This window comes from Panthera onca, chromosome F1, assembly GCF_046562875.1.
Source record: "Panthera onca isolate mPanOnc1 chromosome F1, mPanOnc1 haplotype 2, whole genome shotgun sequence".
In the NCBI taxonomy this organism is placed as follows: domain Eukaryota; kingdom Metazoa; phylum Chordata; class Mammalia; order Carnivora; family Felidae; genus Panthera; species Panthera onca.
The window spans coordinates 61,315,905-61,749,565 of NC_138355.1; the positions used below are offsets into that span (position 1 = coordinate 61,315,905).

The 433,661-nt window shown below is 44.1% G+C and overlaps 2 long non-coding RNA genes, 1 other non-coding gene and 1 pseudogene across 4 annotated transcripts; 3 read left to right on the forward strand and 1 right to left on the reverse strand.

Annotated features, from left to right (window-relative positions):
- Positions 1 to 77,654: 77,654 nt before the first annotated feature.
- On the forward strand, positions 77,655 to 78,472 carry LOC132685843 (small ribosomal subunit protein eS6 pseudogene; annotated as a pseudogene).
- A 44,958-nt stretch (positions 78,473 to 123,430) lies between these two features.
- LOC132686561 (uncharacterized) lies at positions 123,431 to 408,636 on the reverse strand. Of its 2 annotated transcripts, none has more exons than XR_009613761.3 (7): positions 408,565 to 408,636; positions 380,919 to 381,059; positions 355,171 to 355,258; positions 286,577 to 286,696; positions 165,130 to 165,243; positions 160,372 to 160,456; positions 123,431 to 123,707 (listed from the first exon to the last, which is right to left on the reverse strand). It is a non-coding gene; the product is annotated as an uncharacterized LOC132686561 (long non-coding RNA). The 2 variants fall into 2 exon arrangements; XR_009613760.3 differs by having other exon boundaries at positions 355,171 to 355,261.
- Positions 184,005 to 189,855, forward strand: LOC144614909 (uncharacterized). Its single transcript, XR_013553213.1, has 3 exons — positions 184,005 to 184,128; positions 187,394 to 187,421; positions 189,057 to 189,855. It is a non-coding gene; the product is annotated as an uncharacterized LOC144614909 (long non-coding RNA).
- Positions 408,637 to 431,756: 23,120 nt separating the features above from the next.
- TRNAT-UGU (transfer RNA threonine (anticodon UGU)) lies at positions 431,757 to 431,829 on the forward strand. The gene has a single exon. It is a non-coding gene; the product is annotated as a tRNA-Thr (tRNA).
- Positions 431,830 to 433,661: the final 1,832 nt, after the last annotated feature.

Consider the following 433,661-nt stretch of genomic DNA (forward strand, 5'->3'; position numbering starts at 1 on the left):
CTCAGCTACTCAGACATGTGTCTTCAGAGAAAACCCACTTTTGTACTAGGAATGAAAGTGTGCATTGCACCCGCGATTCCAGCTAATTCTGGAAAGAACCTTTGATGAAACGATCTTGAGTCTGACCCACACAATCCCCTGAAAACACAAAACAAATAGGGGCTTGAGGCCCAGGCCCCAAAATTGGCCACTGCCGTCCTGCAGGCCACCAGGGAAGGTTAAGTCCTCAGCAAGGACTCGGTCCACGCGCCGAAGCAACAGAAAGCCGAAGGCGACAGCCATGGGAACGGAGAATGGGGTCTTCTCCCCCTCTTCTGGATGCAGAGTCCCCTTCCTGTGAACTCCCTGAGCACTAGAACTGGCCCTCACCTGCAGCCTTGTCATTTCTAGCTTGAGTGACAGCTTGCTAACTGGGTGACCGAACAAGTTGATACAAAGATGGGAATCAAAGTGTCAGCTTCTTGCGTTACTATAAGAAATAAATCCTTCGTGTCTTGTAGAAATGTCTAGTTAAGTCAATACCTGGCAAGTGGCAGGGTTTAATAAATGCTATTTTTCCTTCCTTTCTTGACAAGTGTGTAGCACTGTGGTTAGGAGCGTGGACCCTGGAGCCTGACAACTGAGGTTAACATCAGGCCCTACCAAACTAACTGTATGGCCTCAGGCGTATTTCTTACCTTCTTTCCCACCTCAGCTTTTTCACCTCTAGAGTGGGGGTGAGAATCATGTAGCTATTCCAATAGGATATCGCAAGGATTTAAATAAATTACTATATGCAACATGCTTAAAACCGTATTGACCACATGCATAATAAGTGTTACCAAGTTTAGCCCTTATCATTATTATCCCCCTTCTGTAGGAATGACTCATTTATGTCGCCTCAGGGAGCCAGTAGAACGTTACTACGGTAAAACCTTGGATTGCGAGTAGCTTATTCCACGAATGTTCTGCAAGACAAGCAAACCTTTGTAATAAATTTTAAGTTGATAAACGAGCAATGTCTTACAACATGAGTAGTGTGTGATGCCAGACGTCACAGTCACAACTGAGCCCATGGTTCTTGAGATTTGCTTTCATATACGAATGCTTTGGATGACAAGCATGTTTCTGGAACAAATTGTACTCGTAAACCAAGGTTTTACTGTACATCCATGGCAGATGCCCAATGCCTCTCTGTAAATTGAATGAATGAATGGATGGATGGATGGAGTAACCTTCCTTTTAGACATTGTAAGTACTTCACAATGCATTTTTGAAGATTTTCATTCAGACGAGAAAAGTTTGTTAAGGGTCTTCTTATATGCCACGCCCTACGCTGGATTGCTGGGACACCATAGCTCACAAAGCAGACAGAGGTCCTGCTCCATGCCTTGCAGTCCAGATCTGGTGGAGGTCTCCACTGTCCTCTAGTTCTGGTGCCTTGCTAAACAAATGGGGACATCGAGACCCAGAGAGGACAAGGAGTTTCTGGGCTGTGGTAACTTGTAGACCTGTTGCCTTCTTTTAGGATCCACGCGTCAACACCCCATTTTGTTTGTCGACACTGGTTTGTTGCAACGTCCTTATTGGTGGGGGAGGCAATACAGCCTCGTGGAAAGAGCTTGGCTCTCGAGTTAGACGAAATCTGGCTCGGCCACGTGCGGATTGCGCCACAGGACGATATACTTCCACCATCTTGGCTTTCGCCCTTCTGTGCAATGGGATACTAGCTTCTGCCTCATCTGTAAGAGCCTTTGTATTGCAACAGAGTCACAGAACGAGAACTGGGAGACACGCATGTCCCACATGGTGTCTTCATGTCTTTTGTTTTGTTTTTAACTGCATCTGTTGCCGACGTTTAGCAATTTCTATAAACCCTGATGGGGGGCTCCTTTTGACAAGTCAGAAGTTCTGGCAGCAATATCCAGCTGGAGTGAACAGCTGCCCCCTTGGATGGGACACGAGCCTTCCAAGGTGGCACAGTCCCACCTTTCTCCATTCATTTCTTCCACCTGGCCTGCTCCACGCGTTGGCCCACCTGCCTGACCTCTGTCGGCACGGATGTTTTCAATGCCGGCTGCGGGGCTGAGGTCTATATAGAGGAACATTATTGTACATGAGCAAGATGCTTCCCTTACTTTTTAGTTTTCGCTGGACTACCTGCTTGCTTTGTAGAGCCACAGGATGTGTTTTGTTCAAACAGATGACTTCTTCCATTTAGCTTCATGTGAGATTTAGGAGGCACAGAGATAGTAAGATGAAAATAAGGCGATATTGGTACAGCAACACAGATACCGCAAATTCCCCAGTCCCTCCCCTCCAGCGCGATGCAGGAAGAAGAGGGAGAGGTGAGTGCCTGTACCAGCCTGACAAACCAGGGGCTGTCAAGGAGTGGGCTGGTTGGGGCCTTGTGAAAAATGGCAGTTTGGCAGAACATTTGATTTCCTTCCTTCCTGGGGCCAACATGAATCCTATTTATAACTTAACTCCTAGAGCCCCTTCATGTTAAATTAGTAACTGAGAGGCCTGTGGGGTTCAAAGCAGGAAGTGGCCTTCTAGACATCTGGACTAGAAAGCTGTGTGGTGTAAGAAAAGCAGCCTTGGCCTGGGGGTGGGGGTGGAAATCTGGATCCTCACTCTGGCTCCTGTCACTGATGGGCTGTGTTGCCTTTGAAAGTCAGATAGCCCCAGTTCAACCCACTTGGAAGCAGTTATTATGAGCATCCAGTGATAAAACTGATGTGTGTGTGTGTGTGTGTGTGTGTGTGTACAGTAAAACCTTGACTTGTGAGCATAATTCATTCCAGAAACATGCTTATAATCCAAATCATTTATACATCCAAGTGAATTTCAAGAACCACTGGCTCAGTTGTGATCTTATGTTCGCCATCACATATGACTCGTATTACACGACATCATTCCTTTGTGAAGTTAAAATGTATTAGAAATGTTTGCTCATCTTGTAGAACACTTACAGACCAAGTTACTCACAATCCAAGGTTTTACTGTATCAGTTTTATACATAATGCACCTTGGATAGCATAAAAGAGAATTTAGACGTGTCACTCATATTGCACATGGGATCTTCTATGAGGTTCCATGCTGATGAGACAGCACTCTGGGTCCAAGGCCTTGAGGTGAGGGAGAGCGCCTCAGGGCTCATCTCTGCAGCATCTGTAGAAAAGGGAAGTGTCTATAAGAGGGGATGTAATTGGGAAGAGTCTTATCACCTAATATGTCCAGGTGGTACAACAAGACACAGGGGTTAGTAAGTAGTCAGTGAGCAGATGGAGATTGGCTCTGCCATGCAAGCACGACTCCACCCTACTAAGGGCATTCCTTGAAAGAAGCTTGGCCCACCAAAAAGCCCATCAGGAAGGGGCCCAAAAAATAAGAAGAAGGGCAATCGTTTCAAAATTTGACCAGGTAAAAGGTCCGATATTAATAGCCAAGATAATTTAAAGGAAATTCTCTCGTTGAGACCGTATAAGATCTTTGGAGGATGAAGGTCTTTGGAACCATTCCTATGAGGAATATACAAAAAAAAGGTGTGCAGTCAAACAAGGGAAGAAGAGGCAAAGACAACGTGAGGCTCGTTTTAAGTACAGCTCATGTCATCTGAAGAGGGATTCGACCAGACACAAACGGAGATTTAAGATTAATGGTAGAAGTTACAGGTCTACTGATTTTTCCCTCGTTTATTTATTTATTTTCATTTATTTAAACTAGCAATTAAGGGTTCAAGCTCAGACCTGCACACTTACATTAAATTCCCACTTTATCATTAACTGGCTACATGACCTTAGGCAATTTACTTAGTCTCTCTGAATCTCATGTTTTTATATTCTGCAAAAACAGGGATAAAAAGGATACTTATCACGAAGGGCTGTTTTGAAGATCAAATGAGTCATTGCAGAGAAGGTGATTAGTGTAAGGTCTGGGATACACTAAGCACTCAATAACAGTTAGATATTTTTGTTATAATTCAACTAGCACTTACTAAGTGCTAGATTATGTCCTAGGTGTGGTGGTTACAACAGTGAATAGCACACAGTCAGTTCTCAAGGACTATCCAATCTGGAAGTGGTTTGATACTTGCAAGAATAGTCCTGGGAGAGACATCCACATCTGTATAGGAATCAAGTCCCCACCAGCAGCTGTTCTTATGCAATAGCTAATCAGCTACTTGGGAAGATAGAGAAAAGACTCAAGTTTCATGGAGGTCCTTGGATGGGAAGGACCATTAAGATCACTCCAACCCCAAGAGTCTCTGGTTCTAAATTTCTTCCTGGAGACAATGTTGAATGTTTATGTCCTAATGCAGAGCCAGATAATAGGTTCGGGAACGAGGGGGGGATGGAAGGCAGCTTCAGCCCTTGATGAAAAGTCAATGTCAAAGCCCAAAAGAGGGCAGAGCTCATACGCCAACCACGCAGCAATCACTGTGTCTTGTCCTGCACTTTGGTCCTATGCCTCCAGGCAGTGACCTCCCTGTCAAACTCCTCTTACCCCAGTGAGTACATGAGGTTCTTCAAGGACCTCTTAATGGTCCTGACCTTGTCTACAGTATTTTATGCCTGTCACTTACTCAGGTCTGTTTACTCTTGAAATTATGGGGAGGGTGACACTGTGCTTGGAACAGCATTTAAGGAATGGGTTTCCTGAACCCTCACCCAACAAAAACTCAGAAGAGAGAGTCTGAATTTAGGAATATGTGCTCACTTAAGTGCCTTGTTTTCAGTTTTTCCCTTTGTGACCCATTCTTGGGAGCTGTGACCAACAGCATAATAATAATTTCAGGCCCACAAGGAAACTGTACAGAGGAGCTACGTTTAGCTCATCAACCTGAAGTACCCTTCACACGTGTCCTTAAATTATGCAGAAAAGAATAGTCCTTTTTGCTTAGATCTCCAAATATGTGGAAATAATCTGACTTGAAATGAAAAATACAGTATTTTTCTTTTTAATTTGTAATCTGTCACACATTAACAAATTTAACTGAATTTTTAATAAATGCAATTAGTTTAATTTTGTATTTAATATCCACAAAAGACACACTGCCACTCGGCATTGGTATCATAGATACACAAATCCCATTGACAATTCCCCTAATCTGTACAATCGAATAACTCAACATTTGTTTCAGTACCAACCTTCAGCATTCACTGTGTTTGTGAATGTTGGTTTTGACTCCTGAACTAAATGAAAGGCGTCTTAAAAGGGGAAACCACATTCTATCATTCCTTGAACCTCATTCCATCCTTCTCATCATAGCTAACAATTATTGACCAATTATGTGCCAGGCATTAAGCTCAGAACTTCACATACACTCGCTTATTTCAGTGAATCCTTACCTCAGGTAAGAGTTATCAAGAAATCCATTTCACAAAGGAAGACACTTAAGCTCAGAGGAGCTAAGCACATTGGCCAATATAAGACTTCTAGTAAATTGTACAGCAATTAATTGTATTCAAACCCAGGCCCGTGGGATTCAAAAGCTCAACCACCTCTGCTGTTATGTTGTCTTTAGCCCAGGCTAGACACAAAATAAATCTTCTGTAGATAATTGAATAATGATTATCCAGGCGGTCTCATTTCAAGAGAGCCTACTATGGTGTGCTCCACTGAATAGCAGATTATCAAGCAGGTTACAATGGGCAAGAGGAACTTTTGTGATCTTATTTCTTGGAAGCCCAGAATTTCAATTTTTTTTTAAATATGTTTTGTTATCATTACATATAAGGAAACTTCATTTAGGAAAGATTATGGGTTGATCTAAGGAGGAAATATGTTTACTCAAGTAAAAATGTTCCATGTGGTTTTGGTTTAGAAAGGTTAACATTCAAATGCAACGCGTTGGAATATGTTTTGGGGTGGAGTGAGGTGGTGGTGGTAGGGAGATGTATTCACAGATTATCCTCCTTAAGTTACTATATATTCTATTATCTCTTCACCTTCCTCTTTTGTCCCCCCACAAAAACAAACTAAAATCGGACCATAGATTGTTCTATTCTGCCTTGAACTTTAAGGGCAAATCATAAGCATTCTTTGAATATATTTTAGTTGGGACCTATGAATGAGGGCCAAGTTCATGACACTGATTATCTAAGGACATTGCCTTATCTCTCCCTCATACCGACTGAACAGAAAAAAAAAAAACAAAAAAACCTTTGTTTTGTTTTATTTTTTTTAAGCTTTATATTTTGGATTCATTTAATTGACTAGATTTCAAAGCTTGCAAGCACTACTTTTGAAATTAATTTTGAAGCTTCCCTTTAAGAGATCTCACCATTACAAATGAATTTGGGGGAGGAAGCAGGAAAATTCTCAAATATTAGTCTTGGCTCTTAGGTTTTCAGTCACTGGTCATACTCGCTGGGCCAATCTCAAGGATCACGGAATCCCCTAGATTTCATCCCCTTTGCAGGCAGTAAGTAGCCACATCTAGCACAATGCTGTGAACCCCTAGAGTGAGAGGCAACCATGGGCTTCCCATTAAAAAAAAAAAAAGATAATTATGGAGGAAACAGGAGAAAGAAACTTTAGAAAAAAGTCAAAATTTTTAAAAGCCAAAATCACAGGAAACAAGAAAGGGACCAGGAAAAAGACAAAAAAAAAAAAAAAAAAAAAAAAACCACTGGTGTCACATGTCCTCTGAAATGAGGACAGAATGTAGAAGAAGTAGGGCGTCTGGGGAATTGAGCTTGAACTGGGGGACTTCTGAGTCCCTGGGTCAACTGAGCCCATGTGGACTCTTTGTGATCTGGGCCTATGAGAGGTGTATGAGACTGAAACTTCTGGCACTAATGTTAGAGGAGGCTCCAGAATTTTTCCTACCAACTACAAAATGTTGGGAAGAAAGCCTCCACATAATGAGCCTGGAGAGTCTATATGCAAAATCACAGTTTGGACCATTGAATTGTAAGGATCCATAATAGGCAGAAGATGTTTTGATCAGGAAAGAATCATAACTGAGGGTTTAGACCTGGCAGACAAGAAAAATTCATTCACACACTCATGTATTAATTCTTTGAAAAATATTTATTTATTTATTTATTTAGAGAGTGTGTGTAAGTGGGGGATGAGCAGAGAAAGAAAGAGAGAGACTCCCAAGCAGGATCTGTGCTGTCAGCATAGAGCTGGACATGGGGCTCAATCCCACAAACTGTGAGATCATGACCTGAGCCAAAACCAAGAGTCAGATGCTTAACGGACCGAGCCACTCAGGCACCCCTGAAAAACATTTAGTGACCACCTACCAGGTCCCAGGTCCTATGTCAGGTGCTGAGCTTTTACCTATGAACAAGACAGTCTAGATAGTCAAGATGCTCACCCTCTGGAGAGGGAGAACCATCAATAAATGAGCCTTAATTATGCAAACTGGGGGGATGGGAGATAGGAAAGGTATCAAGTTCTGAGAAAACACTTGGAAGGAGCAGCATCCTGGCCACGAGAGCTCCCTGGTGAGCGAGGTTGCTTGTTTTATGCTGGCAACACACTTCAATTAACTTGTGTTGTTCTCATTGGTTCACACGCATATAAGGAAGCGATGAAAAAGATCTGTGTGTGTCTTTCTGCATCTGTCTATGCATGTAAAAAATGATCTAGAACAGAAAGAGAGCTAACAATATGGTGGTATTTAAATACTTAAGGATTCTAGTACTCTTTTTATATCTTTATAGATGTCATGCATTTGATTAGCAACTATGGAATTGACACAGCACGTCTGGTTGCTCAGTCATTACATGTCTCTAGGGAAGCCTGAAACCATGATTGACCCTTGGGCAACTCCTTGTATTCTCTGTGTTACTGATGGATGACGTTGTGTACGCCTAGACAAAAGGGGCATGCTGTACCAGCTAGAAGACTTCGCAGGATTATTTAGCAAATCCGTGATGTAGCTGGTTTTGTCGTTGGGGGAGTTTGGTTACCATGGCTAGTTGCATAGAAGTATGTGCCTCTATGGTCATCTCTCCTTAAAAGCTTCAGATCCTGAGATTTAATGGACTTCCCTGGGCAGAGACATACTACACATTCCACTGTAGTTTATTTCTAGAGGAAAAGTATATACCGCGTGGCCCCAGATGGGGCAGGACTCAGAAGTCTATATCTCATAGCTCTGGACTCCATCCGATGTGTATCCTTTTGCTTCTGCTTTTGCTATGAATCTTTTTTATAATAAACTTTAACTGTAAGAATAAGTGAGTCTCAAAAGCAAGTAAAGTCATGGGATGAGTGGGTCATGGGATGCTGAGATAATAACCCAAAAGATCTACTGAGTAGCATTATGAACCAGAGAAACAGTATGATAGTTAAGGTGGGGTGAAGAAAGATGAGGTATTAGGTATTGCTTTTTATTTTATTATTTTCAACTAGGAAAAATGTAAAGTTCTCATTTTAAATCAAATTCAATCTCCTCGAAACCCTTACTTGCCAAGGCAAATGCAAATTCTAATCTTTGTCATGACAGGCTTTAAAGAGGCTGCTTTTTATCTTAGGGCCACATAAGAGTCTTGAGGTCTAAACCAATCCAGAGTTCTTGGAAAGACCTTTGCCCTTTAGCCAACACTAGCAATTAAGGACCTGCTTGTTGTCCATGAAAGTAGACAGTTCTGCTGTCCTTTGCCAAACCAGGAAACAGAAATGTCTGCTCAAATACTGTCTAATATGTATAAGTAACCAAGAAGCCACCCTTTTCTAAGGGCCTGTCTTCTCCTTAGAGTCTTTCAACTTGGGCCAAGAGAAGCCATTACTGTCACTGCCTAAACCCACCCAAGAGACCACAGTTCAAATCACAGCACTAAAAACAATTACTATCAATTAAAGTCAAACATTTATATCCTCAAAACCAGGACTCAGAGGGATATCTTTATAAAGGGGAGGCATACAAAGAAGCTAATCAGTTGGACTTTATCTTCAATGAGGACATAATGAAAAGATGAAGACTTGTACTGGATATAGAGAAGCCTTCTATCCAATGCAAGGACCTCCCTTGATATCCATATTATTGGCTAACTGTAGAATAAATGGAAAATGTTACTAAGCTCTCCTCCTGGGAGGTCTGTGAGATTGGCGCTAACAGGCCTTATGGTAGAGTGGAGAAGACATCAACCATTGGATTAAAGAAATTCGAGCCCCACTAGGTAGCTTTGGCAAAATTATTCCCCTGAGTCTCAGGATCTCACGTAGATCATCATATTTATTTTTCAGGGTTGTTGTGAGGTTTAGAAATAATATCTGGCACATTGTACACACTAAATAAAGGGTAGATAATATGATTCACTCTTCTAGATGACACAGGTAATTTCTTGTCTGGAACCAGGTTACTGGGCTAAGTAATCTCCAGGCATCTCCTCCAGGCCCAAGACTTCAGCCACTGCTAATGCTATTCCTCTTTCTCTCTGATATAAGCTGAACTCCTGCAGCCATCCTGGCACATTGATCAAGTTTATTATCATCAATACCTTGTTTACTCCCTACTAGCCTCCACTCTAGCAGTGGGGTAGTGTCCCACTACCACTAGAATCTCCCTAGACACTGCCTCCAGCCTTCTTTCTCTCTGCCCCATCGTTTTAGTCCCGTGTTCTCTGGGTAATTATTCACTTAAGTAGGTGGCATAGCTAATTTGACCAATTCATCTATGCCAATGTCTTAATAAGAGCTAATGGGTGACGTGCCCAGATATGTGGACATGATGTAGTAAAACACTGGTAACTGAACATCCCAGATAGTTTTAAAAAAAATGCCAAAAGATATCTTCACTCTAGGAGATCTCCCTATTGTGGGCTATTTGGGAGCCCTTGGCCGTACTCAAGAAGGACACTCTAGGTTGCTTTCTGGTATACCTATACGGAGAGATCAACTGGGAAAATGCCCCTGTTGCTTTACCAGGGGCAGCCAATCCATAGGTTGTGCAGGGTAAATGCTGTAAGTCAAGCCCTAGCTAAGCCAGATGGAAAGACCAAGAGTCTTCTTCATTCAGGACCATTTCCTTAGTTCTGGGGAGTCATATTTTTGGAATGATGGGGTTTGTAGCCAATGCGGAAATCATCTGAGATCATCACTTCATTTTTTCTGACGCTGAGGGTCAGAGAAGTGATGTGATTTGTCAGGTACCAGAACCAGTTAAGGCTGGGCTGGATCTGGAAGCCGAGTTTCCTAGTTCCTGAACCAGAACTGTTTATCTGCCTCAATCATATCCTTACATATACAAACTTTTGTATACCTTACCTGTTCTAGAAGGGCCCCTTGTGAAGGAGAATCAGAAGACCTACTCTGTAGACCATATTTTCCCACCAGGAATCTGGTGACCCACAATTAACTGTTTAGGACTCAGTTTTCCCATATACAAAATGAGCAGAGTGTTCTCCATATTTTCCTGTGCCCCTGGGCTATTATTCTGAATATGAGGGAATGCTTTGCTAATAAAATAATGCTGGAAAAACATCAGTTGAACAAAGAAAAGGAGAGAATTTAGAAAGTCAAAGCTCACACACACACGTTATTCTAATTTACCACAATCTTCAGAGATAGAAGCCAATGATGTTCTCCTTACTCTGAGACTGGAAGAGCGTTGGCCTTTATAGCTGATTGCAGAAAAAAAAATGGCTTCTCGTTGGAAATGAAGCTTTTGGGGCAGGGTATCTATGCACCTTCTGCCACCTGCTTAAGGGCTGCCACTTCTCGTACCCAGGCTCTGGCTGTGAGCCCCAGAAAAGATGCTGAAGGGGGTGCAGATAGAGGAAAAACCAGTTGGCCACCCCAAGTCGATAGCCGTCATGAAAAGAGTTCCTAAAGGGGACAGATGTCAATCTGGGAATGGAGAGGGAGGAAGAAGGAGAGGAAGAAGGAGAGACAGATGGGAGAAGGAGGCAATGGAGAGGGAGAGAGGGAGGAAGAGAGAGAATTGTGAATTCTTGAGAATTGAAGGGATTCAAGTACACACAGGAGACCCAAATTAATGACATGGAAGATTAACCCGAAGGACACGCATGCTAAAACCCAGAGCAAATGTCCAAACTTCAACATTAGCAATACAAGGGACCTGGGATGAAAGTCCCTTGGAATGAGCTGCACAAAACTTGGGGCTAGAGCTGCTGTGCAACCCCTCAAAACTCTGGCCACTGTGGTCAACTCCCAGGGGGAAGCATTCTGGTCACCTGACTTCCTCACTCAGATTCTGACACTGGCTTTTAGCTTTCACATCATCCTACGTCTTGGAGATTGTCGTTTCTTTCCAAACTCTCTGCCCAGGGTGAACAAGCTGCTGCCTTGTCTGTGTCAGCCACAGGCGCTGTGTTGAGGAGAGCAAGGAAATGCATGGAAGAGGGCAGGTGATTCCCACATATCTCCACTGGGGATTCGCAGTCAGCATTTTCCCAGGAAATGCTTCTCTAGGAATCCTACCACGTGAGCATGGGTTGCCTGTCCGCTGGGTCATACGCCTTCCATCTGCAGGCTCAGTTATGTCTACAGGACCCTCAGACAGACGTCCAGTCCCGTCAAGGGAACTGTCAGGGTTCGTGTGTGCTGTGAGCAATCTCGTTCATTGCATGGACCTGGCACGGGCACAAGCCAGTTCCATTCCAGGACCATGTGACACTGGCAGGGTTACTCACTTGGTCGCCCTCCAGCAGGGGCATCTGGGGACACCTCCCTAGAGTGACTACAACGTTTATCACTGGGATGACTCAGCCCAAGCCTCCGCTCCCTGAAAAGGGAATCTGAGGCCAGGGCTGGGGGGTAGGAATGTCGATTAGACCCATCTATGGTTGGGAGAGCACAGAAACTGCCCCTCACCTGGAAAGCATGAAGGACAGGGTGAGTAAAGGTCAGGTCAGTGGCTCAGAAACTCAGAGTGAAACATGAGTGTATCCCAGAAGCTTGGGTGACAGGTGGGGCTTTGTGTCCAGAACCCCAAGAAAGATCCTACTCAGTCACCTAATGACAATATTTCATTTCAGATTCCCATTCATTCCATCTCACTGATTCCACTCGCATCTTTTGCTTGGTTTTCATCATGTCTAAAGCCTGTCAGTTACTTAACCTTGATTAGAGGAGTGATATGGCCCAGTCTTAGGGTGGGTCCCACCTGGTTTCCCAGTCCTTGACAAGCCTCTGCCTCCTGTGTCTAAGCAGGTTGTATTTTGTGTGTCCAGATGATAAAGGTGTACCTATGTAGTTCGTCACGTTTCTGCCATTTATGAGTTCAGATCTCATCTGGCCAATGTGTTCCTCCCAAGAACTAGCCTCCTCTTAGGGTCCTAATCCCCTGTGGCATTCAGCACAGGGATAAGCACATGGCAGAAACTTACTCAACACTTGTTGCTTGGTTGTTCTCTATCTTAAATGCCCAAGGGAAAAGGAGTTTCACAGCCTCGCCAGTTGCCAGATCCAAAGTCTAAATTTATTTAGAAAGAGGTTTCGATAGCACAACTAAAGCCTGCATTTCGCATACCATCTCTTATTCAATTTCAAAACATCTGTAGTTTAACTGGTTAATTTCCATCTGCTGGCCCCTTGTTAGCTCCGAGGTGCTCGCCTGCTCTTGCCATTAAACCCGTCCGTAGAGCTTTACAATAAAAGCAACTGTTCTTTGTGTAGCACTTAATCACGTATAAAGTGATTTCACAGGTACTCAGTGCATCACCCTCCGGGGCCGGGTGTACAGGCACTTCTCAGATCTTCAGTTGCGGGGAGCATACTTGGCTCAGGGACCGGATGCTGCTGTGGAATCCACGGCGTGTTTGCGGTGTGGTCTGATGGCCTCTTCAGCCTCTCTAGCTCTGGCCCTATTGTATCTCACAGGCATTTCCCCTGGTAAGTGTTGAGGGGGGCAAGTGACATGTTATCCTGTCTTCACATCTGCTTCTCAGAGGACCCACGCTCTCCAGCCTGGCTCTGGCGGGCCCTTGTCTGGGGTTCCAGAGCAATGCAGATCTCTCTCCACCAAGGCACTGATCGTACCGCCCTGTGCTGTCTGTCTCCACGGGTCTCCTCTTTAGACCCAGATCACTAACCAGAATGTAAGGAGATAAATGCCTAGTGCTGGAAAGGCTAGCAGGGCATGGGTGGCCGTCCCCGGGGAGCCGGGGAGTGAGCGGTATGAAGGTCAAAGAGCTTCCCCGTCCAGGTCCAGGTCCATTCATTTACCTGTGTCTTAAAGGAAGGGTGGAATCCAGGTAAAGAGAATGGTGGCCAGCATTTGACGCAGCGGGAACAGCATGGAAAAAATGGTGCTCTTCAGGAGCCTAATGAATATCGGTATGGCTGGAATGTGACGGGCGGAGATACAGCAACTGTCTAGTTTTGACTTTATGCCGTACATAATGGCTCTCGAGCAATGTTTTTAAAAATCCGCCTTCACCCTACCTATAAGCACGGTGTCATCAAATACATCTTTCCTGCTCTGTAATCATTTCAGCGTGTGTGGGCTGTCCTCTAAAACCACTCTGAATAGCACTGTCCAAAACTGTCCTGCTTCACCATGTGTGGCTATACACATTTTAATCTCAAGTAATTTAAACTGAAAACAAACTAAACATTCAGTACCTCAGTCATACTAGGCACCTTTGAAGCGCTCCCTAGCTACCTGTGGCCTGTGGCTGCCCCAGAGACCAGCACAGAGGGGGAGTCTGGGCAGGTAGGGATAAGGAAGGTGAGGCAAGCCAGGAGACCAGAGATGTAAGGAGATGATCATACAGCTGATAGTGAAAAAGCGGAACCTAAAGGCTGAGTTTTGCCACTTTTCAGCGGAGTGATCTCCTCTAGACTTTTCTCTTTTCCCAACTTCCTGGAGCTGGTTGACCAGATCCTAGCCCAATGGTGCTGGCAGTGAGATCAAGTCCGAACAGCCCAGCGCTATCCTGAGACGACATGGGTAAGAATCCAGTTCTTGACCTGGTCACTGCAGAACTTGGTGAATTCAATCACCTTTTCTGTGACTCAGTTTCCTCACTGGTAAGTGGAGAGGAAGCATTAGTTGATATCTATCACACATATATATATCCGAACTTGTCAAGATCAATTGGCAATATGATTTTTTTTTTTTTGCATAGAGAATATTTTTCTTTATTTCTTTTCTGTAATTTTGAAATAATATATAATTGCCATAAATAATTTGGGGAAAGAAGTGCTGGAAAGAAGATGCAGAGACAAAGCATTTAGAGAATAACAGTCATTTACTTGCGTAAGTGAGTCTAAATTTTAGAACAATAGTGGTCCTCAACCTTGGTGACGTATTGGAATTTCTGGGGCAGTTTTTAAAATCTTGATGCCCTGACACCCCAGACTAATTAAAGCGGGACCTCTGGGGGGGGGTACCTACACATGACACATTTTTAAAACTCCTCATGTGATTCCAATGTGTGACTATGATTGAGAACGAACGACGGTTCTAAGATAGCTCGCCAGGCTAAAGAATATGTATGCCACGGGTAGGTAAAGAAAAGACACAGATAACAGGTTGTCCATTCACACTGGAGAAAGAGCCACTTCCACAAAATGACAGGCACATGTGCAAAGTCACACACAGATATCATCCACTGGGAAGGTCAAGAGGGAGGAGGACTCTGGCTGCCTCCATTTTGACTTCAAATGTTTTAGTTGGGTTCTTTCCACCTTGTCTCTTGGCTCAGGCAGAAGACCCTGCAGGCAAAGCATCCCCCGATGGTGACCAAAACTCTCCCCTCAGGCAACAAGGACTGACCTGAGCCAGCAAGAGTCCGCCCATGATTGACTCCACGACAATGACTGATCTCACCTTCACTGCCTACCTGCCTATCTCCACCCACTTTCGTTCCACATTTGCCTTATATGCTAGGAAGTATTTTCGGCATTTTGGAGACAGTCTTTGATATGTGAGTCCACTGTTTTCCCAGTGTTGACCTCACTGAACAAAATTCCTTTCTTGTTTAACCACTACTTGTTTCTCTGCCTCTGGATTTTGTCGGTGGTAAATTGTTGAACTGAGTCTGTCTGCGTCCCCAGAGCCCGGTTCTTACACCCCTTGATCATCTGCACACCGGCTACAAAGATGATGCTCTTTGGTTAGGAATTTGGAACTTAGAGCAACTGCCTTAAGATCTCACTTACTTGGGGGGACTCCCTGGGGACAAGGTGAGCCTCACAGTGGTTTTTGTTGTTTGATTTCCTGCCACCTGTCCTGTTAAGGGTGACATACACGCTTATAAAGCAGGGCAAGAGGTCAGTTTTGTGTTCGCATTAGGAATTATGTAAAGTCCATAAAGTCCGTACTTAATGTCCTTCTCAAACTCAAACCCACTCCCAAGAGGTAACCCCTGAATGTTGTAGATGTGCTTATACAAGTTACACACACAACACACACACACACACACACACACACACACACAATGCGAACCCTTGGGACTTTTACTAAGTATTTGGTGATGGATGCTCTTCCATAGCAAGACCTCAAATTTTTCTCGTTTTCTAGTAGATACATAGTATTTCCTAGTTCCAGTATATAATGAATTTTTTGGATATTTCCCAGTTGGTAGTAAGGTCTCCCCTCACCTTTTATTCTATTTCACATTATACTGCAATAAACTCACTGGTATGTTTATCTTTAGCTTTTGCACATAGAGAATAAATTCCTAAAAGCATGATTGCTAGGTTTGCCAAATTGCCCTCTGAAAAGGCTGAAGCAATTTACATTTTCTCCCAATAATGCAAAGAAATGACCGGTTCCCCACATCCTTCTCAATACCGGTCTTTATTTTTTTTTTTAAGGCTTACCTAATGGATACTTAAAAGTGCTTTGCAAATGATTAAATGCTATGCAAATGCACGGTATTATGACTAGTAACCTTTTCTGAAAGGCCCTACATCAAAAGTCACTGTCCAAGCCCCTGAGGAGATAGTACCTTCCAGAGGGTTCTATTATGTACCCTGTCATTTTCTGGAAATAATGTTTTTGGGTTTGGATCCTAATTTCTTAGTCCAAAATGTCAATCTTCCAGGGTGATGGGGTTGTAAATAATGAGAGAGAGAGAGGGACCCTCAGGCAAAGGCAGCTATCATTACTCTGTGAGCTTTTCTGCCAAATAATTGAATACCACAGCAGACAGGCCACTGATGCCAACCAACATTTTATGGAGTCACCCTAGCAGGGAGTAATTTGTGAGGGCCTCTCCTCTGCTCCACGTTCAAAGCGTTTATTCCATCTAGTTTCTGTCTTCTCACTTTTACCATTTATCTGGGATGCTGTGAAATGGAGTTCTTCACATTTACAAACTCACTGTTTTTGAAGAAGCTTAACCCGGTGGACTGAAGGAGTGTCTCCTGTTGACTTCGGCTCAAAAAGAAAGGATGTCTGACCCTAAGCTTCTTTTTCTCTACTATGGGATTGACTCTACCCAACAACACCACCTGGTGAACTCCTAATTCTCCTGAGAACCTAAGAACCATCTTTCAAGTCCATTCCTTTGTAGAGTTGTACCTGACTATTACAGGGTTCATCACTCCTGCCTCTGCCTTCTGCCTACTTCGTTTACACCTCCAAGCAATAATGTATAACCCAATCATTTCCTCGTGGGTATCTTTCCTCCTCCCCATCTCCCAATTAAGAATTTTTCAGCTGGACCTGGGTCTTATTTATCGGTGTAAATCTAGTTGGTACTACCTGGCAAGTTTTCTGAATGGACTTTGCTTCATTTTTGAATCCCTGCCTGAGTTGGACAGAACAAAACGAATAATAATACTCATAGGACATGGGACATAAACACTAGTTCTCCCCCAATATTCCCCCAAAGGCTCTCCCATATTTCCCAACTTCCCTTGAATTTATGTGGGGGTCATGTGACTGATTTTGGCTCATGGGACCGAGTGTGAGTGAAGTGATGCATGGAGTCTGCCATCTGGGGCAGTAAAAAGGGGACGCGAGCTCCACGCGTGCTCTCTCTCCTGCCACTATGGCTGGACGCAAAGAACCCAGACAGCATAATTGTATGCCGGAAGCAACTCAAATCTGACCACTGTTGAAAGGTGGCCACCAAGCAAAGCAGACTGACCTCTATCAGACTGTAATGAAACTGAGTATAAACCTTTGGGATCTGCAGGTGTGTTGCTTCAGCAAAACTTAGCTTACCCTGACTAATACGGCATGTGAGTTTCACAAGTAGAAAATGTAGGTAAGAGAGAAGCCCTTGGGATGTGATGCTACCATTTGATAGCGAAACCTCTTCATAACCTAGGACAAGTCAGGATTTGTGCCATGAACTGGATCATTTCAAATACAAGTTATTTTCTAAGAGAACACAACCACCCCCGTTACATTGATGGAGAATCCGAGGCACAGAAAAGTGAAGGGATCGGTCTCTGGAATTATGAGTGAAATTAGCATGAGAACACAGACCCAAATTTCATCTAAGCTATTTCTGATCACTCTTCCTGGATGGAATTTCCCCTCCCCCAACAATTTGTGTCCTGTGGGGTCAGTATTCTAGGAATAAGATTGGCCCATTTAGAAATGGGGTAGACTTTGTAGCTCTAGAGCCAATTTCACCGAAGAATATCTCTTTTGAAGCAACATGGTGGTAAAAAGGTTAACACGAAATTTGAATTGTATTTCCAGGCAGACATCCTGAGCCCTGGGGAAAAGATTGCAGCTGCCCTGTGGCCCAGATAATGCAATATCAGGGTGAGCGAGGACATCTTAGAACATTCTGATCTCCTCCCCTGAGACCAATTAAAATCTGTAGGCATCTTTCTTGTTGACCAGACTGACTTGCTAATTGAAACAGAATTGTGGTATTTTCATCAGCTTTCTCTTATCCCTCTCGGCCTGGCCAGCAGAGAGGAAGTTTGATGATCGTGGCTCTTCAGGCATATGAGGCTCAGGGAACAGATCTAGTCTCACCTTAAACCACAATACCACCATTATACATTGAACAAGATCCTAAAAAGGATGGCATAAGATTGGGAGCACGGTAAGATCCCCAAATCCGGTATAAGGAGAAAGTGAACACCAAGATGTCACCTTCGGGATGCCTGACGAACCACAAATCTGTCGTTTAGCAGCTACTGTTCCAACAAACCAGCTCCTGACCTCACCCTTCCTAACTATGCTTCTGCCTGACTGGGAAAGCTTCTGGTAACAAAGGACAAAATGCCTGCTAAAATCCAACAATATCCCTTTCCTAAGGAGCAAGAAGATATCTCTTCTGGATGTGCAAATGGCCTAGTTAACCTCACAGATTGTTCCACACAGCGTCCAAGTCTCTGAAAATGGGCTACACATTTTAGATTGTGTGAGACTTCTCTGCTTCAGTATGAAGACCTCCATGTTAGCAACCTCTGTGGGATCATTTCTTTATTATCCGACCAGCCTCAGAAGTTAATCATTTGGGGCAGCACTTGTCCAGCCATGAGGAAGGTTTGTTTGTTTGACAAGTATCAAGAGAGGTAAAAAAACAAAACCAAAAACAAACAAAAAAAACCAAATAACAAAAAACAAAACAAAACAAAACCGAAAGCCTCTGTGACAAAGATTTCAGCCTTAAGACCTGTTTCTGAGTTTTCTAAATGGAAATCTGAGGCAGGGGCACAGTTGGGAAAAACTATTTTAGCCTTGATTCTGCCTCCCACTACATTGGAAGGAGAAGTAACTATCAAAATAAAGATTATCGGGGAGGAAAACATATTCTTGTATCCTCCAAGTTTCTTCCAGCTGGTTTAGGAATCAAACTGACACGAGTCAGCTTAACAGAAGAAAAAAAGATTATTGCACGTGCATGGAGGCCACATAGTGAAACTGAGACCCAAAGAAGTGACCAAAGCAGGCAGGTTTTACGTACATTTTGGAGAGAAAGACAATAAATGTATGGGGCACTGGCAAATTTAGGGGAGCTTGTTTTTAATTTATTTATTTTGAGAGAGAGAGAGTGTGCTAGGGGAGGAGAGGGACAGAGAGAGAGGGAGAGAGAATCATAAGCAAACTCCATGCTCAGCATGTGGCCTGATGCGGGGCTCGATCCCACGACTGTGAGATCGTGACCTGAGTCGAGATCAAGAGCCGAACACTTAACTGACTGAACCACCCAGGTGACCCTTGGGAGAGTCAGGAATTCTAAAGAGAATCTGGGCTGAGGTAGTAGATCAGTAAAAAGTATCAAGGTTTGTTTCTACAGATTTGTCACCTTTGAGTTTCCTCTCTGGTGATAAGGATGTTTTTTTGTTGTTTTTTTTTTTTTACTTCTTAGTACAGGGCGGGTATCTTTCTTTTTTTTTTTTTTTAATTTTTTTTTAACGTTTATTTATTTTTGAGACAGAGAGAGACACAGCATGAACAGGGGAGGGGCAGAGAGAGAGGGAGACACAGAATCGGAAGCAAGCTCCAGGCTCTGAGCCATCAGACCAGAGCCCGACACAGGGCTCGAACTCGCGGACCGCGAGATCGTGACCTGAGCTGAAGTCGGAAGCTCAACCGACTGAGCCACCCAGGTGCCCCCAGGGCAGGTATCTTTCATATGGGAGATTTGTTTCCTGTTTTCAGGGCCCTTGCATCAGCCATTTCCCAAGTAGTTTCAATTCAAAATAATCAATATGCCATTGTGGCACATTTTGGGGCAGTCAGTCTCAGGCCCTGTATAGGGCCTTGGAGGAAGGGCAGAGGTGAAGGGTAAGGTACCTAAAGTTCTCATAGGGAGCACAGTTGGAACTTCCTAGAGAGGAGATCTCCCACACAGGTTCATAGGCTGTCATGATGATCCAGCCCAGCCTCAAAGCTCAAGAGCCTCAAATTTTGTGTCTGGAATCTGTGCCTCAATTCACCACTGGATTACCAGCTGACCTTAGGATACTAAACTAGCTACTCTGGGTGTCAGCTTAGGAAAGGAATAAGGTCAAGGTTGTCATAAATCTGGAGGCAAGAGGGGCCATGAAAGAATGTCAGAGAATTTCTTCTTATGGATGACTGAATGACAAAAGAGACTTTGGTCCTATGTCCTCTCTCGGTATAGGCTTGTTTGCGCTTCCCCACAAACATCTTGCCCTAACTATCTTTCATGTCCTTCTGTGGCAACAAATCCCTCTTGGTGATGAGGAACTGAGTGTTTCCCTTTAAATCAGAAAAGAAGCCAAAAATGTCTGTTCTCATCACTTCTATTCAACTTTGTCCTGGAGATCCCAGCAATAAGGGGAAAAAATTAATAAAAACATACAGTGAAAATAAAGAAGAAAAAACTCACTTGTATTACAGATAACCCGGTATCTATATAGATAATCACAAAGAATCCAACATATATGATCATTGATTTTCAACAAAGGTGCAAATGAAAAATTTTTAATACAAATGATGCTGGAACTGTTGAATATCTATATATGAAAGTAATAAACCTTGACCTTTACCTCAATAATATACAAAAATTAACTCAAAATGGATCACAGACCTCAATATAGTGGTGGAACTATAAAAATTCTAGAGGAAATGGAAGAGAAAAACTTTGTGTACTTGGATTAGTCAAAGATTTCTTACATAGGATATATAGAGCATAGACTATAAAACATTGATAAATTGAACTTTGTCAACATCAGACACTTTTGTTTTTAAAAAAAAACCACTGTCAATAAAATGAAAAGGCAAGGGGCGCCCGGGTGGTTCAGTCAGTTGGGTGTCCAACTTTGACTCAGGTCCTATCTCACTGTTAATGAGTTCGAGCTCCGCATCGGGCTCTGTGCAGACAGCTCAGAGCCTGGAGCCTGCTTCGGATTCTGTGTCTCCCTCTCTCTGTGACCCTCCCCCACTCACACTCTGTATCTCTCTCTCTCAAAAATAAATAAACATTAAAAAAAATTTTTAATAAAATGAAAGGGCAAGCTACAGACTGAGAAAAATATTTGCAAAACATGCATCTAATTTAAATCTGGTGTCCAGACCATATAAAGAGCTCTTAAAATGACAACCCAATTGAAAAATTGGCCAAATAGTTGAACAGAAACTTCACCAAAGAAGGTATACTAATCGCAAAGCGCATGAAAGATGGGGAAATGTGAATTAAATCCACAATGAGATGCCACTTAACTCTCATTAGAATAGCTAAACGTAAGTGTTAACGAGGTCCTGGGAGAACTGGAACTCTCTTTGCTGTGGGAATGCAAAATGACACAGCCATTTTGGGAAATCGCTTGTTTTTTTATAAAATTGAATATACATATATCTTATGACCACAGTTCTACTTCTAGACGTTTGCCCAAAAGAAATGAAAACATATGCTCACAAAGAGATTTTTATATGCATGTACATGGTCGCATTATTTAAAATACCCACAACTATGAAGAACCAAATGCCCATCAACTGGTGAATGTTTATACAAACTGGTATATCCACACGATGGAATACAGCTTGGCATTAGAATGTAACAAAGTACTGATGGATACAACAACATGAAAGAATTTTTAAAGAATTGGTGAAAGAAGGCAGTCACCAAGATTACATAGAACACTATTTCATTTACATGGAATTCTAAGAAGGCAAAAGTGTAATGATAAGAAAGAGGTATTTTTGTGGTTGCCAGGAATGTAGGTAATGGTATTGACTGAGAAGGAGCACAGCAGTTCTCTTTGGGATGATGGAAATGGATGCTCATGATACTCCCACAATTGTAGACATTTGTTAAATCTCACTGAATTGTGCACTGAAAATTGTTAAATTGTGTGTAGATTATGACTCGAAGCTGGTTTTATATATAAACACATATACATACACATATATATTAAATAATAATATATAATGCTGTATCATTTTAAATGACCGTATTTAGTGTTAAAAAGGTTAGAGACCATCACTGACAGGAGATAAAAATTCTTAGCAAGAGACTTGGGACTGTAGTTTCTCCTTTGTCTATGGTGTTCTCCCTCTGGGATGGTAAGGGGCTGAAAAGACATCGTCTGTGTAAGGAATACCAGACTCTTCCAAAAGAAGTCCTGTATGATACAAGCTCTGATTATCATTGCACAGATCTACAGATGGACCTAAACCCTGTACCCTTGAGCAAGGAATCTGGAAGCAATGATGCCAACTCAAACAGTTTATCGAAATATTTTTCTGTTGAGAAATCAAGCAGCCATTCCTCAAGATTCTTGGCTGGTAAGGGCATCATCTTGGCTAAAACACTCCAGTGCTTCTGCTGAAGCAAAAGCCCATGGGCTTGCTGACAACTATGATGCAACAAAAGTTGTGTTGCAGGGTAGAAGGGCAAGAAAGGGGGGGCACTTTCTTCGGCCATGGATCTGTTGACTTTGCATGTGTGGAATCAAATAATTATTGAGAACATAGTATGTGGAAGACACCAAGGAGAGAGAGCAGGGAACAGACACTTGGGGGTCTGTGTGACATGTTATGACTTCAAAGTCTGTACATCTGTTCCCTTTCATTCTTTTTTTTAAATTTATTTGTTTATTTTAAGAGAGAGAGAGAACACAGGAGCAGAGAAGGGGAAGAGAGGGAGAGAGAGAGAATACCAAGCAGGCTCCACACTGCAAGCACAGAGGCCAATGTGGGGCTTAAACACACAAACCGTGAAATCATGATCTGAGCCGAAGCCAAGAGACAGATGCTTAAATGACTCAGCCACCCAGGCGCCCCCCACCCTTTAATTCTTATAAATTGATAACTTCAAATTCATGTATCAGAAAATAAGAAAGAATGAAAATAAATGAGTTAAGTATGCAACTCAAGAAGTTGGAAAAAGAATAAACAAAATACTCTGAAGGAAACAGCAGTGGGGAAGTGTTTACACAGATAAAAGCAGAAATTAATGAGTTAGAAAAAAACAAGAACAACAGAAAAATAGTAGGACCAACAAATAGATTCAAAAGTTGGATCTTAGAAAAAATCAACAAACAAGAAACCAAAAAGCAAAAGCAAAAACTAGATAAATTACTGGATTGCCTAATCAAGAAAAAAATTGGAAAGTTTGTAAAAAACAGTAAAAAACGAGTTTGCGGGAAATAATTACAGGAACTGAAGAAAACACAATAGTCACAAAAGACTTTTTGGCTCAGTTCCATGTAAATAAATTTAAATTTGAAACCTTCTGAATTCATTAGAAAAATTGAACATAGGGGGCGCCTGGGTGGCTTGGTCAGTTAAGCATCCAGCTCTTGATTTCAGCTCAGGTCATGATCTCATGGTCATGAAACTGAGCCCCAGGTAGAGCTCCAAGCTGGTCATGGAGCCTGCTTGGGATTCTCTCTGCCCCTCCCCTGGTTGTGTGTGTGCATGCAGATGTTCCCTCTCTCTCTCTCTGTCTCTATCTCTCTCTCTATCTCTATCTCTCTCAAAATAGATAAACATTAAAAAAATTGAACACAACATTGGTAGCAAAAACCAACAGTACACACGCAAAAATAACCACATACCTGAGACATCTACTAATTTAGATGCAAAAATCACAAATGAAATATTAGCAACAACAAAAACAAATTGGCAGAACATTAAGAATCACATACCATACGCAAGTGGGATTTACTCCAGGAAGTAAAACTGTTCCAGGACAGTTTAATATTAGGAAACATATTTTAAAAATTTATGGTAATCATACATTAAAAGAGAAAAGTCAGATGTTGAAAAGATACTGAACATTACTCAAATAATTGAATTGATAAAAGGCACTCGAGATGAGAACAGAAAAAGACACATACTGTGCATATACATGTGCACACATATCCAAAAGATGCATATATGTGGGCTGGGATTTATGTCCTTGACTCCCCTAGTTCTCAAGTTTTGAGATGCGGACTGAATTTCACCACTGGCTTTCCTTGGTCTCCAGCTTACAGATGGCAGACTGTGCGACTTAGTCTCCAAAACTGCATAAAACAATTCCTCATAATAAATCATGTTTTAGAAACAGCACTTTCCTACCGGTTCTGTTTCTACGAGAATACTAGCCAATACAGATTTATAAAGTAAGCCCAATAGCCAGCATGATACTTAATGGGAAAACACCACAAGTATTACCCCCGATGCCAAGGATAAAAGAGATACCACGTCACTGCTACTGTTTGACATTGTAATCGGTTACTACCCAGTGGAAGCAGGCAAGAGAAGAGTAAAAAATGGAAAGACAAAGCAAAAATCATCTGTATCTGCAGCTATGATTGTATACCTAGAAAATCCAAGGGAATCAACTGAAAAAGGATTGTATACACGAGGGAATTCAGTGAGGCTATGGAGGACAAAATTAATATGCAGAATCACTGACTTACACATACACAAACGCCAACAAATTAGGAAGAGAATGGAAGATCCCATTTATACTTGCAACAAAATGTGATAAAATATCTAGAAAAAAGTATCATAAGAAATGTGCAAGGAAAAAAAAAAGAAAGGTGCAAGGGCCATATTGTATATAAAGCACTTTAAAACAGCCTCTAATGACCAAAGACTAAAACAAAGGACTGTGGGGACGCCTAGGTGGCTCAGTCGGTTAAGCATCTGACTTCGGCTCAGGTCATGATCTCATGGTTTGTGGGTTTGAGCCCCACATCGGGCTCTGTACTGACAGATCCAAGCCTGGAGCCTGCTTCAGATTCTGTGTCTCCCTCTCTCTCTGCCCCTCCCCTGCTCATGCTCTGTCTCTCTCTCTCTCTCAAAAATGAATACATATTTTAAATTTTTTTTAAAAAACAAGGGACTCTACACACCATGTTTTTTAAGAAAATGCATCATCAAAAATATATCAATTTCCCTACATCAATTTATAAAGTTGTGGTGTAATTGTCCCCGTGTTGGTGAAGCTACGGGAAAGCACTCACTCACATACTCTCACACACTGCTGGCAGGAGTTTCAATCAGTATAATCTTATAGAAGACAATTTGGTACCAATTGGAAGTAAACGTACTCTTTGGATGCTGACCTGTCCAATTCATCTTACGCAGATACTCATGCAAAATAAGACACATGCAAAGCCATTCATTTCATCCCTGTATGTACGTAATAAGAGCAAAAGATGGGAAACAGCCTACCTGTCCATCCGGGGGATCCATTCACACAATGGAGCAGAGTGCAGTTATAAAATTCAATAAAAAGAAAAGGCAAATGTAAGAAAACTCTAAATACATGGGATGGAAACAACCTCACGGCTAACACTTTTTTAATGTTTATTTATTTATTTATTTTAAGAGAGAGGGAGTGGGGGAGGGGCAGGGAGCGAGGGAGAGAGAAAATCCCAAGCAGGCTCTGTGCTGTCAGCGCCGAGCCCTTACGTGGGGCTCGTCCTCACAGTTTGTGAGATCATGACCTGAGACAAAATCAAGAGTCAAATGCTTAACCAACTGAGTCACGCAGGTGCCCCAAGGCTACTATTAAGGAAGAAAATAAGCACACAAAACAACGTGCAGAGTCGGTTACTGTTCGTGTAAAATTTTGTGGGTCTGGGGAATAAATATTCGCATTTCCCTGGATATGCAAAGAAAATCCCTGGGCAGATACACAAAAAGAAATTAGGAACAGTTGCTGCTGTTTTGAGGACAGGGGTTGACACTGGGAAGGCCAGTAAATTGTAAAGAACGTACATTTTGTGAATCCATATTATCACCCAGATGAGACCATTAAAACTCAAAATGCCCAGATCAAATTTTTAATAAGGAGATGAAATAAAATATAAAGAAATAAAAGTTAAATTCTTAAAATACATTCAGATAGGAGAAAGCCTGATTAATAAGACATTAAAATATTAACAATTAGTTACTAAGCCCTTGATATGTGCTGTGCCCTGTATGAGGCCCTCCACATGTAAGTATGGGACGGGTCCTCTTATTATCCTCATTCATAGAAGTGACATTATTGTCCTCACTTACAGATGAGGAAGGTGATGCAGACAGATATGCTACGCGTCCAAAGTCACAACCAGGTAATCTCCAGAAGCGTGCAGTTTTAGCTACTTGGCTTGGCCACTTCCTGATATATACCGTGATGGCATGTGGTACAAATACCTGCACCCCACCATCCCCTCTGTCACCACCACACTAGGACACCTGAGATCGAATACCTCACTGCTTACTAGCTGATAACTTTGAGAAAGTCACTCAGTATCTAAAGATTTGATCCTCATCTTTGTGAAATGCTGACGATTATACCCCTGTCATGTCTCTAAAGCTTGCCACGAGCGCATACCTGTTTACACGTGATGGGAAAACCGGTGGAAAGATCCAGAATTTAAATACATGCTACAGGACATGGATCAGAAAAGCTGCAAGAGTCCATCTTTCAGACAGGAGGAGGAAAAAAAAAACAAAACAATTGAGAAGCAATCCTGTTTTTCCACTGATTTCCTGCATAACCGTTGGGGAGAAGAGTACTGGGAAACATTCCGGACCCTGGTGGTAATGAAATGACATTTAAGGAAAGAAATAATGTATACTGCCAAGAAAAAAAATGGTAACTTTCTAAGAAAATATCAACAGTCACATCCAAAATAGTAACAACTTTAAAAATAGTGTGACACGGGAGGAGACGCCAGAACTCAGCTCGCAGGGACCGCAGAACAGCTGAGAGCAGAGAGCAGCCCGAGCCGGTGGGGGTGACGAGTGCCATTTCTGGTGATCCTTCTAAAATGGATCGTCTTGGGCTTCCATTAAGTGGGTTTCTATTAAGTGGGAGCTCTGTGGCTCGCTGGGAGGCGGGTGACACAGTAACGAGAAAGCTCTCCTTGGGGATCTAGCACAGTGATTTCACCCTGAAGTTTAGCTTTAAGACACAAAGAGTCTCTGACACCCTGTGCGGGTGCCAGTGTGGCACCCTACTCACGCTGGAAGTCGGGGAGGGGGATGGCTGGGGGTGAGGAGACCTCAGATTTACCGACCACCACCTGCTCTGTCACCTTTACAGTAAGCTCAGTGGTGGTTATTCTATCAAGAGGTCACCAGGACAACTCCCTCGGGATCCGTGACCCCCCCCCCCACGCCTCAGGATACTCACGCTCAGGCTCCCATCCACGGAACCCCCTCTCCCACTCCCTCCCAAGTAATAATGCTAATAACGCAAGTTGGCATCCATTACTCTAATGCTTTGGGTGAAAGTGTTGGGGGTTTACTTCATCTACATCACACGCACACATAGTCCCAACACTAAAGCCAGACAAGTATGGATTTAAATGTATTTGCCAGTCATTAGTTAGATTTGGTACGTGTAAGTATTGATATTCCTTGACCATCATATAAGTCTTCCGGAATTTTCCCCTCTGATCCTCACAACAATGCTATGAGGGAAACCAGTAATGTCCATCCTGAAGATGAGAAAACAGAAGCCTAGCAAGGTCCAAGATGGCCCCCTGGACATCTAAGGAATTAGAGACAGAGCCCAGTGTCTAGGTTAGGGCTCCTGCCATCACCCTTTTCTCATGTCCACCCAGGTCTTTCAGTTCTCAAGGTTCTGAAACCTGGGAGGTTTGTTAACTTAGACTCCACGTTGTCCCCGTGGTGTGACAGCCCTATGGTGCCAGGGTACCCTGCTTGGAGGGTGTTCTCTTCGGGATGGACAGACACACAACCAGGAATGGGCACCTGCTTTCCATCTCCTGATCTGTTAAAGTGGAAGAAGATTACCCAGTTTGGAAATTCACTGGGCTGTAGTTCTGGGTCTCCCTCTTCCTGATTATTGATGCCATGTCACTCCCTGATAGAAAACTGGATGCAAACTAAAATGGAAACCACTCTTCTGCCCCCAATTCCTCCTTTGTACTCTGTTCTGAACGCTGGCTACTTTTATTTAATAGTCACTAATTCAAAAGCCCGACTATGGGCCACAGGGACCGTGTATCAAATCAAACTGGCCAATGAAATCAATGGAGAGAATGGCAACCCCATGGCAGAAAAGGTTGCCTGTCTTCCCCCACCTGGCTCGCCAGCCACAGAAGGACCCGGCTCCTCAAGGGAACCATGTTTCATCACGAAGATGCAGACGCGCCCCCCATCACCCGCACCACACACGAAAGCACACCCACCAGCTTATGAACGATATTAACAAAAATTTGCAGAGGACTTTCTAGATGCTAGGCACTATTCTAAATATTGGGAATACAGCAAGTAACAACAGAAACAAAACCCCTGCCTTCTTGGTGCTGACATCCTAATGAGGAGAGTTAGACAATAAACAAAATTTAAAAACTAAAATACTTCAATAGTGCCATCACTCTTTCAAATTACATCTTCTAATCCCTCTGGGTCTCCAGTTTCCAGGACTACATTTCTACCTTGGTCTTGGTTTCCAGCATTTAGCTCTATTAAATCACCTTGTATGTCACTCTTCTCCAAACACTGAGTTGGCCCCATTTTGGTCATCATCCTCCTTGCCTACTCCTGAGAGCTGGCATCCTCCTCTGAATCCCATAATGTGAGAACCCCTCCCCACTCAGGTGCACTCAAAGAGACATCTTGGGAACTGTACTCAGATGTCCCATCACCCTCCCCCATCAGCTGGATTGTGAGGGAAGACTGCTCTGTTGCGTCCACGGTGCCTGACTGGGTGTGTAGTTGGATGTTCCACTCCATCTTTGGTCAGACCCTAGGTCTTATCAGGCCTTAGGTCTTTGTTAAGAGAGCATCTCTCATACCAGAGTTGTTCAGGAATCGATAAACCAGGTGAAGGAACTAGGGATTCTGCAGCGGGAGCTACGATTCCATTCTGAAATCTACTACCCATGTTGGCTGGTTTTGGTAACTTAGCATCACCTGAGGCTTGGGTTTCCTTCCAGGTCAGAGCTCACCTTCTGTTCTTCTCATCACCTGTCTCTCTGGAACACTACTCTGCAGTCACTCGTGTTCTCTCTCTCACTTTCCAGGCTTTCAGCATCCCTGCTCAGGGCCCTCTGAGGTTATTCTTTCTCCTCAATCCAGCCCATTCCAGCCACTCAGCAGCAAATCCATGCATGGCAACAGGCATGTGCCCCAGGTATTCCCACGCACAGGGAAGAAAATAGAGGCTTTAAGAAGCAGAGACAATCCTGCTGGTTATAGAATGGATTGGAGACAGGAAAGAATCCAAACTCCTATCTCCAACCCTAACTCTTTCCTTTGTTCTGGTCCACATTCCTGAGGACCTGTAGGAACTTACTAGTGATCTAACCTTATTTGGAACAAAAGTGTCAAAGCTTCTTCTTTCCTTAGTCTTTCCCTCTTTATACCCTGTGACTAGAGCCTTTTCTCTCTCTCTCTGTCTCTCTAGGCCACACACACACACACACACACACACATACACACACACACACACACACACACACACACACACACACAGAACAAGGGGGAGGTAGGGCTGGGATATGGAAATTAATGCATTGCAGACTTCCATCTCCTGATGAGGCTGCTAGAGGGAGAGCTACGGAGGCACTTTTGCTGGCTAGAAAGATGTTTGACTTTTGGGGCTCCTCTCCAAGACCTGGGTGTGAACACTCATTTAGATAATGTCTACAAGGACTGCTGAGCTATTCAAAGGTCGGCATCCCACCGCACTGCATGACTCTAACAAGGGGGCTAGCAACAGCTTACACCTTTACAGCCAGGAAATGTTTCATCTTGGCCCGTAGCCAGAACAGGAGGGAGTGGAAATCGAAAATCGTCCTGATGTCCGCCTCGCTCTGAGCATGCGTACTGATGTTAAATGAGTGAATTGGTTTCAACAGCAGCCGATGTGTTAAATTTGTGAAAGCCACCGCATCCGTGGATATTTGCAGGCATCAAAGAGCAGGCTGCAGTAAGCTGTCCCGAACCCAACTAAATTATTGATTGCTGAATTTTCAAGAACAATTCACCTTTGGAGCACAAGGCTGGTATGCAACAGCTGGAGGAAATAAACCAAGCAAGTGAACAAAACCTACCTAAGGGGGAGAAAAAAAATGTCCTGCAAAAGGACAGCTTAATAAAATGCATGTGTTCAATTGATCCTGGGGAGAAATTATTTTGCTCTGGCAAATTGCATTTATATCTAAACATCATATTTTCAAACAGAATTGTGTTCTCAGCCGAGCATCACGGGGGAAGGCAGACAGTGTCCTGAATGTTCAACAATATACCATACAGATTTCTTTTATTAAAATCTCATTTCACTGGGATAGCTCCTTTGAGAGAGGTGTGCAGAATAATGCTAGGAAATCAGTGAACCAACACCACATAATTATACCACGCATATTAAATATTCCTGCTTACGCATTCACTACGCACTTGGCCTGTACTTACTGCATTGGGAGAGCAAGGACGTCAGTAACTCAGCAGCTTGAGAGTTTGGGATTTTTTTTTCTTTTTCCTGCTTCCTGCTTTTTAAATCAAATAAGAGAGGGAGCAAATCAAAGTCCGTCCGTCTTCACCCTCTGTCTGCAATGCTGCCATTTCAGGAGTACATTATTTGGTTCCTTTCCTCGACAGAGCCCTGAGTGATCAATGGGAAATAACGGCTAAGTCACCAAGCCCAGATTTTGCTCATGAACTTGTTTCCTCTTCATGACAATCCCAGCACCAGAAGTGCCTTAAGCGTGTGCTGGGCTCCTTTGGGACCTGCTCGATTACTCTGGAGACAGGAAGATAGTGCCAGCTCAAAAATCAGTGTTAGGATTTCGTATCACAAGGTTAAAGGGGAAACGGTTACTAATTACGGTTGGACAATTTTAAAGATGGCGGCTATGGAGAAGAGGAGCATGTCTGAGCACATGATTTTGTACAATTGTGGTGAGATTTAGAATAAACCAAAAATGCTGATCCCGAGTTCTTGCAGCCGATGAGACGTTCATGCTTTCATTCATGTAAATACAGTAAAACCTTGGACTTCGAGTAACTTGATCTGTGAGCATCTCAGGTCATGGTTTTGACAGGAATCAGTGGTTTTTCAGAATGTTGGAAGGTGCCCACAACTGGCTCTAGTGTATTTTTTGTCACTTCAGTGGACAGTCCTTTGCTTTGCTGTACAAGAGTAAACTTAGGGATGTTTCGCTTCATTCTAGGTCAGGCCGCCTGTAGACATAGACCCTTTCCTCTGCTGCCTTTTGCCAGTTACATTCAATCCAGTATTTGACAAGTATATGACAATATTAATACTGTACTGTGGCCAACACCCGTGTGAGCATACACAACGGCGCCCATGCAGAAAAAGATTCCATTCCCCAATAGAGAGCGGTGATTCCATTAGTGTTAGTGAAAGTCGTCCTACACAATAACCTTCCTCTCTCTCGTCTCCCTTACGCCAGCGACAAAGGTTTTCAAAAAAGGTTCAGGTCAATTTGTTTACTTTTCTTTATATTTTGTATTTCCTTTATTATTTTGTATTACATTACAGTATTGTAATCATTTTCATATGCATATTCTGGGGCTGTGGAATGAATCACCCGAGTTTCCGTTATTTCTTATGGGGAAATTCCCTTTGATGTACAAGTGCTTTGGATTACAAACATGTTTTTGGAACGAATTACGCTCGCGAGCCCAGGTTTTACTGGATATTTAATGAACAGCTACTTCATACTGTGTTCTGTGCCATGTACATGGGAGATTTGACAGAGGAAGAGATCCCACCCATAAGAGGCTGGTAGTTGATTACCAGACCGAAGAAACACGAATGGATGACTGATAGCAGACAGTCACCAGCAGGGACACAAAGCACTATGGGAGGAAGGGAGAGGTGCCCTTGGCTCAGTGATCCAAGGAAGCCTTGAAGAACATGTCATCTGATCTGGGTCTTGAAGCATTAGTAGAATTGCACACATGGAAGAGGCAAGGAGGAAGGAAAGAAAATTCGGGCAGAAGGAGTCACACATGGAAAGACCAAGCCGGGGAACATGGCGTCTGGAGCAGCTGGCATGATTCAGGGGAGGGAGAGGTGCCTGAAGTGAGGGGGCAGTTGAATACTGGATATCAGGAGGCTTCGAAGTCCCTGACAATTTCAAAAACAAAAAACCCCGCAAAACCTACGGGCCATCCTTACCCAGACTTTGTTCCCGTTGTGTCACGTGACCCTGTTACCCTGCCCAGAGGAGCCCCCTTTGTTTGGGCCCCAATTCCTGTCTGCATACCCAGGACCACTCTCTTTTCCCTGGGGCTTCAGCTTCCCTGTGGCAATGTCTGACCCAGGGAGGACGCCATCCCCGACAGAGTTAACCCACCCCTCAGCTGGCCTCTCTTCACCTGTCTGTGTCGGGGTCTTTGTGCCCCAAACCTAAATTCTCCCAGTGCGGATCTGCGGGAGTAGACTGAGTCACGTGTACATTCCTGGTTTCGTTGTTTGTGATCGGCGAGGATAGGGACCCTCGAAGAGACACGACAGCCTGGGTCCACCCCTTCAGCTACTGCTAAGGGTACAGATGATTCCCAGAGAAAAGTGACACCAACGGCTATTGAGCTCAAATAAGTATACTGTTTCTTACATGGCACAAATGTTTACGAACATTTAAGGCCGTAAGGAAATGAGAACGCACTTTAGAAATTATGCCAGAGATGGTGAAAAATGTGAAAGTTTTCGCATCTACAGAGACCCCTCGCAGTTATATGGAAGATTCCTGGAAGACAAGAGCTCAAAAGGCAGCACCGCTAATGAATGAGATGCTTCACCCTGTTGGTATTGACATGCCCTGTCTGAGATTCATCGAGCAATAATTTACCTCATTTCTCTCCACCCCAGAGCTCCAGCAGTATGTTAACTAGGGAAACACCATCTTATGTGCATTCAAATCGGTTGTAGTATGTAGCCCATATTTTATGCACCCACTTGCATAAATGCATCAGGATTTGCTATCAGAAGACATTCACTGGCCGAGGGCAGAGTTTTATTTTTATAGGGCACATGGTCTGATAAACAGTATCAGCAGAGGTGGGAATTTTACCAAGGAATGGTTTTTAAAAGACCTGTAAGTATATATTTTGAAAACCTTTTCCTAGAACACTACCACAAAGGCATCTATTCATACACACAGTGTCTGATTATTTTAATGTATTAGTGTTGGCTGTAAGTTCCTTTCCCTGGGCAAGGACACACGGATCCAGATCACTGCTGCTTTCAGCTTGTTACCCTTGTAATAGGAAGAGCTTGCCTCAGTGGTTAATTGATAAAGAAGACATACTGAGGGGGTGCCTGGGTGGCTCAGTCAGTTAAAGGTCTGACTTTGGGTCAGGTCATGATCTCGCGGTTCATGAGTTCCAGCCCTGCATGGGGCTCTGTACAGACAGCTCAGAGCCTGGAGCTTGCTTCAGATTCTGTGTCCTCTCTCTCTCTGCCCCACCCCTGCTCATTCTCTCTCTCTCTCTCTCTCTCTCTCTGTGTGTGTGTCCCTCTCTCTCAAAACTAAATACACATTAAAAAATTTAAAAAGACATACTGAGTATTGAATGTGTGTTTAGACACTTATCACACACACACATACATACACATGCACCCCCAATGGCCAAGATTCAAGTTTTTCACCCCCAGTGAAGTACATGTCCAATTTTTACAGGTGTAGCTTCATCACTGCATTTGACTCCTCTAATAGCCCCAAACTTAAATATGATCCACACTTACTCATCAATAATTTGATGTGCTATTAACCTGGCCTTTGTGATTCTTGAGATACTTTAGAAATTCCCTCTCCTTTGTGTATACTCTTTCACATACCAATTCTACTAAAAGGGCTCAGATTTTCCACTTCTACTCAAAGGGAGGAATAAAACAAGAGAATAAATCTAGAAAAGGATGCTGTGTGTACATTGTGCACTGGCTCGCCCAACCTTGTCAATCTCGAACATAAAACAAGCACGCCTTCCCAGGGCTACCCAGGTCATTCCGAGAGTCCTTCAGTGTCCCAGGTGCTCCTGTGACATCAGGAGCTGTTATCAAACTGCCACTCTGTTCCTTGACCACTGAAGTCCTGGGTGGAGCTGCCATTTTCCTGGTCATCACCTCTGCTCCCACAGAGGGTGTCCTCTCCTCTGCCACTCCATTTCCACCATCGAACGAGACTCTCCCTTAATGTTCTCCACAGTAGAACTTTCCAAATGGATTTTACTAAATATCCAGAAATAAAGAAATGAACGTAGTCCAGCAAACTGATGTTCACAAGTATTTGCGTATCTTACTCTCCCTAGAGCCAACAGGTCCAGATCCCAGGAAATCTTAACCTCCTTCCGGACCTTTCGATCAATCCACACATGAGATTCTTCAAGTGCCCCACATTGGGCTGCCTTGAGCCTCTGGCTTGCTCCAGTAGCCACCTGGAATGTTCTCCCAACCATCCCCTCCTTTGGTTACCTCTGGGCTAATCTTTGTCTCGTCGTAAGTGACATTTTCTTCAGAAAACTGCCATAATGAGCATTTCACTACACAGACAACAGTGGACTTTCACATTCACCGTTCAGTGTATCCTTTTGTTTCATATTTCATAGGTCTGTTTTGTTTTCCATATTTAAAAAAAACTACTTGTTATCTAAAAGAATTGAAAGCAGGATCTCAAATAAATACACGCTAACGTTCATAGCAGCATTATTCCCAACAGCCAAAACGCAGAAACAACCTTGGTGTTCACCAGTAGGTTGAACAGAGAAACAAAAATGTGGTCTGTACATATAATGGAGGATCATTCAGCCTTCAAAAGGAAGGAGATTCTGACACATGGTCAGAACGCAATATGTTTGAACCTTGAGGACATTAACTGACGTGAATCAAGCCAGACGAAAAGACAAATGCTGGGACCATACTCATCTGAGATTTCCACGATAGTCAAATTTAGAGAGACAGAAAGTAGAATGGTGGTTTCCAGGGCCTAGAGGGGAGGGAGGGACGAGAAGTAATCGCTCACTGGGTATAGAGTGTCAGTCTGGGAAGATGAAGAGTTCTGAGCTAGATGGTGGTGACGATGGCCCAATGGGAATGGAGCTGACGCCACTGCAGAATATACTTAAAAATGAGTAAGACAGGAACCTTGATGTTATGTGTATTTCACCACAATTGGCTAATTAATTAATTTAAAAGACTATTTGTTTAATATTTATCTCCCCCTCTAGACTATAAGCTCTCTGACAACAGGGACAAGGTCTGCTTGGCCCAGAGTAATCCATATGTATTTTTTGGAAGTTAGATAAATGACTGAATGGTTGGGTAGATCATCCCACCTTTGCAGGGGTTCCCAATGTATCTGTGTTTCAAAGTTCATAACCCCAAGGTCGCCTGGGTGGCTTAGTCGGTTAAGCGTGCAACTTCGATTCAGGTCGCGATCTCACGGTTTGTGGGTTTGGGCCCTGAATCGGGCTCTGTGCTGACAGCTCAGAACCTGGAGCCTGCTTCAGATTTGGGTCTCCCTCTCTCTCTGCCCCTCCCCTGCTCGTGGTCTGCCTCTCTCTGTCTCTCAAAAATAAATAAACATTAAAAAAATAATAATTTTTTAAAAGTTTTTTAAAAAACAACAAAGTTCATACCCCCAATTGAGAACCCCCCCCCAACCCCTGATGGAAAAAATAGCCACTTCACTGTGTGATCTCCATCGCTCAAACTCCCATTTCTTGCCTCATTATCTGTCACCATTCAGATGCATCCACTCAGGATACATAATGATGAACATACCCTCCTTCCCTGACCCATCCAGGGAATCCCCAGGAAGTGTGGCCTCATTTTCTGGACCCAAAAGGACAAACTTATCAGAATACGATATTAAAACATTGGTATATTTCCCCAAATCTTAGTCATTTTGTCTGAAATAACCCTACGGTCAGGGCAAAAATTCTCCCAGGGATAGCTATGATGAACTTCCCTACACTATCAAGTGGTGAACCATGCATTGGCAAGTCATTTCTGCAATTTATCAACATGTATCTATCAGTAATTGCTCTAGCCAAAACCTGTAACTCCCTGAGAACAAGCCACAGAGTTCAGCAGAATGTTGTAAACTCACACAAAGCCAAAGATATTTATGTTTCTCATTTCCTCCCCTAAAAAAATTATGGAACGTGAAAAAAGAAAGTGCATTCAGCTCTGACCCAAACATATATTATGATTTACATCACCAAGAAAGAGACAATTTTTTTTACACATTTTTATGCAGGTTAATGACACTTTTGAACTTTGGCTCAAAACTTGCTTAAAAACTGGTAAGCAAATGGCATATCCTAACTGATCCTTCTAGAACAAAGGGATAGTCTCTCTTAAAGAAATAGTGATATTTCCAATTTTAGTTAGGTATAACACAGGTAGCAAGGTTTTACAGCTCTTACCCACCATGGTTACAAAGATTGTTGGGTCGATATTTAATCAGGACACTCCTTATGCATACACCAGGTAAGGGAAGATACTCACTTTCTATCATCTCTCTCCTCTTTTAAATATCCATTCAGTTCTTCTAGAAAGTATCAGCTTTGTATCAGTTTCTTTTTTTTTTTAAGTTTTTATTTATTTTTGAGACAGAGAGAGACAGAGCATGAGCAGGAGAGGGGCAGAGAGAGAGGGAGACACAGAATCTGAAGCAGGCTCCAGGTTCTGAGCTGTCAGCACAGAGCTCGATGCGGGACTCAAACTCATGGAATGTGAGATCATGACCTGAGCTGAAGTCGGACGCTCAAACCAACTGAGCCACCCAGGCGCCCCTGTCTCAGTTTCTTTATTAAAGAGATTATATATTTATTAAAGATGCTTCTTTAATATGCCTCTCCAATATTTAGTAAGAGCCCTTTCAAACCTGAATTTTTATAGTGAAAGGAACCAGCAACAGAGAACTGGAAATTATCAACCTCATGTTAGAGCTTACGATGTAATGTTGAAAACCCATATCTTGAATCTCTAAACTTGGAAGTTTTCTTGTTTTATTTCCTTTTCCAAAGGAAGTACACTCATTGTCTTATTGTAGACATAAAACCAGAGGAGACAAATCTATCTCTTACTCCCACAATCCTCCCAGACTCTGAGTCCCCTCTGAATCATACTCTGAGACCACCTCCCATAGGAGTGACCTAAGCAAACCCTGCCTGTCTGTTATCGTCACATATCCCGTAATGAGACCGAGCCTGAGACATGTAGAAATGTTATCTTGTGCATGACACCTCTACAATCAAAACTGAGCCATCAAGAGTGGTTCTTTTACGGCAAGCATCCCCAAAACTCAGACTGCCATTCAGTGAGGTGCCACTGCCTGGAGGTTAAGCGCTCGTTCTGGAACCAGCCAGGGACCTTCCCAACTACTCCACTTACTAAGCAGATGGCGTTGAACAAGTTTACAGTAGTGCCCCCTTATCCATGGTTTCACTTTCTGTGGTTTATTAGCTACAGTCTGGAAGCAGATGATCTTCCTGACATATCCTCAGAAGGTCAATACTAGCCTACCATTACGTCACCATGCCTCGTCATTCCCCTCGCTTATCTTATCAGGAGGCATTTGATCTCACATCGTAAGAGGAAGGGTGAGTACTTTACAGCAAGATATTTTGAGAAAGAGAGGTAGGGGAGAGAGAGGGAGGGAGAGATCACATGAAACTTTTATTACAGTATATTGTTATAATTGTTCTATTTTATTATAGCTGTAGTTAATCTCTTACTGTGCCTAATTTATAAATTAAACTTTATCATAGGTATGTACATATAGGAAAGAAACAGTGTATCTAGGGTTCAGTGCCATCAGTAGTTTCAGGAACCCACTGGGGGGCTGGGACATAACCTCTGTGGGCCAGAGGGGGACTACTAATATTTAATACCTTTCTGCCTCAGTTTCCTTATCTATAAACTGTGGATGATCTTTGTCTCCACCTCAGACAATTGTGAGAACAAAACAAACAGTATTTGTGAAATGCTCACCATGTTATTTACACACACTAAGCAATGAATGATGGTTCATTATTATGATAGTTCAACAAATGCATTAACAATAAATGTTAGCTCATATCATTATTTACTTCTTCCTGTAATTGATTTCTAGCTCCCAAGCTTTTCAAGGACCTTGCCTCAGATCCAATCCTTTAAATTACACCTCCCTGCCTCCTCCAGTCCTCAGCTACTACTGACAAAAAAAAAAAAAAAAAAAAGTCCCCTCCCTATATTCAGCTGGTCCATTTTGGATGTATGAAAATGCAAGAGGAAAAAGCCAGGTGAGGGCTCCCTCCCGAATGGGATGGCCATTCTCTCCCTGGGGAAAAGGGAAAAAAAAAAAAAACCACTCACCTGAAATGTTTGCTCTGAAAAATGAAGGGGACAAAAGGGATCGCCTTCAATGTTTTCAATATTTGGGTTTTCAATAGTGAGGATTAAGTTTCCTTAAACCGGCTTCTCTTCAACACAGGTAAGTCTCCTAGGCATGTGTGCGACCCCAAGCCCACTAGTGGCTAATAAATTGGTAAACTAATAGTTTACCCAAAGAGTCCCTTCAATGAACAAGAGACTCTGGGAAGTTTCTTCCTAACCCAACTCTGTCTTACTTAGCTTTATTTGGGGCTCCTGGCGTGGGGGGCACCAAGGCAGGGAAGCGGAAGTGGGACCTCTCAGAGCTTACCTCTTTGTCACCGAGCTACCCGGGCACAGGAAGGTAAATACACCCATTGGCTTCACCACATTACAGGCTATGCTCAAGTCACCACCTACTTTATAAATTGCAGCGAAGCTCCAAATAAGGCAAAACCTGGTGAGAGGAAGTTCCGTTTTACTTTATCCTCCTTTTCCCAACAGAGCCTTAGGAATGGGACGTTGGACTGAGAAGAAGTAGGTCTAAGGGCACACAGGTCACAGAGGGATTTTCTCGGCATACCAACCTGCCCAGGTGGAGCAATCCCAGGAGGGGCTGAGGTGACAGATGGCCCAGCCATAGCCCTTTGCCCCACGAAGCGTGTTTCTACAGTCTTCTGTGTCAACGCTTGTCTCCTCTCAATGACTACTGCAGCATGCTGCACGTGGGGCAGGGACAGCACTCACACACAGAGACCGTTCTGCTGTGACACACCTCCTTCCACTGTCCCGGAAGCTGTGCCTTGGGGTTAGGGTGCAGCTGGCCACTAGCCACTCTCCTCTGGGCTCAAGACCCGGAAAACGGGTTTGGAGTGGAGTTGCCAGTGATGGCGAGTGGGGAGCACACCCCATTGTCTTCTCTGTCATCCTGAGAGCTTTCCTGAGAAATGGATACAAGCTGGTGATAACAGACCAACAAGGGAGAAACTTGTGGAATGGGTTGTGGGGAGTGGATTCATTATCTCGGAGCATCTGGCAGGCAGATTTCCAAATAGTGCTCATTTCCTTCAGGTCTCCACTCATCATCCACTCAGAGGCCATACGGTCACTCTTGTCACCACCTGACAGAGCCTGCATTCACTTGCTTTCCTGGTTCCTCCGGCCACATCATAGCCCCTTGAGAACCAAGGCTGCTCTGTTCACTGCTTTATCTCAGCACCTGAGACGATGCCTGGATCACAGCAGGTGTTCAACAGATCCCTACTGAGTGAGTCAGTCTGTTGTAGCTATTCCCTGGTTGGCATGGGAGACTCCCAGAAACAGAAAAGGATGCCAGATATCAACTCTGGAATAGTCTAATCTTATCTCAAGAATGAGGAAACTGAGGCTCAGAGAGGTCGTGGTTTGCTCCAAATGTCGCTGAGCTCAGAAGATCAAACTGAGGCTCAGTGGACAGCTGACCAGCTTGTCCTTTGTGGGCAGAGAGCAGTTGTGCTGAAAACAGTGAGACATGACAGAGTGATGGAGAGAAACTGGAAAGGACTTTCCTGGACAATCCTGGGGCACTGTCCATATATAAAGGGGAGCACTGATCTCAGAGAAACAAAATGAAGGAGGATGATCGGAAGCCACCATGCCCATGTCAGACAGGCTGCACGCCTGGGGACGGCAAGGCAGGACAGCAGACGGCCGCACTGAGACGTAACAGCTGGCTGTAGCAGCACAAGGTGAGCGCCCTGGTGGGAACCATCACGGCGAACGGAGTGCCAGAAGGCAAGACGGAGGAACAAGTAAGCACAACAGATGCACAGGCATTTTTAAATTTTTACTTTATTCCAAGACAGAGAGAGAGACAAACCAAGAAACAGATTTAACTAGAAAGAACACACTCGTGGCTACTAGAGGGAAGGTGGGTTCCGGGATGGGGGAGAAAGGTGATGGGGAGGAAGGAGTGCATTTGCTGTGACGAGCACAGGATGGATGATGTCTGGAAGCGTTGAATCACTATCCTGTGCATCTGAAACTAACATAACACTGCATGTTAACTATATTAGAATTAATTTTTTTAATAAAATAAATGTTTACTTTCTTCTTTTAATTTCCCCCCCACTGGAAGGTAGGCTCCATGAGGATAGGGGTGTTTCCTGTCTTACTGAATCACTATTTATAAAGTACATGAAAAGATAAATGACCTAATTATGAAGCATCTCTCATGTGAGAGGCCTAGTGCTAAGCACAGAGGATGGTTCCTGTCCCAGGAGCTCAACATCCAGGAAGGGCAAGAAAGTGAGCCCCAAACTACCACACACTATGTTTCATGTTAGAACAAAACGTGACAGGATCCCAGAGGCAGCTGGGCTCAGTTAGGAAATTTCAAGAAATGCGTTAGGTAGAGGATGATAATCGGTGCAGGTATTGTTGAGAAAAATAGAAATGAGTCGAGGATGGAAGATGGGGACTGAGGGAACAGTATATGCTAATGCCCAGAAGCAACAGGAATTAGGAGAAACTCCAAGAAGCTCCCTATCACTTAGAAATGACGTAGGCTTTTGAATTAAACCGACCTAAATTCACACCCCAACTCTGCTGCTTCTTGGACGAAGGACTCAAGCCGTCTGATCTTTGGTTGTCAACATCTGGTATGTAAAGAAGGTATTGCCAGGATTCCATGAGATCAGGCTTTCTGTAAAGGGTCTGGTACAGGGTCACTCTCAGGAATTGCTCTCTGCCATGGTGGTGCAGGGAATGGCTGAGAGGTGACTTGAAACAGCAAACCAAGGTCAACTCCTTGTGGCCTGAGGGTGCCACTCACTGTTTGTACCTTGAGCCGGAGGCATGGGAAGGAGTTGCAGGGTTTTAAGGGGGAGAGAGAAATAATTAAGGTTTCATTTCACATGGCTCGCTCCGAGAGTGATTACAAACACAGACGGGCTTGAGGATATACGAGGGACGGAGAGAGGCCCGCTCAGGTCATAGTCACCTGCGATAGTCCAGGCAGGAAATAAAGGTCTGCGCTAAGGAAGAGGTGATGGAGAGAGAGAGGAGAGGAGGTACATGGGATGTGTAGGAGCAAGACTGATACAACTTAGTTATTCATGGGCCCGTAGAAGGAAGAGAAGTCCAGAAGGTGCTTGCGAGTGTGGTCTTCAGACCGGGACCAGACTTGAACTGTTTATTTCAAGTTGGCCATGAAATAAATACAGAATCAAGGGTAAGGGCTGAAGAAGTTTCACAGCAAGATATTTCTATTCAATTTTGTGAAAGTAGCGATCGGCGACAGACTCTTCATCTTGGATAGAGAACCATTGGTCTACAAACAGTGCTATTCAATGGACATGTAACAAAGCCATGTATGTAACAAGTGGAATTCATGTTAATAATATATTTTATTTAACTTACTATATGTAACGAATCAATATGTAATCAATATAATAATGTTAATGAGGAATTTTTTTTTCAAAATCTGTTGTGTATTTTACAATCATAGCTATATTTCAAGCTCTCAATAACCCATAAGCCCAGTGACTACCATATTGAACAATGCAGATGTAGGATATCTACCAGTTGCTGGTTTGAGCGATTGAGTAGATGGTCATCATTAGCCACATCTCAGAGGAGGAACAGTGCTAGAGGAAAATGCCTCCTCCCCACTCCCCTAATTTAAGTGCAGAGTGATTTCTCCAAAACATAACTGCTCTCTCACCTTACCTCCACTCCTGCCTTGGAGAAGTGGAATGAGTTTCCTTTGGGCAACTTTGGGGGAATAAACTGGGCATGTTCAGCTCAGCAACCCCATTCTTCTCCTTTAAATTTTTTTAAGATTTATTTATTTTTAAGAGACAGAGCATGAGTGGGGGAGGGACGGAGAGGGAGGGAGACACAGAATCCGAAGCGGGCTCCAGGCTCTGAGCTGTCAGCACAGAGCCCGACGCGGGGCTCGAACTCACGGACTGTGAGATCATGACCTGAGCCGAAGTCGGAGGCTTAACCGACTGAGCCACTCAGGCGCCCCTCCATTCTTCCCGTTTAGAAACCAGCCTGACCAGAGAGAGCAGGGAGCTTTGTTTCTTCTCACAGGGGCCTCCTCTGTCTGGGGAGACCTGTCTTGGCCTAGCACTGACTGAGAGGATTAATCCCCCTGGTTCTACGATTGTGTCCGTAAGCAACTCTGACACTCACAATAACTCCTTAACATTAACACAGCCTCCAGCTCTGACTGCAGCAACAAAGCCTGGTTCTAGGAACAGGCGTGGGTGGAGAGGCTCTCAGCAAAGGGATGGACCTTGGAGGAAGGGATCGAGGGGTGCTGGTGGCTATAGCTGACCCTGAATTAGACAGCAGCTGGCCCAAGTGCACATGGGCAGCCCTTGCAGGGGCTCAGCAGATGTTGGCAGGCGACAGAGCCCTTAGTAAGTGAACACAGCTGAGGCAAAGACTCGGTCATAGGAAAAAGAGAGTCTTTCCTTCTGTGATTGTTTTAGACTTCAGGAACTCAATATACGTAAATATGTAAAGAGCCCATATGTACAATATGTGCTGCTTTTAAAGTCCACAAGAATTGAGTTCCACGTGTACGTCAGAGAACTGGGGAGTTCTAGGTTTAGAGTGTTAATGCCAGGCCTAGCCGACGGTGTGCTAACAACCCAGACTCCATTTTTTTGTCCTTAAGAAGGCGACTACGAAATGACTAAACTTGGACTCAGGTGGTATGCTTCCCAACTCAGAAATGAGCCACCACCAAACGGTCTCAAGTCGGTTCTTGATTGCCTGAGGACAGATGATGGAGATGAGCCTTAGCCTTCAGCAACTGCACAACCATATTGCCAAGGACCGCATTACACCCGCACATAAGAGAATGTGGTTGCCGTGGAAATCGGTATATCCCACACCGAATCCGCTCAGTTCAGAACTAAGTATGATGACACAATTCTGGGGCTCAGTCAGGAGGACCATTTACCACACAATAGTGCCCTCCAAGTTAGCACTTGCAAGCAATTATTTTGGCTCCCAACTAATCACTTTTCTTTTTAGTTTACATTTTCAGCATAAGGATCTGAAAAAACTAATAAACTTCATTTTGGAAATATTTTTTTTTTAATGTCAGGGAGATATCAAGGCATTCTGCAGACAATTGGCTAAATTGTCTAAAGATATTCATATTAATTTGGGTAGAGACGAAAACGTGGAAGTCACCAGTATGTGTAGATGGTGTTTGAACACATAGGTATATGAGGTCCTGCAGAAAGCTTTTAACAGAACGGGGAGCCAAGAACTGATTTGTGAAGAAAACCAACATATGAGAGATGGACAAAGAACAGAGAGAAACCAAGGAATCACCAGAAGAAAACAAGACTGTGATGTTTCTATGGATGAAGATGGAAAAAATGTTTTTGGAAAACAGGAATGGTCAACAGTGTGACTGCTATGTGCAAATGTATTCATTCAGCAAATATTTATTGAGTATCTACGATCTGCAGAGACTGTTCTAAGCACCAGGAATTCAATAGAGAATAAGATAGATAAAGTTCTTCCTCTCGTGGAGTATGTGACCCAGTGCAAATTCATACAGATCAAGTAAGATAAGGAAGGAATGAAAATTGTTTCCATCAAGTGTGGCCATCAGGAGGTCACTGGAGAACTCAGCGAAGGCATGGAGGGATGGAAACAGACAGAGGGGTTTGGGAATGTACCAGAATGGGGGCAGCAATAAGACAGGGCTGTTCCTGCTGGTTATTAAGAGTATTTGGGGGCTGGAGGAGAAAGAGCCAGCAGAGAGAGGAACCAAAGACCCAGGGAAGGAGACAAAAACACACAGAAAAAATTTATAAACACATGCATGGGTAAATATAGTTTGTTGTAGTGCAGATTCTACTCAGAGAATAACATGGAGATTGAATTTGGCAAACACTCCTTGGATGCCTTATTACATGTTGGGTACTCTGCCGGGGTCAGGAGGAGACTCTTTGATGTTAAGGATCTCTCAGTTCTGAAAAACATCAGAACAAGAATAAGTAAAATGATCATTACTATGTACTGAGTGAGGCACTGTTCTAAGCACTAACAGGGACTATCACATGTAATCTTCTTAGCAAACCATGCAGGAAGGATGATTTTTGTCTCTGCTTTGACAGATGATGTCACTGAGAGACAGAAAGGCCCAGAGATACCTGGCCCAAGAGACAGCCAAGCAAATAACGGAGTTAGGAATCAAACAAGACGGTCCAAGTCCAGAGCCCAAGCTCTTACCAGCAGAAGTTCATCTTACGTACCTTTGTTTATCCCCACGCAACACTTCCCCCGGAAATAATGTCTCCTTTCAGGTTACGTGACTACCTGTCAACACCTAGCCCTCAGAGTCAAGCCTCTGGTGCGCCTGGAAGGTGAGTTCACAGTGAATACTTGTCTTACTTTAGCAAACTCAGGGTGAGAAACAATTTTCTGCTTCGAGAAGATGAGCACAAAGCCTGCTAGGGATTACTGTTTGACCTGAAGGGCTGGGGCCTGGCAAGCTCATCTCTTCTTTCTGAAACCTTGACATTGGTGGAAGGCTACAGTCATTCTTTCAAACAGGAAGTCTCTCCAGACCTTCTAGGACATAGCAACTCTCACTTCACCTGCCTCAGGTGAGCAAACCACAGGAAACCTACAGAAATGGGATAAGTGAGGTAGAAGACTGTAAGGGTGTTTCGCTCCCCAGAGACCACCAAATTTAAGAAGAAAATGAAAATAAAGCTCTGGAGGACATAAAACATGACAGCCAATCAAGAAACATCCCAAATGCTTAGATGAGCAAGCTTAAAAATGATAATATATTCTATTCAAGCAACCCCAATAAATCCCACTAGGAATTTTTTTAAAAATTGACAAAATAATTCTAAAGTTAATTTGAGGAAAAAGAAAACCTTTAAGAAGAAAATAACGGTGGGGGTTAGAGAAAGAGACACTTGTCCTACCAGATTAGAAGCTGTGCCACGATCAAGCTACAATAATGGAAATGTTGGGGTTCTGGGGCAGAAGTAGGCCGACAGATCGAGGGGACAGACAACAGCCCCGAGAAAGACACAGGCATACAGAGGAATTTAGCATAGTACTAAGCTGTCATTTCACATCAGTAGAGAAATGAAAAATCTTCCAATAAATGGTGTGGGGACAACCAGCTAGCAATTTGAATACAACTTAATTTAGATTCCTACCATGGGTCTTATTCCAAAATAAATTCAGGATAGATTAAATATTTAAATGTAAATCAAATGCATAAAAAACACTAGAAGAAAACTTAGGGGGATATTTTTATAATTCTGATGTGAAGAATTTTCCAATCATGTCATCAAAATGAGAAACCATGAAGGATAAATTTGAACACATAAGAATTCAAACCATTTCTGTGGCAAAACCCATTGTCACCAACATGAAAGGAGGAAAAAAATTAATAAAACATGTGGCACAGCCTCTTTGACGGGATACTGAGAAAAATAAGATGTTCATCCCTCCCTGGAATAAAGGGCCGTTTCAAGAAATGCTTCCTGAGGACACTCTCGGTCAGGAGCTCTTAGGTGCCAAGGACACAGCTGAGCAGGGAGAGAGTTTCCTGCTCGCACTGAGCTTATGATCCAGTGATGAGTGAGGCAGATAGGAAAAAAACGTCTTTAATGTCACGCAGAGATGATTACCGTGATTAAAATGAAGCAAGGTGCTGCCTGAGAGATTAGTTGGGGCTGGTGAGGCGCAGGGGGTCAGGGAAGGTCATTGCGAGGAGGCGATAGTTGACTGATGTCTAAAGGACAACAAGGAGAGGCAGAAAATTGGGGCCAAGGTTTTCTGAGTGGGGAAGGAGCCAGTGCAAAGCATGAGGCGGGAGGAAATGGGCCTGTGAGAGGGAGTGAGGGAAAGCCAGTTGGCGACAGGGCACGATGGGGCAGAAGGGAGCAGAGCAAGAGTAGAGACTGAGGACCCGGTGCAGGTTCCAGGTGACAGCTTTGTAAGCGGTGCTACGTTTCATCTTGTACGTGAGGGAAGCCATTGGACCTTTGAGTAGGGAACTGACTTCCAGCTTCCTGAAGGAAGAGTCTGCGGCTTCGAACTGCTCTGAGATTGCCAACGGAACCCACCTTTGCCATGGTACGTGGTGAGGTTCTGGGTATGTTCCGCCCCAAATCAAATCACAACAGAAGAAGAATCCATTCAAAACAGCAGAGTGGAAATGCCAGCATCCAGAAGTTTCCAGAAGATATATACACACATATATATGTATGTACATATATACATATGACATATGATATCATATATAAAGAATTGCACGTCTCATAACCAAATCCGATGTACATCTACTATTTCTACCCCTGTTTGCTCTTTTTTCCGCTCCTTTTTTTTTAATGCTTTGCCAGCCAAGCCGACTTGAAAGGCAATTTTATATATACTCTCTGTTTCAGAATCTCAGCTCTTTTTGAAAGCTCAACGTTTTATAAGCAGGTACCTGGGCCTTTTTTTTTTTTTTTTTTTAATTTAAGTTGTCGTAAACACGTGAAAAATCACCAGAAGCCGAGCTCTTTTCTTTCTTGGATTAACCAGGTATAATCATGTGCCTCTCAGGAAAAGCTCACATGTGAATAGGGAGGAGACTTGTATAGAAATGAACATAAGTGTGTGTGTTTGCATCGGGGTGTGTAAAGATTTACAGAGGACCATGACATACAGCATATGTGACAGACGTCAACAGGTACCCCAAACTCAAACCTGGTTCCTCATAAGCCAGCTGTGACTCCGTCCTCCTCTCTCCCACTCAATAAAGCAGTTCTGTGAATTGAGGGAGATCAAAAGGGCAGATGAGGGGGGAGCCTGGGTGGCTCAGTCGGTTAAGTGACCAACACTTGGTTTCAGCTCAGGTCATGATCTCATGGTTTGTGAGTTTGAGCCCCGTGTCAGGCTCCGCAGCTGGCAGCCCAGAGCCTGCTTGGGATTTTCTCTCCCTCTCCCTCTCTCTCTGCCCCTCCCCAGCTATCTCTGTTTCTCTCAAGTGAAACAAATACACGAAAATAAAATAAAATAAAATAAAATAGGCAGATGAGTATATTGAAAACTCAGCAGAAGAAATGAACTCACTCTGCCATTTGCCCTGAATCATATCATGATAGAATTCAATTCAAAATGCAAAAGGGACATGAAATTGTTATTTTCATCAAGCAGAGACCAAAGAACAGAAAAACCTGAAATATACCGTATAATAGTAAAACAAAACTTACTATACACTGGAAGTAATAGAAATAACAGGTGAATAATCGGTAACAAGGAATGATAATTTGGTAAACCGATCGTTCAGTGAATTGATTTTTGGCAAATGGGTCTGGTCCCCTCAGGCGTGCTTTGTTCTTGTTTCAAATCCCTTCCTGAGCCTGACCCCGTGTACTGAGAGTTGAGAGAATATAAGGCCATGTGAGATCCAATCCCACAACTGAAGGAGACAGGTACATCTCTTCCTTTTTTAAAAAAAAATTTTTTAAATGTTTGTTTATTTTTTGAGAGACAGAGCATGAGCAGGGGAGAGGCAGAGAAAGAGGGAGACACAGAATCTGAAGCAGCTCCAGGCTCCGAGCTGTCAGCACAGAGCCCGATGTGGGGCTCGAACTCACAAGCCATGAGATCATGACCTGAGCCGAAGTCAGATGCTTAACCGATTGAGCCGCCCAGGCACCTAGAGACATGTGTCTCCCAAAGTTTCTGGAGCCCACAGAGGGAACACGGCTGCCAGAGCCCAGACCTGGAGCAGCCGCCCCGTCCATGGGAGCTCACACATTTGTTTTGCTTAAAGTGTGGAAAAAAATACCATTTTGCTAAATCATGGTTTCACTTCTACCAGATGATGATATCACAGCAAAGCTATCTGATTTTTATAGAAGCTTGGAATGCATAGAAAAAGTATAATTTTCGGAAAAAAATAACAAAGAAACCATATTTTGATTTTAACGATTTCATTTTCGTGAAGTGAAACACAGGTGCTGGAAGCAGGTTTTCTTCTCTATTATTTCTAAAACTTCTTTTTGAAGGAACCTTCTCTGTGTCACTGTACCGCCTTCATTCAACAAACCCTGAGTATGTGCGGTGTGCCAGCACAGTCTGACCCAGGCAAGGGCACAGAATTCCTGGTTCCTCCGGGCCTGTCGGCAGGGAGATCACAAGTACAATGGCAGGTGTTATTACTGCCCTGACGGATGTTCTCCAGCACTCGGGCAGGGCACAGAGGGTCAGGAGATCCCACCCTCTCCCGCCTGGGATCTTTGGCCCTTTTCCTCTCAAAGTATAAAGTGAAACAAATCTTCAATTCAACTTGATGGCCGTGATTTTGCTGATTCCAGGTAAGTGAGCTAAATTGTAGGAAATGACACTAAAAACTAGAACACCCAAATCCATGGGGGCTGCTGCATAATCCAATGAACTCACAAGCATCAAAGTCAAATAATCAAGGGGTGCCTGGGTGGCTCAGTTGATTAAGCGGCCGACTTCTCAGGTCAGGATCTCATGGTTCGTGGGTTCGAGCCCCGCCTCAGGCCCTGTGCTGACAGCTCACACTTTGTCTCTGTCTCTCTCAAAAATAAATACACGTTGAAAAAAAATTTTTTTTCAAAGTAAAATAATCACACCTATTAAATAACCCATCAGGCACGAGGCAAGTGAGAAAAGGGGAAAAGAGCAGAGGGCTTTGGCCCAAGGCCTCATCATCTGACTAAACACACACACACACACACACACACACACATATACACAATATGACAATTGTGCACATTTCCATACACAGGCACGCTCACATTGCCAACCACACACACAAACATCTACAACACATGCTCAGATACACTCGTTTGTGTAACGAAGGGGAGCAGAAAACGCCAACCCAAAACCTGCCCCTTTGGCCTAAGGATTATTTGGGGCTGGTTATTTTTAAGGAAGAGCAGACACAGGAGAAGCTCTGAAAAAGCAATACCCCCACCCTTGATTTTACATTTCTAAGAATAGTATTTTATTTTATTTTATTTTATTTTATTTTATTTTAATCCAAGTTAGCAAACATAAAGTGTAGTATTGGCTTCAGGAATAGAATTTAGTGAATCATCACTTACATAGAACACCCAGTGCTCATCCCAACAGGTGTCCTCCTTAACGCCCCTCCCCCATTTAGCCCATCCCCCCACCCAGTACCCCTCCAGCAACCCTCAGTTTGTTCTCTATATTTAAGAGTCTCTTAGGGTTTGCCTCCCTGTCTCTTTTTATCTTATTTTTCCTAAAAATGAATATCCTTGTGTGAGACATTGACCTTTATGAGGGAAATCTCCATTTGTTGTTTTTTTTTTAATGAACATTTTTTTTAAATTTAAACCTTAGTTAGTGAACATACAGTGCAACATTAGTTTCAGGAGTAGAATTCAGTGCTTCATCACGTACAGACAACACCCAGTGCTCATCACAAGTGCCTTCCTTAATACCCATCCCCCATCTAGCCCATCCCCCACCCACCTCCCCTCCATCAACCCTTGGTTTGTCCTCCGTCCTTAAGAATCTCTCGTGGTTTGGGGCACCTGGGTGGCTCAGTCGGTCCGACTTCGGCTCAGGTCATGATCTCATGGTCCATGGGTTCGAGCCCCGCGTCGGGCTCTGTGCTGACAGCTCGGAGCCTGCTTCAGATTCTGTATCTCCCTTTCTCTCTGCCCCTCCCCTGCTCATGCTCTGTCTCTGTCTCAAAAATAAAAACATTAAAAAAAATTTTAAAAAAAATCTCTCGTGGTTTGTTTCCCTCTCTTCTCTTCCCCCCTCCCATGTGTTCATCCGTTTGTTTCTCAAATTCCACATACGAGTGAAATCATATGGTATTTGTCTTTTGTAAGGGCATCTCCTCTTGGTAACAGGAAAGGGAGGATAACTAAATCTCTAGAAACTGTCACCAATGAAGAAGGTGAGGACTTAAATCTTCAAAACAGACTTACCCTAGCTTCCTGTGCCTTTCCTGCCCACCTCCCCCACCTGGCGGCCCGCACATCTTCTCTGGTCTTTAGCTGGGTATATAAGGGGATGGCGTGGGTTGTTTCAGGGAGTTACTCCGTTTTCCTGGGGTTCTCCCATGCACATGGGAGTTGTCCATGTTATTAAACTTCTGTTCATTTTTCTCCTGTTATTCTGTCTTTTCGTTACCAGGGGGGTCTCTGCAAAGAATCTAGAAGGACAGAGGCAAAATTCATTTTTCTTCTCTTACGGTACACACCAACACACACACGTACACAGTCAGGCCACACACATTCATACACCAACTCACGTATATACACCGATATACACAACCTCACCGACTCCCCACCTGACAAAGGAAGACCAAATACATCCAGATGTGGGGAGAGAGCCTCTCATCACTGGAACTGCAAATACATCCTTTTCTTTCTACTGCTAATCTCCTCTTTCACCCTCAAGATTCTCAGAAGCACAGAATGGGACAGACTCCCAAAGGCAGTCTGCAAGGCCGGGTGGGGGGCAGGGCTGATGTGCTCACTCCAGGCAGATCAAGTCTGTGAGAGGATTTCAGTATGAAACGGAGACGCTCACCCCCGTAGCCTCAGAAAATCAGAACTTTCAGAACCAAGAGATTGGTTTCCACTAAATGCGTGGTTTGCGGAAGACCGAGACGTGCCTGCTGACAGATGAGCATCTGTCTAAAATCTCTCCCCCTCCTCAAGCCAACAAGTTTACTGCTTGAAGTCTGGCTGGACTTCCCCTCTTTGCGTTCTCGCCCTTAAAGATAGCCCACCCAAACCCCTCAATGGACTCGCCTACAGCTTCCTGCAGCACCTGTGTCCTGAACTGCGGTTCCTCTGCTACTCCCAAACAGCCCCCATTTCTGGTAATTTGAGCTTGCCTCAGTTTACCTCTGTATTTAGGTTGCTATTTTCTTTGCAAGTAAATCTCAGCCTCACAGACCTACTCAAGTCGTCTTCGATTTCTGTAACGCTTGCCTTTTGAAAGATCAAAGCTTTCACACTGACCAGCTCCCTTGGTCACTACATTACCGTATCATTGCTGGACTTTTCTAGGTGGAAATGCTAAGATGGCGAACACTAAAATGGTTTCCCCAATGTCACGTGTGGGTGGTGGAGACGTGAAGTGAATTCTGGTTTCCTAGCTGCTAGTGCTCTTTCTGGAGAGTCTACTGGGACCGTAGAGGCCAAGGGCCTCTGGACAAAAAGAGAGAAAAGGGAGTAAAGACAATGATGATCTAAGCAAGAGTCCCTACCACAATCAGATGCTGTTGAGTCTTTGCTTGGAAGAAAAATTGGTGAAATGCCTGCCATCCCAATGGCTCGTCCAGGGATCTTAACAATTTTCCAAGTATGAAAACCTCCACAGTACCAAATGTGAACACTATTTGCTCTAAATATGTAAAAGAAATAACTGGAACCCACGCCTCAGTTGCAGGGGAACATAGGGATGTGGACGCTGTTAGGATAGGGAAAATCCCAAGTAATAGTATTTGGAAGGACCAGGGGCAAATCCAGTGTTGGGCTCCAACATGTCCACAATTATTATTGCCCTTCCCAACCACACTACACCCTGCCTCTTCTCCTACCGTCAGTCCACGTCATGCTTTATGGCCAGACATTCAGGAAGACCCTGCCCTATGCCTAGATATAATTTAATTCAGAAGTATTTAGTGAGCACCTACTATGTACTTCACTATCCCAGGTGTCAAGGGAGGGTGTCAAGGATAAAAGGAGATGATCCCTAATCCCAAGGAATGCCTAAACTTGCGGAAAAGACGACATCACACAATTAGTCGATCTAAGCTGTATATTCAGGAAGAGAAGGGGGAAACACAAAAGCACCAGAGAAGTCATGAAATGCTTCGTGAAAGAATAGGACTGAGCTGGACCGCAATACCTCATTCTTACTCCTAAAACTATAAAGCTTTAAGCCTGGGCCCCCCATCTGCAGGGGAAGCACACCATGGTGGAGTGGGTGGTTGTGGGCACACTCTTTTGTGCCTGGTGCGATTCTGCGTATAGCTATGCTTGTGGCTTCAGGAAAGTAATTTAATCTCCCTGAGTCCTAGTTAACTCCTCCATAAAATGAGACTCGAGGGCTAATATGTGTAAAGGCTGCATTAGTGCCCACCACATAACAGGTGCTCAATCTATGGTAATTATCATCATCCAGAGTCACTTCACGATGATGAAAGACAGAGCTTTTCCTGTATTTTGCCTGAAATCATCAAAATTTACCAAATACCTCCAAATTCTATTTTTAAGGCAGTAATTCCCATGGTTTGCTACACACTGAAATCACCCAGGGGTCTTTAAACTATACTGATACCTGGGTCCCCTCCCATACACTCTGATTAAATGGACCTGGGGTGTATTTTGGGCATTGAGGTTTTTAAGAGCTCCCCAAGTCCGGTGATGCTAATGTGCAGCAAAGTTTGGGAACCACCATTTCATGGTGAAATTCCACCTCCTATCCCACAGAAGGCTACCAGCACAGCAGACCTAGAGTCAGGCATGGGAAGCACTCCTTGATACAGGTAACTTATTCATCCCATTAGTCAAGGCTCTTCAGAGAAACAGAACCAATAGGAAAGAAAGGTAGATAGATAGATGATAGATAGATAGATAGACAGATAGACAGATAGATAGATAGATAGATAGATAGATAGATAGATAATAGATACAGATGGAAAGATAGATACAGCAAGAAAGAGGGAGATACTGAGAGAGAGACTCTTATAAGGACTTGGTGATTACGGAGGCTGACAAGTCCCAAAATCTACAGTCAGCAAGTTAGAGACCCGGGAGAGCTGATGGTGTAGTGTCAGTGTAAAAGCCAGAAAAAAAACAGTGTCCCAGCTTGAGGGCTGTGAGACAGCATGAGTTCTCTCTTATTCATGGGAGAGTCTGACTTTTTGTTGTATTCGGGCCTCCTACTGATTGGATGAAGCCCACTCACACTGGGAAAGGTAATGTGCTTTATTAACCTATAGATAGGAAAGTTAGTCTCATCTGGAAACACCCTCGGAGACATACATAGAATAGCGTTTGACCAAATGTCTAGGCACGTGGCTCAGTCAAGCTGACATGTGAGATGAGCTGTCACATTCACAGTGGATCCGAGGCATGGAGCACATTCCTGGGTATCTGATTTTTGCCTGGCACATTCTTATTAAAAGAAGTCTGTGAAAGTGGACATTTCTCTCTCCTTAGCTCTTGCCCATACTTCAGTGTCCAGAGGAAGGGAGGAAAATGAAGGAGAGCCAAGGACCTGAAGATAAACTATGAGCCAATGAGAGTCGATAGTCATTAGTTCTGATTCCTCAGAGAGAACACACACACACACACACACACACACACACACACACACACCCCGAAACCAAATCAAACCAGAGAGAAAGCATTTCTAGCTTAACGACAACGAAACTGAGGTCCATAGAGATAGTGGCCAAAGTCACACAGCAAATGACAGTTTTACGACTAGCTCACAGGACCCCAAGATTTGACCGTAATACCCATATGATGTGGTTTGCTGGTTGCATTACCCTGCCTGTGGTCCTGGGTGACCCGGACATTCTAGAACCCCTTCTTGCTCTTGCTGAAAACCCTGTGGGATGAGCTGCTGAGGGCAGAGGGTACGACTCTTGATGTCCTTCCAAATAGCAGAGCTGGCTCTCTGGGGAGCAATGGTTCATCATGGTCCTGAATATACACATTTTGAAAAGGGAGGCAAAATGAATGGGAGGCAGACCCATGAGCTAATTGCTTTGAGATCATTATGATCAATATCAGTTGCCCCAGGCCAAGGCTGTCTTTGCTTTGTCAGGCTGCTGACATTTTGTGCTCGGTCAGCCGTCTCCTTGCTTCTAAGTGATAACATTATTGATTTTCCTCCTGTCCCATTAAGGCCACCCTCTCACCTCCCAAGGGACAGATGACACCCGTACTCATGGTTTGCTCAGCCCCAGACTCCTTAGTGGGAAAGGCTAGAAGATGAGATGCTTACCTTTGCGATTTCACACCCTGAGTTTCTGTCCACAGCCTAAAAAAGCCCTCTCACACAAATCACCCTGCCTGATTTCCCTAAATGCCCTTTTCTTCTCCATATATATCAGCCTTTCAAACGGGCTGACACATTCCCCACCTCTTTCCTGTGCTCTGATGATGCTGGGCATCAAACATGCACAGAAAGTGAATGGTGTGTGTGTCAATTGCTCTCTCCCCTCAGCCAGGGGGGATATTGGGAAGATCATGGGTTTTGGGGTCAGACAGAATTGGGTTCAAATCATTGCTTCACCACTTACCAATGTTGTGATCTTGGACAGATTACCTTAACCCTGTTCTGGACCTTCATCGCCTCATCTTCGAGAAGGAGATCAGTAACACCCGCCCCCATCACATTGCTGAGCTTTTGATGAGATCGTGGGTAGGGAGCAAGCACGGAGCTCGGTGCCCCGTAAGCATGTCTTACCCTTTCCTTGTTCTCCTGTTCCTTCCTGATAGACTGTGACCTCTCCCAAGCAGAGCCCCTCTTTCCTCATTTCTGTGTTTCCCTAGCACCATACATGGCACGGGGGAGCCACAGCAAATGTTTGTGGAACTGAGGACACCAAAGCAGAAAAACTTTTCCGGATGGCGAAATTGCGTCTCCCAGATTAAGTGGCCTCTCCCAGCCCATGCTGGTGACGGAAATGAGTCTACTATGTTCCAGCACGTTGACACTATGCCTCATCTCTCTCTCCATCGTGGTGCCCTGTGTTAGTTCCAAAACAATCTGAACACAACAGCCATGCCAGCCAACTGATTCCGGTCTCCGATTAATAGGTAACACAGACTTCCCCATCGTCTATACCAGCCCTCCCTCGCGTCCCACAGCTGCGCCCAGCCTTCCAACAACACCACTGCTCCTAGAGCCAAGCAGACGCTGCTCGAAGCAGGAGGTCCTGAACCAACCCCAGCCCAGGTAACCTCCAAGTTCCTGGACCTGGGACCTGGCGCGCTGCCTCCGGCTGCACTTCAGCTTCTTGAGCCAAATAACACGCTTTCAAGCACTCCAATTTCGGAGGTTAATTCTCTCTTCTGAATTCTTGTGCTGAATCTCAGCCCAGGGGTCACGCCCTGCTACCCAGGGGCAGATCCAGATGCTACCAGCCTGTTGGTCTGAATTTCTAAGTGTCTCCCACCTGAGTTCTCATTATTAGCTCCACTCACCTGCTGGGGACCCCGGTTTGAGGCCATCTGGCACCACGTGCTGTGCACATTATTGGCAGAAGTGCTCCGAGGGGCTGGTTGTGCCCGCAGACGCTTCACCTCGGCCATCAGGAGGTCTGCCCTTCACCTGTGTGGTCTGCCTGCCCACACACTGTGATGACGTTCTTTCCCGGATACCACTTTCATTTGTCAACTTACCTTGATTTTATACCTCCCCCTTACCATGTCACCGGCTACAAAATACACACTTGCCCCTTTGTGTTAATTTAGCAACAGTGACATTTCTTCGTATCATCTGATATTTAGGTAATAAATAAGGACCCTGTAACAAAAGTAAAAATACAGAAGCAAAAAGAATAAAAAGCAAAAGTCCTCCTTTAAGCCCTGCAAAATCCCGCTAACCTTCTTACAGAAAATGGATGTCAGTAACGCCACGTCAATGTAACGGCTGAATAATATTTCCTTTTTTTTTTTTTTTTTTTTTTTAGAGAGAGAGAGAGAGAGCACAAGCAGGGGAGAGGGGCAGAGGGAGAGAGAGAACCTAAAGCACCCTCCATGCTCAGCAAGGAGCCCTGCATGGGGCTCGATTCCATGACCCTGGGATCATGACCTGAGCCAAAATCAAGAGTCGGACACTCAACCAACTGAGTCATCCAGACGCCCCCAACATTTTCTATTTTTCATCCAGACTTCCGACGCTGTTTCCCCTCGGCCACTGCCAGGTCAGGTGCACAAACATGGGCATTAACACACGTTTAATTGCTTACTATGGGAAAGGCCACAGCGCAGGCCCTGAAGCCTGGCCTCGAATGTACTTCAGCAGGCAGGGCCATCCCGAGCAGCATCCTTAATGTCAACACTGTAACTTACCACCCTCCTCCATAAACCAGGAACGGTCTGATTAGGAAGAAAGAAGGATTCTTGCTCTCTCCCACCAGGGAAGAAAACACCAACCAGGAGCAAGTCAGGGCCTCTGCTCTGAGCACTGTGGCAACTACCCCCGCCTGCAACAGAACAGATTTTGATAGCTCACGCCCGCCACGGCTTCAGTCATTTCTGTCTAAGAGGTCCCAAGCCTCCCTGTCCACCACATGCTCTTTAAACCCAGGGATTCTGTGCCAGAGGCTGCAGTCAGCAGCTAAAGCACCGTAGGCAGGGGAAACAAAAAGGCCTTTGAAAGCCTCACATCCTTATCGAGTCTAAGGGTCTCGGGTCCCTTGACCAGCCAGGCGGGCTCCTCTGGACATTTTGCTCAGGCTCACCAGGCATTTGCATTGTCTGGGTTCCTTATTTGCAACAACAGGCAGTTACCCTGGGCCGGGCAGGCACCGTGCTAAGCACCTTTCACTCCATGATTCGCTTAATCCATACGAGACCCTGTGACCTAAGGGCTAGGATCTGTACCTGGAAGGGGAAGCCTCCGGGCAAGTGTGATGGGACAGCGCACCCAAGCCCGCACGGCTAGCAGAATCCCCTTTGAACTCGGGCAGTCTGAGGCCAGCACCCTTGGTGCTTGACCAGCTATGCCAGAGTGGCTGTAAGAGCCCAAGCTCTAGAAGGCCATCTTTATTCTCCGGGCCAAATGTCTCCCTGCCCCTGGCGAGGAGCAAAGGAAGCCGCTGAATACATACCTTTTCTGACGTGCAGCCACATGTCAGGCCACCCTCTGACAAAAAACAAAACAAAACAGAGAATGAGTGCCTCTGGCCTCAAGTTTTAAGCCATTTGAGACACCTAATAATGGAGAAAGTAGCTCATCCAAGTTTAAATGAAGGAATGTCTCCGCTTTGTATTGGCTTGAGATGACTTCAACCCACTTGTTTGCGACAAAGAAAAATATAAACTTGTCTTAAATTTTTTTTAACGTTTATTTGTTAGAGAGACAGCGGAGGAGGGGCAGAGAGAGAGGGAGACACAGAATCTGAAACAGGCTCCAGGCTCTGAGCTGTCAGCACAGAGCCTGACGTGGGGCTCAAACTCACGAACGGGGAGATCATGACCCAAACCGAAATTGGGACGCTTAACTGACTGAGCCACCCAGGCACCCCTATAAAGTTGTTTTTAGAAGCAAAGTTGTTTGTTTGGGGGTGCCTGGGTGGCTCAGTGGGTTAAGCATCCGACTTCGGCTCAGGTCTTGATCTCATGACTCGTGAGTTCGAGCCCCGCGTGGGGCTCTGTGCTGACAGCTCAGAGCCTGGAGCCTGTTTCAATTCTATGTCTCCGCCCTTCTCTCGGCCCCTACCCTGCTCATGCTCTCTGTCTCTCATAAATAAATAAAGGTTTTAAAAAAAATTTTTTTTTAAAAGAAGCAAAGTTGTTTTGGTGTGAGAATGAAGGAAGTTGTCAGGATGACTTCATCATCTGTTCTCACCAATAAGAATTCAGCAGCTCAGCCACTCATTGAGGCGCCCCACTGGGGGCTTATCGATAAAAACATAAAGAGAATACAACAAGGGGACATTTATGTTGCAAAAGCTTATTAGAATATAAGATTAGAAAGGAAAAATAGTAGGAAAGCTCTCCTTACCAAGAGGGGACATCTGCAAGTGAGCGCCTGAGGACTAGAGGCAAGGGTCCCTGTCTTATAAGGTTCTGCTCAGCCCTTCCTTCCCTTCCCTCTGTTCCTTCTCAGGTTCTACCCCTATTGGTTTGATAGCTCTAGGTGCTGGGCTGTCCATTCCTGATTGTCTCCTTTCCAAAGTCTACGGCCACACTTAGGTCTTTTGTCAAATTCCAGAGAGGAAACCCCAGGGGGAGTAGGTGGGGTTTGTTACATTCTTAAGAGAAACCTTTGGCCCAAGGGGGTTTGCTGTGGTCAGACACTCCCAGCATTGTTCCCAAATAGGTGTTTTTCCCCACCCAGGGACCTCAGGCCCTAATCTTTCCCTCTCTGCCTACTGAATCCTATCTTCTCCTATCATATTTAGACTATAACTACTGAGAGTTTGTGAGGACCAACAGTGTTCCCTCTGGGCAAGCCTATGCTGCATTGATCTAAAATAGCTCTTTGAAAACCTTAGGGCAATTAGTTCTTGCAGTGCTAAAGGAAACTTTTTTTTTTTCTTTAGGTTTATTTTTATTCATTTTGAGATACACATAGAGCATGAGTGGGGGAGAGGCAGAGAGAGAGAGAATCCTAAGCAGGCTCTGCACTGTCAGCACAGAGCCGGATGCAGGGCCTGAACTCGCAAACCACCCTGAGATCACGGTCTGACCCAAAACCAAGGGTCAGACGCTTAATCTACTGAGTCACCCAGGCTCCCCTAGAGACAACTCTTTTATGAATATCATCTTGCCTGGTGACACCAGCACCCTTGTTCCATCACAACGTCTTCTAGCAACATGGGACTTTTACTTTGTTACCGGCAGCTAGACATCAACTCTCCGTTGACTAAGTCATCTCTCCTGAGTGCCAATTCCTATAAAGGTACACCTCAACTAATTTGGACTTAATTCCTTTCACTCCCTTGCCTGAACAGTACTGTGATCAATCTATCACCGGTTTGGAGGATTTTAATCCTTTACTTGCTTACTCAGAGATATTATCCTGTATGCTACTGGCTTGCGAAATTCCCACAGCGAACCTGTGTTAAATAAACTACTGGCAAAGACAATCTCAGTCTCTAAGCATTAATTTGCCCCCAAACGTAGTAGTCTCCAACCAAATCAGAGACCGCCTTGTGAACCTCATTAAGAAGCCAGAGTGCAGACCTCTTCCTAGAGGGACACATCACGATGTAGAAATGAAATCACCATGATTTGAACAGACAGCTCAAAGGGTAAAACCAGCAAGGAAATAAGAATAAAACAGTTTGCTTTGACTACGTCCTATGTGTTGGGCTCTGTGCCTACATTATTTTTTTTAATCCACATGACACAGAGAGAGATCAACGACATTCCCATTGCACAGGTAAGGAAAACTAGGACAAAGACCTTCCAAGTAACAGGGCAAGCACTGGCAGAACAAGCATTCTTATTAAGGTTTGTTTATATCCAAACAATTTTAAATCTAAACATTGGAGAATTATGTAAATGGTATAAGGCAGACTGGGGCAATCCAAAAAGAATGAGCTACACCTTAGTCCCACCCCCATCCCATTCTGCTTCTGCAGAAGTTGGAAGGAAGGCAGACTTCCACACACACTCTATGGGGGGCGGGGATATGGGGGGGGACACGGGAAAGTGCCCAACCAGGAAGCAGGATCTGGGAGGGTCCCGGCTACGAAAGGAAGTTGGGATTGGCAGCCCTTTAGTTGCTTATTTGTGTTGATTATCAAAGGCTTCTGTGACACGGCTCTGTTTCCTTTATTGGGTCCCCACTATATCTAACAGAATGTTTCACGTAATAGCCAGCGATATTGGAAATGATGTTATGAATGTGACAAAGATATACGCTATGAAAAATAGCTAATGTATCTCCCACCTCTTAGCTCAGCACCTGGCAAGTATTTCTCATTTGATCCTCTACAAGTGGATGAGGTTGATAATATAATTACACTGATCTTAAATATGAGGGAACTGAGGTAGAGAATATAAGTAATTCCTCCCCAAATGGACCACTATTATGTTGCACAGTAGGAATTTTGAAACTAGACCTGCCCAATGTCAAAATCCACTCCCAACCAATATGTGCACTGCCATCCATCACTGTAGTCGTTTAAAAAGGCATCTATCGGGGGGAGGGCTCCTGGTGGCTCAGTCGGTAAAGCATCCAACCTGGGCTCAGGTCATGATCTTGTAGTTAGTGGTTTAAGTCCCGCATTGGCCTCCACGTTGACAGTGCGGAGCCTGCTTAGAATTCTCTCTCACCCTCTCTCTCTGCCCCTCCACACCCCTCCCAAATAAATAGATAAGCTTAAAAAATAAATGAAAAATAAATGAATAGACAAACAAAGGAAAAGGCATCTATTAAGATGAATATTTAATGTAGTCTTATTTCAGCCTGAGGAGTTGTGGACTTTAAGTCCTCATATTTAAGTAATAACATGAATCTGGAATGTTTAGCATTTTCTACCTTCTACAGCACTCTTATAGTCAATGTCTTTTAAAGTGATAGCTCCACTGATCTTTAGGGTATGTCTTTCTCTCCTTCTGTGCTGAATCTATTTATTATATAGCCACGAGTTTGTTATTCATCATTCCTTTCCATGTATCAGTGTCTTCACCTTTTGTTCTGTTTCATTATTTAACCTTTCTCTCTTTGTATTCCTTATTTCCCATATCATTTAGAACAGTACCTGGCACATGGTAGGTGTTCAATAAATATTTCATATGTGACTTGCACACTGTAGACACTCAACAAATTTTCAGTGAATTAAATATATTCTACCTCACTCAATACTCTCCTGTTTGCACACAGGAGAATACATGCCAAATGAACCTATGTTTTAAATGAGAAACACAAAACGCAGCCAGGGGAAACATTTGACCTTGGACCATACAACTACTTAGCGACCTCATAAGAACCTAAACCTAGCATCCTGACTCCTAGTCCAGTGCTCTTTCTTTTCCTTATTCCACTAGGTCACATGGTATAAATAGTAGCAGGTGATATAACTAGAGTTGACATCTTTAATCTGTCTTGGAGTTGACTCATCAAGCCTGGGAACAAAAACACAGCACAAGAATCCAAGAAAGCTTTCAGTAACACCCTCAGCCGAGGAGCCAAGGAGCAGAAGCTGAGGACCAGGGCTGGGAAAACTCTGAGAGTCTTTCAAACAATTCTGTGCTTTTGGGTTTTCTTTTTACGGTGATTTGCAGAACAGCTTTTAGAATGAAAAAGACCTGAGCACTTGTCTCTGAAGTCCAAAGGGAAAGAGGGCTGGAGTGCCCACTTTGCAGCCTGAGTTAGGACTCTGGGAGCCGTTGACAGGGGCCAGAGTGGGCAAAGGAACCACAAAAATGGGTGGAAAATAAACTGAATTACAATGGCTCAGAACAAGTAAGGCCACATGGATTAGAAGTTGTCCTAGAAACTTAACAGCAGAGACCTGTGGGATTTCCTGAAAGGGAGCTCATCTTCTGTAAGGAAGCATGGTGGGCCAGGCAAACTGCTTCTGCCATAGCCATTTAAAAAATGTCTAATAGTCCATAAACACAGAGAAAAGTTTTTTGTATTTTAGAGAGGTCAAGAAGATACAGCAAGGGTTTAAAAGTGCAGGGGAGGAAAAAATAATTTTCCATCTACCCTTCAGAATTCTTGTCTGAGACCTCCTGCAATAGAAGATAGGTTAACCAGAGAAAACGAACAAAAGTTTATTAACGTTTTTTAAAAAAAGAAACAGAGGCCCAACATGGGAGTTATTTGTCCCCAGGACAGCAGCCAAGACTTGATTTAAGTTCCAACCTCTCCCAGAAATGTGACCTTTAAACAGTCAATCTAAAATTCCTAATCAGCACTAATGAGGTGATTTACATAAGAAGGCTTGGCTTGAAACAATCTTTTCTTTTCACTTCCTTGCCCACCTTCTTCCTGCCTATAAAAAGCTTGCATTTTGTACAATTCTTTGGAGGGCATGCCTGTTTACTAGAATGCTGCTCAATCCATGAATCCTTGAGTAAAGCCAATGAGATCTTCCAACTTACTCAGTTGAATTTTTGTTTTTAAACAACACGTACACCTCAGTAACTCCCTGATATGGCCAAAGCTACCACCTTACATCCCTCTTAAGCTAAAGACAAAAGAAAAATGTTTGAGGTAAGGACAGGTTAGTTTTAAGATGGCACCAGGAAAAACACAGTAAACAGGGATAAGGTTTCTTATGCAGGTTTAATTCTGGCTTCTCCATTGATGAGAATTTCTTGTGATTCAGATTTAGAGTCATTTTCTCTTCCTAAAGAGAGAGGGAGACACCCTTACAAATGGAGATTTCCTTTATAAATGTAAATTTCTCTTACAAAAGGGTAACTTTCACTCTATTTTCAGAGCTTCCCTTGGGTCTGCAGTTTCTCAAAATAATCCTTATACCAAAAAGACATATTTGGGGTGATGTATTTTGTTACCCTTAAAGAGCATTCCTGTTCTTTAGTTCTAAGGAATAATGGGACCACCCAGAGACATCTGGTTCATCCCAGTGTAGGGGCAGGAGTGGGGGTGAGTGTTGGGAGAAGAGGGTCACAGGGAAGAGAGGCATGGAACCCAATTTAGGTAAATATGTTTTTTTCTAGGGGAATGCATCAGATAATTAAGTGAAAAAGTATTTTAAGTGACACCTCTGGTGAGTATTTTTAGTGGGATCAAACACTATATTAAAAAATTAAATAGCAGCACAGTGACTTCCTAAAATGGGACTTCAAAAGAGTAAACATAATAGAAGCAGAATTAAAGCAAATGAGGCTCATCTAGTCTTCTTCGCTGAACAAAATTAGAGTAATTAAGTACAAAGGTACTATGATAAGCAATTATACAAAAATAGACAGAGGCGTTTATGGACCATTCATTGCCTCCCTGGAATTCCTTTGGACTCACTGGTTCAGGCAGGCTGGTCCAGGGACCTAGAGACCGTCCTTCAGGACTAGCCAAAAGGGTCCTTGGCTTCAGAAAGGATAGGAGTCAGATGCGAGGTAGCAGGAGATGAAAGCAGAATTTATTGAAGATATATATATATATATATATAGAGAGAGAGAGAGAGAGAGAGAGAGAGAGAGAGAGAGAGAGAGACAAATGGAGTGTCTGGGAGACTGGGAAAGGAAAAGAGCATGAGTCTCCTCTTTGCTTGGGGTCTGGAGTTTTTAATAGTGATTGTGGTCTGGTGCACGGGTCCTCTTAGGTATCCAGGAACTGGTCAGAGCAAGGACAGCGGCCAGGTGTCCTTCATAAGTCATTCATTCCCTAAAGTCGGGGTATTGGCAAAAAGATGTTTGGAGCCAGTGGTCTTGGAGAAAGTTTATGACAACCTCATCCTGTCATTCTTTAGACGTTATCTCGCTGGAAGATATCACTATCTCTTTATCACTTACCGAGAGGACATATGCTATTTGTACTACAACACATGTGTGATGTAGGGGGGGCAGGTCCTAACAAGAATAGAAACTGGAGCAAAGGGGGAAACTGGCTCTCTTTAAGGGAGTCCCTTCAGTTTCCCTGTCTCACCATGACACTGCACTTTTCTGAGCCCAAGTGTCTCTCCTCCTCTAACCATCCTTCTGCTGAATTCTTTCTTACTTCTCTCTTTCCTCCTGTGAGAAGGAAAGCCGGTAAGAGCAGATAAAGGAGGCCAGCCAGATGTCTGAGGCCAGATACCTCACTTGTGTTCTTTTGGCTTCTGTAATCTTGCTTGCCTCTTGCATCAGCCAACTGCCTGCATAACACAACTTATAGTGCCCACCCTGTGCAGCCAATAGAATGTCTCCAAGTACCCAGAAGCTAGTCAGGCTTTAAATAAAAGGCCACCACCAAGGCCAGGGCTTGGGGCTCAGCCTTTGGAGATGGGCCAGCACCGGTGTGAAATAAACAGTCTTCAGATTCCCCAAGTGCATGTCACTTGTCTCTTCCTGAGCACTGAGTATTTGCTGTAACACCTGGACATAGCTATGGCTCTCCCTGAGCTAAAGCCTCAGCTCTTTTTCTTCTGTGACAGAGATGACAGGGCATCTTGAAACACCGTGTCTTGTAGAGCCCAAAGCCTGGCATTACTACTGGCCAGCTGGCAAGCCTAGCCAAGTTATTTAATCTCTCTGAATTTCATTTGTCTCATCTTTGAAAATAAGTCAAACAATATCTGCCTTACAAGGCTTTCAAAATGATTGAGTGGGGAGATGGCTTCTAAAATTCCTGAAACTACGTGTGTGTTCCACAAAATAGAGCCAGAGGTATCAGAATTCTATTACTTCATCTAAAACTCTGCTAACTTCAGGGGCACCTGGCTGACTCAGTCAGTAGAGCATGTGACTCTTGATCTAAGGGTCGTGAGCTCAAGCTCCATGTGGGGCATGGAGCTTACTTAAAGAACAATAATAAAAAAATAAATAAACCTCCACTAACTTCAAATATCTTTTCTGTCCACAACTTCTTACTACAGCACAGTGTATTTTTATTTTCATTGTGCTAGAATCCACGTAGCCTAAGACTTCCTATCTTCACCATTTTTAAGTATACCATTCAGGACTGTAAACTATACTCGCATTGTTGAGCAATGTCCAGAACTCTTTTCATTTGCAAAGCTGAAACCACACTCATTAAATAACTCCCCGTGTTGTCCTCTCCCAGCCCCTGGTAACCACCATTCCACTCCCTGTCCGTATGAATCTGACTATGCTCTGTACCTCATATAAATGAAATTATACAGTATTTGTCTTTTTGTGACTGGCTTATTTCACTCGACATAATATCCTCAAGGTTCATCAATGTGCAGAGGTGTCAGATTCTCATTCCTTTTGAGGGATGAATCATATTTCATTTTATGTATATACCACATTTATTTATCCATTTATACACTGATGGATATTTGAGCTGCTTCTACATCCTGGCTGGTGGGGATAATGCTGCTGTGAAAACGGGCATACAAAAATCTCTTCAGTTCGGGGGGTGGGGGGGGGCGGGGGGACGTGCCCAAACATGATATTGTTGAATCATATGGAAATTCTATTTTTAAGTTTTAAAAAATGTTTATTTATTTATTTTGAGAGAGAGTGGGAGCAGGGAGGGGCATAGAGAGAAGGGGGGAAAGAGAATCCTAAGCAGACTCCACGCTGTCAGCGAAGAGCCCAATGTGGGGCTCGATCCCATGGACCGTAACATCGTGACCTGAGCCAAAATGGAAAGTCAGATGCTTAACTGACTGAGTCATCCAGGAACTCCTTTATTTTTCATTTTTTGAGGAACTGCCATCCTGTTTTCCACAGTGGCTGTATCATTTTACTTTCTCACCAACAATTCACAAGGGTCCCAATTTTTCTATATCCTTGTCAGCACCTGTTATCTTCTTTTTTTCTTTTTTTTTAAAGTTTATTTACGTTGAGAGAGAGAGAGAGAGAGAGAGAGCATGAGTGGGGGAGGGGCAGAGAAAGAGGGAAAGAGAATCCCAAGTAGGCTCCACACTGTCAGCACAGAGCCTGACATGAGGCTCGAACTCATGAACCACGAGGTCATGACCTGAGCTGAAATCAAGAGTCAGACGCTTAACTGACTGAGCCACCCAGGTGCCCCAGCATTTGTTATTTTCTGGCTTTTGATAGTACCTAGCCATCCTAATTGGCGTGGGGTGATATATCCTTGTGGCTTTGATTGGCATTTCACTAATGATTAATGATATTGAATATCATTTCTTACGGTTCTCTTATCTTTATTAAGTATTATCCCACCACTTCAATAAAGTGTATTTAAAAATACACTCCCTTTCATTCCTCTCCCAGATTTCCTGTTCTCCATAAATTTCTCATTTATCCAGACTAGAAACATCATCTTAATCATTTACTATCCTTAATGACTCTGCAGGCCCTCACAATCTTTTCTTTGTAATGATTCTCATGATAACACAATTCTCTCCACTTCTGCCATGACTTTTGTCATCAGGAACCTACTACACTTTGGCAGTATGACATCTTCTTGCACACTGTGACTCCTTTTACTTCATTAGCTTTGATCCGTCATGAGCACTGTTGACAGATTCACGTTTATAACATCACGTTGGGAGCGCCTGGATGGCTCAGCCAGTTGAACATCCAAGTCTTGACTCAATTCATGATCTCATGGTTCATGGGATTGAGCCCTGAGTCTGACTCCATGCTGGGCATGGAGACTGCTTGGTACTGTCTCTCTCTCTGTCTCTCTCTCTCTCTCTCCCTCTGTCCCTCCCCTGCTTGCACACATGTGCTATCTCTCTCAAAACAAATAAAGGTGTTTTATAATTACTTTGACCAAGAGTTGGTAAGAACTGTCTACTGCCCACTCTGGATGATCTTGGAATTTGTCTCCTGTGGAATGCTTTCTCCTTGTTTGGCAGAAGTGTTTTGTTGAGAAAATTTAAAAAGGCAGTCATTTCCCAAATCACACAAAAAAATTAAGTTGGTGATTAAGATTGTTTTGGTCCAATTTTAGACTTTTCTCTTATTTTTGTTTCTTTAGTTTTTCCCACTTGCCACTGTTTGACCAGTGGCAGTTCCTGGCAGATGATAAAACATTGAAAAAAATAATACATGATTACAATTCATAGAAAAGCTCAGAGATGATGAACCATATCTATTTGGGAAATGTAAGCTTTTCCTCATTGTCATTGTAGTTACTTGTTTTATTAATCAATATATATATGTTTCCTACTAATCAATAACTGGTGTCAGAAAAATTTGACAGCCACATGCAAAAGAATGAAACTGGGCACTATCTTACACCATACACAAAAATTAACTGAAAATGGATTAAACGCTTGAACGTAAGACCTGAAATCAAAAACCTTCTAAAAGAAAACATAGGTTGTATACTCCTCAACATCAGTCTTGGCGATGGTTTTTTGTTTTTTGTTTTTTGTTTTTTGGATTTTGTACCAAAAGCAAAGGCAACAAAACAAAAATAAACAAGTGGCACTACATCAAACTGAAAATCTTCTGCACAGCCAAAGAAACCCATCAACAAAATAAAAGGGCTCAGGGCATCTGGATGGCTGAGTTAGTTAAGCATGTGAATTTTGATTTTGGCTCAGGTCATGATCTCACAGGTTATGAGTTTGAGCCATGCATTGGGCTCTGTGCTATTAGTGTGGAGCCTGCTTGGGGGTCTCTCTCTCCCTCTCTCTCAGCCCCTCCCCTGCTTACTCGCTCTCTCTCTCTCTCTCTCAAAATAAAGAAACATTTAAAAATGCGTTAAGAATTGTCATTATCAAAAAGACAAGAAATAACAAGTGTTGGGGAATATGTGGAGGAAAGGAAACCCTCATGCACTGTTAGTGGGAATGCGAACTGGTGTAGCCATTGTGGAAAACAGTATGGAGGTTCCTCAAAAATTAAAAAAAGAACTACCGTATGATCCAGCTATTCCACCTCTCAATATTTGTCAAAAGAATATGAGGACACTAACTTGAAAAGATATATGCACCCCCATGTCCACTGCAACATTATTTATAATAGCCAAGATATGGAAAAAACCCAAGTGTCCATTGATGGATACATGGACAAAGACAATGTGTGATAGATAGATAGATAGATAGATAGATAGATAGATGATCGATCTAGATAGATAGGTAGGTAAACAGAGTCATCCATCTCTTGGTTTCAACCCAGGTCATGATCTCAGGGTCCTGAGATTGAGCCCTGAGTCAGACTCTGTGCTGAGCATGGAATCTGCTTGAGATTCTCTCTCTCTCCCTCTCCCTCGGCGCCCCCCCTTGCTTGTTCTCTCAAAAAAAAAAAAAAAAAAATAGAGAGAGAGAGAGAGAGAGAGGTACTGGACTCTGTTTTGGATGGTTTTACACACATTGTTTGCATAGAGAACTCCACCAATCTATTGTTTTAACTTTTTTCCATGAATAGAGACCTTTATAAGAGGACCCAGGGCATTTAGACTGTCCAGCTAAAGCCAAAACCTTCATCCATATCTATCCATTAAAAAAAAAAAAGGATTGTCTATTTTATGAGATTTTCCTACCTTGTAACAGAGATGAAAGAATGGAAGGTAAAGTAGTGATAGCCCTTTCTTCTTTTTCTCTTTCTTTCTTTTTCTTTCTTTCTTTCTTTCTTTCTTTCTTTCTTTCTTTCTTCCTTTCTTTCATCTGTGAATGGTATAAAGAATGAATCATTTAGGTAAAATATGTGAGCCTAGAAGTAAGCACAATCAAGTCATATTTGACAAGGGAATTAAGAATATTCAATAGGGGAAAGGTAATCTCTTCAATGAGTGGTGTTGGGAAAACTGGATAATCACGTGCACAATGGTGAAGTTGGACCTCTATCTTACACCGCTCACAATGGTTAACTCAAAACTTATTTGAATACTTAAACATAATACCTGAAACCATAAAGCTCCTACAAGAAAATGCAGGGAAAGAAAGCTCCTTGAGATTGACGTTGGCAATGATTTTTTTTTTAATATAATACCAAAGCATAAGCAACAAAAGCAGTCGGTGTTACCTAAAGTTAGAATTGTCAGGTTAACTTCAAACAACTTGTATATTAAACAGAAAAGAAAAGAAAATGATTAGCTTATACAAATACACACATTGTAGGAGAACTCTGTGAAGTTACCAGAGTCCTCATGTAGAATTGGTCACAATACCATCCATAATTGACCTCTGTGGCTTTCTTCTTCCACTATCCATTCCAAATTTCCATGCCCTTCAGTCAGAACTTCTCTGGGTCATGGCAACTTTTAGTGTATGGCCGTGGTTTGCGCATCTGGCTTAAGTGGAGCTAAAGGACTTTGGAGCTAAGGGTATTAAATAACTGCGAAGGCAGTCTCGGATGGGTTACACACATGGACACTGATGTTGCCCAGGGAAGGACAGGCATTAAAGAGGGAAAAGCATTGAGCCCAGCAAAGTAAGACAAGTTCTCAGCGTGGACTGAGGGCTGAGTAGGAGGGCCACGCTCTACCATGAAGGGAACTACAATGCACAATTTAACTACAGCCAAAATACACACGGGACACTGTTTCTCCCCCCCCCCCCCCCATTATCAGGATGGAACATGTAGGGAACAAAACAGCTGCTCAGAATTTTAGGGATTTACCAAAAAGAACAAATGTGTCCTATAGTGTGGGCTGTGTCACGCCATTCCTCAATGAGCTGAGATAAGTGATTCATGGATATGAATCACCCATGACATCTGTCATGCTGGGACTCTAAAGCTGATGTGGATTTGCAGCGAGGCATGCTCTGCTCCGTACAGGTCCCTGTTTGTGAGGGTGTGTGTATGTGTGTGTGTGTGTGTGTGTGTGTGTCGGGGGGGGTCATATCAGTATACGTTAAGGAGTTTGATACTTTTTAATTTTAAATAGTTGGAAATGGGAAGAAAAAAACATGCCCAATGAAGCTGAATACTCAGTCTTAGCTTTCCTTTCTATCTTTCTAGAAGAGAGATTAATAAAATCTGACTCCTGAGCCATCCTCCAGACTTTTTACTGAGGCCCAGGGCAGTGCTTCAAGTAGACATGGGGCGGAATTTTCACAATTTAAAGCCAGAATAAAATATACTTCATTCACTTAGCCTAGGGCATGTATTTCAGTTCCCCATGCCTTGGAATTCATGTCATAGAGAATCCCATAGAAACGGCTGGGATCATCTGAGACCACAGGAGATGTCACATCAAAGCCATTAATGACCATGTCAGGTGTTACATAAAAATCACTTACACAGAAAACTAAACAGAGGCAGGATGGAGTGCCGATCAAGGTTTCAGAGCCAACTCAGTCATGGATCTGCCTGGAAAACATGGGCTAAGCCTTCTCCTTCCCTGAGTTTCTATATCATCTTTTATAAAAATAGAGATAATACAACCCAATTTAGAGGGTCGTTACGATAAGTGAATGAACGGAAATCCGTGAAATCCTCTGACACCAGCCTCAGTGAGTACCGGCTTCTTTCCCTCATTTAATCTTCTTTATCAGTAGGAGCAAAGCTTACCCTTTTTGCCACAAAACCCCAAAGGCAATGCATTAGGAAATCCTCCAAAAATTAGAAGCCATGTGCTCATATCATCCTATTCAAAAGCATCTACGCTGTTCCCCAGCCCAGGTTGGGTTCAAGTGTCAGCTCCACACTTACCGGCTGTGTGACTTTTGGCAAAATCAATGTGCAGAGCCTCAGTCTCCTCCTCTGTAGAATGCGATAATAATAATGCCCCCCACCCCCCGCACCTCAGATGGTTGTCAAAGTTTCAAAGAAAGAATACATATAAGGTGCTCAGTACAGTGCCTGGCATGTAGTAACATACAAAAGCTGTTAGCTAGAAGGTCTGCCTTTTACTCACTTCACTATCATCCCCATCCCACTCATCAGCACAAAAGTAAGCAAGAGAGAGGGAGAAACTAAACCAGTTTGGGGATACCTTGCTCTTATCTTGGTAACAGAAGAGCTGGTCCGAGTCCTTAATCCCATTCTAAGTACCCCTGGTGTCTCTGATTCCCACCGCCTGCCCCAACCTCACCTGGAGAGTTTTTATACTCTGCAGTCTGCACCACCCTAGAGAGTACAAATATCACCATCACATGACAGTGAACGGGTAGGTGTGGGGACGGAGCTCCCTGAGAGACGTTCTTCATACACTCGTGTGTGTGCACACACACACTCGACCTTAGGAAGCCAGGGCAGAAGGTCCAGAAGCCCTTTAAAGATACAAATTTTGGGGCACCTGGGTGGGTCAGTCGGTTAAGCCTCCGGCTTCTGCTCTGGTCATGATGTCACGGTCTATGAGTTTGAGCCCCGAATGGGGCTCTGTGCTGACAGCTCAGAGCCTGGAACCTGCTTCAGATTCTGTGTCTCCCTCTCTCTCTCTGGCCCTGCCCAGCTCACACTCTGTTTCTCTCTCTCAAAATAAATTTTAAAAAACGTATATAAATTTAAAAAAAATAAATAAAGGTACACATTTTTTTTCCAAGTTTGGCCCAGCTAATTCTTTTTCTTTAATATATATTTTTTAATGTGTACTTATTCTTGAGAGAGAGAGAGAGACAGAGCATGAACAGGGGAGGGGCAGAGAGAGAGAACGAGACACAGAATCCGAAGCAGGCTCCAGGCTCTGAGCTGTCAGCACAGAGCCCAGTCCGGGGCTTGAACTCACAAACTGTGAGATCATGACCTGAGCCGAAAGTTGGACACTCAACCGACTGAGCCACCCAGGTGCCCCCGGCCCAGCCAATTCTAATGAAAAGTTCTGAGTGCCACCGTGATAGTATGAAGAAGGCTGCAAAGGTGCACTGCACCACACAGCATCTTCAGACCAACTGGGAGTGTTGAGCCTTGTGGATGGATACATGGAGAACCAGTTCTGGAGGCGTGAACACCAGGGTGATGGTATTACCTCCCACATGTCCTCTACAGAAGTATCATTTGAAGGCTGACCTGTCTTCTTGGGTTTTTTTTTTTTGGGGGGGGGGAGGCACTTCCACTTATATTTTGTTTAATGTTTGAAATAAAGTAGTTCTTATGTATGCGTCTATGTTTTATGTATGTATTCGTGTGGAGTGGTAGTGAAAGATGGGGTCAGAACCACTTTGAGGACTTTGTCATGATAAATGGCTAAACTCTCCACTACCTGTTCCTAAAATGGCAAGATTCTGATTCACCCGTTGTTATGATGTCCGGACATGAGTCTTTTCATGAATCCCAGGTAATTCCAACATCCGCACACCCCAGCTGAGAGAATCAGTAATAAAGGAGCAGTGAGGCCATATTTATCAACTACCAAACAGTTTGTTTAGAAGTAGAAAGTTAGGGGTGCCTGGGTGGCTCAGTCAGTTAAGCGACTGCCTCTCGATTCCAGTTCAGGTCGTGATCTCACGGTTCGTGAGATCAAGCCCTGCATTGGGCTCCGTGTTGGTAGCACAGAGCCTGCTTGGGATTCTCTCTCTCCCTCTCTCTCTCTGCTCCCCCCCCACAAAAAAAAATAAATAAATATCAAAAAAAAGAAGCAGAAATTTAAAGCAATCCAGAAGGCTTCCATGCAGGGCAAGGCATTCAGTTCACAAAGGGCATCCATGTTTCCTGTCCATATTTTTCTATCAGAGCCTACTCTATGTTTCCCTTTCCTTTCTTTCCCTGTTCTGCTTTTCCCTGTTCTTCTCTGTATTAAGTGTCCATTTCCTTTCTGCATCTGTCTCCTTCCTATTAGCCCCTGTGGACGCATGAGGACCTGTAGCATCACAGAAGACTGCATTTGCCACTGGCTTATTTTAATGCCCTCCCACCACGTGCCTCTCTGGAACCTCACGTAGCATCTTCACTGTGATGCTGTTCACCTGCCCATGTTTCCCACAGTGGGGCAGGGAGACGGCTCCTCTGAGACTGCCCTGTCCTCTTTGGGGACACATTGTCCTGTCCGGGCTGTTCTCTGCCACCTTCAGGCTTCCTTCACCCACTACTCCTCTCCTTTTTGGGAGTTTCTGCTTCTCCAGGCAGCACCGTGGAGAGACCGTGGTTCTCAAACTTCATCAGAATCCCCTCGAGTGCTTGTTAGAACAGCCTGTCAGATCCCTTCCCCCGGACTTTCTGATTTGTAAAACTGGGTTGGGGCCCAAGTATTTACTTTTCTGACAATTCCCCAGTTGCTGTTGGTTCAGAGACCACACTCTTGGAAGCACTGATGAAGAGAAAAGAACACACACAAGGACCAAACTCATTGGACTTCTATCATGAATTTAGCCACTGACAGCTGAGTCAACCGGGCAACTTACTTCTTGTCTTAGAGGCTCAGTATCCTCAGCTGTAAAAATATGATAATAACCTCACAGAGCTATTTTAAGGAGTAAACAAGGTATTGTCTTTCTGGCTTTCTCCGTGAGAAGTAAACTTTATTAAATGGGATCTGGAACACTGAGCTCCCCTTGCTTCCCATCACTAGCCAGGCAAATAGAATTGACCACCAGCACCAATGCCATGGCGGGGGTTAGGGAGACGGGTAACCATTTAAATGCACGAAGTCTCAGGAGTGGCTCACCTTCCGCCGACACTCTGGCTCCCTGCCAATCTGTAGTCCAAACAGAGAAGGAAAGAAAGCCACTTCCAACTTCCTGGTCCTCCTTCTCCCCCCTCCCTCACTCACCACGCTCAATCTGGAATCCTGCAGCTAATTCCAAGGGGCACATTTTGTCCTTAGAAGGAATGTACAGGGCTTACATTCCTGTGCTCAGAAGAGAGTGTGGTCTAATGGGTAGGAGGTGGAAGTGGTAGGGTGGGGGTGGGGTGGGGGTTCTATTTAAAGCCTCCCCACTGACTCACTGAGGCATCCTAGGGAAATGGTTTCACTTCGGGCCTTAGGTTTTCTCATTAGATGGAGGCGCAATATCCCCTCCTTAGCAGGATGCTTCGGACGGCAGAGAAGTTAGTGTTTGGGAAGCACTTGGAGGTGGGGAGTTGCGTGGTCCTATCAGATGAGGAGTCTCAGAGAGGCACATAATTCCTCCACCTTCTCAGAAACATTGCAAAACACTTATGTCCAGCCAGTCAGGCGGGTCAAGGCTCTATCCTGGGCCATCTGAAGGTGTGCAGTTTGGAAATATTCGGGATAATGAGAATTTTGTAAGCACTCCTGCCGAGTCAGCATCCCTCTCTCTTCCCTGAGGTTTGGGGCAAGCAAAAAGCAGGGAGCAGGGAGAGCCCTGGCCCAGAACCCTGAATGTAAGATGTCTGGGCCCAGCTTCGTCTGTCACGCCTTTGGGACCTGGGACCAGAGCCTGCACCACTCCGAGTTTCAAACTCTGGTGATCTCCGACACCCCTTCCAGCTCTCTGACACCCCAAGATTCTCTGAGTCATGACGTTTTTTCCACTGTGGCCAAGGATTCGAGGAAGTCGATGGAGAATAGCTCTTGGTTTCCACTAACACACAACTAAGACACAACACAAGGCCTGCACTCAGTCTTTGCCTTCCCCTCGAGAGGTCGTCTGTACCTCCCATTCTCACTAGTTCATTCAGGGTTTTTGAGTCCTTCCTTGCCTTGGGCTAAAGCCAGAGCCAGAGCTGGGAATAGGGAAAAGACACGGTCCCGCCTTCAAAGGGCTCCCTCACCGCCCCACCCCCACCCCCCCCCAGCAAGAGCAGCACGTTCTGGAGAACAGGGCGGGGGGCACAAGAGCACAGTTAACCCCTCCAAGGCTTTGGAAAGGCCTTCGAAGAACAGAAACTATGGCTAATAAGCCATAGGAAAGGCAAAAAGGTGGTAAAAGGCTATTGTCTCCTCTTGAGAGGTACCAGACTGGTTGCTTTACATACATGAATTTATTGATCCTTTCATCCATCTTATGAGGTAGATTTTTTTTTTTGCACAATTTAAAGTTAAGTAAAGATAAACAAAACACATTTCCTAATGTTCCCAGAGCTAGTGCACCTTGGACTCTACAATGCTCCCTCCCAAAAGCCATGGCACTTGATCTGGCCTTAAACAGTCACTAAGATTTCACCCAGTCGAGAATAACCATGCTTATCCGGGCAGAGGGAGTGAAAGGAACAAAATAACGGATATCAGAGTGGATCAGAGGCCACAACTTAAGGGCAGATGCAGGCAGGATCAGGAGCTGAGATGGGAAGTTGGGGACAGCCCCAAGTGTCCTGTATGCAGCTCCAGGCAGTGACGAGCCCTGGAAATGGGGAACAATGTGATCCGTTGCCCTTTCCAGCTGCTGCTTTGATAGCACTGTGAAGGGTGATGCGTTGGGAAAAATAAGATTTCCAGGCACTGATGCAATGCTATGGAGGAGGGTGCCAGTAAGGAGACGATGGCAGGAAGCGAGCAGAGGGCTGAGGAAGACCGGAGCCACTCTTGCCCCCCACATCTGCGACTTTTCAGTAACTAACGGAGACACACGGGCTGTCTACTGGGAATTCTCAGAGTTGTCAGGAGGCCTTCCTGAGGTCCTGGCCAGGATCCTCGGGACCACATAATAGGTATGCGTTTAAACTAGATCAAGCCCCAAAGGTTTGCCAATTCCTAGGAGGATGATTCAGACATAGACCTGGTCCTCGCAGCTTCAAGGCCCATGGGGATTGTGATCTCCTTTGGGAAGGACGGAGGGAAAGTGGATCCGAATTTCTCTGGACTCTGCCAAACATACACCCTCTAAATAAAAAGAGCTGCTCCTGTCCAAGGAGGGCCTTTGCTGATGCACTGTCAAGAAAAAGATCAGGGTTCTCAGACACCCACTACGCTTGCCTGACCCGGGAAGAGAGCTAGGCACCCCAGACACTGGTCCTTTTAGACTGTATCGTCTGAGGCATGGGGCTCAAGAGAGTTCAGCCACAGTGGCCCTCGGACAAGACAGGACTTAAGTCCACTGGCCAGCCCAGTGGAGCCAGAGGGGAGCTGCAAGGTGACAGCGAAATGCACGGTGACAGAGCATGGCAGCAGAGAAGTGATTTCCCGAGCCATCACATCAGAGATAAACACGGGCCACACCGAGGCCTCGAGGGGCCCCAACAGAGGCCAAGAGGATGTGGCAAAAGCAAGACGTGTACACCCACTTGTGAGCAGCTGTACTGACTGTAAAAGGGGTCAGAAAATGGAAGCGATGACATTTCCTGTTCATTTGGAAAACCAGGGCCCGGTTTCAGCTTCACGTCCATCAAAAATTCACTTGTCTCCTTCAACTCTCACCCAGTCTGTCTCTTCTTCCCACGACTCTCAGGGCAACATGGACCATGCACAGCTTGCTAAGGGCTGGAGGCCCTGAATGAGCTCTAGTCCCATCTCTGACCTGATACCTCTTGCTTTGCCCTTGATTAGCAAGACAAGGAAACCAGGAGATGATGGGGCTGGAACTGAGGACTGCCCTTTACAATCCCTTCCGGTTAAAAATCTCTAATTTGTTTCTTTCTCTCAGCCCCCACCCCTCTCTCCATTTATTTTCATCTTTCTTTCCCCCCTTTCGCTGTTTTTTCTTGCTTATAAAATCCGGCCTGTGTGAGTAACGTTCATATGGTTATGAATACAGTTGGTTCTTTGTCATCTGTGATAATGAGAGGCGGGTCATGTGGATAACCCCAAACTGCAAACACTATTCATATACATGACTGAGGAACATTCCAGTCTGACTAACAGTCTAATATTTGGTTTGGGCTGCACTCGCTGAGTATCCATTAGTTTGTTAGCAGGAAGGGCATAGAGAGGTTAACCCTGGAAGCCTTGGGAAGGACTAGAGCCGAGGCAAGAATACAAAGACTGGCCAGGTCTCCTCCACTGATCCATGGCCTGTGTGTGCATTAGACTTTGTTGGCTTGTGTCATTAATACTGCAATGGCCTGAGTGTATAACATGGCTTGGGGACAGGATGCAGGCGTTGTAAGAGAAGGTAATTGTTTGCCGGAGCTTTTAAGAGACTGGGAGCCTCCAGACCAAGTAAGGTCAGTATCTCAGTTCCAGATTGGCTCGAGCTATAGGAAGAGTCCAAGGCTTCCTCGCCAGCTTCTGCTGTCTTTACAATTCCCTGTGGGTGGGGGCGCCTGGGTGGCTCAGTCGGTTGAGTGTCTGACTTCAGCTCAGGTCATGATCTCACACTCTGTGAGTTCGAGCCCCGCATCGGGCTCTGTGCTGATGGCTCAGAGCCTGGAGCCCGCTTCAGATTCAGTGTCTCTCCCTCTCTCTGCCTCTCCCCTGCTCATGCTCTGTCTCTCTCTGTCTCAAAAATAAATAAAAACATTTAAAAAAATTTTTTTTAAAATTCCCTGTGGGTTGTACTGCACTAAGGAAGTCCTCTTTGACATTTACAGCCCAAGACGGGGCCCTATAGGAAATGTAAATTAGCTATTCTCCAACACTCAGAGCTAAGCACTATTAACTTATTTTTTATTCTCTTTTCTAAGGTGGCAGAAGACAGGTGATGAATAGATGGATAGATGGATAGATAGATCGATAGATAGATGATAGATAGATAGACAGTAGATAGATGTTCCTTGTATAGTTTTCTATCTTACATTTTCTTTACACAATCTTGTAAACATTTTTATATCATTTAGTTTTTCTAATGTCTCTAGAACATTTGATTTTATGCATACATAGTCATTTATTAAGCATTTCTATATTATTGAGATATCGTTTCCAATTCTTTGCTTATTTTATATAATATGGCAGTGAAAATCCTCCTACACAAATATTTCTTTGAATTGCTGAGTTTTTCCTTAGGAGAGGTTCCTTTAAAGATAAATTTCAGGGGCGCCTGGGTGGCTCAGTTTGCTTTCGACTCAGGTCATGGTCTCACGTTTCATGAAATCAAGTCCTGAGTCAGGCTCTAAGCTAAGAGCTCAGAGTCTGCTTGGGAGTCTCTCTCTCCCTCTCTCTCTCTGCCCCTCTCCAGCTCGTGCACTCTCTTTCAAAATAAATAAACATTTTAAAAAATGAATTTCTGAGGCACCTGGGTGGCTCAGTCAGTTAAGCATCCAACTTTGGCTCAGGTCATGATCTCATGACTTGTGGGTTCCAGTCCCATGTCAGGCTCTGTGCTGACAGCTCAGAGCCTAGAGCCTGTTTCGGATTCTGTGCCCCCCCCCCCCCCCCGCTCTCCCCTGCTAGTGCTCGCTCTCTCTCTCTCTCTCTCTCAAAAATAAATAAACATTAAAAAAATTTAATAAATAAATTATTTAAATAAAAAAATGTCTTTCAGAGAAAAAAAAGAACTTCAGGGTAAAGGGGTACAAAGTTTTTAAGGGTCTTGAATCAATTATCCAAAAATTTTCCAGCTCTTTTTCATGGGTCCTCAGAGGCAGTGGGCTCTTTGGGATGAAGCTGAACCTCTGTTTCCCAGCCACTGGCTGCCAGAAACTCATTGATGTGGATGATGTTTGCAAACTCCTTACCTTTTCTGAGAAGCGTGTGGCCACAGAAGTTGCTGCTAATGCTCTGGGTGAAGAATGGAAGGGTTCCGTGGTCCGAATTACTGGCGGGAATGACAAGCAAGGTTTCCCCACGAAGCAGGGTGTCTCCACCCATGGCTGTGTCCACCTGCTACTGAGAAAGGGGCCTTCCTGTTCCCGGGCAAGGAGGACCCGAGAAAGGAAACACACATCTGGGTCAAGTGGCACCGTGGATGCCAATCTGAGGGTTCTCAACCTGGTCATTGTGAAAAAAGCGGGGGAAGGATATTCCTGGAGTCAATGGTGCTACTTATCTCGTCATCTGGGACCCTAAAGAGCTGGCGGAATCCACAAACCTTTCAGTCTCTCTAAAGAAGATGCTGCCACCAGTATGTTGTGAGACAGCCCCTTAACAAGGACGGTAAGAAACCTCGTTTGGACCAAAGTGCCCTGGATTCAGTGTCTTGTCACTCCCCGTGTCCTGCAACACAACCATGGCTGTATTGCTCTGAAGAAAAGCGTATGAAGAAAAATAAGGAAGAGGCTGCAGAATATGTTAAACTTTTGACCAAGAAAATGAAAAGGGCCAAAAAAAAAAAAAAAAAAAAAAAAAAAAAAAAAAAAAAGCCCTGCCAGGAACAGATTGCCAAGAGACGGAGGCTGTCCTCCCTGAAGGTTTCCACCTCTGAGTCTGAGTCCAGTCCAAAAGGAGATGTTCTGAGAGTGGGTGTAACAAATAAATGAGATCAGCCATTAGAACAGAGAGAAAAATCTTCCAGGTAAGTGGCAACGATTTAAACTTCTCCTGGCAATTTGAGTAGCAGACACTGGCCAACATTAAAAGTTATGTTTTATAGGGGCGCCTGGGTGGCTCGGTCAGTTGAGCATCAGACTTTGGCTCAGGTCGGGATCTCATAGCTTGTGAGTTCGAGCCCTGTGCCAGGCTCTGTGCTGACAGCTCAGAGCCTGGAGTTTGCTTCAGATTCTGTGTCTCCCTCTTTCTGTCCCTCCTCTGCTCGAGCTCTGTGTCTCTTTCTCTCTCAAAAAAAATAAGCATTAAAAAAATTATATTTTATAAAGATTAGAACTTTACAGAGGTAAAAATGTGATAATCCAATGTTTTCATTAAGATTTCTTTGAATTTATTTTGTGAACATTTTTCATGTGCTTATAGAACTAAATTTATAATTCTGCCCATTTTTCTACTAGAGATTCTTATTTATATGAGCTATTCTTAGGAACTTTAGGTGAGCTATATATTTATACACATGTACATACATTTGTATATTAATTCTTTGCTATCTGTGTTGCAAATGTTTTTCTCCATTTGTTTTTGATCTTTTAATTTTGTTGATGATTTTAATATTTAAAATTTTTAGTATAATTGTCCTCAAATCTTTGCTTTTACTTTGTCATTTCCCCCATGCTCTTATGTTTCTAATTCCTTCTCCACTTTAAAGAACAGAGAATATGTATTCATATTTCTTAGCTGCCTTGCTTTATTCTTTTTAATTTAACTTTATAATTCATGCTGTGTTTATTTTACACATAGTATGAAATGACGATTTTACTGGACATCCTTCTCCCAACTATCTATTGACGAATGCATTTGTTTGTGATGTTTCTTTGTCACATGTTACTTTCCCATACATGCAGTAGACACTTTGAGGGGTCACCCAGACTCCCCTTCCTCCTCCAGCTGCAGGGAAACAGCCCTTAGCTGCCAAGCCTCTCTGGAAATTGCTTCAGCAGGAGAAAACTGCCCGGCCCTGGGTCCCAACTCCTTCCAGGGGCAGCCCTCACCCAGTGTTTGGTTGATAGGGGACTACAAAGGTCCCTTCCCTTCAACTAAGGAGAATTCTGACCACTCACCGCCCCACAGCCCTCTATGTGGCTGAAGTTTGGTTGAGACTGAATCATAGCTCAATTTCTCCCTTTGCCTGATTTCACTCCCATCCCATACTCCCACCATGCTGATCCTAAGAGCACTCCCTACCAATTGCGACCTAATTACCATCTCAGAGTCCCAGGAACACAGCCTGTGACATACATACATACCGGCCCACAATCTATAACCCACGAAGCCCAAAGTTCTGAAAAACAAAAGCTTCTTATCACGAGTTTGGTGCCGACATTCATTTGGGAAAAAAATACGACCCATGTCAGTAGGAGGCCATTTACAGTTTTGACATACCCTGCTCAGTTTCATTGCAGAAATATCAGTGTATTTGGCTATGGGGTACTGGCCCAGACTCCAGTGGATGTATTCAATATTATTTAGGATACAATGAAATCACCTTTCTAAAATACAAATTTTAAATTCCAAAACACATCTGGCCCCACGAGTTTCAGATAAGGCACCGTGCTGAGTGTACTTTGAAACTTGCCTCGATACAAGTGTTGTTTAATTGCAATTATCATCATTAAGCATATTGAAATCTAATAAATTAAAGTCTCCCTCAGCACTGCTCTTCTTCTAGAAGATAATGTGTGTTATTCCCACGCCCTTTACTCTTTGAAAGTAACATCAGAATCATTTACCAAATTACCCTCCAAAATTGAGATTTTTCACCGAAATAATATTAAGCATAAAAATTAGGGGCGCCTGGGTGGCTCAGTCGGCTAAGCGTCCGGCTTCGGCTCAGGTCACGATCTCACTGTCCGAGGGTTCGAGCCCCGCGTCGGGCTCTGTGCTGACGGCTCAGAGCCTGGAGCCTGCTTCCGATTCTGTGTCTCCTCTCTCTGACCCTCCCCCGTTCATGCTCTGTCTCTCTCTGTCTCAAAAATAAACGTTAAAAAAAAAATTTTTTTTAAATTAATCTGAGAATTAATACCTATAAAGTCTTTAACCATCCCATATAAGAGCATGAGAAATCTATCCCTTTAAGTTTACTTTTACATCTTTAGCTGGATTTCACTGGATTTTGAAATTTCTTCACATAAACTCCACACATATTTTGTTCAGGTTATTGCAATGATTTAGCATTTGCTTATTATTATTCTGAAAGAAACTAAAAACTTTTTCTCGATTAATTCTCCTAATTGGTTATTATTTGTCTACAGAAAAAAAGTTTCTTCCTAGCTTTACTTCCTGTAGCCTCCCTGAATAGACTGAATATTTGTGTCCCACCCCCCAAATTCATAAGGTAATGAAACCTAACCCCCAATGTGATGGTATTTGGAAGTGGGGCTTTGGGAGGTAATTAGGTCTCAAAAGCAGAGCCCTCGTGATTAGTGGGACTATTGCCCTTAGAAAAGAAATCGAGAGAATTCTCTTGCCCATTTTTACCATGTGAGGTCATAGGGAGAAGACAGCTGTTTATGAACCAGGAAATAGGCTCTTTCCAGACACTGAATCTGCCGGCACCTTGATCTTAGACTTCCCAGCCTCCAGAACTTCGAGAAATAAATGTGCATTGTTTAAACCTTAGTTTATGCTATTTTCTTATAACAGCCTGAGGGACTCAAACATTTCTTTTCTGGGGCACCTGGGTGGCTCAGTCGGTTGAGTGTCAGACTCTTGATCTTGACTCAGGTCATGATCTCATGGTTCAGTTCACGGGTTTGAGCCCCACATTGGGCTCATTGCTATCAGTGTGAGGCCCGCTTTGGATCCTGTTCCCCGCTCTCTGCCTCTCCCCTGCTTGTGCTCACTCTCTCTGTCTCTCAAAATGAATAAACATTAAAAAAAAAATTTTCCTTTCTGAAATACCATTAATTCTAAGAAATTTTCAATTGAATTTTCTTGAATTTTCTCTATATTTACTTATGTCCTGTGCAAATTGTAATAATTTCGTTCTCTCATCGAATATTCATGCACCCTTTTTCCATTTTCTAGCACGTTGTGCTGGACGTTATGTTCATAACAATGTGAAATAATGATGTCAGTGGCAAGAGTTCTGTTCAGCTTTCCAACTTTAATTGGAATTGTCCTTAGTGCTTCACCATTAAACATTATGCTGGCTGATATTTCATGACATTTATTCTTAATCATCTACAGAAATGTTTTTAGTTTTCTAAGAGTTTCCTTTTCTTTCTGTAAGAAATCAGTTACATTGTATCATATATTTTCACATAAGCTGAAATTACTATATTTGTCTCTTTGGAAATACTGCTATAAAATAATATTAATATCTTAATAAAATGTTAATATATTAATATAAAATATTGCTATGAAATCCATATTAAAGCATTCTTGAATTTCAAGATAGACTATTGCATTATAGTGGGTGAGCTCACCAATTCTTTACAGAAATAGGGATTTTCACATACATTTTTATAATGGAGGTCAGTCTATTGGTAGAGGCTCTCAGATGTGAAACAGCAGAAGAGTCACCTGGAGAACAGTCCAAAAATGAAGACCGCACAACTCAGAAGCCATGACAGAAAAGAAAGGTAGATTTGAGGGGTGCCTGGGTGGCTCAGTCGGTTAAGCGTCCCATTTTTGGTTTTGGCTCAGGTCATGATTTCGTGGTTCATGAGTTCAAGCCCCAGTCGGGGCTCTGCACTGCCAGTGGGGAGCCTGCTTGGGATTCTGTCTCCCTCTCTCTCTGCCCCTCCCCCACTTGCTCTCTCTGTTTCTCTAAATAAATAAACTTCGAAAAACATTTTTAAAAAAGAAAGATAGATTTGATTTTTGAATAACTTTGATTCTGTAACAGAAAAAAAAATGCCCCCTAGCCAAAAGACAAGTAGAAATTTGTTAAAAATATCAAACTGGCAGATCAATTCTGTATTTTACAAAGTGCTCAAGCAATCGGTGACAAAAAAGAGAAGAAATCCAATAGTAAAGAGAACAATAGTTACAAACAGGTAGTTTACAGGGGGCAAAGATACTATAAGTGGACAATATAATTTGAAACAGTTCCCAAACTCTTTGATAATTAAAGAAATACAATTCAAAACTAAAATAGATATTATTTTAAGTCTATTAATATAGCAAAATTCCAAACATTTGGTGATGACATCCAGTCCTGGCAAAGAGAGGGGAAACTAGGCACTTATATTCCTTGTTGTTTCTAAAGAAGGGTTTGGCAATAATTATCAAATTAAAAATCCATGTACATTAGATCCAGCAATCCACTGCTAAGAATTTACCCCATGGATATATTCACAAAATATATAGAGAAAGTGCAAAAGCCGAAGCACCTGGGTAGCTCCGTTGGTTGGGTGTCTGACTTTGGCTCAGGTCATGATCTCAGGACTTGCGAGTTTGAGCCCCGCATAGGGCTCTGTTGCTCACAGCTCAGAGCCTGAAGCCTGCTTCAGGTTCTGTGCCTCCTTCTCTCTCTGCCCCTCCCCAGCTCGCGCTCTGTCCCTCTCTCCTTCGACAATAAATAAACATTTAAAAAAATTAAAGAAAGTGCAAAAGCAACCCAAAACAACCAATATATTTACCATCGATCAGCATTTTAAGACATATCCTTCTGACGGAATAGTATGTTGCCATTAGAAAAAAAATAGACTTCTGTGTCCCGATACGGAAAATTTCCAATACAAATTATTAAATGAAGGAAAGCAAAATGAAGAAGAAAGAGTATATACTGGCAGCTTTTGTAGATACAGTGAAGGTGGGTAGATAAAGATAGATACAAGTACGTGCATCTTTTTTGTTGTTCATACCGAAATGTTACCTTGGGGACAGGACTTGGATAAGATGGATGGGACGGTGGAGAGGGAGAAGGACGAGGACATTTTTTGCACCATGTACTCGCTACATTGTTTGACTTTTCCATGTTCCTTCTTTTTTTTTTTTTTTTTTTTTTTTTTTTTGAGAGAGAGAGAGAAGGTGTAAGAGGTGGGGAAGGGGCAGAGGGAGAGAGAGACACAAAGAGGATCTTAAGCAGATTCCACACCAGTGTGGAGCCCAACACAGAACTCAGTCTCACAACCGTGAGATCATGACCTGAGTTGGAATCAAGAGTTGGACACTTCACTGACTGAGCCACCCAGGAACTTTTATATACTTTGCTATATTAAATTGATAATGAGAATTTGAAGCCATTTTCCTGGGCCCCCATCCCTAAAGATTCTGATCCAATGGGCAGGAGCGGGGCCCAGGAATCTGAAATTTGAACAAATATTCCCAATAAATTAAATGTAGGTAGCTGGAAAAAAAAAAACACTGAAAATCTCAGTTCTGTAGCAATGCTGTTTGTTTTTATCTCATTCAGGTATTGATACCAAGGTTAAATTAGCATAATAAATGATTTGAATAGCACTGATTGAAGTATGGAGGCATTCAATCACTATATTGTAACATGAAACTAACAGAACACTCTATGTCAACTATACTGGAATTTTAAAACTTCATAAAAATAAATATAAATACATGATTTTCATAGCTGTCCATTTATCAATGGCCTTGACAATTGAGGAAAAAATTGCCAACAAGACAAAAGTCTTTGTAGAAATAAGTCTTTGATATCTTATTTTCCTCCAAAGCTAATTTTTCTATATAGTCTTCTATTTTTCTAATCACATCAAGTCAACTATATTTTCAGTCCAAATCATTCAGATTTTCAAACTTATTGCCACAAATTCTGCAAATAAATCTCTAATAATTTTCTTCTCCACCATATCTGTTTTATAGCCCCTTTCCTATTTCTCAATTTTATCTTTGAGTATTCTCCCACTTTTCCTTGATTATCCTTGATCTATTTTATAAGTATTCATCAGCACCAATTATTCTGTTTCTTCTTCTCTAATTCTTTAATATCTACTTTTGTCCTTATTCTTTATTTTCCCTATTTTACTTAAATTTGTTTGGTTGCTTTTGAAACATAAAACTGTCACCCTCCCTCTTTCCTACTTAACCATGAAAGTATATAAAGTACTGATTTTGACTATAAGTATAATATTCATTTCACATCATAATTTTCTTTTTTTTTTTTAAATGTAAGGCTTCACAACCAGTGCAGAGCTCAACATGGGGCTTGAACTCACAACCCTGAGATCAAGACCTGAGCTGAGATCAAGAATCAGACCCTTAACCAACTGTGCCTTAACCCAGGCACCCCCATAATTTTCCAAATAACTTTCTCAGTATCTGCTCATGATCTGTAGTGATAGTGTTATGTTCTCTTTAGCTCAGGAGTTACTTAAGAAATTTTAAAGAAATTATCATGTGGTTAAATGTATGTGTTTGTTTTAGTTATTTAAATTTGAGGAAAAGTCAACGTTGTCAGGAAATATAATTATGCCATATTTGTCTTTTGAAATCTGTTGAGATTTTCTTTGTCTCCTTAAAAGTCCTGTATTTGTTTTGTGAACATTCTACGTGTATGTTCGACTTTCAATAGGTATATATTAATTCATTCTTGTTAAATAATATTTATTATTTAATCCTGCTAAACTATATTATCTATCTTTGTCCTTGATTTTTGGAGCCTTCCTTAATCTTTCAGTACATTTTCCTACAACAATTCTACTTCTGTTCACTTCTGTGTCCTTTTATTTTAGGTGTATTTTTTGTTTTTGTTTTTCAACTCGATTTTACTGTCTTTAGCTTATTAAAATATATGCTTGGCCTATTTTAGTTGCTTTGTTTTAGTCATGAAGTTATTTAGCAAATATTTATTTAATGCTCACTCTATTCAGTAACAGTTGACAGAGCCACTTGATAGAGTTCTGGCCAGTAAGACGAAGCACAGTTATGCTAGAGTGTCTGATTCTCCACTTTCCGTTTCTCCCTTCCTGGATGCAGTCAACTGGCTGGAGCCACAGCAGTTACCTTGTGAGCAGGAGGGCAGGACCAAGACATGGAGATGTATCTCCCAAGATTATTTAGCTACTGAAACAACACCAACAAGCAGCTACCTCTATCTAGAATTATTATTACAAGAGAAAAGTAAATCCCTATGATTGAGTATACTCTTAGTCGGCTATCATGTGTTGGCAACTGAATATATTACTGATTAAATGTCCTTACATCTACTTCAAATTTTTCAAAAACATATTTGAAGCTATAATTTTTAACTTATGTTAAAATTTAAGTACCCTGCAATAATTCTCAGAGTAATAAAAGAAATTAGAATACTTTGAATTATCTTCATTTTCCAATCTTTATAAATGTAATTTGTGAAATCAAAACTTTATGAATTTTTACATTAAATATTTTTTTCTCTCATGTTACTTTTGCATTTAATTTTGTAATCATAACTGTAACAATTATCTAGAACTAACATTTTTTTGCTCAATTCCCAATCAGTTTACACTATAGTTCTTTAATGGCTGAATTTGTCCATTCATGAGTAATGGTGTTTGACTCATCTTCTGAGCGGCTGTCATATGTCTTCAGGCACATTTTCCTAGCATCCACAAAGTGCTGTTTTTCTTTCAAATCCTTCCATGATTAAAAATGCCCTGCTTTTGCCTTTAAGTATGAACATGTTAGACAATCACCTTTTGTATAACTGTAAGAACACTTGGGTTAACATTGTTCATCAAAACTCTACATTTTTAAAACTTTCTTATGAATTTTTTATAAAATGTATAAAGAATAGTTAAGGGCAGCACAATTTTTCTCTTTGTTAAGCTACATTTTTTAATTCCTAGGAAAAAAAAAAAGAGCTACAAGAATGTGCTACCCTATCAGTAATTTATCCTAGAAGATGGTAAGCTCCTTGGATCACGACTCATGTGATCGCAATGGTTATGATGATGGTGGTTGGTGATTTTCACTCAGGAAAGTTTTCTTCTATGTATCTTTCCTTATTCCTTCCTTCGTTTTGGTCTCTTTCTTCTGAATGTTGCTTGTCTAAAATTGGTTTTCTGTTCTCTACATCAAATTCCTCTAATTTTTTAAAATCACTTTTCCCCAGCATTTCCAACAGATAGAGTTGGTCCTCTATATCACTGACTTGATTTTCTACATTATCTGTTCTCCTTATTACTTTCAAGGTATATTTGAATTCTTCCACGGCAGTTCTAGCTTCCCAGAATTCTCTTCCTGCCTCTGTCAGGGCCTTTTTTATGTCTGCTGCCACTCCAGAGGCCACCTTTATCTCCTTTCTCAACTCTTGCTTCACAAGCTCATGCTTACTCCTATTTATCGAGAACACAAAGAAAACATTGACTAGTTGATTTTTCTTCTTTTCTACATATGCTCTTTCTTACATGGAATTGTCCTTGGACAATATAGCTTTATGAACTACCAGACTATTTTTATTGGCTTCGTGTTATCTTTCTGTTTGTTCATCCTTGACTAATAGAAGTCGAGGATTTATTTTGCCACCTCAGTATTTCTTAACGGGTTGTTCTTTCCAGATCATAGCAAATAATTGACTGATAACCTTCTTTTCTGGTTGTTGTAACTTGGCATCTGAATTATCATAGCTGCTTCAGTGAAAAAGTGGAATAAGGTGAATCAAGTAGTTTTCTTGCTGCCATACTCCCAGAAGCTCTGTCTCTTTCTAAAATGGGAAACCCCATGGTTCATGGACTGCAAATGAGAGACCGCAGAACAATTTTTCTTTCACTTATAAGTAATTTAAGGGGCACCTGGGTGGCTCAGTCGGTTAAGCATCTGACTTTGGCCCAGGTCATGATCTCACAGTTCATGAGTTCGAGCCCGGCGTCAGGCTCTGTGCTGACAGCTTGGAGCCTGGAACCTGCTTCGGATTCTGTGTCTCCCCTTCTTTCTTCCCCTCCCCTGCTCGTGTTCTGTCTTCCTTTCTCTCTCAAAACTAAATACACATTAAAAATATTTTAAGTAAAAAAGAAGGGTGATTTCAAAGGTAGCCTAGTTAGTAATTTCGATTGCTGGTATACTATATCTGATCTGCAAAAGTGAAGCGATGCAGGAGAGTGGTTCGAGTAGGTTTGGGGGTCCTTGGGTTTCTGCCTCGTACACTTCCTCACAGTGTGACCTCAGGAGACCCACAGCTGTGAATCTCAGTTCTCTCGTGTGTAAAATGGTGCTAATAATACCCACCTCACAGGGCTATTGGGAAAATTAGTGCATTATATGTTGCGTGCATCATATTATTAATGCATGTTAGGCATAACTACATTAGGCAGAAACTAATATACGACAAATATTCAACAAAGTATGGCAACTATAAATATTTTGATAGTTGCACAATATTTTGTAAGACCTGGTATTTTCCATGTTTATTTATTTTTAAGTAAACCTCCTGTACTAATTTGTTTCAAGTACCTTGTAATCACATTCCTAAATGAATACAATGGCACTTTTTAAAACCAATGTGATTAGCTTTAGTCGCCCCAAAATGCATGATCACAGGCCCACTGCCAGCCACAAATCAATTTGAGCAAGTTAACAAGACCATGGAACCATTTCAAGAACTGTTGGATGTATTCATTAAGAACACAGTTCAGTTTTGACTCAATTTTACATACTGATAAATAGCTTAAGAGTTTCATGATAAAGTCTTTCACAGACTAAGGAAGACTAAAACATTATCCAGAACTTTATTTCATTTTTATCAGGTGAAAATGCTTTCAACTTTGACATTTTTGTCAGCTGAAGTTCACAGAAAGAAGGTTTTCAGTTCGTTACAAATATCAAAATGGATTGTCATCTGGGAGGGAGGAAAATGGAGAACTGGAGACCTGGGGGTTTCAGAAGAAGTTCGAGCAGGATTACTTCCTTCTGTCTGGCCAGCCCTCCATATAATTTGATCTAAGATATGAACAAAGTTTGAATACGCTTCTTCAGATAAAAAAAAAAATAGAAATACTTTTAATAACTGCCTGCTTTATATATAATTAAATTGATTTCTTGAAACTTTGTGGGAAATATTTATACTGAAAATTCTCTTCCATGAGCTTTCCGTGTTCTGAATTACTGGACAAGACTGGAAGGCATGGAATGGCTTATCTCCTTACCCTAGGGGTTGAGCAGTCCCTGGGGACAGCGTTCCTAACACCACAGGTGTTATTCTGAACTCAGGGGAGCGAAGTCCTTTCACATCTTTCTGCTCAAGGGAGCCACCTACTGTGTCACTTTTACATTGTCCGAGTCCACCCTAAGTAAAAACAAGATCTTATTTGGGGGAGAAACTGCATTTTTTAATGATTCAAACATTCTTATGGCTTTTTTCATTTGCAGAACATAAATGTATTTGTGACTTTAAGAAAGGGGTTCTTTCTACCTGAAGTTCTTTCTACCTGAAATTCTCAGAGGATTTGACTAGATATGTAAAATGTCAGAAGGCACTAGCAATTAAAAATCTAGCCAAGATAAAGAAAGAAAATGTCTTCCCAATGATGGTGTAAGCTAACGACTGGGGAGAAGGCAGATGAAGGACATCTGATGCGTGCCACATCCTTGTATTTCAGAATAGGCTGTACGAACCACGTGTGTGACATTTTTCCTGATCTTTGGGAGACGGCATGGGATGTTTGATGAGCACCCTCCGGGCAGTCTAAAATCCCAGACTGGAGGCTCATGTCAAACCAGCCAGCCCAAACTACATGACTTTACACAAATCCACTTACTCCTCTGAACCTCATGTAAGCATCTGAAATGTGAGGGCAATAATTAAATCAGAGGGCCAGAACCATTGGTTTCAATAAATACGGCCAGACCCCAAGTATATGAAAAGATATAAAACTGGGGTAACCCCAGAGCACTCCTGAGGAACCCTAAGAGCTCTGTGGGGCTCGGTTTGCAAACTAAGAGACCAAGTGATTTCTTGGACATTCTCTACCACCAACACTCTATGGTACTAAATGGAATACGTTAACAACAACAACAACCAGAGCCCTGTGTCTCCATCTATGTAAGGTGCTCATGAGGTTCGGCACTATGGAAATCGGTCCATGTTGTGTCATTCTAAAGGTGAGAAAAAGAAAGTAGTAAGAAAGAAGAAATAGCTCTGCTCTAATTCAGCATCAAACAGAAAGAAGGTCATTAGTATTTTGGGATTTTTGCCAGAGCTCCAGCCTCCCCTCTGAAGAACTGTCCATGCAGACTCTGAGCCCTTTCCTAGGAAAAGAAATGGACTACAACGGAGGACTCACTAACGTAAACGGTCTTCCACTTGAACTCTGTTGGATCGACTTATTTGTTCTATGGGGCATTCTGACACTGGAGAGAAAAATGGCTCAGTATGAACCCTTTATCCTCATAACAGGTTTGTCCTGTTTGTTGCTTTGTGAACTAACATAAATTGAATAGAACGATGCATTCAGACCACGCTGGACCAGAGAGTATAAAGGAAGGATAGATGGGGAGTAGTGTGCGTGGCTTCATTCCTGCTTTACAAAGCCAACAGATCTTAAGAGCACTGTCATTCCCGAGGCAGGAGTGTCCACAGCCACTCCTCACACTCCCCTAGCTGTGGCTTCTCAGCTCCCTTTCCTTCTCATCACACATCTAGTCCTGGGAAATGCAGGGAATTGCACAGAAGTTCATGGCTTTTGATCATGAAGGGGTTTGGGACGTTTTTAGGGAAGCCTTATCTTTAACCACTCGGGTTCTATCCCTTTGCTTTATTTAGTCTTAACATACAGCTGGTTCCATATTTATGCTTCACGTGCCCAATTTCCCTAAATATTCAGGGATACTGCCACCCCTCAGGGATGCCTCTTTGATAATAGTAATATATATTCTGTATTAGCTACTGTTGTGTAACAAATCACTCCAAAACTGAGTGGTTTAAATAATAAGAATATATTATCCCACAGAGTTTCTGTGGATCAGGAATTTGGGAGCTGGGTGATTCGGGCTGCCGTCAAGATGTTGGCCCCGGGGTACAGTCACCTGAAGGCTCATCTGAGACTACAGAACCCGCTTACAAAATGACTTAGTCACCCGGCTTCTGGCAAGAGGCCTAGATTCCTAATTGCTGTTGACAGGAGGTCTTAATTCCTCATCACATGAACCTTTCAATAGTACTGGTTGAGTCTCCTCACAACATGGTAGCTGGTTTCCCCTGGCAAGAGTGATCCAAGTAACAGAGATGAAAAAAGGAGGCCATAATACCTTTTATGATCTAGTCTCTTAAGTCACACACCATCATTTCTAGAAAAGTCTGTTCATTAGACATGAGTTGCTAATGCTGAAGCTGTGTCCAAGGGGTGGGGAGGGGGGAGGTAGGGGGAGGAATCGGGCTCCACCTGTCTAAGGGAGGAATAGCAAGGAATATGTGGATATATTTTAAAACTTCCAACCTCTCCTTAGGATAGCCCAAGATAGAAAATGGAAGCTTGGGAAGCAAATTACTACAAGAGTAGCCGTTCAAGTGACAAAAGAATTCTCTGCAGTACTTTGTTAATTGGCAATGGCACCCTACACATAAGTATTGGTTTACACATCATTAATTATTTGAGAAGGAGATTGGGAACCAAAGGATCTGTAATTTAAACATCAAAGGTAGAATATATTACAGATATCTTCGTAATGATCTTGTAAACTAATGGAAAATTATTTAATTCATAGAGCTTTTCAGGAACTCACCTGAAGTCTCCAAGACATACATCTTAGAATTTCCTGCTATGATGACGCAGGAAAGTCAAAGGTGTTAATGAGAAGACGCTAATGAAGATGTTAATGTTTCTAACATAGCTGATAGTGAAGAAGATAAATTCAAGTGAACACATGGATGGCTGGAGTCATCTCTTCTTTGAAAAATTTTTTTTTAATTTTTTTTTTTAACGTTTATTTATTTTTGAGACAGAGAGAGACACAGCATGAACGGGGGAGGGGCAGAGAGAGAGGGAGACACAGAATCGGAAGCAGGCTCCAGGCTCTGAGCCATCAGCCCAGAGCCCGACGGGGGGCTCGAACTCGCGGACCACGAGATCGTGACCTGAGCTGAAGTCGGACGCTTAACCGACTGAGCTACCCAGGCGCCCCTGAAAATTTTTTTTAATGTTTATTTCTGACAGAGAGAGGGAGGGAGAGAGGGCAAGTAGGGAGGGGCAGAGAGAGAGGGAGACAGAATGTGAAGCCGGCTCCAGGCTCTGAGCTGTCAGCACAGAGCCCGACGCGGGGCTCGGACTCACGGACCGCGAGATCATGACCTGAGCCGAATTCTGACGCTTAACCGACTGAGCCACCCAGGTGCTCCCGTTATCTCTTTTTTGAAATTATTTTCCTGATTTTGCCAAACTCTACAATAACTCTTGAGAGAAAAGAAGTGGCAAACGCTGTACCATTTTCACAAATAAGCTGTTTCATCATCAACACACAACTAAAGCACCTTCCCTCCCTGCCCTCACCAGAAATAAAAAACAATAATAATAATAAAAATCCTTTCTGGCAAAGCCAAAATGTTACACTGATGAGACAAACCTTTTTTTAAGTTCCACTGATACAGAAAAAGAGACTGGTGTACAAACTTCCCAAATGAATACTGCCCTTTCTTAGCATGTGACTGGGTGTGATGGATTGAATAATAAACAAGAAAAGGTAGCAAGTCTCGGCTGACATTCTCCATGCTCTCTGGCATTTATCTCTTCACGGGGGTCATCCGCCTACCCCCTCTCGAGCTGTCTAGCTACAAACTCTGTATTTCGGCCGTGAGTGACACTTGTACCATACGTATCTATTTGCCTCCTATTCAAATGCTCAAAATGTGTCCCAGACACCAACAAGTCTCGCCTCCGACGGGTTTCTGGTTTAGTTATCCACCTACCAGCTGAGAAGAAGGCTGCTGGAGTCCAGAGTTATGTCATGTAGAGGGTTGTATGAACGGAAGAGCCTCTTTTATTTTATTTTTTTAATGTTTATTTATTTTTGAGAGAAAGAGACAGCATGAGCAGGGGAGGGGCGGAGAGAGAGGGAGACACAGAATCAGAAGCAGGCTCCAGGCCCTGAGCTGTCAGCACAGAGCCCGACGCGGGGCTTGAAACCATGGACCGTGAGATCATGACCCGAGCCGAAGTCGGACGCCCAACCGACTGAGCCTCCCAGGTGCCCCTGGAAGAGCCTCGGTTAAAAAGTTGGTTCTCTCTTGTTACCTCTGCAGCCCTGCTTTCCCAACCGAGGCCCATGAACTAGAGTGTTCATAATGTGCACTCTCTGGGGCCACTGCAGACCTGCGGAATCAGAATGAGGGTTTTTTAGGAAGATCCCACAGTGACTCCTACATGTATTTACATTTGGGAAGTAGTGTTCTGTAGAACTCAAACCGTTTCAAACTCAAAAACATTTCCATTCCAGATGAATGAGAAAGCTTTACATGGGGGGGGCGGGGCTAGGCCATCAGCTGGTTCCCCCTTTGGGTCATACTGACTGGACTCAGACTCCAGAATGAAAACAATTACTGGATGCAAATGCTCACGTCTTGGTGGCTCACGTCCAAGGTGGTGGGAACCTGGGCCATCGGACGAGACCATGAGGCAAGGAAAGGCCAGCGTCGCAGCTCAGAGCTACCAGCAGCGGCTTCCCAACAAAACCTTTCAGACAGGCTAATCCTGGCTGGAGGGGAAAGCACCCAGCTGTAGCATATACCCAGTGTGTGGAGAAAGAGACTCAGGGCGGCTGGGTGGCTCAGTGGGTTAAGCGTCTGACTTTGGCTCAGGTCACGATCTCACGGCTCATGGGTTTGAGCCCTGTGTCAGGCTCTATGCTGACAGAGCCTGGAGCCTGTTTCAGATTCTGTGTCTCCTTCTCTCTCTCTGCCCCTCTCCTGCTCGTGTTCTGTCTGTCTCTCAAAAATAAATAAAAAACATTAACACATTTTAAAAAGAAATGGGAAAAAGAGACCCAATTCAGACATATCTAGCTCTGTTGGCTTCGCTGGATTGCCCCAACTTCCTATTTCTCCATTGATTTGTACACAAACAGGATGACATCTTCCAGATGTATGTACAAAGGGCCAGTGCTTCTCTGCTGAAAAGGAGAAAAGGCATAGATACTGCCATCCCCAAACCAAAAAGCCCCATTTGGAACTGAATCCGAAGCAGTTATATGCACACATCTGAAAGTCACAAACGCTCCTAACACGGAAATGTTTGAAAAGCCACCATAATTACTCGCTAACAAGAAAAGCATCATACAGATTTCAACCTTTTCTCAGTAGACCTTCAGGCCTTTCCCTTCTTATTCAATATTCGGTGACACCGACAAGGCCTGGGAGGGGATCGTCACCCAAGGCCTGGGAGGGGATCGTCACCCTGTCCATTTCACAGATGAGGAAGGAGGCCCTGAGCCGTGGAACGAACGCAAGCCTCCCATCGTTACAGCTGTCAAGTGGCAGAAACATAACTAGATCCAGGCTCTGTGATTCCAACACAATGTCTTTTCCGATATACACGCGGCTTGAGAGATCGCTGAAGGCTCACGGGAGCTACTCGAATGCTTCTAGCCACCCCTCCCCCTGGCGGAATTGCACAGAGATTTGGGAACTGCAGTAAACATAGCCTCCCAGTTGCTACTCAGAAGTGGCTTCCATGCTGAAGTAATTTACAAGTAATCAACCTTGAGAAGGCTCTTCCCCAAACCAACAAAAAATGGAAGACCCAATGTCACGCTTCCTTTTTAAGCTGCAATTTCCTCTTTGGAGCTGGTTTAACTACTCTATTGTCATCCTTTATTCAGGTTTGCAAGCGTGGCTCACGAGATTGTGTGTATTTCTTCAAAGGCAATGAATAAAACCCACCCAAACTCTGGTTTGCTTGAGATTCTCTCCCCGGAGGATACATGATTGCAGGAAAAACTGGAGCTGATGTGCTCCGCCCTTCCCACGGCTGTCTCCAAAACACACTGGCCAAATGGAATTAGGCAAAGTTCACAGCATAAGACTCCATTAAATTCTACAAACTGGTATTGTGTTCTCAACTATGTCCAGCACAGTGCTGGGCCCTAGGGATACCAAACAGAGTAAGAACATAACCAGAAAATGGCGTAATGCGAGTTGGGTGGTATAATAGATTAAAGCACATGGATACTAGTGGGGAAAGCTGTGAATGGTGATCACTGAAAGTTACACTGCAAGGGTAGGTAAATGGTTGAGCCTTGCAAAGTGAGTAAGGTGTACCAGGCCAAGGGGGGGAAGGGTGTTCTACAATCTATACCAGGACTGACAACTACAGGCAAACCCAATACCATCCCCATCACTGCCCAGCACAGACACCATTAAATTACCATAGCCCTCCTTCCTCCTCTGCCAGGACACCGTGGTCTCAGAATCTTATCACTAGTGTTTCAGAGAGCGCTCCCAGTCCATCCAGATGGTAAAGGTCTTTGCCATCCGACTGTGATCCAGAGCATCCTCTTCAGGTGTCTTTGTTTTCAGCAAACCAATCATACAGATTTAGTTCAATGATATTTCAAGAGAGCTTAAAGACACCCAAGTTTGGAGGAACACTTCTCTATTTTTTTTAATTTTTTTTTTTTTTTTACATTTGTTTATTATTGAGAGACAGAGTGTGAACAGGGGAGGGGCAGAGAGAAGGAGAGACACAGAATCCGAAGCAGGTTCAAGGCTCTGAGCTGTCGGCACAGAGCCTCACGCGGGGCTCGAACTCACAGATCGCGAGATTGTGACCTGAGCCGAAGTCAGACGCTTAACCGACTGAGCCACCCAGGCGCCCCAACACTTCTCGATTTTTAATGTTTCCTTCCAAGTGGAGAGAACCTCACTCTTGTAAAACTTCTGGTCTCTCTCTGTCAGTTGTATTTTTCTGTCCCAGTGAAGGAGAACTAAATTATGTGATTATTAAATTTGCAAAGAATAAACTAGACACGCTAGCTATCTCCTCCCGTTGTTCCTTTTGGAAGGAAGAGTTCTCTTATTTTGTGTGTGTGCCAATTTTTGTCTTGGTAAGGCCTGCCCCATCTAGGTGGAATGCCTGTCAGTGGGGCTAGAGTTACACTACATAGTTACACTAAACCATATCTTCCAGGAAAACAAGACAGGGAAATAGAGTTACATCTCAGAAGATTATATGTAATATAGCAATAACAGAAAAGTCACAGGGGGGAAAGATAGGAAGATAGAGCTCCTTTCTGCATTCTAGAGTCATGTACTTTCATGCCAAAAATCATCATGAAACTGTCAACTCCAGAGAACCACGGCCAGACTAGGGCTAAGTCTGAAAGGTCTGTGTATTTTAAGGAAGGACTAGTCCATCACTCAATCCAGAGCACTCACGTTCCACAGAAGGAACAGAGACAACGTAACTTGAAGGTCAGTTAACGCCTGAGGCTGAGTGTCTCTTGGCTGGGGACATTTGGCTAATGTTTTCTACTGCGGAATTGCCATAATAGGTACATAATTTCCACTAGCTACATACATTAGGGTAGAAATGTGTAGATTGGGTGGGGGGGTTGCTGAGGGTTGTTTTGTTTTTTGTTTCTTTAATTTCAGAGAGAGGGAGAGAGAGAGAGAGAGAGCATGAGTGGGGGAGAGGGGCAGAGTGGGAGAGAGCTCAGCACAGAGCAAGACACAGGGCTCAATCCCAAGACCCTGAGATCGTGCCCTGAGGCAAAATCAAGAGTTGGACACTCAACTGATTCAGCCACCCAGGTGCCCCCAAAATGTGTAGATTGTCTGCATAATGGCCTCCAATAAATCATGTTTCCCTGTGTCCATGCCTCTTTCATCATGTTTGTCACTGTGCCCATCAAGAAATGGGGTCATTTCCTTACCCTTTGAATTCGACCGAGCAACCTGCTTGGACCAACAGAATGCTGTAGAAGTGATCTGTGTGATATTTGTGATGAGACTTCTGAGGACTTGCACATTGTTTTTACCCTCTTGGAATTCCCATCGCTAGCCCAAGATAGACTACTGCATGGTGAGAACCATCCAGAAAGAGAGTGAAGGTGACAACCAACATCAAGGTTCCAGATGAGTGACCCATCTTAAACCCTTCAGGCCCAGTAAAGCTGCTAGGTGATTATAACCACATGGGTGGCCCCACGTAAAACCAGAAGAAAAACCACTCAGCTGAGCTCAATGACCCAAAGAATCATGAGAAATAATAAATCACTGTTTTAAGCCATTATAATTTGAGATATTCTGTAACACTGCAAAGGCTAACTGGTAGAAGGAGTGTGTTTCCTAAGTTGGCTCAGTCGGTTGAGCATGAGACTCTTGATTCTGGCTTGGGTCATGATGCCAGGGTTGTGGGATCAGGCCCCATGTTGGGCTCTGTGCTGGGCTTGGGATTCTCTCTCTCTCTCTCTCTCTCTCTCTCTCCCTTTTATCTCTCTCTCTCTCTCCCTCTCAAAAAAAAGGGGGGAGTGTGTGTTTCTCTGTGGTTATAAAGGCTTTCTGCAGAATCTGTCCCTCTATCAAACATGGAAGTTCAGTATCTTGATCTTTAGCCCCCAAGAAATGCCACAGACTTCCTCTTTTATCAGACAATTCCTTTTCTTCCCCTCACTTCCCTAGGCTCCTTTACTGGAAACCTACTCAATTTTGCATCAAGAATTTTTAGGAGAAGCTACCGTTGACTAAGCTCATTTCCTTTTTTCCCTGTCCTCTTAATTAAAGGCATATCCCCTCTCTGAGATTCATATTCCACCACCTAAAATCTCTTCTGTTTTTCCCATATAGTCCAAAGTAACTGAACTGCAATGGAAGAGGACATACATTTCTTGCAAGACGAAATGCATTTTTTTAAACAAATTCTTATCTTGCCAATGGCATATGCCACTTTGGCTGTTCCTAGCTAGGCATGGGGGCTAAATATTCTTAATTAGAGATAGGCCAGCCTCAGAGGGATTTGACTCAGGTTCCAATTTGCAAATGGGACTTGTGTGTTTGGATGTGGATTTGGATTTAGATTGGACTGAAACTTTCCTTCGCACATTAACTTAAAGCTCTTTTTCTTAAACCCAGCCAAAATGTTGCTCTCTCTCTTATGCATGGGAGCACACACAGCAAAAAAATCCAACTTTTCAAGTGTAGATAAAGGGTTTGAATGATATCTCCCAGCTGAAGGAAAATTGAAAATTCGTATTTGGAATTATTCTGCCTTCCTAGAGCCTTAATAGAACCACACCCATGCTGTTCTGTTTTGTGATGGCCAATGGTCCAACTATATTTTTATGGATTCATTGGATTATTTTGGAAGGCTTACAAACTGATATCAACTGACTATTTGCTGTGTGTATTGCCCATCTAATCCTTAAAACCATCAGAAGAGTAGAGGTATTATCTCTATTTTGCAGATCAGATATATGAGGAGAGAGAGGTTAAGAAATTAACCATATCATGCTGACACATTATGCTTGATCTTAGTCCCTTAAAAAGCAAACCGTGGCAAGACAAGTAATAGGTAAAAAGTGCTTCTATCACAAATACTTATATATTAACTACATTATTCTGAAATAAACCACAAATAATTATTAGCCCTACATTACATAAATCACAACTGAGGCATGAATCCTAGAATCTTAGAGTTTAGAGATCATCTGGTCCAATGCCTTTGTATCACATATAATGAGATTAAAGCTCAGGGAAAAAAAAAAAAAGTGTGACTAGTTCAAGGTCAGACCAAGATCACTGGAAAACCTGGTTTAGAAGCAGTTGGGGTTTGCACATTAAGGCACATGGTGCACAGCAGTAACGGGGGTTGTCCCTTGGAAAAGGTTGGCTTGATCCCCTGAGAGATTTGCACTGAGAATGGCATGTATCTCGCTGAATACATGTTCATCCATGGCATGGCATCCCATCTTACAGATATGAGATTTATATTTATTTTTTAGCATAGGATAGGGGATCTAGTTCTCAGGGATGGAACCGCATTAACCAAACCCACAGACTGAAATAACATAAACCAGACTGTGGAGTAATTTACACCAAGAGATACCATTATCCTTCCTCTGCCAAACACACTACACAAGAGTTAAAATATTAAAATGTCTTTCTGAAAGACATAGCCAGGCTCAAAAGCAGGACAAACATATCTGTGGGTGAAAAGTAGAAGAGAATACCCAGAGATAGGTGGAAGGGGATACCACCTACAGGTCTCCAAGACCAGAAACAGGCAGACGCAGATGCGAGGCCACTGCTTCCAGTGTAACACAGAGTTCCTCAACCTCAGCATCACTGACGTTTGAGGCCGGATAATTCTTGGGGCGATGGGGTCCTGTGCATTGTAGGATGTATAGCAGCATTCCTGCTCTTCACCCCCAAGAGCATCCTCCCTCTCTACCTCCCATTGGTCCCACTACATGAGCAAAAATGTCCCTGATTGCCAAAATTTCCCCCACTTGAGAGCACTGACATCATCTAAACACATGTTACAAATGGTGGGGCTCTAGAGCCAGACTCACTTTGTAAAACCACATAGGGTATCCTCACTTAGGAACAGAAGCAACCAAACTGCCATCACTGTCTCTCCGGCCAGCTGTTGTCGCATGCACCCAGGGACAGGAAGAACAGGGACAGTCACCTCACCGGAGACCTGGCCAAGTCTTCTGCTGGCACAAAGCACGAGATCAGTGATTTTCTGAGGTCCCTGTGAGCCACTTATGCCTCCAGCTTTTATGAGGGCCCTTATGTCACCTTCATCTCCCATGGATTAACATCAATAACCTTGACTCCAAATCCCAAATCCAATGCTCTCTGCACTATAGCATACTGCCTGAAGTCCACTCAGACATGATCTTAAGGCACAAACTATACCGTATTCATTGCATCAACAGCTCATATGAGAATCTAATACAAACTTGGTGTTGAATAAAACGTTCAGTGAACACACGGACAAAGGGATGAATGGCCTAGTGTAAAGTAAGCCCCTGCTATGTACTAGGTTCTGAGCAAGGTTTGTTAGATCATGAGCGCTGGCATCATACAGACCTGGGTTTAGATCCCTGATACGCTTCTCACTGGCTGTGGAACCTTGGGACTGTTACTTAAATTAAATTGGGACTGTTACTACTTCCATTTCATTTGTAGTAAACAGGAATAACAAGGACCCTTAGCACATTACCTTACACACAGTAGGTTTTTCATTTTATTTTTCTTAACCACTAAAACATATAATGGCCATTTGATTCCGACATCCTGTAAACTGAATCCTTCCATTAGCGCATCTATTTCAGATATCGAAGGGAATCAGTGATTTGCCCAAGGGCACGGTGCTACCAGGACTATCCTCGAAAGGAGCAGGATTCACACCTGACCATTCAGACTGGCTGCATCCGGGGATTTTCACCATCCTACCTCAGTTAAACTCCTAGAGTCATTTTTGAGGGAGCTAGAGATTGCCCTTGACTGCTAATCATTCGACTTAGGGCACTTTTTGTTTACTTTCTGAGAAACATCCCCATAGTTATCCCATGTCTGGGAGGATGCAGAGACATCATCTCCTCCTTAGGCAGACATGATGCCTCTGAGCTCTACAGCCCAACTGACACCATCAGCAGGGGCCCCCAGCCTCCTAGAGCCAGGATTGGGAGGTGTGGTTTTATTCATTAAAGTCAGGGAGATTTTCTTATTCGTGCAAAATTTTATTTTCATTTTCATAACAGAGTTTCTCTCTATTTTTTTTTAAATGAAATTTGGAGTTAGTTTGGGATTTGGGATTCATGGCACCCAGTCATTTGGATTGACTGAATGGGTCTAGGGTTAACTCCATCTAGCTCCCAGATTCAGGACGTCAGCTCCATCGGGACATTAGGAAGCTGGGTGGTTTTCATGTAGCAGTAAATTCCAGGACCACCGATGTGGATTTGAATGGCCAGGAAGAGTCAGGATTGAGCAACTGTTAGGATCTGGATTCTTGGCATTATAGTTTCAACACCCTAAATGAGAAAATGTCATTTCACCAAATAAAAAAAAAAGTAACCTAATAATGTTTACATCAAACACAACTCATCCACGATTCCTGGCAAGCTTTTTCATTGGCAAGAGAGCCTAACGATACAGAACTCCTTGGAGTGATGAATCTGCATTTCAGACTCTGCAATAATAAACACCTACGGAGAAACTCATGCCCACGAAGGAGCCCATGATGCTGGCCTCAGCATTTCTTTCTTTCTTTCTTTCTTTTTTAATGTTTATTTTAGAGAGAGAGAGAGAGAGAGAGAGAGAGAGAGAGAGAGACACTAAGCACAAGTGGGGTAAAGGCAGAGAGAGGGAGACCCAGAATCCGAAGCAGGCTCCAGGCTCTGAGCTGTCAGCACAGAGCCCATCGCAGGACTTGAACCCATGAACCGTGAGATCATGACCTGAGCTAAAGTCAGATGCTTAACCGACTGAGCCACCCAGGCCCCCCACTTAGCATTTCTTTCTTAAGCCCACCACTTCTTCTGATCCAAAAGAAGCATGTAAGCCAAAGGCTCTCTTGTTTCTCTTTCCTAGGACAAAAGTTCCTTATGAATGTCCCCAGTACAATTCCCCATTGCGCTTCTTTTCTAAGACTTGCTGCCCTTCTCCCCACCTTTCCCAGATAATCAGAAGTGATGGAGCCAATGCTTATCTTCCCCAAACCTAGACTCTCCCCAGACTCGAACCTGCCAGGCCCAGTTCATCTTGCTGGGCCCGGCACTGCTACAGAGATACAAGAGAGATCTGGCACGTAAGGCCTCACAGACACGGTTTTTGGGGGGCCCTACTAACATGCATTGGAACAAACAAGGCAGATGAACAATATCACCCAGCGGTGATGAGAGTATCTCCTTCTGAAGACGTATGTTGCTTTTATAAGGGAAGCAAACTCAAATGTTTTTTTCTGATTTGGGCTTTTCTGAATAACTCTGCACTCTGCACGCACTCAAGAGGTGACTCGTACATGGAGAACAATTTGAGAATATGTTTACAAGGCAATATACTGTAGTAATCACCATTCTAGACTTCTCTGGGAGAATGTTTTACCTCTGCTGAGCACATAGGTGATGAGCTTTTCCCTTCGCCAAGACCTTGGTCTTTTGTCACTACCATTGCCTTTATCTGGGTTGGAATGGCCAAGTTCATGGCGGAGGAGATGAGGGGAGACACTCAAATAGCCTTAGGCCTTAAACAGTAACGTTCAACCTCCTTTCTCATAGCTGTGCTTTTCAGCAAAAGAAAACTCGAGTCTAAAATATTTCTGATGGAAGCTACAATAGACTGAAGTGTGCCCCCTCAAAATTCATATGTTGAAGCCCTGACCTCCAATGTGATGGTATTTAAAGACAATTAGGATTAGGGACACCTGGGTGGCTCAGTTGGTTAAGTGTCCAACTTGTGCTCAGGTTGCGTTCTCACAGTTTGTGGTTTCCGATCCTGTGTCTCCTCTCTCTCTGTCTCTCTTTCAAAAATAAATAAACATTAAAAAAAAATTTTTTTTAAAGACAAGTAGGGTTGGATGAGGTCCTGAGGGCAGGGCCCCCTGACTGGATTTGTGCCCCTATAAGAAGAGGAAGAGACACCAGGGCTCTCTCTCTCTCCCTGCTATATGAGGGCACAGTGAGAAAGGGGCTGTCTACAAGCCAGGAAGAGAGGCCTCACCAGAAACCTAGATCGTGGACTTTTCGCCTGCAGTACTGGGAGAAACAAATTTCTTCTGCTAAAGCCACCAGGCTATGGTATTGCTGCAGCATTCCAAGCAGACTGAGACAGAAGCCAATGGAAATCATCACTGAAGCCAATGTTGTCTTGATTTCCTAATCATAAAATTGCTCTGGAAAATCGGGGGGCTGGGGGGTTGATAAAAAGAAAGGTTAAGCACCCTGAATTCTTTGGGGCCAACTGGTAGGCTCCAGCAGGCCCTGAGCCCAATGAACACTGCTCGTGAGAAGAGCTGCTCAGGGATGGGCAGGGGCGGGGGGCGGGTTCAGGGAAAATGATCAGGAAGGTGGCACTTCAACTCCTTGTGAGTCACTGGACAAAACCGATCTTTTAAATGTACAAAAATACAAGCAGCGGGGTGCCTGGGTGGCTCAGTTGGTTAAGCGTCTGACTCTTGATTTCAGCTCAAGTCATGATCTCATGGTTCAAAAATAAACATGAGAAAACGGTTTATTTATTTCGAGAGAGAAAGAGAGAGAGAGAGCAGAGGAGGGGCAGAGAGAGAGGGAGAGAGAGAGAGAATCTCAAGTAAGCTCTGCACTATCAGCACAGAGCCCGATGCGGGACTCGAACTCACCATGAACCTCGAGATCATGACCTGAGCAGAAGTTGGACGTTTAACCAAGTGAGCCCCCCAGGCACCCCAAATAAACACTTTTTGGTAAACTTTTTAAATGTTTTATTTATTTTTGAGAGAAAGAGAGACAGAGCACGAGTGGGGGAGGGGCAGGAAAAGACAGAATCTGAAGCAGGCTCCAGGTTCAGAGCTGAGGGCACAGAGTCTGACACTGGGCTTGAACCCATGAACCATGAGATCATGACCTGAGCTGAAGTTGGATGTTTAACCAACTGAGCCACCCAGGTGCCCCAACATTTTTTTGAACATAAACAAACAAACATAATACAAGCTAACATGTTAAAAACCCAGCTATCTCATGTTCTGCAGGAAGAACTTCATTTCCTGGGAATTGTTTTCCTGCAGTGGAGGGTTTGTTACATCCAGCAGAAGTGGTTTTGTTTTATCAATAGGCTTTCGCGAGTCTCTTTTGTTGCAAGAAACAGCTACAGAGGCCACCTCAGGTAGTGGGGTTTACTGTAAGGCACAAAGAGCATGAAGGAAGGAAATCAACTTAGGGAAATGGAGAATGGATCCCCTCCTCCCTTGACAGTAAATTTTCCCTGATTTCCCCATTGGGAGGATTCCACCCTCCCAGCTACTTCTGTCCTGGCCTCCATGCACCATCCATCTCATGCTTTAACCTGTCACCTGGCACGTCCTGGCTCCACCTCAATAAATATTTCAGAGTGAATGAATGAATGAGCGAATGAGTGAATTAAATGCTCACCCTTTCTATTCCTTACGATGTGGCTTTATTCACAGCTTCGGCTTTAGAGCCTATTTCGCCATCGCGCCTTTGCGATGTGCGTGTGTGTGTGTGCGTGTGTGTGTGAGTTTACATCCTTCGATTCTTTCTGTCTTCTACTTTCATCTAATTTTCCACATCAAATCTCAGAGACCCAGAGAGAGAAAACGATTGACCTAACAAATCATCATTATCACTGCTTCAGCGGAGATTTTCCACACCAGGTCACCCAGGTCTGGTCAGTTTTTTGGTTGGTTGGTTGGTTTTGTTTGGGTTTGTTTCCAGATGGTGGAGGAAGAAACAATACCCTGGGGTTCAGAAGTTATCTACCCCTTATTGGGGCTGCTCCCCACTAAGGTTTCAAGATTTGGCAAATAAAAATGCACGATGCAATATTTGGGACATACTTACACTGCAAATCACTCACTGTTTATCTGAAACACAAATTTAACCAGCTGTTCGATATTTTTGTCTCCTCTCCACCCAAGCAGTTTGGCTGGGGCAGCTTCACAAAGATGAGATCACCGGGTGCCCTGAGTGGTGTGCCCAGCCCCCAGCCTTTAATGGGAATCTGTCTAAAATACATACATGGTCACTGTGTGAACCGACAAAAGGCATTTCTTGATGATACGGGGTCACTGTTGTGTCAGTTTCCATTCTGTGTTCGAGGGATCCCCTGCACTGGAATTTCCACTCGGGGGCTGTTTTTCGTAGATATAAGCTAGCTATCTCCCGGCTGTCAGCTGTCACCTCTTGCTGCTGGTGGTACGTCTGCCTCTTTTGCTTTCAAATTTATAGGGGCTTTTTTGGTAACTATTACACGCTTTAAACAAGAGTAGATGGAGACTCTGCGTGAGGGCGTTAGGAATTTTACGAGATTCTGTATTAATATGGCACTTCACAATTTCAAAACTTGTGGGTTCTAATACTTGGATTTTATGGCGTTGGCTGTTCAGAAATATACTTGTTACATTTAGAGAAGGAAGAAAGCATGTTTATTTATTATTGCTGAGTGGTGTTCCAGATTCTCTGCGAGACGTGACACACAACTGGGCAGTGAGTTTCAGTTGCATGACATTGAGAAGGCTAAAGTCCTAATAGAAGAGGCTATTACCCTATTTTTTAAATATATTATAACATTATGTAATCCTTGATTCCCCAGGCTGTTCCTGAGTGGGGAAAGACGACCAGGGTTAAAGACACCAATTAAATGCACAATTTTTTTTTTTTTTTTAAATTTCTGAGCTTCCATCATTGTAATTGGTGATACTTCTGAACTGCACCTTCCCAAGCTCCCCACAGGCTGCCCCTCCTGCTATAATCCCCCGTTCGATCTGGTAACACCATCACAGTTGTCCAAGCCGGAAACCTGAAGGTCCTGCCAGACTTCCCTTCTCCCTTCAAATGAGTAAGTCCAGAAGCTAGCCAATTTTTCCCTCTGATTACATTAATCTTTTCATTCTTTCCATCCTTACTCACCTCTCCCTGTCCCTTTTTAAGTCTGCTGGGACTATGGAAATAGCCTCCTATTTCTTTTCCCTCCTTTAATCTCCTGTCTTCTGCCCCACAAATCAATTGTTCACCCTGTCATTGGAATGTTCTCACTACAATACAAACCCACCCAGGTCCCTGCTCTTCCTGTAATTCCCCACTGGCCATGGGGGCCAGACCTTTCCAAACTTGTGGGCCTCATCCCTTGGCTAGTCTTCTGACCTTGAACTTTACACTCTGAAAACAGTTTGTAACTGTCTCCCCTACAGCACTATTTCACACCTCAGTGGCTTTGCTAATACTGTGTTCTCTGCCAGAAACACTCTTAGCAACTCTACTGCCTAGCCAGCTCCTACTAATGCCTTTTAAAACTCAATTCAATCATTCTCAGCTTCATCCTTTCCTGACCTAAACCTCAAGCTGGGTTGTGTGCTTCTCCTTTGTGTCCCTACAACATCCGGGGTATCTCTTTCTTCTTACACTGCACAACATCAATATTATTCATGTGAACTCATCTTGAACTGGACTATCAGCCTCTTGAGGGTAAGGGTATTCTTCATTCACGCTGTCTTAAGTGCTTAAAACAGCACCTTTCACACAGGAGACAATGAGGGCTGGTGGATCTGACCATGGAGCCTGGAATATCTAACATGTTCTTGAGGAGCCCTTGAGCTCCTCTCCTCTCCTCCCCTCCCCTCCCCTCTCCTCCCCTCCCCTCTCCTCTCCTCTCCTCTCCACATGGATCTCTGCTGCACCCCTGCTGATGTAATGACATGATGATAGGTCATTGCTTTTGCTCCTTGGATAGACAAAAGTGGATGGATGGATAAAGTCTCCTTCCCTTCATAGCGTTACATTTCTTACAAGGCCCCCAACCACAGAGGCTCTATATTTCTGTTTTTTATAGTCCCCGCTACACAATAAAATTTATTTTGTTATCATCCCAAACTTAGAAAGTATTCCCCGAGCAATAACTGGAAGAACAACAACGTGAATGGCATCCTCTGGTGCGTACAGAAAACCCTTGTCACCACTGATCAATGCTTGCTCCTTGTGGGTGCCCGTCCTGCCCAGCATGGACAGAACTGACATGACAGAGCTCAGTTTTACCATGTTAAGTTATACCAACACTCGTACACTCATACACTATGTGTGAAGTTTGAACCTCACGTTTCTGGGTCCCTCAATACCAGCACCTTTAAAATGCCAACTATGGCTTTTCACTTAGAGCTCTGCTACTTTTTATGCAAATAAGATTTATGTAGATTTGTCTCTTAGGCACCCCATCTTGTCTCCAGGGGATTGCCGCCCCCCAGCCCCACCCCATCTTCTGACCTCTCACACTTTTACTTAGAAATGGCCTCTTCTACTTGAATAAAGCAACCGCCCCTTCAAGGGGGATCAGAACCTCTCCTAACTCTGAGGTTCCTAAGGCATTATTCCCAGCTCTGCTGACAGAATGTATCAATATTCTCAGTCATTGATCGTTGGATTATAAAATGACTTTAGAGCTTTGCATATAATCTGCGTTTTCCTCACTCAGGGGCCATACAAATGTCTGAAGATCTTATATTCCACAGTGAAGTGTAGTTGTATAAGCAAGCTCCCTGATTATTCTGGAAAGCAGCGTTTGAAAACTCACTTAATAACCCACAACTCCCTAAATGTATTCTTCAAGTTAAATGATTACTATGGCAATCCTATATAAGGTTTGGGTTTTGGTTTCACAATGCAATCTTGAACATCTCACCCTTTGGTGAGTTTTCTCTTCTCACCCTTCTGTGCAACTCCCTTTTTCCTGGAGATAATGCATGTGACATTTATAAGAAATCATCTGTCTCTTCCTTCAAAGTAAGCCACAATGAAGTTCATGGCAGAGAGTTATTCATGGTTAGATTAATTAGAAACTAAATTAAGGAGTCTAGAGTGGTCACTTATCTATTAATGTGTAACAAACCACCTCAACACTTTGTGGCTATTTAATACGACAACCATTTTATTATGTCTCTCAATTTTGTGGGTCAGGAATTCGCACAGGGTTCAGCTGCATAATTCCTGTGTTCTTTATGGCATAAAGTAAGTACACTTGGGGGTTGTCTACTGGCAGATGAGCTGATCTGGAGAGTCAAAGGCAGCTTCATTCACATGTCTGGCACCATGGCAAGGATGCCTGAAAGGCTACACTCAGTTGAGACAGCCAATGCGAATACCTACAACTGGTCTTTCCAGAATGGTCATCCCACAAAATTTGGATTTCCTGTATGGCTGGCTTCCCACAGAGCACCTGCTCTGAAAGACAGGAAGTAGAAGTTCACTGTCCCTTAGGGCAACACAATGTCACTTCCACCATTGCCGATTGGTCAAGCAGTCCCAGAGCTCACCTAGGAGAGGATGTAGACCTGACTTCTCAAGGAAAGAAACAGAAGAGAATTTGCAGCCATTTTTTAATGTACCTCCCAGAGTGTCTCCTCAGAAATTGGCAGAGAGAACAGGACGTCATTCATTACCTCGGCAAATACTCATGGGGTGCCCACCTCTGAGCTCAGGATGATATACTGGGTTCTAGAGAAAGACTGCTAACCCCTGGACCGCAGACCGGGACCCCTCTCAGACACGGAAGACCGATACGCAGTGTTTGTTTTTAAATATTTGAATTAGTTGTCAAGGCTTAAAAATCCAAAGGTTTCACATCAAATCTGAGTTCTCAACTTTCCCGGGGTGGGGGGGGGGGGGGGTGAGTTAATCTTGTCAGCACCTGGCTGGAATTGCCAAAGAGCCACACCCAGCTTGAGGTGACCAGCCCTTCCTCAGCCCTGAAAGGCTCAGGCCAGTCTTGGTCTCCTTGTCTCAGTCGCCATGCCTCCTGCCTCTGTCAATATTGTTCCTTATTGGCTCCCTGTGGGCACTTCAGTTGACCACTCCCCCTCTACCAGCAGAAACCTGGATAAAACCTTGTCTCTGTTTGCTGTCACCAAAGTCACAGCTTTTGGAAGAATGTCTGAACTGGACACAGTGGCCATATCCACTTCTAGGCTCATTTATAGCTCATTGCTCAAATGAATTCAAGACTCATTTATAGGCTCATTTACAGTTACACCATTCTCTAAGATGAAGATTTTATAAGTGAGGTACAGATATCACAAATGATATGAGAGAGGGTTTTAAATGACATAAAAATATACTTTAATTTTAGCAAGCTTATTTCAATGTATATAATATATATATATTGCCGGCAGCTCAAACCACTGATTTATAATAATGATATAAATTTCTTATTTTGAAAATCTTGTGAAACATTTCTTGCATGTAAAAAATATCTACTACATGTAAGATATACAGAATAATATCATAAACATGCACACACTCACTGAACAGCATGGAAACAGAATATAATGAATAACCCATCGTGCTCCTGTACGTGTTTCCCTGATCATGTCTTTCCTCTCTTCCTTCAGAAGTAACCAAATTTTAGGTTTTGCAACTGTCCTTCCATTGTTTTCCTTTATAGGTTCACTGTATCTACGAGCATCCTGAAACATGTTTCATTTTGCAAATTTCAGAATTTTTTTTCAATTTTTTTTTTATTTATGTATTTCGAGAGAGAGAGCTTGAGCAGGGGAGGGGCAGAGAGAGAAAAAGAAAAAGAATCCCAGGCAGGCTCCTTGCTGTCAGTACAGAGCCCGACAAGGGGCTTGAACTCACAAATCGTGACATCATGACCTGAGCTGAAATGAGAGTCAAACTCTTAACTCACTGAGCCACCCAGGCACCCCACGAATTTCATCATTTATATAAATGGCAATGTTCCATACGTATGTGTGTAAAGACTCGTCCACTTCAAGCCTATAGACATCATTCATTCATTTTACTGTCTCCTGATACATTATAATTCACATAGTTATCCTTCTATTAATGGTCACTGAGATTATTTCTGTAGATTTTGGCTAAAACGATCGTTCTCCAAATGTGCATGAGTGCGGCATATCTTTAGAGCATATGTCTAAAAAGGGAGTCTCTGGATCTTAGAGGATGGTCCCCATCTACAAATATCCCAAGTATGGTATTGCTAAATTGCTTTGCAAAGTGGTTTACATCCCCACCCTCAGCAGTGGATGAAAACCCCTGCTACTCTACATCTTGGTCAACACTCCACATTACTAGACATTTTAGTGTGTTCCTCTCTGGGGTCTACAGTGGTACTGATGTGGGAAACAAAGGCAGAAAGAAATGGCAGATAAAATTGAATTTCCTTATAACCTGCAGCCCATCGACAACTAGACAACTACTTGAGGCCAGCAGAGTAAAACATTTCCCCAGGAACTCCCTACTGTCTTATGCTAATGCTTTGCTAGAGGGAAAGACAACCTTAGCTTGAGAATAGGTAGGCCTCCTGTATCCTGTGGGTCTTTTTTAGCATAAGAAAATCTCACTGGAAACTTCCCCTGGACTTTACCTGCCCCCAACTCCATAGTTTATAACCAGTCTCTCCTCATGGTCCCGGAGCAGCTCTTCCTGCCCACAGGTCCTGTCCCTATGCTTTAATAAAATCACCTTTTTACATCAAAGATGTCTTCAAGAATTCTTTCTTGGCGGTCGGCTCTGGACCCCACGAACTTCACTCTCACCCAAAAAACCTCATCAGTACTACACTGTAGTTTTATCTTGTATTTCTTTGATTATCAATAAGTTTAGGCACTTTTTTTTTTCCTGTTTATTCTAAATTTGTTAAATGCCTATTCACACCTTTTCTATTGGGATAGTTTTCTTTTTCTTATTGACTTTTAGGAACTCTTTACGTATGAAACACACCAGATACATTGGGAGGGGGGGTACTTCAATATCAGTGTGTTTTACTGGAAAAAAAAAATTCATCTTAATACAGTTAGACTTATCAAATTTTTCATTTATGTTTTGTAGTTTTTGTCTAATCTATAAACATATCCATAAATATATCAGACAAAATTTTCCGTAAATATTTAAGGTTTTCTTGCGCTTAAATCTTTAGTCCTCCTGGAAATTATTTTTAGGTATGGTATAACACAGGTACCCAATTTCATTTCTTTAATATGGAGAGGCAATTTTCCCAGCATCGTGTTCCATTTCCACCCCAACATGTAAGCTTTATCTGACCAAATTTTCATATGTGCAAAGGTAGGTTTCCTAGCTCCTGAATTTATGCTAGTGGTCTATTTTCCTGTCTTTGTACTTATGGTACACTGTCTTAATTAATATAGTTTCAAGAACAGCACATAAGGAATGTTTCCCCACCCTTTTCTTCAAGATTGGTCATTTGTGCTTCAGTGTGAATGGTACGCCCTTTTATTTTAATCACATTTTCTAAATGCTTATTGCTGGCATATAGAAATCCAATTTTGAAAATACTCATCTTAAATCCAGTAATCTTGCTAAACTTAATTCTAAAAGTTTGTATATAGACCATCTGAGGTTTTTTCTGTAGAGGACAAAAATATTACCTTCAGCTAATACTGGTTATGTTCCAGAAGTATCTTTATCTTGTTTCTGATTTTAAGGGGAATGCTTCTAATCTTTCACCATTAAAAATGATGTTGCTGAAGGTTGCTAGCTTTTATGAGGTTCAGGAATTTTCTTTGTATTCTTAGTTTGCTAAGAGTGTCTTTCCATGAACAAGTGTTAACTTTTATTCAACGTGTTTTCTTCATCTAAAAAGATCAGCATATGGTTTTCACATTATAGCAAACCTGCATTCCTTGGAATAATTCAATACAATTATGATATTATGATATTTGTAGAATTACCTTTTTTGTACACTGTTTGCTGAAATACTTTGCCAAGGATTTCTGCATCCATATTTATGATGTAGATTGGACAGTAATTTTCCCTTCTTATACAGTCATTGTCTGCTTTTAGAATGACGAAATGAGTTGGGGAGTTTCCTGTTTTGCTATTATCTGGAAGAATTTAGGTGTCTCAATCATCTGGAGTGTTAGTAAAATTATCCTGAAATATAATTAAGACAGATTTTGATATTTATTCATTAAATAATTTTGAAGGTTATAGCACTATTCGGGATTTCTGTGTCTGCCTGAGTTAATTTTGGTAATTTACATTTTATGTAATTTGCCCATCAGGAAAGACATCTGGACTAAAGATATATCTATCTTTTTATCTCCTGCATCAAGAGCCAACACCAATTGAATAAAGGTGCTAAAATAAAATGCAATGAACCAGAGATACTGATGCCATTTTCCCGGACATGCTAATTCATGGGCTTCTCGAGGGACATGCCAATGAATCCTAAACATAGCCTTAGTGAGGGCCACGGCCTGCCTTGGTCAGTGGCTCATTTTAAGTCCTTAACTCAGCACCAACATTTTTAATTTGAAACTGAAGCTAATAGTCCTGATAACCTGCTCACTTCATTGTGTCAGATGTGAGGTGATAATACACTCACTGCGTTTGGGAGTAAAATCATTCAAAATTACTAAGTGCCGACGAATGAACGTACAGACCATGTCCCTTTACAAAGGGGTTCTCACGCGCTATGAAAGTCTCACAAAATGCAGCCGCTGGTAGGATACCCACGTTAGCTTTCCTCTACTGATCACTGCTTCCTGAAAGGGCGGGCCTACGCAGGCTGACTCCATCTTGTTCTGTGTCCTTCACCTTGACCACACCTCCTCCCCTTGAGTAACCCCCCCCCCCTCACCTACCTAACAGGACTGGGACCCTTCCCCAGCCAATAGGCTGAGGCCATAGCCATTACCTCACCAACTGCCTCTAGGCCCCAATAAAACCTTTGTCCTTTTGAAACTCGCTCTCTCTCCCTGGTATCTCACCACTGCGTCAGTGCAGGTAGGGGACTGAGCTCGAGCTAGCTCGAATAAAGGCTCTTTTGCTTTTACATCGGACTCGGCTCCCTAGTGGTCTTTGCGGATCACGAATTCTGGGCATAACACTTCCAAGACACAATGTTCTTCAAAGAGCCAGACAGATCATGCAAGATCAGACGCGGTGCTGGCGCATACTTACTGGTGACTCACATGACCGAAGCCATATTCTATGTGGTCGTAGGATTACCCAACAGCCCAGCTGGAGGACAAAGAGCTTGGAATTTGGAGTCCGGAGACCTAGATGCGACTCCAACTCTGCTACTCTTAGCCAAGGGACCATAGACAATTCATGGAGCCGTTCTGAGCCTCCTTCCCTGTAAAAGGAGGATGAAGTCATTGCCTGCACAATGCAAGAAGAGTAGAGATTCTCACCTCCTTGGCAGTATAACCTGAAGACCGAAAGAAATGTTTGCACACGTGTTCTTAAAAGCGATGCACAACATCAAATAACCTTTTTTGGTTTCACGATAACCTAATAACACGAACGAAAAACAGGATGGTGTAGTGGGAAAAGACTGAATCTTACAAAAAGAAAATAAAGGGTTGACTACGTAGTGCTGCCTCTTTTTAGATGTGTGATCTCGATCAAGGCGCTCTTTACTTTGGGAAGGAAGTGTGAGCATATGCATAAAGCTTTGACAGAAACAAGGCACTTCCCAAATGTGATTTTTGTCCCCTCCCGCCACCACTGCCACCTCTGAATTTGATTTAAAAAAAAAAATAGTAACGAACATTTTTTTAATTTGTCCCGTATCATTGGTTCCAAACTGATCCACTTTTGAAAAATCCCAGCCTGATGGAAGAAAAAATACATATGGCTATGGCGTTCTAAGAATGTGTGGGTGAGAACAGTTGACCTCTTTGGACTCATGTTTGAACCCCACGTGTCGGACCTTTGCTCTGTCTACCAGCCAGATCTCTTTGTAAGTTAGAGAAGTTTATCTCCCCAAGATTAGCTAAGGGAGGATGGACTTGGGAAGCGCAGCGATCACATTTCTACCTCGATTCACCTGAGCATGTGCACAATGGCCAGGAAGCCACTGGGGAAACCTCATCCAAAGCTAAAACCCAGATACCTTCCCCTGCGGATTTGTAAATTCACTTAACCGGGGCTGTTAGGGAGAGATTAACTCTTTCAGCCAGTCTCTTGCCCCCCAGCTAGCCACACGCTATCCACACCGAGGAAGAAAAACACAAGCTTCTGAAGACGTTGGTGCTGAGGCGTCAAAATCGGCAACTGGTCTTTAAAGAATTCAACTGAGTAATGTGGAGATGATGGTTGACTAGAGACACTTTATCACTTGCTGACATTTTCGCTAAATCTCCTTTAGAGAAAATGTGGAGTTTCAAGTTTCTTAGCCAAGTCGGCTAATTCGCTGCATTGTATTATCAGCAATTGGAGGCCAGGTCTCCTCATTTATTTTTGACCCCTGGGGTGGAACTGACACACAGAATTGCTGCCTAATAAACATTTCGTGAATGCAATTCTCTCCGAACTAAATCTGCACGTGTGCTGTGGCTCCGCCCTCCACCTGGCCTCCCATTCTTTTCCCCATTTACTTCCTCCTTTATTTTTAACATGAAACTTATTGTCAAATTGGTTTCCATATAACACCCAGTGCTCGTCCCAACAGGTGCCCTCCTCAATGCCCATCACCCACCCTCCCCTCCCCTCCCCTCCCTCCCACCCCCATCAACCCTCAGTTTATTCTCAGTTTTTAAGAGTCTCTTATAAGGAAAAAATGAGTAAGGCATTCTTCCAAGACCTGGCTCAAAATCATTTCCAGCAGAAAGTCATCTGAGATTGACCACACCCCCGTGGTCCCCTCCCCCACATGTGGCATTCCTTCAGCCCCAGAGGGATTAGACTACTTACTGGTTGCTTTACACATGTCTTCAAATTGCTGTATTTATAATATCTGTTCCTTTCCAAGTAAAGAGGGATGAATGCCTGGAACTGTGTTAGACAGTTTATCATCTGCTCAAAAAATATGCATTAAAAATGGAAGGCAGGGAGGGAAGAAGAAAGAGCAAAGAGATAAGAAAGATAGAGAAGGGGCACCTGGGTGGCTCAGTCAGTTAAGTGTTTGACTCTTGCTTTGGGCTCAGGTCATGATCTCACAGTACTGGGATTGAGCCCCACGTTAGGCCCCATGCTGGGCTTGAAGCCTGCTTCAGATTCTCTCCCTCTCCCTCTGCCCCTCCCCAACTCACTTGTGCGTACTCTTTCTCTCTCAAAAGAAAAAAAAATACACTTAAAAAAAAAAGTAAAATAGAATAATAATAAAAGGTAGGAGAGTGTTTCATGCTTGATATACACCATTCCTGTAAATGCAGCATCATGGCCAGATTAGATGAATAAAATGATTCCCGTTGGATCATTCTCCTTCAACAAAATATAAACAAATGCAGAAAACCCAGAGAAACCATGAACCACAGCGGAAGAAGCAAGTAATTTTTGCCTCTTCATTCAATTCAAACGCTCATTGATATGGAGACTTCAAGGTCCAAAGGTCTCTACCTTCCAGATTTTCTTATATTTGCAAAACCTTCATTTGTTCTTGTAAAGGAGACTTACTTTGTTATCCAACTTAAATGCTCTGGGAGTACAGACAGAGTGAACAAGCAAGAGAGTTGGGATTAAAACTTTGTGTAACAGTTACCAGTTGTCTCAGTCAGTTCTGGGGGCTGAAAATCCAAGACCAAGATGCCAACAGATTTGGCTCTTAGTGAGGACCCTCTTCCCGGCTTGCAGACAGCTGCTTTTTTGCTACACCCTTACATGGCAGAGAAACCTCTAGACTCTTACTATTTCTGCAAGGACACTAATTCCATCATGGGGGCTCTACCTTCATGACCTCGTCTAAACCCAAATACTTCCCAAAGGCCCCACCTGCTAATACCACCACATCGGGGGTTGGGTCTTCAGATATATGAATTTTAGAGAGACGAATATATTCAGTCCATACCACCAGAAATCTTTGGTCAGTGCAGAAGCCATACGAGGGTGATCTGGCAATGATGTCTGCCATGTGCGTGATCACCAGCATTAATTCATGCAGACAGTGATGGCTGGCTGAAAGCAGTCTCTTCTTTCCTCACTGCCCTGGATTCTTCTTGAAGCTGGGCACACCATGGAAGAGAAAATGTTCCAATTCATTTGTTTTTCCACTGAACAATTATTTCTTGAATACCTACTATGTACCCGGAACTCTTCTAGGTACCTGTGCTGTTCCCTCCAAGAGCTTATATTCTAGCTTCGAAGGTCAGGCAATAAGGGAGTAAGCAAATGGGCAAGGTATATATGGGTAAGGAATATATTCATTTCAGAATGATATATATTATCAAGAGTAGTGTGATAGATCACTATTTAACCCAACATATGTGACTGTCTTTGCTCCCTTTGCTAAGGTCTCCAAATGGGCTCTTCAATTTCTCCTCAAACGATTTCATTTGTGTCACTTTTTCTCTCTGCCATCCTCATGCTCCCCTTCCAGCTCACATCCCCTCACTTATTCCTGACAACAGCACCATAAGATAGTATCCTGGGTATAACTATTTTGTAGATGGGAAATCTGAGGCAGACAATGTCGTAGCAACTTGCCTAAGGTAGCAAAGCAAGTAAGTGGTGAAGCCAGGATATAAATGCATGTCCTCCAATTCCAGAGCCCCTGGCAAAGCTACTCTGTCATCTTTTTCCCCATGGCAGAGTTAGTCTTTCCAACAAAAGGAGGCACCAAAACAAAAATCCCCTGCCTCCCCAAAGGCTAGAAGAAGGCTTTGTAGGAGAAGGATTCACAGCCAAGGGATATGAACTAGGCATAGTAAAGAATCTCCAGCCATAAAAACTAAAAACTTCCCAGAGAACTGTAGGAAATGTTTTCCTCTGGAGACTGAGGTTGGCAAACTACTACGCATGGGTGAAATCCAGCTACCTGTTTTCATAAAGAGAGTTTCATTGGCACACAGCCGCAATCCTTCATTTACAAATTGTCTACGGCTGCTTTCACATTACAAGGACGGAATTGAGTAGTTGTGACAGGGACCATATGGCCCACAAAGCCTAACATTTTTATGATCTGGTCCTTTATAGAAAATGGTTGCTGACTTTGATCTAGAATAGCATGCTGGATTTTGCCTGGGTTGGCTTAAGTATGGTTCTTTCTAAAGCCAAAGAATGGTCCCGTTGAAACTTTAATGTCCCTTTCGGCTCTGGCACTAAACATGTATTTCTGTGGTCAAAACAGGTCATTCCTAATTGGTAGGACTCTTTTCCACACTTCTCCAGCTGCCTCCCAGCTCTGATTGGCTGTACCTTTACGTTGTATTTAAACTATATGTAGCTGACAGGGGTTTCCCAGATTACACTGCGGACTACCAGTAAACCCAGCCTAACTGCGGTGGGGCTGGACGACACCAGTAATAAACTCCACCCAGTTTGGATTGGGCATGACGGGATGACAGATTTCTGCTGTCCCCATCAACACAGTGATTAATATTCTTGCACTGATCTCCATTATTGCTAATAAGGATATATCTTGTTTAATTTTACCTTGGGTAAAAGAAAAATTATTTATTAAAAGCATCAAGTATTAAGTGTTAAAGAACTCTTGTTGATAAGATCAGACAAGCAGAACTGAGCCATTTGTGAATTCCTTTGGAAAAATACTACACACACACACACACACACATACACCCACACACCCATGCACACACACATGCACACACACACACACACACACACACCCTGGGAAAAACATGTACTAACTGCAAACATTTTCCATCCCTGCAAACTTCATGAGTATTTTCCCAATTCAGTTCAATATGAAATGACATTCCTATTGTGTTTTTTTTATGCCACCTCTGGGAAACTGGCCTGAGAGCCTACCTTTCACAAGCTGTGTGATCTCGAACAAGTGACTTCACCTCTGCAAGCCCCATTTTCTTCTGTGAGATGTGGCCATCAGAATGGATGCTCTTTTCCTATACACATAGGAACCAGCATGCCTGTGAGCCCTAAAAGTCCCCCATCCACCCCAGCTGTCTCCCTCCAAGTCAAGTCTCAGCATGGTGTGGTGAAAAGACGTGAACTTGGGAGTTGGCCAGATGTAGGTCCAACCTTGAAAAGCACATTTTTATTTAGCCATTTGAACCTCATGCCACTCACTGAAATGGCAGACTCTCTGGTGTTGTCCATGCCTTTCCTTCTGCCTAGAACACCTTTTGCTCTGCCTTGTGCACCACATCCCACATCTCCTCTGCACCTTTCCACAATCAAGTCGGCAAATTCATGTTCCTGGTCCCTGTCTTCACCCTCAAGGAAGAGGCATGTATTCCCAGGCATGTATTAGCTGTGTGTCTGTGTAGACTCCTCTCACAGATAGTGACTTCCTTGAGGTCAAGCTCTGTGGGGACTTCCACTCAAAAGCACTCCCTGAGTGAAGCCCATCTACATCTGTCCATCGAACTTGGGCTCAACCTCAAAATTCCAACCATGGCTTCAAGGCTCTGCACAAGTCAGCCTCTGCTGACTTCTCCAACTCCACTGCAGGCCACGTGTCTCCCGTCTTTTAGGTTCTCTGGGGTGAGTTCCATCCCCTTGTTTTCTTTGTACATATAATTTCTTCTGCTGGGGAATTTCTCTACACACAGCTCTTAGCAGCCCTTTACCTGGCCCTTTGCAGACTTTAGCTCCAGTTCATTCATTCATTCATTCATTCGTTTAACAGTTATTATCGATCACTTTTCTAGGCACTAGATGAAACTCCGTGTCCACCTAGAGTCTCCATTCTAGTTGGAGTAAATACAAAAATAAACCAATAAATACAGGCTGTGTCAGAGGGTGATACATGCTAAGGAAAAACACAAAGCAAGATGAGAGGGAGCTCCGGGGCAGGGTGCCATTTTATAGGAGGAGGTTGGAAGCAAAATGGAGGTCTTTGGCAGCCATGCCAATGTTATTTCCTCAGAGCGCCAACCTGAATTCCTTCCTTCCTCCTACTCTCTCTTTCTCAGCACTGTATCATGTTCCAGGGCACTTCTCAGAGTTTATGATTAAGTATACGGTGTGTGACAGTGTCTTTTTTCTTTGATGCACTCACCGTATTGACTGTAAGCCCCAAGAGGGCAGGAACAGTGCCGCTTTGTTCATCATTCAACACCAAACCCTGCTGACACAGAGTAGGCACACAAATTTTTCACAAAAGAAGGAATAAATGAAGTCAAAAGGTAAACGCTTCTGCGTGTCATGCCAACTTCACCTTTCTGTAAATCCTAGAGGCCCATCTCTGCTCTGTCATTAACTAGCTCCTTGAATTGGGGAAAACTCACTTTTCCCCTCTGGATTTCAGTTTCTTTATCTATTAGCAAAGTGCGTGGGTCAATGGCTTGTGTGACGATCTCTCATCCCATAATTCCATGGCAGGCCTAAGTCAGACCCCTCAATTTCCACACCGTAGTGTAATTTCAGTGGCCCCTTTGCCAAAATATTCCCCACTGACCTGGGGCAGCCTCAAATGTTGTCATTAAATTTTCACACTTCGAATGCAATGTGATCGCTCGTGGATACACAAAGCAGCTATCCTCGGTCATTTTTACCAGAGCGTGAGTGCACTTTTCTGGTCCTTTCCTGCTAACAGTTTCTGAGAAAGACCTGTTGAGAAGAAATGGGAATGGAGTGGACTCAGAATGAGGCTTCTGCGTAGGTAGGAGAAGGGTTCAAAAGGAAACCAGCAGAGATAAAGACACACTACTCAAAGGTCTATCTATGTAGGGCAGGTCTACTTTCTGAAACTGAACAGTAGAGGTTCAGTAAAGGTTAATGTGTGCACGTAAGCAACTCCAAATCCAAACTGAATGCCAGGTGATGCTGTGTAAGTCATTTCGCCAAACTGGGTGTTGATATCAGCTATAAAAATTACGAAGTTGGCCTTGATAATCTAACAATGCCCTGCTGCTCTTAAAACCAAGGCTTCTCTGACTAGGTAGGGCATGGGGAACAGTCCATTTCAGCCAAGTAATGGATAAAGCAAATAGTCACACAGATATGTGGTCAGTCACATCAGCCCCGGAAGTACTAACCAAGCGTCTTAGCACCACAAAAAAAAAAATAATTGCCTAAATGTATTCAAGTTCTAACAAGAAATTTCAATAGCTCTCGTTTGCCTCTGGACAAAGCACTGTAAATGTGATCACATGCCCTGTGCTTGTCAAAGGTCATTCTCAGCATTGCCTTGGGCTAAGACTGAATGTACAGAATCGTAATCACTCTAGCCCCCTTGGTGATAACCTCCATTTAACCACCCTGCCGGTATCAGTGGGAAAGACTGAGCTACGGGCAATTTTTCCCAGAGCGGACTGCTTTGTACTGGACCACGTTTATGTACATGTACAATTTCTATGGCAAGATATTTGTGAGTCCGTGGTTAGGGCGGAGCCTGTGACCTCACACTGGATCTGTGTTCGGTGGAGATTGAGTATAAATAAACAGATAAACACACGAGCAAACATTTACGACCATGAAAGCGACTGAAGTCAACTGGATCATCAGCACAATCCAGCCTGTGTCTCAGCTTCGCTAGCACAGCCCAAGGACGCAGGATGACAAGAGTGAGATAAGAAATCTGAGGATCACCTGCTGTTGCTATCAGAACAGGAGTCCTGGCCACGGGCACCCATGTGAATGTTCCAGGGGATGTGAGCGTGCGCACGCGTACGAGTGTCCAAAGTACTTACGGATGGCACACTTAACACAGTGCTTCTCTGTCCAGGAAAACTATATCCCCACCAGAGCCTGAATTATTAAAATCGTGAAGTTCCTCACATCTGCTCTGAACTTCGGTTCACTATTTCCGCTCGCTACTGGGTGCCATGCTCTGAGTCTGAGGTTACAGGCGTGCCCGAACCCTCCCCACCCCACAGGGCAGTGAGCCGGTGGGACCGTGGGGTGGTCTCAACACTGGCTAGCCAAGCCTCTCGCCCCAGTGTAACCAGAGCCCTGCAGAGAGAAACCAGCCTGGGGGGGGGGGGGGGGGGGGGCTCCAGCTGCTGAAAAATTCCTCCCGTGGCCTATTATATCCTAAGTTCCTCTTGCTCAGACCACCACCATTTAGATGGAAACTGAGTTAGGTCCAAACAGGATGAACCAAACTTCTGTTCAGGCAAAAAAGTTGGCCCAGGGCTGCAGAGCTTTAAACGGACCATGAATAATGTTTTATTGCCTCAGCACTGGGGTGAACTCACCCCCCACACTCAGCCTCACCTTTCACGGTGTTATTTTTAGAGATCTCATTACACCCCAGCTTAAACTAAAAATATGTTTCCCAGGAATAGCAGAACCTAGTTTTAATTGTGCACAGTTACACAAATGCCCGTGTGCTCTGATTACGTATGATGTTTCATGTATTTGACACCCGAGTTGGGAGCTAGGGGGGATTGGCACATTTCATTTTTCAAGAAAGACTGGCTTTGGGTGCTGATGGGAGCCATCAGCTTTTTCTGGGCTGGAGTTGTTTCCACCGGCCGATGCTTTGGTTTCACGTGATGGGGTATGACTTATACAAAATCACAGGTTCCGGGAAGCCCTGATCATGAGAAGCTCACCTCCAAGGTCTCACCTGAACCAGACACATGCTTCCCTCCCCAGTGTCCCAGCGCTTGGACACGGAGGTCAAGCAGGAGACGGGCTTTGGGATCTGACAAATGGGTAGCTGGGTCTCAACCCTGCCTCCCTACCTCTGAGACTTTGAGCAAGTTATTAATTTTCCTGAAGCTGGTTCCTCACTGAAAAATGAGAATCATAAATGTTGTATGGATAAAATGAAATAATTTATGTACACAGCAGAAGTCTCATAAAGTATCACACTATTTTTTTTCATTTAACTTGCTCAGACACTAGTCAGGTCAGTAGGTATCTTTGTTGAGCACTGACTGAGACCACACAGGGGATACGCAAGGTGGCGATGTCAGACCCTGACAAGATGGCACGCACACCCACGGGCTCTGCGCAGAGCAGCGTGGAATGCCACACTGGACTTAAGGCACCAGCCTGGATTCCGGGGTTCCCAGCAAGAAACTCTTTATCTCAGGGAAAGAAAGTTTTGTGAACACAAGCTGTCCTGGAAGGATTCCTAGGACAGTAGCTCTCTCTCCATAGGTGTGCCCAGGGATTAAGGACACAGGCTGACCTAAGCTGGACCCCGGCTCTGCCTCTTACTACCAGCACGACCATGTGCAGGTTGCTTAGGTTTTTCACCTGAGTTTCTGTGCAAGACAATGAAGGGAGTATCATGTCCTCCTTGGACTGAACCACAGAGTATATCGAGAAAAGGCAGGCTCTCGTGTATCCCCACGGAGTTAGTCTTTGCACTCATTTGTGATGTTTTCTAGATTGTCATCAGTGTGCATTCAACCTCTCCCCCTAGTTAATAGGTTCTCTAAAGACAGGAAGTTCCGACATAACCACTCAGGGAAACTCAGCCTTCTGTTCTCAAGGGGATCATGTTCCATTCCACAGGCGACTGTGGTTTCCTCGGTTCATTGACATCACTGGACAATCCTTCACATCGTGATAAACCTCACAATCACAATTTCATATGCCAGTGTGATCATTCAGTCTGGTGGGGGGTGGAGCAGGTGTGTAAAATTTCCCTCTGAGGAGAAATTCAGAGGCTCCATCTCATTTATGGAAACTCTCAAATCCCAGTGCCTCATCTAGAAAGGAGTTTGTTCAGACTGGACCCGACAGCCACATTCTACAACATGGCGGCAGGGATGGGCTGAGGGATGTCAAGTCATGGGCAGGCCACAGAGACACAGGGTTGCTGAAAGGGTCAGGATGTGTTTAAAATGGGATCACAGTGAATATGAATACTTTTTATAAAGGATCTGCCATCGCAAGGTACTCTCATGGTTCCTCTCATCATTTGGGTTCTTTCCAGAGCATTCACTGGTATCCGATACCAGGAGCCTCTTATATTTCCCTTTTTTTTTTCCAGAGAGGTTTTGATACATTTACGCAAATAAATACAAGCCCCCATCCCACTGATGTCTGGAGGAAGAACAATTGTTTTGCACGCCGATGTAAACAAAGACCAGGAATAGGTAGTAGGAAAATGAGAAGACAAGGCAACATGCGACCCCACCTCCAGGATTTGAGTATCGTCTCCTTGCGGAGATCTCAGAATCCCCGAGTATTGTTCTCAGGTAATCATTTTACTCTTGCTCTCCAAATCCAGAAGGACACGTAAGACCCCAAGCAAACCCAGCAATGCCTCCTGAGGGTTGTTTGCCCATAACAGGTCTCCTTCGACCACAGCGTGTCCCTGCCACACTGGCTTTCAGCCCCAGGGCTCTGCCCCCAGCCGCTCACTTGTGAGGGGCAGTGAACCAGGCCACAGGGACAGATTCTCCAAGTACCATGTCACAAACCAACTCTTAGGTTCATCTGAGCAGTTTGGTGGCCCGTGTGCCCTGACATTCTGGGACAGCGCAGGAGTGTCTGAGAATAACAGAGATGACCCAGAGTAGCAGCCAAGCAGCTGAGGCAGAGACGGGCTCAGCTGCCCTGGTCTCCGCCAGGAGGAGGCCTGCCTCCCAGGAGCAGTCTGGCCGGACAGCTGATCCTTGCTAATCTCCACGCTGTAGAGACAAACTGGTTGATTTTCATATATCTATGACTTCGTGTTGTTCTTTACATCACCTGCTTTATTTTCAAACCTGTCAACAGTCCTCTGAAAAGGTTGCACACATGGGTTGAGGCCTGGGCAGCTCCAGGAAGGACAGAAGCAGACACGGTCAGGGCGGGCGGAAGGGAGGGAGGGTGGGAAGGGCAGTGGCCCCACACCTGGGAGACTGAGTCAGGAATCCACGGGCTTCATGTTTTCGTGAGTTTTCTGTCATCAAAGCAAACATGAGGCACAGGGTTTTATGCTGTGACCTCTTCTGGTAAGGCTTGAAAGCTGGCTATAAATCCAAGATGGACCACACACTGACTGAACTATATTTATCAAGTTTCTTAATAAAGCAAAAAAACTCAGCAGCATTTGAGAGTCAACTTTTTTTTTCCCCGGCAGAGACAGAAGCCAGCAACAAGCAGTTTACTGTTGTTCCTCCGTTGCCAAGTGGGGGATCCAGTGAAAATAGGAGGTGCCTCACATCTGTTTATATGAACCCACAGGGTTGCTATTTGTAAAGGGGCCCTACTTGTCTGACCTGCGTTGTTGCTAAACTTTGTTTTGCAAGGTTGTTCCACAGTATCTAAAAGGAGACTCATGGTTCCCCCACCAAGGGTGACATTTGCTCACAGGCCTGGTCCCCCCTGGTATTGTCGCACTGTCATGACAGATGGCCGGACAGGCTGACGGAGACCGCCTCTGAAGATGGATGTTAGGTCGACTTCTTTTTCTAAACTGACCAGTTGATAGTGTCTAACAACTGAGTTCAAGATCATTAGCATCGGAGTGTAATAGTGAAGGGGGCTTCAGGGATTGCCCGGGACTGTTCCCTCATTTTCAGCTGAGGAAAATGAGGACAGAAGAGCTTTTTTTTGGGGGGGGGGGGGATGAGCTAGGACTCAAAAGCAGAATTATTACAGCTCTTTCCAGTTTATCACGCAACCTAAGAAGCTATGTGGAATCTTGAGATACAGACTGGTTCGGAAACCTCACGTCTGACCAGCTGAATGTGGAACGCGTTGTGCGAGAGGAAGACCGGGGTGTCCCCAGTGATACGAGCAGCATTTTGGGTCCTGGGTCTGTGGGGTCCTCTTGAAGCTCGGAAGTAGCATCCAGAATTTCTGTCAGCCATAAGCCAAGTGGAGAATTCAGGAAAACTACAAAGGTAAAATACAGCACATAATCCAAGGACTCTCGATGGATGAAATAACGTCACCTCTCTGGCAAACTCTAAAACACACAAGTCTGTTAGAGTGACAGTATGTCACATTGGAAATAAATTTTAATTGGGCATCAAGACATAAATATCGGACGTTAAACTGTCCAAAAGGCCATCCAACAACCATTTCACATTTCTGTGACCCACTCTTTAGAGAAGGCTGTGCCCTGAATACCACCAGTCCCTCCAACTCTCTTTTAGGAAGCCTCAAGGCAAGAGTGTAGGGAGTTTGTGAGATGAAGCCTCATAGTTGGGGGTATAACATGGACCTTTCTCTTAGCCAACAACCCTTAAAACGTGAGGGGCGGCTGGCAGAGGGGAGGGAACAATAGTACACAGCTTGCTCTCCTGGACTTTGGCAGACGGTTTGCAAGGACTAACTGGGGGCCATGTGGGGAAGCTGGCATGGAGAGGGGTCAGCAGAGAAGTCAGCAGCGGACCCTCTGGTCTCCAGGGGCAGATGAGGGCATCCGTGGCCACGGAGCATTAGAGGGGGAGAATGTCTGCAGCGAGCAGAGAAGGCTTACAAGGGGACTAAGGGAAGACTTCAGCCCTCAACTCTCCCTAGGCTTGGAGAGCTCAGGGCCAGCTGTCGGCGGCTGGGCTCCCTTGGAGTGGAGCCCACATGGACATTCTTGTCACGTTACTGAGGAACAGCTGTCAGGGTAAGGAGAGTGGGGGATTGGGATAGGATGGGGGAAGCACAAAACAAGGATATGGTCTCTGGGAGAGGCTAGCTTCTCACTGGCCCCACAGGGAGCTCTGGTCTCTCCTGCGGAAAGAGGCCAGGCTTTACCTCCTTGTCACCTGGTCATTGGCTGCTGCTTGTAACATGGAGAAAGGAGTGGGGGGAGGTTTGGGGAGATATAGGGTCATCACCCAGGGAGGTGGCTTCTATCTGGCCAGGGCAAATCCTTCCAAAAGGGGGAAGGGGACAACTGTGGGCCATTAGCCTCCGATACTACAGCACCTGGGGACTGGCGGTGGGAGGAGCGTCAGCAGCATTCACTCTGCCCACTTTGTGCCCATCACCTCAGAACTTCGTGGTTCTCCTTACTCTTTGCACCGCACCCCCCCCCCCCCAACCAGGGATCAGAAACAGCTAGTAAGACAGTGAGACAGGGGTGAGGGAGACAGAGAGGAATGGACCTTCTCTATACACACACACATACACACACACACGCACACCCAGGTTTCCCTTCCAAAAGGCAAAAGACCCACAGGTAGAGATGGAGAAGTCATGGGGCTGAACACTTTTAAGTGCTTCATCGCAATATGACATACATCTAGAAAAGGGCACAAGCTGACAGCTCAATTTTTCACAGAACACACCTGTGTAACAATCCCCAAGGCCAAGAACCAGAATTTCCAGCCATCCAGAGGCTCCCTTCCAGTCCCTGTTCTACTCCTTCTACCACAGGGGTAACACCTAGTGGTGATTTTCCAACTGCAGCGATTCCTTCTGCCATCTTGATGAAACCTGGGATTCTGACCTATCTGGAGCCTGAGTTTATACCAAATATTGTCCCTCGCAAACTGATCTTGAAAATCTAACCTCAATGCCTATCTTCACGGTACTAAGGAGGGTAGTTTTCATAATAAAAACAGACAAGAACCAGATTTTTATCTCCTGGCTTATTGTGAAGAAAGAGAGAGGAGGAAATAAGGGGTTTCTTTTCATGTTTCTTCCCGCCATATCTCCACCTGCCTTCCTAGTCCCCCAAAGGAACACACAAAATATCTCATCTCTTAAGCTCCACTCAAGAGACCAGCCTGGGACAGAGGGTGTAGATTCGGGATGTGCGTAAATCCTCACTTGTAGGAAGCAGCCTACAAGCTGTTGCTAGATGATGTGGGCCTTTGAGATCATTGGTCCCTGGAGGGGCCTCTGGAAGCCAAGCCTTTTGTTGCTTTTTCCCACATTTTTGTCCAGTCAGTTATTTTCCTGAGAGAGTGGGGAATGTTAGGAAGTCGGGTCACTGCGGAAAGCCTTTGTTTAGGGGAATTTTCACCAAACATGTCATTTTCTAATTGGAGCTATTTGCTGTGGCCCTTCTGCCTGACTGTCTGCAATGAGTGAAGGTTATAATTATAAACAGAGTGGTGACATTTCCATTGAAAGCTCATCATGAGAATTCCCTGACTCATCCTGACAAACCACGAGCCCCTCGAAGTGAAGGGATTTTTTTCCCCCTGAAAAAAGTACTACAGTAATGACCTTACTTGACATTACGGAATGATAAAATGCACTTGTTTAATATTTGAAAATATCACACAAAAAGCGAGGAGAGGTGGAGGCACATGGTGTTTGTCTGTATGCTGTGACTGTGCCTGTAGTATTTACTGGAGACCTTTTTTTTTTTTTTAATTGTGCCAATATTGGATGGCCATGTGGCCCACCTAAAATCACTCAAATGCCTTCTTCAAAGGAGACTAATTTTCATGCAACTGTAATCTCACTGCTGGACAAGCTATGAAGAACAAAGAAGACTGAATTAAACAAGAGGATACTTGGATATTTTTGCTTACTTGATATGGGGAAGTGGCAGAAAGAGTTATTCTTGGGGAGAGAGTGGTTTACCCTGCCTAGCTCGAGTGAAGGTGAAGGATCCCAAAGGTTTCAGAAGGATCCTGTAGCTTTTGTGGTTCTCCTTCCATGTGACTCCCTCAGAGCAGCTGATCTGCAACAGGCCGTTTCTCCCTAGAGGTGCTGCTGGCTGCCTTCCATTAGTTAAAGATTCCACCACACTCTGGGGGGTAGGAAAGAGACGCACTTTCTACCACTGATGCCCTGGGGACACTCCGAGAAGTCTAGAACTCCTGGCAGGTCAGATTGGAAGAGACCTTGAGAGAGACACCCCCCCACCCAACCTGCCCCGGGCACATTTCAGAGGGAAGGGGGCACTCTTCAGAAGAGAGCATCGGGGTGACATGGGTAAATGTGGACAAGTCAGGCAAGTCACCTAGTGTCTTTCTAAAAATATTTGCCCCCGGATCTCATCACAGGCTTACTGAATCAGAATCTGCAGGGTGGGGACAAGACCCCGGAATTCTGATGTGTGTTCACATTGGGAAATGAGTGATTCTACTGGAAAGCCTTCATGTCAGAGTTGAGGATCGTAGGCTTCAGGAGAACGAGTTCCTTGCTGAGTATGGCCAAGTGATTAGTGACAAAAGTGTCTACATGAAATCCTTCGTGTTCTCCCATGCTGCGTCCCCAGCACCATATTGCCTTCTGGTAACTTTTCTTGCATTGGGCCCTTATGTTCAAAAGGCTGCTCTCTCTGTTGTGTGACCCAGAGTCTCACGCCCCTGGCCCTCATTGTCCTCATCTATAAAATAAGGATAAGAACTACCAACGGAGGATTAAAAAAAAGAAAGAAAGAAAAGACAGGGGCACCTGGGCGGCTCAGTTGGTTGAGTGTCGAACTTCACCTCAGGTCACGATCTGGCGGTTGATGAGCTGGAGCCCCGTGTCGGGCTCTGTGCTGTCAGCTCAGAGCCCACTCCCAATTCTCTCTGCCCCTCCCCTGCTTGCACACTTTTAAAAATACATAAACATTTTAAAAAATTAAAAATAAATTTAAAAAAGATAAAGAAGGGCTTTGAAAATGATAAAACACAAGATAAATAGAAGATATTGCTCTTATTATTTATACTGTGACACTATCTTGTTTACACAAATTATATAGGAATCCAAGAAAGAGAAGAGCAATTAAAAAAAAAAAAAAGGAGGCGGGGGGGAACCTGGATGGTTCAGTGGGTTAAGCATCCAACTTTGGATTTCAGCTCAGGTCATGATCTCACAGTTCCTGGGATTGAGCCCCGTGTCAGGCTCTGTGCTGGGCACGGAGCCTGTTTAAAGATCCTCTCTCCCTCTCTTTTTGCCCCTCCCCCGCTCAAAAAACAAAACAAAACAAAACAAAACAAAAACTATCCTTTAGTGGGCAAGAGGCTTTAAAACATTTACCACTCTCTGGGGCGCCTGGGTGGCTCAGTCAGTTGAGCGTCCCTGCTCATGCTTTCTCTCTCTCTCTCTCTCTCTCTCTCTCAAAAGTAAATAAACATTAAAAAAAAGTTTTAAAACATTCACCACTCTCAAGATGTAACAGGACCAGGACTTCAGCCTTAGACGGGACCACCTGACTTTGTCCTTGAGCTGCTATTCACTGGCTTGTCCTCTCTTACCTCCACCCCCAGACTACTTTGATCTTATCACACATCATTACACATCCACCCGAGTCTCCCCCACTTCATGCATGAGCCCCCCTGGAATGAAGACCACTTTCCAGATTCTTCAGAAAACTACCAGCTCGTCACGTAGTGCCCGCGGGAGGCGGAGGACACACGGACGGTCGCAGAAAGGTGCACGGGACTGGAGGAAAGTCCAGACGCCTATTCATTCTACATTTAACACTATTTATTGAGCACCCACGACATGCCAGTCGCTTCTCGAGGCTCCAGGATTATTGTAGCAAGCAAGAAAAAAAAAAAAAAGACCCCTGTCCTCTTGATGCTCGGTTTCTATTAGGTAAGAGTAGATCTATAAGTAAGGGTCTGGGCCCAGGCTGCTATGACAAAACACCACGGCCTGGGTGGCTTCAACAAGACATTTCTTTCTCACAGTTCTGGAGGCTGGGAGTCCAAGATCAAAGGGCCTCAGATTTGGTTTTCGGTAAGAACTCACTTCCTGGCTCACGGGGTCCTCACAAAGCCTCCCCTTGGTGCAAGCGTGTGGAGAGAGACAGACAGAAAGAGAGCAGGCACATTGGCCTGCTTTCCTCTTCCTAGAAGGGCACGAATCCCATCACAAGGGCCCAATCATCCAGACCTCTTCTGAACCTAATTACCTTCCAAAGGCCCCACCTCCAAATACCATCGCATTGGGGTCAGGGCTCCAACAAACGCATGTGCGTGGGGGGGGGGGGGTGGTGCGCACAAATATTCAGCCCCAAACAGTTAGTAGATAAATAAGTCCATAAAAAAATGAGGCATTTCCTGGGGCACCTGGGTGGCTCAGTCCGTTAAGCTGCATACTCTTGGTTTCGGCTCAGGCTGTCATCTCAGGATCTGTGGGACGGAGCTTCCCCACTCACCTCCCCACCGGCCCCCATGAGGCTCTGCGCTGACAGCTGGGATCCTGCTTGGGATTCTCTCTCTACCCCCCTCTCTCTGGCCCTCCTCCACTTGCACTCTCTCTGTCTCAAAATAAATAAATAAACATTAAAAAAATTTTTTTTAAAGAAAAAGAAAATACACCATAGAGGGATAAGCATGGAAGCAGAGACTCTGGGGTTTCTGGGGTGTGGGGTGATGGTGGGCGATGGTGGGGGGCAGAGGCCGCAGAGGTGACCCTTGGATTCAGGGATGCGCTCAGGGCGCAGCAGAAAGGGGGCATCAAGCTGATAGGCAGAGTCTCCCGAGTTGCAGGGGTGCCGGGGCAAGACAGATCTGACCCCCGGAGCAGGGCATGTTCACAACCCTCCTCTGCACAAGATCATTTGCACCCGTTCCAAGTAAGGTTGCATTTGCCTTTCCCTGGGCACAGAGAGTCACAAAAACTCCACCTACCACTGTGGGCTCACTGTCCAGTTTGAGAAACTGAGTCGGGTGGGGGGAGGGGCCACCCCGGTAAAAGAGACCTTGGAGGAAAGGGGAGCCAGGACCTCCAGGCCCTCTCCTTGCTGGGGATGCTCGTGGCAATGCTCGTGGCGACAAGGTGTGGATTGCGGCAGGCTCTGCTCAGATGGCCAGAATTACCTCCCCACGGTCACCTGGGGCCAGGCAATAACAGACAAGGGGGTCAGGGGCGGGGGCTGTGGAGGCGTGGACAGCACAGCTCCCAGCTGAGGGCAGGCCCACTCCCCAGCTTCCAGCAGGCCTCCCACCAAGAAATACATGCAGGGGTCGCCAAATCTGCCCTTTGTAAGAAAGCCAGAGAAGGCCCCTCCCCTGCAGCGTATTTATATTTTGGTGCAAATTCAAATTCCTTGAAGGAAAGCAAAAGGGGAGGGAGGAGGAGAGGGCAGAGGGTAGGAGGGAAGGAGGAGAGGGGGAAGGGAAGAGAAAGGAAGAAAACCTCTGAGGATCTCTTCACATGTGCATGTGGGCTCCGGAATTTAGGCCTCTGGGCTGGGGATTAGGCAAACATCCCTGAGGGGGTTGAGCCTTCGGTGCCCACACTAAGGAGCCGGGTCCACCCTTCCTCCCAGGGGCAGTTGAACTTCTCTCCACTTGGAGAAGTTCAGTCTCTTCCAATAGTGGAGAGCTGGAGACCGCGTACCCCACCACTGCTAATATTTTGAGCCCCTTCAGGCCAATGCCGGCCATTGGGCTCCAGGCTGGGGGCACGAGACGGATCCCCCTCCTGCCCAGGAAAGAGCTGGCCCTGAGCCTTCTGCCAGTCTTGCCATCCACGGGCCGCACCCACTCTTGTGTTTCTGCTCCGGCTTTCTCGCCATCAGCTGCAGAGGGAGCTAGCACTGCGGGCACAGCCGGAGAGCAGACAGCCCAAGTTCAAGGGGCCACTCTGGGCTGCCAAGAGCAATTTCCCCCTGTAACCTGTCAGGCGCAGACAAGCTGCGGGAAGCTCATGTAACATTTTCACCATATGCCGTTTGGAAATAACCCTGTTCCACAGGGAACACCTTCAAAAGACTTTTCTTGGTAAACAGACCTAATGATCAAGATACGCTAAGTCCTGAAGCCCAGAGGCTGTCAAGGTTTTACATACTACCAGTTCTGTCTTATCTCCTGGGCACCGTGGACTGGAACATAAGCTACAGCTAAGCACTAAATTTATTAGACATATGTCAGCATCTGTCCGTCAGAAGTGGGAGGGCCTCCCTGCCAGCTGGACCACTCTCTGGTTTAGGGAAAGATTGAAATTGTCCAGAATGTCATCTGAGGATATTAAAAAGGGCTGTGCTGCACGGGTTTTGATTTCTCTGCTTCCACTTAGTCAGAAACAAAGCACAGAAGCACAGATATTGATCACCTGAAAAGCATTTAAAAAATAATTTATGCATGCACACGCACGCGCGTGCACACACACACACACACACAAAGTCCAGGTGAATAAACATCAGAATGTTTGCAATAGTTGTCTTCAAGTGGTGGAATAAAGGGTGATTGATTTTATTTAACTTTTGTGTCTGATTTTATATTCTAAATGTTCCATTACGAACACTTAGTCATAATTATCACTCTTATTAATAATTCTTATTAGTCATAAGAAAAAAAATCAATGCTGAAAAAATGAGCTTACACAACGGATTCGTTGGCTAAGGTTGCTGCAACAAAATAATACACACGAGGAGGCTTAAATGTATTCTCTCCCAGTCCTGGAGGCTGTTAGCTTGACATCAAGGTGTCAGTAAGGTTGGTTCCTTCTAGAGCCTCTCAGGGAGAATCTTGGTGCCTCTCTCTTGGCTTCTCCTGGGTGTTTCTTGACTTACAGGCACATCAGCCCAGTCCCTGCTGCTATCTCCACAAGGCTTGCTCCCTGTGTGCACATCTGTGCCTCTACTTGGCCTCCTTATGAGGACAACAATCCTTGAGTCTAGGGCCCAGTCTTGGATTTGGGGACACCTACCCTAATCTTAACTGATTATATCACAAAAACCTTATTGGATATTCTGAGGTTCTAGTTGGACATGAGTTTGGGGGAGACGCTATTCAACGTGCAATAAAGTGGATTAATCCACTATTAAGCCTTCACTCCTGGGAAAGGGTGGTTTGGCTACCAGAATGACATGGCGGGCCTCTCCTTCAGCCCGTGTGTGCTAAGGACTGGAGTCTGCCACACAGTCCAGTAGACAACATCTGCAACCCGTCAGAAACCGCCCCCCCCCCACACACACACACACATTTCCCAGGACCACTGAGCCCTGGAGGGGCCCCTGGTATCAGTGAAAAGCCCAGGAATCGCCCTGTGGCAACATGGGCAGTAGAGTGCTGCATCTACTCAGTGTGTGTTACACTTCTGTAACGTGTGTGGATGCTATTAGGATTCGTGAATTACAAAGCCCTTTTAAACTATTACCATCTGGTGCCTGAGTGGCTCAGTCAGTTAAGCATCCGATTTCAGCTCAGGTCATGATCTCACGGTTCATGAGCTCGAGCTCCACATCAGGCTCTACGCCGATGATGCGGTACCTGCTTGAGATTCTCCGGCTTCTCACTCTGCCCCTTCCTCCCTCTTTCTCTCTCTCCAAATAAATTTTAAAAAACTAAAAATCTATGAAATAAAGTATTGCTAGTTATATTTTCTCTGCCCGTGGGTACAGAAAGTAGAGGAGCTGTGGTGCGTGAGTCTGTGAAATATTTGATGACAAAATGATTTCTTGTAACTCGGAAAGGTTGGGAATCCCCACCCGACATTTTCATCTATAACAGACTATCTGTGGGATGAGAGGTTTTACCATGATGTTTTGTGTATCCTGTAGCAGGTATTGGGCAACAGTCTCTCATGACTATTTTTCTCATAATCTTGGAAGCAATCCCAAGGGCAATCATCCCACTTTTCACATGAGGAAACTGAGGCTCAGAGAGGCTACACAATCATGGATCACACAGCTAGGAAAGGGTAGTGGTGGGATAAGAATTTGGAGGTCAGTGCTCCTGGGGCATAGACAGTAGGGTGTTGTGACTCTTTCAGAAGCTCTGCCGAAGTGTCATTACCGCCCCCTTTAGCAGCGGATAAACCATCAGAAACCTACACCCTGGGACCACACTGTTGTGGTTCCCCACAGACTGCCTCTCCCAGAGGAACATATTAGGGCTGTGGCCTCTGGGAGGGACCCCTTACCAGCCTGAGTAAGGGCATTTCTTTTTACTGAGAAACACAGCCCACCCCATCTCTCTGTGCCTGGCGCATGAAGCCTCGGTGACATTCTTGCAGAGCTAAGTAACAGAGACCTAAGTTGCCTTCCTCTAAAGAGCTGATGTGTTTTCTTCTTACAGATGAGAAGAACGGGGTTTGCCTGGGCTTCCATTTTCTGTATTCACATCTGACCACTCAATCCCGGTAAATTATGATCTGCATTGCTGTCATACAGTCCCCCACGCCCACCCCAGACTTGGCTGACTTCTCCCATTTATATTTTTTTCTATGTTTATATTGTCTCCACTTCTGTTTTAATTTATAACTTACTCTTGGGTTAGGTATCTTTCTGAAAATCTGCCTTTTATCCAGAAATCTTTTTATCAAACAGGTAGATAATATGTATTTTTTGTAATATTTGTATGGTTCTTTTTTTTATTTATTTATTTTTTCAATCTATGAAGTTTATTGTCACATTGGTTTCCATACAACACCCAGTGCTCATCCCAAAAGGTGCCCTCCTCAATACCCATAATATTCGTATGGTTCTTACACAGGAGAGGAAAGGGCTTTGGATCGACCAACCTTTGGTATCTGCTCCCGCTGGCCCCTTTTTCTCGGGTCCCTCCAACAGGCTGAGACCCACATAACCTGCCAGCTGCCCTGGGACCTCACTCTGCTGACTCCAGTCCTCAAACTCCTTTGCCTTTCCTTACCCTCCCATCTTGGAGATTCCTCTGGCTTAGGTCTTGCGTTAGATCTCTGTCTTCAAATGAGACATTACCTTTTGCCTTCATTAAACAGGCAAAAAATTTAACTGCCAAATGAATTCATGAGTTATGCCCCGCAGGTAACATACATCTCAACTTAAGAAGGAAAACCGCTGGTTTCAACAAAGACTCAAGCTTTCTTTAAAAATATAGGGGCACTTGGGGGGCTCAGTCAGTTAAGCATCTGACTTCAGCTCAGGTCATGATCTCACAGTTCATGAGTTTGAGCCCCACATCGGGCTCTGTGCTGACAGCTCGGAGCCTGGAGCCTGCTTTGGATTCTGTGTCTCCCTCTCTCTCTGCCCCTCCCCTGCTTGTACTCTGTCTCTCTCTCTCAAAAATAAATAAAGGATTTTAAAAAATTTTTAAATAGACCTAATTTGTGGAAGAAAAAGTAGCGCAAGGCTACCAACTTGGTCAACTTAACAATTTGAAATCAAGAGGGCTGAGCCCACTAAGCTCCGCACTTTCTCAAACCTAAGCCAGACTCCCAAGAAGTTGTTAATATACAGTCTTGGTCTTCAATCCAGTAGAAATGCAAACATTCTAAAACGCAAGACCAAATAAAGGTATAGAAAATGTTAAGACCCTGAGTCCAATTCCAATTCAACAATAGTTGTAGTGACCATCTTCCGTGTGGGCTAATGCACTGGAGTGTGAGTTTAGTTAATCCTCTAGCCACTTTGTGACCTTTTTTCCCAAAGCTCTTCTGCAACACCAAACCCATCTGGAGAGGAAAAGTGGCAAATGGCCTCTGCTCTGCTCCAGACATGTGACTTTCTGCCCTGGGACCAGAGGGAAGAATCGGTCATGCTTAAACAAACACCCGTGGCACCCCACCACGTGGCCAGATCCCTGGACTGGAACACGGCGCCTCATGTTAGCCTACCCTTTCCGTGTGTCCACACCTGGATCGGCACCATTAGCACTGCCCGGCAAGCAAGCTTCTCAGAAGACAAGAGCTGAGGTCAAAGAGAATGACAAGAACTCAGCAAACCCTTCCCCCCACTCCCACCCCCGGGTAGCTGAGCAGGCATAAGGCAAAATGAACTGCCCAGGTACGACAGTGCCTGGAACCATCAGATAGAGACCCCACGGCTTGGAAATTAGGAAACAGCCAGTCCACCTGTGCCTAATGGGCATCTACCCTAACCCATCCTAATGAGGATGGCCCCTACTTTCACGAACATCATTCTCGCCAACTGGTTCCACCAGTGTTTACCCTTCCCAGGAAGGAAAATTGTCACACAAGCCCCTGTAAGGACCTACAAGACAGATACAAACCTCCTGGCATTTGACAGCCTCTACAGCCAGAGTCATTAAGACTCCTATCCCCCCGTACAGAACATAAACTCTCGCACACAACACAAAAGTTGCATGCCATTCACTGGCACGGACATGGCAAAACCATGCAGGGTGCCATCTTGCCACTCCCTGGCTCAACACTGTTTTACAAGGCAAGATTCACACCGCTATCAGAATGCATAAAGCTTTATTCTTGGGTGATCATAATTTCGGTGAACACATTAGGAAATGGGGGCAAACAAACATCCATTGGAATAGATTTTGTAAGGTATGGGAACAAAGATATGACACTACTTTGGATCATTTGGTTGTCGAACTCAGGGGAAATAAGAAGAATCACTAGAAATTTTTTCTAAGAAAGTATCTTTGTACTTGATTCCAGAATGAAAAGAAACTCCTACAATAGTTTCACCAAAGTGTTGAAGCCTAGACTCCGAGGGCCCTAGAAATTCCATGCATTTGTGTATACGTGCTTTGTTATGGAGACAGAAGCCATATATGTCACCAGAATCTAAAGGGGTTTCCCATTGATCTAGTGCCCAATGCCCTTAGTTTATGGATAAAAACCTGACACCCCAAATGAATCCACATTGCAATAGCTGAAGTTTGGCCAGACCCTAGCCGCTTACTTTACATTGCGGCCTTTCCGTTATTTTCAGGAAGACTTTGAGACTTCTGTGCAAAGTTAGCCAGACCTCTCTAACTGACACTGCCCAGTAAGAATCCGTATAAATCTGCCATCAGCTTGGAACACAGACGGGCTTCGGAAAGCAGGCCTGCCTAACAGGAACGGGCAGCACCATGCCACAAAATTAGTCATTACGTAAGCCTTTAAGTCCAATTCTGCAGTCTCTTGACACTTGGGGAATTCTTCAAAGAGGCTAGAAAATTGGCAGTGCATCCCCTGTCCTCGTGGGCATTTTTATTAAATTATAAGCGGATGCATATTCTTATATTAAAACCAGCGCAAGGAAGCAGCTCTGGACTGCTTGGCTCTCTGTGCAAAACTCACTTCCAATTATCACGATCCGTATTGAATTGTCCCACCTCCCCCCCCCCCCCCCTTGGCATCACAGCTTCTAGGAAACATGAGGCACAAAAAGCAAGAGCGATTATTACACCATCACCCCAAACATAAATCAATAGTCACAAATGATCCCATGTTCTTATGTTGTTGTTCCTGGCCCTTGTCTAGACCATGTGGACTCAAACTTGGCTTTTCTTCCTTTGTTTTAAAATGTTACTACTGCATAAAAACCATCTTTGTAATTAATTCAGGATCTTGGGTCTCCATTGACACCTGCTAGCATGCACCATGCCCAAGTCCTTGAGGTGATGGGGTCTCGCGAGGAACTCTTTCCAATGCCCTCCCTCTCAGCCAGGCTGACTTCTGAAATATGATCATCTAAATGTGTAGGTCACCACATTGGAATGTTTAACAAGTCCATGATCTTCATGGTAACAAAGACTACGAACATTCATTGTACTGAGCTATACATTAAGAAATGTGCTGAGCACATTTATAAAAATCTCAGTTAATCCTAATAGTTTACGAAGCAGGTGATTTTTACTTTCCATTTTACATAGGAGGAAACTGACATTTAGAAACTCGAAGATCATAAGCCTGCAGTAGCAGAGTTAGAATTTAAATTGAGCTTTATAAGCCCTTCTCTTCACCACCTTACTACTACCCTATACAATTAATATGAGCTTCTAGGCTAGCAGTTTTATTCAGATGTGGTCCTTGTTGGTAACAGGTTCTCTAATTGGGAGAATAGACAAACACAGATATATTCTGAATTACCAGGATATACAAGAATTTGGCCATCAGCTGCAGGAGAATTTAATTTGTTATTGGCCCACACTGAAACCCACTGTTTATTGAGCACTTACTATGTGCTTAATAAAGCCACTGTGCTAGGTATTTTTGAATTATACACTATCTCCAATACTTTACTTCAAGTATGATTTCATATTTCAGATGAAAGGAAACAAACATAAAAATGTTAAGCGATATGCCCAAGGTCATATAACTCGTGATCCAGGTCAGGATTTGCTAGTTCCCACACTTTCCATATGCCCCCTGTGCCTCATATACATCTGTGAGTTCTCTCATTTTACGTGTGTGAAGTGAGCACCGCTAAGTGCCCACCAGTCTCTATTGGTGGAACACAAGGCGGGGTGGGTCTACATGCACCTGATGCCCTCTGCGGGCAGCATCCATGTTCGGAGCCAGGGACGCTGGGTGTGGAAGGGCAGTCAACACCAAGGTGTTTCACTTTCAGGTAGTTGGTTGCAGTACGAAACCCAGCCACCTAGCCCACTCTGAAGCAAGCTCCTGGTCTTACAATGGTACGTGCAATCCAAATGAGCCAACCTGTAGAAACCGAACTCTTTCAAGACCACAGTGTTGTTAATCATATGCAAAACCATGGAACAGTGGAAAGAATATGGGCTGTAAATTCATACAAACCTCATGGTGTCCTGGTAAAGGTTTAATAACCAGCTCTCCAGTAGGGAGGAGGTTCTGATTTGTAGCATTGGTCCAATTCTATAGTATAAATACTCCCATCGTGGCTCATGTCAAGATGTCAAGAGAAAGTCGCTGAACACAGAGTTGGTCAAAGATGTTAATAATTGGCTCTCGGGAGCTGATGCTAGCCAGCACCAGCACACCCCAGCTTGTAACCGCCCAGTGTAAGGTCTGGGGCAAACCATGGAGCCTTTCTGGGCCTCAATTTCCACTTGTAGATGGTGGGGAAGATAATGCCACTAGACAGGATAGCACAACAGAGAACTATTAGCAGGAGTACAAGATCATCGTTCCCCACTTGCTGAAAGAGCTGCACACACAAAGCATTCTGACAAGAAGAGGCAAAGGAACATTTGATTGTAAACACAACCTATGCTTCTGAACTCAATTAGGAAGAATTTGATAAGATGCGTTGTATCCTGTGGCCAAGGTTAGTATCCTATCCCATCCCATCACATAACATCCCATCCCATCCTATCCTACCCCATTCTATCCTATCCCATCTTATCCCATCCCATCCCATCTCATCCCATCCCTTCCATCCCATCCCATCCCATCCCTTCCATCCCATCCCATCTTATTCCATCTCATCCCTTCCATCTCATCCCTTCCATCTTATCCCATCTTATCCCATCCCATCCCTTCCATCCCATCTTATCACATCTCATCCCTTCCATCCCATCCCATCTTATCCCATCTCATCCCTTCCATCACATACTATCCAATGCACCCCATCCCATCCCATGCCATCCCATCCCATCCCATGCCATCCCATCCCATCCCATCCCATCCCATCCCATCCCATCTCATCTCATCCCATCCCTTCCATCCCATTCCATCCCATCCTATCCCATCTCATCTTATCCCATCCCATCCCATCCCTTCCATCCCATCCTACCCCATCCTATCCCATCCTATCCCATCCTACCCCATCCCATCCCATCCCATCCCATCCCATCCCATCCCATCCCATCCCATCTCATCTCATCCCATCCCTTCCATCCCATTCCATCCCATCCCATCCTATCCCATCTCATCTTATCCCATCCCATCCCATCCCATCCCTTCCATCCCATCCTACCCCATCCTATCCCATCCTATCCCATCCTACCCCATCCCATCCAATGCCACCCCACCCCATCCCATCCCTTCCATCCCTTCCATCCCTTCCATCCCATCCCACCCCATACATCTCATCCTATCCTGCTATCTTAAGCCCACACCTTAGGATCTGCTCACCCTCTGCCAACCCCATGAAGGAGAGAGAGAGACTGAAAAATGAATAGGGCCAAGATGTGTGGCCAGGCCTGCCCTATGCTAGCAAGATGTAGGCCAGCCTGGTAGCATGAGTGCAAGAAAGGAGCAAGAGGACAGCAAGGTAACCAGGCTCCCTTGCTTGGCAAAAAGGAACCAAGCCCTCTACCCTTCCTACTATATAGAAGGGGAAGCACAGGGGCACCCCCACACTCAATAACTTTTAACCCGCAGTGATTCACATACTGGCACTGAGGCCCACTCAGCACTCAGCTCCCTTAGATTAGCACCTGGGAGGGCAGACGATCTGCTTGACCTTTGCACTTAGGCTGTGTGGTTGCCAGGAAGATTAAATGACATTAAGTGAAGCACAAGGTTAGGGCCAGAGTGGTGCTGCCCTGTTTTATCACCCAGCTTTTCCTCACCTGAGTGGGTCTGAATGAATTTCTGGCTGTTAAGAATAAAAAGAGGGCACCCAGGTGACTCAGTCTGTTAAGCATCCGACCTTGGTGGCTCAGGTCGTGATCTCACAATTCATGAGTTCAAGCCCCACATTGGACTCTCTGTGGTCAGCAAAAAGCCTGTTTTGGATCCTCTTCCCCCCTCTTTCTCTGCCTCTCCCCTGCTCATTTTCTCTCCCTCTCCCTCTCCCTCTTTCAAAATAAATAAATAAACTTTTTTAAAAAAGAATAAAAAGAAAAGAAGTTAAGTCTATTTGTGGTTACATATAACCCTTGTAACCAGGACCCCTCCACATTGAACCCACCATCAAATAATGAGGTTGATTTACTATTTTGAAGAATTTTCAAAAGGACGTGTTTACTATGTACTCAGAAGATAGACATAAAAGTGCGCTTAGCAAGGGCGATAGTGTTGAAATGAGCCACTGAGTCCCAAACTGCCCATTCTCAAGGGAAAATGGATTCTGGTGTTTAAGTTCTTACATGGTTGTGTGAAAGTCAGTCACATTACTTAGTACTAATGACTTTTTTTTTAAGTATGAGTCACATTAGTTCAGAGCAAATGAACCATATTAAATTAAACACGACATGAAATTACGTTCATTCTGTGTCGAGAAGCCAATGAGTATGGGGATGTTTTTAACTCTGATTTTGCCTTTCACCTTGTCTTTCCAGCACCTGCAATTCCTTACATCTCTGGTCTCCCTGTCATGATCTCCATGATGCAAATGTGTGCTGAGATCCATCAACTGGAAAGAAGCTTTCTGGATTTGTGTGTGTTATCTCTAATTTGCTGGGGCCGGAGGGTGGCAAGTCCCAGTTCTGTTCAACAGAGCTGTGACAGTGTGCCACACTGAAGAGCAAGTGGGGGATCTGACTGACCTCCTTCCATGTTCCCTAAGTCCCGAAGACTTTCTGTCCTTTTAATTTCCACCACAGGTGACAGGGAAGAAAAGATAATCTGCCTGCCTAAAATACATCCAAAAATGTCTAGGCAAGGAACCTAAATAGAATATATCTCCCTTGGCACAAAGAACTAATGTCACAGCCAAAGGAAATGGGATTGTGACCAGGCTGACAAGGGCAGAAAAAGTGGGGAGGTCCCAAGGGGATCCCTGGCAGGGATCCTTTTTCTGTCTGTGATGCACCGTCCCATGCCGAGGTGTGCTGTCTCAGAGCCCAGTGAATTTTGGGAGTCTGAAGAATTCTAAGTGAATTGCATGAAAATAATGAATTTAAATAACTGAAAAAAGCCACCCATCTTTTCTGGACTAATATCTTGCATGTGTGCAGACATTAGGGAACTACAAAGAGGGTGGAGTGAGGTCTACACAGCAGACACACTTTCCTACAGCCAGGCCAGGAAGCAAGGTTGCCAGACCGTGAGATCACTCAGGCTCTGGGTCAAGTTTCTAAAGATGCACTGTCCAATATGGTAGTCACTAGCCACATGTGGCCATTTACATTTAAATTTAAATAAATTAAAAGGAAACAAAATGAAAAAATTCAGCTCCTCTGTTGCACTAGCATATTTCCAGTGCCCAACAACCCCATGAAGCTAGTAGCTACCATCTTGAAGAGCACAGATACAAACATCTTTATCATCACAAAAGTTCTATTGGACAGCACTGGTCTAAAGTACACAAATGTACATAAAAGTCCAAGAACCTTCCAATCCTTTACGGGATGCTGTTTCTAGACTAAAACCCCCTACTCAGGTTTTCAAACAGTTGATCCAAACAAATAGAGATAAACAGGATTTGTTCTTCTTTTGTGGCCGGCCGAGACGTGTTTTAGGAAATAAAGAAGTTTTAATGTTAATTTCATGCAATTTACTTTTTTTTTCATAGGAAAAGGTAAGGAAACCCACCCATATAAATCCTTAAGCACACAACACTGCAAAAATTTGCCCAGCAACTCCTTTCTCTGTAAGCAATGCAAATTTACACATAAATTACCTCAAAGAGGCAAATTTTTAAAAATCTGATTTCAACCACTCTCAAAAGACAATTAAGAAAAAAAGAGTGCTGGGCTAATTGCTTATCGCCGACAAGGGTCCTGGTGGAGCCTTGCTGGGCTACTTAGGCTAGTTTGAGCACAGAATGTACTCAAAAACTACTATTTCAGGACCACTTCGTATACGTGTGTGTGTACGGAGACGTGTTGTGTGTGTGCATCAAAGTTCTGCTTTTCAGAAACAGACTGTGCCCTTTTCAGTGGAGTTAGGTTACTTCATGATTCTTTTAGCACTACTTTTCTTCAAGAGGGAGAAGTCGACAGCCGGGCCAGATTTTCTCCTGGAAGGTTCCACAGGGTGGGGCAGCCCTCCTTCTCCAGTGATTGGCATCCTACATCTCTGCTCTGGGCTTCTTAATGATGCCCGGTTGGCTGGAGTCACAAACTATGTAACAACTCTCATGACCGTCTGCCTGGGCTCTCGGTGCCTGGGGGAGACACAGAAGGCCCACCACACCCTATGTGACGGTAGTGTTGTTGTGACTTGTGGCAGTCTCAGGGCTGCTCACCAAATGTTCTCAGCTCTCTGTCTTCCAGACATATGGATCTCACACTGGGCCCGTTATGACCTGGCGGGACCCGAATCATAAATCGTGTGGTGCTTTCCAACCAGTGACGTGTGAGGAGAGGTGTCATGTGACCACGTTGGGCCAGAGCACTTCATGGATTTGTGGGACCCTTCGGAGGTCTGTTTCCCCCCATCAAGCCACAGAGACCATTCATATTTTAGACAGTGACTTTTCTGTCAGCCTGAGCCCTAGAAAGATAGTAAAGCAGAAAAAAACACTTGTTCAATTGCAGTAGACACAGTACGAATCAAAAATCAACTTCTGTTAAGACACTGAGTTTTTGAGTTGTTACCACTGCATGATCCAGCCCAACCCCAATGACACATGGGATAAGTAAGAGTAAGGGGTGGGAGGTGTAGACGGACACCGTTTCTAACACGGGGTTGTGCAGTGGGTGTTCCCACTCGGCCAACAACAGGCAGGTGTCCACTGCTCAGCAAATGCCACTAGGCCAGTATTGTGGGCGGTCTGGAAGGTGGGTCCTCTTCCCTCCAGGAGCCTGTAATCTAGTATAGAGACAGAAGCCTAAAATAAACTCTATTTTAATGGGATGAATCCTATTCTAGCCATATACACAAAATGCTATAGCAGCTCAGAATAGACTTCAGTAGTTTATCTTACAAAATTCACGGACGGTTGCCACTAGAGGTAGGTTCCCCGAGAAGCAGACTCTGCGACAGAGATCTGTATGCAGGAAGTTTGCTTCAGTAGGGAGCGCTTTGGGGATCAATACCCGTGGGAGAATGGAAGACGATCTACTTATAACGGTACTCTAGTTAGAGAGGAAGATGAAGGAACCACATAACATAGTCACAGCAACCAAGGGAGGGGCAAAGATCAAGAACATGGATGTGACAGATGATGAAGCGTTCATGGAGGGTGGAGGGAGCAACGGTTCTTTGGATTCTGTCATAAGGATGTCATTCCTTTCCATAGGGCAGGGAACGGGTCTAAGAAACAATAGGGCAGTGAGGAAGGGTTCATATGGGTTTCCCAAACCTTCCCACATCATAGCACGTATAGGAAATCTTTATTTTTGTAAGGCACACTGGGGTACATAGACACGGGCCATGCTTGCGGTCAGATATGAAGATCCCAGTGATGAGGGAGCCTAAGGCAAGCTGAGGGCCAGGCACAAGCTAACAATGCCCCCCCTCCCAGGGTGGGATATGTGCGACATTCCTCAGGCACTCCTGGCTGTCCAAGGACAAAGGAAAGGGGAAAACAAATGGTTGACTGATAGAGGTCACAGTCTCGCAGGACCTGAGTCTCCATCACTTTACATATTCTTAGAAAATTACAAGAAAAAGGCAATCTTATCAACAGCCCTATCTCCAGGAACCTATAGATTCAGTTTCCTGGAGCTCTAATGTCACCTTCCCCTCCATACTGATGTGGGAACAAAGGCAAGAAGGAAACGGCAGGTAAAATTAAATTTCCTTATTACCTGCAGCCCATTGACAAATACTTGAGGCAAATACAGACTAGAACATTTCTCCAGGAACCCTCTACTGTCTTCATGTTACTGTCTCACTAGAGGGAAAACAACCTTAGCTTGACAATAGCAAGGCCTCCAGTACCTTAGGAGTCCTCTTTAGCATATGAAAGTCCTTCTGGAGGCCTCCCTTTTGCCATTACCTCCCCCCAACTCCATAGTATAGAACCACTCACTCTTCACAGCTCTTCCTGCCCTGAGCCCTATCCCTGGGCTTTAACAAAGTCACCTTTTTGTATCAAACACGTCTCAAGAATTCTTTCTTGGCCATCACCTCCGGATTCCCACCACTCCAAAGCCCCATCGCCAGGAGCCTCCTGGCCACCTTGAGGGTGAGGGCAGTGGAATTGGGGGCTCCTGGAGCCCTGCCTGGTAAAACACCAGCATGCCAAGGCATACCAGGCAGGCCAGCACCATTGCGTGCCTCATTGGAGGCACTCAAGATCACTCACTGAAGATGACTGGCTGTGGAAGAAAGGCCAGAAGGACAAGGGATAGAGGAGGTGGCAAACTAAACAAAATGATCTTTGTTTTCCCCCAAATTAAGGAGACCACGCACCTACTTGGCAATAGGAAGTGCGGATCCCATAGCAACGGTGGGAGGGCAAAACGTCCGAAGGAACGAAGCCCATCCAGGTTTAAGGAAGAAACAAGGCCCCTTGTAGGCTGGCTGGTTTTTTGTTTTTGTTTTTGTTTTTTTAAGTTTATTTATTTATCAAGAAAGAGGCGGGGAGGGGCAGAGACAGAGCGAGAGAATCCCAAGCAGGCTCTACACGGTCAGTGCAGAAGGCCGGCTATTTTAAAGACAAAGTCTGAAAACTCTTTCTATAAAATTGAATGAAAACATGAGAGAGTTGGTAATTCAGAGGGAAAAAAGCTTTAATGTGAGAATGAAAGAAAATTAAGGAAGTGCAAGTAACTTGTTGTGAGAGGCGGCTATTTGGGGAGGTTCAACCTAAGACCCAGGTAGCGATCTGTTCACAAATCATGTTGTACGCAGAGCTGAAATAGCCGGGTCCTGGGGGGCAGGAAGGGGAGCCCCAGAAGCACTGCAAGGAGAATTCTGTGGTTAGGTAAGTGTCCTCGTCCTTGGCAACTGCTACAACAACCAAAATGTGTTTCTCACGGTTCTGGAGACCGGAAGTCCGAGATCACGGTGCCGGCCTGGGCCCTCAGCTGGGTTCCAGACTGCAGTGTTCCCCCCCCACCCCCCGCCGTGTCCTCACAGGGCAGAAAGAGGGCTGAAGAGCTCTTCGGGGTCCCTCTAACAAAGGCGTTAAGGGCCATTCCTGAGGGCTCCAGCCTTATTACTTCATTACCTCTCAGAGGCCCCAGTTCCAAATAACCATCACACTGAGGGGAGGAATTTCAATATATGAACAGTGGGAGGCAGGCACAGACAGCCCACAACACTAAGTCCGGTGAGAAGAGGAGACTCAAGACAAGAGAGACAACACAGAGGACGCACCGTGAGGATGCCAAGTGCCCTCCAAGTGAGAAACGAGAGCCTTAGGCATTGGTGTTGGGAACTGAGGGGACAAGCATGTGTTCAGAAGGAATCTGGCGACATACGAAAGGGCAGACAGCAGAGAGAACGTTGAACTGGCCCACCAACGCCACAGTGTGAACATACTGACCCAGATATACTATACCATAGTAACTATAATATACTATCTCAGGACTATATTAACCCAACAGCATATTACAAGAAAGGTATATACTTCATAGGTTCCAGGATATGTAACTATTGGCAATTCTGAGACTCAGGGGAGATCACAAAGCAACAGGACAAGACCCTGCGGCTCATCCCACAGTCACTGTTTGCACTCCAATTATTCCTTCATTTTCAGATCCTCCTGGATCTCCCTGCTCTTTAAATTTAACTATTACTGGGGCGCCTGGGTGGCTCAGTTGGTTAAGCGTCCGACTTCGGCTCAGGTCGTGATCTCGCAGTCTGTGAGTTCAAGCCCTGCGTCGGGCTCTGTGCTGACAGCTCAGAGCCTGGAGCCTGTTTCAGATTCTGTGTCTCCCTCTCTCTCTCTGACCCTCTCCCATTCATGCTCTGTCTCTCTCTGTCTCAAAAATAAAGGTTAAAAAAAAATTTAAATTTCACTGTTACAATTGATGCATGCCCATGCATACAATTCCTACACAGTCTCTTTCGTGGCTCCAGAAAGAGTACGCACTTTGTTTGGGTTTTTTGGCTTCTTGGGTTTGGGGTTTTTTTTTGTTTTTTGTTTTTTGTTTTTACCAAGGGATGCTTTCCAACCAGCAGTCACATTATTAAAAGGGGGGGGGGGGGGAAGCCATGAGGTTAAAATCCCATTGGTTTTTTTTAAAGCAACTGGAAAGAATCCACATACATCTGCAACCTGTTTCCAAGTGCTCGTGGAGAGCCCTGTTTGGAAATGTCCTGCCGTGACCCAGGCGGTCCTCACAGAAGAAGCTGTTTTGGATCCATGCCTGATAGGAACTTATCACAGACTGAATGAGCAAATGAAAAGGCAGTTGTGTGCCGCCCTTTTGAAGCAGTCAGCTGTGATCCTCAAGGAATAAGTGAGCAGAAGTGGAGACCACAAATTTCTAGGCTGCTCTGATCTGTAGTTTCAAGAGGAAGCCGATGTACGGCTCAGCCCTGCACGCTGTGATTGGTGTGCTTGGCAGGGCTCTTCACGTTAACACTGCATTGATCTTTAGATTAAAGCAAGAGCCACCCATTTCTGTTTCCTTTTCTCCTTGGGACTGCAGAAACTTCAATCACAATGCCTTGTCTCCTCTTCCAAGTTTTTACCAGAATGAGTTGATTAAGCACCGCGTCGCTCCCAGCAAGGAGGGTATTAGAGTTGCAAGATGGCAGGCGTTCCCGCTCAACATGGATGTAGGTGTAAGAAGGCAGTTGAACTAACAAAAGCCGCTGGCACTCACAGAACCTCCAGCTGCGCTCAGGACACTTTTCCTATTCCACACAGGCTCCTACCACCTTCCAGGATCAGCCCCGGGGATGGGAGTTCATGGGGGCCACTGGATGCTTAAAACTTACCCAGCACCATTCCTGGCCCAGAGAAGACCCTTAAAATGTACGTATCCCCTTGCCTCTCCCTTTCTGGAAAGAAGGATTAGGCATCAACAGCCAGCGTCTGTCCCCTAAGAAAGTCCATCAACTAAGGCTCCTTACTACCCGGTGCCCGAGACAGACCAGGTTCCAATCACACTCCACTGGATTAGCAAGAGCGGTCCTTACACCACGTCCTTCTCAAACTCCCTCAGAAATTGTTAGATTCACCGACGTCATCAGCACCATCACCACCCTCACCAACATCACCATCCAAAGGATTTCTATTTTGACCCTTTTATTTCCATAGTTCTGTTGTTAAAACGATCTCAATCCCTTGAAGCTTGCAGATGGAGCCTCAGGAGATGAGATGTAATTTTTGAAATCTTACACTGAATGTAATACAAGGCCACGTTCAGAAATTCCATTCTTACGCACAAGGTAATATATATTTTTGTAAAGGCCTTAAATTTTGCAAAGCATCTTCATGCATGTTGTCTATTTGGTCCTCGCCAAAATCCCCTGAGATGTACAGAACACAAAATGCTAATCCCATTTTGCGGGCGAGGAAAGAAAGGCTTGAGAGTTCAAACCTTTGCCCGGATTCACAGAACCCCAACCAGAGCTCAGCTCTGCGGCCACGCCTGGCTTCTTTCTGTGGTGCCAGGCTGGAATGGACAGAAAGAGAGAAGAAGGGGTGTCCCACGGCTCCGGACAAATCCACTTGTGCACCCTCACTTCCGTACATATGTAAATGTCCTGGGAACTTTCTACCCTCTCCTCCAACCCTCTGTTGCTTGTCCTTCTAGAGCCCAAGAGTACAGCAGCCCTCACCAGGAGACAGATTCCAGTTCCTTCTCTTCCAGCCTCCCAAGTCAATCTCTCATTCTCCATTTCAAAGGGTCCTTTGCAATAAGGCCTTTGAATCTTTTTATTAGGCTGTTCCAAAGCCTCTCTTTACATCTTTTGCTTTCATATTTCCTTAAATGAGAAATTCACTAAGAAGTGAATTCTGGGTCACCCAAAGGTTAGGAGGGAGAGGGGAGGGGTATGATCAGTTCCAAATCCCAGCCTGCAATAAACTAATCAGGTTATACGCATATTCAGAGGGTCCCCCCTCCACTTAATTAAAGATTGGCTATGCAGTACCTAAACGCCCATAGGAACACAGCCCAGTGCTATTGTTGAGAAGCAAAAATAATTATTTAGAAGCAGCAATGAATTCCTTACATCTATCCGAACCCCTGTTGGTTTACAACCATAAGGTAATTTGCTTCAACTAACTTAATTTCTGTTCCCCGCTCAATTCCCTTGTGCCTTTTAACTAATGTTTTAATTCTCTTTTGCACTCTCTGTGCCACCAAATCAAAGCAAAATTTATCTTTCTTTCATTTGCCAAAGCTGAACAAATTTGGAAGGGAAAAAAATTACTAATAAAGGACAAAGGATTTTAAAGAAAATGTATTTTTCATTTCAGTGAATCAGAACAGAGTACAAAGAAGCTTAATCATTATATTAAATCAAAGGAATGTAAATCACATTATTCATATTCATAAATTGCTGACAACATGTGGCCTTTGAAAAGCTTGGGATGAGAAGCCTCTTGGCAGAAGGGGGAGGGAGGGACATACTTTGGAAGTGAGGAACCCTTGTAGCCAGGATTAATTCTTTCCCTCTATTGGGTCCTTTTTCTCACAAGGCAGCCATTTTACAATTAAATTCCAGCCTGGCTTTCAAGCCATTGGCACTGAAGCCTCTCAAGAATGGAAGACGAAAGAGATGGGTTGAGTCCTGAACATCCAGCTGGTCTGGACAGTTCTAATTGTGGGTGACAACCCTGTGTCATCTTGATGGCCAAGCTGCATAGAACATCGTAGTTGCTCTCCATCGCTCAAAGATTTTTTTCATGCCAGTTAATATGAGATGAATTAATAATACTAAGGGTAAACCAAACCTTACACATTTCTAGAGGCTTCCAGAGGTGTCACCTCGCCACACTGGCTCAAGGGTAGGCCATCTGTGCAGAGCTGAAGGCTCTGGAGCCCAACTACCCGTGTACCAGCACTGACTGCCTCCTCCCTCTGCGCTGTGTGACATGAGGTCTGATATGTAACTTCCTCGTACTTCGGCATTGTCACCTGTAATATGGGTATGATGGTAGCTAACGCATTGTATTTGCAGTTAAATGAGGAAATGCCCCTAAAGTTCTTAGCACAGTGCTCAATAAAGAGCCATGTTCTAGGAAGTCATCACAAAAAGTGAATTCACAAACAACTGAACCACTGCTCCTGGGTAGGTTTCTGCCTCTGGTAACGTTTTCATCGATCAGTCAATATACAACCGCTTTTAACAGTATGTCTAGCTAAAGACACTTTCTTTAATAGATATTGTTGATTCATTAACATTGAACTCCCGGCCGTAAGCACTACTCACACCTGAACGAAGCCTATCTAAGACACCTATTTTGGGGGTGCCTGGCTGGCTCAGTCAGTAGAGCACAGGACTCTTGATCTCAGGGTCATAAGTTCAAATCCCACACTGGGCAGAGAGCCTGCTTTAAAAAACATTGTAAAACGCCTATGTTCTCCATCAGGCACATCACAGCCTTCTTATGCTTTGGATCACTGAAGAGCACTTCAGCACTACCTTTGGGGACCATATTAAAACTGAAGTCACAAACAAAAAGCACAAAAATGAGAAAAATGTAGGGCTCCTGGGGTGGCTCAGTCGAGCATCCGACTGCCGCTCGGGTCATGATCTCTTGGTTCATGGGTTGGAACCCCACATCGGGCTGGCTGCTGTCAACCTGTCAGCATGAACCTGTGTCAGATCCTCTGTCCCCCTCTCACCTCCCCACCCCCACTTGCGTTCTCCCCCCAAAAAATATTTTTAAAAAACGAGAAAGATGTGGCACTAAGTAGACAGCAGAAGGGACACTTGTTTACAGTACGAGCTAAAACAAGAAGGCTCGCTCAGCCTCATCCGGGGGTCATGTGCATCAGGACTTACGTGTTTCCCTGCTCTGCACATACCCATGAATGGCCGAGAAAGCACAGCAGGTATGGATTTGGAGAGCTACAAATAATTTTAGTGAGTAGGCAAATTTGCAAACATGGAATCACGAATAAGGTCAGCTGCATTACAATGAACCAATCACCCAATGAAGCAAACAAAGCAGTTAATATTTACTTGTTAAAGTACAGTGTGGTTCTTAGGAAATAGAATATGATTTTTCCTGTGGCCCATATGCTGTGGTGTGGACAAATGATAAATAATAGATCTAATAAGATACGTGAAGGCACTAGAGAAACCCTTTGCTTTTTTAATCACCCATAGGAGAGTAGGGGTGGGTCAAGAAGGACTTTCCATCCTAGAGGGATAGAAAATGAATAGCAGATAATAGAGAATATTAAAAACCCCAGGAGAAATGCTGAGTGCTATTTTTAGCCTCCATTTTGATAACGTATTTTAAAAGGTCAACTGTGATATGGAGTTTGCATCATTTATGATGAGAAGGAGAAAAAGTGAATTGGACTGGAGAAGGAAGTATTTCAAAATTGTTTTTTAAAATGATGTGTTGGGGCGCCTGGGTGGCTCAGTCGGTTAAGCGTCCGACTTCAGCTCAGGTCACGATCTCACGGTCCGTGAGTTCGAGCCCCGCGTCGGGCTCTGGGCTGATGGCTCAGAGCCTGGAGCCTGCTTCCGATTCTGTGTCTCCCTCTCTCTCTGCCCCTCCCCCGTTCATGCTCTGTCTCTCTCTGTCTCAAAAATAAATAAACGTTAAAAAAAATAAAAAAAAAATAAAATGATGTGTTCACATCAGCAAAAGGCGATGACATGCACTTTGGGGTGGGCCGCTTGCTTCAAAGCTGGCAGTGAGAGGCACTTCTTTAAAAGAGGTGGCTTATGATTCGCAACTGAGAAATAAAATGAGCTGCTGATACTTTTGATAAAAAGAAATAATGACAAAATCTTAACTGGCAAAAAAAATGGCAAGAAAAATAGAAGGTGTAATTAGCATGGCTTTGTCAAGAATAAATGATCAGTCAACTTCTTTTCTTAAAATTTTTTAAATGTTTATTCATTTTTGGGAAACAGAGACAGAGTGTGAGTGGGGGAAGGGCAGAGAGAGAGGGAGACACAGAATCTGAAGCACAGAATCTGAGCCATCAGCACAGAGCCTGATGTAGGGCTCGAACCCACAAACCATGAGATCATGACTTGAGCCGAAGCCAGATACTTAACCCACTGAGCCACCCAGGTGTCCCAATTATCAGTCAACTTCTGGGGAAGATTGCAGAGTAGAGGATCCTGGTCTCACCTGTCCCCTGGACACTCCCCCAAAACACCTACATCATTGTAAATAACCCAGAAAATGACCTGAAGATTGGCAGGCAGCACAGACTCCATAACTAAATGTAGAGAAGAAGTCACATCAAAGAGGGTAGGAAGGGCAGAGACATGGTCAGAAGCCAAATGGACCCATGGTACCGTCCCAGTGCTGTCCGTGGGAGGGAGGGACACCATGGGCATGGAGAGGAGAGAGAAGCAGACCCCACACCATGCCACCATAGGGGACCTGCATTGGAAAGACAAACATCCATAACATTTGACTTTGAAAACAAGAGGGCCTTAACTTCACAATTTCTTACAATCAGTGGGTCTTACCACCTAGAACTTTGAAAAATCAGTGGGCTTGGCTCTGGGAGAGCCAGACGGTGACAGGAAGCAGAGTCTCCATCCTTAAAGGGACAGCATGACAAGCAGCCCCACTGAGATACAGCCTAGAAGTAGCAGTTTGAAAAACACCTGCAGTACACAGGAGGGAAATTTGTTTACTAATCTCAGAGCATGTGCTGGAGGGGTGGGGATCTTTGGGAGACTTCTCCAAGAACAAAAGGACTAGAGGGTGTCATTTCCCTCTCCCACCGCCCCCCTTCCCCCCCAGCCTGCCTGCGGGAACCAGTACAGCACCAACATTGTCTGCCTAGCTTGCTGGCAGTATGCCCTGCCACTGCACTCCTCTGTGGGCCTGCCCCCTCCAACCTGGCCCGGGAGGAGTTTTCCCAGGCAGCCGAAGGTTCCCTATGCCAGCGGGCCACTGCAGAACCTGCTGGCACTGCACACCTCACCTTCACGTGCCCACACCTTTGGTAGTGATCCATCCAAAGTGGTGCCACATGTGTAGTGGGTAAAGCAGCCCTGACAGGAGTCAGCACCACTCCCAAATGACTTCTGCTCCAAGACAAGGGGATCAGAAGGTCCATTCTGTCTGGTTTTTTTTCCTTTCCTTCTAATGTTAGCAGCCATTGGTATTCAATGACTACAGCCCTCGATGGTGATATTCTACCATTATTCTCTTCCTTTATTCAATGGAATGACTCTATAATAAAACATTTCTATATGTTATTTGGTTACCATTGTTATATTTCATATATGAAAAATATGAAAAATACTTTATTCTTTCTCTTGTCAGATTGAAAGGCAATAAATTTGTTCATATATTCATATTCATGGACTCATACAGAAGTACATGGTACTTCTGATATATAGTTCACAGGTTTTTGTCTTACCTTTCTATATGTGTCTCCTTTCCTCTATACCAAGACTCCTGGTTTTCAAAGATACAAGAGGTGATAGAATTAAAGTAACCCACCATTACTTATGTACTTTACCATATATTGATTACTGAACAATACCATTCTAATTCTAAGATAGTTAAAACTTCTTTTGCATTTGCTTTCTCCAAACTTCCCCCATTTTATTTATATTTTTTTTATATCTACATTATGGGATTATACCTAACATATATAGTCATTGTGTATTATTATATTCTCTCCCATCTTAGTTCACCTTTAGTCTACAGTCTATAAGTAAATATATATTTAAATATTGCCATCAACTATTACCAGTTATGTGGTCTGTAGTCATTTTTATACTGGAAGTTTGTTTTCTAGCAGATTTCCCAGAAATGCTAGACTACAACATATTCCCTGAGTTCTTACATGTTGGTAGCATTTTTTTCCATGCCCATTGTACTGAAATAAGTTTTTTAATGTTTATTTATTTTTGAGGAGAGAGAGAGAGAAAGTGGGGAAGGGTCAGAAAGAAAGGGAGACAAGAATCTGAAGCAGGCTCCACAGCTGTCAGCACAGAGCCCAATGTGGGACTCAAACTCACAAATCCAGAGATCATGACCTGAGCCAAAGTCAGATGCTTAACTGACTGAGCCACCCAGGCGCCCTTGTACTGAAATAAGTTTTAATTGATATAAATTATTTGGCTCATATTTTATTTCTTTGATTATATTAACTATGTCACTCCATTTTCTTCTAGCAAAAGGTGCTGTTTTTGAAATTCTGATAATAATCTAATTTATTCCTCATAAATCACTTTCTTTTTTTGTCAAGATGTCAAATTTTTGCTTTATTTTTTTATTGTCACCTCAAGCAATTTTAGTAGAATATACCTTGGCATGTGTGTTTCTCTGAGTTGATATTATCAGGTATTATTCAATTGGTTTTTCAATATCTATTTCAAAACTTTTGGGAAGGGGGGGGACACCTGGGTGGCTCAGTTGGTTAAGCATCTGACTTCAGCGCAGGTCATGATCTCAGGGTTCACAAGTTCGAGCTCTGTGTCAGTCTCTGTGCTGACAGCTCAGAGCCTGGAACCTGCTTCAGATCTTGTGTCTCCCTCTCTCTCTACCCCTCCTCCGCTCATTCTCTCTCTCTCTCTCAAAAATAAATAAAAAATCTTAAAAACTTTTTTTTTTAATTTCAGGAAACTTCTTCACTTACAGTTTAACATTTGCTATGTTGCCTCATTTTTGGTTTTCTTTTTCAAGGGCTCTAATTATGTGTATGTTGGACCCTCTTTGCCTATCTTCCATATTTGCCATTTTCATGGAGTCCTTTTCATCTCAATAGCTGTTTCTCTTTCATTTTAAAATTTTTCCTGTTTTTCAATTTCCATTTACCTTAAGGTGTAATCTTTTGTGTTTCTTCTATTCTAGTCTTGTTTACTGACATTACAATTCTTTAGTTTCTAATACTTTCTGAGTTCTAGTATCATATTCTGAACTCTGGTTCTGATTTGTGTTGTTCTTTCATGTTTTGTATCCATTTGTTAATGTTACTCAGCTTGTTTTGAAACAGTAAGTTACAGTTTTGATCTGTTTTGTAAACATAACTTTCAGCTATGCTTTCATTGTATTTAGAGATGTTATTCTGCTTTTGCCCCTTTTTGCTCATAGCTTTGTTTCAGAATTGATCTTGATATTTCCCTGTTGTTCATTTTTATGTGAGGTTAGTTTCTTGAACTTTAAAAAGATGTGTGGTTTGAGGTAGCTTTTCTAAGTTATAGAGTTTCTTTTTCTGTTGTCATCAGGTAATGTTTAAAAATATAAAGCTTGCTATTTGAGACTTCCTGGTCTATTTCCCCATCCCCCTTTTTATCTGTACATTTCTATTGTTTCTACTGCCCTTATCTCAGCTAAGTTTGATCCCAACCCAGTGATTTCTCCTCCGTATCAGGTGTTGTCCTGAAACAGATGACAAATTTCAAGAATTCATGGAGCCTAGACTCTTCTACCCCTTGGAGACCTCACATGAGCCCACTGCCAGAAGATGACAAAAGTTGTCCAAATTTTTTTTTGCTCTTCTCAAATTAGACTGTGAGCTTTCCAGTGAATACTTATTGGCTATTTGGGGTTTTCTTCTTCTCAGATTTATTAAGTGTTCCATTGCTTTCCTTTGCTTCCTTTGCTTCCTCCTGAACAGACACTAAGTTTGGGACCTTTTGCTAGTTTCTCCCTACCCAGATGAATTTTGGAGTTCAAGAGAACACCCTATTGGCTTTTTTTGTAAATGTTGTACCTAGGATCTTAGTTTTTTTAATCTATTTTCTCTGTGCTAAAAATGAAATTCAAAACTATGCTGCTCTCTCCATCTTCTCAGAATGCCTTTGATAATGAATACATATCTTGACCTATAGAAAGAATCTAGACCATGACTACAAAGACCCAGGGGATGTAAATTTCAGATGATGTTTACAATTCCCCTACACAGAGACTATTACACATGTAGGTTAAGAAGAGCAACCATGAGGTGCATGAATGTCTACACAGACACAGAAACCACCAATAGTCCCACCATCTTACACCACCAAAGCTCACCCTCTTAAAATTGAGAAAAATCTAGGGCCAATATTGGCACAGATTTCTCAAACACACACACACACACACACACACACACACACACACACACACACACACACCCATACACATATGCACACATGCATACACATCTGATCTGTTGACTGCTGGTCTAACCGCTGGAGACCATCCATCAAAAAACATACCAGAGAACAATAAAGAGATGTGCATGTTAACAGGTGCCCTTTTAAACATTCTGATTAGTGACAAATGAAAATCAAGGTATTCAACGAAGCGGCAGCATCTCACCTAAATCTGAGTGAATTTTGTTATGTTTTGGTATTAAAAATGTTCAATCTGATATATTAAAAAATGAACAACTAGAATAGCAAAGTCAAAGATTCATTTAAAAACTGCTGCAAGAGGGGTACCTGGGTGACTCAGTCAAGCTTCTGACTCCTGATTTCGGCTCAGGTTGTGGTCGCACCGTTCATGGGTTCGAGCCCCACATTGGGCTCTGGGTTGACAGCACAGAGCCTGCTTGAGATTCTCTCTCTCCCTCTCTCTCTGCCCCTCCCCTGCTCTCTCTCAAAATAAATAAAGAAACTTAAAAAAAAAAGAAACAATGAATCAACATTTGTTTTAAAACTTCAAAACAAAAACAAAAGAAAAGAAATTAAAACTTCTACAAGAGAGGCACCTGGGTAGCTCAGTAGGTTAAGCATCTGACTTTAGCTCAGGTCCTGATCTCATGGTTCATGGGTTTGAACCCCACATCAGGTTGTCCGCTGTCAGCACGGAGCCCACTTCAGATCCTCTGTCTCCCTCTCTCTGCCTCTTCCCTGCTTTCTCTCTCTCTATCAAAAATAAATCAACATTTAATTAATTATTTAATTAATTAATGCAATCTGCTACAAGAAAACAAGATAAAAAGGTATCCCTACAAACTCTCAAATACAAATGATGTGGAGACAAACCACAGATCGCTCCCAGTATCAGCACTTATGTAAGACAAAGTGGAGGGAAGGCAAGCGAGCTCTAAATAGCCCTGAAAACAGAACTCACAGCCACCCACAGGTACTCATTGGAAAACAGAAAGCATGGTGGGCCCATCTGAGAACACCTGTCAAACTAGAAGTGATTTCTGCAGAATTTAATTCATTATGGAAACTCTACAGCAAAAGCAGCCAGTTTCTTCAACATCAAAGACAAGAAAAAAAAAATGAGACAGTGAGGAAATCTATAAAGTAAAAGACATTTAAAGAGCCATATCAACCAATGAGACAGTTGGAACATGTTTTGGAATCCAATTCAAATAAACTAAAACAATTTAAAGATGGCCAGTGAAATATGGGCAATGAATGCATATTTAATTATATTAAAGAACTCGCATTGATTTATTTAGGTGTTGTAGTAATGTTGTGGTTATGCTTTTGAAAGTAGCCCTCATTTTCTGGAAACGCATATGAAATATTTACAGATGAAATGCCATGATATTTGGAATTTACTTCAAAATCATCCTGTTGGTAGGGGATGGGTGGGAGTATAGACGAAGGAAGATTGTCCATGTAATGATCACTTTTTTAAATGTTTATTTACTTATTTTAGAGGCAGAGAGGAGAGGAGGGGCAGAGAGAGAGGAAGACAGATAATCCCAAGCAAAGCTCCGTGCTATCAGCACAAAACCCCACACTGGGCTTGAGCTCACGAACCGCAAGATCATAACCAGAGCTGAGATCAAGAGTTGGATGCTTAACCGACTGAGCCGCCCAGTTGCCCCCACGTAGTAATCACTTTTGAAGTTGATACATTGGCTTTATTGTAGTAATGTCTCTACTTCTGTATATGTTTGAAATTTTCCATAATGAAAAATCAAAGAAGAGGTTTAACAGAAAAAATATTTTAAAACTACACCTATGATGAAGGCAGCAAAGTAGTACACCAACTGAAGGGGGTGTGTGTCTTCAAAGAAGCAGGAAGACAGTCACAAACACAGGCATCTCATAGAAAGCCATGTGGACCATTCAGGGTCCCTAGGGATGCTAACTCATCTCTTGATCTTGTACAACCTAAGTCTAAAAAGAAAGAAAACTGGATGAAGATTATATTCAAAGAGGCAACTAATTAACTAGTTTTAGACACTATTAGATCCTAGAGACAGGCTCAAAGAGAAATGGAAAAGCACAGTCCAGTCATTCCAATTGGACAGTATTTTTTTTTATATTTTAGAGAGAAAGAGTGCACGGGGGAGGGCAGAGGGAGAGAAAGAAAGAGAGAGAGAGAGAGAGTCGTAAGCAGGCTCCACACGGAGTGCAGAGTCCAACACGGGGCTCGATCCCATGACCCTGGGATCATAAACTGAGCTAAAACCCGGAGTTAGACACCCAAATGACTGGGCCACCCAAGTGCCCCTTGTATGTGTTTATTAGCAACATACAAAGTAAGGCAGTTCAAACTGACCCTATTTATGCCAAGAAACTCAATTCAAAAGAAGTATCAGAAAGCACCAGAATTTCCTTTCAAGGCAGGTTTGTCATGGATGAAAATGAGATGGGAACATTATACGGTACGAATGAACTCCGTGCATCAGTCATGAAAGAGCAGGAAGGAGTAAAGTTAGCCCTCAGACGGGGAGCAGAAGTTCTCATTTGAGTCCTTTCTTTTCCACCTTCTAAGTCTGTATCTTCATTTTTCTGAGCCTGAGTTTCCTGCTCTCCTACGGACGCTGAGTTGGATCCAGGACTCGGTGTAGGGATTTATGGAGGCAAGTGTGCCTTGTCAACTGTGTAGCCAGCACTTTCCATCAACCACAGGGCCTGCAGTGCTGGCACATACGGGTGATTAATAAGTTGACACCAGTGCTGGCCGGAGCTCTGGGTCATTAGAGTTTAAAGACAAATATGAGACAAGTTCTGGCATTCTGTATTGCACTTCAAATGCTCCTTCCACACTAAAGACTCAGCAATTTTCGCCAAGCATTGCCAAGGCCAAGAAGAAATCAGGTTATAAATCAGCCTTTGGCCTTTTCTGGTCTTATTTTCACTCTTGTTGGAAAAATTGGTTTAAAAAAGAAAGACCATGTCCCATAGTCTTAACACCAAAACAGATTAAAATCCCAGCTCCATCATTTCCAAGCTCAATGACCTTGGGCAAATTACCTGACCTCTCTAACCCTTGGCACCTCACCTGAATAACATGGCTACCGATATTCCTTTCTTTGGACCGTTGTAAGGATTACATTCAAAAAATTTTGTGAATAGGGGCGCCTGGGGGGCTAAGCATCGGTTAAGCGGCTGACTTGGGCTCAGGTCTTGATTGCACAGTTCACAAGTACGAGCCCCGCCTTGGGCTCTGTGCTGACAGCTCAGAGCCTGGAACTTGCTTCAGATTCTGTGTCTGCCTCTCTCTCTGCCCCTCCCCCGCTCGTGCTCTGTGTGTGTGTGTGTGTCTCTCTCTCTCAAAAATAAATAAAAACATGAAACTTTTTTTTTTAAAGAAAATTCTGTCAATAAAGCACTTAACCAGTCCTGGAACACAATAAGTAGTTGCAATAATAATAACAATAATAATAATAATAAAGTTAATATGGTGTTACTGTTATTACTATTAACAGCCATGCCAGGCAGTTTATCTGAGCTTTCTTTTCTCAAATTTGTCTCAGTCTTAGGTACACTGTAAATGTTTATAACATATTTTCACAGACAGTAATTATTTGGCCATTTGTAACCTGCCTCTATTCAGGGGTCTTCGTATCTCACTTGCTCACAGTTTGAGAATTAGATACTTAAGATTTACACAGATAACAGCCTGTATATGAACAGAAACGAAGAGATATGTGCCTCTGTTTTCCCAGGCTTGGGATGTAGAAACAGATCACAAGATATTTCTCACACGCTTAAAATTGAGGAAAGCAGTTTGTTTCAATGGAATTTGATATTCAGAAGGAATACCATTTCCTTCTTTTTTTCTAAGTTTTTTTTTTTAATGTTTCTTTTCTTTTACAAGAGAGAGAGAGCGTAAGCAAGGGAGGGCAGAAAGAGCGGGGGCCAGGGGTGCCTGGGTGGCTAAGTCGGTTAAGCACCAGACTTCTGCTGAGGTCACGATCTCACAGTTTGTGGGTTCGAGCCCTGCGTCGGGCTCTGTGCTGACAGCTCAGAGCTCAGAGCCTGGAGCCTGCTCTGGTTTCTGTGTCTCCCTCTTTCTCTCTGCCCCTCTCCCACTTGCTCTCTCTCTCTCTCTCTCTCAAAAATAAACATTGAAAACATTTTTTTTTTTTAAAGAGAGGGGGACAGAGGATCTGAAGCAGACTTTGCACTCACAGCAGTGAGCCTGATGCGGGGCTCGAACCCCCAAACCGTGAGATCATGAGCTGAGCCCAAGTGGAAGCTCAATCGACTGAGCCCCCCAGCCTCCCTGAATATCACTTCCTTCTTAATGCTGCGCTAATTCTCCCATAAGGTCTCACCTCCCTCTGCCGCTCTTTATGTGACAGTCATCACAGACTCTGGCTGCTCAAGAACCGAGAACTACATTGAGGCCTCCTCCCCTCATGTTTATGTCCTGACAACACACATCGTCGAAAACTCAGGGCTGGCTTTCAGGGGAGACCCGTAAGACCAAGGCTCTGCCTCGGGGCACACAGCCTCAGATTCTCAAACTCCAAGGTCGGAGTTGGATTGTGAGAAGGAGCTGCTGTCTCCCGGCTCTCCGGGGAACCAGTTCAGTTCTGAGGAGGCTGAGGAAGGAGAGCTTGAGGAAGGCCACTTCACCCCTCACTCCTGCAAGGCCCCAGTGACCCTGATCACTTTCCTCAGCGCCGCGTTTTCCAGTCTGCGGCCCGGTGTCTCTCTCGTCTCCCCGGAGGGAACCCAAGGCGCAGAACGACTACAGAATAAACGGTGCCATAGAAATGTAATGTGCTTGGTTCACTTATTTGTGACAAAACAGAGTAGGGCAAAAGATAGCTCCTTTCTCTTCTGATCATGATATTCTTTCTTCTCGTTTGCAAGCAAACCAACAGGGCTCGGCAAGAATCATCTCCTCACAAATATTCTTCCCCTGAAGTCAGCTTTTGGTGCATGTCCCTAACACCGTTCAATTTAGTGGCCTGAAGGGGTCGGGTGGTCCAGGCTTGCCATTTGATTAAATCATCGGGGTTGGAGCTACGTGACCCCATTTCATCTAGGCTAAATCACCCGTTCCATCACAAGTGGACGCTCCAGGAGAAAGTCCTATTAGGGAGGGTTGCTGAAGAAACAACAATCGTCTTGCCTCTACTGCTCCAGTGCCTGGTGAGCTCAGATTTGTTTGGGCATGCCAGGCTCTTGAGACACTAGCACTGCATTGCCTCAAGCACAGACTTCGTGCAACGACCGCCAACCACACAGAGGTACTGTCGGGCACAGGGCAGGAAGGTACGGATGGATCCGTTTACCTGAACCGCCTGTGTTGATCTCCCCAACCCAACCCATCCCCAGCCCCAGCACACAAGGAGACAATTCATAATCCCCGCCCTAGTCACCGCTGGATTGTGGATTCCACAGTCCTCTTTCACAGGCCTTGCAGACATAATGTAACTGGCAAACTATTTACCCCTTCTAGACACACGAGGCTGTGGGTGAGGCGAGCCATCTTCTTACGTGGAAGTGAGCACTGGGCAGCAGACTACGGATGGAGTAAGAGGGACAAGGGATGACTTTATCCTGCAGGCCAGATCCTGACCCAGAGCAAGTTCCTCTCTCCAAGAGAGCTGGTGCCACTTCCTTACCCTTGCAACTTGAAAGCAAACCAAAACGGCCTACACACATGCTCACAAGGCGGCTAATTTGCTAGCAGGCTATGGACAACCTCCAAATACTCCTACTCCAAATACCCTACTCCTACGTAGCCACTTTCACTGAGACAACCATTATTCACGTGGCTGGCCCTTTCATTTCCCGTAAGGAAACGCATCTGCCCTCAACTTAATCAGGACATTCCTGAATTTCATTTTTCAAGTCTACAATTCTGAGAGTGTCAAGAAAGTTAATGGAAAATAGAGTTGTCATATTGTCATTTTAAAACAGCGTATCAGAAAGGGAGCCTCTCCGAGCTACTGTTCCAGACTAGAGCCGAGCAAAAAGCTCACGTGACCGATCTCCACTGCTTTACCAAACAAGCCACACTGACCTTGTGCTCTGCTCAGCATACGGACTGACACCACATCATCCAACGGCACAAGGCAGGACTGTATGTTACCCGTGGATTTCTGGTCCTACAAGTTGAAAAGTCAGCATGTCAAAATCCAGGCGTGCTTGTTCTCACACCTGATTGTGACCCTTGTTCTTACTATAATTATGCAACTTCATTTCGTATTAAGTACAAGTAAGAAACAGGAGTCAAAAAGGAAAGAGTCTCTGTGAAAGCATCACTGAGTGTTTTACAAAGAATCAATAAACATAGCTCTCTAAAGCAGCACCATTCAAAAAAGGTATAATGCAAAACACATGTAATTTTACATTTGCTACTAGTCACATTTAAGAGAAACAGGTCGACCATAAGAGACCCTTAAATAACAGAGAACAAACTGAGGGTTGCTGGAAGGGAGGTTGGCAGGGGGATGGGCTAGATGGGTGACGGGCATGAAGGAGGGCACTTGGGAAGTGCACTGGGAGTTATATGGAAGTGATGAACCACTAAATTCTACTCCTGAAACCAATATTACACTAAACTTGGATTTAAATAAAATATAAATAAATAAATAAATAAATAAATAAATAAAATTATTAGGTTATAATTAATGATTACTCTGGATATGTTAAGTTTGTAATCTACTTTTTCCTTTTCTATTTGTAGTTTTTTGCCTCTACTGAAATATTTTTTTAGAATAAATTTCTGGGAGTAAAAAAAAAAAAAAGAAAAAAGAAACAGGTGAAAATAATTATAACATTTTATTTAACCCAAAGTATCCAAGCTATTATCAGTTGAACCTTTAATGATATAAAATTATTAATGAGATATTTTGTATTCTTTTTTACTGTCTTGGAAATACAATGTACATGTTGTACTTCTGGCACATTCTACTTCTGACTAGCCACACATACAGTGCCCAATAACCACTCATGGCAAGTGACTACTGCATTGAACAGCACAACTCTAAAGAATTGCAGCTCAATTAAAAGAGACAACTACTGGGTGCCTGGGTGGCTCAGTCGGTTAAGCGGCCGACTTGGGCTCAGGTCATGATCTCATGGTTTGTGAGTTTGAGCCCCGCGTTGGGCTCTGTGCTGACAGCTTGGAGCCTGGAGCCTGCTTCAGATTCTGGGTCTCCCTATCTCTCTGCCACTCCCTGATCACACTCTGTCTCTCTCTCTCTCTCTCTCAAAAATAAATAAAATAAATAAATAAACTTTAAAAAAAGAGGCAACTATAATAGACTGGGAGAAACTTTCCATAGGTAGTTACTGAACTCAGATTAGACTGAGTGTCTGAAGTTCTCCCTCCATATTGAAGACACTGAACTTGGAAATTAAAATTATTTCACTATGGGTATTATTCATGCAAGAAAGAAAACCAAGGACTCAAATCAGTGAAAAACATACATATAGCTTTTTTTCTTTAGTGATTGTCTATGTGAACCTACCTTAAAAAAAAAATTAAGACTTTTATTAATAGGTGCTTACAGTTTGTTTTGTTGTTGTTTTGGGGGGGGAAAGCTAAGTTGTAAATTTTAATTACAAATTAAAAATGAGGTTCTTAGAAATCTCAACTTGGCCAGATATGAAAGAATTTAAAAACTGTTAAAGGTGTATTGAGAGAAATCAGGCTTTTTTTTCCCCCCCACAAGCACATCTGTCATTACCAAAAAGAGAAGTTCTTTAGGTGAAAGTAATTTCTAAAACCACATGCTGCATAGATAGTGCAGCTAGTTCTAAATATCTAATACATGGGTAAAGAGTAAGCATTTAAGGCCTCCCGTGCCAATCTTTCGCTCATCTCTTACTGGGATTTCGTGTTCATTTCTTCCTACCGCATGGCTAAACCGGGCGATACGCAGGAGGCCTGCGGGCTCTAGTCTGCCCGGCCCGCTCTGCCTCTCCGGGTGGAACTCAGCTGGCCGACCGGCTGCTTTGCCTCCTGGGGGTTTTCTGGGCATCTGGGGCGCAATTGCCGGGTACCGACCTAGAGGTAGCTGCAGGCCTTGGGCCTCCTGTCCTTCATTTATCTCCACTGCGCTCCTGCACAGGCCCCTGCGGCCTGGTGGCCTGTAACCGCATACACATTCCGCCTCACCGGCCCACCTCGCTGCCCTGCGATGGGCCCCCACATCCCCTCTCCCCGCCCAGGAGGCTGGAGGACTGTGTGGGCAGGTGGGGCTTGGCGCAGGAGTGTCTCCGCACAGGAAGGAAGGCACCGGCCCGTGAGCTTGGGGCCTGGCCTCGGAGAGCTCCCGAACCCCTCCTACTCTCCCACTCTCTGTTCAGGTCCTGCTGCTGGTAACCACGTGGGGCACCTGGCCACCTGCACAGCGTCTAGAAGAGGCCCAGTGGCCTACATGTTGACTGCCTTGCCCTGGAACCCCCCAGAGCCTGACTCACTCTCCCCACTTTTTCCTTCAACCCAACCTCAGGTGTCCCCACCTCCTGCACCGCCAAGGTGCTTCCTAGGGTTGTTCTTCGTGGCAGCCTGGTGCGCCAGTACACCTTCACTGGGGGTGAAAATATATCTGTTTCTTCCTGTTCCCCAAACCCTCCTGTGGCAACCATCTTGTTCCCCCATTGGGGGGCGGGGAGGGTCCCAGCTGCAGCAGCCGTGCCTCTCCCCACCCCTCACCCAATGACAACCGGGCCTGCCCCCTGCAGCCTCCCAGACTTTCCAGGGTCCACCCGCTCCTACTTTTTCCCTTAAGCAAAAAAATACTGGGAGCAATTGCATTGGATAAAGGGCTTCCATGGTACTTGAAGTGCATTCAAACATTCATTTCAACCGAATTCAACAAATATTTACCAAGCATCTATTTGTGAAACTCTTTGTCGCTACTGATCCCAAAGATTACAGAGTAGTAGGAACCATGAGAAAAATAATTGCCACAGAACAAGTAACAAAAATGTCAAAAGATAGATCATGTTGTATTAGAGAATCAGAAAAATACTCCATGAAAAAAATGACATGTGAGCTAAGCCCCAAAGGATGAGATTTTCAATCACAAGGGAAGAAGGAGGTATGCTCATGAACCGAGAATTCAGCATTTTTCTTTCTTCCTTTTTTCTTTAAGTTTATTTATTTACTGAGAGAGAGAGAGAGGGTACATGAGTGGGGAAGGGCAGAGAGAGGGAGAGAGAGAACCCCAAGCAGGCTCTGCACTGTCAGCGAGGAGCCCTATGTGGGGCTCAAACACACAAACCCCAAGATCATGACCTGAGCTGAAACTAGGGGTCTAGGCTTAACCGACTGAGCCACCCAGACGCCCCCATGGCATTTTTCTGATAGGCAGTTTCCCTCTCAATATTGTCAGTGCTTACGGTCACATGACCAAACGATTTATAAGCTCTCTTGGAAAAGATGTAGGGATTTTAACGGATCACATGTTCAACAAAGGCAAGGAAGGTATGCTGTCCAGGGTAAGAGAAAACCAGTGGCCAATGGTTGGTGCGCACCAGAGGTCTCCGAGGATTTGGAATAAAGAGGCAAAGGGAATTAGCATTCTTACGGGAAGTAGGGGTTTATGGGATGATTGTTGTAGCAGCTGGATGCAAATCAGATCAGAACAAGGAGAGCCTGGGGTGCCTGGGTGGCTCAATCAGTTAACACCGGCTCAGGTCATGCTCTCACAGTTAGTGAGTTCGAGCCCCGCGTCGGGCTCTGTGCTGACAGCTAGGAGCCTGGAGCCTGCTTCGGATTCTGTGTCTCCCTCTCCGCCCCTCCCCCACTCACTCTCTGTCTCTCAAAAATAAATAAACATTAAAAAAAAAAAAAAGAACAAGGAGAGGCTAAGATCACAAACACAGGTTGGGAGTGTTGCAGTTGGGCCTTGGGCGCCTAATTTAAGGTTCAGCCCCACTTACTACCACTGTCACCCTGGGCAAATCACTTAACCCTCTGAGCCTCAGTTTCCCATCTCACGGGAGCCTCTATAGGGATTCCATGAGACAAGGTAAGAAAAAGTCCTTAGCCGACTGTGAACCCCACCCGGATTTTAGGTATGAGATACTGCTTATTATCGTCATTACCGTCAGGAAGGTGTTGAATTTATCCCGAGCTTTGCTTTTGCTGGAGAAACACATGCAGTCTGGTGGGCTAACAGTTATTGTCATTTATCAACTCCTCCTTTCAAGGACAGAGATGACAAATGGAACGCTGCACCACGGTTACTTGTACAGATAAAATATGCTCTAAAAATTGATAGGATGCACACCCACCATTCTCCTCGTGGCCGGCCACCAATGTGTCAACTGTCACCAAGTGATAACAGCCCACAGCCGCCAGAGGCTAGATATTGATTTGTCCTGTAGTCACCAGCTACTGAAGTTGTGCACACACGCATGTGCACACACACACGCAGAGACAGCACCTGAAAGCTGACGGCCAAGTGAATTAAGTACGGTTCTCTCAGAAAAAGTATTTTTGTTTGTGAGGCCAAGAGGTTTTCATCCATTAATAAGAAGTAGTTCTTAAATAAAACCTGATTAAATTGCTTATAAGGAGACAGAACCACCCCAACCCCACAGAATAGAAAATCTCATACAGAAAAGAAAATCTAGATTGAAAGAAAATTCTTTCTCATACAGAAAAGAAAATCTAGATCGGCACTGATCATATGGCTTTTCTCAAGTCCTTACGTGCCATGAGCAAGCTAACTTCCAGAGGTAGGACAGGTAAGCCATCCACCGGATGGTAAAGATACCAAGAAACAAACATTATATCCTCTGCACATCCAGTTGTACATACCTTTCAAGGTTGCCCGTTGTTTTTAATTATGCTGTCCAACTTTCCTCCATTAGAGTGGATAATGGAACATGAACTGTATCTGGCAAGATCTATGGTCTAGGAGCAGGCCAGGTCCTAGCAAAATGATGAAGTAGGAAAAGTTATATCTTTAATATCTTGGATCTCTCTTTTGGACGTCTTCCTTCCCTCACTACCCAACCCTCCCTAACCCCCTGTGATCTCTCTTTCAGATATCCTATCTCCAATGATATCCCACAATCAAGATCATTCTCATCTGATCCTGAGTTATCCACATTAATATATCCTGTACTGTATTCCCTAAAGGACATGGCCTCTGCTTGTGAATGTTAAAAAGCATTTCCTTGGTGGTAATTTAAGGCCTGTGGCTAGCCAAAGAGGTTTGCCATACTCTTCAAATCACACTCAAGGTACTGTGCAAGGAAAACAAAATATATCAGAGTGCTTGGGGAACCACAAACAGTCCCATAAGTCAAAGGAATTATTATTGTCACAATTATCTCTCTGCCTGCCTAAAGGGCCAGAGGTGTTTGGGCTGGCTTGTACTGGCATGCAAGGGAAGATGGGGCAAATCTCTTCATCCAGTTCCATGTTCAGTGACGTCATGTTGGTAGCCTAAAATCAACCATGGTGGGAGTATTTACACCATGGCAACTGGCAAATGCTACGATCGGGCCTTCCCTCTGCACCCCCCCAGAGAACCAAGTTACCGGCATTCCCTGCATAACATCAACTGGCCCCCCCATGTCTCTCCTGCCCACTGCACCTACATCGCCTGAGATAGAGGATATGAAACACATTAGTTAAATGAGCACACCCCAAGTCTATACATGTGCACACACATGCATGCGGGCACACACACAGACACACACACGTACTCACGCACCTCAATCTGAGTTAACGTGAAAGATATGTACAAAAACAGACTGCAGCAATAAAGGACAATTTTATTTTCTATTTCACAATATTTAGTTGGTTTGCTGCCAAAGGCCTAGAATTCCTGGAAAAGCAAGTATTAACAACTGTCACGATAAGAAGCTATTTAAGTATTGCAGAAAGGCATATTATGGTACTTTTCACTTTTAATAACCTCTTAGGAAAAAAGCTAAGTTTTGAAATTGCAAGTTGTCCAAACAAGTCCTGTTAAGCTCTCCAGTTGTACCAATAAGGTTAATGGACACCCTGCCTAACCTTCTCCCACTCCCACCTCCAAATTGACAATCAATGCCTCTCTTCTCCACCCCTCACATTCCGGCCACTCTTCAGTTGAGCCCCAAAGAAAACATTCTGTGAAAGGTCGCCAATGACCTTCCAAATGGCAATATCCAAGCCATTTCTCAGTCCTTCTATTCCCTCTGTGACATCTGGCACTGCTATCCGTCGGGCTTGGCCTCATCCTGGCTATGCCTACTTCCTGCGGACGCATGGGACACATATGTATTGCGTAAATGAACACCTATTCCATAGCCACACATACACACAAGTGCACGCGCACACACACACACATATCAGCACACCCATGTCCCTCCCTAAGGACACACTCCTTAGGGCCCACCCACCGGTAGACTCCCCCTGCCTTCTGGCACCACATCAGACTCTCTTTACTGCGATGCCCCCTCTTTGCCTCTAGGAGGCAAGCTGTGCCTCAGTCCCAACTTGATGTTGAAAAACTCCTTCCTAAAATTCTCCCCTCTCCTTAACTGCTATGAGCTGCTCACCTACAGTCCAGGGTATAGACCGACCTCTCCCCTGTGTCTTCCTCTTAAAGGCACAGTTTTGGGCTTTCTGTAGTCTCTCTTCCAAAGTTTTCTCATGGAATCCCATGGTGTTGACTTTCATCTCAACACGTGCATAATTCCCAAGTGCAAATGTGGAGACCTGAATTAAATATTTGTAGGTTCTACAGACACCAAAACCTCAGTAAGTCCTACACCACACTTTTTATCTTCTCCCTCAAATGCACTGCACTCCCTGTTAAAAGCACCCACAGTTCTTACTTGCTCCAGTGAAAATTCTCGGAGGCACCTGCGATTCCCGTCTCTGCCTCCCGCAACTCCATTCCTTCCCTAACTTCTGTCCATTCAAGCTCGGAGAGCTTTCTGCACTTGATTCTCTGCATTGCCACAACCTGCTGCCATAGGTGGAGCGTTTCTCAGGTGAGCCATCGCAATGAATTACTAACTGACCACCCCACATGGAGACTTTCTTCCTCAGTTCACCTGCCATACTTTGTTAGACTGGTCTTTCTGATGTCACTCTTTGGTATTTCCCATTGCGACATGCAAAACAGCCATGTCTGCCTAAAGTGATTAGCAGCCTGCCTACATCAGAGTCACCTGGGAAGGGGGCGCCTAGGTGGCTCAGTCGGTTGAGCATCTCGACTCCTGACTTCAGCTCAGGTCATGATCTCACAGTTTGTGAGTTCAAGCCCTGCATCAGGCTCTGTGCTGACAGTGCAGAGCCTGCCTGAGATTCTCTCTCTCTCCCTCTCTCTCTGCCCCGCCCCCACGGGCACTCGCGCGCTCTCTCTCTCTCTCTCTCTCAAGATAAATAAACTTGAAAAAAAAAGAATCACCTGGGAAGCTGGCTCGTAATAAAGATTCTTGAACCCCACTTCAAACCCACCGAATCAAATCAGTGGGTCCCAGAAAGCTGTATATTCAGCCAGCTCCATGGATGAGCCTTGAACCCAATTAAGTCGGAGAGCCACTGGCTTGCAGCTTCCTCCATAGGACATATAAGGACCCTCACCATCCAGTTCCTGCCCACCTTTTCATCTTTATTTTCACCAGCCCCTCCTTTATTTTCACCATCCCCTTATTCAGGCTGTTCCTTCTGCCTGGAATGTCCTCTGCCCTTTTGCTGGCAAATCCCACTCGCATTTAACCCTACGTTCACCTCTGCCATGGCGTCTGTGATGTGCTGCTTATGACCAATTCCTAGCTCCTCAGGAATTGCTCCTTCCTGATTATACCTTTATGACAGGGTATAATCTCACTGCATTAAAGTGACATTTTAGGGGTGCCTGGGTGGGTCAGTCGATTGAGTGACTTCAGCTCAGGTCAGGATCTCACAGTTCGTGGGTTTGAGCCCCACATCTGGCTTTGCACTGACTGCACAGAGCCTGCTTCATATTCTGTGTCTCCCTCTCTCTCTCTGCCCCTCACCCACTCTCTCTCTCTCTCTCTCAAACATAAATGAACATTTTTTAAAAAGTAACATTTTAGTACCGATTTCCTTGTTAGACCAAGTACTTCTTAAAGGCAGGAACCAGATTTTACTTATCTTTTACCCCCAGTTTCTGACACATGGTAAGTACTACTCAGTAAAATGAGTTTTGAATAAATGACTGAATAAATAAATCTTGCCTTCCACCACCACAATACAAACATCAGACCCTGCAGACAGCTGCATTTAGGGGGGGAAAAAACCACTTAAATCTAACCATAATGGTTCTGACAGATCCCTGATGAGCCTGAAAGTGTTATACAAGCCATCAGACCAAGAGGATGCCAAGTTTGTTCCTGAAATCCAGAGGATATCACAAGGAGATAGTTATATCTGGATCATTCCACCAATCAAGGGCATGGACATAGATTTAGCCAGTTTGTGTAATAGAGCCAATCAAAAAAAGGGCAATGGCCAGGACCTAATTACCAGACAAGTGAGTAAGTAAAGATATGTCTTAGGGGTGCCTGGGTGCTGAGTCGGCTAAGGGTCTGACTTTGGCTCAGATCATGATCTCATGGTTGGTGAGTTCGAGCCCCGAGTCAGGCTCTGTGCTGACAGCTCAGAGCCTGGAACCTGCTTCAGATTCTCTCTCTCTCCCTAGCTCTGCCCCTCCCTCATGTGCTCTCTCTCTCTCCCTCTCTCTCTCTCAAACTAAATAAATAAACTTAAAAAAAGATGTTTTTAAAAAGTGGATGGCAGGAACATGGCAAGGACACCAAAAAAACAAACAAACAAACAAACAAAAAACCCCAAAAACCCCAATGCTCTAAATGGGCCTGTCATCCATCCAACAATTGATGGCAGTGTTTGAATAACCCCCAAGTTCATGGATTTGTCCCATCCTGGGGATAAGACCAGAGGGGATATGGAGGAAAAAGTCACATGATTTCTCCTTTCCAGGAGTTTCCAGGCTAGATAGAATACCTAAATGTTGCACACGGCAATAACCCAAGAATAAAAACAAAGTAGCAGGGTGGAAACTGCAAATCCAGCTAATATGAAAACAAAGGCCAGAGCTACAGAGGGAATATGGGGGAAAGGAAGAGGTCAGATTTATTTGAATTCACAGAACGCTGGCCCTGGAAAGGGCCAGGGAGACCAGCTAATGCAGTGCTCTCATTTTACAAATGAAAACGAAATGCAGACTGAACTGACTTTTTTCCAAAACTATTCAAAATAATTTATCCACCCAGGAAAGCTTCCAGGTAAAAGTGAGACAAGCCTGGAAAAAGAGAAGGAGAGCTTTTTTCACAGGGCTACTCGGGAGGAGGAAGTAACAGGTAGGCAGCAAGAAAGAAAGGGGCTTTGAAGAAGGACAAGAGACAAATGGGCAGGTCATGGGAGACAAGAGCAAAGTGTCCTGGGCTGAAGGAGAGAAGCAGTAAGAGGTGAATGTGAGTGTCAGGTGGGAGGCAGGACCAGCCCCTACGAACGGTAAGTCTGGGTCAGGGGACCCGACACGCACACGACTGTCCTGTGCGATCAGTTCCTGTGCTATGAGAATCCATCCCCATTGGGTTATAAATTGTTGGAGCTGCAAGCACCTTGGACGACGACCAGTGAACTCATCTCACAGAGAATGAGTCCAAGTTAAGAAGAAGGACATTTGGAGACATGCTGATTCTGGTTGCAAAATCCACCTCTGTGTCTTTGAGCCGTTTATTTGAGCCTCCATTTGGTTTCCTATATGATGCAGAAATACTCATCCCAGAGTCCTTGTAAGGACTAGGTTATTATGTATCCCTAGCACTTGGCCCAGTGCTGTCCCCATGAAAGGAGCTCAGTGAAAGCTCCTTCCTCCCCGCTTTGCACTTAGAGTAGAACTGACTTGCCCAAGGTCACACAGCGGGTGGGGAACAGACCTGGAGCAGGAACCCTGTGCTCAGACTTGAAAGCTCCTGTCCTAAAGCAGGCTACCCCTCCCCGGCCAGGCTTCCAGTCAAAGTACTAGAACCCTTTGGAAGAAGGTAGTTCTGGAATTTCCATAGGAGATTCTGAGAATTCGCAAGGAGAACTTCCATTTTCCTTTCTTTCTGCAGTTTGTCTCTAGTGGGGTTCCAGCCTTGGCGAGGGAACCCATCCCAAACAAACCAAAAATAATGAAGACAGCAGATCAGAGGCAGGTCCTCCATGAAAGTATGTCAGCGGGGACAGAGGAGGAAAGTTTTTGTTGGGGTTTTGGTTTTTGGTTTTTGGTTTTGTGCCAAATGCAAAAGTTATTTTGACTCCATGATTTCCTAGGGATTTTAATAATAATGGTCTGGATTACTAACACAATCCACATCTCAATATGCTTAATATTTTTCACAACTTGAGGACCGGGAACAAACTATTCAGAGCCAATCACCCTTGGCCAGGCAAAGGTGCAAGGTAGACACAGAGACTGCTGAGCTCTAGGGTAATGTTGGTAAAATGTATCAACGCTATAGGAAGATCTGGCTTTCGTCAGATACGCTTTGGGGTATTCGGGCCTGGGCACTTAAGTTTAGACAGCATGTAAACAAGCAAACTTCCAAATAAAAATTTTAATTGGGGCACTTGAGTGGCTCAGTTGGGTAGGTGCCTGGCTCTTGATTTCAGCTCAGTTCGTGTTCTCACAGTTCATGAGTTTGAGCCCCACGTTGGGCTCTGCACTGACAGCATGGAGACTGCTTGGGATTCTCTCTCCGCCCGCCCACCCCCTCTCAAAATAAATATTTTTAAAGAAATAAAATAAGACGACATGACAGTTTAATAGGTACAGCTAATACTTTTATCAATGACCTGGGACAGTGCCATATTTTTTAAATAATGTGCTGCAGTCTGTTCCAATCGATTAAGCATTTCGCATGCTCCAGGGAACATGCTGGCATTAGCACATGACAGAGGTGAATAAGATAGGTCCCAGAGCACCTGGGGGGCTCAGTCAGTTAAGCATCCAACCCTTGATTTAGGCTCAGGTCATGATCTCACTGTTTGTGACATCAAGCCCCACACCAGGCTCCTCACTGAGAGTGAAGCCTGCTTGGGATTCTCGATTTCCCTCTCTCTCTGCCCCTCCCCCACTCACCCTCTCTGCCTCTCTCAAAATAAATTTTAAAAACTTTAAAAAAATAGGTAAATAAATAAAAACCTGAAATCATTAGGATAGTGTGATCACTTTATCACACCTGTAATTGATCCTAATCCTACGTCTGTTTTGAGTGCCTCCAGGTCAGCAAAGCATGGAAACTAACTTCAAGTCAAGCAATGATACATTCAAGACAACCGAACAATTTTACTCTCTGGATCCTTGGCCGACGGACACAGGGATACTCGTCAAGTCGAGTGTCTGTCCTATATTCCACCGAGTCCTGCTGCATCCATGTGGCATGCTCCCACGCCGGTGAACCCTCTTGAAAATAAGGGAAGAGGAGTTCTAGCGGTCGGGAGGGACAGCCCCAGTCTCGCAACGGCTAAGGACGCCTTCCATAGCCAGGCAAGAGACCAGAGCCAAGGGAGGCCCACCTGGGAGCCAGCATGACCTTAGCTTCGCCACACAAGAAAACCCCAGCGTGCTATGCCAAGCAGTGGGCAGAGTGAGGGAGAAGGGTTCAGTGTGGGAGGTGATATTTGTGCCGAAGCAACATTTTAAACACCTCCACCCTGTATGGACAAGACAGCCAACACTTTCACATAAGTAGCACCCCCTCCCCAGTAAGTCCAATATGAGCTGACTTACTCCTGCGACCCTGGCACTCCATGCTTTCTCCTCCACCCCCCTATGCCATGGATGCATTTGCACACACATGCTCTCCCCACAGCTCCAGCCTTGCTGCTCTTATCGTCTCTGGGACGTTCCAACTTCAGCGCCTTCTCCTTTAGGCTTTGCCTCTTTTTCTTTTCTCTGACTCAACACATATGCAGATAACCTGTAGGCCAGGTCCTTCTTGGTTTTATCCAGTCCCTAAGATTCTAGGCCTATTCGTTCTTTATACTGCCCAGATCTTGGGGACAGACCCATTTTCAAGGATCATGGAATCCCTTGTGTACCTAGTGGACACGTAACCTGTCATCAGGGTACATTACAGCATTTCCTGATGCCTATCTCGGCCCATTGCCCCCCAACCAGATGTGTATGTGTATGTGTGTGCATACATGCATGTGTGTGTGTGTGTGTGTGTGTGTGTGTGTGTGTGTGTGTGTGTCTGTGTGTGTCTGTGTGTGTCTGTCTGGGGGTGAATCTCAGGGGGTTGAACTGATTATGTCCCTTAGTTCATGACACATTGTCCTCAATTTGGGTCAACCTTCATTTACTTCACTATTCCTTTTTATTTCTGTTCTCCATTACCACCCCTCCATATGCAATCATATCTGTGTGTTTAGTGTTTACCTTTTTATTTGTAAGTGTCCTTGTAAAAACATATTGCTATTTTGTGCATCTGTTTTTAAGTCATGTCAATGGTACTGTGTTATATAAATTTCATTTTTTTTCACTCGGCACTATGCTGTTAAGATGCATGTATGTTGGGGCACCGGGGTGGCTCAGTCGGTTGAGCCTCCGACTTTGGCTCAGGTCATGATCTCATGGTTTGTGGGCTCAAGCCCTGAGTCAGGCTCTGTGCTGATAGCTCAGAGCCTGGAGCCTGCTTCGGATTCTCTGTCTCCTTCTCTCTCTGCCCCTTGTGCTCTGTCTCTCTCTGTCTCTCAAAAATAAATAAATGTAAAAAAAAAATTCTTTTAAGAGGCATGTATGTTGTCCTGTGCACTTCTAACTCTATCCTGGTAGGTTTCAAGGAACACTGGAGCTGGACAGAAGAAGCGGAGAAGGAGAATTCTATTCTAGAACTACTGCAGTGGGAGAAGAGAAACCTCAGAACAGAGCTGGGCTCCAGTCCAAACACAACAAGGACAAGTGGGGACTCCTATCCAAGGAGCAGGGTGGAGTCAGGGGATGGAAAATCCCTAAGAGGAAACATCAGAGACAAGGGGATTCTGCTTAAGCCAACTTGATGGGATTCTTGCTGAAGGCAGGCAGGGTGATAAGATACTGCCAGTGAGGGAAGACAAATTTGATCAGATATTGAGGGTAGGGGACCAAGTGGGCCAAAGACAGGGGCGGGGAGTGGGGCTTGGGAGTTTAGAGAAGCCTGACTTGAGTTAGGTCCAGGAGAGTCATGTCATAAGCTGCAACATGCCTACACTGCCTGATGCCCTTCGGCCCTCCCATCCTACACTCCCACCCCCAATGTTGTGATAAATGTCATGACATGTATTTCTATATGGATCTGGGTGAGATTTTCTTTAGGGACATATTCCCAGGAATGAAACTAGGTCCTATGAGATAGATGATATGGAGATACAGAGATGTATAGATATAGATGATATAGACGTTATAAATGATACAGATGATAGACATGATGGACATAATAGATAGATATAGATACAGATATAGATATAGGCATAGATGTATAGATGTAGATATGTAGGTATAAATGTATTGGTGCAGATATGCAAATGTAGATGAGTAGGTATGGGTAGATATAGGCTGCAAATATAGAGATATATTTAATTTACACACTTATTTTGATGAAGAACATGCTACATCAGACCGAACCAACCCCTGCTACCTCCACACCCCTCACAAATTTCTAGTGTTGCATTTGCCAGAGCACCCAGAATGGAAGGGGCCCCTGCTCACACATCTCATACTCAAATCATAACCAGATTTCAAAGTTAAAATAACAACTTCTCTACAAAGTTTCCCTTGAGCCACCACCCCCCCTCCACACACACACACACACCCTACCGGCTAAAAACATTGTCCGAACTCTCAGTACTTGGTCCCTGAGGTCTGACAACCCGAAACTTTTTCAGGACACCAATCTCCATGACACAAGTTTCCAACCCCCCTCCACACCTCTGAATGCCTGAGCCAGGATTCCGGTCACTTGGTGGTTAGAAACATGGGCTTTGAGGTCCAACAGAACTGAGGTTGCTTCTCTGCTCTCATTTACAAGTTGTGTGGACTTTAGGCAACGTAGTTAAACTCTTAGCCTTAGCTTCCCCCTGTTGATGCTGCTTGTCTTAAAGGTTTATGGAAGAACTAAGTGAAAAGTTGGAAATAAAACACTTAGCCCAGTGCCTAACACGTAATCCAAGCTAGGTAAATGGTAGTTACCATCACAACTGTTGTTCTCATCATTATCGAGTGCCCGCACATAACGTGGCACAGCCCCTTACACAGTGGACACTCAGTAATGTTCAGTGTATAAACGAGCCTCAGAAAAGCCAACCACCTTGCCCAAGGCCATCCGGCTGGTGTCAAGGCAGCACTTGAACCCAAGCCTTCTCTATGGCTTGCTGGGACTTTGGGGGGAAAAATAGCTATTTATAAGGCTTAAACAGCAAGACAAGAGGGACTGTGGGAATTTTCCCATCACTTTAATTAGAGAAGTAGGAATCACATGGACAGTAAGGGGCTGTGTCAGCCCTCTATCTCCTGACACCCCCTCTTGGTGGTGGAGGTGGTGGTGGTGAGAAAATTCTATAAGACAAAATACACATAAAGTACTTGAATCTGTGTCAATACATACCAAGTATATGAATTTCTGTGGTTATTATCACTCCCTGGGCCCACAGGCACTGAGTTTTGGTGTCTTCCCACGTAAAGCAATCACCTCTTCAGCCTAAAGAAAACCTCAATTTGAATAACTTTCCAACCCCTTCCAAATGAGACCATTCAGATTCAGTAAAACACAATCTTTGTGACCCAAAGAACTTTTGGAAGTTCATTACAATGTTCCAAAGTCTTCATGAACTGATATCAAATGGCTTTTTGCAATCAGTATTTTCATGCTCCGGAGTGGAAGAATTGCAATCAAGATTAAACACACTCTGTTTAAAGAGAGAGAGAGAGAGAGAGAGAGAGAGAGAGAGAGAGAGAGAGAGAGAGAGAGAAAGAAAGAAAGAAAGAAAGAAAGAAAGAAAGAAAGAAAGAAAGAAAGAAAGAAGGAAGGAAGGAAGGAAGGAAGGAAGAAAGAAAGGAGGGAGGGAGGGAGGGAGGGAGGGAGGAAGGAAGGAAAGAAATCTGTCTAACTGAATAGGAAGAACAGAGGAGTCAAAGAACATGCATGGGAGTGACCAGGTTCTGCTTCCAAGAAAGGTCCAGCACGCTGGTCAATTCACTGTCCACAGGCCCTGGGCTAAGGGAGAGGCTCCCGGAGACCAGACAGGACCAAGCAGTTTATTTACCCAGAATCACCAGATCATGGATTGCAGTCAAGAAAGGAAGAGAAGTATAATATTCACAGGAAGTTTGAAAGAGGTATGAATAAAAGCGTGTCTCCAAAATCAAAAGTCTAGGTGACCAGGAGTGTGTTGCCACACAAGGCTCAGTGAGGGTCAAGTGATTTGGGAGGAAAGGCCCTGAATGGAGCCCAACAACTGAGGACTACTCTTGAGTGAAAGAAGGCCTACAAGAGAAGCTGGGAACATTTGTACCAACTTCAAGCTCTTCTCAAATCCTTGGAAATACAGGCTCTGTTTTCTTGTGGTGGCCAAGATCCCAAAAACTATCCATCCAGAGCGCCGAAGCCTAGCTAGGAGATATGAACAAGTGACAATGAAGGGGATGCTCAGTGTCCCACTGAGTCGCACAAGGTCAGGACTGTGTTTGACTTGAGAGCGTGGAGCTTCTTGGGGTCCCTACGTCCTGCAGGGTGAGGGCAACAATGACCTGAATTAGTTCACAGCAAGGGCCGGGGAGATGTTCCAGTTGAGGCGGATTGGCTGAAAAGGGGGAAGGTAGAGCATTGCCAGGCAGGCAGGCAGGCAGCACAGATCTAAGAACAGTGAGCTGGTGAATTCCAGTCATGAGAAAACAGATCAGAAGCTGTCTATTCCTTGTGCTGTGTTGTTGCAGTTGCCACGGGAGACCCACCAGGACCCACAGGTTCAGGCCACGGCCTCAAGGACATTTTAGCTTCCCCAGCAAAGTCTGCCCCCCAACCATAGCAGATAGACCTGCCTGGACTGACAGAGACCCAAACTGTAACAAAGGCCTATTTTGCATGGGATGGCAAGGCCAGGCCTGGGAGAAGGAGCTCTGAAGAGCTCCATGAAACTGTGCTCATTCTTGCAAAGGCAAACCCTACTATAATGGGGAGTCCTCACTGGTGCCCTCCCCACTTCTTGTGAGCTGTCACCACCCACTGCAGATGGACCCACTCGCCAGGCGGCGTGGGTCCCGGGCACCAGGGGGCGTGAACAAAGAATCCTGTTTCTCTGCTCCTTTGCCCCATGAATGCCCCGCGAATTTTTGTCTCAGAGGCTCCATTCAGGCAGAACCCTCCAGACCCACCTCCCACGGGGGTGGCATTACCAGCCCATCCATCTTAACACAATGCCTGAAGTCGGGGCACAGAAGGACTTAGATTGCACTTGAGCATCAAGCAATCGATCCAATCGTTGGTGATAAATCCAATTCAGGCATCTTAATGACTGAGAGCAGTTAAAGATACCCAGTGGCATTGCCTAGTCATGGTTATTTTAGTCCCGACTGCCTGCATTTGTGTTCAAGGTGGGGGAGATTCTGGGTCCCACGGCTGACCTATAAGCAGAAAAAAAAAAAAATTTTAACACCAACGGTGGCATTTTGCTCTGTTCCCCAGGTAAATGTTCATCACAGCCTCTTGCTGCCCTCAGACTTTTTGCCTAGATTGGGAGAGTGGTATCCAAAGTAAATAATGAATTTGCCTCGAGCTGGATCAGGAGGCCGGGCTATGATTTACTGGGTAAAATGTGGGTGACCCTTCTGAAAAAACATCAATGCCAGGTATTCTTAGCCTCTATGAAGACCATTGGGAGCTTCATGCCAGATCTGACCCCACTAGACCCCTTATGCCCCCATCTGCCTGCTTTGTTCATCCAAAGGATTCAATGATGCCCAGTGAGTTGTAAGTGGAAGGTTGGGGGGAGGAGGAAGTCATCTCACCATAATGGCAGGTGCTTCGGTGATGGCTGCTTCTGCACCAAACGATGACATCACCATCATCCGGGGAGTGAAAGAAAGCACAGCTTCCTCCCTCATCACAGGAACTGTAGCTAACGCACATGCCCAAAGTCCCACTTTCCTCTGGTTCTGGTTCTCATTCCCCCCACAAAGGGCAGGGTTGTGACCTGCTCTAATCCAGAGCTGATGAGAGGGATGGAGACACCATCCCTCGTAAGCCCACACCCACCCACCCCCAAGAAGAAGGTATGAAGCCCAGGGAGGGGCTGGCACATGGGATTCACTGCAGACCCACACCTTATTTGCAAGAAACAGGACAATGTGAAGTGAATGTGGACAGGAATAGATCCAGAAACGCCCCAGCCCTGGGAGGCTGGAATCACCAGCAAGGAAGATCGGCCACACACCTGAATGGGAGGATCGTACATATGGTCCAGGAAATATGTTAAAGCACCTAATCCAGAGGATCGGGGATGCACCACCTGGGCAGAATCTGCTACAGTCCCGTCCTGCCTTTTGGTCCTCACTGACCCCAAGCAAGGCACACAGAGTCTGAGCCTTGGTCTCCTCATCTGGAAAACGGGATCCCCTCATTGAGTTATTTGTGAAGTGTTTACGCACTGCCTCCTGGGTGTCACGCATTGGTTATCCGCACACAGCCAGAAGAGACAAAGTCCCAGCCCACCAGTGGCCCACGGTCTACTGGGGAAGTAGATAATAAAGAAAACACATAGATCTGTGTCCGGTAGTGCTATGTTCTCTGAAGAAAGATAAAGCAGTGGTCAGAGTGACTCTCTACAGAGTGTTTCAAGAAGACCTCTCCAAGGGTGCTACATGGCTATGCAGGGCAAACGCGCTTCAGGGAGAAGGGAAGTCCAGACGCACAGGCACTGAAGACAGAAATGAGGTTGACCGGCTCAGGAATTGAAAGATCAGTAACGCCTTCTTCACTAGGCTGTCCTAGAGGTTGAGTGAGGTTATCAGCGGCATCACACCCTATGAAAATACGCACGATTTCACTTTTGGCAGCAGCTTGGGCTGACAACTCAAGCCGAGTGCGGAGGAAAGAGAAGACTTCAGAACACGGGCTACAGCCTTCAGAATATCCAGATAAGGTGGGAAACCTGGCATGAAGAGGTTGGGACGTGATCAGTAACACCCCCCATTCCGGTCGAGGCTCTGCTACCTCCAGAGATGCGACCTCAGGTAAGTCACAAATTATCTGGATCTCAGTCTGCTCATCTAATAAAATGGAGTGACCACACATACCTTAGGTAATAATGATAACCTTCACAGATTCGTACGCTATTTTGCACTGGAACTATTCACATAGTTCACTCAGTCCTCACAACGGTACCATGAGCTACGTCTCAACTTATAGGTATTTTGAGGCTCCGAACAATGAAGCAAATTTCCCCAGGACGCACCGATGTCTAAAAGGGAAAACAGAATAGTTAAGCTTTATATCCACCCCCACCTCCCAGCAGATCTTGATGCCCAGGCTTTCACGGGCTATGGTTGGAAAACCACTCGTCTGGTTTGATCCTTCATTTGCCACAAAAAAACTGGAGCCCAGGGACACGGTTGCTACAACAGAGCTCCAGAGGTTCCAGAAAAGGAAGGAACAGAGGGAGAAACAAGTTGAATTGGTCGCATGATGCGCAAGCAAGAAGAAAGGTTAAAAACCACCCTCCCAGGCTTTCCCACTCACGGGGAAGAATGGAGAGACAAAATGTGTCCAAAGAGCAGAGCTGGGGAGGGTGAGCCATGTGAGGGGGTGAACTCGGCGCCTGCCACCTTGCTCCGTCTACCACATTGAAAACATCTTGGTGGGGAGTCGTCCCACTCGAGATCATCGGGCTGGTGGATCTCGATGCAAGGCCAGGCTGAGGAGGAGAGTTCACAGTGAACAAGTAAATGTGTGCCGTTTGTAACCAGGATTTGCCTGCATAGAGCTCTGTGCTGTTTACAAAGCACTTTCACGATCTCATCTGCATTCAGAGGCTTGCTGGGCAGGGTGCCCTGGGCAGGGATGATGCTGCCCTGGAGTAATGTCAAACGTAGTCTGTGAAAGATGCAGTGCACATCCTCAGCAACACCCCAGAACAAGGAATCTGGGCCAGACAGGGTGGGCTTGGGAACACTCACCTGGCTGCAGTGAGGATCCAGTGACTGTGTCCCCTAATTGCCCACCCTTATTCTTGCAGTCCGAGGCTTAGTCCTGGACACCTCCAGCCAGCCTGTTCAAACCTCTGCCCTCTGGGTTTGAACAACAGCGAATTTTATAATCCAAGGAGTTTGAAGTTAGTTGTGTTGCCCTGAAGGAGGCAGGTAGGTGTAGCCATCGGAGTGGAGGGCAGTCTTGCCATGGGCACTGGGACCACTGTCAGGGTCTGGATAAAGGCCCCACTGACTATGAGAGACAAATTCAGGGCACGACTCCAGCCCCAGCAGGGAACAGAAAAGCAAAGAGATGTCACACTCTACAGACCACAGAGTGGACTGACAGGGAGGAGGGGAGGGGCCAGGCGAAGTATACAGGTGGCCTGCCATCTTGGCTCTTTCTGGCCTCACCCTTGATGCTTCTGCTCTCCTTCCTGCCCTGGACAGGGTAGACTGGGGCCAGGGCCAGGGCCAGGGGGAGCCTGTGGTGTCTCCCTGGAGAGGGCAGGGGCAGCGGCCAGTGGCAGGACAAGAATCACTCAGAACTTGGCTTTTGGTCTCTGCCTGTGAGGTTCTCAGACTCCCCGGGTCCAATCACATGGCACCACTGGCTGCATCTGCAATCTCTTCCAGGTGTCCCTGTGCTGGTCCAAGGGCCTCAACTCTATATCTGAAACATGGCTCTAATTGCTTGACTACTCCACAACATCCTTTCCCTTCCTGCTGCTGATTAATTTTGCTCATTTTCCTCCCTTGGCAACTCAGCTGTTGTAAGAATACTCTGGAGCATTCCATCTGTCTCGGGTTTGTGGTAAATAATAGGTTGGCTCTTCAGACATGGTCATCACCCTCTGATCTCAAGGACCTTCCTTTGAATTCCATTGTGGAGTGGAGAAGTGAGGATTTCTCCCAGGGAAACCACGCCCTGGAGTCAAGGTCAGAGCTGCAAGGCCAGTTTACAAGGGAACAGGTGAACTCCTCCCAGTACTGAGGAGCAAAAGCATCCCCCCCCTTCAGGTGGGCAAATCATGAAGCAAAGGGATCTCAGCCCTGGGTACCCACTAGAATCATCTGGTATGGTTTTTGAAAAACCAGCGTCCAGATCCTATGCCCCTCTTGACCGATTCAATTAGAATGGCTGGGATTTAGGCCTATGTGTTCATACTTAAAAAAAAAAAAATTCTCCAGATAATTTCCAGATAATTATAACAGATAGGTAATTCCACTAATCTCAGCCCATACATTACTTCCTTCCCATCCCTCCATTTATTATTGCACCTTACAATCCCACAGTGCAATACATATGAATGCCACTATCGTGGGATAAAATCAGGTGCTCCTCCATCGCACCTGTGAAGGGGAGGGACTGGGTTTAGTTCTACCATCCTGCACAACACCTAGCATGAGATGGGTATTCAAAGCCTATTGAGTAATTCTATAAGACTGTTATATTATAACTTCATTATCACCCTCTTATTATTTATCATCATGATTTCACAGTTGAGAAAGCTGAAGCCAAGAGAAGTGTCCTTGCCCAAGACTGTACAGCCGGTAAGAACAGAGGCCAGGAGCAGAACTGAGGCCTCTGAGTCTGGCATGATTTCCATAGTCAGCCCTCTTCATCTCATCATTCCTTGCCCAGGCCTGCCCATGGTCTCCCTTCAGGAGACCTGCTCCTGTCCTTCAGGAATATGAAGGTTTATAAGCTCTGGGCCTTAGAGAAGCACTGAGGGCACCGGCCACAGTTAAGGAGCAAGGCTAGAGAGCCCCAGACAGAACAAAGAGCCTTTGTGTCTGGCCTCCGGGCTGAAATTAGATAGGAAAGAAAGCAGAGTGACCAAATCTGGATCATGTACTTAACCATAAATGGTTGTGGATCACAAGGATTATGGCGGTGATGGTAAGAATGAGGCATTGAAGCACCAACCTTCCATGGATAAATCAAGCTCTCTGTTCTGTGTGGTAAGTGGGGTCACCAACAGGCAAGGTTATGAGCAACATCAAAGGAAGCTCCACAGAAGGAGGCTTCTAACTCATGGATCCCCTCATGGGTTCAGTGGTTCCCAATATATGGCTGCTGGACCATAATAGCATCAGTATTACCTGGGAGCTTGTGAGAAATGCACATTCTCCAGCCACCCTAGACCTACTGGTCAGTACTTCTGCTCTGGGGGTGGAGACCAGCAATCTGTGTTTTATCAAGTCTTAAAGCATTATACTGAATGAAATAAAGCAAATACAAAAGACTATGTCATCTATGGCTCCATTTATATGAATTTCTAGAAAAGGCAACTAACTATACCAACAGAAAGAAGATCAGTGGTTTCTTGGGGCCAGGCATGGAGAGGGGAATTAACTCCAAAGACATCCAAAAGATCTTGAGTGAGGAAAGTAGTCCGTATGTTCACTGTTCTGGGGTTTACAAATGGGTATAGGATTCTAAAATTCATCAAATGTACATTTAACATAAGTGAACATGATTGTGTATAAATAATGCATAAGGCATAACACCTAATAGCACAGTAAACATAATGACATAAAAAAATGTAATATTTAAAAAACTGGCCAAATCAGCTCCAGAGGGGAATCTTGATGTGGAAGAAACTGGTGGGGACAAACTGACCAGGACAACCTGTAACCAGGAGCCAAATTCCTAAGCCTGGGCACACATCCTTCTCCTTCCTCCCCAGTTCTGAAAGTTAGTTGAAATATGAATGACAGGAACAAAAGATTTCAAATTTCAATTATGCCAAATCAATGACTATTTGGGGTAGCCCCTGCTGTGTGTGTGTGTGTGTGTGTGTGTGTGTGTGTGTGTGTGTGTGTGAATTCTAGCTATTCATCTTTTCTGAATGATCTCCTCATAAGTCTGTGAGTGGGGGTGGCTTTAATTCAGAATATTTGATTATTAAGTATTATTGTGCTTTATGTTCAAAGGAGTTACTGTTGGAAATGTTTTTTAAGTATCAGCCAAAGACACTGCAAAAAGGGATCTTGCCTTTTTCACCTTTGCTCTCTCTGCATTCACCAAAGTCTTGATTACTCTGGAGGTTTTCAATAAATGTGTAACAAATAAATAAAGACCAACCTGAATACCTAATGACCCAGGAAAGACAGTTGGGTCTGAAGAAAATCCTGTGCTGGACCTATTTCCAATGCAATCATTCATTCATTCTTCCAATGAGCCTCCCCGGTAAACAGACGAGGTGCTGAGGTTATACACATAAATAAGACAAGGCCTCCACTCTTACTGAACCCACACTTGGCACCCACATGGGATTCCCCAGGCTGAGTATCCTAACAGAAAGTACAAGGAGAGTGACTCAGTGAATGGGTCCTGAGGAGTCCAACTCTCCAACTACATACTGCCACTGCCTTCCAGAGAGAGCTTTCCAAGCATTTCCTTTTTCTCTCAAAATTAGATTCCTTTCTGATGCTCTTATAAAGCCAATGACTCCAGGAAAGCTGGAGACAGAGAGAGAGAGAGAGAGAGAGAGAGAGAGAGAAAGAAAGAAAGGAAGGAAAGAAGGAAGGAAGAAAAGAAGGAAAAAGGAAGCAGGAAACGACACGAAAAGAGGAGCTATCCAAATCAATAATGTTTTTCCCCTCTGAGAATCTAAATGCTTCCCCCAAATACGGCAAGGAAACTGTAGGCAATGAAAAAATAGATTCTATGTCTTGGTCTAAGAAATGTCATTCTGGAATCCACTGCCTTGGCGAGATAAGCTCTACATTGGCAAAGGACCGGAGCGTGCCAGGAAATTGAGGACGGGAGGGTATTTTCCCAAGCTGTATTAACACTTCTTCTCATGCTTTGCAGAGATTAGAACTTTTATCACAGGCTCACACGCCTAAAAAAAAAATGTATTAAGCTGTAGTTTTTTAGGGCAGAATGGACCCAAATTGTTCCCTTTCTCGGGATGCTGTGAGATGATGCGGATGAACACTGACAGGGAAGCCAAACCCCACTAAACCAAAGCTCTCTCGAGTTACAATGGGGGCACCTTCTCACGATGGGCAAAACTCTGGATGAGGCTGGATTTACAGGTATATCCATTTTAAGGAATGGGATCGAGGGGTCCCATTTGCCCTCTGCTGACCTGTCCCTGGGCAGAAGAGAAGTAACAGGCACCGAGACAACGCCAACTGAAAAAGGTAGTCCAGGAAGTCAGGTGAAAAGTGTGCTGCTCCAGGAGGTAAGAACTGGACCAAGAATCCCAGCAGGCAGGACACAGGGGCGAGCAGGGGTCAGAGAGGGTACCTGTCAAAAGGTACTAAAGGCCAAGGCCAAGATGCTGTGAAACAAGAGCATGGTGAGTTTGACACAATCCCTCTAACTACAGCCTGGACTCACAGCCATTCTCTTCCCCAGCCCCCCAACCCCCACCCCCACCCCCACCCCCGGACCCCCTCCCCCTTCCCCCCACCTGATAGAGAGCATCCATGCTCTGGTGCAAGCAGATGATCAGCCTGAATCTTTGGGCTCTGCGTGATGACACAGCAAGGCTCTCCAGAGCAGGGACGACGTCTTAGTGTATTCTATTTCCCTAGGTCCTGGCCTGCTGGAAAGGAGGGATCCAACTGCCATGTCCAGTGCTCCCAGAATACCCATGCAGGTGAGTGGACAGGTTAAGGAAGCTAGACCACGGGGTTGCCCGCTGGCCCAAGCCATGGCAGCGATGGCAGAGACCTACGACTGCCACTTAGCCCATCTGCTGCCTGATCGAACTCCTATAAATCAGAGACCCTGTTTAGTGCTGGAACAAATGAAGCAGACTTTAACTATCTGTGAAGAACAATTAAGCATCCCAGAACAGCCCCACGTTTCCAGATCTGATGCGAAAGAGGGGCTACCATCTGTACCTAGGACTAGTGGTTTTCCAAGCAAGAGATTAAAAACAAAAATCACAGTCAGGGTTGGCTCAATCCATGGAAGGATCTCTTATTAAGTGTGGGTCACTATGCCAGGTACGGGGGAGTTAACAAATGAAAGGACAGGACTCAGGGTTTGTACAGGCTCAGAGTTAGTCCAGAGCAGGGAGAGATCACAACAGGCTGGGGGAGTCAAGAGAGTCCCTGGAGAGGGGCGCCTGGGTGGCTCAGTTGGTTGAGTGTCCAACTTCAACTCAGGTCATGATCTCGTGGTTCGAGCCCTGCGTCAGGCTCTGTGCTGACAGCTCAGAGCCTGGAGCCTGCTTCAGATTCTGTGTCTCCCTCTCTCTCTGCCCCTCCCTCTCCAAATAAACAAATACATGAATACATAAATAAATACAAATAAACATTAAAAGAGAGAGAGAGAGAGACACCCTGGGGAAAATGAGATCTGGGATGAGCTTTTCAGGATGAGCAGAATTCTGGTCAGTAGACAGGAGGGAAGGGACAATGTCGATGCGGGAAGCCACGAGAGCCAAGGCACACACTGGGGAGCTACAGACAGAAGTTTGGAAGTTGAAGGAATGTCTGGAGCCCACACATGGCAGCCTTGAAGGTCAGTCTGAGGAATTAGGACCGAGAGCTATGTGCCAGCTAAGACTGAACCAGAAGCACACAAGTCCAAACACTGTCACCACCTGCATTTCTGTAAACATTTCTGTCCCTACATCGATAATGTGACAATTTCCAGGTTTCAGAGAACTACTAGAGTCCTTGGTTCTCCGAGCCTAGAAGCTGCATCTCACATGGTAAAATTCAACCCGGTCCCTTTCTGGAGGGTTCTGAAAGGCATCAGCCACTAGATAAAGCTTCCAGGGAAAACGGTATATTCTTAGAAATAAGTGTGTCTCTGGATAAAATGGAACATAAAAGAAAATGCTACGAAAGGAGAAGAAAGAATCCTGTATCTAGAAGAAGGAAAATAACATTATAAATTCAAATTGCACATAAGAAGATATCTACTGTTCAAAGGCAAAAGGAAGAAAGTATGACCACAGTTGTGTAAAAATTGAAACAGGCCAGGGCTGAAGGGTCCACAGTTGTCAAGAGATAACCTTAGAGGGTGAAAAAAAAATGTATTAGCTTCCTCTGACGTCCATAATGAATTATCACCGACCTTGTGGCTTAAAACAACAGAAGTTTATTCCTTCAGAGTTCTAGAAGCCGGAAGTCCAAAATCAAGGTATCGGCAGGATCTGTCCCCCTCTGAAGGCTATGGAGGTTGGGGGGGGGGGGGGCGGGGATTCTTCCTTGTCATTCCCAGATCAGGGTGACCCCAGGTGCTCCTTGGCCTGTGGCTACAGGACGCCAGTCTCTATCACCATCTTCACATAGGCTTCTCCCTTGGGTCTACGTCTCCCCTTCTGTATCTTTTAAGAACATTGGTCATTGGACTTAAGACCCATCTAGATAACCCAGAATGATCTCATCTCAAGTTCCTTAACTGAATTACCTCGGCAATGACACTTTTTCCAAGTAAGGTCATATTCACAAGTTCTCAGTTCTAGGGGTTAGGATATAGACATATGGGGGGGGGGGGAGGGCATCATTCAACCCACTACAGAAAATATAATTCATTGCCTCTCTTTTATTTTCTTGGTTTAAGTTAGATTGTACTTGGCTTTGTTTCCATCAACAGACGAGAAAGATTAATGGGAAATATAATATTTTATTGCTGGCAGGCTCCTGATAGCCAGGGCACATGCTGAAGCCTCTGAACAATATGTTGAAACATGGTTACCCTTCCAGCTCATAGAAATTTCTGGGGCGCCTGGGTGGCTCAGTTGGTTAAGCCTCTGACTTCAGCTCAGGTCATGATCTCACAGTTCTTGGGTTCGAGCCCTGCGTCAGGCTCTGTGCTGACAGCTCGGAGCCTGGAGCCTGCTTCGGATTCTGTGTCTCCCTCTCTCTCTCTGCCCCTCCCCTGCTCATGCTCTCCCTCTCTCTCTCTCTCTCTCCCTCTCTCTCAAACTTAAATTTAAGAAAGGAATTTAAAAAAGAAAGAAATTTGTGATACTTTGTTGCACTCCTGATGCCCAGCAGCATCTCAGGAACTGACTGTTAAACTGTAGGCTTAGCTCAAAGGTTTACAACTGGGATTTCTAGTCTGCTTCTGGCTCCCCTTTACAATATTCTCCCCACCATTCTTTTTGATCCCTCCACCTCTTCCCCCATCCCACCCACTAGAGCCAGTATTAGAAAGGGCAGAAAGGGGGCGTGATTGTATTTCCCGCCAGGGTTTCTAGTTCCTGCTAACATCCTCAAAAGGCAATCTTTAAACTTTCATCAGCCACAGTGGCCCCCAGATACCAGTTTACAGAGGAGCTCTGGTGTGGCTTCCTAAGAGTCACCAGAGAAGCTTGTTAAAAATTCAGATTCTCAAGTCTACTGGAGATTATTACTAAACTGTGGGGTGAGGCCTATGACTACATTTTTAACAACCTCCCCAGGTAGTTTGGATGAGTGCGTCGAGGTTGATGTGTTCCCGCAGTATACAGATGTTACAAAAATCCTACAAAACAAATTGGGGGGTCTCGTGGGCCTCCAGACCTCACTCTCCCCCTTGCCTGTCTTGTTCCAGCCACAGTGCCTCTAGTGTCTCCATGAACTTCCTCCAGTTCCTTCCTCCTCGCTGTTTCCTCTGTCCAGGACAATCTTACCTGGTTATCTGCATTTATTAACCCCTCACCTATTTCAGACCTCTGCTCCAATGTCACCTCGTAAGGGACCCTTCTCTAACTACTCTATATGGCAAGATGTACACACACAAATGTGCACTTGTGACTCCCTAGCCAATTACCCTGCTTTGCTTCTCAGAGCAATAATTAGTACCTGTTGGTTTGTATGTGTATTTATTTATATTTGTCAGTCTCACAAGAAACATAAGTTCTCTGGGAGCAGGGATATTGTTTGCTTATTAGCTTGTTTTTCATTTCTATTTTCATGCAGTTCTGGTGTCTACAACAGCACCTACAGGGTATGTATTCAAGAAAAATTTGAGGGATTAATGAATAGAAGAAAGGCTCTCCGTCTACCACAAAGAGTTGGTAAAAAGCCCAACTTCTTAAAATATCTTCAGAAATTTAAATAAGATAAAATACTTTAGAAGGCTTCTAGCTTAAGAAATGGGAGGGAGAGAAGAAAGCAAGCTCGTCCTCTGTTTTCTTAACCTTAAGGAGTGGGGTCCTCCAATTCTGGCTGAGTTGTTAAACCTTCATCAGCAGAGTGAAATCGAAGGAACTCAGCTCTGAGATTCTGGAAGTTCTCAGCATATCCTGGGGGCTTTTGCTGTTCATGGAAGAAGGGCCAGGAATGAGAACCGGAGAACTGGACAAGGCCAACATGTCCATTCTCCCAAAGTGACCTCTCTGCCTTCCAGAAGCATCCAGAACCTGTGGGGAAGGAGGCAGTGATATTCAGTCTCGGGATCTGGGGGCCAGTGCCAAGCCTAGAGGAAAGATTGATCTAGCTTTCAAAATGTGGAGCTAAGACAGTCACAAAAGCAACATTCAGGGATGATGGGATGGGGGAATCAAAGAGATGCACAGACCAAGTAAAGTGTAATTCAGAGGGACCAGACAGAGAAGCAAGACCTGACTCTGGGCTGTATGAATAAAGGAATGTCAAGAGAGACCAAGCAGGCTCAAGAGTGTGGAGATGAGTAGGAACCAAAAAGGTTCCCCAGGGGCCCTGGCAGGGACCTCTCACAGGTAGGAGGGAGGTTGTTAGAGCACCAAGCAACATTATCCATTGCCAAAATGGAGCCCTGACATGTTGGTAGAGAATAAGGAGCCTTCTACAATAATCTCACCTAGAAAAAAGATTTTTGGAAGCAAAGTGTGACTAAAAATGGAGGAAAAGTTTGCAAAGAAATTTAATTCTAACAATTCTAAAATGGTACATGTATGGGGTGCCTGGGTGGCTCAGTCGGTTAAGCATCCGACTCCAGCTCAGGTCACGATCTCGCGGTCCATGAGCTCAAACCCCGCGTCAGGCTCTGTGCTGATGGCTCAGAGCCTGGAGCCTGTTTCAGATTCTGTGTCTCCCTCTCTCTCTGACCCTCCCCCGTTCATGCTCTGTCTCTCCCTGTCTCAAAAATAAATAAACGTTAAAAAAATTTTTTTTAAATGGTACATATAAATCCATATACATTGGTACTCACATTAATTGTAAAGGGACTAAATTCTCAAGAGAAATACTGTTGGACTATATTAAAAAAAAATCAGTTACATGCTATTTATAAGAGACCCACCAAAAAACTGAGTAAAATTAGAAAGGATAGAAGAAGATATTTTAGGATTATTGCAAGCCTAAAGAAAGCTGGGGAACTATTGTCCTTAAGACATAAAACATCATCAGCGGCAAAGTAGGTTACTTCAAAATGAAAAAAATGTTCTATTCATAAAAAAGATAATCCTCTTTCTCCTCCCCAAAGCAGACCAGCTGGAACAAGATTTCGAGGCTAATGGTTATTGAATTTCCCCTAAATTAACTGAATCACTTATTTGCATTTATGTTGACAGAGACTAGAGTATTTTTCTTAAGAAATTGACTGCTTTTGCCAAAAATTTATATACACTCTTACTGTAAACAGAAAATGCTCTTATTGTAGATAAAACAATCTGGACCTCTTTCCACCACTAACCTTCTATCTTTAAGAAGCTAAAAACTCGACAATAACAACAACAAAGAAGCTGAAAACTGCTTTCAGACTACACATATTTCCTACTCTAGCTACTGAGTAATCATAAGACAACAGAATCAGCATTTCAAGGCATTACTGTCTCCAGCCCGACAAAAAAGGACGCATTATGTAGACATAAAATATTATTAACACTTCTGTGGATTTTGACAAGCCTATGTGAGAAAAACCAGACACAGTCAAATTCACCAAGACCCAAGAGAACGATTAGATCCAGAGAAATCAATACAGTACGATTTTCTTTTGTGTAGTTTCTTTCATACACACTGCATGAGAGAGGTTTTTACCAAATTAAAATTTCCAAAATAGATGACAGTGTGTAATACAAATTACAAAAACCGCTGGTGTAATGGAAAGACATTTCATGATAACTAAATTAAACCACTCAATCATGAGGTTGATCATAAAGACAGAGAGGCAAGGCAACGAGGCAGATGGTCAAAAGATAGTTCGATGAGATCTGAAACGAGAGGTGCTTCGTCACAGCTCCAGCCAGAGAAGACTTCAGAGGGGCAGGCTCATTTACCGGTGTGCGAGAAGCGTCTAGAGCAACTCTGGCACTTTTCTACGTCCGGCAGAATTTCCAAAGCAGCCGGGATCTGTGGAGTAGCTTGATTTTCAACAGTGGGATTCCTGAGACACAGAACTGAACATGATTTCATTTTTATAGTTTGGGGAGACTCTTTGTTGAACAATTCACAAATCAAAAAAATAAACATAAATAAAATTCAGGCCAACCACAGCATCTGTATTTTATTCAGAAGCTATGGTTATGTTCAATCAGAGTAAACGGTACCAGTGGTGTATCTGTAAACTTAGATCTTTGGATCACTTTCCATACTCCTGTAGAAATGGAACCACTGCATTGTTACAGATTCGCTGGATGTGAAAGTCACACAATTCTCCTATGTTTACCCTGACCTTCAACTATATTATCCAAGGCAACTAAGAGCCAATCCTTTTTTGTTGTTGTTGTTAGTTTTATTTATTTTGAGAGAGATAAAGAGAGACAGAGAGAGAGAGACAGAGAGAGAACAAGCAGGGGGAGGGGCATGGAGAGAGGGAGAGAGAGAATCCCAGACAGACTCCACACTGTCAGCACAGAGCTCAATGTGGGGCTCAATCTCACAACCGTGAGATCATGACCTGAGCTGAAACCAAGAGTCGGATGCTAAACCGACAGAGTCACCCAGGCGCCCCTTTGTAAGTATGCTTTCCCTGCCAGCAAATATTACCTTGAAAATGTTAGCAACGTATTAGAATTTTTAAACTTTCACTGATGGGAGAGTCTTCCTTGGGTCTAACAAATTTTTAGATTCTCTCTATATAATTGTCGAAAGCAATGGGTTTCCCTGGGTTTACTAAATTCTAGCCATACGTCAGTCCTTGGACAACTTCCCTGAGTCTCAGTTTCCTCAGCTATAGGGAAACAAAGGCAGTGGACGGGGGAGTAACAATAGTCCCCCAACTGAGAACTGAAAGAAGTCATCCACGTAAAATACCCACTGCAGTTCCTACGACACAAAGTTCTTCGTGCATGTCACTATCCATGCTAGCCACGGCCATCAGCAGCACCTCAGCCCTGCACCAAGCTGAGACCACTCCTCTGCATCAAGCCCCCACCGCCCCGTCTTACACAGGTGCACTTGGTGTCTTCTTCTGCAGACTGAACCATAACACCTTCTCTCAAATGTTCTCAAGTAGCTTAGCTCCTCCCCTTCTTGAGTGGCGTCCGTTCGTTGTGCATTTTTTTAGAGTTAAAATTGCCATCCTATCTTCTTTTCGTCCAGGCAACGTCAAGCCTGCACTTTCCCTTACATTTTATTTCAGGGCCATCCTTGATCCATAATTCTAGTCGAATCATAAATAAAACATCTTGTATGGGTTATACCTGATGTTAGATGATGTTAGATTATCTCCTGAAAATCTGTGTATAAATTACTCGCTTTTCAAATGGCAGCCATATTTTAAATATACCAGGACAGGTGGTATTTAATGTCCCCTATGGTAAATTACTTTGCAAAGCAAAGCGTTCATCTTCGATAGGATCATTCACTCCCTAATCTGTTTTATAAGACTGAATTTTTTATTTATCATACTTGCTTAAAGCATGACCTCTTTGTAGATTTTATCACTTAATCGTATGTTACACCCAGACTGTAAAGCATATTTACTTTTAAATCTCTGCCTTAATGCCTTCTCTCTCCCTTGAGCTATGTTAGATGCCTCCATCTCTGACGAGTAGGGGTACTAGATAGACAACTGAGACCATTGCCATTTCAGATACAAAACCTACAATAGAAATCAGTTGAACAGGTGATTCAAAAGGTTTAGGCTATGTCTCTGTTGCTAAAAGCCAAGCTTTCAAAGAATTCTAATTCAGTCTTCAAAACACATTCCTTGGAAGACAGCCAGCACTATAATTGTGTTTAAGAGTATGCTGATTGTGTCATTTCCATCTGTTTTGCATTAATTTGAATAATGCGTACAAGTGGCCCTAACCTCACATATGTAACAATTAGGGCAATTAATTAGTATAGATGTATTCCGACTCTGTATCCCGGGCAAGACACACATGAAATGTATAACAGGGTATGAAATCTACCAAATAAATTACCTCCCAGATAAGATTCCACAAGGACATACTGTGCGACATTGTCTTTTATTCCTGGACACTGAAGTGCCCCATTAAATGATCTCACACTTCAGACAAGACTACTCTGGCCAGAGGGTTGAGACGTTGAGAGCATGCCCAATGCAGCGGCATCAGACTGGGGGTGCATGTGATTGGGGTAAAGGGGGAGAAGACCGCTGGTTCACATAGTGGTAAGCGGGTGCTTCAGTGGGGGTGTAGAATCTGCCACTTTCACAAGCCCAAGACTATACAACCTCAGGCCAGCCTGATAAAGGGATCTAACGTGCATTGAGTTCTAACTCTGCCCAAAGCATTTTGTGAAGCGCCAGGCATGCGTTATCGTCTCTGCTGATGCTCACAACGCTACCTCAGGAACAGGTGCTATCATCTCCGCCACTCAGAGGGGGAAACTGAGGCTCAGAAAGGTTGGTTCGCCCAATCCCATGCTCCTTCCCTTCCAGCATAGTACCTGGCACGCTGCTGACACTCTGTGACTATTTGTGGGAATGAACTGTCTCAATGCCCAGGTGCCAGATAATCTACTCATTCTTTCGAATTTCAGGTTTAGCCTGTTTGTGAAAAGGTATCCACATTGACCTGAATGAGTGGTCAGCATTTTTCCAGGAGATAGGAAGCCCTTATAAGAGTGAGGAGTGTGCCTTGGAGATGCATCTCGCAAAAGGGCTGAAAACCAGCCTGGGCTCCGAGGCTGTGGTGCTGGTCTGCCGTTTCTTGGTCATGTGGCCTTAGGCAAGTGACTTCTCCACACTTTTTTGCCTTATTTTCTTTACTTGTAAATGTGTTCAGCAATACTGCTTCCTTTACAGGTTTGTTTTGAAGTCAAATAGTCTCAGCAGGAAGCCATCAAAATCCTAGAGGAGAAGACAGACAAAAACCTCTTTGACCTGGGCCGCAGCAACTTCTGACTCAACATGTCTCTGGAGGCGAGGGAAACAAAAGCAAAAAGGAACTATTGAACTATTTTATCAAGATAAAAACTTCTTCATGGCAAAGGAAATAATCAGCAAAACTAAAAGGCAACCGAAGGAACTGGAGAAGATATTTGCAAATGACATATTAGGTAAAGGGTTAGTATCCAAAATCTATAAAGAACTTATCAAACTCAACACCCAAAAAAACAAATAATCCAGTGAAGAAATGGGCAAAAGACATGAATAGACACTTTTCCAAAAAAGACATTCAGATGGCTAACAGACCCATGAAAAAATGCTCAACGTCACTCATCATCAGGGAAATACAAATGAAAACCACAATGAGATATCACCTCACACCTGTCAGAATGGCTAACATGAACAATTCAGGCAACAACAAATGTTGGCAAAAATGTGAAGAAAGAGGAACCCTTTTGCACTGCTGGTGGGAATGCAAACTAGTACAGACAATCTGGAAAACAGTATGGAGGTTCCTCAAAAAACTAAAAATAGAACTACCCTGTGACCCAGCAATTGCACTACTAGGTATTTATCCAAAGAATACAGGTGTGCTAATTCAAAGGGACACATGCAACCCAATGTTTATAGCAGCACTTTCAACAAGAGCCAAAGTATGGAAAGAGCCCAAATGTCCATCAACAGATGAATGGATAGGGGCGCCTGGGTGGCGCAGTCGGTTAAGCGTCCGACTTCAGCCAGGTCACGATCTCACGGTCCATGAGTTCGAGCCCCGCGTCAGGCTCTGGGCTGATGGCTCAGAGCCTGGAGCCTGTTTCTGATTCTGTGTCTCCCTCTCTCTCTGCCCCTCCCCCGTTCATGCTATGTCTCTCTCTGTCCCAAAAATAAATAAAAAACGTTGAAAAAAAAAATTAAAAAAAAAAAAAAAAAAACAGATGAATGGATAAAGAAGATGTGGTGTATATGTACGATGGAGTATTGCTGGGCAATCAAAAAGAATGAAATCTTGCCTTTGCGACAATGTGAATGGAACTAGAGTGTATTATGCTAAGCAAAATTAGTCAGAGAAAGACAAATATCATATGACTTCACTCATATGTGGAATTTAAGATACAAAACAGATGAACATAAGGGAAGGGAAGTAAAACTAATATAAAAACAGGACGGGGACCAAACATAAGAGACTTAAATATAGAGAACAAACTGAGGGTTGCTGGAGGGGTTGTGGGAGGGGGATGGGCTAAATGGGCAAGGCCATTAAGGAGGACACTTGTTGGGATGAGCACTGGGTGTTGCATGTAGGGGGATGAATCAATGGATTCTACTCCTGAAATCATTATTGCACTACATGCTAACTAACTTGGATGTCAATCAAAAATAAATACATAAGTGAATAATTCACCAATTAATTAATTAAATAGTCTTCGAACAGTACCCAGTTCATAATACATCTTCAAACAAATATTAAGTATAGTTTTTCCCAAAGAGAAGGTCAAGCTAAAGTTGACTTCCAAAAACATTCTCAATTTAGAATGAAAGTAAAATTTTGATCTTCCAGTGTCTCTTTAGCTGCCAATGGAAACGACTATAATTTACAATTTCACTAGGAAGATGGAAAAGCTGACTGTGAAATGCGGAGAGACGTCGGTGCTGGCGTGGCGGGTGCCCGCTCCCCTCCAACGTGCCCCCACGCTGTCTCCACTGCACTCTTACCCCGCTGAGCGGCACTGTAGGTATCTCCTGCATTCACATTCTTGCTGATGTTTCCAGTATCCATCAGGGAGCCCGTTGGGACAGGCTTGCCAACAAGTGTCTTTGAACCTAGCTAGTGTGCATGAGACCCTGGGCTAGGTGTGGAGATTAATACAATGAGTATGGGGACATAATTATACTTATTGAAGGTGTGTCAGGAGACTGGCAGCAAAATAGGATGGCTCTCACCCTCTCCTTCCCCTCTCCTCTTTCAGAGCATGACTGTCGCATACACCAACACCACTGCCGCCGCCACCAGGAAGCCTTCCTGGCTTGATGCTAGCTGAAATTAGAAATACGTGTTCATTCATGTGGCTCTCAAATTCTGCAAATCAGAACAGGACGATGACAGGCCTTGAGAAGAACAGCTCGGGGTGTGTCTCCACCGTACCCCCCGACTGAAGCTGTGCCCCTAGGTTTCCTCATTCACCCACAAAGGCAGCTGAACCACTGACAGTGACTCCCTGTTCGACTAAACTTAAGTCAGGTGCTCTAAGCTCCTCAGCTAGGCCTCATCCTTGGCAAAGTCCTTCTCTTTAACAAAGAGCCCAGCTAAGCACTGAGACTCCCCTCGCCCTGGGCGTCCAATCAAGCTCTTCTTCTTCCACGTTGGATGTCTACGCAACTCGCTCTCAACACCTACCCACGTCCCCCTTTGTGATTTTCCATCCACTCACCTACCCTACCAGCTCAGCCAGATCTCTACTTGTCCTGCTGTGTTCGGAGACAAGCTCACTCTCTGCCCCCAGGGCCAGAGTCTTGAACAGTGTCTTCCTTGGAGTCCGAACCATTTCTCAACATTGTCTTCACTGTGTGTTCCAGGCCCCACGCATGGTCCTGAGCGTAGACAAGGCACAGGGCTCGACTCCACCCTGTGTCTGGAGACCCCCTGGTTGGTCCACCATTTCTTGGTTGTGTGGCCTTAGGCCAGTGACCTATCCACACTCTTTTGTCTCATCTCCTGCAGGATGCAGCCTGCCCAGCCTTCACGCTGTGACTTGAGTGGTCAAAGCCAGAAGCCGTGCACTGACACCCCGTGCTCTATCTTGGGCCACTCCACGGAGTGAGGGCAGTCTGGAATCACCAGCCCAACACTCTGCTCCAAGTCCCAAGTCGACCCAGTTCCAAGAGAAAATAAGACAATTCAATAGAAGAATCCAAGGTAAGATTTTTCTTACCCTTCATACTTTCACATTGTAACATCAAATGTGCCTGCTTTGACCCAAAAGTCCGAGGTTTGACGGCCGAACTTGCTTTAGGTAGCAGCTGTTAATATCCAAAGTAACTCGGCAGAGGTGCTTCATACACTCGGAAACAAGCGATCTTTATCACTTTTATAGTGAATTGCCACCCTATATCCTGTAACAGCCAACTCTCCTGTGTCTTAAAGCCATTTGATTTTTCATATGGAGAAAGCCAAATATCCAAAAATTCACTGCTTTCAGTGACTCTTTTCCCACGTCAAAAATTCGACCAGGGAAGAAGGGGGTGGAGCCTAGACGCAAGAGTCTGGTTGGCAAAAGATGTAGGATCTGTGGTGTGGCTGTCCCTCCCCAGGCCACCACTGTCACTAACTCCGCATGATGAATCCCATTACCTTACGGGGTAAGAATTCAGCTTTACGGAATAGATGTCACATTGGTTCCCATCCATCCCTGCACAGGATGGAGCTTCTGTTACATCCACAGGCCCCAGGGACAGGAGTCAAAGGGAAGGTTCAGGGAAATGTGCATTAGCCCCCAGCCTGAGCCCAGAGGCTCAGGAACTCTGGGGCCTCTGGCTCCTTGGGCAAGGAGAGAGGGGTCCGATTCTTGCATTCATCTGGGTGTAACCTGCAGCCAGGACAGTGAGGGGGGCTGGCAGGAGATGGGACTCTCAAAGGAGTGCCAGACCAGGCCATTCTCCATCAGGTATCAGACCCCCACATGGCCAGGCATCTGGCCCCCATGACCTTTGCCCTGTTACATCCCCCTTGGCTTCACCCACTCCCACCTCCCAAGAAACTTGAGTCAATGTCCCCTTTGGCTAGACATCAACTACCCTGCTGTGTCCAGGGGGACATCCCCCTGCCTTCTACTCTATTTCCTCTCGGGGGGCGGGTGGGGGGCAAATTTCGACCACAGACTGTGTCACAGGAAAACACATACTTCATCGACAGAGATTCCGCAGCTGAAAACCCCTACTGTGTACCATGGTGAGGACCCCCTGGCAGGGTCATCTGGACGCTGAGTGGTCCACCGGGCTCTGTCAGCAGAGGCACTCGGACCCCACCTGCAACACCCCCCCTTTTCTGACACAAGTGCTGGGTCACCCCCACATCACTGCTCGGTCTGTGTGACATAGAGCATTTTATCCAGGAGCTTAGGATCCTCCTCTTGAATCAGAAATTCATTTTCTTATAGGATTTTCCCCCTGACAGTGGTCTATAACCTCATCCCTTTAGAATGTTTGGGCTGTGGCCAGAGTTCAGAGTATCCCGGGGACTGAGCTCTGTGTCTTTGCCCAAAGGGAGGCACCTCCTTGTATACACATGTCCAGCCTGGTACTCTGGGAATGTCAGAAACTCTCAAAGCCGGTGGAAGTCTGTTTCTGCTTGCTGCTAACGATTCAGCCTTTTTGAGCCTCAGTTTCCAAATCTGTAAGGTGGGGATAATGTCACTTTACAGGGCCGCTTGGTAATCAAAAGCAAGATCACATGGGAAGGCAGCTAGCGTAGTCCAGACGTGCCATAGATATCCAGTAAATGTTACTTGACTCAGAACCCTGTTTCCTGGCCATCAGAGTGTGATTGGAGAGCCCCCAATGGAGCATGTCGTGGGGACACTGATAGGCTCTCTAGTGCCATCAGCTTACACACAGTAGGCTGTGAGCAGGTTCATAAATTTCCCTGGGACTTTATGTTTCAATCTTTCTGCATCATTCTTATTTATTTTTAGCCAACGTCACATGTTTAAGAGAAAAGCACTGGGTGAAAATTTTCATTAAATTTATTTCATTACGACCCAGATCAGGAGCATCCCAAGTAGGAAAGGATGGTTTCACTGGAGATTTTGTGACTTTAGGCTCCAACCTGAGTAGTAGCCTTTTTACATATTATCACAGGCACCTTCCATTTACACAGAAAGGCAAGCCCCCAAAGGCAACAGAAGCTTTCCTCCATTACCCATGTGCCTCACATATGCACATAAGCACACATTTATTTTTATATCTGTGCTTACAATGTTATGACTTCAGTATGTGTGATTCTCTCATTCAAGATAAAAGTTGCGGGTTTGAAATGGTTTGAAAACCAAGGCGCTTGCTTTCTGAGGGCCCTGTGGCCACACCGGTGGGCAGGGAGACCATTGGGAGGCTCCACCCCAAGCTGACTCTGCTCCTGGGTCCCCTGGCAGACAGAACCCTGGGGCTCATGCTGGATTTGGGCCATGGGTGATCGATCAGTCCTCCAGGGGCGGGGGGGGGGGGGGGGGGGTGCTGCACGCCGCACCCTGGGGACCGCATTTGCCTGTGCACTTCACGGTTAAATTCAAACATCAGTGAGATGTGATGAGCATGACCTGGGCCACTGAGCCAGGAGGTTATCCAAGATCCCCAAGTGAGTTTGCCCACATAGCGGGAGGGGGAGGTCTGAGGGTGGACCCTTTGGGACCAGCTCCTGGGCTTCCTCCCTCCCTTTCCGGAACCCTCTTGGAAAAGGCTTTTCATAACATGGGGCTTAAAATATGTATAGGATTTGGATCGTTGCAAGGAGCGGGGAAAGCGTTCCATGCTGAGTTTCAAAAGCGCAGTTTGATAATTCAATGCCTGATAATTAATTTACATGTTCACCTTTACTGCCCAACAAAAACCGGGAAAGAGGACCCTAGAGGGGAGGGCAGAGTCTACCTCCTACAAGTCTTCTCTGCTCCCCAAAGCACCCAGCTCAGGGCTGGACACACAGCGAGTTCCTAATAAACATTATCAATTATTGCTTTGCACTTCACCGTGTGGGACACATGTACACACAGAAGATGGGAATTTTGCGATTTTCCATAAAGGGGGCTTAGTTGGGGGCGCCTGGGTAGCTCAGCCGGTTGGGCATCTGACTTCGGCTCAGGTCATGATCTCACCATAAGTGAGTTCGAGCCCTACATCAGGCTCGCTGTTGTCAGGGCAGAGCCTGCTTCAGATTCTCTGTCCCCCTCTCTTTCTCTGCCCCTCCCCTGCTTGTGCTCGCTCTCTCGCTCTCTCTCTCCTTATCTCTCAAAATAAGTAAACATTAAAAACTGGATAATGATTTTTTAAAAAAGAGTGCTTCGTTGTTATATCGAATAAGCAATGTGAACATACTGAAATATAAGGGAATCAAATTATGTCCTGATTGCCGCCTGTTCTCAAATGGAAAACCAGCAAAAAAAGAGGATGACTCATCTTAAATCCACAATCAAAGGCACAACGTTTCTCTATTTTCCAAGCTCCACTCAAGAGTTATAGTCCAGGATGGATGAGTGTATTCAGACGGTGTCAAAACAAAACTGAAGGACATCAGCCACCAAGACTGAGCCTGGTGAACTGTATCTGGAAGGATTTGCTGTTTGGGGTGGTGTGGGGGTGCGGGGGGGCGGGTATCCCATGTTATTAAGGTGGGGGTCGTTTTGCACGGAAATCGGATCACCTAATGTCTTCAGCTTTCAGGTCTTGTCTGGTATGCATTGTCCCTAACACATGGTGCCCCTTCCTCCTTACAATAGTGAGTTTCGAAAATGCTCCACAAATTAATAATAATATCTGCCCACCGTTGAGTACTTGATTCTGTGCCTATCATGATTCTAACATTTTAAGTGCATTTCCTCGTGTAAGCTTTCCAGCAGCCTTTGGAGGCAGATGTCATTAGACCCAGTCTGTAGATTCAGAAACCCAGGCATCGCACAGACAAGCAGTTGGCCCAGTTTTGCCCTTTCGGGGCCCACCTCACCGAGCTCATTCTGCTCTCGGCCCACGTGGACACAGCCGGAGTGCCTGCAAGCCAGTGAAAAAGAGAAAAAAGCCTTCACTGCATCCCCCTGACTTCACTCTTCATTTTCATGAGAATTCAAACAGAAAGTAGGGAGTTTGAGAATTAAGCCTGGCTTAATCCCTCCGCAGGGAGCCGTTAGGTTAACCAGACAGCTTTGAACTTTTCCCGTGTTCGCTGCAGGTTCAGGCTGGACTCTTGCCATTTAGTGCGAAAGTTCTCAAAGTGTGGTCCTGGGGCCGGCAGCAACAGCATCACCTGGGAACTTATTAAAAATGCACATTCCTGGGCCGCCCGGGGGCTCAGTCGGTTGGGCGTCAGAATCTTGATCTCAGCTCACGACATGATCTCACTGTTTGCGGGTTCAAGCCCCATGTTGTGCTCTTCGCTGACAGCACAGAGCCTGCTTGGGAGTCTCTCTCTTCCCCTCTCTCTCTCTCTCTGCCCCTCCCCCATTCAAGCGCACGTGCTCTCTCTCTCTCTCTCTTAAAATAGATAAATAAACTTAAAAAAAATTTCACATTCCTGGGGCCTCCTCAGACCTACTGAATCAGGAGGTAGAGCCCAGCAACCTGGGTTTTTAAAACGCTCCAGGGGATTCTGACCCACACCAAATTTGCAGAACCTCTGGGTAGCATAATAACACCTTGACCCAGAAAGGAGTTAGCAATGAAGAAAGTGAAAATACTTGTCAATTTCGTATTTGGAACCACAATTTCCTAATATAAAACTGGACAGAGAATTTGGAGGTTTTCTAACTCAAACCACTAGTTTTATACTTGGGAAAACTGAAGCCCAGAGAGGGAGAGCATGCTATTCCTCGTCACACAGCAAGGTCATGCCAGAGCCTCACGCCCAAACCCAGACCCCCTGCCCCCCGATTCTGAGTCATCTTCCACAATTGAGCTTCCCTTCCAATTTCTAACTACACCGTCCTCAACTGTTCCTTCTCCCAAGTCTGTGTTTAGAGGTTGTCTAATAGTCTATTCATGGAAAATAGAACTTTCTTCTTATTCTGAACATAAATTAAAGTACACTTTCTTTATATTTCTATTCTGCATCAATATTTATATACTCACCATCTTTAAAGCAATTTATCAAACATTTTATTTAAATTGGTATAATAATTTTACCTCCTCTTTTATCTCATGGCTGGGCTAGAATTGAAGGTGTTACATTTTTAGGTTCTTATTATGCATGTGCATAACATTTTCTGAAAAACTCAGAACTGTGTTTCTTCATCCCTCTGACAGATAATCATCTCCAATTGCTCTAATCATGATGTGCTCGGCAACGCTGTTGGACTCTCTTTGCTGAGCTGTGGGAAGCCATTTTTCTAAAACTCTGCATCCTTATAATCAAATCTACTTTTTCCCACTCCCATATAGCAAACCAGATGGCCAAATGAAAATCCAGTCCAAGTCGTTGGTTTGCGAAAACAACTAGGTAATTGCCATTCAAGGGAATGGGCAGTTGTCAGAATTTTAATATTTCCACCCAAATATTTGGAGTCTCATTGGTGAGCCATTTGCTGAGTTGTTTGCGCTTAGTACCCTTATTTCTCACTTTTCTTGCTAAGTGTTTGAGAAACCAGCCCATTTAGAGGTCATCTTGACCACAGCCAATGCCCCGGAACACAGAGAGCTGGGCGCCCTCCCACTCAGGCAGGAGACATGGTCATGACTCTTTAGCAAGGACCCTCGAGCTTCATCTCACAGAGGCCACCAGCTTTTCTTTTCAACCTATTTTAAACTGTCTTCATTTCAAAAAAAAAAAAAAAGCAATTAAGTACTTGTTACCCAACTTTTTAGGAGGGAATCATGGATAACCACAGAGAATTAAAATAACGTGTTATGAATTCATGCCATAAGAGCTTGGGATCCAAAACCAGTGGTAACAATATGGACATTAGACCATGCACTGGAACAAGTAATGAAGGAGGAGGTAGGAAAGAAGGCTAACTTCTTCTGCTTGTGGACATTTGGACTTTCAGAGCCCTTGATGGACAGTGGAAGACATGAAGGAGGGAAGGAGAGATGGAAGTAGGATTTGGGAGCTGGAAGGGAAGGACAAGAGGTCCACGCAGGAGCTGAGGTGCCATCAGCCAGACAGCCTCTGGTCCTGTGCCACTGGGCATCCAGGGATGAGACCAGTGTGAGGACACAGGGGGAGAGGACAAGGACGTGGCCCAGAAAGTTGTTGTACTAAAGCAAGGTTGGTCACTCCTGTTCGTGAGCCTGAGGTTTCCTGACACTGAATTCACATGCCGTCCTTAGGACAAGTAAGAAGAAAAGCAATTCCTAGAACCAGCTCCACTAACACAATGATTAAGAACAATCTGTGAGTTGGGGCTCCTGGGTGGCTCAGTTGGTTAAGCGTAGCATCTGACTCCTGATTTCAGCTCAGGTCATGATCTCACGGTTCCTGAGATCAAGCCCCACGTCAGCCTCTGAGCTAACAGCACAGAGCCTGCTTGGGATTCTCTCTCTCTCTCTCTCTCTCTCTCTCTCTCTCTCTCTCTGAAAATAAATAAATAAACTTAAAAAAAAAAACAACAAAGAGCAATCTGTGAGTTAAAACCCCTAGAATCTTTATGCCAGTTTAAAGCCAGTGACCTTAAAACCTAGTCTTATGAAGAATACCCAGGGAACTTTTAAAAATACAAAATACTGAGTCCAACACAGACATTCCTGGTCAGGGTTGATTACAAGACCACGTGTTTTAGAAGAAGAGGATGTTTATGGGGCACCCAGGTGGCTCGGTCGGTTGAGCATCCGACTTCGGCTCAGTCATGATCTCACAGTTTGTGAGTTCGAGCCCCACGTCGGGCTCTGTGCTGACAGCTCGGACCCTGGAGCCTCCTTTGGATCCTGTGTCTCCCTCTCTCTCTGCTCCTCCCCTGCTCACACTCTGTCTCTCTCTCAAAAATAAATAAAGATTAAAAAAAATTTTTTTTTAAAAGAAGAGGATGTTGATGCACATTTAGTGGTCTGTGCCATGCAACTTAAAAAATATATTACAATTTTGAAATTATTGAGGCGCTTTGTCAAAAATAGTGGCAAATTCTGACTCTCCCTCTTCATTAGGTCGGCCACCCTTCTGCCTCCAGGCTTCTCAAAGGCTTTCTATCTACTGGTTAATACAGGAGGAGAAAAGTATGTGTGGAGAAACCCCACACCTCCCCCGACATTGCTACTGAAAAAAAAAGAAAAGAAAAAATACAGCACCAGAAGAGAAACAAAAATGTCTTCATTTCAATGAAGGAAGGATCAAGGATCAGAGCAAATTATTAATAATCGACATGAAAGTCAAGACTTCACCCCCACCAAGGGATTCTAGTGTGGGCCACCAATAGTGCCCTGATCCCCTGCTGAGAGCATTGTTCTGGAAGACGGAGCCATGAATCAAATATATATCAATATCTCTTACGAACCATGCAAGGAATGTCAGGGCAAATGCATCATCCATGCCCAGTGCCCAAAAAGGGCCCTGTCTTCCCTGCTAGCCTGAGCCTGACTCATATCCCACATACTGGGTGGCTGGAGAATTAGGGTTTTGAGAAGTGAGTCAAAGGCTCCAGATGCCCACATATTAATTCCATTGTAAGACAGGACACTCATCATTAGACTATCTTCCAAAAGAACTGGGTTGGTTAGTTGTTCATTTCGGTATCTATGATCTAAATCACAATCATTTTTAGAAAGTGTATAAGCGGCCTATTAAAAAGTCAACCTCCAAAGTCATAATAGATTTAAAACTTCCGGTGTTGAACAGGTGCTCAGAAATCAATCTATAGCAAGAACAAACGAACTGAAAAAACCATTTTAATCACCCCCAGGCTATTTTTATTCAACACACTGCTGCAATATGACCCCCGGGAGAATGAGGTTTGCTTTTTTCTTTAAAGAAGACAACAGAGGCCAGGAAGAGCAGGCAAAAGGAGGTCACTAAATTATTGGTCATATCGATTATCCATCATCATCAGTGAATGTTGGTTACACAGACAGTTGGATTAGCACAGTATGTGGAACTATTCTCTTCTTTCTTAGCCTTATGTGTCTGGGCTTGAGGTCGTGAACCATGGATGACCCTTTTCTACCAGAAAAATGCTCATGAAGCACAGCTCTGATCACCTCTCTTTTGCTCAAAACTCCCCGTTGTTTTCCCCTTGAAGACCAGAACCTCTGTCCTGGTGTGCAAGTTCCTCCATCCTTCCCTAACCCCACTCCACTTTTCTGCTTCGTGTGCTGTCCTCTAGCTTCTTGGCACTCCTTACTGCTGCCCGCACAAGCTCCAGGATTTCTCCCGTGACCCTTTGCCTTTTCTATTTTCTAAGCCTGGGAAGCCTCATGCTCCACCCCTCATAAACCTCACCCACTTCTAATGCCACCTTCTCCACTGTGTCTCCCGTTCCACCCCACTCTGCCTATGCAGACTGAAAACTAAATATTCACATGGTCCCCTGTCTCCTCTTTCTATAGGACACATCCCTTTTCCACTGTATTCTTCTTATCTTGTTTCACTTACTAGACAATGGTCTGCAGGGGACTGGTTGTGTTGGTTTTGTCTTTGTACCCTGTGTCTTCTGTGCTTCTGGGGCCTTAGTGCATGTCTAATATGCATTTGTGGGTAGAAGGAAAGGAAGAAGAAAGAGAAGGAAGGAAGGAAGTGTAGAAAGATGACACAAAGGGAAGGGAGGAAGGAATTCAGTTTGTACTAGCACAGCCGGTGTTTAGGAAAGTTGTGTATGTGTCTAGAACTTCCTATAGCTACTGTCTCACATCCTATTTTTTGCCTCAGTCACCTATACCCGAGCTTTCTCCCCACCCCTCCACTGAAATGTTCTTGCTAAAGGCCGTCCACAAAGCCCCTCTTACCAAGTCTGGCACTCACCTCTCAGGCCACCTTACTCAACTAACTTGCGACTTTTAACACCTCCCTCAAGCTTTTCTTGAAAATGTTGGAAATCTACACTTGATTCCTGTGATGCCTTCACTCTTGCTTTTCCCTGTATCTCTTTTACCCCCTTGCATCTCAAGCCCCCGTACTGTATTCATTTCCTCCAGCCATCCTTTAAATACTGGTGATTTCCAGTGTTCTTCATCTTTCCTTTCTGTTTTCATGCTACACACTCTCTGGTTAAACTTATTCATCCCCCTAGCTTCAGATTAGTTCCTCTCTGTTGATAATTCCCAATCTATATTTCTTGGCCTCCCTCCCCTCCTGAATTCCATCCAGAATTATGTGGCCAACCTCCTACTGGACATCTCCCCTCAAGAGCTACCTTAAATTCAACATTTCTGAACCAGAACATTCCATGCCCCCCCCCAACAGGCTTGTTCTTCATCCTGTATTTTTATGTCAACTAATAATGCCCCACACTTGGGGTACCTGTGTGGTTCAGTTGGCTAAAGGTGTCCAACTTCGGCTCAGGTCATGATCTCACGGCTGGTGAGTTTGAGCCCCACATTGGGCTCTGTGCTGACAGCTCAGAGCCTGGAGCCTGCTTCAGACTCTGTGTCTCCCTCTCTCTCTGACCCTCCCCTGCTCGTGCTCTGTCTCTCTCTCTCTCTCAAAAATAAATAAACATTTAAAATTTTTTTAAAAATAATAATACCCCACACTTAACCAGCCCACAAGGCCAGAAAGAAAAGAATCTTTTGAAAGCCACCTCTATTTAGCACATCCAGTCACTGAAGTTCCTTAATGTTTTCCACATCCTCATATCACCGTCTCCCTTGGTGCAGAACATTATTCCTTCACATCTAGGTCGCCACAAAAACTTCCTGAGAGGTTTACTGTCTTCGGTCTTTGTCATCCTCTAAACTTCAGCCAACTCAGCTACCTTCCTAAACTGTAAATATGTTCATTTCACACCTTTCTTATAACCCTACAATAGTATACCATTGTCTTCAGGACAAAACCCAAACTCCTTAACTTCATGTGTATAAGTTCATCTTACTTTCTCTTTGCTGGTCCATGCAATGTCCAACAGCCATGGCATTTCGTGTCGAAATCCCTGTCAGGGAGTGGAGTCAGGGACTGATGATCATCCTAGCTCTCATTCTTGCAGAACTCCCACAAAAAAAACCTAAGTGGAAGGTGTTATTTTCTCTTTCCTGACAAATAATAAACTACCCATCTCATATGAAGGAAGGCTATTCTACCAGTTATCCCACCTGCCTCATTGTTGACTCTTTTATCTTGGACTTTGGATGCAAACATTTGAGTTCACTGTATTCCCCCAACCTCATAGCCCCTCCCCCTGATGAAACAATAAACCTTGATTTATTATTCTAAGAGCTTGCAACTCTCCTGAGTCTGACCTAAGTCACAAGCCTCATATCACCAGCTGTAAATGGCCCTACGAGTGAATCCCCCCTCTAATTGGTCTCCAACAATTCCACTTTAACTTTACCTCCAGCAGACGGAACGGATGGAAGGTTTGCATTCATTCAACCCTACTACAGGATTTTCACCACCCGGCACCTACCAATTCTCCAGACTCACCTTCCACAACTCCACCCCACGAGGCCCCTGTATTAGAACTACCTGCAGTTTTCCTAAAGCATACCATGTCCACTACTGCCTCTGTGCCTTTGCACATGCCATCATATTCAGCTTGGATGGTCTCCACATGTATCCCTGCCCCTCCCATCCCTATGCCCTCACTCCCTACTCCTTGGATAGCCTGTACTCATTAAATCTTGGAATCTTTTTCAGACTGTTTTCCTCTTCCAATTCGCTGGCCTTCCCCTGTATTCTCACACTGACTGAATATAAAAACCTGTCACAGCATTCACATGCCACAGGGCCACTGTGGGATGTTTGTTTAGCTCAGCCATGAGACAGAAAGCTCCTCGAAATGGAGGATAATGCTGTATGTTTCTTTGTAACTTTAGGGTTCTGTAGAGTGTCTGGTTCAGGGCCATTGCTCCTCTGTTTTTGACAGAGGATTGATGGATGATAGATAGATGTTAGATGATAGAAGATAGAAAGATGGATAGATAGATAAATGGATAGATAGAAGAGTGAGCCTCTTTTCAGAAAGAGTAGAATTTCTGTAAACATGTTTGATTTTGTCTCCCATCCAAGTACAGTAGCATATAGCACTAAGAAGCAGTCTCATTCATTGCATGGAGCAGATACTCTCAGGTTTTTTCCTGGCATATTTGCAAATGTGACTCTGAGGAAAATAAAACCCAACAGTTGGGGCAGAGGGGTGTGTGTGTGTGTGTGTGTGTGTGTGTGTGTGTGTGTGTGATGTTAGAATGGAAGAGGACAGACGCATGGACCAAGGGGAAGTAAATCTTGAATGAAGAGTATCAGATGGATGAGAACTTCTATTGGTAAGGGAATAATCTTAACCAGCTAAGCGAATTCCTTTCTCAGATCAAAAAGCACAATAGAATCCATTTGCTTGGCACTTTTGTTATTAGGCATCTCCTTCTAGCTGGCCAGTCCAAGTTTTACCACTTTCTACCCCAGAAGGTAACACCAATATTCTTCCCTCAGCAACCCCCTTAGCTGGATGCTGAGCCAGGAACATAGGTTTCTCTGCAGAAAAAAGAAAAGGACCAAAAAGGAGAGGCAGAGAGCTTTGAATTTCATCTGGATTCTGTGCTTGTTTTCTTTGGACCCAGTATTTGACTTCTTTAGGAATTCTGGTTCAAAGGCTAATTAATGCCTACACTCACAGATGATATAAATAAGTCATCAGAAAAATCAGATTGGATCCATGTGCTGGAACTGAACAGAAATGCTCAATACACTAGAACAGTGACTCCCAAACATGTTTTTTTTTTTTACCAACACACACACACACACACACACACACACACACACACACACACACAGAGGCAAACTGAACCACATTTCACAAAGCAAGAGAGAGTGTCCCAAATGTCCTACTACAGTTCTAAGCTGTAATAACCTCAGAAGGTAAGTGCTACCAACTTAGAACAGCATCATGTGACTGTTTATTTAAATTTATTGTATATTTATTTAGTTTGGTGACCTTTGAAAGATACATCTTTAATTTTTTTCAGTCGCTGTTTGCCATCTTCAGTCAGAGGTACTGAAACAAAAATTTAAAATTAAAAACGCAGTTTTGAGAATACACCTAAAACCGAACTAAGACAAAAGTCTTAGTGCCCAAAAGGGGCATGATACACTTGTATTACTCTTTGTATTCTCTGGTGTTTTCTGGTCTGTTCAGTTATATTCTCTATTTTATTATTTCTGTGCCATTTTATTCTATTTGTCTTTTCTAAGTGCTGATCTCACCCCCAATAAATTAAGTTCATGACCCACTAACAAAAAGCACAGCCGAGTGAAGGAATAGTCAGTCCTTCCTTGATTCAAGAGCTCAGTCATCCTGGGCTTGGGTGACATACAGATCCATTCATTTTCTAGAAGCCGATAAGTGAAAGCCATCGAAGCAAGGGTAGGTTGAGGCGTGTGGAGCTCCTTGGTGAAGAAAACAATCCCCGTCACTACCCAGTGGTGCTGACAGTCCCCCCACAGCTGTGTGTCACTGCAGGAGGTCACCACTTTAACAAGGTCTGAAAGAAATGGATTCCTGGGATGAAATGACTCTGTGACATAATGGAACATTTTCCGCACCCAAGGAACATCTGAAAATATTTTACTTGTTAACAGTGAATCTTGTCCCCTGCCAACCCTCTCTGTTGCCCATTTCTCATCCTCGGTAACAGCATAATGATCTTAATGAAAAACACACAGAGTGAAAATGACAAGCTTTTATGACAGCAGTCACCACGTGTAGAAGCCCAAAACAGAGGAGTAATAAAATCGCATCCTTTGTGACGTAGTCTCAGGATAAAGATGCCTGGTTCTGATCATTACAGTCATTACCAGCCACCCCAGCATACGATACAATAAGGCTACTTATATTTCATTCATACGCAACTATTTATAGCCTTAATTCCTTAGCTCTGGTCACATCTACTTTACTTCTCACTTATATTAAACTGTAAGTATTTCAAGGGTTCTGTCTACTATCTCTTACATGTCTCTCTGTATTTTTAGCTACAAGTAAGCAGACAGCTAAATGATAAATGTTGGCACATTACGAACATTGTTATTATCTCATGTAGCAGAGAGGATCAATTGACTCAGTGGCACAATGATCTCATCAAGAATCCAAGGGCTTCCATTCCTCTTCTCTGCCTTCGTCAGTATAGAGCTCTTCATCCTGAGTCTTATGGCTTCATGGGCTCAAGATGGCTGCCAATGGCTGCTGCTCCATATATCTCATCCTCACATTAGCACCATCCTGAGTCAAAAGACAGGGAAGGGGTTTTCTTCTCACGCTTCTTGTTCTTGAAGCTTCCCAACAGACTTCTTCTCAGGACCCATTGGCCAGGATTAGATGCCATGCTTATGCACGAGTTATAAGGGAAGCTGAGGCACGTGAGTCTTGGTATTCTCAGTTTTTACAGTGGGAGACAGTCTTGACCAGCAAAGAAGAGATACAGCACTTGGTGTTCTGCACTCAGTATTGCCCACTGCATTTTTAAACTGATCACTCTATGATCGCTCTCTACTCTATGTGAGAGTGAACATGCAGATTTGGTCTCATCGCTATGTGAATAGGTTAACAGCTCTGTCGGAGGGCAATCGACTTCTCTTGCCTGGGGAGGAACCATTTCTCATAATTCTGGTTACTATCCATAGCCAAACCTGCATGGGAGGGTCCGCAGAAGGATCACTCTGAAGCTATTCCCAAGCTGTTGAAACCAGTGATGACAACAGCTCTCTGCTGCTGGGTCAGTTGGCCAACAACTGTTTTTCAACCAATAGTGTAGATTTCCCCATTTCTGTTACCCTCTCTGTTTTGCACGCGAGGACACTAGCAATAGAGAGGTGTCTCTAGACCCCCAACAGCGCATCTCCAATTCGTGCTGCATCTGAGAATCAGAATGACTTTTCTTAAAAAAAACATTTCCGGGGCGCCTGGGTGGCTCAGTCGGTTAAGCGTCCGACTTCGGCTCAGGTCATGATCTCACGGTCCGTGAGTTCGAGCCCCGCGTCGGGCTCTGTGCTGACAGCTCAGAGCCTGGAGCCCGTTTCAGATTCTGTGTCTCCCTCTCTCTCTGACCCTCCCCCATTCATGCTCTGTCTCTCTCTGTCTCAAAAATAAACGTTAAAAAAAAAAAAAAAAAAAACATTTCCATCATGAAATCCAATCAGCAAAACTGCGTTGGAAACTTATTGTACCAAAAGCTCCGTGGCAGGGATGAAGTGGTAGGAGGAAGTGATAGTGTGTGTGTCTGAGTGTCTGTGTGTGTGTGTGCATGCATGAACTCTCGTGTGTGAATGCATGCTAAACTTCTACTTCTCATTTAGCCCCTATCTCTGTCTAGAAGTCCAATGTGCTATCCATTGCACCACAGAGACAGGCATAGCTCCTGATCTCTGAATTTCGATTCCGAATTTTATTTGATGAAATTATCCATTGACATCTATTACTCAATGTTGGCCTATGTGTGTTGGTTTTATATCTTAGTATAGGAAATATCTATATTTCCATCTTTATACCTTCTCCACCCAGCCTGGCACCTGGCAGCTAACAGATACTTAAAGAATATACAGAGGGGTGCCTGGGTGGCTCCGTCAGTGGGATTTCGGCTCAGGTCACAATCTCACAGTTCATGAGATCAAGCCCCACATTGAGCTCTGTACTGACAGCGTGGAGGCTGTTTGGGACTCTCTCTCTCTCTCTCTCTCTCTCTCTCTCTGTCTCTGCTCCTCCCCTGTTTGTGTGCACTTTCTGTCAAAATTAAATAAAAATAAATATTAAAAAAAAGAATATATTGAATGTGTGAGTTCCTTGAGGGCACAGCACATATTATGTTAAGTTTTGATTCTCCTTTAGTTTCTATTCTAGAATAGAAATAAAGCAAAGAAGAAAAGATATGGATAAGAGAAAGCTCCTACCTTCTTGGGAGCAATCTCCAAAAGGTATTCTCCAAAAAAAATTTTTTTTTGAAAATGTATTCATTTTCTCCAGGCATACGTATTCCATGACGACCATGGAACAGCAAAACACATTCAAATGTCTGGAAGTCTGGCCCAGCCAGATGGGTGGACTTTGAGATGAAAGAGTGGAAGGGAGGCCCTCTTTGCTTTTTCTTTTTTTCCCTCTCCATCTGAATCCCACTCACCCTCCCTCCTTCATGCAAGTACCAGTGGGTCCTCTTTCCCTCGCCACCTCCCTCTTCCCCATTCTAAACTTCATCCACTGCTTGCATTCTCTCTCTTCAAATAAACCAGACTTCCAGAAGCTCCCTCTGGATATTTTTTTTTAATCTTTTTTATGTTTATTTTTTTTATCTTTGAGAGAGAGAAAGAGAGCACGAGCAGGGGAGGGGCAGAGAGAGAGGGAGACACAGAATCCGAAGCAGGCTCCAGGCTCTGAGCTGTCAGCACAGGGCCCGTCGCCGTAGGGCTTGAGCCCACGAACCACGAGATCATGACCTGAGCCAAAGCTGGACGCTCAACCGACTGAGCCGCCCAGGCGCCCCTCCCTCTGGACATTCTAATGGACCACCTGGACTGTCCCATCAGGAACCCAGAGCCACACCTGGTGAACAAGTTTGCACTTTGTCCTAACTTTCTCTCCCACCCCACACTCCATTCGTACCAGGTTTTGCTTAGACTCTGGCATTTCTCCAACAGCTGCTACTGGAATCTTCTTGTGTGACAATCAGGCTTCCTCGCAGCCTTATCGGCTCAAGCATAACAGAGCAGAGGCTGCCGTGTACGAAGCCCCTTTTCACTACTCACAGCCACTTCTCCTAGGGGATCACATGGATTCGTTGCTTGTCAGATCCAACCGGCATTTCTCAGCAGATCACGGATCTTCCCTGGAGCCCCCAGTTGGATTTTGGTGCCTTCTTCGAGGACGCCTCTCCTTGGTTTTTGAATCCTTTCCTTTGGTTCACTTTGCACTACCTGCCCAAGCACGTTACATCGCAGCCATCCCATAAGCTCAACTGTAGAGAGGGTTCTTTCTTTACTTATTACTGAAGTATAACTGACATACAATGTTATATTTGTTTCAGGTGTACAACGTACTGATTCGACAATTCTATGCATTACGCAAGGCTCGCCACAGTAAGGGTAGTCGCTGTCACCAAATGTTATTACCATATTATTGGCTGTATTCCCTAGGCTGTACTTTTCATCTCTGTGACTTATTTATTTTATAACTGGAAGTTTGTGTCTCTCCCTTCCTTTCCCCTATTTTGCCCACTCCTCCTTCTGGACACCACCAGTTTGTTCTCTGTATTTAAGAGCCGGTGTTTTGTTTCTTCATTCATTTGTTTTGTTTTGTAGATTCCACGTATCAGTGAGATCATATGGTATTTGTCTCAGAAAGTGTTTCTTTTATGCTGGTATTATTGTTGACTTCAAGGTCCCAGGTGTGTATCCATTCTTGCCTTGCCCAAAAGGTGTTCTCATGACAGTGTCACCCTGCCTCTTCTCCTGATTTGTACTGATTGTGTACAGACCTGCTTTCACAGCCCAAGCTTCTATTAACTTTGAGCAGCAGGACATAGTTATGGGCATAAATCTACTTATCATAGATGCTTAGTATATTAACCCTTATCTGGTTTTCCATCAAAGGCAACTTGCCAGGAAACATAGCTTTATTTTGAATGTTTTATCCTTATTAATCAAGGTAATACCCTAAGCATCTATTTTGCTGTTGTTATTCAATTATAAGCTCCTGGGGGGGCAGAAAGACAATATAACATTCGTAAGTTTATCCCTAGAACACAGCTCAGCATCTGGCATACACATAAAATAAAGTTGTTGAATTTAATTAAATTGAATCAGACTTTGGGGTGCCTGGGTGGCTCAGTCGGTTAAGCGTCCGACTTCAGCTCAGGTCACGATCTCGCGGTCCGTGAGTTCGAGCCCCGCGTCGGGCTCTGGGTTGATGGCTCAGAGCCTGGAGCCTGCTTCCGATTCTGTGTCTCCCTCTCTCTCTGGCCCTCCCCCATTCATGCTCTGTCTCTCTCTGTCTCAAAAATAAATAAACGTTAAAAAAAATGCTTTTTATAAATTGAATCAGACTTTAAACTTTTCAAATAACTTTTAATTCAAATCACAAAGGTAACAATTTCCACTTCTGGCAATGGCAGACTGGGTGAAAAGAATTATAGATGTCCTTCTGAAAACAACCATAGGCAACATTGTGAAAAAAATCTCTTTGAAAGCATGAAACAATGGTAAGTGCAGCATGAAATTGTGGGGACACTATCTGGAAGAGGGAAGAGCCAAGAGATGAGTCTCACATTGGGTCCACTTTTCACCTCAGGTGTCTATAAATTGTGAAACTGTGGTTGAAGGACCTAGAAAGGCTTTGAAAAGATCCTGTGGGGACAAATTAGAGTTTATGGTCTTTCAATAAAGAACCCTGGTAAATTTGCAAGATTAGAAGGGGGACCCCAAGAACTGCATCCAAGGAAAAAATGATGAATCAAAAATAGAAAAAGACTTTTGTAGTAGATATCAGCATCCAGGAAGTTTATTCGTAAGTTCCCCCAGACCAATGCCTTCGCGGAATGGAGAGAAGCAGGTTTGAACAGAGCAAGGAGTCGGGCTCCGATGGAATCTCATCAAATGCTTCACCAAATCCCACCGGAGGCTCTGAAGCTTGCGCAGACCTGTAGAGTTTTTCCACATCGAAGGAAGGGAGCCAGACTGAATCGTGTTTCCCAAAAGTCATGTATTGGGATCCTAACCCTTATTACCTCAAAGTGTGATGGTATTCGGAGACAAGACCTTTAAAGTAATTGAATTCAAATTATGTCTAAATAAGATCATGGAAGTGGCCCTAATCCAATATGGCCAATGTCCTTGTAAGAGGAGATTAGGACACAGACACACACCTGGAAGACTAGGTGAGGACACAGAACATGGCCATCTTCAAGCAAGGGAAAAAGAGTTTAGAAGAAACCAACTCTGCCGACACCTCAATCTCAGATTTATGGCCCCTGGAACTGTGACAAAAGAAATTTCTGTTGTTGAAACCACCCAGTCTGTAGTGCTGGGTTATGGCAGCCCTAACAGACTAATGCACTGGTTACAAAGCCTGTGTCTTCTTGCTGACACAAATAAACTACAGAAGGGATTCTTCGGAATCAAAAGAAAGAATCTCCTTTAAGCAAAATGAAGTCAACTTCCTGTCCCCAAGCATAGAGGTTATGGTGCGTCTGAGACGGGCTCACCTGAGACAAAGGGAATGGAGCCTGACTGTCCCCATGCTCCATGTTAATGTAACCCGGCATCCGGAGCCCCCTTGCAGAATCTCCATTCCCTTCTCCCGTGTTCTCAACCCACCTCTTCCGCATGTGGGTGGACCCAAGGACCCAGAGCTGTCATTCCACCTCCACACGCACCCCTCACAGCCTGCTCCTACACCTTGTGCTCACGCACAAGGTTTACACAGCTGACAGCCCCTCTCCAGACACCCACGACGAAATTCATTACTGTTAATAACCTCTGCTGGGAACTTTCATTAGAAAGAAGGAAGAGGGGCACCTGGGCGGCTCAGTCGGTTGAATTTCCCACCCTTGATTTCCGCTCAGGTCGTGATCACACGGTTGGTGGGTTCAAACCCTTCATGGGACTCTGTGCTGACAACACAGAGCCCGCTTGGGATTCTGTCTCCCTCTCTCTCTGTTCCTCCCCTGCTCTCTGTCTCTCTGTCTCTCAAAAATCAATAAATAAGCATTTAAAAAATCAAATAAAACAAAGAAGGAAGGAAGAAAGAATGGAAGGGTAGAAGGAGGAGAGGGAGGGAGGAAGGAGACAGAAAACAGTCCAGCTGAGACAAACATTCAGGTCCTACCACCCCTCTAGACACTTTCTGTTCGAGCAGATATCCCTTCTTTCGTATCTGTCTTTGCTATGAACATTTTCATACATATGTTTTTAAGACATTTTATAAACATACACATAGACATATTAGCCCCAGTTCTCTCACACTTCCCACCCCCGGTGCCAGCTTGGAACCTTGTTCTCTTAACCCTATTGGAATATTGTTTGTCATTATGACTTTTCTGTCAACAGCCTCTTCTCATATTGAGTATCTCATATCTCATCTTCTCATACTGAAAAGTCCTTCAAAAGAGCTGTGGAATGGGTCATTGAGAACTGTCCTCTGTGTGCAGCTAAAAGCCAGAATATAAAGACAATGACCCTTCATGATTAGGGCAGGGCTCTGTGTCACCTAAACATACAGAAGTGAATACAAAGACTGCCTCCTCCAGGGTTTGTGAGAACTTGAAGTTGGAACCACAGATGGACAGTCAGACCGCTTAAGGAACACGGGACTCATGGGCACTCACGCATGCTCAGTGTTACAGAAAGAGGAGCATGTAAGATCCCACCTCAAACTGTGTAACTCGTGATGCACCCATATCTGTGTTGCAACCCTGGTGAACTTTCCTTTTGACTTCAGAATGAGTTCGTGGCCACCTTCTGTATTTATAATTATACATTAGAGAATGTAGCTGCTATTTTAATCCTTGTTTAAAATAAAGCTAGTCGGGATTCGGTAAGCCAGTCGACTCACCGCTATCCCAGATACAAAACACCACGTCTGCAAGCAGTTGTGTGCAAGTTCAAGCTTGGTGCCTGATTGTTAACAGATCATCCTTGCTGTTAAAAACTGACTCAGCTCTTTTTCCCTCAGTGTTTTGTTTTGTTTCATGTTTTTGAAACACACATTGAGAAATTCTCAGAACCAACCTGACAAGGAAAACAAAACATGAAGACATTTCCTAAAGGCACAGTTAACTATAGACTGAGTCAGGTACTGGCCCCAGAGCCCTCTTGCTCCAAACTCTTCACAACTATTGATTGGAATAATAAAGAATAGGCGCCTATACTGTTGGGTTTTTCATATTAGATGCACTTACGTTCTCCAGTTCAAGAATTTCTACTTGATGATATCAAGAGAGAATAATTTTTATGTGTGGCCAAAAATTAATTAATAAACTTGAATTGTGTGTCATTTGAGTCAAAAATGAAAGAACTGGTGATGCCACTATATGGGAAAAGGCAAGGGAATTTATGAATGCTGGTTCATCTGCAAAATGGTGCTTAAGGACATTATAGAAAGAGTGACACTCCCCCCATAAGGGCTTTAATGAGCCTCCCCCTTGCTCTCATTTATGCTTGTTTACCTGTCCAACTCATACACACAGCACCCCATGAATCAGAGTCCAAGTTAATCTGTGACTCTAGAAAGAAGTTCCCAGGGTCACTTAACAGGATTTTTGTCCCTCTCTGTGTCTTTTTAAGACATTTTTACTTAATAGAACCTCTCCTCCAAAGGAAAAAATCCTCCTGGAAAATGAAAAGAAGCCTTTGTAATGCTTGTCCTGGTATGTCTACAACCAAGATTAACAAATATAATTGGGGGATCACAGGAGATGAGGGGGCTTGGCCTGAGGTTTCCTTTGGGCAAAAAAACATTTTTTCAGGGAAAAATGTTTCAAATTAAAAATAATAATAAAAAAATCTACTTTAATGAAAAACTCTTACCCACATAAAAACAACCTCCAGAGGTTTTCTTGAAAACTGTTAAGATAAAATATATCCCACATCTTACTCTTCACAAAAAAAGCTTATTATGTTCTCCCCCATTAACTTTCTCCTCGGGGTATTTCTGATGTCTGCAAAACATATTACAGCCATTTCCTGCTGAACAGTTTCACAACGTTGTCACTGAATTAAATTCAAGAAACGACTAACACCATGGACAGGCATAGGAGTATTTAAACGAGGGGCCCATTAAATAATAGACGAGGGTAAATAGAAATATCTACCTGGTCCTGCTAAGCGGCAGGCCCCAAACGAGGCTGACCACGGAGCCAGGGTGTCTGCAGAGGAATGGCCCGTCTGCCTCCCCAGATCCTACTTGAGCCTCTCGCCGCACCCCTGCATCCTCAGCCATCTTTTCTCAGCCTTCCAACAAACTCCCTTTCCCAAAATGCTGACCATCTCTGCTGTCGAAAAGGCAGGTGCTCCAGGCAAGGGCAGAGAGGTCATTGGTGATGATCCCCTCAGCGCTTCCTGTCCCTATGTGAATTCCATCTTCCAGTTTGGCTGGCGAGACCAGGGGTCCTGCCTCCAGGGGAGGAAGGAGGGAGAAGATATGGCTGAGATAATCAACGTGTAGCTATAGGTTCTGTCTCCTCTGCCATGTGTGGTGATTGTCCTGCCCGGAAGTCCTCAACTACACGTTTGAAGAGTCAGTTCTGTGTTGCTTGGCTTCCTTAGAACAGCACTTAGAAACAGCATGATCTCAAAAACAGGCCCCCTTTAATTAGGGTTGCAAACCGGGTTCTTTGAAAGGCCATAATTTAAAAGTCACCTTCTGAAAGAAAGAAAGAAAGAAAGAAAGAAAGAAGAAAGAAAGAAAAAAAGGAAGAAAGAAAAAATGAGAAAGAAAGAAAGAAAGAAAGAAAGAAAGAAAGAAAGAAAGAAAGAAAATGATTTATGAAAGTATTATGATCAAAAGTTGGGAAGAAAAATCACCCATAATGTCACCACCCAACAATGGAGTCACATAAGGAGGAAAGGTGAAAGCAACAGGGACTCTGGCCTGGCTTCCCTTAGACACTCAGACGGTGCTTCCCGGGGTCCAAGGTCATAACCTGGGACTGCCCAGGGCCAGGCCTGCTTAGTACTCCCATGTGACCATCTGCTGTTGAGACCGAGTGCACAGCCTCCAGAGGCTGATTCTCAGACAAGACCGATTGACATTTTTTTTCCATTTTTTCAAATGTTTTTTATTGCCCTTAAGATTCACTATAACTGCATTTAAATTGCATTTATATTGTATTTAAAATTCATTTAAGGGATACACAGATATAGAACTTATTTGATCACCTACTAATATATTTGGCCATCTCTTTACTTTTGTACCCAAGAGCTAGTTCATTTTTTTCCCCCCATGTTCAACACCTAGCTTTGGTCAAATTTTACCATGTTCCTTCTCACCTGGTTATGCAGCATGAGTAAGTGTTTTCACCCTGTTGGTTTAAGTCACTCTTTCAGTCTTCTCGTGGGTATGTTTTATTGGACTCTGTTGTTTTTCTCTCAACCTCACTGCTTCCATCCCTCATCATCTTCCCATTCTCCCCTCCAGTAAGCAGAGAACAGATACGGGGCAAGTTACTCAGACCGGGGACTGAACGGGGGTCACCTCCAGAGCTCAGAGGCTCCACAGCTCCAGCCTGAATGTCCAGAGAAAGGGGCTGTCACCATAGAGGCCAGGAGAGTGAGACACCAGGACAAAGACCTGTGCTTATGTATCCAAGGTCCCTGGCCTCCCATGTCCATGAACTCATATTCACACTCTCCCCCACACACAACCAGAGGCTCTCTCCACATGGACCAAGGTGAGGGGCAAGAATGCGAGAATGTATCCCAAAGAGATGCAGCCAGGGTAACCAGATGAGAAGACATTGCAATATCCCCTTGACCCACAGGGTAGAGGGGAGGGGGGCATGACAGGAGGAGCTATCACGAAGAAGATTAGGTTAGTTACAGGAAAGAAGAAAAAGAAAGGTACATTTCCTTTGTGCATCAGAATACAGTAAAACCTTGGATTGTGGGTAACTTGTTCTGCGAGTGTTCCGCAAGACAAGCAAACATTTCAATAAATTTTAACTTGATAAACGAGCGACGTCTTGCAATATGAGTACTGCGGGACGCCGAATGTCACATGATCACAGCTGAGCCAATGGTTCTTCTCTCTCTCTCTCTCTCTCTCTCTAACTTCGGGATTGTGGGTGATTGTCTCCTATGCTTGGATGCTCAGTCTCAGGCCATGGTGTTTGGCAGGAATCAGTGATTTTTCAGAACGTTGGAAGGTGCCCACTCTGGCACTTGTGTATTTTTTGTCACTTCAAAGCACCTATGGACAGTCCTTTGCTTTTCCATCCAAGAGTAAGCTTAGGAATGCTTTGCTTCATTCTAGGTCAGGCTGCCTGCAGATATAGACCCTTTCCTCTGCTGCCTTATTGCCAGTTACATTAAATACAGAATATGACAAGAGTTTATTAATACTGTACTATAGCCAACATCCATGTGAGCGTATACAATAGCCCCCATGCAGAAAAGGATTCCATTGAGCCAACAGAGAGCAATGATTCCATTAGTGGCACTGAAAGTCATCCTACACAATAACCCTCCTCTCTCTGGTCTCCATTGCACCAGCCACAAAGATGTTCAAAGGTAAGTGCAGGTTAATTTGTTTATTTTTCTTTATGTTTTGTATTTTCTTCACTATTTTATATTATATTACGGTAATAATTTTTACATGAATATTTTTGGGTTGTGGAACGAATCATCTGAGTTCCCATGATTTCTCAGGGAGAAATTCGCTTTAATATACGAGTGCTGTGGATGAGAAGCATGTTTCCAAAACAAATTATGCTCGCAAACCAAGGTTTTACTGTACTTGTAAGTAAATTGTCTACTTCTCTCTGTAATGTTTCAGTGATTGTCCCAGGCATAAAGCTTTTTCCATGTTTTGGGTTCTTTCTTCAGAGAAAATTCCCAGAAGGGCTGTAATTGGGTTGAAAGTTTAAAGTATATTGATATATTCTGCTAGATTGCTTTCCAAAACAAATGCCACCATTCTGGCTGTTGAGGCGATGCGTGTGAGGGTCACTTGTCCTCTTTGTCCTATGTTCCAGGAAGTCCTTTACTTTTCCAGGAGAGCAACTGAACATGAGACGGGCACTAAGGTCGGGAAAACATACCCTGAAGTGCACTGCAGTCTGAGCTCGGAATTGAGCCCTATTTGTAGTGGGGACCTGGGTTCAGATTGACTGGGCTATAGGCCCAGGAAGCCCACCTCCAAGGTGTGTGAACCTAGCAAGTGCTTTTCTTCCTCATCTATTAATGAGGATGGAAAGACCTACTTGAGGGGCATCCGGGTGGCTCAACCAGTTAAGCATCTGACTCTTGACCTCAGCTCAGGTCATGACCTCACAGTTCCTGAGTTCGAGCCCCGCATCAGGCTCTGCACTGACAGCACAGAGCCCGCTTGGGATTCTCTCTCCCTCTCTCTCTCCGCTTCTACCCCACTTGTGCTCTCTCTTTCTCTCTCTTTCTCTCTCTCTCAAAATAAGTAAACTTAAGAATAATTTTTTAAAAAGAAGAAAATACCTACCTCAAGGGTCATTGGCATGATTTAACAAAATACACTTAAAAAGCACACATTAAAAAAAAAGCACATATTATCCAACACCTAGTAAATGCTCAATAATTGTTAGCCATTTTATTTTTAAATTATAAACTCCTTCATGCTTCATCCTTCTCTGTTCCCTGAGGACTAGTAAAATGTCAAGCCTATGGCAATGTTTAATCAACATCTGTTGAACAAATGCTGAATGAATATATGCACATATTTTCATGCTCAAACACACTTGCTGACAGGGCAGGAAGAGCCCCACAGGCAAATGGTGTGAATCCCATGATGTGAAGCCTTAAGCAGCAAGTGTCGGGAGCCCCTCCATCCTCACGGATGAGACAGAAACCAGTCCCCACAGGACGCTGACAGACCACTGAGTTAGTGTTGCAGAGGAAGACAAGGACAGGAGTGAGAGGGGTACACAGGGTGTCGGGGCAAAAACTCAAGAGATGCACTGCATGGGGAGAAGAAATCAAAAATACAGAAAGGAATTGGGAGAGGAACAGGAGAAAGTACACATGGTTCTGTGGCTGACGTGGACAGAGAGGAGGACGTTTATGCAACCAACTGGCCAGATAGTAATTTGTTCCTGGTAGTCAAGAACCTTAGTGTATGAACGTCCAAACCGCAGGAAGCAGCCTGTCAGAGGCTGAGGATAGAAGTGAGATATCTCCTCAGGAAGCAAGTAGGACCTAAGAGAAGCTTTCACTGAGGAAACCGGGACACAGTTGTTCCAATGGTCACTGTCTTTGTGTGTGTCTTTAGGCATCAGCTTGAGGAAAATAAAAATGCTGTCCTAGAAGACACACTCAGATCAATGGAACAGAATACAGCACCCAGAAATGGACCCACAGACGTATGGCCAACTAATCTTTGACAAAAGAGGAAAGAATATCCAATGGAATAAAGACAGTCTCTTCAGCAAGTGGTGCTGGGAAAACTGGACAGCAACATGCAGAAGAATGAACCTGCGGGGCGCCTGGGTGGCGCAGTCGGTTAAGCGTCCGACTTCAGCCAGGTCACGATCTCGCGGTCCGTGAGTTCGAGCCCCGCGTCAGGCTCTGGGCTGATGGCCCGGAGCCTGGAGCCTGTTTCCGATTCTGTGTCTCCCTCTCTCTCTGCCCCTCCCCCGTTCATGCTGTGTCTCTCTCTGTCCCAAAAATAAATAAAAAACGTTGAAAAAAAAAATTTAAAAAAAAAAAAAAAAAAAAGAATGAACCTGGACCACTTTCTTACACCAGACACAAAAACAAACTCAAAATGGATGAAAGACCTAAACATAAGACAGGAAGCCATCAAAATCCTCGAGAAGAAAGCAGGCAAAAATCTCTTTGATATTGGCCACAGCAACTTCTGACTCAACACGTCTCCAGAGGCAAGGGAAACAAAAGGAAAAATGAACTACTGGGACCTCATCAAAGTAAAAAGCTTCTGCACAGCGAAGGAAACAATCAGCAAAACTAAAAGGCAACTGACAGAATGGGAGAAGATATTTGCAAATGATATATCAGATAAAGGGTTAGTATCCAAAATCTATAAAGAACTTATCAAACTCAACACCCAAAAAACAAATAATCCAGTGCAGAAATGGGCAAAAGACATGAATAGACACTTCTCCAAAGAAGACATCCAGATGGCCAACCGACACATGAAAAAATGCTCCACATCACCCATCACCAGGGAAATACAAATCAAAACCACAATGAGATACCACCTCACACCTGTCAGAATGGCTAACATTAACAACTCAGGCAACAACAGATGTTGGCGAGGATGCAGAGAAAGAGGATCTCTTTTGCATTGTTGGTGGGAATGCAAGCTGCTGCAGCCACTCTGGAAAATAGTATGGAGGTTCCTCAAAAAACTAAAAATGGAACTTTCCTACAACCCAGCAATTGCACTGCTAGGCATTTATCCAAGGGATACAGGTATGCTGTTTCAAAGGGACACGTGCACCCCAATGTTTATAGCAGCACTATCAACAATAGCCAAAGTATGGAAAGAGCCCAAATGTCCATCGATGGATGAATGGATAAAGAAGATGTGGTATATATATACACAATGGAGTATTACTCGGCAATCAAAAAGAATGAAATCTTGCCATTTGCAATTACATGAATGGAGCTGGAGGGTATTATGCTAAGTGAAATTAGTCAGTCAGAGAAAGACAACAATCATACGACTTCACTCATATGAGGACTTTAAAAGACAAAAAAAATAAACATAAGGGAAGGGAAACAAAAATAATATGAAAACAGGGAGGGGGACAAAACAGAAGAGACTCATAAATATGGAGAACAAACTGAGGGTTACTGAAGGGGTTGTGGGAGGGGGGATGGGCTAAATGGGGAAGGGGGACTAAGGAATCTACTCCTGAAATCATTGTTGCACTATATGCTAACTAATTTGGATGTAAATTTTAAAAAACAAAAAATAAAATAAAATAAAAATGCTGTCCTAGGCAGACAGTAATCCGTACTGTGACCAGGTATTGCTGGGCCCTATACCTTTCCCTCCTCAAATGTGTGAACATCTCCACGTGGAGGCATTTGGGGAGATGACTCCCCAGTGCTCATTCTCATTCCACAGGTCTTCTCTGGCCCTTGGGCTATGGGTCTCTCTACTTCTGCCATTAACCCCAAGTGGTACCCACCCATGTCCACCTGACATATACCTTCTTTTCCATCAGAGTCTAGAAGGTCAGTAGTGTTGTGGTAAGAAACAGTTCCTCCCAAAGATCCCCAGGTCCTCATGTCCAAAAGGTGTGAAGGTTACAAGGTAAAAGAGACTTTGCAAATGTGGTAAGTTAAGGATCTTGAGATGGGGAGATTTTCCTGAATTTTCCAGGTGGCCCTAGATATAATCACAAATATCCTTAGAAGAGGGAGGCAGAAGGAGTCTAGACAACAGCAAAGGAGAAGGCCATGTGATGATGGAAACAGAGTCTGGGGTGATGTGGCCACGGCCAAGGCATGTCAACAGCCTCCAGAGGCTAGACAAGGCAGGAAAAGCATCTCCCCTGGAGTCTCCAGATTTCTCTGGCCAACAATCTCAACCACAAAAAATAACCCAAGAGACAGGAAGTGGGAAAAAGCACACATTCAGAAGATGCCCAAAAACCAGATGCTTCCAGCTTCAGAAATCTTTCTGTTCCTTCTGGTGAATGCGCAGTGCCAAAGCCAGTAGAGTCTGCATCATTCTGAGCGTTCGAAGGGGCCTCCAGGGATCCTCACAGTAATAAAGCAGAGGCCAAATGAATCTGAGCACAGGCTCCAAACACATCTTCCAGCTCAGGGCTTCCTCCGTGGAGGCATCTCTGCCCCCAGCCTCCGTGTTTCAGCAGAGCTCTGGTCCCAGCCCTGGAACAGAGCTGCTTGGATGGTCACAGCCCAGGGGCCCTAAGGAAATATATTAGTGGTGACGATTTAATTTCACTATGGCTTTCTGTTAAAAGTTTTGTTACTTTGGCATATTAAAATATGATATCCTGTGTTTTATTTGGATTTCTATGGTGAACAGCAAATTTGAACATTGTAATAAGCCTTTTCTATTTATTTTGTAAATTGCCTATTCGTAGCCTTTGTAGGTTTTACCACATCGTACACTGTTTTCTTTGGAGTTGTAAAAGTTCTTTACAAATTAAGCACAACGCGTCGCCATATTTATCAGGACTTTTCCACTTTACGTTCTATGCATACTGCTTATGATACGCAGAGCTACGAAATTTAATTTCTTATGTCAATTCTATCAAACTTTTCACCTGTGATTTTTCAGTAGTCTTTATGCTGTGGGTTACTTTTTTGCTGTTGTTCTAAGAGAAGATACATATTAATTTATTATTTCTTCTAGATATCTATGGTTACATTTGATACATTATTTCTGGAATTCATCTGGAATTCAAAGTGAAGTATGTAATGAGGTAAATATCTCATTTAATTTTTTCAAATGCTGATTTCCCACACATCCACAGTTATTGAAAAGCTACTCTCCTTCCCCCATTTGTTTCAAAAACTCAACGAATACTTATTTTTTGTTTTTAATTGAAGTATAGTTGACATATAATATTAAATTAGAGTCAGGTGTGCAACATAATGATTTAACAGTTTATACATTACCAAATGCTCACCACAATAAATACATTACAAAAATATTGACTATAAATATGTATTTTTTACTATAAACCAGGTACTGTGCTAGGTGTAGATTATACGAGTTTGAGCAAAATGGACATGGCCATTAGTCTCACAGAGCTGACAGATATTAAGCAAGCAATTATAATTATACTGGAGATATTATGAGGACATCAGCAAGGGGAATCTAATTTATTCCAGATGGTCAGTGAGGGCATCTCAGCAGAAGTGATATTAAATGCTTCTTTCCTTGTATTAAGTGTATATGTATGTGTATGTATATATATATATATATATATATATATATATATATATATATATATATGTATGATTTAGAGCCATACTGACTTTTTAAAAATCAATTTACCCATTCTTATGCTACTTCTTTACCAATATAATTATTATAGCTTAATAATACAGGTTAACACCTGACACATCAAGTTCCCTTCCCATTTCAAAGTGTGTTTTATTTTGCTAGTCCTGCCTGCAAAATTTAAATAAATTTTAAAATCACATCTTAGGTTGCCCTAGTAACTGTCACATTATTTTTATTTAGGATTCTGTTAAATATATTCACTTATTTGGGAAAAACATTGTCATCTTTATAACTGGCAGCTTTTCCACCCAGTCGTCTGATATTTCTCTTCATTTATACACATTTTCTTTTTCTTGAGGCACCTGAGTGGCTCAGTTCGTTAAGCATCCGACTCTTAGTTTCAGCTCAGTTCTCAATTTCACTGTTTATGGGTTCAAGCCTCACATCGGGATTTATGCTGACAGCACAGAGTCTCCTTAGGATTCTCTCCCCACCCCACCCCCTTCTCTGCTGGCTCTGTCTCTTTCTCAAAATAAATAAATTAATTAAAAAGAAATTTTTTTTTCTAAATGTTGGCCACGACATTTTACAGTTGAATTCATACAGACCCACTTACTTCTCATTAGGGTTTTTCCTGTGCATTTTGTTTGGGGTTGCTATTTAAAATGGAAGAGGTGATGTCAAGCTAGAAGGAGTGTTTTAGCATTGGCCAGAGTCTGCTGACTGTACGTGCATTTCACACATTGTGAGCTCAGGTATCACAGAAGCATTCCGTGCAATTTGTTCCGCATTGCATTCTTCCATTAGGATAATTCAACATGTTGCAATTACCAAATCTTTAAAAGAACCTGCTGACAAATGGAAGTTCTAACCATCTACTGTAAAATACATGATCGAGATACATGGGGGTTCATAAAGCATTTTCTATATTTAAATATTAATCTTGAAACAATATTTACATATTCCCTTCTGCAGTTGATGAGACTCTGCTGGGGAGAAAAGAGAAACCCTCCCTATGTTTCTAAGCGTTGAAATGTTGACTGATTTCTCAACTGCTCATGTCCATTTGGAAAGTAAGATCGCAGAGCCAAGCCGAGATAACAGAATTGAACAGCCTGCCTCTCCTGCCTACAATGCATATACTTTTTTCTTCACAACTCTCTCTCAGAGGCAGGCTGTCCTTGGAGGAAACCCTTCTTTCCTCCAGGCCTCTCCGGATGCAACTGATTCCCAAATGCACACCCAGTGCTGAGGGTGCCTCCTCGCCGGATTCCAAAGCGTCTCCTCTTCCCCTTGCCAAGAAATGGCATCGCATCAAGCCAATGAACCAGAGCTCAGTGTCCAACTTGACACTGTCTTTTCCTTCAGTCCTTACTTCTGAATGGCCAGCGCTTCCTGTCGGAGGAGACCTAGGAGGGACTCTACGGGGCATCTCCTAATCTCTTCCTGCCACATCCCCACTTGCCAGTTAGTCTCTGGACCTCAGCCTGTCCCTTTCACACTTCAGCAAGAAGGGCGGATTTTTTTCCTATGTGATCATCTCGCTTCTGAAAAGTCTGCACTCTTGCCAAAGGATTTAACCTAGTCTTTTTACTTCAACTTGACTACTGGTGGCTTTCTTTTTTTCTTTTTTAATGTCATATGGAACTTTACAAGACTCATCCAGGAAAAATTAATTTTTCCACCACTGATACTCACTGGCCATCATCACTTCCCATCCTTGCTAGTTATTTTTGGTGTTTACAAAATACCTACATTACTCTCAACATAATTCTTACATTACTTGATTTTTCAGACTTAGATATTATTGGATTCCTATAGTGGAAAATAAAGATTTAACTGTCTTCCTAACCACTATCTCCCAAACTCACACACACACACACACACACACACACACAGACGTCCCTTCCATCAACCTCTGAAACAATTATATCGAAGGTGGGATTGAATTCATAACCAGGGTAACGTGACAAGGACCATGTAAATATCATTCATAGAGAGTCGTGCAGCATACTAAAATTACATTTTCTTCCTTGTATAGTTTTCCTTGACTTAATAATTGTTTCAGTTTTAAGTGCTATGTATGGAAGGCTGAATAACGGCCCTCAAAGATAATCAGGTCCTAATCCCTAATCTATACATAACCCTTTGTGGCAAAAGAAACTTTGCCAACGTGATTAAAGTAAGCATCTTGAGATAAGGAGATTATTCTGGATTAACCAGGTAGGTGCTGAAAGCAATCACAAGTATCTTTCTAAGACAGAGATTCTACTATAGAAAAGAAAAGGCAATGTGACCTCGGCCAAGAAGTTTGAAGATGGTGGAAGGCTCTGTGAGCCAAAGAAAGCAAGAAATGTAGTTGTATCAATTAGAAAATGCAAGATCGATTCTGCCTCAAGGCCTCTGGAGGGAGTGGGGCCCTGCCAATACCTTAGCTTCGTGAAACAGATTTCAGACCACTGGCCTCCAGAATAGTGACAGGATAAGTCTGTGTTGTTTTATGTCACCAGGTTGTGGTAACTTATCACTTGACCCATGAGAAACTAACAACGCACTTGTTAAATTTTCTAAGTACTGGTTACCCATTTATTTCCAGCTTCTCCACCAGCAAAGGAAATCTAGTCTCAGATCATTCATCAGTTTCACCATTGAGTTCATCTTCTTAGAGACCTTGCTCATAAGCCCTCCTTCACCTTGCTTAGTCCTGACTGCTTCTCTCCAGCTCTGTTGTAGAGCAGACATCCCCAGGGAACCCTTCATCATCCAAGGGGACCTGACCACCTCCTTCCTGTCCTGGACCCCCTGCTTTCTGGATGCCATTTCTCTCTCCCTCACATGGGATTACTCCCACACTCACTCCACTCATTCTCAGAGGAAATAAAACTTCTGAGATCTTGTCTGTCTGAAATGTTGCATTGAAGCCTCCCACTTGATTTATATTTTGTCTGAGTGTAGAATAATAGATTGGGCATCACTGAATTTTGAAGACATTCTTCCTTTGTTTCCCAGCCTTCGTTTTTGCTCTTGAGATGTTGAAAGCCATTTTCGTTTCTGATCTTGCGTATGGGACCTCTTTTCTCCCTAGGGATGGTCTCAGGATTCTCTCTTTGCCCTCAGGGTTCTGGAATTTCACACTCATGTGCCTTGTAATGGGTTTGTTTGACCCATTGTGCTGGGCACCCAGCAGCCCTTTCAACCTGGAAGCTCATATTCCTTCATTCCAGAAATTTTCTTGAATTAGTTCTTTGACAATTTCTTTTAATTTTCTCTGTCCTAAAATTCATAATCTTAAAAGTTGAACCTCCAAATCTGGCCCTCTAGTCTTCTCACTTTTCTTATTCTATTTTCAACCTCTTTCTTTTTTTTTTTTTCTTCTTGTTCTACTTTCTGGAAGATTTCCAAATCTTCCAAATTTGTCTTCCAAATCTTTTATTGAGTTTTTAAAGATCTTCTCTATTTTCATTTCAAAGAAATCTTTTTGATCATCTTAATGTCCCTTGTTTTGTAGATTTGCCTATCCTTGTTTTACGCATGAAATGTCATTTCTTATTTCGCTAAGAATATGCTTTAAGTATTCTACTTTTCTACACTTTCTCTTTCTTTTTTTTTAATTTTTAATGTTTTTTAATTTTATTATTGAGAGACAGAGACAGAGCACGAGCATGGGAGGGGCAGACAGAGGGGGAGACACAAAATCTGAAGCAGGCTCCAGGCTCTGAGCTGTCAGCACAGAGCCCAACGTGGGGCTCGAACTCACAAACCACGAGATCATGACCTGAGCTGAAGCCGGACTCTCAACCGACTGAGGCACCCAGGCGCCCCCTACATTTTCTCTTTCTTCTGAAGGTTTTCTTCCCCCCTGTCTATTCTGGATTCTGACTTTCATGTCAAAAGCTCCCCTAAAATCTATCTGTTGATGGTTGGTCATGCCTTCATTTTTAAGAAGGCACTAAAAATTTAATTGGAAGTTTGTGCATAGGTATGAGGTTTATCACATAGTTGGCTTCACCGTAATGCAAATTGACAGGGGCTGAGCTGTTCCCTTGTAGATCCCTAAAATAGTATTCTTTGTAGTATTTTTCTATCATACAGATATTTTCCAGAAGTAACTTTTTAAATTTCCTGCCAGAAGCTTGGGGGTGTGAGATAAGTGTAAATACAACTGTGACCATTTTGGAAGGCAAGTGGGGGAAAGGGATTGAAGGGATGGATCTCACTGCTCAGAACATCTACCTTCAGTTAATTCCCCCATTTTTATTAAAACCTCCAAACTTTACTGTGCTTTGTGTTCCTAAGTACAGAGTCCCATTGGTTTAACCCTTTCAGAGAGTTAGTTACCAGTCTTACACAGGAGTGTCCTAGTGCTATTTCTAAGAAGATTTTAGTATGGTTGTCTCTCATCACTCTTCGGTGCATCGTATTGCTATCTGGGGAAAATTCAACTTACTATGCGTGGCCTCCCAATCCGGTCTCTGATCATCTTTTCACCCTTTTCATTATATCACAGCACATTTTCTCCCTTCCCATATCGCCCTATCATTCCATTCCCCCTCCGCTGTAGGCTTACTTACTTCAATTGCCTGCCTGGGCCTTGTTCTTCCAGACCTACAGACCTTCTCAATTGCTGTGTCCTCTGCCAATGACCAGTATGTTCACCCTTCTTTTAAGTGGCTAACTCCTTCCTATCCATTAGGTGTCAGCCTATATGTCACTTCCTGTGAGGCATTTTCTCTGAGGCAGATAAACTGAGTTAGACACTGCATCATGTGTTTCCTCCAGCCCCCTGTGCCCTTGTCTTCACAGACTTCACCGGCTGTGTTATCTTTACTTACAGGTTTGATCTCCCATTACAGAAAAGTTCTCTGAGTGCAGGGACCCAGCACTGATTACAGCACCCGGTCCATAGATGTGTTTTAATAAATATTAGTTAGATGAAGTAATTAAGAAAGAGAAGGAGGAAGGAGGAAACCCTTGGGATCCTCTCTTCCATCTTCCCAAGTCCTTATCTGGAATTACAATACGTCTGAAATATTAGAAGCTGTGTATGGTTACTTTTCCCTTACATGTTAAACTAATGCACACGTAAACATGCCATACTGATGTGAAGTATAAAGCTGTGTCTGACTGCATCTCTTTTATTTCAAGTACAGTAGTTCTTTTTTTTTAAGTTTATTTATTTATTTTGAGAGAGACACAGCATGAGCATGGGAGGGGCAGAGAGAGACAGGGAGAGAAAGAGAATCCCTAGCAGGCTCTGTTCTGCCAGCTGCAGAGCCCAAAGTGGGGCTTGAACTCACGAACTGTGAGATCATGACCTGAGCCCAAACCAAGAGTGGGGTGCTTAACCGACTGAGCCACCCAGGTGCCCCTGCATCTCTTTCCTTTCAAACAAACTGGGCATCAAGTCAGTCTAGCTCCCTGTCTCAGATATACACCAAGGAACACCAGAGATATGGGCGGGAGAATACCTTGGGGAAGCCCAGATCTGGTCTCTCCACTATTTGGGGGTAGAAACCCTGTGGCTAACTGACAGTGAATAAATGGCACTATAAATGAAAGATGACATACAATTTAATTTTACAATACACCAATTTGGAAGATAGAAGGAGAAAGAATTTTCTGTATTGCTCTTAAATTCACATTTGGGTTTCCCAACCTATGTGACATGAAGCCTTCAGGGTATCAGCTACTCCTTCCCCTCCTCTATTACCCCCACCCCACCCAGGGCCGAGCACTCACTGACTCCCTCTGCATCTGCCACATGCCCCCTTCTGAGTACTCTTCCCCATGTCCCAGAATTTTAATTAATTCCTCACCCAGAGGCCCTTGCAGCAGCTCTTTCCCCCCTAGTCACCATGAACATGTACCTTTCCTCACCAGTTGCATGAAATAGCTCGTAGGCAGGAGGCAGGAGGAACAGGGCAATTTCTAAGTGAAATTTCCAGCTTAATGAGATGGGAGCATAGCCTTCTCAGAGATACACTAGAACGTTGAGCCTGGCCCTGTTCAAACACTGGCAACTGAACTGAGAAGAGCCCTGAACAGATGCAAATTAGATGACCTGATAAGGTGTTTTTCATCTGTAGAATCTCTGATTACAGGCATGCCGTTTCTATTTCCATTCTGGAGTAGATGCATCACTTTCTAAAGACTGAAAACGCCTGGTTTAGCTGTTTATGAGGGTAGACATATGGAATTTAGAGAAGTTCGGGTGTAATGATACAGTTGGCATACCATGTCTAGGGTCTCCGTAGAAACAAGCGTGGCCACGACGTCTGAATGCAGAACATTAACAACTAACTCACACCCTCATGAAGAAACATCCCCACATGGACACTTGCTGTGCAGCTTTGAAATGCTTACGTGTTCTGAGAGTCTCCTAAGAACGCCGCCTTTAAATAGCAACTTTCTCCCCAGTAGGCCAATGAATTTGCAGATGTTATCTCAGAAGGGAATTTTTTGCATGACTTTCAAGAGTGTATGTTCAAATGACCTGTCCCATCATGATCAGAGCGAAGACAGGGGCTGCGAGTGATGTGGCCACAGACCAGGAATTCTCGTGGAAGTAGGACAGCATTCTATCCTCTATCAGAGTTGTGTCCTATTGCATCAAGGGCCATTTTGATTTTGAGTCTGTGTCCTCTCAGGAGATGCTAGCTAAACTCCAGAAATCCCATTACTTGATTGTCTATCCTCAGCCTATTTGTACATCAGCGTTTGCCACTCAATCATGTTGCTTGTCAGTTGTGCAGAAAAGGGTTACCATAGCAACCCATCCTCAGAAAGACCTTCTTGCAAGGCGGGCCTTTAGCTGGTATCTGGGAACTTGGATTGCAGGAGATTCCTACCACGCTGGCTTGTGGCTCACTGTTGCCTATACATACCATCTATTACGAGCAAGATAATGTGTGCCAACACCTGCTGCCATGAAGTCTGGAATTTCGTGTATTCCCTTAACAAAAGGTGCCCATACGATAACCGCCCAATAAAACTCTAGGCACCGAGTCTCTAACGAGCTTCCCAAATGGCTGCATTTCAGACATGTTGTCATGACTTCTGGCTGGGGGGAGGAAGTGTGCCCTGTGTGATTTCGCCAGGAAAGGATTCTTGAAAGCTTGTGCCTGGTTTCCTCTGGACTTCATCCATGCACCTTTTCCCTTTGTTGATTTTGCTTCTGATTCTTTTGGATTTCGCTTCTGATTCTTTTGGTGAAAAAAAAAATTATAGCTGTGAATACAACTGCATGATGAGTCCCGTGGACCCTCATGGAGTTAGAGCTGCCTTGGGGACCCTGACACACCACTGTAGTCACAACATTTCACAACTGGAAGGCAGTATTCTCAATTACATTGTTCTTAACATTGAAGTTGTCCCTTGTGTAAATTACTCAAGAGCAGTTCCCTCAAATGTGCATACTCATTTTTCTCCATTATTCCCAATAGAGACACACTGTAATTCTCCTTACTTTATGATCTTAATGCCACGTGCTATTCTCTCCTGTGGAGCCTACTTCCAGAAGTTACTTGTGTAACCAGAAGCTGAATGCATGACTCACTGGTACCGTGGCAGTACTTTAGCTCCATTGCATCCTGGTACTGTCCTTTTCTGGAATATTCTGTTTCCTCACATGGACTGAAAACTCTGTCTTGTTCTTTGGTTTTAACACCAGATGATGCAAACCCTATTTGCTGCTTTCATTTTCGTGTGCAAAACTTGCTTGTGGTTACCCCTGACTGTGCTTTCGTTGACCCCAATCACTTCAAAGGCACTTACTTTTCAAGACAAGATGCTTTGAAGAGAAGATGCTTTGTTTCCTCAGCGGGAGAGTTACAAGTTTCTACTTGTTATGCTAATCTTATTTGACTGGATTTATTTTTAGAAAGTAGAGAAAAAGACATGGGACCTCCAAATTCTAGGGCAAGGCCACCCTCTTAGCATTTGACACAAGTCCAGATCCCATTTTAAGAAATGTGATCAGAAGACCTCTGATATACTTCGCTGAGTTGTCAGCCCGCATCACTATTATAAGGCATCATGGATAATCCACAAGTGTCTGGTTTTCTCTGAAAGCACATGAAAATTACACCAATAACGTTTTCAGGAATCATCAGCCAATAGTAGAAACCTAAGAATGAAGAACCTGTTGGACCAAAATGATTAGTCCATGTATTCCCTTAAATCTTGTCAGTCAAGTAAACCCCACAGCAAATGGGAGTCAAGATTTAGGTAATTCTTTTTTTTTTAATTTTTTTTAATGTTTATTTATTCTTGAGAGAGACAGAGACAGAGTATGAGTGGGTGAGGGGCAGAGAGAGAGGGAGACACAGAATCCAAAGCAGGCTCCAGGCTCCGAGCTGTCAGCACAGAGCCCAGCGCGGGGCTTGAACTCACGAGCCATGAGATCATGACCTGAGCCAAAGTTGGATGCTCAACCGACTGGGCCACCCAGGTGCCCCAAGATTTAGGAAATTCTAACCTTTCTGCCTAAATCCCTGACACTTTAGGTCAACTCCACATTGGCAGAACGAGTCTGTCTTTCCAGTAGCCTCCCCAATGACATGCCCAGCTTGGGCACACCATGAACCATTGCTATCCATCATCTGGTCACCGGATTCAAATCCCAAATTGAATACTTAGCAGTGTGACATTGCCTAAGTTAATTATGTACACTGGGCCTCAATTACCTCATCTGTAAAATGCGCGTGATAATAGTATCTACTTTATAATATTGTTATTAAGTTAAATGATTCCACGAATATTTAACATTGAAATCATTGTTTGGCATCTTGAAACCACAATACTCTAATGATTCATTATCATTAATATGATTGTACCCACTTGAGGTCACAGCTTTCTTTCCACAAAAAAAGAAATCCCTTTATCCAAAGTTGGCAAAGGGCTATCACTCTACTGTGGTCGAGTCATTCGAAGAATGAAATATTTGACATTGAACCTTTAAGAAGTGAAAAACAGGAAACAACCCGAGTCAGAGTATAAAGGCAAGAATGATAATTGGGTCACCTGTGGATCTCTCCTTTCTTTCAATAAGAAAGCAATGAAACTGGAGCATTTTAAAATTTTTATATAACTCTTGAAAGTCTAAAATGTTCTGTGATTATTTTTCCTCACCTCAGGACTCGCCAAGTATAAATTTCCTGGAGTCCTCTTCTTAGTTTTCTTTTGTCACCACACCCCACTCCAATGCCTGGGAATAAGTCAGTATCCAGCCACAGTGGCCATCTTGATGCAATACGTTTACTCACTCAGTTGGGTAATTAAGAAGCCATTAAATCCTGCAAATGTTTTCTTGAGGCCCAGCATGTGGGTATTTGGTAACATCTAGATACTCGGTGTCATGAAAACCCAAACAGGGCTGCCTTTGAGAATATACCAAATGGACCTCAAGTTCCCAAGAGGTTATAAGAAATGGCGAATGCATTTACCAAGGTTTGGGGAGATTTCTTCTACATGAACTGCAAAATGTTTTGATTATCATTAGATTAGTCACAGGGCTTATTTAAACACATATTTGGGTGCAGTTTACTGTTTTAGCTAGAAGAATTACCTTAGGCTTAGAACATAAATCTCTGAAACTGAACATAGCAGATAATATAAATTTTCTTTATTAGACTGGCAAAAGGCCCACCCTTCACGATTTTTTGTTTGTTTGTTTCTTAAAGACAGACTCTCTTGGATTTTGCTTCAAATTTTTATAGTTTGCTGACATAGTGTTAACTTCAACTCAAAACTCCCTACTTGGATTGAAATTTCCAAAAATCATTTGCAGATGAGAGTCACATTAAGAATTATAACATTCCAGTGACCCATTGACCACTTTTCTCCAAAGAGATTTTTAATGAATTTTTTGAGTAAACATATTTGGGAAAAAAGGAGAAAGGACCTCTAACATGCATTTTGTCGTCTCTTCATTCCCATTAATTTTTCCAGAGATTTTATATTCCTTAGAATCTAAGTGGAAAAAAAAATTATGGGTCCAGATATCTAACAGTCAGATGCATTTCTCTCTTATTGGGTAATTTTATGTGTGTGTGTGTGGGGGGGGGGGGTTATGTCTAGGTTTTGACACACAAAGGAATAGATGTATTCTATCTTGCATATTTCAGGGAATAAATCTGATGCTAAAACAGGCAGCATGAAGAAATAAGAATATCCTTGCCCTTAAGGTATGTTTAGTCTAGTAAGAAATAGCGTATATAACACAAGCATGTATGCATGCACGAATACACAAGCATACTGGAAAGTATCAAAGATCAGAACTGGAGGACATAAACTGGATTGATGGGCATGACGTTAAAAAAGGTAACTAATGGCTACAAAAGGAGGGAAAGATCAGAGAACATAAAAAGGAAGTCACATTTATTGAGCAACTACACAGTGCGATGACTATGGTTTCACATGCATTTCCTCCCATAGTCCTCACACCAGTCCTGCAGGGTCAGTAGTGTTTTAGAGATCAGGAGAGGCATGGACCTCCACCAAGGGCAGCAGACTGCAAAATTCTAGCTTTTACTGAGCATGACCCACTAACTCACCAGACCTTAAACCATTAATTTCCTTTCTTTTTTTTTTAATTTTTAATGTTTATTTATATTTATTTTTGAGAGAGGGAGTGAATGCAAGCAAGGGAGGGGCAGAGAGAGAGAGAGAGAGAGAGAGAGAGGGAGGGAGGCAGGGAGACACAGAATCTGAAGCAGGCTCCAGGCTCCTAGCTGACAGCACAGAGCCCGACGTGGGACTAGAACGCACCCACCGTGAGATCACGACCTGGGTTGAAGTCAGACACTTAACCGACTGAGCCACCCAGGCGCCCTCCTTTCTTTTGCATGTTGTCCTCTATATTTTGGAGATTTTCTAGTATGTGCACGCATGCATGCTATATACTTTATCCCCTCCCATAAAACATCTTGCAGGCAAAGGTTTTCTCACTCCTTCGTGGTGCCCATTCTAGCTCAGTATTGACTGGCAGAGGCAATCTGCAGGCGACATAAAGAAAAGTAAAATTTTAATCAATCAACCCATTGGAACTGACTTTTATCCCCACTTTTAACATTAACTGTCTGCTTTGCCCAGTGTAGAGAAAGCAAATAATGAACTGACTAAATAATGAACAAAACCTATGGACACCCTCTGCCAATGAAAATCTAATGTTCGACTTGAATGTATAAAATGAATACAGGGCGCCTGGGCAGCTCAGTTAAGTGTCCAACTCTTGCTTTTGGCTCAGGTCATGATCTCATGGTTTCATGGGTTCAAGCCCCACGTTGGGCTCTGTGCTGACAGTGTGGAGCTTGCTTGGGATTCTCTCTCTCTCTCTCTCTCTCTCTCTCTCTCTCTCTCTCCCCTTCCTCCCTTCATGCTGCCTCTGTCTCTCTCAAAAATAAATAAACTTCAAAATTTTTTAAAAATAAAAAATAAATACAAATAAATGAAATGAAGTGAAGTGAAATGAAATGAAATGAAATGAAATGAATAGAGACAGCACTGTTCTGACAGAAGCAGGGCAGAGCAAACTGTCTCCACCTCAGCTCTGTCCTGAGCACATGACAATCCATGATCTGAACCTCACTTTATCAGAGCAATGCTTGCATCATTTGGTCTCAATAGGAAAGACTGTTTTAAAAAACTGCAATATGAGACTAGGTCCCAAACTCTTCCTCAACTGTCTAATAAAAAACACATGGCAGAGCCTGATCTATGCTAGAAGGTTATTCCCAAGGTGATTCCCTAAGAATCTGGAGAACAGGCTCCAGGGAATATTTCCAAGCCACTCAGTATAAGTAGGAATATAAAAACACATCAGATGTTTTTTTCCTCATCAAAACATTAATCTGGAATATTCCACTTCAAGTGCAATGGAGCAGAATTAAGACCAGGAAATGAGTTTTGTGATCTGTATAATTATTCTGATTTGGACTTTACAACCACTTAGAAATCAGAACAGAAGAATGGAAAATGGGAAATTAGGATGGGCTAGAATACAGCCGGCAGGAAGCTTGAAAGCAGTCCACTTTATTCACGTTCTAAGAAATGTACTAAGAACTCAGATCCACAGAAGTAGGGGCCTCCTTGGTGCATGGCTCTGATAGTTTTGAGTAATCTGCAGAAGTTTGCCCACAAGAGATTCAAGGTAAATGAAAACAATTAGGATGCCTCCTGTTCCCCCAAATAATTAATATACTTTTTATCATAATGAAGTCCATGACCCTATCCTTTAAAAAATTTGAAATTCTTAGGTACCTGGGTGGTTCAGTTGGTTGAATGTCCAACTCTTGGTCTCAAGTCAGGTCATGATCTCACGGTTCATAAGCTTGAGCCCCGTGTCAGGCTCTACACTGACATCGTGGAGCCTGCTTGGGATTCTCTCTCTCCCTTTCTCTCTGCCCCTCCCCTGCTTGCTCATAAGCACATGCACTTGTGCTCTCTCTTTTGCCCTCAAGCTAAATAAATAAACTTCAAAAATTTTTGAAGGGGTGCCTGGGTGGCTCAGTCGGTTGTGCTTCCGACTTCGGCTCAGGTCACGATCTCACAGTCTGTGAGTTCGAGCCCCGCGTCGGGCTCTGTGCTGACAGCTCAGAGCCTGGAGCCTGCTTCGGATTCTGTGTCTCCTTCTCTCTCTAACCCTCCCCCGCTCATGCTCTGTCTCTCTCTGTCTCAAAAATAAAATAAAACATTAAAAAAAATTTTTTTTAATTTTTTTTGAAATACTCCATCCTGAGATCAGACACTGAGTTCTCTACATGACAACACAAAATATTAAAGAACAAAAATAGTGACCATCCAAAAGGAAAAAAAAACGGGATAGGATATATGATTAGCTAATATGTCAGGCAATTAAAGAAAGTGAATAAATGGGTTCAAAATCATTAGTAATCAGAGAACTAAAAATTACAACAAAATGGTATCAGCAAAAAAACCTTGAAAGCCGAGCTGTGTCAAGATTTAGGCAGGATGTGGGTCTTATGACCAGCACATCAGGAAGAATGAAACTGCTTTCACCTGAGATGAAGGAGGGTCCTAGATAGAGCAGGTGTGTGTGAGAAAAATCTAGAGTTCCATTTTTGGCTTATTAGCTTTGAGATGCTTTTTAGATAACCAAGCAGCAGTGTCAGGTAGGTGGTTATACGAGCCTGGACTTTGGGTGAGGGATTTAGGCAGTAGATATAAACTTGACTGTTAGGAATATTTGGTGGTAATCTAAATCCATGAACCTGGATGAGACTACCAGGGGAGTCAGAGATGACCAAGCATCGGTAGGAAAGAGAATAAGGTCGAGAACTGACCCGAGTAACAAAAAGAGAACCCAGCAAAGGACACTGAGAAGGACTCATCGAGTGCAGAGGACATAGGAGTGTGGCCATTTCTGAAGATGAGGAGGTGTGGCTAGCCATGTCAATGTCACTAAAGCCCAAGCACTAGGACTAAGAATTGGTCACTGGAAATAGTAACATAGAGGTGGATACCAAAAACTCAGTGGAAGGCTTCTAGGTGGCTAGAGAGTGGACACCGTTGGCAGAATGCCACCAGGTGACTTTCTGATGCATTTTCAACGAATGTATTGCCTGTTCGGATGAGAAACAAGCAAGCAAACACATAAATGTCCTTCGCCCGTTAAGGCCGCTATAACAAATCATCCAAGACTGGGTGACTTACAAATAGCACAAATGTATTGATTGTGGCCCTGGAGGCTGACAGTTTGAGATCCGGTGCCAGCATGACCAGGTGAGGACCTGTTTCTGGGTTATAGACTTCTTGCATCCTCACAAGGTGGAAAGAACTCGAAATCTCTCCGGAGCCTTTTTTATAAGGTGTTACTCCCATTTATGAGGGCTCTGCCCTCATGACCTAAGCACCACCCAAAGACCTCTCTTCCTCATACCATCATTTTGGGGGGTTAGGATTTCAATATATGAATTTGAGAGGGACACAAACATTCAGACCATAGCATAAGTAGAATTTGATTTCTTTCCATCAAAGCATAGAATTAAATAGCAGATTAGGTCAAACTGAAGAAAGAATTAGTAAAACATAATATATACACATCAAAAAATGGCCACATTACAACACAGAAATATGGAAAATGTGAAAAAGAAGTTAGAGATATGTACACTAAGTGAAAAGGTGTATCATGCATCTAAGCAGTGTCTCAAAAAGAGAATAAAAACAATAAAGTCAGTATTTTAAAATATTGTGGCTTTGAATGTATCTAGCTAATAGATAACATGAATCTACAGACTCAGGAAGTCCAAGATATTCTAGCAGGAAAAAGAAACATCCACACCAGATATATTGTTAAAAAGTTAAAAACAAACAAACAAACAAACACAAAGAGAAGGTTGTTAAAGCAGCCAGAAAAAGGATGGATCACCCAACAAAGAATGACAATAGGAATGACCGTAGACTTCTCAAAATCAAGAGTAGATGTCAGAAGACACTGGAATAGTATCTTTAAGGTGTTGAGATAAAATAATTGTCCTTGGAAACCATTTTAGCCAGCAGAACTGCATCGTGAACAAGACTTAAATGAAGTCATCTACAAATAAAAACTGAGGGTTTATACCAAAAATCTTGTCCTAAAGCAAGTTATCATGGATTACTTCAAATAAAGGAAAATGATTTCAGGATAGCCAATATTAGAAAAGAGGATCCAAGAGGAGGTGCAAGGAAGGTTTTGAAGGTTTTTTTCCCCTGTGAGGTCACCGTGTTCACTTCCCAAGCACATGGTCCTCAGTTTAAAATCAGACAGTGAAACAGGTTCTCGTCCTTGGCTATAGATGACTTTGCACTAGTTGACAGCTCAGCTCCTAATCTCCATGACAAAATAGGTTGGCGTGTTTATCTGTTAACAAAATGTCAGTGGATGAAGTCATTTCAGGACTAGTGCTCGGTAAGCCTTTTCAGACTTTTCCTGTTACTACTTTTTGCTATCTTCCTATTAAAGTAACTCATTTGGTTTCTTATGGTCTCATCTACTTTTCTCTTGTCTGCACCAACCAAGGGCTTTATTTGAGGAGTCGAGGTTGTGGTCACCAAAACTAGGACTGAATCTTGGCCTCACTAAGTCTATTTTCCTCTAAAGCGAAGTCATAAGAAGGCTTTTCCTACAGAATCTGTCAACCTTTGCTCCTGGGCGCCATCCAAGACAAAAAACAACTCTCGTTTTCGCCCTCTTTGTTCTATCACTCCCAAGGCAAGTCCTCTGCCCTTGGAGAATCCAATCCCTTGCACATCAAATTTTGGCTTGAGTCAGAGGTAAGATGTTTATTTTTACAAGCTTTTATGCTGTTTAATTGGTTTGGTGTTTGGAAAGAGAGATTGTAGGGTCCAGTTTAAAGCCATTAACTTCACATGGTAAATGGATGCATAAACCAGTAACTTAGAAATACCTGAAGAGGCGATCGGTGCACTGAAACGCAGCATGGAGAGACAATAAGTGAAAAAATGATGGGGCCCCTGGGTGGCTCAGTCATTGAGCATCCAACCCTTGATATCAGCTCAGGTTGTGATCTCACAGTAGTGAGATGGAGCCCCACTTCGGGCTCTGCACTGAGATTGGGATTCTCTCTCTTTCTCTCTCTTTCTCTCTCTCTCTCTCTCAAAAATGAATAAACATTAATATTTTTTTAATGAAAAAATAAATGAAATGAGAGGTACATAAGTACAGAGGATAGAATGAGAATGTACTTTCCAGAAGAAGAGAATATTAGCTCTAGAGAAGAAAAATTCTTCAAAGAAATAATAATGGCTGTGAAGTTTCCAGAATTGAAGAAAAGAAGAGATGTTGCTAAAGAAGCATACCTAGTGCTTGTATTCTGGCACCTGTGACCCCATATGGTGAATATTGATTTTCTCCTCTCTCTCTCCACTCCAACAAGCCCCTTAAGAACAGGAAATCTGTTGGAGTGCCTGGGTGGCTCAGTCAGTCAAGTGTCCAACTTCAGCTCAGGTCATGATCTCAGTTTGTGGGTTCAAGCCCCACATCGGGCTCTATGCTGATGGTGCAGAGCCTGCTTGGGATTCTCTGTCTCTCTCCCTTCCTCTCTGCTTCTCCCCCACTCACGCTCTTTCTCTGTCTCTCTCTCAAAATAAATAAACTTAAAAAAAAAACAGGAAATCTATCATATTGACTATTGCATCACTGGCACCTGTGAAGAGCTTTGTAGCGCTTAACAAACATGTACTGCTTATAGAGAAGAGAAAATGAAAGGTGTTTATGAACCAAATGCTCACTATGCATTTGCTGAATAAATGGGCATACCTGTGGGGCAGGGCCATTTTTCTCACCCATGTTGGGGTGACATTGGTTCATCCCACCCACAGGATGCTGTCACTGGGATTGGGGTGGGGAAGAGAGCCCTCTTCTGAAGGGAAGAGTTTGCCACAGTTTTCGAGATGTGCCCCTCAGCTTCACTTACTCTCTTTGTTTACCCAAACGTAGAATTCCAGTTGTGCATAAAATTGAGCACTGACTTTAACCTGACTCACAGGGACTAAGAACAAAGGCCAAAATCATGTACAAGATAGACAAGAGATACGTTGAAAGGTAACAACAACAACAACAACAACAACAACAACAAATAGCTACAAAGAATCAGGAGACGTTGAACCTCAGTGGAATGAAATCTCCAGGACTCCTTCCAGAAAAAAAAAAAAATCCTGAAAGCAGAAGTCAACAAACTTAGATTTCCTGAAAATGTCTACTCTGTCTGCTGTTCCACCAAATATCTAGGCTGTGATGCAAGCCGATAACACTTGGCACTCACAGGGGTTTTCCACTTTCACACTCTGGGTAGAGAATCTCAGTAATTGATCCTGACAGCTCGACTCCAAGGGACGCTGGTCAGGAGCCAGGGGAAGTGTCTGTCCACACGCTCATCACGCCAGCTTTTCAGGCACTGGCTTCTCTCCCCCCCACCACCACCCCGGGTTCTTGGCACCTGCAACTCCTGTTCTCACTGCAGGTTTCAGGAAAAGTCCCACCTCTGACGTGTCCTTCAGGATCACATCGCCCTCAGGGCTCGCTGGCACCAAAGTGACTCAGCTCATTTAAGTGTATCCTGGGTTTTAGTCCAAAACTGAAGATGGAGTGACGAGCCCCAGCCTTTTCTGGTGTGACGAGCACATCCCTTCATGTTTCTGGAATGATGCTGAAAGTTCCTGACTTCCAAGATGTTGCCCACAGAATGAGAGAGAAATAAAACAAAATCAAATATGAGAAAAGGCAATTTCACGACTCCAAAGGAGAGAGAGGAAAGGAAACCCCTCAAAAGAACTGAAGGGGTGCCTGGGTGGCTCAGTCGGTTGGGCGTCCGACTTTGGCTCAGGTCACGATCTCACTGCTTGTGAGTTCAAGCTCCGTGTCAGGCCTTGTGCTGACAGCTAGAGCCTGGAGCCTGCTTCAGATTCCGTGTGTACCTCTCTCTCTGTCCCTCCCCTGCATGTGCTCTGTCTCTCTCTCTCTCTCAAAAATAAACATTTAAAGAAGAAGAAGAAGAAGAAGAAGAAGAAGAAGAAGAAGAAGAAGAAGAAGAAATGAAATACGATTCCCCTTCCTCTGTCCCACCATTCTTTCTAGAAGCTAGCCTCGAATGAGGCGGCCTCATTTGTTAAAGGCTACACTGTCTCTCCATGTTTGGATGTATGGTAAGTCAAATATTACACGAGAGCCCACTGACATGAAGAAAGGATAAATACACATGGACATTAAAAACTACTGGGGTTTTCCCACTTGTACTATGTTCTAGCTGTGAGAGAAATCAAGCCTGGGATGTGCCACCAGCACTAACATCTAAACCCGAGTCTATGGGACTTGGCACCTGGTTTGGAGAAGGTGCTGTGATAAGTCTCCCAGCTGTGACTCATGCTGTCCAATTCCTGATAAATTACTTGGATATTTGGCAGCAGTTAAATGAAATGTACCCTCCAAAAATATCTTAAAACACCTTTATGAAGATCTAAGAAAAGATGGTCACATACACAACAATGTGCAAAGGTGTGTGGAAAAAACTATCTTCTGAAAAATAACAGAAGTCCCATAACACCACAGCATTAAAAATAAAATGTTCACAATTATTCTTGAAAATCATCTGAGTGATTTGACGTCAAACAAATGTAAGGCTAAAAAAGTAAACCCATAAGAGCCAAGATTTTTAATTTAAGTGAAAATCTAAAGAACAGAGCAAGAAAGGGGAAAGAATTACATGGAGCATTTTGACTAAACACTCCAGAAAATCTGATTTTACAAGTTCATCCATTCTACAAATATAGCTTCTTATTAATAGTTTAACCTTAACAGCTCCCAACTGTGGGTTTTAGGGAGCACAGTTAGTGATACATTTACGATGGCTGTGAATCCCTCAAACAAGATACCGACCACTCAACATGTCAGTTACCAACTCTCTGAAGTTTCATCTAATCTTTGAAACATCACTCTCTTGACATTCGCTTATTTCAATAAGACTTTGAACTCTCTCAAAACCTCAGGCGACTCTTCTCCATGGATAGGGCCTCCTTTAAGGTATCAAATTTTCAAAACCCTGTGTGCTCCACTCATGTTCACCCCCAATGGTTCCGGATTTGAGTGAGTTTCCATTCCAGCCTTCTCCGGCCTTCGGTTGGCATGAAGGGGAGGATATCATGGGAAGATAAGTCCTAGGAAAACTAAGGGCCAAGGAAAACAAGGACTCCCATGTAAACCCTTCCACACGACTGGTCAGTGCAGAGGTGTCTTTAAGTGGCATCCACGTCCTTGCAAAATCCGACCTAATGGAACATAAGTCAGGAGTGGCCAGTATGCCAGCTGCAAGAGAGACAACAGGAAAGGGTTTGTTTTTCAGATGGGGGGAAAAAAAGATGCTGGTAAGAGTCAGTTGAAATGATAAGATGCTAGTCATCAGGACCAAATTCCAGGGCAACACGGAGTCCTAATATGAAATTGAAGCTGGGTAAGAAACCAGAAGAAACCCAGTGCTGCAGAATGGGAACCCACAGTCCAGCTTGGGAGGAGGTTACAGCGTCATGAATGGCACTACCCCCAGTTCATCCCAGGCCACCAGGAATACAGCAAGACAACTGCCATGCTAGAAGGCTGATGGATCAGCCTTACACGAGCCTCCTAAGCCAGCCTGGCAGAAGAAGTCCGAAGCAGACTGTAGGCTTCAGGGAGAAGACGTGAGTATCTCACCTGGAGTGGGCTAGGGCAGGGGATGACACAGAGTTCCCTTCCCCTCATCGAGTCTGTGAGGTAAATAACATAGATGAACATCAGGCTTCTCATGTCCTAGGTGTAATTCATGACTGACGCCCGGATGCATCGCCAGCAAACTGCATGCTATGCCTCCTTTCAAATGTACTATTTAAGTCAGTATCTGATGTTTTTAAGAACTTAAAGGAATCTATCCTCTACATTTTAAATACACTAATTTATTGCAAGACATGAGGTATTTTTCACATTTTAACATCTCTTAAGTCAGGATTCATCTTTTTTTAATGTTTATTTATTCTGAGAAAGAGAGAGAGAGAGCGCAATCAGGGAGGGGCAGAGAGAGGGAGTCAGAGAATCCCAAGCACTGTCAGCGCAAAGCCACATGGGGGACTCGAACTCAGGAACCGTGAAATCGTGACATGAGCCAAAAATCAAGAGTCGGACACTCAACTGACTAAGCCACCCGGGAGCCCCTAAATCAGCATTCATCTAATAATCAACGGTGTCTCACAGCCACCATTGGCCACCTGGTCATCATGACAGAGTTGCCATTGCCTGCATGCACGTGAACTTGGTTGTTACTCCTGGACCTTGTTTGGACAACTGTAAACCCAAAACATTTCAGTCAATATAGCATTTAAAGACCACTTGAAGAAGCAACATAATTTCTGGTTGCCATTTTCTTGTAAGATCAAAAAAGTGCTTGCTCCAAAACATGCAGAAATGGTATAAGAACACAGAGGAAGACCAAAGAGACACTGCAAAGAACATTTTTAAAGAAAGCTCTTGATGGCACAGAGGACAGCAGAGAATAGAAAACCATGGACACTGATGACAGACCTGAAAAATGATTCAGAAAAATCAGGCTCTCAGTGCGAATAGGCTTTGGGAACACGTTGACCAATTTATTTTGCTTTTATTTTCCTTTCTAATTGGATGCACAAAAGTGATGTATAATTTTATAATTTTTAAAGGCCCGAATAAGTCTAAAAGAATTCTTCTGGTAAGTTTTAAGTGTAAATTCTAAGTGATTAAAAAAAAAAACGGTAGTATAACTACTTAATTCAAAGAAAATTTTCTCTATTACCACTATACAGTGGCTTACAGTCAAGAATTCAATGAAATACAGCAGTATTTCCTATTTCTTATTTCTCCAGGCTTTATCTTTTTCCTTGATCCTTTCAACAACTTCTTCTTACAACTACCTCTCCATCCACTGTGTTCCAACCAAACCGACCTTCCGAAAGTAACTCACACGCAGCCGAGAATGTTCGTGCTCACTGACACCACTGGTTCTTCCACTTCTCCCAGGGCACACAGCCAGATTACAAATCCCAGCACTCCCGAGTAAGTGAGACCACAGGTACGAGCTCTGACCAAGGGAACATTGGTGGGAGTGATTATGCCCCCCTCCAGACCTGGTCTCTGAAGCCACTCACACAATTCTGTCTGCACCCACTTTCTGCACCCTGGGCGGAGATGGTCCCATGGCAACCTTGGGAGCCATCGTTAAAACCCGCAGAGCCCTCCCTCAGCCTGGATTCCTGACCGACTAAGTGGAACAGCACTTCCATAGCCACTGATGACTGCTGGACTCTTCTGGAAATGAAAGACCAGCTGTTATTATATTAAACCGCTGAAATATGGTGGATGCTGTTACGACGTTTTCTTATCCTGGCAAGCACATTCACATCTCAGGCGTGTAGACCTGTTGTTTTTTCTTCTCCAAGATGTTCATTGGCTCAATCCCTCACTTCATTTAAGTCTACACGCAAATGTCACATCTTCAAAGATGCCATTCCTGACCTTCCTATCTGTTTAATCTATGCTGTTTTATTTTTCTTCATAACGCTAATCGCTCTATGATACTATAGTATAGGTTTACTTGTTTAACCTATATTATAGGCTTACTTATTTATTAATATTCTACAAGAATATGAAACTCTGTTTTGCTCAGTGGTGTGCCCCCATCCCACCCCCATGCCTAGAAAAATGCCCAGTACAAAGTAGGGTCTCTATAAATATTTGTTGAATTAATTAATGACTTAATTAACTATAGAAGGGAAGTAAAACAGTTTAAATTATTATGCCCGTTCTAGACAAAGAAACTGAGTCACAAACAGAATGAGTGGCATCCTAGGGTCCGAAGCACTGGCAAAAAAATGAGATTAGGGAACTGCTTGAAGTTCCAGTTAGAGAATCAAGTCCAGGTGAAACATAGAGATTACAAATGAGTAACTAAGCATTGTTCAATGACCTTCAAAACTCAAGACGCAAAAATAATTGACCCATATCTCCTATCTCTTCATTCATCCCAGTCAGTTATACTCTCCTGGTATAAGGAAACTCTTCCAGGGCCCCCTCAGCTTGCATTCCAGCAACACATGGACCTCCAGTATTTTCAGCTAGATGAACAGCCCCTCCAGGTTTATTACACCTGCACGGAGTCTTTCGATCTCCTCCACTCTACCCTAAATGCACCCAATCCTCGTAACTCCGAGAAAACATCTCGCAGAACTCAACTAATAAATAATCTTCCAACAAGTGGACCAAAATCTTAACCCTCACAGAATCCCTAAAGGCTGGGTTTAAAATTTAACATCTCTTTTCTTATGCACAGAGAATAGTGGAGTATCGCCCTCACATACCATATCACTGCATTTTTCTTGTAACTTTCATGCTCTAAGTACCAGCGCTGGACTCGGGTTTGGGAAAAGTCCTGAAGTTGATAAACAATCATTTTTGTGCCCTTTTTTAACCCCTTCTTCCCTGGTTGAAAAATCCAGAAATTAGAACTGTGCCTCCCTGTGGCCTGCATTCCCAGATAGTATCACATGTGCTAGACCAACGTTCCCCAAAATCTGTTCCCCAGAACACTACTTGTGTGCGGCTGTCCATTATAAATAGTTTTACGCTCAGATAAGTTGGGGAAATCCTGTGTCTCATGCACCAACCTCATAGACTCACGTTGCATAAAAGTATATTAAAGGAGAAGCACTCAGGTGTTCAATTTTGTTTAAGCCAGAATTTTCCTGAAATTCTTCGAATAAAGAATCACTTTGTTTTCTCACTGTCTGCTAACTTCCCACTGAATTAGTGTTCCTTGAAAGGCATTCTGAAAAAATGTTGCCCCTGGTCTTTATAATCCTGTTTCACACATATCCTCCTGACCACCACTGCCGCCAAAGCCAAACAATGTTGAAAAAAAAAAATCAATTTACAATTTTAAGTGATTTACGCTTCTCATCAAACATCTGCACTTGGGTCTCTGGGGCTGCTGCAGTTCTGGCTCAGTCTGGTCCTGGAACTGTCCTTGAAGGCTCTGTCTCCTCCTGCCCTTCCCCTTGGCATCTGTTCAGTTCCTTTGGCCAGATCCAGCCGTCCTCGCTCAGGAGTCATGTAATGACTCTGACCCGAAGAGACCCGGCTTTCTGAATTCTTTCATTCTTTTCTCCATGCTTCAACCTTTTTCCTAGGCATTCTTCTCCAGGTTCCAAATGTTCCCTGCCATTTAAATAGTGCTTCGGGAACTAGGATTAATTTGATGATGGGAAGAGTTAAGGGAGATGAGAGGCCAGGAAGGCAAGCACTTGTGGCAGTCCAGTCAACCTCAATTACTTCTGTAAGTGAAGGAGAAAGATGATTTGGAGAATCCAAAGCACTCTCCATCTGGAACCTCCAGAACTACATTGGGTAAAATGGCAGACCACTCGCCCCCGCCCTGCCCCCGCTTGTGGCCATTCCAGTCTAAGGGCCATCATGGAATCTCACTGATCTTCAGAGCTTCACCACTCAACCATTTGGGCCGAATGATCTCATAAGAGGAAAGAGAAAAAGTAGTAGATAACTTCTCCTTGGCATTGGGGCAAATGTCAACTGACCGATCCCCATACGAAGTTTCTGGGGGCTTCTAGAAACACAAAAAGACTCTGTGGAATCACAACATAGAAAGAGGAGGAGTCTGGTGCACTGAGTGAGCTCTACCTTCTGACTAAGTGCCAGACGCTCGCCCCAGACCCCATATTCTCTGGGGAATGCCAACTTGGATGACACAAACACAAGCCTCCAAGTTTTAGACCCTGCAAGTAGGCACAGCTACAAGGACGTGAGAGATAAAAGCCACAAGCCCCCAGTTTTGCTGCTGGTTCTATTTCCAATCATTCTGAGGGTGGATCAATATTCATCTTCAACCCCTTTAAGGGTTTGTAACATGGCTGCTTTCAGGATGACTGAGTCACGTTTTATGACAGCTTGGAGAATGCTGCGGTGTCTCATACTCTTCCAAGGACACCCTGAGGCTGAAGTTGACAACATAGGTCTGAAGCTAGTTAGACATGGAGGATAGTTAGGTCACAGTGCTTGGCAGCTTCAGAAAGCTTCCCACGTATAGCAAATGGCACTCAAGAAGGTAACTAGGAGGTATGCAAGACACCAGTGAAGAAATAGTTTAAAATGGTAGCTAATAGGGGCACCTGGGTGGCTCAGTCGGTTGAGCGTCTGACTTCGGCTTAGGTCATGATCTCGCGGTCCGTGAGTTCGAGCCCCGCATCGGGCTCTGTGGTGACAGCTCGGAGCCTGGAGCCTGCTTCCGATTCTGTGTCTCCCTCTCTCTGCCCCTCCCCACCTCACGCTCTGTCTCTCTCTCTTTCTCAAAAATGAATAAATGTTAAAAAAAATTTTTTTTAAACACTAAAACAAATGGTAGTTAATAGTTAATACAGTAAAGTTTTTGCATGCATAATAAAAAATACAAACTAGTTCACAGAATTTGCAGATCTATGGAAACAATTAACAAATGAGAGGAAGCATGAAAAAGAACCATTACAAACCTTCATTCATCCCTTATTTGCACCCAGCCTTCTGAAACAAAAAGGAGCAAAGGAGTAAGAGAGTTAAGAACCCTTTGAGCATAATCCCTTTCTTCGAATCTGTGTTATCATTTATACCTGACCCTCCAATAAACAAATTCCAATGTTTTAATTGACCAACAGTATTCACTCTCTCAAATAAAAATGGATAGAAATAATTGTGTTTGCTTCCATTTTTAGCTAAAGTTAACTAAAATCCAGGGTGCCTGGGTGGCTCAGTCAGTTAAGCGTCCCACTTCGGCTCAGGTCACGATCTCATGATTTGTGAGTTCGAGCCCCACGTTGGGCTGACAGCTCGGAGCCTGGAGCCTGCTTGGGATTCTGTGTCTCCCTCTCTCTCTATCCTCCCCTGCTCATGCTCTGTCTCTCTCTCTCTCTCTCTCAAAAATAAATAAATATTTAAAAAAAGTTTTTTAAGTTAACTAAAATCCTCCACCAATCATTTATATCCAGAGCTTGCACTAAAAATCCTTCTACTGAAAATGATTCTTGGGTATTAAAAAAATTCTAGCATGCATTCTCCCCGCTGCCAGCAAAGCTAAATAAACCAGTGAGTGGCCCATGCTTCTCAAGGTCATTTAGTGTCCTTAACACTGTTTCTGCTTCTTCAGATACTCCTTCTCCTTCTCTGCCCCTAGATTCCTTTCTCTAGAACAAAAAAGATAGAGAGGGGAGAAATCCAGGAAGAAAAGAGTTTCAAACAGGCTTGAAACTGCAATCTCACTCAATTTGAAATTAATTAAAGGGAAAGTTAAAATTTTTAGAATTTTTACTGCTTTTGAATATTACTGAGTCTTACTCAAAACATGAATGGAGATTCCGTTTGTTAGCTTTTTAAATGTCATTGGATATGACCTTTGGACTCACACGAAAACACTACAATAATCTATTCGAGAAGTAGCTCGCAACTCAAGTTTTCTCCTGAATAGCATTATGCGTGCGTTTGCCTCCTCCCCAGAGCAAACACATATATTGATATTGATCTGTTGTCAAAAGGTGATTCCTGTACAAAATTAGTCTGCAAATCATCTTGCACCTAACTAGATGTCTTTGAGTCCAAACATGAGCATGATTCATCTTTTGAAAACAGAATCTAACTGGCAAAAACGTTGTATTGCTTTAATTTCGCCTTTGGATTCGGAAGAAGAAAAAAAAAAAAGCAACTCAGCTCTTGCAGAATGAACTACTTCGTCTTCAACACGGAGTCTGACTTGACCAGGAGGCCACATAAACAGACTGCTTGCTTTAAGAACAGCTGGTCGACTCTCTGATTACAGTCAGCAGATTTTCTAGCTGCGTCAGAGCCTGCTTGAGATCGCAACCAGGGAAGCAAAGATATTTCCTAGGCAGGTGGGACTTCTAAACTCAGCCGACACCTCTGGTAACTCAGAAGTTCAAGTCCCTAGGTGGCCAAAACTCATCATGTAGCCCAGATCGGCCTCTTCTCCTGATTTGAGATTCAGCCACCTGAGAAAATGTAATTAGTTGCCATCGCCAGCGGTATCTTCATCGTCACTGTCATGATCATCACCCAAAAGAATTAATGAAGCTCCCACCTGCATAGGATATAGAACCCAGTGCACGGCACACATGAGGGAAGCAAGCTCTCCTCCCCAGTCTCCCACCGTGTTTCTTTTTGAATCTCATTTGCCACCCTTTTTCTGGAATGAATGGTGCAGGTGTGGGCAGGCGTGTACTTCCTCAGCTCGCGAGCCTCTGTACTGGAGACTTACTCATTCTTTTCTGCTTGCCCCACCACCCTGCACAGGGACACATAATCCCAAAGAGGATTCTAGAAGAATTCAGGGGGAACCCAACCAAAATTCAAAATTCATCATCCAAACGTGAAGCCTCAAAATGATCATTTATCAGAAGATACTTTGAGACATTTTGATAACTACACATTTATAAAAATGACTCAGATTAAACATATAAGCAAATCTCTGTTATCTTTGTTAATGAGGGGGGAAAAAGAGCAAAGCAGTCAATCCAAAGCAGAACTTAATCAAGACACTGTGAATATTTGCCTTCGCAATATTATGTGACTTTTTTTTATTAAATGTTTATTTTTCAGAGAGAGAGAGAGTGCAGGTGCATGCAAGCAGGGAAGGGGCAGAGAGAGAAGGGAGCAGAGGATCTGAGGCAGGCTCGGTGCTGACAGTAGAAAACCTGATGCGGGGCTCAAACTCATGAACCGCAAGATCATGACCTGAGCCTAAGTCTGACACTAACTGACTGAGCCACCCATGCACCCTGCTATGTGATTTTTATGCAGTGATTTGATATGTGCTCGGGTCCACTAAAACTAGTTTGCATTCCCTAAGTGCTCTGAGCAAAGCCATACGGAGTATAATTCATCATGTTCGGGGTGGCAAGGGAGAGTCAATGAGAAATGAATTAAACAGGGCCAATGTCCGATAGTATGACAAATTGTGTGTGTGGGTGTGTGGGTGTGTGTGTGTGTGCGTGTGTGTGTGTGTATGTGTGTGTGTGTGTGAGTGAGGCGAGATGAGTATGAGGGTATATGAACGTAGGCAGGTATATGTTTATCCAGACCTCACTGTATTTACCTTAGGTACAAAGCTGTGGCACAAGTGTGTTCCATAATCATCTTTTAAAAGTAACCCTTTTAGGGGCGCCCCTGGGTGGCTCAGTCAGTTGAGCCTCCGACTTCGCTCAGGTCATGATCTCGCGGTCCATGAGTTTGAGCCCCGCGTCGGGCTCTGTGCTGACCGCTCAGAGCCTGGAGCCGGCTTCGGATTCTATGTCTCCGTCTCTCTCTCTCTCTCTCTGCCCCTCCCCCTCTCATGCTCTGTCTCAGAAATAAACAAACATTTTAAATAAATAAATAAATAATAAAAGTAACCTTTTCACATGGAACTTATTTAGTTCATTTTATTTATTGATACTTATATATCGGGGCACCTGGGGGGTTCAGCCAGTTAAGCTTCCAACTATTGATTCCAGCTCAGGTCATGATCTCACAGTCGGTGGGTTTGAGCCCCACGTCGGGCTCTGCATTGGCAGTGGACTCTGCTTGGATTCTCTCTCTTTCCCTCTGCCCTGCCCCCCCTTCTCTCTCCATCTCTCAAAATAAATAAATAACCTAAAAAAAAAAAAAAAAAGAAAAGAAATACTCATATATCACTTCCTACGTGTCAAGTTTTGTTCTAAGTCAGGGGCCAGCAAACTATGGCCAAATCCAAGCCGCTGCCTGTTTTCATAAACGAAGCTTTATTAGAATGCAATCACGTGTTGTGAGATAACAGAAAATACGTATATTGGTCTCTACCCCCAGTTCCTGGCCCAGAGTTCCTAAAACACCTTGTAATTTCCTAAGTGATAAGAACACTAAGAGCATCTCCTTTTCTGATATTTGACCTTTGACCCTGTCCCTGACACAGGCTCCCCAAACCCTTATAAATTCCTAAGTGATAAGAGCACCGGAAGTATCTTTTGTTCTAACGTGGTGGCTCCTGGATCAGAGCGGGTCACCAGAAAGACAAGGCCATGAGTAGAAGCATGGAATTTTCGGCCCCTCTCCTCCCACCATGTCCCACTTCTCTGGAGAGGGGAGAAAGGCTGGAAATGGAGTCAATGACGGATCATGCCCAGGTGAGCAAGCCTCCATTAAAATCCCTGTTGCATGGATTTTAGAAGCTTCCAAGCTGGTGAACAGGTGGAGGTGTGGGGAGAGTGGTGTGCCGGAAAGGGTGCAGAGGCCCTGCACCCCGTCCCACATACCCTGCCCTACGCATCTCATCCACCTGAATGTTCACCTGTGTTCTTTTTTTGTTTTAAGTTTGAGAGAGAGAGAGAGTGGGAGAGGGGCAGAGGGAGAGGAAAAGAGAGAATCCCAAGCAGGCCAGGAGCCCGACACGGGGCTCGAACTCACAGCCCGTGAGATCATGACCGGACCTGAAGTCGGACGCTTCACCGACTGAGCCACCCAGGCGCCCCTCACCTGTGTTCTTTATATTTTTTATAATAGACTGGTAAACACGGAGTTAACATTTTCCTGAGTTCTATGACCCCTCTAGCAAATTGATCAAAGCTGAGGAGGGGGTGTCAGAAACACGGGGCACAACCAGAACTTGCCAGGGGCCCCTGAAGTGAAGGGGGCCAGCCCTGTGGGACTGAGTTCCTGCTCTGTGGGATATGACGCTACTCCAAGCAGACAGTGCCAGAACGGAGTTAATTGTAGGACACCCAGCTGCTGTCACTGAGAAGCGCTTCGTGTAGGGGGAAAACCCACACATTTGGTGACCACAAGTATCAGAAGTGAAGTGTTGTGTGTGAGTAGTAAAGGAGACACATACGAAGTGGAAAACCGAAGTTTCCAGATACACACACATTTATTTACATAATGTTTATGGCTGCTTTTCATACTAAAATAGTTGTGACAGAAACCATATGGCCCACAAAGTCTGACAATATTTTACGATCTGGCACTTTACCGAAAAAGTTGGCCAACATCTGTCCTAAACACTTTACAATTACTAACTCACTTAATGTTTACAACAACACTATAAAATAGATACTATTATTGGAAGAAATCATCCAGTCACACCCAGCAAATTAAAAACCTTCCGTTGAGGGCTTCACTGGCCTTATAAAGGCATGGAATTAGAATAGAGTTGAAGATTCCACAACACCCATGATTTCTGTATCCAAACCACTCTGTGTGGATAACGAACTCAGAAAAGAAATAGAAGGAAAGAAAAACAAAACCATATCAGAAAGGGAGACCAAATTACATGATACTTAAGAGAAGATAGTTTTGAATGAATACTTTATAAAAAGCCCTGAAGAAAAGACCGAAAGCAACTGTAGGATAAAAATGGGATATGGGGTGCCTGGGTGGCTCAGTCGGTTGAACGTCTGATTTCAGCTCAGGTCATGATCTCACAGCTCTGTGAGTTCGAGCCCTGCATCGGGCTCTGTGCTGACGGCTTGGAGCCTGGAGTCTGCTTCGGATTCTGTGTCTCCCTCTCTCTCTGCCCCAACCCACTCGCATTCTGTCTCTGTCTCTCTCAAAAATAAATAAGCATTAAAAAAAAATTTTTTTTAATAAAATGGGATATGGAAGAAGTATAAATAGGCAAGAGAAAATCACTGAAAAGGAGGTTGAACATTTATTTTATTGATTTTCAGGAAAAGAAATTTACGAAGGAAAGAAAACTAATATTTGACATAATAAGCCAACAACTCTTTCCATACATTAAAAAAAAAAAAAAAGACCAGAGTCTACACATTGAAAGGGCCCACCAGATACAAGGAAAATTGATCCAGAATTGTCAACTGTGAGACACATATTCATAAAACATTCTACCGGAAGGAGCCTCCTGCCAAAAAAAGGAAATAACTTTCAAGGCAAAAAAAAAAAAAAAATTTAGATTGGCTTCAAACTTCAGGAAAACAACTTACAAAACAAGACAACAGAAGGACACTATTTTTAGGAAACTTCAAATAAATGTAAACCAAGGACATTATATCCAAACCCCAGCACCTTTTTCAAGGCCACAGGAAAAGGGTTTCAATGTGCCAGAACCAAGGGACTACTCCACACACGTGCCTACTCTAAGGAATGTCGTAGAAGATGAGCTTCAACCGGGGCACCTGGGTGGCTCAGTCAGTTAAGCAGCAGACCTCGGTGCAGGTCATGATCCCACGGTTCGTGAGTGCAAGCCCCCCGTCAGGCTCTGTGCTGCCTCTCTACCCCTCCCTTGCTTGTGCTCTGTCTCTCTCTCAAAATAAGTAAACATTAAATTAAAAAAAAAATTTTTTTTAATTTCTGACCACCCCTTTATTCTGAGTCTTTTTCAATTATTGCTTGTTAAGTGTATCTCTTGTATATAGTATAGAGTTAGGGTTTGTTTTCTATGCCAATTTAAAAATTGTTTTTCCATTAGTAGGTAATTTAAGCCCATTCACATTTATTGATATGACAATAATGTTTGGTCACAATTCTGCCTTGATGTATTTGCTGTGATTATCATGTGTACTATTCTACATTTACTGTGTCTATTTGTGCTTTTAGTATTTATTTTTAACTTTATTTACTTTGAGAGAGAGAGAGAAAGAAAGAGGGAGAGAGAGAGAGAGAGAGAGAGAGAGAATCCCCAGCAAGCTCCACACTGTCAGTATAGAGCCCGACATAGGGCTTGATCCTATGAACCGTGAGATCATGACCTGACCCTAACCCAAGAGTCGGACACTTAACTGACTGAACCATGCAGGTGCCCCTGTGTTTCTCTATTTGTTTACCCTCTATGATTTTTTTTAAAAAATTTATTTTGGTTTTAGCAAAGTTTTCATTTTTATTCTAGTGGTTTTATATGAATACATTTTATAGTGTCCTTAAATTCCTTTTATTTTTATTTAATTTTCAATATGTGTCAGTTTTAAGGGGCGAAATTTGACCCCTACCTATTGCCTGCACAACAGTTAATGATCTTATTCACCGTTCTCCCTTCTCCTACTTTTTATTTGCCTTCCTTCGACACGGTCAGAACATCTAGGATTTACACGTTGTGACTGAGCCCATGACTCATTCTTGTTTTATTCCCACCTCTACAGTTGAATATGCAGAATGCCCACGGCCAGTCCTTTTGAGCAGTCTGCCCAGTCAGTTCTGGATTAGTTGAAGCTCATCTTCTTTTTACATTTATTTCTTTTTTGAGAGACAGAGAGAGACAGAGCACAAGTTGGGGAGGGGCAGAGAGAGGGAGACACAGAATCTGAAGCATGGTACAGGCTCTGAGCTGTCAGCCCAGAGCCCGATGCGGGGCTCAAACTCACCGGCCATGAGATCATGACCTGAGCTGAAGTCAGACGCTCAACCGACTAAGCCACACAGGTGCCCCAAGGGGTGGCCAGAAATTTTACCAGGCAAAAGAGAACAGAGGTCACAATTCTGGTAGCAGACAAGGTAGGCTTCAAGACAAAATGGATTCAATGAGACAAAGAATGCTTTTTTTCTAACACTATAAAAAAAATTTTTTTGAGAGAGAGAAAAACAGAGTGCCAGCAGGGGAGGGGCAGAGGGAGAGAGAGAGAGAATCTTAAGCAGGCTCCCCACTCAGCACAGAGCTCAACTAAAGGCTCAATCCCACAAACTGTGAGATCATGACATGAGCCAAAATCAAGAGTCAGATGTTTCATGAACGGAACCACCCAAGCGCCCCTCAAAATGTTTTATAATCTCTTATATAATGTTAATGTTTAATCATGTTAAAATGGTATTTATAATGTCAAAAACCACATTCAACAATGAAAATTTAAAAGTTTGAATATCTGGGCACCCAGTAACCTAGCAAGCACCGACATAAAATAAACATTATGCAACTCATTTCTGCAAGGAGAAATAAGCAGAAACACTCTACAAGCCAAATAGATCAAAATGGTAAGGTTATAAAATATGTGAACAGCATAAGGTGGACCTCACAGACATACACTGGACACTTTATTTTGGCAACAAAGAATATATCTCATCTCATATGCACATGAAATAAAAGTTGATCATCTACTTCAGCTCAAGTAAAAATCAGTAGGGCCCACACAGCAGAAATATTCCAACAGCACTCTCTGGTCACAATGCAAAAAAAGGTAGACAGTAAAATTCATGCCCACAAAAAAAAAAAGGCCTTGCAATCTGAAAATTAAAAGATCCTCTAGTAAACAATTCTTGGCCAACGAGAAAAATATGAACAGCAATTACAAATTTTCTGGAAAATGGGCACTTGCATGGCTTAGTCAGTGGAGTGTCTCCTCTTGATTTTGGCTCAGGTCAGGATCCCAGAGTCGTGGAACAGAGGGCAAAGTCAGGCTCCATGCTGGGTGTGCTTAATATTCTCTCTCTCCCTCTTCCCCTCCCCCCGCCTCAAAAAATGAAAAAGAATCTCTGAGAAGTGAGGATTATGAAAACATTAGATATCAGAGTAGGGATGCATTTAAAGGAGGGATCAGAGGAAATACAAAGCTCTAAATATCTCTATCCACAAAAAATAAAAGCATAACAATCAGTTAAAACTAGAAAAAGAAAGATTAATTAAGGAAGTAATTTAAAAGCAAAGATTAATGCATTAAATATAGTTAATAATGAGATATTACAAACAACTTCACACCAAAAAGATAAGAATTTAGATAAACTCCTTTAAAAGTCCAACTCATAAGAACTTACACAAGGGGAAAAAAAAGAAATTTAGTCACACATCAACTTTTTTTTAAGTTTATTTCTTTTGCGAGAGAGTGTATATATGTATACACATGAGAAGGGAAGGTGGGGAGAGAAAATGCCAAGCAGGCTCTGTCCACACTGTCCGCACAGAGCCAGACGCAAGCTCAGTCTCACAAACCATGAGATCATAACCCGATCAAGAGTCAGAGGCTGAACCCACTGAGCCACCCAGGCACCCCACACCACAACTTTTAAAATGAATCCATAGTTTAAAATCCTCCCTCAAAAAAACCTAGGCCCAGAAGTCTTCACTAATGAATCCATCCAAACATTCAAAAAGAAAGAACAAAAATCTTATTAAAAACACTTCAGAGAAATATTTCAGAGAAAAACATGAAAGGACACTCTCTACTCATGAGGCCAGCACAGTGGTAATATCAAAACATAACAAGGATATTTTGAAAGAGAAAAACTAAAGATATATCTTCCGTTGTGCTATTGCAAAACAGATTTACATATAATGTCCCCCAAATGGGCTTGTACAGTAATGTTCCCTTGACGTAAGAGTTCCTTTTCTGGGGAAGGTTTCTCTTAGTTCCCACAACAAGGCAAGAGTCAAACATTTTGAGAGCTAGTGATTTAGGTCTCTCACTTGCCAACCATAATTAAATGAATGGAAGCCCCTTGGATTGCTGTATTTCGAAGGACACCGAGGGTCTCTCTCTGGCAAAAAAAAAAAAGGCACCATGATTAATAAGCGTATCGCTATGCTTAGTTGCAAGTAAAAGAAAACTTGCGCCTACTAGCTTCATCAATATGGAAAATTTATTGTTTCGTCCGAACAGGCAGTGCTAGCTCCAGGTGAAACTGATCCAGCAACAACCGCACCACGTCGCCAGTCTTTTTCTGTTTAAATTCCGCCTTCCACTAGGGCCAGCTTCACCCCGATCGGGGCTCCCCTTGTGACCCCAAGATGGCTGCCGGAAGTCCTGGGACGACATGCTTCCAGCAGGTTAAAACCGTATCCTCCTTATCCCCGCGTCTCTTTCTGTAGTCCCCAGATCCACTAGCTTGAACCAGCATAGCTCACATACTCACTGTGCACCAGTGGGATACAATAAAGAATGCTTTAACCTAGGTCACATACTACACGCCTGGGTTAGCTCTCCCAGAACCACAGGTAGGGCTGATAAGACGGAGACGTTTGGAGTGGATACTAAAGGGGCAACAACCTGTGTCTGCTCAGCTCAGCAAGGACGCCATACGCATAGCACAGGCAGTGGCGACAGCATAGCAGGCATTTGTCTTCCCTGCTCTAAATGCTTCACCTCAGACCCCAGTGTGAGGGAAAGGAGGCGAGCAAGGGCTGAGGAGAAACCGCTGCCTCCAGGGGGAATGGGGCAAAGGGGGGACATTTTGTTGGAAAGTCTGACAGCTGGTCCGTCTCCGACCTACCACGGGTAACCGGAACTAAATCACCGTGCGCCAAGGATTTCTCTCCCCTGTGACCGGAACCTGCTGAGTCCCACTCCACCTCCAAAAGCAGGAGATAGCAGCCATTTTGTCTGAAACAACAAAGAGCAAATGCCTTGCAGACCGGAAGCAGCCTAGCCCGCACGGGAAGAGCTGCAGTGTCTGGGTGCCCAACAGGAGGCGCCGTGGAGCACGCTAACGTTGCTCTCCAGGGGACAGCATGGGAGGAAGACACAGGGGTTGAAAACAGGGACTGAGAAAGATACAAAGAGACGCAGAAGGGGCATGCAAGCAAGGCGGAGCCAAGGCGTGATGGGTTCTTTACACGGAAGGATACCTCCAGGGGCAAGGAAGCGATGGAGCCCTTCATGAGACCACAAGACAGACATCACTTTCATTGCTTATTCTCCCCGGTTCGTGACCCCTGGAAGAACTCCATAGAAACCACGGAGACCTACAGGGCAGAGATTTCGGTATTTAGCACATTCTTTTCTTCCCCTAACTCTAAGGCAGAGCCGTTCTCCCAGGACAAATTGCAAACGGGGAACCCCCCTGCGTACCCAGGAAACGCATCCAAACAGATGGGGACATTGCTGAGCATTCTGTCTTGTGCCCGTCATCCAGGGAGGAAATGCTGGTCTGTGACGAAGACTCAATAATGTTCTGCAGGCTCTCTTCCAATTGCCCTCCCTTCCTACCCCTCCCCTACCTTCTCTCCATCTACTCTTCACCCTCTCCACCCTGCCTTGTGTCCGGGGAGGCTGACTTAATACAGATGGCATCAATAGGCTTTCTGGAGGCGCTTGGGTGGCTCAGTCGGTTAAGTGTTGACTTTGGCTCCAATCATGATCTCATGGTTCGGTGGTTCGTGCGTTCAAGCCCCACTCAGGCTCTGTGCTGACAGCTCAGAGCCTGGAGCCTGCTTCCAATTCTGTGCCTGCCCCCTCTGCCCTTCCCCCACTCATGCTCTCTCTGTCTCTCTCAAAAATAAAAATAAACATTTAAAAAAGTAGGCTTTCTGGCTTCTGGTTGAGTCTGGTCAATGGAAACTTTTGCATGGAATGGGAAGGAGGTGGGGACAGACAGGGTCAGTGTGCCCCTGGCCTCCTTCCCTGCCGAGTCCTGACTGATTCTTAAGAAGGAAGTCCCATGTTCAGATCACACAGCCTGTTCCACACAATTCTCTCTCTGGGTTCCAGGAACCCCCCCTCTCCTCATCTCCGCAGATCTCTGCCCACCCCCCCTGTCCTCCATCACTTCCTCTGAGGAGGTGGCTTTTCATGCCCTGCCTTCTGCTCTGAAAAGAGCTCGTTGATGCAACTTGCCTCAAATACCTGCCGTCCCCTCACATTTGCTATAGAGTTTCTGACTCTACTGGCAAAGAAAACCAACTCTCGGAAAAGAACCGTGATAGCCTGGAGGCCAGGACCATGCTGCAATCAAAGTGCAAGGTCATGACAGTAAGGACATGTCCCTAATCGTCACTCCAGGATATTCCAAATTGGAAAATAAAAAGAAACACTGGTGTCCATCTTTGTTGGACATAGGAAACCGCGACTGAATGTCATCTTATTTCAGTGCAGTATCTGCACAATAAAGTTCGCGTTTCAGAGCATTTTTTCAAACATATTAGGGAAATAACCTTCCTCCCCAACGAGCATTTGAAATCATTAATAAAATAGTGTTTATTTTCTTGTTTATTTTTTTCCTTTGTTTTTTATGTTTTAAGTCATTAAAAAAAAAATTATCCCCAGCGTGGCTATACTATTAAGGATCAACTCCTCTGCAGGAGTGTCCAAGAGGAAAGAAAATGCTTGCCACCGTTCTGTGGTCAGTTTGGCTTTGACCCGAGGTCCAAGAGGGTTCAGAATGACATGGTCCAAATCTATCTGCACTCCTTTCTCATTGAAATCCTGATTTCTACGCCCTCCTGAATGTGCCCACCTCAACTCTCTAAACCAGCATCTCCAACAGGAAACAAGAGGAAAATGTGTAAAGCAAATGACTGGCAGCTGCTCGGTCCAATCTAGATTGACCACACACTTCGCATGAAGTGGGAAATTGCTCAGTGTTGGAGTCAGAAGGCCTGGGTTCAAAGTACTGAAAAGTACTGTACCGCTTAAATTCTCAGATATTCATATTAGTCATCTGTAAAGGGAGTATAATAACATGTTTTCATCTGCCCAGTGTCATCGTGAAATCAGGTAATTGACATGCAAGCATATAAAGATCGAATACGCCAGGGGCGCCTGGGTGAGCCAGTCGGTTAAGCATCCGACTTCAGCTCAGGTCATGATCTCGCAGCTGGTGGGCTTGAGCCCTGCCTGGGTTCTCTGCTGTCACTGCAGAGCTCACTTGGGATCCTCTGTCCCCTCTCCCTGGGTCCCTCCCCCGCTCGAGCTCTCTCTCTCAAAAATAAACATTTAAAAACATTCACGATCTAATATGCCAGGCAAATTTGTTTTTCAAATAATCTCTGATGATGACTACCAGAGGAGAGGCGGGTGGGGGAGTGGGGGAAGTGGGTGAAGGAGATTAAGAGTGCACTTATCATGATGAGCACTGAGGAACGTATAGAAATGACACTGGCAATGCTGTATGTTCAGTATACGGGAGTTAAAATTTTTAAAAAAGAAACATGCAGACTTCCAATCAAAGTACACAATTCTATAAAAGCTATAAAACAAGACACAGTAGGGGCGACTGGGGGGCTCAATCGGTTAAGCGTCGGACTCTTGATTTCAGCTCGGGTCATGATCCCAGGGTCGTAAAATCAAACCCCGCATCACGCTCTGCACAGACAGCATGGAGCCTGCTTGGGATTCTCTCTCTCTCTCTCTCTCTCTCTCTCTGCCCCTCCCCTGCTTGCACTCGCTCTCTCTCTCAAAATAAATAAATAAATATTTGAAAATATTTAAAACAACACAGCACAAGTAAATGAAAACACATGCTGTCGGTAGATAATAAAACTCAGTATCATAAAAAAAAATAATAATCCCTGGAAAAAAATAGTGGAAACTAAGCAATTTTATCCAAAGATTATTCATCCAAATATTAATTAAGGGCTTGGCAGTGATTCAGAAGATGTATACAGCATAGAGTCGACCTCTAGAGTTTGCAACATAACTAGGGAGGTAAGCTGAACACACCTGTAAAATTTTTAGGGGTGCCTGGGTGGCTCAGTCGGTTAAGCGTCCGACTTCGGCTCAGGTCATGATCTCATGGTCCTTGAGTTCGAGCCCCGAGTCGGGCTCTGTGCTGACAGCTCAGAGCCTGGATCCTGCTTCAGATTCTGTCTCCATCTCTCTCACTCTGCCCCTCTCCTGCTCGAGCACTGTCTCTGTCTCAAATATAAACAAACACTTAAAGAATTTAAAAAAAACTACTGAAGAGTGCTAGCAAGTATACTCTGCAATGCTAAGTTGTATCATTAAAAAATATTAAGTCTTGGGAGCCTGGGCGGCTCAGTTGGTTAAGCACCTGACTTCGGCTCAGGTCCTGATCTCACGGTTTGTGGGTTCGAGCCCCGCGTCGGGCTCTGTGCTGACCGCTCAGAGCCTGGAGCCTGCTTTGGATCCTGTGTCTCCCTCTCTCTCTGCCTCTCCCCTGCTCATGCTCTCTGTCTCAAAAATAAATAAACGTTAGAAAAAAATTAATATTAAGTCTTTCATGCTTAGGGTTCAGAGAAGAAAGAGTAATGCAGATTCACTGGTATTACCCGAGAAGTCTTCATAGAGGAATTTTGAGTGTAATAATAGTAGGAGTTAACATTTATTGAGTACTTCCTATGTTCCAGGCATAATTTTATGCTCTCTTTACATATTAACTTGTCGAAGCCTCCTAACAACCACATGCGACAGTGAGTACAATTTTTCCCACTTACAGGGGAGAAAACTAAGATTCACAGAGTTTAAGCAACTTGCTCAGGGTTCACAGGTAAGTGAGAGGAAGAGCTAACATTCAAACCTGGACAGCCTGACCCAGAGCCCCTGCTTAGAACATCTCTATCCTACGGCACCCACGTGAGGACACCTGCTAACACCAGTGCTCACCCGCCCTGCGTGCACCACGGAGGAATTTGCCGTATGGCCACTTCTATTTCGGCTCCTTCTTTAAAAAAAAAAAAAAATGTTTATTTATTTTTGAGAGAGCATGAGCGGGGGGGAGAGGCAGAGAGACAGGTGGCCAGGGGATCTGAAGCAGGCTCTGCTGTGACAACAGAGAGCCCATCGTGAGGCTCAAGCCCACGAACCCCAAGATCATGATCTGAGCTGAAGTCCGGTGGTCAACCAACTGAGCCACCCAGGCGCCCCTCGGCTCCTTCTTCTTCAGAAACTAAGTTCGAATGAGAAGATCTCCTACTCCAGGTCCTCCGCTGACTTGCTGTGGCATCTTGGGAAATCCGATAGGTCCATAGCTCCCTTATGGATAAGGGTGAAAGAATGACACTTTCGCAAATACGCCCCAGTGCCTTACAGGCTATTCAAATTTGTTTTTGATGTGAGAATCAAAGGGAAAGCTCCTTGAAAAATATGAAATACCTACATGGTGAAACTAACTACCATCGTCCTTTTTTTATCTATTATTTTTACTCTTCTTCTACCCAAACCCATGGCCAGGAGGTACCTATGGAACCACAATCTGGCAAGAGAAAGGGGAAGAGGGCAGAGGCATGTGGCTGGTGTCTGGACCAGCATGGCCTGCCAACCTCTGCCGGGTGAGCCCCAGTGACCACGTGTCCTGCACTAGTCACTCTGGGAACCGATCTTGTTTCTGGTTGTGTTATTTTACACAGCACTACTCAATGTCTCCTTTTTAAGCTTCTCGGAATATACATTTCTGTGATATGTCCAAGCAGGACACGGGGCTCTTAAATAAAGGAAGAAACGGGAATACGGACAAACAGTACCGGGATGTATTTCTTCCTTCTTTTAAATATATGCTTTTATCCTGGCAGCGGATGGAACCCCTTGAGGGGCATTGAGTAGAATTTTTAAAAGGCACTTCCACTGACTTAGTCAATACTCACCTTATGAGGAAGCCTGAACAAACTGAGATGAATGAGCCCAGAGGTCAGCGACAGAAATCAGTCAGACTCCGCGGCTGCCAAATTCACATGATGATAAAGTCACTGTGTGAGAGGAAGCTAAGACTGGCCCTTGCACCAAGTGTGGGGGCTTTTAAGTTGTGGGGTTTTTTTTATTTTTTTATTAAACATATTTATTTTGAGGGCAGGGGGGACAGAGAGAGAGAGAGAGAGAGAGAGAGAGAGAGAATTCCAAGCAGGCTCCATGCTGACAGCATGGCTCGTATTCCTGGAACCGTCAGATCATGACCTGAGCCGAAATCAAGAGTCAGATGCTTAACCGACTGAGCCACTCGGGTGCCCCCATGTCTGATGAATTAAAGGGAAATTTTACTTGTCTAAAATGAATGCGGGAATAGAACCATAGATGTGACAGAAACGTTGACGAATATTTACACATTTATTATTTCATTCCCTCATAAATCATTCAATGGTTGTCACATAACTGACTACCTGCCAAGTGCTCAAACTCTGGGCAAAGTGCTGTGGACACAAAGATAAAGGAAGCACAGTCCCTAATAAAAGCTCACGATCTACTGGCAGAAGCCCGTATATGTAGATAAATACAACGTGAGGAGTTTAGGTTTAATTATAGAGATGCGCACAAGGCACTATGGGAGCACCTAAGGGGGCACAGGGGTGGGGCGGAGGCTGGCGGATCACTTCCTGGAGAAATGACACCTCAGCTGCCTGCTCATCTACCAGCAAGGGCTGTCCAGGGGAGGGGCAGGAAGATTTCCCACCAGGAGGACCTAGTCGAGCAAACAACGGAAAATGAGCTCAAGAACGGTTTACATATTCTCCGCAGGCAACTGCAGACGACCCCTCATCCCTCTGATGTAAAAATGCAGGGCAGGAAAAAGGGAAGAAGACTGTGGAGAGGTGGGTGGGGACCACAGCCCAGCAAGCTTTCTCAGGACAAGGATCTTATGGCTCCTCTCACTGGCTGGTGGTTCTCAGACATTAGCAAGCTTCAGATTTCCCTGATGAGTTGTTTTGTCTTGTTCTTTTAATGTAGGTTTGGTGGGCTTCACCCCCAGAGTTTCCAGTTCAGGGAGGTTTGGGCTGGGGTCTGAGAGTTTGTGTTTCTAACAGGCCCCCCTGTGATGCTGCTGTCGCTGCTCTGAAACCACACACCCTGGACAACCAAAGGGACATACGGGATTTCAAGGGCAGCGGTAAAGTGAGCTGTGTGCTTCGAGCCTCAGGCTCCTGGCGCAGGCTGGAGGGAGGGGCACCAGTTAGGAGGCTATGGCAGAGGGGGGGGGGGGGGGGGCGGGGCGGGCAGGCGGGGAGAAGGAGGTAGACAAACCAAACCATAACTCTGCTTGTTAACGATTCCATCAATTATTCCCCACAGAACATCATAATGGACAAATCTGTGTATCATATTTGCGAAGTTCGGCTCCCTTATTTAATTAGGACATCGAGACTAAGCGGCATGTAAAGAGAATATATTCGAGAGAAAAGTGGTAGAACTGGAGATATACACATTTCCAATCCAGAAATGAGTCCTGCTGTTGAAAACCAGAGAAGAGAGGTTACTCTTCTATCTTGGATTCCTAGTCCCTTTGGCTGAGATAGTAAGGGACGTCTCATCATCTACTTCAGAAAGGAGAGGTCCTACCTTGAAAGAAGAATGAAAATCTAGGGCTTTGGAATTAGAAACCAAGGAGTGAAGTGAAAATGGAAACCAGGGTGAGGGTGTCATGAAAGTGGGGTAAGTGAGTGCAGACACAACAGTCTGGCATCCAGCTTTTTAAGCCCCCCACCTGCGAAACCACTGGACATTTGCTAGTTGCCTTTCCCCAAGGTGAGCTAATCAGAGTCCCTGCTGCACTCTAAAGATCCATGATAGGGGCGCCTGGGTGGCTCAGTCGGTTAAGCGGCCGACTTCGGCTCAGGTCATGATCTCACGGTCCATGAGTTCGAGCCCCGCGTTGGGCTCTGTGCTGACCGCTCAGAGCCTGGAGCCTGTTTCAGATTCTGTGTCTCCCTCTCTCTGGCCCTTCCCTGTTCATGCTCTGTCTCTCCCTGTCTCAAAAATAAATAAAAATGTTAAAAAAAAAAAATTAAAAAAAAAAAAAGATTCATGATAGAGCCACAGAGACTAAAAGATGCTGGAGAAAAGTCATCAGAGCAAAAGTCCTGCTATGGGGGGGGGGGGGGGGGGGGCTCCCAGAATCCAGAGTCACCCTGGATTCTTTGCCTGGGTCATTCAGAACACCCTCAGTTTGTGAGTGGCCCAGCATCCCTGGAGGAGTGTTTCCCCAACCACCTGTGGAAAAGAAACTGTTTGTCATTTCCAATCAAACACACACCAGTGCTTTTGTAACTTATGACAAAAATGGATCACTCTAACTCTTATCAGGAGACAGGATCAGTCTTATCACGAGAAAAACATCAGGCAAATCTCAACTGGGGGATATTCTACAAAAGACCTGATCGGTACTCCTCAGAGTCTCCCAGGTCATCCAAAAAAAACAAGGGACATCTGAGAAAGTAACACAGCTAAGAGGAGCCAAAGGAGACACAATAATTAAATGTAACGTGCTGTCCCAGATGACATCCTGGAACAGAAAAAGAACATTAAGAAAAACTATGGAAACCTGATGAATGTATGAACTTTAGTCAATAATAATGAATCAATATTGGTTCGCGACTAGTAATAAATGTACCATAGTAACGTAAGATGTTAGTGTAGGATGTTAGTAATAGGGGAAACTGAGTAGGGTACATGAGAACTCTCTGAACGATCTTTATGACTTTTCTATAAACCTAAAAGTGTTCCAAAAAATAAAGTTTACATTTTAAAAAAATCATTGAGGAGCAATAAAATAGAAAAAAATTATAAACAAAATACAAGCTCAAATTTTATTATTATATTCAGCATAGATAAAATTACACTTCAATAAATACAAGAACACATGATCTAAAAAAAAAAGAAAAGAATGGCAAAAATTGTGCACTTTATTTACTGCAAGTGTGAGTAGAGGTGAATAAATGAGTTGCTGCTACATTCATAACTTGTTTTCATTCCTGTCATTCAGCTGTAACTAAGCAAAGAGGTATATGTATAACAGGGAGTCCCTATATTAAGTACTTAAATGCATGCTTTGAAGGAAGATCATATTTATCAATATCAAAGTTTTTAACATGACAAATGAGCAAGCTTTGCGCTTGTTAATGTATCTAATCTAGTTCAGATTGATTACAGCGCTTCTCACTGGTGATAATGCATATCTAAATTGCTTCTGTGCTTTGTTTTAGTAACAAGGACAGTATAGAAACCAGTCTCGCAAACAAATGGAAAGATATTCCATGCTCATGAATTGGAAGAATTAATATCGTCAAAGTGTCCATATTACCCAAAACAGTCTGTAGGTTCAATGCAAACCCTATCAGAACACCAACAGCATTTTTTACAAAACAATTAAATGGAACCACAAGAGACCCTGAACAGCCAAAGCAGTCCTGAGAAAGAAGAAGAAAGCTGGAGATATTACAATTCCAGATTTCAAGACATATTCCAAATCTGTAGTAATCAAAACAGCATGGTATTGGCACAAAAACCAACACATAGATCGATGGACAGAATAGAGACCCCAGAAATAAGCCCACATTTATACGGTTAATTAGTCTATGACAAAGGAAGAAAGAATATACAGTGGGGAAAAGACAGTCTTTTCAATAAATAGTGTTGAGATACTGAACAGCTACATCTAAAAGGATGAAACCAGGCAACTTTCCAACACCATACAGAGAAACAAACTCAAAATGTGAGACCTAAAACCAAAAAAATCCTAGGAGAGAACACAGGTAGTAATTTCGCTGACATCAGCCATAGCAACATTTTTCTAGATATGTCTCTTAAAACAAGGGAAACAAAAGCAAACATGAACTATTGGGTTCATCAAGATAAAAAGCTTCCTCACAGCAAAGGAAATAATCAACAAAACTAAAAGACAACCTGCAGAATGGGAGAAGATATTTGCAAATGACATGTATGATAAAGGTTTAGTATCCAAAATCTATAAAGAGCTTATCAAACTCAACACCCCCCCCCCAAAAAAAAACCACACAAATAACCCAGGTAAGAAACGGGCAGAAGACATGAATAGACACTTTTCCAAAGAAGACATTCAGATGGCTAATAAACACATAAAGATATTCAACATCACTCATCATCAGGGAAATAGAAATCAAAACCATGATGAGATACCTCCTCACACCTGTAAGAATGGCTAAAATTAACAACACAAGAAACAACGGGTGTTGGCGAGGATGCGGAGAAAGGGGAAACCTCTTGCACTGTTGGTGGGAATGCAAACTGGTGCAGCCACTCTGGAGAACAGTATGGAGGTTCCTCAAAAAACTAAAAATAAAACTACCTTGCACTATTAGGTATTTACCCAAAGGATACAAAACTACAGATTCAAAGGGGCACATGCACCCCAATGTTTATAGCAGCTCTATCAACAATAGCCAAATTATGGAGAGAGCCCAAATGTCCATCGACTAATGAATGGTTAAGAAGATGTGCTATATATACACAATGGGATATTCTCAGACATCAACAAGAATGAAATCTTACCATTTGCAATGACATGTACAGAGCTAGAGTGTATTATGCTAAGCAAAATAAGTCAATCAGAGAAAGAAAAATGCCATATGATTTATTCACATGTGGAACTTAAGAAACAAAACAGATGAATATATGGAAGGGATGGAGAGAGGAGAGAGGGAAATAAACTACAAGAGACTCTTAACCATAGAGAACGAACTGAGGGTTGATGGAGGGAGGTGAGTGGGATATGGGCTAGATGGGTGATGAGTATTAAAGAGGGCACTTGTTATGATGAGCACTGGGTGTTGTATGTAAGTGATGAATCATCAAATTCTACTCCTGAAACCAATATTGCACTTTATGTTTAACTAACTAAAATTTAAATTAAAAATAAATAAATAAAAACTAAAAAATAAACTATTAGGACTACATCAAAGTAAAGAGCTTTTACATAGCAAACAAAACAAAAAGACAACCCACTGAATGAGAGAAGATATTTGCCAATGATATATCTGATAAAGGGTCAATATCCAAAATATATAAAGAACTCATACTACTCAACATCAGAAAAACAAGCAATCTGATTAAAAATTGGCAGAGGTCCTGAGTAGACATTTTCCAATAGAAGACACGCAGATGGCCAACAGACACATGAAAAGATGCCCAGCATCATTCATTATTGGGGAAATGCAAATCAAAACCATGATGAGATATCACTTCACTCTTGTTAGAATGGCTAAAATCAAGAAGACAAGAAACAACAAGTGTTGGAAGGATACGGAGAAAAAGGAACCTTTATGCACTGTTGGTGGGAATGCAATTTGATACAACCACTGTGAAATAGTATGGCCGTTCCTCAAAAATTAAAAATAGAAATACCTTATGATCCAATAGTTCCATTATTGAGCTTTCACCCAGGGAAAACAAAAACACTAACTCAAAAAGGTATATGCACCCTTATATTTATTGCACCATTATTTACAATAGCCAAGACATGGAAGCAACCTTGTGGTTTTCAACAGGCAAATGGATAAGGAAAATGTATATTTGTACAATGGAATATTAGACATCCATAAAAAAGGATGAGATCGTGCCATTTGAGACAACTTGTATGGACCTAGAGGGTATTATGCTAAGTGAAGTAAGTCAGACTGAGAAAGACAAATGCCATATGATTCCGTTCATAAATGGAATCTTTAAAAAAATGAATAAACACACAAAGAGCAGAATAAGAACTAGAAATACAGAGAATAAACTGATAACTGCCAGAGGAAAGGGGGGTGAAGGGGTGGGGGAAAGGGTTAAGAGGAAAGGGAGATGGCGTCCAGTTATGGAATGAATAAGTCATGGGAATAAAAAGCAGAGCATAAGGAATACAGCCAATAGTATAATAGCCATGTAGCAAGACAGATAGTAGCTATACTTGGGGCAAACACAGCATGATGTACAAAGTTGTCAAATTACAAAGTTGTGTATCTAAAGCTAAGGTAACATTGTATGTCAACTATATTCAAGTAAAAACAAAATAAAATCTATTCAATCACTCTTAAAAAAATTAAAAAAAAAAAAAAGATGGGACCCATCAGACTTTATATCTTGCAGAAACATTGAGTTTTTATAGCTCAAGCATTCTCAACTTTTCTTTTCTACAATCACTGGACCTCAATATTCAATGAAAGTCCTATTTTGTAATTCATTTTCCATATTATCACATAGTTTGTAAAGAGAATAATCTAAAGTTTATGCATTACATTTCACTTAATTTACAATTTTTGTTATATCACTTGGTGCATTGTTTCTTTTGGCTGACATTTTTTTCATAGCAAGACTTTCTTAGTAAAGAAAGTGGTGCGTTGATTTCTATCTGCCCAACCTCTTTGATCTGGGCAAATACTCCAGAAAGTTTCCTTCTCACCGCAACTGTGACATCAGAGCATATTTCTATACTGAAGGAACTCCCAAACACACCTGATAATATTGTAACCCTTCATAGTTTTATACAGCCCAATTATAGTTGTTGACAATGAAGGTGAAAAACATGAATTTTCAAATTACCATCATGTTCTGATTGTGCATATGTAAAGAGAATTGCAAGGTTAACAATATCTGTTGCAAGTTGCAATAAAAGATACATTGCTAGTACACCTCCGTGTACCAAAAATCGTTAATACACCATGACCAGTTGGAAATCAAGATTGGTTTAACATTCTAAAAGCACAGTATAAATAAACTAAGGAAAAGCATATTATTACCTCAATAGATGAATAAAAAGCATTTTATAAATTCCAGCATTAATTCCTGATAAATACTCCCAGCAAACTAAGAACAGGTGGAAAATGCCAGAACTTGATTAACAGGCAGCTACCAAAACCCGACAGCTAGGGTCATGCTTACTGATGAAACACTGGATGTTTTCTTCCTGTTGGGGGCTGAATTTCATCCCTCAACATTCATATGTTAAAGTCCTAACCCCTGGTACCTCAGAATATGGCTCTATTTGAAGACAGAACCTTTAAGAGGTAATCAAGGTAAAATGAAATCATGTGAGTGGGGCTTAATCCAATATGACTGCTGTTCTTATGAAAGAAAGAAAGAAAGAAAGAAAGAAAGAAAGAAAGAAAGAAAGAAAGAAGAGAGAAAAGAAAAGAAAAAAGAGAAAAGAAAAGAAAAGAAAAGAAAAGAAAAGAAAAGAAAAGAAAAGAAAAGAAAAGAAAAGAAAAGGTAATTAGGACACAGACACACAGGCACAGAGGAAAGACCACGTGGTGACACAGCAAGGAGGAGGCCATCTGTAAGCCAGGGCAAGAGGCTTCAGAAGAAACCATACCTGCCAATATTTCTAACCTTCAGAAACACATCTCTGTTGTTATAACCACCCTAGCAAACTAATACACTGCCTACCATCAGGAAAAAGGCCAGTGTGCCTTCTCTCATTCCTTCCCTTCGACATTGTCCTAGAGGGTAAAACCAGTTAAAGAAAAAGAAAAAAAAGTTCAGCATGGGAAGGAAAACAATAAAACTATCAATCTGCAGATGACAACATCGTCTACATAGAAAAGTCTGTGAAATTTACAAAAAAAAAAGAAATCAGAATTATTTTTAGCGAGGTTGTCATTTACAAAATCGACATACGGAGTTCTGCTCTATCTCTATACACTAGCAACAAAAAAAGGCTGAAATTGAAATTTCAAAGCACTGGGCAGCCTGTAAGCCCCATTCACTTTAGCAACCAGCCAAGCTAAGAGAAAGGACAACTCTGGCCTCACTTCTCACTCTTTATAGACAACTCCATTTGTCATCAGACCTGGTCTTTGTATTACTTGAGGGGTTATAATAGTGGCTCCCTGGGAGGGAAGACACATGGCTTGGGATTTCCTGTAGGAATCTTTGCTTCTATTATCTTTAAAAAATCTCACAATTAAAGAAACGGGGTACTTCACCTAAATCCTTCGGTTATCATAAAAACCCCTACGTTGGCCTTGCACAGACTCTAAGGCATCTTCACGTCTACCATCACACTTAATTTCACAACAGCCCTATGGGAGAGGCTGTACAGAAGTCATTGTGGCCGCTGAACAGATGGGGAACATGAGAGTTCTGTTGACCCACAAAACTGGAGAATCCAAGGGATGTGTCTGACTAAAAGCACAGCTGAATCCAAGGTTTCAAATTGCATCACTTGGGTGTCCAATATCCATCTCAGAGAAGTTAAATGTTTTGCCCAAGGTCACGCAGTTCATAACCAGTAAGACCAGGACCTGAACAGTGGTCTCCAAACTCCAAATCTAATGCTTTCTCATAGTTTCTTGTGTTGAAAAAAAAGAAAGAGGCCAGAAGTCCTCTGCTCAGGACTAATTATCCCCTGATCTTTATTCCCATACTCCTTTCATGGTTCATGCCACATTGCATTATAGCTATTTGCTAATGTATCTGTCTTCTGTGCTCACAAAGGCAGACACTGGCTCGTTCACCACTCGATAGATGTCTTTTCAATCAAATTATCATCAAAAAATCACTTATTGTTTGTCTCAAAACATACTCTATCTCTCTCTCTCTCTCTCTCTCTCTCTCAAACACACACACACACACACCCACCCATGCGCACACACACACACAGAAAAAATTTGGTGGAGCTTAGAAGAGAAGGCCACAGAATTGGCTTTTGCTAATTGTGGGTTATAGCCTAAGCCAGACAATAAGAGACAGACATGATGGGCACAGTGAAATTTCACAGGATAGACATGAAAAAGACGTGACCAATGAATTAACAAGAGGGTGAGTCAATCAGGATTTTGGCTGCCCATCATTGAGGAAGAAAGCCCAGCACAAAAAAAAAAAAAAAAAAAAAATTATACTAGCTCATAGACCTGAAATAACCAAGAGATATATCTGACTAAAGACAAGGCTGAATCCAGAGTTTCAAATTATATCCTTTGAATGTCCAATGACTATCCCAAGCCTGAAAGGTCAAAATCTGAGCTCCTAATCTCCCTCCAAAAATCTGCTAATCCTGTATCTTCTACATCTCAGTAAATGGTACCCTTCAGTGCCTCCACCATTCATTCAGGCAAAAATCCCTAAAGTCATTCTTGACTCTTCTCTTTCTCTGACCCCCACATTCAATTATTTACGCTGCTGTGGCCCCACCATGAAAATCCATCCTGAGTGCAGCCTTTTTTCTACCTGTCCTAAACCAAATCATCATCATCCCTCATCTAAAGAATTATAACAGCCCTTGCCTTCCTAGGGCCAATTTTCAACACCAAGAGTGATCATATATGATCATATACGACAAGTGAATCATATCATGTCACTCCTCTTCTCAAAACCCTTCAGGGCCTTCTTATCTCTCTCCACAGAAAAGCTAAAACCTTCACAATGCCCTACAAGCCCCTACACAATCTGCTCCCCTTACCCCTCTGACCTCACCTCCACTGTCCCCTCACTTAATCTGCTCCAGCCACACTGGCCTCCCTGCCCTTCTTCAAACACACAGGACATGCACTCACCTCAAGGCCTTCCATTTACTCCTCCCTTTGCCCAGATGCACTTCCTCCAAATACCCTCATACCCTCCAGATCTGTACACAAACATCATTTTCTCAGAGGGGTCTTTCCAAGATACTCTTGCAAAATTGCAACAATTCCTATCACCACCACCCAATGTTCCCTACTGTCCTTCCTCATTGTTTATCTCCACAGCACTTATCAAAATGCTATACAATTTGCTAAAGTGTATTGTTTAACACCTGCCTCTCCCTACTAGAATGGAAATTCTTTTCTCCACTGGAGGACACCAGTGTGTTCCATGCAGAAATGGTGGACTTTTGTCTCTTCCCCCTTCATCTGCATTGAGCTCTGTTATCTGAACCCCAGTTCTCATAAGGTTCCCCCTCAAAAAAGACCCTTTTAGCTTTCCCCAGTGTTCTCTTTACCACTTAGGATCAGACCTTGTCCTGGAGCCAGACTGCAGAACACGATATGATAGTGTCCCCTGTTGGGAAGGCTGAAGACACCCTCTTGCTGTGGGCCACCAGGTGCCCACAGCCAAATTCTTTTCCTCTTCCTTCAGTCAAAATGCAGAAATTCTCAGGCATATCATCTCAGCCAAATAGGCCCAAAAGATACATGTGTGTCATCATGGGCCAGGGTGGGGGTGGAGGGGCAGAAGGAGATGTCAGCCTCCTGGCCTAGCATCAGCTTGGGCTCAGTTGGGACTGGATAACCCAACTGTGAAAAAGACGGCTGGTTGGCCAGTGATATCCATTCTGCTTCCTTTAATAACAGAACTCCTGAGTTTTAGCCACCATCAATGGGGTTATGTGGACAAACTCTGACCAACGGCATGTGAGCGGAAGTGATGTGTGACACCTACAGGTCATGTCCCAAAAAAGAAATGTGCATGTGCTCTTCCTGACTCTGTTTTTCTCCCCTCTGGTTAAGGGAAATGACAAGAATTCATCATCTGCTTTGGACTCAGAGCTGGAAGTTCTACACAGAGGACCCCTTTGCTTCCCTACAAGTCCTAGACCACTTCCCTCTGAGCTGTCATAGGAGGAAGAGATAAAGTTCTACCACACTTGAGCCACTGTACTTCGGGTTTTCTTTGTTACAGCAGCCTGGCTGATACATTCACTAATACAACGATCCCACCTACAATGTCTTTCTTGCCATAGAGTATTTCTGGATCAAAGGAAAACAACAGAGACTTATGAGAAGAGAATAGAGGGACAATTAAAGACTCGACATTCCAGATCCAGTTCTGCACAGAATGCCGGGGCTTCTGATAGCCTAAAACGTAGAGCTGCTATTTGTATGGGTATAAAGGAATGTCAAGACAAATTGCTTATAGACTATCACCAGCTAGTTTTTTTAAAGATTTATATACAGTTGACCCTTGAACAACACGGGTCTGAACCGCCTGGGTCCACTTATATGTGGGCGTTTTACGCTACCGTACTTACTGTCAGTGCATTTTCTCTTTCTTATGATTTTCCCCCCAATTTGTTTTATTCCCACAAGACGGACAGGGGTGGGGGCAGCCCGCCACCATCTGGACAGAGGACCCTCCTCAGGCAGGAGGTGCAGCCCGGGCCCTCTGGTGGCCCCATCAGTGAGCTGGTTTTCAGGCAGGCTGTCATGAGCGCCAGCTGGAAGGCTCCAAGGGCCGGAAGCAGTGGATTCGGGGGCTGGGTGGGGAGCACATTTGTGGAGCTACAGGTGGCTGGGCAAGTCCTTCTCTATTCCCAGGAGCTCCTCCGTGGGACTGTGCCACTTCACCAAATAGCCGTTCTTGCCAAACAGAACTTGGTGAAGTTCCATTTAACGGCATTTCTCAGGATGCCCCGTCCCTTGGGCTGGACCTGTTCGTTCCCTTTCACGGTGAGGGGAGTCGTCCCCACTCTCACAGATCTTGCAGCTCTTACCGAATTTGATAGCCAGCCTCAACTCTTTGATTTCCGCATTATTCCCTGGCTGCGGCCTCCTGAACCGGTTGCAAGGGAAGGCCAGGCTCTGTAAACTACTAAGTATATTGCACATGCAGGTCGACGACTTGAATATCGCTCATGTCTGTTTTGCCTCGTTGAGAAGCCACTTTGGTGAGGACGCAGATGAAGCCCCAGACGTTATCCCAGGTACGCGTCCAGGTCAACCAGGCACCCTTCCATGTCCTTGACTGACAACTCGTGCATGTGGTGAGCAAGCACCAGTCATGGCTCAGGGGGACACGGTGTTTGCTAAGCCGGTGCCCCAGGGCCCTGCACAGCAGCCCTGACTCCCTTCCTTATAATTTTCCTTAATAACCTTTTTTCTCTAGCTTGCTTTATTCTAAGAATACAGGATATAGTATATAAAATACACAAAATGTGTGTTCACGTACTATGTTATCAATGAGACTACCGGTCAACAGTAGGTTATTAAATTTTTGCCAAGTTAAAATTTATATGTGGATTTTCAACTGCACGGGGAGTCAGTGTCCCTAACCTCTGTGTTGTTCAAGGGCTAACTGCATAGGCAAGGTTTACAAGCATAGAATATTTTGGGGGAAATACCAATGAAATTAAGAGCGGCTGGCTCTGGAGATAGGAACTGACAAGGCAGGTGGAGGGCCGGAGGGCGAAGACTTGAATCTGGTGCCTTTCGAAGGTTACCATTTGCCACTATTCAAAAATAATCATATTTAAACCTTAAAAAAAAAAAGGTGAACCAATCCAAAATAATGTGCTAGAGATGGCTAGAATTTCAGATATTAACCTCAAAGGAATGAATTTCACCATCTTAGGGTGACACAGCCCACAGTCGGACACTGAGGGGGAAAAAATGCAGTATCTGTTAAAGCTATTGTTATCGACAGATGTGAAAGAGAAGTTGCTTTTGGAGGTACACACCCATAGCTTTCAAATAAGGTGCAAGGAGAAGCAGAGTTTCCCCCAGTGTATTCCGTGTCTGTGGCAGTAGAGGCAGGAATTGGCAGGAGTCTAGCATCCCTGAAACTCCTACCCTCGCCCCAGCCCCACCCCCTGCGCACGCACACCATCATTTTGTAAAGGTCGTCCCACAATGAAGGGGTTGTCAACTCAGGGTGGAACGAGCCCAGCCGTGGCCCTCATTACACTGATCCTTGCTGTCTTCCCCCCTCATCAGCCCCGACGTCAATATTTCATCTGGGAGCTAAAATTAAGTCATCACCCTTCCTGTGAGCAACACTACTCCTGAAATAAAAATTTTACAACATTAGTTTGGAGGAGGATCACTTAGCATTTGAAAACACTTCCCCTGTGACCTTGAGCTTTTATCGCTTGGGAGCCAAAATGAGAATCTCTGAGGCAAGATTTATGAATAAATAATTAACCACGAAAATAAAATCAGCAGTGAAAAAGACGTGGGTCCTTTCCACTTACGACGGAAGTTCCTCTTGTGGATGTCACACTCCGTTTTGTGCACACAGCATTTTTAAGGGACAAAAAAAAAAAATTCCATTCCAAGATGTGTGGGCCTGATCTAACCACAGGAACCATAAAACCATGAGGGCGCGTTCTTCCACGTGTTTTCCCGAACCCTCAGAACGTGCCCAGGTCACCCAGACACGGAGCAGCAAAGACAACACTCAGTGTTCGCCATTCTGGGAGCCTTCTCCTCCTCGGGGTTGGCTCCTGTCCACCCCACTCCACCTTTCTCAACAAGAGAGCACAGGGTACTTTCCCAGGGGTCTGCCAACCAGCCCACAGTCCTCCCCGAAGACAGGGTGAGGAGGGAGCGCAGCAGGGGGGAGGTCTTTGGAGAAGCCCTGAGGCTCTACAACACCACCTCGGAGCGAGGCTCTGTAAGAGCAGCTCACCCAATGAGACACAGTGATGACACGTTCCGGGCAACTTGGAAAAACCATCACCAGGAAAGAGAGCTCCCTCTCTCCTCTAAATGAAAACTCTGTGTTAAGAGAGAGCCAGCCCGTCGCCTTTGGCTCTGATCTTGCCAACAGCTCTTTGAAGATCTACCTGCAAGTGACTCTCCCTCTCCCCTGACGGGCTCACCTCCTAACGAGCCACCCATCCTCATCCTTTTGCAAGCAACCAAAATGTTCCCAGTGTAATGAGAGGAGCCCAAATCGAAGAGTCCCTGCTGTTCCAGGTGAAAGAACAGGGGCACGAGACCTGCTGCAGGGTGGCACGGAGTCGAGGGACCTCGGGAGCGTTTCCCGGGGCTCCCAGTCCTCGAGGACACATAAAATAAAGCTGAAAATCTGCTCCTTGTGTGTTTTTTATTTCCTATCAGTTTTCTTTAACCTGCTATAATCTGCCTCCCTGCTGATGCATTTTAGTCAGGTATCCTCTGAAGAAAGAGAACGGACCAAATGATCCCGAAAGCCAACCAGCTGCCAAGGATCAGAAGAAGGCCCTTCCCAGCTTCCTGCCTGTGCATCAGGCAAGTTCTCCATCCCGGGTTGGGGGTGGGGGGCAGGGGGGGAGCTGGGTTCTTGTGGAGCAGCCTAGGTCTGGGAAGTTCAACGCGGAGGCCTCCAGGCTGGCGGGGAGCCCCGTTCCTAGGGTTGAAACACCAGAAGCACTCTTCCCATCAGAGGAATGAAAACTGAGGTTAATGCTCTTCTGTCCCCCAAACTCCCCCTCAGAGGTGAGGTTCATTTGGAGAAGAATTCCTCCAATGGTCGCGCTTGAGAAAACCCTCAGGGGGGTTCTACCTTCAGAACTCCAGGGCTCCCATGCCCCCTGCTTTGAGAAGGGGTTTTTGGTGGGTTTGCATCTGCATGGCATTCCCTTTACACGGAATTTCCACCTGGAAGCATCTTTGGGATACTATTGGCAAAAGCACCCTGTGAACCCTACAGTATGATACTGATGGCAGTTCATCTGTGCATTTGACAAACTGCTCACTTTTATTCTTTGATATTCCTGACAGATTTAAACTGTTGACCATCTTTTTTTTTTTAATTTTATGGGGGTTTTTTAATTTTTTTTTATTTTGAGAGAGAGTGTGTGTGAGTGGGGAGGGGCAGAAGAGAGAGGGAGACACAGAATCTGAAACAGGCTCCAGGTTCTGAGCTGTCAGCACAGAGCCCGACGCGGGGCTCAAACTCGCGAACCACGAGATCATGACCTGAGCCGAAGTCAGGAGCTCAACCGCCTGAGCCACCCCGGCGCCCTATGACTATCTTATTCTTAAATCAACTTTTTTATTCTTGCCTTAAATATTTTTAAGCAGCTTTATTGAGGCGTAATTCGCACATACTAAACTGCAAATATTCAAATGTATGATCGGGTGAGTTTCGGCGAAAGGAAACAGCCCTAAGACCATCCTTCCAATCAAGGTAAGAAATCTATACATCAGCCTCAGAAGTTTCCTCACGCCCTTCTGGAATCAGCTTAGTAGCAAAATAACACAATTTCTTGCCCAGCTGTGTGAGCGTGGGCCTCTTGACACATTTTCATTTCCTCACATGTTAACTGAGGGGATGGCTCGGGACCCAAGACTTCCATGAATCTAGTCTTACTAGATTCAATAAGGAGGCTTAAGGAGGCTTACAACCAAACCCATTAAGGATGGGTCTCCTTAATGTGCTTTCATCCTCAAGCTATGACACAACACAAGGCATCATAATATTTAAATTTTTTCTAACAAAATTCCACGAAGCTGCCTCTCTAAACAGCACTGGTTTCATGGACCAATAACCGGTATAGTCACACTGAGTCCCACCCTCAGAAGGACCATGCACTTGGGAGTTTTACACTCTACAGTCGCCACCTTAAAATTCTTAATAATTTCATCTCTGAATTTGCGCTTAGTAAGTGAAGTCCATGGGACAACGGAGCAGGAGGCTTGGAGCGCTGGGTCCCATGTAATCCTACCTCCCACCATCTCCCCACCTTCCCATTGCTCAGCCGTCTCCTCCCCAACCCCTGGTACCCTTGGCCCCTTGTTCCTGATCCCGTCCCACAATCACTGCCATCCTCCACCTGGGGTAGAGACCAAGTAGCATGGAGGGGTAGAGGCCTACATTCTGCTGTCATTCTCTGTGCCAAGCAGGGGTAGGCTTGGGGTGAGACACTCATTCTACGGCATCCTGAGACAGAATAAGACAGCATCCATCCTGCACCCAGCTGGCAGCACCCCTGCACGTTTGATGGGCCATGAGGGGTGGGGAATATGGGAGAGTCAACTTCAATCCAGGTGCCGTGCACATCCAGGCACAGGTTAGGGCAGCCAGCATGTGGGAATGGAGATTGACTTCACAACCTCATCTGCCCCCACATTTTTATTTTGCACTGAGACCCTCAAAGTGTGTGCTCTCTAAGACCAGGTTTTATTAATATAAATTGCCTGATGTAGTATAGGAATCAATAGGACAGTGCTTCATCTCTGCTATGTCAAGAGGTAATACAGGAAATGACATTTCATGGCGCTAAAAGTAATGATTAGTTGATGACCCTCTGCCCGTGGCCATCGTGTCACGCAGGGGCAGACAGAGACAGCTGGCTCAAGGAGCTGCACAAAATGGTGATTTCCAAGCTGGAACTGAACTGTAGCAAACACCAGGCTGAATTATTGTTCCAGATTGCCAGGTATAAGATCTGAGCAGATGGAAGATCTTCCTGGTCTTAGGTTGAATCTCCATCCACCCTCCTCCAGATGCCTGTCCCACCACCTCACTGCTGCCTAAGATAGATTTTTAAAAAAATCTATTACCAGCACCTCATAATAGAAATCTACCCTCTAGCGCCTCAGGGGCACCTGCGTGGCTCAGTCGATTAAGCATCCAACTCTTGGTTTCAGCTCAGGCCATGATCTCACAGTTTCTGAGACCAAGCCCGGCATTGAGTTCTGCACTGGCAGGACACAACCTGCTTGGGATCCTCTCTCTTCTTTTCTCTCTGCCCCTCCCCCTGCTCTCTCTCTCAGAATAAATCATTTAAACTTAAAAAAAAAAAGAAATAAAAAAGAAAAGAAAAGAACACCTCAGTCATTTTCTAGGGCTGGCATAGCAAAGTACCATAAACTGGGTGGCTTGGATTGACAAAACATGACCGTCTCACAGTTCCGGCCACTAGAAGTCCAAGATCAAAGTGCCAGCAGAACTGGCTCCTTCTGAGGGCTGTGAGGGAGAATATATCCCTTTCTCCTCTCTGGCTTCTTCTGGTTACTGACAACCTTGGGTGTCCCTTGGCCCACAGACATACCACCCTGATCTCTCCTTCTGTGTTCACATGGCATTCTCCCTCTGTGCGTGTGTCTACATCCAGATTTCCCCTTTTCAAAAGGCCCACCCTACTCCAGCATGACATGCTCATAACTTAACTAATCACATCTGCAAAACAGTATTTCCAAACAAGGTCACACGTTCTTTTTTTCTTATTTTATTTATTCATCAAGGTCACATATTCTGAGGTCCTGGGGGTTAGAAATTCAACATGAATTTCAGGGGGCAACACAATTCAGCCCATAACAGCAGCCATGAGTCAACCGTCAGAGACCATGCTTCAACAACAACTACTCCCAAGAGGGGAAGAATATTGACCAGCCCCAAATTCACAGGGAGGGTGAGCAAGTATTGACTAGAAAGGAGAGAGAGAAATCTGAGGCCTTTGGCTCTAGAATGCAGCTAGGGTTTAGGACAGAGGTTTGCAGGGAGGGAGGAGAAGGAGAGAAAATGAAGGATCATCACAGAATAAGGGGACAAAAGAACATAGAAAAGAGGGACAGAGCCAAAGGACTGATTTGCCACCTCCTCACAGAGGCCCAGGCCTACTCCTGGAGCTGGAGGAAGAACGGCTTTGGTTAAAAGGTTGCCTGTTCTGGGGGCGCCTGGGTGACTCAGTCGGTTAAGCATCTGACTCGGTTTCAGCTCAGGTCATGATCCCATAGTTTGCGGTTCAGGGCCCACACTGGGCTATCAGTGCAGAGCCTGCTTGGGATTCTCTGTCTCTGTCTCTCTCCTCTCTCTGCCCCTCCCCCTGCTTGCTCACTCTCTCTCTCAAAATAAATAAATAAACATTTAAAAAAAAAAAGTTGCCTGTTCTGATCTCCAACTTCACTCTCATTTTCCCAGTTTGGAAACTTAAACACACACACACACACACACACACACACACACACACACACACACACACTACTGTCAAAAAACTGTCAAATAATCTCTAACAAGCTTTCCTTTGTTGCAGGAAGGGCCACTTTCTCTTCCAAAGCAAGTTCTTCCAGGAATGGATCCTGCATCTCCAACTGTGCCCAGGCCTGAGTCAACACTTCTTAACTGTGTTGAGCAAAATTGTGCAGCATCTGCAAGCCTGGATATCAGAAGCCCACGAAAAAAAGAAGAAAAGAAGTTGCAACTGCTTCACCTTCCTGGAAAAAAGCAATCATCTTAACGCTTCTTCAAATACATTCAAGTGTATTATAATGTACATACCAAACGGCAGATGGGTATTTAAAATCTTATTAAGAGCCCCTGCCTTATCACCAGTCAACCTCAGCACCTGTCATCTCCTCTCCAATCCTGCTTTCCTAACAGCATGTGGTGGGTCAGCTAACTGCTTGCACAGCAGAGGAAAGGTAAATGCATGTTCTCATGAACATGCACTTATTAATGGCCCTAAACGTTCAACAAATTAGCAGATTTTAAAAATTCATTAACACTTGTGTTCCTAATCCATGGATTTGTTCATTTAGTAAATGTGAGCTTACGGTCAGGAGCTATTCGCATTCATAATTGCTCTTTGGGGGGAATCTGGCAAGGTGATGAATTAGATGGGGTTTTACTTTTTTTTGAACCCACATGTGTTGAAATCTTCTGCAATGGGAAATAGCCAAGCCTTGTCCAGGGGTGGACCCACGTGGTTTTGAAGGGCCCTGGCACACCAGCATAATGATTGGCATTGATTCTCAACTCTTTGAGTTATTCTCAGAGTTTCCAGTTCCTTCCTCCACTTCTAAACTCCAGATTCATAAAAGCTTCTGCATCTTATTCCATGTGCCTTCCTACTTGACAAAGAGATTCTTGGCTTATAATAATTTAGGGTAATTAGAAGCTTTTGAATAGTAGTTACATAATGAATATGGCGGCCCCAAAGTGATACTCCAGGCAAGTCTAAAGTACTCATTTGCTGAGTGTTGCTGGACATTGGTGAACTTCACAGAAACGAGCACTGTCTGTATGCACATACACAAAACACCTTGACCCAAGTCCCAAATAAAAGAGGATGGCCTGGTGGGGGGAAAAAAAAAAAAAAAAGCAAACGACCTGTATCAGTCAGCTCAGGCTGCTGTAACAAAAGACCAAAGACTGTGTGGCTTAAACAGCAGAAATTTATGTCTCGCTGTCTGGAGGGGAGAAGCATAAGCGTGGTCAGGTCTTGGTGAAGGCTCTCTTCTTGGCTTGCAGATGACCACCTCCTCATTGTGTCCTCACCAGACAGAGAGTGAGCCACCTCTCTCTCTCCTTATCTAACCCCATCGTTAAAGCCCCCCCTTCACATCTTCACCTAACCCTGATTACTTCCCAAAGGCCCATCTCTAAAAGCCATCACATTAGGGGTTACAGGTTCACATGTGAACGGCGGGGGGGGGGGGGGGGGGGGGGCAGGAGGGGGGAGACACAGTTCATTCTATAGTATTCTGCCCCTGGATCCCAAAATTCATGTCCATCTGGCATGCAAAATGCATTCACTCTATCCCAACAGCTCCAAATATCTTGTATCATTGCAGCATCCATTCTAAAACCCCATCTAAATCTCATCTAAATCAGATACAATGAGATTTAAGGGTCAATTTAACCTAAGGCAAATGCCACTCCAGCTGTGACCCTGTAAAACCAGCCAAGTTATGTGCTTCCAAAGTACGACAGTGGGATGGGCATAGGATAGACATCCCCATTCCAAAAGGGGGAAATGGAGGTAAAAAAAAAAAATAAGGGGTCCCAAGCAAGTCCAAAACCCAATAAGGCAAATTCCACTTGATTCTAAGTCTGGAGAACAATCCTCTTTTCTGGACCCACTGGGGCACTGGTTCTACCTCCACAGATCTGTTGGGTAAGGTATCACACCCCAAGGCCCCAGGCAGCTCCATTCCCAAGGTTCCTCAGCATATCCTAGCCACAGGGCTTTGCAGGACAGGGCAGGCCCAAGTCTTCATTCAAAGGCCATCTGGCCCGTTGGATCCAAGACAGTGACCCTAATGGTCTTTAAATTGCCTTTAGAGGGGCGCCTGGGTGGCGCAGTCGGTTAAGCATCCGACTTCAGCCAGGTCACGATCTCGCCGTCCGTGAATTCGAGCCCCGCGTCAGGCTCTGGGCTGATGGCTCGGAGCCTGGAGCCTGTTTCCGATTCTGTGTCTCCCTCTCTCTCTGACCCTCCCCCGTTCATGCTCTGTCTCTCTCTGTCCCAAAAATAAATAAAAAACGTTGAAAAAAAAAATTTTTTTTTAAATTGCCTTTAGGCTCCTTCTATTTTCTTGAAGAATACTGAACAATTTTTTAACCAAATAGTTCAATGATCCAGTCCTGTAGGGTCTAAGAATTCCAACGGCCTTCCTTCATTTTATCTCACTATTTTTATCCCTCGCTGGTATAACCCCAGCTCCATTCCTGGTTCTGTCAAAAAGGCTGGTTAGATCCACTGGTCACCCCATTGTCCGTTTATCAAATGGTTATTGAGCCACACCCTCGAGAACACACCTTGCGTTCTCTTCACAATGACCTTTCTCCCCTTCTGCATACGGATAGGGTGAGGATTTTCTGAACCTTCAAGTTCTGGTTCCTTGTTGCTTAATAATTCCTTCTTCAATTCATGTATCGCCTTTCACATTCTGCTATAAGCGTTCAGGAAGGACCAAGCTACTCCTTCAACCCTCTGCTTAGGAATCTCCTCAGCTAAATATCTATATTCATTGCTCACAAGCTCTCCTTCCACTAGACACAAGAACATTGTTCCAAGTTCTTTGCCACTTTATAACAAGAATCAGCTTGCCTCCGGTCTCCAATAACATATTCCTCATTTCCATCTGAGAGTTCACCAGAACTGCTTTTAATGTCCGTATTTCTAGCACACGCTTCAAAACCCTTCCCACTTCTACATATTCCCCAGTTTCAAGGCTGCACCCACATGTGTAGGGACTTGTTACAGCAGCACCCCCACTTCTTGGTACCAAAGTCTGTATTCATCTGGGTTCTCCAGAGAAATAGAACCAATAGGAGGAGAGGGAGAGATAAGGATAAGGGTAGGGGTGGAGACAGGGATAGAGAGAATTAGCTCATGTAATTTTGGATGCTAAGAAGTCCCAAGATCTCCAGTCAGCAAACTAGAAACCTAGGAGAGCCAATGGTATAATTCCAGTCTGAGTCCAAATCCAAAGACAAGAGAAGACTGATATTTCAGGCTGAAGACAAGCAGGAGAGAGAGAGAGAGAGAGAGAGAGAGAGAGAGAGAGAGAGAGAGAGAAAGTTCTCTCTTACTCCACCTTTTTGTTCTACCCAGACCCTTCCAGAGATTGAATGATGAAGTACACCCACATTAGGGAAGGCAATCTGCTTTACTGAGCCTTTGATTCAGATGTTCATCTCATCCAGAAAAATGTTTACCCAAATATCGAGGCACCCTATGACCCAATCAAGTTGACACCTAAAATTAGCCATCACAAGTCCCAAGGAAAATCTGGGCACAGCACTATAACAGAACGTCCTCTGCCTCTCCGCTCTATTCCCTGCCAGCAATTTCTCTCAGGACACTGGCCAAGTGTTATCTTGACTGAACTAAGTGGGGAGAAGTAGGAGGAAAAGGGAAGGAAATGGAGAGAATGGGTGAGTTTGGGGCCCATACACTTTTGGAGTAAAACTCAGTTGGGGTAACCTACCAGTTTATTGAGGGGAATTTTTAATAACCCCCTTGTATTGGCTTACATCTGTCCTACATTAATACCTTACGAGGAATTACAATAACATATGACTTCCAAGCAAGTAACAAAATCAAGAAGACAATTTTTTTATTTTTGTTTCAATGTTGATTTTTGAGAGAGAGAGACAGACAGAGACAGAGAGTGAGTGGCATAGGGGCAGAGAGAGAAGGAGACACAGAATCCGAAGCAGGCTCCAGGCTCCCAGCTGTCAGCGCAGAGCCCGACGTGGGGCTCAAACTCATGATCCATGAGATCATGACCACAGTAGAAGTCAGACGCTTAACCAACTGAGCCCCCCCGGCACCCCAAGAAGACAATTTTTTAAAAAAGGGGTCACTTCGGGGCGCCTGGGGGGCTCAGTCGGTTAAGCGGCCGACTTCAGCTCAGGTCATGATCTCGCGGTCCGTGAGTTCGAGCCCCGCGTCGGGCTCTGCGCTGACAGCTCGGAGCCTGGAGCCTGTTTCGGATTCTGTGTCTCCCTCTCTCTGACCCTCCCCCGTTCATGTTCTGCCTCTCTCTGTCTCAAAAATAAATAAACGTTAAAAAAAAACTTAAAAAGGGGGCGCTTATTAAGCTCCCACCATGTCCCTGACTCTCTCCTTATACCCCAGAAGCCCTTTGAGGTAGGTATTAGTATCCCCACATTACAGATGTGGAAACTGAGGTAAAGACGTGGTCTGCCACAACAGCGGAGCAGGACCTGCCCCCAGGAGCTGTCATGGCTGGTCTGTCATTCTCCACTACCCCACACTCGGCAGGTGACCTGCTGTTCATTAGCACTGATTCCTTTTCTTCCTCCACCTGTGTGCATCTCCAGAGAACGTTTTTCTCTCATTAGTATCAAAAATGAATCAGGGTTTTTAGTGCCCAAGCTCTGTAATCAATTAAGCATTTTAATCAGAGATGAGAGTTACAAGAAGCTGTCAGTAGATGAATTCCCAGGCAAATACTCCTGCCCATGCCTCATCACTTCTAATAAGACAATAATAACACTTTTAATCCTGCACCCCACAGTTAGTGAGTCGTTCCTAATTACCCACAACTGCAAGAGAAATCTCTTTATTAGGCTCTGAGCTAATGCTGTCCTAGAACGCTTTGTATGATTTCACGAAGTCCCTGGGACAGAGCATGTCAAGGCAAGAGGAAACGGAGAAACAAATTCTTCCCCGTGCAGAAAGCCACACAGAAGACTTCACGTGTCCTACAGCTGGGATACAGCCAGGGGCTATGAGTCATATTTAATACAGTCGGATTAAAGAGTGCTCGAAGTTTGTTTGTTTGTTTTTCAATGCATCTACCAGCAAAGAAGGAATCACAGCACATTCTCCACTCCATGGGAAAACAACTGCAGAAAATAGGGTTGTTCTACGCAGTCAGATTTAGCACACCATGGCCCTGTTACTAGTCTGTCCCCATTTTAAGGAAAGCAGACCTGGAGCTTGTGTTCATTGTAACACACCCCATGATTCTGCTAAATAACATTCTAATTGATAGATAATTTCAAACAGCAACCATCTCAATTTGATACGCCTCTTTCCCTAGGACACCAAGGGACACACACTGATGCCCGCACACTTCATCAGTACATTTAATTGGTCAATTACACAGGCCAGGAAAGGGACTTCTCTCCCCTGCGCCAGTGTTTGGCTGAGAAAGCCTCTGGGGGAGAGATGGAGGCCTTGAGTTTTGAAAATATAACGGAGCTCTCTGTGACAAACAAGGCAGTAGAGTCTCAGCCCTGAGAGAACCCTCTGAGCGCCACTCCACCCGCCTCCGATCCCGCGAGAATAAATCCCCTTCCCTCCAAAATAGTAGTGAGCTCTGCAACACTATGAACAGCAGTTTGAAATCGTGTAACTCTCGCTGTCACTTTCCAGATAGGCTTAACACCGGATATTAAGCCGAAAGAATACAAATGCGGCCTGAACTACAGAACGCCGCATGCAGTAAGCTCACCGGAGCATCGTGCAGAGATTGTAACTAATTCACACCGCACCGTGCGCGCTTCCCCTTCCCTTTTCATTCCACGCCACCGGCTCCTTCGCCACTGACACCATAGCGGGACATCTGGGCCACTGAAATTGTGCCCTCTCCCCTGTGACCTGCCCCAGGCAAGCATTTAACACTCATCCCCGAATTAGATGGGACTCACTTAATCTGATGGGGTGCACTGTGCAGCTACACCTGGACGCACTCTGCAAAAGTCTGCATTGCCGTGAGATGCAGACTTGGGAGAATTTCCGGTGGTGTTGTTTTTAGAGCCTCCTCAGACCTGGAAAAGCAGGAAAGCTAGTAAACAGTAGCCCTCTGATGACACGCATAAGCCGCCAGTAAAGGGAAACCAGGATCTAACACTCCCTGGCTTCCACCTCCCGAGAGTGCTCTCTTACCTCTACACCATACAAAGTATCCACTCATTTCATAAACATGCTCTGATACTGTGATGGGCTCTGGCACATAATCCTGGGCCTCATCTGGGAGCAGAGAGCCAGGAGAACTGCCTGGACAAGTTCTCCCATTCACAAAGCGATTCAAATTTAGGCTTGTGCTCTCTGTATGAAGTCCTCCATCAGTGACAGATAAAGTGAATGGCTGAAGGAAGAAATTCACCACCCAGACTTCACCTCCCACCCAACTGTCAGAATGCACCAGGTCTAATGCACCATGAATTGTAATCCAGCTGTAACGAAACCCTGAATGGAAAGAATTATCTTGCACAAATTTGTTCAATGAAAACCTTTAAAATGGACTATGGCACACTGAATTGATTTTTTTTTTTTTAAAAACACCACCCTCAAAATCTTTTTTTTTTTTTTTTTTTTTTGAAGAGGAGGAGGAGGAATGAGAGAGATGGCTGTATGCACTGCTCTGTGATGGACCTACTCCCTCCTAAATAGAGGAATCCGTGTTTCATGTCGTAATTAATATTTAGCCTATCAGCGTCTTGATTAAGGATTATAATGAGTAATAACTATTTTTCTTAGTGAGAGGTTATAGCGAACTTGTGTTTATTACTGTATTACTTACGTGTGTGTTAATGTATGTATTATCATACCTATTTTTGTCTATGGACATCCTGTGTATTTATTCACTATTTTTGTAAAATATTGTCTCAAACATTTTAAGTATATTCTCAAAACCTAGCAATACTTTTATCTCACTTTTATTTTTTTTTATTTTTATCTCACTTGGAAAAACCTTGTAATAGGACAAAGAGCTAAGTCTCATAACGTACTTATTTGCATGCTCTACTTCCGCCATAGTAGGTACCCATATTCAGTTGGTGTCTTTACAAGGCATTCATGTACTACATTCAGCTATGGTGATGCATGCAATTCCCCTCTTACCTCTAAGGAAGTGTCCTTTAGATACCTGTTTGTCAGTTACTACTAGTGTGACGGAACTATAAAAATAGTCTAGTCCCCACAGAACTACAAGTAAGCTTCTATTTAGATTTCATAAAGTTTGCCTCTCCCAACACCGTGGTAACCGCTTGATAAAATATAATACATTTTAAAATTCACGGTTGACTTTGAAAGAAAGAAATTCCAGACATAAAGTAGGGATCCAAGCCAAACAGTCAACGGGAGCTGCACTTTCGGGTCTTCTTCGTGCGCCAAACACTGGAATAGCATCTTTATATATAAAGCTTTTCTTTGATTGTGGTGGCCCCCTCACCCTGACGGCCATTCCCAGCTTCTAGGATAGAGTCATTGAAGTAATATTCTTTGTATGTGTGTTTCCTCTGTGTGCATCCTCAATGCTCTGATTATTGGCACCCATTTCTTCTATTGCCATTCAATTTTGACAAACCCATTGCCAAAGCAATCACACGGTACCACAGCAAAAAATTGCTTCTTGTAAGTAGATGACCAAATACCAACATGGCCACCTTTTCCCCCCAACCCGCTTCCCTGCCAGCTCTTGGTATAAACAACAGTGAGCCCACAGCTCTGGGATCCTCTGACTTGGCAAATATCTCATCTATAGGGACCACATTGACTATATCTCTATAGAGAGGAGGGAGATAGATGATGGGAAGCACATCTACTCCCTCGTGTCCTTGAATTTCTTGGCTGGACCTGTTGGCTGGTCCACTGGTACCCCAAAGTGACAGCCACCTTAAACCAAGTCTGAGCCATCTGTACTTCCAGTCTCCAAACCCAGACCATCTTTAGTGATCTGACCTAGCTCACCAACCACCACTTCCCCACCAATAGCTGTGCTCCATACTCTGTGTGGCAGATGGTTTGTCATCAACCCAAGATCTATCTTCCTTCCTTGCTCACTAACAGAACCTCAGCCTTGGAATAACAATGTGCTTGGTCCAGGAATTATGGTTGGTTTAAGCTAATCACAATAATCCCATTGCCCAGTTCCAGTTGCTGCCACTCAGATGCAGATGGATGGGGCTGTGGTTCTGGAAAGGCTTTAGTATTCTTTTTTTTTCTTTTTAATGTTTATTTATTTCTGAGAGCGAGCGACAGAGCATAAGTGGGGAGGGGCAGAGAGAGAGGGAGACGCAGAATCCGAAGCAGCTCTGAGCTGTCAGCACAGAGCCTGACGCGGGGCTCAAAGCCACGAACCGCTGGATGATGACCTGAGCCGAAGTCGGACACTTAACCGACTGAGCCACCCAGGCGCCCCGTAGAGTTAGTATGCTCGACAGAGGAGATAGACACTGCTAACAGTGCACCTTCCCTTTTCCCGGCCATGAACATGGATGTCATGCCTGGGGCTACAGCAGACAGTTTCAACCAGGAGGAATCACACCAACTAGTTAAGGCAGAGAGGATCAACAGAAGGAGATTATGTCTTTGAGAACATGGCTGAACTGCTGCTTCCACACTACACTGCCAAACTCTAGACATATTTAAGATAATTAAATGTCCTTATTGCTTAAACCACTGTTAGCCGGGCATTCTGGTCAATGCAGCTGAAAGCATTTCTAACTGATATACCATTTTTTTCCCCTGCATTGCACTCAAGGCCCTGAGTAAATTTAAAGACTTAATTGGCTTTATTCAATGATTTATGAATCAGGCATCCCATCTGGCAAACAGAAAGCTCTGAGGAGCTGTGCAAAATGGGAGGCTTTTATAGGCAGAAGGAGGTAGGACACAGATGTTACTGGCAAAGAGTGGACTGTTTCAGGCAAGATCACCTTCCTTTAAGGGACGGGGGGGGGGGGGGGGGGGGGGCGGTCTATGAGAGAGACCACCTCACCAGTGCTCACCAGGAAATTCCAGACTGACTGGTTACGATTACATCTCTGGGAGAGGCTGAAACTGCTGTTAGGTTAGGTATTAAGTCTTGGTTTGGTGACATGGGCTTAGCACAAGCAACTCCATTTTGAACTCGTCTCTTTTTTAACCCCATCAACGCATAAAATAACTTTTAACCATTTTCCTCTGCACATATTTTGCAATAAAATAATATCATATTGTAATATTCTGTAATCTTATTTTTAAACTCAATTTACCAACTATACAAGTATTAAATATCATTTTAGTAGATGCATTAGATTTCTTCTTATGAATATGCTATATTTTAATAGTTGAATTACATTTTTTCGTATGAATATGCTATATTTTGACTAACGCCCTGTTGTTAGAGATTTGTTTCTAATATTTCTTGCTTTTGTTGCAATACTAGAATAAACATCCTTGTAGCTAAATCTTTTACACAACTATCGTATCCTTTCCACGGGATAAATACCTAAAAGTAGCATTGCTACACTAAAAATACTCACATTTTAGGATTTTCTTATTTGAATTGCCAAATACACCTCCAAAAAAATAGCAATTTATATTGCAAACTGGAGTAAAAGACTTGATAGTCACAAACTCTAGCATTATTGTTTGTTACTTTGTATTTAATATTTGTCAATTCAGGAGCCACCTGGGTGGCTCAATCAGTAAAACTTCCAGCTCTTGATTTCAGCTCAGGTCATGATCCCAGGGTCGTGGGGATCATGGAGCTGAGCATGGAGCCTGCTTAGGATTCTCTCTCTCCCTCTGCCCATCTCCCCTGCTCATGCTCTCTCTCTCTCTCTCCCTCTCTCTCTAAAATAAAAAATACATACACTAAATAAGTAAAATATTTGTTGATTTGGTGGGCCAAAAATAGTTTCCTAAAGTTATTTTAATTTTGTTTTTTTCATTTCTTTATGACCAATTATAATGTCTCTTATAAACTGCCTATTCATATCTTTTGTCCATATTTTAATTGATAAAGTCATTTATACTTCTCTGCTGAGTAATTTGAGTTTGTTGTTAACCAAAACTTCCAAGACTTTTTCTGTGAATGATGCTGTTCAGACACAGCTCTCCTATCTAGTATGGGTCCTATAGCTTTAGCAATCAGTATGCTTCATTTACATGTCTCCACATTAAATTTCATTTTGTTGGGGCACCTGGGTGGGTCAGTCATTAAGCATACAGCTCTTTATTCTGGCTCAGGTCATGATCTCACAGTTCGTGAGACTGAGCCCCAGGTCAGGCTCTGTGCTGACAGTGGGGAGGCTGCTTGGGATTCTCTCCCTGCCCCTCTCCTGCTCCAGCATACATGTGCACACTCTCTTTCTCTCAAAATAAATAAATAAACTTTAAAGAAGTAAAATAAATTTCATTTTGTTAAATTCACTACATTTTTTTCTAACCATTAACATGTCTGTCCTATAATATTTTCTTTCTATTCTGAGGGTTCCAACTACTCAGGCCATATTCCATCAATGTATGGACTTAGGTCAGGATAAAAGACATCATAGGACAGGCAAGACTTTACATGGAGTCCTGAGATCTCCCTGCAAGGACACATTATTCACCATTTCTTTAACAGTTCCCTTCAGTTACGTCAGACTTTCATTCATTTATTAATGTGTGCCTACCATTGAAGATTCAAAGCATGAGTCAAGTAAGACATGGCCCTAGGTCATAAAGAGCTTATAGACTACTGAGAAAGACAGTCACAAAAACCTATAATTGCTGTAATGACAAGTACAGTAAAGGAGGGACACTCATGGCTATGATGGCCCATCAATTTCAAGAGTCCAATCAAGACATGATTATTTGGTATAAGGCAGAGATGATAGAGAGAAAGAAAAGTAAATAGACTTGAGAAAATTTAGAAAATCAAAAAGTCTTACTGGTAAATTGGGCATAGAAAATATAGGAAAATGTTGCCTAGGATGACTTATAGAATTTTGGTTTGCACAAGGTCCATAGATATAACCTCAAAGGTCCCACAGCTGCGTGTGTGTGTGTGTGTGTGTGTGTTTATTCCCATGCCAAACAAATTATTTTAAGCATATTCTCAATAATCTCTGAGACCACTCTTCAAATTAAACAATTCCACACTCTAGAGCCCATGTCTGTGCTTGCATTCGGGATCCTGCTAGCACCAAAGTTCACCTGGGGAAGTAATGTTTAATCATTAGTGGATTGACTAATAAATTCATAGCCATGAGATTGGTGGATCTTCTTGTCAAACTAACTTGCTTTAAGTGTAACATCAAAAATTAAATTCTTTCACCAGTTATACAGATCTTCAGTCAGTTATAAACCAGGGATTTTTTCAATAGTTATAAAGATGAGATTTTGAAGAATGAAAATATTTTTATTTCTTAGTTATTAAGGCTTTGAGTTGTCATTATAAAGTACTTTTTTAATTGTCACAAGCTAATAAGAAAAATCCAGAGGGAACCTGGAAAAAATAAAAAGTTGGTCGCAGGCCAAGGAAAGGACAAATAAGAGGTCACATCATTCTGTGGAAATGAAGGTCATATATTAGTTTGAATATTAAAAGTGGATGGAGCTTTACTGACCTAATGCGTAATTCAGAAGAAATTTGGGAATAGCAATAAGGACCATATTCACAGTCGTCAGAGTGAATTAACTACAGGAAAAAAAATATTAAAACAAGTTAGAGTTATAAGATAATGTACTGGCACAAGTATAAACATAGATCAAAAGAACAGAATTGGGAGCTTAGAAATAAACTCGTTGGCCAAAATGAACAAATCAGCAGACTATAGATGCTGGAGAGGATGTGGAGAAACGGGAACCCTCTTGCACTGTTGGTGGGAATGCAAACTGGTGCAGCCGCTCTGGAAAGCAGTGTGGAGGTTCCTCAGAAAATTAAAAATAGACCTACCCTATGACCCAGCAATAGCACTGCTAGGAATTTATCCAAGGGATACAGGAGTTCTGATGCATAGGGGCACTTGTACCCCAATGTTTATAGCAGCACTCTCAACAATAGCCAAATTATGGAAAGAGCCTAAATGTCCATCAACTGATGAATGGATAAAGAAATTGTGGTTTATATACACAATGGAATACTACGTGGCAATGAGAAAGAATGAAATATGGCCTTTTGTAGCAACGTGGATGGAACTGGAGAGTGTGATGCTAAGTGAAATAAGCCATACAGAGAAAGACAGATACCATATGGTTTCACTCTTATGTGGATCCTGAGAAACGTAACAGAAACCCATGGGGGAGGGGAAGGAAAAAAAAAAAAAGAGGTTAGAGTGGGAGAGAGCCAAAGCATAAGAGACTGTTAAAAACTGAGAACAAACTGAGGGTTGATGGGGGGTGGGAGGGAGGGGAGGGTGGGTGATGGGTATTGAGGAGGGCACCTTTTGGGATGAGCACTGGGTGTTGTATGGAAACCAATTTGACAATAAATTTCATATATTAAAAAATAAAATAAAATAAAATATAAAAAAAAAGAAATAAACTCATATTTATGGTCAATCGGTTTTTAACAAGGATGTCAAAACAATTCAATAGGAAAAGAATAGTCTTCTCAACTAGTAGTAGGGAAACAACTGTATCTCTGCATTCAAAATAATGAAGCTGGGTCGCTTCCTTATACCATCCACAAAAATAATTCAGTAGGAACCACACACCTAAATATTAGAACCAAAACTATAAAACTCTTGCACATCCATACAGCGGAATACCATTCAGCAATAAAAAGGAATGAATGAAGGATGGATGGATGGATGGATGGATGGATGGATGGATGGATCTTGAAAACATTATGCTAAATGGAAGAGGCCAGGCCCATAAGGTCACATATTGTATGATTCCTTTATGGGAAATGTCCAGAGTAGGCAAATCAGTAGAAGCAGAAAATAGATTCCTTATGCCCAAGGGAGAAGGAGAAGAAGAGGGATCATGGGACAGGAAATAAGAGAGAATGGAAGTGACTGCTAATAGATACAGGGTTTCTTTGGGGGATGATAAAAATATTTTTTAAATGAGGTGAAGTCGGGGTGCCTGGATGGCTCAGTCAGTTAAGCATCCGACTCTTGGTTTCAGTTCAGGTCATGATCTCGCCATTTTGTGAGTTCGAGCCCCACATCCGGCTCTGTGCTGGCAGTGTAGAGCCTGCTTTGGAATCTGTCTCTCTCTCTTTCTGCCCCTTCCCCACTCACGCTGTCTCTGTCTCTCTTAAAATAAATAAATAAACTTAAAAAAAATGATGTGAAGTTTTCACAACTCTGTGATTATACTAAAATGCATTCAATTATATACCTTAAATGGGTAGACTATATCACATGTGAATATTTATATAAAATGCACAGATTTTAACTCTGCAGTTCAGTGATATTTGACTGTTGTGTATACCCATGTAACTACTACCCCAAATAAAACACAGAAAATTTCTGTTCCTCCAGAAATGTTCCTCAGGAAAGTATCCCTTTTATTTAATCTACCCTTCCCCCAAAAGGTAACCACTATTCTGATTTCTGATTTCACCATAGCTCCTTGGTTTCACATGAATGGAATCAGACATTATGTATTTTGTGTGTGTGCCTGGCTTCTTTGGCTTAGCACAGTTTTGAGATTCATCCATGTAGTTATATCGGCCCATGGTTGTCTTTGTTTTTGTTTTTGCTGTTGACTAGCCATGCAGTGTAGGAATATAACACAATTATTTTATCAATTCACCTACTAATGGGCATTTGAGTCATTGACTATTTGAGCTTAGTAGAAATAAAAATGCTATGAATATTTTGTTTTTGTTTTAAGATCTTTCTAGTACCAGAGATCACATGTAGCTCCCTCCCCTTGAATTGAGGCAGCTGCTGCCACTGCCTCATGAATTAGGGTTACGGAGGAGCGATGCAGTTTCAGGGCCCAGGGCTTAAGAGACCAGCAGGTTTCACTTCCTATGTCTTGGATGACTCACCTAAGGACCCCTGAGTCCAGCTAACCAGCTGGTGAGATGATATGGAGAGGCCCTAGACAATGTGAAAATGGAGAGAGTCAAATGACATCCAGCCTTCCAGCTGTCCCTGTGAAGAAACTCAACACATGAGAAAGGCTACCCTGGACCATCCAGACTGTACCAGCTACCAGTTGAGTACCAGCAAGTGACTCAAGTCAATTCATATAGAGCAGAAGAGTTGCTAAAATAAACTCTGCCTGAACTTGTGACTCATAAAATAGTGTCCCCACAGAAGCCCTGTCCACTCCGAACCTTAGAATGGGGCCTTATTTGGAAATAGGGTCTTTGCAGGTGTCGTTCAGCTAAGGATTGAAATGTGGTTATACTGGCAGACCCTAAATCCAATGACAATTGCCCTTTTAAGAGACAGAAAGTGATACACAGACAGAAACACAGAGGAGAAGACATTGTGAAGACAAAGACAGAGATTGGAGTGACGCAGCTACAAACCAAGGAACACGAAGAACTGCCAGGAGCCACCAGAAGCTAGAAAGAGACAAGGAATATCTTCCCATGAGTCTTTGGATGGAGGATGGCCCTCCTGACATCTGCATTGCAAATGTCTAGCCACTAGAAATGTGAAATAAATGCTTCTTGTTTATGCCACCAAGTCTGGTAATTTGTTACGGCAGGCCCAGTAGACTAGGGGTTCTATTTTGTTTTATCAGTCTATGTGCCGCTCTTAAAAATGTGGCTGGTTTCACCCTCCATGGTGGGGTTGACTACTCCTCCATTTTTATTCCTAGAAGTAAAAGCACCTTGGGTTTCCTCTCCTGGGAAGGGCTTGTTCCTTTCTGGACTTTGGTTCATTTAGATTTCATTTTCAATTCCCTGATGGGTTTTTTTTCCAACAATTCTTTTTAAGCAGTCCAGGTTTCCCATGGTGTTAGAATAAGACCCACGTTCTGTTGCAACTTTCTGAACGGCTATCTGCAAGCCTGGATATAACTTTTTAATTAGCCATGCCTACATTTTAACAAAAGCTATTACATAATGAGTTTATAGCTACTTTTTTGTTCTTCCCCTTTTGTGATATTACAATAAGACTAATCTGAGTCAGCACTAGACTCTGAGAGAAGTCTTCTTTTAAATTCTCCTTCTGAAGGTGTCCTCAGGTCTAAAATGAGTCTCTTATAGACAGCAAATAGATGGGTCTTGGTTTTTCAACCATTCTGATATCCCATGTCTTTAATTGGAGCATTTAGTCCACTTACATTCAGTGTTATTATCGAAAAATATGGGTTAGAGTCATTGTGTTTGTCATCTGTAGGTTTCATGCTTGTAGTGGTGTCTCTGGTACTTTGTGGTCCTTGCCACATTTCACTCACAGAGTCCCCCTTAGGATTTCTTGTAGGGCTGGTTTAGTGGTGATGAATTCCTTCAGTTTTTGTTTGTTTGGGAAGACCTTTATCTCTCCTTCTATTCTGAATGACAGGCTTGTTGGATAAAGGATTCTTGGCTGCCTATTTTTCCTGTTCATCAGAAGACCATGGGGGAGGGGAAGGGGGGAAAAAAAAGTTACAGAAAGGGAGGGAGGCAGACCATAAGAGACTCTTAAATACTGAGAACAAACTGAGGGTTGATGGGGGTTGGGGGAGAGGGGAAAGTGGGTGATGGGCATTGAGGAGGGTTCCTGTTGGGACAAGCACTGGGTGTTGTATGGAAACCAATTTGACAATAAATTATATTTAATATTAAAAAAAAGTCTCCTTAAGTATGGGAAGCAGTGAATTAGGTCAGTAAGTTAATTATGAATTTACCCAGTTTTACGCAGTGGAGCCCACAATTCCCATCTCTACATTCCTTGTTCCTGACTGTGCTCCTCATCAAATGTTCCATCCTCCTGTTTCCCTGGCTCCGTCCCCTTTTCCAAACCAAGACAAATATAGGACAGACTCCTATCTGTCCAAAAATCAGACTTTCTAAAGCTGAAAATAAACATGTAAGTAAATGTGTGTCCTAATTTTCTATGATGTTAATGCTTCCTGTACTGGACTTGATCTCATTTCCTATTACAGTGGAGACTTCTGTGGAAACAAATCTCAGTCCCGTTAGGATTTAACTAAACGGAACTGAATCTGTAGTGTTAAATAGTGTTAGAATTGGGGGGGGGGGGGGGGGGGGGCGATAGCTGGTTATTTTTATAGAGAAAGGAAAATGTAAGCTACCCTTTCATTAGGAATTGAGCATCTTTTTTTCCAATTCCCTTCCAGGAAGTCCTGTCAACAAACTTGAAATGCACACTGCTTTGCAGATGGCGTCACACTTGTGGTTCACTCCCCAACCTCATCACTAAATGTAGTGAAACATTCCTTTGTCTCTACATCAGACACTAACTGAGGATCCAAGGCCTGGGAGAATATAAATATTTTCATATAAAAAAGAATTATAACCTGATTTTCTGCTCCTTCACCCAGATGTTTGCCTTGCTGGTATTTTTTATCAACTCCACTGCAGACTGATCTTCCAAACGATAAAAGCTACTGAGATGCTTTATTTTCTTTTTCCCATAATGGTATTTTTTTAAAATACCCAGAGCTGATGAAATATCAAGGCATATATCTTTCTAACTAGCTAACCCCAAGGTGATTATGATATCTTACCTTCCTCCTTCCCAGGGAGGTAAAACCAGGCAAGGAGGGCCCATGGCCAAGCAGGCCAAGGTTTGGGCTTGGGTTTGAGTAGACAGATTAATGTCCTAAAAAGAAGGAGGTGGAAAAAAACAGTGAAGTCATACAAACCACATCCAAATAAAATGCTAAAGGTCAATCCTTGTGTGTCCAAGTACATTGTTAAGACTAAGGACAAGTTCAGGAAGTCAGGAGCCAGAGAGACAGAAGGATAGAGCAGTTGATATGGAGCAAAGCTGGGGCAAGGCCATCTGTCCCAGGACACCTACTGTGAGCAGAGCAGTGTCCTTGTCAGGCACTGATAACACATTGCATGGTGGGTTATATGGGCTGATCTGAGGAAGTGGGGTTCACTAAGGATGGGAGACGACCCCCCATTTCCACACTGGAAGCAGAGGGACCCTCAAATTTCTTCAGTACTAAAAACGCTACATGTTTCATTGGCAGATTCCACTGGATTCAGTGGAATTGAAGAAACGTTTCACTTTTCTCTCAAATGGCAAGAATTTACGTAAAAGAATCCATCTGTTCACCTCCATCCCAACCTCCATTGTACACTTTTATTCTGACTACAGAATGAAACTTTTCAGTTTTAGTTCTCATGTGCCCAGTGTGCCCCACAACTGCCTCTCCCCAGCCTAGATAAAGTCCTTTCCTTTCCTCCAAGGTAGTAGGACCTCTTACCACAGATTTCTGCCACCTTGCTCAAGACCCCATGCAGAGCACCTAGAATATGGTTGCATATATCTGGACAGATGTTAGGCCTCAGCATTATGGCTTCCATGCAAGCTGTAACACATTCCACTATATTTCCCCTTGACCTGCCCTTCTCTTCATTCTGAAGACAAATATTTCTCATAATTACAGAAGTTGATGTCCAGATCTGGCCTTTCACCCTACTTACAAGCTAAGTTAACCTGTTACTGTTTCACACATGCTAGCAGAAGACATGAATTCATAGATCAGAGACAAAGGACATTATTACTCAGGGCTCAGCAAGCACATGAGTTTCATGTTTCATGTCAGTTCCCTCTGACTCCCTTCCTACAGGGGCAACTCAAAGCATCCCAGGTGGATCTGCATGCAGCCCATGTGGATGCTACACACATAATGGCTTTGTATCGCACATGAGGAGCCCTGAGTTTGGGGAATCTACCTCCTCTACATCAGGCCTGCCCTTTGTCCCAAAGCAAGTCATTACCTCATTCTTCCAGGTTGCTCATTTGCAAACATGACCCTGAGAATCGCTTAGGCAAAGAGTGGGTAGGGTCTTGCATTCTTGAAAAACCAAGCAAGAATAAATAGGGACACTCAGTGTCCTTGGAGGATTGCCTCTTTGAACAGTTGCTACCAAAGACCTTGGCATTATGGTTTAAACTATACAGTAATATTGAATTTCAGATGCAGGAAAGAAATGAGGATTTTTTGGTCTTTATGCACGTAAGCCACACAACTCCCAATGGAAAGGACTGAAATATTTATCATATATGGAGAAAATATATTTTAAAATTAATTTTAGACATAATTTTCTCATTTTCTTTTTACTCATTCTTAACATTTTTGATTCTTCACTTCCTCCCTCTTTGCAAGAAACCCTCTTAGATCTTTAGCTCACCAACTTACTTCAATAAGCAATCCTCTGGATTTATGCACAGCATCCTCATTCCATCTGAGATCGAGATGCTTTTATCTTTATCTCCTGAGGGAAAACAATTTCCTTTGGGGACCCACAACTTAGAGGAGAATCTGCAGTTTGCTTGTACATGCCCCAGCTGTCATCTCTAGATGTCTTTTCCATATTTGGCAGAAAGAAAGCCACATGGACCATCTCTATACTGAGGATTATTAGCAAGTTTATTTCTATGTCTTCCTTTATCCCTTCCTTTTGTCAGTCACGATAAGAACTACCATTTACTGAGTGCCATTCTGGGGTCAGGTAGTGTTCTGAGTCATTTACATGTATTGCTTCATTTAATCCTTACAACCCCACTTTGATATATTTAACACAGATGCTATTAGTATACCCATTTTACAGATGGAAAAACTGAGTTACAGGGGCATGACATACCTTGTCCAAGTCAGCCAGTAACTAAGTGCTAGAACCATATTCAAACATAGACATTTTGACCCCAAAACCCACACTCTTCTGCTCTATATTACATTGCCTCCCCAAATTATTCTAATCCCCCCACCTCCTGCCCACTCTCCTGCAATCAATAACTTATTTGAAGCAATACTTATCCAATTTCTACAAGATTTGCCTCCAGTAATGGCTTATGCTTATTTAAAACTTTCTCAAAGGAAGCTGAAATAAATACAAGTTATATCAGAATACAACAATAGAACGATGTAGAACATAGCCTTAAACTAGTAACACCACATAAGAAAAGAATTACTGTTTTGCTTGAGGTTCCTTAGATTGCAAAAAACAGAAACAGTGAGCTTAAGTCAGTTTTTAAAATGGAGTTTGTTAAAGAATTCTTAGGTGTGTCAGAGAATTTGGGTGTCTCCAAGGCCCACAAGGAACAGGAGACAGGAGCTGGGAGCCGCCAGGAGCCCAGAGACCTCCCTCTAGTCCCTGCCTCCACTTGTCTTTACTCATCTTTTGTTAAGTGTCTACAAACATCACTTTCTGTTTCTCTGTAGCTACAGGGGTCTCGTTCCACAGCTCAGAGCTCACATCATTCTGCTCATTCTGTTCAAAGGAGCACAGACTCACTACAGTCTCTTACAGCCGGTTCCAAATTCCCATGAGATAAAATCTGATGGGCCCAATTTAGGTCACATGCCCAGATCCCCCAGCCAATCGTTTATTTATAGGACAAAAAAAAAATGCATCTATTAGGACTCAGAATCTGGAAATATAGTTTCCAAAGGGATTATTATGCCTATCTTCTCAGAACTTAGACATGCTGTGCAGATGACAGTGTGTGGCCATGTAACCTTGTAATCAGTCTTAAAATTTGTTCTGCATATAAAATTTCTTCTCCTGAGAATAAACCTATTGTAGGCAGATCCTGTTATCATTCTCTCTTACATCTCCCCTGTGCAGTACTTAGGGATTTGTTTTGCACCAGATGAAACGCATGGGCAGAAGGATATACAGAAATGAAGACAGAGATGGGGAGGGGGAGGGGGGGAGGATGGAGGTAGAAATGGAAAGCGGGAGGGAGAGAGAGAGTGAGAAGTAGTTCCTTGCATCTATTTTGGTCTTCACATCCTCATAGACTAAAAAGCATTGGTCTTTGCTCCTTATCAACCATACGATCCTGGTAGGAGAGGCTTGGGTTCTCATATCCTACACAATATATATGTGGTACGCAAATGGACAGCCTATTGTCTTAAAGCATAGGAAAGGCTGCAGGGGCCCACTGAGCATACAAGAGGTACTGACATCCAAAAGCATGTTAAAATCTAATCATATCCAACTTGCTTGGTTATAGAAATTTCACTTTTTGATTATATAACCAAGGCACGGACCTATCTTCCTTTTTAACAATGAACCTTTACAGATTGAGCTCCCTTCTCTTTTGACGCCTACATCCTTTCCAGATCCTCTACCATGCCAAGACAGCTGTCTCCTATCTGGCGTGTTTCTTACCATTACCTACTTGCAACTGTACATGGTTTTGCAACTTGCTTTTCCCGTCAACAATATCTCCTGGAGATTTATTTGTATTAGTGCCTATAGATAGGCCTCATTCTTTTCTACATTTGGAATAGTATTTCATAATTGGGATGTACCACAGTTTAATTAAGCGGCATTCCCCTAATCAGTATTAGGTTCAGATGGCAGAGCTTTATCCTTAGTGGCAGATCAAAGTTTCTGTCGTTTAGAACTAGAGGTAAACAGAACCTGACACGCCTCCATGTTGAATTGTAGGTATTTAACCTCTTTAAGAAGTGGACGAACCCATGATCCATGTATTAATTGATGTGAAGAGAACCATGGGACCAGAAAGTGGGCCTTGTTGGTGCTCCAGCCACGAGCCCTCAGACATACTTGCCATCTGTGTGCACACCAGCTCCCGATATGATCTCACCCTCAACCAACTACCCACATCTCTTTTCCAGAGTACTGCCCTCAGGCTGCAGCAACCTGCTTTGCCTTTGTGCAGAGAGCCGGATGTGTCTAGAAGCTGAGATTCCTCGGGTATGGCCCTCAACCAACGTTTGAGGGATGGCGGTATACATGCTTTCACCCGCTTAGCCCTGATGGGGATAGCTCTGAAGTGTGACTTACACTGTTTCCAGAACTCCCCCCGCAGGACTAAGATGTGGTTATCTTCTACACAACTTGGCTTGATACCTTACCCATGTTTGGCCACTCTTTTTTTCTTCCAAGTTTCACTTCCTCACTCCCTACCAGACTTTCTTCTCAATACATCACATTCACATAAATCCTCAGTTTAGGGTGTGCTTTTGGAAACTAAAAAAACTCAGTTCAGAAACGGTCCCTATAAAGCAGACTCCCAGAATAAGATTCTAAAACTGGACCAGTCACCAACCAGATGCCAACAGCGAACCCACCATTGGTGGGAAGAAGAGTGCAGGTATCCACTGGCATCCTGCACCAATGGCTGAGAGTCTTATTGGTGGTGACGGTGGATAGGATACACACGTGGAAGGGGACACACCAGCATGCACAGTACACATATTAGCTGGGAGATATAGAGGACTTGGTAATGAAAAAGAATGTGGAGTTGGCTGTCGCTACTCACTCAATGTGGACTGGAAGAGAATAGTAAGCTCAAGGAAGCCAATTACTAACTCAGAAAAGTATATGAGTTAGAAAGCCTCCATAGCAGTATTTAAAGAAACCGGTAGCTAAATAATGGACTGTGCTGAAATCAGGCCCAGGACTTGTTAGAGAGAGTAGCAGAGTTACAAAGACAGAAAAGTCTGAAGAAATTTCAGTGAGTAAAATCGCTGCTCTTACCGGAGGCATTCCCATCCTGGACGTCATTGACACAAGCACCAAAGTGACTCTGAGATGCAATGAACATAGCTACTATACAAAGTCAACCACCTCCTTTTTGGCGTTGACTTAGAGAGCCCCCTTACTCCTTTTACGCCAACCTCCTTTTTGGCGTTGACTTAGAGAGCCCCCTTACTATTACTGCTGTCAACCTCATATTCTTACTGTCACCCTCTTAACAGCATTGTTGTTATAGATGTCCCAGGCCATATCAGGTAAGCCTAAAGTGGACATATTTCTGTTCAGAGCTATTTGGAACTGCCTTGTTGCCTGAAAGATGCCCCTAATTCACGTGACAACTGCTGATCCACCTTACCCATCATGGGGGGAATATTCAACTCTCTCTCTCCTTAGTGTTATTGATGGATTTGTACAGAGTCATACATAGTCTCTCCTTCAACATCCTCTTTATCACCAAAAGTACCCACGAGTACGTTTGCTTATTCATTCAACAAGTATTTATTGAGTGTCTATTGCACATCAGGCACTATGCTAAGTGCTTGCAGAGACAGTATGGGCAGACTTGGTCATACTTTACATAAATATAAGTCCAAGACATATATAAATCTTGGAATAAGACCTACATTAAACAAATAATTACATAAATAAGTATACATGTAAATATAATCACTGTTTTGACAGATGCTACAAAGGAGAATTGCAAGGTGCAGCAAGAGCATACAACTGTAGGACTTACCATCCCTACTGTCTTCCGGGGACTCGGGGGAGGCTTGCTTGAAGAAGGGGTATTTAAACTATAACCCAAAAGATGGAAAAGATTAAGCCTAGCAGGATAGGGGAAGGAGAGATATAGGCCAAGAGCATTCAAAGTAAGCAAACTCTGTGAAGGTCCTGGGGCAGAAAGGAGAGAGAGAAAACCAGGGAGGATGTAGTATAAATGACCAAGGGTAAGAGTAGTAGGACATGAGGCCAGGGAGGGGCAAGGCCAAATGATCCTGTTTTTTGTTGTGATCTTCTTCAATTAGATCTGCCTACATATTGAAGACCATGCGATTAGAGCCAATAGATAATACAAATAAAGATTTTTGTTTGGAAATTCTTCCATGAAATGCATAGAACAGAGAACAATAGGAGAAATTCACAGGACATTTCCAACTTCTTCGAAATGCCTTAATCTTTTATCCAATGTAGGTGGGATCATCTGTTTTGTTTTTTTTTTTTTTCAGTCTTTCAGGCAAGACAAGTTGTAACATCACTCAAAGCACCAAGGCCAGACATATCACAGCTAGAAGAGCTAATGTGGACATTCAGGCAACAAGAAAATGAAAGAATATCTCCCTACTTAGAGTGTTCACTTACTGCTTGCAGACTTATCCAAAATATAGCCGATTTGATTTATGTCTACAGACATTTTTGTTAAATAATAGTGAGGCTTCAGATTAGACTCATTACTTATGGTCCTCGAACTTGATGACAGCATAAAAACCAGGAGGAAGCTTCTGCTATGAGAAATCCAGATGAAATACCTAAAAGGAAAATCTTCTGAAAATTACGGTCTTGAGTAGGAACTATTAGAAATAAAACACTTCTGGGGCGCCAGGGCGGCTCAGTTGGTTAAGCATCCAACCTTGGCTCAGGTCATGATCTCACAGTCAGCAAGCTCAAGCCCTACATCGGGCTCTGTGCTGACAGCTCGGAGCCTGGAGCCTGCTTTGGATTCTGTGTCTCCCTCCCTCTCTCTGCCCCTCCCCTGCTCGCTCGCTCTCTTTCTCTCTCTCTCTCTCTCTCTCAAAATAAATAAACATTTAAAAAATAAAAAATAAAAGAAATAAAACACTTTAGAGAAATCACCAAAAATAAAGAGCATAGTGTGTGCAGCTGTGACTTTGGAACCAAAGTGACATTAACAAGCATGTGGAGACCAAGGTGCTCTGCTGACTCACCAGTCCCCTCATGCTGCTCACGTGAGACCACGAGAGACTCCCGTGAGCTGCTCCCTGCTGACTCGGGCTTCACCCCATGATTCCTGGGCCATCCCTCTCCTTGCCTTTCTGGAGTCAGAACATTCTTCCCCAGAGGAAGAATGTCACCCACAGGGTAACAGCAAATTTGTGAGGTCCCTGGACAAACAGTATAGAGACGTTCAGCCCTTCTTTGTTCTTTTCCAGACACAGCCCTGAAGTGGGGTGCGGGGGGGAGAAAGAGAGTTCCGAGTGAGTTTTACTTTCCTCCTTTGATGTCCACTGATGGCACCACATCCAGCAAGGGAGGTGGAACCAGCTTCCCTCTTCTCTAATTAGAAACCAATGCCAGCGAGGGACACACAATTCTGACGTTCGCTTTTTGCTGAATTTACAAGTGGTGACTGCCCACAACCGTGTCCTGTTAACACGGTGAGGTCGTCGATGAGAAGGGGCAAGGTTGTCCCCAATGAAAAATTCCTCTGATTGTATAGTTAGTAAAGATAGTGCTGAGATGATCCCTTTCTCAGGAGACATCCTAAAATTGCAAGTCTGGGATAGCAGATAAACACTGTAAACAGCAGGCAGTGGCCCAGAACACTTCCTTAAGTCGGTAGTTTTTCCAGACCAGAACTCAGGAGCAGGAGCTGTGGTGAGATTAGCCCATGGCATCCAGGCCTGGAGAAAAGGGGGAAACTGCCCCAGACCTGTGCTCGCAGATAGGCTTGGCCCAAAACGCAGGGTGGATAAGGAGGAGTCCTGTGATTTTTAACTTGAGAGTGAACCACCCTATGAATCTGACTGGGACTGAACAGGAACTAAGTATAACAGGTTTGGGTTTGATTTTTTTTCATATGCAAAGAACTGTTCCCCCCCCCCCCCCCCGCTGATTTTCAAAAGGATGCATACTCACTGTGGAGCGTTTAAATAACGCAAAATCTGAAGAAGACAATAAAATCACCCAGAGATCCACCACCCTGTGATAACCACACTCAGTTTGGGGAGAGGGGGGGACATCTTTTCAGACATCTTGCCTCGTGGTTTTAGCCATGCACACCCACATACACACCCTCATACCTGCACATACATACCTACATGTGCAGACAAGCACACACATACACTACACAGCTAAGTACACATATGCACACACACGTTCATGCACACATAAACACACACTTCACTTATAAGTGGGCTTATAGTCAGCATGCCATCTTCTAACCTATTTCATCAATATTGTGTGTATGTGTACATTGAGCCCTTAAATCACAAACATGGGCAGGCATGTACTATACTATATTTAGCCAATTCCTGAACAACGGTAAAGCCAGTTTGGTTATATATATATATATATATATATATATATATATTCCATTTATTTTTTTTTTGAGAGAGAGAGCGCACACAAGTGGGGGAGAGGCAGAGAGAGAGAGGGAAACACAGAATCCGAAGCAGGCTCTAGGCTCCGAGCTGTCAGCACAGAGCCAACGTGGGGCTCGAACTCACGAGCCGAGCTGTGAGATCATGACCTGGGCCAAAGTCAGATGCTTAACCGACTGAGCCACCCAGGCGCCCCTTTTATATATTTTAAACACTCTTCTTACATACCATGTTTATACATTTATCCGAATATCTTCTTAGGAAAATTCCTAATGGCGAAATTCCTGGATGAAAGGATTTTGTAAAATCTTGGTATCTAGGGACATTTTAAGAAGTCACATCTTATGTCAATAGTGCTGAGGTAGAGAAACCCTGTGTAGATAATGTATTCTCTGTTTTTCGGTTCCATTTACCAGTTTCCCTGAGTTTCAGGGAGAGAAGGCGTAAATCTGCAAACACCTTCTACCTCTCACATTTTCTAAATAAGAGTCTTGCTTTATCATTTCACCCTGCAATGCCTCTCCCACTCTCTGCCGGCTCCTGACTCAGGACCCACAGCCCTCCAGGGCTTCAGAGTTCCGACCTGCCCCTCCACCTGCTTTTCCAAAGTGTGGCCATCCACGAACCCAAACAGCGCTGATAGCAGGCAAGCCTGATTACATGTTTTTTCCTCCTCTGTCCTCTTGTTGGAAATTAACCCATAGAATCAGCAGAACCTGAAGACCTGCTCCTTTTCCTCTGGGAGGTGATTCATATCCCCTTCTGATCATTTTATTTTTTTTAATTTTTTAATGTTGATTTATTTGTTTTTGAGAGACAGAGAGAGACAGAGCATGAGTGAGGGAGGAGTGGAGAGAGAGAGAGACACAGAATCTGAAGCAGGCTCCAGGCTCTGAGCTGTCAGCACAGAGCCTGACACGGGGCTTGAACCCACGAACCGTGAGATCATGACCTGAGCTGAAGTGAGATGTTTAACTGACTGAGCCACCCAGGCGCCCCTGATCATTTTAATAAGCAGTCACCTTTCTCAGTACAAATCACTCAGTGTTGATGATAAACCCCTTTGGCCTGGAGAGAAAAAGAGTGTTTTCTTTGGGAGGAGAATAGCTCTTCTGTAAATGAGGGTTCCAACATTCCACATGCTGCCCTACTCCCTCCACCACACTTTAGATTTACAACAACAGGATATTAGGCATTTAGAAGCATTCAAGCGGGTCCATGGGACATGCCTCATTGGTTAGATGACTACCTGAGGGGAATCCATATTTTATCTAGACTTGGACCCATTCCAACCCTTCCTTGGGGTCTACCACCTCAGTAAGCACCTAGTGAGTGTTACCAGCTGACCGGAAATGGAGTCCCTCAGAAGAGGAAAGCAATGAGCCGTGAGTGAAAATTCTGAGGTAAACAAAGATGGCTCCTATGATAACAGAGTCTCTGTGATGCTTCCCTGCTGCATTGGGGTGACATTCAGGAACCACTAACAGAGTCTATATTTTTTAGAAAGTAAGTTTACTGCAAAACTAAATCGACTTCACAGCCTACACGTGTGTACACGCAGGCGCACACCCCAAACCTGCCCCTGTGGAAAAGCAGCCATGTTTGACTTAGTTCTTTGTCCACCAAAATGATTCATCCACAGCAGATAAAGGAAACAGCCAAGTTCTATCCATTCACAGGACCAGAAACACCTTCTCTCTGCTTGTGCATCGAGATAAAAACCAGTGCTTGTGAAGCAAAGCTAAGGACAGCCCTACAGAGCGGCGAAAGCTGGCTGGCCCTGACGTTCTGGGGAAATGCTGGAACCCGTTGCAATTGAAAGCTTTGTCCACGTCTGGAGGGGAAACGCCTCTTGAGAAAAATAACAGCCACAAAGATCTCTGTGCCTTAATGCAGACTCAGATGGGGTCTTCAGGATGATAAAAGTATACATCTGGAGCCCCTGCAAAACCTAGCCCAGTGATCTGCAACTGGCTTTTAATAAATTATAATCGAACAGATCGCTCACATCGGAAAGCACCATGTGTCTGCCGTCTCCCAGATCCTTGCTATTCAAAATGTGGTCCAGCAGCAACATCCCGGAGCTTGTTAGAAATGCAGACTCAGGCTCCTCCCTGAACCCACCTCCCGAATCTAAATGTTAACAAGATCCCAGGTGATTCATATGCTCGTAAAAATGTGATAAGCACGGCTGTAAACAAGTCTCCCAACAAAATGTAGGAATTCTGCCTGCAAGATGGCTGAAGGCCTATCCAATCAATCCACGGACAAAACACCGCCAACAGGGTGGCCCCAGCATTATCCGAACACTAAAACATTGGTACAATACAGCATCGGCAGGATGATAGTTTGGCAATATTTTCTCTAGAAGGCACTGAGCACACCACAGAGGGACAAATGAGAGAGAAAATTGGGGTCTTGACAGGATTAGTTTCAAAAGGAGCCCTGGAAGTCCAGAAGTACAGCAAGGATTATTCCTTCAGCTTCTGCAGACCTTTCCAAGGTACTTCTCCCAATAAGTGGGCAGGCAGACCTGAACGAAGATGTGAAATCAGAGATAACGGGAAATAGCCAGCAGTGCATTGGAGTGAAGCGAAAACAGGGGGAGGCACGAGGCAGAGGTCCGTCCCTGGCAATGACTCTGGTAACTAATCTCTGGGCTGCCAGAGACAATCTTCATCAGCAGTCGGGAGCCAGTGAATGAATGGCCTCTGTCGCCATTGTGACTCGAGAGCCTCAGGTATAATTGCCTGTTGAGATTTAGTCTTAAGGTGAAAGAAAGGAGCACCCCGGAGGGAGTAAATCTGTGTCCTCTGGCTTCTGTCTGCGTTCAGCAGTGACTGGAACACAGGAGATGAGGGGAGGGCTGAGATGAGACATCAGGTGTCTCCTCCCTCCCCCCACCACACCACCTCTGCTCCTGCTCAGGCAGGATTATAGCCCTTTATGATGGTGGCTCTCAGCTGGAGACTGAACTGCTCCCTGGGGGACACTTGGCAAGTGCAGAGACATTTTGGGTTGTCATGACTAGGTAGGTGGGTGAGTGAACACTACCGGCATGTTGTGAGTAACAGACCTGGTTACTCAACACCAGGTTACGGCTCTTTGCTGCCAAATACCGTACAAAGCATGGGACAGCCCCCATAATACACACTGGATCTGACCCCAAACAACAGCAGTGCTGAGACGGAGACACCCCTCTCCAATGATGGAGGCACTTCCTTCAAGGCCATCTTCAGGCGACAGACTCTGGGCTGTTGTTCCTCCTGTGTGCCTCCACTCACCCTGTGAGTTCCTTTAACCTGCCCTGCCTCTGAAATGAGCACCAATATGAAACTCCCCTCAAATATCCCAGCCAAGTGAACTTTTCGATTGCTTCCCACACCCTGAGTGTTGAGAGTTGAGCTAAGCTACTCCGTGCTGTTGCATCCATTCTGTTCGGCCAAGCGGCCTGCAGGGATCTGAAAATGACACCAGCCCCTTCATACAAGGCAAGCTCTAGACAGTACCCGTGGTGTTCCAAGCCCTAGAGAGCAGCCACAGCATTACAAGCAAATATAAGTTCCTGACATGGGTGCCGGGGTGGCTCAGTGGTTAAACATCTGCCTTTGGCTCAGGTCATGATCTCACAGTTCCTGAGTTCAAGCCCCACATCAGGTGAGCTCGAGCCCCACTTTGGATGAGCTCCACTTCTCTCTCTCTGGCCCCCCACCTCTCTCTTGCCCCTCTCTCACTTGCACCCCCCCCCCTCTCTCTCAAAAAGAGTTCCTGACATGACTCCCCAACAGCCCTTGCAATCAACAGTGCCCCTGCCTCCCAGAGCCTTGTCCTTGTGCGCCCCTTAGTTAAGACCCCGTGGAACTTACCAAAACCCTGCTTTTTTTGGTTTAAACTGACGAATCCAGTCCTAACCTGGGAACCCCAAAGCACTCCAGCCACAGACCCTAATAAAGGCATGTTCCCCAGCCTCTGCTCCTCTCTCAGCCTGTACCCTGCCCTGACCTCCCCGCATGGCCCTCAAGGCATTCCTTGTAGTCCCTTGTTGAACCACAGCTTGCCATCTGACACCCCGGAGTTCTACTTAACAAATGTCAATTTAACAAGGTCAGAACACCCTGACTGCTACAAAGAGCAGTGATGAAAAAAATCACACTAAGGTTTGTCCTGGGGCAGAAATTCCTCATTGATGAGAGGGCCAAAGCTGAGGAAGAGAAGAGAGAGGAAGGCCTGGAGGGAGGTGGAGCTCATTACAAGACTATCAGGCTTGATTTCTAATTTTACTGGCCACTTCCCCCCCCCCCCCCCCGCCGTGAGAGCTCAAACTGCACAAATATGTAATGCAGGAGCCTTGATTATCAAGGGGTTATGAATGTATATCCAGAGGCTAGCAATGCGTGGAGTATGAAAGATCCTCAATAAATTAAATGAATGAATCAATGAATGACTGGATAAAAGGATAAATGAACAAATAAGCATAGCCTAGAGTGGTTGGAGAGGCTTCTGGAAGAGGTAAGAAGTCAAAAGACACAAGACAATTTTTTAAAAACCTTGGGGTGGGGGCACCTGGGTGGCTCAGTCGGTTAAGTGCCTGACTCTTGATTTCGGCTCAGGTCATGATCTCACAGTTAGTCATTTTGAGCCCCGAGTCAGGCTCTGTACTGACAGTGTAGAGCCTACTTGAGATTCTCTCTCTCTCTCTCTCTCTCTCTCTCTCTCTCTCTCTCTCTCTGCCCCTGCCCTGCTCATGCTCACTCTCTCTTAAAATAAACATTAAAAAAAAAAAAAAAAAGACAGCACAAACTCTGGATATGAGCCCACTGTGGAGTGAGTCCAATGAATGCACTGAAGAAGAAAAGCCTTCCAGAGGAGTGAGGGGAGGTTATGCTGGGTAGGAAGGCAGGACCAGATACTGGAAGGCCTTGGAAGCCGGAGTGCATTGACTTGTATGCTATAGATAACAGGAAGTCACTATAGGTTACAGAAGAGGGTAGTGGTGTTTTTCAAAACTGTCTTGACAGTGGAACCCAAATGGATGTCGCAGGCAGCAATCAGACCTGAAGAAGCTCAGTAGTAATTCGAGTACATTCCGTGGGCCTGGATTTAGGGTACTGGGAGTGGTAAAGCAAAGGCAAGTCTTAAAGAAAAGATTCATGGCAGGACCGATCTACAATTAATATTAGTGAAAATCTGGAGCGCTTGGGTGGCTCAGCCAGTTGGGTGTCTGACCTCCGCTCAGGTCATGATCCCCCAGTTTGTGGGTTCGAGCCCCGCGTCGGGCTCTGTGCTGACAGCTCAGAGCCTGGAGCCTGGCCGGGATTCCCTGTCTCCTTCTCTCCCTGCCCTTCCCCCACTTGTGCTTTGTCTATCGAAAATGAATAATGTAAAACAAATTTTTTTTTAATTACAAAATATATTAATGAAACCCTCCACAGTGTTACAAACTGGTTCCTGGAATCGGCCATGGACAGAAAGCCAGCATCACGTGTCCGAGTTCTCAGACGAGCAGCTTGAGCATACGGACTCTAGGGTTATGTAATACGGCCAAGAAAAAGTTCTCCAGATAATCTTGGTAAAGAAAATAGCCACGGAGCCGGCATCTTGCCCCCTGTCTGTATTCACAGAGTCAGCTGCCGCCTCCGTCATCCTCCGCAGCTGTTCTACAGCATGTGACATCCTGAACGAGCCTCCACCGGAAGCCAGTGGGCGCCGGTGCCCATTTTAGGGCCTGCTGTGCGGCCGCCGAGCAGCACATCCTCCCCGCGCGCGTGCGCAGTGGGTGTTTTCGCCAGCGTGCTCGCTCAGATGCTCCTCCGCCGACCCCTCCGAAGGAACTTCGGGATAATTAATTAAATCAGCGCTTTTCAGTCTTCCTGATTAGGCATTGAACCAGCCCCAGAAGGTTTTCCTCCTCCTGGAGAATCATCCCACTCAATGTTGATTTCGCTTTCTCCCGGTCTTCGGGCAGGAGAAAGTGAGGCCGGCAAGCCAGCAAGAGGATCATTCATAACTTTCGGGAACACAGTCAGGAAATTACTGCTGCTAAATGCATCTGCATTATTTATCCCTCATCCTTACTCTGCAATTCCGTGCCGCAGAGTCTGTTTGTTACCCACCACCACCCAATTCAAAAGAATTGCAGTGTCCCCGGTGAGCAGGATCCAGGGTCGTTTGTGCTGTGGTTCACCGGGGCCGCCTCCGGCTGGGGAGGACCGAGGCGAGGCATCACAGTGTCCTCTGGAGGGCTGAATGGTTTTTCGTTGGCGCAGGGTAGTTGGAAGCTGTTCTCCAGATGCCTGATGTTTTCCTCCTCCCTCAGACGAAGCCCTGACTTTTGCAGCCAGTCGGTCAGAAGCACAGTGACAACCGTGGCCTTGTGACAGGAGCTGACGCTGTCCCCAGTAGGTCGTGTCAGAATCGAGTTACATTGCAGGACACCCGCTCAGTGTCAGCTGGGGATTGGAGAATTGCTTGGGGTGCTCAAAGCACACACACACACACACACACACACACACACACACACACACACCAGGCCTGTGCTTTAAAAAGTAAAAGGTGTGAGAACATGTCTTTGTAAACGGTTTGTATGTTTAACAAAACTTGATTCACAGCATTTATAAACATGTATTCCTTGACTTACAAAAGCTGTCCTGAAACCAGAGAAAGCTTGTTTCCTGGGTGTGTAAGTTTGCCCTTTCAAGCATTTGATGTATTTAAGAGAATCAGACAAATTTGCATTTTAATGTGCACAAAGATATTTAAAAGATATAAATTAATTAGGTTTGTAAGTGGAGTTAATCATTAGGGGAAATCAATCTGTTAAATTTACTAACTTATTAAACACTATTAATATACACAGAAAGGTAATTATTCTTACTCTTATATAAATATTTAATAAATTGAGATAGAATAACAAAGTTTAGAAGTTGAATTTAAAACCTTAAGAAAAAATAGGTTTTTAGATTTGTGACCTTAATAAAGTAAGTATTGATTTAAAAAATGCATAACTAAAGGGCATCTGGATGGCTTAGTTGGTTAAGTGTCCAACCCTTGATTTCAGCTCAGATCATGCTCTCATGATTCGTGAATTCGAGCCCTGTGCTGACAGTGTGGCGCCTGCTTGAGATTCTCTGTCTCCCTCTCTCTATCCCTCCCCCTCTTCTTTCTCTCTAAAAATAAATAAACATTTAAAAAAATTTAAAAATGCATGACTATAAATAATCCTTTCTACACGCATACACACACAGACTCGTGCACACATGTGATCACTCCTTGGGTAACAACATTAAAGCAACTTTAATGGGGGTCCAGCAACTCTCATCTCATTAGGACATGTTCCCCCCCTGGCCCAGCTCCTTCTCCTGTAGCAAGCACATCAGACGTCCAGGTTGGGTAAGAAGTGTATTTCCTTAGGGGCAATGTCGGTGCCCCCTGTCCCCCTTGACCGTAAACCCCACAAGACGAGAAGCCACGTCTGTTTTGCTCACAATTGTATATCCCCACCATTACCTCTCTAGCAGGGGACCCAACATTCCGAAGTCACTGAAAATATTAAATGAACGAATGAGAATGAGGGCGTGGTGGGTGAACAGCTTGCCTGGGCTTCTGCCCCTGCCCTACCCTATGTCACAGGTTTAATGTCTTGCCGTATGCCTCACTCTCCAGAAACTGAACTCCTACAACTTTAGACTTCTTACCGGATGCGACCCACATTCTTGCCTCATTCTCCAGCCCCAGTGTGTCATTTGGGGACCCCTACCTAAATTGGGAATCCAGTAACTGCTTTACGTACTCAGGACACAATTTTCCAGAGACAGAGACTTTGAGGCAGATGGACGGTTTGCTGATAAGATGCCATATGTTATAAAAATTAATCATTAACTGGCAAAGGAACGTTGGACACTAACTTCTCAGCCAGGAAGGGCATGCTGAAGCAGCAGACTGTCTGTTATGAGGAAACCTAGAAGGACTTCATGAGCATTTACATCAAGGGATGCCGGCAAAAAGATCTCCAGAGCAATGCCTGGCTCCGGTTTTCCTGGTCCAAGATGTCCCTGCCTTCCTAAGTGGTAACAGTGGGGTTTTCCTAATGTCTGTCCCACGTCCATGTCTCGCCCCCCTCTCCCCGCCCCCCCGGCCCCAGAGTCCCAGGCCCTCATCCTATCCTCAGGACACATCACAAATGGAGCGGACATTTCCGGCGTGATATTCTCTTTTTTGCTTTCTATTTTCTTTGCTTCTCCTAAATTGCTGAACATTTTAGGGCCCAGGAGGGAAAGAAGAGAAATATCAGAAGGAGGGAAAGGTAAATTTCATTTCTTGCTTTTCATGCAGCCGAGAGAAATGTACTATGCATACCCTTCAGCCCTAACAAAAACAGAAGACTTTCTGGGTACCCCGCCTTCCCTCAGGATGCCCTTTTCTTTTGGGAGATTTAAGAAAATAGATACAAACACCAATACTGTACCAAAAGATGCCTCATATCTAGTGCTGCAGATTGTCAGCCTCGCTCAGAGGAATTAGATCTTTAATGCTGAAGTTTCTCTAAAAGCTATTAAACGTTAGAGGATTATATGCTGACTTGGGTGCTGCTTATGGTTAATCTGAATTTTAAGTCAAACTTTCTTTTATTTTATATTTTAGCAGTGTTTCGGTGACAAATCTGGTCAAAATAAATGGGAAACTTCTTTACGGTAGATGGAACAAGGTCAGCTTCCCAGATAAAGCACTGTCTTTGATTTCTTTTGTCACCAAAAGGACCAATCTCCTCAAAACCCCTTTGCTTGGGCTTTGCTGTAAACTGTATGTCTCCAAAACCCTGAAAGGCTTCTGGACAACTCACATTCTACTTGAAGTCTTTGGGCTTTTTCAGGTTTTCAAGGAACACTTGGGTTACCTCAACCAACACAGTGTTTTGCTAAAGATGCAGGGAAGAAATGGACACTGGAAAGTTGTTCAGGACACATCGGCAACTTTTTTTTTTTTAACATTTATTTATTTTTGAGAGAGCGAGAGACAGAGCATGAATGGGGGAGGGTCAGAGAGAGAGGGAGACACAGAATCCGAAACAGGCTCCAGGCTCTGAGCGGTCAGCACAGAGCCCGATGCGGGGCTTGAACTCACGGACCGGACCGTGAGATCATGACCTGAGCTGAAGTCAGACGCTTAACAGACTGAGCCACCCAGGCGCCCCACACGTCGGCAACTTTTATGTCCCAACAGAAGCCCCAATATCTATCTCTTCTTTGAGCTTCCTTTTTTAAGTGTATTTATTTTTGAGAGAGAGAAACAGAGACAGAAGGCGAGCAGCAGCGGGGCAGAGAGAGATGAAGACACACAATCTGAAGCAGGCTTCAGGCTCTGAGCTGACAGCACAGAGCCCAACATGGAGCTCAAACCCACAAACCACAAGATCATGACCTGAGCCGCAGTCGGACGCTTAACCAACTGAGCCACCCAGGCGCCCCTTCCTTTGAGCTTCTTTTCCTTTCACTCCTTTTGCTTCTCTTGAGTCTCTACACTGCCAGCTCCTCGTTCTTCCTGTTTTACGGCGAAATGTTCCCCACCCTCTCTGTGCTCCCAACATGTGCTGCCTGTCTCTGTGGATCATCTGTTTCTCACATATGAATCCCCCATAGAGACTCGCTTCAGGTCTCTTAGTCACTGTCCAATATGAAACACCCTCACTGCGCCGAATTCTCCCCGGGAGTCACCCAGGCGTCCCTTGAGCAAGGCACCGATACATGGAGTCCACGCACGAGGGGATGCATGGCACAAATCATCTGCAGCGACTTCCCTCTGAGGAGGGTGGTGGGCACGACAGCTCCTCAGCACATCTGAGCCAGTACAATCGGGTTTTTATAGACATACGGTTCCAATTTATTTTTATGGCAACAAAATTAAAGCTAAAGAAGGGTCGCATATTATTACATTAGCATCTTCCCACATATAACCTTGTACTGCAGACTTATGGGAAATACAATAAGGCAGCTTCTCTGTCTTCATTGAAGCCACTGAGAGAATATCAAGCAGGACAGGGGTGCCTGGGTGGCTCAGACAGTTGAGCCTCTGACTTCTGCTCAGGTCATGATCTCACAGTCCATGGGTTCGAGCCCCGCATTGGGCTGACAGCTCAGGGCCTGGAGCCTGCTTCAGATTCTGTGTCTCCCTCTCTCTGCCCCTCCCCCACTCATGCTCTCTTTCTTTCTCTCTCTCTCTCTCTCTCTCTCTCAAAAATAAATAAACATTAAAAAAAAAAAGAGTATCAAGCAGGACAGAGTCCTCAGGCACATCATGTTCACAACTAGCCTGGTCACAAAACAACATTCTTACAGTGCAGCACAGTGTTTCAGCCACTTAGGACTTTATTTGGCTTTGTGATCCTATTTCTCAAACTTAGAAATGAAAAGCACTATGTCAAAAGCCTAGCTGGCATTAAGCTACCTTGTGGCTTTGGAAAGTTCGGCTTTCCTATTTTCTCATTATCCATAAAGCGTGTCATTATTCCCCAGGCCTCAGTCTCGGAAAGTGAGCTGGAATACCATTACTGGTACTATCCGGTCTGTTCCATTACTCCAGCTGAGCAACTCCTGGCTGAGCTCAGTTTAGAGTGAATCCACTGCTCAAGATAGTTTTTCCTCTCCATTCAAGGGCTGTTCAGCAGAAAATTGAATTGAAGAAAGCACCGATGAGCATTGCCTGGTCTATCGGTCCAGTGACCCCATCCCAAAAGGAAGCGAGGTTAGCGTGACAGGTTCTCAGTGGATCAGTGTCAACCCTTCTTCAAAGGGTTCAAACCACCCATCCAACGTATGACTCCAGCAACTGCAAGGGCCTCAAACTTAGCAGTTTGCTTTTTTCCAACGACCAACCTGTCCTGCTCTTAAGAAAGCCTTTTCATTAATTGAGTTGTAAGTCATTTCCAAGCTTCAGATCCTGTTAAAGGTCCACAAAGTCTTTGCTACTGATACCAAAAATAACAAAAACAAAAACCTCAGAAAAAGATGAGGGTGGTAGAACTCCCATCGAGAAAGGCCCAAATGTGATAGGAGGTTTTTGCTAACTGGTGCACCCCCCTCTACTCCGCTTGCAAAATCCAAATGGCATCAGCCTTAGATGCCACTTTCTGATGTGACCTGAAGGACAACATCTCTCAGGACGTCACTTCCCCGGAGATCTCAACTTCCTGTTTTCTCCTTGAAAACCTCCTGCAAAGAATCCCATACGACGCAAAGTAGTAGGCTCCTTAGTCTCTGATTAACCATGCAATCAATCAGTATTTCTTGAGCCTATGCCATGGGCCAGGATCTGGCCCAGGTACTAGGGTAAAACAGTGAACAAAACACACAAAGACCTTACTCTCTTGGAACTTACCTTCTAGCGTTTTCATCGTATGCACCTTACACCATGCATTTGGATTCCTATCTTTAGGCCTTTGTTCATATAGTCCCAGCTGCTTGGAATCCCATCCCTCATCATTCCCACTTATTTCTTTTTTTTTTTTTTAATCTGAGAGAGAGAGAGAAAGAGTATACACGCAAGCAGGGAAGAGGAGCACAGGGAGAAAGAGAGAATCCCAAGCAGGCTCCATGCTCAGTGCAGAGCTCAATGCTGGACTCCAACTCACGACCTCGGGATCATGACGCTCAACCAACTTAGCCACCCAGGCGCCCCCCCACCTCCGACCACTAAACTAATTTCTAACAACTTCAAAGCCCAGCTCAACTCATATCCCCTCCATGACTCTTCCCCAGATTGCCCTGGGTGAAGACTTCTTCAACTTTCAACCAAACACACCCCTTGATCAATGATTTAGTCCTTAATGTCTTACTTACTATTTATATATGTTTATGAACATAGCCCATCCCCCCAACTCTATTGGAGCCCTTTGAGGCCATAGTATAGATCTTATATTTTTTTGAAGCCCAGCACTAAAAAGAGTTCCCTATATGAAGAAGATACATAATGAATGGTAATAGTTAATGAAAATGATAGGAAATTGAATAGTATTTTTCCTTTAATCTGGAACAAAGAGTCAGAGAATAAATCAGGGATATCTTGGGGAGTAGTATTTTCATTGGTGAAAATTTTATAAAAGAAAACTTTTTATTGATAACCACTAGCAGCCCTGTTTTTTTTTTTAATTTGGTCTAAAATACAGTTTCAAGGACTATTATGAGATATTTTTGAAACCACTGTCTTTAAAATGTCTTTTTTCAGCACTCAGAGCAGACTGCTCATTGATGCTTGCTTCAGTTTCATTTTCAGGTGAACAGTCTATGAGCAAAAAAAGAAAAAAGCTTTGACTTTCATTCCATTTAAACTGAATTGAGCAAGGAATCATTCAGCAGGTATAATGCAGCAGATTTCATAATGATGACAATAGCAGCATTCCGTTTATTTTCAGAGGCGAAGACCCAAGCATTAACAAGACATGTTTTATAGATAAGAGGCAAAAAAAGCCAAGTTTTTGCCAAACTTGTGACTGTTCTTCGACCAAGCAAGCTTTGCCTGTCGGTCCTAATGTGCAAGCATTATTGCTATTTGGGCTGGATTTTTCATAGGGATTCTAGGAAACGCGGGGATGTCAGGGAAGTACAAACAACAGTAAACATTTATATTTGAGTGTCACTCTAAAATTTACATGGTGTTTTCATGCACATTATCTCACTGAGTCCTGTCACAAACCCAGAGCAGATATTTTATACCCTTTTTAAATTTTAGGATAGGGAAACTGAAGCTCAAGCGTTATAATCGTTCTAAGGATTATCCATATTAGGTGGCATTTGCATCAACAAATGCATATCTCCTTGAAGCCTGGGAGAGAGTTCCCCATATTGAAATGATGGAAAGATGTGAAATCGGATTCGCCCTATGAACAAGGACACAAGCATCATCAATGCAATAGTCAATTACAGTGGGCTTACACTCCATCTTTACTGGGGCTTCCCATATACGTGCCCATAAACCCATCCCCTGCTTTCCAGCCTATCATCTTTCACTCTCTGTTTAAAACTAAATAAAATAAAAACAGTGGATTGACTCATTTTGACCCACTCTCTCATTGACATCAACTAGGAAACGCGGACAAAATACTTTGAAATATCTGTCTGAACATACCTGACAACTACAAAGTCACCAAGGACTTGTGAGTGCAATATTCTTCAGAGAAGGGAAACTCAGAGAAATGAATCTGGTATTTAGTGTTGTCTTCCCTCTGAGGGCATTCGTCAATTCAAAAGCAGCAACAGAATTACAGAAACTTAACAGTTTTCCTAAATCTCACAGGCGTGGGATATATAAAAATTGAAGTTCAGGGCCACAAGGAAGACGGGTTGCTAGGAAATATTCCAGGCTTTTGGTTATGACACAGGAAGGAGTACAACCAAGAAAAAGGAGCAAATTTGGTAGAAATAGAGTCACAGGGACTCCAGCCCAGCTTGAACAGCTTGAACATTTCCTGATTGAATTCGGGTGATAATTCAATACCTGAGGTCCTGCCAGAAGCAAAAGTGAATCTTCTTGGGAGGAATATACCATCCATAACTTCAAATCATCTCTACAATTTTTCAATACAAGGTCCAGCACATGCATAAAAAAAATAAAACCAGCATACAAAAAGATAGAAATTGACCAAAAAATAAAATAAAAATGACAGTGAAACAGAATAAACTAGAATAGAAGAATAGAGGAGACAGACACAAAAGACCAGAGATTGTAATCACATTGAGTGTGTTCAAGAAAATATATGAGAAGATGAGGAAATTGATGGTTACAGAGAGGTTCAGCTCTTAGCCATGACCATGCAAGTAATTATTAGAGGTAAGACTCAAACCCATGTTGCATTCTAAACTTGTACTTTCCCCCAATTCATTGGGGATTCAGGATCTCTTACTCTTAAAAAGTATTAACAAGGGGTGCCTGGGTTGCTCAGTCGGTTAAGCTTCCAACTCTTGACTTCAGCTCAGGTCATGATCTCACTGTTGTGAGTTCAAGCCCCACATTGGGCTCTGCACTGACAGCACAGAGCCTCCTTAGGATTCCTTCTTTATCTCTCTGTCTCTCTCCCCCCTTTTCCCACTGGCACATGCTCTCCCTCTCTTTTTTTTCACTCTCTCTCTCTCTCAAAATAAATAAATAAACTTTAAAGAAAATAAAAAGTATTAACAATCCCACCTCAAAAAAAGAAAATACATGAGAAGATGAAGAATTTTAGGAGAGAAGTGGAAACTACAAAAAGGAGATAAACAAGAATTCTTAACAAAAATCAAGAGCTCAATGGATTAAAGCAGCTGAAGAGAGAATATAGGTCAGAAAATAATTATAGAGCAAACAAGATGATAGCTGTGATTTTTTTTAAGTAAAGAAAAAAAGGGGCGCCTGGGTGTCTCAGTGGCTGAGGGTCTGACTTTGGCTCAGGTCATGATCTCACAGCTTGTGGGTTCAAGCCCTGCGTGGGACTCTGTACTGACAGCTCAGAGCCTGGAGTTTGCTTGGGATTCTGTGTCTCCCTCTCTCTCTGCCCCTTCCCCACTTGCACTCTGTCTCTCTCTGTCTCTCTCTCTCAAAATAAACATATTTTTTTTAAAAATTTTTAATAAAAAAATAAAAGTATAGAAAAACAGATTATAAGGAAATATCTCAAAATGACATCAGTGATTTTGATCACCTTTAGTGAAATTATAAGTAGATTTTTTTGTTTTCATTTTTTTATTACTTAGATTTTTTATGGTAAGTATATATTATCTTTACAATGGTGAAAATGTAAAAAGCCACATCATTAAAATGGAAAACAATATGGGAAGAAACCCATCCAAGTTCCTGCCCTGGCTATGTCCCTCTTCCCTTAGGGCTTTGACTTTGAGCTGGTCTTACAGAGCTCACCACTGTGCCTCATAACTGACATGCCTGTTGCCTTAATTTTGTGTTTTGTATTCTCAGCTAAAATATAGTGGCAAGGCACACTGTAGTCTCTTTTCGGTGTTCTCTTCAACTGTCCCCAGTAGAGAAATCCATGTAAGCCAACTGGAAGGCCTACGTTTCATGGCATGTAATTTTCTAGCAGTGAAATGTTGGAACACATACACACATACAACTGATTAGCTGATAGAACTTGCTGGAAAGAAAATATCATATCATCTGAACCATAACATGACCATTGAGCCCAGTTCTCCCTGATGCCTCCATTAGTTGCTGGCATAAGCCAAGTTACTTCGGACACAAATTCATTTTCCTGACCCACTAAGCACTGGTAAATGCATTCATATTGCAGGATCTACCTTTGGGGGGAGACTTTGAAACTTTTATGCATTTCAAAACTTTTATCTTAGTTAAAGCTTGGGGGGTTGAGAAAATGAGGACCATAACCGCAAAAAAAAAAAAAAAAAAAAAAAAAGGCTCAAAAGTTCACTTGTTATTGAGAAGAAATCTGCTGAGAAACTCTATTTCAGAAACTTTTTTTTTCCAGAGAATTCCCATGGAAAAGGCAGAATTAATCTGTTCCAACCATATATGTTTTTGTTTCCTCGTGAGTCATTTCACTGATTCATTCATTCCACAAACAATTCCTGAGTGTGAGGAATTGTTTGAGACACAGTTGTGTGAGACACAGTACCAGGTACTGACATAAAGAAAACAAAAGAAATTTCCCTTGCACTTAATGGGCTCAGAGTCTGGAGCAGAGAACCGATAAGTCAACAAATGCTCAAGCCAGTGGGGTCAGGGCTATGATGGAGATCAACGGTGTGTTAGAGGATTAAAGTGAAGGTAGGCATGTTCATTTCTGCTTTTGTTTACAGAATGATCACTTCCTACTTACAGTGCCATTACATTTCCTCTGAATCAACATTAAACACATAATAAACACGCTCCTCCAACATCAGTAGCTCAGGGCTACAACTGACGAACCTCTTCACATACTCATCTGATGTCACCAGCATGCTCTGACTCCACAACCCCTCTTTTAACAACATAAAATTTACTATCTATGGAGTATTTACTCTGTGCTCAGCACCAGGGAGCTAAGGGCTCTATGTCCATTCTCTCATTCGATTTTTATAACAATTCTTTAATTTTGTTGGTATCATATGCTTTTCTAAAACAGCTATTTTGAGGTATAATTCACACATAATCAAGTACACATATTTAAAGCATGCAAGTTGATAAGTTTGACATATGTATTATACCGGTATGCACAGAGGATAACTAAAGCATAGAGAAATTAAGTAACTTGTCAAAGCATTGAATGTCAAGGTCAAGATACAAACGCAAGTGTGCCAGATTCCAGAACTTGGAACTTTATCTACTGTGTTCTGCTTCTTCACTGACTGTGCTCTTTCCAAGATTTTTACCAACCCCCACAATTCTATTTCTATGAAAACACACATTCCCAATAAGGTGAGAAAAGGAAATAAAAGTTATACAGATTGGGAAGGAAGACATAATACCATTTTTGTCTACAAATGGCATGATTTTCTATGTAGAAAATTCAAAAGTATCAACAACTGAAAAATTGGAACAAATACACAATTACAGTAAGGTTGCAGATAACAAGGTTAATACATAAAAGTCAATTGTTTTCTAATACGCCAACAATTTGGGGGGCACCTGGGTGGCTCAGTTGGTTAAACCAATATGCCAACAATGCATAAATGGAATTTGAAATTAAAAACATAATACTAGGGTACCTGGGTGGCTCAGTTAGTTGAGTGTCCGACTCCTGATTTCAGCTCAAGTCATGATCTCACAATGGTGAAATCCAGCCCCATGTCAAGTTCTGGGCTGAGCTTGGAGTTTGCTTGGGATTCTCTCTCCCTCTCTCTGTCTCTCCCCAACTCGCATACACATTCTCCCTCTCCAAATAAATAAATAAACATTTAAAAAATAAAAACAAGGGGTGCCTGGGTGGCTCAGTCAGTTGAGCATCCGACTTCGGCTCAGGTCATGATCTCACGGTCTGTGAGTTCGAGCCCCACGTCAGGCTCTGTGCTGACAGCTCAGAGCCTGGAGCCCGCTTTGGATTCTGTGTCTCCCTCTTTCTCTGCCCCTCCCCCGCTCATGCTCTGTCTCTCTCTGTCAAAAATAAACATTTAAAAAAATTTTAATAAAAACACAATACCATTCACATCAGCGCTCCCAAAAATGAAATGTTTAGGTATATGTCTAACAAACTATACACAAGATTTTTATAAACAAAACTAAAAATTTCTGGTCAACAAAATGAAAGAAGAAATAAATAAATGGAGAGATAGTCTATGTTCATGAATAGGAAGACTCAATATTGTCAAGATATCAGTTCTTCCAAACTTGGTCTATACATTCAATGCAATTCCAATCAAAATTCCAGCAAATTATAAGTGAAATAAGTCAGTCAGAACAGATATCATATGTTTTCACTCATATGTGGAACTTGAGAAACTTAACAGAAGACCAGGGGAGAAAGGAAAGGGAAAAATAGTTTCAAACAGAGAGGGAGGCAAATCATAAGAGTTTGAAATACAGAGAACAAACTGAGGGTTGATGGGGGGGAGGGGTGGGGAGAGGGGAAAATGGGTGATGGGCATTGAGGAGGACGCTTGCTGGGATGAGCACTGGGAGTTGCATGTAAACTATGAACCATGGGAATCTATTCCCAAAGCCAAAAGCACACTGTATACACTGTATGTGAGCCAACCTGACCATAAATTATATTTTTAAAAAATCCCAGCAAGATATTTAGTGGATATCAACAAACAGGTTTTATGGAACAGAAAAAGACCCAAAATAGCCAGCACAACATTGAAGGAGAAGAACAAATTTGGAGGACTTACACCACTTGACTTCTAAACATAGTGTAAAGCTATAGGAATCAAAACAATGTAGTATTGGTAGAAAAATAGGCAAACAGATCAACAAAACAGAACAGGGAGCTCGGAAATAGACCCCCATAAATACAGTCAACTAATATTTGACAAATAAACAAAGGTAATACAATGGAGCAAAGATAGTCTCTTCAACAATTGGTGATGGAACAAGTAGACAGCCACATGCAAAAAAAGAAAGAAAGAAAGAAAGAAAGAAAGAAAGAAAGAAAGAAAGAAAGAAAGAAAGAAAGAAAGAAAGAATCTAGAAACAGACTTTACACGCTTCACAAAAATTAACCCAAAATGAATAAAACTATACACCTGCTAGAATGTAAATAAGATAGCCTAGATGACCTTGTGTGTGGTGATGCCTTTCTATATACATCAAAGAAACAATTCATCAAAGAAATGATTGACAAGCTGGACTTCATTAAAATTCAAAAACTTCTCTCGGTGAAAAACAGTAGCAAGAGAATTAGGTGACAAGCCACAGACTGGGAGAAAATATTTGCAAAATACCTATCTGATAAAGGACTGTTACCCAAAATATATCGGAAAAAAATTCTTAAAGCTCCACGATATGAAAACAAACAATCCAATTTAAAAATGGGCCAACCCAGCACTGTTCAGAACCAAGAGGGAACTTCCCAGCCAAAAAGAGTTCCCCTCACAGGGAGAGTGAGAGCAAAATGAACAACATGCCTTCCCCAGCCGTTCAGGTCACTACATAAAGGACCCGCTTCAGTTTTACCCTACCCAGTATCCAGCAAAGCTGGGACATATACAGATGGCTACGAACACGGAAGAAGAGCAGGGGCCACCAGTATCAGCCATCAGTTACGGTTCCCAGTGACCCGGTCTGCACAGGATCCCAACAGTTTTCACCACTGAAAACAGCAACAGCCAGCCACTGCAGATGTCCTGCAGACTTCACCGGTTTTTGCCCCACAGGTATTCATATTCACAGACACCAGCCACCTGAGTCCCTCCCCATTTTCCCACCATAACCCCCATCCAGAGCCCATGATCCACACTGGCAGCTCCCCAGGTCCCTATAACTGTGCAAGTGCAAGATGCCAGCCTAGGCCCCCTGGCTTCCCCGCACCCACTGATAGATGCACTGATAGATGCCCCTCCAGCTGTGGACCTACCCGCTTCCGGTCTGATCCCCATCACTGGCCTCCATGGCTGCCTTGCATGTAACAAGACCCCATAGCCATGGATGTGCACGCTGACAGACTAGGCTAGCACAGCTGCTTGTGAGGCAGGATTCAGCCCTTGTCTCTTGGCCTTCACCAGGCTCACCTTCAGCTAGCCCTTCTAGCTGTGTTCCTGCATACCCTTAGCCAGACTCCTAACACTGACCTCCATTGCTATGCACCCAGGGCAATAGCCTACGGCCACAATAGTGCATGTCAGGAGCCAAGGCCCCCACAGCTGCTTGTGCCCAGCTCTGGCCATATTTCCTGTCACTGGCCTGTACCACTGGGTCTATCAGCAGCTGGTCCCTCCAGGTGCACAACCCAGCCAGACTCCCTTCACTGGCCTCCACTGTTGTGCACAAAGCCCACAGGGAAACCCTACAGCCACAGAAGTGCAAGCCAACAGCCAGAGCACCTACAAGCTGCCAATGTGCCCAAAATTGGCCCTGGCCCTTGCTGCTGGCTCTGTCTCCCACCACTGTGTGTATGCCCTCATACAGACCTTGCCACTACATGGGCACCTGCAGCTAGCCCCGACCCCTGAGTGTTTGCACACCACTGGCTCTGGGCACCGCTGTTCCCTAGCCAGTTCCTAGTCACTGGAGTAGGAGGTGCCACTGAGGATCCCAACAGCCCTTGCAGCCATGTGAAACCCCCACAGTGCTCACCAAGGACTACACAGTCATTGATGCCCCAGCAGCTTGAGCCAAAGACACATCATGTTCTCACTCCCAGACCTAAAGCTGAATGGGTCTGAAATAAACAAAATGCAAATAAAAAAGAAACTGAGGCTTAATGAGTAACTTGTCCAAGGTCACAAGTTATACAATTGTATAGAAAACTCAGAATACACACACACACACACACACACACACACACACACACACACACACACACACACTCTCTCTCTCTCTCTCCCTCTCTCTCTCTCAACCACACAATGGAATCAAGATTCAAAATCAGAGGAATAAGACTCCATACAATATGTTGCCTCACAATGGCATGCTGTTTGAATGCTAATTCCTTTGTGTTTCACTGTGCTGATCTAGGGATCAATTTACCTCCCATCACAGAAGATAAGCAAGCTTTGTGAAGATTTTTGAGTGTAGTTAAAGCTGAGAGATATGATTCAGCCTTGAGGTATCTGAATCGGTGTGATGGTGAATGGCATGGAGCCATACGTTCTTTAGGATGTATGGGAATTGCATACATAAACTCTTGCAAAACCTTAGGGAAAAAAGGAATTTAGTAGTCATCGATCATCTGTAATTTCTGCCTCCAAAGTGACAAATATGTGCGCAATAACCTTTATCAATGATTATTCAGTCTTCATTTAAATACAGTTAGTGACTATGAGTACCTTCCAACTCTCCAAAGACTGATATACTGTTAGCACCAGCTGTCCCTTTATAATCCACACCAACCCCCACCCCCACCCAAGCTTTGGTCTGGAGTCTGTTCACCAGAACTGAACTGGGGAATCCCAGAGCAAGCTCTTCTTCCCTGTTGTTCCATTCTAATGATCTCATTTCCATTCCCAACAACCACAGGCAGGATTATGTCTTTAATTTGTACCCTCACTGACTTCAGACATCTCAAGTGGTTACATCAACGACTGCTCCACAGACATCCCCTTGCTCTTAAAGTACCTTCAGAGAGAGAGAAAGACTCTCCCATCTTTCCTACCCCCTCCCATAATCATGTTTAATTAACAATCATGTCATCTTCAGTTGACCCCCATCCTATTCCACACATGAACGATTTCAAAGTGTTTTTAGTAGCTTAACTTTAGGATCCCAAATACCCTTTGCCTCTCTCACTCTCTGGAAAGAATGGGTGCTGCCTGATCTTCTCTTTCTCTCCACCTCAAAATACCTCCATAACTTTGTCTATCATTCCTACCCCCTACAGAGGTAGATGTGCTTCTCTCCATCCTAATCCAAGCATTTCCTGATGCCCTCAGTCCCATTTCCTCCAACGTCCTCCAGAACCTGGCTCCATTAACTGTCTCCTTTCCAGTGTCTTCAGCCTCTTTCTCTCCCTATTTTCCCTTTACCTAAAATATGCACCCACCATCCTAAAACAAACCAAAACAGAACATTCTCTTTGTTCTGTACCCACCTTGAGAACTTCTTTACCTAGTCTCATTCGCTCCCAAACCTGGGAGTCTCCTTCACTCCTGAAGCCACATTCGTGATACCTACCAGAGCTTCCCCAGTTACCCAGGCTTAGAACCTTGGAGTCATAGAATCAGAAACCTTAGAACTAATCCAAGCCCATTTTTTAGATGAAAAATACAAGGACCAAAAAGTTTTCATCTTTAAGTTCCCCTTCTCTCTTACTTCTTCTGCTGAAAAAGTTCCTATCAATTCTCCCTACGAATTATTTCCCATGAATCTTTTTTGCTCTGGGCATTGGTACAGACTGTCACCATAGCTCCCCTGATCTATAGCATAGTTTCATAATTTGCCTCACACCTACAGTGTTTGCCACTCATCCCTTCCTACCCTAAAGCCATGCTAATTTCATTCAACACTTTTGGTGCGTGTGTGTGTGTGTGTGTGTGTGTGTGTGTGTGTGTGTGTGTTGGGAACTGTGTCTAGACCCCTGAGTTTAGACATAAAGACAGCCTCTGCCTTGAAGTGTGGTGCTTAAAAGACCCTTAAATCAGACTGTAATGGCAAAAGAGAGTTGAGGAAGGCCGCTTGCAATAGGTGAGCTAAATTTTCATGACCAAGAGGAGTTAGCCAGACGATGACAGGGAAATGGAATTCAAGAAAGATCATGTAGCAAGACTAAAGACATAGAGAAAATGGTGTATTCATGAAATTGAACACTTCAGTTTGGCTGGAACAAAAACTGAGGATGGTGGTAGGGGCAGGGGAGAGAACCCAACAGAGACCTGGTGAAAATGGATGAGTTTACAAGACCAAAATCACAAAGCAATGGGAAACAGACTTTGAAGAATTTTAAGCAGGATGCATGACAAGATTAAATTAGCATTTTAGAAAGATCACTTAGTCAACCTGATGAGCAATAATATAAAAAATCATCAAAACACTATATTGTACACCTGAAACCAATTTCACACTGCATGTTAACTATAGTGGAATTAAAATAAAAAATTTTAAATGTAGTTTATCTCTTAGATGAATCAATTAGTATAATAGACTGGCTTGAACCAAAAGTATCTGCATCGCACACTTCCAAAATTACCAGTTGCCAAATTATTCCATGGTTAATTAAAATATCATTGGTATGAGGCAGTCATTAATATCTTGAAGAGTTGGTTTTTTAGTAGCATTTTCTTACTGGAAGACACAAATTTAAAGTATTTTTCAGAGGTGCGCCTGGGTGACTCAGTTGGTTGAGCGTCCGACTTCCGCTCAGGTCATGATCCCGTGGCCTGTGAGTTCAAGCCCCGCGTCAGGCTCTGTGCTGGCAGCTCAGAGCCCGGAGCCTGCTTCCTATTCTGCGTCTCCCCCTCCTTCTCTGCCCCTCCCCCGCTCATGCTCGCGCTCTCTCTCTCTCTCTCTCTCCGTCAAAAATAAACATTAAAAAAAAGTTTTTAAAGTATTTTTCAGAAACGTACATAGCTGTGCCTGAGCTAACGGTAGGATAGATTTTCTGTGAACTCAAATAGAAATTTTGGGGATCATTTTCTTCCACTAAATTCATTAGAAACAAGATTTAGTCATTATGGTTTTGTATTTGTAAATCAATCCTCTAGTAAATCATGGTTTCATTTTAGTTTGGGGTTTTTTTCCCTTATTTTTAAATTAAATTTTAGTTAGGTAACATTCAGTGCAATATTGATTTCAGGAGCAGAATTCAGTTTTAATATGACATATGCTACTTATATTTAGCCTAAAATGGCTCATGCAATCCACAGAAACAGGCAAGATATTTTAATGATTCAAAAATATTTATAATTAGGATGTGAACTAGTGAATTAAAAGTAACACTGTGCTGAGATTCTGAAAACCTAGTTTCCAATTCTTTCACTATGTTAATATGTAGTTATTTTTTAATGATGATAGTTACCACAAGGTTTATTCTGTATATAAAATGAGATCATACAAGCTAAACGCGTAATTATAGTATGTGTTCAATAAATGCTAGTTTCCAATAGAAAGAAAGAAAGATCACTTAAAGTGTGGAGAACAGTTTAGTAGGCAAGACGGAAAATAGACAAACCATTAACTGATGGTCTTAACTAAAAGAATAAAGATATAGAGCAGGAGAGAAAGGAAGCACACAACTGTACCAATCCACTGTTGAGGCTTTTCTGGGTCTTTGAGCACAACGAAATCAAGTAAAGAAATCAAGAATATTGAGAAGACAGTGATTTAAAGAGTCCATAAACTACAGCTCTCAGGCCAAGTTGAGCCAAACCCCTGTGCTTTTATAGACCAAAAGCAAAGAATGGTTTTTGCATTTTTAAATGGTGGAAGAAATTCAAAAGATATGACAGAAAAGTATATGAAAATCAAATGTCAGTGTCCATGAATAAAGTTTTATTGGAACATAGTGATGCCCATTTGTTTATACATTCTCTGGAGCTGCTTTCACACCACAATAGCACAACTGAGTAGTTGTGACAAAGAAGCCTGGGAAGCCTGCTTTTTTGCCCATTATTATTATCACGAATCAGAGGCTGGGTAATCCTATGTTGCCCTCCATTCCCCAATCCTACTTGCTGCTGCTTGTAGCTCAGAAGATAAACTAACCAAATCACAGTGCTGTCACTTGCGTATCTCCTATCAAGTTAATTCTTTAAAACATTTTCTAAAAAAAAATTTTTTTATGTTTCATTCATTTTTGAGAGAGATAGAGACAGCTTGAGCAGGGGAGGGACAGAGAGAGAGGGAGACACAGAATCTGAAGACAAGCTCCAGGCTCTGAGCTAGCTATGAGCACAGAGCCTGATGCAGGGCTCGAACTCATGAACCATGAGATCATGACCTGAGCCAAAGTCGGATGTTTAACCAACTGAGCCACCCAGGTGCCTTTCCTGTCAAGTTAATTCTTGTGTTGCAAATGACATCGTTAACATTGATAGCTTTGAATCACTGGAATGTGTGAATTGCATTTAAAACCTTTCAATCTGGGGTGCCTAGCTAGTTTAGTCAGAAGAGTATGTGACTCTTGATCTTGGGGTTGTGAGTTTGAGCCCCACACTGGGGGTACCGATTACTTAAATAAATATTTTCTTAAAAACTCTCAGCTTTCTTGTGCTGCATCCCACAGTTAAATCCATTTATAAAATCTTCATTAAAATAAGAGAATGAAGATGGGGGGATGGGCTAAATGAGTGATAGGTAGTAAGGAGGGCACTTGTTGGGAGGTGCCTGGGTGGCTCAGTCAGTTAAGCATCTGACTCTTGGTTTCAGCTCAGGTCATGATCTCACAGTTTGTGAGTTCAGAGCCCCACGTTGGGCTCTGTGCTGACAGCATGGAGCCTGCCTGGGATTCTGTCTCCCTCTCTCCGCCCCTCCCCCACTTGCTCTCTCTCTCACTCTCTAAATAAATAAACAAACAAAATTTTTTAAAAAGGAGGGCACTTGTTGGGATGAGCACTGGGTGTCATATGTAAGTGATGAATCACGAAATTCTACTCCTGAAACTATTATTACACTATATGTTAACTAACTTGCATTTCAATAAATTTGTTTTAAATCTTAAAAATTAAATAAAGTAAAATAAGAGAATGATTCTCCAGGACAATGAAAGTGGGGGGGGGGGGGCGCGGCGGGGGGGAAGACCCATAACTCTTGAATTCGTTAAAAGTTTTCCCTGTGGCTACAAATAACCCACATTTACTCTGTCTCCCTAACCCTGTTCCAGTGCATAGAAATGGGTCTTAACTGTAATCTCGTCCCCTGGGAGCCGGGATTGCTAGAACCTTTAGGTAGCTCCCATCTCGTTCATGTGACCCCCACAGCAACTGGTAGGAAGATCTGTCTGCAGTAGATAAAGTCTGTTCAGGGACTGATTACAGCCTGTAGAACAGGGAGAAAAATACCCCTTCATCTTGGTGCTTTCTGGATTAAAGCAGAATGCCAATTTCCCTCTGAAGTGATCATAACCTCAAGGCAATTTGGCAGCTAAGTGAGGTATTGCTCATCATTCAGCTTTGCATAAAAATCAGCATGGTACCAGGAACAAGGATCAAGGACAAATTGTCCCCTTTCACTCTATGGGCAGAGAAAGGGAAGAGATGATGCCTTGCCACTTGAAGCGTCATCAGTGGAACCCATGGTCAGGGATCTAGTCATCAGCAGCAAATCGAGTTACTAGTCTCAACTACAAAGAATCTGAAGACAATAGAGAATGGGGTTTCCCCACTGAGGTTAAAAGGACTCGTGTTCACACATTTCCACCAAAATCAGGAAAGGAGCGGCCAGTCCTGGTGCTCAGGAATCCAAATAAGAAACTTCATGGGTTAGAACTAAGTTGTTATTTCATATGCTGCATTTCCAAGGCACAGATGTATAAAATTACCTTCCATTTTGCAAAACACAGAAGAAAAAAGAGCATTTCAAAAAATAGGACAGATCTCACCTCATGGCCTGCAAAGAAGTCACAAGCAAAATGGATCTCTTCACTCTGTCACGTCCTAGACCCCGATGCACCTCTGACCATGACCTGCCCGTTTGTCTGCTTATTAAGTGCCTTATTCATCACAGAACAAGGCTGCTGAAGTCAAAGGCACAGGGTTCTTTCAGTTCCAGAAGCACCAATTTTCTCCATTAGTTTTCAAATGTTCATGACAGGTCAGAGGTCTCCCAAACCTGTCTGGAATTGAAGAGACCTCCCAGATCCTTCCATCATAGATTCTGGAGGAACCACCAATGAAGGAAAAATACCTTGACATTATAAAACTTAAGGGTATTTCTGAGATAAAGGGAACCACAGCTATGTGAAAACATTTAACCTGCCCGTTGTGGTTCCCTTTGCTTTGCTTTTCTAATAATAACCCTGGGACCTTGAGTTATTTGGTTTTAAATGCCTTTTTTCCTACCACAAATGACTACAAATGCCAAGAGAAAAAATGCACAAGCTTTCCATTTGCCATAGTCTGTGTTTGAAAACGGTCTGATGGCTTGCTTGAAGGTGGGAGTAATTTATAATTGACAATCAGGAAAGTCTCATATTTGTGATTATTTTAATACAACTTTCAAAAAGAACATCATTTTAAAATCCTAGATTAAAGGGGGCCGATAGGCACATGTAGAAGAATTGTTTCCGGGGCACCTTGGTGACTTAGTAGGTTGAGCATCCAACTTCAGCTCAGGTCATGATCTCACAGTTCATGGGTTCAAGCCCCATGTTGGGTTTGGTGCTGAGAGCTCAGAGCCCAGAGCCTGCTTTACATTCCGTGTCTCCCTCTTTCTCTGCCCCTCCCCCACTCATTCCCTCTCTGTGTCTCTGTGTGTGTGTGTGTGTGTCTCTCTCTCTGTCTCTCAAAAGTGAAGAAAAATATTAAACAAACATTTTTTTAAAAAAAAATTGTTTCCCATCTTGCCTTTTGAACTTGGCATTCTTCACCTGTGCCACACCGAAGTTTCCCCTTCTGGTCTGCATATTTGATGCACCTGGCGGGGCCATAGACTAAAACACAGCCGAGATGTTTCCAGTCCAGCTGGCAGTGGTGCTGTCTTTTTGGGTTCAGCAGCTAGAACAATCCCCCAGCCAAAGACTTTGGAGGGCTCCATGATGCCTGCACTTGACTCAAAGAGGCAGCATGGAGACAAGCAGCCTGGTCACACTCGCTGATGAAGAAAAATGCCCTGAGGCCTCAAGTCATACCACTGGTTTAGTGCGTGGATAAGTTGTAGACTTTGGAATTGCCCATGGGCTTGGTTCAAACTGGATTCACCAAAACTGGCTTCTCTGAGAGTCTACATCACAAGACTGTTTATAAAAGTTGGGTTCATCATTATTATCATTGTGATCGTGGTGATGATAAGTCTTTTCCTTTACAATGGCCAGTCAGTCCTTCCGTCGACCCAGTCCACTTCCAACTACCCTCTCGTGACTCTTGTTCCCTATTCAAAATATTCCTGAATGCTAACATTTAACTAGTTTTTACCCAGATCCATTTCCTTAAGGAAAGTGGAAAGGAGAGAGGAAGGACACTGAGTAGGGTAGCCCTGCCTGGTGCTCCAGGCTGGGGCCAAGCATATCCTATCAGGCTATAGACTAGCAGCCTACTGGGTGCCCTCCCTCAGGTGGGACTAGGGAGGATTTGGGAGTCATTCTGCCATGGAGAGGGCTTTTCTGTGATGCATATGACCAATTCTCTGTGACAATCAGATGTAGGAACATGGATCTTCAAAAAGTCATGCAGCCACACACAAGGAATAAGAAAAACTCAAGAGGGGCGCCTGGGTGGCTCAGTTGGTTGAGCATCCGACTTCAGCTCAGGTCACGATCTCACAGCTCATGAGTTCGAGCCCCGCGTTGGGTCCTGTGCTGATGGCTCAGAGCCTGGAGCCTGCTTCTGCTTCTGTGTCTCCCTCTCTCTCTACCCCTAACCCACTCACATTCTGTCTCTGTCTCTCTCAAAAATAAATAAACATTTTTAAAAAAAATTTTTAAAGAAAAGAAAAATTCAAGAACATGAGCAGAGATAAGGAAAAGGGGAAAAGAAAGCCCCATCCTTGTTAGGCCTGCCTTCCCCAATTGTAGCAAGAATCCCACTAAGTCAGTTTGGTGACTGACATCTGACCACCCTGGCCTGCCTTCAGCAAGAATCTTCTTATGTTGGTTTAGGAAGAATCCTCCCTCCCCACTAACCCTTGATGCCTCCTCCTAGTAATTTTTCATTCCCTAAACCCCTCACCCTGTTTTTTGGCAATAAATGCCCAGCTGTCTTCACGGGATTTGGAGTTGAACCCCATGTCTCTCCCCTACTGCCATACTCTTGACGCCTACTGATGGAGTCCTGTATAAGGGCTTCTTTACCATTTTAACAAATGTCAGAGTAATGTTTTTCAACACAGGTCACACCCTCTGGAAGGCACACTGTGGGGGGCGTGGGTGGGGGGTGCTTCGTGGGAAGCGTGTGATTGGGTAAGTCTAGAGATGTACAGATCTGTGTGAGGATAAGAGCCCAGGTGATACCTCAGTCCTGGGATACGCAGGCTACCTATCTAAGGTAAACAGGGAAGTAAGGCTGGATGCGTGTGGTCCTAATGTCTTCTTGGGGGGGACAGATGATCCATTCTGGCTAAACGTCTTTCCTCAGGATCAGTCTCTTTAGGAATTTTACAGTAGTGATATGGGAGTGTTAAGGCTCGAGAAGGGACAGACACGCTGACCTTTGCAGGCCCTCTTTATGGATGTAACGAGTGGTGTCACAGTCGGTGGAAGGTGCATCCTGCCAAGAAAACAGTTTGGACAGAGTTCGGGTGGGAGCTCCCGTGCAGACCAGAGGGAGGCATCACAGCACTACACAGCAAGGACACTAAAACCCGGTTATGGGGCATCAGGATATCTGAATCTCCTTTGGGCCACCAGGACTCGCTCATTGGCCCAACCTCCTAACATAATTTAAGGTCTTTATGCAGGACAATTCAGCCTTCACCATGTGTCTCTGTCTCCAGCCATGCTATCTCCATGGGCTTCAACTTTCCCACCCAAATCAGTCCATCAGGGTATTCCTCCTCCCTCCCTCCCCAAAGGACTATTTTCTTTCCTGTAGGGAATCTGGCCCAGTAATTAAATACCAGACTTTCTTTTAACATCCTTAGGTAGCCTCTATCAGCCTTGATAAGCCGTGAGGGTGGGGGCTATGCCTTTCCAGCCCCTCACAGCTCATCCAGGACCCAGTATACTGACCAACCTTCATGGGACATTCACCAGAGGTTATTGAATAAACACAAAAATGAACAAGCCTCCTAGGAGAGGGGGTGAACAAATCTTCCTAGGAGAGGGGGAGTTTTTTCAACTGCAGGGTCTGAAAAGTAAAAATATCACAAAGTCATTGTATTTCTTTTCTCAGTTCTAATTTCAAAAAGACACCTATGGAGATGGAGAATGTATGAGAAAACTCTATGTTCCACTCATGTCCATAACAGGCTTCTTTACTCTGTTGGGTTGGATTAGACTCAAGTGACTAAGTACTCTGAAAATGTCATTATTTTGTCCTTTCTTGGCTTAAAAGGAAAAAAAAATGTCTTCAGCATGGGTGACAGGGGGAAAGGATCCAATCTGATCATATGATTCATTTGCAGGTTCAAAATAGATTTGGTCTAGTGGGATTAAACTAACAGACTTAAAACCCACCAGTAAAGGGCAAATGTGCTATTTGTCTTTTAGGAGACAGTAGCTTTCACTGGCCATGAATTAATGAGAAACATCGTTAGATTACTCATTCTGAGGTCCTTTTCTTATTTTTCAAGTAGACTATACCAGTCAGCATGTTTTGACTGACCAGAAAGAGGTACATTTTCTGTCTAAAAAAGCTGTGTCCTTGGGAGGTCTGCTGTTTCTAGGAAGAGAACTTATCAAAAGTTACTCTTTCCCACAAGGGTCTTCAAGAAGGTTTATGGACAAGTTTTAAACTGAAGCCATGAGAAGTGTGCAAGTGTGGTTGTTTGTTTCTGTGTCTGTAGGAAGAATGCTTTCCTCTCAATCACTGATGGTCCAGCTTACTTGGGAGTACAAGGGGGCACTTCCAGAGTCCAATTGCCTGGGTTGAACTTAAATTCTGTCATTTACTGTAGGAACATAAGCAAGTCACTTGGTCTCTCAATGCCTGCTTGCTCCTTTGGAAAGTGGAGGTGATCATGGTACCTCCCTCAAGGAATGACATACACTACATGCATAATGCTTAAATAGTAACTGACATAGTAAATCACTGAGTGAATCACGGCTATTAGTACTAATGCTAATGAAGTACTAATACTATCAGCAAAAAATAAACTGTACATACCCTTTTATACGTCAGTCCTACTAGTAGGAATTTATCCTACCTACAAATATATTCATCTGTGTGAGATATATGCACACAGATATGGATTGTGGCATTGTCTGTCATAGCCAAAGACTGGATAAGGACTAAATTTCAAGAACTCAATAAAAGGGTTGGTTAAACCAGTTCAGGAACTTCTATACTATGAAATATTGTAGATCCTCTAAAAAATACATGACTGCATTATAGGAACCAATATGAACTCTAAGATGTATTGTAACTTTTTTTTAAGCAAGATGTAAAAATAAGAAGTATCTATCACATGCTACCATTTCTATAAGGAAAGATACGCATATATGCTTATATATCCAAAGACAGCCTCTAGAAGGAGATGTAAGAATCTGATTATGCTGATTGCCTCTGGGAAGGGCAACTCAGGGACTGGAAGAAAGCAAGAGAAAAAAAAAAGACTTATTTTGGAATATCACCATATGCCATTGTATATATTACCTATTTGAAACATAAAATATGACAAAAATTACAAAATTTTTAAAAGAAAATGTGAAAGAAAATAATTTTACAGAGCAAGCTTGAAATTACATTGTAAAACCAGAAAACTGTGTGTTTTTAGATTACAACCATGGAGAGGATGACCCAGGAAAGTGCTAAGCTCCAAAAGTAGGTGGATACATGGGCCCCAGATAAAGGTTCAGGCTGAAAGATCTGAGATCTTTCAGGACAAACAACCAAGAGAAAGGGAGGAGTTTTGCTCTCTCAGATTCTGGATCCATTGAGGCTAGAAAGGCCAGACTGTGCTACCCTCCACTTCATTGCTCTGCCCATCCCACCCCTCCCCCACATCTCAAAATGCTCTTTTCTTTGCTACTACTCTCTTCTCTCTTGTCAAGTGAATCTACCCATGTTTACAAATTTTGTGCATTTTGATAATCCTTCACACTAAAATCTAAAAGCCTGGAAGCCCTGATTTTTCTACTGGTCACTCACTCATTTATTTAATTAACAGGTATCCATTGAGCACTTACTATGTGCTAGGAATTATTTCAGATGTCAGGAAAACAAAATGAGTAAGACAGAAAAAAATATCAATTTTTTGAGCATCTCCCATGCACTAGAGGTTCTCAAAAGAAATTTACCACCTAACCTGTTGGAATGAGCAGTGGGTGTTGTATGGAAACCAATTTGACAATAAATTTCATATTTAAGAAAAAAAAAGAAATTTACAGCCTAGCGGTGGTAAAGAAGGCAAATTGCTCAAATGACTGTAATATGGTGCCATATAATACAGGCTGGAAGAGGCCTATGGTCAAAGACTAAAGGAGAAATCAATGAAGGAAGAGAGATTTCCTACAGATCTCATAAGATAGGAGTCAAAAAGAGCCTCTGAGAAAGAGCAGTAGCCTCATTCACACCCCATAATCGTCCAGGGGAGCTATCAGTCCTGTTTGACCTTATTGAATACGAGTAACTTCTCCAAATCTATCATTTCCCTTACTGCTTGGCTGCCTCCCTGTGGTGATTAGCAGTGGAATCTGCAAAAGAAAAATGGCCAATAGCTGTATTCAGAGATGTCAAAGAAGTATCGGGCACAGGGTCCTATTCCATAACTGTTCTTATGGGGAAATAATCCAATGAGACAAATCTACTCAGTAGATGGTGACAGATGCATAGAAAGAGGAAAGCAGGACCTACACAAGGAGGGCTGATCAGAGATGAGAAAGTGGGCTTTGCAACTGCTGATAGCTCACATGGGGCTGGAAGAGGATCCAAGTCAGGAAAATGGAGCCACTAGGAGAAGCCTTAAATGGGCACCATTAGAGGAGAAGTGACTTCATTGGGAGGTAGCACCTGCAAAGTGCTGGGAGCTGGAATAGGTAGGTGCTTTGCTGTACTTTCTCATTTATCTCAGACTTAGAGGGAACAAGCTCAATGAAGTGATCAATCAGGCCTTCCTTGAGGGCTAGGAAACAGCATTCCTAACAGATAAAGTATTTTGAAGATCTTCCTGAGGGTAGATATTTGAAGAGAGCAAAGCAGACAGAAGCTAAGAGAACAGAGAGAGTTCAGGAGAAGGTCACCATGTTGTTCCTCAAAGGACTGGGAGGCTGGATTCACTGGCATTTGGTTTCAGAGTCAATTACTGGTGGAATAAATCTGCAGTTCTGGGAAGTCTGTGACTTGTTTGGATACAAAGCTGTGTGACTAGAGAATCGAGAAAAACATTTGATGTAAGAGAGTATTTACAATTACTTAAACCACATAAAAAGTGAAGTAAGAACTCTCATCTCATCTATGAGCATCTTAGTCAGGGCTACCAAGACCTGGAATTTCTAACCACAAATGACATCATTTTATGACTTCTGCAATAGAAAACTAGGGACTCCTAACATTAAATGAGCCTAAAAAATCCTCTAGATCAACATTAACTAATCTAGAAGTTGACCAGACTCTACAGTATCTCTGATGTAGTTGCCAAGTCTATACTGAAATACCTTCAGCAGCCAGGAGCTCACTACCTCCCAAAGTAGTCCATCCACTTTAATGTTGTCTTCCACTGAAACAAAGTCTGTCACCCCACAGTATCCAACCTAGACCTAGTTTTAACCATTGGATCCTTGCAGAACAAGTCTAATTTCTTTCTTAGGATCACTCACTCATTTATTCAGCAAATACCTATGGAGCACCCACTCTGTGCTAGGCACTATTCTAAATGCCAGGAAAATAAAAGTGAGTAAGACTCAAGGACATCCAGTCTAATATGGCAAGCAGACATCTACATAGATCAATAAACACACTGTAAATACAAAGACAGAGACAGACACAAGGTATCACAGAAGTGGTTCCCATATGAAGTGCGCAAAACCCCCATCTTGGGTGGGGCTTGAGGAGGTCTTGCCAGAGTAAGTGATGTCTGAGTTGAGATGGACAGGATGCATGGAGCTGGAGAAAGGGGGTGAGGAGGCAGAAAGGCATCCTGGAGAGAAGGAACCTCATGTGTTCTGTTCCCAAAAGAGATAGCCCTGCATGTGGGATGCTGGCATGGAGGGTCAGTGGGAAGGTTGTAGAAAGAATAACGAATTATGTCAAGAAAATAACCAAAAACGCTAATTTTAACTGTATCTATCTCTGCAGGGAAGAAATACTAGCAAGTTTTATTTTACCTTTATTTTTCTGCATTTTCCAACGTTTTTCAAATGCCTATACAATGCTTTTACAATCAGAAGCAGCAAAATCATGATGATTCTGAAAACAACACATCCCTCTTGCCTTCCATGACCTTCATCATTGTCAGCCTGAGTCAGTGAGAGCAAAGGGCCTGTGGGGGGGGGGGGGGGCAGTTCTGAGGTAAAATGTCTCCACATGTCCACTGTAGAGCTGAATTTCCAAGTCTCCTGCTTTGTTATGACACTTTTCACAGGAGCCTGGATAGCATTTCTCAATGTCTTTGACCACTTTGGCCATATTTAAAATATCAATATGTAAGCATACTTCACTTTAATTTTTCAAGACTTGTTTCCATTACTTGTTTTTATTTTATTTTATTATATACATCCATCATCACCATGGGTTTGTGTTTTTAAAAGATGCACGAAGAGCTTGGCCTCTCTAGTGGGCAAAGAAATGACATGGTTGGATGAAAAGCTCTGTGTTCTGAACAGATTTTGCCAGAAGAGATACAAGCCCGACAGGGACCAGGGCTACAGACAGAGAAAGGCCTCTGAACAGCAAACTGTAAACGGGCAGTGGGGGAAGGGGGAGGTGGCAGTGTCTGAATTAAAGCAGTAATTACACTTGACATTGACTGAGCAGTTACCAAGTATCAAGCACTTGGGCTTCACATGCGCAGTTTTAATTAATCCTCACAAGGAACCCTGAGAAGTAGATGATGATGATGATGATGATGATGATGATGATGATGATGGTGCCTGTTGCACAGACAGGGTAACTGTGCCATAGAGAGGCTAAGTGACTTCCCTAAGATCCCAGAAGTAGTAAGTAAAGAAACTGGATTTAAGTCCAAGAGTCATCACTAGTGCAGTGTTGCAGAGAGGGAAACATGAAATCACCTGGGCCATGGATGTCTCTGGCAGGCTGATTCAGACCCACAGACAGAGTTGGAAGGGAGGCAATGCGGAGATAAAGTAGTGTGCTGGTAAGTGCCTCGGACCTGGAGCCCAAAAATCAGCGTCATGGCCAACTTTCTACTTACAGGTTCAAAGACCTCTCTAGGTCTTGGTTTCCTCCTCAAATAATCAGACCTACCTCCCAGGATCATTGGGAAGACCAAATGACCTTATATGTGACAGGCTGCATAAACCGTAAAGTGCCTTCAAATCTAGACTGAATATGCAAAAGACCCTCCCTGGTGGCCATTGGTGAGTTTCTACAGAATGGCTCTTCCATTTCCCTCTACTCACCTTTGGCTTTGCCTATATGGGAGGCAAAAATTTAGCTTTGAGAATCAATTTTGGGGACACCTGGGTGGCTTAGTCGGTTAAGCATCTGACTTCAGTTCAGGTCATCATCTCACCATTCGTGGGTTCGAGCCCCACACTGGGCTCTGTGCTGACAGTTCAGAGCCTGGAGCCTGCTTCAGATTCTGTGTCTCCCTCTCTCTCTGACCCTCCCCCACTCACATTCTCTCCCTCTCCCTCTCCCTCCCTCCCTCCCTCTCTCTCTCTCTCTCAAAAGTAAACACTAAAAAAAAATTTTAGGAGAATAAATTTGGCGTAGGATGCTGAGTATCCAGGCAAAGGTTATCACCTCTCTCATGAACCATCATGGAGATCCCCTTTGCTGGAGTAAGAAAGAGAAGGAACTAAGGCTCTTATTTTGCCAAAATGCATTATTTAGGTCAACTGAATAAGCTCTTGGGAGAAAATTGAAAAGTTTTCATAAGGTGAAATGAATTTACATCTATAAAATAAACAGGATACCCAGACCTAAGCCCAGCTATGTACCTCCTCCCCACACATACATACCTGTGCACACACAAACACATACACACACACCTTACCCGCCCCTTCTTTGCAGTTATTTTTCTCAAATACAAAAGCAGATCGATTTTTCCTGCACAATGGTGGGGCGGGATGGTCTCTCTTAAGGAAAGTCCATCAGTGTGCTTTTAAAAATAAGTTGCCGTTGGTTGAGGACCACTGCTTTAGAGTGACTTGTAAATGTCTTTCAAGTATATTAAGGGTAAATACCAAGACCAGCTTCACCAAGGACAGACTCAGGAAAACTTAATTTGTGAAAGTTCCAAGTTCAGTGTCAGGACATTATTTCCCAACAGTGGACATTGTTATGCACTGGGTTGTGTCTACAGACAAAGTAGTAGAGGCCCCATCTTTGTGATCTGGCTGAGGAGAGGGGGAGGCAGGAAGGACCTTTCTAGGCCCTTCTAGCTCCAGGAGTTTATTATGAATCAGTGAAAACGTAAGAGCAGTCCACTTGGTTAAATAGCCTGAAAAGTATTTCCATATCTTAAGAAATTCCAAAAACGAAGAATAGAAGAAAACAAGAAGCAAGAGAGAGATTAATGAGAACATTCACCAACCCTATGGTGTAGCCCATTTGGAGGGAGTTAGAGGAAGTGACGTATATAAAGGAGAGCATGTGGGAAACTGGCATGATGGACAAGGAGGTGGGCCATTAACCCACCTCAACAAACACGAGTTGTTCTCCATCAAACACTCCACAAGTGCCAGACATCACGGGCCAGGAGGGGCAAGTTCTGCACATTTTGGAGCTCATGCCAAATGTCTAGAGTCCCTTGCTTGTGTGGATTTGGCATAATCTAAAAGATAAAGGGCCAAGTCACTTTTTTCTCTTCATTAGTATATTTCAAGGGAAACCCAGGCCATCTGTTTCTGCCTTGTCAACTCCACAGGCCACAGCATGGCTTTAGGGAGACACAGTTGCTGTCCAGATAAGTGCATGAACATTTTAATGTGCCAATTTAAGATGTTTAAGTCCTTTCAAATTTTTTTTCATTTAAATAAAGTCTGGTTTCTCTGGGATAAAGCAATCCAAGTAATCAAAGATAGTAACCGGAGTAGATTCCAAGCCTGGCAAAAGCCTTCTCTAATCTTCTGAATTTCTCACATGAAGGAAATTGGGTAAAACAGTGCTGGTGTGCAAGGTCAGTGCCTCAGCCACATGCTACCATCTGTCCCACTGACAATATAGAAAGAGCATGGCGGGTAAGTTCCACATTTGTTTTAGTGATCATTTCATCTCTCTGGAAGCAGAAGTATCAAAAGTGGGAACTGTGACTCTGGTCTTCATTTCGATAAAAAGAAGAAACAGGTACAGAATATAGAAACGGCAAGTCATTTGGGAAAAATAGATCATAATGGAGGATAATGAGAGAGTATCCAATCCAAACATATCAATTGGTCTCCACCACCTTCTTGCTCTATGTTCCAGCCATGGTGCTCTTCTCACAGCATCCACACATCATATCATTGCTTGCCCTTATCCACCACCTGGCAGGCCCACTCCCTTCTTGTCCCAGCCCTGCCTTGAACTCAGCTCAAAACCACCCTTTCTCAGAGACCTCCCAGACTGTCCCCACCATAGTGCCAACCTAGAGTTTTCTCTCCCCCTGCTCCCCACCACCAACCTATTATTATAACACATCAGACACATTGTTGGAGAAAGAGAAATAGTTCTCCCCATATTGTCATATTTCATATTTCTGCCCAAGAGCTCCCTCTCCATATGAAGGATTATTAGAAGTAATTTCAGGCACTATCTCTCACGGCTTATCTCCATGAGAAGAAGAGTTAGACTCTGACTGAAGCCTAATGTTCGCCGACCCATGTTTTACTAAGGAAACATGTTGATTATGCCTCAAAATCAGGAACTGGGCCAATTGTTGATGTTACTGTTGTTTTTCCTGTGGACAGTGACAGTTTCTCCTGCATTTCCTGCCCCCCGTGCAGTATTCACTCATGGGAATAGTCCACTCTTCTCTGTAGTCCTTGGCCATTCAGCTTAATGGTGAGAGCATTTAGAATTACTTGTATAGGTCCAGTCATACTGGTGTAGAAGCAGTGAGTCCCCACCATGACCTCAGATCTCATTCTATTCCTCAGTACAACTCATCAGAAGCAATACTTGGGGTTATTGCCCAGAGTAATAAACCAGTACCTCAGTTCCCATTTACCTAGTGTTGCTTTAATGACTTCTCTAGCCCCTAGGATCCTAAAGAAGGAGAGGTGAGTGGCCATTCAATTCCACCACACTTGGCATTTGCTCTCATTACTGAGCTCTTTCAATGTCTTCAGATGCTTTGCCTCCAAACAAGATTTTATAATTGTTGAAGGCAGAAATGTCTATGCCTCCTTATAACCCCTACAGCCCCCAACACAGTGTCCTGTGGGTAATTGATATTCAATAGGCTATTTGTTAAAAGTATTCTCCACAAGAAAATATAAGCCTGTGAATCACCAGCCATGCCCTGTGCCTCCAACTCTCCAAACCAAGCCCTGCTATCAAACAAGAGCATTGCAGTGTTTGAGTGAAAAATGAGACTCAAGGGGACACATTTGAATTCCCAGTGTGTTTCATTTGTTTTTCCCAGTGGCATAGGCAAAGAAATTGCTCATCCTGTCTGTGGATCTCAACACTTCAGAAACAATATAGATCTTATCTCTGGTCCATTTAATTGAACATAAAAAGCAAGGTCACTGCAGCCATTTGGTCCCGGTGCCTTCAGAACCACTGCATCAACTCAGAGAGAATATTTAGCTCTCCTGTCACCTACTGCTTAGAAACAAAACAAATGGCATTAACAGGTCTTTAATCTTCTCATTAGGGCAGGCATATGGGCTGGAGTTTGTGAGTCTGAGAAAAATAAGTCTCCATGCCTCTTTCAAATAAGACTTCAGACAGCAAGAGCAGGGCAAATGCCATACTCTTCCTCCCACTACATATAAAACTACTTTCAGTGAGAGAGGGAAGAAAAAAAATACATTCTGGTTATATTTTACTTGATTTCTTTTGCTTTGTGATAAGCCCATTTTTGTTCTCAGTCACCGTCATCCCATAGAGGAAGGATATTTACATGAAAAGAAGAACCAAGACCACTTTGAACCATAAAACAAATGGATTGAGGTCAAATGCATTGCATGGTCCAGCCTGCCCAGGGCACCTTAAGCAACCACACTATTCCTTTCCCAGTGAAGGGTACTTCTATTGAGCTGCCAGTGTGGGAGCAGAGGAAAGGAGCCTGCCTAAGACTCTCCCCACCCCTAGCACAGGAAGCAATGTAACCAAGGACACCATCTCTCTCAGGACCTTGCCCTTCACAGAGTCCCATGCAGCTGTTGGACCCGGTCTGTGGGTACAGGGACCAAAGGCCCCACTTCTGGGGCTCAGCGTTCCTCTGACCCCAGCACAGAGAATTCTGCCCTTGTAAAATGTATTTTAAAAAATAACCCAGATTCCTTCTCTGAATGCTTGACTATGCCAGGGGTAAGGCAGATGGAAACTCAAAGGGCAACCACAGAATTTTATTATGGTATCAGGTTGCAGGCCAGGCCAAGTACAGAAATCACCTAAGGGCCTTACCTGAACAACATTGAGGGTAGGAGTGAGCAGAGTTGGAATCTGGGATCCCTCATGGGGCTCTGTAGGGAACATTCTGTTACCCAGAGACTGGTAAGTAGTGATGATCAAACTGGCAGTGATCCTCAGGATTTTGTTAACAAATAATTGGGGAAACGGAAGGTGGGTTTGCAGTGAAATAGAGCCAAGAGAGTTTATCTCTGAAAAAAATAGGTGACAGACAGGGGTGTACACAGGGCAAAAGAGCAAGGTTGAGGGAAGGCATCATGCCTCGTCCCAAGAGGGAAGGTCAGAGTCTCCAAGAAGAGGCAGGGGAAGGGAACGTTCTGAGTAAGCCTCTTTGCCAGCTACAGGGCAACTGACCCCGGTCATACTCCCCTGAAATGATTCTAAGTCATTAGCACCAGTCAGATTCCTTGGAATCTCGCCCATGAGTGGAGCATACCTTTCCAGGCCCCTACCTTCCCCCACAGCTCACATCATCATTCTCCCTTATCTTTCTAGAGCCAGAATCTTGGTAGCACTGTTCTTCATTAATCATTCATCAGCCAGCCCTGGTCTGCAGGGACGCCATTTCCTTCTGTAAGAACCCTCTACCCATGTACAGTCATTACTGGAAATGCACAAATTGCCACACACATTTTCATTTGCTCAAGGCGGTTGTTTTTATGAGCAGTGGTGAAAACAAAATTCCATTACGTCAAAGTTAATTCCTCTGCAGCACATCAATGGATGCTCCTCGGAGGCAATGCATTAGCCCAGCTGCAATCAGTAGCTTAGAGGGCTGACGGATTTGGAGCTTCTGTGATGCATTCGCCACTAGAATTACAGTAATGACCAATCCTTCCACTTACCTGGGGCTGCCTCTTTTGGATAAATCCCAAAATGCGTCACTGGCTACCTATATATCACTCATCCATCAGCTAAAGTAGAGAACCCATTCGGTAATCCCAGCCAGCATACGCATGTCTCCATTTGAGGCCAGAGAAATGTGGCCTGAGGGACAACCCACACAGAGCTAATCAGCTCTGACTCGCCTTCCTCCTGCATATAAATCTGGTCTTCCAGGAATTTGATTTGGTCAGAGATCTCACAGCTGCTTCCCACAGGCAGAGGCAGCTGGCAGGGTCCCACAAGGGAACATTATGGTGCCAAAACCCCAAGGAGGGGAAGGCAGGTGTTGATCAGCTAGTGCCCATCCAAGAGCCTTTGGGCTGCTCCTGTAGCAATGCAGGCATCCTATAAAAACACTTGGGGCTGCTACGGGATTGGCATCGGGAACATCCTGATGAAGCACACACAGCCTTAGGGATGGAGAAGCCCAGTAGTTCAGTGGGTTTGGAAATGCTGTGGGAAAAGGACAGTGATGAGAAGATCACCCTTTGGGGTGGAATAAAGACATACTGGGGGAACATCGCAATGTCAGGGACTCCAAGAAAGTATTCCTCATCTCCCCAAACAAGCACTTCACTTGCAGGTAATAGAACTCCTTTAACAGGGCACAAGGTCAGTCAGTCCACAGTTAGGACCAAAATCAAAATGCAGGTATCCCTAAGACAGACAGCTCATCATTTGGGTAAATGATTCATATGGGAGCCTTTTCTGATGGGTGAGGAAGGAGAGGAAGGTGTCACTGGGAACCTCACGAGAGGAGAAGAGGGTAACAACATGGAGGGGATAAGGGGCAGCAGAAGGGGGACCACAAACACCTCATCTACTTCACAACTAAATAGAAGTTGGGAGGGCTTCCCTACTTAGAGAACTGAGAGAGTTCCTCAGATGGAGGCTTCCATGAGAGGGTGAGAGAATCCAGAAATTAAAGATTGAGGAGTTAGAAGTATCCCCTGTCATTTTTTTCCATGAATTCATTTTGAAAAAATAATTTTTTAATGTGTATTTATTTTTGAGAGAGAGAGGGTGACAGAGCACAAGTGGGAGAAGGCAGAGAAAGAGGGAGACACAGAATGCAAAGCAGGCTCCAGGCCCCAAACTGTCAGCAAAGAGCCCGACGCGGGGCTTGAAGTTACAACCATGAGATCATGACATAGCCGAAGTCGGAGGCTCAACCAGGAGCCACCCAGGCGCTCCTTGACGAAATAATTTTGACCCAGCAACAGCCATGGCTGCCTCTCTTACCACAGCTTAAGGAGATTTCGTGTCACTAATTTATTGTCCTGCCGGGGTAAGTTTTTGATGGCTAATGAAACTATTCAAGGACGAATGACTTAGATCCATCAAAGAAAAACTATGAAGAAGGGAAGATTGCATACTTGTCCAAAATGATCCTGATTAGCTCTCTACATGGGCTAAGGTGACCACACGCCTCTCTTCTCTTTATAAACTTGGGCAGAGTGGTCATTCAGAAAACACCTGTGGCCACTAGGCCTAATAAGACAAGGAACAGTAGAAGGTGGGTCTGATGGCTGAGAGGTCACCACATGTAGGGAACATGCAGTTGTCCAAAGTCAGAGAGAGAGAGTCTTGGGGGCACTGAGATCATTTGAAACCTATCACATAGGCTGTCTGTGACCATCAATATTAAAACATAATTGAGCGTGAATAACTGAAGGTGACCTGAACTCCAAAACCCAACAACAAAAAGAACGTTCCCAAAGGCTGTGGAATTTTAGAAGCCATTTAATTTCTTTGCAATGTTAAGGTTTGAGGTGGATTTTCCATGCCTGAATCACACTTCTCACCCTTTCCTTTGGGGATTCTCAATAGAAGGACAGTACTCACAATGGAGCTCAATGAAGAACAAAATGCAGTTTTATATAACTGCAAAAGAGCCTAGGAGCTCCATAACACAGGACTTTGGGGATAAAGCTGAATTGGAGCACATGGCTCAGGACAGAAGACCCAAGTGGGGTCACCCACATGCTCTCAGTGCAGAGCTTGACGCCTACCTGTTTAAGCTTGTACTTCAGGAGTAAGAAATATGGTGGAATTTCATAAGAGGTCTGAGGTCTGCTTGAAAAGGGCTGGCCAACTCAAGTGACTCAATCAATACTCTATGCATTGGCAAGCCTTTCTTGGCAGGGAGTAGATGGGACGCAGAGCTAAGAAGGGGGTAAAGAGACTGTTTAAGAGCATGTCCATACTTTCCCCTATATAAGGAGAGAGATGAGTTTTCTGCCCTCTATGAAGAGATGCTGAAACACAAGGAGAAAACACCAAAGTCATATGAACAGGAATTTGCAAGCAAGTCTATATATCCAGTGATCGCTTTGCTGAGAAATCCTTTCCAATAAGTCAAAAGCCCATATGCCTAGCTAAACAGACAATAAGGGATGAGATTCCTACCTAACTCCACAGAAAACCACCCAGGCGCAAGGTAGAGTAATAACCCACAAGTACAGGAAACAAAGGACAGCCAAAGGGATTTGTTGCCATCCCAGGGCCTTTGAAGACTTTTAGGAAATGTTATAAATGTGCAGGGAAAGGCTATGTCTAGATTGTTTAGCAAATGGGCACTAATCATCAGGACCTAAACAGATTATCCCAGTGTGGATGGTGGAAAGCAGATGTTTAACACACCCATAGCCCATATGCAGCTGGAGAACCTTAGGCCATGGTTTAGTGCTTTGTGCAACTGACTCAGGAGAATATGATGCCCAGAAAAGATGCTGACTGCCTAGAATAGGTTCTAGGGCTTGGCTCATTGACCAGTTGTCTGAGAATGGAGGTGTCCTTGGATTGCATGCTATGCCCTCTCTGTTCTGGACATAACAGAAATAAAGAAGAGTTGAATGACACAAAGACTGATATCTACCGCCTTTTTCTTGTGCCTTTGTTGGAATGAATAACAAAATCAGACTCCTCACGCGTTCTGGGTGCCAAGATGGGAGAATTCCACGAGGTCTTTAGGTGATTTTTTGAAGAGGATAGCTAAAGCATAGACAGTTGACCAAACTAAGGAAGAAGGAAGAAAAGAGAGAGACAACAAAACCCATTTGGCCTAAAAGTTCCATCCTCATTTCCTCAAGGTTTCAAAGGTGTCTCAAGGCACCTTGAGGGATAAGAGGGGTGGATCAGGCAAGGTTTCACACCTACTTTGATCACAGCCATTCAATTTCAGTTTTGTATATTGGAATTTTTGTACCATACTTCATTTGACCAACAGGGAAAGTCTTTTGCCTTAGGAAGGTGAAAATAATTTTTTTTAAGGTTTAATACCACTGCTCTGCTCTAGAAAGGATAAAGAATAGGAATTCCTAAAATAACATGGAACAAAACTCTTGGCCTCTAGTGTATCCAATTATATAAATTGACTGAAGCATAACTGGAATTAAACCTGCCAGCTGCTGGATGATTTATCCTTTCCTCTCCCTCCCATGGTCCAACCATCCCAAGATCCTATAAAGGAAAAGAGCCCTGATCTCAGAAATGAAAGCTGTAAAGTACAGGTGGGCTCTTTTGTTTACTAGAGATGTAACCTGTGCTAATCACCCAGGCTTCAGGCCTCTATTTTCTTGACTGTAAAAAGACATTACGATTCACACCCTCCCTACTTCACAGGGTTGTGGAGATAATTTATGTGAGAGAAACTTTTCCCTTGAAAGAGCATTATGCAAATGTGTGTTTGTTATTTCTGCGTATCTTGAAGCACCGATGCATTTTCCAGTACATATTTCAGTCAATGAATTACTTGTTCATATCAACCTAAACTTCTGCCACCTGCAGATAGGCAAGGGTGGGTAAATGAGTAAGACTCTTAAGTTTGGGTAATAAGTTTCAGGGAAGTCACAGGATAAAGAATTCGGGAATCCCAGGGTGGATGCCACAGCCCCATGTCAGTGAATGCCTTCCACTGGCCCTCTGCTTGGCCTACAGACCACGTCAGTCAGAATTAGAAAAGGAGCCCCCAGCAGCCCTCTGAGGGGACCTGGCCAGGGGATGTGCTCATTGCTGAGTTCTAGATGCAGTAGCCACACTACCACACTCCTGCTTCCTCTTATCACTCTGCTCCAGGTACATGCCCCAGAGTCAATGAGGGTCCCACCAACTGGCTGCACCCTGTCCATTCTGGCTCACCACCCCATACTTTAACAGAACGGTGGAAAGAAGAGATGATGTGGGTGGGAGGCAGGACAGCCCAGAGGCTATGCTGAGACCATTGGCCATGAGGTTCCAGAAGGAAAACAGATGAATGATTTTTAGCTAGGATCAGAAAAGAAAGAAAGAAACCACCATATTGCCATCCTGAATTTTCAAAAGCGAGAATAAAATCCTTATACCGTTCTTACATATGCAAATACCAAGACAGCAGCAATCTGGATTAGCAGACTACAGCAATGCCCCCTTTCAGGCCTCCCAACAATCTCTTAAGCATCAGAAACCCCAGCACCAGGTTAGCAAACCCCCTTGTTCACTAGCGCTACTGATGGCTCCACAATGACTGCAGATTTAACCATGAAGATGCCACAAAATGCTGCAAACAGACTGTTTTTAAACCATAAATTAAACCCAGGCATAAACAAAAAGTGTTACTTCACAATGGAGAAGTACATGTGACATTTTCAAATGCTATGCCCCAGCATCTGTTTATCTTATAAATCACTGTCCTCATCCTAATGAATGACAATGAGAAGTAAACATGTTCACAGAAAGAACAAATCTCAAGATTGTAAAACTGGAACCAGATCACTGAAGAGCAAGCAGGGTAACAATAAAGTAAAAAGAAAAACAATTGGACTGCATAGGAAAGTGCTCTGTTGTGCTTTGCATAGGGAAATGGTCACAGGAAACCATGAAAATTTAAAAACAAATCAGAATGTATTCATAATTATACTTGACCTTTAAAAAATGCCTTGCCATTTTCAAAGCCCCTTCACACAACCTGATCAAATTGGATGCTCACAAAACCCTAGGAAATAGGCAACACAGAGCCCGTTCCTGTCTGACTGATGGCGAACTAAAGTCTAAAGAGGTTAAGGGACTTGTCCACTATCATCCAGCTGGTAAGTAGCAAACCCCAGTTTCCAGATCTCTCTGCTATGTGAAACCTTACAAGAGCTAAGTAACCACAAATAAATATCTCACAGGAAGCATTAGATTGTCCAGCTTCTCAAAATGAAAGATCAGAAATCAACTGGCCTATGTCATGGGTCAAGAAATGCAGCGTCACGATGGGGGGGGGGGGGGGGGGCATCGCCTTAGCATGTCCACATTGCAAGCCCATCTACAGGTCCCTTCTCACTCACCCATTTTTTTCCTACAAACGTACTGAAGCATAAAGATGCTAGAAGATGGGCCCAGGATGAACTAAAAAATTCCACTGCCAGTTCCAGTGCCAACAAACAGCATCACTGAGTGTCCACCAGACATCACAACATTGAGGAGATGGAGGGAGGGTGCACAAAATGAACAGAACATGTGGTCCTGCCCTGGGCAAGCCAGTTGAAACCGCTCCCCCAGTGCAAACATAGTATGCTAACAGAATCAAGGTCATCCTCACTTTCTTTTATGGAATCTGGGAGTGCCATGACTAGAAGATCCACTTCTCATCGACCATTGCTCAATTTCTTATGAGTCATGGCTCATCCTCGAGCCATTCTTTAACCCACTTCAAGCTTTGCTCAGTGAATGAAGAGGATCCATTTTGAAAACCCCTGTGCCAGTTTTGGGGGTTGCTAGCTCTCAAATCCATGCGAGCTACCTACCATTTTGGCCAGGTCTTTTCTTGTGTGTGTTTTGTGTCTTTGCCTGGATGTACAATGTCATTAAAATATTCATAATCATAGAGGGAGGTAGACCCCACCAAGGACATGTTAAGGGGATGCCTCCCCCCATCGTGACGCTGCACTTCTTGACCCTTGACATAGGCCAAACAAGAAACTTTGCCTTTATTATTTAACTTACTATCCCAGCATACAAGGAAACCAGAGCATAGTGCTGCAAATGCCAAGCTCGTTGATGAAATGGGTTTTACAGCCAAGAGGTGAGTGGGCTATCTAGGCTCAGAGACAATACGTTTGTAGCAATAACACTTTACTAGACAATGAATCAGCAAACTGCACTGAAGGCTTGTTTCATTTGCTCTGAGAAAGACTGGTCTTCCCACCGCACCACTTTTCTAAGTTACAATCTGGGAGAATGTTTTCTTTTCCAGTTCTCAAAAAATACCACTCTGATTTGGGGTAAAACACAGCCCTAAGCCTTATGAGGAAAATGGAGACTAATAAAATGCAATGTGACATCCTAGAGGAAACTTCAGCCCACCCAGCCAAGTACCGAAAGCCAAAAACTTGTAGCCCAGGCTGGGAAGGGACCCAGGGTCTTGCTCTATGAAAACAATATCAAAATCTATCAACACAGTTCCAGCCAGGACCCCTCACTCCTGAGATGGATCAAGGCTAATTAAGTTGCCAGATGGACTAACCATGTTAAACACTTTAAAAGACTGGTTTTCAGTCACTGAAATAGCCAGCCCTCCCCCTGTTCTGGATACAGGCATAAATGCTCCCAACCTTCCTGGAATGTTCAGCAACTCCCGGAAAGGAAGGGGGCAGAATGCTTGCTAAGTATGAGTAGGGAACTAGAGTGTTCTCTTAAGGCAGGGTTTCTCAGCAGTGGCACTGTTGACATCTTGGGTTGTGGGGGCATACTGTTTTTTTAGGTCTGCTGTAAAAAAAACTACCATAAACCGCATGGCTTAAAACAACCAAAATTTCTTCTCTCATAGACCTGGAGGCCAGAAGTTCAAAATCAAGGTGTTACAGCATTGGTTCTTCCTAAGGGCTGTGAAAGAGAATCTGTTCCGTGACTCTCTCCTAGCTTCTGGTGATGACCTGTGATCCCTGGCATTCCTCAGCTTGTTGATGCACAGAAGTGCATCATTCCACTCTCTGCCTCCATCTTCTCAAGTTTCTTCATATGTCCCTATGTCTTCATAGGGCCATCCTCTTATAAGGACACCAGTCACGCTGGATTAGGGGTTCACCTACTTATCTTAACTACTTACATGGGCAACCACTCTCTTATCAAATACAGTCACATTCTGCGGTACTCAGGGATTAGGACTTCAGTATTCTCTTTGGAAGGACACGGTTCAGCCAATAACAGGAGAGTGTCCTGGGCATTGCAGGATGTCTAGCAGCATCCCTGGCTTCTACCCAGTAGATGACATTAGCACCCTTCCAGTCATGACAATCAAAAATGTCTCCAGACGTTGTCAAATGTCCCCTGGGGGCAAAATTACCTCTGGCTGAGAAGCATTCTCCTAGGAATTTGGCTCAAATATAAAAGTTTACATTCTGATGCTGTTTTAATTACTTGTCCTGTGACCTTGAACAATGTGATGAAACTCTCTCTTCACTTTTGTCACTTATCTCATGGAGTTGAGGTGTTGTTGGGGCTTACATGAGATACTGTGTGAAAGCATATGTTGCACAATAGGACCCAATAAGTGACAGCCATTATCTTTCATAGATGAGGGAAGCTCCCTTTGCAAGATCCTCCATAGGTCTCAGGATTTACTACACTGATACTGAACTCTGGCCTCTGTGCCTGAGACCCTGAGAAGGCACAGGAACTTTCCAAGTCTTCTCTACATCTTCTTCTGGGGCCAGACGGTTCCCTTACCGCCCAGCCCATTCCCTCCCAGCATCTGTGATTGCAACACTGAAGCTGCAGATAGCCATATATCAGAGCCAGGGAAGGGGAAACTCTGGGTATGATGAGAATGTTAATGTGGCTGCATTGCACCATGGCCAGTATCAGTCCAACTGAATGCTGTAGAAAATCTACTGGAGGAGACAGGGTTGGAGAAGATGAGGAAATCTGACTCTTGGATGTTGGTTATGACATAACTTTGGAGACCTTACCTCCCTTTCACGAAATTATAATCTGAGATCCATGCCAGGTGTTGAGGGAGGAAAATAATGTATCTTCTTTAAATGTCTATCTCATATCCTCAAAAAAAAAAAAGTGCCTGTCACATGCTAGGAGGTCAATAAAAGTGTGTGTTTATTAAACGTGCCTCCTCTGGGTCCCCAAGCTCTTTAGCCTTCAAGATGGCATTTTTCTTTAAAGCTTTAATACAAATAATCCAAGCCCACGTCCCCATGGATTTTGGGGAATCCCTTATTTTTTTCATATTTACTCTCATGAACATTCCCAAAGAATTTTAACGTGTCCCACAGATCCATCCTGGTGGACATGAAACTCTTCCATCCATCATTATCCAGGTTGCCTCTTGCCATCTTTTAATTGGCTTATTGTCACTCGCTCCATATAATTTCAACTCAAGTGTGAATGCCCACCCCAGCTCCCCAACGCGCTGCTAAGAGCAGGTGGACAGCACGTAAAAGATCCATTAACAAGACTCTGAGAGACCAAGTAACTACACAAGTTGCTTTCATCTGCTGCTCCCGATACTCTCAGGGTCCCTGGCCCATACTTGACTCCATATCCCTGCCTATTTCCCCATGGGCTTCTATGTATTGGGATAAGGGGAAGGTGGCACCTTAACCTTCCCATAAGAATCTCTGGGCCTTTTTCTGCCTGAGGACTTGGCCCCATTCAGTTCCACACCAGGGAATGACAGGAAAGTCCTCTCTCCCTGTATCATTTCCCACCCCATGACAACTGACAGTGGAAACATTGTCCCCTTCAGGAACAAGGTGCAATTTGGCCTCTATTGCCCCCACAAAGCAATCACTATATTTATACCAGCAATTTCTAAAATGTGGGTTTATTTGATCTCAAATAAGACCAATGAGGGACATCACTACCACAGCCAGGTAACACTGTGGTAAGCCCAGTCCCCACAATTTGCAAAGTCATTCCTCTGGTCCAGCTTAATAGTCCTCATGGCACAGTCCTGCCCTCAGTGAACAAATCTGGGTGAAAAAGACATCCATATCTCCCAAGAAAAAATGAAAACTTTCCAACACAGCACATATCCATATTTAAGTGGGAAAAATATATACACTCAACGTGTGTACTAGACAGAAGACTTAACTTGTAGCCATTTATATTTGAATTACTTTATTAGTTCAGATCTCCCTCAACACATTGGTAGATTTGTGCCTTATATTTGCCTGATTAAAAGGACTTACCCAAAAGAAGTTCCTAAACCATAAAAGTATGTTGAACATTTTATTTGGTTACCGAACAGGATCCAAAACTCCTTCCCAGTTTAGAGGATCCCCCTTGTGCAGGTCCTCAGAAGCGAAATGTGGCTGATTCTCATCCTCTCCACACATTGGCAACCAAATCAAGAACACACACAAGACCAGGGCTGCCACCATGTTTGTTTTTACGCCACTCTGCTCCAGGTGTGCCCTGCATATTGGAGTCATCCTTGATTTGCGTGTTTATTATAACAATATTCTGACAGAGGAATTTACATAAAGGTTCCATTTAGGCCAGTGGCAGTCCTGGTCTAGCCCCAACTAATACTTTAGATCATGAGAAAGTGGTACAAAATCCAAAGTTCAGAGAGATTAGCTCTGTGGCGGATGGAGAGTTGGATAGCCCTGGAACCCATGTCCAATGGCTAGAGTCATGGTGACAATGTCCACTGGCAGCCATAGGTAGTGGCAACAGCATTGTACATCAGTGACGATGCCCATACCGTGGCCCAAATGTTCATCCTGCTGAGCCTCCATTGATTACTGTCCATTTCCCACACCTGGTTTTCCAGCCTCCCCATCAATTCTGTGGGTTAGTCAGGACACTTCCAACTCCATGCCTGTACTACACAGCTAGACATAGCTTCAGAAAGAACTCATAAAGTCATGATCATGAAAACTGCCCAGCAATCATAATTTTTCCACAGTAAATTTGTTTCCCCACTTTTTAAGATACCATTTCACACCTTTTTCTCCCTCCTCAATAAATCTATTATCCCCTCTGATAGCTCCTCTCCCTATCCTCATTTTTTGCTGATAACTTCACACTTCATTTCACCAAAAAAATAGAAGCAAATGAGAAACCTCTGTACACACCTGCTCTCCCTTCCCCCTGTCGAAATGAGTGGACCATTCCTGGTCCTGTCTCAGCAGCCCTTCACTTGTGAGCCAACACTCTTCGCTACTCACCTCCATGAAAGACTCTACTCCTGCAGTCATGGCCTCTCTCTCCCACATCGCCTACAGGGTATCATATGTCAATCAGCAGCATCATAACCTGCTGATGGAAACAATGCTTCCATTAGATTAAAAAAAATTTTAACGTACCCTTCAGCCCATCAGCAATACCCTACTCCAAATCCTGATGGGGCACTGTACTCCAGAAGGGCAAGATTATAGATATGCTTATATTGGACACCCTCCCATCGTGGAGGGGCTCAATTTGTTCTCACCAAAATAGACACTGACTTGTAAATGTGAATTTGCTTTCTCTGCATCATCCAACATGATTCTGCCAGGAGATCCATCAGTGGACTTACTATATGCCTATACACAATTATATCCCATAGAACATATTTTCTGACCAATGGTTTCACTTTATAGGAAAAGAAGTAAGCCAATCTGGCTGATGTCTGTGGAATTCAATGGTACTATAACACACCCCATCGCCCAAAGACAGCTATGTAATGGTGCAATAGCCCACTAAATCCTCAATTACCATGCTGGCTTGGAAACAAAACTCTGTGATAGGGGTGCAGCCCTGTAGGATGCTGTCTGTACTCTGAACCAGTGATCAATATATAGCCCTCTAATATGTGTATGTTTCCTAACACCACTAAACAATTAACTCAATTCTGACACTCTATGCCTGGAGATAGCATCAGATCCCAAAAATTAAGGACTTAGTCTGATAAGACTGGATTGAAAGTAAAAACTGTCGCCTGGTTTCTGACCCACCAGCTATAGATTGGAGGTTCCCACACCTTCCTTGGGTTTGATTAACTTGCCAGAGCAGCTCACAGAACTCAGGAAAACAACCAGATTACCAGTTTGTTATAAAAGGTTACAACTCAGGAACAGCCAGGTAGAAGAGATGTGTAGCACAAGGTATGAAGAAAATACACAGATCTTCCATGCTTTCTGCACGCATCATTCTCCTAGGTGCTCCACGTGTTCACCAACGTGGAAGTTCTCCAAACCTCCTTCTGGAGGCTTCATTACATAGGCATAATTGACTAAACCGTTGGCCACTGATGTTTGATTCGATCTCCAGTTCCTTTCTTCTCTTTAGAGGGAGGGAGTAGGGCTAAATTTCTGAATCTTTAGTCACAGGATTGGGTCCCCTGGCAACCAGCCCCCATCCCTAGGTTACCTAGGGACTGTCCTGAGGGTAGCTCATTTACATAACAAAAGACACTGTTATTGCTTAGGAAACTCCAAGGGTTTTAAGAGCTCTGTGCCAAGAATAGGACAAAAACAGATATATATTTCTTATTATAAATCACAATATCACAAGTCCTATGTCCACTGTAGCCAAATACACAAGGCAATGAACCAGGGTTAGAAGAGGTCCAACAAAAGTGACTCTGTCCAACAGTAATAGCTCTGTCCAGCAACAGCTGAGTCTAGCAATGGCAGTGATGTCCTGAAGCGATGGTCCCACATCCTGGACTGACTGCTGACAAGCCACTCTTGGTGTCTGCCCATTTTCCAGTCTGAATTCTTCAGCTTTCCCTGTCCATTCTGTGTGCTGATATCCTTCCATTATCCTCCCCCAAAATTCACTTTCAGCCTAAAATATTCAGTCTTGGTTTCTTTTTCTTGAAACCAAAAGCACACAGACTGTCACAGAAGGTGCTGCACAGAGATCATTCAGAAACTGCTTGCAATCCCCAAAACAGTAGTTTCCCGGCTTTAAAAAATTAAACATTCAATCTCCAACAGGCGAATGTGAGAATGAATGAATTTCAGCTCTCAGCTCCCCTGAGTAGGTGACCAGCTGTTGAGAACCCCACATGGTAAACCTGAGCTCCTAATTTTTTATACTGCTTGACCTGTACATCTCGCCAGCACTAAAATGATTCATGGGACCAATCACTGGCAGAAAAAAAGTAGGGGATTTGGACGTATTGGGGTGTTCTATTTGGGGGCTATGGAGCAGATGAATGATGGGGCTGCTCTGGTTCCTAAACCATTTCTTGATTATAAGAAATTCTTAGATGAAAAGTCATATTTTAAAAATTGTGATACAAGTCGATATCATGCCTTTCAATCATGCTTGAAACCTTCGGAAGGCTGCTAGGATGAGAGACACAACCATAAAACTTAGCCATCCATTTGCACTTATTATTGGAACTTATTAGTTCTTATTAGAAACTTCTTATTGGTTCTTATTAGAACCTCCCCCACCTCCTCACCACCTCCACTACAAAACAGAAGATAAATTACAACATATCTTCCAAAGAGCATGGGATCCCAACCATATTACCTACCGCTGGGCAATCTTTGCAGGATAAATCACTTTGGGGTGCATTTGGAACAAATGCAAAAGGAAATTTTCGATAGGCATTCTTTGCTCCCTCCTCCCGGAATATCCATGAACATGGCCTTTTCTGGCATTCCTAGCATGCCTCCTACTGTGATATCTTAAATTCATGGCATGTTTTAAAATACAGATTTTATCAGTGCTCAGATATGGTGAGGACCACAGATCAGATTAGAACCAATGAAAAAATAGTTTGTCACTCACAGTTCCCAAGAGGAGGGAGTATACCACACCCTGCAGGGCCATGCATAGAAGCACCAGGGTCAGGCAGGAGGAAGAAAGATCAAGATGAGAATGTGGGTAAGAACTTTCATTGTGGCTTCCACACAAAAAGCAGAGCAGGACAAGGTAAGCGGGTTTAGGATTGGCTACTTTGAATAATTTCAGCAAGCTCTGGAGATAGGGGCTTTCTCTAGTTGTCTGGTACCTGGCCCTGGGATGATTAGGACAGAGGAGTAATGCCTCCTATAAGGTAAGGGCTAGATAGAAGAGGTAGCTTGGAGTATGGGTGTTGGATTGGTTAGTTTTCACATGAGAGGCATGTTCCTGGGTGGGGCCTTTGGTGCCCCTAAGAATTGGCTAGCCCTGGAAAAGGAAGTTTCCCTCAGGCAGTGAGGTCCTCCCCGAGGCTCCCCAGATGCAAGAGCATCAAGAATGCAGAAAATGAGGGCACATGGATGGCTCAGTCAGTAGAGCATGAAACTCTTGCTTTCAGCTCAGGTCATGATCTTGGAGTTGGTGGGTTTGAGTCCCACATCAGTGCAGATCCTGCTTGGGATTCTCTCTCTCTCTCTCCCTCTCTCTTGCCCCTCCCCTCTTCGTTCATTCTTGCTGTCTCTAAAAATAAATAAATAAACTTTTAAAAAGGCAGAAAACGGAAATACTGCTAATACAGAGAATGACACTGCAAATTCCAGATGAATCATCTAACTGGAGGCAAATCTTATTCACGATCACTTTGGTGATAAGTCCTATGACTTTTAAGATTCCTTTAGTTGCAAGTGACCAAAAAAAAAAATCATTCTGGCTCAAACAGGAAAAAGGGATGTGTTGGCTCATATGTCTCAAAATCCAAGGGTATGACTGGCTTTTGCAATTGTTTAATCCAAATATCAGGCTCTGTGCTTTTTCAGGCTATCCTCACTGGGCTTCCCTCACCGTACAGCTCAACCAAAGGGCATGGAGCATACATCTTTTGTGGTTACCACTGAATTCAGGGGATGACAGACAAGGCCACTTGCCCAGAAGTTCCAGCACATGTTATCTTGATTCCCATTGGCCATGACTGGACATCCCCATGACTGAACCAATCACTGTGGCCAGGAGATGGCAAATGGCCTGCTGGATTAAGCCAATCAGAGTATAGGCTTGGAGCCAGGGTGGACCTATTCAAAGGAAACCACATAGTTGGGAAAGGAGGAGAGGTGGTTTCCTAAAGGAAATATGAATAGCTGTTTCCAGCAGGAGAGGTAACTGATGATGAATTTCAAACACACAGTCTACCAAAAATATGTGGCTTTGTATTAAAATTCTCAATATTAATTTTCTACACATGCAGGACTATGTAGAAAAGAAAGAAAGAAAGAAAGAAAGAAAGAAAGAAAGAAAGAAAGAAAGAAAGAAAGGGAAAGGCTCATGGGGCACCTGGGTGGCTCAGTCGGTTGAGTGCCCAACTTTGACTCGGGTCATGATCTCACAGTTCGTGAGTTTGAGCCCTGCATCAGACTGTGCTGACAGCTCAGAGCCTGGAGCCTGCTTTGGATTCTCCCTCTCTCTCTACCCTCCTCCGCTTGTGCTCTGCCCCTCTCTCTCTCTCAAAAATAAACATTAAAAATACATATGTATATTTTAAAAAGCAGAAAGAAATTACCAACAAGAAACTTCCTATCTTAACCATACCCATCCTTGGCCTCACTTTCCTCTTAGCATTGACAATGTTGACTGGCTCTCTTGCTGTATTTTAACAGGAGATTTAAAGTGGTTGTGGGGTAAAATGATGAAGAAAAAGTCAAGCAAATCTCCCCCTCCTTCAACCAAAAGCGATGACCTACCTCACAACCAGAAGACGTAGCAGGGGGCATTCCTGCAGTGGTACTCTTTGCTACCCAGTACACTGCTTCCCCGTCTCCTTCCCTGGCCAGGTCTCCCTAGCCTTGTCCAGAGAGAAGTCTGGCCCCTCATCAAAGCTGGGGATCAATGTGGGGGGCAGAGGAAGCAGTACACTGACATAAGAAAACATGTGATTTCTTTTACTTATACAGAGTTATTAAATTCATATAAAAAGTAAAGTTAAGTGCATGACTTGACATTGAATGTTATTGGTCTATAGCTATGGCATTGAAACGTTATAAGTCAGAATCACCCAGAGGACTTGCTAAAAACAGATTAGCACCCACCCCCATAGGTGCTGATCCAGGAGGTTTGGGTTGGGGCCTGAAGATTAGAATCACTAACAAGTTCTCAGGTGCCACTGACGCAGACGTTCAGGGGACCACCGTTTGAGAACCACTGGTACTGATGGCTGATTGTGTTAAAAAAAAAAAAAAAAAAAAAAAAAACAAGGTTCTAGGGGCACTTGGGTGGCTCAGTCGGTTGAGCATCTGACTTCGGGTCAGGTCATGATCTCACAGTTCATGATTTCAAGCCCCAGGTCGGGCTCTGTGCTGTCAGTGTGGAGCCTGCTTCAGATCCTCTGTCCCCCTCTCTCCCTGTCCCTCCCCCACTTGCGCTCTCTCAAAAATAAATAAACATTTTCAAAAAATAAGGTTCTAAAATGCCATTCTAGCTTATAGAACTTTAAATCTGGCTTTTTGGGTGGTTAAGAAAAGGCTTTACTGTAAAGTAAAACCCATGCTGCTTGGTTTTGAGACAGCAAGAGAGGAGACATAAGAAGTCACTACCTCCCTTTACTCCTAGATGCTGAACCAGGCAAAATCTGTCATGTGATAATGCTTTTAAGACACACAGCATTGAGGGTAAGAGTACAGACATAGATACTGTCTCCCAACATCCCAGGAAATAGGTCAGGGGAAGAGGGTACCTCTCTACCGTTTCCAGGGCAATCAATAAAAGTTAACATGGCTGGCTTTGAACCCAGGGCCTTGAGAGCTCAGATTTACAATTATACTAATGGGAAGGAAACAGAACCTGGTAAAATGTTGAGACTTTCTTCTTTCTTCTTTCTTTGTGAAACTTCTAAGACCTGTTTTATGCTCTGGCTGACCTGGCTCATTACAGTGCCCAATAGGTCCCTACATGCCATCAGTCTAAAAAGAACTCTTGTTGGAAAAGTCCACAATTCATTCCTGCAATGAATTCCCCCTTTTGCTGGACTTGTGTTGCATGAAAAGTAATCCTCTTCCACTGAGCATCACTGTGTTTCCAATTGAGAAAGGCTCCAAGGAAAAGAACAAGAAATTTTACCATCCATGGGGGAAGAAAAAAGGCAATATGTTTTTGCACACACATATGGTTTCTATAATAGTTTTATAAAAATTGACTTTGACCTAGCTCTCTGATAGAGACAGCCTGATTGAGGATGACAGGCTCAGAGAACCCGCCCCTGTCCGCAGGCAAGGAATGCCTGGGCTTGATTTGTGGCCCTGAATGGGAGCCTGTGCTGTGTGAGGTGATTTTTACACACTTCTGCTTTGCTGACCGACCTCTTCTAAGCTGCTTTCCCTGCACGCCAATCAGCTTCATATGTTTCCAAACAGGATGGTGGACTGGAATCCATAAATAATGAGCATCGCAGGAAAAATCATCTCCCTAAAATAGAACCCAGAAATTTGTGCCCACATAACAGAGCTGTCACAGGGGCCTGTGGTATCTCCTTCTAAAACAACATGGCCGCCATTGAAGCCTCCATGGTCACCGGGCCACACATCAGAACCTAACACACAAATCTCCCTAAAACCAATTTGGAAGAGTTGAGTATACTCTTTCTGTCTCCCATCTCCCTAAGCCTACCAAGCCCAGGGTAGAGACCTGGGCTACGGGAGGAAAGCCTCCATACACTTGAGGGAAGGTGGGTCAAAACCCTGAGCTGGCTTATTTTAGTCCCCCCCATCTCTGCACCTTGGGCCTCCAGGAGACCCTTGAAGGAGACCAGAGCACGCCCAAAAGAGTGAAAGGAATGTTTGGCAAGAGGGAACTTTTCTACCTCGGAAGCCTTCTTCCATTTCTGACCCTGGTTTCTGCACACCACCCAATCTGCCATCTTTCAGACCCTGAAGACACTAAGCCTTGGGGCTTCACTTACTTTTCCCTCGTACCTGAAATGCTCTTTCCTCCAGCTCTGTGCCTGACAGCCTCCTTCTCATTGTCATTCACCTTCCAGAGAGGCTGCCTCTCCACACCATTCTACCCCCAAACCCTGTTCGAGTTCCTTCACAGCACATAACCCTACCCAGAAGTATGTGTTTGCCTGTTTCTTTACCTATATATACATCAACATATGAACTTCCCCCTCTAGAAAAAGCTCCACAAAGCAAGGCACCTATGGGCCCTGTTTACCTCTGCACCCCCATGACTAGTATTGCAGGTGTGTGGTAAATATTTGCTGAATAAGTGAGTGAACCCTGAAGTGATTTCCAACTTGTGGATGCTATTCCAGTTTCTCTCAAAAAAGTAGATTTGGCAACATTGGGCCTATATTCTCATGGGGCCACTGCTTGCATGGGGTTCAGGAGCAGCTCCCTCATTTATGAGGTAGTTAATGCAGTTTAGTTCAACTAGGGATCAGTAGCCTAATGCAATGCCTGGCACATACTAGGTATCATAACAAGTGAGCTTGTTGGGTGTTGACCATGTTTCTCTGTTCATTAGCACTTTTTCTAAACAAAAACAAAAAAATGGAAAAGACTCTAACAAATCTAGCCGTATCATGCCACCTCTACAAAGGCTGAGTAAAAATCTAGGAGAAAGCAACCTCCCTCACCAAAGGACTCTTTCAAACACGTTTCTTCTGGCCCCAGCTGTGGACGCTATCTTGGATCACCCAAGGATCAAAAGTGGACAGAAGTGGGAAGGAAGAAGGAGCTGCCGGTGCCCCTTCATAGGTAATGTTTGTGGGATTACGCCTCTCAGAACTTACCCCAGCCGGGGGGATCTAGCAGGACATGTTCAGAATCTAAGGCCAAAATTCTATTCAATTGGGGCAAAGTCACAATACATATGCCACCACTGACTTACCCAACACAGCATTGGACAGATTCTTTCAGGAGTGTCCAACCCGTGAGTTCTTGGGCTGCAGTTTGGGGGAGTCACTGCCCACCCCACCCAACTGTCCTCACAGCCCAAGTTGAGTGGGGTCTCTGCACCAGCCTCTTCTCTCCCTGAGGACATGAGAGCTTTGCTGCTGAGTCTCAGTCTGCTCACCTTTGCCTCCAGGCTGAAACCTTTCTTGCAGACAGGGGCCGGTCCAGCTAGGTTGGACCGAACCCCCATTTCTGGACACCCTGGGATTGGCCCTTTTTTCTGCCCAGGCAGTGTGCTCTGCTTTCTTACTGTGCTCTCATTCTGAGTCTACGTTTTCTCTTTAGTAATAAACCCCAAATGCTTCCTTCCTCTTCCCTCCTACTAGACCTTCGTTCTTTCTGTCTATTCTACCTCCAACTGCCACTCGTGCCTGCAGGAATAGTCCACTCATTGCTAGAAGGAGACAGACTCTTTTCACACTGTGTACATCAGTAGGGCCTCAATGTCTCCCCCAGACCTGACTCAACAGCCAGATCCATGACTACTAGAGTTCCTTGTGGTGCCTTTTTTCCATCAAATTCATTTGCAAGGGAAGAGAGGCTGAAATAAGCTTGAAAACTCCTCAGTGGACTTGAGTTATCCATACTGGTCCTCTTCCCCAAATCATGAGGTATCAGGGGTGGTCCATGCTCAATCATCAGCCAGCCTATGGTCCAGTGAGAGCCCCTAGTTTCCATAGACTCCTCCCTCATAATTGACTTTCTTCCCCACTGACCTCTGCCACACCTGATCTCATTCAAACAAAAGCCAGTAAAACTGGATTTCAGCCCAGTGGTTTTACCATCTCCACACATCTGGGGTTTCTTTGGGGCTGGCTAGTGAGTTCATTGGTCATTGGCTGGAAAAGTTTTGTTTTCATTCACAACTTTTCAGGAGACTCTACGGAGAGTTAAACTTGATTCAAGAGCCTTCTCCAGGGTTCTCTTCTGATCACTTCCTCTGGACAGGAAAAGAGGAAATACAGTGTAGTGTCTGAGAAAACAAAGCCCAGTGGCTGACTGACCAAGGCATAAGGGACTCGGCATTCAGGGATGGCCAGAATTCCCAGAATTCCCTCTGACCTCCCCAAAGCAGCAGAGAACCTGCGCCCAGTAAGGGCGAGTAACAGCTCATTCTGACTTTCCAAGGCTACTGCGGAATTGTGCACAGATATATCCGGGAGCGGATCAAACTGGGAGCACATCCTGTCCGACACTCCCCTTCCCTCGGATGACTCCAACCTCTTGAAGCAGGTTGATGACACTCTCACTTTCCTGAGCACGTGCTTCCCTCTGTGGTCTTGGCTCTTCAGAAATTAAAAGGTCCTTTAATGCTATTAGCTCTGTCCTCCTCTCTGCAGACATACAGATACACAGCACATATTTCAGAAACACATATGCACACATGCATGCCCACACACACAGAGCAAAGATTTACTGCTCTGGAAACGTTGCCTCTTTTACAGATTTACTCTTTGAAAAGTGAGAGATTCCCCTCCTGGGATGGGCCTGGAAGGGGTTGGGAGGGGGAGAGAGAAAGGCCTGTATATTCAGGCAGCCCACCCAGGCTCCAGGCATCTGGCTAAGGTGGGGGGGGGGGGGGGTCGGTGAGGGAAAGAGGGAGGAGCAAACATAAATCACAAAGATTCGTGGATTGGAACTGCCACTTGTCCTTCGAGAGAGGCGAGGCTCTAGAGCCATCGCAAAGATTCAGATGCTTCAGGGCTTTCTAACATCTGGTCCATCTGGATGAGTGCCGAGGTAGGAAAGCTCTCATTTCCAGAAGCAGAAGCAGCAGAGCAGTGAATGTCAAGGTGGGGACAACGGCTTGGTTAGCAAGCTGGGGAGTTTGCACAACTCCACACGGCCATCTCTGAGAGTCTAGGAGGCATATCAGAATCTCTGGAGTTGGCCTGCATAGCTTTGCATTTCATTAACTCATCACTGCAGAGACTTCCTGATATGGATTTTAACTCCTCCACCCAGTGGCCCCACCGATACGTGAAGGACGGGGGCCGGCCCTGCACTGGGCGATGTCAGGTTGACGGGGACCTCCAGCCGGAACCCCAGAGGAGGAGCCCAAAGACCTGTGTAGATACCTGGGAAAGAGGGCCACAGCTTAGAATCCCCTGCAGAGCTCTAAGACTGCCTGCTACTTATAACCGCGGCCTCTGGACTTGTCAGAAAAACAGATGTCATCAGGGCTAGCATCTCTGAGAGGCTAGTGTGGGGACAGAGGGCGGCACAGTTCTGCTACCCTCTCCCCGGTGGACCCCCTCCCACCCCAAGGAAGAAGGCCATGTTTAGTGCTGGGCTGCCTTGTGGAAGAGGGAAGGTGATGGGTTGGAAGTCACGCAGAGGACAGCAGGGAGCACCCTGCAGGTACAGGACGGCTGTCATGGGAGCCAAAGGCAAAGAGTTCATTCACGAGGAAAGCAGAAGGTTGCGAGGACCAGCATGACGACCTTGAGAGCTCTGAGGGCCATGCCAGGAAAAGAAGGGGCTGCTCCGGGTAAGGGACAAGTGAGAGGAAAGAAAGGGAGGGCACTGCAATGAGCACTGCACAAATAGCCCCCTTTAGTCCTTTCCACACCCCTGTGGGGTGAGTGCTAGCATACCCATTTTCCAGGCAGCCAAACTGAGGCTTAAAAAGCTGAATAACTTAGGTGCGCCTGGGTGGCTCAGTCAGTTAAGCATCCGACTCCGGCTCAGGTCATGATCCCGCAGTTCATGGGTTCAAGCCCCTCATCAGGCTCTGTGCCGACAGCTCAGAGCCTGGAGCCTGCTTCAGATTCCATGTCTCCCTCTCTCTCTGTCCCTCCCCTGCTCATATTCGGTCTCTCTCTCTCTCTCTCTCTCTCTCAAAAATAAATAAACATTAAAACAAAATAAACAAATAAATAAGCTGAAGAACTTATCCAAGGTGGCCAGTTTCCAAAGAACGAGAATTAGATTCCAGGCTACGTCTATGTGATTCCCAGCCCTGCTCTTTCCATTACTCCATAAAGGAAAGCTTGCCCTGGGAGGAAAGATCACAGGAAGACGACAATGAGTCACTAGAGGAAAGACCTGTTGCAGGCGCTCCCAGTGCCCGGGGCCCGACTACACACGTCAGCTGGCTGACTGACAACAGAGGTACAGCAGGCCGGACCCCTTGCCTGCGGGCAGCGTGAGCATCCCAGGGGACCCGACTTCGGCTAGCGGGGACCCCATTGTCACATAGCGCCTCCCTGTCCTGCCCACTCTCCCGGGCGCGCTCCCCCGCTGGCGGCAGGATCCCCATCTCGGTCCCGCTTCCAGGCAAGCTCTGAGGTGCCTAGCGCCACTGGCCTCGTAGATTCCACGATGCAAGCTATCCAAAGGGTGTGGGTGTGCAATGAAGAATGAAAAGGACGGGAGACGGTGAAGGGGAAGAACGAGAAAGGAGAATCTGGGGCCCTGTGAGGTCCTGCCCTGCAGAGGTGCGATCTCAAAATGCCCCCCTGCCAGCAGGCTGACAGAATGAGCCACCACCGAGGTCTCGCTCTCGTGGCGTGGGGTGACAGATGGTTACAGCGCAACTTTATTTTCAGGTAGAGTTTCTGTTTAGCATTCAGAGGAAGTTCCAACCCCAGGGTCAAAAAAAGAGGAAGATAAAGGGAAGAAACACAAGTAAGTAGCACTATTCCCCGTGAATATAAATATGAGAAACAGTCCGTCCTTCCCTTTCTTCTCTCACACGTGGGCCAACAGAATTTGCTACTGAGCCGAACTCTACGGTCTGAATGTGGAATGAAGGATAGGTGAGCGTGCCTCCCCAACCCCCTTCTGGGAAGGACTTCCTGCCTCAGCCTTCAGCCGTTAGCCTGCTGCAGAGGGCCGCCTCCCCCGGAGTCACACTCTTGTCCTTGTGGTCCACATCCGGTGACTGAGCCATGCCAGAGGATAAAGGTCTGGCCATCTCAGCCCCGCTTGGGACAGCCCTTGTGTTCCCCACCCACTGGGGTTCACGCCTACATGGAATCCCCTCTCCTCCAGTGTGGGCTGGAGGTATCAACTTGCCCCTAACAAAGAGAACATGGCAACAAGAGAATATGGCAAGAATAAGGCTGCCACTTTTGTGACAAACTTATAAAAGACCGTGACTCCCCTCTCGCTAGCTTGCTCGCCCGTTCTCTCTCTCCATCTCTTGCTCGAACGCTCTTTCCCTTCGGTCTGCTCGCTCCCATTGTGAGATGCTCTGTGGAGAGACACACGTGGCAAGGAACAGAGCAGGGCTTCTACCGATAGCTTGTGATGAACTCAGGCTGTTACCTCACAGCCCACGAGGAGCTGAATCCTGCCAACAACCTCATGAGTGGGCTTAGCAGCAGACTGTGTCCAGTCAAGCCTGCAGATGAGACCACAGCCCCACCTGACACCTTGTTTGCAGCCGTGACAGAGTCCCCAAGGCAGTGGACCCAGCTAAGCCATGCCCAGATTCCTAGCCCACAGAGGCTGTGAGATAGTTCTTGGGGTTAATGGTACTAGGTAATAAATAATTAATACAACCCTGAGGAGGTATTCAAGCTCCAGAGCTTCCCAAACATTGGGCTGAGGCTGTTGTTGGACCTTCGTTATAGTCAGACCTCTCATTCTGACCGTCTTCTCTAACCCCTCCCCTCCTTTCCATGGCCATTGATGCCAAGAGTGCTCCTTAAAAAGCAGCCTGTAAGCCAAACTCCATCTCTGACTCTGCTTCCTGGAGACCCCAGCATGTGACAGGGCTCCTCCAATAAACATCTTATGAAATAACTGCACCCTCCAAATGCAATTCTGATTTAGTAATATTTAGGAATATCCCTAAAGACAATATAATTCAATTCAACACGCATTTATCAAGTACAAAAGTGAACACGGCCGACAGATGTGGTCGCTGCCTTAGGGGCGAATCACCTGCTAGGGAAGACTGTTGTTAAACAAGTAATTAATGGACTAGAAGCACAAACTTGCAGATTCCTGAGGGAGGGGGATCAAGAGTCAGCGTCTCCTCTTTCCTAACTCTCCTTTTACTTCCGCTTCCTACAACAAGGGAGCTGGAGCGGGCACCAATCTATCTACTTCCCCCCAGAGGTTCTTCTCATCTGTGCACACCTAGGAAGCTCACATTCTCCCAGGTCGAGGCTGGGATGTCTACCACTGACTGACCCAGAGAGAACCAGCGTGACCTTTGCTGTGCATCTGCGGGAACCCTCCAGAATGCTAAGACTACCCTAGGGGTGAGCAACCTCCAAAGCAAACAGTATCCAATGGATCTTCTGGGCCCCGGGGGCCTGTCAGCCAAAGGTGAACATGTCCCTTCTCCCAAAGGGACACAGGAGAGAAAAGAATGTTGGATAATGTTTCAACTGCAACACCAAAACCTGATCCCCTACCACGATCCTAATCAAAATCGTTACTGTTTGAGGAACTGGGTTTTATTCACTATCTTCTTCATAGCATTTAACATCACATGAATTATAATACACATTTTTTATCATATGTATCCCCTTCGAGTGAAAGTTTCTGCAGGGCAAGGATTTTGTTCATCCATTGCAATGCTTCCAGTGGCTAGAACAATCCTAGCTCACAGTACAAGTTCAGCGGGCATTAGCTGAATGAGTAAGTGAGTGAACAAATGACTGAATGAGTGAACGAATGAGTGAATTAACTTAGTGCCAATTTTCACATCCTCAGATATTGCTCACTTTAACAGTATAGAAGCTCTCGAGGTGTGGGGAAGGTAGTACTTTTATGACCTCCATTTTACAGATGAGGAAACTGATAAACAGAAAAGTAAAGAAGCTTCCCCAAAGTCACATAGCCAGCAATCCACGAATTTTAGCTCAAATCTCTCTGACTCCAAAGCCTTAGCCCTTTCTCCTTTTTCTACCCTACGGAAATCACTATTTACAGACACACAGAGTATAATTTATTTATTTCAACAGATACTTTTTGAGTATCCATGATGTGTCAGAACCATAGGCTCTTCAAGAACAGGAGTCTGCCTTTACTCACCGCTGATCCCCACTGCTGGAATCATGTCTGGCATAAAGTCAGTGCTCAGTAAATATTTGTTGGATGAAGGAAAAACCCAACTGTGCTAGGTGCTTGGACTTATAAAACAGCCACAGTCATTTTCCCCATGATGCTTGGAATATAGTGGGGCCACAGTCCCATGGAAAGGCTTCGGAAAGGATGAGGATAAGAAACATCTTTGAGCATAAGCTTTGTAGAAGGTGGTCTTCTAAGCACTTTTCATGGATTAATTTATTTAATCCTTTCACAACTCTTTGAGGTCGGGGCTACTATTATCCTTATAGCATAGCCCAGAGAGGTTAAGCAACTTGCTGAAGATCACAAAGTGATGGGCAGAGCCAACATTTGAATTCAATCAGTATGACTCCAGAGCTTGTGCTCCCACCACTGGACACTATACTGCCTCTGTATGATAAATAAAGACAAGACCACACATGAGTACCTGCATGCTGAAAATACTGGCATGGAAAGCTTTAACTGGGAGAGGAGCAGAATGAAACTTGTCTGAGTCAGCTGGGGCCACCATAACAAAATACCGACTGGGGTTTTACACCACAGAGATGTACTTCGTCACAGTGCTAGAAACTGGAAGTCCAAGATCAAGGTCTCAGTGTGTTTGATTTCTCCTGAGGCCTCTACTTCTTGGCTTACCGATGGCTGCCTTCCGACTAAGTCTTCTCACAGTCTTTTCTCGTGGCCCTTGCACATGGCACACACATCCATGGTGCGCCCTTCCTCTTCTTATAAGGACTCCAATCAGATTGAACTAGGGCCCCACCACATGACCTCATTAATCTGAGTTACCTCTCCAAACACAGTCACATTGGGAGTTAGGGCTTCAATATAGGACTTTGGCAGGTTGGTGGGCAGAGGATGGATAATTTGGTGCATGACGACCCTGTTTGAAATACACCACCATCAAAAAAAAAAAAAAAAAAAAAAAAGAAAAAGAAATACAACACCATCAAAGACACTCTAAACACATGCTTCATCTGTCTCCAGGGAGAGCTGCCATAAACCCTTGTGAGCCACCGGTCAGGAGCAAGGCCATGTCTCTGTCCTTATTTGACCTGTCTTCTCCCCTTCTCCTGAGACTTTACTACCTGAGGGGCTGGCTACCTGGACCATGTGCCTTCTTGACCCCATCTACAGCCTCACACATAGAGGTCGTGTCTGCCCAGAGCCATGAGTTTGTAAAGAAGAATTACTAATATTCTGTCGGGGCCAGGCAAGGGGTGTCTTAGCTCCCAGGAGCACAGGTGGTCACTCAGGGCAGAAGTCCCTGAGACCCCACCTCCTCCCTTCAGCAGGAGCTTCCCATGTGCCAAAAGGGAAGGACACACATTCATAAGTAGAGATTTGGTCTCGTGTTGATGCTAAACTGATTCTTAAGGGGCTTGAGAGACAATTGTCAGGAGGGAGAGCTTCTAAGGCTGATTTGCAGAGAAGTCGGGGCGGGGGGGTTGTGAACTACTTTTCCCTCTCCGGGTTCAGGTATGGAGGAGCAATTCCAGGAAATGGGCATTGAGAGGTTGTCCACTCTGTCCTCCTGCCCTCCAGTGGGATGGCTCCTAAATAATTCCAAAGTGATACAAGCTGCTAGGGTTTGAAAAACATCCAGAAAAGGAGAGGGAAGAACACACTAACTGGATTTGGGTTTCACGATCAACGCCTCAACTGGCGACCACATCAGTCCCACCCACCTCCCACATGAGCACACCCACCTCCTAAGCTGTCTTCAGGAAGACAGCAGCCACCACAAGGGCAACCACGCAATTGCCTGTGACCTGGAGGACGGGGGAGACCAGGCGGGGAGATGCGAATAACCTCGCTGCGCTTCATGAAATTCAACTTAAACAGAAGGATGCTCACTCACACTCCCCATCCCCCTGTGAAACAACTTTGACTAATTCTGACTGTAGGAGAACAAAGGGAGAATGCGGATGAAAACTAACACCCCCGAAGAGCCAGCCAGGAGCCAGCCCTGCATAGGGAGCACCGCGCTGTGTGCCCTGCATGTGATATCACAGCACTGGTGCTTCACTCCGTGTGCTAGGGCAACCATGCTTCTCACGGTGTCTCTGCCTCCATAATCTCCAAAATCAAACACAGCCTAAAAATGAGGTGTTGAAAGGAGAGAGATCTTTAGTGAGTGTGGAGAATGGATGCCAAAGCACAGTCTCTTCTTTAACTGCATTGAAGAGAAGCACGTAATTACAATGATGCATAACTGAAGGTTAATTTGGGGGAAGCACCTTCAATGGGCTGTGTCAGTTTCAGAGGGTCTATGACAGTGGAAATTTGAGGAGAAATGGGGCTCTGGCTAAAACAATTCCTTCAAATAACAGTAGTGGTTAAGGGGCACCTGGGTGGCTCAGTCGGTTAAGCGTCCGACTTCAGCTCAGGTCGTGATCTCGTGCTTCGTGAGTGAGCCCCACGTCGGGCTCGGTGCTGACAGCTCAGAGCCTGGAGCCTGCTTTGGATTCTGAGTCTCCCTCTCTCTCTGCCCCTCCGCCCCCCAGCTCTGTCTCTCAAAAACAAATAAACATTTTTTTTTAAAACAATTTTTTAAAGGAAAAGAAAACAGTACTGGTTTAAAAAAAAAAAAAAGGAATAAGGCTGTTCCCTCTTCCAAAGTATGGCTTGTGGGTTGCTTTGTCATTGGCCAACTGTGTGAAAGCTCGAGCTCCATGTCCGTCCAATGAAATGAGCATCATCTTCCTTATTTTTTTTTTCCTGAGGGGTAGAATTCACACACCGTCAGCCTATTTCTGAAGGTAACTCAGACATTCCCCGAGTCATCTGACTCCCGATCCAGGTCTTTAGTCTCAGTTCCACATGGTCATTCAGAAAAGTAGGGCATAGTGTTTGTAAGTCTTTCCCCACCTCACAGAGAACGAACCCACATGGCCAGCCAGAAGATGGCACCCACTGGGAGGTGCCTCTTGCACATTCCCCTGTACTCCTTCCCGTTGTACCTCCACCGTGTGTGGAAAACTTGATTTCAACACATGCACACATGGACACATACAACTCACACAGTACACACACAATAATAGTCAGAGACATGGAAAATGGAGCTAGAAAGATAGTTCACTGGGAGGCTCCCAGCCCTGGCCAACACCATGTCCTGGGGTTTTCTGATCTCTTTCCTCAAAAATCACAGCCCTAGCAAGTGGAACCACAGTTACACACACACAGACATACACACACAAATACACACCCCCTCCCTGGGCTTTCAACATCAGTCCACCTTCCAAAGCCCCCTCCTGAAGTGAGAACTGGCTCCCTCGATGGCCCAGCTCAACTAGGCTCCACATATAGAACACACGTGGATGAAGATCTAGGAAGTAAGTGCCACTCACTCCCACCTCATCAACCACTTAGATCCAACCCTTGGAGCCACTTAGGTTGTTAGTGGGAAAGAGACAGCAATGTGCCACAGGGGCTCAGAACAGAACTTAGGGTCAGACAGAGTTGGATTTACACCTCAGTTCTCCCACTCTCAGAGAGCTCCACGACACCGTCACCTCCAAGAGCAACATTCACAGAGACAACAATGTGAATGATGGTCCCAGAGTGGTCACATGCCGTTGCCCTAGCCACTAGCCAAGAACTAGGAGTATTACTTGACCAAGTGCTTAACTGTCCTGATCCTCAGTTTCCTTTATTTATAAAGTGACTATTTTGATGTCTATGTCTCCAACTTGTTCTAAGGATTCAATTAGGTGATATATGTAATACGCTTAGCACAGCGCCTGAGACATTGAAAGCAGTCATTTATTTTCTTTAAAGTCCCCTTTAAAGGGGATCGTGCCCACACAAGGACTCAGAAGTACTTGTTTTCAGGGCTTCATGCAAGGAAGTCTATGGCGAGCCAAAGGTCTCCCATCCCTACCCATGAGCCTTTCTTGATTTGCCAGCCAATCCCAAATCCAAGTATTTTCACCGCCTAAGTTCTTCACGGAAAGGAGTAAGGTTGAGGAGAACAAAGCCACTATGGGACAGCTGAAGCTTTGGTTAGAATGATAAGGAGCAAAGAGCCCATTCTTCCACACCATGACACACCTGACCTGTCCCCTCAATCCCTAGGGTCACGCCACCTCATACTTAGAATAGGGGTCCCCATCAGACTCTCACCCCTAATCTCCAGGCAAGGGATTTGGATATAGAACTAACAAAAAGTTAGAGGGGCACCTGGGTGGCTCAGTCAGTTAAGCATCCAACTTTTGCTTTCAGCTCAGGTCATGATTTCATGGTTTGTGAGTTTGAGTCCTGAGTCAGGCTCTGCAGTGAGAGTGCAGAGTCTGCTTAGGATATTCCCTTTCCTTCCTTCCTTCCTTCCTTCCTTTCTTTCTTTCTTTCTTTCTTTCTTTCTTTCTTTCTCTCTCTCTCTCTCTCTCTCTCTCTCTCTCTCTCTCTCCCCCTCCCCTGCTCACTCACATGTTCTCTGTCTTAAAATAAATAAGTAAATTTTTTAAAAAGAATTAACAAAGAGTTAGGTCCAAAGGAAAGTATTCTGTTATGTTTTTACCACGTCATACACATGATACAGTTTGTTATGCCCTTTGTACATTGGCCCTTCTCATCTAGGATTCTAGAAGAGAGTTATGCTCTGATGCTGAAGGCAGACACTTTCAAACATGCATGCATCCCCATCAGTGACTTGACTTCTCTCCCGCACATGTTACTATCAACGGATCCTTACAAGAATGGAGAAAATCATCACTCAAATCATTTTCTGTGTTCCTTGGTAGGATGAAGAACCCAGGAGGTAGATAAGGCAGACATCAGTATTTCCAACTTACGGATGAGTAATATGAGTTTAGAGAGCTGGAAAACGCACGGTGACAAGATAGGTGAGTGGCAAAGACAGAACTCAGTCTACAAACTCCAAAACAAAAGCTCCCTCGTCACAACAAGTGGACCTAAGAAGTGTCTAAATCCAGCACCTGTAATCCTCACCACACAAGTAGGATCTCAGAGACTTTCAAGGAGGAAGGAACTTCAAGTTCATCTACTGCAATTTTCTCATTTTACAGATGAGAAAACTCATTTTAACAGGTACCATTATCACGTCCACCTCTCTCTAATGAGGTTGTTTCCACATTCACAGTCCATATTAACGTAACTGCTCATTGGACACAGTGGATTCTGCTGAGCACAAAGGACGCAGTGGTAACAGATGAATTCACGAGTCCTGCATTTTTAGTGACTTACCTCTGTCCAGTGCCCCGACTGGCCACAAACTAGCAGCGTGACCTGAGGAAAGTTCTTCAAGTTTCTTCATCTGTATAATGAGATTGGATTAGAGAATTTAACTCCCGTTAAGGTCTGTCCCAACTCTAAAATGCCTTATCTGTGAAAGTGCTTTCAGGGGTCATCTACTCCAGCCACCACGCTCCTTAGAGGTAGTATCTGTATAAACTCTTCTTCCTAAGACCAGTTTTAGTCCCAATTCATCCTTCTGAGGGTCTGCCCTTCCGCAGTTGGCTTTGGTGAAGGCACTCATTTAAATTCCAATGAAATTCCCAGCAAAGTTGACCGCCAACAGACAGACCAGCCTTTTAGACATTAGAGAAACAAGAGTTTCCACTTCTCCAGACCCAGCCCTGCAGGCTCCAAGCATTGTGCCAAAGGGAGTAATGTCTACCCTCACATCAGCACAGCCCTCTTCCTTAGACACCTGAGATTTACTGCTCTAACCTGAGGCGGTCCCCTGCTTCTGAGCCTCTCCATCCCCTGGAAAAGAAGTGCGGGTATAAGCCATTCCCAGTATCTCAGTCTTACAGGGCCAAAGTCTTTCTGATGGTTACAATTCCTCTACAAAAGAAAGAATACTGAATGTCCAAAGGGGGCACCCAAGACAAGATGAGGAAGTCACAGTTTGGGGTCAAATACATACAAGATGATCTAAGGAGATAACAGCAGCAAGTAGTAGGTGGGACAAGACAAAATATAATATATTAGAAATGCAGAACTACACTGACAGCTGAGTTTTTTCTTATTTTATTTGAGGAAGTATAAAAAATACAAAAAAGTTAAAAAAAAGAAAAAAGAAAAACCTACGTTAACACCTACAGCTTCTTTACTACACTAAAAAAGAGCATTTTGTTATATGTGAGTCCCTAAATGGTAAAGAGAAATAAAACATAGTAAAAGATGAAATACTATTTATAGGTTACCCTCTGGACCTTCCCTTGCCCCAAGACCCCCCTGTACATTCAGACAGATACACACATACACACACACACACACACACACGCGCGCGCGCGCGCACACACACACCGCTATGCACATACACATAAGCATGCTTAGTCACAAGGCCATCCTCATGAAGGGTCCAATCTTTCAATCTATTTCACAACTCAGTTTTTGTACACGTTACATTTAGACCGAGTTACTCAAGGGAGCTTGAAACGCAAAGACAATCGGTAATAACTAATCACAATCTCCTGAGTTTTTAATTACTTGTGTTGCCTCATAGGGATTTTTGCACTTAGGATGCCTTTTGCTTATTCTAAAGTGTAGCGGTTTCCATTATACCACTATGTTTGCATTTTCAAGTATATATATATTTTACACACATATGATATAATATGCATCTTTATTCCATTAATGATAAGACACTTTTAATCAGAGGTCCACTCACAAACGCCTGCATCATTTCTCTTAGCAGCTCTTTGGATCCCTGCGTCTACACTCAAGTCCAAATGGGCACAGCTCCAGAGTGCCTACTAAAAAACACTTAGTGCTGGTCTAGCAGAAAAAAGTTATAGTATGAAAGGTTTACAGGGCATCTGGTTTTAATCAGAGAACTCATGTACATAGTCCTGTTTGTCTTCTGACATTTCCTTAAAATAAGAAAAAGTAGTCAGTCCCATTTTATTGAAGGGACCACTAAAACATTAGAGGTTCAATGTGATTATTTTCATAAGTAGAGGAGGGTCAGAGAGGCACCAGGTCCAAAAGTTTAAGGAGTACAGTCTGCTCCTGAACTGCATCACCAGACAGGCTTGCTACAAAGGCAAACGATCACACAGATTAGTGGAACACTGTCCCTTAAAGTCTCTCCAGGAACGACCTCGGGATCTCTGAGAACTGGCTCCACCTCAGGTTTTACAGCTGAATCATAAAGGACAGAGAAAGTACCCAGTGCTGGGAGGCGTGGTGGGAAGTCAACTTGCAGACATGGGGCACTTGACTCCACAGGTCATAGGAGGGCAGACCCAGAAAGCTGGGGAATGAGAAGCTGGTTTTAGGCAAAAATCTGAGAGGCAGGACTTTGAATTTCAAAGAAGGCTCCATAAAGCATCAGAGAGCCACCCTACTGTCGCATCAGTGACCTGTGGGAACAGGGAGGGCAGGGGGTGCTCCAAAGGCCTAACTCACACCCAACCAATGTGATGCCACCATTATCAGAGCTTCCAGAAAAGAGTTCTGTTTGAGAACCTTTAAATTAAATCATGTGCCAGACCCATCAATAGTGGGTGCCTGCAGCACGGTGTTGAAATAGTGAGAGCCACTCTCAGGCTCTGCAAGAAAGAATTACTGTGATCAAGGGGCACCTGGGTGGCTCAATCGGTTGAGCTGAGGGTAGGACTTGGGCTCAGGTCATGATCTTGTGGTTCGTGAGTTCGAGCCCCACATCAGGCTCACTGCTGTCAGCGCAGAGCCCACTTTAGATCCTCTGTTCCTCTCTCTCTGCCCCTCCCTCACTTGTGCTCTCCCCAAAATAAGTATTTAAAAAAAAAAGGAATTAGTGTGATCAGTTAGCAATGTCTGCCATTGGCACTGAAAGAAAAACCACTTGTGGACAAATCCTGTATTGAAAGTAACCATCAACAGGGCACCTGGGTGGCTCAGTTGGTTGAGTGCCCCACTTTGGCTCAGGTCATGATCCCATGGTTCACGAGTTCAAGCCCTGCGTCGGGCTCTGTGCTGACAGCTTGGAGCCTGGATCCTGCTTTGGATTCTGTGCCTCCCTCTCTCCCTCTGTCTCTTCCCAGCTCGTGCTCTGTCTCTCAAAAACTTTTTTAAATAAACAAAAGCACATTTTTAAAAAATAACTATCAAAATAAAAATGTTACATTCCTGAGATGCCAGAGAGTTTCCTTAGGATACTCCCCTTGAGACTTTCATTTGTATGCTCTCTAAAAGTTTCTTGAAAATTTATATATACCTTAATGCTTTTTAGTTGACATTTCAGAGTTTTCATCATAAGCATAAACAGTCACAAATGATGTGATTTATGGTTGTCATAAATATCAATATTTTAAAATACATTCTCACATTCCCCTTGCTAAGTATAGGCGATGGAATTTAACATAATTTGATAGCCATGATTATCCGTTTTTTTAAACACACGAGCAATTTTTTATGTCAAAAAATTTACATCACTTCTTTTTCTCCTTAATTTTAGTTTCTCTCCACTTTTCCACAAGACTTTATCCTAATGTAACATTATATTTGCTTAAAAGTCTTTTACTGATCACCCTATCATAATTCTATGCACTAAAATATATTATTCAAATTATTTCTAAATTTTTGGTAGCTATAAGGCTTTAAGTGTACATGAAATTTCTCCAGATTTATTGTTACAATTATTAATAAACGATTGATCAATTTAACATAAATATATAAACATTTTTGCTAAATAACTATTCAACATAAATATAATGTTTTAGAAAAACTTATTTCTTAATGAGAATGGGAGGACTGGGTTTTTTTTTTTTTTTTTCAGTGAGTTCTATGACAGTTTAGGATCTGTGAGGAAAGTCATGAAAGACTGACAGGAGCAAAAGAGATTTTGGATGTTCTTTCAGTGAAAAGCTGGGTGTTGTCTAGAAGGACCACACACCCTCGCCCCCAGGAAAGTTATCTGATTCTGTAGGGGTGTATGCCTTTGGTTGTCTTTGACAGTTTATTTTACAATTCTGCAAATTGAAAGTAATAAAGATGATTCTTGTCCATAGAAATGTAAACTGATTTTGTCCAATAGAGACACATATTTCTGCTCTTCGGAAAACATAATTCCAAACATTAGCTTTCATTGCCCTAGAAGATAATTACCAGTTTGGTATCTATTAACAAATCCATTTCAGCATTTATGACTGTCTGTGTGTGTGTGTGTGTGTGTGTGTGTGTACATAGGATTTTTCCTTTTTGAAAATGATGCTGTAATAATCAGTTATATTTTTACTTTATGTTTTTATAGACAAAAGCCCTAGGAAACTGTTCACACATGTATGATGATGGGAAAGGAAGGAGTTCTATTACAGCACTGTCCCTCTATCCTTTGCTGTTCTAAGTTATATGTCAAAACTCATACATTGATCTATAATCAAAATTTATTTTAATGAAACTTAGAGCTGAAAACTCTTCCTTTAGTTTTGGAAACAAAGAACTGGAAGACACCTAACCTGACAAGTTTTCACAACCCAGCCATTAGAGTCATTTGCTTTTTCAGAACCAGTATTTGGAAATCTTTGGAGCCCTAATGGTCTTTATACCTGGGGACAATGCACCATGGGAAGACTCAGAACAGATAAGCGCTATTCATTTCTCTTGTAAAGTGGGAGCAGAGTTATTGTAAATAGGGAGGTAAGCCAGAAGCAGTATGGGCTGATTTTAAGAGAGAAAAATTTTAGGAGAGAATATGTTTATGGGTTGAGGATATGAAATTGGTACCCTTAAAAGTTGTCTGAGAAGGCTTTGTGAACCTCCATGAACACAGGTCCAAAGTGAAGACTACTCACTCCATTAAGGCAAAGTCACCCCACGCAGAAGCATCGAAATCAAGAGAACCAGCTGGAGAGTCCTTAAGGCTTTAGCTGTGCTTCCCAAATCCCAGGCTTTGACTCCGTTATGATCCACTTGTGCCATCCACCTTGCTGGACACCAAGTTTCTCCCAGCAACTGCTGTACAAGCCTTGACTGCTTTGCCTCTGGGATATGAACCGACTCCATCTTTGATTCACTCATTCCTTCAACTCACTCTGATCCTTGTTGTTTGTATTTCTAAACAAATTATGCCAGGAAGTGTGTACAAAATGCTTTTTAAGCTTTGCCCTCCACCAAAGCTCAGGAGTAAAAATTTGTGGGAATAGAGTAGAGCCCAGAACACTCCACAGAGAGCTCAAACTTCTTACGTCTCATGCTTTAGTTTAAAATTTCACCTGAACCTTGTGTTCTATTTTACAACTCAACAGCATTCGTCTTAGTTTTCCAAGATACTTGAGATCATTTGCCACTGAATAAAATTGATGCTGGAAGAAGATATGTCAGGACCATCTTGTGACTGCCTTGCATTTCAGCAGAAAGTTGTGTTTAAGAAGTATATCATCAAGCTGTTTAGAAACCATGACATAACACTTAATCTGGTCAGCCTCAGCAGAAAAGCCCTGAGGGGACAAGGCACAAGTTAGGTAAGTTTTGAAGCCGGGAAGAAGATGGGTAAGAAAGTTGGGAACACACAATCCTCCCATTCGATGGACATTGTAATAGAGTCCTACACAGTTGTGGGAGAAAACATCCTGGAGTGATGGGTGCTCAGGGAAAGAAGGCACTAGAAAGGCACAGAAAGAGGGAAAAGAGGGATGCAATTGAGACATACGAAGGATTACATTAGATTATTCAGAACTTTGCCAGTAGACCACAGGTTGGAGTAAATAGCACGCAATCCAGGGAGGGGGCAGAGTTAGGCTTTTATTCAGACTTCTAAGCATCAAGACCCAAAAGCTAGCCTCCTTTCAAATGACAGCTTCACTTAGAGAGCACCTGAGTCAGCTGCGCTCAGGCAAGAATATCCGTGGTAAGAGGAACACGGAATCTTCCTCACCAAAAAGGACAATGTCAACCTCTCCTTTTTATCCCAGGCACAGCTAAAACCATATGTTCACTGTTTTCATGGTTTCAGAGGGAGAAATAAAAAACGGCCTATTATTTTCATACCTCATTTGCATAACGGGCAAGAGATAACACATAGCCCAGAGGACAATGGCCATCCTCTTCAGGCCTTAAAGATGACATCATCTGCTATATCTTTGAAGCCCCAGCAAGGTGGTGGGGGGGCGGGGGAAAGGAGGGGGCAGACACTTTCCCTTGGGTTCATGTTCAGCAGGCAGCACGACCTTAGCTTGCTTTGTTGAAAATAACTTTGTTGTCTCCCATCGGCCTCTCAATCATGAGGTATCTAAATAAGAATTTACTATAACGAGATGGGCTGATCACCTTTCAAAAGTTCACCAGTGATTGATTCAAGGGCTGTGTCAGGACAATCAGCGGAGCTACATAGACACAGAAAGCTCTGCTGCTGCCCGCAAGGAGTCCACTTTCTAACGCACACCAGATAGTCAACAGCCAAGTTCATTAAATACGTATTTAGCGCAGGGGCACCTGGGAGGCTCAGCCCATTAAGAGACCGACTTGGCTCAGGAGTTCGAGCCCCGCGTGGAGCTCTGTGCTGACAGCTCAGAGCCTGGAGCCTGCTTCAGATTCTGTGTCTCCCTCTCTCTCTGCCCCTCCCCTGCTCGTGCTCTGCCTCTCTCTCTCTCAAAAATAAACAGTGAATATATAGTGCATAGACTATCAATCCATCAATACTTATTCACTGTTCATCTACTTCATGCTAGAGAGTATGGAAGACCCAAAGAAACAAAGGATTTGGACTCTGCCTTGAAAATATTCACAAACTGGTTGTGTAAATGGGACTGTTACGACTTCATGAAATTAACATTTGTTAAGTAGGGTCCGGGGTACCAGATGGTGAGCAGTGTTTCAACCACAGACTGCAAGAGGAATTAAATAGAGAAATTTATTACTCACAAGTCCTAGAGAAAGTACACAGCATGCCTTGAGGCGCCACCCAGGGAAGTCAAGACAGGGTGCAGGCAGAAAGAGGGGCAGGACCCAGAGCACATAACTTTAATAGACTCCATGGGTAGAGTGTTTTGGGGTTCCCAGGCTAAGGCCTGATTGATCAATTCAAACCCAAAAAGAGCAGGGTTTTGGTAAGTTGCATGAGGGTCTTACCTACAGGGCACGCAAGGGGAAGGCCCTGGGAGGCAGGAGAGATTGTTGATTGCAAGGGCTGTTGGGGAGTCACATCAGAAACTTACATTTGCTTGTGATGCTGTGGTTGCTGTATAGGGCTTGCCTCGTATGAGGGGGCTGGTGTCAGTTTCAGGTCTCTGTAGTCCAGATTAAGGTCAGGTGGCGTTTGGCTTGACAAGGTAATCAAAAAGAGGTTGAATTCGTTCCTGAGTAAGGAAAGGACATAGAGAAGCAAAGTTTTGGAAAGATTGTCTCAAAATACGTGCTTTAATTGACTTAGATATGGGTTTTATATATCTCGAAACCTATTCTGAGGAAAACATTGGAGTGGGGAGGCCCTGAACTCAATTTGCAATGTTTGCCACACTGCGGCATGTATGGTGGTTAGCATTCATTCGGTATTGCATTCAGCAATCATGGAGCACCTACCGTGTTCTAGGCACCGTGGGTGGCACTATAAGTACAACTATAATTAATGAAAGACCGTTCTTTTCCTTGAGTCTACAAGCTTCTCCTCTTGGCTCTGCTCGATTGGATTAGTGGCCACAGTTCTTTATTTCTTAGAGGAAAAGGATGTATCCACATCTTTGCCTCGATCTCAGAGGAGCAGGGTTTATTTCCCAGCCCCACTGACTTTGTCCCTGGCCCTGTGATTTCCTGGGCCAATGGCGTATTAGTAAGCACGACACAGGCAGCAGCTTGAATTGTGATTGTGTGGTTGGATAAGCCCTCTTGAGTTTCTGCCATCGCCAGCAGAAGAGCTTCCCCCAGAGAGTCCGTGCCCCATCAGCCTGGGCCCCAGAATGATATAAAGCATGTATAAATCAGAGCTGCCCAGGCAGTCCACAAACCGGAAGCCTGGAGGAGAGCCACATCAGCTGATCAGTGCAATGATGCAATATGCAATGAATGCCTATTGTTACATGCCAGTAAGATTTTTGTGTTTGTTACACAGGAATAGCTGACTGATATTCTTGCCTGCAAAGCCCTCCCTAATCAAGCCCCAGGATACATTTCTAACCTACCTCCCATTTCTCCTCTATATCTGTCTTAGAGTCTACGCAATGTACACTACTCCCTATGCCCTCCACCAACCCTGATTTCCCAACTTTATGCCCTTATTTGATTCAAATCTCACTACCAATAACACTCTTTCTCTGTCCATCAATACCCTGCCCATCCTTTTAACTACTATCTCGGGTGCCATCTTCCTCTTTAAATCTTTTCCTAATCCCAACGGTATTCACCTGGACCACCTAGATTTGCTCCTCACTATCTTGGCACCCCCAGCCTTACTTGCTTGCCTTACCTCCAAGCCAGAGTGACCCTAGTGACAGCTCATGTTGTTTCTACCATCATAAAGCCCAAGCCACCAGTGCTGCCACCACAGGCTAAGAGGCACCCACGGGTATGAACTGACCATGGAAGGCTGGATGACAACCCAAAATTGTGAGGGAGTTGGTGTCCATGGAGATTTTGACTAATGACAGAGAGATGAGAGGCAAAAGCCAGCAAATAAATTGTTCCCTCTTCTTTCTCTAGGACATGCAGAGAACTGTTCCTTGCATTCTCTCTGGAGATGGTCCACATGACCGAACAACCACCTGGCTTCCCACAAAGCTGCAATCAGCATGGCCATGCATCATCTTGCATTTGTTCTCCCTTCTCGACTCGCTTCTTTTGCCTCCTTGTTGTCTTCTTAGGATTGTACCCCCAGTAAAGTGTTCCTATGTAAGATTTTGTTTGGGGCTCTTTTTTCATGGGAATTCAGATGAAATAACAAATGGCCTTCTTCCCGTGACCCCCAAATGGGACTTTTAACATCTCTTATTTATGGTACTTGTTTCATTCTGCTTTGTGTTAAAGCTATTTTTGCTGAACCCATCCACACCAACTGCTATGTACTTTATATGAAGTAGGCACTCAAGAAATACTTTAATTAAGTGGAACTGAATTTTTCTCACTGGATTCAACTCAATAAATAAAACATTCCAATGATCAAAATACAGTTGTCCCATTGTACCTCCAAAACTCTACTCCAAGTCCTACTTTTCCTGTAAATATTGACACAAAACAGCTTTGTGCTCCATTGTCCTCACTACAAACAGAAATATGAATATTTGCATCAAATCCATGAGAATGCAGAAAGGTAGAGAAAATAGGTGACTAATAATAATTAGATAATATTTCTTTTTTTAAATGTTTTTAATGTTTATTTATTTTTGAGAGAGAGCGAGAGAGCGAGAGAGAGAGAGAGCATCCGTGGGGGAGGGGCAGAGAGAGATAGAAGGAGACATGGAATCCCAAGCAGATTGTAGGCTCCTAGCTGGGGAGCCTGACGCAGGGCTCAAACTCATGAAGAGCAAGACCATGACCTGAGCAGAGGTCGGATGCTTAACTGACTGAGCCATCCAAGTGTCCCATATAATTAGATAATATTTCTAAATCCTTAATAGTAGAGTTACCACTCCCCTGCCGCCATCATGACAACTTATTCCTGCCACCTATCTGGAAAGAAGACTTCTAGGACTTTTCAAATTCATCATGTTCCCATAAGTCACAGTGGCATTAACTAAATCTGCTTAGACTCATAATCTATTACTACAATGATAACACAGGAGAAAATAATATAAAACACAATGCATTATTGATGCACTCTGTAATGAATGCCCATTCAGTAATTGCATTCTTTCCTATTAAAAATATGGGAAGGTATATGCTGTCCGAATTAAAATGTTTGTTAAAAACTATAAAAATAAATGTGAGGATTTTCTGATTCAAATGCATTGTGGGGATGCATGTAATGCAGTGTTGGGAATATTACCCAAGGATACTTACAAGCATCATTACCCTAATATAAGTAGCAATTCACTAGCTGTTTTTATCTGCTTTCCATAACCCCCTTCCCATGCCTCCATCAAACCCGGCTTGTGGCCCACCCTCAGCAGAGGATCCCTTCCTAACAGCCAGAGGCTGAGAACATGACAAAGTGAGTAATGACAAGATCAGGGTCTCAAAGGATAAACACAGGTAAGGTTTCTGAAGTGATGCCCATCGGGGGTATAGCTCAGTGGTAGAGCATTTGACTGCAAAGTGCTGCCCATGGCCATGCAGGAAGGAGCGTGGATAGAACCATGGCAAGAGGACAGCTAATGGGCAACAGCCCAACTCCCTTGAACTCGCACTTTGGGGCCTCACAGCCCCACCAGAGGAGGAGGTGATCTCCATGCAGAAAGGATTCAGTACTCACCATGGCCACAAATCAATCCTAAACAGTTCACCCCACCGAAACATAAGTGCTCCGAGGATTCAGATCTCCCATCCAGACATTATCCCCACCCAGGTGGCCATCTTGTGGCTTCTTTTGCCCTCTGAGTATGGTTCACTTTCATGTGTTTTCTGGAATAATTATTCTGCAACCAGGACAGCATGTGATACAATGCCCTGGGACTCTGAGAATGGATGGAGGCAGGTATGAGGAGACAGGCTCTGAGAAGGGAAGTTTCGGTTACATGAGAAAATGAAGTACTTTTCTTATTAACAGAGAAACAGGACTTTTGCAAGTTTCCTTTGCAAGTTTTCCCTGCAAGTTTTTCAAACTGACACCTTCTACCATTTACCACTAGAAATGTTTTCTCCCTAGGCTCAAAAAAGCAAGAGTAAAAGGTAATTCCCCATCCTCTGCGCCAATGTCTCTCAAAACAAGGCTGTGCAGGGGACACTGACAACCTGGACCCTGTGAATGGAGATGGACAGGACGAGGAGGAGCCTGGAAGATCTGTTCTATCAAGAACAGTTCAAGGGTCTCAAGTACCGTTGTAGATTGAACGGTGTTGCCCACAAAAGATACAACAAAGTCCCAACCTCCCGTCCCTCACAATGGAAACTTATTTGGAAATAGGGCCGTTGTACTGGAGTAGGTTGGGTACTTAATCCAACTGGTGTCCAACTATGACTGGTGTCTTTACAGGACAAAGAAAGAGACACAGAGGGAAGATGCCCAGATAAAGACCCAGCGATGCAGCGAGAGCGCCATGTGCAAATGAAAGCAAAGACTAGTGATGCAGCTATAAGCTGGGGAACTCCAAGGCTTTCGTGCCATCCCAGAAGCGAGGACAGAAGCATGAAACAAACTCTCCATCGGATTCCTCAGATGGCACCAACGCTGCCGATGCCTGGATTTCAGACTTCCGGATTCCACAGCTACATAAGAACAGATTTGCGTGGTTTTAAGCCACCCAGTTTACAGTGCTTTGTTGCAGCAACTCTAGAAAACCAATAGAGGTGCTGATCATGGGAGTGTTGTCTCCCCACGTGAGAAGGGATGCTACATCCAACAGGGCACACATGGCTTCTGCGTGGGCCAGTAAGGAGAAACAGAACCCCCAGCTGCAAGAAACATAAAGGAAACGTGTAACAGAGCTGTCCTTCTAACTGAGGGTGAACCACCCAGAAGTCCATGAGAAGTTTCACTGTATTTTGACAGTTCTTACAGAATCTGGATGACTTCTTACAAGGAGGATGGCTGAGGGGGTTCATGAGTAAGGAGATCTTTTCACCTCTAAGATGTTTTTCTAATACTGTGGCGTCTTCACAGGTATGGTTTGCCACTGTCCCCCACCCTGATCCCCTGAGGAGAGTCCTGTGGACAGGTAAGCAATCTGAAAACTGGTACCTATACGGCCTTGAGGTGCTTGTGTATTACGGAAATTTGCTAACGTGTGCCTTTCTTACTTGGCTCCACCATGCTGGTAGTGGAAAGGGTATGCATGCATTTCCCAAGCATACACCAGTTTATTTTGATGGGAAAATGTCAGCATATGCTGCAAGTGATGGGAGGTGGCAGCTGGTTCGCAGACAGACACTCAAGTTTTAAAAGGAACAAAGAAAAATGTCTGCATCAGGACACAGCAGAGCAAGGGCTCTAATTCCTACAGGACACTGGTTAGTCCATGGTTAGAGCACTTATTATGTCTTCCTCTAACAGTTGCCTAAAACCAGTCGAGACAATTCTTGGCACTTTTTTGGCTGTTCTTCCCAACTTTGAAATAAAATGTTATTTGCATTCCTTCAAAGTCTAAGCGGTGAGGAAGAGTAATGTGTCTCACAATTAATGAGTTACACTGAAACGCTGAGAAGAACTCTTATGTGAGCTCCAAGTCTAATAGACCGGGGAGGTCTTGTAAATGAAATTGCTATTCAGCAGACATATGCCCTTGGCAGAGTCCCTATCTGAGGAAAGTCAGTGGGAAAAAAAGAAAACAAGGAAAACCAATTACTGCGGTTTGTACACCAAGAAGAGCTACATTCGGTCCACGAGGAGAAAATTCCTGGGTATAAATGAAAAAATGACACTTAAGTGGTTTCACCACCGTTTTTACAGATGACTTTTCACAAGAATCAAAGGGCAGAGGATGCGAAGAAGCAAGAGGCAAAGGGAATACGGTGACAGGCAGATAATTCCAGATAATTCTCTGGCTTGGGTTACTCTGCCCCATAACAGCTGTAGTAACATGGACTCTCCCGTTGACGGGAGAGAGACCTTGCTAATGATTAATTAAACCAGGTGACTGTACTCTGTTTCCACCCCACGTGGGTACGCCACAACTCAGTTATGACAAGAGCCACTTAGACTTATCACCAGGCTGTACAGGTTTAAGGGTTCAGCCTCCACAAGACTACCTACCCCTTCCTCAACTTCCAGCCTCAAGATCTAGGGGTCCTTAGTCCACCCGCATGTCTGACAAACTGGTTACAAAATGGGGGGTTCCCACGATCCCCCTAGGTGCAATAATTCAGAATGAGTCAGAACTGGGGAAAGTGCTAACTTACAATTATAGGCTATTGTGAAGGATCCACACAGGGCAGGGTCTGGGAGGGAGTGCCAAGTTTCCGTGTGGAAGCAGGCACACCACCCTCCCAGCACATCCATGTTCACCAACCAGGAAGCTCTCCTGAGCTTCAGTGTGCAGAGTTTCCATTGACATTTCATTACACAGGCATGGCTGATTAAATCATTACATAGCCATGACTGATTAAATCGTTGACCAAACGACTGAACTCAATCCCTATCTCCTTCCTTTCCTCAAAGGGTGAGTTGACCCAAAGTTCCAACCTCCTAATAACATGTTTGGTTTTCTAGTGACCCCCATCTTGAAGCTACCTAGAGGCTCTCCATGATCCACCTTGTTGGAATAACAGAGACATTCAAAGGGTTTTTGAAGCTTTGTACTGGGAACCAGGGACAAATACCAGATATATTCTTTATTATACCACACTCTGTTATTCCTCCATCTGATGTAAACATTTTGAAAATGTAGTCCACTTGACCTCCACATCTTCTCCATTACTAAGATACAAAACAGCTGCCATCTGTAGTAGGGAAGGGGAAAGGGCTAGGCAGAATCATTGAGCCTGGGCTCCGTTATCACCTCTTACTTAGGCTCAACCAAGGACAGATCTAGAAGTGAATCCCTGAGGTTTTTCTATTTATAGATGTATGGTGCTGGCAGAACCCACAGGGAAGCAGTTATTCCTCTTTATTAATAACTGTAAAACTAATAACAGCTGACATTTACTGAATATTTATTATGTGCTAGGCATCATCCTTAGCACCTCATCTGTATTTAATCATTCAACCCTCTCAACAATCTTACGAGATGTTAACCCATCTCCTCTTGATGGACATATTTAGATTGCTTCCAATGTTTTTCTTAACCAAACAACATTACAATGAAAAACCAAGGGCAATCTCCAATGTTTGAGGAGCATGAACCAAAACTCCACACATTTTTTTTAATTTATTTGAATTCAAGTTAGTTCACATACAGTGTAGTATTGGTTTCAGGAGTAGAACCCAGTGATTCGTCACTTACGTATAACACCCAGTGCTCATCCCAACAAGTGCCCAACCATAAGAGACTCTTAAATACAGAGAACAAACTGAAAGTTGTTGAAGGGGAGGTGGGTGGGGGGAAGGGTTAAATGGGTGCTGGGCATTAGGAGGGCACTTGTTAGGATGTCCACTCATTTATTATATCCTCATTTTATAAATGAAGAAAACCAAAACACAGAGAAAATGAGGAGAATGGTTAAATTTTCAAAAATATAGGAAGACATAAAATTACAAGTTAACATCTCCCTCTCCCTCCAGCCTTCAGGCTGTACATTAGAATTAATGACTATTAAGATTTTCATATGAATCCTTCCTTATTTTAAGAATAACATTTCAGGGGCGCCTGGGTGGCTCAGTTGGTTAAGCGTCCGACTTCGGCTCAGGTCACGATCTCGCGGTATGTGAGTTCGAGCCCCGCGTCGGGCTCTGTGCTGACTGCTCAGAGCCTGGAGCCTGTTTCAGATTCTGTGTCTCCCTCTCTCTCTGACCCTCCCCCGTTCGTGCTCTGTCTCTCTCTGTCTCAAAAATAAATAAACGTTAAAAAAAAATTTTTTTTAATAAAAAAAAAGAATAACATTTCAGAGTATTTTATTCATCATTAAGGATATTAAGATAGATGATGATGATGAATGATGATGATGACGAATGATGATAGATATTTTCTTTATAAAAACTGGGTGTTATATGAATCACTGGGTCCTACTCCTGAAACCAAGACTAATGGTATGTTAACTAGCTTGAATTTAAATAAATAATTTTTAAATGGAATCATAGTAAAATATATATCCCTTTTTTATTTAACTCTATTAATTGGAAACCTCTCCATGTCAACAATACAAATTTACTTTATTCTTTGTAATGACATATAATAATTTATTTAACCCACCCCCTCTTGACATTTAGAATGCTTTCAATTTTGTCTTAATAAAACTACATTACAATGACAGACAAGGGTAAACCCCAGGGTTTGAGCATCACAAACGAGCATCCCATTTACTCCTAATGTCTCACCCAAGGATGTGGTAGAATCACAGACACCTTCACAATATTGACCATGAGATAGGGTTAGAGGCTCTAGCAGTATTTTAAGGATGCTATGCAAGAAGCATCTTGGATCTGTGTTTCTGCCTGGAGCAAGGACGCAGACTCCAATCAGGTAGCTGTCCCTACCACAAAAAAAAAAAAGAAAAAAAAGTAGAAGATAAACCTTTGTAATACTACAGGACAACAGAGAACACATGCAAATAGTGTTTGCAACATGCAAGCAGTTGACCAAAACACAGAATGCTTAAATTGGAGTAAAACCCAAAACCTAACGTGGACTTTATATGAAGGGAGGAGCATCCTTCAGAGGAAAGGGTAGGTGTTCCAATGTCAGAATCCATTGCAACTCTGCCTTTTAGCAGTAATCTGGTCTGAACATTAGCTTCATTGTCTGATGTCTAAAAACCAGGAAGGAATAATAATTTGCAACACACACAAGAATAATCCATATGAAAATATTTCATCAAATACTATGAAATACCATCTAGTCATATTTTCTTTTTTTTTAATTTTTTAACGTTTATTCATTTTTGAGACAGAGAGAGACAGAGCATGAACGGGGTAGGGTCAGAGAGAGAGGGAGACACAGAATCCAAAACAGGCTCCAGGCTCCGAGCTGTCAGCACAGAGCCCGACGCGGGGCTCGAACTCACGGACCGCGAGATGGTGACCTGAGCCGAAGTCGGACGCCCAACCGACTGAGCCACCCAGGCGCCCCTATATTTTCCAAATGCCCCTCACACGTGCTCACGCAGCCAGAGATATTTGGACCGTCTTGTCTAGCGACACTTCATTCAAGCACCTCACACCTGCAGTCTGGCTCATCCTCTAATGGAGGGTGAGGTGAGGCAAAATCATCCCCACTTTACAGATGGGAAAAGCAGCGCAAAGTAGAGAAGTATGCGAAGGACATGTGGAGATAATGATAGTTGAAGACACTTGACACAGAAAACCACAATACTGCCAGCTGCCAGCTCAGGGCTCTTCCTAGCTATTTACAAGCTTGTTTCTAAGGTACTGTGGGCATCAGCACGCAGTGGAATGCCACGTTCTACCATCTCCGGTCTGGACTAAAAGATGTAGCAAAATGTACCGCCGTTATTATCATCATGCACCCATTCTTTGTGTTATCTATTTTCCCTGTCTCCTGGGGCAGCTTAAAACACCGCTTTCATGCCACTATCATTCACTATGGACACAAGGTCTATGGATTGTAGAGCCACAGCGGAGCAGTCTGACGGATGGTGGTCCTACGTTCTTGCCTCTCCCGGCCAGGGTAGCTCATGGCTCTCTGGGAACCACACCCAAAGCAGCAGGAACCACGCTCCGCGTCAGAAGGGATGAAGCCCCGTCACTATAATGCAGGGCATGACCGAAGGCTGCTGCTGTGTGTTAACAGGCTGGATCCCCTCTCCGGAAAGGCTGAAGACCGGGGTCAGGAGGTGAAAAGATTAATAATGCTGGATGGTTCCCAGGCACTTAGGATGGTGATTAATCGGCCTTAGAAAGCACTTTAGCGGGACCCTTGCAGTGTTACTCTACACGCTTTCGATGCAGAATGGCAGAGCAGCAAAAACAGACTCAGACTTCCGAGAGCGGCTTTCTAGACCAAGTCCCGCAACCTTGCAGCTGTTGAGACACCAGGCAAGTCTCTTCACTTCTCCGGGCCATAGTTTACTTGTCTGCAAGATGGGGATAAAAGATGTCTGACCCGCCTCTAAGGCTGGTGAGACAATGAAGCAAGATCACTCACGTGACAGTGTTTTGTGAACTTGGAGGTAGGAGGTCGAGGTGGTTTCGGTGACACATCGATGTGACGATCGGTTGCTCCTTCCCAGACAGCACATTCCTCATTACCACGTTCGTTTTCAGTGAACAGGTTAACCATGAGGAGAACTTTGTGAAACACATTTGCTCCTCACAGGACTTTCTTCTCTATAGACGAGACTGTGGCTGGTCACCGGCCCACAGTACACTCTCACGGTGGGAAGAAACTGATTTCTGGAATTCCCCATGTTTACAACACCCAGTCAAGAAGCAACCAGAAGTCTGACGCCATGTCCACTTAGCTAAAGGTCAACATCCGTGAACAACTAGTAAGTTCAGGCGTCTATCTGTGTACCTCTTTCCCAAGCTAAATTTTCAATTAAAAAGACTTGTCATCAGAACCGCCAGCTTTGAAACGAGGTTTGTAAAAGCCTGACTCCCTAGCTTGATACGCAATATTCTGCAAATTTAAATGCAATTTGCAGAACTGAAAGTATACTTTTATTTCCTGAAGTCTATAAAGAAGATGAATACCCTTGTTCTAGGAACTAGTTATAGGCACTATGAATTTTCTGATCATTCTTCCCTCAACAGAGATAGTAAACCCAAGGCATTAATTCAACTCTGTCTCTCCTCTGTCAGAGTAGAGCTTTGGAGGACAGGTGCCAGTTGGTCCCAGTTGTCCAGTTCCCAGGCCCAGGGTGGAGCCCGGAGAAAGCAGGAGAGATCAGTGGTGAGGTGAGTGAGTAAATGCAGAGGCTGCAACCTGCCGGAGAGCCAGTTCCAGGCTGAAAATGGATGTCAAGCTGGGCTGTCAATCCTGAAACTTCCGACAGCAATGGAATAAACACAACAGGCCAAAAAGTGAGGTCAATCGTTGAGGATAAATCCCAGTGTCGATACCTGTGAGCGCATCTTGGAAACTGCCAGCATACAGGATGCCTGGGTGGTTCGGTCGGTTAAGTGTCAGACTTCAGCTCAGGTCATGATCTCATGGTTCATGAGTTAGGGCCCTGAATGGGGCTCTGTGCTGACAGCTCAGAGCCTGGAGCCTGCTTCCGATTCTGTGCCTCCTCCTCTCTCTGCCCCTCCCCTGCTCATGCTCTGTCTCTCTCTGTCTCCCAATAATAAAATAAATGTTTAAAAAATATTTTTTTAAAAAGAAAAAAACTTCCAGCATTTATTTGCCAATATGAGCCATGTTGGCTTAAGTTAATTAAGATCATGTAATACTTCATAAAGCCCATATACAAAAGAACCACAGCTAATGTCATCCTCAATGGGGAAAACTGACAGCCTTTTCCTTATGGTCAGGAACAAGACAAGGATGTCCACTCTCACCGTTGTTATTTAACATGGTACTAGAAGTCTCAGCCTCAGCAATCAAACAACAAAAAGAAATAAAAGGCATCCATATCAGCAAGGAAAAAGTCAAACTTTCGCTATTTGTAGACGACATGATACTCTATGCAGAAAACCCAAAAGACCCCACAAAAAAATTGTTAAAACTAATACATGAATTCAGCAAAGTCGCAGGATATAAAATCAGTGTACAGAAATCAGTTGCATTTCTATACACCGATAATGAAGCAGCAGCAGAAGAAATCAAGGAATCGATCCCATTTACAATTTCACCAAAAACAATTAGATACCTAGGAATAAACCTAACTAAAGAAGCAAAAGATATATACTCTGAAAACTATAGAACACTTATAAGAGAAATCAAAGAGGCTGCAAAGAAGTGAAAAAGCATTCCATGCTCATGGGTTGGAAGAACAAACATTGTTAAAACATCTATACTACCCAAAGCAATCTACACATTTAATGCAATCTCCATCAAAATACCACCAGCATTTTTCACAGAGCTAGAACAATCCTACAACTTGTGTGGAACCACAAAAGACCCCAAAGAGCCAAAGCAATCCTGAAAAAGAAAACCAAAGCTGGAGGCATCTCGGTTCCACAATTCAAGCTGTATTATAAAGCTGTAGTCATCAGGACAGTATTGTACTTGCACAAAAAGACACATAGATCAACAGAACAGAATAGAAAACCCAGAAATGGAACCACAACTATATGGTCAACTAATCTTCGACAAAGCAGGAAAGAATATCCAGTGGGAAAAAGACAATCTCTTCAACAAATGGTGTTGGGAAAACTGGACAGCAACATGCAGAAGAATGAAACTGAACCACTTTCTTACACCATATGCAAAAATAAATTCAAAATGGACGAAAGAAGTAAATGTGAGACAGTAAACCATCAAAATCCTAGAGGAGAACACAAGCAGCAATCTCTTTGACCTCAGCTGAAGCAACTTCTTACTAGACGTGTCGCCAAAGGGAAGGGAAACAAAAGCAAAAATGGACTATTAACTTCATCAAGATAAAAGCTTCTGCATAGAAAAGGAAACAACCAACAAAAAGAAAAGGCAGCCTACAGAATGGGAGAAGATATGTGCAAATGATATATTTGATAAACGGTTGGTATCCAAAATCTGTAAAGAAGTTAGCAAACTCAACATCTGAAAAACAAATAATCCAGTTAAGAAACGGGCAGAAAAGACAGATACCATATGTTTTCACTCTTATGTGGATCCCGAGAAACTTAACAGAAGTCCATGGGGGAGGGGAAGGAAAAAAAAAAGAGGTTAGAGAGGGAGACAGCCAAAGCATAAAAGACTCTTAAAAACTGAAAACAAACTAAGGGTTGATGGGAGGGTGGGAGGGAGGGGTGGGTGGGTGATGGGTATTGAGGAGGGCACGTGTTGGGATGAGCACTGGGTGTTATATGGAAACCAATGTGACAATAAATTTCATTAAAAAAAACCTGAGAACAAACTGAGGGTCGATGGGGGGTGGGAGGGAGGGGAGGACGGGTGATGGGTATGGAGGAGGACACCTTTTGGGATGAGCACTGGGTGTTGTATGGAAACCAATTTGACAATAAATTTCATATTAAAAAAAAAGAAAAAGAAATGGGCAGAAGACATGAATAAACACTTTTACAAAGAAGACATCCAGATGGCTAACACACACATGAAAAGATGCTCAGCATCACTTACCATCAGGGAAATACAAATCAAAACCATAATGAGATACCACCTCACACCTGTCAGAATGACTAAAATTAACCACTCAGAAACAACAGATGTTGGCGAGGATGCAGAGAAATGGGAACTCTCTTGCACTGTTGACAGGAATGCAAACTGGTGCAGCCGCTCTGGAGAACAGTATGGAAGTTTCTCAAAAGGTTAAAAATAGAGCTGCCCTATGATTGCACTGATTGCACTAACAGGTATTTATCCAAAGGATACAAAAACACAGGTTCAAAGGGGCACATGCCCCCCAATATTTATAGCAGCATTATCAACAATAGCCAAGCTATGGAGAGAGCCCAAATGTCCATCAAATGACGAATGGAGAAAGAAGATGTGTTCCAGAAATACAATGGATTATTATTCAGTCATCAAAAAGAATGAAATCTTGCCATTTGCAACATGTGGATGAAACTAGAGTGTATTATAGTAATGAAATAAGTCAATCAAAGAAAGACAACTACCACATGATTTCACTCATATGTGGAATTTAAGAAACAAAATAGATGAACATAATGGGGCAGGGGGAGAGGGAAACAAACCATGAGAGACCCTTAAAGATAGAGAACAAACTGAGGGTTGATGGAGGGAGATGAGGGGGGGATGGGCCAGACAGGTAAGGGGTACTAAGGAGGGCAGTGCTTTGATGAGCACAGGGTGTTCTATGTAAGTGATGAATCACTGAATTCTACTCTTGAAACCAATATTGCACTATATGTTAACTAACAAGAATTTAAACAAAAATTTGAAGAAAAAAGAAAGACAATGTAATGCTTTCCTAGTTGCATAGCTCCAGAAATATGCTCATCTAAATATTTTTAAATGCCACGAGTACCTGGGTGGCTCAGTGAGTTGAGCCTTCAACTTCGGTTCAGGTCACGATCTCACAGTTTGTGAGTTCGGGCCCCAGTTCAGGCTCTGTGCTGACAACTCAGAGCCTGGAGCCTGCTTGAGTTTCTGTGTCTCCCTCTTTCTCTGCCCCTCCCCTCCTCGAACTCTGTCTCTCTCTCTCTCAAAAATAAATAAACATTAAAAAAATTAATGAAATAAAAAATAAGTAAACATTTTTTAAAAATATTTTTAAATGCTTTGTTTAAGATGTGCAGCTCTATTCTTTAATATAGCATCAAAATGTATGATTTGGAACTAGCAATTATCTAATCGACCTCCCTGCCTGCAGCCTGGCTTCCTTCATTCATTCCAAGCAGATGAAGGTCCATCCTCGGTATTCCCAGGAAGGCAAACCCACAGCTTTCCCAGGTAACGTTCTTCAAAATTTAACTGTGTTTACGGAAAGAAACTCCCCCTCTGCGTTTGTGCTTCTCTCTTCTAAAATCACCAAGCCAATGTTCGCTTTACCTCCTATATTCTGCCTCAGTCCCTGCTGTATTTTCCTAATGCCCCTTTCTCATGTAGCTCTTCCAATACACCAAATTCGCTTTCTTATTTCCAGGGACATCAAAAAAGAGATTATACACTTAGAAAATGCATTTGCCAGAAGCTATGTAAATGGTCAAGTCTAAACTTGACTTAATTTATTTATCAGGCAGGAAGACAGCAGCTTCCTGGCACCTTGCTCAGGACAGGTGCACAGTTAAAACAGAAAGGGGCACTGTCCTCAGTCCAGCTGGACCCAAGCCATGGCATCAACCAGGAAGGTGAACAATGGAGCCCTTCAAGACCTGTGACACACGGATCTTACAAAGAAGCTCGGCACTGAACCTACCCTTCCACCAGGTCATCCTTCTTATGCCAACCACTCAGATGATGCACCTTCTAGGTGTCCTGCTCAAAGAAGGAGCTGGGGACGTGGCCAAGAGAGAAACTATCTTCCCTTTGACAAATGGATCACAGCAGCATTTGTACACAGCCGCAAGGTTTGGGTTATTTCTCTAAGTCAGCTTAAGAAAATCCCTCTGGCGCTAGAATGCTTCTAGACTGTGTATTTAGAGGAAGGAAGCTGCTGCCAGCCTCCCAGTTGCCTTCCCATCTCCCTGACCTCCTTTCCCCATACACACACATACACACACACACACACACACATGAAGGTCTCTGGCCTCTGGAGGAAGTTTGATCCTGTCTGCAGAACTGCAAAGGTGCCATTTGCATCTTTGAATTATTTTATCAAGGCAAGAATTGATTGAGTGTAGCATACACACATAAAATATCCCTTGCAAGCACTTTCTCTATGGTACAGACCGTGCAGATTCATTTACTGAACAGACCACTAATAGAAGTAGTAATATTAGAAGCAGGAGCAATAGGACTTCCAGCTGATAGCTCCCACTTATGAGCTGCCTCCTATGTATTGCATATTTTCTGAGCACTCCAGAAATATGTGGAATTTCCCAATTCTCACATCCACCCTTTGACTTCAGTTTTTGCTGCTGCTTCTACTGATGCTGAAATGGAGGCACAGAGAGGCTTGGGCACGTGCTCAAGGGTGCACTGCTCACCAGCAGTGTGACGGAGTCGGGATGCAGAACCAGCTCCATTTTGGTCCAAAGCCTGGGCTCTTCACACTGTGCCCCATCCGACCCCTCCTCACAGGGAGAACAGAGTGGAAAAGAGGACACAGGTTCCAAGTCCAACGTGTCAGGTAGCTAAATCTCCTTAGATATGATTGATGACCCAAGGTACTTGGTTGAAATAGAGTTGGCTTCTTTTCTGAATTTCTTTTTTCCTTGCAGATATTTTGGCTCTCTTCTCTAAGCGCTTTCACCTTTTGTTGATCTACATTTAGCATGTGAACATTTGCACAGAGTAATAATGCCCTCTCGTTTGCATGTTACGAAGGTACAAGTCAAAAGGCTCTTGGGTATATTATGTCTTCCATTGTTTGTTCTCTGCTTTGCCACCTCCATGTCTTTCTTTTCCCCTTTTTTCCCAATGCAGCCGTGCAGCACAAATCATGCACTTGTTCTGTAATTGAAAATTAATCTGCAGACAGAGGGTTAAGTCTTAGTGAATGTCAGGAGGACAGGTCCTCAGGAACACTTCATCTCCTTCCTTTCCCATATGTTATGAATGTGACGGTGTGAATTGTAGCCCCCAGAAGTCTGAGTTAAGAAAAAAAATTTTTTTAATTAAAAATCACAAAATAAGGGCTACTGTAAGTGGAGAAGATTACCACGCTATAGACTATGTTATTTAATGATAGACTCTGCATCTCCAGATTATCTTTCATTTTATGAAGCTAAACACTTTATAAAATATTGATCTATTTGGGAGGGAGCCAAGATGGCGGAACAGCATGGAAGTTTTTTGTGGGTCTCGCATCCATGAAATTCAGCCAGACCAACACTAAACCATCCTGCACACCTAGAAAACTGATCTGAGGATTAACACAACAACCTGCACAACTTGAACCACAGAATTCAGCAGGTACACGGTGCAGAGAGGTGAACTTGGGGAGAGAGAAGCCAGAGGGCAGGGAGCTGCTTTTGCGTGTGGAGAGAGGATGGAAACCAGGGGTAGAATACAGGAAAAGCACCCCTCCCCAAAAGCAGCTGGAGAGAAAGTGGAAAATTGGACACGGCCGCAGGGACTGAACTAACTAAGAAAGGAGAAAGGAGTGGGTTTAAACTCCATTAAGACTGTAAACAAGGGGAGCAAAGAGTCAGCAACTCCGCAGCTCGATACCTGGCGGTGCTCTGATGGGAAGGGCGAATCCCCAGGAGCAGAGTGGAGTCTGGGGGTCTTCAGGCCACAAGGGGAGAGGCGGTTTCCCCGCTGGGAGGACATTTGGTAGAGCCTGTGAGGCTACCTGAGCCCAGCAGACCCCAGAGAACGGCCACATTCGCTGGTGCTGGAACAAGGTCATTAAGGGTGAAGCCTGGTGCCAGATGTGTGTTGTGATTTTCCATAATCCCTGAAATGCTGCTGCTACACTATCTCGTGAACTTTTTCTGGGGCACACTGGCACCTGGCTGTAATCTCTAGGCTTCGGCCGCAGCCCGGTCCTGGGAACTTTTCTGGGTGCAGCCGGCATTTGGCCATTGCTCAGTGAGACTCTCCGCAGAGGGGCGGAACGGGTCAAAGCCGCGGTCCCTCAGAAGTAAGGAGCCGGGGAAAACAGCCGCATCTGAATCAAAACTCAGGAGGGAGGTACTACCTGGGGCTTGGTCACGGACAGGGTAAAAGCTGTCCACGGAGCAGACAAAAGCTGAAAACAGGATGGGTGCGTGATTGCTGATTGGAGAGGAAAGAGTTCCCATACTAAAGACTGAGCAGCTAAGTGACGCCATTTTCACTGCTCCTGCGCACATGCATACGCACCTATGAGAGCCAGAACAATCCACCCCAGTGAGCTAAGCAGCGCCATCTAGTGGAGAACGGAGTCATTACACTAAGCCCCACCCAACTGAGCCAACCTCTCGCTCTTCAAGAACACAATTCTCACCACCTGCTTAGGTTATGGACTATAAAGCACTTCATAGTTTGACTTCTAGGGGAAAATGAAGTAATTTCAGTCATATTTCAGTCTGTTAGCAGGTCCAGCTATTCAATTTTCTTTCTTTTTTATTTTTTCTTTTTCATTTCTTTTCTTTTTCTTGAATACAGAAAGAGAAAAAATTCATTTTTATTTTCAATTTTATTAAAAATCTTTTTCTTTGTTTTTTACTATATTTTTTAGTTTTGTGTAATTTTTTTTCAAATTCTATTTTACTTCCCTCATTTCATTTTGGTCTACTTCAGTGTATTCATTTGTTCAAATTTTCAACTGATTTCCTTTTTTTTTTCTTTTTTTCCCCCTCCCTTTTTTCTCTCATCTATCAAACCACTTTCAACACCCAGAACAAAACACACCTAGGACCTAGCATCATTTATTCGATTTTGTGTGTGCGTGTTTTTTTAATGTTTTAATTTTAATATTTTTTTAATTTTAATTTGTTCTACCTCATTGATTCCTTTTCTCCCTTCAAAATGATGAAATGAAGGAATTCATCCCAAAAGAAAGAGCAGGAAGAAACAACAGCCAGGGACTTAACCAACACAGATACAAGCAAGATGTCTGAAACAGAATTTAGAATCACGATAATAAGAATACTACCTGGAGTTGAAAATAGATTAGAATCCCATTATTCAGAAATAAAAGAAGTAAAAACTAGTCGAGATGAAATAAAAAATGCTATAACTGAGCTGCAATCACAGATGGATGCCGCGGCAGCAAAGATGGATGAGGCAGAACAGAGAATCAGCGATATAGAGGACAAACTTATGGAGAATAATGAAGCAGAAAACAAGAGGGAGATTAAGGCAAAAGAGCATGATTTAAGAATTAGAGAAATCAGTGACTCATTAAAAAGGATCAACATCAGAATCATAGGGATCCCAGAAGAGGAAGAGAGAGAAATAGGGGTAAAAGGGTTATGTGAGCAAATCATAGCGGAAAACTTTCCTAACCTGGGGAAAGGCACAGACATCAAAATCTAGGAAGCACAGAGGACCCCCATTAGATTCAACAAAAACCGACCATCAACAAAGCCACAAGTATTTCGTGAACAAATTCACAAAATACTCAGGCAAGGAGAGAATCTTGAAAGCAGCAAGGGAAAAAAAGTCCTTAACCTACAAGGGAAGACAGATCAGGTTTGCAGCAGACTTATCCACAGAAACTTGGCAGGCCAGAAAGGAGTGGCAGGATATATTCAATGTGCTGAATCAGAAAAATATGCAGCCAAGAATTCTTTATCCAGCAGGGCTGTCATTCAAAATAGAAGGAGAGATAAAAAGTTTCCCAGACAAACAAAAATTAAAGGAGTTTGTGATTACTAAACCAGCCCTGCAAGAAATTTTAAGGGGGACCCTCTGAGGGGAGAAAAGGTGAAAAAATAAATAAATAAATAAATAAATAAATAAATAAATAAATAAATAAATACCAAAAGCAACAAAGGCTAGAAAGGACCAGAGAACACCACCAGAAACTCCAACTCTACAAGCAACGTAATGGCAATAAATTCAAATCTTTCAGTACTCATTCTAAATGTCAATGGACTCCATGCTTCAATAAAAAGACATAGGGTAACAGAACGGATAAGAAAACAAGATCCATCCATATGCTGTTTACAAGAGACCCAATTTAGACCTAAAGACACCTTCAGATTGAGAATAAGGGGATGGAGAACCATCTATCGTACTAATGGTCAACAAAAGAAAGCTGGAGCAGCCATACTTATATCAGACAATCTAGACTTTAAAATAAAGACTGTATCAAGAGATGCAGAAGGGCATTATATCGTAATCAAGGGTCTATCCACCAAGAAGACCTAACAATTGTAAACATTTATGCGCCAAACATGGAAGTACCCAAATATATAAATCAATTAATCACAAACATAAAGAAACTCATCGATAGTAATACCATAATAGTAGGAGACTTCAACACCCCGCTCACAGCAATGGACAGATCATCTCATCAAAAAATCAACAAGGAAACAATGGCTTTGAATGACACACTGGACCAGATGGACTTAACAGATATATATTCAGAACATTTCATCCTAAAGCAGCAGAATATACATTCTTCTCCAGTGCACATGGAACGTTCTCCAGAATACACCACATACTGGGACACAAATCAGCCCTCAGCAAGTACAAAAAGATCGAGATCATACCGTGCATATTTTCAGACCACAATGCTACGAAACCCAAAATCAACCCCAAGAAAAAATGTGGAAAGGTAACAAATACTTGGAGACTTAAGAACATCCTACTAAAAAATGAATGGGCTAACCAAGAAGTTAAAGAGGAAATGAAAAAGTATATGGAAGCCAATGAAAATGATAACACCACAACCCAAAACCTCTGGGACACAGCAAAGGTGGTCATAAGAGGAAAGTATATAGCAATCCAGGCCTTCCTAAAGAATGAAGAAAGATCTCAGGTATACAACCTAACCTTACACCTTAAAGAGCTGGGAAAAGAACAGCAAATAAAACCCAAAACCAGCAGAAGATAGGAAATAATAAAGATTAGAGCAGAAATTAATGCTATCAAAAAAAATACACAGTAGAACAGATCAATGAAACTAGAAGCTGGTTCTTGAAAGAATTAATGAAATTGATAAACCACTAGCCAGTTTGATCAAAAAGAAAAAGGAAAGAACCCAAATAAAGAAAATCAAGAATTAAAGAGGAGAGATCACAACCAACACAGCAGAAATAAAACAATAATAAGAGAATATTATGAACAATTATATGCCAATAAAATGGGCAATCTGGAAAAAAATGGACAAATTCCTAGAAACATATACACTACCAAAACTGAAACAGGAAGAAATAAAAAATTTGAACAGACCTATAACCAGGAAGGAAATCAATTAGTAATCAAAAATCTCCCAAAAAAACAAGAGTCCAGTGCCAGATGGCTTTCCAGGGGAATTCTACCAAACATTTAAGGAAAAGTTAACACCTATTCTCTTGAAGCTGTTCCAAAAAATAGAAATGGAAGGAAAACTTCCAAACTCATTCTGTGAAGCCAGCATTACCTTGATTCCAAAACAAGACAGAGACCCCACTAAAAAGGAGAACTATAGACCATTTCTCTGATGAACAGAGAAATGCAAAAATCCTCAACAAGATATTAGCCAACCAGATCCAACAATACATTAAAAAAAATTATTCACCACGACCAAGTAGAACTTATACCTGGGATGCAGGGCTGGTTGAATATCCGCAAAACAATTAATGTGATTCATCACATCAATAAAAGAAAGGACAAGAACCATATGATCCTCTCAATAGATGCAGAGAAATCATTTGACAAAATACGATATCCTTTCTTGATAAAAACCCTCAAGAAAGTAGGGATAGAAGGATCATACCTCGAGATCATAAAAGCCATATATGAACAATCCAACGTGAATATCATCCTCAATGGGGAAAAACTAAGAGCTTTCCCCCTAAGGTCAGGAACAAGACAGGGATGTCCACTCTCAACACTGTTATTCAACATAGTATTGGAAGTCTTAGCCTCTGCAATCAGACAACACAAAGAAATAAAAGGCATCCAAATCAGCTAGGAGGAAGTCAAAACTTTCACTCTTCTCAGATGACATGATACTCTATATAAAAACCCTAAAGATTCCACCAAAAAACTGCTAGAAATGATTCCATGGATTCAGCAAAGTTGCAGGATATAAAATCAATGCACAGAAATCAGTTGCATTCCTATACACCAACAGTGAAGCAACAGAAAGAGAAATCAAAGAATCAATCCCATTTACAATTGCACCAAAAACCATAAAATACCTAGGAATATATCTAACCAAAGAGGTGAAAAATATATACATTGAAAACTATAGAAAGCTTATGAAAGAAATTGAAGAAGACACAAAACAATGGAAAAAGATTTCATGCTCCTGGATAGGAAGAACAAATATTGTTAAAATGTCAATACTACCCAAAGCAATCTACATATTCAATACAATCCCTATCAAAATAACACCAGCATTCTTCACAGAGCTGGAAAAAATAATCCTAAAATGTGTATGGAACCAGAAAAGACCCCAAATAGCCAAAGCAATCTTGAAAATGAAAACCAAAGCAGGAGGCATCACAATCCTGGACTTCAAGCTATACTACAAAGCTGTAATCATCAAGACAGCATGATACTGGCACAAGAACAGACACTCAGATCACCAGAACAAAATAAAGAACCCAGAAATGGACCCACAAATGTATGGCCAACTAATCTTTGACAAAGCAGGAAAGAATATCCAATGGAATAAAGACAGTCTCTTCAGCAAGTGGCACTGGGAAAACTGGACAGTGACATGCAGAATAATGAACCTGGACCACTTTCTTATACCATAAACAAAAATAAACTCAAAATGGATGAAAGACCTCAATGTAAGACAGGAAGCCATCAAAAGCCTCGAGGAGAAAGCAGGCAAAAATCTCTTTGATATTGGCCGCAGCAACTTCTTACTCAATATGTCTCTGGAGGCAAGGGAAACAAAAGCAAAAATGAACTACTAGGACCTCATTAAAATAAAGTGCTTCTGCACAGTGAAGGAAACAATCAGCAAAACTGAAAGGCAACCAACAGAATAGGAGAAGATATTTGCAAATGACATGTCAGATAAAGGGTTAGTATCCAAAATCTATAAAGAACTTACCAAACTCAACACCCAAAAAAAAAATAATAATAATCCAGTGAAGAAATGGGCAAAAGACATGAATAGACACTTCTCCAAAGAAGACATCCAGATGGCCAACTGACACATGAAAAAATGCTCCACATCACTCATCACCAGGGAAATACAAATCAAAACCACAATTAGATACCACCTCACACCTGTCAGAATGGCTAACATTAACAATTCAGGCAACAACAGATGTTGGCGAAGATGTGGAGAAAGAGGATCTCTTTTGCATTGATGGTGGGAATGCAAACTGGTGCAGCCACTCTTGAAAACAGTATGGAGGCTCCTCAAAAAACTAAAAATAGAACTACCCTACGACCCACCAATTGCACTACTAGGTATTTATCCAAGGGATACAAGTGTGCTGTTTCGAAGGGACACATGCACCCCAATGTTTACAGCAGCACTATCAACAATAGCCAAAGTATGGAAAGAGCCCAAATGTCCATCGATGGATGATGGATAAAGAAGATGTGGCATATATATATATATATATATATATATATATATATATATATATATAAAGAAGATGTGGTATATATATACTCAGTATATATATATATATAATGTATACACACATACACACACAACATATATACAATTGCTGAGTATTACTCAGCAATCAAAAAAGAATGAAATCTTGCCATTTGCAACTACATGGATGGAACTGGAGGGTATTATGCTAAGTGAAATTAGAGAAAGACAAATATCATATGACTTCACTCATGTAAGGACTTTAAGAGACAAAACAGATGAACATAAGGGAAGGGAAACAAAAATAATATAAAAACAGGGAGGGGAAAAAACATAAGAGACTCATAAATATGGAGAACAAACTGAGGGTTACGGGAATGGTTGTGGGAGGGGGGATGGGCTAAATGGGTAAGGGGCACTGAGGAATCTACTCCTGAAATCACTGTTGCACTATATGCTAACTAATTTGGATGTAAATTTTTAAAAAAATAAAATTAAAAAAATATATCGATCTATTTAACATTCTACTTCCCTCTGCCTGGAACAGCCCTACCCTTTTTCCTGCCTTAATTCTCCCTCCCTTAGCTAACCTCATTCATTTCGGGGGGCTAGTGTAACTATCACTTCCCCCAGAAGTCCGTCAGCTCTCCAGGTCTGGGTTAGGAGACCCTCTTATGAGTCCCCAAAGCACTGTATACTTCCCACATCATAGCTCTTTGAGGCCCCATTCATGGTCCTTCCCATTCCTACTTCCACCTAAATCCTAGGAGATAAGCACATCCATGCAGATAAACCACCCATCTGATAATCCCAACAATGTGATCTTGAAGTTCATGGATCTCCCTAACTCTACTCAGTTACTGCCCTGCATTTGGATAACCCATCCTCACAACGCTCTCGGTTTTGTCATCACCCAAAAATCTTAAACTCCAATATTCTACTCTCTGGCCATATTTGCCTACCTTTTCAGTTTTTGCACTTCCTTATTCCATCCATTTTGCTTGATTTCTGGCCTCACAGAATGTTCCAGTTTCTTGCTTCCCCATTTTTTTTCAACAAGCAATGCTTTTTCTTCCCTGACAATCCCACACCCTCAGACAGGTTATCTGAACTCTTCTGTCTGCTAACCTTGATTACCTTACATCTCTCAGTCTCTTCCCATGTTGCTCAGGAAAATCCCAACCTTGAATCAATGCTCCAGTCTTCCTTCTCCATCCCTATACCCACCCATCAGCTGCACACTGCTGACAAAAACCAGGATGTCCTCAGAGTTGGCTCCATTACATATTCATGGCTTCAAAATTTATTTGAGCCTCGAGCACCATGCATCAAACCCTTGACTTGTTCTTGGTCAGCACCCTTTTACATTCTCCACAGTAATTATTCCAAGTGTTTACCATTCTGTTTGTATCCCTTAAGTTTCTTTCTTCCCGTGGATGATCTTTCCTCATATTTCATCAATGAAACTGAGATTATAAATGGAATCTCCCTCATCTTTGTGCATGCCTATGTATTAATTTGGATACCTTCCCTCCAACCTCAGAAGATGTGGTATCATTCCTCTCATTAATTGTCAACCTTTCACCTGGGACCTTTCTCCTACCTCCCCGAGCACTGTCTCCTCCATAAGTTACTCCCATGCTCTCTCTCTTCCATGGACAGCATGAAAGAAACACAGGCATCATCCCAGCCTTCAAATAATGTAAAATCTCCTAGGAGAAACAAGATTAAGGGACACTGGGCCAAATAATAAAGCAGATGGGTAAAATCCTGAACCTAATATAGGTTCTCATGAATCTACCCAATCATAAAATGCCAATACTGGGAGAGATCACAAGGTCATCTGGTACACCTGTCCAAGGCAGGCATCCAACTAAATGGACCAAGAAAGACAGTTGTCTCACCCTCCATTAAAAACCTCCAGGGACTGAAACTCCAACAAGTTTCCACCCCAAATTGGCAGTTATACTGTCTTTAAGAGCATTCAGAAGGGATATATTTTGATGGTGAGCCAACCCTTTCAATTTTCTCCTATTTTATAAAATGCCTCATTCAAAAAGACCACAAGGCAATCAACTAAAATTACTTTCTGGAAATGAATAATGTGAAACTCTGGGAAAGTACAGTCAGCCTCAGAACTATCAGAGTTACAATAGATCAATTTCTTTTTGGAGGATTTAATGGCCTTTGGAAGATAACCTAAAAGAGTGGGGTGACCTTTGCCTGGTAGCTGAGGGTAATCTGAGCATTTCTGGACACACACACGCGTACACACACACACACACATTGTCCCAAACAGAATCTCTGATGTCCCTCCGTCCCTCAGCTTTTTCATTTCTCCCTAGGAAGCTCAGTCTGAAGCCTTGAAATCTGCCTGGCCTGCTCAGTGGAAGTCATCCAAACCTATCCAGTGACTGACAGAAGCTTTGCAACAAGGGCATAACCCTGGACAGTGAGCCAAACCCAATGCAGGAATCACTAAGCTGATGCTTTCCATTGGCTATGGAGCAACTCCCTTTTCCTGTAACCTACAGCATCACAAATATCCACAGACAGACCCTGGAGCTGCAGAGTAAAGACCACTGCACAGAGGCAGCCAGAATCCCCCAAAGAAGATTCCTTCCAATGAATGTGAGACCTTCTGTAATAGTCATTAGCAGAATAGAGCCATGTTCTACTGTTCCTACTTATAAATATTTTCCTATAATATAGCCAAACTTTATGTCCAAGATATATATCTTCCAGATTTTCCACTCCAAGATATACATCCCCCAGATATTTCTTCTTGGAAGAATTTAGTCACTGAAATATATAAAGGCTTCAAGCTATTAGAAAACAGTGCAGTAGTTTATTATAAAGAACAGGGAACCAAATTAAGGACAGGACTGAGAACCTAGACCTGTCTCTACCACTAATGGTATGATGATGAGCAAGCCCAAGTCATCTGTAACCATGACCACAAAATAGAGAAAAATTAGAGAACTAGGGACACAGCCTAGTTCTATATTATATGTGTGTGTGTGTGTGTGTTATATGGCATTATTAATGTTGCATATTTATAAAATAGACTTTATTTTTAATAAAAAATCTTAATGACAATGTATTCATTTCAAGTCATCAGCTCCTCCCATCAATTTGAGAAACATCATGGCATGGAAGAAAACGGTACTATATGGGGAGTCATTTCACCTCATTTCAGAGAGAAATCCAAGGCCCAGAAAAGCTAAGTGACTTATCCAAGATCTCATAGCTTTCAAATGGCTGGGTCCAAATTCCAACTTAAGTCTTCTGATTCAAATAAGGTTCATTCTCTATAAAAGTAAAATGCTACAGGCTCTTCATAGCTTATCAGTCAGACTTTCTAGCTATTGTCCCTCTTAGAATATTCTTCCAAATGACAATATCACATGCATCTCATTAGCAAACTCTACCTCAAATTGAAAGCTTCCCTGAAGACCGCCAAGCTCTACCTTCTCTATTGCGTCCACTGTCTCCAGCCTCAGTGCTGAATTTACGTAATTCTGCAAAATCATTTGCATATATGATAGCTATTCAAGGAGAATAAGACAGGGGGACTTGCTGGTATAACAGGCGTAGTTTGGTGATTTTGCTGGTAGCTCAGCAGACTATTAGAAATGTGTACTTTGCATTAGGTATGACTGTTTTAGCGTACTCTTCAAGAAAAATGGCCACGTTTCTAGACCATAATGGTTAAAGAGTTCTCCATGGAAAGATCTTCAAACAAAATACTTTTGTACAGATATAAGTCACCAACTTACTAAAGCTTACATGAAGTTCTTTGGAATGTAAGGACCTATTAAAAGAATGAGTTAAGGAAGCCTGGGTGGCTCAGTCAGTTAAGGGTCCAACTTCAGCTCAGGTCAGGACCTCTCGGTTCATGGGTTCAAGCCCCATGTCAGGCTCTGTGCTGATAGCTCAGAACCTGGACCCTGCTTCAGATTCTGTGTCTCCCTCTCTCTCTGCCCCTCTCCCATTCACGCTCTCTCTTTCTCGCTCTCTCTCTCTCTCAAAAACAAACTCTGAAAAAAAGATTTTTTAATGGGTTAGAGCAGTGTTGTCCAGTACAAACATAATGCAAGTAATTTTAAATCTTCTGGTAGCCACAATTTTTAAAAGTAAAAGGAAATAGGCATATCTGACTGGCTCAGTCGGTAGAGCCTGAGACTCTTGACTTTGGGGTCGTGAATTCAAGCCCCATGTTGGAGGTAGAGTTTACTTTAAAAAGAGTAAAAGGAAATAGGTGAAATTGATTTTAGTAATATATGTTACTTAACTCAATGTAGCCAAAATATTCTCATTTCGTTTTTTTAATGTTTGTGTATTTATTTGTTTTTGAAAGAGAGAGAGAGAGAACATGCAGTATGTGAGCAGGGAAGGGTCAGAGTCAGAGGGAGGCAGAGGGTCCCAAGCAGGGATTCAATGTGCGGCTCAAACTCACAAATCATGAGATCATGACTAAGCTGAAATCAAGAGTCGGCTGCTTAACCAACTGAGCCACGCGAGTGCTCCAAAAATATTATCATTTCAACATATAATCGACATAAAAACTATTAACAAGGTGGTTTACATTCTTTTTATATTCATACTAAGCCTTAGAAATCTAGACTAGCCATTTTAAAGTGATCAATAGCTACACATTGCCAATGGCCACTATATTGAACAGAGCAAGGTTAAAGACATCTACTCATTCAGGCGGATACTCATGGTGTGTGTTTACGGGGGAAATGTACGGTAGAGGATATTAAACAGTAAGAGCTCATGTTTAGGGGAAAAAAGAACCTATACATATCAGATCTGTTTGTATAGGCTCGGAGGAGTACGAAGAAAGATGTTAAAGAGTGTATACAATAGACTTTTAACACTGGTGATTTCATAAGAATAGGATTTAAGGAGGCTGTGTCATAGATCAGCTGTTACTAGCTATTTCATACACACCTTTGTATTGTTTCACATACTACAATGATCCTATATTAATTTTGCAATTTTTCTTTAACCTACTAAATAAATGGGCAAACGCTGGGGGGAGAATTTAAGAAGAGGAGAGTTTTAGTTGATAGAGCAACCAGGTAGGACACAAGCTTTCAAGAAAAAGGAAAATTGAAGAAAATGTATATTTTACTCAACCCACATAATGACAAAACAAATCTGTTTGGAGGTTATGTAGAAAAATAGTAAGTTGTCATTTTAACCTTAGAATCAAAGAATATTAAGGAAGCAGTAGTCACTGCCTCCCCCTGACCCATCAAAGGAACTCTTTTACCTCACCTTGAAAGGTAGACACTTGGTGTCTTACCAGATACAGCCGATGCTAAAAGGTCACTCCTTAGCCAGGAATCCCATTCCATCCCAACTGCCTATCCTCCTGACCAAGGTTCCACTCCACATTCAAATGAAAGTTCCACAACTTAAAGAGTCAATAACAGGGCAGAAGTACTAAGACACAGCCCTAGTCAGCCCAAGTCTTCTGGATACACTGAGGGATGGGAGGCACACCATAGGGTAGGGTATCAATATAGTTCTGAAGGTAGATGAGGATCACCAAGCCCAAGCCCATCCCAATAGAGAAGGGCCAGGAACAGGTGAGAGAAAGGAGTTCAAGGACATCCCAGGCTAGATCCCCAAGATCACCCTCACCACCACTCCTTGACAATTCTGCTGCCTTTCTTTATAATTCACCAAATTATGGCATAATCTTTGTACGGTGGAAAGTGACATGGAAAACTGTGTCAACAATCCTGAAAATGCTGACAAAAAATCTACCCTACACACACAAAGGATCACTCAGATGATTCCCAGAAACTAACTGGAAACAAGAGCTGTCTAAATAACTGGTTCTGGACGCCACCTGTTTAGGAAACAAGATAGCATCTTAAGAAAAAGACAGCATGTGAACCTTAAACTGCTCTAGAAAAATAAAATCTTAATTTTTACAAAAAGATAGCAGGACAGTGCTTTTTTCACCCTGCTGGAATTCTTTTCCATAGTCCTTTCTAGAGGATGATTCTCCATGTCCTCCTGTAATCAACCAAAGAGACTTCCACTTACAAATCAATTCATCCAGGGGCCATATCAAATGATGAGCTAATGTCTTTCACTTTGGCTGACTCTCCTACTAACTCCCACCCTGGTGAACTTGAGACTCAATTTCAGAGTTCAGAAGGAAATAAATCAGTAGACACTGGTGGTTTAAAAAAAAAAAATGTCAGCTGTATGGAACCAAGGTCTAAGGAACAGAAGCAAGGAGAGAGAAATCCAACAGAGGACATATGGGTGAAGAATGACAGGTGGAAATGGGTAAAGAGACAGGTAACAGATCTGTAGTTTGTTGTTTGCAATTAGTCATAGTTCTGTGGCTGTAAGTCCCTCCTCCAGAAAAAAGAGAGAGAAATTGTATAGATAAAAACATTATTAGATATATAGTAGATTGTTAGAACAACCACTAGGTGGGAAAGAGCAGTGTCATTGTCATTGGGGGTCTCATGACCCACGTCTTCCAGCGTCCCCTTCTGGCAGTGTCATAGAGACAATTTGAATCTTCCATGATGTCAAAACCTGATGATAATGTGATTTATTCCAAATAATTCCTGATCCCCTGAGCAGCCCACTATGAATACATTAATCTGTCCAAGGTCTTGAACATTTCTGTAATCTCAGTCTCATTTTAGAGAATAAAAGTTCCCATCAAATAGACTCTCTAAAGGCTTTGCTTGTATTTATCCTTCAACTGCCTATCTCAGGCTTTGAGGGTTTCGTCTAAATTCTGTTATTGTGAGACTTGTTATCAAGTCCATGTTTGTGCTTTCTTTGTTCCCTTTACAATCTTCTTAACTTCTAAGGTACCAGCCTCAATCTGTATGTTGAGGACAAGCAGAAAACCAGCCAGACTCAACTGTTCTTTTGCCTTAAAGGTTGTCACAGTGGATGATCTTCTTTCAGAAAAGAGTTCAAGAGCCTTAACCTCAATTAAGTTTCCATTTCACGTCAAGGCATGATGTCCATTTGGAACTTCCAAGAAAGAATCAAAATACAAGAGTGGTTACAAGAAACATAGCATCTATTCAACAAATTGCTCAGTAGACTAAGAGCATAAATCACCTGTCTCTGGCTCTTTATCTTCTTACCTCTGTAGGGAAGGAAAAACAATTTTTTTCTCTACCCTTTTATGTTCTTTTGGCTGGTCTATTAATTAAATTGGCATAAGACAGATTAACAGGAGAAAAACAAACTTAATTACACATGTACAGGAGCCCCATAAAAAATATGAGACCTCAGGACAAGGCAGTCAGTTCAGGGTGAAATGCCATCCTGTGCTAAGGAACAGGATAGGGGCCCGGGTCTTCAAAGGGGACAAGAGTAATTCACAGGACAGTAAGAAGATCAGATGCTTAGCAATGAGCTGTTTGCCCTGCCATACAGAGAGGTCTTTCAGATAAAAATGTCATCTTCGGTAATAGTTCTCTTTCTGGGCCAGGTCTTCTATACAATTTTTTTTTTAGGTAGTTAAGGGAAAGTTAAAAGTTTCTCTTGCGTCTGCTGGATCTTGATCGCCTTCAGCTCAAAACAATCTGCATGCCAAAGTGGCACATTTTGGGGTCATGTTTTGCCCCCCCCCCCCACTTCCTACCCATCCTCTGGTTTAGATGAGGTGTCACCTCCCCCAGAAAGCCTTCATCCCTGCTCCCAGGTTTAGTTTGTATGCTGTCCTGGACACCCCTAGCACCTTCTCACTTGCTTTTTCATCCCACGTTATATTATAATTACCTTCCGTTTACCTGTAGCATGTCCCCCAACCCTTGGCAGTCTTGTTCTCAGACACATGCCTGGGACCTAGCACGGCACCCCCGACAGACGGGGCAATAAATACATGAAGAAGGCACGGATAGGCCACTTCAGCATAAATGACAAACTTCTTACCTGCTGCGATGAAACTAGAAAACGTGCATCTTTAGTGGTTCTAGATCAGGGGCATTCCCGGTGGTTCTCTAAGTCACACAGGGTAGCCACACCTCCCATGAAACCTGCATTACGACTTCCACTCCTCTTACAGCACTTTAACACATCCCAGAAATTGATCCAACTTTATAATTCATCAACACAAATGAATAAACACTCGGTTGCAGATTTCATGGGGAGGAAGGGAAGAAGGTCTATATGCTCACAGCACAGCAAAACTTTCTTCAAAATCCCCTGGATAGGGGCACCTGGCTGGCTCAGTCAGAAGAGCGTGTGACTCTTGACTTTGGGGTCGTGAGTTCAAGCCCCACATTGGGTGTAGAGATTACTCCAATAAATTTTAAAAAACTTCAAAAAACTAAAATAAAATCCCCTGGATACGTTTTTTATTCTTTCCCATGAAATCCTCCTAGCACAGCCACTCTGGCTTCTTCTCTCCTCGCAGGCCACCTCTGCAGCCTTGGCAGACCCCTGGACAAGACCCTTTCCTCACCCAGCCCTTCTTCAGCGTCCCTTCATCTCCATTTTTAGGTGGAAAAGATTCACTATAATTTGCATCCACCCCATCACCACCCAGCCCAACACATAAGCACTTCACCTTGGCATCCACCCTCATTAGAAAGCTGAACTACACATAAAACTAAGCATGTTTTCCCTGAATCCTACTTCTGGATTGCAAGTTTATATGGGGTAGAGTGCATGCCCACTTAACTGGCCCAGGCCAATTCCATACCCAAACTACCTTCTCAGCCTCAACTCCTGAGAGATTCACTAAAAGGCCTTTCATTTTATTCTGAGGGTTCTGTGACAATCAGCTGTCCACTCAGAAATGGGAAGGGACAGGGATTTGAGCAGAAACTGTTTTTATTTTTTTATTATTTTTTTAATGCTTATTTTATTTTTGCGAGAGAGAGCGCAAGCGGGGGAGGGGCAGAGAAAGAGGGGGACAGAGGATCTGAAGTGGTCTCCAGGCTGACAGCAGACAGCCCAACACGGGACTCAAATTCACAAACCGTGAGATCATACCCTGAGCTGAAGTTGGACATTCAACTGACTAAGCCACCCGGGTGCCCCAGAAACTGTTTTTAAATCCATTCCAAGCATCTTGAAATACCTCCTACCAGATGGACATAAAATACTACAAATAATAACTGTCTCAGTAAACTTCAACCAGAGGAGTAGAACCCATAGAAGCTACATGTATTAAAAGATTTATTACAAGGAATTACCTATGCAATTGTGGGGGCTGGATGAGCCTGCCTGAAGTCCCAAAGGCAGGTAGGGAGTCAGAAAGAAAAGATCTCCTGTGGGCTGAAACTCACAGGCACAGGCTGAAGCTGCCATCCAGGCGATGAGTTCCTGCTTTCCCCTGGGGAAGTCTCAGCCCTGCTTTTAAGGCCTTCTATATGATTCAGTCAGGCCCACCCAAGTGATCCAGCATAATCTTCATTACTTCAAGTCATCGGATTAGGGGCATTAACTATATCTGCAAAATACCTTCGCAGAAAGACCTAGGGGCGCCTGAGTGACTCAGTCGGTTAGCTGTAGACTCTTGATCTCGGCTCAGGTCAGGATCTCACAGTTTGTGAGTTTGAGCCCCGTGTCCAGTTCTGCAATGGCAGCAAATAGCCTGCTTGGGATTCCCTCTCCCTCTGCCCTTCCCCCACTTGTGCAAGTGTGCGTTCTCTCTCTCTCTCTCTCTTTCTCAACAATAAAGAAACTTAAAGAGAGAGAGAGAGAGAGAGAGAGAGAGACCTCGATCAATTTTCATTTGTTTGTTAAGTAATGTCTACACCCAACCTGGGACTCAAACTCACAACTCCAAGATCAAGAGTTGCCAGGCACCCCTAGAAAGATCTAGATCAGCATTTCTATAACTGGGGATTAGAGCCTAGACAAGTCAATACATCAAAGAAGCCACCACACCCTAACAAAAATGAGAAGAAGGAGCACTCTGGGAGTATTCCATGTAAACACTCCACAAACGTAACTTCCTTGCCCAGGCACAACCATGTGATATTACTGTCTCCGTTTTGTGCAAACTGTTCAAGTGATTATGCGTTAAAATGACATTGTAAGGCAGTGTCTCGTACTTCGATTCGTTTTACAGTTATTAGCCAAGTGCTTTATATTAGTACAGAGAGGAACACAAATGACAGAGAGGAAATCCCTCCTCCAGCATCTAGTGGGGTGGACCCAAGGAAGGGCTCTCAGCAGGTGCCTCAATATCCCTCCACTGTCAGTGCACCTCCTTCTAAAAGTGCTCTTACAGGGAGTTCAGAGGCAGAGAATTAGTGCAGAGACTTCCACCGCCATTTCTCAGGAGCTGCAAGATTGACATTTGGGGCCTGAGAACCCTTCGTTGGAGGTTGTCCTGTGTAGGGTAGGATGTTTAGCACTATCCTTGGCCTGTACCCACTAGATGCCAGTAGTGCCCCCCACCCCTCCAGTTGTGACAACCAAAAATGTCTCCAAATGTTGCCAAATGTCTCTGGAGATGGGGGCGGGGGGGGGGGGGGGGAGCGGGTGGTGAGCGCAGCAAAATCCAGTTGAGAATCACTGGTGTGGACCAAAAGCTCACACAGATGACTCCTGTCAAGAAAGGGGTCAATTCGAAATAGAGGGCAGTAGTCTCTCTCCAGGAGAGCAGTCACCCTTTGGGAATCTAATGCTCTCTTTCTTACCCTCAGTCACCCCTCCTCTTTGCCTAGATAATATCCACTTATCCCTCAGATTCACTGAGCCCCTCAAGTGTGGGAAGCCCCTCCACGTGTCCTCTCTCTGAGGCATTCACTGCTTGGTTTCCTGACCTGTGCCCCCACTAGACGTATTCCTCCCCAGTACGTGCTGTGTCTTACTCAGGACTTCAGATCTTCTATGCCTATAACAGTGCCTAAGACTCATGCTCAACTCATGCTCTCTTTTTACCTAATGCCAACTTCTATATTTTATTGTTTACCCCGTGCCAGGCACAGGGTAATTCTTTCTTAATTGTTAAGAAAAAGTGAAAGGGGTCATTGTAAATGAGAAATGAATGAGTGAATATTGACTGGGAAATGTAACATGAGCTACACATCATCCATCATAGTCACAACCATACTAATTATCTCAATACTGAGAACATTCCTAAATACACCGTAAGGCCTAACAATTCTCAAAGAATGTGTACCATCCTGTGATACTGTGACTGATAATAAATATACAGTTTGGTGTTTGTCTATGGCTCCTTGCTCACAGTTCCCAAAACACTTGGAATTTCCTGAGCAGGAGCAGTGGGACCATATTTTTGTTATAATATTCGGCCGTTTGTCCTCAGGTCTTGAAATCCCTTCAGAGCCGTAAAATTAAATGGGTATCTTGTTATTCCCAACAAATCCCTTTCCACCATGACCGTGGTGACTTTTGGAACTAAGGATGGGGGTGGTTGCCAGGGGAGCCGATCTGAGAAGGTTAGGACTTTTATTCTCCCCTGCTGATTTCTGGGGAGGGGTAGGGGGTGGGAGGTTGACTCAATCATCAATGGCCAACAATTTGGTTGTGGAATGAAGCCTCCATAAAACCCCCCAAGAAAGGACAAGGTTCAAAGAGCTTCCAGATTGGTGAACCAGAACGCTTCCATGTGCCGTTGTGCTGGGCCCCAGACTCCACAAGGACAGAGACCATCCGATGTATCTCTTCACCTGGCTGTTCATTCGTATCCTTATGTCCTTGTTAATAAACTGATAATCTAGTGAGTACACAGGTCTCCCGAGTCCCATGAGCCACTTTAGCAAAATCATAGAACCCAAGAGAGGATCAGATGCATAGGTGACAACGTGGACCTGAGACTAGCATCTGGAGTGGACGACTGAGCCTTTAACCTGGGGGGTGTGACACTATCTCCGGGTAGATAATTCCAGAAGTGAGTTGAATTGTAGGACATCCAGCTGATATCTGAGAATTGCTTGGTGGTGTGGGGGAAAAACCCATACCTTGTAACTGTCCCCAGAATTGGACCTATAACATACATTTTACATTAAAACTTCAGTGAACATGATGTAATGATATAAGGGGCCATTTCATGTATTTCCATCGTGAAGGGTCATTACTAGGAATATCAACTACATTTCATTGATGGGGGAAGAGTCCATCAATATTCAGTCCTCGTTGATAGAATACCAGGTAAACAGCCTCTTCTGAGGCAAACACATGGCTTCAATACAAACTTAGTCACTTTTGACCCCTTGAACCGAGGGTTCAAGCAACAGGGTCGCTGAATTTTCCCTCCCCCAAGAGTCAGTTCCTAAGGGCCCAAAGAGACATTTTTATTTGGTACTTAGCCTGGGTTTTACACAAGGGACTAAAATGTTTTATTTGAGCCAGATCCATCAAAACTAATGAGGCCTCTGCACTTTATGGTTCTTCTTCTCCATCATAGGCTATTATCGGCGACCTATGAGTTCTCCCCTTCCGAGAGCTGCCCGGGGGCTCGGCCACATAACTCGGGCATAACTGCCTCCCGGTCCTGCAAGCAGGCCCTGCATTTCTGTGCAGATGGCCACGCTGAGAATCAATTCATCAGATGGCTCCAAAGAGCTCAATACAATTAAGGATATGCAAACTGGAAAAACCCCAAGCCCAGACAATTTACCCGGCGCTCTCTGTTCTGGCCTTCCAAAAGTAATTGGCTCAGCCCTGTTCCTCTAGTGCTAGGAGGAGTGACCTAGAAGGAGAGGGACAGGCATGTTCCTGTTCAGTACTCAGTGGCCATTTTGAAATTGCAGAAGGAGAGCAGATGGAGAAGTAACCTCAAATGAATATTCATAAAAAGAAAATCAATTATCCACCTTATGTGCCACCTGCCCCATCAACCCAACTTAGCACACAGCTGTGAGAGGCAGGGGGGCATAGACGCAAATCACAGGCTTCACCTCGAAGGCATTCACAGAGTCCAAGGGTCCAAAGCCAAACCTGGAATTTTGGCACACCTGACCTGAAAAGATGGAATATTTCGTGTTTGTGACCTTTACGATAGGAACCAAAGCCACAGAAAGACGGCAAAGCGTTCCAAGTCAGACTAGCTCAGGCTCAAATCCCAGCCTCGACCCTTCTTAACTCCTGCCCCTTTGCTCTCCACTGGGGATGGTGCACAATCGTCAGGTGCTTAAAGGTTAAGGGTCAGCTTCACACGCCAGCACCGGCTTTGTGAAAGCCGGGACTGGGAGAGAGACCTCATCATCTCTTCCCCGACGGGCACTCCTGGAGAAGAGATAGGGGATGAAACGCCAAACCCCGGGCCCCACGCACAAAACTAAGCCAGTGGTTCTCTCCATACCGTGGAGATTGTCCACACCGTGACTCAGCAGAGCATCCACTACACGGAAGGTATTTGAACACGCTCCTCCCCACCCCTGTACCCTTGAACTGTGCTCTTTCTTTCTCCTCTTTCCCCGCCCTCCCCACCTGCACCCATAGCTAGTGCTTTCCTCCCAGGGGACGTTCTTCCCCAACCCTCGCCAGCTGTGGAAACCTCCTTTTTCTTTTGCACACGCCGTAGCCTCGGCCTGGGGTGCCCTCCCCGCCCTCCCTGCCCTTTGGGCCCAGAGCAAATTCCCACTTGCAAGCTGAGCTGTGGGGCCTTCTCAGCCCCCCAGTCCCGGGCTCGCTGACCACTCCCCGGCCCCCACCTTGTAAGTCCCTCTCCTGAAAGTGCTCTTTTGTGCCATCACGTGTTTACCTGCACCCTCCCCGGGGGTATTTTACGTGTGTTCATCTTTGTCCCTGTGCCCCGGCCGGCACCGATAAGCATCGCAACGGAATCGAACACACTGACCAAGAAGACCATGGTGACGCTGCTTCTCAGAGCAGGGAGGGAAGTCAGGAAGGAGGCTCCTCACCCCTGACTGCGTTCGGCACCTCTCTCACTTGAGCTAACCCTCTGGGACAGGCCACATAAAGGAAACCTCTTTAAACCGTGCTGCAAGGCCAGGCTTGCTGGCAAAGCCCCTATGTGACAGCAGGAGTGTCCACAACATGCCAGGAGGGAGGCAAAAGAGCAGGGGCCCCCGCACGGCCCGAGCCTGACTGAGCAGCAGTGACCTCCTCGGTTCTCCGGCCACCAGCCTGAGGAGGGTGACCCCGTCGCCGGCTCCACAAGCCCTAGACCAGCTGCTGCCCCCACACCCCCTTAAGCAAAGGCACCTCCCACGTGGGGCATCGGAGGGTGGTGACCACAGACCAGTGGGGCACGATGCCTCCTCTGACATTTTTACCCTACTGGCTTCCGTGGGCAAACTGTTCTTTAACAGAACTTGGGGGCACGTTCCACAGCCCACAGAGTTTCAGCAGATGCGACAGGGGGCAACTTGCTGAAAGAATTACTTAAGGGGCGCCTCGGCGGCCCAGTCGGTTGAGGGTCCGACTCCGGCTCAGGTCACGATCTCACAGTTGGTGGGCTCGAGCCCCGCATCAGGCTCACTGCTGTCAGCGAGAAGGCCACTTCGGATCCTCTGCCCCTCCCCCCTTGTGCTCTCCCAAAAATAAGTAAATATTTTTTTAGACTATTTAAAAAAAAAAAAACAGAATTACTTGAAGTGGGAAGGCCATTATAAAGGCAATGGGCCTCCCTGTCCTCCAGGCCCGAGGGGAGATGCCTTTTGTGCACAATAACCCCTATGTTTGTGGGGCCTGGCCACTCTCAGACCTTTCTCTCCGCGGAGATGAACTCCTCCAAGGTGGGAGATCTTGACCGTCTCCATGGGGAATAAAAACAAGCCAAAGGGACGCCTGGGCGGCCCAGTCGGTTAAGCGTCCGACTCTTGATTTCGGCTCAAGTCATGATCTCACGATGGGTCGTGAGATCAAGCCCCCCGTCAGGCTCTGAGCTGAGTCTAGAGTCTGCTTGGGATTCTCTCTCTCTGCCCCTCCCTGACTCATGAGCTTGTGCGCGCACGCTCGCTCACTCGCTCTGTCTCTGTCTCCCTCTCTCTCTCTCTCTAAATAAAGAAATAAACATTAAAAAAAACTTAAAAGGAAAAACATGCCAAACCTGGACCTGACTGAACCCCCAACTAAGTCCTTCACTGTTTCTACCGCTTCCTGCCTCCTTGGTTAAAAAGGAGAGAGGCGTTATGAAAAGTGACAAGGTGAAAAAAGAAGGCCTTCCGGAGTGACAGGGCCCAAATTCCAAAACTTGGCTTCACCACCCGCTAGCTGTGTAACCTGGAGAAAGCGCCTTGGCCTTGCTGGACCTCGGTGTCTTCGTCTGTAAAGTGGAAATGAAAATGTGCAGCTCAGAAGGCTCATGCATGACTAAATAGATAATGTCTACAAAGCGTCTCACAGGTTTCCTGCGATGGAGGAAGCTCAGGGAATGCTACTCCCTTCATTTTAATCCAGGTTTCCGAAGTGTAGGTGTTATACGTGTAAAATGGGTTCCATACTCAAGTGTGTGCAGTGCTTGGTTAAACGAATTCAAACCTTTTTCCTCCCTGCAGGACTTCTCAGAGCCTTTAAACTGCCAACATGAGCTGTGAATTGCCAAGAGGCACTGTAGTCTTCAGGCTTCAGGCTGTCACCCCAAAACCCTCTTCATGGAACATCACTCGAGGGCAGTGCTCTTTGGCCTATCAGTTTGGAAATGATGCTTTAAATTAAAGAAAATATAGGGGCGCCTGGGTGGCTCAGTCTGTTAAGCGTCCGACTCTTGGTTTCGGCTTGGGTCATGATCTCACAGTTTCGTGAGTTCGAGCCCCACATCGGGCTCCAAGCTGACAGTGTTAACAGTGTGGAGTCTGCTTGGGATTCTCTGTCTCCCTCTCTGCCCTTCCCCCACTTGTGCTATCTCTTTCTCAAAATAAATAAGTAAGCTTAAAAAATTTTTTGAATTAAAAAAAAAAAAGAAAACACAGCAATTAAATGTCACGCCACACAGATGACCCCTCTTCTGGAGTCTGTGAATGGCCACCGTTTCCCTTCAGGGAAGCCATCACCAAAGAAGAGAATCCAAACTCAGCTTTCTTCCTCCAAACTGCTGCATTAAATGACTGTTTATCCCAACCCTCGCTTTTTCCTAGACATGACCCACTGCCTCAGCCTTCACTGCTCACATGGGTGCTGATGTTCCCCAGCACTCACTTCTCAGGAAGGAACTGGGGCCGAAAGTTAAAGGAGAGGGGTGAATGGGTAGGCATTTTGGGGGATTTTTGTCTGATTTTATTCCTTATATACCAATTGACTCTTTTTTTTTTCCAATTTACTCTGAATAGGGATTTTTGAACCAATTTGTAGCTGCAGAGAAATTTTTAGCTGTCTTACCAACTTTGCACACCCTTGTAAAGGAAACAGGCTAAGGACTCCCATGCCCAGTTGGCAGAGTTAGAAACAGCCAGCCAGAGCAGTTAAGCCAGAGAGCAAACCACCATGGGAAAAGGGGACGGCCCCCCCAAGTCCGTGGGTGAATCCCAAAACCGTATTCTGCGATCACCATCACTTGCACGCATCAGCTATGCATCCTGGCATGTTGTAAAACAAGGCAGCACTACTCAAAAGCGGATTTCATTTTGCAGAGAAAGGGAATTAATATTCACACTCCGTCTTTCCAAACTATCTATCTGGTAGGAAGAGCCACTCTAGACACTCGGGTCCAATAAAGCTCTGCCTGGAGACCTAGGTAATAGCTTTACACTTTAGTTTGTGGATTAGATTCAAGGACAGTTTATCCCGTCATGCAGATGAGAATGTCAGACAGCTCACCTTCACCACTGTCCCCTGAATCCACTGGCACACTTAATCCCACCAAGTCAAATGCAAAGTTACAATCGTATCAGCTGGGGAGAAGTAGATGAAGTGGAGAAAAGAAGAACTTGGAAAATAAGGATTCACGCTGCAGAGTTTCAATCTCAAAACCCTCATCTCCCCACACGCCACCCCCGACCCCAGCTGCGTTGTTCCTCACTTAGTAACATCCCCATGTGTGGGACAGTGTCTGGCTCCAGGGAGGCACATGCCTATTTCTGTAGAATAAAGAGCCGTCTGTTGAGCATTTAGGCTGCGAAACTCCGCGTGGGGATCCTATCCTCACGCCAGCTCAGTGGAATAGACAGTCTTCCCATTTAACAGATGATGACATCAAGACTCAGGAAGGTTAGGCACACCTGGGTGGCTCAATCGGTTGAGCATCCGACTTCAGCTCGGGTCAGGATCTCACGGCCTGTGGGTTCAAGCCCCGCGTCGGGCTCTGTGCTGACAGCTCACAGCCTGGGGTCTGCTTCCAATTCTGTGTCTCCCTCTTTCTCTCTCTCTACCCCTCCCCCGCTCATGCTGTTTCCCTTTCTCAAAAAATGAATAAACATTTTTAAAAAATTTTAAGACTCAGGAAGGTTAAAGCATACCCAAAGATGCTCTCACAACATCTAAATGACAGGCAAGGCTAGCAACGAAGAAGGAAATGGACCCCCAACCTCCTGCCGTTAAAGTGCAGGGCGATTGCATCAGTCACTATTCAGTTGCCATTTCAGAGTCTTTGAATCGCCAGGGAAATGGGAAACGTACCACTGCTCCTACTGTAACCTTGCAACAATAATAACTCTCACTTATCACGTGCTTCCTACTGGCCAGGCATTATTCTACACGGCTTATATACGTTACATATCCCATCTTCACATCCCAGTTGACAAGGGATGAGTCTTGTCCCCCATTTTACTGAGGAGGAAACTAAGGTATATAAAGGTCAAATGCCTTTTCTTAAGAGCCGTAATTCAAATCCAGACAAGACAGGCTGGCTGCAGGACCCACACAAACTCTAAGCCGTCAGTTTTTACCACGGGCCTGCCTGTGCTTTCACAGCAGCGGAATTCTTCCCCGGTAGACTGATCGCTCCTTCAGTGTCGAAACCAAATTCTAGTCACCTTGTATATATGCGTGTGTATAAACACACACACACACCTTAAGCACAATACATGGCACATGATAAGTACTTAAGGAACCTTTAATGTCTTAACATTAATTAACCCCACTAATTTTCCCATATTTTGTTCCCATCTTACAGGTGAGAAACCATGTGTTTTGTTGGTCCCATTTTAGAGGCAGGAGGTTACCTCACCTCTGCAAATAGCCTTCAGAACTCATCAAAAAGTAAAAAGCAAGTTCGCTTGGAACCAAGTGCCGGAAGCTGTATCTGAGAATAAGGTCTTCCTGACCGAACATTTCAAACCCTCAGGAGGAGGCTTAGGGAAAAAATGGGGGAAACCGAGTTGAGACCATCTCATCAATGATCGCCAACGAATTGCCTGCCGAAAGCCCAAGTCCAAGGAGCTTCTCTCCTGCAAGGTTTTGACAAGAACCTGTTTCAAGCCTGAAGCCACTAGAACCACCTGGAAAACATTAAAAATACACTGATTCTATTGGTCCAGGGTGGGCTCTGGGCATCAGTAGCTTTCAAATGGTCCCAGGTGGTTCTAACACATAGCCAGAGCTGAGCCCCGATACGCTGCACTCAGAGAAGGAAGGATCTGTTAGCAGAGAGACTGAAAGAACGCTCCTAAACCACATCCCAGAGGACTGAGCCTCACCTGGGAGCGGGGTGTTATGTTCTTATTAAGTCTCTCGGGGCACCTTTGCAAACAGAAGATGTGTTGGTGGCTGGCATCTGGGCACTGAGAAGGCAGAGAGGTAAGTCCATGGCAGGGAGAAGGCAGCGGCAGGTGAAGACTGTCTGAAAATCGGCAGCTCACCAGCTAGGAGGTCAACCAGGCAGTCGCTGGCCGCCCCACAGGAAGGGCTTCTGCTCCCGGCCCCACTCCCGCGTGCCTGGTAGCAGCATCCCCACGGGACGAACGCCAGGGCACATTCACCAGACAGAGACATCGTCTGCAGTATTCATCGCTGGCTCCCCAGTGCCCACCGGGCACATGGGAGGCTCTCGATGAGCATTTGTCAAATGAGTCAAGAAACTGGAAAGACTTACAGGCGAGGATGGTCAGTGAATCCTCAGAATGTCAATAGGAGGGGAAGAACTCAGACACGGCGGCCACGGATACTCCAAAAGCGCCTGTGATGATTCATTCCAAGCAACAAGCATTTCGTCAGAGCAACGAAGAGCTAACGGCACTGTGCATTGTATTCATGGTGACCACTGTCGTGTAAAATGGTTTTATGCACCATCCAACCTAAGCTTCAGAGTAACCTAAAAAGGCAGAAACTAGGGGCACCTGGGTGGCTGTGTCGGTGAAGCGTCCGACTTTAGCTCAGGTCGTGATCTCGCGGTTCACGGGTCCAAGCCCCACATCAGGCTCTGTGCTGACAGCTCGGAGCCTGGAACCTGCTTCAGATTCTGCGTCTCCCTCTCTCTCTGCCCCTCCCCTGCTCACGCTTTCTCTCCCAAAAATAAACAAATAAATAAATAAACAAACATTTAAAAAAATTTTTTAAGGCAGACAAACTAGTACATATTAATTTGAGTTTTGCGGATGAGGAAATTGTAGTTTATAAAGCAACTCGGCCACGGTCAAATAGTGGGTAGGTGGTGGGGCTGCCTGATACAGGGTCTGTGCCCTCCCCACTCCACTGCCCCCTGGGTTTGTTGGATAAGGGACTCACAGCCGCAGGGAGAGTTGGGAGAAAGAGAGCACACACATCCACAGACCAGATCCTCTGCCCGCCCAGGTACGGGGATTTGAAGGCAACAAGATGACCCTGTGGTGATTTGATGGAGCGACTTGTAAGTCCTACGAGCCCTCCCAGATTCGGGAGACCAAGATGAGGTCACTGAGCTCATCTAGTTGATTCTCCCTCTCTACGGAACCCCAAGAACCATTCCAGGGATCAGGGAACCAAGCTCTAAGCAAGACTCTGGGGAGAAGCGTCCCCCACCTTGCTCAGGTCGGCCACCTCTCCACAGGAAGGGTCGACGCCCCTTGATGACACTTGATACTGGTCCTCAGAGCACACCCTGTGAACACGCTCCACTTGTAACCTGTCCCATCCGGCCCCACCCAAATCTTACATGCGTTTCAAGAACTAACTCCTTCCCCACTTTGTCCAGGAGCTTCCACGGACCACTCATGTGTCTCTCCCACAAGCGACACTTCATCTCTTCTTACTGTGCATTTGTGATGCTCGATAATACTCATTAACCTCCGTCCATGTTTGTCTTCCTCCCACACTGTGTTGTAATTCCCCGAGGGCAGGAACCATGGCCCACATGTCCTTGCCTTGCTCAAGGTTACCTAGGACAGCACTCCTTGCAGAAAAGATGCTTAAATAAATATGTGTTGATTAAGGCATAAACTTCACTGGGACAATTCACTGGAAAGCGCTCAGATCTGAGCTCTAAACCCAAGTACATTCTCAAGCTGCCTAATGAGAGACAAGGTCATCCTTGAAGACATCTCCACATCAGGGCTAATTACAGGTATGTTTCAGGTACTTACTAGGTAAATGCATCTAAGGCATCTAATAAGTACCTGAAACATAGTGTGCCCTTAGTAAATGTAAGTTCTCTTGCCCAAACCATCCTACCTGAAACTGATGACACCGAATGGCCTGGTAGGGAACAGCCTGAGTTGACAAATATACTTTACATCCCAAAGCTCAGAGATCCTGCTCCAGGAGGCTCAACTCTTGGGCAAAGTATGAAAAGACAAGGCGATCTCTGACTATACAGGGTCCTGAAATGAGGTGTGGGAGACAGTGAGATGCTAACAAATCAGAAACGAGAATTCTTTCAAGAACCACTTCCGACCCAAAGGTTTGACCTCAGTAGGGTGCTGGAGACTGTCTACCACTTTGTCACTGCAGGAAGGTGAGTGTTTGACCCTGAAGCATCACGGGCCCAGACAGCCCTGGTTTAATATCCCAGGGTTAGGGGTCTGGCCTACTCTAAACCAAATGGGAGAAGACAGGGGCTCACTTGGTGGGGTCTGGACCAACAGGTTCACATCCCCCTTACGTGTTGGCAAATTTCTTAACTGGCCATGAGGAAGGCCACCCAGTAGGACGCCCAATGAGCCCATGGCTATTCATAACGTGATGAATGTGTGCAACTCAGGATAAAAACAAAGCTCTGCATCTATGTGAAGGAGTGTATGTGCGTGTATGTGTGTCCTTGGGAGGATGGTTAATGACTGAACGAGAACTCATTGCATATTCTTTCCAGAGCAGCCTTGAGACGCTTTATAATCTGAGGGAAAAGACAGAAACTCTGCTTCTCCTATGGGGCAGGTGAATCTTCTCCCCACCTGCTTTCTCAGACAGACCTGAGTTGGCCTCCGGACTCTCCTGCCCACCTGTCAGATGACCGTCCACAGTGGCCGGACTTCGTTTCCTCAGCTGTACCCTGCGTGTGGTAATACGTGCCTGGCAGGTGTTTGCACACATGAAACCAAGTGGCGGCAAATGCCCGCTGCTCCAACCATGGGCACCCCTGAGCCACCCCACCCTGGGGTGGCAAGTCTAGGCAGCCACAAGCAAAAGTGAAAAAGAGCTAAAAGTGCTGAAAACGGCATTTGCCCATGTCCCTTTGAGGTCCCTCCTCTGGGTGTAACACTCCCGCCATCACACAGGGCTGTCTGACCCCTTCATTTGCAAGTGCTCTCAGATTCCAACTGTCGTGAGCTCACTGGGAGCAGTTTTTGCAAGCTCCCTGTCCCTTTTATCCCTACTTTACAGATGACAGCACCAAGGCTGAAACGCAATGACATTTCCAAGGTCAAAGAGCTAGTCGGTGGCAGACCTGGAATTCAACACCATTGGGCCCAAATCCCCCCTTTCACCCCTGTTTTGCTCTGCCCCTTTCTAAAGCGTATCTCGCTCCCCCTGCAACTCTGTGGGCATGGCTCCCGGAACGCGGAGACCACTGGGTGGCTCAGTTGGTTAAGTATCTGACTTCAGTTCAAGTCATGATCTCACGATTCATGAGTTCAAGCCCCGTGTCAGGCTCTGTGTTGACAGCTCAGGGCCTGGAACCTGCTTCAGATTCTGTGTCTCCCTCTCTCTCTACCCCTCCACTACTTGCACTCTGTCTCTCTCTCAAAAATAAATAAACGTTAAAAAATTTTAAAGAAAGAAAGAAAGAAAAAACAGATGCTTGTGAACTTGCATAGGATCTAGTGAGTTCAAATCCAACCCCATCAAGTGAGTGAGAGAGCCCCACGGAGACTGCTCTGGGCCCCCTGAGCAGCTCGATGGCCCCATCACCATGGCAACACCCAGATGGCACCTCCACCTTTTCCCTCCCATCCATTGCCTCCTGTGATCTTCTAACACACATAAGGAAAGGGAGCCCCGTCCCAACAGGTGAACACTGAGGCCGGGAACAGTGGCACCTAACCGTGGGGCCAGGCCTCTCCTCATTGGGAAAGAGCCAACCACACAATGAAAAGGGTGTCCACATGACAACGGCACATTTACACGACAGTCATTAGAGAGGAACATCGGTGCCAGATCCCAGACCTATGGCTGAGCCCAGCTGGTTCTCATTCTCTTCTGAGGCCAGGCCTGCTGCGTGGCTTCATTTAATTGTGTATTTTTATCATTCGGTGTCTGTAGCCGGATGCCTGTGGGCAGTTAATGCCCTTCTCCATCAGTTCGAGCAAGAAAATGTACCTGCCATGGCAGTATTGGCTTCACTGGGCTGCTGACTTATTTTAAGTACTAAATCTTTCCTGTTACTATATTTTTCACTGTGGGGTGTGCGCGTTCCAGCACTGACATTAATAACGGGCGTCCGGGGCCCAGCTCTCCTCTGCTGTGAGAACGGAGCGCCACCTAGCGCCCACTCGCTCCGCTGCAGCCAAAATCAACAACCGCGATAACCTTGACAGAGCTCTGGGCTCTTACCGAGAATTTTCACACGCATTCTCCTCGCCTCACGTATCAGGGCTCGCCTAGCAGGATGATACTTATCTTATTTTTTAAGATAAATAAGTTAAGACACAGGCTCCAGCGAGAAAGCTGAGTAAGTTTTCCACTTGCCAGCCCGGTGTCAGACTTTCCAACGTTGGCGGCTGTCATTTATAAACGATGAGCTATGAGAGAGGAGACCTAATGAAACTCCCAGGTGCCCAGAGCACAACCGTGGAGAAAGACAGCCCTCCCGCGGGACCTGATGCAATCGTCTTGGCGTTATTTAAGCCTTTCATGCCAGCGTCTCTAAGCTTTAGGTGCAAGATTATCCTCACGGCACCTCTCAGGGGCATAATGCCAGGGTTCCTAGCACCTGCAGGTTACCACAGGAACTCGTATGCAAAGAGGTAGAAATCCCATCCTCCGTGGGGACTGAAAGTAGAGATGGAGCGGTTTACTCTCCCCGGAACTCGCCATTCCCCTGTCTCATCAGTGCAAGAGCCAAGAATTATCATCCCAATATCACCCCAACAGCTCTGGCCTTCAAACTCCCAATTATTTTCAGTTACCCAGGGCAGGGGTTTTTTGTCCTTGGTACCACTAGGTTGAACAACTCTTTGGGGGCAGGGGAGGGGTGGACCTGCCGTGCACACTGTAAACGTCTAGCAGCATCTCTGACCGATACCCACTAGATGCCAACAGCATCCCTCTCCCCACCCATCGTGACAATCCAAACATCTCTAGACATTGCCAAATGTTCCCTAGGGGTGCAAAATCACCCTGCTTGAGAACCACCATTGTAGAAGGCAAGTCCACCAGAATATAAACATCATACTACTAACAACTCCTATTTCTGCTACCACTTAAAAGGAACAAATGACATTACTCTATTTAACCTTCACAGTCAAGAAAACACTCTGTGTTGACTCTCTAAGGAAATATTTACCTTACAGATAAAGAAACTGAAGCTCAGAGAGGTTAAGTGACATGGCCAAGGTCACACAGCTGGTAGTGGAAGAGTTACCACTTAAAACCAGGCTTTTGTGACTCTGGAACCCGAGCTCGTCACCAGACCCTGGCACCATAGATCCCAGAGATTTCCAGAACAGTCTTCGTTCTTGACAGTCCTTCCAGAGTATACTGACACTATTCAAGTAATAAAGTCTAGATTTATGTTTAGAGGCATAAATATGGTAGCCATTCCCCATAAGAACACCAATTCTAAGTGTCAGAGCTGAGGAGATTTTGCTGTAGGGTAATGGCAAGAGCCCTGGGTCCGAGTTCAGACCTTGGGGCCAATAATTGACTCCAGGGTCTTTATTTGGGGTCAATTATCTGAGCTCTCAAAGTCTCCGTGTATTCATCTACAAGATAAAAAGGATTGGTGGGGCGCCTGGGTGGCTCAGTCGGTTAAGCCTCCGACTTCAGCTCAGGTCACGATCTCGCGGTCCGTGAGTTCGAGCCCCGCGTCAGGCTCTGGGCTGATGGCTCAGAGCGTGGAGCCTGCTTTTGATTCTGTGTCTCCCTCTCTCTCTGCCCCTCCCCCGTTCATGCTCTGTCTCTCTCTGTCTCAAAAATAAATAAACATTTAAAACAAAACAAAACAAAAAAAGGTTGGTTAGATCAGGTTCTCAGATGTAGCTGCAGAATTTCTGGGGCTTGGGCAATGCCATTTTTTAAAGCCCCCAGATAACTAATGTGCAGCCAGAATGGAGCCCCACGGGCTGGAAGAACTGTAAGACTCTCGCGTTGTGTATTTCTGCCCCAGACTGGATGGCTTCTTTTGTCTCTTCCCACCGGGATCAGAGGGACGCACAAGAGCTCTTTGGGGGAAGTTTCTTGGTCCCACAAGACTGTCCCAAAAGCCTTGAACAACCTCCTAAGATGCCTTCAGTGTCTCCACTGGCATCCAGTCTCTGAATGAGCCATTTCCAGTATCATTCTACCCACCAAAAGTACGGACCCGCACCCCACTCTCCTCTGGCTGCTGGGGGTTAGAAACTCCTCCAAAACACCGAGGGGAGCAGGGAAAATGACAGAAGACAGCTGCGGCAATGAAAGACTATCCTCTTCCTGGCCTGGTGGAGCCCTTGCCTTGTCTGGCTTTAATAAGGTTCATTCTAATCCGTGGTCTTTCAAGAGGTGAGAGAATCTCCTGTTTCTGGACATGACTCACCCACTCCTATGTCAGCTCCCAAAGGAGAGTGATAACGTCTCACTCAGCAGGTGCTCTGGCTACAGAAAAGGGGCTCTGGGCCCTACGAACCCTTTTTATCCCCTAGGTACGACCAGTAAAAAAAAGCAATTCATCCCGATTAAGTACCCCCCAGATGCCAGGTGAAGTATTTACACGCATGGTTTCACTCACTCTTCCCACGTGCCCACACGAGATGGTACCATTGTTCACATTATTTTCACCAACCTCTTCCTCGTCCCGTTTTACATGCGAGGAAACCAAGCTGTCTGTATTCGCCGTTCATGCTCCCGGCCGTGGGCCCTGCGCTTCCACTAAAAAGCTGCCCAGCTCGGACTCGGGTGCTCGGGCGCCTGCGGCCGGACCCTCCCCCGCGAGGGGGGCGGGGGGCGGCAAGGAAGGTGGGGCCGCAAACAAGGCTGAGAAGCAGCCTCCCGGGAAGTGAGCGGGCTCTCAGGAGTGGGGGCCGCGAGGGACACGGCAGAGAGTGTTCGCAGGGGAGAAAGTGGTCAGTGGGGTCAAGACCCCAAGGTCTTGTCTGCCTAGAGTGGGGCGGGCCCAAGACAGAGGGCCAGTTGGGCGAGGAACAGAGGGAACCAGGGCAGACAAACCCCTGCAGCGGAGGGGTTTTCTTTCCTTTCCTCTCACTTTATGGTCTCTGTGGGAGAGACTCCAGTGCGGTAACAGCTGGTGGCAATGAGGGGTGGGCCTGGGTGGCTCAGCCTCTGACTCTTGATCTTGGCTGGGGTCATGACCTCACAGGTTCATAGGGTTGAGCCCTGCCTGTGGCTCCGCCCTGAGGGCGGTGGAGCCTGCTCAGGATTCTCTCTCTGCCCCTCCCCCTCAAAATAAATAAATAAGATTTTTTTTTTTTAAGCTAAAGGGAAGGGTCCAGTGACCCGGATGTTCCAGGGATTAAAAGGCGCAGGCGTGAGGGGGTGGGGCGCGTCTGGGTGGCTCAGTCGGTTGTTTCCGACTTCGGCTCAGGTCATGATCTCCAAGTTCCTGAGTTCAAGCCCTATGGGGCTCTGTGCTGACAGCTCGAAGCCTGGATCCTGCTTCCGATTCTGTGTCTCCCTCTCTCTGCACCTTCCCTGCTCATGCTTTCTCTGTCTCTCAAAAATGAATAAACGTTAAAAAAAATTTTTTTTAAAAAAACGGCGCAGGGGGATGGCTGGTTGGAAGAGGGCAGAAAGCCGCAGGGATCACTGCCTCTGGAGCCAGGGGTACAGCTCCTCCGCCCCAGTCCGAAGGAAAGCGAGAAAGAAGATGGGGATGGGGACCGCGCAGGTCCTGGTGGGCAGTACCTGAAGGGGAGGCGAGACCCAGTGCGTCACCGTCTGCCCCCATGACCACCCCAGGCAGCACGACCCTATCGCCCCTCGGTACAGGTGCAGCCTTGGAGGTGCAGTAACTTCGGTGCCGCCAGCAGGGGGCAGAGCTGGGCTGGGAACCTAGTCCCTCCGAGGCTGAAGCCGAAGCACCCACTGCAGTTCGGCGGAGGGCGGCCGGTACCATGTGTCCCCAGGTGTCCCCGGATTCGAACTGAGGCCTTGCCAGACCCCGAAGCCCAAGATCTTTCCCCTACCCGCCGCCCCCTCGAGTTTGATCTGGAAGGGCTGGGGGCAGCCCACCAAATGGGACTTTGAGCTACTAAATTCGTTCTGCAATCCAGGTACCAAGGTAACGGGAGGCTAGGGGTGCATTTCCTCGATCTTTTTCCTCGGCCTTCGTCCCCCCGCCCCCATCCTTCCACCCAGAACAACCTGAACACCACCAGGAACCCCGTGGCCCTGCGAAGTGGCGGAGCCCCTGACCCAAGGCCGTCCCTGAACCGCTGGCGCACCTTATCTCCAGACTCAGTCCCTCTCCCCCCACCTCTCTCTCTCAAAATAATAAGTAAACATTAAGGTAATTTTAAAAAAGAAAAGAAACGAAACACGGGGAGAAGCCGGCCATCTACCAGTGCCAAGGAGAGAGGCTGGGATGGATCCTCCCTCAGAACCTTCCAAAGGAAACAACCCTACCCATACCTTGCGTCGAACCCACAGCCTCCAGAAGCCTGAGACAATACACTTCTATTGCACCCGCGGGTGGTACTTTGTTAGGCAGCCCTAGAAAACTAATAACACTCTTCAGACCACCTCTGAGACGGGGAATAAGCCAGCTCTGATGCTCTTGGGAAAATGACACGAGGCGCTGAAATCAGGCTCAGATGTTCCACGCGGAAGAAGCCATGTAAAGAGAAACGGAGGTGCCAGCGAGGTTAGCCTGGGGGAGAGGAAAAGGTTGTTTACCCAAAAAAATGAAACTGAGGAGTTTGGCCTTTATCCTGAGTACAACAGAACGCTCCTGGAGGGTCCTAGAGTGGAGGAAGAACAAAGGCCACGCATTAGGACAGTGAACCTCAGAGCAAAGGGCAGGGGAAGCAGAACAATAAGAAAAGCAGACGGGCCAAGGAGACACAAGGGTGTTCCCAAAATTCCAGCTGGGAGGGAGAGGCAGTGGAAGTAGAGGGGAGTTGAGAGGCCGTCTCCCCCAAGCACTTGCATGATTTCTCCCGGCTTAGGACCTGAACATAGATGTCGTTCACTCAGCCATTTACTGACCACCTACTACGTGCTACACACTGGTCTGGGCGTTGGCCGCAAGGAACTGACACGCTAATGGAGAGACAGTAAAGAATAATAGAGTACATTATCTAACAGGAAAGAAGGTTAACACGTTAGGGGGTAAACGGGACAGGATAAGGAGGATAGAGCAGTTTCAAGGAGCGGGTCAGGAAGGGTTTGTTGAGTAAGTGAATGTGAGCAGACCCTTGAAGGAGGTAAGGGAGCGAGGCAGGCAGCTCGCTGGGCCAAATGACCTTCATTCCCTCCTTCACGCAGGAATGGGTCATGCTGTGACCATAACTTCATTCCTTCGGTCAATAGTGCATTAAGCAAAAAAGAATGAGGTACAGTTTCAGGATCCCAATCATTAAAGAAACAACAGGAACAGAGCTTTATTTATTCACCCTACCCCCGAAGTCTAGAGGTATGTGAGTACTCAATAGATACTGTTCAATCAATTAATTCATCCATAATCAATAGCTTAATTTATGAGAAGCAAAGACCCCCCCCCATTTCCCTGTATTAAACTTGATACAATTTGTCATATAAACAATGAATTGGAGGCTTTTTTTTTCACATGTAAAAGAACCACTCCTAATACGATCAGAACATGATTTCATTTTTACATTTTCCCTTCCAGCCCCTGTCTGTATGCTTAACTTACGGAGGTACGATTTCGTGTTTTGTAATCATAAGCCTAGGACTTTGAGATTTTTTTTTAATGTTTGTCATATTGTAGGCATTTTTCTCCAGCAATTCATAGTCTTTATGATTATCACTGATAGTGGATGCACGAAGTCAGTGGTCTTCAGATTGCCAGCAAAAGCAACATTGCTTCCAATGTCCCTGGATTAAAGCAGGACAGGTAACGAGTTGGCTCCATAGCTCAGTGGTTAGAGCACTGGTCTTGTAAACCAGGGGTCGCGAGTTCGATCCTCGCTGGGGCCTCTTGTCAACTTCTACTTTTTTTTTTTTTTTTTTTAAATCCTCCCCTTCACGGACTAGAAACTCCAAAATGGAAGAGCGGTTTCTGAAAACGTTACTTCTGGAGGATTAAAAATGACTCTTCCTGAAATGCAAATGATGGGCGTCCTTAAGGTGCTTTAGAGGCGACCCGGAAGAGAAAATCCTGGCCCGACACGAAGAGCAGGAAAAAGAAAAAAGAAAAAAGAAAAAAAAAGCCGTCCTCAGCGACCCCAGAGCAGGAGACACGAGGCTCCACGGACTCCTTTTCAACGCCCCGCAAGCCAAGAACCAGCCGCGCGTTAGGAGAAGCTGGAGGGGGGAGGGGCGTCGGAGGCGGGTTCAAGGGGCCGCGGGCGGGGCGGGCCCGGGACGCGGCCTGCGGGCGGGGGCGGGGGCGGGGGCGGAGCCGGCGCCGCGCCCGGGGTGACGCCGAGCGGCCGGCGGGCGGCGCTGTCGCGCCGGTTCCCGCTCGCCTCCCGGGAGGCCGGCGAGCGCGCGTCCCGCCGCCCGCCCCGCCCCGCCCGGCCCGAGCGCGGCCAGCGTGGCCGGGGCGCAAGCGCGCGCGGTGGCCGCCACGTGGCAGCCGCGCCCCAGCGCCCGGCCCGGCTCCGCGCGCCTGCCCCCGCGGAGGGAGGGGGAGCGGCTCCCGGAACTAAACCGCCCGGGGCTGCTGGGGGAGCCCGCCTGGGCAGCCGCGGGAGTCCTTCCCGAGTACGCGGAATTTCCCCGCCCCGGCTTTCTGGTCCCATGTTTCCCGGCTGGGGCTGAGATCGGACTAGCTGCAAAGTAGCCGCTAGCCCCCGTGGACGCCGAGGGTCCGAAATGTGGTCGGCGTCGATTGGGTTGTTGAAAGAGTACAATCCACTCGGGTATAGAAAATTTAGTACCAAAAAGAGAACGTAACTTCTCCCATCAGTTAATTTTTGATTGCTGGCGTGTTGAAACAATACCGGATGAAATAAAATACGTAATTACATTAATCTTACTTATTTTTCTTAACGTGGCTACTAGAAAATTTGTAATTCCCCCCGGTTGCAGCTCCCGTGTGTTTCTGTTAGGTGGTGCAGGTTTAGAGAGCCAGAGTCCTGTGACCTAAAGTTCAAGTGAATTCTTAACCTGCGCTCACACCAGGTAAACCGGTGGCCAGAGTCTCCTCCATCTGTGGGTCTCCCAGAGCCAGCACTGTGTTGGGCGAAAAAGTGAAGAATGGCAGTGGTTGAGGTGGAATTAAGTATCTCCCCAACCTAATGCTAAACTCCACAAGAGCAAGGGAATTTTTTTTTTTTTTTTTTTTTTTTTTAATTTTTGTTTGAGTACAGTTGGCACGTGTTGTTCCGTTCAGGTGCACAAGTGATTCACCTTCTCTGTGCTGTGCTCCGCCCAAGAGTAGCTACCATCTGTCACCATACATACAACACTATTACAATATCATGGACTATGTTCCCTATGCTGTGCCTTTTATCCCCGTGATTTATCCATTCCGTAACTGAAAACCTACACCTCCGGTTGCCCTTCACCCATTTTGCCCCATGCACCCTCCTCTCCTCCCCTCTGGCTCCCATCACTTTGTTCTCTGTGTTTACGGATGTGATGCTACTTTTTGTCTGTGTTTTAGACTCCACGGATGAATGAAATCATACGGAATTTGTCTGAAGAGCGTGTATTTCTTCAGTTGAGTTAGCTTTGAAAATAACACAGCTGTTAGACTTTCCATCTCGGCTTGCAGGATTTTAGCTCTGGGCAAACACACTCGTGCTTTTGTTGGTTATCGGCCCTTCTGTGGTCGGGGTAGCTGCTGCTAGGGATGCTGCGGA